Source organism: Notolepis coatsorum, assembly GCF_963971535.1.
Source record: "Notolepis coatsorum genome assembly, chromosome: 12".
In the NCBI taxonomy this organism is placed as follows: Eukaryota; Metazoa; Chordata; class Actinopteri; order Aulopiformes; family Paralepididae; genus Notolepis; species Notolepis coatsorum.
In genome coordinates, this window is record NC_140176.1 from 42451093 (window position 1) to 42913592 (window position 462500).

Consider the following 462500-nt stretch of genomic DNA (forward strand, 5'->3'; position numbering starts at 1 on the left):
TCCTCCACTCTCCTCTCCTCCACTCTCCTCTCCTCTCTTTTCTTCTGTCACTACCTCGCCTCTCCCTCTCCGCCTCCTTCCCTTGCCAGAGGTGGAAAGAGCTCTGAAGTATATTTCTCACATAGCACCGTTTACTGCAGTGGAATTAATTAAATGACGGAGTACTTGTCTGGAAAATTATTCAAGTAACAAACATCATTACGATGTTGTGCATTTTCCAAAATTGCCCTCCTCATGGTCACTGTGGCTTTTGTAAATATGTTGACGGTTCATTCTAGGTCCATGGTTTGGTGGATGATCCCCCTTTTCTAATCACGTCAGCAACGCTAGTATCATTTATGGGACGCAAAGTCCTCCAGAACGACGAATGTAAATAACAGATCGCATGATACTCACTGCTCTTAGGAATACAAATATAACTTGGCCTACTCCAGTAAAAGGAGGAGTAAATTCTTAAAAATCACCAGAGTACAAGTAACAGGCATTTAAAAGCACTGGGGAGAAAAAAGTTGCATTACTTGTAACAAACAAAAAAAAGAAAGAAAGCCAATAATAATAACAGTACTAAATTACAGTAACTAGAGTAAATGTAATTGGTTACTTTCCATCTCTGTTCTCTATATACTTATGAATGTTGTGCCAGCTATCTGACCTGGGTCCATATTCAACAAAGTGGCCTCTGAGTACGAGTGCTGATCTAGGTCCAGTTTGACCGCGTCGAACAGGGTTGGGAACTGCTGTGACGTCATCCCGTCCTTGGGACGTGAGGGGAAACTCAATGACATCACAATGGCTTTTATGAAACTCGGGAAGTAGATTTTCTTTCAAATAAAGAAAAACATAAAGGAAATATTCACTTTAATATTTAACTTTTGCCATTAAAAAGGTTGTACCATCCAACCTATTGACGGGGTAAATGAGAATGGGTGTCCTGTTGTCTTCTGCTTAAGATTTGAATTGATTGAACTGATAGGGAATTGATCCCGACCCTGGTATCGATGAGTAGGATTGTACGGCGCAAGCACGGGGCGATGGGAGCCCCAATCTGAGGGGACTAGCACCCAGCAGCACCCATACTTTGAGCCTCTTTGTCAGTATAAACACCCTGGTCCTCTTTAACTGTGATGTACTCTGTTTGAAGTAGTTTCTGAACATATGGTTCTAGTGCCACTAACAGCTATTTAGATGATGACAAATAACTATTATATATATACGTACTCTGCATCAAATGCATAGGAATTAGGCATAGACGTTAATATGTGTGTATCGTATTGTCGGGGGGGGGGGGGGGGGCCTGCCGTCCGAGTCCCGTATTGGAAGAGAGAGAGAGAGGCGATCTGATTGCCAAGACGCCTCTCTTGATTCTCGCAACATATCAAGTGTTTTGTTTATTTCTTCCTTGACCTCGCCGTCGTGGTTTCGTGTCGTTTGTTTCCTTATGTACACATTTCTGTTGACATCGGTGTAATATCAGAGGTATACCATAATAGCAAAGGTAGTTATCATTATTACCTCTATTTAGAATACATACTGTCATATCATTCTATATAGATACTAACACTATGATGGAATTAAGGAGAAGCTATATTGACATTGTTGATATATCTGGTTTTGTCGCCTTGAATAAAGGGCATATTGTGGTTTGTTTGTGCAACATGACAGGTCGACCTCTCCATGTATAGACAATGAATGACTTTATGAATGCCTATAGTAGTATATCAAATTGAGTCCCTCTATGAGAACTATATATTTTGTGTGAAAAGTAACTTGCAGATTGATAATAAAGAACATACTGTAGAACACGTTACACTGGTTTGTATTCTGTTGATGCAGAATTATTATTATCATATTATTATTTGAAACACACACACACACACAGGTACACTCACACTGGAGAGAGGGTGTGTTAAATGTCATTTGATTGAAAATGGACCCTAAGCCAAACCCTTAAGAAAAGCAATATTATGGCGGTGTGTCCCGTAAGGGTGTCTACTTGGGATGAATCTCAAGTTTGTACAGATGAAGCGTTTGTCTCGCCACCTTCCGAGAGACAAGTGAGGATATGAAAACCCACCCCCATCATTGTCTTCCAGCCAAGGAGGTCCACTTGTAATATTAAAGAGGAAGGATTTATGAAGCCTTATGAGAGAGAGTATGGAGCCGTGTCCAGTGGCTGTTTTCGTTGAGACAAACATTTACCAGAGGTAATCATTTGCAATATTGGGACTATCCTATGAGTATTTGCGGAATTGATACATTTGCAACAATTCCAGGCACAATATTGATAACATCAGCATAGTAATGAAAATGCCACTGAATACATGAATACATCTTGCCTTCGAGGCTGAGACCACAACATCCCTTCTCTGAAATGGCAATGGTCCTACACTTCAACCTATGGTCTATGTGCTAATATAGAATGTGTGGGTGTGCACATGTCTTTCAGGGCGTCTGTGTGTGTGCATGCATGCCGCCAGTTGACATGTCTCTCCCCTGACAGTTCTAATGGCTGGGGATGAAGCTTCATGTACTTCCTGAGGCCTCATTTGCATATGATTTGCATATGAGCTGCCACCTCGCACAAGCCGCGCCAAGCCAAAGCCCTATTAATATTCTCCCATTCAGGTTGTAAAGCACACAAACCTAATCAGCTTAGAAATTACTGTATGGAAACCATAATTACGCATGTTTAATTGCTTATCTAATGCGTACAAGTTTATTAGAAAATATATGCATGGTAATTGCTTCCTGAGGTATCCAGTGTGCTACAATGCTATTTGATATCCTGTCATCTCCCACTGGGAAGGATTAATGCATTTTTAAAAAAAATATTAAAAGTGAACGTCCCAAAATTAGATATACTCGCTTGTATGGGTTCTTTTGATGCTCGGTTTAACGCAAAGTGATTTTTAATTTAGGGGGTTTCTAAATTCCTTTTTAAGCTTTGGATAAGGCTTTTGGAGTGAGATCCATCGAATTCAGCAGATCTCTCTGTAGGTAAAAGTACCAAGAGACGACTGAAAAGCAAGTAATTGCCTTTGTAAACGTGGAGCAGGCAGAAAACGCTGACTAAACCTGTCTGGCATCACAAAGAACAACTTCTATCTACAAAAAGAATTCATACACATTTAACTGTGGACAGGGTTGGTTACTTCATGAATGTATTCCCTTACAATTACAGATAACCAGTTGAAAAATGTATTCAATAACTTACTCTTAACACTTTGGACGCCATACGTTCAGCGCCAGGACCCCCGAAAACCCGAGTATAGTCGGGTTTTCATCGTTATTTCTTTTATTCGATATTTCCATTCATTACAGACACACGGACATCTGGGTTAACATGGGGAGTCATTTTGAGAATGCCAATGTGCAATACCGGCCGCATCCACCCAGGTGGCAGTAGCGAGCACCCTTTGAAACATGATATCTTGGCATGTAGCTCGATCAGAGGTCTCCGGTCGGATTTCTATTGGTCGGGCAAGGGGACCGGTTGTCCCGATCGGATTGAGAAACGTGAATTGCTCTTGGTCCATGATGTGTGGCGGATTATGTTGGCGACACGATCGACACCAATACTGGGAATCGCGATCAGATAATTGGAATATTCTTTTTGGGGCACATCCTAGTGAAGGTAAGGCCTATATGGTATCAATCCTGCTGTGAATTGCACGTATTGCTGCATAGCGTCGTTTTCTGGGATTACACAGGATTATTCGAAAACTAGTCATATTCACCACGGTATAAAACGGGAATGTATGGATGAAAAAAAAAATCTCATATTGAACGATAGATACTCGATGTCAAATGGGCCATAGTAATGTATCCATAGCTATAATATAGAATATAGTTATAGCCCTGCAAACACCGCCACGTATTCCTATATTTTAGAACGCTGGCCTTTTAACCACACATCACGCATATCGCTCCGGCTGTCAGCGTTGCCTCCGGCTTGGCTGGCCGTCATACTGGCTCGATTGGCAGAGTCAGCGGGAGGGAAGCCGGTGGGTGGTAATCTGATCGTTGTAAACAGCGACTCCTACAGGTCAGTCAGGGCGCCTGCACAGCAAAGACAGGAGATGGCGAGGGTAGTGTGAGCCTCCCACACGTTACACCTCGCCAATGAGAGTCCGCGCTGGCAGGTGAAAAGAAGTGGCGGGCTGACTCTGCATGTATCGGAGGGGACATGCGATAGTATCTATCTACCCTCCCTACGACCGACCGCGTGTATCACTTCCGCAACGGATTTAGTCGGATTTCGGTTTCCGGGTTCGCCTGATTGGCCGCGACGGCCGCGTGACACGCATGGCACGCCCCCGCAGCAGCGGCAGCGTTGCCGCTGTGAATCAGTCAGAGCAATATTGTCGCGCCATCTTCTGAGTGCAGACGCGCTGCTGTTTAATCACTTTTCCCACTTCAATGACAGAGCTGCTGTTTAATGCTCACTTTTCCCACTTCAATGACAGAGCTGCTGTTTAATAATATTGTCGCGTTGTGGAAAGCAGGATGAGAGAGCGTAGATTTCAGTGTGTATCATTTAATCATTTATCATTTAACATTTGACAGGCATACATTGTTGTCATACAGAAGTACAGAATACTTTTATCCAAAATGCTTCTTACTGTTACTGTTAGAGACTGTGCTAGACAAGATAAGTATAGCATGTAAAATAGAAGTAAAAATAGAGGTCACGCTGTTCAGTATAGACATATGTACAATGTTCGATGCAGAATAGAAGTAACTGAGTTACCATACAATATACAATATACTATGCAATGTACTAATATACAATACGCTATAGTGCAAAGCAGCAATGGGATGAGGTACAATTTACAGTAAGGTGTACGAGTTGCAGTGCAAATGCTTCTTACTGGCGCGCTCCAGAGACTGTTACTGTACCATACAATATACAATATACTATGCAATGTACTAATATACAATACGCTATAGTGCAAAGCAGAAATGTAAGGTGTACGAGTTGCAGTGCAAATGCTTCTTACTGGCGCGCTCCAGAGACTGTTAAGCATTTTGGATAAAAGTATTCTGTACTTCTGTATGACAACAATGTATGCCTTTCAAATGTTAAATGATAAATGATTAAATGATACACACTGAAATCTACGCTCTCTCATCCTGCTTTCCACAACGCGACAATATTATTAAACAGCAGCTCTGTCTTTCAAATGTTAAATGATAAATGATTAAATGATACACACTGAAATCTACGCTCTCTCATCCTGCTTTCCACAACGCGACAATATTATTAAACAGCAGCTCTGTCATTGAAGTGGGAAAAGTGAGCATTAAACAGCAGCTCTGTCATTGAAGTGGGAAAAGTGAGCATTAAACAGCAGCTCTGACATTAAAGTGGGAAAAGTGATTAAACAGCAGCGCGTCTGCACTCAGAAGATGGCGCGACAATATTGCTCTGACTGATTCGCAGCGGCAAAGCTGCCGCTGCCGCGGGGGTGTGCCACGCGTGTCACGTGGCCGTCGCGGCCAATCAGGCGAACCCGGAAACCGAAATCCGACTAAATCCGTTGCGGAAGTGATACACGCCGACCGACCAGTGGGGGGCACAATGCACATGCGAGCAACGATCAAGACAGGGGAGGGAGAATTGGCACGAGAGGAAATTGTGATGGGAGAAAAATCACAGAAAAAGGAGGAGAAAAAAGTGGATAAAAAAAAGGTAATGTAATCTGGTTACTTTCAGTTACTTTTGGAATACCTCAATGCCAAATGTGAAAAAAGACAAAAGAAAATATATTAATAAGCAAGTCAGCTAGCTAGCTAACACTAACAGTAAAATGTGCACTTATGTTACATCAGCTAGCTAGCTAACAGTAGAATTAGCACTTATGTTAAGTCAGCTAGCTAGCTAACAGTAGAATTAGCACTTATGTTACGTCAGCTAGCTAGCTAACAGTAGAATTAGCACTTATGTTAAGTCAGCTAGCTAGTTAACAGTAGAATTAGCACTTATGTTAAGTCAGCTAGCTATAGCTAACTAACGTTGGCGTTAACTGGTTCCTGTGCAGCTACAGTAGTGGTTGGTCTCACCAGCAAAGGCGTGGAGTCCTAAATACTGACATAATTTTACACTGGACTATGATGGTCTTCTCCTTTTCTGATTTTAAGCACAAAGTTATGTCAAAATTTCCAACACAGTGAACGCATTTTTTACCTGAAGCCACTGGCCTTGTGTGGTTGAGACGTCTCTGTGCTGCTGCTACCATGCTGCACTGTGCACTGGTAGTAGTTATTTATTCAAAAGATGAATATAACAAAACATAATATACATTTTTTTTTTATTAATAATCCCTGTTATCGTAATTTAATCGGATTTGCGTCTTTTTTGTTATCAGAATACAGTTACATTTCTCTTGTATCCTGATTACACAACGCCTGTCACTGTATTCCGTTACTCCCCTGAGCCTGACTGCGGAGGTAGACTGCATCCCAGCTGATAGAAGCATTGAAATAAATCTATGTTGAAGTGGATGAGTCATTCAGTCCTGAAAGAAGCCTGTTTAAAAAAAATAAAAAAAAATTAAATAAAAAACCACAGAAAACTCATTATCCAGTGACAACACAGCGAGGTCCTCAGACGGCCCTCCACGCAGCCAAGAACGTGGAGTGGTCCCTTTCAGTCATGGACCTCTGTGAACCTTGTGGTTCCAGCCCACATTCATGGTCCTTTGCACCGGCTCTCCACAGTTCTTTGTAATCCATCTTGGCTCACAGTTGTCGTCGTCCGTATCGCTTGTAAATGCATGGTCTCGTTCGCGGCCTCATGGCCGGTCCTAGCAAATGCAATACACGCCCAATCAATAGTTCCTCTGAGACTCAGCCCGGGCAGACATCTGTACTTTGCTTCATTAGATGGCCTTTTGCTTGAGGTCTCGGCAAAGTGTCGGGAGCTGGAAACGCCGTTAATAATGTTTGTCCGCAGGATGGACCCATGGGTGAAATACCCCCTTAAAGTGAAATACCCCCTTAAGATATTAAAGGGGAGTCAACTAAAATAATAGATTTTTCATATCAAACCCTGTTCCGTTTGAATTATAAGCCAGGAACGTGAATTTCCCAATCGTGGGAGTTAATCAGACTTGTGACTCACGAGCGAGGCGAGCTGGTAGTTTGGGTAATAACCGCTGAGTGCCTTACCACCCACTTACACAGCGTTTCTACACGCTTTCTGTTGTTGCACCAAAGAAAGAAAAAAGAAAAACACCTGCAGATCATTGAACCTTTTTGAACGATAACACGACACGCCGACAAACATGTTGTCTTCCCACTGAGAGAGGATTGGGAAATCCCAGAGTGTTTGTTTGTGGGGAGAAAAACTGTCTGGGATGCTTTCCAGGATTTTCCCAAAGAGAAAAGCCTTGTTTTTATGTCGCTGGTGTTGTCGGGGGGAGTGAAAGGAGAGCAGATTGCCGAGGCACATGCCTCTCATGTCCGTCCAAGGCCTTGATACCTTTGATCTTCCTCAGAAACAAACACGCCTTTACACTGACGCTGTAGCGCTGGCGGCTAGTGTCTCTGACTTCTCTGTCTGCTCCGTCAAAATGCTGATCCTGGGTAAATTGATCTTGCTTGAATAATTACGCAGGTTTATGCTTTATGTAATGAGTCGCGGTGGTTGAGCGGAGTCCCACCTCGCCGTCGAAGAAGTTGGTGCACGTTTCGGAGATCTTAACATGAAAGGCCACGGATTACACACAAAGGCCATCTTGAAATGAACAAACCGTAAAGCAAAACAGACAAAAAAAGAATTGGAAATTCATTAATTTACCTGGAAAATATTTCATATTTGTAGTCACAAATAAATCACGAGAAATCAAGGAGAACTCGAGGAGTCAACAGTGAGCCTATAGTACCACCAATTACCTTCTAGATTCAAACAATGTTCAGTGAATCCAGAATCACACACATACACTTTTCAGAGGTTAACATGTCCTTCTCAATGTGAGAAGGACACTCACTCACTGTGAGAACTGTTAGGACTGTCTGACTCTTAATAATAAACACTGTTAGGACTGTCTGACTCTTAATAATAAACACTGTTAGGACTGTCTGACTCTTAATAATAAACACTGTTAGGACTGTCTGACTCTTAATAATAAACACTATTATAACTATCTGACTCTTAATAATAAACACTGTTAGGACTATCTGACTCTTAATAATAAACACTGTTAGGACTGTCTGACTCTTAATAATAAACACTGTTAGGACTATCTGACTCTTAATAATAAACACTGTTAGGACTATCTGACTCGTAATAATAAACACTGTTAGGACTATCTGACTCTTAATAATAAACACTGTTAGGACTATCTGACTCTTAATAATAAACACTGTTAGGACTATCTGACTCTTAATAATAAGCACTGTTAGGACTATCTGACTCTTAATAATAAACACTGTTAGGACTATCTGACTCTTAATAATAAACACTGTTAGAACTATCTGACTCTTAATAATAAACACTGTTAGGACTATCTGACTCTTAATAATAAACACTGTTAGGACTCTGACTCTTAATAATAAACAGTGTTAGGACTATCTGACTCTTAATAATAAACACTGTTAGGACTATCTGACTCTTAATAATAAACACTGTTAGGACTATCTGACTCTTAATAATAAACACTGTTAGGACTATCTGACTCTTAATAATAAACACTGTTAGGACTATCTGACTCTTAATAATAAACACTGTTAGGACCGTCTGACTCTTAATAATAAACACTGTTAGGACTATCTGACTCTTAATAATAAACACTGTTAGGACTATCTGACTCTTAATAATAAACACTGTTAGGACTATCTGACTCTTAATAATAAACACTATTAGGACTATCTGACTCTTAACACTTTAAGGACCAGCCACGTATATATACGTGTTTCGGTGCCATGCGTTGTGGACCAGAGGCACGTATATGCGGCACGGTGGTGTAGTGGTTAACACTGTCGCCTCACAGCAAGAAGGTCCAGGGTTCGATTCCCGCTTGGGGACCAGGTTTCCATGATGCCAGGTACCCAGGTGGGGTATCTCCCAGGACTTTCTGTGTGGAGTTTGCATGTTCTCCCCGTGCTCGCAAGGGTTTCCCCCCCGATAAGATAAACCCAATGGAAAAACATGCACAACAACAGATCGCTAACGCTGTGGCGTCCTTGACGAAGACGGACAGGAGCACTTGGATTGGTCCCCTGGCGCGGCTCACGTTGACGCCTGTCTGCTCCCGGCTGCCCTTGGGGGGAAGGACGATGGGATGGGTTAATCGCAGAGACGAATCGCATCAGCGATCCTACAGACAATGCATGCATGTGTGTTCCGGTGTGTGTGTGTGTGTTGTGGATAATAGCCAATGCCAATTAAAGACCTCTGAGCAGGTCCTGCATTATTATTATTATTATATAGCCGTGGCAAGTTGTTATTGTTTTATTCCATATTAATAACCGGATCAAGATCCCCAATCGACTCTGCAGATCTACCCGCCTCTGTGGAATCGGCAACATGCAATACCGGCCAGATCCTCTTAGGGGCGCCATCGCTCCACTGCAGTATCATTGTGGGCGAATGGAATTTTTTTATTCTTTTTACCCTCCAACAGAGTATCATATTACTCTGATCACAAACCAACAGCATGCACCGTGTATCACGTTTCGAAGCGGAGATTTCACAATGTAATAAGGGGATTTATCATCAACCAATGGACATATTGATCTACCAGATGCCAATCGATAACGGGGTATTGTACCCATTACATACAAGATATACAAATATACAGTACTGTTTAAGAGACAGGGATCATAAAAGAAAATATATACATTCGAGGGTGAAGAAACTGTACATTGGGTGGGTGGGGGGGGGTAGATAGATCCCTGATTCGCTCATTCCCACGTGGGGTACCCTTGGAAAGCCCTACTCATTGGTTACTTTACAACCCTGTCCAATAATTTTTGAGATCGCCAAATGATTGACGGAGGTAGAGGCTCGAGAGTCTGGAGTGGTATTTGAAAAAGTTTAAAGTCTGCTGTGTACTTCGGCGCACGTCTCACATATCGGCATGTAACTCGAGAACCGCTGAACGGATTTTGTCGCCTGAAATGGCCATCGACAGGCACCAAATAGGGCTTTAATTCGATATATATAATTGTGTTAAGAAATATGCACACCGAGCCGCTAGAGGTCGCCAAATTTCCGGTGGGCAAATCGTCCACAGTGTTTTAAGCACTTTACTGTTACCTTGCTCTCTGCTTAGATGCCAACTTCCTTTCATTGTACTGTACTTGTGCTGTATAATGACAATACATTTTAATATAATCTAATAAGGCTGCAAATAACAGTTTAAAGGTTATATCAAAGACAGTCCAAAACATATTAGTGAACATGGGCAACTCTCCCCCAAAAAATCCTAAATCTAGAGCACTAAAACTCAAATGTGTGATGTCATCAGGTATAAATTCTGATCCATAGACACTGAATGAGCAAATATGGTGTAGATGACACTCTAGCGCTTTCACACCGGCAGAGCTCTGGTTCTAGCTCCAGCTCCGTACCAGAGCCTCTGAACCTTGGTGCTCTCTGGCGAACCAGCCCACATTTACACCTAAGCAGAACCAACGTTCCACCATCTCCGTCATCAACGGGGGGGCGTTACTCAGGCGGAGGTAAACATAATGCGTGGAGAAAGGCTTAGCACGCGAGCGCACACACACGCACTGTATACGTTTGAAATGAATCGTTCCAGCAAAGTAGGCTTCTATTATTCACTTGTTTTAATGGGTATCATAGTAGTAAGTCCTACTGTAGAACATGACATATTAGCATGACATCTGATTTATTAATGCCAATACTGGACGACAAGCACAATTGGCTCTTGACAAGAGTAAACCAAAGATTAGTCAGTAACAGTTCATGTTGGACTGCTTAGCTCAATGGGTTAGTGAGGCTGCCTGTGAATCCTATCGTCCCAGGTTCAAATCTCTTGGTTACATTCTTCTTCTTTTTTTAACGTTAATTCATTTATCCGCTCTGGTTGGATTGTGTATTGTACTTGTGCTGTATGATGACAATACATTTTAATTGGATCTCGTCTTGAGATCGCTACCTGTTGAGTGGATCAGCATGGTGTAATGCCTACTTCCGAAGCTGTTTTATATAGGGCACATAGTCATTTCGCCACTGTCGTGTTCATATGGTCCACTCAACAGGTAGTGATTTTTAAATGAGGTTTGATTAAAATGTATTGTCATTATACAGCACAATACACCATCCAACCAGAGTGGATAAATGAATTAACGTTAAATAAAGTAAAAGAGTTGTGTAACCAAGAGATTTGAACCTGGGAATATTAGATCCACAGGGTGCCCCACTAACCTGTTGAGCTAACAGTCCAACATTAACTGTGACCGACTATTCCATCATTTACAATTGTCAAGAGCCAATTGCGCTTGTCGTCCAGTATTGGCATTAAATCAGATGTCATGCTAATATGTCATGTTCTACAGTAGGACTTACCACTATGATACCCATTACAACAAGTAATTCGAATAATAGAAGCCTACTTTGCTGGAACGATTAATTTCAAAAGTATACAGCGATTGTGTGCGTGTATTTTTTTGTGTGCACTCGCGCCTGACTCGCTAAGCCTTTCCCTACGCATATTCATTTCTGGAGCATTTCTTTATCAACTCTGGTTGGATGGTGTATTGTACTTCTGCTGTATCATAACAATACATTTGAATCTAATCTCGTTTTGAGATCAGCCGCAAATCGCTTCCTGTTGAATGGATCGACTCTCTACTTTCCCCTGTTTACGCTCGTCTTCACAGCCTAGAATATGACACGCCCACTGATGATGTCATGGTTCGCGAGGAAAAACCCACTATTTTCCGGTGCCAGCTGAGCACTGATTTGTCATACTCTGAACCAATTAATCCCGGTGTGAATGCGCCGGCCGGTGTGAAATTACATTTGGGAACCGGCTCCAGCATGGAGCCTGGCCGGTGTGAAAGGCCTATGAGAGCACCCAGGGGAATGTTCTGAGGATACAGGTACATTTTCAGTTTCAGAACTGAGAACACTAGTATAGAATAAAGTATTTTTAGCACAGCATTTGGGTATAAAAAAGAAATAAAACAATAATTATGTGGGTCCACAAAACCAGTCTCCCAGTTGAGTTTATAGGACTAGATAGTACAATCCCTTAGATAATCAGCACTTGGTAGTGAATGGGGTAGTGGTAAAAGCTTCACTGGGGTCTTCAGGTGGGCACCCTCCTTCATTGGTGTTTCGTTGACAGGCCCACGACACCTCCGAAGGGCTCAACGGCAACACCTGGCGTCCCAGGTGTGCCCCCCTCTGCTTTTACCCCTCAATGGTCATTTTGCAGCCCAGTTGGGGTCCTTTCTCTTAATCCATAGCCATCTGCTGCTTCGTTCGGCAGCCTCTGACAGTGTTTTGACAGTTTGTCGGAACGCCTGTCCTCGCACTCCCATCCCCTTGAGAAGCTTGGTTGTGGACATGGCAACAAATCCTCTACACCCGACCTCAACCGGAAGCATCTGGGCACGCCAGCCTCGTTGTTCTGCCTCGGCTGCTATGTCGGAGTACTTCAGTCGTTTACGTTCATATGCTTCACCAACTGCAGCCTCCCATGATACAGTTAGTTCCACAATGAATACCGACTTCTGGGAGGTTGACCACAAGACCAGGTCCGGCCTGAGGTTAGTTGTAATGATCTCAGGCGGAAATATGAGTTTCTGGTCTAAGTCAGTCCTGGGCAGTGTCTAGGAGGGTTGCTTCTACTCTTGCAGATGGCTTTGCTGGGAGCTGTCTTGCTCTTACAAAATAAGTGGTGTTTGAGTGTCTAGGCATTGGGGGAGGGAGGGCATTGTTGGTAGTTCTCCTTCCTTCCAGGGTGATCGCCAGTTGTCTTAGGACCTGGTTGTGTCTCCAGGTGTAGCGCCCTTGGGACAAACTGGTTTTGCAGCCGGTGAGGATGTGCCTCAGTGTTGCGGGGGTTTGGCAAAGCACACAAGAAGGATCTTCTCCAAACCACTGGTTTAGGTTATTGGGCGTGGAAAGAACATCATAGATGAAGCTGATTTGGCTTCCTTCCATCTCCCAAAGATCCTTCCATGTGAGCTTACGATGCTCCAGGTTTTCCCAGCTAGTCCACTGGCCCTGTTTGGACTGTGAGACTGACTTTGCGCATCTGTCTGCCTCCTCTTGTTGTCGAATCTGAGCCACCTCCAGCTTTCTCCTCTGGGTTGGTTGCCTTGTGCCATGTGGGTCGACTTGTCCCAAGTCTAAACCCACCTCTTCCATGCTGCACCTGTCCTACAATGTGTCCATGCCTGAGAGCAGATTTTGCTTGCTGTACGGCCTCAGATGGGATCCATTTCCTCCCAGTTGCCAGTCTGGGAACAGCCGCTCGGATCACTTCATCTTGAGACTCGGTCAGGGTCATGTTCAGCCTCACTTTGGTGCATTTAAACTCCTCTATGAGGCTAGAGACAGGAAATTCCAGGGCCCTGTGTCCATACAAGCCGATGTTGCTGAGGCAACGTGGGAGACTAAGCCACTTCTTGATGTATGAACTGACTGTCCTCTCCAGCTTCTAGACTTTGGTCATGGGGATCTCGTAGACCGTTAGAGGCCACATCAGGCGGGGTAGCAATCCAAACTGCAGGCACCACAGTTTCAACTTTCCAGGGAGCATGGTCTTGTCTATGCTGACAAGGCCTTTGATGGTTTCTTCCCTCAGCTGATCACTCTGGTCTGAGTCTTTGAGGCTCGCGTTGTACCATCGCCCTAGGCTCTTGACTGGCAGTTCTGACACCAAAGGAATGGGTGTGTCCTTGATGTGGACCTCTGGTCCATGAGTTTTCCTTTGACAATGGATATGCTCCTGGATTTGCTGGGTTTGAACTTCATCCGTGCCCATGTAATGTTGGCATGAAGCTTTCCCAGCAGATGTTTGGTGCAGGGGATGGTTGAGGTCAAGGTGGTCATGTCATCCATGTAGGCGCGAATAGGAGGTAGACGCTGTCCAGATTGCAGACGTTCTCCTACCACAACTCACTTGGAAGCTTGAATGACCACTTCCATTGCCATGGTGAAGGCTAGTGGGGAGATGGTACATCCAGCCATTATTCCCACTTCCAAAGATTGCCATGATGTTGTGTATTCTGTTGTTTTGATACAGAATTGCAGATCTTGGAAGTAATTTCTCACCAGGTTTGTGATGGTATTTGAAATGTGGAAGAAGTTGAAGGCTGTCCAGATGAGAGAATGGTGGATGGATCCAAAACTGTTGGCTAGGTCCAGGAATAAGATGTGCAGGTCTCTTCCTTCTCTTTTGGCAGATTTAATTTGGTGCCATATCATGCTTGTATGTTCCAAGCATCCTGAGAAACCAGGAATGCCAGCCTTCTGCACAGATGTGTCAATCAAGTTGTTTTGCTTCAGGTATGTTGTCATCCTTTTTAGCAACAATGCTAAAGAAGACCTTCTCTTCAACATTCAACAGGTTGATCTGCCGGAATTGATCGATGTTTGAGGCATCCTTCTCCTTGGAGATTACCACTCCCCCTGCTCTTCACCACGCTTTTGGGATGGTTTGCTTCATCCACATAACCTTCATTTGCCTCCACAGAAAGCATAAGATATGTGGGGAGTTTTTATACAGCCGGTATGGAACTCCATTTGGTCCTGGAGCTGAAGCTGCCCTTGCCTTCCTCACTGCTTCCTCAACCTCCCTCCACCTTGGAGGACAGTCGTCCAGCTGGTGTTCTGGTTGAGAAATTGGTGGCATGTCTGGTGGTAACTCCTTCTATTCATATATTTTGCTGTCTGTGTAAGTTGTTTTCAGGTGGTCCTCAAACTCCCTCTTTGGCACCTTAAGTGACCCACTATTTTCCTTTGTGAAGAGTCCTTTCACAAATCTGAAGGGATCCTTGTAGAAGGATGTTCTCGCTCTTTCCTTCCTCTTGCATCGAGTCCTGAGGTTTTCAGCTCTCTGCAGTCTTCCCTTCAGGTATGTGAGGGGGGTATCGAGGTCTTTGCAGGAGGTCGATGCCCACTCTTTCCTCCAATGAGGCTCTCTTCCATTGCTTCCTTAAGTCCCTTCTCTCTTTGACAAGGCGCTGGATTTCTTGCTGCCTTCTGGACTTGGGAGGGGTTGTTGGTGTCATGTCCTTCTTTCCTGTCTCTTTTGTTCCGAACCTTTCTGCTCCATAGAAGTAGATCAGATCGCCCATATTCTCCAGTTTCTTTTCTACTGTTCCTTTGATTCCGTCCAGGATTTGGATCAGGTCTGCATCGATTGTCGCCCACTCTTTATTGCTGCTGGACTTTGGCCACTTCACATGAGGTCTGTGGCCTTGCATGTTCTCCATATTCACTGTCAACGGAGCAACTCCATTTACATTTAGTCATTTATCTGACGCTTTTATCCAAAGCAACTTACAAGTACAACAAGTCAGCAGTAAGGGTACAACTCTGGCAGCTAAGGGTAAGTAATTGTTCATCAAACAGTGTTGAACTTGAGTGCTGCAGTCTTGAGTGCATATTAGCATAGTAATATAGACAATATAGATTCCTTAGTAGCAGAGTGCATAATAGGTTAGTATTTTTTCCCCTTTTTTTCTCATTTCAGATATTGAGTGAAGAAGTATAAAGGTATAAAGTCCAGACGTCACAAGGTCACAAGTTATATTGAATCTCATCACTCTACTTTCTGGCTTTCGGCAGAGAGAGAGTAGCTCATGTTCACTTTCCAGGACTGTGGAAATAACGGAATCGGAATCCTTAATTTGAGTGCTCTTCCCCTTTAAAATCGTTATAGGTGAAATGTTATGGGACACGATGAAGGTGACGAGTCTCAGAGAGGACAGACATCTGGTTGAGTGTAGAAAAGGCAAAGCCTTCAATCAAAAAGCCAATCTCTCGTTACCCCCCTCACACACATACACACAAAACACATGCACGCGCACATGCTGCCTCCTCGCTGCTTTTTAATGGGCAGACGGCGGATACGCTGACATTTTGCACCGTTTCCGTCCCATCATGCATCTGGGGACACTCCTGGCATTTCAGCGCAGTGTTTTCATCTGTGTCTGCCGCGGTGCTGACCAGCGCGACCCCCAATACGGCTCTCTGTCACTCATCATGAGCAAGTTTATCAACACACATCTAATCTCCCGACACTCCGCGGGGACCTTAACCATTTGCATACTAAGATTGCTTTCTTTATTCCTCGGCTGAGAAAGCTACCTCCTTTGCATAATTATTAATGATAAAGAGTCCGCTAACAAACGTGTCAAATGATATTAGCATCGGGGGGATACAGCGGGACTGTAAAAGGATCCATTAGGTGAGTGGGTGGCGGAGGTGGGGGTGGTGGAACAGGGGGCAGAAATAGTAGAAGATCTGAACTTGGATAGTGTGGGTATTGACAATGTACTTTCTGCTTTAAAGACCCAATCAGTGATTCCACCCTAAACAAGTGGGTGCCGCCAAAAATAAGAAGAATTGAGACATTCCTCAATGGGAGAGGAGGGGGGTTCATGAGTTTTATGATATACCTGGTGAATCATTCTTCCTTTACCTACAACTAAGGTCGGTGCTCAGGTGTACCGTGAGCTCAGGTGTTGCACCCACACCCTTTTGTCAGGCTTATCGGTGACAGAACAACCACAAGAGGGTTTGTCTCAGATTTGTATACATGTTTAATCAAATCAACATCCACAGTCTGGCGAGGGGACATCCCAGGGTTAGACCCTGAGTTTGACTGGAACGACATTTGGACAAATGTTATATTAGCCTCCCGCAACCCTAATCACCAACAAATACATCTTAATTATATTCATAGGACGTATCTCACACCTAGGAAGCTGTTTGCTATGGGACTGGTGGCCGATTGCCGGTGCACTTTATGCTCTCTAAGAGCCATGCATTATGTTCTTGGATTGCCCACCAGTAGCCCATTTTTGGAAATCTATAGCAACTAAACTCTCAAACATCTGTAATATATCAATTCCACTCATGGCAGCAACATTACTTCTAAACGATATATCTTTACTACCAACATCCATACAACAGAAACGAATTATTCTGGCAGGCGTTACAGCAGCCAAAAAGCTGATTGCAATGAGGAGATGGAAAGAACCAGAGAGACTCACAGTAATTAACTGGTCCTTGACATTGCTGGATGTTATTTATTTGGAGATCTCGACTGCTCGTGTGGTTGGAGTGGGACAGGCCAGCATTGAGCTGTGGGTCTCGGCGGCCGAGAAGGTTAAGACCACCATATAGCGGCTGAGCGGGATCGGGGTGTTGGTCCTGGGGGGTCTGGGGGTCCTGGGTTGGGGGGGCGGGAGTGGGGGAGGAAATGTGTTTTGTGGGGTCTGTGGTAATTGTTTAAATGGTTTGGTTCTGTATTTATTATTTTTGTGATTCTACTGTCATTATTGTTAATGTTAGTGTTATTATTGTCCTGTGGAGTCATGTCTATTATTATTACTATTGTATAGTGTGGTGTCTTGTGTTGTTTTATATTTCATGTAAAAGAAAAAGGAAAAATATAAATATTTTATCATAAAAGTGTACTTTGCATCTACAGATCAATCGATTCATAGATGTATGTGAATATACCCCAGATGGTCAAAAGACAAATACAAGGGGTTGAGTAACACAGTAAGTATATGGAGGTGGGAAGATTATAGAGGAGGATATGATCACACACACAATGAGACATTGCACTGGTAGAAGGAGAACATAAAATGTTTACTGCATATCAGTTGCTCATTTCAATGTTTCCATCATGTACCATTGTTCTGCTGGCAGCAGGTCCATGCTGTCATTCGTAGGAGGTAATTGCTACTTTTCACACCCAGTAAGGCAAACGTTCCCTACGAATAGTTGATCTGTTTACTGCTTTGTGTGTAACGGCTGCACTCTTTTTCTCAAGACAAGGGAAAAACAAAACAGAAAAAAAGCCTCCCCCTGCATGATCTAATAACATGATATTAAATATGCCCACAAGCATTTGTTTAGTCAGAATGGCACATTTGCACCAAGATAGATGCCCTATTTTGGGTTTCTAATTAGGCTCTTTCACTAGTTTCAAAGGCAAATACTGTACCAATGCAGAACAATAACCACTGGTGTGAGCAAACCTCCAAAGTGAAATGCTTTTGTTATCTATTGATGATGATGATGATGATAATGATGATGATGATGATGATGATGATGCCATTGAGCGCATTCACAATCACATGGCGGCCGTTTTGCACATAATAGCATGCTCAGGTTGGGATTCCTTTCACCGCCCTGTTCCCACCCTGGGTGGTCGACGCCGGTGACAGCTGCACGGCCGACAGCAGTTATACGTGAATATGCTGTTTAGTCAGCGAAGAGCGAGGATCATCAGAGGTGACAGTTGGTGTGTCGGAACATCAACAACTGACAACGTCCGGGGCTCTGAACCTCAGAGCCCTCCTTACCTTTCATAGAGAGAGAGAGAGGGAGAGAGAGGGAGAGAGAGAGAGAGAGAGAGAGAGAGAGAGAGAGAGAGAGAGAGAGAGAGAGAGAGAGAGAGAGAGAGAGAGAGAGAGAGAGAGAGAGAGAACACACTTCTTTACTCTTTCAGGACCTTCGCAGGTCACATGACTCAGAATAATCTCTCCCTGCGGTCAGGCAAGGTCACAGCCAGTCCCTCCTTGTGCCTCTCTTTGAACAAATAACTGATAATGACCTTTGACCCCCCCTTTGCATGATAATTGACATCAGTATTCCACGGCTCCCCCTACAGCAACCCCCAGGACCAAATGTGAAACGCCATCTTTCCAAATCCAAATTTGGATTATTTCTTCTTTTTTCCTTCTTTTTTTAATAAACCCATCCAGAGGTGGGGGCGGGGAGTGAGATGGGGAGGGGGTGGGGTGGAGGAGATGGGGGGGGTGGAGGAAAAGCGGGTGGGGGGGGGGATGGGGGGGGACTAGGGGGGCAGGCTATGGGCTCATCTGCATCACAGATTAGGGTGCTTAGAGTAAAATCAACCATCCATGATTCATTCCATGTTTCCTGCTGAGCCTCCGACATGGCAACCGTCCTAGCAACAGGATCCATAGCAACAGCAACAACTCTCCGCTGCAGCAGCCTATCCGGAACTTTGATGCCTGATCAAAATTGAGCCAATGAAAGAAGACGGATATGAGGGGGGGCAAGTGATGATGCATTTCCTCGTGAAGTCGGTTAGACTGGTGTCTAAAGCCCACTGGGATACTCTGTTTGTATGCATGTGTAACCCCAGGTTACTAGAGCTCCTATGACACAAGACAAGAGCAACTGCATCCTAGCATTTGTTTAATTGATTCTAGGGAATCGAAAGTATTGTATAAGAGAATACTTCTATGATACCCTGAGTTGATTCCGGAAAAAGAACCTTTGTGGATATTGTGAAAAGTGTGCGAGCGGATTTACCATACACTCGTCGACGGTTGCTAGTTAGCATCAGAGAAACCCTTGGTGAGTCTCAAACAAGAGAAATGTGAATATTAGAAAGTTGTGTTAACATGAGAATTGAGTGTAATGTGAATATTAGAACGTTGTGTTAATATGAGAATTTAGTGTAACGATTAACGTTACCCTGGCTAATTAGCCACTGTGAGCTTGTTGTAGCTTACTGCCATAATAAGCAATATAACGTTAGCTGGAATGTAGCAACATTGCTATTCACAAGCACGCAGGGCCGATATACAGATGGCGATGCATGAAAACAGAAAAAAGTGTGAACCCATTTACAGGTTGTAAATGCACTTTATTGTATACGGTTACAAATGCCAAATTGAAGATACTTTATTGAATGAGACATTGATATGCACTTATGGTTTTGTATTGCAAGGCTGGGTTTTTGAGTTGGAGTTGATTTGGATCCTGGATTCGTCTGTTTGTCTGCTGGTTCCTTGGACTGCATCGGCGACGACAGGCTGGCAAGCCTCCCACGAGAACGACCTGTGAAGTGAACGACAAGTACAGAGTTAAAGTTGCTTTCTACAGAGCGGTAGGATAAGCTCACTCCATTCCACACTTTTCCCAAGATGGATTCGTATCACTGAACTGAGTTAAAGTACCACGGACACCAAGCATCCGGGAACACATGGACAGAGTTTAATCACCATTCATGGAATGCGTGAAATCGTTGTTTGTGAATTGATAGATATAACTGAATTGTAATAGGGTTCAGATTCAGGTTCCTTGTTGTTAAGTATACTGCTCAGGGAAACCATTTTTGTTTGTTTCATTGCTTTTGGGTTAACAGAGCTTTTTGATTTAAGATATAAGGGTCTTCTAATTCAAAGATTAAGAGTCCAGGTTCCTAAAACATAGCTGATCCATTTAGTTAAGTTATAAATTAACATAACATGTAGATAATATCAACATAGCATATATATAATTAAAATAGCACATAGATAATAATTAAACCAGTGAGTAGATATAATTAAAATAGCAACTAAAGTAGTGGAACCAGGGAAGGTTTAAGCATCAGACCTAAGGTGTTTTATACATATTCATTTCATTCTCCTTGTTTTATTCATTGTACAGTGTATTCTCCTGATCTGTGGAAAGAAAATAAACCAAAGAAGGTAAGAAGAAGAAGTTGCCTTTGAGAACCAATGGTTCTCGAGCCGTAACGGCACATGGGGCAGGAGCCTATCTCCTGTTTTCGTAGCGTGAGGCAGCTTGATGTACAAGTACACCCCTTGGACATGACGCTAGTATGTCGCAAGGACTTCCCCCCAAACCAACCCTTGATGCTGAGTGTCAAGCAGGGAGGCTATGGGTACCATTTTTTAAATAGTCTTTGGTATGACTCGGCCGGGGCTTGAACTCCCAGCCTCCCGAACTCAGGGCGGACAGGAAGAATTAAAAGAGACACGCATTCCCTTACCTTCAAACATAGATCTTTTGTCAGTGTGCTTCATTCTTGTGCAGACCATCTCTCTTCCGAGGCGAACTTGGTTTCTTCTGATCTGGCCCAAACCCACCCGATACCTTGTCTAGTTACTAAGCTAGTGTTACACATGTCATTCAGTATTCAACCTCTTTTAAAAATATAAAAATATAAAAAATAAACAAAATATTTATATATAATTTTAATTAACATTTTTACAAGTTACAATTTCACATCATCTGTTACTCTGAATTCATATTTTGGTTGTAGCTGAGGGCTTTGAAGGAAAATATCTTACTAAAGCATTTCATATCCTGTTTTCCATAATAATAGGATTTCGGGGGTTATAACAGGGACATTGTTTTAGAACACTTGCACAGTGTGGAATAGGTGGTCCACATGGATTTATGCTTTTGAGTCCAGTTCCTGAGATATCATAGAAAATGGAAGGGAAGGAAAAATCAACCAATCCTGCCACTAAATGTGAAAATAAATGTCTCTCTCATTTTACTATGAGAACATTCTAAAAATCAACTTACTGCTTATCTAACTTACTGCTTATCTCTTACAGAATGACCTCCTAGACCCTAATCAGTCAGGCTTCAGGACTGGCCACTCCACAGAAACGGCCCTCATTGCGGTCACAGAGGCACTTCACGTAGCAAAAGCGAAAGGCCTCCCCTCTGTCCTGATTCTCCTAGACCTATCTGCAGCCTTCGACACAGTCAACCATCAGATTCTCCTAGCATCCCTCGCAGGAATGGGAGTAGCTGGCTCTGCGCTGACATGGCTGACATCATACCTCAATGACCGCTCCTACCAACCAAGTGTCATGGAGAGGGACCCTGTCGGCCCCCTGCGGACGGGTGTCCCCCAGGGCTCGGTACTAGGACCCCTTCTCTTCTCCTAAATCTCTGGGTAACATTATCACATCTCATGCCTTCTCGTATCATTGCTATGCCGATGATACTCAACTCTTCCTCTCCTTCCCTCCCTCAGATATCCACGTCTCTGAGCGGATCTCAACCTGTCTGTCAAACATCTCCGCCTGGATGATGACCAACCACCTCAAACTGAACCTAAGCAAAACAGAATTGCTACACCTGCTGGCCAAATCCTCCCCCCTGACCGACCTTTCCATCACAGTGGGGAATGCAGCTGTGACCACGTCCTCGACCGCCAAGAACCTTGGTGTTGTCCTCGACGACCAGTTGAACTTCTCTGCTCACATTGCAGCGACAACCAGAACCTGCAGATTCCTCCTGAGCAACGCCAGAAGGATCCGCCCCTTTCTGACAAAAGAAGACACCCAACTCCTCGTCCAATCAACAGTCATCACCCGCCTCGACTACTGCAACGCACTGCTTGCTGGCCTTCCGGCCACTGCCACCAAGCCTCTTCAACTTATTCAGAATGCAGCGGCCCGCCTGAACTCAAACGTACAGAAGTCAGCCCATGTCACCCCACTTCTTAGGGACCTGCACTGGCTCCCCATTGCCACGCGAATCCGCTTCAAGGCCCTCGACCTGGCATACCATGCGGCAAAGGGAACCGCTCCCACCTACCTCCGGTCAATGGTTTCTAACTAAACACCCTCAAGACCCAAGCTAATCGACCACAGGAAAAAAGGTACATAATGTCTGTTATGTTATAGCCATAAGTAATATATTCACACGTTGTACAGTATAAGTAATATAATGACGTTTTGTATCAGCAACAAGCATTGCGGATAAGTGCTCTCACCACTACACTAACCCACCCACCCTGACACAGAAATAGTATGATTATGTAATATATTGTGTACTTTATATATAATGTACTTATTTGTAGTATGTACACGTTGTACTTTTTGATACAATACGTAAATATATTACGTATGGCTATAACATAACGTACATTATGTTTCTTTTTCCCTGTGATCGATTTGTAGCCTACTTTATTTACATGTTTTAAGCTATATCTTTTCCCGGGAATGTAGCCACAGACACCCAGTTCATAATACTTGGTAATGCTGCATACGCAAGAGATTTCATCAGTGGGCCATAGGCTCATCCACCATCGTGTTACCTCATTAGGCGATAGATAGTGACTTAACAGACATTTATTTTAATGGGGCCTTCGAGATTGACACTTTAACTCGCAATGACTTTGAAACGTCTACAACCCAGAAAACTCATTCAACTCTTTGATGTGCGATCGTCAAGCTCCAGGCATTCCAGATTTCTTTATTTTTATGTTATTATTAAAAATATATATTTCAGTGAATCTCCATGAGGATTTAACTTCAACAGTTGGCTTTAAATCATTCCAGTATGGTGATTTAGGAAAATGGATCAGAGTTAGCAATCCAGCTTTGAGTCATCAGTTTTTTGTGACAGTGATTCCAGCTAGGCATGAATGACTAGTTATTTTCCCTACTAATTGTTATACTTAAACTCTATCCAAGGAGTGCTTTGACCATCATTCAAGGTCAGATAACCATCACTTCGCAGGGATAGCGCTTCGTGCTGCCGGTCTGGAGGGTCTGGAAATGTCTCCTAGCATCAGAACCATGTCATTATTTACAGATTTGAGCAATCTCACTCTGTCCACTCTGCTGTTTACCAAGGCAGAGGTCCTAGACCCTTCTGATAGCGTATCACCGCCCAACCAGAACATTAACACCAACAAAGACACACAATATACAACCACAGCTCATGTTTGTCTTCATGGTTTTCAGAGTCGGCATCTCACTAGACTTCAACAAGCTTAATTTGAGTAAAATGTTAAGGAATCTGATAGCTTGTGAGGGTAAACATGTGGTGAAGATTACGTGGAAAATACACTTTGTGGAACTTTCTTAATCCATTATTTTATTGCACTGCACTATTGCACCATGTTATTCTGTCTATATGCTAATTGTATGTCTATATCTATGATTATTGCACTGTATTTTATACTCACTTTATGTCTGCACTTAATGCATTGCTTTTATTTAGTAAATTCTCTGTTCATTTTATGCCTGTCTATATGTATGCCAATTTTATGCAGATTTTTTCTGCACATTACTGCTGTGAATCACTTTGGGCTGCAATTTCTGTATGAAAGGTGCTATACAAACACAGTTTATTATTAATATTATTATTGTTGTCACTATTATTGACACAATACAGAAAACATAGTTAATAAATATGATATATCGTATTATATATAATATTATAATATATTCACCTGGCGAGTGTGAATGCTCAATCATTTGCGATAATGGTGGATTACGGAATGGATCTATAAATGACTTGTTGGGATTACCGGGTGGTCAGGGTGTTTTAGAGTGACCCGTCCTGAGACTGAAATCTCCATGTCGGTCAGTGGCAAATGCCATCCTTTGCCTAAGTCCCCTTGAGCAAGACACTGAGAAGCTGTAGCTAAACCCACCCCCAGAGCGTGACTTGGCGTGAAGAAAGGATTGCTGCCAAGGTAACGATGAAGGACACCACCAAAATGGAAAATAAAGTTGTTTATTTTTCAGAAACGTTCCATATTTCACACAGAGATTGATTTTTACGACGCCAGCATTGTTTACATTTACATTTAGTCATTTAGCTGACGCTTTTATCCAAAGCAACTTACAAGTGTTACAATCACAGCCAGGGCCTCTCTCTCTCCTGCTGCTTCCACGCCCTTATATGGGCACCTTCCTGTCCCTGCTTCCACACGCTGTCACCCAGGTTCAATCTACATACCTGAGACTCGTCAGATCATCACCAACCCTGATATGAGACCTGCGTTTCCTGTCACTCCTCGTCCGAGTGTTGCTACACCTACCTTGGTACGAGGACGTAACCTACTTGCCTACTCTTGCCTTGTCCTAACCCTGTCTCCCTGTGCCCAGGATCACCTACCGCCCGGTCTACGCTGTTTTCCCGGGACACCACCAGCCAGGACGTTTCCTGAGAATCACGAGGAGTGACCCTGCTCGCACCTGTCGCACATTCTGATTATTTTACCCTGTCTGCTTGGTACCTAACAATTAAACAACCTAAAACGCGTCATTCTACTCTCCCCTGTGTTCTGCTCTTGGGCTCAAGTAGACACTACCCTAACAACAAGTTCTGTAACAAACAGGTCAGCAGGAAGGGTACAACTCTTTCAGCTGAGTAACAATGTTCATCAAACAGTATTGAACTTGAGTGCTACAGTCTTGAGTGCATAGTAGTGAAGACATAGTATAGTAGTAATATAGGCAAGGAAGGTTATTTAGTGGCAAAATGCATGATAGTAAAAGAAGGTTAGTGTGTTTTCTTTTTTATTTCTTCATTTCAGATATTGATTGAAGAAGTGTGTCTTTAGTCGACAGCAGGACAATTGGGGGTTCAGCTGTCCTGACTGTGGTGGGAAGTCTGTTCCACCATTGTGGAGCAAGGACAGAAAATAGGTGGCTTCTCTTTGATGACCCCCCCCCGGAGCGCGGATTGTGCACTGATCCCCTTAATGAAATATATACATCGCCCACAATCGCAGAATAAAGAGTGTAAATCTACCCAGAAGCATCTTTGACATGAATAGCCTTTTGCTGCATCACATACTGTATCATGTGCCTAACGTCTTGCTCCCCGAGAGTAGGAGTGTAATCTGGACTAAACCAACAGCGTCTTGTTACACAGTCTCTTAGCGCCACCTACACTACATCTATTCTACTGGTCACCAAAGCCTGTCTATCGCCGGATTAGCCTAGGTTTTAGATTCTCCTGACTGCTGTGTATAATCCTTGTGTCAAAACCCCACAAAACAGCTATTTACAGGTGAACGTCACCCGCTTTAAGAATTCACATGCTGCGCATTATTGTTACGAATCTAAAATAACTCTGAAACAAAGTGTTTTTGCAGACAATGTCACTAATTTTAAGAAATCATATATTGTGTTCTTCCTGTGCCCCGGAACAGTTCAGTCAGTGTTTGTGAAGGTGCACCACTCTCTCCTAAAGCTAGAAGTCAGGGGGAGAACCCTCGTGTTTATTTTCACGTCACCTGTGTAGCAGGGTGGATTATCCCTGCTTTATGGGAGTGGTTGTACACGGCCACCTGGTAGCGGGATGCAGTAGATTTCAATCTATCTGAACCCCCGTCTTTGGGCCCGGAACATCGTTCTGGAGGGCGGGCAGCAGGAGCGGATGGGGCCCAGGATTTACTAACCTGGGGGGTGGTACTCTGGTCTTCCTCGCCTTAAATCTGGCTGTTGATCTACGACGTACGTACCAAGGAGTGCGGGATGGATTGCAAGGTTTCTTCGTGGTCAAGAAAAACGTGATCTATGAACGAGCCAAATTTAATATGCGCAAACAGGGAGAATGTGAAACAGTCGACTCCTTTGTGACGGCATTGTATGCGCTGGCGGAGCATTGTACATAATGTTACATGATGAACTTATACGTGACAGGCTTGTCGTTGGTCTGATGGATAAGCGGCTGTCAGAACGCATGAAGCTGGACCCAGACTTGACCCTGGAGAGGGCATTGAACATGGCGAGGCAGAGTGAGGAGGTGAAACAACAGCAATCCTCTCTGCGAGGGGACGCCAGGACAGAGGCAAGTGACATTAAATCGGTGGACAGGGTGTTTAAGAGCAGTAGCAAGAATTATGCTAAGAACAGCCCCCAACAGGCTAACAGCTACCCAGCCAAATCACACAGTACCCAGTACTCGAGGGGGAGAAGTGTCCAGTGTCATAAATGTGGCAGTTCTCAGCTCCACCCACAGCACGATTGCCCTGCTAATGAGGTGAAATGCCATTCATGTGGGAAGATGTGGCATTATAAATGTGTGTGTAAATCTTCCAAAAATTTACATGAGGTTGAAGAAGACTATTCCTGCTCCTGTGATGGGGAGGAGGAGCACATGTTCTTGGGCAGCATCACAACTGATGGTGAGCCATGGATGGTCGACATAGACATCAATGGCAGACGTGTGCCATTCAAAATAGACACTGGCGCTGATGTTACTGTGATGCCTCACACTGTATTCAGAGAGATCTACAGACACAAGGATCCACCTACCCTACAGAAAGCAACAAAACCACTGGGAGGAGTCCACTAGATGTTGTGGGCGTCGCCAAGCTGTTGCTGAGGAGAGGAGAGAGAGAGGGGTTGGAGGACGTGTACGTCGCTCGACACCTGCACTCAGCGTTGCTGGGGAGACCTGCTATCAGCAAGATGGAGCTTGTGGCACGTCTAGACAGTATCATGGAGACGCTCAAGACGACCTACCCGAAGATATGCAGTGGTCTCGTGAGATGAAACAGCCGTATGCAATCAGGCTGAAACCGGGGGCTCAACCATTCTCACTGAAGACGCCCAGAAGGATTCCATTGCCACTGATGGACAAAGTCAAGCAAGAACTGTCCCGCATGGAAAGCCTCGGAGTGATCAGCCGGATCGAGGAGCCAACCGACTGGTGCGCTGGCATGGTAGTAGTCCCTAAGAAGAAGACAGAGGAGGTACGCATATGTGTCGATCTCACAAACCTCAATGAGTCAGTGTGCCGGGAGAAATACACCCTGCCAACAGTCGAGGAAACACTGGGAATGCTGGCTGGAGCCAGGATATTCAGCAAGTTAGACGCAAACATGGGATTTTGGCAAATACCCCTGACTGAGGAGTCGTCAAAGTACACAACCTTCATCGCGCCGTTTGGTCGTTACCACTTTAATCGCCTACCTTTCGGCATCGCCTCCGCCCCAGAACACTTCCAAAACAGAATGGTGACTGAGGTCACAGAGGGGCTGGAGGGTGTCGTCTGCCACATGGATGATGTGCTGGTGTGGGGCCGATCACAAGAGGAGCATGACGCTCGTCTGCATGTCGTGCTGGGGAGGATCGAGAAAGCAGGAATCACCCTGAACACCGACAAGTGCGACCTGTCAAAAGAAGAGGTGACCTTTCTAGGCCATGTGATCTCCAGCAGTGGCATTAACCCCGACCCGAGTAAGACGGATGCCGTGAGGAGGATGGAGGAGCCGACAAATGTCAGTGAGCTGAGAAGCTTTCTCGGCATGGTAAACCAGCTGGGGAAGTTTATCCCGCGGCTGGCGGAGAAAGACAAGCCCCTGCGAGACCTTCTGTCAAAGAAGAACTGCTGGCTGTGGGGCATCGAGCAGGCCAGAGCCTTTCAAGATTTAAAAGATGCACTAATATCTCCACCAGTGTTGGCCATGTACGATAACCACAGGGAGTGCAAGGTCTCAGCGGATGCGTCGTCGTACGGCTTGGGGAGTGTGCTTCTCCAAGAATGGGATGGAGTGTGGAGACCAGTAGATGTGTCGCGGTCTCTCACACAGACTGAGCAGAGATACGCACAGGTTGAGAAGGAGGCCCTGGGCTTGACCTGGGCTTGCGAGAGGTTTAGAAATGTTCTCATCGGCAGACACTTCCAGCTTGAGACGGACCACAAGCCTCTCCTGAGTCTCCTGGGGTCTCTTAATTGTTGGATGATCTCCCTCCATGGATTCTGCGCTTCCGGATGCGCCTGATGCGCTATTCCTATTCCATTGCACATGTGCCAGGGAAGAGCCTGTGGACTGCTGATACGCTCTCACGTGCTCCTGTGAAGAGGAGAGAGACACCAAAGGAGAAGGAGTTATTTGAGAATACAAATATCTATGTGGACATGGTAATGGAGAACCTGCCAGCGAGCACTGCCTACCTGGACGAGCTGAGAGAGCAGTTGGAGGGGGACAGTGTGTGCGCACAGGTGAAGCAGCGGTGTGCAGAGGGATGGCCAGCACACAACAGTGAACCGGCTCTCAGGCTGTACTGGGCAGAACAGGCGTCACTCACAGTAGACTGTTGCTGAGGGGAAGCAGGCTTGTAATCCCTTCAACAATGAGAAACGACGTGCTTGTCAGGCTGCATGAAGGCCACCAGGGGGTGGTAAAGTGCAGGGAGCGCGCAAGGCAGTCTGTATGGTGGCCCGGGCTCAGCCAGCAGCTGAATGAGCTGGACCTCAACTGCCGAACATGCAGCAAAGAGAGAGAGAACCAAAGGGAGCCCCTGATGCCATCTCAATACCCGGGGCGACCGTGGCAGAAGTTCGGAGCAGACCTGTTCATGCTGGAGAGCAAGACTTACCTGCTGGTCGTGGATTATGCATCAAGGTACGTGGAGATCGCTTTGCTGACTCCCACAAAATCAACAGACGTCATCCACCACCTGAAGTCAATTTTCGCACGGCACGATATCCCGGAGGAACTGGTGACGGATAATGGGCCGCAATTCTCCGGAATGGCCTTTGCAGCATTTGCGACATCATATGGGTTTCGCCATGTCACAAGCAGCCTGAGATATCCCCAGAGTAATGGGGAGGCAGAACGTGCTGTCAAGACGGTAAAAGGCCTCCTGAAAAAGGCAGCCGACCCATACCTTGCTCTGCTGGCATACAGAGCCACCCCATTGCATAACGGATACAGTCCAGCCCAGCTTCTTATGGGGAGGAGACTCCGCACTACGGTGCCAACGCTTCCTGCTCTACTGGTCCCTACTCTTCCCGACAGCAAGGCGGTCGTTCTGAAGGAAGAGGAGAAGAGAATGAGAGATGCACAAAGCTACAACCGGCGTCATCGTGCACGAAGTCTCGACAGGCTCACTCCAGGAAAGGAAGTGTGGGTCACAGATCAAAGTGCAACTGGAGTTGTGGTCAGCAGTCACCCCACTCCACGTTCGTACATCATAGATGGACCCCATGGAACATTAAGGCGAAACCGTCGCCATCTCGTCCCTATGGAGCCCTCACCGGAGCAGAGTGCAGCAGAACCTACGGAGCAGGAGGTCCTGGAACCACCAGCTACTCCCAGAACCAGGTCTGGGAGATGTGTGGTGAAACCAACTAGGTTGGACTTGTAAGAGACAGTAGAGAGAGAGTAAAGAAAAGTGACATTCCTGCAATAGAATGAAAGAGGTTTATGGTTAAGCTAAGACATGTGTTTCATGTTTATATATATATTCGTTTAGATATAATGTTCGAAAGAAAGCAATTGCTATGTTTAATATAGCCTATGGTTTATATGGCGTTAAAGAAAATGTTTAGATCAGTTCAGATCGGAACAGACCTTTTAGATATAGAGGCAGAATAATCCTCTAAGGTCTGGGGAATCAATGGCAGTCTACCCATTGATTCTAGAAAGGGAGATGTGGTGTTATGTTAATATGTGTGCGCTTACGAGAGTGTACAGGCCACCGTACCGGGGTCAGGCAGGGTACGAGAGGAACCTAGAATGGACACCTGTGTAATGTAGCTACGGATAAGCTAATAAAGATACTGACAACCAAAGCAAAGGACTCGCGTATTTGTTACTGTGTGAAGTAACACGACAGCGTGTTCCTTTACATTAAGAACAGCTGTGTCTTCTCAAGATTTGGAAAAAATTATCCATGCTTTTGTTTCCTTTCCGCTTTTATCCAAAGTGCTTTACAATCTGTTCCTCAAATTTTTACCCATTCACTCACATATTCACACACCGACGAGTGGAGGCAACCATGCAAGGTGCCAACTTGCTCATCGGGAGCAATTAGGGGTTAAGTGTCTTGCTCAAGGACACTTTGACACGCTGCCCGGGAGGAGTGGGAATCGAACCAGGAACCTCTGGATTACAGGAGGACTGCTCTACCTCCTGTGCCACTGTCACCCCACTGGGGGGCTTGAGGGTGCTATAGGATGGCAACGGTACCCCCATAGCACTCCAAGAAATACCTATAGTTGCATTCCATTATACACACATCTGTATTGTCATGCAATTTCAATGCATACCTACAGTACAAATCCTGGAGCCAGGTTCTCTGGAGCTCTCACTGCAACAGGACAAGTGTCAATAAAAGACATTTGTCAAAATGATCATCCTAGTTCTTGTGACAAACGAAGGCTTTACGCTGTTTTGTGGAAACATAATACAAATATTTGTAAGTATTTGCAGCTGAGGGTGTGATTGTCCCCGTTTCCTTTTAAGAACACCAGCTACGCGGATTCCTAATCTAACGAGTGCACTCTCGAAACAAGCTCTGCCTCTAAATCCTCTTGGCACGCTGCTTTCGCTGTGTGCTCAAATCCTGCGCATTACTGTCTTCTATTAATTGGGCATAACATCATCATTCGTTTAACTTTATTTTTTTTGTCATTTCATAAATCACGTCTTCTTACTGTAATGTAAAGTTCTGTGATGCTCAGTGAACTGAAGAGTATTATGTACCCGCGGTTCCAGCGACGGCGCTGCGACTAACTGATGACTGAAGAGACGTTTTGTAACAAATTGTCGTTTTGCAGTAATGACTATTCAGAGCATGTTTGATTTACAGTACAAGGGCATCTATGAGCGATGTGTGCATCAAAGCAATTAAGTGTTTATGGGTACAAGCCTGTGTTCTGAGGTCCTTTTTCATGTTGATTTCATCCCATAAAACGCAATTATAAATCCAGCTACATTTATTCATTTTCAACAGCGCTGTTGTTGTTTTTTCGACCGTGACCTCCTCTCCTCTCAAGTGACTCAAGCACTTTATGTAATAACAATAAAGAGCCTGTCCACGTGTCCATCTGTCCGGAAACAATAAACACCTCTCCCTTTTCCCTTCGCCCTGATTTGAATAAAAGATGTCGGCCTTACGGGGGTGATGTAATAATGACGCGTTTGAAGACAACACAATTTCAACACAATGCAATTAGTCAATGAACGTGAGAGGGGGGGTGGGGGGTCTATGGATTGTTCACCCACTCTCCCATGACAGGGAGCCAATGGCGGTTGTCCGTTCCTCTTCACTCGACAATACTCTGTGGAGTGGATGCCTATATCTGACCTCCTTCCATACAATGGGTGTCCATAGGTCACCGTTCGCATCTTTCATGAGGGTGCTTTTCCCTCTGCTCCTTTTTACCCTTTCAGGCGTATGTTTTTATATCGGAATAATAATCAGAATTCTATCGTGGAATTCTAGCCATTTGTTAAATCAAATGTGAAATGTGATGAATTATTAGAACGTTCTGTTCTCATGATTCCGTCTGGAGATCTTAAGTGTTATTGTTAAGGGGGTCCGTCTGGAGATCTTAAGTGTTTTGTTAAGGGGGGGGGGACGTCGCTCTTCACTTAAAGACACAATCCGTGATTTGCTGCATGGCGCTGTCTGTTGGAATCAACACTACTGCGACCACTGCCGGCTTTGTTTACATAGGGATTTATCTGATACAAGCTTTGAAAGAAAGCTAAACATGAGTTTACATAGCTGTCGAGGCTGGAAAAAGTTATGTTTACATTTGTAATGTTTGCAACTATTGCAATAAGCCAAACCTTTTGGTCTTTTGGTTTCTGACTACAAACGTTGTCCCATCTACAAGTCAAACTCTATATGGATGTAGTTTTATATAGGGACGCTATAGGGACATGTCCCCACCAAAGCCACGGAAACACAAATAGTCCCTAACAAAGAAACTGCAGAGTGAAAACCTAGTTTTAGTATTATAACCATCCTGTGACTACTGGCCCAGTTAGAAAATGCATGAACTTGAACGTACATCGGTTTGTGATAGATTATTAGTTACTGGGTATGTCAAAGTACCTCATATTTGGTACCATTTTGAAGCTAACAACTAGGGCTTTCCAATGATATAAAATATGTGTATGATTATCATCAATATTATTGTTATTATTCTTCATATGTAGTTGCACTTGAACTTGTTGAAATTGAACTTGAAGATACAAATTTATTTTCAAGCACTTTCCTTACTTGGGAACAGAAAAATGTGAGTGTATGGAATGTAGACAATCTTGTTGGCAATATAGAACGTATAGAACATAGCATCTATTGTTCAAAGGTTATGAATGAATTAATTAAACTAAATCTAATAAAAATAAAATTATTTAATGTGTGTTAAAAAATGTATTCAAACTTACCCCGTTCTCTTCCTCAAACCATGTCTTCTTCTATGCCCTCTGCCTCTCTACAAGCATCTTCCCTGGGTTAGCAGCAGTGCCCTCTGGGTCTGGGTCTGGGCTAGCTTGACGTTAGCGGCAGCTAACCGGGGAGCTAGCTGAGCTAATGAAAACATGCCGAGAGTAGGCATTCATCTCCGGCTAGGCGGGGCGGGTCGACCCGCCAAACTCATCGTCCGTTCTGGATTGATAAAATGAAATATATGATATATAGAATATGACCCAGTAATGAATAAACTAAATACAGCAATGTGGCAATTTGAAAACATTGCATTCGCTAAATAAATACGTCAATTGTCACTCGGGGCACGAGCGTGAAACAGCGTGAAACAGAAACAAAGGACTCTAGGCTGGGTATTTTTCCACTCAGTGTCGGTAGTATAGAAACAAGCTTTTGAAGTGGAAAATATTACCAAAATCTCTTGAAAAACATCTCACAAACACTATAGACTGTCGGAAACTTAACGAATGCTATAATATGCAGAACTGCCGCCTATAAGAGTACTTACACTGTTGTTTCGGTCGCGTCGCTGGGGCTACATTTCCAGAGGAGCTGTGTTTTTCTTTTTTTATCCACTTTTTCTCCTTGTTTTAAAATTTTTCTCCCATCCCAATTTTCGCTGTTTCCAATTCTCCCCTGTCTTGAACGTTGCTCGCATATGCCCCCCACAGGTCGGTCATAGGGAGGATAGAAGCCTTGCATCACGTGTCCCCTCCGGTACACGAGGAGGCAGCCTGTCACATCTTTCCACCTGCCAGCGCGGACTCTCATTGGTGAGGTGTAACGTGTGGGAGGCTCACACTACCCCCGCTATTTCCTGTCTCTGCTGTGCAGGCGTCCCCCAACCAACCTGTAGGAGTCGCTGTCCACAATGTCCAGATTACCACCCATCGACTTCCACCCGCTGACTCTGCCAATTGAGCCAGTATGGCGGCTGGCCCAAGCCGGAGGCAACGCTGACAGCCGGATTCAGGGGAGCTGTGTTTTTGAAGACTGCTGCCTCTGGCGATTTCTGCAAAAGGCAAGCGAGGTGATCCGAGAGGTCTTATATAGCCCCTGTGACGACTTGCGGAGTGATACTCATGTCGATTAAACGGGGACTGCTTACCATCAAAAAGAAAAGAAAACGAGGTTCCTCTGCGGAAAATTCACCAATAGGGCTCAAACCGCGTGACACGAGCGCTCTCAAGGCGTCAACGCCAGACTAGGACGAGGAGCGATAGTTCACAACATTGCAGTCTTGCAAGACAGAACCTTTTCATCTGAAAGTGTAGGTTGACAGCTGCATCAAGAACCTAGCAAGCTATCCTGTTATCAGGATCATCTGACATTCTTTGTAGCTTAAAAAAACTGCATTTACTCTCAAATCAGTGCAAAAAGAAATCCTGTGTTCATATTAAGTGTCCCCTACCGAAGCTCAGACCTGCGCCCCTGGTTGAATATATTCTGGATGTTAGCTTCACGAGGACACCTGAGCCAGTACTATATATTCTGGATGTTAGCTTCACCAGGATACCTGAACCAGAACTATGGATGTTAGCTTCACCAGGACACTTGAGCCAGAACTATATGGATGTTAGCTTCACCAGGACACTTGAGCCAGAACTATATGGATGTTAGCTTCACCAGGACACCTGAGCCAGTACTATATGGATGTTAGCTTCACGAGAACACCTGAGCCAGTACTATATGGATGTTAGCTTCACGAGAACACCTGAGCCAGTACTATATGGATGTTAGCTTCACGAGAACACCTGAGCCAGTACTATATGGATGTTAGCTTCACGAGAACACCTGAGCCAGTACTATATGGATGTTAGCTTCACCAGGACACTTGAGCCAGAACTATATGGATGTTAGCTTCACCAGGACACCTGAGCCAGAACTATATGGGTAGTGTCTTTTTCCGAAGGCCTGGAAGTCAATGAGAGGATTTTCACAATTCAGTGCGGCGGCATGGCAAGGAGACTGTAAATGAAACCCAGCGGAGGTAGACGGTGGACCAGCGCCTCAACACTGCTTAATTAAACCCTTGGAGACCGCGCAGGCTGCATGGGAACGAGGGGCCAGAAAACCACTCGCTAGGTCATGTGCAGCGCACAACGCTAGCATGAATAATACAAAACACTGCAGGCTCATTTAAAATAAACACAGAGCGCTGCTGTTTTTCGGAGCACCGTCCGTGATGACAGCCAAAATCCACCGTTTCTGTCACAGAGCTTTCCTCAATCAATGCGTGAAGGAGAGCGGCCGGTAGCAAGAGGCGCCCTTAACTCATCGTGGCATGGGAGTGACGAAAGGAAAGGACGGATTTCAACAGATTTCACTCACAGGTTGCAGTGATTGATACTGTTTAATATGCTGCACTAATTATGCTGCGTTAACACACACAAATTTAAATCCAAGTACTGTGGACAGAGATACCGTCATCTTCCTCTCAGCTCTCCTTTCGTTGGTATCCACATGACACTCTGAAACGGGTGCTTGATAAGATCATCACCATGTCAAATCAATCAAATCAAAATCGTTCACATTCACAGCAAATAAAGGGGTACAATGAAAGAAAAATTCAATTAGGGTTTATTTGTAGATGTTTGTACAAAATGAACACCGATCTGACTTTCACTGTTCCATCGAATCACGTTGCAGCGAATTGAAATGTTTCAGAAATAAATTTTAACTCGTTCAAAACAAAGGAACCTAGAAAAAAAAGAGAAAAGAGAAGAAAAAAAAGAAAGAAAGAAAGAAAACAGTGACGCTGTGATCGATGAACCGTAAAAAGATCATCTTTAAAACACATGTACATAGAAGGGAAAAACCCAAACAAAAGTTGAAAGTTTGAGTGTCAAACACTACATTTCCTGCATTCTGGTGGACTTTAACGCACCAATTTGAGCCTTTTATGCAATGTATGTCTTTATTTACGTAAAGGAAACCTGGTCAGGTACCGGCCGACACAAATATAATGGAATATAATGCAGTAAGGCTCTCAGGCGTTCTGTATCGCTTTCAAATATTTATTAAGGAACCTAAAAAAAAAGAGAAAGAAAAAAAACGCTGTGACGCTGTGAGCGATGAACCGTAACGCTTCATCCTGCGGGGGACAGCTGTAAAAGCACAGTCAAGCCTGTGTGCTGATCTCACACTTATGTTTAGAGTTTTGAGAAATGAACATTCTAACAATGATGTCACACCGGCTACCCGAGCCAATCGAAACGGAAGAACAGAGTTTTATGGCAAAAAGAACAACGCTGATTTATTTTGCACATAATCTCACACACATCCAAAAACACATTGATTTAGTTTGACAGTTACTGAGAGTAAATCAGTTTGAATACGACCACCAGTGATGTCACCGAGGACATCGAATTATTGTGTTAATTACAACTCAATAAAACAATAAGGTAGCAGTGCCTATAAAAAACTACTTTGAACTGTTAAACAGTAATCCAGAACTATTTTATTGCACTGTAATAAACTGTGATTTTATAGTATGTCTGCACTTTATGTGCTCATTCCATCATTCATGTCTTTTCTATTCTACTAAAACTGAATCAAACCATAAACAAAGTGGCCTGTTGGGATGTTAGATCCTAATGTGAAAAACTGATTTAAATTGTATATGTCTGCTCATTTTACCCTTGCTATTATTTTACTTATTTTTACTTTTATTTCTAAACCCCACTATCCGCTGGGTGCATACTATGACCGTTATCATGTTTTGTAACAGATTGCAGAAATTCAAGAAGCCTATTGGAAAGTGAGGTTCTGATATGATTTGATTAATATATCTGCATTATTTTATCCCACTTTATGCTTTGCTCTTGCTGCTTGTTTTACACAGATCTTATGTTTTATTTCTTACTGATGTAAAGCACTTTGAACAGCAATCCCCTGTATGAAAGGTGCTATACAAATAAAGTTATTATTATTATTATTATTATTATTATTATTATTATTATTATTATTATTATTATTATATAAGACAATGAATTGCCATTTTTTTCGTCTACATAATTTCATTCCGCTGCAATTAACACAACACAAGGATTAATTCCATTGACTCTCAATAATTGTCAAACCGAATGAACGTGCGCAAAACTGTGTTAGAGTTTTTGGAACGTGTGTGTGAGATTATTGTGTAAAATTGTGTACACATTGTGTAAAATAAATCAGCGTATTTCTTTTTGGCGAAGTGCCCCTTTAATGTTACCGACCGCTTTGTTACATACGACGAGGATGTTAACGGGAGGCCTTTTTCTACAACAACGTGATAAAAGGTCACTCTGTCCTCTCTACAGTCCTTCATATTCCTCCTCCAGTCCTTCTATATACATCCTTTCAACACGCCTCTCCCTTCCCGAGGCTCACTCAAACATATCCACTAGGATATATTGACTTTCACTCAGCGCAAACATGTACGACATCGTTCAGGTCATTTCCAACAGGTACAGTTCTTCTCAATCTCAATTCTCCCTTTCCTTTCAAAATACTACATTTTCAACCTTTTTCTTTTTTTGTTGCTCCAAAGACAATGGAAAACGCCCAATCACAAGAGACCAATTATTCAATCGACCAATCGAAATGTTGTGTGGGTGAAAAGTACATTGTGTATACCGTGTGACATCCTTCAGGGTGCAGCCTTCAAAACCGCAATAAATACAGCGTTCGCAAAGAGATCATCTTTAAAACAAATGTACATAGGGGGGGAAACCCAAACAAAACTATAAAACACAAAGGTGTGACCTCTACAGACTGAAACATCAACAAGTGAGTGATGAGTAGTGATGTACATGTATGGAGAGAGGGAGAAATTAAGGGGGGAGAGAGGACACTCCTGAAATACCTCTTGCATTCAGCAGAGCTGTTTGATAGGAGAAGACATGGACCATATTCACACGGCGGCCGATTTTGCTCTGGTTGGGATCCCCCATGGGGTGGAAAGGAATCCCAAACTGAGCATGACATGAGAGCAAAATGGCCGTCGTGTGAATGTGGTCAATGGGCTTTTAGAGTGAGTTGAGTACATGTTGTGGTTGACGTCTGGATGGCATTCATATATATATATATATATATATATATATATATATATATATATATATATATATATATATATATATCCATGAGTATATATATATATACTGTATATATCCATGAGTATATATATATATATAATAATTTTGAAAAGACAATATTGTTCAAAGCCCCTCAATACAGTCCATAGATGAAGTATGAGTGACTTGAAAGTCATTTGTCTCAATACTTAAAGTGACTTGAAATTGTGAACAGAGTTGTTCTAGTTCACCATATGTATATATATTTTTAATGTATTTTTTGTAAAAACAACGCAAACATTCTGAACTTTGACCTCCTGGTCATCGTTTGATTTGAAATACAAATTTGAGAGGCAAAACACACAATTATACATCACTGTCCCAATAACTGTGCAGCTCACTGTAGCTGAGAATGACTAATGTCTGATTGACAGTACTCCTGCCCACGACACTCACACATTATATGCCTGTGTGTGGGTGCATGTGTGCGTGTGCATGTGCGTGAGCGCGTGTGTGCCTAAAACCAGGTACCAAGTCCACTGTATCGAGGGAAGAATCGAGGGGTTCTTTTCTTTTTGAGATCTGCTTCCTTTAACCACATCTTCTTCCTCCTGGGGTCCAAGAAACCTGGCAAGAAGAGAAACAACATCAACCACAACATCAACCATAACATCAACCATAAGACCACAACATCAACCATAACATCAACCACAGCATCAACCATTACACCACATTATTACATGGCATTTTAACATTCGCCAAAATGCTTGATTGTGATTGGTCAATAGCGCTCTGTTGCCCCTAGCAGCGGTCAATTATTTCTCGATAATTCACCACTGCTATGGGCAACGCACAATAATGGCCGCTGTTAGGGGAAAGATAGCCTCGCAGCCGGACTGTCGCAGAGTTATACCATGCACAGCCTGCGGAGCACGGCTGTGCAGCGCCTGTCCGAGGCAGGTCTCGACAGTACACCATGCATTTGATCTCGTCTTGTCGATGGTGTAAAATGAATTATATTGTTGGTAAGTTAGCCCTGTAATAAGCGGGATAATGTATACGTTGACACTGCTAGATTCAAACCTAAATAGACTCAGCTTTACCATATGCACAGCTGCACTGCATCAGGTGTAATCAAGCCCATTGTGATATTTCCTCCAACGCCAGAGGAGCAACAGAACAACCGCGTCTGCATTTGATCTCGTCTTGTCGATGGTGTAAAATGAATTACGTATATTGTTAGTAAGTTAGCCCTGTAATAAGCGGGATAATGTATAGCTATACTCTGTCATTGTCGCAAAATAATTGACCTTCACTGCGTGTCGGTCAATTATTTTGCGACAATGACCTCGTAGCTACATTATCCCTTACTTATACAATGGCATGCAAATTTCTCAATTCTGATTGGCTGAAACAGTCAAGTTAGACGTGGTTATTTCTTATAACCCCCGCTCGTGATCCCAGAACCCGCCCACAACCGAATTACAATCACTCCGCCGTTCGTGGTTTTAGAAATGAAAGCAAGATGGTGGACAATAATCTTTATGAATGGATGTGTTGAAAGCGTCATAACGACTAAATCAAAAACGATTCTGTCACGGCGAATGTGTTAGTTTCTTACACAATGTTGGATTATGTAATTGGTGGGTCATGAGTAATTGTGGAACAAAATATAAATCGCGGGAAGTCTGTCGTTAGATGCCATTCGTCAAAAGGACATTCATTTCACTGTGAATAAAATGTTCAAGCAATCAATCAATCAAACCAATAACACACGCTCACGCGGAGGTGCGCTGTTGTAAGTGAGCGTGGGTTATTGGATTGATTGATTTATTGATTGAACATTTTATTAATGTCCGCCTTGTTTCGAACTGGTTAAGAACTGTTAAGAACTTCATTCTTAGATGCTTCTATAGAAAGTAGGTTCAAAAAAGAAAGAAAGAGAAGTTTCCTCCCTATAGGAGGCAAATTTCTTTTTTGAACCTACTTTCTATAGAAGCAGCTGGGAGGTGCGCTGTTTTAAGTGAGCGTGGGTTATTAAATTGATTGATTGATTGATTGAAAATTTTATTAATGTCCGCCTTGTTTCGAACTGGTTAAGAACTGTTAAGAACTTCATTCTTAGATGCTTCTATAGAAAGTAGGTTAAAAAAATAAAGAAAGAGACGTTTCCTCCCTATAGGAGGCAAAATGAAAATTTGAACCTACTTTCTATAGAAGCAGCTGGGAGGTGCGCTGTTTTAAGTGAGCGTGGGTTATTGAATTGATTGATTGATTGATTGATTGATTGAACATTTGATTAATGTCCGCCTTGTTTCAAACTGGTTAGGCTTAGGCCCTCTTTCGAAGTTGGTTATGCTTAGAGTTTATCTTTAGAGCAGGGCGATAGACCACCAGCCCTGATTCCAAACTCTAAGCATAACCGACTTCGAAAGAGGGCCTAAGCCTAACCAGTTTGAAACAAGGCGGACATTAATAAAATGTTCAATCAATCAATCAATTCAATAACACATGCTCACTTAAAACAGCGCACCTCCCAGCTGCTTCTATAGAAAGTAGGTTAAAAAAAAAAATTACTCCTATAGGGAGGCAACTTCTCTTTCTTTTCTTTTTTTACCTACTTTCTATAGAAGCATCTAAGAATGAAGTTCTTAACAGTTCTTAACACATTCGGGGCCAACCACGGACATGTCCATGTTTCGGATCCAACGGTTGAGGGCCAACCACGGATATGTCCGTGGCAAGGTTGTTTTGGCTTTTATTCCATTGTAATATCCTACTCAATGTCACCGAGCGGCACTGCAGATTTACCCTACTCTTGGAATCCGGAAAAGTGCATTACCGGCCGGCTCCTCATAGGGGTGCTGTCTCGATAATGCAGTGTTCCCTGTTAGAGACCGGTGTTTTATTATTTATTTTTTTATGAATGGATTTTTCTGTTAGCCTACAGCTATGCGTGTAGCCGATTGCCTGAAATATTTTTTGGGACGCTGAATTCAGTATGCAGTAAAGGATTATAGCATCAGCCAATGGACATATGGATCTACCAGATGGCGATCGATAACTGGGAAATCCTTTTTGCAGTCCAACCGGCCACAGGTAAGAGCTATTTGACGTCAATTACAGCCCAATCGGGCCTTGCTTTGATAGCCATCCACCCGGTCAGCGAATTAGGCTACTGAGGCTAATGCCGTTATTGGTAATCAATAATCAGAAACGACGTCCCCCGCCCCCCCCCCCTTTCATGCATTCATGGTGGACCATGATACCGATCAAATGCATTTTGATTTTTATCTCTAGCTTGTCTATGGCCGAAACACCATTTGATTTAACGTTATTAGCGTAGCGCCCTGTATTTCGCGTTCCAAGAAATACCCCAGAAAATTCTGCTATAACGTTCATATTCAAGACACTATAAAATGGGAACGTATTGATGAAAAAATTATTTGTTTAAGGCATATTGAAGGGACGGTTTATAGTGTCAATTGACAATGAGAATGGACAGATAGCAATAATATAAAGTATAGATTTAGCTCTCACGCACTAGATTTAGCCTCACGCACAATGAAACCTTATTATGATATGCTGGCCGTATAGAGTGGGGCCCGTATAATCCCTGTGGCCGTCAATGTGTTAACCAGTTCGAAACAAGGCAGACATTAATCAAATTTGCAATCAATCAATCAATCAAACAAATAACCCACGCTCACTGCATTCTTGCCTGGAAACAGTGCACCTCCGAGCTGCTTCCACACAGAGGCAATTTATATATATTTTTTTTGGAACTACTTTTTCTGCGGATGGTTTTGTCAATAAATCTTCAATTTAATGTGTGTTTATTGTATAGCAATAAGGTTGGATGAATTCGGCCATTGTATAAAAGCATTACATCACACGACGTAATAGAAATGTTATAGAAATTAGATCACGCCTATGGGGGTCTAACCACCCTCGGCTGCGCCTCGGGCCTAACAACCACCCATAGGCGTGATCTAATTTCTATAACCCACTCTGTCTCGTGATGTAATGCTTAACACATTGACGACCAAAGTCCCGCGGCGATTTATAGTCCAGAGGACCAAGTGTTGTCAACAAACCGATGTACTTTCTAACAGCTATATATATACGTTATAGTATTGCTATCTGTCCATTCTCATTGTCACTTGAGTGCAGAAACCGTGCCGTCATAATGGCTTAAAGAAAATAAAAATCCATCGGTTGGTTGTCATTTTATAGCGCCGTGAATATAAGGTTTATCGCAGTTTTCGCCTCATCTTTTTTCTGGGGAGCTAGATAATAGGCTAAAGGCTAGTCACGTTATATCAAACGCCATTTCTGCTGTATATATATACGAATGAAATAAAACAAACTGCGTAGCATCCGGACTATTACAGAGCATCTATGGATGAAATGGGGGTGGCGGGGGCCGATTACTATTATTGATTAGCAATACAGTGTGCGTTCAAGTAGCCATTTTCACTGATCGATCACGTTGCGTTTTAAAACAATGTCCAATCCAGCTGTAATTTGGGGGAATAGTATCCTACCGTCAGCCCATGTGATCGCCAGCAGCATTTCGTCATTAGTCATCGGAATCTGGTAGATCAATATGTCCATTGGCTGATCATAAATCCCATTATTCCAGGCTGAAATCTGCGTTCGGTAATGTGATCAAAGATGGAGTATGTTCGGCTGGGATCGAGGCTCATATGAAACGCCCACAGACAGTAAAAAAAAAATGTCAATCGCCCTTAATGATACTGCAGTGGAGCGATGGCGCCCCTAAGCGGATCTGGCCGGTATTGCATGTTTCGAAAATCAAATATGCGGGTAGGTCCTGCAAGTCGATCGGGGACGTTAATAGCGTTATTAATATGGAATAAAACAATAACAACTCGCCACGAGTTAACTCGTGGCTCTGGTCCACAACGCATGGCACCGTAACACGTATAAACTCGTGGCTGGTCCTTAAAGTGTTAAGCATCAACCATAACACCACAACATCAACCACAACATCAACCATAACACCACAACATCAAATATAACGCCACAACATCAACCACAACATCAACCATAACACCACAACATCAACCATAACACCACAACATCAACCATAACATCAACCATAACACCACAACATCAACCATAACATCAACCACAGCATCAACCACAACATCAACCATAACACCACAACATCAACCATAACATCAACCACAGCATCAACCATAACACCACAACATCAACCATAACACCACAGCATCAACCATAACATCAACCACAGCATCAACCATAACACCACAACATCAACCATAACACCACAGCATCAACCATAACATCAACCACAGCATCAACCATAACACCACAACACCAACCATAACACCACAACATCAACCACAACATCAACCATAACACCACAACATCAACCACAACATCAACCACAACATCAACCATAACACCACAACATCAACCACAACATCAACCATAACATCACAACATCAACCATAACATTAACACATTGGGTGCCATTCACGTAATATTACGTGTTTGCTCACCAGCAGTTGGGTGCCAGACACGTAATATTACGTTTTTTTACGTTTTTGACGCCGAGGGTGCAGTACCGGCCAGATTCTCCCAGGTGGCGGTATCGAGAGTGCAGTAAACCCTGTTCCAGACCCTGTGTTACACTGAAAGGTCTCTGGGCGCAGATTTTCATTAGAGGCAAGGCTAGAGGTTCAATCGGTCACATCCAAACGTCTACGGGACATCCGATGCATATGCTGTGGTGGGTTATGTCGTGGGCCAAATGTACGGATGGAGCAAATATTGATCAAACAATTGGAATATTATTTTTGGAATACTCCCAAAAAGGTAAGGATCATCTGATGTAAATTCTGGCTTGATTGTGCAAGGTTTTCATACCGATCCAGCTGATCAGCGTTTTTAGCGTTCAATACTAATGCTGTTACTGGTAATCAATCATCAGAAACGACCCCCCCCCCCCACCCTTTCATGCATTCATGATGAAACATAATACCTACTGTATAGATTTGATTCGGGAATACTAGCATGTATAGGCAAGAAATGCCAACGCAAATAGTAGAATTGACCTATATGGCTAATACGCAGCCTTTCAGGAATTACCCCATACCCTGTAAAACCATACATAAAAAATTATCTCTTTTTTGCATCTTGACCGGAAGAAGCACAGTGTCAAATGACTATAGTAATGTATCCATGGCTATAATATAGAATATAGATTTAGCTCTACAAACAAGGTCACGCAGTCGTATCTTTTAACGCTTGGCCCAGCTATAGCGCTCCACGTCTAATGGCTGGCATCCAACGTGTTACCATAACGCCACAACATCAATCATAACACCACAACATCAACCATAACATTAACTCATTCCCCACCAACGACGAGTATACTCATTATTGGCTGCCAATCGTTGGACGCCAACAACGAGTATACTCGTTATTTGATCGTTATTTCTTTTATTCGCTATTTCCAATCATTATCCTGTGTAACCATAGGGAATGAGTCTGAGATCGCAAAAGTCCAATACCACCGCCTGGTGGTATGCGGCCGATGTTGCACTCCCTTTGAGACTCTGTGTATGTGGCTGTGTGTTGATGAACAGGATTTATCACACGTGCGTACACAGGTCCTACGCACACCTGTCTTCATAAATATCACCTTGCTCCTAAGCTTGAGCTCGTGCATGGTTTTAAGTATTTGCATACCAGAACCGCCCCGATTATCCATATATGGTCATGAAACACCCCCATGGGATGTGAAATAATGGACTGACCCGAGGGAATTGCGTGTTATGGAGAAATACGAGACAGGCTGACAGACATGTACACGTACCGTGATGTCGGATATGATATCTCTGACCATATTAACTAATAAAGCCCATGCTGGAATATGACTGCCTTTTTCCGTTTTGTTCGATTAATACCCAGGGATTAAAGTTCTCCTCAATTGTATTCCAAATCGCGACGGATTTTCCGTAAATTTTCTACCTGCTGCATATGATTTCTAGAGGCATACAATCTATTTTGATGTCAGTATTGGGTAGCCTATATAAACAATAATACGAGAGCATATACAAGAACAATGAATCTCACTGCCATGTATGATGTAGCCTAAGTATACGCCATGTGTAGCCTGCCTATGTGATAAATACAAACATGAACTTGAATCCCATCATCATATTTACATAGTCTGTCCACTATGTTTATTACTTTGTTATTTCCCCCCCCCCCCCCCTATCTATGTAAAGCGACCTTGCATGGGTCTCTTGAAAGACGCTATATAAAATGAAGCTCTATTATTATTATTGTTATTATAATTATTATTAAAATACTGTCTTTTACTGTTAGTCTCAGTGAAGTTTCAACGGAGTGAGGTAATCTATTCTAACCAACAGATTGAAGTAGAAAGCATTTCGTTGTGGCCAATCTTATTTGGAAACATGACACAAAATAATAGTATGTCGCTTTTTATTTGAAACAATATTTAATCGCGTTTGGTGGAGGTGGCTGTTCTGTAACCCCTTTTGTGACTGTGATGCACCGAGTGAATCCACATTGAATCCACATTGAATCCTATTGCTCCTCAATAGGAAACCAACCTAGATTTACCCTGAAGGACTGGTTCTAACCGAACCGTTCGTTATACAAGAATCACAGAGAAATGTCAAAGGTGCTCACATTTGCACAAGGGTTTCGGACAGAGATACGGGATGGTTTGAAAGCTTGGCGTTGCTAATAAACATTTTAAATATTTTTTATAAACTGGTCAACACGGCATTATTTCCGGCGTTGTACTAACGAATGCCGTTATTGACAATCAATTAATCAGAAACGACCCCCCCCCCTTTCATGCATTCATGATGGAACATAATATACCGATCATATGCATTTGAATGTTTTATTGTAGCGTGTGTAGGGACAAAATGCCAATGGATTTAATATAATACACGTATCAGGCTATTACTAGCCTCCCAGGAATTACCCTAATCCGCTCTAAAACCATACTTATATTCACCACGGTATAAAACTGGAATGTATGGATGAAAAAAAATAAAAATGCACATCTTGAACGATAGATACCCGATGTCAAATGGGCCATAGTATTGCATCCATAGCTATAATATAGAATATAGTTATAGCCCTGCAAACAAGGTGACCAACCCCATTGGTTTAATGCGTGGCAGAACATAGCCATATCCTGTTCCCAGCGTGGCAGAGAAAGAGTTAAGCATAATGCCACAACATCAACCATAACGCCACAACATCAACCATAATGCCACAACATCAACCACAACATCAACCATAACGCCACAACATCAACCATAATGCCACAACATCAACCACAACATCAACCATAACACCACAACATCAAATATAACGCCACAACATCAACCACAACATCAACCATAACACCACAACATCAACCATAACGCCACAACATCAAATATAACGCCACAACATCAACCACAACATCAACCATAACACCACAACATAAAATATAACGCCACAACATCAACCACAACATCAACCATAACGCCACAACATCAACCATAACACCACAACATAAAATATAACGCCACAACATCAACCACAACATCAACCATAATGCCACAACATCAACCATAACACCACAACATAAAATATAACGCCACAACATCAACCACAACATCAACCATAACGCCACAACATCAACCATAACGCCACAACATCAAATATAACGCCACAATATCAACCGTAACACTTATCCTCATCCTCTTAACTCACCCACTCTGTCACTTGTCTGACCATAGTCACATGGTGGCCATTTTCCTATTATGTTACGCTCAGGTTGGGATTTCTTTCCACGGTGGGAACAGGGCGACATACAGTGGCCACCGTGTGAACATGGTCAATGGTTAGCCATGCTGCCCCTAGTGGCGACTCGTAGACAATGCGTTTTGTGTAAAGGCCAATTGGCTTTGTATTCATGACACTGTGTGTCCTTGAATTTTCTCACATTCTTAATTAGCGCTCTATTGTTCAACAGCGCAAATATCATTGGAGGGGTAAAAGTGACTAGTCATGTGCTGATTTAAAAGTTTGACCAAGGACGCAGATGAAAGTAGCGTGTGTCATTATTTCTATAAGGGAAGGCCTTTGTTTGGATACTGTTACCATTGGGGGGATATGCAGAGAGAAATTAAGGGTCCACCCCTTAACTAACGAAGGCCTCGTTATAAAACATTCAGTCCCTGTGTGTTCGAGATAATTGCTCGTCTTGTGTTCGACCTCCTGACCCCCCGGCGGAAAACAGAAGGTGACCTTTGACCCCCAGTCATTATAACGGAGTAGAACACGGCTCTCTAATGAACACCTTCAGTCTTCTGTGTTTACCTCTCTGCCAATCAAACATGGCACCCTCCGTCATCGCCCTTTGTGTGGCCGTCAGACACAAAGCCACATAATTAGTGGCCATTATTAAGGCTTTAGCCTTTAAACGGAGCGCTGTCTGCCGTTCATTAATCAGCTCTATCGTTGCCAGGGGAGGCCATGGTTATTATGGTTCATTCAGGACGTGAATTCACTTCAAAATTCAAATGTTGAAAAACGTCCGTCACGCGAAGGTTGTGCCTATCCGACCTACTGACTGATAAATGAGAATGAATGTTCTGTCATTAACCTATCTCAAGCCCTGCCCTCTTTTCCTGATCCTCCAATCACTACACTGGTGCTTCCATCGGACGTTTCAACTCATTCCCACAGTTTGCACACCTTCATTTTCTCCAGGTTCTCAGAGTAGGAAATAAATGTTGAATTTGGAAGGAATACTGGTGCAGACTCGTTCGTGTTCCTGCTACTTCACTTCATGTGGGAATACTTTAAACCAACGTTTCGGTCAACAGACCTTCTTCGGTTGTGATTGAAGGATCAGGGAAAGGGGGGCGAGGCTTGAGATAGGTAAATTTGACTTGAGTTAAATGTGAGTGGGGGGGCAGACCTCTTGTGAGTCCCAGACTCTGCGGGCCGTGCTCCACCTGGTGGGAGGGGGGGGTGGGGAGCGTGTTCTGCCTGCGGCATCGGAACTCTTCCTCCAAGGTGTCCTCGTCTTCGATGTCTGTGGAGCGGGGCAGAGCAGACGGGGAGAGGGTGGGATACAGGTGGGAAGTGCCTTCTGCCCCACTGGTGTGATGCTGCGTCTCTGGCTCTGAGGGCGGTGTGAGCTGGGGCTGCAGTGAACTGCATTTAGCATGTGGTGAATTGGTGACAAATAAGAGCCTTAGATTAGATTAGATTAGATTAGATTATGTATTGTCATTATTATACAGCACAAGTACAGTACAACTGCATCCAACCAGAGTGCAAATGTAGCAGTAAAGTGCAATAGTAATATACAATGTACAGGTGATTAAACTGGGTATAAAATATATAGATTAGTACTACGTACTGAGTACTAGTGCTAATCAGATGTATGTACAGAGTTGTAATGCGTGTGTGTGTGTGTGTGTGTGTGTGTGTGTGTGTGTGTGTGTGTGTGTGTGTGTGTGTGTGTGTGTGTGTGTGTGTGTGTGTGTGTGTGTGTGTGTGTGTGTGTGTGTGCGTGTGCGTGTGTGTGTGCGTGTGTGTGTGTGTGTGTGTGTGTGCGTGTGCGTGTGTGTGTGTGTGTGTGCACATACGCTTGTGCGTGGGCCCGCCTGCTGGTAAAGTAGGGACTGAAGGGCTGAAATTGAATTGAATTGTCCTTGACATTGCGAACTAAAAATATATTTGTTTAATAATCCATTATTACCAAGTTGAGCACAGACACCGATGTATCCAGTGTGAAGCGACGAAGAGATCATGAACAAACAACAACAGAACAACAGCAAAACAACAATAATAACAGGAAAGTTCAAACTCAGATCCTTCCTTTTCATACAGCCGGGCCATATATTTCCATTGATATTTCATGTGACTGATTTTTTATTGTGATTAGTCATGTAAATAAAATGGGATTTGGTTATTCTTTTCTCCAGGTAATTTACATTTATATTGAATTAGTGGCGGGCAGGGGTATGAGGGGGTGGGGGGCAGGGGGAATTTATTATGCCGCTGTGAGATTACAGGCAGATCTCGTCGCCATTGTGTTGTGTAATTAAGGCCGTGGAGAGGGGAAGAAAAGAGGCCAGATGCTCCCGTCCCATTTAGAGAGAGACCTGTGCCGGCTCTTTAGAATCCCCCGTGTGGCATGTGTAATAGACCAGGCCGTTAACAAATCGTGGGTTATTAGAGATTTATAATCAGGTTTGTCTGACAAACAGCTTGTATACCTGCTTGGGCCGAGAGAGCTACAGTATGCGGTGAGGTGGTTTGAGTGGAGAAACTGTGCGTTAGGTCATCGGAATCGCTCTCCTGCGTGGTAAAGCCCTGATCTGTGATTCGCGCATCGTAGTGGCGTATTTTCTCTTCTTTCTTTTTTGACAGACTTTGATCTGTAGATAGAAAATGTGCCAGTTGGAACTTTCTCAACCAGTTGTAAATCGGAATATACAGCTTACACTGTAGATCTGCTTTATTACAATGTAAACAAACACTATGATTGTAAATAGACCTTTCTACAGCCCCCCTAAGCGTATATTTACCTGTTATCTAGTGTTACGCCTTGTATCAAGAGCTAGGCCAACCAAATAATTAATGAAAACACATCTCCATTCTAACCTCTTTTCTTCGGCAGTGGGGCTACCTCAAAACGTGGTAAATCTATCGGATGAGTGTAACCATAGACATAAAGGCTAGATGACTCACCTGCGCTGCTGGCCAATGGAGACCGACGTTGCCACATGGCGGCCATCTTGCCACAGGCAGCACGCCCACTCATAACATGAATGTCTATGGTGCATGTACTATTGAAATAATCATAGCTTGCTACATTTTCAACCGATTCTCAAACGGTTTGGTTTGTTATAAATGTCAGGGATGTAGTTGTCATACTGCATACTTATAATGGACTCATATGAAAATTATTTCAACATGTCCAAGCATCCTGAATCATAGCCACGTTAATAACGTTTGTAATAAACGAAACTGTTTGCAAATCTGTCAAGATTTCAGTGAGTTAAGAGTATTTTTGTTTGTGCAGATCACTGACTGTCACTGACAGTTGACGTGACAAGATGGCCGCCGTGAACTATGCTGGAGACTCCGCCTTGCACCATCTAGTTATATATATCTATGAGTGTAACCTTATTTTGTGACTACTATATTTTTGTTATTATTTAGTTGCAGTGCCATTGTTTGGCCACTAAGTGGTGCTACTTGTTTGCTAAATCTCAACAGCGACGACGTCTGAGTAGCTCTTTGCTAGGCTAAGCTAACTGTTTCAAGTTCAAGTTTTGTTTTATTTGTACAAAATATACAATACACAAACTAAAGTACAAAGTGAAGTACAAAGTGAAGTACAAAATGCAAACAATAAAGTACAGATACAAGCTTTTTAAAATGCAAGAATGAGGTAGGGATGTCGTGCAAATCTTTTTGTAATAAATAGATACAAATATTGTGTATCTATTTCACATGTATCGACACGTGACAGGAGGCACAGAGCAGCGTGTTTGTATTCACTGTGTGTAACGTCTTTAGAGGCAGAAAGAAAACTTCAACTCTATCAGGAACTAATAGCGGTCTTATTACCGCAGGTCACTCCGCCTGACACCCGCCCCCCTCCCCAGTCCATTCCTTTGTCACAAGTGGTTTGCAGAGGTGTATTAGGGACCGAATCGCAAATCATTCACCACGTCGTCTTTTTGATTAACTTTTTCTCGCAAGGGGGAGGAAAAAAAACATTTGAAACTAAGATGAATGGAGAAAAAGCCATGACTACTATTGAAAATGTCCACTAGACAATTACTCTGTTGGGCTTCGTATCAGCCTTCGCAGGGTTTGTATTAATGACCACGTCAGAGGCTCCACGTGACGGCCAATCAGCAAGCAACAATTAACCACAACCCTAAAAATGGTGGACCCCGCAGAGAGAGAAGGGCATCTCCCAGTGGGCCAATCCCGTGACTCATCCTCAAGGCCCGCCCTCTGTCAAGCCTGCTTTGAAACACACCACTAATTCAAACACGTAGCCTAATATATATTGTATTCCCCCTTCTAGACATGTCTGCCTATCCTATCATTCCACAGTGGGGAAATGGTGGGCAAGTGTGTGTGTGCGTGCGAATCCAAGGCCAGTGTATGTGTGTGTGTGCATTGTTCATGCATCCCTGCTTCCACAGATCAATATTTGTGTCTATTATGGGATGGTTACCTGGGTGACAGGATTCCTGCCCCCGCTGGAGTTGTATAGTCCATTATCATTTAATTAATTTCAACGAAAACAATATCAAAGAGCACTGATGATAATGAGATATTTTAATGCTAATAATAATTCCCAGATCAAGAACTTCATTTGAAAACCAGAGCAGGCCGCAGATCATCCAGGTTCTCTGGTGCTTTCATTTTCTGCTATTGTCTCCAGAGTGCCTGTCATTTGTTTCTGTCCTCAGCTCACGGTGTGCATCTATAATAGCCGTCTGATACACAGCATCTAGACCCGGCCGGTGCACAGGAACACAGACGCACTGGACACATGTGAAAACACCCAAGCAAACACACACACATATATATAATATGTATATATATTGTGATGAGCCTTCTGGTGTTCAGGCTCGACACGGACCAAAACAAACGATTCCAATGCCCACACAAGCACAATTTCAATAAACAAATTATATTTATTGATCAACAGTGCACGTCCGATGGGAAATAGTCAAATAACAGTCCAGGGTCAAAACACGTTCCAGGCTCTCGTACAAAAAGGGAATGTTCAATATTCATGGTTTGTCGTCCGGTCCAGGGTCAGTTTCACAAGGGGGTATCTCAGCCAGTCCAGGGTCCAGTAACACGAACACCTTCTCGCTCTAACCTCTCCTTCAAACTACCTCTCACCTCACAAACTCAGTATCTCACACTCTCTCCACAATCTCTGCTCCTTCCTCACCTCCACTCAACTCTTCTCTGTCTCTCCTAGGGCTTTATGCTGTGTGTGTCTTGTGTGTGTGGGATGTGGGTGATCATGTGGTACACAGGTGTATTTATATATATTATGATGTGGCATAATTGCGAAACGTGTTTAGTCCCTTGTTTGAGCCGAATTTGGGTTTAACATGATTTGTGGAGCTCCCTCTGGTGTTGTGATCGTGGTATTCATCACTGACCTTTGGGAAGTATTTTGACATGTACATGGGTACCTTGGTCGTGTAGTGTATCTTGTAGACCAGGCCCATTGCAAGTTGCTGTACTCTGTCATCAAAGTGGGCAGGGGTGAGGTGGGTTCTAGGAGTAAGGTCAAGCAGTAGTCTGACCAGTTTGTTTTGAGATGTTTGTAATTTAGTTTTTAGCGCCTTTGAGGTGCTTTGGTACCATGAGGTGCAAGCATAGTCGTAGTACCCTTGAATGAGTGCTCCTGCCAGTCTTCAGGGTATTCTTGTTTACCAGAGAGGAGATCTGGTACAAGAATCGAGTTCGTTGGTTGACTTTTTTTATTACATTGGATGCCATTTTGTCACAGGTTAAGATTAGCCTCTAGGATGGAACCCAGGTAGGTAATTTCATCTTTCCTTTTGACAATATTGTCACCCACTGTAACTGAGAAGCCGTCGGTCTTGCTGAGTTTGTTATTTGAACCGAAGAGAATGGACTCTGTTTTGCCCATGTGATAGTTTGTTATCAGCGAGCCATATGCAGATTTTGCCTAGTTCCGAGCTGAGGGTTTTTTCAACCTGTAACTTGTTCTTGTCAGAGACCAGCAGGGCTGAGTCGTCCGCAAACAGGAACAAGTTGCAGTCACAAGCTGACAACATGTAATTTGCATAAATTAGGAACAGTAGTAACCATGTAGTAACCATGATATTAGTAGTAGTAGTAGTAGTAGTAGTAACCATGATATTACTATGGCGGGTGTTGTGGCTTGAATTGGATTCATTTTATATGGTAGTGTTTAAGTGCAAAAGTGGTACCATGGTGATACATGAGTTTCATGGCAGAACCATGGTACATTATTCATGCAATGGCCGGTACCATCATTACCAGAACAACCATAAAGCCCACAGGTAAACACTGTTCAACTAACCACATTTACTACTGTGCAGGTAGACAATTCAGAGGGTTTACCGTACTAGAGCACCAATAAAGCAGTCTGCCTCATCATCACCAGTCTACCTCATCATCACCAGTCTACCTCATCATCAGCAGTCTACGTCATCATCACCATCCTACCTCATCATCACCATCCTACCTCATCATCACCAGTCTACCTCATTATCAACAGTCTACCTCATCATCACCAGTCTGCCTCATCACCACCAGTCTACCTCATCATCAACAGTCTACCTCATCATCACCAACCTACCTCATCACCACCAGTCTACCTCATCATCAACAGTCTACCTCATCATCAACAGTCTACCTCATCATCACCAACCTACCTCATCATCACCAGTCTGCCTCATCATCACCAACCTACCTCATCATCAACAGTCTACCTCATCATCACCAACCTACCTCATCATCACCAACCTACCTCAACATCAACAGTCTACCTCATCATCACCAGTCTACCTCATCATCAACAGTCTACCTCATCATCACCAACCTACCTCATCATCACCAGTCTACCTCATCATCAACAGTCTACCTCATCATCACCAACCTACCTCATCATCACCAACCTACCTCATCATCAACAGTCTACCTCATCATCACCAACCTACCTCAACATCAACAGTCTACCTCATCATCACCAGTCTACCTCATCATCACCAACCTACCTCAACATCAACAGTCTACCTCATCATCACCAACCTACCTCATCATCACCAGTCTACCTCATCATCACCAGTCTACCTCATCATCACCAACCTACCTCATCATCACCAGTCTACCTCATCATCAACAGTCTACCTCATCATCACCAACCTACCTCAACATCAACAGTCTACCTCATCATCAACAGTCTACCTCATCATCACCAACCTACCTCATCATCACCAGTCTACCTAATCATCACCAACCTACCTCATCATCACCAACCTACCTCATCATCACCAGTCTACCTCATCATCACCAGTCTACCTCATCATCACCAACCTACCTCATCATCACCAGTCTACCTCATCATCACCAGTCTACCTCATCATCACCAGTCTACCTCATCATCACCAACCTACCTCATCATCACCAACCTACCTCATCATCACCAGTCTACCTCATCATCACCAGTCTACCTCATCATCACCAACCTACCTAATCATCACCAACCTACCTCATCATCACCAACCTACCTCATCATCACCAGTCTACCTCAACATCAACAGTCTACCTCAACATCACCAGTCTACCTCATCATCACCAACCTACCTCATCATCAACAGTCTACCTCATCATCACCAGTCTACCTCATCATCAACAGTCTACCTCATCATCACCAGTCTACCTCATCATCAGCAGTCAACGTCATCATCACCAGTCTGCCTCATCATCACCAACCTACCTCAACATCAACAGTCTACCTCATCATCACCAGTCTACCTCATCATCACGTCTGCCTCATCATCACCAACCTACCTCAACATCAACAGTCTACCTCATCATCAACAGTCTACCTCATCATCAGCAGTCAACGTCATCATCACCAACCTACCTCATCATCACCAGTCTACCTCATCATCACCAACCTGCCTCATCATCACCAGTCTGCCTCATCATCACCAACCTACCTCATCATCACCAGTCTACCTCATCATCACCAACCTACCTCATCATCACCAGTCTACCTCATCATCACCAGTCTACCTCATCATCACCAGTCTACCTCATCATCACCAACCTACCTCATCATCACCAGTCTACCTCATCATCACCAACCTACCTCATCATCAACAGTCTACCTCATCATCACCAGTCTGCCTCATCATCAACAGTCTGCCTCATCATCACCAGTCTGCCTCATCATCACCAACCTACCTCATCATCACCAACCTACCTCATCATCACCAACCTACCTCATCATCACCAGTCTGCCTCATCATCACCAGTCTACCTCATCATCAACAGTCTGCCTCATCATCACCAGTCTGCCTCATCATCACCAACCTACCTCATCATCACCAACCTACCTCATCATCAACAGTCTGCCTCATCATCACCAGTCTGCCTCATCATCACCAACCTACCTCATCATCACCAGTCTACCTCATCATCAACAGTCTACCTCATCATCACCAACCTACCTCATCATCAACAGTCTACCTCATCATCACCATCCTACCTCATCATCAACAGTCTACCTCATCATCACCAACCTACCTCATCATCAACAGTCTACATCATCATCACCAGTCTACCTCATCATCAACAGTCTACCTCATCATCACCAACCTACCTCAACATCAACAGTCTACCTCATCATCAACAGTCTACCTCATCATCACCAACCTACCTCATCATCAACAGTCTACCTCATCATCAACAGTCTACCTCATCATCACCAGTCTACCTCATCATCACCAGTCTACCTCATCATCACCAACCTACCTCATCATCAACAGTCTACCTCATCATCACCAACCTACCTCATCATCACCAACCTACCGCATCATCACCAGTCTGCCTCAACATCAACAGTCTACCTCATCATCACCAACCTACCTCATCATCACCAACCTACCTCATCATCACCAGTCTACCTCATCATCACCAACCTACCTCAACATCAACAGTCTACCTCATCATCACCAGTCTACCTCATCATCACCAGTCTACCTCATCATCACCAGTCTACCTCATCATCACCAGTCTACCTCATCATAAACAGTCTACCTCAACATCAACAGTCTACCTCATCATCACCAGTCTACCTCATCATCACCAGTCTACCTCATCATCACCAGTCTACCTCATCATCAACAGTCTACCTCATCATCACCAGTCTACCTCATCATCACCAGTCTACCTCATCATCAACAGTCTACCTCATCATCACCAGTCTACCTCATCATCACCAGTCTACCTCATCATCACCAACCTACCTCATCATCACCAGTCTACCTCATCATCACCAGTCTAGCTCATCATCACCAGTCTACCTCATCATCACCAACCTACCTCATCATCAACAGTCTACCTCATCATCACCAGTCTACCTCCACATCAACAGTCTACCTCATCATCACAGTCTACCTTGTCACCCCACTTCTTAGGGACCTGCACTGGCTCCCCATTGCTGCACGTATCCGCTTCAAGGCCCTCGACCTAGCATACCGTGCGGAAAAGGGAACCGCTCCCGCCTACCTCCAGTCAATGGTCTCTAACTACACACCCTCAAGACCCCTACGCTCTGCATCTTTTGGCCGCCTCAGACCTACACCTAGCCCCGGGAGGGTCATCAAAGAGATGCCGCCTATTCTCAGTCCTTGCCCCACAATGGTGGAATGAACTACCCACCCCAGTTAGGACAGCCGAAACCCGTCCAATCTTCCGCCGTCGACTTAAGACGCACTTCTTCAACCATTATCTGAAATAATATTAAAAAAATAATAATAATAATAACTCTAACCCTAACTAACCTTACTGTCATGCACTTGTCCTAATAAACTAACCTACACTGTAACATGCAACACTTTGATGAACATTGTTACTCAGCTGATAGAGTTGTACCCTTCCTGATGACTTGTCGTACAGAACTTGTAAGTCGCTTTGGATAAAAGCGTCAGCTAAATGACTAAATGTAAATGTACCTCATCATCAACAGTCTTGCTTCCCCAAAGTATTCCTTCTTATCAACAACAGTCTACCTTCCTAACATCAACTGCCTACCTTCCTATCATCAACTGTCTACCTTCCTAACATCAACAGTCTACCTTCCTATCACCAACAGTCTACCTTCCTATCATCAACAGTCTACCTTCCTATCACCAACAATCTACCTTCCTAACATCAACTGTCTACCTTCCTATCATCAACTGTCTACCTTCCTAACATCAACAGTCTACCTTCCTATCATCAACAGTCTACCTTCCTATCACCAACAATCTACCTTTCTATCATCAACAGTCTACCTTCCTATCACCAACAGTCTACCTTCCTAACATCAACTGTCTACCTTTCTATCATCAACAGTCTACCTTCCTATCACCAACAGTCTACCTTCCTAACATCAACAGTCTACCTTCCTAACATCAACAGTCTACCTTCCTAACATCAACTGTCTACCTTCCTATCATCAACAGTCTACCTTCCTAACATCAACAGTTTACTCTTCCTATCGTCCCCTCTGATTGGACAGCTGTGCGGTGGACAGGGGTCGTGCTGATGTGTCTCCTCTGCTCAGTACAGAGAGATAGCGTCTGTGTCCTTGTTCAGAGAACAGCCAGCAGCTTATCTTCCCCCATCACTCATAAAGCAGCCAGTGGCCCCGGGCCTCGCAGGGGGAGGCGTCACGCCAGGAGGAGACACCAGACACACGGACAAGGTGGAGGAGGATTAGAGCAGGGATGCCGCACGCTGCCAACAGGAAGCCATATCTTGCGACCGAAGGGACAGGAAATCATGGGTGTCTTTTTGGCAAGGAGGGCCGTGGAGATGTCCTACACTGATGAAAGGATGAAGGTTATAAGAGTTTCTGGTAGCCCTTCCTTTTACGATCTCTGCGATGACTACAATGGTTACTTGAATTAAAGGTGCTGTAAGTGGTGTTTTTTTGTGTTTGTTAAAACAAGTGGTCTATATGTTAAAATAAGACCTCTACATTCCGACAGCCATCACGGGTATAGAGTGTTTGGTGAGTAACATGAGTCTCCCAGTCCTTCCAGTCTGTAGTAAACAGAAAATACATTTCCTGGTTCCCACTTTATCCACTCAGGAGAGAGAACTCCACAATGCAAAAATGGTCTTGACAAAAGTATTAAATAAAAGCACATGTGTCCTTGAAACATAAAATAATCTAGCAGTGCAGTAAGCAAATGTAGCTTGGCAAGACCTCGAAATAAGTTAAAAAAAAAATCTATGGTTCTCACTCCTGATAGGAGAAAGTGGGAAGGGATACCATAAAATGTATGTTCTGTTTACTGCAGAGCAGAGGGACTGAGATACCCATGTTACTGACCAAACACTATATATCAATAATGGCTGTTGGAATATAGAGCTACTTGACACTTATTTGAACAAATAAATACCACTTACAGCACCTTTAATGGGTAATACGAGAGGCTTATTTCGAGAGGATTATTTCACCAGTAGTTTCAAGTTCTGCACTATGAAATATGTACAAGCAAAGTTAACGAGGAGCGTTGCAGTTCTGGGAAAAACTAGGCACATATTGGATCATAAAACGTTATACACTTATTATTATATAAACGTTATGTGTGCTGTTCACCCGTATTACCATATGTGAATTACTGTGTGGAGGTGTCTGGTGACATGTACAAAAGCATTCATTATACATTTACAAAAAAGAGCTATGAGGATAATAAACAATGTAGGATTTTGTGAGCAACACTAACATGCCGTTTTTAAAGACACACTTTGAAATTCATGGATCTGATAGACTGCACAAATAATTAAATAATTTCTTTCCTGGTAACATACACAAACAATTCTCAGACAGAGAGGAGGGTTATAATTTAAGAGGAAAGTTTAATCTACAAAAAAACATTGTTATGTTACATATCAGCTCTCAGACATTTTCTCTTTAACCATCCTGTATCTCCTTCTGTATTGTTATTGAATGATCTCTCTCAATTACCGACCTCTATACAGGTGAAAAGACTCATTTTGGCCGGCCTCACAGCTGCAAAAAGATTTATTGCCTCACGTTGGTTTCACCCAGACAAACTCTGCCCAAAGGTATGGTTTCTCACCTACCTTGATATGATCTATTTGGAGATATCCACGGCACGTGTTGTAGGGGTTAAGGAATCTAATATCGCAATTTGGTTGGCTGCAGTGGCAAAGTTAAAAGAACGCATATACATTTGGGATTTTTTTTTTTTTTTACTGAATAATGTATTGTGAGTGTGACTCATGTTGATGTCCTGGGGTGAGCGGGGGGGGGGGGGGGGGGAACGAGCGAGTGTCCATGTAGGATGATCACTGTACAGTCTGTATCAGTTATTGTCTTGTCATGTGGTGTTAAGTTATTGTCTTGGGAAGTCTTTTTATGTATTATTATTATTATTATTATTATTATTATTATTATTATTATTATTATTATTATTATTATTATTATTATTATTATTATTGTATTGTTTGTGATATATGTTTTGTTTCATGTTGGAGAAAAAAAATAAAAAATAAAATTTAAATATTTGATCGAAAGAAAAAGAAAAAAAAAACATTGTGTTCGTACTACTCTGAAGAGTATGTGTATTGCATATAATCCTTTTTACATATCAAGTTTCAAGTTCAAGTTTCTTTATTAGTTGTCATACAGAAGTACAGAATACTTTTATACAAAATGCTCTTTCTGTTTCGCTCCAGAGACTGTGCTAGGCAAAGATAGATAATAAAATAAGTATAGCAAGTATAAAATAGAAGTCAAGTACGTAGACAAAATGTTCAGTATATACATATATACATACAATGCTCTATGTAGAGTAGAAGTAACTGAGTTACCATACAATATACTATACAGTGCAAAGCAGAAGTGGGATGAGGTACAATTGAGGTACAATATAATTTACAGTAAGGTGTAATGAGGTTGGGTTGTAGTGCAAATTCTTTACCGATAAATATAAAGTGTGCTTAGGTGTACTAAAGTGGTTAAGGTGGGTGCTGCAGTGAGTTGTATGTTTTTGTATGTTCCAATTTTTCTGTTTTTCTCCCCGTCCCAATTTAGTCGCCGTGCCAATTCCCCCCCTCCACTACCTGGCTGCTGTATGCATGTTCTCCTACGAGTCGGTACAAGAGCCTCCCGAAGCCGACCGCACGCTTCCTCCGATACGTGCGGCGACTGCCAGTGACGTCTTTTCACTTGGCAGCGAGGACTCTCATTGGTGAAGTGTAACGCGTGGGAGGGCACGCTATCTCCACCAAGTCCTGCCCCCGCTTAGCAAGCGCCGAGACCTGACCTGTAGGCGTCGCTGTCCACAACGCCAGATTCCCACCCACCAGCTTCCCACCCCCTAATACTGCCAATTGTATTAGTATGAACGACCATACAAATCTAATCTAATTTCAGTTTGTGGGGTGAATTTATGGTATGGTCTAGATTAGTGGTTCTCAACCTTTTTTGGGCCCCCCTATCTGATGTCCAGGTCCTATAACCCCCCCCCCCCCTCAACCTCCTTCATCTCTCAATGTTGATGCTTATGATTATTTTCTGTTTATCGTGGGTATAATATATACATATATATATTTAGTTTATATATATATATATATATATATATATATATATATATATATATATATATATATATATATATATATATATATATATATATATATATATATATATATATATATATATATATATATAAACTAAATATATATATAAACTAAATAAGACTTGTGCACATCTTGTTGGACCCCGACTGGAGGTGCAGGTCAGCGCAAGAGAGATGTATAAAGCTAAAAGAAGAAACCCCTCAAAAGAAGGGACCACACGCTCCTCAGGACTGATTTTGCTTTTTATTTGTTTGGTGCACAACGCGTTTCGCTTCCTCTCCCTCGGGTGCTGTGAGGAGCATGTTCACTGCATGTAGGCTCCTCTCTGGCTCCAGTCAAGTTGTTGTCCTGATATTAAAACAATGATAAATAAATTAAATAAACTAGCGCCCCCTTTGAGCATCTCAACACTTTGGGGGTGGTACCGCCCCTGTTGAGAAACCCTAGTCTAGATGCTGAACTCAAGCAAAGTGTAAAAATAAACCAGTTGAAGAAGATGCAGCATGTTTATTTTTGAGAGGTACAGGAATGAGGAAGGTTGTTTGTCTCAGGACTAAGATGCTTGTTGTTGTTGTTGTTGTTGTTGTTGTTGTTGTTGTTGTTGTTGATGATAATGTTGTTTATCTATGTGATTGCTGACATGCACTGTATGGGCACCTGCACGGTGATTATGCACAGTATGTGCAAAGTTGATAAACAGCAAAGCGATTGTTTTAAGTTGTACGTTTTCTTTAAGAATAGAATTTCTTTTTAAAACCATGGTAAATATTTCAGTTGTATGATGAACTTGAAGGTAATTATTTATGTGTATATATGATAAACATGAAGTTGATTATTGAAGTTATAAGAAAGGGGGGTAGGACCTTATACGTGTATACTTCTTCCTACCCCTTTTTGGACATTACATTTACACATTATTTTATCACATTTATTTAGTTTATGGAGAATTTGCTTTATGTGTTTATTGTTAATTTTTTTTTTTTTTTTACATGTCTGTTTTCTTACTTATTATTTGTTACATATTCTAGATCAAATCTATTATATTCTAAGTACTAACCTAGTTGTTTACAAAGGTAATTACCCAGTAATTATCTGTCCTTACTTTATTTTACCTGGTAATTACCCAAATACACACATTTGCATACAAAACCTTAAAAGGAAAACGCCCTTTAATCTTCAAACATTTCTCTCATTCATTCAACAAGTAATATCCTGTGTAGTATCTGTAATATGATGACTGTTTTCTACAGTAACTGTTACAGATTATAGTTACTGATTTGTTTTGTAATCAGATTACTGTATTCAGTAATACAATACACACATGTGTAATCCATTAATCCGAACCCCGTGTGCAGGCAATTTGCTGAGGTCATGGATAGAGATGGGGCACAAAATCAAAAAGTAATGCCCTTAAAATACTGACATCTGGGGTTTATTTAATTGAGCACCCCAGGCCTCTATTTATCACATAATTTCTATAGTGTTAACCAGCTAGATTATCACATGGCTTCCTCCATCATCAGAGCACATCTGCTCTGCAAGGATGATGTTAATTAAACAATTATCAGTCACTGGCCAGTAGTTAATGTATGAGGATACAGCAGGTAGATTATGTCACTCAAATAGGAAGCTGTCATTTTAAATAATGGCTTTAGTGTCTTTTTGTAAAGGAACAGTGTCACCTAGTGGGGGAATGTTTCGCCTGTAAACTAAAATGGCTGGAGAGCAGCCAACACGAGAGTATTTTAAGTAGACACAAATTAAATAGAATATATACAGCATTTAATGGAAGTAGAATAATACAAGTACAATCTTCCTTTTAATCTCTCTTGCTGCACGAAGCACGATCTCCCCTTGTCGGCCTAAAATGCCCTTCGATTCCAGTCTCGAAAGTTCAACACCTGTTTTCAGCCAGTAGAGGGAGCTATTGTACTGTGGAAAATAATACTTCATTCAGCAATACACACTGAGGCGCTGGTTATCTCTATCGTTCTCCTATCATGTGATAGGTGGTGAGTATAGATAGCACAAAGCCCTAAATATATTTGTGAATGAGGGCAAATTCGAGTTTAAAATAAAGGTTTGATGATGAAGATGAAGATGATATGTGCTTGCGGATAGATTTTAGGCCTAATAATGTGGGAAATGCATGTAGGAAATATGCATAATATATAATACTAGACCTCCTGGACCTTCAATGGAAATACGATAACAATTCTTATAGTATTTATATAAAGTAAAGCATCCTTTAAACATTAGCAGGAGTTATTTCACTTTCATGGACGGTGATGTGATAATCCCTATGTGTCACACTCACAAGTCACAACCAACATCTTCTACTCATCAACACATCCCCACACAGACACTGACACGTGAGCACACGCACGCACGCACGCACACACACACACTCACACACACACACACACAGGTCACCCTAACCAATCTGCTGTGAGGACATGGCTGAAGTGTCACCTAGCAACAGGACTGCACAGGCAGAGCCACCACTTCAATCAGCACTCTGGTGGTGGTGGCGGTGGTGGTGGTGGTGGTGGTGGTGGGGGGGGGGGGGGGGGGGGACGAAGGACGACGACACATAAACAGACATGGTACCACAGAAAACCATGGCTGCCACAGCTGGAAATGCAGCTGCATAAAAAACACATCACAGTAAGACCACAAGAAGAAGCTCTTGTGATGTCGCAAAGGACACACGCGCGTGGGAAGACTGCAGGTTGTAAATATAAACATAACTGAATGTTCTATCAAGACCTCTCTAAGACGTGTGTGACATGTGGGCCTACGTTCCTCTGAGGGCTGGTTAACAGGGTCGATTGCAACAACCTGGTAGAAGCCAAGCGGTTCTGTTACAGCTTTGGAGGAAATGGAGTCTTCAGATAATAGATATAATAGAATATTTATAATAGATAGTTTGGAGGGAAAAATTACTTCCTGTTGGATTCCTCAAAAACAGGTTTGAAGGGGGGAAGTCGTGAATTATGAATGTGAGTACTGTGGACACACAAACCATTTCACACAATTTTAAACAATGATCGATAGCAATAAAACTTCAAATAACTCAGAATATATCATCTGTTTTAATATTCTGAAATTAAGATTGTATATAATGTAATATCAAAGTAATCCAAATGTATCTGAAAGTAATCCCATTACTTGACGGCATCCAATAGAGTTCATCACTGGTTACAACTTCAAGACGTTAGCCGGGGGACAGCGGTGGCAGAGTGGTTAGTGAGGCGGGCTTGTGACACCCACGGCTGCCGTGCCCTTGAGCAAGGCACTTAACCGCTCCAGTGGAGCCGTTCAGTGGCCCACAATGTCAGCGTTTGGTTGTACCAGCCGGCAGCCTCCCAGGTGTGAATATGTGTGATTGTGGAAAGAGCATCATGTTGTACGTCCTCAGAGAATCTACTCTCCTAGGTAAATACAGGTACAAGTAGCCTCATCCCAATCCTTCATCTCCGAGGCGTCTCCTCCTCCTCCTCACTCAGCACTGTGTTTTCCCTCTCCAGACTTGTCTCTCACAAAAATGCAGTCAGCCTTGTGTAAATAAACTAGCCCCGGGCGCATTCCTCACCCCCACTGTGCCTAGTGGCTTGACACACACACACACACACGCACACACACACTACTTCCTCTTACCTAACCATCATTGTACTGCTTGACAAAGCGTTCAGTCTGTACCTATCATTTGGATTGATAACAAAACACTGGTCCTGCGGAGGTCAGAGGTGGTAGAGCGCTTGGCTCTCTGCGTTTGACACTAACAACGACAGGGTTAGGGATTCGATCGTATGGGAAAAAGTATTCCATACTGTACTGAAAGGGTAATTGCATTGTAAATCGCTTTGAGTAGCACTAGTAGGAGAAGACTGTTGTAGAAATGCAGCCGTTCAATACAAAAGTCAACGTGACCTGTTGTTGTTAGACATTGCTTGGAAATGAGAAAGTTGTCATTTTAGTGCTGACTGGACTTGCGCACTTGTTCATATTAAGACGCCAGGCTGCCATATAGGCTGAGATGAGCAACTGAACAAGTGTTTCCGAGGTGTTTCAGTGTTGATCTCAGACGAAAGAGACGATTTCAGGGTGTGTGTTTGAGGGCTTTCAAAAGGAGAATCTTCCTCAGCACTTTAACAGGCCCAGGGAAACAGCCAGGTGAGAGTGGCTGAGGGAGAATACATGACATTCTCCAGGCGGGCACTCCTTCTCACCTGGTGGATACAGGTATGTGAGGAAGCCCTCTAATTAGCATAACTACCAATACAGTATGACTGAGAAATATAGAGAAGAAATACACCCTGTACATTGAATACAATTTATCACACACTACCCAAATTGTGCTGGCGTGGTTGCGGAGTAGAGGGTACTCTCATGCACTTGCTGTTGTACTGCCCGCTTGTTAAGCCACTGATGTTCCTAGTAAATTTTCCCCTCCGGGACAATAAAGTTTATTCTTATCTTCTTATCTTATATATAGGCCCATCTCCAACCTTCCCTTCATCTCTAAAACTCTTGAGAGGGTGGTTGCCACAGCTTCAGTCCCACCTTGACACAAACAACCTCCACGAACCCGGGTGGTCAGGTGGCGTAGCGGAGATTGTGCTCGTCACCAATGCAAGAGGCTGCGGTCTCGACTCCTGCCTTGGCTTGGGCTGATCGCTATACTAACTCGTTTGGCTGAGTTAGGGGGAAGGAAGCCGTGGGTGGGTCCTGGGCGTTGTGGACAGCGACCCCTACAGTTCGGTCGGGGCGCCTGCACAGCGAGGGTAGGATCTGGAGAAAGGTAGTGTGACCTTCCACACGTTACACTCTCCCGGTGAGAATCTGCGCTGCCAGGCTGGCTGCCGGCTGGCTGCACATGTGTCGGAGGAAAGCATGCGATAGTCTCCGGCCTCCCGGACCAACAGTAGGGGGGGGGGGGGGGGGGGGGTGCGCAACAACCAGGAAGGGGGTTGGGAATTGGCATAACGACTAACAGTGGGATGGGAGAAAAATCGGAAAAAAGGAGGGGGAAAAAGATAATAAAAAAATATATATAAAAAACTCCACGAACCCTTTCAATCCGGTTTCCGCCGACAACACAGTAACGAAACTGTTCTATACCCTGTTGTTTGTTTGTTTTTAACTTTGACTTGCAGAGACCACTATTCTTAACTTTAACTATCTTGCTTTGCTTTTATGACCTGTCAGGTGACCTTGGGTGTCTTGAAAGGCGCCCCCAAATAGAATTTATTATTATTATTATTATTTATAAAGGTTTGAAATGTCAGTAACATTCTGTGGCAAGTACTGTGTTATGTGTAGAGAAGAGCTGTATAAATCCCATTTATTATTATTATCTTTACATTAAGTACGTCATCGCTGAGAGCCGAGGAGACAGATCCCAAACATCTAAAAAAAAAAACATAGTGATTTATTTACACGCTATAACAATAAATATTGCAGGTAATTTCACATCTAACATCTCGAGTAATAACAAGCAACTCTCCTGTCATCCACGTATGAGTCTTGAGTCATTTCCTGTGTCCCAAGTAGGACACAACAATCGAGTCCAAGGGCGGCTAGGTGGTGTAGTGGGCAAGGCGCTCGCCATCAATGCTGGAGACGCTGGGTTCGAATCCAGCTCTCGGCGTTGCTATCAGCTTGGCTGGTCGTTCATACTAACACAATTGGCAGTGTTAGGGGTGGGAAAGCTGATGGGTGGGTCCTGGGCGTTGTGAACAGCGACCCCTACAGTTCGGTCGGGGCGCCTGCACAGCGAGGGTAGGATCTGGAGGGAGGTAGTGTGACCTTCCACACGTTACACTGCCAGGCTGGCTGCCGGCAGGCTGCACATGCGTCGGAGGAAAGCATGTGACAGTCTCCGGCCTCCCGGAACAACAGTAGGGGGGAGTGCACAACAACCAGGAAGGGGGTTGGAAATTGGCATAACGACTAACAGTGGGATGGGAGAAAAATCGGAAAAAAGGAGGGGGGGGGGGAAGATAATAAAATTTAAAAAATTAAAATCGAGTCCAAGTCATAACTACCTCGAGTCCACACCTCTGGATACAGCCGTACTGTAGATTTGTGAAAAAATATATAGTTTATTTTGCCTTATTGGATCGTCGTTTTAAAGTAACACCACTTACTAGGGTTAGCCGACATCTACCGAGTTGGTAGGTAACGATGTCCACAGTGAAACATTGCGATCGACGGCGATGAGACCGTCTTTGGGGGGGTTGTCTTCTGGGCTACTCCTTTAAAGGGTCTTAAAAGTACTTTCTTTAATGTATGTCTTTACATGTATGTATGTTGGATATTAATGATTAATTAATTTCTATTTCTTGCACATTTGAGTCCATTCACAACCCATCCTCACCTTTTGACCTCGCCTTACTTTTCCTATAGCCTAAAAGCTATACCTCATTAAAGGTGCTGTAAGCGGTCTTTTTATGTTAAAAATACGTGTTAAATAGTTCTACATTCTGACAGTAATCACTGATATAGAGTGTTTGGTCAATAACATGGGTCTCCGGGGCGGCTACGTGGTGCAGTGGGCAAGGCGCTCACCACAAATACTGGAGACGCTGGGTTCGCCTGTTCGAGCCCAGCGCTCCACATTGCTTTCAGTTTAGCTGGTCGTCCGTACTAATACACATTGGCAGTATTAGGAGGTGGGAAACTGATGGGTGGGGATCGGGCGTTGTGGACAGCGACTCCTACAGGTCAGTTGGTGCGCCTGCGCAGTAGAATCAGGAAGCGATGGGGGGCGGCGCCCCTCCAAAGCGCAGACCCGACGCTGAAAGATCGCGCCGCGCAGGTGAAAAAATGCGACTGCTGTTACCTCGAGTATCGGAGGGGACTCGTGCTATGTATGACTTAGTCCACATTGCAGCCGGCTTGTGGGAGGCAAGAAACAGCGTTCGAGACAGGGGAGGGTTGAATTGGATGATACGAAATTGGGATGGGAGAAAAATTGAAAATGGGAGAAAAAGTGGATAAAAAAAAAACATGGGTCTCCCAGTCCCTCCTCTCTGCAGTAAACAGAAAATACATTTCCTGGTATCCTGCTCCAACGTTATCCAATCAGGAGAGAGAGCGAGCTCTTTTACTTATTTTAAGAAAGCTTGCCAAACCAGATTTTCTTACTGCTCTGGCAGATTATTTTACTTGTTAGCACACATTTGCTTAGAACCTTTTTCTTATTACCATTGTGTGAAGTTCTCTCTCCTGATTGGATAAAGTGGGAACGGGATACCAGAAAATTTATCTTCTGTTTATTGCAAAGAGGAGGGACTGGGAGACCCATGTTACTGACCAAAGTGATCAGTGGTGGCTTTCAGAATGTAGAGCTATTTTAACATGTACTGTAGACCAGTGTTTCCCAACCGGTGGTACGCGTACCACTAGTGGTACGTGGGTGGTCCCCAGGTGGTACGTGAAAAGATTTTGAAAAGTAAAAAAAAAAAAAAAAAAAATTATTAGAAATTGTACAGGAAAACTGTACCCACATAATGAATAATGCATAATCTGTAATAATGTAACCAAAATTGGGGGCATTCAAATTAAGTAATCATTTGCTGGCTATAATTATATTATTATTGGCGCTGAGTTCAGCTTCCCGCCCGCCGGCGCCGGACTGTCTGTCAGCTTTCAGGTGTTCATTGAAGAAAAAAACAACTCTGAATTATCATCATTGTAGTGGCGCGCTGGCTAGCAAAACAACATCCTATCAAGTGAATGCGCTGGTGTTTATTGAGATAAAAATCATTATGGATCAATGGCTGAGTCGAGCTGGTTCATCCAGAAACAATGTAAAGCATATATGTTCGCTTTGCAGTTGGATGAATCGACGGATGTCAGTGGGGAAGCACAACTGATTGTGTTTGTGCGTTACAAAGACACTTTGGAGATGAACGAGCACATTCTGTTTTGCAAGAAACTCACGGGGAGAACTACTGGACTGGACGTTTTTAACGTTATTGACAATTTTTTCTCTCAACACAAGCTGGATTGGAAATACTGCTCTCATGTGTGCACAGACGGCGCTGCGGCAATGACCGGCAGAGTAAATGGATTAATGGCCATACGTAAAAAAGGTAAACCCTGACGTTACATCTCAGCACTAGCTGAGAATGAGTGCAGAGTTAAATGATGTTTTGAATGATGCCGTAAAAGTGATCAACTTCATACAGTCCAGGCCTTTGAATCATAGACTGTTTCAGTCACTTTGTGAAGACGGTGGGTCAGAACATAAACAGCTCCTGCTTCACACCGACGTTAGGTTGTTATCCCGAGGGAAGACGTTACAGCGGCTGTTCGAGCTGCGCAATGAAGTGAGGGCATTTCCTTCTCAGCACACACACCCCCTTGTGGCGATGTTCGACGACGCAGATACCTCTCTGATATTTTCAGCAAACTCAACCAGCTGAATCTCTCTCTTCAAGGTAAAGACACAACTGTTCTTAGCTTGTATGACAGGCTCAAGTGTCACATTAATTGGTGAGTTACTAACTTTTTTTTAGTCTTTAAACAATGGCTATTATCATTTATATGATTAATTATGATTGAATATATGATTTAAGTGTCACATTAATTGTCGCATTGGGTCACACAGACAAAAATCTCCTCTTCTCTATCTCTCATCACTTCTCTCCTTCTTCCACTCCCAGGTTTCACCTTAGCTACACACACACACACACACACACACACACACACACACACACACACACACACACACACACACACAGGATGGGCCGCCATGTCAATTTTAATGTAGGGCCGCTGTGCCACGTATCGGCCGCCGTGCCAATTTTAATGTACGTGCCGATTTGACTATACACTGCTCTGTGCTGTCATGGTGGCTGGTGGCTATCCATGGTGAATGGTGTCTCAGAACTAAAGCTTTACTTCAATAAACTGCCAACCTGTGTGACCATGTGACTTTATCCAGGTCTCTCACACACACACACACACACACACACACACACACACACACACACACACACACACACACACACACACACACAGTCTGCCACAATATATAGACTATTAATTTATTAATTATACATCCTGGGCATCACCACGATTGATCGCGTAGTAGGTGGTACTTTTGGTTGGCTTGAAATGCTTTGGTGGTACAGTACTCAAAAAAGGTTGGGAACCACTGCTGTAGACCACTTATTTTAACAAATAAATACCACTTACAGTTCCTTTAAGGGGAGACCACCCACCTAAAATACAATTTTCCTGATTTGGGGGCAATTTTGAGATTTTTGTATAATGTTGTCCCTTTACATGTCTTCTTTCTAACTAGTGACAAGAAAACTTAAAAAAAAACACACACACACATTTAGTTTCTTATTTTGCTTAATTTAGCATGATTGCATCCATAAATGTGCACATATCGAATGGGGAAGTGCCTCATTTGCATATATAAACATAAAATTCAGAATACTTGCAATATATTTTTTCTTAGTTTATACCGGTATGTACATAACAAACTGGGAAAGTTTCATAGTGATATCTATTCAAATATTTGTTTTGCCTATTAGGGGGTACAGTAATAGGTTGTGTTGTTTGTTACTACACTGTTACTACTACTACATCATTATTATTACGTTATTATGTTATTCAGTTATCAGGCATGTGTTTAGGTTGTCTATGGTTTGATTGGGTATTGTGTTTGTAAATAGCTGTTTCAAATAAAAATGTATGGAATTTTACAATACAGAACTTTGAAGGCGTTTTCCCAAAGGGTAGACATGTACAATTTCCCTAGCATCTACACACACCAAACTTTCCACCTTTATTCATATCTATATCATGCTTCTTTGTGCCAAATGGTTTGTTGATATGTCATACATAGCCTGATTTAGAGACAATACAAAACTTTAAAGGCATTTTTCTCAAAATGAGATTTTATGAGTTTGTATTACACATAAAACAAAAAATCTCTCGTAAAAAAATTTGATAAAAAAAAAAAAAAAAAATCAATTTCTCTAGAACCTCCACACACCAAACTGGCCATGTTTCCTCCTATCCATATACCACAACTTTCTGTTAGAGGATTTTTTGATACATCACTCATCCAGATTTTTAGAAAATTTTATACAAAAAATGAATGCGAAAAATGTATTTTTTTATGACTAGGGGGTCATAAAAGGTCATAAATCCCTTTTCGGGTGGCATATCAAAAAATCCTCTAACAAAAGTTCGTTTTTTAATGTAGTAACATGAAAAACCATGAGAAAATATCTATATATCATCCATTTTTGCACAATTTTGCTTGGGGTAACATGCAAAAAGGGGCCATTTTGAATAGACCACGCCCCTTTTGGGTAATAAAAGTATGCGGGAAAAATGTAATACTTTTTTTTTCTTTTTTTGAGTATTCTAAACAATTAAGATGTTTGCAAATGATTTCATCCTTTATTATTATTTTTCCCTATCTAGGGGGGTGGTCTCCCCTTAAGCAGATAATCTGCCTATTAAAAAAACATCTTAAATACTAGTCATAGTGATGTAACTGCAGAAAATACCAGTGAATTAAAACCACGACGTCAGGCTCAGTGGCGACGCGACGATCGGCCCGACCTCGCTACTTACCTTAACTGTCATCGACCTGACTAGACCAGAGATGTTAGTAGGTTAAGAAAATCCACACTGTGAGTGATGTGATGGTGCGTGAGGAAGCTAGAGCCGCTGTGGTTTCCTTCCTGTGGCTGTGTCAAGCAGGAGTGAACAGGCAGGTAAAACACACACACACTTCATAAACACAAGGAAACTATAAAAGAAGGAAGGGTCACATGTCAGAATACCAGCGTTCTATGCTCTGCTTGGTGCCAATTCTATTGAAGCCTGCATTCAAATTCTAAATAAAATCAGAGGAACCAATATATTAAACTTTAGCTAGTTAACAAGGCAACACATTGCAGATGATTCTGACATCCCGGGTAATAACCTGTTTAAATGACGGGTCATAAACGAGGAGACGGCTGATCCCCTTCAACTCGATGACGGCCGAACTGAATGTTTCCACACATGTGTACCGTGCGTTCAAGTGCTACACAGTGACGTGATGACCCTTCCTTCTTTCAAGTGCAAGTTTCCTTGCATGAACACAGGAAGTGTAGGATGAGAACATTATCACCCAAGCCAACAGAATCACTCAGAACACAGCAGTAGCAGCCCTTCTGTAGGGAACAACATAACTTTATTCACCAAATCTCAAACCTTCCTTTATAATCGTATTTTTATTTATTTACATTTTTCTTTTTCACAAAGTAGATAAAAGTCTGTCTGGTCTGTGTAAAGGTTATGGTGTTGTGTTGCTGGAACGGTACAGTGAAAACAGTCTCCAGGCCGTCAGCAGTCATGCAGAGATGAATAAAGCACACTCTGGTAATCATAACAAACAGAGATGCACCAGTACCCCAGTATGAACACTTTGTTCTGAGTACACAAGCACAGAAAGGAGTACTTTAATACGTGTTACTATATATCCTTATATCAGCTATACTTTAAATATAACCAAACCCCAGAACTCCATTGTATTCTCTAATGTAACTGAAATGTACATTAAAAATTTTAATCATCAAATACCATTGTGAAATACTAGTATTTCAGCCTGTGGCCGGTTATACCTCCACTGGTATTGGTGCAACTCTAATAAACAAACAAAGATACAAACAAACAACTTAAAAAAGAAAGAAATAAGTATAACAATCAAATTAAATGCACATTAATACCATCAAATGTATTAATAATCTTGTTTTAGAAACTGGCGTGCACATGAGCATGGCTAACAGGTTAGCAAGGTGTAGTTCAACTGAAAGACATTAGGGCAAAGAGGTTATGCTCGTATCATTCACTTGTTAAATCAAAAAAGAAATCGACATGCTTAGGTCCAATATACAGCTTACTGCATCCCTGTTATATCTAGAAAGGCAATGTCCGCCCCAACGGGGGGAAAGATTGCAAACGGCATGAAGCAGGTTCAAAAGTACAAGTCAATAGTAAACAAACGTAGGAAGAAAAAAAAAATGGTCACTATAAGATGGTCCCAAACAATGAAAAGGTAATCTGGAATAAATGCAAATGCAACTCTTCGTGAATGTCCTGCGTGAGCTACACTGGAATGAGAAAGAGCGTTGTTTCTTTCGGAATGAGACGTGAACGTCACCGTGGTTTGGAAGCCGGAGAGAGAGAGAGAGAGAGAGAGAGAGAGAGAGAGAGAGAGAGAGAGAGAGAGAGAGAGAGAGAGAGAAAGGCAGATGATGAGACACAGCTCCACGTGAGCGTTCGGTGTGGGTTTTCCAGGTACAGTATGAGAGCTGTGCATTGTGCTGAAGTGACTACTTTCTTTCCAGTCTTAGGAGTTGCTCCTTACCGTTAACGGTTAGAGACTTTAACTGACCGTCCTCCTCCACCTCGACGCGCTCCTGGCCGTTCTCCACGATCCTGCCGGACAGAAGGATGAGGACAGGAAATGTTTAGAGGTCATTCACGTTTACGTTTAGTCATTTAGCTGACGCTTTTATCCAAAGCGACTTACAAGTTCTGTCTGTCTGTCTGTCTGTCTGTCTGTCTGTCTGTCTGTCTGTCTGTCTGTCTGTCTGTCTGTCTGTCTGTCTGTCTCTATCTATCTAAGGGTAAGATTGTTTGTGTTGAACTTGAGTGCTATAGTCTTGAATGCATAGTAGTCTAGACATATTCACATAATAATAATAATAATAATAATAATAATAATAATAATAATAATAATAATAATAATAATAATAATAATAATAAAATAATAAAATAATAAAATAATAATAATAATAATAATAATAATAATAATAATAATAATAATAATAATAATAATAATAATAATAATAATAATAATAGTAGTAATACTAATACTAATAATAATGAACTTCAATTGTATAGCACCTTTCATACAAGAATTGCAGCCCAAAGTGCTTCACAGCAGTAATGTAGACATAAAATAGACACAGGCACAAAATGAGAATTTACATTAAAACCTCCCTGAAAATGTGTAATAGATTTCTGTCATTAGAATCTATGGAAAAATAACAACAAATAAGAAAGTTTTGTACTAGATTTTAGTCATTCAGATCTATAAAAAGGAATGTGATAGATTTCTGTGTTAAAATGTCCAGGTCCCACCCATTCCAGGGTCTGAGGCCCCACTTGTATTGGGAATCGTGTAAAATAAAAGTGCAGACATAAAATTAGTAATAGACAGAATAAGAGCAGTGCAATATAATAGACATAGTAGGTAGTAATATAGGCAAGGTAGATTCCTTAGTAGCAAAGTGCATAACAGTAGAAGTACGATCATTGCGGTCAGTTTGGTAAAAGAGTGTAAACCGAGGGCTGGTGAGTGGATTTCATTTACCGCTTCGTGGTGATTTTCCTGCCGTTGATAAACTTGGTGGAGGACGATACGGAGCGGAAGTTGCCCATTCCTCCTCCTCCTCCTCCTCCTCCTCCTTCTCCTCCACCGCCGCTGAAGGACGTGGAGGAGAAGGCGGTGAATCCTCCTCCGCCCATGTTTCCGAAGGGGGTGAAACCTACGGCGAGAACATGCAGATCCCTTTCAAAAACCAAACCCTGCTGTTTCGAGAGTGTCGAGCCTCAAAATGAGTGTGAATTCGGTGCATTATGTGTAGATTTAGGGGGGAGGGGGGTTGCAGGGGACATATTCCCCTCAATATCGACAAGAGGTACATTTTTGTTGTAAAAATATAGTTAATATGAAAGGCAACCCCCCTCCCCAAAAGAGGTAAAGAAATAACTGTTGTGTTAGGCGGCTGGGTGGCGCAGCGGACATTGCGCTTGTCACCAACGCAAGAGACACCAGGTTCGCCTCCGGCTTGGGCCAGTCGTCACACTAACTCAATTGGCAGAGTTAGCGGGTGGAAGTCGATGGGTGGTAATCTGGACATTGTGGACAGCGACTCCTACAGGTCGGTTGGGGGACGTCTGCACAGCAGAGACAGGAAATGACGGGGGTAGTGTGAGCCTCCCACACGTTACACCTCGCCAATGAGAGTCCGCGCTGGCAGGTGAAAAGATGTGACAGGCTGCCTCCTCGTGTACCGGAGGGGACATGTGATGCAAGGCTTCTATCCTACCTACAACCGGCCAGTGGGGGGCATATGCGGCCAACGTTCAAGACAGGGGAGGGGAGAATTGGCACAGCGGGTAATTGGGATGGGAGAAAAATAGAAAAAGAGGAGAAAAAGTGGATGAAAAAAAAAGAAATAACTTGTGCACAATATAAGACCTGTAAGAGTAGCCTAATCTTTGAAGATTTCTTGTGATTTTGACAATATTTGTTGTTGATATGTAATGTTACATGATTACAAAAATAAATATATATATATAATAACACATGTGATGTTTTGAATGTGCAGAAACAATACAGGATAATACATATATGAAAGCAATACAGAATGCCTGAGAGCCTTACTGCATTATATTCCATTATATTTGTGTCAGCGGGTACCTGAATGTTGTCTTTTCTTTTGCGTAAATAAAGACATTTTAACCATAAATTGGTGCATAAAAGTACACCAGCAGGAAACTATATATTTGATGCTCAGAATTTCCTGGGGGGAGGACACCCAAACCCCCTGCTTATCTGTCTGTAGTGTGGTAGTGAAAGGTTAACCTTCTGTTGTGTGGTAGTGAAAGGGTTAACCGCCTGTCGCATGGTAGTGAAAGGTCGCATGGTAGTGAAAGGGTTAACCCTTTGTCGTGTGGCAGTGAAAGGGTTCATCTTCTGTATTGTCGCAGTGAAAGGGTTAATCATTTGGTAGTGTGGTAGTGAAAGGGTAAAAGTGCCCCCTCACCACCTGAACCAAACCTACTTGATTCAATGTCTATAGTATCTGTGAGATGTGGAAGTACATGGAAGGCTACGCACCTGAATTAAAGCCTGGGAATCCCCCCCCGAACCCCGGGAAGCCCCCGAAGAACGGCCCCGCCATCTGGCTGTGGCTCACGACCCGCTGGCGAGTGTGACCGCCCCCAAAGAAGTCCGGCGCGTTCTCTCCTGTGAAGTGGAAAGGACGAGCAACACCGCACAGAGACCATTAGGCACAATAACAGTGATCCGTTAAAAGTCCACTCAGTTGGCGCAGCTGGGTAGCGTAGAGGTCTAAGCACTCGCCTACCACAGCAGAGACTCTGGGTTCGAATCCAGCTGTCAGCGGTACCTTCGGCTTGGTCAGTCGTCCCTACGAACACAAATAGCGTGAACCTCTGTACATTCTACCAGTGAAACTCCTCGCTGTCCGGTGAAAAGAAGCGGCTGGCGACTCCACATTTATCGGAGGAGGCGCGTGATAGTCTACACCCTCCCCAGACAATGGGGCAATGCGCGCAACGACCAGGAGGGAATTGGCATAATAAATTATTAAATAAAAACTTCCACTCAGTAAGATATTTGGTAGTTTGGGAGTGAGAACTGTACAACTATGAGGAATAAAGACGTCATTTGATGGATGGACTGTAATGTGAGGACTATTTAGACTCAGCTATTCAATTATGTGTTTCTTCTACGTCTACATGATTTTAAGTCCTCACGGTTCTCATCTCAAACAACGGAATATCCTGCTGAGTGGACCTTTAATTAGTAAAAGAAAAAATAATAATAATGAATATAAAATGTGCATGGTGGTGTAGTGGTTAACACTGTCGCCTCACAGCTAGAAGGTCCAGGGTTAGATTCCCGCTTGGGGACCAGGTTTGCGCGTTGCCAGGTACCCAGGTGGGGTATCTCCCGGGCCTTTCTGTGTGGAGTTCTTCCCGTGCTCGCAAGGGTTTCCCCTCCCGATAAGATAAACCCAATGGAAAAACATGCACAACAGTTCGCTAATGCTGTCGCGCTCCCTGGACGGACAGGAGCACTTGCATTAGTCCCCGGGGCGCGGCCCCACGCCGCAGACCCTATCTGCTCCCGGCTGCCCTTGGGGGGAAGGACGACGGGATGGGTCAAGTGCAGAGACTCAATTTCATCGGCGACCCCAAAAAAATTGCATGTGTGTGTTCCTGTGTGTGCCGCCCATCGCATGTGTGTCACTGCATGATGATTAACACTTTCCGCGCCGGACCCGATGATAGTCAGGTTAACTCGCCGAACGTTCGGCGCCAGACCCGAGTATAGTCGGGTTTTGGTCGTTATTTCTTTTATTCGCTATTTCCATTGATTATCCATCCAGGGAGCTTGATGTTATCATTGGGAATGGGTCTGAGATCGCAAAAGTCCAATACCGCCGCCTGGTGGGTTGCGGCCTGTATTGCACATCCTTTGAAACTCTCTGTATTCGGGTGTGCGTTGATGAAATAGGTCTGGTGGACTTTTCCTAGTCGGGCATGACGAGCGCTTATAACGCATGGATTTATAAGAATCAAACACTCCCGATTCATGTTCTTTGGTAGATTATGTTATGAACACGATCGACATCAATACTTGGAATGGCGATCAGATAATTGGAATATTCTTTTTGGAGTACATCCTAGTCAAGGTAAAGGCTATATGGTATCAATCTTGCGTTGATCCAATAATTCCTTCATTGCAATTGGACCGTATGTGTGTAATGTACTGTGTAACATATTCCGTTGGTGACGATCAAAGCATAAAAAACGACCCCCCCGCCCCACCCTTTCATGCATTCATGATGAAACATAATACCGATAATATAGCGTTGATTTCGAAATGGTAGCGTATACAGGCGAGAAACGGCACAGTTTTTAGTGAAATGCACGTATTGCTGCATAGCGTAATTTTCTGGGATTAGACAGGATTACTCTAAAACTATACTCATATTCACCACGGTATAAAACGGGAATGTATGGATGAAATTTTTATTTTATTTTTCACAAATTTAACGATAGATACTCAATTTCAAATGGGCAATAGTATTATATCCATAGCTATGATATATAATATAGTTTGAGCCCTGCAAACACTGCCACGTATTCGTAAGCGCTGGCATTTCAACAGTAACAGTAAACAGTGCCCTCTGGCGCTGAATGAGTTAAAGACTTATTCAAAAAGTCCAGTTATTATTATTATTATTATTATTGTTCTGCCATCAATGACAAATTGTATACCGATGGGACGGCCATAACATCTGTACAAACCACTTTACCAGGTCTTTCCTCCAAAAAAAAACTAAAAACTATCTGGACTCTACTGTGAAGAGATACCTGCGACTAATGCTCTGTCTCAGGCCCGGTGGACATGCTAATATTGCACTGCTTATCTGGGTCAGCCGGGCTAGATGAGGCCTCTTCACCGGACCATCTATAAGAAGACTCTTAAAAAAGTCGTTTGCACGCCCCGCTGCGTACCGGCAGCTGGAGCCGCACTGTGGGGAATCTTAAAATACAACCAGAGTGCGAGCTCTAGGGGAGACTGAAACCAGCCACCCGGGGAATGACACTGTAGCTCTGATCTTATCCACACCCGCTGATGACATGGCACAAAGCAGGGGGCTCAGGGACAGATTGGAGGATGGGGGGTAAATCCAGATATACTATGTAAGCATTCATATTCTATTTCAAGTGTTGCTCATGTGTGTGCGTGTGTTCTATTCTGTGTGTGTTGTTCTCTGTGTGTATTCTGTTCTCTGTGTGTGTGTGTGTGTGAGTGTTCTGTTCTGTGTTTGCGTGTGTGTTCTGTTCTGTGTGTGTGTTTGTGTGCATGTGTGTTAGGGATGCCCCGATCACGTTTTTTGCCACCGATACCGATCACCGATCGTCGTGAGCCATATCGGCCGATACCGATCCGATACCGATTGTTTTTGATTAAAAAGAAATTAAAAATTATTTTATATAAAAAAAATATATATATATTTTTTTTATAAAATATATATATTATATAATTAGACTTGTACTTGTATTATCTGCGAGACATCGCCACCACGCAACAAGTCAAAATGCTCACTATCTGCAAACAGCTCCACTGTCTGTGTGTACTCTAGTAGCCCAGCTCCAAAAAGGATTCTCCGGCGCTGCAGCGGGACCCCATTGGTAACGTTAAGTGCTTTGGTAATTTCACATTCAGCAAGCCCTCAGCTCGAATACGCATTAAATCAATGTTATAAAACATTGATATCAAGAGCTATCTGTAGCTACTGCTAGCCGGCTAGATGACAAAAAAAAAAAAAAAAAAAATCTAACCCTAACTAACCGTACTGTCATGCACTTGTCCTAATAAACTAACCTACACTGTAGCACTCAACACTTTGATGAACATTGTTGCTCAGCTGATAGAGTTGTGCCCTTCCTGATGGCTTGTCGTACAGAACTTGTAAGTCGCTTTGGATAAAAGCGTCAGCTAAATGACTAAATGTAAATGTTAAGACAGAACTTTAGTTCAATGGGACATTTCGTTTTGAACAGTAAACGAACGTCAGCTAACGCAAGCTAACTGAGGTATGAACATGAACTACTAGACTTTCTGGATCATTTGTTGATATCAGGAGCTATCGGTAGCTAGCCGGCTAAATACCGTTAGACAATGCCTACTAAACGTGAATAGTTGACTGGGTAATTTTGTTTAAACAGTAACGATAGCTAGGTAGCTAACGTTAGCGCAGGTCGAATGCAGTGCACTACAGACTCGAGCAGAGGAGTTCAAGTTCAAGTTCAAGTTCAAGTTCTTTAATAGTTGTCATACAGAAGTACAGAATACTTTCATACAAAATGCTTCTTACTGTTACGCTCCAGAGACTGTGCTAGACAAGATAGTATCAAATAACATAATAACATAATATAGCATGAATTTAGAAGAAGAAAATGAGGTCACAGTGTTCGGTATAGACATATGTACAATGTTCTGAGTTACCATATAATATACAATACACAATACACAATACTATGCAGTGTACTAATGTACAGTACTATCTAGTGCAAAGCAGAAATGGGATGAGGTACAATTTTAGGTACAATTTACAGTAAGGTGTACGAGTTGTAGTGCAATCCTTCATCCATAAATATAAAGTGTGGGGAGTGGGTGCTACAGTGTGTTTGTTTAAAGTGGGTGTGTGCTATAAGTGTGTGGAGTGGGTGCTACAGTGTGTTTGTTTAAAGTGAGTGTGTGCGTGTGGATGTGTGTGCTATGTGCGTTTGGTGGTTGTTGTTGTGTAGTGTTCATTCATTGTTCGTTTAGCAGCCTGATGGCCTGGGGATAGAAGCTTGAGAGCTACAGGGCGGTAGTCGTTGAGGCAAGCAGGCTTGGATTTTTTGGGTACAGGGATAATAGTGGACTTCTTCAGGCAGGTGGGGATGACAGCCTGTTCTAAGGACAGGTTAAATATGTCAGTGAATACTGGGGCCGCACCTCTTTGTTTACAAACTCTACACGGGGGCGGGCGGGGCTAGGGAGGAGGAGCAGCGGCAGTTTGCAGGTCGTGTGTGTCTGAGACAGACAGCGAGTGAGAGCTTCGCTTGATCGGTTTCCGCTATCGGCGAATATGACTAATTATCGGAATTCACAGATTGCATATTTATACTGAGTATCGGCCGATAACGATCGGTGGCCGATCGATCGGGGCATCCCTAATGTGTGTTGTTCTGTTCTGTGTGTGCGTGCGTATGTGTATGCTGTTCCCTTGAAGGATAACTGAGCCCCCCTCCTCATCCTCATCCTCCTCCTCCTCTCTGTTAGTCTCAGTGCACCAGCCCCCCTCCTCATCCTCATCCTCCTCCTCCTCTCTGTTAGTCTCAGTGCACCAGCCTCCCCCTCCTCCTCCTCCTCTCTGTTAGTCTCAGTGCACCAGCCTCTCCCCCCTCCTCCTCCTCCCCTCCTCCTCTCTGTTAGTCTCAGTGCACCAGCCTCCCCCTCCTCCTCCTCCCCTCCTCCTCTCTGTTAGTCTCAGTGCACCAGCCTCTCCCCCCTCCTCCTCCTCCCCTCCTCCTCTCTGTTAGTCTCAGTGCACCAGCCCCCCCCCCCTCCTCCTCCTCTCTGCCTCTCTGTTAGTCTCAGTGCACCAGCCTCCCCTCCTCCTCCTCCTCCCCCCCTCTCTGTTAGTCTCAGTGCACCAGCCCCCCCCCCCCCCCCCCCTCCTCCTCCTCTCTGCCTCTCTGTTAGTCTCAGTGCACCAGCCTCCCCCCCTCCTCCTCCTCCTCTCTGCCTCTCTGTTAGTCTCAGTGCACCAGCCTCCCCCCTCCTCCTCCTCCTCCTCCCCCCCTCTCTGTTAGTCTCAGTGCACCAGCCTCCCCCCTCCCCCTCCTCCTCCCCCCCTCTCTGTTAGTCTCAGTGCACCAGCCTCCCCTCCTCCTCCTCCTCTCTGTTAGTCTAGGTGCACCAGCCTCCCCCCTCCCCCTCCTCCTCCTCTCTGTTAGTCTCAGTGCACCAGCCTCCCCCCTCCTCCTCCTCCTCCCCCCCTCTCTGTTAGTCTCAGTGCACCAGCCTCCCCCTCCTCCTCCTCCTCCTCTCTGCCTCTCTGTTAGTCTCAGTGCACCAGCCTCCCCCTCCTCCTCCTCCTCCCCCCCTCTCTGTTAGTCTCAGTGCACCAGCCTCCCCCCCTCCTCCTCTCTGTTAGTCTCAGTGCACCAGCCTCCCCTCCTCCTCCTCTCTGCCTCTCTGTTAGTCTCAGTGCACCAGCCTCCCCCCCTCCTCCTCTCTGCCTCTCTGTTAGTCTCAGTGCACCAGCCTCCCCCCTCCTCCTCCTCTCTGCCTCTCTGTTAGTCTCAGTGCACCAGCCTCCCCCCCTCCTCCTCTCTGTTAGTCTCAGTGCACCAGCCTCCCCCCCTCCTCCTCTCTGTTAGTCTCAGTGCACCAGCCTCCCCTCCTCCTCCTCTCTGTTAGTCTCAGTGCACCAGCCTCCCCCCTCCTCCTCTCTGTTAGTCTCAGTGCACCAGCCTCCCCTCCTCCTCCTCTCTGCCTCTCTGTTAGTCTCAGTGCACCAGCCTCCCCTCCTCCTCCTCTCTGCCTCTCTGTTAGTCTAGGTGCACCAGCCTCCCCTCCTCCTCCTCCTCCTCCTCCTCCTCTCTGTTAGTCTCAGTGCACCAGCCTCCCCCCTCCTCCTCCTCCTCCCCCCCTCTCTGTTAGTCTAGGTGCACCAGCCTCCCCCCTCCTCCTCCTCCTCCCCCCCTCTCTGTTAGTCTCAGTGCACCAGCCTCCCCCTCCTCCTCCTCCTCCTCCTCTCTGTTAGTCTAGGTGCACCAGCCTCCCCCTCCCCCTCCTCCTCCTCCTCCTCTCTGTTAGTCTCAGTGCACCAGCCTCCCCCTCCTCCTCCTCCTCCCCCCCTCTCTGTTAGTCTCAGTGCACCAGCCTCCCCCTCCTCCTCCTCCTCCTCCTCTCTGTTAGTCTCAGTGCACCAGCCTCCCCCTCCTCCTCCTCCCCCCCTCTCTGTTAGTCTCAGTGCACCAGCCTCCCCTCCTCCTCCTCCTCTCTGCCTCTCTGTTAGTCTCAGTGCACCAGCCTCCCCCTCCTCCTCCTCCTCCTCCTCTCTGTTAGTCTCAGTGCACCAGCCTCCCCCTCCTCCTCCTCCTCTCTGCCTCTCTGTTAGTCTCAGTGCACCAGCCTCCCCCCTCCTCCTCCTCCTCCCCCCCTCTCTGTTAGTCTCAGTGCACCAGCCTCCCCTCCTCCTCCTCCTCCCCCCCTCTCTGTTAGTCTCAGTGCACCAGCCTCCCCCCTCCTCCTCCTCCTCCCCCCCTCTCTGTTAGTCTCAGTGCACCAGCCTCCCCCCTCCTCCTCCTCCTCCCCCCCTCTCTGTTAGTCTCAGTGCACCAGCCTCCCCTCCTCCTCCTCCTCCTCCTCCTCTCTGCCTCTCTGTTAGTCTCAGTGCACCAGCCTCCCCCCTCCTCCTCCTCCTCCCCCCCTCTCTGTTAGTCTCAGTGCACCAGCCTCCCCTCCTCCTCCTCCTCCTCCTCCCCCCCTCTCTGTTAGTCTAGGTGCACCAGCCTCCCCAGTCTGCTGGCTCTGGAGGAGGTGGCTGACAGATCCACGGCGGCAGGTGCCGCAGCGCCACACGCTCACATGGACGGTGTGCTGTCCAGCCACAGGACGGGGTCTGAGAAACAGGGCCGTGCAGAGACCTTTAGAGGGGCAGGTGCTAACATTTTAAGAAGGGCACATGTATCAAAAATCAGCTGACAGACGAGCAAACGTGAGGCGAGATGCTCGGTTTGCGCTAGATTTCTATTGGCTAATGGGCCCGTCATTCCAAGAGGGAGGGCGACACATCGCGCAACATAACGCTGCTGTCGGGACAAAACCTCATAACTCAATTTTTTTTATATTTTTTTTATTATATAAATCAACTCCATAGATCATCCTCCATATGTGTGTGTGGGTTTTACAAAGTTTAAACAATGGGAAAGCATTAAACCGATCATCTGTCTAAACCTCCTAACTCTATTCACCCTCAAATCTGTGTTCGTTTTTTTCATCTGCTGAAAAGTTGGGTTTTTGGAGTTATGAGGTTTTGTCCCGACAGCAGCGATAACAGAAAACCATGCACCTCAGACAGACAGGCATTCAAATATACATTTTTATTTATAATATTATTAATTGTTAAAATTATTCTTTAATTAATACCCCCCCCTCTGCACGTGACTGCTGAGAAACACCATCTCCTTCCAACCACTGGCAGCTATGGTGGATGCATCCACACACTACACCGATACTATACTACTACTATATATACCGCATGTTTACATTTATATTTACCGCATATATATATATATATATATGTACACATATTTGTCATGTTTGATAATGCTCTACAAACAATATATATATATATTTATTCTCACCACATATATATCTCCAATCCAATCCAACTTTATTTGTATAGCACGTTTAAAAACAAAGTGCTTCACAGTAAAACACATAATATAGTAAAAAACACATAACCTCAATACAAAGTACACAGAACTACAAACAAAATTACAGCAGCAGACTACATTATTTTAAAAGCTAGGGAGAACAAGTGTGTTTTAAGATGGGACTTAAACACTGGGAGCGTTGGGGCCAGCCTAATGCGGGGGGGGGCAACTCGTTCCACAGTTTGGGGGCTGCAACCGCAAATGCACGGTCCCCCCTGTTTTTTAGCCTGGATTTAGGGACAAGGAGGGACTGGTCAGCAGACCACAGAGACCGTAATGGGGTGTAGGGGTGCGGGATCTCGGTGAGGTCGGGTGGGGCCAGACCATTCATTGCTTTATAAGCAAACAGCAGGATCTTAAAATTGACCCTAAACTGCACAGGCAGCCAATGAAGGGAGGCGAGGACAGGAGTGATGTGCTCCCGTTTGCGTGTCCCTGTCAACAGTCGAGCAGCAGCGTTTTGGACCAACTAAAGAAGCGACAGCGAGGCCTGGCCACCGCCAACATAGAGCGCATTACAGTAATCCAGCCGTGTTGTCACAAAGGCATGCATAACTCTCTCAAAGTCCTTAAAAGAGAGAAGAGGCTTGACCTTGGAGAGTTGCTTCAGCTGGAAGAAGTTGGCCCTAACCACAGAGTTAATTTGTTTGTCCATTTTAAAATCATTGTCTATTTTCCCAGGTTGGAGACTATGGGGTTGACACATGAGTCAAGGGGGCCCATGTCTGGAGGTGCGGTACCAGGCCCGCTTGGTCCAAACATAATTACCTTGTTTTTTTTGTCATTAAAATAAAATAAAGTTCAGAGCCAGCCAAGCTTTAATGTCACTGAGACAGTCTAACAGGTGTTTTAGAGTGTTGGGGTCGTCACGTTTTAAAGGCAGGTATAATTGTAGGTCGTCTGCATAAAAATGGAACGAGATGCCATGGTTCTTGATAATAGACCCTAAGGGGAGCAGATACAGAGCGAAGAGGAGGGGCGCCAGGATGGAACCTTGAGGTACAAGGGAAGGGAGTAGATGATGACTGGAAATCGCCCTGACGCACAGAAAATCTCCTATCTGACAGATCTGACCTGAACCACTCTAGAGCAGTACCTCTGATGCCCACCATGGTGCTCTAGGCGCAAGATGAGGATGGAGTGGTCTACTCTACTGTATCAAAAGCAGCTGTGAGATCCAATAGAACAAGGAAGATGGAGTTCCCAGAGTCAGCTGCTAACAAAAGATAATTTAACACTCTCAGTAGAGCCGACTCTGTGCTGTGGAGGGCTTTAAAACCTGACTGGAAGAGTTTAGAGATAGGTCTAAAATGTTAAAAGATAGAGGTGTCCAGACTAGGCTAGTATCCACACTTGTCTGTACTTACCTGCACATAATCCTTTACTATATCTATATCCTGTACATATCCTACTCTTACATTATACAGAATTAAAATGATGGAACGGGGTTGTTGAGCTTATTTGTACATGTTCTGAATTATTCATAAGATACTACGATGGCAGGGTGGCCCTAGAACGCTCGCTAGAACACATTGGTCGCTCCAATAATGTTTAGGCCAGATATTGTCCTTCTGTAGATACTATATCTGTACATATCCCTTACCTACTCTTACTAGTTACGCTGCTGGTCAGTATGACTACTACCATAATGTCTTTATACCTGTATTTATGTACATATTAATACTACAACTCTGTAGATACATCTGATTAGCACTACACTCAGTAGTACTAATTTGTATATTTTGTACCCAGTTTAATCACCTGTACATTGTATATTACTCTTGCACTTTACTGCTACATTTGCACTCTGGTTGGATGCCAGACTTATTTTCGTACTGTACTTGTGCTGTATAATGACAATACATTTGAATCTAATGTAATCTAATACTAGTGTCCGATATCGGGACGATACCATGTTAAAACTGGCCATCGGTTTCAGAGCATTTCCCTGATACTAAAAGCTGACACCGGGAGTAGTGTGTTCTCGGAATTTACCCGTAATTAAAGGGGAATTTCGCCAAAAACAACAAACAACATGTTTTTCCTCTTCACGCAGTGCTGTCTATCCATCCAGATAGTTTTGGTCAGACTTGCTGAAGTTTGGAGTTTTAAGCCATAGATACATCTACCGTCGCTACCATCCAATGTACAGTTTCCCCCCTATTTTTGTATCACAAACAATACTGTATTTGTAAATCTGGTATGTCATAAATGTATAGATGTAGCAGTACTGTCTATCTGTATGTCATGTATGTCATATATGTTATGATGAATTGAAAATGGGGGACCCTGATGTAAACAAGACGAAAGTCTTTCTCTGGTCTGCATCCCCTTAACAATTGTGTGTATTGAGCCGTACTGTATTGTACCCATTCTGCAATCTGTTAACCGTTTCGGGGCCAACCACGGATAAATCCGTGTTTCGAATCCAACGGTTGAGGACCAACCACGGACATGTCCGTGGCAAGGTTGTTTTGGCTTTTATTCCATTGTAATATCCTACTCGATGTCACCGAGCTGCACTGCAGATCTACCCTCCTCTTCGAATTCTGAAAAGTGCATTACCGGCCAGATCCTCTTAGGGGCGCTGTCTCAATAATGCAGTGTGCCCTGTGGCAGAACGGTGCACTCTTTTTTTTACTTTCAATGGAGTTTCCAGTTAGCTGGATTCTGGATGTGCAGCCTGTAGCTTGGAATACTATTGCGACGCCGAATTTACTATGCAGTAAAGGAATATATCATCAGCCAATTGACATATGGATCTACCAGATGGCGATCGATAACTGGGAAATGCTCTGGGGGATCCAACCGGCCCACGGTAAGATCTTTTTCACGTAAATTACATGCTGATCAGGGATTGTTATGATAGCCAACCACCCGATCAGCGAATGAGGCTAATGAGGCTAACGCGGTTATTGGTCATCAATAATAAGAAACGACGCCCCCCGCCCCCCCCCCCTTCATGCATTCATGGTGGACCATCATACCGATCATATGCAGTTTGAGTTTTAACTGTAGCTTCTGTATATCCGAAATGCCATTGGATTTAACGTTAGTAGCTATTAGCCCTGTATCTCGCGTTCCAGGAAATATCCGAGCCGAAATCCCTTATAACGCTTATATTCAAGACGCTATAAAATGAGAACGTATTGATGAAAAAATTATTTCTTTAAGCCATTTTGAAGGGACGGTTTATGGTCTCAATTGACAATGAGAATGGACAGATAGCAATACTATAAAGTATAGATTTAGCTCTACAAACAGCCCCACGGACATACAAGTCTGTTTAGAAATGCTGGCCGTCTACAGTGATTTTAGACGGATCCAAATGGCCATGAATGTGTTAATACAATTTTCAATCAATCAATCAATCAATCAATCAATCAATCAATCAATCAATCAGTCACTCCGATACAATAGAGCTAAAGAGCAACTATTTTTTGTACTACACCGTTCTACTACACTGTTCTACTACTACACTGTTCTACTACACTGTTCTACTACTACACTGTTCTACTACTACACTGTTCTACTACACTGTTCTACTACTACACTGTTCTACTATTACACTGTTCTACTACACTGTTCTACTACACTGTTCTACACTGTTCTACTACACTGTTCTACTACTACACTGTTCTACTACACTGTTCTACTACTACACTGTTCTACTACACTGTTCTACTACTACACTGTTCTACTACACTGTTCTACTACACTGTTCTACTACACTGTTCTACTACACTGTAGATTCTTGTACCGGATCTCCTCTCTGGTAAACAAGAATACCCTGAAGACTCTGGCAGGAGCACTCATTCAGGGGTACTACGACTATGCTTGCACCTCATGGTACCAAAGCACCTCAAAGGCGCTAAAAACAAAATTACAAAAATCTCAAAACAAACTGGTCAGACTACTGCTTGACCTTACTCCTAGAACCCACCTCACCCCTGCCCACTTTGACAACCTAGGATGGCTTAGAGTAGACGACAGAGTACAGCAACTTGCAATGGGCCTAGTCTACAAGATACACTACACAACCAAGGTACCCATGTACATGTCAAAATACTTCCCAAAGGTCAGTGAATACCACGATCACAACACCAGAGGGAGCTCCACAAATCATGTTAAACCCAGATTCGGCTCAAATAAGGGACTAAACACGTTTCGCAATTATGCCACATCAATGTGGAACGCCCTACCCAAAGCTGTAAAGGAATGTGGATCACTACCCACTTTCAAAACCTCTCTCAAGGGACACCTACGGGAGACTGCAATTCAAAACTGGCCCCTGTAAATATCCTAACCCAACCCCCTCCAATGTACAGTCATTTACCTAGTATGGTTTTGTCAATAGTCCAATGTACAATTTTGCTTGTTTGTACAGTGTCTCCCCCCCCCCCCCCTCAATTGTACAGTTTTGCTTGTTTATACAGTGTTTCTCCCCCCCCCCCCCCCCCAACCACCTCCAATGTAAATTACCCAGTATGGTTGTCAATATCCCAATGTACCCAACCCCCCCCACCCAACCTCCTCCAATGTACAGTTTCTACGTCAAATGTATATACTCCCTTTTCTTGACTCCTTCTGTATCACAAACAGTACTGTATTTGCAAATCTGGTATGTCATAAATGTATAGATGTAGCAGTACTGACTATCTGTATGTCAAGTATGTCATATATGTCCTGATGAATTGAAAATGGGGGACCCTGATGTAAACAAGACGAAAGTCTTTCTCTGGTCTGCATCCCCTTAACAATTGTGTGTATTGAGCTGTACTGTATTGTACCCATTCTGCAATCTGTTAATACAGTTTTCAATCAATCAATCAATCTGTTCTACACTGTTCTACACTGTTCTACTACACTGTTCTACTACACTGTTCTACTACACTGTTCTACACTGTTCTACTACACTGTTCTACTACACTGTTCTACTACACTGTTCTACACTGTTCTACTACACTGTTCTACTACACTGTTCTACTACTACACTGTTCTACTACACTGTTCTACTACACTGTTCTACTACACTGTTCTACTACACTGTTCTACACTGTTCTACTACACTGTTCTACTACTACACTGTTCTACTACACTGTTCTACTACACTGTTCTACTACACTGTTCTACTACTACACTGTTCTACTACACTGTTCTACTACACTGTTCTACTACTACACTGTTCTACTACACTGTTCTACTACACTGTTCTACTACTACACTGTTCTACTACACTGTTCTACTACTACACTGTTCTACTACTACACTGTTCTACTACTACACTGTTCTACTACACTGTTCTACTACTACACTGTTCTACTACACTGTTCTACTACTACACTGTTCTACTACTACACTGTTCTACTACTACACTGTTCTACTACACTGTTCTACTACACTGTTCTACTACTACACTGTTCTACTACTACACTGTTCTACTACTACACTGTTCTACTACACTGTTCTACTACACTGTTCTACACTGTTCTACTACACTGTTCTACTACACTGTTCTACACTGTTCTACTACACTGTTCTACTACACTGTTCTACACTGTTCTACTACACTGTTCTACTACTACACTGTTCTACTACACTGTTCTACTACACTGTTCTACACTGTTCTACTACACTGTTCTACTACTACACTGTTCTACTACACTGTTCTACTACACTGTTCTACTACACTGTTCTACTACACTGTTCTACACTGTTCTACTACACTGTTCTACTACACTGTTCTACACTGTTCTACTACACTGTTCTACTACTACACTGTTCTACTACACTGTTCTACACTGTTCTACTACACTGTTCTACTACTACACTGTTCTACTACACTGTTCTACTACACTGTTCTACTACACTGTTCTACACTGTTCTACTACACTGTTCCACTACACTGTTCTACACTGTTCTACTACACTGTTCTACTACACTGTTCTACTACACTGTTCTACTACACTGTTCTACTACACTGTTCTACTACTACACTGTTCTACTACACTGTTCTACTACACTGTTCTACTACACTGTTCTACTACACTGTTCTACACTGTTCTACTACACTGTTCTACTACACTGTTCTACTACACTGTTCTACTACACTGTTCTACTACTACACTGTTCTACTACACTGTTCTACTACACTGTTCTACTACTACACTGTTCTACTACACTGTTCTACTACACTGTTCTACCCAGTAGTGTCACTGCGTTGTACACTGAATGGAATAAACAGCTGTGCTCTCTACTCTCATGCTGTATTAATATTCAGTTATTAATAAGTAATTCACCTCCTTCACCTATGTTATCAAATACACTTCTGTAGTAAAACACAGTAGAGCTGTAGGGACAGTTCACAAACACAAAGTCCTTGGATGACATAGTAAAGTAAGAATGTAGTGTTCTTGTTTTAGTTTTAGAACACAAAAACACAACTACTATCCAAAATCCAGTCAGGCTCATTACTAAATTCTTACTCTCGCCATAAAGTTTTATGAGGTATCGGGTTTTGTTTTGTTGATTTACTTATTTTACCATTATCTGTAACCAAAGACGTGTAGTTATTATTGTAGACTAATTCAACTCACAGATACATCTTGCAAAGCTTGCAAGATATTATCCTCTCTATCTCTCTCTTCCTCCCTCTCCCACAATACACACACACACACACACACACACAGATGCACACTTTATCTGAATCCACAAATAATATATCACATATGCAAAAGATTAAATATAAACATGTTCCATGTGCTTTTGAGGACATACTGTATTATTGGGTACAGAAAACACACAAGCACGCACACGCACGTTTTACATGTGCTCTGACACACACGCTTGGCGTTATTACAACTGCTCTTGTTTTAATACGGAAGCTATTTCTGAAGGCATTCCAGTTGAGTGATGTAGGCGCTCACATCCGTCCCCCCCGCCTGAGCCTGGACTCCATATTTAGAGCTACACAGGGTGAACCACCAATGCCGTCCAATCAGCCGTCCTGCTGGACCCACGCAGCCTTTTCCACACAGCCCGGCCAGGCAGCGTGAACCCTTCAACAATACTGCACTGCATACAGTACGACCGCTTATTACAACCACAGCCATGAGAGGAGCGCGCAGAGCACAAGGTGACAGTGTTTCTATGTACAGTGCATGGAACAAACAAGCGCCGGTCAGCGATAGCCTACGGCAGCTAGCGATATGATAGCTCTCCCTCTCTCCGTACGGTCTTTTGCCTGACCGGATTAGATTCCGCCGGACGAGAAGTTTTATCTTTCCCCTATAACCCTTTCGGTGCACCGTAGGATTTGTGATGCATCACGATGAAATGTGAAATGAAACACTGAAATTTACAGAGTGGTAGAATTCCGAGATCGAGTTCTGCTGCTCTGATGTAGGCTACATCCGGTCGAGGGGTCACGACGATGACCGGCACTGATTCAGCGGTTCCCCCTTTAGTCATGGATGGCCCCCGATCAAACTTGGCTGAACGATTGGCTGAACATTAAAAAAATACAAGTCACATAATATCTCCACTCGTAATTCCAATAAGGTTCCGGGGGTAAAAGGGTCGTGCTGGAAGTATATGGGGCTAGGGTGGATGAAGGGGTACAGAGAGGGCGGAGTACTGTGGGAGGGAGAAGGAGGAGGAGCGGGTGGAGGACTGTGTGTGTGGGAGGAAGGAGGAGGAGGAGAGGGTGGAGTACTGTGTGTGTGGGAGGGAGAAGGAGGAGGAGCGGGTGGAGGACTGTGTGTGTGGGAGGAAGGAGGAGGAGGAGAGGGTGGAGTACTGTGTGTGTGGGAGGGAGGAGGAGGAGCGGGTGGAGGACTGTGTGTGTGGGAGGGAGGAGGAGGAGAGGGTGGAGTACTGTGTGTGTGGGAGGGAGGAGGAGGAGAGGGTGGAGTACTGTGTGTGTGGGAGGAGGACTGTGTGTGGGAGGGAGGAGGAGGAGAGGGTGGAGTACTGTGTGTGTGGGAGGAGGACTGTGTGTGGGAGGGAGGAGGAGGAGGAGGAGCGGGTGGAGGACTGTGTGTGTGGGAGGGAGGAGGAGGAGAGGGTGGAGTACTGTGTGTGTGGGAGGGAGGAGGAGGAGAGGGTGGAGTACTGTGTGTGTGGGAGGGAGGAGGAGGAGAGGGTGGAGTACTGTGTGTGTGGGAGGGAGGAGGAGGAGAGGGTGGAGTACTGTGTGTGTGGGAGGAGGACTGTGTGTGGGAGGGAGGAGGAGGAGGAGGAGCGGGTGGAGGACTGTGTGTGGGAGGAAGGAGGAGGAGAGGGTGGAGTACTGTGTGTGTGGGAGGAGGAGGAGGACTGTGTGTGGGAGGAAGGAGGAGGAGAGGGTGGAGTACTGTGTGTGTGGGAGGAGGACTGTGTGTGGGAGGGAGGAGGAGGAGGAGGAGCGGGTGGAGGACTGTGTGTGTGGGAGGGAGGAGGAGGACTGTGTGTGGGAGGGAGGAGGAGGAGGAGGAGCGGGTGGAGGACTGTGTGTGTGGGAGGGAGGAGGAGGACTGTGTGTGGGAGGGAGGAGGAGGAGGAGGAGCGGGTGGAGGACTGTGTGTGTGGGAGGGAGGAGGAGGAGGAGGAGAGGGTGGAGGACTGTGTGTGTGGGAGGGAGGAGGAGGAGGAGAGGGTGGAGGACTGTGTGTGGGAGGAAGGAGGAGGATAGGGTGGAGTACTGTGTGTGTGGGAGGGAGGAGGAGGAGGGGAGAGGGTGGAGTACTGTGTGTGGGAGGGAGGAGGAGGAGGGGAGGGTGGAGTACTGTGTGTGGGAGGAGGAGGAGGAGGGGAGGGTGGAGTACTGTGTGTGGGAGGAGGAGGAGGGGAGGGTGGAGTACTGTGTGTGGGAGGAGGAGGAGGAGGGGAGGGTGGAGTACTGTGTGTGGGAGGAGGAGGAGGGGAGGGTGGAGTACTGTGTGTGGGAGGAGGAGGAGGGGAGGGTGGAGTACTGTGTGTGGGAGGGAGGAGGAGGAGGGGAGGGTGGAGTACTGTGTGTGTGAGGGAGGAGGAGGAGGGGAGGGTGGAGTACTGTGTGTGGGAGGGAGGAGGAGGAGGGGAGGGCGGAGTACTGTGTGTGGGAGGGAGGAGGAGGAGGAGAGGGTGGAGTACTGTGTGTGGGAGGGAGGAGGAGGAGGAGGAGGCTACTGGATATGAGCACCACTGGCGCCATGGATCCGCACAGGTATGGGCAGAGGTAATAGTAGAAATACACAAATATAGGCAATAAAATTTGATCTGAATATAAGAAATATGAGAATAAAAAGAAACAGTGTAAACAATATAATTACCTCTGAATATAAGAATATGATCAAAGTAAACCATGTAAACAAAGCTGCAGATGAGGGTCTGTTATATTACACGTTACAATAAATATAGGCAATAAAGAATTAGAATCTGAATATATACCATGAGTAAGAGTAAAAGTAAACAGTATACACTTATTGTTGCTGCAATAAAAAAGACATCTTGGACAATAAAGTCAAGGTCGGCCTCCAGTGGAGACAGTGTCGTCCTGCGCTCTGGGTGTTGGCGGTGAGCGAACACGGACTGCTTGATGCAGTGGAGCGAGGATTAGAGCTTTATAAAATATAAAAGGCTTTTCTGGGATTTAAATGGTAAATGGTAAATGGCTGCTTTTTTATATAGCGCTTTTATCCAAAGCGCTTCACAATTTGTTACTTACATATTACCCATTCACACACCGACGGTGGAGGCAACCATGCAAGGTGCCAACCTGCTCATCGGGAGCAATTAGGGGTTAAGTGTCTTGCTCAAGGACACATCGACACGCTGCCCAGGAGTGGGAATCGAACCGGGAACCTCCGGATTGCCAGACGACTGCTCTACCTCCTGAGCCACTGTCGCCCCACTGATTTAGAGCGAGGGATCGCTCAGGGCGCCGCCGCCCACACTATCTAATAGGAGAACTAATTAGGAAATTACATTGGCAACACGAAGACCTCATTGAGGAACGAGACGGGATTGTAGGGCTCTCTCTCTCTCTTCTCTCGCTCTCTCTCTCTCTTCTCTCGCTCTCTCTCTTCTCTCGCTCTCTCTCTCTTCTCTCACTCTCTCTCTCTCTCTGGCATATTAATATATAGGCGTTCCCAGGTTACACATGAATATCTTTGACCAGATAGAAAGGCCACAGGGTCAGTGCTTCTAGTTCAGCGTGGCATCAAATATACAGAGAGCTGAACCCTCAGATGAATTGTTAATGGTGGTAGTGGGGGAAAAGCTTTGTGCAGTCCTCTCTCTCTCCCTCTCTCTCATTGTACAGTCCTCTCTCTCTCCTCTCATTGTGCAGTCCTCTATCTCTCTCTCTCTCTCATTTTGCAGTTCTCTCTCTCTCTCTATCAAATAGTGGGGGGGAAGAAAAGGAGGCGAATTCCAGCCCATGGCTCCAGGGTCGAGCCGCAGCGCAGAGCTTTAAAAGGAAAGAGCTCCTGATAGCTAGTGGCTAAGAACCAGTGATATTTTAAATATGAGGTCACAAAACGAGAACTGGAACGATAGTCAGCCTCAAACTGTCACATGTTGCAGGGAGAGGAATCAGTCGTAATGCATTACCCGTATGCCGTCGGAATGCATCGAGGTAAACAACACGCAGTTAACTATGTTGCTTGTGAGGAACCGCGGGAAGGTCACAGAGAAGGAGCGCTGAACCAGGTCGTTTTCAGATCATTTTCAGAATTCATACAGATTTTTCAACTCCGTGATACGTTATTTCATTATGATTATGATGATGATTATTTCCTTAGATCATGGAATGAACTCCAACAGTCCTTAAAGGAACACGCCAACTTTTTGGGAAATTAGCTTATTTGCCATCTACCCTGGAGTTAGACAAGCAGATACATACCCTTTTCTTCTCAGTGCATGCATTAAGCTTAGGGAACAGCCGCAACGTTAGCCTAGCTTAGCGTCATTCACTGGAAGTAGGTGTGCCAGTGTAGCCTAGTTCCCAACAGTCACGAAATACACTCCAAATACAACTCCAAAACGTTCCTGTAAAACATGTTGTGATCTGTGTATTTACCACGCAAAAAAGTAGAGTTCAGTTCAGCAGTTCCGTTTTTTCTTTTTGGCATTTTATTTCTTTATTGGATAGACAGAGAGGAAGAATGGGAGAAGATATGGGGAGGAGACATTCGGCAAGTGTCGCCGGGTCCGGGAGTCGAACCCGGGACGGCCGCATTGCACTAAAGTGCGTTACGTGGTGCGCCACCCTTCCGTTTTCTAAGCAGATACAGTATATCCTCGGAATCTTTTCCGCATGTATGTGTATGTATGTCTCAGTTATAAGGTGGTCTGTCACAGAGTTAAAACATTTTCACTATCAATATATTAAATTAGCCATTGTTTTTGGTTCTGGCCCGCCATATAATGTCTTTGAAAAAATTTGGCCCGAGGCCAAACTTAATTGCCGACCCCTGGTGTAGACTATCACATGCCTCCTCTGATACATGTGGAGTCGCCAGCCGCTTATTTTCACCTGACAGCAAGGAGTTTCTCTGGGAGAGCGTAACACACATGGAGGTTCACGCTATTTCCCCCAGATCCCCTCCCTGCTGAACAGGCACCCTGACCCACCAGTAGGAGTCGCTGTTTGCAACAACCAGGACTCATACCCTCACCTGACAAACATTGACAATTGGGACAACTGACGAAGCCGGAGGTACCACTGACAGCTGGATTCAAACCCAGAGTCTCTGCGGTTCGAAGGCGAGTGCTTAGACCTCTACGCTACCCAGCCGCTCCGCCTTTTGAGTTTAAATAAATCAAATCAAATCAAATGTATTTGTAGAGCCCGCAATCACACAGTAATGTCCCCATGGGCTGGACAAGACTTTAAACAAGTCAAGAAGAAACATCACAATAAATCCAGAACAAAAAACCCATCATGAAATCCAAAACAACACTCCCAGACATACATACCCCAGTGAAGGTAAGGAAAAACTCACTAAAAACCTAGCAATAGGAAAAAAGCACCACAGGCAATGTGGAGGAGAGAAACCTTAAAAGGGCTGTGGTATAATGGTGGTTTGAATGAATGAATACGTGTTGCTGTATAGCAACAAGGCTATCCTGTCTGTGACCTAGCTCCTCCTTATCTGTGATACGTCTAGTTCTTGCCGCTAGCGGCGACGACCAGAAAATATACTTGCCGAAGAAGTCTGCGAAAGGATCTCTGCCCCCGAAGAATTCCCTGAAGACCTCCTCTGGGTTACAGAATTGTATACCACGACCTGCCAAGAACACAAACAATTAAATCAATTACAAACTGACTATTGTTGTCTAGGATTCCAAAATGACTAATGATTACAGATTAAAGAGTAGAAAATAAAGCGATTAACATTATACGTAATTAAAATGATGGAACGTGGTTGTTGAGATTTGTACATACTATGATGGTAGGGTGGCCCTAGAACGCTCTGTTGGTCGCTCCAATAATGTTTAGGCCAGATATTGTCCTTCTGTAGATACTATATCTGTACATATCCCTTACCTACTCTTACTAGTTACGCTGCTAGCCAGTATGACTTACTTACTACCAGTGTCTTTATACCTGTATCACTGTACATATTAATACTACAACTCTGTACATACATCTGATTAGCACATCACTAGTACTAATTTATATATCTTATACCGAGTTTAATCACCTGTACATTGTATATTACTGTTGCACTTTACTGCTACATTTGCACTCTGGTTGGATACCAAACTTATTTTCGTTGTACTGTACTTGTGCTGTATAATGACAATACATTTGAATAAATAATAATAATAATAATAATTCATTTTATTTATATAGCGCTTCTCAATGACCCGAAGTCGCTGACAGTAGTTATAGGAACATAGCAAAAACAAAGAAACAAAAAAGGAACATGAGGCCATGGGGGAAACAGGAATCTAATCTAATCTAATCTTCTTCAACTAAAATTAGATATTGTATTTTACCATGATCTTTACCACGTCTGTCGTACTCGACCCTCTTCTTCTCTGAGGAGAGAAGCAAAAGGAGGAATTATTAGGGGATTAAGAACAGAATAAAAGAGATTAGGACATAACAACAAGAAAGGAGTGGTTCCTGTTTGGTCAGGAGGTCAAGGTTACTTCAGTCCAGTTGTAACAGTCTGAAATGTCAGGGTGACACACATGTACAAACAGACACTCTGGAACAGTACTGATGTGTTTCAACCTATTAAAAACAGACATTTATATGAGTTAGGGGTGGGTTTATTGAAGTTGACATGAATGCCAGATCTCTTGGTGCATATTTTAGCTTAGCATTGGTGGTGCTTGAAGTCTGCATACAGTATATGTGCTTGCCCTAGTCCATAGAGCAACAAATGATGATGTAATGTGTATTGGTAAATTACTTGTTAACTTTTTTCAACTCTAACGTTCGAACTCTAGCTTCAAACTCTGATTGAGTCAAGTCAAGTCAACTTTATTTATAAACAAGCAGTGCTGTACAAGGCCTTGTAAATAATAACACATTTAAAATACAGTAAAGCAGGCATACAAAGATCAGTACATAGAAGAGACATATACACTATATACAAGCAGCACCAAACCCATTAAGAAGATTAAAACACTAGTGAATAGAAGTATGTTTTAAGCCAAGACTTGAAAGAATCGGGTCTGATGGAAGAGGGAAGGCTATTCCATAGTCTGGGGGCTGTAACTGCGAAAGCACGGTCGCCTCTGAGTGTGAGTGTTGAGCGTGGGACGGCCAGAAGGCCCAGGTCAGACGACCTGAGAGACCTGGAGGTGGTGTAAGGGCTTAAGAGATATGTTGGTTCAGGGCTTTGAAAGCGAACAGCAGGACCTTGAAATCAATTAAATAAGAACCAGTGAAGAGAGGACAAAACAGGGGAGATATGGTCCCTCTTTCTGGAACCAGTGCAGTGGCCACTGCATTTTGGACCAGACATGGACGACTGAGGGTTTGAACGTGACTCGGAACCACAGAAAAGCTACTGTTCCACCATGAGATCTGAGAACATTCCCGTTTCATCACAGGCCATAATCAATAACCCGTCAAGATATCATGACGCAGGAATGGCAAACAAACTCATTACTCAAGAGCTTTGTACAAGACGACGTGTAACAGGGAGCCAGTGTTCAGGTTTCCGCACCCCCCCGAACGCAAACAGTCTTGACATTGCACGCTTTGTGGCTTAACAATTAATGTCTTGTTTCTTGCCTCTGTTGCCGGGAGAGTGGTGCATAACTGCAACAGACAGAGGGGAGAATCCACCCTGAAACAGAATTTATTTACACTGTGCTATTCCAAGAATCCAAAGACATGACATTGTGATTGTCATTGGGTGGCAGTTCTTGGGAGTCGGCCTATTGGCAATGAATTAGCGGCTGACTTAGTGGGCTCATGAAACATGCGTTTGTGCGATCGAGTTTTACGGGTTTTGTGAGTAATGAGTTTTATTTAAATGTAGGGCTTACGGCTCCGAACCAGACAAGGGTACACGTGGTGTCATAGATGCAAAACGTTCTCAAATCGATTGAATTCTGGTCTTACAGAAAGTTCTATGTGTAAGATGGTCCATTTCCTATGCATTGGCCCCGTTACTGACACAGTGATGAATAGGCCACTATCGGATAAGTATCATAGAAATAATAATAATACATGAATTCTATTTTTAGGGTGGATTTTCTTCCCTTTAAGACATGACAGCCCTCTGAGGTTCTGTCCGCCCTACGCCTCTACGGCTGAAGAACATTCTTTTGACGTTTCCTACCTACATATTGATTGATTGATTGAATGAAAACTTTATTAACAGATTGCAGAATGGGTACAATACAGTACAGCTCAATACACACAATTGTTAAGGGGATGCAGACCAGAGAAAGACTTTCGTCTTGTTTCCACCAGGGTCCCCCATTTTCAATTCATCAGGACATATATGACATACATGACATACAGATAGTCAGTACTGCTACATCTATACATTTATGACATACCAGATTTGCAAATACAGTACTGTTTGTGATACAGAAGGAGTCAAGAAAAGGGAGTATATACATTTGACGTAGAAACTGTACATTGGAGGAGGTTGGGTGGGGGGGGGTTGGGTACACTGGGATATTGACAACCATACTGGGTAATTTACATTGGAGGTGGTTGGGGGGGGGGGGGGGGGGGGCACACTGTATAAGCAAGCAAAACTGTACATTGAGGGGGGGGAGACTCTGTACAAACAAACAAAATTGTACATTGGACTATTGACAAAACCATACTAGGTAAATGACTGTACATTGGAGGGGGTTGGGTTAGGATATTTACAGGGGCCAGTGTTGAATTGCAGTCTCCCGTAGGTGTCTCTTGAGAGAGGTTTTGAAAGTGGGTAGTGATCCACATTCCTTTACAGCTTTGGGTAGGGCGTTCCACATTGATGTGGCATAATTGCGAAACGTGTTTAGTCCCTTATTTGAGCCGAATCTGGGTTTAACATGATTTGTGGAGCTCCCTCTGGTGTTGTGATCGTGGTATTCACTGACCTTTGGGAAGTATTTTGCCATGTACATGGGTACCTTGGTCGTGTAGTGTATCTTGTAGACCAGGCCCATTGCAAGTTGCTGTACTCTGTCATCTACTCTAAGCCATCCTAGGTTGTCAAAGTGGGCAGGGGTGAGGTGGGTTCTAGGAGTAAGGTCAAGCAGTAGTCTGACCAGTTTGTTTTGAGATGTTTGTAATTTTGTTTTTAGCGCCTTTGAGGTGCTTTGGTACCATGAGGTGCAAGCATAGTCGTAGTACCCCTGAATGAGTGCTCCTGCCAGAGTCTTCAGGGTATTCTTGTTTACCAGAGAGGAGATCCGGTACAAGAATCGAGTTCGTTGGTTGACTTTTTTTATTACATTGGATGCCATTTTGTCACAGGAGAGATTAGCCTCTAGGATGGAACCCAGGTAGGTAATTTCATCTTTCCTTGTGACAATATTGTCACCCACTGTAACTGAGAAGCCGTCGGTCTTGCTGAGTTTGTTATTTGAACCGAAGAGAATGGACTCTGTTTTGCCCATGTGTAATGATAGTTTGTTATCAGCGAGCCATATGCAGATTCTGCCTAGTTCCGAGCTGAGGGTTTTTTCAACCTGTAACTTGTTCTTGTCAGAGACCAGCAGGGCTGAGTCGTCCGCAAACAGGAACAAGTTGCAGTCACAAGCTGACGACATGTCATTTGCATAAATTAGGAACAGTAGCGGTCCTAGTATGCTTCCTTGTGGAACACCACAGCTCACTGTGAGGGGGGGGGATAGGGTACCGTTTACCTCCACCATCTGTTCCCTCCCCTCAAGGTAGGATTGCATCCAGCTCACTGATAGACTATCAAAACCAATTGCTTTTAGCTTGTCAATCAGAATGGAGTGATTGACCGTGTCAAAGGCCTTTTGTAGGTCCAGCATGACCATGCCGCAGTATTTGCCTGCGTCCACCTCTTGTTTGATGTGGTCATTCAAATAGAGAAGGCATGTGTCAGTGGAGTGGGATGTTCTGAAGCCAGATTGGAATTCGTAGATTAGATTTTTTTCCGCTAGGTACTTTTCGACCTGTTCGTAGACTATTTTTTCCATGACTTTCGAGATGGAGGTGAGAATAGAAACAGGGCGGTAGTTGCCTGGGTCTAATTTGCTGCCCTTTTTGTGCAGAGGGGTCACCCTCGCAATTTTGAAGTCCTTGGGGACGTGTCCCTGTTTTATGGAGAGGTTTATTATGTGTGTGATGATTGGGGTGATGGCGGCTGCTGAGTCTCTGAGGAATTTGGAGGGGATGTTGTCATGGCCAGTGGCCTTGCTAGGTTGGAGGGCGCTCAGTTTATTGAGTACCTCATCTGTTGTTACCATTTCCAGTTTGAAGTCGTCCTTGCGGACCCCTAGGTTTTTGTAGTAAGCTACTATGTGTTCTACCCCATAAAGCCCTGAGTGGGAGGGTAGTTTGTTTACCAGTGTTGTGGCTATGTTTGTGAAGAAAATGTTTAAGTAATTGGCTACATCCAGCTTGTCTGTGATGAGCGTGTTGTCCGTTTTTATGTTTATGTTTGAGAATCTGGTTTTAAGTTTTTTACTGCATCCTAGTTGATTATTGAGTAATTTCCAAAGTTCACGTGGTTTGTTTTTGTTTTCCTCAGTTTTGTCATTGATGAAATTCTTTTTTGCAGTTTTGATCATGGAGTTTACGTCGTTTCTTAGTCTGTTTCTTTCTAGTTTGAGTTCAGTCACGTGGGCTTGGAGTTCACTGCTCGTGCTTTTAGTAAGCTTTGACTGACTTTTACGAAACTCAGAGCATTTTTTGTCTCTGGTTTTCATAGCGGCCAGTATTTCGGAGTGCATCCACGGCTCAGCGCGATTTTTTACCCTGGTGGTTCTTAGGGGGGCCATGTCGTTTAGTATTGTTGAGAATTTGGTTTTGAAACCAAGCCATGTTTCTTCAACCAGTGTACCATTGAGTTCATCTGACCAGTCCAGGCTCTCCAGTTCAAGGTTAAAGGCCTCGCTAGAGTAGGTTTTGAGGTCTCTAGATGTGACTGTTTTGTGGCAGCCAGCCTTTTGTTTTAGTTTTTTGCGGGTACAGAATATCATATAATGATCACTTAACCCGCATGCTATAACCCCTTTCTTGGAGATCTTGGACTTGTCGGAGGTCAGAATGAGGTCAATGGTAGTCTGAGTTGATTCACATACACGTGTGGGTTGGGTGATTAGCTGGCTGAGGCCGTGCAGATCACAAAACCTACTGAATGACTTGAAGACGGGTGCATCTTTTCGTTGCATATCCGTGTTCCAGTCTCCAATAAGAATTTTGTCTACATCCTCAACTCCAGCTAAACACCCATCCAGTGTATCATAAAAGTCACTATGATCTGGCGGCCTGTAGACTGTGCCAACCAGTAGGGATTTCGCCCTTTCGAATAGGATTTCCACCCATACAGTTTCAATTGATTTATGATTCAGGTCATTTCTGTTGATGAATTTGGTGTCCTTGTGTATGTACATACAGACACCACCTCCATGTTTGTTCCTATCATTCCTAATTATTGAGTAGTTCTCAATCTCTATCTCTGGATCTTTTACAGAATCGTCAAGCTTAGTTTCTGAGAAGCACAGTATGTTTGCCTTACCATTTATGAATAATTGTTTGATTTCATCCAATTTGTTTTTTAAGCTGTTAATGTTAATGTGAAAAATGTTCAGTCCATTGGCGTTGGTTATTTCATTGATGTTGGCAGGTTCGAAGTATTGTTCGTTTGTGATCTGTTCCTCTGTGTGGGGCTGGGGGGCTTTGTTGTTGAGGGTGGGAAGGGGGGAGGGGGTGGTCGGGTCCCGCTCCGTGCTGGAACAACAAAGAAGGGGGGAGGGGGGTCACCTTCTGTAGTGTGGTAGTGAAAGGGTTCACCTTCTGTAGTGTGGTAGTGAAAGGGTTAACCTTCTGTAGTGTGGTAGTGAAAGGGTTAACTCTTTCAGTGCCATGCCTGGTTTTCCGTTTTACCGCTTGAATGCCACCATCGGCGCCAATGTTAACGTTAATATCGCCTAATCTATGTTTTAAATTATGGCTATGTGTCTAATCTGCCCATCGCATTATCAAAGACTATTTTCCAGTCAGTGCTGTGAAGACAGATTGTTTTTTTATCGCGTCGTTTCCGTTTCAGAGCAGTTAGAAAAGCCCCCGTTTTGATATAAAAAACAGCTCATTCTGGAGCATTCTATGAAAATCGTCTTTTAGTGGAATATTCCACAACGTTGATATTCGTCGGCCTTTTTATGAATCGTTTTCAAATAAACGCTAGATGATCAATATTATACGTGCACGCAAGCACATTACGGCCGCGCACTGATAATCGCTCCGTTGATTTCCTCACAGACTTTTACAGTGAAACCGAAAGAAGACATTTCACAAAACAGCTTATAACTTCATCAAACTTACTCCGATTATCCTACCACTGATAACATAGAGTCCTTACCTGACATCAGATGGTATCCAACTGGTATATTCCAATTCCTGATCACCATTCGAAAAAAACGATACGTGTATGGATCCAACGCGACAGAATGGATCTCCATGATCCGCGGGGATCTGAGGCTCCAGAATTAACTGTGGTAACCCCGGCTGGATCAGTGAACTGGAAAATGTGGAGTACCGGATTTTTTCCCCCATTCATTTTCATTGAGTCCATTCCAAAATCACTTATGTCATCTGGGAGACGACAGGGGGCGCCTTTTTCCACAGTGATCACCGGCGCAGCTCGGCTATACTCGGGTAGGCTCGGGTGATGCAATAATTTTTCAGATCGCAAAAAAATATATATAATAATAATTCCGAGAAATCTCGTGAGTGGCATGCAACCACCTATAAAAAAAACAGAGAAATCTCGTGAGTGGCACTGAAAGAGTTAAGGTAGCATGCTTAAAAAGTACTCATATCCAGAGCATTGTTCTGGAAATTACACCTGTGGCTCACCGACAGCTGGAACTGACATGTTTTCATAAGAACGATCATGGATAGTGGTGATACGGTACTAATTCTTCTGCGTTGAGATACTGCCAACCATAATACATTTATATAGATATACCGGACACACAGCACATAATATGACATGTAATCACACACACACACGCAAACACACACACACACACACACACACACACACACACACACACACACACACACACACACACAGATGTGGAAAGGGTAATGAAATAGTGTTACTATTCAGTAGTTACTGTTACTGTTACTAATCAGTAGTGTTACTATAGTGATGTAGTAGTGGCCACTCGCCAGCAGGACAAGTACGGTCTTTAAGAAATGATCATTCACAGTGATCTAGCCAATGTTGTTGGACTACATTACCCATAAACCCCAGCGGGGTAATGACATGACTTAAGCGTGACTGTTTTGTGTTTGTTGTTTTTGTAAGGAGTGAGTGCAATAAATACAAGCTACTTGCTCTTAACACTTTGGGTGCCACGCCCCTTTGCCCAGATAAGGTCGCAAAACGTATCGCAGTCCTTTTGTTCCCTGCGTCTCCTACAACGGCGTATTTAAGGTGGAGTATTTGTCAAAGTAAGTATACAAGGTTAGCCCTTTGTAGTCTGTAGTGTGGTAGTGAAAGGGTTCACCTTCTGTAGTGTGGTAGTGAAATGGTTCACCTTCTGTAGTGTGCTAGTGAAAGGGGTCACCTTCTGTAGTGTGGTAGTGAAAGGGTTCACCTTCTGTAGTGTGGTAGTGAAAGGGTTAACCTTCTGTAGTGTGGTAGTGAAAGGGTTAACTCTTTCAGTGCCACGCCTGGTTTTCCGTTTTACCGCTTGAATGCCACCATCGGCGCCAATGTTAACGTTAATATCGCCTAATCTATGTTTTAAATTATGGCTATGTGTCTAATCTGCCCATCGCATTATCAAAGACTATTTTCCAGTCAGTGCTGTGAAGACAGATTGTTTTTTTATCGCGTCGTTTCCGTTTCAGAGCAGTTAGAAAAGCCCCCGTTTTGATATAAAAAACAGCTCATTCTGGAGCATTCTATGAAAATCGTCTTTTAGTGGAATATTCCACAACGTTGATATTCGTCGGCCTTTTTATGAATCGTTTTCAAATAAACGCTAGATGATCAATATTATACGTGCACGCAAGCACATTACGGCCGCGTACTGATAATCGCTCCGTTGATTTCCTCACAGACTTTTACAGTGAAACCGAAAGAAGACATTTCACAAAACAGCTTATAACTTCATCAAACTTACTCCGATTATCCTACCACTGATAACATAGAGTCCTTACCTGACATCAGATGGTATCCAACTGGTATATTCCAATTCCTGATCACCATTCGAAAAAAACGATACGTGTATGGATCCAACGCGACAGAATGGATCTCCATGATCCGCGGGGATCTGAGGCTCCAGAATTAACTGTGGTAACCCCGGCTGGATCAGTGAACTGGAAAATGTGGAGTACCGGATTTTTTCCCCCATTCATTTTCATTGAGTCCATTCCAAAATCACTTATGTCATCTGGGAGACGACAGGGGGCGCCTTTTTCCACAGTGATCACCGGCGCAGCTCGGCTATACTCGGGTAGGCTCGGGTGATGCAATAATTTTTCAGATCGCAAAAAAATATATATAATAATAATTCCGAGAAATCTCGTGAGTGGCATGCAACCACCTATAAAAAAAACAGAGAAATCTCGTGAGTGGCACTGAAAGAGTTAAGGTAGCATGCTTAAAAAGTACTCAAGCACAAGCACAAATTCACAATAGCTGTGACTGCGTATGTGCATGCAGCTATGCATGCATGCATGCATTCATCCACACACACACACACACACACACACACACACACACACACACACACACACACACACACACACACCTTGCCCCATGATCAAAGCTTTCCACATGAATCCGTTTAGAAGTTATGCTCCTTTTGTTTACTCCCCTTTTTTGACAGTTGGCGTGAACTGTTATTCAGCTGTGCTTTGGGTCCTGACCAACCTTTACACACAATCTTGTGAATCCATTTGGAAGTTATGTGCCTTTTTTACGATAGGTCACTCCCACCACCATGCCCCCTTTAAGCCAATTGACATGAACACACACACACACACACACACACACACACACACGCACACGCACACGCACACGCACACACACACCTACACACAAATACTTGACCTCCAGGCAAGATTTTGTGGACTGACCACCCAACCCTCTCCAAAATCAAACTCCTCTTGGTGAGCAGTAAATGGTGTCGACCTCTTAACAGGTGCCCCCAAAATTAGCCATTTTAGTTTTAGTTTTTGAGGACTGCATACTGTTTTTGCAAACCAAAACACTATACTTTATACTTATAGCACATGCATGAGCCTGATCTCTTTTGAAAGATGACATTCTGAAGTTTCTGATACAATAAAGATAATTCACTTTTAGTGCTAATGAAATAGTGTAACATTGGTGAGTGATTAGGAGCGATTTTGGTAAACTGTGGGCCCTCGCATGTTAAGAGGTTGGAGCATGGGTGCTCAAGTAGCACACCATGTACTGCACTGCGTCGCAACACGGCCGTCCCGGTTTCGACTCCCAGACCCGGCGACCTTTGCCGAATGTCTTCCCCCCGTCTATCTCCAGTTCTTCCTCTCTCTCTCTCTCTCTCTCTACCGGACTGCCCGGTAGTAAAAAAGCCAATAAAAACATACCAAAAACAGAATAAAAAAAAATAAAAAAGAGGTTGGATCATTATATATCTACGGGGCATTTTCTACGCCTAATAAATGTTTTCATTTGTTTGAAATGGTCCGTATGAAAAGTGACGTTTTAAACGTTCTAAACAACCTTTTATTTTTGTTTTGTTTTTTTTATCTACTTTTTCTCCCCATTTTCAATTTTTCTCCCTTCCCCAATTTCGTATTGTCCAATTCTACCCTCCCCTGTCTCGAACACTGTTGGCCATGCCTCCCACAAGCCGGCTGCAATGTGGACGAAGCCTTGCATCACGTGTCCCCTCCGGTACTCGAGGAGGCAGCCGTCGCATCTTTTCATCTGCACAGCGCGATCTCTCAGCGGCGAGGGTCTGCGTGGGAGGGACACGCCGCCCCTGTCGCTTCCTGATTCTACTGCGCAGGCGCACCAACCGACCTGTAGGAGTCGCTGTCCACAACGTCCGATCCCCACCCACCAGCTTCCCACCCCCTAATACTGCCAATTGTATTATTATGAACGACCAGCCAAGCTGGTAGCAACGCCGAGAGCTGGGATAGAACCCAGCATCTCCTGCATTGGTGGCGAGCGCCTTGGCCACTGCGCCACCTAGCCGCCCTAACAACCTTTTATTTGAACATAATTTTGAACAAACATAATGTAGACAGAAATAATCTTGTGATCTCCGCTTTGCAGTGGAGGTTATTGCATGACAACTAGTGAGGCAGTACTTCACTAGTAATATACAGACAAAAAAAAAAAATATATATATATTTCTTTTTTATTATTATTTTTTTTTTTTTTTATTAGAAATGTTTTCCTCTGTGAACAATGCCAGTGAATTTGAACAAAAACAATGCCAGTGAATTTTTTTTTCTTCAAAAATGTCCAAGTGACAGCTCTGAGCTGTTCTCACATGGATTCCGTGGAGAGGATATGTCATGCGTTTATAAGTAAGTGCAAAATAAGTCTCTCCTCTCGATCTAACGTTAGCTAGCCGCACAACCGGTAGCTAACGTGACTGTCTATGAAGTATACACTTGATAACTGGTGATGTGCTGCTCTCACTCTCACTCTCGCAACTGTGTGTATGTGTCCCGCATTTCACTGTATGCCCTGGTATGTATGTGACAAATAAACCTCTTGATTCTTGAGTTAGTTACTGTAGAGCAGACATCATCTATATCAGCTGGTTGTACTAGTAGAGTTTTGGTTGAGAGAGATACAGTGCTGTGTAACTAGGAAAGATATGAGGACTGTGTGTAACTAGGAGGGATATGAGGACTGTGTATGTGTAACTAGGAGGGATATGAGGACTGTGTGTAACTAGGAGGGATATGAGGACTGTGTGTAACTAGGAGGGATATGAGGACTGTATGTGTAACTAGGAGGGATATGAGGACTGTGTGTAACTAGGAGGGATATGAGGACTGTGTAACTAGGAGCGATATGAGGATTGTGTGTGTGTGTAACTAGGAGGGATATGAGGACTGTGTGTCACTAGGAGGGATATGAGCACTGTGTGTAAGTTAGTGCTCTCACCAGTATCTCACTATGATTATAGTTAGTGCTCTCATCACTATATAACTATGGAAAATGAAAATGCAGACATCTGGCGCAAACCGCTGTCCGGGGACACAGATGTGTTTGAAACTGTGAGGATGAGAAATGGTCTGATCTTGCTGTAAACAAATAGTTTTTGATTCGCCTTCTTGACTAAGCTATTGTTGTGATGTGTGTAAGTGAGGTGTGTGTCAAGAGTTACTCCAAGGTATTTATTACTAGTGCCTGTCTTTAACTGTAGTGTCTGTCTGCTGTCTTCATAACCACACTGTGTCTGTACTTCTTTATTATCTCCCGTCCTCCCCAATTTTTGAACTCACCAGCCACTACTGACACACACATTGGGGGATGTTTTATAAATATAATATAATATAATAATTTGTGCTTCACCAAAAAATGTGGTCAGCAGCCGCCACTGCCGCTTTGGCATGCAGAAATTTTATGAAATGGCCGACTATACATTCACCTGGATTTAAGCATGTGAGGTATTTGTTTTGTATCATTATTTGGCTGTTCTGAACTTCTCAGCAGCAAAATGAATAACCACACATATGGAAGAATGTCAACAGAGGCTGCCTACTGCCTAGTAATCAGTTTAATTGAATGCATTGATTATATTTCTGCTTTTGGTATGATTGTTTTCACAACTCAATCGAACCACTCCAGGGTTCACATGGAAGCGGACCAAGACCACCTCAGACAAGACCAGGGTGAGACCACCTCACACCGGCAGACCAGGGTGAGACCACCTCAGACAAGACCAGGGTGAGACCACCTCACACTGGCGGACCAGGGTGAGACCACCTCACACCGGCGGACCAGGGTGAGACCACCTCACATGGGCAGACCAGGGTGAGACCACCTCACATGGGCAGACCAGGGTGAGACCACCTCACACGGGCAGACCAGGGTGAGACCACCTCACACCGGCGGACCAGGGTGAGACCACCTCACACCGGCAGACCAGGGTGAGACCACCTCACATGGGCAGACCAGGGTGAGACCACCTCACACCGGCAGACCAGGGTGAGACCACCTCACACCGGCAGACCAGGGTGAGACCACCTCACACGGGCGGACCAGGGTGAGACCACCTCACACCGGCGGACCAGGGTGAGACCACCTCAAACAGGACCAGGGTGAGACCACCTCACACGGGCGGACCAGGGTGAGACCACCTCACACAGGCGGACCAGGGTGAGACCACCTCACATGGGCAAACCAGGGTGAGACCACCTCACATGGGCAGACCAGGGTGAGACCACCTCACATGGGCAAACCAGGGTGAGACCACCTCACACGGGCAGACCAGGGTGAGACCACCTAAAACAGGACCAGGGTGAGACCACCTCACACGGACAGACCAGGGTGAGACCACCTCAAACAGGACCAGGGTGAGACCACCTCACACGGGCAGACCAGGGTGAGACCACCTCACATGGGCAAACCAGGGTGAGACCACCTCACACGGGCAGACCAGGGTGAGACCACCTCACACGGGCAGACCAGGGTGAGACCACCTCACACGGGCAGACCAGGGTGAGACCACCTCAAACAGGACCAGGGTGAGACCACCTCACACCGGCAGACCAGGGTGAGACCACCTCACACCGGCGGACCAGGGTGAGACCACCTCAAACAGGACCAGGGTGAGACCACCTCACACGGGCGGACCAGGGTGAGACCACCTCACACGGGCAGACCAGGGTGAGACCACCTCAAACAGGACCAGGGTGAGACCACCTCACACGGGCGGACCAGGGTGAGACCACCTCACACGGGCGGACCAGGGTGAGACCACCTCACACGGGCAGACCAGGGTGAGACCACCTCACACGGGCGGACCAGGGTGAGACCACCTCAAACAGGACCAGGGTGAGACCACCTCACACGGGCGGACCAGGGTGAGACCACCTCACACGGGCGGACCAGGGTGAGACCACCTCACACGGGCGGACCAGGGTGAGACCACCTCAAACAGGACCAGGGTGAGACCACCTCACACGGGCGGACCAGGGTCAGACCACCTCACACGGGCGGACCAGGGTGAGACCACCTCACACGGGCGGACCAGGGTGAGACCACCTCACACGGGCGGACCAGGGTCAGACCACCTCACACGGGCGGACCAGGGTGAGACCACCTCACACGGGCGGACCAGGGTGAGACCACCTCACACCTGCGGACACACACACAATCACACACACACACAGCTCTTACCATCTGACAGGACCGTGTAAGCCTCTGCCAGCTCTTTGAACTTGGTGTCTGCCTCCTCCTTGTTGTCCAGGTTCTTGTCAGGGTGCCACTTCACCGCTAGCTTTTTGTATCTGAGGAACAAACAATACACATTACATACAGGAGGTTACAAAATACATACAATAGGTTACACAGTACATACACATTACATACAGGATGTTACACAGTACAGGAGGTTACACAGTACATACAGGAGGTTACACAGTACATACAGGAGGTTACACAATACATACAGGAGGTTATATAGCATACTTGGCTATCGCGTCTCGCTCTGCCAATGAGATAACCTCTTATCTCCTTGCACACATTGTGCACACGAAACAAACAAATGCACCCACTTGCACGTGACCAAGCCACTCCCATGCGTCTCCTTATATGACGCCGGAAATTGTCACGCTCCACCTTCCTCTTTTCGTTTTCCAACACGGAAGTAGCAGTGCACTCCGTGAACTAGTTGTTATGAAAACGTAGGGAGAAATTACACAATGTTGGGTATTTGCCAGAAGTTCACCAGCCCCCGGAACCTTCTCGGCACATCCTAACAGCGCAACGGGCCTGTCCTGGGTTTCCTCGTCTCGTGACAGCGGACTGTGGAACACTGCGCGGCGGTTAGCAGTCAAGCTAAGTCGTGCACAGGTAGGGCCTGCGCTATCAGGCATTGATACTAGGGTTGGGCACCGAAAACCGGTTCTAATAGGAACCGGTTCCTAACTTCCGGTTCTGGAACCGGAAGTAACATATTTGAATTTCGATTCTAAATTTCATTTTTTCTTTTTTTTTACTTTTTTTTTTCATTTTTCTTTTTTTTTTCTTTTTTTTACTTTAATACCCTAGTTACAGTACAGCAACCAAATTAAACTGTATCAAGTCAACTGAAAATGTGAATAGTATGATTTTCTTTTTGAAAAAAAAAAAAAAAAGAAAATCTCCTTCGAAATAAGCTGTGACCTGTTTTGACCTGCACCTCAAAGAATCGGAATCGAGAATCGTTTAGAACAGGAATCGATATGGAGAATCGGAATCGGAACCGGAATCGTTCAAATCCAAACGATGCCCAACCCTAATTGATACTAGCATGGGTAATACTGCTCGTTGTCTCGTGAGACGACCGAGTGATGTATTGGCGCGGGGGCGGGATATTTGGAAAAACATGACTCTCTTTTGGATGTTTTCCGAGTATCCTAGCTCGTGCAGCTAATGCTAATGCTACAATGTTGGGGCGCCGTTCCCCTTGTTGCCTGCCGAGGGCTGTCTTTACTGTCTTCCCTCCTCTTAACCATTCATGCTGACGGTCAATCGGTGTCTAATGTTGGGGGTTGGAGGCTCAGGGCAGGTGTGCTTTTTGTGAATCTATTCATTGAAAATGGGGGTCCCTGGTGTGTAACGTTTTCTCTGGTCTGCATCCCCTTAACAATTGTGTGTATTGGGCTAGCCCATTCTGCAATATGTTAATAGAGTTTTCGTTCATTCATTCATTTATCCCTTCATGGGTGCACACCGCAGTGGAGGTTGTTGCATGCCTACTAGTGAGGCAGTGCTTCACTAGTAGTAGACTTTGGTCTGCAGCCACCACTGGGGTTCCGTGCTTAGTGAAGCAGGTGGCATCAGTCCTTTGCCCTGACATGGTAGAACGGTGTCCCGCCCGGCCGATGCCATGAGGCGAGTCGGCCCGGCAGGTGGCTGGTGGGCTGATGAAGCCTATACCGCCGCAGTACAGAATTAGCAGCGACTGGCAACATTGCTCAATTTGCTGTTTTTTCGGTCAAAAATGGTGTCGGGTGGTGGGGCCTTAGGGCCAGCCGACGTCAAAACATTGCGTGAGGTTTTGAGGTTATTCAGCTTTTGACCTAGCCGCAAGCTATAACCGCAGGGAGGGCTAGGATGCTGTCAACGGTTGTTCACAGGCATTTTTGGTTGGAGCAATCTCCCCTTGAGGGGTCTCCTCCTCAGGGCTCCCCCCTCCGCGGGTGGACCTTGGTCTGTCCACGGAGGCGCGGGCGGTATTTGACCTGGGCTCCACGCTGCCCTGTCCTGGTGCCCGAGAAACGGGGGGGGGTGTCAGACCCATACTGGATCTGTCCCATGGAAGGTTCAGAATGTTGACCATCACCCACCTGTTAGGCGCTGTCAGGTGGGGGATTGGTTCACCTCCATAGACCTGTAGGATGCGTATTCACATCCCGATCTTCCATCCTAGGACATACCTACGCTTCCTTTGCAGGGCTTAGCGTACGAGTACCAGAGGCTGCCGTTCGGCTACTCTCTGGCTCCTCGCATCTTCACCAAGTGCGTGGAGACCGCGCTGGGGCCTCTGCGTCGTCAGGGAATACGAATTTTATTCTACCCTGGACGACGTTCTGGTCCTCGGCCGGTCGGAGAAGATCGCCAGGTCTCATACCAGGCAGGTGGTGGAATTCCTCACCAGCCTGGGTTTTGCTGTAGACTGGAAGTAGAGTACTCCTCTTCCCAGTCAACGGGTGGAGTACTTGGGCTTATTTCTAAGCTCAAGGTCTATTATGGACATCCCTCTCAGAGCGGCGGCGAGTGAATGTTCTCGGCGCGCTCGGGAGGTTCCGTCCTAGGACGGTTACGGCGCTGTCCACCCTGTGGTCTCTCTTGGCCTCCTCTTCATGAGGAGGATACAGAGGTGGTTTTGTCCAGTATGGAAATGGACCCGGTGAGAGACAAGTGGAAGCGGCTGAAGGTTCCCATGTCAGTACTGGGGGACCTTGTCCTCTGGGGAGGGCCTGGGGCCCTCACCAGCGGGGTCCCCGTGGGCAGCAGGCTGTCACACATCATGGTCTTCACCGATGCCTCCCTCACGGGATGGGGGGGGGACGTGTCGGGCCAACGCAGTAGGGGGCAGCTGGCAAGACCATGCACTACATTCAATGTGTTGGAATTGAAGGCAGTCCTTCTGGTCCTCAAACGGCTCGGCCACCTTGTGGTGGGCAAGCATGTTTTGATCAGGACGGACAACACGACGTCAGCGTCGTATATTGACAGACAGGGAGGAGTGCGCTCCCCCCGTCTGCACCGGGCGGCAGTCGAGCTCTGGCTATGGGCGTTTCTCCATCTGCGCAGCCTGAGGGCTCTCCACATCCCCGGCAGGGAGAATGTGGGTGCAGATGTGATGTCGCGGGCGGTCCTCACCCTGACGAGTGGGGACTACGTCCAGACATAGTCGGACAGGTCTGGGACCGATTCCGTGGCCGCCCGGGATTCTGTACGCATTCCCCCCCATACACCTGATAGCTCAGCTGTTGGGGCGGGTACGTCGGGAGCGCGGGACTTGATCCTGGTTGCGCCGGGCCGGGGCTCAGCTGTGTGGTTCCCGGCCCTGATTCAGCTCTTGGTGGCCCCGCCGTGGCCTGTTCCGTGGTCACCGCGGGCCCTCTCTCAGGCACGCGGAACTCTGTTCTGCCTCCTGTGCTGGGGCAGCCTCTAGGCTTGGCTAGTGAAAGTGTGAATCTGGTGGGGATGCGTCTTGACTCTTCTGTGGTTAACGCCATCCGGAACGCGCGCGCTCCGTCCACTACTGCGGCTTACGCTGGGAAGTGGCGTATGGTCGAGTGTGGGGGCAGAACATTGTTCAGCTACCCTCTCGTGAAATGTTTCCTGCTTGGCGCTCGGCGTCTCAAGCCTGTGGAACGTTCTCTGTCTCCAAGTGGGACCTCCAACTGGTCCTGGGCCGGTTGTTGGAGGCCCCATTTGAGCTTCTTGAGCAGGCGCCAGTGGATCGGCTGTCTTTAAGACCGTGTTCCTTTTGGCCATCACCTCCGCTAAGCGCGTGGGTGAGCTGTGTGCTCTCTCGGTGCGGCCTGAGTGACTGTCTATTCGGCCGATAGCGGTGCGACTCTGAGGCCTAATCCAGTCTTCGTGCCAAAGAATATCCGGAGCTCTTTTCGCTCCAGGGATATTCAGGCGTTCGTTCGCCTCCTCATGCTAGTGAGTTGGAGGCGAGCCTTCACCTGTCGTGTCCTGTCCGTGCACTGGGGGTTTACCTCAGTCGGACTCGGGATCTCAGGGCTTCCGATCAACTGTTTGTTTGTTACGGTGGCCCTCGCGTGGGTGAGGCGCTGTCCAAGCAGCACCTGTCACATTGGTTGTGCGAGGGTGTTGCCCTATACTACACGTTGGCTGGACAGGTCCCCCCCCCGGGCTGCTGCCCTGTTAGGGGGGGCCTCGGTGGAGGACATCGGTGCTGCAGCCTCCTGGTCCTCCCCGGGTCCTTTCGTTAAGTTTTACCTTGTGGACATGACTGGGGGTTCTGTCTCCCAGGCAGTTCTGAGGTCTGGAACCTCTCCTGCGTCCCGCCGTTGGTGGGCTAGCAGGGGTGTGTGGGTGTGGACCACGGAGTGCTGTGTCGCACGTGGTCCGGCCTGTGCTGTGCGTTCAGGGGCGCACTTTGGTGGAGTTGACTGCCTCCCCCCCTTCGTTAGGACGGGCGGGTGGACGGGACTCCCCTCCTCCCTGGCTGGGGCTTACGGGCCCTCAGGGGGTACACTTGTCGGGCCACGCGTCCGCTCTGCCCCATATCTCATTGTATGCTATATAACGAAAGGTTATTTCATAACCTAGTTATATGAATACTGGCTGAGCGTCTCGCTCTTAGCGCCCTGAGGTCCCTTGGATGGTTTTTCCACTTATGGAAATCGTTCTGAGGAAGGTGGAGCGTGACCATTTCCGGCGTCATATAGGGAGACGCATGGGAGTGGCTTGGTCACGTGCAAGTGGGTGCATTTGTTTGTTTCGTGTGCACAATATGTGCAAGGAGATAAGAGGTTATCTCATTGGCAGAGCGAGACGCTCAGCCAGTATTCATATAACTAGGTTATGAAATAACCTTTCGTTACACATGACATACAGGAGGTTACACAGTACATACAATAGGTTACATGGCACTACAGGCGGCGTTTACATGTGTAACCCACCTGGTTTCAAAACTGAAACCAAACATCTACCATCAGCCTAAGGGGGCTTCAGTCCAAGAGAGATATTAGGCTCACTAGGCTTTAGGGCTTCAGAAACCTGAATAATGATGTCTGGGATATGGCGAGAGTGGTCGGAATACTGAGGCATGTAAACACTGTTGGGTTTTGTGGTCTGCGTGGGTTCTGTTTCCACGGTAGTACTCGCAATATTATTCCATAAGCTCATGTATACATATTGGTAATAATCAGGATGCGACAACGCATATTAAATGCATTATCAAACATACAGGGAAATTAGATTGTATCTGGAATATTAATGTGCAGGTAAACTTTCTCCTTCATAGAGAAACAAACGCACAAAAACTGGGGGCCAACAAAGATAAGACAATATAATATAAGATAAGACAATATAATATATAATATAAGACAAGATAATATAAGATAAGATAAGACAAGATCATATAAGACAAGACACGATTAGATAAGTCAAGATAATATAATATAAAACAAGATAAGATAATATAAGACAAGACATGACAAGACAAGACAAGATAATATAAGATAAGACAAGATAATATAAGACAAGACAAGATAAGACAAGACAAGATACTATAAGACAAGATAAGATAAGATAAAATAAGATAAGATATGAGTAGATAAGGTAAGATAAGATATTCCTTTATTGATCCCCTTGGGGAAGTTCAGGTGTCATAGCAGCATGGGGGTACATGTATAGACAGGAATAGAAAGATAATAAATACAAGTAATAAAAAATATAATTTCCAGCAGTGGTTCTCAAAGTGGGGTCTGAAGAACCCCAGAGGTCCTTGAGGAGGTTCCAGGGGGCCACCAGCTCAATGGGCCTCATTCATGAAGCGATAGATACGAGTTCCGCAAGGAAGTTGCCTAGGACCTTTGCTCTTCTCTGTATTTACTAATGACATATCTTGGGCTACCAAATGTGCTACAACAGTTCTTTATGCAGATGATTCAACATTGTATTACGCTGCACCATCATGCAATGTACTTAATGACGTTTTGAACAGAGAACTTAAAGTTGTGCATGACTGGGTAGTATGTAATACTAGACTTGTCCTTAATATCTCCAAGACTAAATGTATTGTGCTGGGAACAAGGCACAGGTTATCTACAAATCCAAAGCTTCATTTAAACTTGTGTAATTCGGCAGTTCAACAAGTTGAAAGTACTAAACTCCTTGGAGTGATGCTGGATTGCACTCTGTCTTGGTCTCAGCATATTAATTATATTGTTTTAAAAATGGGAAGAGCAATTGGTATTTCCAGGAAATGTGCTTCTTTTGTTGCCCGTCCCCTTTTATGTCAGATAGTGCAAAGTTTAGTTTTATGTCATCTTGACTATTGCTCTGCGATGTGGTCATCTGCTGCCAGTGGTGACCTCAGGAAGCTCCAGGTGGTCCAGAACAGGGCAGCACGGTTGGTACTGGGCTGCTCAGTAAGGTCTAATGTGAGCCGTATGCATGCCCGCCTCTCTTGGCTTAACGTTGAAAATAGATTGTCTTTTAATATACTTGTGCTGTTCAAGTTGGTCATGAGCAGTAAAACTCCTGTTTTTATACATAATCAGATTGTTTTTAGTAATACTGTGCACGAGCATTACACTAGAGGTTACAGTAGTGGGCAGCTTGAATTGCCAGGTCCTAAAACCAACGCTTTAAGGAGATCTTTTATTTTTAGAGCATTAACTCTTTGAAATAACCTGCCTCAAAACCTCTGCTGCATTTACAGTAGATTCACTTTTAAAAAGAATCTTAAATAGTTTTTAAATGGTTTTTAACACTGTAAAGTAATTTTTTGTTTTTGTTTTACACTGTAATGTAATTTTAGCTATCTTAATTGTTACAGTAGTTTCATTATGCATTGTGTGTACTGACTTGCAGTAATTTTGTTTTTGCAATAATAATTGTTTTTGTATGTTTTTTTGTGTGTGGACCCCAGGAAGACTAGCTGGTTGCTATGGCACCAGCTAATGGGGATCCCTAATCAAATCAAATCAAATCAAAATATATAAGAACAGATTTCATTCTTAACTAGCATTCCCAAGCGTGCAGTCGTTCAGTATCGACAAAGCCTACTTTGCTGGAACGATTTATTTCGCACTATACAGTACGTATACGTATAAGTACAAGTACTGTATAAGTCTTTATTTGTCATCAGATTAACACACACACACACGCATGCGATGAGCGACCCACAGGAACACACACACACATGCACTGAGTCGCAAGTCGTGAGACGTGTGTGTGTGTCATTTTGAGATCAGTCGCAAATCGCTTCTTGTTGAATGGATCATCAGACAGGGCTCAGATGCCGAACCACGGCTGTTTTACACACGGCCCATTCGCCTTATAAGGAGATGGCGGGCGTGTCTGTATGCAAATGAATTGAGCGCGAACACGCATTTGCGTTTAAGAATGAGTGGGATTCATCATGCAACACACCTCGGTAAGAACAGATTTGGACGCTAAGAACGGCTTGATGAATGTGGCGGTGGCTGTTCTTATTGTTCTCTTAACAGACAGGTAAGCAAGAATATAAGAAAAATAATAAGAGAGTATTGTTGAATGAGGCCCAATGAGTAATGGTTTCATTTCACTAATATTGTATTCACTTAAGCAATAATACATGAGGAGCGGTGGTATGTCATGAATATTGCCACGGCTGTGATGCGCCCGGAGAGAGCGAAGCTCGAGTGGCGTAGGCATCACAGCCGTGGCAATATTCATGACATACCACTGGCTTATCTATAGGACGAATACAGACAATTCTAGGGTCTTTTATATCGATTTCAGTGAACTTGGCATAGAAATCTTTTTCCTAAAGATGTCTCGTTGCCATTTAGAATTTCAAATGGAGTAGGCTATCAACAAGCTTGGCAACGCAAACGTTGACGTATTAGTCTAATTTAACGTACCCGTTAACTATAAATGAGTGGATACTAGATATAGAGGACGGGCCTACATCTAACGGTATCATAAAAACAGCATTATTAGACATGCCAATCCAACGAAAGATGAGCTGGACGCGCTGGAGAAAAGCCGCAATTAATCCTTCAACACCACCAAGTCGACGGCCTGGGCATTGAACTGGCCCAACTCCCGGAACTGTCTGAGGTGCTGATGACTTTAGACTCCTCTATATCTATCCACTTGTTTATAGTTAACGGCACGTTAAATCAAAAGTAACGTTGTCCGCGAAGTAGGTCATGTTGACAGTTTCCATTTGATGAATGGCAGGCAGTTGAAACTTTCTACAACATTCTAAAGCCAGCGCAGTGGTATATTCATGTTGATTTAACCGTCAGTGTATCATGAATATACTCACGGTTTAGAACTCTCTCGACCAATCACAATGCGTGGTCAAACCTACCTGTTGTATAATAGAAGTTAACCCAATGAGAGAATGTATAATAATGACTATTCTGATCATATGTTTCACGTTTCTCTATTATCTCTCCACCTAATGTACATTATGACAGTTATGGAATTCTGGACTCAATCACATCTACCAACAAATGTCTTCTGAGATGGGTGTCCCTGAAACTAAATATCACCAAACGGGGGTCCTTGACCTATTGCATGTCAATCTGGGGGTCCTTGACCTATTGCATGTTAATCTGGGGGTCCTTGACCTATTGCATGTCAATCTGGGGGTCCTTGACCTATTGCATGTCAATCTGGGGGTCCTTGACCTATTGCATGTCAATCTGGGGGTCCTTGACCTATTGCATGTCAATCTGGGGGTCCTTGACATGAAAAGGTTTGAGACCCAATGATTTGTAGGACAATATGGAAATATGAATAAGGATAAAATGTTGTAATAAAAGTACGATGGTGTAGATCTGTATACTGTTATCGGTCATAATATGAGGACGGTAATGTTATAAGTTTGACTTCATAATGGGATAGAACTGGGGTTGCGGAGGCAAGCCATCGCTGAGTCACGCCCAACAGCTAAAGATAGAGCGTGTCATTGCCAATACAGTTTTAACATATGATGGTTTTCAAAGAGACTGGCTAATTGGATTTAACCTGTTAAAAGTAACCCCCCACGCTTGAAACACATGATTGAAATCAAAGCCATAGCAATTTGGTACCGATTGATCTAGCATAAATTGGTACTCAGTAGTACAAATGTAATTCGGTCGGAACCCTTAAAACCAACCCCAGTGAGGTGAAGAACGACTGAGCGGGGAGGCACTGCCATGATAACCTTTCCCCTGCTGACTCCCATTCAGACTTTTGTACTTTGAGAGTAACAAACGTTCAGTATTGGCTGATATTGATCACCAATCCAATCCATTTCTTTAACTGAACAGTATGTGACCAGACGCAGATCAATAGTTTGGGGTCATTGGACAAAGGGATATAGGCTAATCCATTTCTCCCCATTAGGGACATCTGACATGCCTTTTCTTTTCTAGAAATTGAGAAAATCAAGTTAGCTTAGCTTTCTATCTATTTCATTTTACTTTAATTGTCTCTAAATGTTGATGCACAAAACGACCAAGACAAATTCCTTGTATGTGCCAGCTTACTTGGCAATAAAGACTTTTCTGATTCTGATTCTTTTTTTTTTAAACTTTGGCCATTTCCCTGGCTCTTTTATACGTTTATCGCATTTATACTTGGTCAAGTTCGACCGACAGAAGCAGGCTGAAAGGGTTCAGATGGGGGGGAAGACACTCTGGGAAAGGCACGGCTGCAGTCCGGGATTCGAACTCGCTCAGCCCCAGATCCGTGACGCGCACGGTTGTCCACGGCGCTGAAATAGCACTCGCGGTACGTGGTGAGCTACTGGAGCTCCCCATCTGATTCTGATTCTATTCATTCATTCATGTTAATTCATGTTATTCAGAGTTAATTATATTGTTTACACTGCCTATTTTTACTTTCTACTGTACTATAATTTTATTGCCTGTATTTATGTCTTAATCTTAATATTACACATGGCTCACAATATTGGATTTAGATCATTTATCTGTTAACGATACCCTGTTTTAGCCTGGTATCAGCCTGCTTTAGCCTGGTATCAGCCTGTTTTAGCCTGGTATCAGCCTGTTTTAGCCTGGTATCAGCCTGCTTTAGCCTGGTATCAGCCTGTTTTAGCCTGGTATCAGCCTGCTTTAGCCTGGTATCAGCCTGTTTTAGCCTGGTATCAGCCTGTTTTAGCCTGGTATCAGCCTGTTTTAGCCTGGTATCAGCCTGTTTTAGCCTGGTATCAGCCTGCTTTAGCCTGGTATCAGCCTGTTTTAGCCTGGTATCAGCCTGTTTTAGCCTGGTATCAGCCTGCTTTAGCCTGGTATCAGCCTGTTTTAGCCTGGTATCAGCCTGCTTTAGCCTGGTATCAGCCTGTTTTAGCCCGGTATAAGCCTGGTATCAGCCTGTTTTAGCCTGGTATCAGCCTGCTTTAGCCTGGTATCCACCTGTTTTAGCCTGGTATCAGCCGGGTGACATCCGACACCAGTATCAGTGTGACCCAACTATCTAGTATGTTCAGAGAGGTTCCCCCTGGAGAGACGTTCAAGGCACATGTAGGTCTTTTTATAGGGTGGAAACCATAACTACCCAGAAAAACACACAGACACATACAGACACGTACATACATACATACATACATGCATACACAATCCTCCCAAGCAAATTACCCTCCCAAGCAGAAACAACAAAGACAGCCTGAACAGTGAACACCATTGACGTGGGAGTGGTGGACTGCATAGGGGCTTGTGCTGCATCAGCTGTTTGCACCAAAAGCCAACAACAGCAGCAGTAGTGGGCACACAGATACTATGAATGAAACCGGGACTGAGGGTCAGCCAACAATCCCACGCAGTCCAGGGATTGGCTCCCTTATGTATCTATGGGTGAATAGCCGTTGTAGCCAATCTCTTTGTTGGAAGCTGTGACAATATTATTCATCGGCCCGAATGCCTGGTTAGTGAAACGGACTTGAGTCGATATTGCATGCGGCATTGGTTGGTATCTCTTAACCCCAAATCCTCTGTAGCTGATAGTCCATACAAAGCAATACCGTCCATGCCTGTTGACAACCGTCTCTGAATACTCTTGTGCTCAACGGACAGAGGTAGACCAGCAGGGAAAAGACTTCGACCTATCTGTTTGAAAGATAGATAAGCTGTATCCAGTGAGACCGCGGCTCTAATTCGGTCTCTCCCCGTCCTTCACACTTCATCAACACGAAATCTCTATTACAGAGAGATCTGTTGGGGGTGAGGGGTGGGGGTGGTGGGTTCTGGAGGAGTGCTATGAGTCACAGGCAGAAGGGAAGATAGATCGGTGGACTCCGGTCAGGAAAATGATTCAGCTTTGGCAGCGCACCACACCGTCGATCTTCAAGGTGCAAGAAAGATGGCAGCCTCCAAGTGACTGCCAACAGTACTCGAGAACCTTTGAGTGGATGTTAACGTTAAGCGCCGATTTGTACTGCGCGAGCCAGGTAGCGTTGTGGAAGTTGACAGCGGCCGCCTTCAGGCGCACAATCTACTGGATCTGAGGACATTATACCTATCAGAACTACAGGTTATACTTGTTAGATTAGATTAGAATAGATTACAATTTATTGTCATTATACAGCACAAGTACAGTACAACGAAAATAAGTTTGGCATCCAACCAGAGTGCAATTGTAGCAGTAAAGTGCAACAGTAATATACAATGTACAGGTGATTAAACTGGGTACAAAATATACAAATTAGTACTACTGAGTGTAGTGCTAATCGGATGTATATAGAGTTGTAGTATAATATGTACATTTACATTTACATTTACATTTAGTCATTTAGCTGACGCTTTTATCCAAAGCGACTTACAAGTTCTGTACGACAGGTCATCAGGAAGGGTACAACTCTATCAGCTGAGTAACAATATTCATCAAAGTGTTGCGTGTTACAGTGTAGGTTAGTTTATTAGGACAAGTGCATGACAGTAAGGTTAGTTAGGGTTAGATTAATTTTTTATTTTTGTATTATTTCAGATAATGGTTGAAGAAGTCCACTATTATCCCTGTACCCAAAAAATCCAAGCCTGCTTGCCTCAACGACTACCGCCCTGTAGCTCTCACCTCCATAGCCATGAAGTGCTTTGAGAAGCTAGTAAAGGGCTACATCTGCTCCTCCCTCCCCATCAACATGGACCCCCTGCAATTTGCATACCGCCCCAACAGGTCCACGGAGGACGCCATAGCCCATGTGCTGCACACAGCAGCATCACACCTGGACAAGAGGCAGGGGAACTATGTGAGAATGCTATTCATCGACTACAGCTCGGCATTCAATACCATAGTCCCCTCCATACTCATAGCCAAGCTCAGGGACCTGGGCTTGGGCTATGACCTCTGCCAGTGGGTCTTGGACTTCCTGACTGGCAGACCCCAGGTGGTGAGAGCAGGCAACTGCACCTCCTCATCCATCACCCTCAACATAGGGGCCCCCCAGGGCTGTGTTCTGAGTCCCCTCCTCTACGACTGTGTGGCTCAGCGGAGTAGCAATACAATCATCAAATTTGCTGACGACACAGTGGTGGTGGGCCTGATCTCTGCCAACGACGAGAGGGCCTACCTGGAAGAGGTCAAGGTCCTGGCGGGATGGTGCCAGGAAAACAGCCTCTCCCTGAACGTCAGCAAAACAAAGGAGATGATTGTGGACTTCAGGAGGTCGGGGGTCAAGGACTACAGCCCCCTCAGCATCGACGGGGCACCGGTTGAGAGAGTCAACAGCTTTAAGTACCTCGGAGCCTACATATCCGAGGACTTGACATGGACCACACACATTGACAGTGTTGTGAAGAAGGCACGACAACGCCTCTACTTCCTCAGGCGCCTAAGGAAGTTCCAAGTCAGCCAGAAGATCCTTAAGAACTTCTACTCATGTACAATAGAGAGCATCTTGACCGGCAACATCACCTCCTGGTTTGGGAATAGCACTGCACAAGACCGAAGCAGACTACAAAGAGTGACACGTTCAGCCGAACGCACAATTGGAGGGGGGCTCCCCACCCTCCAGAACATTTACTACAAGCGTTGCAAGGGCAAGGCTAAGAGAATCATTAAAGACTCCAGTCACCCGAACAACTGCCTCTTTGAACTGCTGCGGTCAGGCAAGCAATACCGGAGTCTCAAGGCGAGCACAGAAAGACTCAGAAGAAGCTTCTATCCCCAGGCCATCAGGCTGCTAAACGAACAATGAATGAACACTACACAACAACAACCACCAAACGCACATAGCACACACATCAACACGCACACACTCACTTTAAACAAACACACTGTAGCACCCACTCCACACACTTTATAGCACACACACACTTTAAACAAACACACTGTAGCACCCACTCCCCACACTTTATATTTATGGATGAAGGATTGCACTACAACTCGTACACCTTACTGTAAATTGTACCTAAAATTGTACCTCATCCCATTTCTGCTTTGCACTAGATAGTACTGTACATTAGTACACTGCATAGTATTGTGTATTGTATATTATATGGTAACTCAGAACATTGTACATATGTCTATACCGAACACTGTGACCTCATTTTTCTTCTTCTAAATTCATGCTATATTATGTTATTATGTTATTTGATACTATCTTGTCTAGCACAGTCTCTGGAGCGTAACAGTAAGAAGCATTTTGTATGAAAGTATTCTGTACTTCTGTATGACAACTATTAAAGAACTTGAACTTGAACTTGAAGTGCGTCTTTAGTCGACGGCGAAAGATTGGACGGGATTCGGCTGTCCTAACTGGGGTGGGTAGTTCATTCCACCATTGTGGGGCAAGGACTGAGAATAGGTGGCTTCTCTTTGATGACCCTCCGGGAGCTTGGATAGGAGTAGGTCTGAAGCGGCCAGAAGATGCAGAGCGTAGGGGTCTTGAGGGTGTGTAGTTAGAGACCATTGACCGGAGGTAGGTACAGTGATACAGGTATAGACAGTATGGTAGAAGTAGTCATACTGGCCAGCAGCGTAACTAGTAAGAGTAGGACATGTACAGATATAGATATAGTAAAGGACTAGGGCGGCTGAGTGGCGCAGTGGGCAAGGCGCTCGCCACTAACACAGGAGACGCTGGTATCGAGCCCAGCTCTCGGCGTTGCTACCGGCTTGGCCGGTCGTCATACTAACACAATTGACAGTGTTAGAGGGTGGGAAAGCCGGTGGGTGGGGATTGGACGTTGTGGACAGACTCCTACAGGTCGGCTGGGTGACGCCGGTGCGGCGGAAACAGGAAGTAGCGGAGAGCCTCCCACGCGTTACTCCTCGCCACTGAGAGTTCGAGCTGCTGCAGTGAAAAGATGCGACAGGCTGCCTCCTCGTGTACCGGAGGGGACACGTGATGCAAGGCTTCTATCCTCACTACAGCCGACCAGTGGGAGGCATAGTCTAGCAACGTTCAAGACAGGGGAGGGAAGAATTGGGTAATACGAAATTGGGATGGGAGAAAAATAGAAAAATAAGGAGAAAAAGTGGATAAAAAAATATATATATAGTAAAGGACTATGTGCAGGTAAGTACAGACAGTTGTGGATAGATATATATGCTGTGAGAATATATACATGGTATACAGCATTATTGTACATGCTATCATACAGAGCTATGGGTTATATGCAGGTGTATAAGTAGTATATAGAGGGGTTATATGCAGGTATATTCAGACAAATATGGATATTTATATATATATGCGGTAAATATAAAAAAAAAATTAAAGGTAAATATGCCATATATACCTCACTATTGTACATGCTATCATACAGAGTATATGGGTAGACTATAGTATGAGGTGGGTAGTTAAGTTAAGACTATTATGATTACTATGATTACAGTGTAGGGCAGTTGTAGACAGTAGACAGATATATTACAACTATGACAACAAGCTTTAAGTGAAAAGTCAAGAGGCAGAGGTGGGAACCATCTCTTTTAACAGCGGCTGAGCCAAGTCCCAAGCCGGCATGCTTTGCATTCCACGATCGCTGGGGCGAGAGAACACCAGCACACAATAGAACTAATGTAATTTTAACACCAGGGAGGGAGGGGGGGGTTCTGTGGCTAAACATTTGAACAGACAGCCTCTCAAAACACAATACAATCCACATGATGACACGCATCACTCGTCAAAACCACAGCTTGTCAGGCGGAAAGCAGAAGGGAGGGGGGGGGTTAAAAAGTGTGTGTGCGTGTGCGTGCGTGTGCGCGCGCGCGCGCTCGTGTGTGTGTGTGTGTGTGTGTGTGTGTGTGTGTGTGTGTGTGTAGGGTAAGGGATCTGAAAGCAGTAAAGTTACAGGAAGAGCAATGGACACTTTCTACAGTACATTGCAGTATCTCTCTCTCTCTCTCATCTTGTTCTACTTAATCTAACCTGCTTTGGGGTTGATTTATCAACACCTGCAGCTAGTGTGAGGAGCGGCAAGCTGTTTAACTTTGAAGACAGCGGCGTGTCTTGTTTAAGTTGTTTGAGGTCATTACTAGGCTACGGTAAACAGGGAGGGGTTCTGCTTTGGGGAACCTGCCAGATCTCTCTCTGTCTCTCCCTCTCTGTCTCTCTCTGTCTCTCTCCCATGCTAGAGGGGTTATAATTAACCTATTACATCCTTCCGAGTGGCCCCAAAAAAGTTTCTAACAACAACAACAGCAGCAGCAGCAGAGGAGTAAAAAAAAAAGGGCAACTCACGCTTTTCTGATGTCATCGTGTGTGGCGTCACACCGGACCCCTAAAACGTCATAGTAGTCCATGGTTCCGTCCTGCGTGCGTGTGTGCGTGTCGGTGGGGGGCTTCTTCCTGTGCGGGAGTCCTCCTCCGCGTGGGCTCTGTGGAGTAGAGTGCGTGGAGTGAGTCTCGTCAGCGAGGCATGCTATCTGGAGAGCGACAGAAGCACAACAGTGTGCGGTGGAGTGAGCGGAGGGCCAGCCATGTGTACGACGGTTATGAAACCTCCCCTCTCCGGAGCTAGAGGGGGTAACTTGGAATAAGGGGAGGGGGCCGGCGGTATTATACAGGGCGGCAAATGCTAAACAATGCAATCGGGTGCCCTGAAATAGAGCCCTCTTAAGGGGAGGGGAGGGGATGAGGGGATGAGGAGAGTTGACATTAGCCAAGTGCCATTACATAATGATTGGTAAGTCGGCGTTCAGCCCGGGGCCCCGTGGGTGAAAGTGAGATTTATGTGTTGCTCTTGACGAGGGAGAGGCCACAGCATGGAAGTGTTTTTTCTCGTCTCCACGCGCAACTTAATGCTTGTGTCACAACACGCTTATAGCCTCTTGAGGAACAAGACGGAACAGGTCTGATGCAAAGAAGCATTTTATAAAGGCATGCAAATTATCCCCCTGGGGAAAAAATGATCCCCTATGATAATCCCTAATGATTCAGGGAGTGTCTGAGATACAGAGGGGAGAATTCCACTGACATTGAGAGGTTAAGAGCGTGTGATTCAGATTCAGATGATTTTATTGTCACGGTTTGATTTTTTTAAATGTACATACATTCAGAAACGTGAGATGATCGTTTTTCACGGCTCCTCAACCATAGTAGATTTGTAAATATAGTACACAACGTATATTCTATCTATACAAACTATAACTATAAGCTATAACTATAAATATAAACGAAGTCTATGTAACTAGATAAGTGATACGGAGGTCTAGGGCCTCCACAGATGTGCTTGACAGCACTATGCTGTGGACACTATGGGGCTGTGACTCCGTTTAAAGAATCACAGATGCGATGCTTCAGTTTAAGGCTTTATATTCAGGGAAGAACATGTGGTTTCTACAAGGAAATACAATACAATATACATTAATAAACAGCAGTGGTGGAAAGTAACTAAGTATTTTTACTCAAGTACTGTACATTTTCAAGCTACTTGTACTTTATGTGAGTATTTTCATTTTAGGGAATCTTATACTTTTACAAGGAAATATTGTACTTTTTACTCCACTATTTATCTGAACCCGTCGGTTAGGCTACTAGTACTAGTTACTTTGACGAAAAGGATTTTGCATAGAAAACATAATATATACAAAAAAATTATTATGAAGAGTATACTTTCACATTTGACGCCTGTCAACTTCAAGAGGACGTAATCAGAGCAGCATAACTGGAACACATACCACCTTAACATAACCTTTAATCAGAGCAGCAGAACTGGACCACATACCACTTTAATATATAACCTTTATTGGGCGGCACAGTGGCACAGTTGTCTGTCTATAGTACAACTTGGCTCAGTCAATAGTAGACACCAGCTGATCCAATTTAAAGTTGTGCATCGTCTCCACTACTCCAAGCATAGATTGCACAAGATCTACCCCTCTGTTTCACCTCTGTGCGACAGGTGCCAGGTATCAGAGGGTACACTTTCTCATGCCTTCTGGTTTTGCCCTTCACTAACAGGATTCTGGGCCAAAATATTTGACTGGTACTCTAAGGCCTACAAGATAACTCTACAGCCGGGGGCAGAGCTCGCCATCTTCGGCTGCTCTGAGTCCTCTCTGAGCTTTCCTACAGCTGTGCAACAATCTTTGACATTGGGGACAACGGTTGCTAAAAAACAAATACTGATGGAGTGGAAGTCCTCCTCAGCACCTTCTTTCCAACTGTGGATGGCGGACATGACCTCTGTCATATGGATGGAGAGACTAAGGTTCCTGAGAACCGATTCACTTAAAAGGTTTTCAAAAATCTGGGACCCGTTCTTAGCCTATCTCAATGAGGCTAGAGGCGGCAGCTGATTCGCCCGTCTGATCTCACAGTCCCCCTATGAGGGACCCCAAACACAATATTTCTCAGTCATGTATGGCTGGTAACCGTGTTGTAATAGCAAATGTAAAAAAATTGCTATTATTATTTTTTTTTTTAATGCATTTTTTTTTACTTTCACTGTCTGAGTGTGTTTGTATGTCATGTTGGTATACTGTTTGTCATGTTTGTACAATGTTCTGAAAAATGTAAAATTAAATATATAAAAAAAAAAAAAAAATTAATCAGAGCAGCAGAACTGGACCACATTCCACTTTAAAAGTAGCTAAGAGATATTCTGATAACCTGAGTTATTAATATAACCTACTGTTATCACATTTACATACTGTACGCGGGGAAATACGTTATGCAATACAGGCAAAATAATACAATTAGGCACAAGCAGTAAACCAAATGTAAAGGAAAATTCAAAGCTCTAACCATAACAGAATGACAAGTTATATGTATTTAACCTAGCAGCTTGGCTAACAGCATCTCAGTAGCAGAGAGAAACAACATCAACAGAAAATGTATTAATATTAGCATATTTCCAAAGTAAATTGCAGTAAATGAAATAGGCACAAATCAAACATAAATACTATACTCTGTCATTGACTCACAATTTCCCCAAATTAAGAGATATTTGAAGTATATAATACCAGTTGGAGCATATTATAATATTGAACAATAACAATAACATTAATCATTATCTCTTGTCAATGAACAATGATAAATTATAATATATATTGTGGCAGATATCACCCCCCGTCCCATGGCTATGTGAAGGATGGGCGATACTACTGCCACGGGAGAAGTGGAAGCAATTAGGCAGCTGATAGGACTGGTAGAACACACCTGTGCACCATTAGATCACCCACATCCCACACACACACACCAGACACACATGACATAAAACACTAAGACAGATAGAGTATTGTTGAGAGGAGTTGAGGTAGGAGCTAAGAACGGAGAGAGAGATTGTTGTTTGACGGAGTTTGTGAGGTGAGAGGTAGTTGAGAGGAGAGGTGAAGGCGAGATGTTCATTGTGTACTGGATCCTAGACTGGCTGAGAAACCCCCTTGTGTACTGACCCTGGACCGGAAGACAAACTCTGAGTATTGAACAATCCCTTCTTTTGTACAAGAGCCTGATACGTGTTTTGACCCTGGACTGTTTTTGGATTACCCTATTGCCCATTGGACTTGTGCTGTTAAACAATAAATATCATTTATTTATTCATTGAAATTGTGCTTGTGTGGACATTGAAATTGTTTGTTTTGGTCCGTGTCGAGCTTGAACAACACCAGGCTTGTCACAATATAAAGGGCAATTAACAATTACCAAATTAAATGTATCTTCTTAACAAGGGCTTTCCTACAATAAGCTATAAATAAACTATAAACTATAAACTAAACTATAAAACTAAACATTATACACAATGTATATTCTATCTATACAAACTATGTTATGCTAACTGTTTAATAAATAGCTATAAACTATAGACTATAACTAAGACTATACACTAAACTATAGACTAAACATAAGGTGGCTTTGGGGGAACAAAATTAAAAGAGGCTATATTAGGTTAAAAGGATCTCTACTGTGGGATGTCTTTAACATAATCACCTCTGTTCCACTAGCGTCCTGTCTCATTCAGGTTTGGTACAAGGTCTCCCTCCTCACCTACTAGTGCATCCATGGCAACGCTCCTCCCTCCTAACCTACTAGTGCATCCATGGCAAAGCTCCTCCCTCCTAACCTACTAGTGTGTCCATGGCAACGCTCCTCCCTACCTCGAGGAACTCCTCACTCCACAACTCCACAACTGCCAACTCTCTCAAACCTCCCAGGACCAAGATCCGTACCATGGGCGACCAGGCTTTCCGCTTGGTTTCTCCCAATCTGTGGAACGCTCTCCCCAACCATCTGAGGACACCACAGACTGTGGATGCTTTTAAACGTGGCTTAAAAATCCACCTTTTTAATAGAGATTTTTACTTTTTTTTACCTTGATATACCGTAATTCCTCTAATAGTAACCCCGGCTTGTATTTGTTTCAACTGTAGCGGGTACCAGGCTTGTATTAGGAGGAGGCCTGTATAAGAGGGAGGCCTATATTTCAAATTTTCAAACGGATCATAATGAATAAATCAACATTTTGTGTCAGTTTGAACCCAGTAAAATGTACTGGGTTCATTTATTGAAACCAAGTACTGTATGAAATAGTAAACAGTGCAATTACAGGTGGTCACTGGTCATTTCAACGTTTTCAAAGTGAAATCAAGTAACTTTACCTCAGCAGCTCAGTATGCAGCTCAGTATATCAGTAACCCGGCTTGTATTAGGAGGTCGGCTTATAATTGCTTAGCTCAAGAGCGCACCCGGCCATTAATAGAGACCCGGCTTGTATTTGAGACCCGGTTACTATTAGAGGAATTACGGTATGCTTCTTTTTTTCTGTGGCATTAAATGTTTTTCAAATGTAAAGGGCAATATAAATAATATTGATTATAATAATAATAATTATTATTAGGTACGGAATGATCTACTGTCCAGAACCATCCTGTAATAATAATGAACTTGGAACAGCGGTGAAGGCAGGGAGCATGGGAACAGCTGAGTGGAGCCTCTAGTCTAGGAGCATGGGAACAGCTGAGTGGAGCCTCTAGGAGCATGGGAACAGCTGAGTGGAGCCTCTAGTCTAGGAGCATGGGAACAGCTGAGTGGAGCCTCTAGTCTAGGAGCATGGGAACAGCTGAGTGGAGCCTCTAGGAGCATGGGAACAGCTGAGTGGAGCCTCTAGTCTAGGAGCATGGGAACAGCTGAGTGGAGCCTCTAGTCTAGGAGCATGGGAACAGCTGAGTGGAGCCTCTAGGAGCATAGGAACAGCTGAGTGGAGCCTCTAGTCTAGGAGCATGGGAACAGCTGAGTGGAGCCTTTAGGAGCATGGGAACAGCTGAGTGGAGCCTCTAGGAGCATGGGAACAGCTGAGTGGAGCCTCTAGTCTAGGAGCATGGGAACAGCTGAGTGGAACCTCTAGGAGCATGGGAACAGCTGAGTGGAGCCTCTAGTCTAGGAGCATGGGAACAGCTGAGTGGAGCCTCTAGTCTAGGAGCATGGGAACAGCTGAGTGGAGCCTCTAGTCTAGGAGCATGGGAACAGCTGAGTGGAGCCTCTAGGAGCATGGGAACAGCTGAGCCAGGGCTCCCAACATCAGCTGCCTGGGAATTGTATGATTTACGTTCTGTAAACCTTTCGACCCCGTATGAAAGAAGAATGGAGTGGAATTGGGAACACCGCGTGTCATCCGTGCAGGGATGAAAGAGGGATGAGGAGAAAGGAGGCTGAAAGGGAAAAACTACAGTAGTTCTGCACTTGTAATGGTTAGTTAAAAGAATTCATGGATTCAGGGGCAATAATTAAATGATTATGATCACTCTCCCATTCTCAGGAATGTAGGGTGCGTTACAAATTAAATGTATTATTATTATTATTATTACGGTAGGCTGTAGTCAGCTGATTTTGCAGCGATGGAGAGGGAGAGAAAGAGAGATAGAGAGAGCAAGATAGAGAGAGAGAGAGAAAGAGACAGAGTGAAGAAAGAGAGAGAGCAAGATAGAGAGAATGAGGAGAAAGAAAGAGGGAGAGACAGAGAAGAGAGAGAGAAAGAGTGAGCTAGAGGAGAGAGAACGAAAGAGAGAGAGAGAAGAAAGAGAGAGAGAGAAAGAAAGAGAGATAGAAAGAGAGACAGACAGAGAGAAGAAAGAGAGAGGGGGGCGAGTGAGGCTGAGAAAGTGAGAGAAAGAGATCAAAAGACAGAACATACCTCAGAATGAATCATTTGTTCTCTCACACCCGATTGAGCAAGTTCACAAGCAAGAGGTCGAAAAGAAACGCATGCTCCAATAATGTGATAATGAGACTGGTCAACACTGTCAAGACATGTCATTATTTGAGGTCCTTGTCACAGGATAATATGCAGACATGGTATGTTATTACTGCATAAGCTGTGGGGCTGCCAAGACACTAGATAATGCTTTTGTCTGAGGGACATATTTCAAAGGGGGACAGAGACTGAGAGGGGGGGAGAGAGAGAGAGAGAGAGAGAGAGAGAGAGAGAGAGAGAGAGAGAGAGAGAGAGAGAGAAGAGAGATAGAAAGCAGGACCCCCTCTCTGTTTACCGTAGCCTAGTAATGTCCTGTACAACTTAAACATGACACTCCGCTGTCTTCAGGGTTAAACAGCTGACTCACACTGGCAGGCGTTGATAAATCAACCCCAAAGCATGTTAGCTTAAGTAGAACAAGATGATTCCACTCTACACTATATATACATAAACAAAATATTAATATATTGTACCTAAGGCTGTCAAAGTTAACACGGTATTAACGCGTTATCGCCCGATTCTATTAACGCATATTTTTTTAACTCACGATTAACTTTTAAGAAAAAACAAATTAATTTTTTTTTTTTTTTTTATTAAATTTTTTTTTACTATACTTCACTCATGTGTATTATTGATGCTCTCATTGATACTATGTTTGTTTCTGAAGTGTGTGTGTGTGTGTGTGTGTGTGTGTGTGTGTGTGTGTGTGTGTGTGTGTGTGTGTGTGTGTGTGTGTGTGTGTGTGTGTGTGTGTGTGTGTGTGTGTGAGATATAGAGAGAGAGAGGGGGTGAGAGATGAGGAAGGGGCAAGAGAGAAAGAGAGCTGGGAGAGTGTGTGTGTGTATTATTGATGCTCTCATTGATACTATGTTTGTTTCTGAAGTGTGTGTGTGTGTGTGTGTGTGTGTGTGTGTGTGTGTGTGTGTGTGTGTGTGTGTGTGTGTGTGTGTGTGTGTGTGTGTGTGTGTGTGTGTGTGTGTGTGTGTGTGTAGGTGTGTGTGTGTGTGTGTGTGTGTGTGTGAGATATAGAGAGAGAGAGGGGGTGAGAGAGATGAGGAAGGGGCAAGAGAGAAAGAGAGCTGGGAGAGTGTGTGTGTGTGAGAGAGAGAGGGGGGGGGTGTGTGATTACTCAGCCCTTGTGTGGGTGAATGTAACAAGTTCCTAACGTTTTCTTTCCCCTATTATTTCATGCACACTTTATTCATTGTTTTAAATTATTATTTTCTTTTAAGTTATTTTGTGCATCACTCTGTTTTGAATTTGATGCAAATTGGCAATGCATGAGGGTCATCCTTTTGTGTTAAATGGCTGCATAAAGCAAGCATTTGTGACTCTCATGTTGATAAGAGTATTAAAACTTGGAACTTGAAAAAGATCAGTTTAAGGTATACAAATTTTTTTTTTTTATCGCGATTAAATATTTTAATCGATTGACAGCACTACGCATTATCAGAATCATCCATTTAACATCCGTCTTACCTCTAAAGAAATAAACAAACCAGCAGGTCCACTGGGAGTCCTGTTGTGTCTTGTTGGCTATTTATAACCTGTGCCCTTTGCGTGTGTGTGTGTGTGTGTGTGTGTGTGTGTGTGTGTGTGTGTGTGTGTGTGTGTGTGTACGTGAATGTGTGTGCACATGAAGAGCATGTGCAGGGTATTTGGCACACGCCCCCCGACAGTAAACCCCTGGCAGCCTTGCCCCCGACACGGCCTCTGTCAGGGGGCAAAGAGTCAGTCAGCTGGGCCCTCTGAAATCTCTGCCATCTCTTCGTCCTCCGCCCGCTGGCGCTAACTTTCTCCCTCTGTCCTTCTCTCTCTCTCTCTCTCTCTCTCTCTCTGTCTCTCTCTCTTCTCTCTCTGTCTCTCTCCGTCTCTCTCTCTCTCTCTCTCTCTCTCTGTCTCTCTCTGTTGTCTCTCTGTCTCTCTCCTTCTCTCACTGTCTCTCTCTCCTCTCTCTCTGTCTGTCACTCTCTCTCCCTCTCTCTCTGTCTCTCCCTCTCCCTTTCCCCCTCTCTCTCCCTCTCTCTATTTCCCCTTCTCTCTCTCCCTCTCTCTCCATTTCCCCATCTCCCTCTCTCTCTCCCTCTCTCTCTCCATTTCCCCTCTCTCTCTCTCCCTCTGGTGTGTTTACTTTTGTTCCTTCCTTCCTCCTCCTTACAGCTTCCGTTCTCCACTTTTCCTCAGCTCTCAGACGTCTGTCTCTCCCTCAGCTCTCAGACGTCTGTCTCTCCCTCAGCTCTCAGACGTCTGTCTCTCCCTCAGCTCTCAGACGTCTGTCTCTCCCTCAGCTCTCAGACGTCTGTCTCTCGCTCAGCTCTCAGACGTCTGTCTCTCCCTCAGCTCTCAGACGTCTGTCTCTCCCTCAGCTCTCAGACGTCTGTCTCTCCCTCAGCTCTCAGACGTCTGTCTCTCCCTCAGCTCTCAGACGTCTGTCTCTCGCTCAGCTCTCAGACGTCTGTCTCTCCATCAGCCGGGGGCCATCAAGCCGCAGCTCTACCGGAATGCTGCGATACGCTGGCGGATCAATACTGTTCCATTTGGACTATAAAAATGGGGCAAGTGGTGGCGGCTACGTGGCGTAGTGGGCAAGGCACTCGCCACAAAATGCTGGAGACGCTGGGCTCGTCAGTTCGAGCCCAGCGCTCCACATTTGCTTTCAGTTTAGCTGGTCGTCCACAGTAATACACATTGGCCGTATTACGGGGAGGGAAACTGAAGGGTGGGGATCAGGCGTTGTGGACAGCGACTCCTACAGGTTGGTTGGTGCGCCTGCGCAGTAGAATCAGGAAGTGTCGGGGGAAGCGTGAGCCTCCCACGCGTTACTCCTCGCCACTGAGAGATCGAGCTGCGCAGGTGAAAAGATGCGACTGCTGTTACCTCAAGTACCGGAGGGGACTTGTGCTATGTATGACTTAGTCCACATTGCAGCCGGCTTGTGGGAGGCAAGAAACAGCGTCCATGACAGGGGAGGGTTGAATTGGATGATACGAAATTGGGATGGGAGAAAAATATAGAAAATGGGAGAAAAAGTGGATCAAAAAAAAATGGGGCAAGTGGAATCGAAAAAGCTCAGTGATATTTTGAACTGTCTGATATTTGGCTAATTGGATTTTTTGTGATGTTCTTTTTTTTGTGCATGATAGCATAGAGAGTGGGGCGACGGCGAAAGATTGATCGGGTTACGGCTGTCCTAACTGTGGTGGGAAGTTCGTTCCACCATTGTGGAGCGAGGAACGAGAATAGGCGGCTTCTCTCTGATGACCCTCCCGGGGCTCGGATAGGAGTGGGTCTGAGGCGGCCAGAAGAAGCAGAGCGTAGGGGTCTTGAGGGTGTGTAGTTAGAGACCATTGACCGGAGGTAGGCGGGAGCCGTTCCTTTCACTGCACAATATGCCAGGTCGAGGACCGTGAAGCGAATTTGTGCTCTAAAGATAGGCCTGTCCCATTTGGACTGAAATTCTTAAAAGACTAACATTCTTACAAGGCTGGGTAGGAAAATGTGGATATGGATATCGGCCTCTAAAGACCATAGAGTCAGTCCTGTAGCTCTAAAGACCAGTCAGTCCTGTAGCTCTACAGACCATAGAGTCAGTCAGTCCTGTAACTCTACAGACCAGAGAGTCAGTCACTCCTGTAACTCTACAGACCATAGAGTCGGTCCTGCAACTCTACAGACCATAGAGTCAGTCCTGTAACTCTACAGACCACAGAGTCAGTCCTGTAACTCTACAGACCATAGAGTCGGTCCTGCAACTCTACAGACCATAGAGTCAGTCCTGTAACTCTACAGACCACAGAGTCAGTCCTGTAACTCTACAGACCATAGTGTCAACTCTACAGACCATAGTGTCAGTCCTGTAACTCTACAGACCATAGTCAGTCCTGTAACTCTACAGACCATAGAGTCAGTCCTGTAACTCTACAGACCATAGAGTCAGTCCTGTAACTCTACAGACCATAGAGTCAGTCCTGTAACTCTACAGACCATAGAGTCAGTCCTGTAGCTCTAAAGACCACAGAGTCAGTCCTGTAACTCTACAGACCACAGAGTCAGTCCTGTAACTCTACAGACCATAGAGTCAGTCCTGTAACTCTACAGACCATAGAGTCGGTCCTGCAACTCTACAGACCATAGAGTCAGTCCTGTAACTCTACAGACCATAGTCAGTCCTGTAACTCTACAGACCATAGTCAGTCCTGTAACTCTACAGACCATAGTCAGTCCTGTAACTCTACAGACCATAGAGTCAGTCCTGTAACTCTACAGACCATAGAGTCAGTCCTGTAACTCTACAGACCATAGAGTCAGTCCTGTAACTCTACAGACCATAGAGTCAGTCCTGTAACTCTACAGACCATAGAGTCAACTCTACAGACCATAGTGTCAGTCCTGTAACTCTACAGACCATAGAGTCAGTCCTGTAACTCTACAGACCATAGAGTCAGTCCTGTAACTCTACAGACCATAGAGTCAGTCAGTCCTGTAACTCTACAGACCATAGAGTCAGTGCTGTAACTCTACAGACCATAGAGTCACTCCTGTAACTCTACAGACCATAGAGTCACTCCTGTAACTCTACAGACCATAGAGTCAGTGCTGTAACTCTACAGACCATAGAGTCAGTCCTGTAACTCTACAGACCATAGAGTCAGTGCTGTAACTCTACAGACCATAGAGTCACTCCTGTAACTCTAAAGACCATAGAGTCAGTCCTGTAACTCTACAGACCATAGAGTAAGTCCTGTAACTCTAAAGACCATAGAGTCAGTCCTGTAACTCTACAGACCATAGAGTCAGTGCTGTAACTCTACAGACCATAGAGTCAGTCCTGTAACTCTACAGACCATAGAGTCAGTCCTGTAACTCTAAAGACCATAGAGTCAGTCCTGTAACTCTACAGACCATAGAGTCAGTCCTGTAACTCTACAGACCATAGAGTCAGTCCTGTAACTCTAAAGACCATAGAGTCAGTCCTGTAACTCTACAGACCATAGAGTCAGTCCTGTAGCTCTAAAGACCATAGAGTCAGTCCTGTAACTCTACAGACCACAGTCAGTCCTGTAACTCTACAGACCATAGAGTCAGTCCTGTAACTCTAAAGACCATAGAGTCAGTCCTGTAACTCTACAGACCACAGTCAGTCCTGTAACTCGACAGACCATAGAGTCAGTCCTGTAGCTCTAAAGACCACAGAGTCAGTCCTGTAACTCGACAGACCATAGAGTCAGTCCTGTAACTCTACAGACCATAGAGTCAGTCCTGTAACTCTAAAGACCATAGAGTCAGTCCTGTAACTCTACAGACCACAGTCAGTCCTGTAACTCGACAGACCATAGAGTCAGTCCTGTAACTCTACAGACCATAGTCAGTCAGCCCTGTAACTCTACAGACCATAGAGTCAGTCCTGTAACTCTAAAGACCACAGAGTCAGTCCTGTAACTCTACAGACCATAGTCAGTCAGCCCTGTAACTCTACAGACCATAGAGTCAGTCCTGTAACTCTACAGACCACAGAGTCAGTCCTGTAACTCTACAGTCCATAGAGTCAGTCCTGTAACTCTAAAGACCACAGAGTCAGTCCTGTAACTCTACAGACCATAGAGTCAGTCCTGTAACTCTACAGACCAATCAGTCCTGTAACTCTACAGACCACAGAGTCAGTCCTGTAACTCTACAGACCACAGAGTCAGTCCTGTAACTCTACAGACCATAGAGTCAGTCCTGTAACTCTACAGACCATAGAGTCAGTCCTGTAACTCTACAGACCATAGAGTCAGTCCTGTCACCAGGTAGAGCATGTCATTACCACTACTAGGGGTTAGGGGTTCAATTCATACTGGGGCCCCCCTAAGCTAACAGTATACACTCACTGTACTGTGCTGTACAAGGTGCTTTGGATAAAAGCCTCCCTGCCCAGTACATACAAATATGGACAGTTATGAGCCTGACCATGGAGTGCAGATTTTCCACTTTCTTTCCCCTGAGTTTCTCTCACACCTGTTTCAACGTCTCCTCTCTGTAACGGTGGATACTCACCGCCCCCCTCGCTCAGCCATGACCTCCTTCTCACCCGTCCCCCGCAGCAGTTAAGAGCTACTGGATGCTAACCTACCATCTGCTTCTTACTGGTGACTTTTACGGCCAGTACGGCCAGTACGGTGTGTGTGTGTGTGTGTGTGTGTGTGTGTGTGTGTGTGTGTGTGTGTGTTTACATGCATGCACACACGTTTATACCTTCAGAAAGCTGGTCACCCAGAACTGCTAAAAGTGGGTCAATCAATCCACGCCTCACTGCAAAAAAAGGCCATACAGCCATGTCTCCATGTCTCCATTAGCTATGTTCAGCCTGGCTGAGGCTAGCCATGGTCTAGCATGGTATGGTATGGTTTGTGTCTCCATTAGCTATGTTCAGCCTGGCTGGGGCTAGCCATGGTCTAGCATGGTATGGTATGGTTGGGTTTGTGTCTCCATTAGCTATGTTCAGCCTGGCTGTTGCTAGCCATGGTCTAGCTTGGTAAGGTAAGGTTGGGTCTGTGTCTCCATTAGCTACAGTATGTTCAGTCTGGCTGAGGCTAGCCATGGTCTAGCATGGTATGGTATGGTATGGTATGGTTGGGTTTGTGGTGCCGCTGCATGCCCTTGTAAACTCTCTGTTAATTCACAAAACCAACTGTGGTACACAAGCTAAACCATGCCTATGCCATCGGTGTGTGAATGTATGAGTGAATGGGTAAATGTGAGGAACAAATTGTAAAGCGCTTTAGATAAAAGTGCTATAATAAAATGCACCATTTACCATTTATCTACTGGTCAGCCAAAGGGCAACACCACCCACTCTGGCCAAGGGAGATATTAGGCTTACTAGGCTTCAGGTCAAGGGAGATATTAGGCTTACTACTGTACGCTTCAGGCCAAGGGAGATATTAGGCTTACTAGGTTTCAGGCCATGGGAGATACTAATCTTACTAGGATTCAGGTCAAGGGAGATATCAGGCTTACTAGGCTTCAGGTCAAGGGAGATATTAGGCTTACTGGGCTTCAAGGCCAAAGGATATATCAGACTTACTAGGTTTCAGGTCAAGGGAGATATTAGGCTTACTAGGCTTCAGGTCAAGGGAGATATCAGGCTTACTAGGCTTCAGGTCAATGGAGATATCAGGCTTACTAGGCTTCAGGTCAAGGGAGATATTAGGCTTACTAGGTTTCAGGCCATGGGAGATACTAATCTTACTAGGCTTCAGGTCAAGGGAGATATCAGGCTTACTAGGCTTCAGGTCAAGGGAGATATTAGGCTTACTGGGCTTCAAGGCCAAAGGATATATCAGACTTACTAGGTTTCAGGTCAAGGGAGATATTAGGCTTACTAGGCTTCAGGTCAAGGGAGATATCAGGCTTACTAGGCTTCAGGTCAATGGAGATATCAGGCTTACTAGGCTTCAGGTCAAGGGAGATATTAGGCTTACTAGGTTTCAGGCCATGGGAGATACTAATCTTACTAGGCTTCAGGTCAAGGGAGATATCAGGCTTACTAGGCTTCAGGTCAAGGGAGATATTAGGCTTACTGGGCTTCAAGGCCAAAGGATATATCAGACTTACTAGGTTTCAGGTCAAGGGAGATATTAGGCTTACTGAGCTACAGGCCAAGGGAAACATTGGGCTTACTAGGCGTCAGGCAGGGCTGCTCTGCTACACGCATGTCCCTCAATTTGTTGGCGTATTGTAAGAATATCTCCAGTGGGCATATCTGTGTCTAGAAGCATCAGGTCATTGAGTCTCTCTCTAGCTAGGGCAGCTCTGGCTGCAATTGTAGCTTACCACCACCGGTATGACTGTGTATGAACGAATAATGGACTCTGTGAAGCGCTCTGGGTGTCATGAAGAGCGCTATATAAATCCAAGTCATTATTATTATTATTAGCTCTACTTTGCACAATCATTCTCAGTAATTTACTGCCATGGGGTGATTAGGTGATTTAACTAATGAGCGGGTAAAGACTTTGTGAACAGCAGCTGAGGCAGGGAGTTCAGGGGTGTATTTCGGAGGGGCGGTAAGTGGTGAACAGATGTGTAGACAGCAAGTCTGACCCCAGCGTTTACCTTGCTCCAGCTGAGCACCGTCTCTCTCTCTCTCTCTCTCTCTCTCCCCCCGCAGGAACCACATGCACACGCAGGGCGTCGGAACAAAGCGTTTCAGACAAACAGCGTGAGACCACGGCGACATATGTTCAGTCTGTCTCAGCGTGTTGTACAGCACTGTGCCAAATCACATTTCCCCGGGTGGAGCCGTCAAATCAGTGGCGGCCGCTGCCGCTGGTGCCTTGTAGGTCGCAGTTCTCGTTAATAGGTCGAGTTGAAAATGTAATGCTCTGAGATGCTCTGGAGCAATCTCTCTCTGTCTCTCGGATCAATCAAATCAAATAATTAACACATGTATGTTGTCATTTTAAACAACTCACCATTCATTCATTATGCATCAGCAGCAACACAAACACGCACAGCTCTCTCTCTCTCTCTCTCTCGCTCTCTCTCTCTCTCGCTCTCTCTCTCTCTCTCAGATGATGTCAGATCCATTCAATAATAAACACATTTGTAAAGCTCGTTATTTTAAACAAGTTACCATTCATTGTCTGAGTGGTTATGTGGCGAAATTAGAGAGAGAGAGAGAGCGAGAGCGAGAGAGAGAGAGAGAGAGAGAGAGCGAGAGAGAGAGAGCATTTTAGTAAAGTTACATTTTCAACAAGATTGCTGCTATTTAAACACTTCATGGAAACGGGGTAACGTTAACCTTATGTCGACTGTAGTATTGTATGACCTCGACATAACGTTTAAACGTTAACGTTACTCCGTTTCCATGCAGTAATTATAAAAGTGGCCAGCTAAGCTAACGGAGCTAACAGCTAGCAGTAGCTGTAACGTTACAACGTTATGCGGCATCAGTAGACAACGTATCATGTATTAAACTAGAGTTAAGATCGCTAATCTACCTTGTTGTTGGCTTGTTGATAAAGTATATCCACTCCATGGCATTGTCCATCCAGCCTGTGTTGATGTCCATCCATTGTCCATACATGTCCCTCCACACTGCATCCATATATAGCTTGTTGTTAGCCAACAAGCTGTGTGAGTGAAGAGCTGTGTCTTTGTCCATTTCCGCCTCGAACAGCCTGCAAACTACCTGGCGTTCTATCGCCATGCTCTAAGACAAACTCTAACCTTAACCAACTTTGAAAGAGTGCCTAAGCTCAGTGTAGTTGCTGTTGTTGTTGACGAGTCGACTGAACTGCTGTTGCTGTGTTGCATTCTCTCTGTAAGCCAACCCGAGAAATGCGGCTATGGAAAAAAACTGGCATCGCGTCGGCCAATCAGAGAGCGTCTCCACGAAAATGCGGCTATGGAAATTCTTCACGGAAGTTCACGCGGCTGCCTAGACCGCTTCAAATCGTGCTCGGATTCCAACATAATAGTCATATTTCAACGCACAACGCCGTATGCACTGATTGGCTGTGACGGAGACAGCGATCAAACTGTGACGCGCACTCAGAGCGCTATCGCTTCTAGCCCGGGCGAGAAATACGAAAAAATAAAAAAAATAAAAAAAACGTGATGTCACTTCCTGCTTTGGAAAACGAGTGTTTTTTAATTGCGATAATAACGTTATATTGTGCATTGGAAACACAAACATACTTAAAATGAGTAAATATTATTAATTTTAAACATGTTTATATTATTTATAGGGCTATAAAACAAAAAAACTAAAAACTTATTTGTCTTGTTCTCTCATATAACCAGGGTAGGAGCTGAGGGGGGGCGGCGCCCGAGCGCCCCTAGTGGTAGAGCCGCCACTGCGTCAAATGACATCGTACGAGGCTGGATGAGGGAGCCTGAGAGGAGACTCCTGGAAGAGGCATTTTCACGAGTGGCCTACAGATGGGCAGGAGATATATGGTGGGCAAGTGGCTTGTCCTTCCGCGTTCCCGTTTTGCGCTCTGATTGGCCACGCACGTTTCTGGTCATGTGACATGTGCGCCAATCGTGGGACGGCAAGTTTTTGGACGGTTAAGCTTAGGCATTCTTTCGAAGTTGGTTAAGGTTAGAGTTTGTCTTAGAGCATGGCGATAGAACGGCAGGTAGTTTGCAGGCTGTTTGACGCGGAAATGGGCAAAGACACAGCTCTTCACGCTATTGGGCGCACATGTCACATGACCAGAAACGGGCGTGGCCAATCAGAGCGCAAAACGGGAATGCGGAAGGACAAGCCACTTGCCTAAAGCATAGACGCGGTGGGGCCGGGGGGCGAGGCTGCTCGATTACGGCGAAAATCATAATCGCGGTTATTTTGGTCAATATTGAGATCATGATTATTTAGCATGATTACTCATTGACTTTGGAAACATCATGGATTTATTGAACAAAAATGTACAGTGTATTTCCTTATAATAACTTTTAATATAATTCAACTGAGAAACTAAAACATGACCTGGTTCAGTGACCTGACTTAAAAACATGACCTGGTTTAAAAACATGACCTGACTTAAAAACATGACCTGGCTTAAAAACATGACCCGACTTAAAAACATGGCCTGGTTTAAAAACCTGACCTGGCTTAAAAACATGGCCTGGTTTAAAAACATGACCTGGTTTAAAAACATGACCTGGCTTAAAAACATGACCTGGCTGGAGTTAGACAAGAAGATACATACCTTTTTCGTCTCTCGCATTGGGCTTACGGGAACGCCTGGACCGTTAGCCTAGCTTAGCTTCATCACTGGAAGTGGGGCAGACATCTAGCCTAGTTCACTCCAGTCAGGAAATATACTCCAAATACAATCAAAATACAACTCCCAAACGTTCCTGTAAACATGTTGTGACCTGTGTATTTACCACGTCACGTTACACAAGTCATACGAGTCTCCCAGTCACACAAGTCACACGAGTCTCCCAGTCACAAAAGTCTCCCAGTCACACAAGTCACACGAGTCTCCCAGTCACACAAGTCTCCCAGACACACAAGTCTCCCAGTCACACAAGTCTCCCAGTCACACAAGTCTCCCAGTCACACAAGTCTCCAAGTCACACATGTATCCCAGTCACACAACTCTCCAAGTCACACAAGTCTCCCAGTCACACAAGTCTCCCAGTCACACAAGTCTCCAAGTCACACAAGTCTCCCAGTCACACAAGTCTCCAAGTCACACAAGTCACACGAGGCTCCCAGTCACACAAGTCTCCCAGTCACACAAGTCACCAAGTCACACAAGTCACACGAGTCTCCCAGTCACACAAGTTTCCTAGTCACACAAGTCTCCAAGTCACACAAGTCTCCAAGTCACACAAGTCACACGAGTCTCCCAGTCACACAAGTCTCCCAGTCACACAAGTCTCCAAGTCACACAAGTCACACAAGTCTCCCAGTCACACAAGTCTCCAAGTCACACAAGTCTCCCAGTCACACAAGTCTCCAAGTCACACAAGTCTCCCAGTCACACAAGTCTCCCAATCACACAAGTCTCCAAGTCACACAAGTCAAACGAGTCTCCCAGTCACACAAGTCTCCCAGTCACACAAGTCTCCCAGTCACACAAGTCTCCAAGTCACACAAGTCACACGAGTCACACAAGTCACACGAGTCTCCCAGTCACACGAGTCTCCAAGTCACACAAGTCACATGAGTCTCCCAGTCACACGAGTCTCCAAGTCACACAAGTCAAACGAGTCTCCCAGTCACACAAGTCTCCCAGTCACACAAGCCTCCAAGTCACACAAGTCACACGAGTCTCCCAGTCACACAAGTCTCCAAGTCACACAAGTCACACGAGTCTCCCAGTCACACAAGTCTCCAAGTCACACAAGTCACACGAGTCTCCCAGTCACATGAGTCTCCAAGTCACACAAGTCACATGAGTCTCCCAGTCACACGAGTCTCCCAGTCACACAAGTCTCCAAGTCACACAAGTCTCCCAGTCACACAAGTCTCCAAGTCACACAAGTCTCCAAGTCACACAAGTCTCCCAGTCACACAAGTCTCCAAGTCACACAAGTCACACGAGTCTCCCAGTCACACAAGTCTCCCAGTCACACAAGTCTCCAAGTCCCACAAGTCTCCCAGTCACACAAGTCTCCCAGACACACAATTCTCCTAGTCACATGAGTCTCCCAGTCACACAAGTCACACGAGTCTCTTGCAGACTTGTGCGACTGGGAGACTTATGTGACTGGGAGACTCGTGTGACTGGGAGACTTGTGTGCCTGGGAGACTTGTGTGACTGGGAGAATTGTGTGACTTGTGTGACTGGGAGACTCGTGTGACTTGTGTGACTGGGAGACGTGGTAAATACACAGGTCACAACATGTTTACTGGGAGACTTATGTGACTGGGAGACTCGTGTGACTGGGAGACTTGTGTGACTGGGAGACTTGTGTGGCTGGGAGACTTGTGTGACTGGGAGACTCATGTGACTGGGATACTTGTGTGTCTGGGAGACTTGTGTGACTGGGAGACTTGTGGACTGGGAGACTCGTGTGACTTGTGTGACTGGGAGACTCGTGTGACTTGTGTGACTGGGAGACGTGGTAAATACACAGGTCACAACATGTTTACAGGAACGTTTGGGAGTTGTATTTTGATTGTATTTGGAGTATATTTCCTGACTGTAGTAAACTAGGCTAGATGTCTGCCCCACTTCCAGTGATGAAGCTAAGGTAGGCTAACGGTCCAGGCGTTCCCTAAGAAGCCCAATGCATGCAGAGAGATGAAAAAGGTATGTATCTTCTTGTCTAACTTCAGGGAAGATGTTAAATAAGCTAATTTCCCAAAATGTTGGAGTTTTCCTTTAAGTAAAAAACATGACCTGACTTAAAAACATGACTTGGCTTAAAAACATGACCTGGCTTAGGTTAAAAACATGACCTGACTTAAAAACATGGCCTGGCTAAAAGATGATTATCTTGTTCTCATAATCGTGGGAAGCCAAAATTGTAATTGAAAATAAAGTTTGATTAATTGCCCAGCCCTACTGGGAAGTACTGTCATGCATCCATGCAATGGTATGGATTTGTACTATACTGTATCATAAACAATATATATACAAATCGTACAATGATCTTGACGTTTACCTATAAATGGTTCCTTGCTGCAGTATTATACAGATTTTTTTTGGGGGGGGGGGTGGATTCAAATATACCTTTTTGAATGAAAAAGCACCATGACAATTGTATTACAAAAAACAACAATATAAAAATATATCAAATCATACTGTAATTTGCATCGGAAAAATTAAATGCTGTCAAATGACGTTATACCATCAAATAATAAGAAAGATATTGTGATGCCCTATTTTTTTTGATTTTTTTGCCCTACGTCAAAGGTGTTAAGCTATACAGTACAACACACAACTTCAAAACTGATCTGATAGGTAAACGACATTTGATACATAACCAAACAACCAAACAGCACAAGTTTCCTGGATGAGTAATTCCAATTGGCCAATCACAAACCCTGGCCTCTTACCGTACAACTTTGTTGTGATTGGAGGATCAAGAAAAGAGGGCAGAGCTTGAGATTCCGTGCACACCGGTGTTGCCAGATGTACGATAATTATCACATTTGTGCAATAATTATTGCCCTCTGTACGATTGTTTTTTCCCTCTGCATGTCTATTATGTTCTATAGATCTCTCATGAGTAATATTTTCTGGCTTCTCCCGAGTCACACAAGTCTCCCAGTCACACAAGTCTCCAAGTCACACAAGTCACACAAGTCTCCCAGTCACACAAGTCTCCAAGTCACACAAGTCTCCCAGTCACACAAGTCTCCAAGTCACACAAGTCTCCCAGTCACACAAGTCTCCCAATCACACAAGTCTCCAAGTCACACAAGTCAAACGAGTCTCCCAGTCACACAAGTCTCCCAGTCACACAAGTCTCCCAGTCACACAAGTCTCCAAGTCACACAAGTCACACGAGTCACACAAGTCACACGAGTCTCCCAGTCACACGAGCAGGGACCGAAACTAAAGCCCGCCGCCCGCCAGGGGCGGGCTGTTTTTACCTTTGGCGCATGACACTTAGAGGGCTGCCCGCCGTGTGGCGTGTAGACGTGTAGTTCATAACTTCATAACGATACTCTTGTGCGAGTACAGATTATAGGTGCTCGTCTTTTTTTTCTCCGCCGCGAGATCGTTAAAAAACTACAAGTCCCACATCGCACTAGGTCCAATCACAGTAGAGTGACGTGACTGGTTTCATGAGAAAAAAAGCAAATGACCAATCGGAAGCTATCTGGCTTGTTTACTTCCATCTGCTCTAGTCTATATCGGACCTCCAAGAGTCTAACGTTACTGTTTAAACAATGACCCAGTCAACTATTCACTTTTAGTTTAATACATGACGAGGCATTGTCTAACGGTATCTAGCTGGCTAGCTACTGATAGCTGCTGATATCAACAAATGCTCCAGCAATAGTCTACTCGAGTGCATAATACCTCCGGTCCCTCGTTAGCTAGCTTAGCTAGCTCACGTTGATCCATATGTCCCAGTAAACTAAATTGTCTTAACGTTATCTACCGGGCTAGCAGTAGCTACAGATAGCTCCTGATATCAATGTCTTATAACATTGATTGAATGCGTATTCTAGCTGAGGGCATGTTGAATGTGATTTGACAAAAGAACGGTAACGTTATAAATAGGTCCAGCTGCATCGCCGGAGAATCCTTGCATGCTGAATGTAGGGTCTAGCTGAATATAGGGTCTAGCTGCAGGGCCGGAGAATCCTTGCTGGAGCTGGAGGCTACTCAAGTATACACACAGACAGTGGAGCTGTTTGCAGATAGCAAGCATTTTGACTTATTGCGTGGTGGCGATGTCTCGCAGATAATACAACTACAAGTATGATTATATAATATATATTTTATTTAAAAAAAAATTTATATAAAATATATATATATTTTTTTTTAATCAAAAAAATTTTGGCAGGTAAGAAATATGCTTGGCGGATAGACTCTTCCCATCTACCCGCCACTGGCCGGTGAGTCAAAAAGTTAATTTCGCTCCCTGCACACGAGTCTCCAAGTCACACAAGTCACATGAGTCTCCCAGTCACACGAGTTTCCAAGTCACACAAGTCAAACGAGTCTCCCAGTCACACAAGTCTCCCAGTCACACAAGTCTCCAAGTCACACAAGTCACACGAGTCTCCCAGTCACACAAGTCTCCAAGTCACACAAGTCACACGAGTCTCCCAGTCACACAAGTCTCCAAGTCACACAAGTCACACGAGTCTCCCAGTCACATGAGTCTCCAAGTCACACAAGTCACATGAGTCTCCCAGTCACATGAGTCTCCCAGTCACACAAGTCTCCAAGTCACACAAGTCTCCCAGTCACACAAGTCTCCAAGTCACACAAGTCTCCAAGTCACACAAGTCTCCCAGTCACACAAGTCTCCAAGTCACACAAGTCACACGAGTCTCCCAGTCACACAAGTCTCCCAGTCACACAAGTCTCCAAGTCCCACAAGTCTCCCAGTCACACAAGTCTCCCAGACACACAATTCTCCTAGTCACATGAGTCTCCCAGTCACACAAGTCACATGAGTCTCTTGGAGACTTGTGCGACTGGGAGACTTATGTGACTGGGAGACTCGTGTGACTGGGAGACTTGTGTGCCTGGGAGACTTGTGTGACTGGGAGACTTGTGTGACTTGTGTGACTTGGAGACTTGTGTGACTGGGAGACTTGTGTGGCTGGGAGACTTGTGTGACTGGGAGACTCATGTGACTGGGATACTTGTGTCTGGGAGACTTGTGTGACTGGGAGACTTGTGGACTGGGAGACTCGTGTGACTTGTGTGACTGGGAGACTCGTGTGACTTGTGTGACTGGGAGACGTGGTAAATACACAGGTCACAACATGTTTACAGGAACGTTTGGGAGTTGTATTTTGATTGTATTTGGAGTATATTTCCTGACTGTAGTGAACTAGGCTAGATGTCTGCCCCACTTCCAGTGATGAAGCTAAGGTAGGCTAACGGTCCAGGCGTTCCCTAAGAAGCCCAATGCATGCAGAGAGATGAAAAAGGTATGTATCTTCTTGTCTAACTTCAGGGAAGATGTTAAATAAGCTAATTTCCCAAAATGTTGGAGTTTTCCTTTAAGTAAAAAACATGACCTGACTTAAAAACATGACTTGGCTTAAAAACATGACCTGGCTTAGGTTAAAAACATGACCTGACTTAAAAACATGGCCTGGCTAAAAGATGATTATCTTGTTCTCATAATCGTGGGAAGCCAAAATTGTAATTGAAAATAAAGTTTGATTAATTACCCAGCCCTACTGGGAAGTACTGTCATGCATCCATGCAATGGTATGGATTTGTACTATACTATATCATAAACAATATATATACAAATCGTACAATGATCTTGACGTTTACCTATAAATGGTTCCTTGCTGCAGTATTATACAGATTTTTTTTGGGGGGGGGGGGGGGGGGGTTGGATTCAAATATACCTTTTTGAATGAAAAAGCACCATGACAATTGTATTACAAAAAACAACAATATAAAAATATATCAAATCATACTGTAATTTGCATCGGAAAAATTAAATGCTGTCAAATGACGTTATACCATCAAATAATAAGAAAGATATTGTGATGCCCTATTTTTTTAGATTGTTTTGCCCTACGTCAAAGGTGTTAAGCTATACAGTACAACACACAACTTCAAAACTGATCTGATAGGTAAACGACATTTGATACATAACCAAACAACCAAACAGCACAAGTTTCCTGGATGAGTAATTCCAATTGGCCAATCACAAACCCTGGCGGGCCCTCATTCATCAACGTGGACGTAGAATATGTTCTATTTCCACACGTAAGCACGGAATGTAGAACTAGTGTACGCACAGGGAAGTCGGGATTCATCACACGGTGCGTACGCAGGCTCTACGCTCCTCCGTAGAACTTTGTTCTACCGTCAATGCTCGTGCATGATTATCCATATATGGTCATGAAAGTGAGGAAACACCCCCCATGGGATGTGAAATAATGGACTGACCCGAGCGGTACTCTGAGAAACTCCACGGAGAATTCACTGCTGTCGAACCAAGAAGACACTATCGCGTATTATGGGATAAATAAAAGGCGGATTTGTAAACGGTGATGTCAGATATCAACGGCTCCCTAAGACCATTGCTGCAATTCTGCCTGGACAGCTCAAAATACTAATAAAGACCGTTCGTTGACCACTGTTTGGCGTTGGTTGTGTGTCATTATAACCGTGCTGTAATATGAATGCCTTTATTAGTTGTGTTCGATTGGCTATATGATTTTTAGAGGCATCTATTTTGTTGTCGGCTAATAAAGACCGAGCTGGAATATGACTGCCTTTTCCCGTGTTGTTTGATTAATACCCAGGGATTAAAGTTCTCCTCAATTTGATTCCAAATCGCGATGGATCTCCCGTCAATTTTCTACCTGCTGCATATGATTTCTAGAGGCATACTACAATCCATTTTGATGTCAGTATTGGGTAGCCTACATAAACAATAATACGAGAGCTATACAAGAACAATGAATCTTACTGCCATGTATGATGTAGCAGATACGCCATGTGTATAGCCTGCCTATATGTGATCAATACAAACATGAACTTGAATTCCATCATGTCTGTGTGCGGGTCACTGCGGGAACTCACAAGGCTGTTGTCACAATGTAAATAAGAACGTGCACTGAAAAGTTACAGTATGTAGTTGGTTGATCATTTGTATGACAGTCAGTAAACCCTTGCAAAAAGTATCAGTTTTATTTAATGAATTGAAAACATTCAGCATCGCCTTCCTCCCGGCATCCAGCAATAACATGTATCAGGCAAATGCGCATCGCAACATTGACTGAGTGGAATCCCTTTCTATTCACATAACTGCATTTGTGATGGAGCTTTGACAGCTACAGTAACAGTCTATTGGTCGATCCATCTCCAATATCACGATGGACCGTGCCGCGGTGGCAAAGACCCGAGGGTGGAGAGGATCTTGAATGAATTCCATCATCATATATATATGACTTGTGTGTCTGTCCACTATGTTTGTTACTTTGTTATTCCCCCCCCCCTATCTATGTAAAGCGACCTTGGGTCTCTTGAAAGGCGCTATATAAAATGAAGCTATTATTATTATTGTTATTATTATTATTATCATCACATCTGTGCGGGAGCTCACAAATAGACTGTTAGTCTCAGTGAAGTTTCAACGGAGGTCATCTATTCTAACCAACAAATTGAAGTAGAAAGCATTTCGTGACCAATCTTATTTGGAATCATGACACACAAAATAATTTGCTTTTTATTTGAAACAATATCTAATCGCGTTTGGAGGTTGGTGTTTTGCGTCTGCCCCCCCGTGCCAAACAAGCAGGCCAACCTCTTGTTCGCGTGTGAGCCCGTTATAATTACACTACTGTCGCTATTTTACAATGAACTATAATGAATTACGGGTCATACAGAAGTTGAACACTAATGCACGGAAGCTTATTTCCGCCTTGAAACTAATGCAGGACTGAGGAGTGCTTATGCGTAGTAACGATATTCTACCACTGGGCGCGAGGTACGCCTGGTCTGACCTGTGCGTAGATGTAAGCACAGTCAAGTTCAAATCGAAATTGATGAATCCCACTCTTTGCTTAGAAATGATCGTACGCACAGGGTAAGCACAGATCTGTGCGTAGAACACGTTGATGAATGAGGGCCCTGGCCTCTTACCGTACAACTTTGTTGTGATTGGAGGATCAAGAAAAGAGGGCAGAGCTTGAGATTCCGTGCACACCGGTGTTGCCAGATGTACGATAATTATCACATTTGTGCAATAATTCTTGCCCCCTGTACGATTGTTTTTTCCCTCTGCATGTCTATTATGTTCTATAGATCTCTCATGAGTAATATTTTCTGGCTTCTCCCGAGTCTGCAGTCTGAATGGACTATTAATAGATCGCTCCTAGCTTCGTCTGTGGTTCATGCAGCTGTGGTCTCCGTGAACAAAGCCTTCTGATATACATTTCTCTCTCTGATAAGGCAGGGGATTTTAGATTTTAAGCAGCAGTTTAAAAAAAGGAAATATCGCTAGCCCAAAACTAGCTTAGCATCAGGTCACGTCACCAGCGTCACCAGCATCAGTGAGTTCTCTGTAGCATCCAGTCATTTAAAGGAACACGCCAACTTTTTTTTACCCTGGAGTTAGACAAGCAGATCCCTTTTCTTCTCAGTGCATGCACATTAGGCTTAGGGAACAGCTGCACCGTTAGCCTAGCTTAGCATCATTCACTGGAAGTAGGTGTGCCAGTGTAGCCTAGTTCCCAACAGTCACGAAATACACTCCAAATACAACTCCAAAACGTTCCTGTAAACATGTTGTGACCTGTGTATTTACCACGTGGAGAAATACATTTAAAAAAAAATTACATTTTCGTTTTCTAAGCAGATAATACTCTGAACTATTTTTTCCCGAACCACTGCTGCCTGGGCGCAGTGATTTCATGCATCACCTCAAAAGCCCTGTTGTAACTATAGAAACTGTGGCTAAACAATGAAGACACTTTTATGCTATTTTCTTTGGTCATAGACCAGTTCATATAACCTGAACTCCTGAGTAAACAAAATAGGTTACCCAATTTACGAGTAGGGGTGGGAATCACCAGTTTCATCATGATACGATACGATATCGATTCTTTGGACAACGATACGATATTTGCCGATATCACAAAGTCTCTCACGATACAATACGATTAGATTAGATTCAGGTGCCTGCAATCGATATGAGATGATATCATATGCCCATTTAACACAATCAGTAACATTTAGATCAACTAAAAAAAGGTAACGAAAATATCATTTGACATTTGTATTTTTGAGCTCTTCCAGACATTTAAAGGAAAATCAATCTATTGTTTTTAATACAAATAGACCTCCTGTTCACTGTAAAGTGCCACGTTTTGATATGTTGAGCTTTAAACTTTAAGCTCCATTTTTTGGAACTCAAAACTCACAACCTAAAACCCCTCCCTACCTCCCTCTCCCAAACCGTTCCTACAACAATTTGTTGATGTTGCATGATCATGTATAGGCCTACATTTATTATGTATTATATTGTTTATGTTTAAATAACATTTAAACATCAAACTCCTCTGACCTCATCTGGTCTTTCCAAAGACGCGCGCACACACACACACAGAAAGGGAGAATGCTATGCTGTAACGTCTACACACACGGAGCTACTGATGTTGTTCTTGGGCGGATATGAGACTCGCCACAGGATTTTCAAAATAAGAGTATCGATATGAATCGATCTTATTACATTGCATCGATCCGATTCGATCGTTGATAATTACATCGATGTATCGATCTGGATCGATGTATCGTCCCACCCCTATTTACGAGTAGCCTAATGTTAGTCTCATTTTTGGTGTTACATTATGTAACGCCAGTCAGCAAGCGAACGTAGCAATCAAATGGGATGCAGGGACCGCTGATGATTATACTAGGATAGTCCAGCAATAAGTTACGTCCTATTCATCAATCTCACAATATTCGCTAACGTTAGACAGATGGAATACAGCCTTCCATCTAAAAACATAACGGAAAACGTACCAACCATATTCATGGTTGCCAGTGTTTCACTTTCTCCTCTCTGTGCAATGCCGATGGATGGGATGGCCATATCCTTCAGAAAATGTCTCATGGTTCGGTTACTAAGTAGCATTTTTTCACAATAGTCATCTTGTGCAAAATGCTCTGAGCAAACACGATAATAATAATAATAATAATTCATTACATTTATATAGCGCTTTTCTAGACACTCAAAGCGCCCCCCACAATGTAGGGTGGAAATTGCCTCCTTCACACCCAACCTTGGGCTATGCAGGCTCAATGGCTGCCATACAGTGGCACCAGGCGCACATCACACTACACAATGGCTGAACGGCTCAGGAGACAGGAATTGATATCAGCCAATTAAGGGGGAGGGTTGATTAGGTGGCCTTGATGTCAGAGACCTGATTGGGAATTTGGCTAGGAACCCCTTACTCTTTACGATAGGCGTCCTGGGTTCTTTAACGGCCGAGAATCAGTCAGGACCTCGGATTAGCGTCTCACCCGAAGGAAGCCACTCGCAGCTATACAGTGTCCCTATCACCGTAACAGGGGCATTGTTACTGACTAGTCCGACTCCAGAGGACAGAGTGCCCCCTGCTGGACAACAACACCACTTTCCGACAACGTCGACTCTGGGACGACAATTTAACATTTCCGGCACCCATCCCAACATCTGGCACCCGGCCCAACATCTGGCACCCATCCCAACATCTGGCACCCATCCCAACATCTGGCACTCGGCCCAATATCTGGCACCCATCCCAACATCTGGCCCCCATCGCAACACTGGTGGACCCATCCCAACATCTGGCCCCCATCCCAACATCTGGCCCCCATACCAACACTGGCCCCCATCCCAACACTGGCACCCATCCCAACACTGGCACCCATCCCAACACTGGCACCCATCCCAACATCTGGCACTCGGCCCAACATCTGGCACCCATCCCAACATCTGGCCCCCATCGCAACACTGGTGGACCCATCCCAACATCTGGCCCCCATCCCAACACTGGCCCCCATCCCAACACTGGCACCCATCCCAACACTGGCACCCATCCCAACACTGGTGCACATAATCGCTTCCTTGTAGATCCATGATAGGGTGAACATAATCACATACACAGCTGGCAAAGTGGATGCAGGGGAATCACACAGTGTCAGCACGACCTGAAGCCCAGCAAGACTCAAGGGTTGAAATGAAATGAGATGAAACAAGTTCCAACAAACAGTTCTCTCGGCTCCTTGAGGCAGGCTTGAGAAAACAATGTTGACTCTCATCATCATCAGAGGATAAAAAGATCTTATCTCCTCCAGGTATCTGCCGGTGTACCTTGGCATTGAATATGCGAAATGCTGAGGAATGAGTCGTTTGTGTTTCTTTGGTTTGCGCTGCTGCTAACTAAATACTGTACACACGGTGCACAATGAGTACACAGAAAGTACAGTACAGAGTACACAGAAGGAAAGTACAATACAGAGAGTGCACAGAAAGAAAGTATGATACAGAGTACACAGAAAGTACAATAAAGAGTACACAGAAAGTACAATACAGAGAGTGCACAGAAAGAAAGTATGATACAGAGTACACAGAAAATACAATAAAGACTACACTTTGGTTTGCGCTGCTGCTAACTAAATACTGTACACACAGTGCACAATGAGTACACAGAAAGTACAATACAGAGAGTACACAGAAAGAAAGTACAATACAGAGAGTGCACAGAAAGAAAGTATGATACAGAGTACACAGAAAGTACAATACAGAGTACACAGAAAGTACAATACAGAGTACACAGAAAGAAAGTATGATACAGAGTACACAGAAAGTACAATACAGAGAGTACACAGAAAGTACAATACAGAGAGTACACAGAAAGAAAGTATGATAGAGTACACAGAAAGTACAATACAGAGAGTACACAGAAAGTACAATACAGAGAGTACACAGAAAGAAAGTATAATAGAGTACACAGAAAGTACAATACAGAGAGTGCACAGAAAGTATAATACATAGAGTACAAAGAAAGTACAATACAGAGTACACAGAAAGAAAGTATGATAGAGAATGCACAATAAGTACAGTACAGGGAGTACACAGAAGGTACAGTAGAGCAGGGGTGTACAGTGCGACATATATATCGCACGTGCTACAGCAACAGCTGTCTGTGCGATGGATGGATTTACTTCAGTAGCACTGGTGCGATAGGGATTCGGTTCATATAGATACTCTTATTTTGAAAATCCTGTAGCGGGTCTCATTTCTGCCCACGCGCAGCTCCAGCTAGGCTCCGAAAGCTAGCAACGTTCAGGTGCATATGATACTCTTATTTTGAAAAAACTCTTGTGACAACTCGACGAGTCGTATCCGCCCTATCAGTGCTTCTGCATTATCTGCAAGCAGAGCAGCGCGTTGGTCGGTTGGTGCGCACTGCTGCGTTAACACAGCAGTGCGCCTACACGTCCCGAAATAAGTCCGTGGTGTTTTTTCTTTCTCGCAACGGGTCAAATGCATCTACATGCTTTGCACCGTCGCCATTCCTTTATGCGCACATCGCCCGAAATTAACGTTTATGTACCATTACAATCACTACAACGTTAGCAAGCTAACAAGCTAATCCTGATCAGAGGCGCAGAGCCAGCAGACACAGTGTGGAAAGGGAAATGGGGGGCACTCTCTCCCCTTCCCTGTGTGTGTGTGCGTGCGTGCGTTTGGAAAGACGATGAAGTCACTAGTCAGGACTCAGGACAGGAGTATATTATAGTAAACTGAGGATGATTGATTGATTGATTGAAAACTTTATTAACAGATTGCAGAATGGGTACAATACAGTACAGCTCAATACACACAATTGTTAAGGGGATGCAGACCAGAGAAAGACTTTCGTCTTGTTTACATCAGGGTCCCCCATTTTCAATTCATCAGGACATATATGACATACATGACATACAGATAGTCAGTACTGCTACATCTATACATTTATGACATACCAGATTTGCAAATACAGTACTGTTTGTGATACAGAAGGAGTCAGGAAAAGGGAGTATATACATTTGACGTAGAAACTGTACATTGGAGGAGGTTGGGTGGGGGGGGTTGGGTACACTGGGATATTGACAACCATACTGGGTAATCTACATTGGAGGTGGTTGGGGGGGGGGGGGGGGGGGCACACTGTATAAACAAGCAAAACTGTACATTGAGGGGGGGGGGGGGGAGAGACACTGTACAAACAAACAAAATTGTACATTGGACTATTGACAAAACCATACTAGGTAAATGACTGTACATTGGAGGGGGTTGGGTTAGGATATTTACAGGGGCCAGTGTTGAATTGCAGTCTCCCGTAGGTGTCCCTTGAGAGAGGTTGTGAAAGTGGGTAGTGATCAGGCCATGTGAGCGGATCGGAGCGTGAGCGGCACGGGGCGCGGAGCGGGCTGTTTTGACGTGAGCGAGGAGTGGGTTTTAAAATGAGTCGGCGCGACGTCCGGAGCGAGAGTTCTCCTCCGCTCCAATCCACTCCAGGCCGCTCACAGTGGTTTAACACTGTTGATGTAATATATACATGCAGTACAATGCCAAAGCAACAGATGGCGATGTACAAACATGAAGGCCATTTTCAACCAATGAGAAGGGTTCAGGCTTCGTCACTGTAGAGACGCCCACCATAGATATCTATGACGCCCACACTCACTCCTGTTAAAAAAAGTATCGACGCTATTGTTGTTGACGTTAGCTTACATGCTAACGTTAATGGCAGCGACCATAGCATTGTGGCTCGGCTAGCCTATCATCGCTTAATAGAACTAGTGAATGGATAAACAACGTTATTTAACATTGCAGAATGGCTACAATTACAATGCGGCTCAATACAAACAATTGTTAAGGGGCCCAGGGGGTGTAGACTGTTGTAGTTTGAGCTCATTTACACCATGCTCCAAAAAAGAAAAAGAAAAACTGCCGAGCGATCTGGCGCGGGGAGCGGGAAGCGCTCGATTCAAGGTGAGTGGGGAGCGAGCGGAGAGCGACTTGGGAGCGGGGTCAACATGAGCGATTAGCGGAGCGGACCAAGCTTTAAAGAGCGAAGAGCGGATTTCTCGGCCGCGCCGATCCGCTCACGTGGCCTGGTAGTGATCCACATTCCTTTACAGCTTTGGGTAGGGCGTTCCACATTGATGTGGCATAATTGCGAAACGTGTTTAGTCCCTTATTTGAGCCGAATCTGGGTTTAACATGATTTGTGGAGCTCCCTCTGAATGAATGAATGAATGAATGAATGAATGAATGAAAAACTTTATTAACAGATTGCAGAATGGGTACAGTGCAGTACAGCTCAATACATACAATTGTTAAGGGGATGCAGACCAGAGAAAGACTTTCGTCTTGTTTACACCAGGGTCCCCCATTTCCAATTCATCGTAACATATATGACATACATGACATACAGATAGACAGTACTGCTACATCTATACATTTATGACATACCAGATTTGCAATTACAGTACTGTATTTGTGATACAAAAAGAGTCCAGAAAGAAAAGAGTATATACATTAGGCGTAGAAACTGTACATTGGAGGTGGTTGGGGGGGGGGGGGGGGGTTGGGTAGGAGTGGGGGGGGGGGGGGGTTGGGTAGGAGGGGTGGGGACTGTACATTGGAGGTGGTTGGGTGGGTGGGGGGGGGGGGGTGGGTAGGAGGGGTGGGTGGGGGACACTGTACAACTGTACAAACAACACTCCATCACTGGTGTTGTGATCGTGGTATTCACTGACCTTTGGGAAGTATTTTGACATGTACATGGGTACCTTGGTCGTGTAGTGTATCTTGTAGACCAGGCCCATTGCAAGTTGCTGTACTCTGTCGTCTACTCTAAGCCATCCTAGGTTGTCAAAGTGGGCAGGGGTGAGGTGGGTTCTAGGAGTAAGGTCAAGCAGTAGTCTGACCAGTTTGTTTTGAGATGTTTGTAATTTTGTTTTTAGCGCCTTTGAGGTGCTTTGGTACCATGAGGTGCAAGCATAGTCGTAGTACCCCTGAATGAGTGCTCCTGCCAGAGTCTTCAGGGTATTCTTGTTTACCAGAGAGGAGATCCGGTACAAGAATCGAGTTCGTTGGTTGACTTTTTTTTATTACATTGGATGCCATTTTGTCACAGGAGAGATTAGCCTCTAGGATGGAACCCAGGTAGGTAATTTCATCTTTCCTTGTGACAATATTGTCACCCACTGTAACTGAGAAGCCGTCGGTCTTGCTGAGTTTGTTATTTGAACCGAAGAGAATGGACTCTGTTTTGCCCATGTGTAATGATAGTTTGTTATCAGCGAGCCATATGCAGATTCTGCCTAGTTCCGAGCTGAGGGTTTTTTCAACCTGTAACTTGTTCTTGTCAGAGACCAGCAGGGCTGAGTCGTCCGCAAACAGGAACAAGTTGCAGTCACAAGCTGACGACATGTCATTTGCATAAATTAGGAACAGTAGCGGTCCTAGTATGCTTCCTTGTGGAACACCACAGCTCACTGTGAGGGGGGGGATAGGGTACCGTTTACCTCCACCATCTGTTCCCTCCCCTCAAGGTAGGATTGCATCCAGCTCACTGATAGACTATCAAAACCAATTGCTTTTAGCTTGTCAATCAGAATGGAGTGATTGACCGTGTCAAAGGCCTTTTGTAGGTCCAGCATGACCATGCCGCAGTATTTGCCTGCGTCCACCTCTTGTTTGATGTGGTCATTCAAATAGAGAAGGCATGTGTCAGTGGAGTGGGATGTTCTGAAGCCAGATTGGAATTCGTAGATTAGATTTTTTTCCGCTAGGTACTTTTCGACCTGTTCGTAGACTATTTTTTCCATGACTTTCGAGATGGAGGTGAGAATAGAAACAGGGCGGTAGTTGCCTGGGTCTAATTTGCTGCCCTTTTTGTGCAGAGGGGTCACCCTCGCAATTTTGAAGTCCTTGGGGACGTGTCCCTGTTTTATGGAGAGGTTTATTATGTGTGTGATGATTGGGGTGATGGCGGCTGCTGAGTCTCTGAGGAATTTGGAAGGGATGTTGTCGTGGCCAGTGGCCTTGTTAGGTTGGAGGGCGCTCAGTTTATTGAGTACCTCATCTGTTGTTACCATTTCCAGCTTGAAGTCGTCCTTGCGGACCCCTAGGTTTTTGTAGTAAGCTACTATGTGTTCTACCCCATAAAGCCCTGAGTGGGAGGGTAGTTTGTTTACCAGTGTTGTGGCTATGTTTGTGAAGAAAATGTTTAAGTAATTGGCTACATCCAGCTTGTCTGTGATGAGCGTGTTGTCCGTTTTTATGTTTATGTTTGAGAATCTGGTTTTAAGTTTTTTACTGCATCCTAGTTGATTATTGAGTAATTTCCAAAGTTCACGTGGTTTGTTTTTGTTTTCCTCAGTTTTGTCATTGATGAAATTCTTTTTTGCAATTTTGATCATGGAGTTTACGTCGTTTCTTAGTCTGTTTCTTTCTAGTTTGAGTTCAGTCACGTGGGCTTGGAGTTCACTGCTCGTGCTTTTAGTAAGCTTTGACTGACTTTTACGAAACTCAGAGCATTTTTTGTCTCTGGTTTTCATAGCGGCCAGTATTTCGGAGTGCATCCACGGCTCAGCGCGATTTTTTACCCTGGTGGTTCTTAGGGGGGCCATGTCGTTTAGTATTGTTGAGAATTTGGTTTTGAAACCAAGCCATGTTTCTTCAACCAGTGTACCATTGAGTTCATCTGACCAGTCCAGACTCTCCAGTTCAAGGTTGAAGGCCTCGCTAGAGTAGGTTTTGAGGTCTCTAGATGTGACTGTTTTGTGGCAGCCAGGCTTTTGTTTTATTTTTTTGCGGGTACAGAATATCATATAATGATCACTTAACCCGCATGCTATAACCCCTTTATTGGAGATCTTGGACTTGTCGGAGGTCAGAATGAGGTCAATGGTAGTCTGAGTTGATTCACATACACGTGTGGGTTGGGTGATTAGCTGGCTGAGGCCGTGCAGATCACAAAACCTACTGAATGACTTGAAGACGGGTGCATCTTTTCGTTGCATATCCGTGTTCCAGTCTCCAATAAGAATTTTGTCTACATCCTCAACTCCAGCTAAACACCCATCCAGTGTATCATAAAAGCCACTATGATCTGGCGGCCTGTAGACTGAGGATGGACAGATAATGATGATATTCAAATATAAACAAGTTTCGAGAGGAGTGGAAGTTTGAAGACAGACTAGACTACAATATGATGCGGGGGTGGTGAGTTGAAACAGTGTGTGTGAATGAATGAATGAAAACTTTATTTAACAGATTGCAGAATGGGTACAGTACGGCTCAATACACACAATTGTTAAGGGGATGCAGACCAGAGAAAGACGTTTGTCTTGTTTACATCAGGGTCCCCCATTGTGTGTGTGTGTCCCAACCGACCCCACTTCTATGTTTCAATAAATTATTTGCATTTAAAACTATTAACGCTGACTCATTCCTTCAGTCCACTCAAAATTATGCTAATATTCCTTATGTTGTTTATGATATTAATTGAAAATAGCATGAGAGTATCATAGTAATAATAACACATGGCGATATACTAAATGACAGCCAAACATGGCACTGCAACTAAATAACACAAATACAATAGGCACATTTGTGACTGTTACAAATATAACACGTTTTATACTTGTGCTACAAGATTTTGGCCTGTGCTACAAAACTATCAACCTCTGTAGCACCAGTGCTATGTGCAAAAAAAGTTAACGTACAGCCCTGCAGTAGAGTATACAGAAAGAAAGTACAATACAGAGTACACAATAAGTACAGTACAGGGAGTACACAGAAGGTACAGTACAGAGTATACAGAAAGAAAGTACAATACAGAGAGTACACAATAAGTACAGTACAGGGAGTACACAGAAGGTACAGTAAACGCTAAATAGTATATTATGCTGTATTGTATTATGAATGAATTATGAGTAGGTATTGTTGTATTGTATTATGAATTGATTAGGAGTGTGTATTGTTGTATTGTATTATGAATTTGATAAGGAGTATTTATTGTTGTTTTAATTGTCTGTATGCCATGTGAATGTTGTGAGTGTATAAAGTCTGTAACTGTATTTTACATGTTATGGACCCCAGGAAGAATAGCATTGCTGTGGCTAATGGGGATCCAAATAAACTTAAACAGTACAGAGAGTATACAGAAAGAAAGTACAATACAGAGAGTACACAATAAGTACAGTACTGACCTCAGTGCTGCTGAGGTCAGGCAGACGCCTGCGAACACCAGCTACTAGGACAGAGAGACTTCGGCTCAGCTTCTTCCCCCAGGCCATCAGAGCCTTGAACACTGAACTCTCCACACACAAGCACACATTAGCACACACACGACACACACACTGTACACGCTCACACACTAGCAGCCACTTTAACATGAGCAAGCACACACTCATGCTGCACACGCCCACACTTATGGCCACTAAGGAAAGGTCACTTTAAGAATAGTAATAGTATAACTTGAGATTGTATAACATAGCATGTACAGAAAGACCCAGTGCCTCATCCGTAGCTAACAGTGTATTGCACTACCACAGGACCTAGCATGTCCTACCATGCTCTGTAAATAACTTATGTACATATACCGATATGCCCTACTCTGTTTACTTGTTTTATTGCACAATGTCGTTCTATTGGATTCTATTATATGTTATTACTACTGTATCATGCACATCGTTGCGGGCAAGACCACCTGCATTTCATTGTATACTCGTATGCCGTGACAAATAAAACGCTTGACTTGACTTGTACAGGGAGTACACATAAAGTACAGTACAGAGTACACAGAAAGTACAGTACAGAGTACACAGAGAGAAAATACAGTGCAGATGGTACACAGAAAGTACAGTACAGAGTACACAGAAAGTACAGTACAGAGAGAAAGTACAGTACAGACAGTACACAGAGAGAAAGTACAGTGCAGAGTACACAGAAAATACAGTACAGACAGTACACAGGAAGTACATTACAGAGAGTACACAGGAAGTACAGAACAGAGTACACAGGAAGTCAAAGTATGATAAATGTGAATTTGAAATGGTCTTCTCAAGCAACAGATGGCTTGTTTACAGTCGTACCGTTTGTAAATAATGGATTGCGAGATATGGTAGGATCTGAAAGCAGCAAAGAGGTTATGTTCTATCTGCGCTGTCCTATGCTTCAAGGGTCTACTTGTACTACGGACTGTGATGTAATGCTGATAATAGGATCTCTATTCTCTGGGCACAAGGCTTTGTTTCCGCTAATCCCCCAAACACCTTTCGTTTTGGAGACAGATACAAGGGGAAACACTGTTTTCCTTCAGCTGCAGTAAGTTAATCCTCTGGTAAGACTGTTCACTCTAGATTTGTGAACTCAAACAACAGTCCCCCACAGCTCAGAAGAGGAAGGCTGAAGAAGACTCTCTCCATGTCAAGAAACGAAGGCTGGAACTGCTCTACTGAGAGTGAATACGTGGGACGCAGTGGCGGCGTCCGTGGTTAGGCTATACGGGGGAACCCCATTCGGTTCACAACCGTTTGGAGCGCTGCAATGTAATAGAGCTCTTCTGGATGTTCACATAGGCTGTACATTGTATATTCCTCTTTTACTTACTTTTTTACTGTATGAAGCACACTCTCAGGGGCTCATACAGAACCAAGCATTTCACCATAAAGTGCAAATTTTATTGTGACGACTAATAAACAAACTTGAACTTGAACTTGAAACTTGAGGCTGTGTCATCGGTTCATTACCAATGGAGTGCCATATACTGTGGGTCTAGGAGTAGAAAGTGATTTCAATAGTGCTTCAAGGGAATAGGTAATAAAATCGGTAATATGTTGATGATATTGCTGATGATTAGAGTCTTGTTTGTCTAGTTTCTAGCTTTGGGGAGAGAGAGAGAGAGCCGTTTGTGTTCATCGATATTCACTCACCTGTCCCACGAGTTAGGCTGACTGATACTGGATCTTTGGGGCTGATTCCGATATTTGCGAGTAAATATTCAGACTACCGGTAGCATGGATAGGGCGTGGCTGTAAGGAGGAGACTTGTGTTCCATCCTAGAGGCTAATCTTTCCTGTGACAAAATGGCATCCAATGTAATAAAAAAAGTCAATCAACGAACTCGATTCTTGTACCGGATCTCCTCCCTGGTAAACAAGAATACCCTGAAGACTCTGGCAGGAGCACTCATTCAAGGGTACTACGACTATGCTTGCACCTCATGGTACCAAAGCACCTCAAAGGCACTAAAAACCAAATTACAAACATCTCAAAACAAACTAGTCAGACTACTGCTTGACCTGACTCCTAGAACCCACCTCACCCCTGCACACTTTGCCAACCTAGGATGGCTTAGAGTAGACAACAGAGTACAGCAACTTGCAATGGGCCTGGTCTACAAGATACACTACACGACCAAGGTACCCATGTACATGTCAAAATACTTCCCAAAGGTCAGTGAATACCACGATCACAACACCAGAGGGAGCTCCACAAATCATGTAAAACCCAGATTCGGCTCAAACAAGGGACTAAACACGTTTCGCAATTATGCCACAACAATGTGGAACGCCCTACCCAAAGCTGTAAAGGAATGTAAATCACTACCCACCTTCAAAAACACTCTCAAAGAACACCTACGGGAGACTGCAATTCAAAACTGGCCCCTACAAATGTCCTAACCCAGTTGTACAATAAAGACCAAGCATGGCTTTGTCAGTATTCCAATGTACAGCCCCACCCAACCCCACCCCACCTACCCAACCTCCTCCAATGTACAGTTTCCATGTCAAATGTATGTCAGTATTCCAATGTACAGTGTCCTCCCCCCCCTACCCAACCCCCCCCCCCCCCCCCCCACCTCCAATGTACAGCCCCACCCCACCTACCCAACCTCCCCCAATGCACAGTTTCTATGTCAAATGTATATACTCTTCTTCTGGATTTTTTTAGTATCACAAACAGTACTGTATTTGAAAATCTGGTATGTCATAAATGTATAGATGTAGCAGTACTGTCTATCTGTATGTCATGTGTGTCATATGATGAATTGAAAATGGGGGACCCTGATGGAAACAAGACGAAAGTCTTTCTCAGGTCTGCATCCTCTTAACAATTGTATGTATTGAGCTGTACTGTACTGTACCCATTCTGCAATCTGTTAATAAACTTTTCAATCAATCAATCAATCAATTCCAATGAGCCCGTTCTCATTCTGAGATCTTGAGGCGAGAGGTCAAGGTACCCCTTTGAAAAAGTCCATGTCCCCCTCATTAACTCATTGGGCGCCTATAACTAGTATACTCGCGTTTCGTCGCCAATGCTTGAGCGCCAAAAACGAGTTTTCTCGTTTTTAGATCCTTTGATATTTTTCCTTTGATCCCCATTCTAAACATTCGCTCGGGGCTGTCTGTGTCTCCCTGGCACAGCTGCCTACGTTAAAATTGCAATGACGATTGAATCCCGCCCAGTGGCAGTATCGCCTACCTTTTTTAAATTCAGCCGTTTTTACAGTGCAGGGGTGTAACATACTGTAACATACGTGCTGATACCTAGAGCCATATGAAATCCGTGTTCACGGAATCGCGGACGGAATCGCGGAATTGACCAATAAAAATGGAATCAACTGCAAAACGTGGAATATTGCAGAATTTGGCCTAATCTGGACTGAAATTCCGTTTTTGGGTGGAACGCTTGGTGCACACGCGACCGGGGAGGCGGACGCTAGAGCGGGTTACACACAACACAGGCAGTCTCCCAAGCGTCTCGCTGCTTCGGTGTTTACATCGTCAAGAAGCTAATAAATTCCCCAATAAGCCCTCAATTCAGAGCAGAGCAGTATCCTAATGACTTTTATGCCTCCGGCGATAAGGTGTTTTGCTAATTCTGTCAACGTTCCGTGGACTGGAGCCACAAAAACACTTGCGACACTATTGTGATTAAATAGCTACTATAACGTTAGGACATGATCGCTTCTTGCTAAATCTAGTGCACCCATCCATTTGTTTAATGCAAACGAGTCATTATACACTGCCCTTTATAATCTAAATAAACTTAAATAGCTATGAAACGTTACAGTACATAGGACTATAGATGGAAATGATAGCTTCTTGCTAAATCTAGTGCACTCATCCATTTGTTTAATGCAAACGAGTCATTATACACTGCCCTTTATAATCGAAATAAACTTAAATAGCTATGAAACGTTTTACAGTACATAGGACTATAGATGGAAATGATAGCTTCTTGCTAAATCTGTTGCAATCCATTTGTTTAATGCAAACGATTGTCATTATACACTGTCCTTTATAAACGAAATAAACTAAACTAAAAGGTGCCTAAATTATGCATTACTATATTTCATCAAATAAAATAGATATAGCTAGGCTACTGACATTGTGATAATGTCAGTAGTAGCTAGCTGTATCTATTGTTTACACTTGAAATGTGTATTTTTATTTTGTCACAATATTATTTGAAAAGTATTGTGTAAAATGTAACTGTATTTCTGAGTTGCAGCACTTAAAAACATTAAATGGACTGTTATATCATATTCAATTGTAGACATTTATTCATTCCCACTTATTAGACACTATTTCTGATGGTAAAATGAGCATAAAAAGCAAAATACAGAATTCTGAAATATTAAAACGGAAAAAACGGAATTTGGGAAAAAATAAAATGGAATTTGGAAAATAATAAAACGGATTTCATATGGCTCTACTGATACCAATATACCGGTGATAAGCAAAGATCAGCCGGTAGAATCGGCCACCCGATATACAGTATCAGTTGGGTTCTAGTCAAAGAAATAACAGGAGTTCTGTTTTAGGATTTAGACTTGATCTTCATTTCTAGTATTGGGACAATTGTGAACATCATATACAGGCCTATGTCGTAGGGGTGTAACGATCTCAATAGAATAGAGAAAAATAGAAGTAGAAAAAGAAAATAAATGTCCTACAGTGTACTGAAATGTAAAACTGTATCGACAAATCTCCTTCTCTCATTCTCTTCCCCAGGACCCTCAATTTCTCCTGTATTCATTTCTAAACTTGGTATCTGCATCGTATCAGTGAGTCAAACCAAGCTGTGTAATCTTTTTTTTTTTGATCAAATTTTTTTATTGACATTCTCACGAAACAAGACAACACATTAACCACAATCACAATACATAGAACTTCACAAGAAAATAACAAAAACAATAATAATAATACAGACTAACAATTATACAGACAAGAGAAAAGAAACCAGAGTTCAACCTACTAAATTAATTCCACGGGGTACTATCTAATAAATGGTCTTTCCCAGTGTTCAGTCCCGATTCCCGGCCGTGTGACCCCATATTAATAAAACGTACATCTCCAACCCACCACAAGGACCATTTTTTGGGGGAACACGACCTGAAAACAGAGCAATGAACCTTCATGAAAAAACAAAAACCTGTAGAGGTGTTCCATAGACTCACAGAGACCGTGTAAAAGTGGCCAAACAGTGAAGAAATAGTTAAATAGCTGCCCCCCCATAATATCCCCAGCTAAACTCAAGATGACAAGACAAGGGACAAGACAGACAAAAACATTTCCTCCTCCCCCTCCCAAGAGACCGCCGGACTCACCCGAACACGCACCCCAACCCCGCTCAGCCGCACACTGCGGTCTTTACCTTCTCAGCTGCTGCGAAACACAGGTCAATTCCAGCCTGCCCCACCCCAATCACCCGGGCTGTGGATACCTCAAGATAAATCACATCCAATAGAGTTAGGGACCAGTTAATCATTGTAAGCTTCTCAGGCTCCTTCCATCTCATTGCTATTAGCTTCTTCGCTGCTGTGACGCCCGCTAGGACAACCCTTTTCAGTTGTACGGACGCGGGTAGTGTCGTTATATCGTTCAGGAGTAGCGTAACAGCTGTGAATGGGATAGTTAAGCCACACAGATCTGAAAGTTTGTCCGTTATTGACCTCCAGAAGCGGGCCACTGGTGGGCAATCCCAATACATATGCATATAAGTGCCAGTGGCCTTTTGAGAGCACAAAGTGCACCGAGAGTCGGTTATCAGTCCCATAGCAAATAGCTTCCTAGGTGTAAGATAGGTCCTATGAATATAATTAAAATTAATTTGCTGGTGATTGGGGTTGCGGGAAGATAATGCCACATTTGCCCAAACATCATCCCAGTCAAACTCGGGGTCCATCTCCGGGATATCCACACGCCAGATTGTATCCAATGATAAATTTTTATACGTGGATTGAATTAAGAGCGTATAAAAGTCGGAGACAAACCCTCTGGATGTCGTCCTGTCCACTATGAGCCTGAGGAAGGGGTGTGGGTGCAAGGTACGCCATGCGCCCTCAGTGCTGACCTTAGTTGAAGGTAAAGAAAGAAGGACTCGCCGGGAAGATCATAAAATTCTCTTAAGTCCTGAAACGCACGGAGGCCGTTCTTATCATAAATATCCTCCAGAGTATGCACTCCCCTCCTTTGCCATTGAGGAATATTAACCGACTTGTGTCCAACAAGTAATTGCTGGTTATTAAAAATTGGAGAGTCCAGGTGCCAAGGGCATTTAACCCCACACGACCTCTGTACATTACGCCACGTTTGGATCACGTGAGTTATGATCGGTCCATACCTCAGCCGGCATTTCGCAATAGAGACAGTGGAGTACACTACATCCTGCAATCTTAGCGGAGACACCGCCGCCGCTTCTAAGGAGCGCCACGATACAGCCTCTACAGGGTCTAGCCAGCACATCAGAGGTCTCAGTGAAAAGGACCAGAAATAAAGTTTAAAATCAGGGATTGCGAGGCCCCCATCTTGTTTCCTACGTTGAGTAGTAGCCCTTTTGATTCTCGGGCGTTTGTTATTCCAGACAAACTTAGATACCATCGATTGTACCTTGCGCCAGTGGTCTATTGGAGGGGGCAGGGGGAGCATTGAGCTAATAAAATGTATCCTAGGCAGGATGTTCATTTTGATTATGGAAGCCCGGGCTTGTAAGGAGTTAGGAAGGGACGACCACCTGTCTAGATCCTGGCGTATTTTATCATAAGTACCTGTGAAGTTGTACTTAGTAGTTTGGTTCAGCGTGGGGAATATCTCTATGCCCAAGTATTTAAAATGTTCTACTATGGGGATATCAGCTGGTAGTCGTACCGCCTTGGCCAGTTCATTAAGAGGTAGGCAGGCTGATTTGTTCCAGTTAATCTTAAAACCTGACAATTTACCAAAGTCGTCGATTATCCTCAATAATTTTGTGGCCGACCGGGAGGGGTCGTCCATGAAAATCAGCAGGTCATCCGCATAGAGAGCAATTTTGTGTGGAGTATTGTTGACCATTATGGGGACGATGTCCTCCGATTGCCTAATAAATTGGGCCAAAGGTTCGAGGGAAAGCGCGAACAGTCCCGGGCTCAGAGGGCAACCCTGTCTAGAAGATCTGGAGACTGGAAAGAGTGTGGAACAGTTTTTGCCTGTCAGTATCATCGCAGACGGCGAGGCATACAGGACTTTAATCATATGAATAAAACTCTTTCCAAGACCCATGACCTCAAGTACCTTCCACAGGTATGACCACTCAAGTCTGTCAAACGCCTTCATGGCATCCAAAGACAGAACTGTGGATGGAGTTGTATTGTCTTTACTGTTATCGATTACATGCAACAGCCTCCTAAGATTATCTGCAGCCAGACGCCCCGGGATAAAACCAGTTTGATCGCAGTGTACCAATACAGACATAAATCTCTGCAGGCGACGGGCCAGCACCTTGGCAAACACCTTTAAATCGGCCCCGAGAAGACTCAAGGGTCTATAGCTACCACAATCATTGGGATCTTTGTCCTTTTTGAGAAGTAAAGAAATCAACGCCATATTGACATCTCTTGAGAACTCCCCTTGTTCGATAGCGTAATTGATCATATCGAGCATCAATGGACCCAGTTGGTCCCAGAAAGCTAAATACACTTCGGGTGGAATACCATCCCAGCCTGGCGCCTTACCCCTCTGCATTTCAACAATAGTCTCCCTCAATTCTACGAGAGTAATCGGTCTCCCCAGTTCCTTGGCCTCTTCCTCAGAAATGTGGGGTATCTCAAGCCCGCCAATGAACGATTCAAATCTAGAGTCATCCAGATTACCCTCTGAGCTATATAACTGTGAGTAAAACTCTTTAAAAGTGTCATTGATCTTTTTCGAATCAGTAGTGACTGCACCCTGGCTCGTCCTAATCGAGGGGATATCCGAGAAATGATCATTTGAGCGTATTTTCATTGCCAATAGATGGCTAGGTCTGGAGCCGTGAAAATTGTAATTTTGTCTTGTCCTATGTATCAAGAACTCAGACTGTTGTTTAAGTATGGAGTTTATTTCTTTTTTGACTATCTTACGTTGTGTGTTTAGTCGTTCATTATAGTCAGTTTGCAAGGATGCGTATAGGTCCGCATATAATGATTCCAGTCCTTCTAGCTTTTTTGACCGGGATTTTCGCAAATTGGAGGCAAATAGTGTGACATGACCCCTGATGAATCCTTTCAATGCGTTCCACAGGACCCTAGGGTCTTCTACTGTGCCAACGTTGATCTGCAAAAATTCAGCTAGTTTACTCCTGAACTCAGAACAGAAGTCATCGTTCTTTAGCAAGGTCGAATTAAAACGCCATCTGGGAGCTCTTGCGGAGAGCCTGCCAAAGGTTGCCGTAAGGAAAATCCCCTTGTGGTCTGAGAGAGCCAAGGGAACCAATGAGACATCGAAACTATCAAACATATTAGGGGACGCGAATGCATAGTCAATTCGAGAGAAGCTTTTGTGTCTGGCTGACAGGTGAGAGTAATCTCTGAGGGTGGGGTTGCATAAGCGCCAGAGGTCTGTGAGCCCCGTGTCTTTGGCCCACATCCTGAGGGCCTTAGAGGCCCGTTTCTGGTCGCTCGTTTCAGAGGGCCCGGACCTATCCATCTCCGCATCCCAGCACGCATTAAAATCGCCACCCACAATGAGAGCGTATCCATTAAGTTCCAACATATTCTTCGTGATTGTATTATAGAACGCTGAATCAAATGTGTTAGGAGCATACAATGCTATTATAGCCATCTTCCTATGCAAGAATTCAACTTTTGCTATAGTAATCCTTCCCCCCGTGTCCGACCATACATCCAAGATTTTGATATCAAGGTTACGTCTTGTAACTATGACTACTCCTTTCGTCTTATCATCGGCTGAGGATGAGGAGATAACGTGATATTGCCGATTTGCCAGTCTTGACACGTCACCTACCATTAAATGCGTCTCACTAAGGAGAGCAAGGTCAATATTTCTCCTCTTCAATAGCCAAAGGACACTGGCACGCTTGTGTGGGGCGTTAAGCCCTCCTGCGTTCCAAATTAAAATATTCAATTTAGCCATGGTCGAGCTTGTATAAGTGCGTAGAGAACATACCCGTGCAGCCAGGCTGAGTACAGAGGTGCCGATCCCGGCGGGCCCGGACGGTCAATCCCAGGAGTTCAGAGGAGGAACACTTACACATATATAAGACAACAGTACATAGAACACATAAAAATACCACCCCAGCTACAACCCCCCCTCCTTCTACTCTAAACCCTAACCCACCCGTCCTACTATAAGTTCCCCTATACCCACTCTCCAATCCCCACCCTATGCCCCATCCACTGAGGATGGTCATCTTCCTATCACTTCCCACTAGAGACATGGATCAATAAGACGCTCCCCACTCCCACCCCCCTCTAGATAAACCCCTGAGTAAACCCCCACTAGTCCAATAAACACAAATAATAATAAAATAAAATTCAATAAAGATATCGGTCGAAACACACCTGAGCCCTGGCCCCAACATGAGACAACCATAATGGTAAAAATAGCCATTATTAAATAATAACTCCGCATCAACCTGCAGCCCTCTATTTCCGAATCTGCGCTTCAACATCACATTGTTATAGCCCAAAAGGGTATAGGAAAATTCAAAACAAAATTAAATTAAAGCATCCCAGCCGATAGTCTAAGGCAGGTTCGGGTCACAGGTTAATTGTGCAAAATTGTGTGAACAGTGTCAATTAAACAATGACAAAAAAAGGAGGAAGGGAAAAAAAAAGGTTATGGTCAAAGTGCACCCCTTTAGCCGTCCCTCTGATCAGGCACAACGGCTGAAATGACATAACCTATGTAAGAATAGAATTAAACACAATCATTCATTAATCAATCCGGGGATGGTAATAGGCAACACCTGACACCACCTGTCATCATACATTGTTTCAATAAAGATATCGGTCGGAGCAGTTAGTCCAAGGTAGGATCGAATCACAGTTAAATTGCTCATTCAAATGCCATTAAAACAGCGACACTAATTATTATATAATTATTCAGCATCAACCCTGTAACCAACTACCTTGGAGTCTGCATATTAATGTCGCAACGTTATAGCATAAGTGGATCACGGAAAATTCAAAACACATTTAAGGCAGATTAGCAGTTAGTCCAAGGTAGAATCGGATCACATTTAAATCGCGTATACGGATGACATAAAAACAGCGACAGTAAGAAAGAAAAAAGGGAAGGAAAAGAGGGTAATGGCTATAGTGCAAGCCATATAATACATTGTTTCAATAAAGATATCGGTCGGAGCAGTTAGTCCAAGGTAGGATCGGATCACAGTTAAATTGCTCATTCAAATGCCATTAAAACAGCGACAATAATTATTATATAATTACTCAGCATCAACCTGTAACCATCTACCTTGGAGTCTGCATATTAATGTATCAACGTTATAGCATAAGTGGCTCACGGAAAATTCAAAACAAAATTAAGGCGAGTCAGCAGTTAGTCCAAGGTAGAACCGGATCACATTTAAATCGCGCATATAGATGACATAAAAACAGCGACAATAGGAAAGAAAAAATAAAGGAAAAGTGGGTAATGGCTAGAGTGCAAGCCATATAACCATATAGCCATGAAGTGCAAGCCATACCCGACCCAACCTGTTATCAAATATTGTATATGCATATTCAACCGACCTTGGCATCTACTTTGGATCACCAAAGCTCAAAACAACCTGGATATAAAAATAAAAAGCATACCAGAAGTTAGTTAGGGACTCGGTCACTCTTGAACTGTGCAAACCAATGTCCCTTTGAACAGCAACAGCAACCAAAATACGTAACCATTAACGGGTCTCGAATGTCTCAGCGCAGACCATAGTCGAAGCCCGCTGGCTAGCCCGAGGCTAGCGCGTAAGCTAGTGACGAATCCGGATAGCACGTTAGCCTACTATGTACATTGTTCAGCTAGCTCGTTAGCTTCCAAAGAGGCGATACACAAGTACGACCATGAGGTCAGCTTTAGCAAGTAACAGAAGTCATTGGGAAGCCCCGCTAGTTGGATGGGCAGAGGACAGTTAGCATGTCTGGGCATGACAGCAAGTGTTTGTGAATAGTCGACCTAATCAATGTATATAGGCCCAAACCACCAAGTCACTCACCCTCCATAGATATCAAGCAACAGACTCGGGTGTCTCCGCGAGATACTCCTTCGCTCTAGCCAACGACCAAAACAAACGCTGACCACCGACCTTCTCCAACACAGATAATTTCGCGGGAGCGAATAACGTGGACCTCAGGCCTAGTTTCCATAGCTTAGTCAGGACCACCTTGTACTCGGCTCTCTGAGCTTGAACCTCCGGTGTAAAGTCCTCGAAAATGGCCACTTTGTGATCGCCAAGCCTCAGAGTACCCCTTCTGGTACGAGCCGACCGCATGATGATTTCTCTCTGTTGGAGTCTGTTCAGCTTGACTATGATGGGCCTCGGTTCTTTGTTCACGCCGGGAGAAAACCTGCCCGCTCTGTAGGCCGACTCACAGATAGGAGGCATAGGGAGGACGTCTGTCCCTAGTATCTTCTGCAGCAGTTCGGGCACGGTCTCAGAGAGACGGCCTTCACCGCTGGTCTCCGGTACTCCAACAATCCTGACGTTGTGGCGTCTATCCCGGGACTGCATCTCCTCTATCGCCGACTGTAGTTTGTTGACTTCAGCCTGCCTAGCCAGCAGGGCGGATTCAAGACCCGCCATCTTCTCACACTGTGATGATACCTCCGTCGTTAGCATGGCTAGTTCGTTAGCATTAGCCGATGAGGCAGCGTGAATCGTCTCCATCTTGTCTGTCAGCGGGACTACCGCCAGCCGTATTTCTTCTGATATCTCACGACGGAGGCTGATACAGAAATCCGCCAACACTTTCTTCTGTGCTTCAGCGATGCGTGCCTCAGAGTCTGCGTGTACTTTCTTCTGTGCTTCAGCGATGCGTGTCTCAGAGTCTGCGTGTAGCTTGGTCATGACCAAGAGCACAGCTTCGCTTAACTCCCCGACAGCGGGAGACGGTGCGGCCATGCTCGGCGGTGCCGGTGTCGTGCCTAATTCTTTCATGGCTCTGGTTTCCACCCCCGCCATCGTAGAAAGTCGAAAAAAGTTGATGAATGTATACTAAACACGACGACCTAGCAAACAGATAAAAAACAAATAAAAATAAAATAAAGACTAATGGGGAGAAACGTATATTCAGCACGGTAGAAGGGAGCTCATGTGAAACACGTCTACTCCATGATCGCTCAGCTCCGCCCCCCTCCAAGCTGTGTAATCTATATAGGTATATATATATAGTACAATATATAAACAGAGCTCTGTAGTTTGAATACATTTTAACGAATAGAAAATCAAATCGACTCGTGACATAAAGAATCTAAATTTCTATCGAATCAGAAAATGTGTGCCGAACAAACTTCCCACCAGTTAGGACAGCCGAAACACGACCAATCTTTCGCCGTAGACTAAAAACACACTTCTTCAATCAATATCTGAAATGAAAGTTCTTAATGTCTTCTACTATCATGCACTCTTTTACTAATGAATCTTCCTTGTCTATATTACTACCTACTAGGGGTGGACGGTATGGTCTAAAATTTATATCACGGTATAATTTGAAGCATAGACGGTAACGGTATATATCACGGTATCATCGTTTTTGATAAAAAAAAAATTTTTATTTTATATATATATATATTTTTTTTATAAAATATATATATTATATAATTAGACTTGTACTGGTATTATCTGCGAGACATCGCCACCACGCAACAAGCTCCACTGTCTGTGTGTACTCTAGTAGCCTCCAGCTACGGCCAGAATTCTCCGGAGCTGCACCTGGACCTATACTCGAGTAGCCTCGAGCAGAGCTACGGCCAGGATTCTCCGGCGCTGCACCTGGACCCTATTGTATTGGTATTATAACGTTAGCAAGCCCTCAGCTCGAATACGCATCGAATCAGTGTTATAAGACATTGATATCATGAGCTATCTGTAGCTACTGCATATAACGTTAATACAACGCCTCAGTGAATTATTTAGTTCAATGGGACATTTCGTTTTGAACGGTGAACTAACTTGTGTTAACGTGAGCTAACAGGTAGCATACACGTCTCTAGTACTAGACTTTGTGGAGCGTTTGTTGATGTCAGGAGCTATCGGTAGCTGGCCGACTAGATACCGTTCGGTTAGACAATGCCCCATCATGTATTAAACTAAAAGTGAATAGTTGACTGGGTCATTTTGTAACGGTAGCTAAGCTAACGTTAGCTCAGGGAGACGCCGACAGCTCCCGTGTCCCGTCCCACTAGACTACTAGACCCGTGTTTACATGCGTGCGGTAGGGGCTGGCACGCCCACTGCGCGAAGCCTCCTAAATAACTTTTTCCAGTTCGCACATATCTATTATCTATGACTAATTCTATCTATTTTTAGGGGCAAATGCCAGTGAAATAGTCGCGCTGTGGTTACATGACGTCATTGCTATTTTAGAGCTGCACTACCCGTTACACGGTATACTCAAAATCCATACCGTAGAGCAAATTCATACCGTTTATACCGTATACCGTTTATACCGTCCACCCCTACTACCTACTATAATATGTCTCTACTACTATGCACTCAACATTGCAGCACCCAAGTTTCAACACTTTTATGATCATTGTTACTCAGCTGAAAGAGTTGTACCCTTCCTGCTGACTTGTCGTACAGAACTTGGACTTTGGATAAAAGCGACGGTCAGCTACATGACTAAATGAAAATGTTAATGTGTGTATATCGTTACACCTTTACTATGTCTCACTGTGTCTGCCCGCCGTCATGATCCGAGGCATCTAGAGTGGGTCTGCTGGCACCCCCAGGGCTCTCCCCTGCTGTGAACCTGGCATCAGCCAGAGGACAAGCCTGTTCTGCCTCTATGCAACCTACTTCCTGACGCACCGAAGCGAAGGTAGGGCTGACCTGGATGCTTCAAGGCTTCAATGGCTGCCATGGTAAGTAATGTCAAAATCACTAGTCAAGCGCTTCGGTTTCTTTGTTATTGGTCGTTTTTTACCCCTCCAAAAATGTGCCAACATCGGCATAATAAACAGCTAATAGAAATTAAAATTGAACGTTAATTTGGGGAATCAGTTCTTCTCTGACATCGTACAAACTTTCAGAAAACCCATCTACCCCACAGCTCTCATTTACCCACCACGTTGAAATTCTTGTGTAAAAATTAAGCTTTGATTATTCTATGATTATGTTAAGCTTCGAAGCCCCCCAAAAAATGGTAATTGGCACAGTGGCCTAAATAAAAGGCGACATAACCAAAAACCAAAGCGCAAAGTCGACAGGTGACAGCAAACCACACAACGCAACAAGGGGTCTATACTTCACCTGAAACTACTCACAAAACCTAATTATCAAAATGTACCTTTTTTTTATAGACCCAGGTCTAACTTTTGGTTGATGCATGCAATTCACATGACTGCTCATTCTACTACTGAGGTCTGTATAGATGGCTAGTAGACAGTGGAACAGAGTTCACAGAACAGTCACTCCCCATGGAGTGTGGTTTGTCTCCCAGTCCAGTGCAAAAACAGCCCATCAACACGTGTGCAACTTCTAAGAGTCCTGCCACCATGCTGTTGAGTCATAGTGAGCCTGTAGGAACAAGGGCTGGGATAAATTCAAATCAATTAAAAGATTATCACAGAAATGTCTATGTACTTGCTGAAGATTCTATTCTTGTTTACTTGTCAGTAGATAATACAACCTTTTCTTGACAAGCGTTTCCAATGTTTGAATGTGAAAGAAAAACCCACTTTCTGAATCCTCAACCCTGTTAGGAATCAGGCAAGGACCCTGACCCACTCCTGTCGTGAGGACACGCCTCCACCCTCTACCTTATTGTTACAGACGGTGTCCTTATGTATGTATGTATATAGAGGGAGTAATGTATGTTATCTGTTGTGTGTGTGTATATAGGCATGTTTTGGTTGTTCTGTTTTTGTCTCCCTCCTGTGTAACATATCCCATTCTCAGGTGTCTCCCAGTTGCAGCCAGCTGGTCAATCAGCAACTCACCCCAGTGCAACGGCAGGTGAAGCTGATTCTGCAATCAACATCCACTCTCCCTTCATATACCCCAATTGTGTGCAGTGTTGGTTAGCTCTTTTGGCTCAGTGTGGTGGTGGGTGTCTCTCTGTGTTTGGTGATAATTGGGTGTCTCTCTGTGTTTGGTGATAATTCTGTGTGTGCCTGCGTGGACCAAACCCTGTGTGGGGGTATATATACTGTTGGCCCTGTTTTGCCATTTGCCACTGTATGTGGGGTATGTATATTTGAGCTAGTTAATGCTCTATTTGCTCTCATGTTTGTTGTGTGAGCTAGTTAATGCTCTATTGCTCTCATGTTTGGTGTGTGAGCTAGTTAATGCTCTATTGCTCTCATGTTTGGTGTGTGAGCTAGTTAATGCTCTATTGCTCTCATTGTTTGGTGTGTGAGCTAGTTAATGCTCTATTGCTCTCATTGTTTGGTGTGTGAGCTAGTTAATGCTCTGTTGAGCTCATGTTTGTGTGATGTCCAGGTAGAGATGTCCAGGTAGAGGTACATTTGGTAGAGCTGGCGAAAGCTCTGGTTCACTCCATTGTGTTTTGGTGTTCTTTAGTTTGTTGTACATTTCTGTTTTACCCATAACCTGTTTGTGTATTTGTTTATTCCTTGTGTCACCCAGCCTATGGTGATTGCTTTGCTTTGTATTAATCTTTTGTTTCGCACACAGGGACATTGAGGGCAGGAAGATACCCTGGGTCTACATTTTGCATCACGTAGGTGACCTACTGTTAAAGACACCAGCTTTAGAGTGAGCACCACCACCTGTACTTTGGGGCGTTCGCGCCTGTAAGGGGGGGTGGGGTTTTTATTTTTTTGATATTTAATTTGGTGCTCACTGGTAAGTCCTCCGTGCTCTCTGTGTTGCTGATCTTGAGTTTTGTGAAATAAACATTATTATTTTGCAATTTGTCTCTTGCATTTTGTGTCACTGCACCCTAGGGGTGGACGGTATGGTCTAAAATTTATATCACGGTATAATTTGAAGCATAGACGTAACGGTATATATCACGGTATCAGTGTTAGAATAATTTTTTTTGCCTGATAGGCAGGCTATATAAAGAATGACATCCTCAAGGCATGTAGATTTATAATATTTTAACTTAAAACTAGGCTACTTTTGCGTATAAAGTCATTATATTCCAAATAAAATAAGTCCCGAGTCGAGACTCCGTGCTGCTCCCATTGCAAACAGCAGGGCTGGATGCTGGATTTTGCTAGAAGCATATGTAGCTGCAGAGCCGCAGAGCCAGGGGCTCTTTCAGGTCAATTCAGGGCAATTCAGCCGTTGGGTGGGGGGGCGCTGTTGAGCGGCCTGTGACCAGACCTGAAAGAGCCCCTGGCTCTGCGGCTCTGCAGCTGCATGCTATTTCGCAAATCCACTGCTGCAGCCTTCCTCCCGCTGCAGCCGTCGTTATCATAACACTACACACATATCATAATGTTTACAGCAAACTGTAGTTGATCACCAGGTATGTTTTATTAACGTAGAATAATTCATATAAGAAAAACGATAGGTAAGATCTCTTACCTTTCTCCACTGGTTAAAAATGCCAGGAACTGAAATTGAAACTTGCTGTGCGCCGCGGTGATATGTGTTTATTATGAAATGACAATTGCGTGTTGACACGCCCAGTGCGCCCACTGCGCGAAGCCTCCTTAATAACTTTTTCCAGTTTGCACATATCTATTATCTATGACTAATTCTATCTATTTTTAGGGGCAAATGCGATTGAAATAGTCGCGCTGTGGTTACATGACGACGACGTCATTGCTATTTTAGAGCTGCTCTACCGGTTACACGGTAGTCAAAATCCATACCGTAGAGCAAATTCATACCGTTTATACCGTATACCGTTTATACCGTCCACCCCTACGGCACCCTCACCTACCCTGTCTGTGGCCTTGTGTTGCGTCTCCCCACAGGGGTACGTAACACTTGTCAAAGGTTAGGTTTCGTTCTCTCTCCGTTTCGTTTTCGTTTCCGAGTTCTCACAGTTAATGACCTACTCCTACCAGTAGTTGCCACCCTCTTTTCTGGTACAGGGGAGGCAGGTAAAAGAGGCCGGCCAGTAACCAAAAGGTTGCTGGTTCGATCCCCGCCACTGACAGGAGGGTGTATTCCAGCTGTGAGCTGGTGACTGAACTACGGTGCCCACCAACCTAAGTGCAAGGCACTGAACCCCAAAACTGCTCCCAGGGCGCTGTGCTGCTGGGCGACTCTGACCTCTCTGATGAAATGCATGTGTGTGTGTGTGTGTGTGTGTGTGTGTGTGTGTGTGTAATAGGAGGGACAGGCGAAAAGACACATTTAAATTGCCTTGACAATAACGTAATCTTCTTCTTCTACAGATCTGCTGATGCATGGCTGTAAAGTAGAGAGACTTACAGATACTGTAAGGTTATAACCTTTGTGACTAAAAGAAAACAAGCAAGTCTGTTAGGATATAGGATACATCATTAATCTCATAGGTTTACTGCCACTTCACAGCCACTATCTAATACTTGTATTTTACAGTTGCTAATCGCCAGAAACCCTTCGTCTCATAAGGGATAGGATAATTCAAAGAGATTAAAATTAAGATTGCAGATAACAACATTAGTAACCGGATTAATTTACCTGCAGCACAGTAAATTTCGCAGAGTAAATTTTACTCAAACTGAGTCCATTTTAGCCCAAGTGAGTAAAATGTACTTACCGCGAAATTTACTGTGTGGTATCCATTTATTGACAACCACCAGACTGGTAGAAAGTTCTAGAGTTCCAGAAAGATGATTAGACATGTAATTGTTTTGTGACAGGCATGATTGTCTATTGCAAACGCCGAATGTAAGACTGTCATCAATCATCATAGAGCCTAGATCCCCATCAGGTGACATGACACGGATAGTGTCAAAGAAGCGACCACATGGCGACCGACCAGCCCTCGAAGAGGACAACCTGGGGATGGGGAACATCCAGGTTCCGACATTGAGACATTACGCGCATTGCCACTGTATGCTACGCGACGCTGACCATGACAGTTGGTGTTGGGGAGGTTTTTAAACACACTCTACTACAGTCAATAATACAATAATACACACACTTTAACCCAAACCCAAAGCGCTCACCTCTAGGCTCTGCACCGTGTGACTCCTGTGATCTTTCTTTTCGTTTTGGCCACGACGGTTAATCTCTCTCTCGCTCTCTCTCTCCTCTCTCTCTTCTCTCTCTCTCTCTATATCTCTCTCTCTTTCTCTCTCACAAACTATCTCCCTCCCTCTTTCGCACACACTATCTCTCTCTCTCTCTCCTCTCTCTCACTCTCCGTGATCCCTTGGTGGATTTGTTTTGTCAAATCAGTTGTGCAATAGTACATTTTGGTGAGTTGTTTATATGTAATTCACTTATGACATTTAGGTAACATTAATGGACAACTACAGTATTAAGGAGACAACTACAGTATGTAAGTAGTAACAGTTGTGCAATAGTACATTTTGGTGAGTTGTTTCTATATAATTCACTTATGACATTTAGGTAACATTAATGAACAACTACAGTATTAAGGAGACAACTACAGTATGTAAGTAGTAAACCTATTATGATTATTTTTTATTCCAGTCGATCATAATGATCATGATCACTGTGACATCATCACAAATGTTCTAGAATGTTTGATTATGACATCATACTGTGACATCACAAATGTTCGAGAATGTCTATTATGACATCATACTGTGACATCACAAATGTTCTAGAATGTACTATTATGACATCATACTGTGACATCACAAATGTTCTAGAATGTTCTATTATGACATACTGTGACATCACAACGGAACATGTTTGAGTTCCATTTGAATAATATAAATAATGTTTGGTAAGGCTGTCCCCGAAGCCTGTTTTTTAGGGATGCCCTGATCACGTTTTTTGCCACCGATACCGATCACCGATCGTCTATGAGCCATATCGGCCGATACCGATCGTTTTTGGTTTTATAAAAAAAATAATATATATATATACTTTTTATTTTATTTTTTTATAAAATATATATATTATATAATTATACTTGTAGTTGTATTATCAGCGAGACATCGCCACCACGCAACAAGTCAAAACGTTCGACGTTCGAACCTTCGTTTTTTATTAAAAAAGTAAAATTTAAAAATTTTAAATTCTAAATTATTTATATATATATCCTCAAACTAAATCCTCAATTTGAATAAAGTGATTCAAACTTCGTCAGGGTTTTTCAAACGGACGTTCGAACCTTCGTTTTTAACACTTTCAATGCCAACGACGAGATCTCGTTTGTTCATGCCGACCGTTCATTGCCAATGACGAGAGATCTCGCTTTTTTTTATTAGCGATTTGAATTCATATTTCATCAATCTAGCCTCACGTTAGTGCTACAAACTCTCTCTGAGCTCCATTGGGAAAATACCACCCCCTATCGTCTCTCCCTGTGGTACTGCACCCCTTTGGAATGGATTGAATGAAACACATGGGGGGGGGAAATCCTGCTTCCTCATTTTACTTCTCAGACAAGTCACCCGAGACGATCGGATTCATTGCCAAGAGCCCCAGAACAGCGTGGAATACATATTTCCAGTACCCAGCGTTGGATCAATAAACGCGATCGATATTTGGAATGGCGATCAGGAATTGGAATAATCTTTTTGGAGAACATCTGATCTGCGGTAAGGAATCTATTTTACCAGTCTTAGGATAATCAGAGCTTTTTTCACAGAGATATCAACGTGTGCCATATGTGTGTGTGTGCGTGTGTGTGTGTGCTGATCAGGAAATGAGAGAATCGATTTTTCAGCTCGCTTCTATAGCGTGCATAAGTATACTAGGGCTGTCCCCGACTAAGGATTTGGATGGTCGACTAGGATTGGCCAAAATTTGCCGTTAGTCGACTATTGGTCGACTTAAAAAAGAAATATATATATATAGAATATTTTTAAACTTTTTTATTTATTTATTTATTTTTTTAACTTTTTTATCATTCCATTTGGGCTGTGGGGGTGCTTAATGTCTGAAGGAGTCGACTGAAGGCTTCTTGTGCTCTGCAAAAGCATGCAATTGGTCCACTGATGGATACCAGGGGCGGATTTAGGATTGTAGGAGATCCAGGGCTTAGCCCAGATAGGTGCCCGCTTTTTTTTTTCTTTTTTTGAGGGGGTCAGGCAGGACCCCCTCCACGTCAGATTTTTTTTTAATTTAATGAACCTGTACGTGCAATTTCCTGCAATATAGAGCCTTCAATCTTGACCAATAAAGCTGCTCTTTTCACTATAAAACTCAGTTAACCATAACGTAGTTATGGTTAGATTTATATATTGATGGGGATATATCATATTTTTCATATGATCAAAAAGTGGTGGAGCAAGAGCATACCTTTGCTCCCCCAAGTTCAATAGTGGGAGAGCAGAGATGCTCCGAATGCTCTTATGGCCAGGCGTCTATGATTCACTGATACAAAGTAAAATAGTGCAGTGCAATAAAATAGTTAGTAAAATAGAATAAAATAATGCAATAGTGCATTGCAATAAAATAGTTATCATCGTATTTTTTAGGGAGGCCGGTAATGAGTGCATTACAGTAGTCGAGTTGGCTTGAGATAAAGGCATGGATCTGGTTTTCAGCGTCCTTTTGATTTATAAATGGCCGTACTTTAGCTATGTTTCTAAGGTGGAAGAATTAAGTTTTTGTCAACTTGTTGATTGTGATTTAAAGCTTAGGTCTGAGTCTACCATAACACCAAGACTTAACTCACTCAAATACAGTTAGCAGCTGGATAGACCACAGATGGAAATTAGCTTCTGCTAAATCTGGTGCAAACATATTTTCATGTAACAATGATGAATTATCAAAAAAAAATATATATATAATTTTTTTTTTTTTTTTTAAATAGATTCGGGGCTTTTCAGAAAACATTCAGGGCTTGAGCCCAAGTAGCCACCCCCTAGCCCCGCCCCTGATGGATACATCTTGATATTTGTCTAGTCTACTCTAGTGTGTTCATTAGATGGGTGAAATCCTCTTTCAGTGCCTCTGTGCCTGTTTTCGTAGGCAGTTAGCCTCTGGTATGCGTGCCATTAGCGTTAGCCACGCTTCTAGGCCTCTTTTATTTTGGAAAGAATGATAAATTTATTTTTTTATTATATTCGACTAAGAGGTTGGCCAGTCGACTACGGCTCCTTTCAACAGATTAGTCGACTAATCGAATAATAGGGGTCAGCCCTAAAGTATACTATCGATAATCTAGCGTTTCTTTGAAAACGATTCATAAATAGGCCGAAAAATGACAACGTTTTTTGTGTATTCCAGAATATTCCAGTAAAGGACGATTATCACAGAATCTTTATATTTTCCTGAAACTTAAAAAAACGAGTGTTTTTCAAAATGGTATAAAACGGAAATGAACCGATTAAAAAACAATCCGTTTCGACAATGTTGACTGCAAACAAGTCATTGATAAGCGACGGCCAGATTAGACACATAGCCATAATTTAAGACATAGTTTATGCGTTTGCAAATATGAGAGCTCTATCATTGAAGTGGGTGGTGGCATTCAAGGGGGGTAAAGCGTACCGTACCGCATGGCTGGCAATGAAAGTGTTTCTCAAACTAAATCCTCAATTTGAATAAAGTGATTCAAACTTCGTCAGGGTTTTTCGAACGGACGTTCAAACCTTCGTTTTTAAAGGGGAACTATCTTATAAATGGCCTTTTTTCAGTGTTTAGCATTGTTTCCTAGCTATGTGGACTTATATTAATATGATCTATGTCTCTAATTCTCATATTGGCGCATTCTTCCAATTCTCCTCTCACAATATTCACCCTCACTGAACTGAGTCATCTGAAAATGTGATGATTTGTGATGTCAGAAAGACACCGCTGCATGATAATGTTCAGGCGCCGGCGCCGCGGCGCAGTGGTTTAGGTGCCCAGGCTCAAAACAGCTCGAGATCTTGAGGTAGAAAAATGCTGTTTTTGAGGACTTGATTAGAAATACAAAACAATGAATTAAAAAATATATATAATTACAGAGGTGTTCCATAAACTCACAAGAATTGTGTAAAAGTGCCCAAATAGTGAAATAAATAGTAAAATAGTTCCCCTTTAATGAATAAATGTAAATAAAAAAAATAATTCTCATTTTCTTTTTATAAATTCTTTTATTTTTTTATATCCTCAAACTAAATCCTCAATTTGAATAAAGTGATTAATCTGATTAAATGAGTATTTTTCTTTTATTATTTTGTTAGTGATGTAATAAAAAAGAACACAAAAACGATAATATACGATTGGTAAACACTCTGATTAACCAAAACACTTCAAAGAAAACCGGATGAATTATTATAATAATATGTGGTTGGCACTTCTTTATCGTTGCTATTGTAGATAACTGTGGCAATTCTAGAGTTAATACATGTAAAAAAAAAAATGATTCATTGATAACCCATCTATCTACTTGAGAGAATGTGTATATCTGTGTTTTAACTTTGTGTACACACTTACCGCCCATAATGAGAGTAGGTATGCGTTACTCATAAATTGTTTCTGCTTGGGGAGAAGTCTTGGTTTTGGGGAGAGTAATACTTAGGGTTTCCAACCTGGGCCCTGTTTCTTGTACCTGGATAACTGAGTTAGCCGGATAACTTTAACTGGATAACTGAGTTAGCCGGACATTCCGGTTCCCTGTACGTGGATTTTCCAAATCACCATGACAACAGATCCAAAAGTTTGAGCCTGGTCGAAAGCAGAGTTCAAGTTCAAGTTAGCCTGAACCATCGCCACGCCCCCGCAAAGAAGTGACAGTCCGTTTCCTGAAACTATTCCCACAGTCTACAATCTGCATTTTACCATTCTGAATTACGTTTTTGTGCTCCATTCTTCCAGAGGGGGCTTTTGAAATGTAAAATAGACCCAAAATGCTGATACTAAATTCACTTTGTCCTAAATAATGCACGTTATATATACCGTGGCGACGGTGGCGCTCGCTCGTGCGATGTACACATTATGTGGTTATTTTAATTGTAACTGGGATTAAGATGTCTGATGAGATGCGCTGTTTGACGGATTTGAGAAATTGAATGAGCCGTTGACGTCACATTAATGAATGAGGATAAAGAGATAAACTTCATTCAAAACAAAGGATATTCTAAACACGGGTCTCTCGTTCATTAATGTATAAACAATGAATTTATCCCATCTGCCACAGTGGCCCAGCGGTAGTGCTCAAGCCTGCCAACCCAGCGACCGGGGTTCAAAACCCGGTCTTTCCAATATGATTTTTTTGAATATAATATTAATGATTATACGCCAAAGTAGCCTGGTTTTAAGTTAAAATATTATAAATCTACATGCATTGAGGATGTCATTCTTTATATAGCTCTCAACGTGCACCAAATTGAATTATTCCTATATTGCAAAAAGAAGGAGACGACTAGGGTCTCGAACCCCGGTCGTCTGTGTGAAAGTCAACAGAACAACCCGTTAGACCACATTGGAGATAAGTTAAAGATCGACTATACATCAATCAATGGGTAAGAGAGCCGTATCGTAATTCTGTATAACAATTTAACTAATTATTTTCGCTAGCAAGATCTCATTTGATTATTCAATCCAGCAGGCAAGTTTAAAGAAATATAATCTGATTGATTGAGGTAATGAGGGACTTAGAATTAGCCTATAGATAACGCATTTAACTTGTCGGCGAGGCGATTGAGCCGTATTGCAATCTGTCAATAAAGTCTTAAATCAATTAATCAATCAATGCCGTTGAGAATCAGGATCTCTGCCATCGATACGTGCTGGCTTTTCACCTAAAACGGCCGCGCGCATTTAGCCTGAGTCGCAAGTCTGGCTTGAGTTAACGAGACTGAATCCACCTTCATGAAACAGGAAAATCCCGGCTTCAAACATCGGGTTAACTGAAGCTGGATAATGACATCTTGATCGACTTAGTTGAACCACGTACAAGAAACAGGGCCCTGCTCTACTTCTAGAAACAAAACAGTAAACAAAATGTGTATTTTAGCAGCTTTAGGGGCTACAGGCGTGTAGTTCACCAGTTTGATAATTATTTGGGAAACTGATGACAAACAAAAATGATATCGCAATAACGATATCGATAACAATATCATATCACGCGATATCCATAATTATCGATATTGTTATAAGTATTAAGAAAAACAACAGATGTATGTTTATTTTGCAGCAATTCTTAGTCGTTGCCGCCATCTTTAGTGTTACAGCTCCTCACACTCCAGTTCTCAGGCTGCAGCTGGTTTGAAAGCGAAAGTAAACAGGCTTCTCTGCTGGCTGTGGCACCAGGGGAGTTGAACAGTTCTGGCTCTGCTAGTTTCTTTTCTATCTTTTGGCACTTTTTTGGTGTGCACCGTGACTCATGACTGGAGACTAGCTCTGCTAGCTGCGCTAGCACACATAGCCTACTGTGTACAGACGGTTTCAAACTGTATTTTACATTAGAAAGCAAACAAGAGAAAAATATATCTCAATTTGGTCAGTATTGTCATTTGGACAAGCAAAGCCATTACTTTAAGTTGCAGGCAAGAAAGACAAGTCTGTCTACTGTCTCTGGGTTTAACACACAAAAAGACTCGATTTTTTTTCGATCGTTATCATTATATCGCCCAGCCCTAACCACTTGAATGTGTAAACAGTACACCATGTCTCATGCCTCACCATAGTGTGAACAATATGTATATATATATACCATCTTATATATCTTTACATTGTAGTGATTGTACATTATTCACACAGAACTGTTGTTGGGAATATTGGTTCCCCCCGAACGATTTAGGGTGTGGCACTTCCTGCCACCGGCATTCATTCTAGCTTTCCAGTAACGTACTGTAGCTTGTGTTTGGTTTGTGCTGATGAATATTAAAGGAGTTACATTCAGCTTTGCAACACCGCCTCCGACTCCCGTCTCTCAGCACAACAACATATTGTTTTCAAAGGCATTTATTTTTTTTGGTCTCATCATGAGTGTTTTACAAAGGTGTGAGAGAGAGAGCGAGAGAGAGAGAGAGAGAGAGAGAGAGAGAGAGAGAGAGAGAGAGAGAGAGAGAGAGAGAGACAAACAGACACGATATAGACAGACAAATGATCAACCATATATCCTTTGCTATTTTAAGCTTATTCTGGAAGAAATTACTGTGAGTGTCAACCATCGGCGTATTTAGACCACTTTCACTGGGGCACAGCTGATCGATACTTGGGCACGTGCCCCAGTGAAAGTGGTCTAAATACGCCGATGGTTGACACTCACAGTAATTTCTTCCAGAATAAGCTTAAATTAATCAATGTCCCCAGAAAAATAATAATAATAATTTTTTTTTTCATTTTTTTTACTTCGCTTTGAAATATTATAGTAAAATATTTTGCATTGTCGCATTTATCTTGTTGAAATCCTCCAACAGGCTCTTTTTTGTAAGTTGACTGGTTTGCACACCCCTATGACAGCTAATACATGGTACATCCTATGGTGCTCAGCTGTCAGCAGTCAGCTGGCCTCCCGCGCCCTCGCGCAGTTCACAGGTAATCATCACACAGTGCTGCGGTTGCATTCTGTCATGATGGCAACCCCCGCTAAGAAAGTTAAAGCAAAGGAAATTCGGGCATTCCAGCCCTCGTGGACAGACTACTACAGGTTTGTGTGTCAGAAGGACCATGCTGTGTGTACTTATGTTTAGAAAATGTAGTTTGCCGAACGTCAGGTGTGAAACGCCATTTTGAGACGAAGCGTCAAAAAAGTCAAAGATCAGGCGGATCAGGCAGAATCTATTAAACATGCCGTGGCCAGGTATGGGAAGCAAGCCAGCACCCTCAAAGTGTTCACGACTGCTAAAAACCACGCAACTGAAGCAAGCTATCGCATTGCTCATTGCATTGCGAAATGTGGAAAGCCATTCACTGAGTATATCAAGGCTTTTCTCTGTAGCTCAGATGTTTTGTTTGAAGGCTTGCCAAACAAAGAGACAATCAAATCAAGGATAAAAGATATCCCCATGTCAGCTCGAAGTGTCGAGCGACGCATCAACAAAATGTCCTTAAATATCAGAGAACAGCAAACAGCTGGATTAAAAGATGCTCCGGTGTGCAGCTTAACCCTTTAATCGCCAAGGACGCCGTAACACGTCATTGCTCGCCATGCTTAATCTGCCAATGACGCCGTCACGTCGTAACACGTCATTGAGATCAATATTTCAAAAATCTGTGATGGCAATCATATTTCTCCCGCGGAGACTTGAGATCTACTGTTGATCTCCTCTCAACTCTCCAACGGTTCAAGAGCGCCATCTGGTGGCCGATCGGCGGATCGCCCAAACAGCAAACCGGAAAACGGAAACTGGTGCTCATCCAAATTCGGTCCGACCACTCGCTATAGCTCCCGGGACTCGAGCTCGACACAATGGATAGCGATCCGTTACCAATAACTCGATAAACAACATGATTTGGACGTATATACTATTATACAACCTGGAAATGGATCGCATATTTCAACATCCCATAATAGCAATCTTTTTGCTCCACGCTCATCGCCCAACGGCCCGAGGAGACTGGGGTAAGTTTCAGCGTTTATTATGACAGTGTTCGATACAAACTGCTCTGATGATCATATCACCCACACTACATGAATCATCTAACGTTGGCCACGGAATTATAAACGACCCCCCCCCCCCCATCCGGTCAACATCAGATGATGAGTAGTAACTTCTAGAAGCACGTCCATTTGAATTTTTTTATCTGGCGCTGATCGCTATCAAACTGTATTTGATCATCAATATAATGCATTTAGTAGGGCTGACCTTCGAATTTATTTTTGGCTTCGAATTAAAAAAAAAGTTATTAATTTTTAATTTTTTTTTATATCTTATGTTGTGGACGCGGGAAGGGGGAGTGCGGCAGGGGCTGCAGCACCCCCTGCTGGATGGGAGTGTAACTGCAACTGCAAGGTTGTTTTGGATTTTATTCCAAATTTGTAACCGAGGCTACTCATGTCACAGAGCGGAACGGCACTGCAGATTTACCCTACTCTTGGAATTCATTCAGATCGTCATAGGGGCGCTGTCTCGATAATGCAGTGTTATTAACAGCGTGTAGCCGACGCATGAACCGGTTGGGATTCGAATAGACGCGGCCTGGAAGTGTCAACGCGGAACTGGAAATCCGTTGGTAAAAAAAAATAGACACAACTATCCCAGCGCCCTGCCTGGGATAGTTAACTTTTGGGACGCTGAATTCGCAGTAAAGGAATATATGAACAAGCCAGCAGAACTATTCGAGCCCCCGGGAGGGTGATCGAAGACCTTTTGCATGTCGGCACTCGGCGATCATGTATGCGGGGAACGAATTGCAGAGGGAGGGCGCAACAGCCAGGTGGGGTAAGCTGGGCTGTGATGTGTGCATCAGAACGGTTACATTGTTTGTCTCGCACGCTCAGAGCGCGGAGTTGGGCAGCGGTTTTGATTGAAAAGTTTGATTGAAAAGTTTATTAACAGATTGCAGAATGGGTACAGTACAGTACAGCTCAATACATACAATTGTTAAGGGGATGCAGACCAGAGAAAGACTTTCGTCTTGTTTACATCAGGGTCCCCCATTTTCAATTCATCATAGTATCCTCTAGTGAACGAGTGTTGGTTATGACGTGACAGACAGTGGAGCTGTTTGCAGATAGCGAGCATTTTGACGTGTTGCGTGGTGGCGATGTCTCGCAGACAATACAACTACAAGTATAATTATATAATATATATATTAAAAAAAAAAAAAAAAAATTATCAAAAACGATCGATATCTCAGCACCCCCACTCCCTGCGGACTTCTCGCGTCCCCACTTGTACAGCACTTTGGTAAACTTAGTTGTTTTTAAATGTGCTCTATAAATAAAGTGGATTGGATTAATGAATTAAGTAGCCCCTTTCGTGACTGTGACGCAGCCAACACGGCTGTGTGATTTAATTCAAGGTGGATCGCTGTTGTCGTTTGAACAACTTCAGATTTCATGGGAACTACCAATCCCCCAAATCAAGAATGTTTAAGATGAATGAAGTAAGATTTTGATTATTTGAAATATGGCCTGTGTAGACTAAACTATGCACAGAATTATGTCAGTCTACAAGGTCCGGATTCTACATGGTCCGGCAATGTAGACCTTGTAGACTCCACTACAGATCAATTATCAGTGAATGTTCATGCATTTTTAAGAAGGGCTACTTCCACAAAAAAACAAAGAACTCACCAAAACATCTCAGTAGCACCTTATCTAAATGTTCTATTTCATATATGGAGATTCATATTTATTTATGTATTGCATGCATTTCTACATTTTATTTCCTATTTTGTTTATTCATCCTATAGTATCTTTCTTTCTTATGTGTGGAATTCTACAAGGCATTTACATTCACATTTACATTTAGTCATTTAGTCATCCAAAGCGACTTACAAGTTCTGTACGACAGGTCATCAGGAAGGATACAACTCTATCAGCTGAGTAACAATATTCATCAAAGTGTTGCGTGTTACAGTGTAGGTTAGTTTATTAGGACAAGTGCATGACAGTAAGGTTAGTTAGGGTTAGATTTTTTTTATTTAAATTTTTTTTAATTTTATTTCAGATAATGGTTGAAGAAGTGCATCTTTAGTCGACGGCGAAAGATTGGACGGGATTCGGCTGTCCTAACTGGGGTGGGGCAAGGACTGAGAATAGGCGTGTAGGTGGTATATGTGTTTGAGGATGATATCCTTCAAACAGGCAATAGTGATGATATAATTTGGGCAGTGCTGACTGAGCTGGGTTACTTTCCTCCAGTGTATTTGTCCCCCGGCCCCACCCAATGGCCCCATGCACGCACACACACACACACACACACACACACCGAAGTAAAAAAAATAATGAAAAAAAAGATTTAGATTTTTTTTTTTTTTTTTTTTAACTTCGGTTTTTTTTTTAATGTTCGAAGCTTGTGCCATAGAACGACGCTTCGAAGTATTTAAGACAGCCCTAGCATTTAGGGCTATAAATCACGTTCTGCAGAATGCTGCAGAAAACGATAAAAACATATTTATACTTTAGACCGTATTTTAGTATGAATATGTGAATGAAAAAGTAGAACGTTGCTACATCCTAAACGATAGATAATTGATGTTGAATGGGCCATAGTAATGTCAATTTAGCAATACAATTTAAAAAGTTATAGCCCTGCAAAGAAGGGGAACTTCTCCATAGACAAATAGAGCTGGCAGAGGATGGTATAAGGATGTACATAAGCATGGCAGAGAAAGGGTTAAAGGGACCAACTACTACCCCAGATAACGGAGCTCAGTAAAGCAAAACAGGGCCAGGGATCTCACTGACAGCGACATGCAGGTAGGCAGCTGTTTATTTTCATACAGATGGGGCTGCATGTTAACTTGAACGTCTTTCTCTCTCTCTCTCTCTCTCCCTCTCTCTCTCTCTCCCTCTCTCTCTCCTCTCTCTCTCTCTCTCCTCTCCTCTCCGGTCCTTTCCTCTCCCTCTCCTCTCCTCTCCTCTCTCTCTCTGGCCTTGCTCCGGTGGAGGGATTGGAGGAGGGTGTGCCATCATGTTAACGTTAGCCTCAGTTAAACCTTGCGACGACTGAGCTGTGTTCTGGTCATGTGACACTACACATATTTAATTGAGACCCTTTATTATTTCAATTTAGCTGGAAATACATTGATACATCATTCAGTAACATTTTCAGAGCCTTATAACAAAAACATTATTACGGTCACCATTGTGACAATAAACATAGTTTTATTAGGTTGAAATAATGTGGTTGTGTACTTATTTTTTCTGTTAACTTATTATGGATTGAAAACTGAAAACCAAACAAAATGTGCTATATATAGCCTACCGTCTGCATCGAATATGAAATAAAGGCATCTAAATGATACATTTTTTCTTTAAAAAAACAAGCTCAATCAAAAGATTCTACATGATTCCAAAATAGTGAAGAAAATGACTTTAGGAAGAACAACTAAAATACCGTCTAGAGTATAAATATGTTTTATCGTTTTCTGCAGTATTTCATAGAACGTGAGATATAGGCATAAATGCATATATTAGATTATCAAATGCAGTTTGATACCGATCCATGCTATATAAAAAATTTCAACTGTACATGGTCCTAAACGTCATGACTGATCATCTGCGGGTGAACGGAGGGGGGGGGTTGTTTATAATTCAATGACCGACGTTAAATGATTTATGTAGTATGGGTGATATATTGATCAGAGCAGTTTGTATCGAAAATGATCAAGAAAAACGCTGAAACTCACCCCAGTCTCCTTGTAGCGTTGGGCGATGAGAGTGGAGCAAACAGATCCCAATTATGGGATGTTGATCGATGCAATCCATTTCCGGTTTGTATATTACTAATACACACGTCCAAATCATGTTGATTATTGAGTTATGGCAAAGATCCATATCGACGGTGTCTGTATTGAGCCCCGGGACGATAAACGAGTGGCTGGACGAAAATAGGGGACGGACCGAGCTCCAATGGGCACTTCCGGTTTGGCATGAATGAATGAATGAATGACTTTATTTGACAATATAAAAATAAACATGTGACAGAAGAGCACAGTCAGGTTATACTGCCAAGGATAAAACACAAAAAAGCTCAGAGCTTATTTCCATTGTGGTCCTTGTAGGAGGGTGGGGGAGAGTGATGCAACTCGCCGATCGGCCACCAGGCCACCAACTCGCCGATCGGCCACCAGGTGGCGGTATTGAAGCGTTGCAGAGTTGTGATGGCTCAGACAGCATCAGCCAAGACTCCGTGGGTGAAATATGAATACCATGACGAAAATATGAAATATTGATCTCAAACACGGCTTACGCCGTGATTGGCAGACAACGCATGGCGGAGAAACCCGCCTTAACACGTGATTGGCGGAAAAAGGGTTAATATTTCCCGTTACAAACGTCTTTGAATACATTTTTTTTTTTATATAGTTGACCAATGAGGTCAACAGGCTACTACCGGCAATCCATGTCTGTAATAATAATAATAATAATAATAATAATAATAATAATAATAATAATAATAATAATAATAATAATAATAATAATAATAATAATAATAAAACAAGAATAAAACATTAAAAAATGTAATAAAAAAATAAAATAAAAAATGAATCTTAATTAATTTAATAATTAATTTAATTTAATTTAGGACCTGCTCCGAGGTCACCATTTGGCACACATGCGAACCATGCATACAATGCGTATCTGCGATTAACCCATCCCGTCGTCCTTCCCCCCCAAGGGCAGCCGGGAGCAGACAGGCGCCACGTGAGCCGCGCCAGGGGACCAATCCAAGTGCTCCTGTCCGTCTTCGTCAAGGACGCCACAGCGTTAGCGATCTTGTTGTTGTGCATGTTTTTCCATTGGGTTTATCTTATCGGGGGGGGAAACCCTTGCGAGCACGGGGAGAACATGCAAACTCCACACAGAAAGGCCTGGGAGATACCCCACCTGGGTAACTGGCATCATGGAAACCTGGTCCCCAAGCGGGATTCGAACCCTGGACCTTCTTGCTGTGAGGCGACAGTGTTAACCACTACACCACCGTGCCGCTAGGGGGGTTAATATTACATTTAGGGCTTCAGCCCCCCTAAAAAGGGTCTAGAACCGCCACTGTCTGCACGCACACACACATTGACTTTTGACACAGAAATACATGGTTGCATTTAGATTTGATTAGATTAAAATGTATTGTCATGTCATTATACAGCACAACGAAAATAAAGTTTGGCATCCAACCAGAGTCAATCAATCAATCAATAAATCAATCAATCAATCAATCAATCAATCAATCAATCAGAGTGCTAATGTGACAGTAAAGTTCAACAGCAGTATACAATGTACAGGTGATTAAACTGGGTAAAAAATATACAAATTAGTACTACCGAGTGTAGTGCTAATCAGATGTATAGAGTTCTATTATATAAATAGAGACAGTATGACTACTACTGGCCAGCAGTGTAACTAAGAGTAGGATATGTACAGATATAGTACAGTACAGGACAACACAGACAGGTGTTGAAGATAGGTATATGTGGTGTGAATAAATATATATATGGTACAGCATTATAGTACATGCTATCATACAGCACTAAGGGTTATGTGCAGGTGTATTTACCATCCGTATGATATGGCTATTTGCCCATAATGCGAGCCAGAACATAATCACAGGGTCTTCCTACACCGGTAGACGCGGAATTATTCTACACAATTTTGGAAATGACTAAAGAAACGACTGTCGTTATTGTTAGATTGTAGAGCCCTAGCCCTGCTATGTTGTTGTTCCCACCTTTGACAGGCAACTGCGAATGATCTGCCGCCATCTGCTATATTCGACAGTCCTGTATATAACATGTAATTTATGTAATTAGCTGAAAATGACAGTGAGATTTGCCTAGCCCTATAGTCTATTCCAAGTTACAGGACACAAAAAAGCCATGAAGTTTACCCATAGATAGATTTACCAACAGGCAAATTAAATCCGACAAGCAAATTATGTGTTGTGGGGCCCCAGCCTATCGTACATAGGCCCCCACCAATGCAAAAATAAGAAGAAAAAAAGAAAGGAAATAAATAAGTAAACGTGTACGCCATCTCAGCACATAGCTACTAGATCATCTAGAACTCTTAAATTGTCTTCATTTGTTATTTTTAGGCTAGTATTAAAACATATAAAATAGAACCATATATTTTTTTATTATTGTTTTGTATTACCATATATTACTTTATTTCTAAACGGACTGCATTTATATAGTGCTTTTATCCAAAGCGGTTTACAACGTTTGCCTCACATTCACCCATTCACTTGCACACGCCTACAGTAAGTTATGAAGTTGCATCAGGAGCAGTTATGGGTTAAGTGTCTTGCTCAAGGACACTTGGCGGGAGACGGCAGAATCGAACCAGGAAACCTTATTACCAGACGACCACCTCGCTACACCTACCTTTTCACTGTCGTCCCCACGCGCCATTTCTACATAGAAGTGGATGGGATGGTCGGGGCGTTGTGTGTGTGAGAAGGGGAGGTGGGCCCCCAATCCAATTGACCTTTCGAAAGGTCAATTCTCGCTTAAAAGCCTCCCAAAAGTCAAATGCCCCTTTTAGACAGATATCACGCAATGTTGCTGCATGAATGAAGAATAACTTTCATTCTTCCGGCGTTGCTGCCGAGCCTATATGTAAAATGAAAACCAGTGAACTAATAACCACCAATACATATATATAGAGGTCTATTATAATTTTTTAATTGGCTTGCATCTATGGCACCTTATGGCTATATGGCTTGCATCGATTCCGACTGGAAGGAAAGGACGTTCTTGCAGTTGGCCTACTAAATGCCGCCCAGAGTGTCTGCCAGAGGTACCATTGGAAATGATAGATATCTATTAATTATATAGGACATCATGGCGGTCAATATTCAATTAGACCCACTGAGCGGGGCTCAAAGAAAAGATTATGACAGGAATGCGATGTGAAACAGTCACCATAGATACAGACCACAGAGACAGTGTCTTCCTTTTAGAGTAGACCAATAAACAACGAAACCAACTATGTCAAATTTAATCTGTGGCAACCGATAGGTCCGCGTCTGCACTCTGCAGTCACCGCTATAGACGGTTATACACCGACATTCCGCTAAGTGTGATTGGGTTATTTTATGTAAGGAATGAGCTGTTGAAATCTATATGGAAAGTATAGGATATTATGGGCTGCTGACCTGCTGTGCTGATAACGTAGTCTGGGTAAATGAAGAAGTGAGATACTCTGGGAGACACTCCCTCAAGTCCAGACAGGCAGAGCTGTGCTCAGGACTCATGACGCAACACTGACCCGTGGGACACGATACGTATACGATGAAGGCATCATGAGAACATCGAATAAGTATTTAGTTTGTATATTGTATAGTGTTTGGCTTTTATTCGTTTTACTGTATGAATCACAATCTCAGGGGGCTCGTACAGAACCAAGCATTTCACTGTAATTTACATTATACTGTATGTGACAAATAAAACACAACTTGAACTTGAAGTACATCAGGCTACATTCACCGCAGTTTTAACAAACAAACACACACATCTTACTACTCTATTCTGACCGATTTCCTGTAGCAGGCTAAATCCCAGGCGCAGGTAGATGTAGGTTAAATGACCCCCTCAGTCTCACGCCTGTTGTTTACATGAACCAATTCGAACTGCAATTCGAAACTGGCCCCTGTAAATGTCCTAACTCAACCCCCCTCCAATGTAAATGTCCTAACCCAATAATACACGAGACCCTCTTCTTGGGACCAAGTAAGGTTTCGTCGATAATCCAATGTAGTTACCCCCCCCCCCCCCATCCAATGTAGTTTCTTCGTCAAATGTATATACTCTTTTTGCATCACAAACAGTACTGTATTTGTAAATCTGGTATGTCATAAATGTATAGATGTAGCAGTACTGTCTATCTGTGTCATATGTTATGATGAATTGAAAATGGGGGACCCTGATGTAAACAAGACGAAGTCTTTCTCTGGTCTGCATTCCCTTAACAATTGTGTGTATTGAGCTGTACTGTATTGTACCCATTCTGCAATCTGTTAATAACATTTTCAATCAATCAATCAAAACCACACTGACCTCCAAATCCTCATCGAATTTCCCCCAACAAAGTACCTCAAGTCGACCACTAGATGCCACTCGTGTAAAATAAAACAACCAGTTAAAGTGCAGCAGCAGTAGTAGTAGTGCAGCCATGAATGACAGAAGTCTTATTTGGCACGTCTCATGATTTATTACAGTGCACGCATCTCTTCACTAAGCAAAGGGCCAGGATTAACTTGACAACTATACGTCTTGTGTGATGCTGGCACAGGAGGTTATATTTACAGCTCAATTCCCAAACACAGGGAATAGCAGTCTTAGTGTTTTGGAAAGTAACATCCCTCTCAAGTGAATGTTTTGTTCTTCTCGTAGACAAAATAAGCCTGAAGGACTCAGTTAAGCCCTTGGAAAGGCCTATGAGCGAGCTTAAGTAGGCTATATCACACACAGAGAATGATTCATAACCGGCTGCATTAACTTTGTCACTTATAATCCATCACAAGGTAATAGGCTTGAATAAATCTCTTAGTAATTGAGATGAATCCCTCATTTCAACGACAAGTCTGGTTTTTAAGACCCAATTACCACTCTCTCTCTTTGTCAGAGTTCCCTCGGCCCATCGTCGGATGTGAGGGTTTTGGAGTTTGGAATGGGGGCGAGGGGGGGCAGTAGTTGGCTCTCCCACAGGGGAGGAATAGATGGGAGGGATGGAAATGGTCCAGGAGGAGGATTAAAAAAAATTATAATAATTTCCTGCACTGCATCAAAGGGTGGTCAGATTTATGACTAACGCATACAATGTTAATTTGTGCCCGCCCGATAATGCTGCTGTAGGCCAGAACAGTCCTGCTCAGTGTTTCTTAACTGGATGTTTCTTTAATTATATGTCAGAGGCCATAAAACTCAGGAGATTTTCCCCACAAAGCACTGTTTTATGTAGGTCATTACCGTAAATTACAGGCAACAAGAAAAATAGACTTACGGCTCTTAAAATGCAAAATAACATTTTTCTTTTCTTTTTATTCATTTCCAGATATTCTTTTTTATTTTTTTCTCTCCTTCTTCTTCACTTGTTTTGTTACACCGATCTTTCACAAGCCTTATCAACTCGACACAGCCGTTGCTCAACCAGAGCAAACTGTACTGCAGGGCACTGACTAGAGAATAGATTGTTCACTTTAGCAAGTTGTGTGAAAACAGGAGGCCTTCGTTTGTCACAGAAAAAAAAAAAAAACATAGAGAAAAAGCAACCTGTACAAATATTGAATAAATGAATCATACAAGAGTAGTTGTAAACATATACATATTCACAAATCCATAACCATATAATCAATAGCACTTTCCCCCTCCCCCCACCCCTTCCAGCACGACAGTATAGTCAAGTCTGGTTACCTAGGAATATCCACAGATGTAGCCAGCCAAGAGCTTTCGCATATTTATGGTATGAGTGTATTACTAGTAATAATGATGATAATCTTTATTAAATCACATGACCTCTGCCTGAAAAGTACACGGTGGCTGTACACAAGCAGCATCTCCGCCGTCCACAGCCCTTGAGACCGCCACCAGGTGGCGCCAGAGTCCCGCCATCTCCGCCTCCCTCTGGTATGTTCTCGACGTGACGCCACGAAAACCGCTTTAAAATCTTTGGTGAAAAAAAAGACTGTTGTCGCTATTTATCGTGGGATTACAGAAAGGTAGCGGATTGTGTTACTGTTGGAAACTTGCGTGGGTCACTTATTTTCTATTTGTTTTGTTTTTGTTGCACATGACAAGTAAAAAACAAAAAGAAAAGAAAAAAAAAGAATCAAAAACACAGCCGCGAGATTCAACCCGCCGCTGTTCGGGTTCAGTCTTTTATCAATTGAATACATGTTTAAATTGTTTTAAAAGCCATAAGAAATAAAAACTCTTGACGTCCCGACCCCTTAACATCCTCGCTTCCCGGTCTGTGGGTGAACCTGTCCGTCATTCTCGTTCTCGCGCACAGTGAATCAGGCTGTCAGTCAGTGCATCGTTGGTCGTCCTCTTCCTGTCTTTTGACCAGTCCCCTCTCCTCCAGGCCACTCTGTGGCATTGAGTCTATGGATGCAGGGACAGTGGGCCCCCTCCTCCCTCCCCTCCTCCTCCTCCTCCTCCTCCCCTCCTCCTCAGCTGAGCTCGAAGCCTGCGGAGGACTCGACGGCGTACAGCAGCTTGTTCCTCATCAGGTGCTGGTCGCAGAACTCGGGGAGCTTGAGCAGGTTCATGCAGGTGCTGGCGGTGGGTAAGCGCTCGAGGTCGTTGCCCCCGTTGTGGATGCAGAAAGCGGGGTACAGCTCCTAGACCACACAAACACACAGCAGTTGGCGTTAAAGTAGTGATGGGTGACGTGAAACATATCACAATAATTATTCGAACATTTTCCAGGTTGTTGATACAGTACACTGTATATCACAATATCTGGTCACGTATGGAAAATCACTAGGTAGTAGGTACATAATCCAATCACTGTTCATCACATTGAACTGCATGATGGTAATGTAACATGTGATATCAAACCAAAGCCCTGTTATTTTCAAATTTCAAAGTTTAGAATTTTTTATTAATATAATAACTTTACTTTATATAATGTAGTTATCATTCATGTAGATTACATAATTCTGCGCAACAATATCGTAATTTCAACCCGACATAATCCTGATATGATGAAAAATAAATATATTGAATATTGAATTACGGTATCACCCTATGTTAAAGGTAATCCACAACATTTATTTTATTTATTTTTATTTCTATTTATTTTTGGGCTTTTTTCTGTATTTTCCACCCATCCCAATTTAGTCATTATGCCAATTCCCTTCCTGGTCGTTGCTCGCATTGCCCCACTGTCGGCCTGGGGAGGGTGTAGAACTACCACATGCCTCCTCCGATACATGTGGAGTCGCCAGCCGCTTCTTTTCACCTGACAGCGAGGAGTTTCACTGGGAGAACGTAACACGTGCTGAGGTTCACGCTATTTCCCCCAGATCCCCTCCCTGCTGAACAGGCACCCCGACCGACCAGTAGGAGTCGCAGTTTACAACGACCAGGGCACATAACCCTTCGGCTTCCCACCCGCTAACACTGCCAATTGTGTTAGTAGGGACGACTGACCAAGCCGGAGCGGAGGTACCGTACCACTGACAGTTGGATTCGATCCCAGAGTATCTGCGGTGGTAGGCGAGTGCTTAGTCCACTGCGCTACCCAGCCACCCCCACAACATTTAATGAGCACTACTTATTTGTTGGAAGCAGGAAGTATTATCCCTTATATATCCATACATATCCCTACTCTTACTAGTTACGCTGCTGGCTAGTAAGACTACTACCATACTGTCTTTATACCGGTAAACAGGGAGCGAAATTAACTTTTTGACTCACCGGCCAGTGGCGGGTAGATGGGAAGAGTCTACCCGCCAAGCATATTTCTTACCTGCCAAAAAATTTTTGATTAAAAAATATATATATATATATATTTTATATAATTTTTTTTTAAATAAAATATATATTATATAATCATACTTGTAGTTGTATTATTTGCGAGACATCGCCACCACGCAATAAGTCAAAATGCTTGCTATCTGCAAACAGCTCCACTGTCTGTGTGTATACTTGAGTAGCCTCCAGCTCCAGCAAGGATTCTCCGGCCCTGCAGCTAGACCCTATATTCAGCTAGACCCTACATTCAGCATGCAAGGATTCTCCGGCGATGCAGCTGGACCCTATTTAGAACGTTACGGTTCTTTTGTCAAATCACATTCAGCATGCCCTCAGCTAGAATACGCATTCAATCAATGTTATAAGACATTGATATCAGGAGCTATCTGTAGCTACTGCTAGCCCGGTAGATAACGTTAAGACAATTTAGTTTACTGGGACAGATGGATCATCTAACGTGAGCTAGCTAAGCTAGCTAACGAGGGAACGGAGGTATTATGCACTCGAGTAGACTATTGCTGGAGCATTTGTTGATATCAGCAGCTATCAGTAGCTAGCCAGCTAGATACCGTTAGACAATGCCTCGTCATGTATTAAACTAAAAGTGAATAGTTGACTGGGTCGCGTGTTGCTTTTTAACAGCGGAGCAGTGCAAGAATGTGACAATTTGACCATGTGACCGCGGCAACGCGGGAGAGCGGCAGTGCGGAAATAGGCTGTCTCTAAGACAAACTCTAACCTTAACCAGCTCCTTAACAGCGCCTAAACTTAACCGTTCTAACCTTAACCAACTCCGAAACAATGCCTAACCTTAACCTTAACCATGCCTAACCTTAACCTTAACCATAGAAAGAATATTGCCATTCTCTAAGACAAACTCTAACCTTAACCAGCTCCTTAACAGCGCCTAAACTTAACCGTTCTAACCTTAACCAACTCCGAAACAATGCCTAACCTTAACCTTAACCATGCCTAACCTTAACCGGCAAAAGAATACACATTAAAAAAAAAAATCACGTTAAAAAAAAAATATCATGGGATTCGAACTCGTCAACAACGGACCGCAGGACCGCTGCGCTGCCAGGTGAGCTGAGCGCCGAATGAAAATCATGGCGGATTAGGGCGGTTACATAATTCCGCAAGCTCTGCCGCTCCGCTCTGCGGTTGCCGCGCCTGCCGCGGGGCGTGTCGCAGCCAATCAGGGAATACGCGGAAGCAACGGCAGCACTGCTCCGCTGTTATTAAGCAATAGGCGACTGGGTCATTGTTTAAACAGTAACGTTAGTTCATGGAGGTCCGATATAGACATTTGCTTTTTTTTCTCATGAAACCAGTCACGTCACTCTACTGTGATTGGACCGTTGACTTGAGTGCAATGTGGGACTTGTAGTTTTTTAACGATCTCGCGGCGGAGAAAAAAAAGACGAGCAGCTATAATCTGTACTCGCACACGAGTATCGTTATGAATATGAACTACACGTCTACACGCCACACGGCGGGCAGCCCTCTAAGTGTCATGCGCCAAAGGTAAAAACAGACCGCCCCTGGCGGGCGGCGGGCTTTAGTTTCGGTCCCTGCCGGTAAACCACTGTACATATTCATATTACAACTCTGTACATACATCTGATTAGCAGTAGCACTATTACTCAGTAGTACTAATTTATATATTTTATACCAAGTTGAATCACCTGTACATTGTATAAATATTACTATTGCACTTTACTGTTACATTTGCACTCTGCTTGGATGCCAAACTTATTTTCATTGTACTGTAGTTGTGCTGCATCCGTCGAGTGTACATACAGAAATAAGACAATCATATTAAACAATAAGACAACAAGACGAGGCAAAAAGCAAAGGATATCAAATAAATTAAAACACGTACAACTTTTGATTGACAAAGGTTGGAGATCAAGGTATTAAACTGTGCAACAGAGGGGAGAATCTCAAGCTTTAAGGACTGTTTGAGTTCATTCCATGAGCTAGAGGGGCATCATAGCAAAATGCAGATTTACCCTGTTCAGGTTAAAGCCAGACAGCTTTAACTGTTACACAACACTAAAATCTATAGAAGGGACTTCAATATTTAAGGTCTTTACACATAATTTTCCAGAGACACGAAGTGCGTTCGCATCGACTTCCACAAGGATCGCTAACAAAAACTAATATGTCCTGCTGCTTCTTCACTGAAAATCAGGCCACCTTCTTGAAATGGGGGGGCATCCCTTTAACCCCCCCCACACACACACACACACACAGGGGCCTCAATGAGCACATGAAGGGTGTCCACTATAGAGAGACAGACTGAAGATAGAGATATAAACTGGGGCGGTGTCACGTAAGGGCGCTCAAAGGCGTACAAAACAAACGAGACGTGAATCACACCATGTCACAGATAATAATCACGATATCCTAATTCCGATTAAGCGATAAATGTGGAGCTCCGTAAAGGGAATGAATGTAGAAAGAATGACATTAAGCGCTAAGCTAATACCACTCCTGGGGTATAAACATAGGGAAGCAGCTCAGCGTTTGAAAGATACAGAGTGCGACGCCGGCCCACAGGTTGACCCCCCGGATGAGCTGCTGAGGGAACTCTCATTTCATGTCGTCTATCTGGCGTTTCTCAAACGGAGCCTCTCTCGTGATGAGGCCAGCTCATCTCCAGCCCGTGACACAGAGCGTTTCAATCACAGCCGAGGCCAGCCAATCAGCCCCGCTACCCCCGATCTCAGCCTATTAAAAGTTAGTGTGTGTGTGTGTGTGTGTGTGGAGGTTCAACAGCCATACTCGCCCGCTTAAATTGCTCTTGAGGGGCTCCGCCGTAACGACCCCATTTTTCTGACAATCACCGTATTAAACTATCGTTGCTTATTGAGAAAGTGTCATTACGGGAGAGATCATTTTGAGGAGGGGAGGGGAAGAAAAAGTGGGGTTTCCATCACTTTTTTTTTTTTTTTAAATGGCTTCTACTGACAGAGCTATTTCTCCACTAATGAATCCTGGGCCGTTTCACGGCAGCTAATTAAGGCTGAGCTGGCGCGAGCAGAGGGCCAGGTCAGGCCCCCCCCCCCCCCAGGAAGGAGAAGGAGAGCTAGAGAGAGAGGGAGGGGGGTACGGCATCCACATGCTACACCGACGTCAAATTCATTAAACGATGGTGGGGGTGCCAAGCAACTCAACCCTCCAGAGGAACCGGCAGAGGAAGATTTCTGTTATTTTTTAAGGCAAGTTTGGTCCCCTCCCTGGACTGCAGGGAGAGCAATTACGTTTTCTCAACTAATGACAGTAATAAAGGCCCATAAAACCAATCATATGACGATTACAGCTCCTGGTTATACTAAGTAAGGCACATAAAACTCCTAATGGCTCCCGGCAACACTTTCTGCCTTTTCCCCTCCTTTTCAAGCGGCCTAAGTGTCCCACAAATCACTCCGGTGGGTGAGAGCGGAATGGCTTCCTATTAGGGAATCGTTTTAGAAATAACAGGTTAGCAATGATTCAGCGGCGTCCGAGGTGAGGTTCAGGAGGCGGAGGAGCGGCCTGACTTTCTTCTCTCTCTATCTCCATCGTCTATCGTTTCAACAGGAAGTGACCCCCCCCAGTCCCCGCCTCCGTCCCCCTGCTCGCCATGTCAAACGGAAGGCAAAAGTTCAAGAGTTCAGCTTGCAGAGGGCCCTCGAGAAAAACGGCAATATTTATCTAGTCTAGGGAGTTGGACCGAGCCCCCCCCCCCCCCACACACAGAGCATGTAGAATGTACAGGAGGCGGTTGTGAACTACAGTACAGCAGGGATAGGGAGATAAGCCTTCGTCACACTAACCCGGCATCACTGACCCGGCCTTATCGTCAGCTAATTTGAGAATGATCATCTGAGGGCTGTTATCAGCCCAGGTGTTTTCATTACATGCCCATTAAGGGCCGATTCCTTGGTAAACTTCTTGACGATAGCGTCGGCTACCGCCTATGTACACAGTCTGTGAGGGCCAGACGGCGGGGGAGAAAAAATTACGAGGGAACGGAGGTGGGGAGGGAGGGAGGGAGGGAGGGAGGGAGGGAGGGAGGGAGGGAGGGAGGGAGGGAGGGAGGGACGTCACAAGCTGAACCCTCGGTCAACCCTCACCTTGAAGCCCAGCAGGGGAGGTCTAGAGCAGCTGGTGACGAACTTCAGCAGCATGCGCTTCTCGTCGTCCGTGAAGCTGTCCACCACCTCCCAGAAGATCACGATGACGGGGTGAGTGGCCGAGTAGCCGCCTGAGAGGGGGAGGTGGGGACAGAGGGAACCGTTTCAAATACTTTATCATGTGGTCATTTTTCTGTGATTTTCACGCTCTAGTGGTTCAAATCTTCACCTTGCTGCACACTCCCCGCACTCAATGGGGTTGTTGTTAAGTTGTGACGTATCAACCGTCCAACAAAAAAAATACGTCAGACTTCGGGCGCCAGGGTGGCGCACCACGTAACGCACTGCAATGCTACGCGGCCGTCCCGGGTTCGACTCCCGGATCCCGCGACCTTTACCGCATGTCTCCCCCCCCATATCTTCCTCTCTGCCGGTCCTGTCCAATATGAAAAAGCTTAAAAAATGCGAACAAATCAATCTTAAAAACAAAAATACGTCAGACTTAACACCCGAATTGGTGATGTCACAGTACCTCTTGGGAGGTACTATCTAAGTCTGTCCAGGGACGGAAAAAGGAGGTACTCTGACATCACTAGTGCAGCTAAATTACTCTTTAATTAAGCTTTTACTCGTTCTAAAGACTATTTCTCTCACTTCTTCCACTTCAATGTTAAAGGTACACTACGCAGTTTGGGGAGAGACATTTGTAGAGCCGGTAGTTAGTTTACAAACCATATTTACTGCTATACATGTAATTCTTAAAAATATTTTACCATAATGTCAACCTAAAAACACAAAATCATTTTGAGGCACTCTGAACCAAACATACGCTAGAAGACACTCCTTTGAATAGGAAATTCATGTTTGTAAACAAAACCTTGGGCCCTGCCATCGTAAATCACAGCGACACACTGTTCAAGGAGCTTTCTAGCTTCAATGAGTGTTTCAGGGACCCAGTTTGTTTATTCAGTTATGGAAATTAAAATGTGGACCTTTAACACATTTTACTCTCAAACATGAATATAAATTGCTTGTTTACCATGAAAATAAAAATAATAAGAGGCTGTGCACGGAATGTTTGTGTGGTTCTCCTTCTTGCAACATGTCTGCCTGTACCATAGCAACCATTGTTTTGTACATATGATGGCAATGGAAGAGACAATGGTTGCTATGTGTAAAACAACGGTTGCTAAGTGCTGATATGAGTATATGAGTATATCAACAAAAACATGATAATTTGGTGTCTTATTACTGGATCTGGTAAATATGTCACAGCAGAACAGTAACATCATGCTTTTCCAGCATTTTACTTGCTCTATCACTGCACAAGAAAGTATTTTGAAACTGGTTACAAGCAGCCATGCTGGAAGAAAGAGAAGTAGACAAACATTCTGTGCAGGGCCTCGATCAAATGAATGCTCCGCTCACCCACTATGTAATGTTTAGTGGGTGAGTGACTTCAGTAAACTACTCTGATAGGGTTTTCCAAAAGTCACAGACATAATGTGTCACAGCAGCCGGGGGTGGGGGAGGGTTTCTAACGTCATCTCCTACCTGAATAGTTTGTGAACTTCTTCAGGTCGTCGAGGCAGATTGGCACGTGAGCGCCGGATATCAGCACCTACGGTGAAACAAAAAAGTGGTCAAATGGTCCGGCTCCGGTCATTGTGAGCTAGCAGGAATCATGTTGATGTATTATTAGATTAAAATGCATCGTCATTATTAGGGGTGTAACGGTACACAGAAGCCACGGTTCGGTACGTACCTCGGTATTGGGGTCACAGTTCGGTATGAGTTCGGTACAACAGAAAACAAATATTTATAATTATTAATATACATCTCTTTTTTAATTAAATTTTTAATTTTTAATTTATATATTATATTTATGATAATTATTATAATTATTATTATTAAATAGAATACTTTTCTATAGACTTGCCGTGGTAGTCAGTGATACTGGTGTCATTATTTTATTTTTATTTTTTATTGATCTTTTTCCCCCTCCATTTTCCTCCGATTTTCTCCCATCCCAATGTTAGTCGTTATGCCAATTCCCAATCCCCTTCCTGGTCGCTGCGCACTTACCCCCCACAGTCGGTCTGGGAGAGTGGAGGCTATCACGTGCTTCCTCCGACACACGTCCAGCCAATCAACCGCTTCTTTTCACCTGGCAGCGCGGATTCTCATTGAGAGGGCGTAGCGTGTGGAAGGATCACACTATCCCACTCAAGTCCTATTCGCGCTTAGCAGGCGCCCCGACCGAACTGTAGGAGTCGCTGTTTACAACGACCCGGACCCACCTCGCCAGCTTCTCCCACCCTCTAATACAGCCAATTGTATTAGTGTGAACGGCCAGCCAAGCTGGTGACAACCCCGGAGCTGTGAGCTGGATTCGAACAGGCGAATCTAGCCGCTCCGGGGTTTGGTGACGAATGCAATCTCCGTTACGCCACCTGACCGCCCGATACTGGTGTCATTCTGTGTTCAGGCATCCACTTGCCTACTGCCCCTTTAACAACTTATCCTTGCTAAGTTTCAGTTTCACTTCTAGAAAGAATTTAACTTCACGACGAGACTGAATACTAGAGAACAGATGACATATTACAACAATGGCAGAGGATTATTTGGATTTAAACACAGTGGAGCTCAGATGATCTGTCCGGAAAAGTATGTTTATTTTTTTTTATTTGATTGTGCCTGTGCGTCCGGCGGGGGAGAATGTTGATGTGTTTGTTGGCGCGTGTGTGTTTCTTTCCATTGGTTTCATTTGGTTAACGTTATTGGGCGAACAAGAAAACAAAAGAAAACTGTAAAATTGTAATGACCCTGCAGCTGTTCCAATGTAAATGTGCCTTTCTCTGTGCACTTTCGCCGCTCTGAACTGAAGTCGGGGACTCGGTCTGCCGCACGCTGTTCTCGCACGGCCCTTGCGAGTGCCTGCATGTGGGACTTGCGTGTTTGCGCTGTGGGGCGTATTCTCCGTATGGCTGCGCGTACCGCACCGTGACGGCTGTACCGTAAATTCGCAGGACGAATACACGTACCGTTACACCCCTAGTCATTATGCACCACAAGTACAGTACAAAGAGAAGTTTGGCATCCAACCAGAGTGCAAATGTAACGGTAAAGTGCAACAGCAATATACAACGTACTTAAACTGGGTATAAAATATATAAATTAGTACTACTGAGTGTAGTGCTAATCAGATGTATGTACAGAGCTGTAGTATTAATATGTACAGTGATACAGGTATAAAGACACTATGGTAGTATGTCATACTGGCCAGCAGCGTAACTATTAAGAGTAGGTAAGGGATATGTACAGATATAGATAGATATAAAAAGGATTACATTCAGGTATGTACAGACAGATTGTGGATAGATATATATATGGTAAGAATAAATATATAAATACGGTATATACAGCAATATTGTACATGCTATCATACAGAGTGATATGGGTTATATGCAAATGTATGAGTAGGTATATAGAAGGATTATATGGAGGTATATTCAGACAGATATGGATATATACTGTATATAAACGGTAAATATAAATCACCCAAGGTAGGATGAATTATGTTTCTGTGCTCGCATATTAGGAGGAACTATGTTTATACGGTTGTGTAATTTTTTTTTAGTGTGTGTGTACAGTAGGGCTGGTATCGTATTGCGAGATACTTTTTTTAAATTTGGAATTGTGATACACAAGCTAAACTTTGAAACAAAATATTTCTGAAGAATCCGCTGAGAATGTAAATTAAACAAAACGTTCATTTCCATACGGAGACCTGGTATTAAGTCCTATTACCCTGCAATCCAATATGACAAACATCAATTGCATCACCTGATATAAATGTTATCCAACTAACATTTCCACACATAAGTAGGTATTGTGATACTTTAAACGCTTTTTAACACTACACAATATTTTATCTGTTTTATCTATTTAAGTGCACTACATCTCTACCTCATAGTTTTGTATATTATATATTTTGTATAGTTTGGTCCTTATTATTTTTTTACTGTATAAAGCACAATCTCAGGAGGCTCATACAGAACCAAGAAGTTCACTGTAATGTACATGTACCTTATATGTGACAAATAAAACAAAACTTGAAACTTGAAAAACATCATTATGTGGAAAACACAGTCCTGAATATTATGACGTAGTTTCTTCCACCTGTACAGATGCAGCATTTGTTTATGTTTAACTGTCCTTTACATGATGAAATAAGAAGTGGACTCCTTCATAAAATGTCATCCATCTCTTCTAATTTCTTTTGTTAAAATGATTATGAAAGACTTGGGAACTGTGAGGTATTTTCTTTGTGAAAGATTTTCTTGTGTTGAGTATTTGTCATCATATCAGGATCACGGCGGGTGAAATCATGATAAAGGCAAAAGAGCCCCGTTTGGTATTAAACTCTGCTTACATTTCCTGTTCGGGTGTCTGATATGTGGGTTGGAGAGTTCAGTAACTCATCACACAGTGAATTTCACCAGACCTCTCTTGGCAGAGCCTGAGCAGAGGTGTGAACCGCATGACGAGCCCCTCCCCCCTCTATATCCCCACTCAACTCCAACACACGTCAGACCAAAACAAACAAGCCTAGTTGAGCCCAGACCCGGCCATCACACGTGTTTCAGGGTGTCTTCTCATTAGGAACGGGTGCTCCGCTCCGCCCTCGCTCCGTCCTTGAGTGCGAACCCCCTCCCTCTCCCCCCTCTGGTTTGCGTACACACTGCAGTCTTGGTTCGCTCCCAGGCACAATTGAGGAGAACGACTCTCTATAGTCTATATATTTCTGAATTAACCAAAACAGTTACACAGGACATTTTCGCTGTACCTCGGGGAAGTAATGTACCAGCTAAACCTACACGATGGGTTAGATACAGGCAGGATTTTGGATACTTTTCCTACACTAAAAACATTATGGCCATGCTGCGCGCTAACCACATAGATTACAGACAGATAGACGAAACATATAACGAATGTAAAAGATAATATGCATATATACTTGATCACTATAGTCCCGCTGAACACAACTAGTCACAACGTCGGGCTCCCTTGCTTTGGATGGGCTAACCGGCCACATTACTGTGGGTAGTGATTAAACAACGGAGGGATCACTGGTTGGTTTTGGCCGATTATGCTGTCCACTGCATCAAACCACGGAAAAGATATTGAAGCCTCATCTTCTTCACTTTTAGCTTGACATTGTTGACTGATCTACCATGCACGCACATTTTCTAATAACAGCATTATTAGACATGCCAATCCAACGAAAAAACGTGCTGGTCGCGCTGGAGAAAAGACGAATTGGATGTTGCGTTTGTCTTTTACGTGTTATTTGTTATTCTAAGATGCTAATTCATCTGTATCTGGATAACCAATGAACGGATTTTGTTGAGGCAGGTAGCGTTATTTCGGGGAAATTGATATCTATAGTCTGGTGTATTCGTCCACGAAAAATGGAGGCTCTAATTATTATTATTCATAAGAGACTCTCGAGCAATAATAATTATTACAGCCTCCATTTTTCGTGGACGAAAAATACACCAGACTATAGATATCAATTTTCCCGAAATAACGCTACCTGCCTCGACAAAATCCGTGCATTGGTTATCCAGATACATGAATTATCATCTCAGAATAAGTGGCTTTGTAGCGTTTTAGTTTATCTTTTACAGCTTACGTTTTGGGGAATAATTATTAGAGGCTCCATTTTCCGTGGAAGAAAAATACATCAGTCTATAGAAATAAATGCATTAGAACAAGAAACCAATGTATAGACATAGCAATGCAAAAAAAATTGCCAGGCCTAACTGTATGCGAGCCAGGGAAGTCTTGGGATTGTAACGTGGCTTTCTCTCGAAGTTTTCATCGATCCACTGAGCCGTGAGGCTCAACATGCTTGTTTGGTTTGAGGTCTGAACTCCCCAAATTGACCATAAATATAGTTTTTGTGGGTATTGTCTAGTTGTTGCTGTATGTTTTTTTTTTTTTTTTTTTTTACTTTATTTTTTAGCGTTTATCGCTTTTCTGGTCAAGCATGACTGACAGATACAGGGTGAAACGGGATATAGATCAGGGGAAGACATTCTGGCAAATGACGGCGGGTCCGGGAATCGAACTCGGAGTCCACCACATCCGTGACGCAGCACGGTTTTCCCCGATGCAGAAATAGTGCAGAGATATGCGGTGAGCTACTGGAGCTCCCCTGCTGTATGTTTTTATCTGCCCAAAATTCAAGCAAGCATGAAAACATTACAGGTTTGCTTGCACACCACGCCCCGTTCCGTCGTCGGGGATGCTGGTGCACACCCGAGACCACCTATTCCAGCGGTCCCGTCTTGGAGCGAATCAGCGTCCCGGGTGACGGGGGGGGAGCGTTCTCATCACACTTATTTTGGTGCGATCGTGCTTTTCAGAAAATTTGCCTAAAAGTACATACCCAAGTAAATGGAAGATTGCTCCACTTCCACAAGGTCCATTTGCAAGTTCTTGGTATCTAGGGATATCTATGGATCTCAGGGAATGTATTCCCAGTGTCAGAAATATTGTGTCTATTACTATGCTTGAGTAAATTGTAATAAACCAAAGGGGAATATAAATTATTGATTATTCTTTTTTTTCCCTCTCACCTTTGACGGTGAATAACACCATGCTAACATTGACCAGACGTGGAAAATTGAGCTCATTCAGCAGCTTCTTGAGATCAAGTGTACAAAAAGTCTAAACAAATGAATAAAGGACAGATGATTTACAGAGTTTTTTGTAGATACAGTACTGAATTTTGCCATCCGGACACATGCAATTTGATAAATTACCTTATTATGGCCAAGTCATACATCTACGCGTCGGGCCCAATCCGGATTTAGTACCACCAGGTGCCCCTGACAGGGCAGCAAAGACCGTAAATGAAATCTACTGTAAGTACAGTAAGTTTTTTATAATGCAAAATGCTCATCCATTTCATCCAATTGAGACCCGTTTTTTCCCCCTAGACGTTCACAGAAATGTAAAGAAACAAACTACGTTCTATTTATATCTATTTCCATGAGACATAATCATGAAAAATAACGTTGAAAAATTATTTCACACTTCCAGTTTGAGATGTTCGGGTAAGCGACCATAGAAAAGAGCTCCCGGTCAAAAAATATCGAAAAAAGGAAGTAAAACTATCGAAAACAAAATAAAAAGTGACAATTCAAGGATATAAGAGAAAAGGAAGGATGAACACGAGAAAAAGCGAGAGAAAATGGACCCCAGAAGAATGACGCAGGGCTACAGACCAGAGCGGAGCTACAAGCTAGCATACAGACTAGCTTACAAGCTAGCGCAATAGCTAACCAAGCTAACACGCAGAGCATTCGGAGCGACATCGACAGACTCGGGGAAGAATTAAAGAAGGGTCAGGACGAGCTCAGAGAAGAAATAAATAAGAGACTTGAGACAATTGATGGAAAACTACAGGAACAAGAGAAGGATATAAGGATGCTAGAAAAAAGGACAGCTGAAACGGAGGAATGGAATGCAAAAATACAAGAAATTCTAAAGGCGACACTCGAACAACAAAATATGTTGAGAGAAAAGCAAACAGACTTGGAGGGGAGGTCGAGGAGAAATAATATACGAATATGGGGACTGAGAGAGGAGATAGAAGGAGACTCGATGACCAAATATGTAGACAATCTAATTCAAGGAAAATTGGAAGTGCCAGACCTCGCCAAGATAGAGATTCAAAGGGCACACAGGACCCTAGCGCCGAAGCCACAGATAAACAGACCACCGAGAGCAGTTATAGTTAATTTCTTGAAATTCGAAGTCAAAGAAAACATTCTAAGAGCAGCCTGGCAGACGAAGATGGAGGTGCAGAGAATAACCTTCGACCATGACTATTCAACAGAGGTGGCTGTAAAGCGTCTGAGCTATGTTCAGATAAAAAATACTCTGAAAGAGAAAGGAATCAGATTTCAATCACCAATGACCACGCTGAAGGTTCATTGGAAAGAAGGCATAAAGGTGTACAACGACGTGAGGGAAGCGACGAGGGACATGGACCGGAGAGGATGGAAGGTGCTGGGAGGAGAAGAGGAGAGACCGACGCTGATGCAGAGGTTGGAGGAGGCGAGAAGATGGACCAGGGTCGGGGGACGAGGAAGAAAGGAGGAGGATGGGACGGTGAAGGAGATCTGAACCGATTCAAAACGGATCAACTGAAAAGAAAGACGAAAAGACACGGAGAAGGGGAACAGAGAGGAGACGAGAGGGGACACGTGATCCAGGGAAGGATAAGTACAATACACATTAAACTGGTATACATGGGACACACACAATACAAGTAAAGGTAAACATGAAAAGGACTTATACAATGAGAAGATGGTAAAGTACATACGAGATAATTATACCAAAAGTAATAAAAAAAGGACATGGAGATTCAAGAGATATATTGAGGCGGATATGAAAGAACCACAGGATTACACGTGACACATAATACAAATAGACAGGAACATGAAAGTGACTAATGCAGAGCTTATGACCGGGAGCTCGGAGGTCGCACACAGAACGAGCTGGACATGTATAGTGCGCATTTCTTAGCCACTAGGGGGAGCCCTCTCACTAGGAGAGCCACTACTCCCCACCCGCCAGCGGGGGAAAGAGGGAGACGACCGAGTCCCTCAACTACCATGGAAGTTCCAAGTGTTAATGTTGATTATGGTTATATGTATGTAAATCAGACAGGGATAGCAGTGGCTACAACCACAAATATTATTTTATGTGACATGGGTAGAACGGGAGAACATTTGGAAAATAAATATGACAAGTTAAGGGTATCAAAATGATGTCGCTGAATGTGAATGGTAATCCGATTAAAAGGAGTACGGTGATGACAACTTAAGAAAGAAGAGGCGCAGGTTATCTTCTTACAAGAAACACATCTAATATCACAAGAACATGAAAAGCTGAAGAGATTCAGGTATGAGAATCTGTTTTATAGTTATTTTAAACAGAACCTTAGAAGAGGAGTAGCTATTAGGGGTGTAACGGTACGCGGATACGTACTGTACCGCCTCAATGTGGTCCTCCGGTACAGTACGGGCTGTGCACCGAGCGATTGCAATGGTATGGAACCTTTTTTTGCGGAACTTAAATCCCCCCGGCCCTAATATAACGTGCACAACTAACCGGATGTTGTTTGTTCATTCCATGCAGCGCGCAGCTACACTGAACGAGAGCTGTAATTCAGCATAGCATATTAGCCTTAGTATGGCGAGTCAATACTAACTGACAAACCAGTTATTGTTCAACTTTATTGCAAACTTTATCACGCATTTGAAACGGCATCACCCGAATGTGAATATCACTGTCTGGTACACGGAAAAAACATATCCTAGTGCAAACCCAGCTCCCCGTTGCAATCCGTTGCATTCAAGCAGCATCTCGCTATTAATTCACACCGGGCCAAAGCAATAACAAACGCCATATGTGTTTTTATAGCAGCAGATCTGCGACCATACTCCGTTGTCGAGAACACTGGGTTTAAGCACATGTTAAAAGTAATATAGCCCGCTACCTAGTTCCCTCTCGTCATTAGGGGGACCCTGATGTAAACAAGACAAACGTCTTTCTCTGGTATGCATCCCCTTAACAATTGTGTGTATTGAGCCGTACTGTATTGTACACATTCTGCAATCAGTTAAATAAAGTTCATTCATTCATTCCGTATTTCAGCCAGCAAGTCATACCACCAGCTCTGTATAAACTAGGGCTCCCCTTTCATGACTGTGATGCAAGCCCTGCCCCTGTATTCAAGCATCAGTCATGAAAGGGGTTATGTATAAACAAGCACACGCTACAGTTGTCCATGACTTATCCTCCAAGGCATCTGCTATATAATAATCTTCAGATTTACTTAAGTGTTATTAGTAGGTTACAGCAGTAAGCATTAGTTTGCTCAGTCAATTATGGCCAATTCGTTTTATATTGTTTAATACAGTTAAATAAATAGATAAATGAAGCAATTTTTTTTTATCATTCTTTCCAAAAGAAAAGAGGCCTTGAAGCGTGGCTAACGCTAATGGCACGCATACCAGAGGCTAACTGCCTACGAAAACAGGCACAGAGGCACTGAAAGAGGATTTCACCCATCTAATGAACACACTAGACTAGACAAATATCAAGATGTATCCATCAGTGTAGGGGTGGATGGTATAAACGGTATAAACGGTATGAATTTGCTCTACGGTATGGATTTTGACTATACTGTGTAACCGGTATTGCAGCTCTAAAATAGCAATGACGGCTAGCGCGACTATTTCACTCGCATTTGCCCCTAAAAATAGATAGAATTAGTCATAGATAATAGATATGTGCGAACTGGAAAAAGTTATTTAGGAGGCTTCGCGCAGTGGGCGTGCCAGCCCCTACCGCACGCATGTAAACACGGGTCTAGTAGTCTAGTGGGACGGGACACGGGAGGACGGCGGAGTCTCCCTGAGCTAACGTTAGCTTAGCTACCGTTACAAAATGACCCAGTCAACTATTCACTTTTAGTTTAATACATGATGAGGCATTGTCTAACCGAACGGTATCTAGTCGGCCAGCTACCGATAGCTCCTGACATCAACAAACGCTCCACAAAGTCTAGTAGAGACGTGTGTGCTACCTGTTAGCTGTTAGCTCACCGTTCAAAACGAAATGTCCCATTGAACTAAATAATTCACTGAGGCGTTGTATTAACGTTATATATCCGGCTAGCAGTAGCTACAGATAGCTCCTGATATCAATGTCTTATAACACTGATTCGATGCGTATTCGAGCTGAGGGCTTGCTGAGCACAGTTAAGTAACGTTATACCAATACAATAGGGTCCAGGTGCAGCGCCGGAGAATCCTGGCCGTAGCTCTGCTCGAGGCTACTCGAGTATAGGTCCAGGTGTAGCTCCGGAGAATCCTGGCCGTAGCTGGAGGCTACTAGAGTACACACAGACAGTGGAGCTTGTTGCGTGGTGGCGATGTCTCGCAGATAATACAAGTACAAGTCTAATTATATAATATATATATTTTATAAAAAAATCTATATTATATAAAATTACATTACATTTTTTTTATCAAAAACGATGATACCGTGATATATACCGTTACCGTCTATGCTTCAAATTATACCGTGATATAAATTTTAGACCATACCGTCCACCCCTACATCAGTGGACCAATTGCATGCTTTTGCAGAGGACAAGAAGCCTTCAGTCGACTCCTTCAGACATTAAGCACCCCCCACAGCCCAAATGGAATGATAAAAAAAAAAAAAAAAAAAAAAAAAAAAATCGACCAATAGTCGACTAACGGCAAATTGTGGCCAATCCTAGTCGACCATCCAAATCCTTAGTCGGGGACAGCCCTAGAGATTACAGAACAAGAAGTGGGGAATGCGATCAGTAAAGCAAAGAGCAGTAAGTCACCGGGTAGCGACGGATTCCCCTCTGAATTCTACAAAACATTTAGACATGAACCGAGCCCCATATTAGAAGCAGCATTCAGACACACAATGAAAGAAGGCACCTTCATGGAAAGAAGCCATAATTACTACAATTCCAAAAGAAGGGAAAGATAGAGAACTATGTAGCAGTTACAGACCTGTGTCCATACTTAATGTAGATTACAAGATGTATACATCAATAATATCCAAAAGATTTGAGACATTTATGACAGATATTATAGACGAGGACCAGACCGGATTCATTAAAGGAAGGCAGACACAGGATAACATAAGGAAGACAGTGCAGGTGGTAGAGGAGATACAAAAGGAAGGAGGAAGTGCAGTATTAGCCTAGATGCAGAAAAAGCATTCGACAGTGTAAGCTGGATATTTCTATATAAAGTATTGGAGAAATTTGGATTAGACAAAAACGCTATGAAAACAATTAGGGCATTATGTCAAGAACCGACGGCAAGGATTAAGGTAAATGGTAGTGTGACGGACCGGATTAAACTAGAGAGCTACCAGACAGGGTTGTTGACTTTCACAGACGCTCTTCGATGTATTCATCGAACCACTGGCTCAACTAATTAGACAGACCAAAGACATCAAAGGGGTGGAGATAAGGGGAACAGAACATAAATTGGGACTGTTCGCAGACGACGTGATAGTATATGAGGCAACCAGACATAAGCTTTCCGACACTGATGGATTTACTGACAGAATATGGATATTACTCGGGGTATAGACTCAACGTGACGAAGACACAGACTTTAGCACTGAACTACACGCCAACGATAGAGATCAAAGAAAAATACAAAATTAAATGAGACATGGACAGGATCAAGTACTTAGGGGTGAACATTACAAGAGGGCGGAGGGGCTATACGAGGTAAACTATACAGATTAATCAGAAAATCAAGAGAGACCTAGAAAGATGGACAGTAATGCCCCTAGATTTCAGCTCAAGGATCGAAATCATTAAGATGAACATATTACTAAGGTTATTATACCTATTTGAGTCTTTACCTATATTAATACCACAAAAACAATTCAGGGAATGGGATAGACAGATATCAAGATTAATTTGGGGGGGGGGGGGGGAGACCAAGGATCAGATATGTGACTCTACAACTACCAAAGGAGAAAGGAGGAATGGCAGTACCCAGTTTAGAAGGCTATTACTATGCAGCACAGTTTAGAACAGTAGCATGCTGGTGCAATGTGAATTATGAAGCCAAATGGAAAGATATAGAAACCAAAAGAGAGGGATTCGAAGTGCAGGCACTAATAGGAGATAGGGAGCTGTTCAGAAGACAGGAACAACTACTGGACCAAATTACCAAATTCACTATAAACATATGGAACACAATAGTAAAGAAATACAAGCTAGAAAAATAATCCATGATACTGAGATGGATAACACACGACAACAAATTCAAACCAGGGATAGACGACCATGGGTTCAAAAGATGGGAACGGGGGGGTATAACAGCAATATGTACAATGATAGGAGGGGAGATGCAGACTCTACAAAAATTGAAAGAAAGATTCGGACTAGAGAATAGAGACCACTTTAGATATTTACAGATTAGAGATTACTATAACAAAGAAATAAAACAAGACAGAGACAAAGAACAGAATGGGGTAATTAGGATAATGGTAAAATCATATGAAGGAAGGAAGGGGAGGGTTATATCAGCACTATATCAGGCAATAATGGACAGTAAGGGAATTACAACCTTGTATGTAAAAGAAAAGTGGGAGAAAGAGTTAGAAATAGAGATAACAGAGGAGGAATGGTATAACACATGTAAGATACAACAATCAACCACAGGATCAAGGATATGGAGGGAGTTTGGGTGGAAAAACATAATTAGATTCTTTATAACGCCAGAAATACAGGGCAATTACACACCAGCACAGAAACCATGTTGGAGAAAATGTGGACAAGAAGTAGCGAACCACACACACATATTCTGGGGATGTCAGAAAATAAGAAACTATTGGGAAGAGATAGGAGAGATAATAAATGAAATAGTAGGATATGAAATACCCCAGACAGGTGTAGTACTATACCTAGGGAACCTAGACAAATATTTGATTAAGATACTATTAGTAGCAGCCAAGAAAGCACAGACTAAGCTGTGGTACAGGGTAGAAGCACCGACGAAGGAACAATGGACAGAGATAATAGAGGGGATACAGGAAATGGAGAGAATCACGCATATGCTGAGGCTGCAAGAGGAGAAATTATAGTCAACATGGGAAAAGTGGGAGGAATATAGGAAGAAAAGGAACGACATCACAGAAGGATGAAAAGGAAACAAGAAAATAAATTGAAATGTAAATAAAAAATGTAAAGATAGAAATGACCAATGAACCCATGTCACACCCTGTCTTTTATTTCAGTTTTCTTTTTGATATTATAATTTTCTCTTTATTGTTTCGGTCTGTTTAATAGTATTGTACATTTTGTCTGTGTATTTTGTACCTGTATGTTTGTAAATCAAAAATGAAAAAAAAATTATTATTATTATTTCATGCCAGACGGCTCCAAGTTTGACGGGCTGGCGTGAGCTGGGTAGTGTAGTTTTATGAAATTTGAAAGCCCATCGAAAGCCCTGGGTCTCTTCTTTCAAAAGACTACACTCACTTTTGGCTGCGCCATTTCCTCGCGTCAATATCCACCGGTTTCTGACACAATGCGCTGAGATTTCTATAAACTCATATGTATTCACACTTAAAATCATTGGTAAAAAAACGTAGTGCTGAAAAGATACACTTTGACTGCTGTTTTGATAGGGTTAGGGTCATTAGGGTACATTAATTAATACGGCCTGTATTGATCTATTTATGGCGTGAAATTATTGTCGGTCCGCACTATATAAATGCACCATTCACTATTGTAGGCCGGCGCTCCGGGTCTGGCAAAAAGATGAACAAAGTGAAGTACCAAGCAGGGCTTTTGTTTTGCCTAGAGGTTGCCGTTTGACTGCGTTGCAGATTCTACCTTTTTTAATATTTATTTTAGCATTTTAGCATTTTTACAGCTTTATTCTGGTCAGACATGACCGACAGAGAGCAGAGGAGAGGAAGGACGGGAGAAGATATGGGGGGAAGGACATGCAGCAAATGTATGTCCGGGATCGGGAGACGAACCCGGGTCGACCGCGTAGGTCTGCAGCGCAGTAACGTGGTGCGCCACTCGGGCGCCCCCAGATTCGACCTTTTAAATAGAAAACGAATCAATGGATTACCTGGATCTCTTGCTGGTCAAACATGCGCAGCCACTCCAGGTTGACCACGTTGGCCAGGCCCTGTCTGAAGGCCAGGCAGTGGGGCCTGATCTGTTTGTTGAGCCGGTAGTCTGCCACCAGGTGGATGTAGGCTATCCTGTTGGCTGTGGACACAGGAATGTCCTTCCCTCCTGGCTTCAGTTCCACCACCTGTTTAACAACAAAATTAATACAGAAATAAATATATATATATATATATATATATATATATATATATATATATATATATATATAAAATAAAAAATATATAAATATATTTAAATGGTAAATGGTGCATTTATATAACGCTTTTATCCAAAGCACTATATAATTGTGTTCCTCACATTCACACACTGACGGCGGAGGCGACCATGCAAGGTGCCAACCTGCTCATCGGGAGCAGTTAGGGGTTAAGTGTCTTGCTCAAGGATACTTCGACATGCTGCCCAGGAGGAGTGGAAATCGAACCAGGAATCTTCCGATTACCAGATCAGCGTTCTACCCACTGAGTCACTATTTTTTAAAGGGGAGGTTTAGTGGCCATGTATCAGGTGGCCAGGTGAGGCGTTGTAAATGATAGCTCGCTCTCCATGATCTTTGGAGATTGAATAAAAGATTGGATGAATTGGATGTGAGCCTCGGCTAACTCTCCAATTAGCATATTACTTTCTTAGTGCCTCAAACTCCTGAGTTAAGTGTCGTTATCATCAACAACAATGGCAGTGGCTCAGGAGGTAGAGCAGTCGTCTGGTAAGGTTCCCGGTTCGATTCCGGCTCCTCCCGACAGCGAGTCGAAGTGTCCTTGTGCAAGATACTCCTAACCGTAACTGCTCCCGATGAGCAGGTTGGCACCTTGCATGGTCACCTCCGCCCTCTGTGTTTGAATGTGTGAGTGAATGGGTAAATGTGAGGCACAACTTGTAAAGCGCTTTGGATAAAAGCTGTTATATAAATGCAGTCCTTTTACCATTTACGATGACAACGACGACAACGACGACGACGACGACGACGACAACAACAACTAATCTTGAGGCAAAACGCAAAAGCAGAATTGTAGATCGCGTGATACAAGTCGCGGGAACAGCGGTGACCGATATCACATTGAGAACGGTGGGGCATAAATACACTGTGGCGAAAACACTTTACTGCCGTTCCAGGTCAAATTGTACTCGATATATCTTATTACATTTGGTGTTTGCCTGAGCTTGCCTGGAATGCCAGATGGTTCCAAATCAAATTGGTTCCATTGTGCCAGGAAGATCTAATCAATCACAGAAAGAGCCACAAAGATGCTGTGGTGTTTAAGACCCCCCCCCCCCCCCCCTCCCCAGCCTCTGGGGCCACAGGTAACCGTGTACTCTATCTCCCTCTCAACCTTCCAACTGTCTCAATAAAAAATAAAACAGAGGGGTCTGGACTGTCCACTCTCCTTAAAAAAAAAGAAGAAAAAATAATGAATCAAACGCAAGAGAAAGACATTTAAAATATTTCCCAACAGTATTCTGATGCATGGCGCTGTCAGGTACTTCAAAGCTCTGTGTGTGTGTGCGTGTGTGTGTGCGTGTGTTGAAAGGTAAGCTTCAGAGTCTCTGAATATGAAACGTTCCGCGAACATCTGGTCCATTACAATTTGGCCCAGAGTTTCTCTCCCCGGTTTCATTAGCATATAGCACAGGTCCAGGGTCAGATGTGCTGCCAAAACCTGCTTTCCTCTCACATTCACACAGATCCCAGTTTGGAAACGGTAACCAACGGATGACTGATAGCACCTATCAATTACAATAACAATCAAGACCGTTAAGGTCATACGATGTGATATTATAGGAACTCTTTGGACTTCAGACAGAGCTCTGCGTGACCCGAGGCAGGGCATCCTTTATTGCGCGGAGTTCCGCAGACGAGGCAATACTCTGCTGCTTTTCTCCGTGATCCGGTGTTAATGTAAGAGAATTAGCGTGGCTATCTTGCTTGCTTTGGCTATCTCCCCCGAGGGCAAACGCAGGGCAGACTGCTCCTGGTTGTGTGCCTAATCTCTAACAAATTGTTTTCCCTATCATGTTTGCGATGCCCTATTTGCGACCGGGAAGGCCACATTGTGACTCGACCATTTCAGGTCCTGTGTTTGTAGAGGAGCCAATAAGAGGAACAAGGCCCTTGAGCAAACAGGGGGCTTGCTGGGTAGAGTGCCGCTCCGGGGGCCCCCGTTCATTCAGCGCGGGGGGGGGGGGGGGGGGGGGGGGGGGGGCGTGTCACCGTCCCTCCGGACGCGGACGTGCTTCGGAGCGGCCGGGCGCGTCTCTCAGGCGTGTCCTGAGGTGATTGTCGAAGGCCACGCGGGTGGAATGGTCAACAGTACGGCTGTGTTCCCTGCGGCCGAGCGGAGCCGCGGGCGAGAGCAGCGACGTGCTTTATCTCTGGCAGTGCCCCAAACGGGTACATCGTGAAGGAAATTAATTATTAACGCCACACAGAGGGAGAAAAGGACAGGGGAGGGAAAAGAGACAGACTGACCAGTGCAGGAATAGATAACGAGACAGAAAAAAATAAACACAGGTTGACCGTTTAAGGTAGTCGTCTTAGATCCCGTTGCCCGGGGGGACGTTTTGAACGGGGAGCTCGTCACTTTCTGACCACGCTGCTAAATAGTTTTTCGTCGTGTAATGTTCACCTAAAAAGTTGTTTATAAACATATCAGCTTATTAATTATTAATCAAATAAAACACCCTTCTGGGTGATTGGATCTAGACCCTCAAAGTCTTCGGTTATGTCTGACATCATGGGGCGACAGTGGCTCAGGAGGTAGAACGGTCGGCTGGTAATCAGAAGGTTCCCAGTTCTATTCCGGCTCCTCCTGGGCAGCATGTCGAAGTGTCCTTGAGCAAGACACTTAACCCCTAACTGCTCCCCATGAGCAGGTTGGCACCTTGCATGGTTGCCTCCATGGTGTAAGTTGTAAAGCACTTTGGATAAAAGCGATATATCCGGGGCCAAACACTCCACTTCAGACAGCAGGAGATACTAGGAGCATGTACCCAACACAGTTTCCTTTATAACTTCTATCTATTAAAACAACAAGGGACTCAGCACTGAGGAGTGTGGAAAAGACCAGAGCCTCAGCCAATGCAGGACACGCCTGGCCCTGGAAACTGTTTACGCCACGACTTAACTCAATGGACGCCATACCAGAGTAAAGTCGGGTTTTCATCGTTATTTCTTTTATTCGATATTTCCATTCATTATCCATCCAAGGAGCCTGGTGTTATCATAGGGAATGAGTCTGAGATCGCAAAAGTGCAATACCGGCCGCATCCTACCAGGCGGTGGTATCGAGCACCCTTTGAAACCTTGTTTCTTGGGCTGTGCGTCGATTATATGGGTCCGGGTCGGCTATTTCTCTCTGGGCAAGACGAGCGGTTATAACGCTCGGATTGAGAAGAATCAAATACTCCCGATCCATGTTGTGTGGTGGATTATGTTGGCGACACAATGGACATCAATACTTGGAATGGCGATCAGATAATTGGAATATTCTTTTTGGGGTACATCCTAGTCAAGGTAAGGGCTATATGATATCAATCTTGCGTTGATCCAAGAATGTCTTCATTGCGATCCGAGCGTATGTGTGTAACGTTAGTCGACAACGTATTCCTTTGGTGACAATCAAAGCATCAAAAAACGTAGATTTTTTAATTGTAGCGTGTGTAGGGACGAAACGCCAATGCATTTAGTATAATATACGTTGCGGGCTATTACCAGCCTCCCAGGAATTACCCTAGACCGTTCTAAAACCATACTTATATTCACCACGATATAAAACGGGAATGTATGGATGACATTTTTCTTTTTCACATATTGAACGATAGATACTCGATGTCAAATGGGCCATAGTATTGTATCCATAGCTATCATATAGAATATAGTTATAGCCCTGCAAACACCGCCATGTATTCCTATACTTTAGAGCGCTGGCCTTTTAACCACACATCACGCTCCGGCGCTGATTGAGTTAAGATCCGAATTACCCACCCCCTTGCCCCCCTTGCCCCAGTCACCTGTGCCTCCCCCAGGTCATTGTTGACGACGGTGAAGTTGAGGCCCAGGTCCTCCACGTCGTCCTCATAGCTCTTGAGGAACAGCAGGTTGCGGTACATCTCGGGGTCCAGCGAGGCCAGGTGGTGTATGTCCACGTCTGCGCTAGTGCCCAGGAGCTTGGAGAGGAAGAAGCTGGCGAAGGGCAGCTCCACCAGCATGTTCTCGTACAGCGCCTGGAGAGATGGTGGTGGATATAGACATGCTGGGTGAAGGAACCGTACGACAACAAGAGAACTACACGTCATTTAGAACTACACGTCATTTAGAACTACACTTAATGAGAACTACACGTCATTTAGAACTACACTTCATTGAGAACTACACTTCATTTAGAACTACACTTCATTTAGAACTACACTTCACTTAGAACTACACTTCATTTAGTATGGACTGGGAACTTGAGGCCTTCTTCATCTACGAGAGTTTGTCATTTCAATGGATTCTGGTGTAAATTTAGAGCAGTGTAAACTAAAAGAAGATATTGGATCAAAGTGTGAGGGTTGTTTATTATGAGTCTACAGAGGGGTTGCATTTCAACAATAGGATCTTCAGTAGGAGTCATTGAACCAAAAGTCATCCAACGAGTGTATATATAAAAAAATATATTAAAAAAAGGCAGCACAAAGGCTCTGAACACGCAAGCGTTTATGTTTGTGATGCATACCTGGATAAATATGTGAAATGTTTATTTAGTTTTTTTACAAAAATGTTGGGATATTTTTAGTTTTTAGTTTATTATTTTACAAAAAAGAAAATAGTCATGATTAGGCCTCCTGGACTGAAGGCTGCGTCGAGTACTAAGGATGATATCTACTTGATTAAGATATTACTAGTAGCAGCCAAGAAAGCATTGACGAAAATGTGGTATAGAGTAGAAGCACCGACGAGGGAACAATGGACAGAGATAGTGGGGGGGATACAGGAAATGGAGAGAATCACACATAGGCTGAGGCTACAAGACGAGAAGTTTGAGTCAAAATGGGAGAAGTGGGAAGAGTATAGGAAGAAAAGAAACGACATCACAGGAGAGTGAAAAGGAGACAAGAGAAATAGAAATCTAAATGAAAATAAACTATGAAGGTACCAAAGAACCCATGTCACTTTATTCTTTTATCTCTTTTCTTTGTTTTTGTTTTTTTATTTTCCCTTTTCCCTTTAGTTAATTTATTTTAGGTCAACTCTTCATTTGATTTTGATATTATTTTCTACTATCACCTATATCTTTTAGTTCTTATCTGTCGAATTATATTGTAGTTTTTTATAATTTTGACCGCCAATTGTATTGTTATATGTGGATGTTTGTTTGTAAATCAAGAAACTGAAAATAAAAATGTAAGTATAAAAAAAAGGATGATATCAACGAGTGCCTAGTCAAAGCCTCGATTACAACACCCCACGCGTGATTAATAACGTCAGACTTCGCCGCCCTTATATCGAAGAAATCAAGCGATAAAGATAGTAAATCTATTCCCATCGAGTGAGAGCACAACACAGAGACGCGCCGCGGGCCAATCTGTCTAAAAACACACAGGCTTCACTTCCCCCCCGCCTCCAAACTTTATAAATGCCAATTCTCACCTTGACCTTAAATGCCATTAAGATCCGTAGCCGGGCAGGTGACTCATAAAACTCCAGGCTAATGTACTGGAATAGGCCGAAAAAGAGCCCATTGGAGGCATTAAAATATACAGGTCTTTATAAATGATAGTGCTAAAAACCCTGAGCACATCAGCTAAATGGATTATAAATCTAGAGAATTTCCATAATGCATGCATCTTAAACACACACAGGCGGGGCATTAATCACAGGCTATTTTCTAAACACAGGTTAATTGCGCAACTTCAAACCCTGTCCATTTTCTATGCAAAAATAATCCACTTAGCATTTCTCCCGCGGGCCGGTCCACGATTGGGACCATATGCCCGACACGGCCCCCTGGAAACCTATCAATAACTCCGGGTGCCGGGAAGAGGCAGCAATAAGTATATGGAAAAAAACCTGTAGCCTTGTTTTTTTCCCCCCCAATGCCACTGGTTTTTATTTATGGGTGTTTATTGCCAGAAATTGTGCCAAAATGACTGGAGCTGGGAAGAATTAATTCTTACGGCCCGGGCCTTTTAATATAAGTGAGTGCAGTGGCAACGCAATTAAAGCAGATCCCAGCGCCATCAGAGGAATAAGCGCCAACAACATGCAGGTGCCTTCTGTTAGCTGCCAAATAAATTTCTTAATTTACAACATTAAGAATCAATAAAATTATAATGCCTTTCAAACGCATCACTATCAATCAGGGGCAGCAACCTCCGCACACCTCCGAGGGGAACTCTCGAAGTCTCCGGGTGATCGATGAGCGGAGACGCACACTCTGCGGCGGTCACAGGAGAGAGGAGGGGGCAGGCGCACGCAAACTTTAGTCAGTCTCCCCCCCCCCCCCCCCCCCCCCGCGCGCGGAGTTGGAGGAAGTGGAGAGGATGGTCGCGACAGGAGGGGGCCAGGGAGTTTAATAATGATGAGGCCGCTACACCTCGTGTTCACCTGGAGGGGAGCGAGATATCCATGACATAAAACACGTCACGAGGGACGAATGCTACCTTTCACTCCTCAGGCCTGAAGGATAGAACGCAAACACACAGGGGGAGGGAGGGTAACATGTTTTCGTGTGCCCCACCCCACCCCTCCACCTCCCCTCCCTCCCTCCCTCCCAAGGCTTAAATCTTTCCAGCGTGTCAAGCAGGGCGGACAAGTGAGGAAGAGGGATGACGACCGGCCAGTATTCTGATGTCCAATCCCATTTGTGTGAGTAGCCTAGACGAGCCACTCCTGCCTGTAATACATCACCCCCCACAACAAAGGCACGCCTCGGACATTAATTAACCATATTAATCTCCCGCGTCCCTTAAAGTCGCAGGCGCACGCGGCGCACACGTCACGTCGCACGGGCGCTCCGCATGACGCAATCCCCCCCCAATCTATATAAAACGGTCGCCTTTTATCCCGGGCAAAAAGCGGCACTAAACAAATATCAATACACCACTCAAATAGCCACTCAAACGCCCATATTTATGGTGAAAGAGGAGCTTAAGGGTTAATTGAAAGTCAAATTCAAATTAATTTTCCCCCTCGCCTAATTGCCTGAACCATTAGCTGCAGAGAGCATAGTTGAGGGAGTAAGGGGGGGGGGGGGCTTGTAGCCGCTGACTGGCCATTTCTCACGGCGGAGGAGCGTAGAGAGCAAGGAGAGCAGGAGGAGGAGTTATGGGGAGTCTGATAAGTGGAACCGGACCATCCCAGGCCGAGGGAGAGAGAGGGAGAGAGAGAGAGGCTCAGATGCTCCTGACTGTAAAACAGATCAAAATGCTATTACCACATGCTTTGACCGCTTATTTATGTCCCTCCTGCGCGGGCCTGCTGATTTAGCGCTGGCCAAATGCAATCGCTACACAAACAGGAGGCAGGGAATCATGGCCTAATGGAAGCTCTAATTGAGAGGCGACCAACTTGTCATGAGGTAATTCTTCCCCCCCCGCACCCCTCCTGGCTGAGATGACCCCCCCTCTGCCCCCCGCCGGGGGAAAGCATCTCAATAAACAATCACCACTGCATGCATTAGGGAAGATTTAAAAACATTAGGCTCTAATAAATAGTGCTATCAAGAGGAAACAGAAAAACAATGCCATCAACAGATTACATATAGGGCTAATTAACAAAAACGTGGGTGGCCTTGTACGAGTGGCGGGGTTTATGGCCTGGGGGCACGTCTCTCTCCCAATCCTCGCCCTGTTTTGGAACGTCACTACGTGCTGTCAGTTTCTTGAACGAACACCAAACACTTCTCGCCTTTTGGAAAAAGGACAGCCGACCGGTTTTATTACCGCGCACAGTGTCTGGAAGCGGCCTTGACATTGACTGTGACGCACTGGCGATTATACAGAAGCGGTCCTGAGGCGTATTGATCTATTGCGCCGGTATTGACTTAGACTCAAAGGCGGGCTGTGACCGAAGCCTTCAAACGCTGAGATTCCTTTACTCTTCTGCTTTACTCTTTACCTCAAAGCTAAAAGAAAGCCTAAATTAGGAGCTCTCGGGAGGGTTAAGACCTTGGGTTTTAGAGCTTCTCAAGTGGGTATAAGAAATACTTGACATTCTCCAATTTTCTTACACTCTAAAGACAGAAGAGAGACGCAACCTTGAAACAGCAGCCACTGTCGACGGGAGGATGAGGCATGACACTCGGGTAAAAAAAAACATTACAATCTTAAAAAACACACTGGTGGCGTCATAAAGATTTTCATCTACTCCCTATAACACCAGAGCTGCTCACCATATCTTGCTAGATGTTCCCTGTGTTAACACTTCCTTTGGTCAACTCTCCTTCCAATTGGCTGCTCCCACCAGTTGGAACAAGATGCAAATGAAAATGTACAAATTGACTACTTTTAAGGACTCCATCGCAGAGAGTTGTTTACAAAGACCTGCGACTGTCATCCAGCCTTTTCACTGTAATGTGCCTGTTGCGCTTCATGTCTTACATACCATGTAATTTTATTTGGTTGTTTAGTAGTGGAAGGGTTAATCTTCTGTAGTGTGGTAGGGAAAGGGTTAAATAAAAGGTTTCTGTCCGTAAAACCATAATCAGTTATTCTGAATTCCGAGCCTCACCTTTCCCAATATCCTGCCCAGGAAGTAGTAGTGTCGGGCAAAGGCGTCTCCGACCAGCATCTGGGCGGTGGGGCTGGGGTAGAGCAGGCTGTCGTTGGTGGCCTTGAAGAAGCCCTGGTTGGGGTTGAAGCCGCACTTGAGCAGCTCGTTGAGGAACTCCCGAAAGATCCCGCCACCGTCGATCCCCGCCTCGTCCAGACCGTGAGCGTTCAGCAAATGCACTCGGATCCTCTTCTTCAGGTCCGTTTCTGAGGGGAAGACGTGTGCGTGATGACGGAGAATTATAGAAGGAGTAAACACGAGAACACGGGCATAAAACACAACTGGTGTTTTTTTTTATTGTCCAATAAAGTTGATAGATTCACACGTCTTGCTATAGCCATCTTCACTCATAACAATCTTCTCATAAATGTGGCAAACAGGCTTCCGAAACAGGATGATCTCATCAATTCATTTTTATTTCCTATTAATTTCCCATTCATTTTACTGTAAATGGTGGTACAGACACACGGTTAACCGGCCAGAGAGTCCTCATCTACTGTTAGAGGTTCTAATCATCATATCCTCGCCTGTAGATCTGATATTGCCATTTGGTGGGGTCTCACCCTCCATTACGAGTCAGGTCTCTCTTCCCCGTGAGAGAAAGATGAGTCCATCTTCTTGAAAATCCCAGCGCGCCCATCCCTGAAGAATATCATTTCAGGTTGTATATACAGACCCCTGAACTCTTACAGCAATTTATTTATTGATGATTTGCCAAAAGCTCTTGGCAATGTTCCTGCTGAGAGGAACGCATCCTACCCGCTGGTTGGTTCAGACATTAGCCTTCTTAATGTTGTGCACCCACAGCCTCCTCCATCATGTAAATGTGTCTGCTTTATCTGCGCTTATTACCAAGTGCTCCAGAGGACCAGCCTTCCACAGATCTCGCTGGCAATATATTTGATAACCCATTAAATGGCACTCGAATAACTGGGATTATTGGATGCCGACTTATTTGGACGTTTTCAACTTCCCGCCCTCAAAGAAGAGTTGACAAACATTTAACTCGTAACTTAATTACTAGATTATCTCTACACTTTCAGACACGTAAAGGTGCCTTGTTGAATAGGAGAATAATTTCCCCATCTACAGTAAGGGAAGCTCTTAAAAATCGGCTTTACAAGGGGCTCATAAAAGCAATAAATGGTTCAAACAAATGCTGTAGAGATAACAGTATATATATATAAACTCTAAAGCCTATCATTAGAAATTTGAATAATATAATAATATTCCATTTTCACATGAGTCCAATAATGAGATAAATGTACATGTACATAGTAACTTCTACAAGAATGCAATACACTGAATTGAAAATTGTCAAATATTATGGTGACTTATTAAGCTCTGGCTTTAAGAACACTGTCTCGTTCTATTGCCCTTATATTAGTTAGTTACGACCTCCTTCCTTTGCCGGGGAGTTGTACATTGCGCATTCACATTTAAAATGTTTCTACTTTATATGTTTTTTTTTTGTACTGAATAAACTAAAACAAAATACAAAACTACTACACAAGCACTTACCAGTTAATAATATACTATTTCTACAAATAAGAAATTGTGAGTAAAACAAAATGAATAAATAAATAAAACATGTAAATCCTTTTTGCAAAGGACACATTTTGCGTGAGCGTTTCCTTGACGTGCAGAATATTCAAATCAAAACAACACAAGAGGTCTTGTTTCAGCATAATTAATGTATGGCAGTAAATCATGGCAGCTATAACTTAGACACATAAATGATATAGATCACGTCTTCAGCCCAGCAAGCCAGGCCTCCCCTACTACTCCTTTTAATCATATTGCCCCCCACAAAAGAGCCCTTTCAAATTCAAACACAAAAAGAGGGGGACTTAAAAGAATTGATTCCCGGGCCTTTTATGTGATCCATTATAATAATCGGGATCACAATTATGCTCTACCCGAAATTCAATAGTCTGGTCTGCTGACGAGAGCTAACCTTCAGCTTTAATGTAATTTGGAACCTTGAACCTGGGTATCCTTATGTTATAGAACACAGCCAAGACTTTCAAAAACAGTGTTAACATGCACTCCTCTAAATGGTGTTAACATGCACTCCCCTAAATGGTGTTAACATGCACTCCCCTAAATGGTGTTAACATGCACTCCCCTAAATGGTGTTAACATGCACTCCCCTAAATGGTGTTAACATGCACTCCCCTAAATGGTGTTAACATGTAATCCCATAAATGGTGTTAACATACACTCCCCTAAATGGTGCTAACATGCACTCCCATAAATGGTGTTAACATGCACTCCCCTAAATGGTGTTAACATGTAATCCCCTAAATGGTGTTAACATACACTCCCCTAAATGGTGTTAACATGTAATCCCCTAAATGGTGTTAACATGCACTCCCCTAAACGGTGTTAACATGCACTCCCCTAAACGGTGTTAACATGCACTCCCCTAAACGGTGTTAACATGCACTAACCTAAACAGTGTTAACATGCACTAACCTAAACAGTCTTAACATGCACTAACCTAAACCGTGTTAACATGCACTAACCCAAACAGTGTTAACATGCACTAACCTAAACAGTCTTAACATGCACTAACCTAAACAGTGTTAACATGCACTAACCTAAACAGTCTTAACATGCACTAACCTAAACAGTGTTAACATGCACTAACCCAAACAGTGTTAACATGCACTAACCTTATACAGTGTTAACATGCACTAACCCAAACAGTGTTAACATGCACTAACCTAAACAGTCTTAACATGCACTAACCTAAACAGTGTTAACATGCACTAACCTAAACAGTCTTAACATGCACTAACCTAAACAGTGTTAACATGCACTAACCTAACAGTGTTAACACATCCTGCGCCAATCACGTTGTACGACGTGTTTCAAGTTCATGCTAATTCTGCCAGATCACGGCGTACGACGCTATTGAGATCATATTTCATATTTTCGCCATGGTATTCATATTTCCCTCACGCAGCCTGGTCTGATGCTGTGTGAGCCGGCACAACTCTGCAACGCTTCAATACTGCCCCCTGGTGGATGATCGGCGAGTTGCCAAACCGGAAATGGCCGGTTGGATATCGGTGAGTCTCCTAAATCCGTCCGGCCACTCGCATATCGTCGCGGGACTCTAGCCACACACCGTGGATATGGATCGCTGCCATAACTCAATAATCAACATGATTTGGGCGTGTATTAGTATTATACAAACCGAAAATGGATCTACTCGATCCCCATCAAATAACTGGGATCTTTTTGCTCCAGTCTCATCGCCCAACGGTAAGAGGAGGCTGATGTCATTTTCAGCGTGAGTGTTTATTATTATCCATACAAACTGCTCTGATCTATATATCACCCATACTACACAAAGCATTTAACGACGATCACGGAATTATAAACGACCCCCCCCCCACCCGCGCATGATCAGTCATAACGTTTAGGACCATGTACAGTTGAAATTTTTAATATAGGGTGGATCGGTAACAAACGGCATTTGATAATCTATATATGCATTTATGCCTATATATCACGTTCTAGGAATTACTGCAGAAAACGATAAAAACATATTTATATTCTAGGCGGTATTTTCATATGAATGTGTGAATGAAAAGGTAAAACGTTCCTACATCCTGAACAATAGATAATCGATGTTGAATGGGCCATAGTAATGTCAATTTAGCAATACAATTAAAAAAGTTATAGCCATGCAAAGAAGGTGAACATCTCCATAGACTTACAGTGCTGGCAGAGAATGGTATAAGATGATCAAACTCCGTGGCAGTTAATGTGTTAACATGCACTAACCCAAACAGTGTCCTCACAATGTTCTGGCTTTTAAATGGAATGCCGTCAAACAGCAACCTCTAGGCAAAAGAGCCCCGCTTGGTATTGGTTGCTTTGTTTACTTTTTGTTTGGATCTGATGTGTGGGTTGGAGCTTAGTAACTTATTATACTGTGAATTTCTTCCCACCTCTCTTGATAGAACCTGCGGTGTAGTCAGTAGTAACCCCTCCCCTACATTCCAATCCACACATTAGACAAAACTGTCATGTTGTCATCTTTTGCCTAGAGGTCACTGTTTGACAACATCACAGATTCGACCTTTAAAGGTTTTTAAAACTCAGTCTGGACCTGGACTTTTACCTACTGTATAGATTTTATTTATTTATTTTCTTTACTTTTTTTTAAAGTTTTTCCCAACCCTATGAACACCTGTGGTGTTTAATTGAAACTATTTGACAATCTCCTTGTGCAAGTGCTCAACCCTATGAACACGTGGGGTTTAACTGAAACTCTGATACTCTCCTTGTGCCAGTGTTCTTTGAAGAAGTCACCTACACACACGATCTAGATTACCCCCTTTGCCCCCCACAACTTAAACCTCGACAGAAGGGTGCAGCGTTTCTTTCAAAGTACCATTCTCTGGAGAGAGCTTGTCGTAGGCGTCCTCATATATGTAGTTGCGTCTGATGGTGACATTGATGCCGTCGAGGAAAGGCCCGTCCCCTTGCACGTCCCGCTTATCCGCGTAGATCAACCTCTGGAAGATCTACAAGAGAGACATACAGCAACACCGGCAGGGTCAGTGAAAACCCCACCCAGCCTCAGGGTGACATTCAATTACCGGTACTTTTTTAACTCCAACAACAATAGCTATTCCTCGTGTTCTTTCACCTCATCATAATTATTCTACGACTTGGATTTGTCTTGGATCCTAATCTTCTTGGGCGGGTAGAGGGAGAGAGGCGCGTCTCTAAGACCATGTGTGCATGAAATCGTGATTATGATATACAATCCTGTATTCAATGATTATACAATTTGTGTTATTTATTTTTTTAATGCCGAATGAGTTATTAGTTATTGCTGGGCAATGATCTCATCTTTAGAGCACATCCCTGGCATCAACTCAAGAAAATAACACTGCGTTAAGTCTTTAATAAGCGCAGAGTTTAAAAGATGTCCTTCGGGCACAATCGCATTCATAAAAAGAAAGGACAATAATGTGGGAAACGGATTTGTCAATGGCTATTAATCCACCAATGAATTTCTCTACTCAGGACGGCCCTGGCATACAGATGCAAGGCATCCTCTGGAAGAAGAAACACAACTTCAGCCACTCTTAAAATATGGGTGGTAGGTTCTGTTTAAGATAAGATAAGATATTACTTTATTGATCCCCTTGGGGAAATTTGGGCGTCATAGTAGCATGGGGGAGGGGAGAGGGGAGGTACAGGTATGGGCAGAGTAATAGTAGAAATAAATAAATATAGGCAATACAATTAGATCTGAATATAAAAAAGAAACAGTGTAAACAATAACCAACTCTGAATAATGTAAAATGTGAAAAATAAACGGTGTAAACAAAGGTGCAAATGCCTTTATTTGACATGATTTTAAATAAAGGCTTTTTAACCAGAACTTCTGGTTTCTTTCGTTTCTGCTTCACACAAGAGTGCCTGAAGTCTTCGTTTGTCCTCGCATATCATGACCTTTCAACTATATAGAATATTTCTCGGGGCAGACCCCTACTTCCTGTTGAAGTATACATATGCCAGTGGTGTAAATGGTGTGTATGCGGGAGGGACTCGAACGCGGTACCTTGACCCGCTCCTCGAAGGGAACGACGAAGGGCAGCTCGGTGAGAATGGCCAGGTGTCTCTCCTCAGACACAGAGAGCTGCGGGGGTTCCATCCCAACTGTAGACACAGACACACAAAGCACAGAATACCAGCTGATACCCGCACATAGGCGCTTCAGATCACATGTATTACACACAGAATACCAGCTGATACCCTCACATAGGCGCTTCAGATCACATGTATTACACACAGAATACCAGCTGATACCCTTACATAGGCGCTTCAGATCACATGTATTACACACAGAATACCAGCTGATACCCTCACATAGGAGCTTCAGATCACATGTATTACACACAGAATACCAGCTGATACCCTCACATAGGAGCTTCAGATCACATGTATTACACACAGAATACTAGGGGTGGGAATCACCAGTCTCATCACGATACGATATCGATTTTTTGGACAACGATACGATATTTGCTGATATCACAAAGTCTGCCACGATACGATTCAGGGGCCTGCGATCGATATGAGACGATATCATATGCTCATTTAACACAATCAGTAACATTTAGATCAACTCAAAAAAGGCAATGAAAATATCATTAGACATTCATATTTGTTGCTCTTCCAGACATTTCAATGAACAATTTTTTTTTTTTATATAAATAGACCTCCTGTGTTGCTATGCGGGTGGGGTATTTTGGGCCCCTTTGGCTGTGGGTCTGATGGTCGCGGGCTCGGACTGGGGGGGGGGGGCCCTGGTTCGGGGTCTCGGCGAGTCGTGGTGTTAAAGAGGCATGATGCTTTAATTTGCTGGGGTGCCGGACTCAGGGTCCTCGGGGGATGGGGATCGTGGCTGCCGTGTCTGGAGATGGCGGGGGCTCAAGATGTTCACTATATAGTATATATATTTGTTTTTCCTTTTTCCTGTTCCTTCCTTTGTATATTTAGTTTGTATTATAACTATTTCATTTGTATTCATTGAATTATTAGGTGTCTTGTTATTATGGTTATTTTTATTATTTTTATTATTATTATTATTATTATTATTATTATTATTATTATTATTATTATTATTATTATTATTATTATTATTATTATTGTTGCTGTGTCTCTCCGGTGATGTCTTGTTTGTTATTGTGGTAACTGTATTGTGCTGTGTTTTGTAAAAAAAATAAAAAGGAAAATAAAAAAGATTTGATAAAAAAAAATAGACCTCCTGTTCACTGTAAAGTGCCACGTTTTGATATATTGAGCTTTAAAATTGAAATAACTTTAAGTAAAAAAAAATTGGAACTCACAACACGCAACCTAAAACCCCTCCCTACCTCCCTCTCCCAAACCGTTCCTAAGAGTTTTATGTATTGTTAGGGGTGCACGATATTGATTTTTTGACCCCGATATCGATAACTTGCTGCTCCTCAAGGTCGATACCGATAACCGATATATATATATATATTTATTGTATTATAATATTTTTTTTTTGTAGTTTTGACCTAACCAGATTTATCATGACATGAGCGTTACTACTATGAACAAAACAAAGCCAAGATAACAGTTTTGACTCTTCAAATAAAGTGACTACGGTATATTTATTTTTCCAAATAAATATAATTTGAGTCAATCACAAAATTCACAATACGTCAATGTCATTAACAATGTGTTTCCAATGAGTGAACTAAAAACCAACAGGTATTGTGCTTTGTCAGTAGGGATGGGTACCGTTCACATTTGAACCGATACGGTACCGGTACCTGTGAATCGATACCGGTACCCAACGGTACCTTTTTCTGTACTTTAGTCTCTAAAAATGTAATCTACCTACCTCAATTGTGAAAAAAAAATCCTAACTTCAAATACCGTAATTCCTCTAATAGTAACCGGTATTCAATTAAAAACCGGGTCTCTATTAATGACCGGGTGCGCTGTTGAGCTAAGCAATTATAAGCCGGCCTCCTAATACAAGCCGGGTATATTTTGTTATTGTTGTTATATGCTGGCCTGGCTGTGCAGTAAATACCATATAATGGTATGGTGTTAATGTTTACCAAGAGAGTAAGCCTACCTCAGAATTGTATAAAACGACGTTATTATTATTATTATACCAGTATTGTGATTGCACTATTTTACTTTATTTAACTTTTTTTGACCACCTGTAATTGCACTGTTTACTACCGTATTTCATACAGTACTTGGTTTCAATAAATGAACCCAGTACATTTTACTGGGTTCAAACTGACACAAAATGTTGATTTATTCATTATGATCGGTTTGAAAATTAGAAATATAGGCCTCTCTCTTATACATGCCTCCTCCTAATACAAGCCTGGTATACGCTACAGTTGAAACAAATACAAGCCGGGGTTACTATTAGAGGAATTACGGGGTAACCACATTTTCGACCGTTTTCGGCTTGCCATTGCCCCGACTGCTTTGTTGTTGAATCAAGTCAAATCCTAAGTAAGCATATATTGTGCGTGTGAACGTTGACATGAAAGAATTTAAGTTAAAAAAAATAAAAAATAATTGTATTTTTTTTTTTAAATCGACTATTATCGGAGCTATCAATACTTTTATCAGGTTTATCGGGATGACGTCATAATTGCTGATATCGGTTATGTTTAAATATCAACATTATCTGGCCATCCTCAATAAATACTAGGGCTGTCCCCGACTAAGGATATGGATAGTAGACTATGATTGGCCGAAATTTGCCGATAGTCGACCGACTATTAGTCGACTATGGAAAAAAGAAATTGAAAAAAAGAGTCGACGGAAGGCTTCTTGTCCTCTGCAAAAGCATGCAATTGGTCCACTGATGGATACATCTTGATATTTGTCTAGTCTAATGTGTTCATTCGATGGGTGAAATCCTCTTTCAGTGCCTGTGCCTGTTTTCTTATGCAGTTAGCATCTGGTATGTGTGCCATTAGCGTTAGCCACGCTTCTAGGCCTATTTTCTTTTGGAAAGAATGATAAAAAAAAAGAAAAGATTTTTTATTCGACTAAGAGGTTGGCAGTCGACTACGGCTCCTTTCGATCGATTAGTTGACTATTTGACTAATAGGGGTCAGCCCTAGTAAATACTATCAAACTCCTCTGGCCTCATCTGGTCTTTCCAAACACACACAAAGGGAGAATGGCAGAGTTCAATCTGGATTTAGTACCACCACCACCAGGCACCCCTGACAGGGCAGCAAAAACCGTGAATGAAATCTACTGTAAGTACAGTTACTTTTTTATAATGTAAATTGCTCCGCCATTTTTCATCAGATTGCAACGCGTTTTTTTTGCTAGACGCTCACAGAAAGGTAGAGAAATGCACTGGGTTCTATTTTATGGCAATAACGTTCAGGTTTGTTCCACCCATGAGATATGATCCCGAAAATGAAGAGAGAAATAAAAGCTTCACGCTAGAAGTCCGATGACTGACAGGGGCTGGCGTGAGCTGGGAAGTGTAGTCTTTTGAAACTCGAAAGCCCATCGAAAGCCCTGGGGGTCTCTGCTCTCAGAAGACTACACTCATGTTAGGTTGCGCCAAGTCCTTGCGTCAAAAAGTGCCTTTTTCCGACTCGATGTGCTGAGATTTCTATAAACTCATATTTCACTAATAACACTAAAAATCATTGGTAAACAAATGTAGTGTTGAAAATATACAATTTGACTGCTGTTTTGACAGGGTTAGGCTCTTTACTCTTGGCTACATTTGAAAAAGAAACGCAACATTAATTAATACGTTCTGTATTGATGGATTTATGGCATGATATCAATCTCGTACCGGACCGCTCGGGCTTAAGAGGTTAAAGCCTGGTATCCAGTATCACTGCATTCCTGAGGCTACATACAGTATGGGACACATCATACAGTATACTGTACATCATGTATTGAGCTGTCCCCCTGTGAGATCTCATCATTGATTGCACCATATGTCTGTCATATTGTGGTTCATTTTAAGTAGCTTATGTCTTTGCACCATCATCACGTGACATTCTGTAAATTTGTTTGGCGAATAAAGTGTTTCCGATCCTAAACGAGACGATTGATCCCCTCTCTCCATCCTTAAAAGTCAGTCAATCGATCAAGAGCTAGCACTAACTTACGATTTGTTCATCAAGTTATCTAGCTCTCTTCGGCTCTATCAACCTATCTGTCAAGGTTGTTTCACCTTCGAAAGTCCTGACGATCTTCTGTCCGTCGATAACAAACGTACGTTTTACGTTTCAACGGCTGACACAAGTCATTCAACGTTCAACCGGGCTAACGCCCTGCGCTAATTTCTCACTACCTGGTAGCACACATGCTTTGATAATGGCTGATATCAACGGCTGTGATATGTCATTGCAGAATTGAAAAAAAAAATTACCCAGGGAATGCACATTAAATCAACATTTTCCGTTTCCACATCAATGTAAATGTGCCGGACTTACAGCTAATGAGCTAATTGTCCTCTGTAGTCCCTGCCTAAAGTGCGTGTCTTTCGGTGTGGGAGGAAACCAGAGCACCCGAAGGAAACACACTCAAACACAGGGGGCAAACACCCCCCCCCCTCTCTGCATTTGTACAGCCTTTTCTAACTGCCATCTATATTATTAGGATCCCCAGGACCCACCTCACTGCCTGGATGTTTACAGACAAGCCATTAAAGACAACTCAATCCTCCCTTCACTCTCCTACACTAATACACACTTTTAATTAACTCCACTGTAAGCCGCCCCCATCCACCTGTCCGGCTGTATCCATTAAGCCGACGTTTGTGTTGTATTAAACTCAGGCTCTAGACCGTTTAGGAAGGGGGCGGGTTGGGAGGGGGGAGAGAGAAAAAAGTGCCACAGCAGCTAAACCTCTCCTCACCCCAGGCTCACTTCCCCTCCAGCGCACCGGCTCAATTATTCTGCTCAATTAGTCAATCTGATATGCATTTCCCCATCAGGTTTCCATCTTTGAGAAGAAATATGGCCTGCGGACCGGTCAATACGATGCTCGTTCATCAGGCCGCGGGGGCCTGTCCATTTAAGGAAATGAGAAAAGGGCAGGCAGGCAGACGCGCGCACACACACACACGCACACACACACGAGAGGCCAGATGTGGCCCGAGTTCATCGGGTACTTTCACGCTAATTGAATTTATCCAGTAAAGCCTGTTGAGTGGCATTAGGCAGATCATACACACATTGTTATCTGCTTGTTTTCACACCGTGTCTCCGGCGGGAGCGCCCACGAGGCTCAGCAGATCAGACCCGGGGTCTGTCCAGAACGTCTGTGAAGAGACACCTAAGCTAGGAACCGCTGAAGGTTTTTCCCCCCCATGTAGAGGTTACTATTGTACCGTGGCTTGTTAGAAATAAATAGAAAACAAAAAATATATATTTTTTAAATGACCTAAGGTTTTAATGAATTTTTTTGAAAAAATGTCACTGCTTATGTCTTGGATTATTTGGGGTAATTCTTTGCTGGCGTGATAAAAATGTCAGCTATATATTTTACGAACTTTTAAGACTCCTGGTAAAAGCATCCTATAGAGACCAATGCAGTTCTCATTGAGATCAATGCAGGTCTCATTACACCGTGTGTGAATTAGTTAGGAGTTAGTGTAACAGTTGAGTTGGCTTTGGTTACAAATTAACAGAAGTAGAATTACTTCTCATTACCCTGTAAAAAGAAACCTTCAGGAGTCGTGTAGCAAAAGCAATCCGGTCGCTAGATCCTCAGGTAATTGCATTGTAATTACAGCATGATAACAAAGGTTACTCTACCATCGAGTGTTGACTGAAGAGGCCCGATGCGGCCCATTCTCCGTGTCCTCCACACGTGTCTCGCTGAGGGGACGTATAGCTGGGTAACCTGGAGAGGCGAGAGGCCTTGGGGTCAGCTTAAATCAACACAACAACCCACAGCACCTAGTATGCACTAGACTAGACACACATACTGCCAGGAGGAAGACATGGAATAATACGGTGCACATCGATTCACTACAGATAGGTGACTTTCAGATCACAAAGAGCGATAAATACTGATACTGCTATTTCTCCTTGAGGGTCAAATTTGACGTGAAAAATTTGTGTCACAGTGGAAAAAAAGAAAAAAAGAGGGGGGGGGGGGGAATCAGTCTGGAGGATCTATCCTGAGGAAAAGGGTACCTTATCTGCTCGGATGTTGACCTCTCGCGAGAGCCAGTGACCTGAGGGACAGAAAGGTCGTCTGATGTCGCGTGCCTTCACCATCTTCACAAGGTTAGTGATGACCTGGGACATAGATCACACACACACACACGCACACACACAACATGTTGCATTAGGATCACGCTACTAAAAGTCCGCCAAACAGGGGGGGGGGGGGGGGGGAATAGCACACCGGCGCGTACGCGTTCTTGTTTCAGTTACACCTCAGGAGAATACCCAATGAGACAGATAAATAGAGGCTTTTCACGTGTCGGGCCATTCAGCGAGACGCTGCGCGCCTTCTCTTAAAAAAGCAATTTGAGAGTTCAGCCATTAGTGTGCCATTTATGGGTAGTATAAAAGAAAAACGACCAGCGCCGTCCCTCAGTGTCCAACCCTGTTAATTACCGGGGAGGTCTGCTGACATCAGCCATAGGACAAGAGAGAGAAATATATACACACGGCGGCTGTAGGGCGAACCGCTGTGGTCCGCGGGTGACTTCCTCTTAAGAACGGCGTGGGCGTCTTGGGTGACGTGGCAAAAACGTCATCACTATATATATATATTCAGAGCTTTGTTCATGAATACCACTTTCAAATGGGTAAACAACATTATTCAAGTGCAAATTCTGAAGCGCAATCTGCCTGTGGAGGGCCAAAAAGAAGCATGATGACAGGGTCAGCCTGAATCAACAAAACAACCCACATGCACCCAGTTTGCACTGGACTAGACACGCCAGGAGGAAGACATGGCATACGGTGCACATCGATTCACTACAGATAGGTGACTTTCAGATCACAACGAGCGATACATACAGACTCAATAACATTGGTACAAGGACGCCCGCTATTTCTCCCTTAAGGGTAAAATTTTACGTGAAATTTCGCTTCACGGTTGTTGTTCTTTTTAAACGGAGGGAAAATAAGGGTAGGAAATCGATTGGGAGGAAAGGACACATTGAATACCACTTTCAAATGGTAAACATGATTTGAGCACAACTTCTGAAGAAAATAACAATGTCCGATCTCCCTGCGGAGGCAGAAATCATGATGCAATTTGAACCGGTGACTATCAAGTGATATACAAAGATTATCCAGCCATCCCTACCTAAAGTGAAATTTGACTTTGGTTTAACTGTCACTCTTTTAGCACGGCACGCCCCATGTCAGTTAATGAACAGTGAAACGGCAACCAGCAATCTGCTGTTGCTATTTCTAACACACAGGCACCATAATAAAAAAGGAATTGTTCTAGGTCTAGGGTCCTTCATAGAGAACCTCGTCTGGTTGGTACTCTTGAAAGCAAACCTATTGGTCAATGGATGTCGCCGGTTAACTGCTCATGAACACACGGTAGTAGCAGCACGCATGCTAAAAGTGAGACCATTCTACCCAAGATATGAAAGCATGGTAGAATCTAGTCGGGTCTATTTCTAGGTCTATTAACTCTTTCAGGGCCAACAGCGCCCTCTGCTGATGCCCTTCTGGGCCAATGCTGTATCCAATGGAGGAAAGGACTTATTTGCGAGTGCATAAAACATATAAAATATAATAGCAATAGATCTAAATAACACAGTGGTCGTCAATGAGTTGCTTCCAGTCAACATGCACGAAACAGATAATTTTTTCATAGATACATTTCCATTTTATACCGTGATGAATATCAATATATTTCTAGAGCGTTCTGGTCTCATCTCAATAAACCCCAGCAAATCGAGCTTAAATGTATTTCCTTAGAAATCGTGCCATTTGTCGCTTGATTTATGAATAAAGTTTTTTCTTTTCTTGTAATCTTTTAATATAAGTAAAAGTATATTCTATATTGTAATACACTAAAGTATGTTATATCTAGTAAAATTAATGGAAGAACAAATATAAATGTAAGGGGGTAGGGATCAATAAGCTTAGCGTCCCTCTACTCCTTTTTTGGACTGTCTGCTAACCAAACACATTGCTCTTGACCTTTTGTTTATAATTCCTTATTTTGTTTTTATTTTTTTAATGTTTTTCTTTTAATGTTTTTTTAATTTGTTGCTATGATTGTTTGGTTCGACGGAACAAGATATCGTGAGTTGTTTGGAGAAATATGGAGAATAACATGTCCAAAAATAAACTTTTTCATTCATTCATTATCGCTATTATATGTGTATCTATGCACAAAGAGCAGAAGGGTCTGAAAAATCGGTTCTCCGTACTTTGGTCGGCGCAACCTCACACTAGGGGTGGGGGGGGGGAATCGATACAGAATCGCGATACTTTGCGTGGCGATACTGTATCGATACAGGGACGCCAAGTATCAATATTTAATTATTCATAAAAAATAAAAAATAAATTGTATAAGGAAGTTGCATTGTTCATTTCAATACCTGTAATAGTACAGTAGTCCACACACACATGGAATATGACTGTAATACAAACAGTTCCGTTTGTCAGGTACATGCAACACAGATTAGTGTTTATATCCGTCTGCTTGGGAAAATACCATGTTCTGCAATAAAAATGATTGAAGTGAGATGAACAGACTGAACTTTATTTTATTAGATAAAACATGTTGACAAAGTTTTACTTTGCAGTTGAAAAAAGGTAATAAAAAAAATTTGAGCAAATGATTATTATAATTCTTTTTTATATCACAATATTTTCAGCGTATCGCAATATATTTAGTATCGCAATACTATCGTGACACAAGTATCACGATAGTATCGTATCGTGAGGTCTCTGGCGATTCCCACCCCTACCTCACACACACACACTCCGATGGCGGTGATAGGAACATCCGATTACCCCAAGACTCGTAACCAGGGATGCAGTCGTAATATCAGAACTGCCTGGAGTGCACGCGCACATGCGCATACATGTTCCCTCGCGGTCGCACAGAACAGATGATTATTATGCATAAATAGTAGGAAACATGTTTGTATAGGAAATTACTAGTTTTAGTTTAGTTTTTGTAAATATTGCCTTGAAATAGAGAAGCTGAAAAAGGTAGCAGGATGTAGCCTTCAATATATAAAGAAATTATATTGTCAACAGATATGGTTGAAAAACAAACAATGTTTTAAATGTAATTGTAGATACAATATTGTAGTTACAATTTCTTTAATTGAATTAACTTAAACTAGAAAAGTAAATACAAACTAAATTAACAATGTAACTTACAGTTTACAGAAGGACAGTTTCCTTCTGAAGCACAACTTAATGCCTCATCCTTCCAGTAGGACAACTACAACAAAGTGCATTCAGAACAAAGCCAAGGTGCTTTAAAACTGCATAAAGATCTGCACACATGAGAGGGAGAATAGCTTATAGCAGACTTAATGATGTTACTGTAGTGGCTACAGTAAGCATTTTATAAAAGTACTCTGTATTTTTGTATGACAACTAATAAAGAAACTTGAACTACTGTCATAATTCACTGCGTTCTAGCCTACATGGAAGGACTGTTGTACTCATATTCACCATATTAATATTACAACTCTGTACATACATCCGATTAGCACTACACTCAGTAGTACTAATTTATATAGCGCTGCACCGAATATTCGGCCACCGATAATTATCGGCCGAAAATGGTTAAAAAAGGCACATCTCCCATGACTCTTAGCGGGGGATGACGTAGCTTAAGAGAGACTGGTGAGACTGGTTAGCTTAACGCTAACGTTAGTTAAAAAGGTTTTTAACCGCAACGGGCTATATAAAGCATGTTAAAGACGCAATTATTGTACGCGTTGCTCGCAGAGTTTACATAGAAACAGCGCGACTCCCGAGCAGCGTTTCCGTTAGCCGGTAATTAAAATTACCGGTATTTGACCGGCAAAATCTGTTGAAGTCCGACATATTTAATCTCTCCGGTCTTAATGTCCGGTGAAAATAATTCCCTGAGTCTAAGCACAATTTGATTATTTGAATTGTATTAAAATAGGCTAAAATTAAATAGCCTATGCGATGAACGAAACAATCATTACATTTGTTTCATCGTTGCTTCACCAAGCAGGTATAATAATGTTGTCAGCGAGAGCTTAGTGCTGGGTTTTGCGAGTGCATGTGTAGCTGCAGAGCCGGAGCAGCAGCGGCCATTACAGCGGCCATTGCAGTACTCCAATTCAGCCATTGGCAATTCAATGTTGGGTGGGGGGCGCTGCTGTGCGGTCCCCAGATAGAGCCAGAAAAGAGCCAATAACAGCTGAATCTGCTGCTCTGCATCGACATACTCTCGCAAATAAGTCGTTGGGAGGTGGAGAGAGAGAGTCGTCACGCAAAATGTTGCCGTCTCTCTCTGCCAAATTTCTCAGTTCTTCGCTTGATATAATTAATACAAATGTCCAATATAACGGAATTCGTTAGCTCATAAAAATGTGATTATAACAGACTGCTGTTTATTATTGTCGGGCGACTGCCCACAGACACCTATTTGATTTAAAGTCGGCAGCAGCATGGAGTCTCGGGACTTATTTTATTTGGAATATAATGGCTTTATACGCAAAAGTAGCCTAGTTTTAAGTAAAAATATTATAAATCTACATGCCTTGATGATGTCATTCTTTTGTTTTGTTGTCATTCTTTTGCCTATCAATTGTTTTTAAGCTCAATAAACTCTGACCGGAATTTCTCTCATTTGACCGGTAGATTGAAATCTACCGGACACTGAGGCCGGCAAAATTTTTTCTAACGGAAACCCTGCTCCCGAGTCCCAAGAGGAGTTATCACAGGCTGCAGAACGCAGGACTGAGGAGCTCACGTTGCGCATGTAATGACTGAAGCCGCGTTTTGATTATGTCATCACAACAACACTTTGGGTAGGTTACGAACGTAACCCTGTTCTTTGACATTCTGTGATATTTTTTCGGTGCTAAAACCCTTTCAGCCGAAAGTGCCTTTTTTAACCATTTTCGCCGATAATGATCGGTGGCAGAATATTCGGTGCATCCCTATATAAATTAGTACTACTGAGTGTAGTGCTAATCAGATGTATGTACAGAGTTGTAATATTAATATGGTGAATATGAATATGGTGAATAAAGTGAGACTATTCTACCGAAGATATGATTCCTTTGAGGAGAAAGCATGGTAGGATCTAGTCGGGTCTATTAGATTTGATTTGATTAAAATGTATTGTCATAATACAGCACAACGTTTGGTATCCAACCAGAGTGCAAATATAACAGTAAAGTGCAATAGTGATATACAATGTACAGGTGATTAAACTGGGTAAAGAAAAAGAAGAAATTAGAACTACTGAGTGTAGTGCTAATTAGATGTATGTACAGAGTTGTAGTATTAACATGGTGAATATTAATATGGTGAATGTGAAAGTGAGACTATTCTACCAAAGAGGAGAAAGCATGGTAGGATCTAGCCGGGTCTATTTCTAGGTCTATTACTGATATGAGATCATGTGCATTAACAGGAAAGCTTCGCTGCGAAAGACTTCCCTTCCAGTCATCCTCTCCGTAACCTCTCGAGTCATTCCATTCATGAGGCGAGAATTAGCCGGGGGAGTGAGTCCGACCGCCATAACAGTTACAAGCCCGGTCCGTTTCCCTATAATAACCCGTCTAGATTGTTCCAATGGAAATGTTCCTTCCCTAAAGCACATGATTTTCATAAGACGACCATCAATCACGGGGGAGGGGGCGGCGAATCGGAGTCCGGCAATAATGGCGAGTGCAAAACGCTGTAAGCGGCGCGTGGCGATGGGTTCGGAGCGCGCCTACCCCCTGACTCGGGGAATGAATAAGCATTCCTTAATTAGCCCATCGGGTTAAGTGCACGCCTTAATGGGCCTTTCCCAAACTCCGGCGTGACATCCCTCTCCAAACATGGCCAAGAAGAAAGTTCCATTAGCAATATTAATACAAGCTTAGTTGATCATTTTCATTCAATTAACTTCTTTCAATTAAATAGATAGCTCGACAATGGGGGTGATAAAGGACAGGGAGGGACGGCTGATGACACCAACCAAACATTAGCGTGTTAGGGGGTCACCGGCGCTAAACTGACTGTAAATCCCGTCGGCCAATTTGGAAAATGCATTTCCCCTGCTCCCCACTTCTTTAATGGGTCGTTTGAGCTGACAGGAGGCCTCCGCGCCGAGATCTTTTATGAAAATCTCCTGACGCGCACTTCATGTTATTTGTCCCCCTCTCTCCCTCTCTTTCCACGGATCTCCCGCCACGCGCTCGCTTTTGAAATCCTTTAGACTAAAAGAGAGGCCGGGAGCGAAGTCGTTTGATGAGCGAGTTTCCATGATGGCGGAGGGAAGGAGGAGAGGGAAGGAGTGTAGAGCATAAAAGGGAGGGAGGGTGGGGGGGGAGAAAAAGAGCTAACGAGAATGAAGCCTACACGCTGTTATCTGCCTCATTTCCTCTGGGTAAATAACGACTGGATGTCCTCTGTGACTCCTCTCCCACCTCGTCTCTGCCTGATCATGCATACGCCCCCTCCCGCTCCCCGCAAATACAAACACCGGCTCCGCCACGCTCCGACGCACAGAGAGGCTTCGCCACAATTAGCCCCACTCCGTCACTGTGTCACATACTGTAGCTGAAAAAAAACACCACTGGGGATATTCTATGCCACAAAACTTTGGAACACTCTCCCGCAGGTCAATAGCACAGCAGACTCGGTTGGCACTTAAAAAAGAAATTAAAGAAAGAAAAAAGCTAAAATATTACCTTTTTAAACTAGCTTTTAAATGAATTATTATCTTTATTTTATTGTCTTATTTTTCTTTATTTCTATAATTTTTACTTAAATATTTTATTATCGTTTTATAATTGTATGTTATTTTTTTTTATGTCTTATTAATTTTTTTTCTTATTGTTTACTGTCTAATTTGGCTATTACTGTTATTATTATATATTTCTTTATTATCCTTTTGTTTTTTTTAGTGGTGGGACTCGATTAAAAATGTTAATCGAATTAATTCGAGACTTTATAGTTAATTAATCTAAATTAATCACATTTTAATCGCATATCAATATTTGATGCTGGCTGGCTCTGCGCTGATATGGCTGACATCATACCTCAATGACCGCTCCTACCAAGTGTCATGGAGAGGGACCCTGTCGGCCACCCGCCCCCTGCGGAAGGGTGTCCCCCAGGGCTCGGTCGTAGGACCCCTTCTCTTCTCCCTCTACACTAAATCACTGGGTAACATTATCACGTCTCATGCCTTCTCGTATCATTGTTATGACGATGATACTCAACTCTTCCTCTCCTTCCCTCCCTCAGATATCCATGTCTCTGAGCGGATCTCGGCCTGTCTGTCCGACATCTCCGCCTGGATGACGACCAACCACCTCAAACTGAACCTAAGCAAAACAGAATTGCTCCACCTGCCGGCCAAATCCTCCCCCCTGACCGACCTTTCCATCACAGTCGAGAATGCAGCTGTGACCGCGTACCCGACCGCCAAGAACCTTGGTGTTGTCCTCGACGACCAGTTGAACTTCTCTGCTCACATCGCAGCGACAACCAGAACCTGCAGATTCCTCCTGAGCAACGTCAGAAGGATCCGCCCCTTCCTGACAAAAGAAGCCACCCAACTCCTCGTCCAATCAACATCTCCCGCCTCGACTACTGCAACGCACTGCTTGCTGGCCTCCCGGCCACTGCCACCAAGCCTCTTCAACTCATTCAGAACCGCCTGATCTCAAACCTACCGAAGTCGGCCCATGTCACCCCACTTCTTAGGGACCTGCACTGGCTCCCCATTGCTGCACGAATCCGCTTCAAGCACTCGACCTATGGATGGGAATTGATAAGATTTTATCGATACGATTCCATTATCGATTCTGCTTATCGATCCGATTCTTTATCGATTCCCTAATTGATTCCTGATACATTTATAATTTAAATAAATTAATTGGAAATGCAACAGAACTAAGCTGGTTAGAATAACATGCAACTTGACATTTCTGATTGTCATTTATCATTTATTGGTGAGCCCCCATGTCAGAAAAAATAAATTAACTATATACTTAAATAAAATAATGTATTTGAGAACTAATTTAATCTATTGAACTGTAGTTGCATTCAACAGGTCATTATTGCTAAAGAGAATTTGTTAGCAATAACCTACCTGTATAAATAAAGGTTAAAAGTAAAAACATAACTTGACACATAAGTAACATCTAGGAAAGCAATTCACCTACCGAAATTCCGAGGCTTCTACCTCCTCTGATGTCGCGCGCGTGCGCACACAGCAGTGTTTCCCCTAGGAACGTGGTGTCACTTTCGTCTTGTTTACATCAGGGTCCCCCATTTTCAATTCATAATGAATTGTAAGTAAGGGTGCAATTAGCACCGTGCAATCCATTCTTTGTGGATCTAGCCCCGAGACTTGTTACGCGCGATGCTAGTCAGTCTCGGAGTTGTCTCGGAATGGATTTGGTAGCCTTTTTCTGCGTCTCTGTAGACCGTGCCGCACCACCGTTTTAATGTCTTAGTGAAGATTGATTTATATGAAAAACTATTTATGTATAATTTAGCTAGCTCGCCAACATTACTGTGATTAAAGCAAACGTTAATAAAAAAGCGATTCCAGGAATCGGACAATTAGGAACCGGTTCCCAATCGATTCTGATTCTCCATTCCGATCCCTACGTGCGGCAAAGGGAACCGCTCCCGCCTACCTCTGGTCAATGGTCTCTAACTACACACCCTCAAGACCCCTACGCTCTGCATCTTCTGGCCGTCTCAGACCCACTCCTATCCGAGCTCCGGGAGGGTCATCAAGGAGAACCTGCTTTTTCTCAGTCCTTGCCCCACAATGGTGGAATGAACTACCCACCCCAGTTAGGACAGCCGAATCCCATCCAATCTTTCGCCGTCGACTAAAGACGCACTTCTTCAACCATTATCTCAAATACATTTTTTTTTTAACAACATTTTAATTTAAAAACAAATCTAACCCTAACTAACCTTACTGTCATGCACTTGTCCTAATAAACTAACCTACACTGTAGCACTCAACACTTTTATGAACATTGTTACTCAGCTGATAGAGTTGTGCCCTTCCGGATGACTTGTCGTACAGAACTTGTAAGTCGCTTTGTTGTAAAGCGTCAGCTAAATGACTAAATGTAATGTAAATGTAAATGATGCGAAAAGCAACAATTTTCAATTCAAATTCATTTTGGTATACGAGTGAATCAATGAATATACATTATACATACGTTTAAGCAGCAAAATCCTGTATTAGCTACTACACAGACCAACAGATCAATGCTAATTTTAACAAAGTGCAGCAATTTTAGGAATAATATATATTATATAGCGCAAAGGACCTTTTGTAAACTCAAACACTTTCGAGGTAAAAGTAAAACGCAGTACTTTCAAGTACATTCCGGAACAGTTGACTATTGAAAAAAAAATGCTTTGATGGCCAGTAACGGCTTTCTTCTTGAACACTACAGACGCTGATCAGCTGGATCGATATGAAAACATTGTTGGATCAAGCTGAAATTTATGTCAGATAGTCCTTACCTTTGGTCGGTGGTATTCCAAAAAGAATATTCCAATTGTCGCGATTTCCAGTATTGGTGTCCATCTGGTCCCGGACATAATTTGGCACAATTTATGGATAGAGTGTTAGAAGCTATCACTGCTAGCCTATTACACTGAAGATGGAACACCTGTTCCGAAACATGTCTGTACTATAGGCTGCCATTAAAAACAATTTTTTTAAATCTGAGAGTGCTGGTCCGGCCTTCGGCTTTATTCTGCTTAAATGTTTGGGATTTCAGCACCCAGTGTCATATACTGAGAGCGCGGTCTAACTTGACTTTTGATACATAGCTACTTTGGTAGTTTAGAGACCTGCAGCTCCAGAGTTTACAGTCCACCCTGTCCCTAGTGGATTTACATCAGCTTTCGTAGCTACAACGATGGAGTCAAGAGACATCCTACTCCATGGCGTGACCCTTATTAACGATTGGCAGGATGCCATCATCCTGAGGGGCCTGCTTTTTGCCAAGGCATGACATCGAGCGGCATAAGAGATGCGGGAGACGAGGAGACGAACGGGACTATCTACACACTTGGTGCCTCCTGCACTTCTGCAGGCCTACCAGGCAGCCCAGAGACCGACCTAAGAAGGAGATGTATCCGCTGTGCTCCCTCCGTAGATGATGTTTCCGGACGGCCACCATGGAGGAGTAAGCAAGACAGGATCATCGGTCCCGGAGATATACACATCTACTGACATTTCAAGTGTTTATTTGAGTGATTAGCACCACTATGTCCTTGCTTAAGAGTGTACTGTATCTCTCTATTTTCTCCTAATGCAATCTTATTGTTTAAAGGACTTGTTAGTCTACAATGCCCTCAGAGGGGAGACAGGTTACTATATTCATTTGATTAATGGCTCTGTACCAAAGGGAATGAATGAAAAAAAATGTTGTTATCCTGCTTCCTACAAGTGACTTTTTATTACTTTTATTTTCATGAGTATATTATTATTATTTTATGAATTGAGAAAAGTTTTCCTTCTGTTGTAGTGGTTCTTTGCTTATAGAATTTTGTGTTTGCTTTTGGCTTATTTAAGTTTCTGGTAAAAATTTGTTTGCAACATGCTACATTAACGAGTCCTTACTCTGGAGGTCAAAGTTCACTAGCATTCCCAAGCTCACCTCTATGATGTCACTTCCTGCCCACATGGTATATAGCTCCCATTTTTACAAGCTATCACTGCTAGCCTATTACACTGAAGATGGAACACCTGTTCCGAAACATGTCTGTACTATAGGCTGCCATTAAAAACAATTTTTTAAAATCTGAGAGTGCTGGTCCGGCCTTCGGCTTTATTCTGCTTATGGATAGAGTGTGCCAGATGCGTTTCGAAGTGGTCGGATGAAGCGATTTACTCGGCTCAGTCTAAATTTAGCGCCCAGAGGTATTTAAACGTAACACACGTTTACAGGGAACAGGGTTTACTGCACTCTCGATACTGCCACCTAGCCGGATCTGGCCGGTACTGCACCCTCGGGGTCTCAGTATGCGTTTTAACGGCAACAGACAGGCCCGTGACATTGAATAGAATATTAAAATAAAAAAAAGGAAAACGAACCAAATAACGTACCGGTATATATAAACGTGGTTGGGGTTCAACGGTTGTCAAGTAAACACATATATAAACGTTGTTGGCGCAGATTGTGTTAACCTTTTCACTGCCACACGACAGAAGGTTAACCCTTTACTATCACACAACCGACGGTCGCCGTTAACCGGCTGCCGTGGCAGTGAAAGGGTTAACCTGTGTATTGTCGCAGTGAAAGGGTTAACCGTTTTGGTAGTGCGGCAGTGAAAGGGTTAAGGGGGGGTATGCACTGGTATTGGGTTTTCGTGGTAAAGCGTAAAATCATGTGCATAGTATTGAATGTTATCTTGAGTGATGGGCTACGTTCACACGGCAAGCCTCAATTCTGATTTATTGCTCAGATCTGACTTATAATTATTATTTTCTTTTTGGGATGTTCACATTAGTTTATTTTTATTATAATAATTTTTTTATGTGGCCAATATCATATTACAGTGTGAACTGGTTACACTCCTAAACTGACCCGCATGCACAAATTAACACTTCTGGAGCCAAGAGCAGAGGGCGCTGTGACCCTTTAGTGCCAGTGCTTTATCCAATGTAGGATATGACTTATTTGCGAGTGCTTAGAATATATCTTAAATTATGGCTATGGGTCTAATACACCCGTCGCTTATCAATGAGTTGCTTGCAGTCAACATGTACAAAACAGATTGTTTTTTCATCAGTACATTTCTGTTTTATACCGTTTTGAATACGAGTATAGTTTGTGATTTCTAGTAATTCCAGAGAAAGACGCGATAATAGCCCTTTAGTGGAATACACAAAACACGTTGTAATTTTTCAGCTGATTTATGAAACGTTTTCAAATAAACGCTAGATTATCGATAGTATATGTGTCCTCATGCACGATACAGAAGCGGGCTGAAAAATCGCTTATCCGTGCCTTGGTCGGAGCCACGCACACAGACACGTTGTGATCGCTGTGAAAGAAACATCTGATTAACCCAAGATTGGTAACATAGAGTCCTTACCTCACATCTGATGTCCTGCAAAAAGATGAATCCAATTCCTGATCGCCTTTCCAAATATTGATCGCGTTTATTGATCCAACGTTATATATCCAAAACACATAATCCAGGCTGCTCAGAGTGTCCCCAGTCCAGACCATCTGTTATAACGATACTGCATGCCCGAGAAGGAAAACCTGGACCGGACTTTTTTTTTTTATGCACAACCCCAGCCAGAGGGATTCCAATGATGTGCAATACCATCCGGGAGACGATAGGTGGCAGTATTTGCCCTTTGCGAGCTCAGACCCATTCCCAATGATAACGTCAGGCTAGATGGATGAAAAATGAATAGATATAGCCAATCAAAGAAATATCGATTAAAACCCGAGATTTCTCGGGTTTGGCGCCCAGAGCATGGCGAGTTAACCAGACTTATCTCGGGTTTGGCCTCGAATGGGTTAACAATAAAAGAAGAGTGACGTACAAGTCGCATGAAGGTAGATTTTCTATTTTTATTTATTATTTGAATTTCTTTTATCTGACCTGTATCTGATTTAGGAATACGTATGAAAGTGGCCCAAATCAGAAAATTAATATATCAGATTCCATGTGATTTGTGCCGTTCACACTGCAGACCTGAGTCACATTATGAGCAAAGAAATCAGATTTGGGCCACTTTTGAGAATGGAGCCATAGAGGTTCTGAATCAGAATCAGAAAGTTCCACTGTTGTTGTAAGACGTGTGTTATGCCGGGATCAGACTACATGATATTTCTGGTTTTCCACAATGGTCACATGTCAGATTATGTTGTTTTAGGCGAGAGACGGGGCGCAATATGAGTTTTTCCCAAACGAAAGCGCTTCATGCCGTTTTAGGCATGAAGTTCGCCAGGGATCAGGGAGGAGGAGTTTGGTTTGGACTTCCCAGGTAGAGGGTGACAGGTAGAGCAGTCGGCACCTTGCATGGTTGCCTCTGCCGTCGGTGTGTGAATGTGTGAGTGAATGGGTAAAAAAATACGAGGAACAAAAATTGTAAAGCGCTTTGGATAAAAGCACTATATACTGTAAATGCACCATTTAGGGCGGCCGGGTAGCGCAGTGGACTAAGCGTCTGTCTACCACTGCAGAGACACTGGTATGCGCCGCCCCCCATCTCCCTGTCTCCGGCTGTCTCAGAGCGATGACCGGAGTGTTGAACGTCCCGTGATTAAGACGGGGAGGACGCGACCCTCTTTGCGTCGCCCCTGTGCCTCAAATAGATTCGCTATCAGCTCTATCTTTAATCTTTCAAAATGTTCAGTTGCTATCGCTATCAGCTCTATCTTTAATTGACCTCATCCTGACCTCTGACAAATCCAAGATCTCCAATAAAGGGGTTATAGCATGCGGGTTAAGTGATCATTATATGATATTCTGTACCCGCAAAAAGCTAAAACAAAAGGCCGGCTGTCACAAAACAGTCACATCTAGAGATCTCAAAACCTACTCTAGCGAGGCCTTTAACCTTGAACTGGAGAGTCTGGACTGGTCAGATGATCTCAATGGTACACTGGTTAAAGAAACATGGCTTGGTTTCAAAACCAAATGTTCAACAATACTAAACGACATGGCCCCCCTAAGAACCACCAGGGTAAAAAATCGCGCTGAGCCGTGGATGCACTCCGAAATATTGGCCGCTATGAAAACCAGAGACAAAAAATGCTCTGAGTTACGTAAAAGTCAGTCAAAGCTTACCAAAAGCACGAGCAGTGAACTCCAAGCCCACGTGACTGAACTCAAACTGGAAAGAAACAGACTAAGAAATGACGTAAACTCCATGACCAAAACTGCAAAAAAGAATTTCATCAATGACAAAACTGAGGAAAACAAAAACAAACCACGTGAACTTTGGAAATGACTCAATAATCAACTAGGCTGCAGTAAAAAACTTAAAACCAGATTCTCAAACATAAACATAAAGACGGACAACACGCTCATTACAGACAAGCTGGATGTAGCCAATTACTTAAAAATTTTCTTCACAAACATAGCCACAACACTGGTAAACAAACTACCCTCCCACTCAGGGCATTATGGGGTAGAACACATAGTAGCATACTACAAAAACCTAGGGGTCCGCAAAGACGACTTCAAACTGGAAATGGTAACAACAGATGAGGTACTCAAAAAACTGAGCGCCCTCCAACCTAACAAGGCCACTGGTCATGACAACATCCCCTCCAAATTCCTCAGAGACTCAGCAGCCGCCATCACCCCAGTCATCACACACATAATAAACCTCTCCATAAAACAGGGACACGTCCCCAAGGACTTCAAAATTGCGAGTGACCCCTCTGCACAAAAAGGGCAGCAAATTAGACCCAAGCAACTACCGCCCTGTTTCTATTCTTACCTCCATCTCGAAAGTCATGGAAAAAATTGTCTACGAACAGGTCGAAAAGTACCTAGCAGAAAAAGATCTAATCTACGAATTCCAATCTGGCTTCAGAACATCCCACTCCACTGACACATGCCTTCTCTATTTGAACGACCACATCAAACAAGAGGTGGACGCAGGCAAATACTGCGGCATGGTCATCATGCTGGACCTACAAAAGGCCTTCGACACTGTCAATCACTCCATTCTGATTGACAAGCTAAAAGCAATTGGTTTTGATAGTCCATCAGTGAGCTGGATGCAATCCTACCTTGAGGGGAGAGAACAGATGGTAGAGGTAAACGGTACCCTATCCCCCCCCCCCTCACAGTGAGCTGTGGTGTTCCACAAGGAAGCATACTAGGACCGCTACTGTTCCTAATTTATGCAAATGACATGTCGTCAGCTTGTGACTGCAACTTGTTCTTGTTCGCGGATGACTCAGCCCTGCTGGACTCTGACAAGAACAAGTTACAGGTTGAAAAAACCCTCAGCTCAGAACTCGGCAGAATCTGCACCTGGCTCGCTGATAACAAACTATCATTACACCTGGGTAAAACAGAGTCCATTCTCTTCTGATCAAATAAACTCAGCAAGACCGACGGCTTCTCAGTTACAGTGGGTGACAATATTGTCACAAGAAAAGACGAAATTACATACCTAGGTTCCATCCTAGAGGCAAATCTTTCCTGTGACAAAATGGCATCCAATGTAATCAAAAAAGTCAACCAACAAACTAGATTCTTGTACCGGATCTCCTCTCTGGTAAACAAGAATACCCTGAAGACTCTGGCAGGAGCACTCATTCAAGGGTACTACGACTAGGGGTGCACCGATGTATCGGTCGGGTATCGGTATCGGCCGATAAGTGCCTTGTTGACTGCAATCGGCCGATAAGCTCGAATGTGCCGATGGCAGTAGCCGATAAATAACCATCAATTTGTGTCGCGTCAAATGGCAAAAAAAGTTCAGTCGGCGGACAAAAGCGGAAGTAAAAAATGTCTACGCGCTTGCCGATTGGTGGTAACAGCAGAGGCGGGTGCAAGCGGTGTGTGACGTAATTGGCAGAATCGACTGTCAATCAAAATTTCATTGGTTGAGAGCTCTGGTTGAGACAATAGTATCCAGCTGCAGCCCGGTAGACCATACTGGGAGAACTAGTATCTAGCTGCAGCCCGGCAGACCATACTGGGAGAGAGATAGTGCTATTTCTTGATGTTTCCTTTTTTTAAGTAAGTAAAGAGGCCTATGTTCATATCGGTGAGCACAATTTGTAACACAAATATACAGTAGTTTCATAAAAAAAAAAAAAAATATTACAAAAAATATATATATTACAAAAAAAACAAATAAAAAATAAATAAAAATGTGCCACAAATATCGGTATCGGTATCGGCCGATTGTGTTAGTTGAACAATCGGTATCGGTGGCAAATTTTCATATCGGTGCATCCCTAACTACGACTATGCTTGCACCTCATGGTACCAAAGTACCTCAAAGGCGCTAAAAACAAGATTACAAACATCACAAAACAAACTGGTCAGACTACTACTTGACCTTACTCCTAGAACCCACCTCACCCCTGCCCACTTTGACTACCTAGGATGGCTTAGAGTAGAAGACAGCAACTTGCAATGGGCCTGGTCTACAAGATACACTACACGACTAAGATACCCATGTACATGTCAAAATACTTCCCAAAGGTCAGTGAATACCACGACCACAACACCAGAGGGAGCTCCACAAATCATGTTAAACCCAGATTCGGCTCAAACAAGGGACTAAACACGTTTCGCAATTATGCCACATCAATGTGGAACGCCCTACCCACAGCTGTAAAGGAATGTGAATCACTACCCACTTTCAAAGAACACCTACAGGAGACTGCAATTCGAAACTGGCCCCTGTAAATGTCCTAACCCAACCCCCTCTAATGTACAGTAAATTACCTAACCCAAGAATACACAAGACCCTCTTCTTGGAACAAAGTATGGTTTCGTCAATATTCCAATGTACAGTTTTGCTTGTACAGTTGTACAGTTTCCCCCACCCCGCCTAGGCTCTAGCTCCATTGCTGTATAAGCTAGGCCTCTCTGTGTGTTCCGACATGTCATTCTGGGTTCTGACTATCCTCAATCAAAGACTGTTGCTGTCCGCCTCTGAATAATCCGGTAAAATTATTCCGCGTAAAAAAAGACAAAAAGGAACGCAGCCGTTAATTTATTTGAAACCAGGGTAAACAGCTCTCACCTTGAAGAGCTGGACCCAGCGTTTCTGCTCAGCCTGGATGCGCTGCTGGACCTCACTGTTGGTCTTGACGCCCACACTGCGGAAGGCCGCCATGTACTCCTCGCGGTGCTCCGTCTTGGTCTCGGGGTAGGCCAGCTTGATGATGCCCAAGCAGGCATCACGCAGGCAGCGGGACAGGGTCACCAGCTCGGACAGGGTGAAGGGCATCATGGATGACTGGCCCTGGCCCACTGGGGGAAGAGACGGTGGGGATGTTACGGTCACTTGTCGTGAGTGAAATGAACTGATATCAGATAATGTCCTGAATCCTGAATGGCTTCCTCGGATGAAATGTAGGACAGATATTGTGAAACTGTGACTAAAATGTCACAAATGGTTAAAGGTGCTATAGATACAAATTGTATGTAGAGTAATATTTTTTTATTATTATTTTTTATTATCTTTTCCCCCCTTCTTTTTCCATTTTCTCCCCTCCCAATGTTAGTCGTTATGCCAATTCCCAATCCCCTTCCTGGTTGTTGCGCACTCTACCCGTTACCGTCGGTCTGGGAGGGCGGAGACTATCACACGCTTCCTCCGACACACGTGTAACCAGCCCACCGCTTCTTTTCACCTGGCAGCGTGGACTCTCACTGGGAGAGTGTAACGTTTGGAAGGTCACACTACCTCTCCCAGATCCTTCCCTTGCTGTGCAGGCGCCTGACCGAAGTGTAGGAGTCGCTGTTTACAACGACCAGGACCCACCCACGCCGGCTTCCCCAAAAAAAATATGATTGATTAATTAATTTATAATTTTAAATATTTTTACAGGTCCAAAATGAATGTTGCTGTTTACATGTTGTGTGCATGTATCGTCTCCCTACTTCCCATTTCCCCCATGTGGAATGCACCTGATTGGATGAATGACATGCTGGTGCTCTAGTGTGACATCTAGTGGCTGAATGTCATCTATGGCACCTTTAAGAAAGAGACTAAGTGCGATATCCACTCAGAAAAAAAGAAGAAAACTTAAAAAGATGGAAGATAATGACACTGCCTTTGTATTTATTTCTTTACCAGAGGTTATGTTGAAATTAATAAGAGCGCTGCCATCCATTTCGTGGCCAAAGAACTCGCTGTCGTGCACGGAGATGAGAGAGTGGCTGAACAAGGAGCTGAAGAGGTAAAAGAGGGGGATGATGCGGTTGGAGTCGTCCAGGGACATGGGGGAACCTCGCGAGATCACCTGCAGCAGGAGCACCGAGGAGCTGACCACAGGGAGAGGAAGAGACACACGTTGACACAAGTACTGGTGCTGGCAGTAATAGTAGTAGCAGTAGGAATAATAATAATAATAATAATAATAATAGTGATAGTAGTAGTAGTAGTAGCAGCAGTAGGAATAATAGTAATAGTGATAGTAATAATAGTTGTAGTAGTAGTAGTAGTAGTAGTAGTAGTAGTAGTAGTAGTAGTAGTAGTAGTAGTAGCAGTAGTAATAATAATAGTAATAGTAGTAGTAGTGGTAGCAGCAGCAGCAGCAGTAGCAGTAGTAGTAGTAGTAGTAGTAGTAATAGTTGTAACAGTAGTAGTGGCAGTAGTAATAGTAATATAAATGGTAAATGGCTGCATTTATATAGCGCTTTTATTCAATACAATTGTTCCTCACATTTTACCCGTTCACTCACACATTCACACACCGACGGCAGAGGCAATCATGCAAGGTGCCAACCTGCTCATCGGGAGCAGTTAGGGGTTAAGTGTCTTGCTCAAGGACACTTCGACACGCTGCCCGGGAGGAGTGGGAATTGAACCGGGAACCAACGGATTACCAGACGACTGTTCTACCTCCCGAGACACTGTCGCCCCCAGTAATAGCAGTAGTAATAGTAGTAATAATAGTAATAGTAGTAGTAAACTAACCAGTGCTACCTATACTCATTATTTTACCTTAATATATTGAATAAATAATTTTTGTAGACTAAAAACCCATATATTTTAGTCTCTTATGAATAATTTGTTGGAAAAAGTTAAATAATAAACAGTTGTTTATTCACTGTGTCCATGAAAACAATGAACGCAGGCATAAAGGTGTAGTTTCCGTACGCAGTAAAGATAGCCTGTTTACTTTTCTGATAACTACACCACTGCATAACTCAAATGTTCAGACAAGCTTAATTTTTGGTTATTTGTGATACTCCGTATTAGGGGTGTAACGGTACGTGTATTCGTCCCGCGACTTCGCGTTACAGATGTCGCGGTTCGGTGCGTGGGGCATACATCTCGGGGGGGCTACTGAGCATACGTCTCAGGGGGGGGGGCTACTGTATACAACACTAGGTAATACTAGGGTTGCACATTTTACAAAATGATGATCAATATCTGTAGAGGCTTACTTTGATCTTTAACGTTGAATATTAAGCTTGTATTGCCAAATTCAAATTCAGATGATAAATAAGAATGCTGTAACGGCATGATGACAAGCGGACAGAGCAACTTAACCCTTTCTCTGCCACGCTTATGTACATCCTTATACCATCCTATGCCAGCTCTATTTGTCTATGGAGAAGTTCCCCTTCTTTGCAGGGCTATAACTTTTTAAATTGTATTGTTAAATTGACATTACTATGGCCCATTCAACGTCAATTATCTATCGTTCAGGATGTAGGAACGTTATACTTTTTCATTCACATATTCATACTAAAATACGGTCTAAAGTATAAATATGTTTTTATCGTTTTCTGCAGCATTCTGCAGAACGTGATTTATAGCCCTAGTAAATGCATTATATTGATGATCAAATACAGTTTGATAGCGATCGGCGCCAGATAAAAAATTTCAAATGGACGTGCTTCTAGAAGTTACTACTTATCATCTGATGTTGACCGGATGGGGGGGGGGGGGGGGTCGTTTATAATTCCGTGGCCAACGTTAGATGATTCATGTAGTGTGGGTGATATGATCATTAGAGCAGTTTGTATCGAACACGGTAAAAATAAACGCTGAAACTTACCCCAGTCTCCTCTGGCCGTTGGGCGATGAGCGTGGAGCAAAAAGATTCCCATTATGGGATGTTGAAATATGCGATCCATCGCCAGGTTGTATAATAGTATATACGTCCAAATCATGTTGTTTATCGAGTTATTGGTAACGGATCGCTATCCATTGTGTCGAGCTCGAGTCCCGGGAGCTATAGCGAGTGGTCGGACCGAATTTGGATGAGCACCAGTTTCCGTTTCCGGTTTTGGGCGATCCGCCGATCGGCCACCAGATGGCGCTCTTGAACCGTTGGAGAGTTGAGAGGGGATCAACAGTAGATCTCAAGTCTCCGCGGGAGAAATATGATTGCCATCACAGATTTTTTTAAATATTGATCTCAATGACGTGTTACGGCGTCATTGGCAGATTAAGCATGGCGAGGAATGACGAGTTACGGCGTCCATGGCGATTAAAGGGTTAACAACCGCGCACTCTGCACTGGGCTGTCTTTGTTCTCTGCTTCATGTGAAGTTAAATCTACTCTAGAAGCGAAAGTGAAACTTAAAAAGGTGGGCAAGTGAATTTACTTGGTGGAGCCTGAACACAGAGTAACACTGGTATCACAGACTTCTGTGGCAAGCCTAGGTGAACTAAGTATAACTTTTACTACCGTTTGTTAAAAATAAATGACAAGAAACCTATTTTTGTAGTTTTTCCCCCTGTTGTACCAAACTCGTACCAAACTGTGACACCAAAACCGAGGTACGTACCGAACCATGACCCGAGAACCGAGGTACGTACCGAACCATGGCTTCTGTGCACTGTTACACCCCTATTCAATGTTATAGCCACGTTGTCTTTCAAACTCATTTGGTCGTGGACGTCCGTATTTGGTACAGAGTTTGGCTCTCTGAGGCAGAGTCGTTTAGCAGGCTGTGACGTACAGGCGTAGAGACAGCTCTGCGCAGGAGTGTGTGCCACAAATCACACACAACTCCAAGAGACAGGATAGACACAGAAAGAATTTCACTAAAACGCAGAAAAGTACACACATGGATGCATGCAGATACACAAACACGCACATGCACATTGCACACACACACACCTCTGTCAATATATAAACTCACCCAGTGATCATCTTGGTTGTCATGGAGGTTATCAGGTGCCAGAGATGCCTCAGAAACCGAGCATTGAAAGCTAAACTGTACAGAAGTCTGGAGGGAACAAGAGACAGATTTAAAAATAATTATAATAAATCAAAGGATTTATCGTAATAACCCACATGGGCCTCATAAAACAAACAAGAAGAATTATAGAGCTATTCAATCAGACTCTACAGTCAGCGTGTGGATGCAGTTCACCACCCGCATTCATTATCATGGGGGTGTAGTTCTGTTCCTACGTGAAACAGCTCACAACAAGGTCTGTGGATTATCTTGAGTAACCGGGTCATGGCTTCTGGAAAGAGACATTGGGTTTAGAGTAAGGCTGTCAAAGTTAACGCGGTATTAAGGCACGATTCTATTAACGCCACTATTTTTTTTAACTCACGATTAACTTTTTAGAAGATTTTTTATTTTTAAACTTTTTACTAGACTTCACTCAGGTGTATTATTGATACTCTCATTGATACTATGTTTGTTTCTGACTCAAAGTGTGTGTGTGTGTGTGTGTGTGTGTGTGTGTAGCGTGTGTGTAGCGTGTGTGTAGCGTGTGCGTGTAGCGTGTGTGTGTGTGTGTGTGTGTGTGTGTGTGTGTGTGTGTGTGTGTGTGTGTGTGAAAGAGAGGGGGGGATGCGAGTACTCAGCCCTTGTGTGGGTGAATGTAACTAACGTTTTTTTCCCCCTATTATTTCATGCACACTTTATTCATTGTTTTAAATTATTATTTTCTTATTATTATTTTGTGCATCACTCGGTTTTGAATTTGATGCAAATTTGCAATGCATGAGGGTCATCCTTTTGTGTTAAATGGCTGCATAAAGCAAGCATTTGTTAACTCTCATGTTGATAAGAGTATTAAAACTTGGAACTTGAAAAAGATCTGTCCACCCAGAGCCTATTTTCTGAAAATCCGCCTAAAATACATACCTAAGTAAATGGAATATTGCTCCACTTCTACAAGGTCCATTTGCATGTTCTTGGTATCTAGGGACATCTATGGACCTCAGTGAATGTATTCCCAGTGTCAGAAATATTGTGTCTATTACTAGGCTTGCTTAAATTGTGATGAAACAAAGGAGAATATGAATTATGATTTGTCTTTGCATCTTTGACAGTGAATAACACCATGCTAATAATGACCAAACATTAAAAACTGCCACTGATCTCGTTCAGTACCTTAGAGATCATGTGTACAAAAATCTAAGGAAATTAATAAAGGGAAGATGATTAAACAGAAGGTTCTGTAGATACAGTACTGAATTCTCCCATCCAGACCAATGCAATTTGAAATATTATTATAGAATATAGATTAGCAGGCTTATAAAGTACCTTATTATAGCCAATTCGCACATTTATATATACATATATTATCTTTCAAATGCCCGAGTTCAATTTGGATTTAGTATCACCAGGCGTGCATAAGAACAGATAATGAAATCTACTGTACTTTTTTATTTTCACCACAGTGAAAAAAAATCAGATCCAACTGTTGCTGCATGCTAACAATAGGGAAGAGAAACTAACTGCGTTTCAATATTTGTCAATAACGTTACATGTTGTGGTATATTATCCCGAATAATAAGAGTTATTAATATAATGCATACATAACTATGAACCTTGAACCCCATAGAACCTTTCAGGAAGTGTAGTTTTGAAAAATTCCAACGCAGATCCAGAGCTCTGGATGTCCGCTACAAAATGGCTGCAAAAAACTACAATTCCCATGATTCAAGGTGTTCCAAAATGGTCGCTTCTCGTGAAATAACATTGACATTTCGAGAAGGAAAATCTATCTAATAACACTTTAACCTATTCCTTTTTTTGATCCACTTTTTCTCCCATTTTCTATATTTTTCTCCCATCCCAATTTCGTATCATCCAATTCAACCCTCCCCTATCACGAACGCTGTTTCTTGCCTCCCACAAGCCGGCTGCAATGTGGACTAAGTCATACATAGCACAAGTCCCCTCCGGTACTTGAGGTAACAGCAGTCGCATCTTTTCACCTGCGCAGCTCGATCTCTCAGTGGCGAGGAGTAACGCGTGGGAGGCTCACGCTGCCCCTGACACTTCCTGATTCTACTGCGCAGGCGCACCAACCGACCTGTAGGAGTCGCTGTCCACAACGCCCGATCCCCACCCATCAGTTTCCCACCCCCTAATACGGCCAATGTGTATTAGTATGAACGACCAGCTAAACTGAAAGCAATGTGGAGCGCTGGGCTCGAACAGGCGAGCCCAGCGTCTCCGCATTCGTGGCGAGCGCCTTGCCCACTACGCGACGTAGCCGCCCTCAGTTTAACCTATTCCTAAACTAACGTATTGATGATCATATACATTATTTTATTTTACCTTTATTTTACCAGGTAGTCACTTGAGATCAAAGATCTCTTTTTCGAGCAAGACCTGGCCAAAATGGCAGCAAAAACAAAAACAAACATACAAAATACACAAAACACAGACAGAGACATAAAAGGCAAAGTGGGGCAAGGGGATACATTTGAGCTGCAGCAAACAAATGCTGTTGTGACATGGTTATGATGTTTATACTTGAATACGTTTGGAAAAAATAAATGCTACTTTTATAGAACAATCTGGAGATTATTGATTTATGACCAGATGTCATTTGCGGTCCGCCGACAGACCGCACAGGCGGAAAAGGTTAAGGTAGATACAAACATTTATTTTTAAGATGCGATTAATCGCGAGTTAACTATGGACAATCATGCGATTAATCAGATTAAATATTTGAATCGATTGACAGCACTAGTTTAGAGTTGATCCTTTGAGCGCCAGAAGCAGAGTGCCATTCAGCTCATTTATATTGGGAGTGACAGCAGATATCTCTACGGCAGATATCTCCAAAACGAGGCAAATCACACAGAAACTATGTGGATGGATAGATTGTACTCTGTGTAAGGGGGTTGTGTGCACCTTTAAGGTGACTTTCTTCTTCGCTGCCCTCTAAGCTAGGATTGTTAACTTTGCCCAATTAACCAGAGGACACACATAAATGGTTAAAAAAAAAGAATAAACGCCGCTGTTAACCAGCATTTCCCAAGAGGAATTTTCTTGGCCTCTCTCCCTCCCCATCTCCCTCTATATCTCCCTCTCTCCTTTATACCTTGTGCGCGCAGAAAAGAGATTAAACGAGCCATTAAGCTTTATTTAGGCGAGGCACCTTCCATTAGTAAACTAGTTGCTGGCGAGGGTATCGGGCGCGGGTCATAAACAGCCCCTCTGGCTTCCTGCTAGAGTCCCATTTAACTTAATGGCCGGGCAGGGAGACAATGGAGGACACAGGAGGAGGAGGAGGCCTGGCCCTCGCCCTGACCCCGCAGCGCTCCTACACTCCCACTGAATTACATGATAACACTGAGGAGGAGGAGAAGGAGGGGGGAGGAGGAGGAGAGGGGAGAGGGGGGTAGCCGGCCATGGCACCAAGGTGTGAAGCTGCTTTGTTCAAGAGTGTGTGTGTGTTGTGTGTTTGTGTGCCTTTTCACACAGAGGGTTAACAACAGGTGACAATAATGTGGTAAGTAAGGTAAAAAAAAGCTAAATAAACCCTCCCTGCATATAATGGAGCCCCTGTCTAAGAGAGTGACAGTATTGGCACCTATAAGGATGCCTGCCCTTAACGGGACATCTCCCTTCTCTTCACACACGAGAGAGAGAGAGAGAGAGAGAGAGAGAGAGAGAGAGAGAGAGAGAGAGAGAGAGAGAGAGAGAGAGAGAGAGAGAAAGAGAGAGAGAGAGAGAGAGAGAGAGGGGGGAGGAAAGGTCAATGGAGAGAAAGAGGTGAATGAGCGACAGAGAAGGAGAGATAGAGACAGGGTGAAAGAGAGATAGAAGGGAGAGGAAGAGAGAGAAAGAAAGAAGAGGTGAACAAGAGATAGAAGAAGAGCTAGAGAGAGAAAGAAGAGGTAAACGAGAGATAGAAGAGAGAGGAAGAGAGAAAGAAGAGGTGAACGAGAGATAAGAGCTAGAGAGAGAGGGAGAGAGAAAGAAGAGGTGAACGAGAAGGAGAGAAAGAAGAGGTAAACAAGCGATAGAGAAGGAGAGAGAGAAAGAAAGAAGGTGAACGAGCGATAGAGAAGGAAAAGAGAGAGAGAGAGAGAGAGAGAGAGAGAGAGAGAGAGAGAGAGAGAGAGAGAGAGAGAAAGAGAGAGAGAGAGAGAGTAAGGTGGGGGTGTAGTGAATGGAATATCATATAATCTAAATACATACTAATATCAATGTCGCCACGTCCAATCTCTTACCGCAGAGCAGCCAAATTTGAAAGGCCCCAAAATGAAAATGAGCCATCAGGGCGGAGTGACAGATGCCCTTTAATAAGGCATGAGAAATGACCGGCGCCGAGCCCCCCGCCATCTGTCAGTACAAGGCCCAGGAGGGGAGCGCAGGGGGGTCCGGCGCGGTGCTCTGCTCCTTAACAGTGATGCGGGGTGTTTGATTGAAATGGGAAACAAAGCACTAAATGCCGGCTGACAGCGTGATTTACGGTTTGCTGGGGAACCAAACCTCCATTTCAATCACGGAATGAACCCACTAATAAAGTCAAGACATCAAAAAAGAAAAAAGGGAAAGGGGGGGCCTGTGCGCGCACACATGTACATGCGCGTGGGTTTTTCCCCAGCTTGATGAATCACACGCCGATCATTTTCATTTCAGGAGTAATGAAAGAATCTGCGTTTCAGCAGAAAACACGCAGTTGTATAATGCAGTGTTCCCACAGACATTGCTAAATCAAGGACTTTCAAGTACTTTTCCAAGCACTATTTTTCATTTTAAAAGGGCATTTAAAAGGATACAATTCACTTTTAACCTCTTGAGCCCTAGCCCTATTTTCAGAAAATCCGCCTTGAGATCACGTGTACAAAAAATCTAAGCAAATTAATAAAGGGAAGATGATAGAAGGTTTTGTAGATACAGTACTGAATTCTGCCATCCGGACACATGCACCGCCGCCCCAAAACTGCTCAAAACCCACCTCTTCAACTTGGCCTTTAACCCTAATTTCTCACTTTATATTTATATGTTGTGTCTGTCCACTATGTTTGTTACTTTGTTATTCCCCCCCCCCCCTATGTAAAGCGACCTTGGGTCTCTTGAAAGGCGCTATATAAAATGAAACTATTATTATTATTATTATTATTATAGAATATAGAATATCAGGCCTATAAATGACCTTATTATAGCCAAGTCACACATCTATGGCCAAATCTCCTCTTTCCAATGGCAGAGTACAATCTGGATTTAGTACCCCTGCCCACTTTGACAACCTAGGATGGTTTAGAGTAGACGACAGAGTACAGCAACTTGCAATGGGCCTGGTCTACAAGATACACTATACGACTAAGGTACCCATGTACATGTCAAAATACTTCCCAAAGGTCAGTGAATACCACAACCACTACACCAGAGGAAGCTCAACAAATCATGTTAAACCCAGATTCGGCTCAAACAAGGGACTAAATACGTTTCGCAATTATGCCACATCAATGTGGAACGCCCTACCCAAAGCTGTAAAGGAATGTGAATCCCTACCCACATTCAAAACCGCTCTTAAAGAGCACCTACGGGAGGCTGCAATTCGAAACTGGCCACCGTAAATGCCCAAAACCCCCACCACCTCCTAATAGACAGTCTCCTCCCCACCGCATGTATATATTCCCTCCCCGCCGTATGTATATCTCTCTCCCACCCACCCCCTCCTAATGTACAGTCCCATCATATGTATATATTCTGTCAGGATATAGGGGTAACACGTAACAGTACTATATATTTGAATACCGTTTATGTCACAAATGTATCAGTACTAAATACCTATATGTCCCTATGCCATAAATGTCATGTATGTTGTGTATGTCATAAATGTCTATATGAATTGAAAATGGGGGACCCTGATGGAAACAAGACGAACGTCTTTCTCAGGTCTGCATCCCCTTAACAATTGTGTGTATTGAGCCGTACTGTATTGTACCCATTCTGCAATCTGTTAAATAAAGTTCTCATTCATTCATTCATTCATCATTCACCAGGCATGCAGCAAGAACCATGAATGAAATCTACTGTAAGTACAGTTAACTTTTTTATTATGTAGATTGCTCTGCCATTTCTCATCAGATTGCAACACCGTTTTTTGCTAGAAAAGTATAGAAACGAACTGTTCTTTTTTATTTATTTTTTTAGATAATCCCAAAAAATAAGATAAATAAAAAAGTTAATCCACAAGTCATTTGATTGACAGAAGCTGGCTTGAGCTGGGTAGTGTTTCTGAATACATTTCCAAAACTCATATTTCACTAATAACACTAACACATTCCCGGCCATTCACGTATATACGTGATTGGGAGCCGACGCTTGACAGGCCAGTTCCTGGTATTGGCGCTGTCTCGAGAATGAAGTTTCCCCTGTTGCACACTTGGCGTCACCTTTTTTATGCTCCGGGCGGACTTTTTTGTTAGTCTGAAGCAAGGGCTTCACATGATCGCCTGGAATACTTTTTGTGACGCAGAATTCATTATGCAGTAAAGGAATATGGCATCAGCCAATGGACATATGATCTAGCAGATGGCGATCAAATTACTGGAAAATTCTTTTTGGAATCCAACCGGCCACAGGTAAGCGCAATTTGACGTCAATTTCAGCTTGATCGGGCAAGGATTTAATAGCCATCCCCCTGCTCATCCTATGTTGTGGTAATAACGAATGCCGTTATTGGTAATCAATAATCAAAAACGACTTCCCCCACCCCCACCCTTTCATGCATTCATGAGGGAACATAATACCAATCATATGCATTTGGATTTTTAACTCTAGCTTGTGTAGGGACGAAACGCCAATCGATTTAACGTTATTAGCTTAGCGCCTTATAAATAGCTTTGCAGGAATTATCCCAGATCATTCCGATATAACACTCATATTCATCACGGTATAAAACGGGAACGTATTGATGAAAAAAAAAATCTTTATGGCATATTGAACGGAAGGTTCATACTGTCAATTGACAATGACATTGGATACATAGCTATAATATAAAATATAGGGCTGTCAGTTTATCGCGTTAATTAGATTAATTAATTACACAGCAAATTATCGCGTTATGAAAATTAACTCAAAATGAATTAAAAAAGAATTATTATTTTTTTATCTCATTCATTCCATAAGAACGTAGAATAAACATTTACAGACTTTTTTTTAAATGGTCCATTTGCATGTTCTTGGTATCTGATTCTAGGGACATCTATGGATCTCAGGGAATGTATTCCCAGTGTCAGAAATACTGTGTATGTTACTAGGCTTGAGTAAATTATAATGAACCAAATGAGAATATCAATTAAATTTTATTTTTATTTTTTTTATCTTTGACTGTGAATAACACCATGCTAAAATTGAGCATTGAGAAAAATCTAAGAAAATGAATAAATGGAAGATGATTAAACAGAAGGTTTCTGCCATCCGGACACATGCAATTTGAAATATGATTATAGAATATCAGGCCTAAAATGGTTATGCGATTAAAATGCGATTAATTAGATTACATTTTTTTACTCTATAAAATATAGATTTAGCTCTACAAACAACGTGATGCACAGTGAACGTTTGTTATGGGAACGCTGGCATTCCTAGAATGGGGCCCATCTAATGACTGGCCATTAACCCATTCTGCGCCAATAATGGGTTAAGGCGGGTTTCTCCGCCATGCGTTGTCTGCCAATAACTCCGTACGTTTTTTTTTTTAGATCAATATTTCATATTTTCGTCATGGTATTCATATTTCACCCACGGAGTCTTGGGTGATGCTGTCTCTTCCATCACAACTCTGCAACGCTTCAATACCGCCACCTGGTGGCCGATCGGCGAGTTGCCAAAACCGGAAGTGCCCAAACCGGAAGTGCCCGTCCCATATTTTCGTCCGGCCACTCGGTGATCGTCCCGGGGCTCAATACAGACACTGTCAATATGAATCTTTGCCATAACTCAATAATCAACATGATTTGGACATGTATTAGTAATATACAAACCGGAAATGGATCGCATCGATCAACATCCCATAATAGCGATCTTTTTGCTCCAGTGTGATCGCCTTTCTCCAACTAAAAAACATCTGGAGCTCAAGAGACATTTCCATCACAACCAAGATCAGGATATTTAACACCAACGTGAAGTCAGTCCTACTCTATGGCGCTGAGACCTGGAGGACCACTGTCACAACAACCAATAAACTACAAGTTTTCCTAAACACCTGTCTGCGCCGAATCCTCCAGATTCGCTGGCCTAACACCATCAGCAATAAAGACCTGTGGCAACGAACACAACAACAGCCAGCAGAGAAAGAGATTCTCCAACGGCGTTGGAGATGGATTGGCCATACACTCCGTAAACCATCCCTGAGCATCACAAGACAATCTCTCAGGTGGAACCCCCAAGGGAAAAGAAAGAGAGGCCGACCACGAAACACCTGGCGCCGAGACTTGGAAGATGATGCCAAGAAGATGGGACACACCTGGGGCCAGCTTGAGAGGTTGGCTCAGGATCGGGATGCTTGGAGAACCCTTGTTGACGGCCTATGCCCCAAACGGGGTAAAAGGCGTAAATAAAAGTAAGTAAGTGATCGCCCAACGCTACGAGGAGACTGGGGTGAGTTTCAGCATTTTTTTCTTTACCATTTTCGATAAAAACTGCTCTGATCAATATATCACCCATACTACATGAATCATTTAACGTCGGTCATTGAATTATAAACGACCCCCCCCCCCTCCGTTCACCCGCAAATGACCAGTCATGACGTTTAGGACCATGTACAGTTGACATTTTTAATATAACGTTGATCGGTATCAAACTGCATTTGATCATCTAATATATGCATTTATGGCTATATCTCACGTTCTATGAAATACAGCAGAAAACGATAAAAACATATTTATACTCTAGACGGTATTTTAGTATAAATGAAAAAGTTAAACGTTCCTACATCCTGAACGATAGATAATTGATGTTGAATGGGCCATAGTAATGTCAATTTAGCAATACAATTTAAAAAGTTATAGCCCTGCAAAGAAGGTGAACATCTCCATAGACAAATAGCGCTGGCAGAGGATGGTTTAGGATGGATATAAGCCCGGCAGAGAATGGGTTAATGTGTTAACCTATTGGTAAACAAACGTATTGCTGAAAATATACACCATGACTGCTGTTTTGACAGGGTTAGGGTCTTTACTCTTGGCTACATTTGAGAAAAAATTGTACATTAATTCATAGTCTGTAGAGATGGATTTATGGCGTGATGTCATTTGAAGGTCACCACCGGACCGCTCGGGCTTAACTCATTCAGCGCCAGCGTGTATCTCCATCCCTGTGGTCAATGGGCCACGCTTTAAAAGATAGGCATGTTTGCATAGCTATATCTATATTCTATATTATAGCTATGGAGACAATACTATGGCTCATTTGACAGTCACTATCTCTCGTCCAACATGTATATCATGTATACGTTCGCGTGTTATCCCATGGTGAATATTGTATAGTCTCAGAGTGATCCGGGCTAATTCCTGGAAGCTGAGTTATGGAGCGCTATGTGCATTTAGCAAAAGTCGTTTGCGTTGCTCGCCTAGACACGATACTATTTCCAAATCAAAGGTATATAAGTAAGGGATAATGTATAGCTACGAGGTCATTGTCGCAAAATAATTTACAGACACTGCGTTCTGGAAACGCAGTGAAGGTAAATTATTTTGCGACAATGACAGAGTATAGCTATACATTATCCCGCTTATTACAGGGCTAACTTACTAAGAATATACGTAATTCATTTTACACCAACGACAAGACGAGATCAAATGCAGATGCGGTTGTTCTGTTGCTCCTCTGGCGTTGGAGGAAATATCACAATGGGCTTGATTACACCTGATGCAGTGCAGCTGTGCATATGGTAAAGCTGAGTCTATTTAGGTTTGAATCTCGCAGTGTCAACGTATACATTATCCCGCTTATTACAGGGCTAACTTACCAACAATATAATTCATTTTACACCATCGACAAGACGAGATCAAATGCATGGTGTACTGTCGAGACCTGCCTCGGACAGGCGCTGCACAGCCGTGCTGCGCAGGCTGTGCATGGTATAACGCTGCAAGAGTCTGGCTGCGAGGCTATCTTTCCCCTAACAGCGGTCATTATTGCGCGTTGCCCGTAGCAGCAGTGAATTATCGAGAAATAATTGACCGCTGCTAGCTAGGGGCAACGGAGCGCTATTGACCAATCACAATCAAGCATTTTGGCGAATGTTAAAACGCCATGTAATAATAGGTATTATGTTATGGGGGGGGGGGTTTGTGATGCTCTGATCGTCAGCAACGGCATACGTTTTGGAGTATGTAACATATGATCGTTGCGATCGATGTGAAATCGTTGTAGGATCAAAGTAGGATTGATGTCATATAGTCCTTACCTTTGTTAGGAGGTATTGCAAAAAGAATATTCCAATTGTCTGATCGCGATTTCCAGTATTGATGTCCATCGGGTCCCTGACATGAAATGGGACAAACTATGCATGAAGTGTGCTGGACGCGTTGCAAGGGGCTCGAATGAAGCCTTTCACTTGCCCGGGTACCATTTCTCCACCTGTACCATATATAATGTAACACACAGTGTGAAATAAGGTTTCAAAGGGTAGGCGATACTGCCACCTAGCAGGATTCGGCGGGCATTGCAACCTCGGGGTCTCAGAATGAGTGAAAATGGGCTGTTTTCATGGAATTCCAGGCCTTGACTTTTTTTTGTCAAAAATCTAGCACTTTAAGCACTTCAAGGACCTTGTGCGAACCCTGATAATGTGTACGTAGGAATCAAGGAGAGGTTAAGCGTTTTGTTTTTTTGTTTTGTTAGATCCGCGTCCGGTCGACTCGTCTTGTGTTTATTCCGAGATATCAGCGTCGTTATCTCGGGTCGACTCGAAAATCGCAGCGACCGCTCAAAAGCAAATGAAGGACGGAGGCTCGTCTGCGCTCTCTTTCATCAGAGGCCCGTTAGCGACAGAGTGCTACGTTGGCCAAAGCTAAACAATCAAAGGGAAATTACACCAAATACCTAACACTAAACAATCACACTGAAATTACACCCATAGCCCTCTAAGACAAATACAGGCCAAGTCCAATTAGCAAAACCAATCAAAATCAAATCAATTTACGCACACAGGGACAGGGACTATTGTGGTTCTTTAAAGTTGTCTTCTGAATAGCAGTGGGGGGGGGGGGGGGCAGTTTTCATGAGATACTGTACACATTTATTAAAGGCATTGCGCCGGGCCGACTGGCAAACCTATTTTTTAAGAGCAGTAAATCAGGGACGGGATGCAATTTGCTCCCCTTAGCCTCTTGTAAAGCTATCCCGTCCACTCCTACAGTGATTAATCTTTCTCAGTGAGCTAATTATTTTGTACAGATATCCAATAATGATGGAAGACGAAGGGTAAGAGTTATGGTAAAAGCGGCAGGACAGAGAGGAAGCTGTAAAGATTGGGGGGGGGGGACTGAGGAAGGATTTTAAATTCAGTCAAATGATTTCCTAAGCAAATTACAATCACTATAGGGTTGGCTATCCTTTTCCACCTGTTTGTGGGTCTTTAGTTGACTATATAGTAGGGAGGCCAATCCTTGGTGAGCCCTTATTATCCACAGATCACTGGCGTGGCTGGAGGTTAATAGGGGAATTCAAGGACAGCAGTGATGGTAATATCCACAGATCACTGGTGTGGTTGGAGGTTAGTAGGTGAATTCAAGGACAGCCACAGATCACTGGTGTGGGTTGGAGGTTAGTAGGTGAATTCAAGGACAGCAGTGACAGTATTATCCACAGATCACTAGTGTAGTTGGAGGTTAGTAGATCAATTCAAGGACAGTAGGGGAATTTAAGGACAGCAGTGACTGCATTATCCACAGATCACTGGCATGGCTGGAGGTCAGTAGGGGAATTCAAGGACAGCAGTGACTGTATTATCCACAGATCACTGGCATGGCTGGAGGTCAGTAGGGGAATTCAAGGACAGCAGTGACTGTATTATCCACAGATCACTGGCATGGCTGGAGGTTAGTAGGGGAATTCAAGGACAGCAGTGACTGTATTATCCACAGATCACTGGCATGGCTGGAGGTTAGTAGGGGAATTCAAGGACAGCAGTGACTGTATTATCCACAGATCACTGGCATGGCTGGAGGTTAGTAGGGGAATCCAAAGACAGCAGTGACAGTATAGGACTCAGGAAGTGGGTGGGAAGTTAAGCTTAATTTATACTCCAATGGAAACAGAGGCCATAGAGAAAGCTTGCCTCCAAGCACTACAGAGGCTGCGGAGGTAATGACTGGACTTGAGGCGGGACTTCCTGTGTAATCACCCAACCTAGAATCAGTTTTATCAACAAAACAAAGAGCAATCTGTTTCAATGGAGTGCTGGCAAGGCAAATTAACTTCACCACCACCTGTATCATCCAGTCTTGATTATAAGAGGAGGAACATCACTTAATTATTCAAATAAAGATCGTCGTGCAACTATATGCACAACACTGTTTAGCTAGGTCATTATCCTTGTAACAAAGCTATTTGGTTTTGTTTATTTTCAAAGCCATTATTTTTATGGTAAACGTCCCCCTTACATCACAACACGGTTGGAATGGAATCTTTGAACCTACTCTACACGTTCAAATGACTGTTCTTAGGGTTCCTCCAGTTTGCTCTGAACTAGGAAAAACTGGTTTTCCCTTTGATGCTTCCAACACCTGGAATGCCCTCCAACTGTCTGAAGGTTCTTCCTTCTCTTGCTGCATTAAAAGTATGATCTCTGACCACTGTGTGTCGATTTGGTTTTAGCAGATTTTTTATTGCGCCTATGATTCTACCGATGACTGCATCTTGTTTTGTGAGCTTGTCGTTGCTGTAAATGAGGGTAACGTCTAGGGGTGGGACGATACATCGATCCAGATCGATATATCGATCTATTATCAATTATCAAATAGGATCGATGCAACGTAAAAAGATCTATTCATATTGCGATACTCTTATTTTGAAAATCCCCTCGTGAGCATTTCCGCCCGGCTGCAACAACAGTAGCTTAGCGCAGCTCAGCGTGTGTAGACGTTAGACACCATTGCTTCAGAGTCCGCCTATTTTGCCCGAAATAAGTGCCTGTTGTTTTTTTCCCCACAAGGGGTCAAATGCATCCAACATGCTTTCCATCCTCGCCATTCCTTTATGTCCAGACTATGCTTGCACCTCATGGTACCAAAGCACCTCAAAGGCGCTAAAAACAAAATTACAAACATCTCAAAACAAACTGGTCAGACTACTGCTTGACCTTACTCCTAGAACCCACCTCACCCCTGCCCACTTTGACAACCTAGGATGGCTTAGAGTAGACGACAGAGTACAGCAACTTGCAATGGGCCTGGTCTACAAGATACACTACACGACCAAGGTACCCATGTACATGACAAAATACTTCCCAAAGGTCAGTGAATACCACGATCACAACACCAGAGGGAGCTCCACAAATCATGTTAAACCCAGATTCGGCTCAAACAAAGGACTAAACACGTTTAGCAATTATGCCACATCAATGTGGAACGCCCTACCCAAAGCTGTAAAGGAATGTGAATCACTACCCACTTTCAAAAACACTCTCAAAAAACACCTAAGGGAGACTGCAACTCGAAACTGGCCCCTGTAAATGTCCGAACACAACCCCCTCCAATGTACAGTAAATTACCAAGTATGGTCTTGTCAATAATCCAATGTACAGTGTTGTTTGTACAGTTGGACAGTGTCCCCCACCCACCCCTCCTACCCAACCCTTGTCGTGTATGTCATATTATGTTATGATGAATTGAAAATGGGGGACCCTGATGTAAACAAGACGAAAGTCTTTCTCTGGTCTGCATCCCCTTAACAATTGTATGTATTGAGCTGTACTGTACTGTAGTCTGTACCCATTCTGCAATCTGTTAATAAAGTTTTCAATCAATCAATTCAATCAATCCACGTCGCGTTAAATACTGAAATTAACGTTGCGTTAGCGTGAGCTAACTAAGCTAAGCTGATAGAGCGATAGAGAAAACAGCAGAGGTCCACTAGGGACTGGGAAGGGGGGGGGGGTTACTGCATTCTCGAGATAGCCCCACTAAACAGGATCTGGCCGGTACTGCACCTTCTGACTCCCAATATGCCTTTTCCAGCCAAAATACAGCGCTGTGATAGGATATTAATATCGGGGGGGGAAAGAAAAACGAACCAAAAACAGTGAACAGGAAGTCTATTTGTATTAAAAACAAAAGATTGTTTTTCATTTAAATGTCTGGAAGCGATCAAAAAAAAAAAGTCAAATGATATTTCCATTGCCTTTTTTTTTGTTGATTTAAATGTTACCGATTGTGTTAAATGGGCATATAATATCGTCTCATATCGATCGCAGGCACCTGAATCGAATCGTATCGTATCGTGGCAGACTGATATCGGAAAATATCGTATCGTTGTCCAAAGAATCGATATCGTATCGTATCGTGATGAAACTGGTGATTCCCACCCCTAGTAACGTCAGTGTCTTACAAGTTGAAATAAAGGTTAAATGAAATGTTCAAAGAAATTACACAAGAGGCTGGTGTTTTTCATTCAAAATGGACAAAGTTTGAAGGTTAATTTTGAAATCGGCAAGCTAGCAGCTTCCTTGCCGCCTAGAAACAAGGTGAGCCTGGCACACTACTATGACTGAGTGATTTGGTTGTATGCGCATGGTGGTGCACAGAGCACACACGCCAGACCATGAAACCATAATGCAAGTGATCCTCTACAAACGACGGCTTGCACAGGAAATGTGACGTCAGCTTCCTGAGCCCTATAGAGTGTTTGCACCGACATGACGATTTGGTCAGTAACCCGATGTGCAGCCATTATGGCGATAAACATTGACGTAAACAACGGGTGATTGCATGCTGAATTTAAGATTTAAGACCATTTGAACATGTCTAAACCCAAAAAAAGTACAGGAAAACGCATGGAAGCTGCGAGAACATACAGAGAAGGACTTACAGTAGTCGGCAGGAAAGGGCGCGATATTCTCATAAACTCAGACTAATAGGTGGTGAGGATCCGTACGAGCTGGCTCCTTCATCTTGGAGTTACGACCCGACAATTCTGCCTTCTATTGCCTATCCCGACAGCGTGTACCGGTTCCGCAACAGTAAGTGACTTCCGGGTAGGCCTGATTGGCCCCGACAGGCACGTGACGCGGCAAACTCAGGACGCGCAACGAGGCTGCTGAGAGCTGTCGCGCGGAAATAGGCTGTCTATTGCCATTCTCTAACACAAACTCTAACCTTAACCAGCTCCTTAACAGCGCCTAAACTTAACCGTTCTAACCTTAACCAACTCCGAAACAATGCCTAACCTTAACCTTAACCATGCCTAACCTTAACCATAGAAAGAATATTGCCATTCTCTAACACAAACTCTAACCTTAACCAGCTCCTTAACAGCGCCTAAACTTAACCGTTCTAACCTTAACCAACTCCGAAACAATGCCTAACCTTAACCTTAACCTTAACCATGCCTAACCTTAACCGGCGAAAGAATACACGTTAAAAAGAAAATCACGTTAAAAAAAAAAGATTTGATGGGATTCGAACTCACCAACAACGGACCGCGGGATCGCAGGACCACTGCTCTGCGAGGTGAGCTATAGCGCCGAATGAGAGTCATGGCGTATTTGGACGGTTACGTAATTCCGTAAGGGCTCCGCGGAGCGTGCCGCGCGGCAGAGAAAGTTGCGCGTCACGTGCCTGTCGGGGCCAATCAGGCCTACCCCGGAAGTCACTTACTGTTGCGAAACAGCTACACGCATCCCGACATAGTGAACTACCTCGTTTTTTCACCAAGCCCATACACAGATGAAGACCTTAGAATCTTACAAATGTTTGGATGCCTATTCCTACTATTGCCTATTGCCTGGTGTGTGGATGGGTGAGTGAGGCACAGTATCAGCTCATCGATGACATGTCATGTGTATAGTGAAAGCCAAGGTAGGCGATTCAATAACGTTACTAGATCGACTGAACTTTACATTTGAATTTTTTTCTAATAGTCTACTAGTACAATGTTTGGATCTAAATGCTGATCGTTACTTTGGTAGTTCGTTCAGACGGGAGAGGAGAGGAGAGGGGTGTCCGCCTCCTTTTTTGCACTCTTCTCCCTGATTTGTAATAGCTTTTGGCAATCTGAAGTACTCCAAATGCTTTTCCCGGTCCGACCGATTAGTACAGCCAAAAAGACGGCAACAATTGACCATTTTGAGCAACAATGACCAGGAACAGTTAATAGTTTGCTTGCGTTGGATACGTTCAGTATCGCCCAAAAGGGGCGACCTCCGGTTTGATGACGCGCCGTGAAGACACTCTATAGTATGACCTCAGAACAGGTTTTCCTCTTATGGACACACACACACATGAATCATCAAATGGGAGCGTGCACACACACACACACTATTATAGTACCCCCTGAAATTGCCTTTTTTCAACAATATTGAAATGTTGTGTTATATTTTGCTTAATTAACATGTCTTATTTCAAACTAGTGGCAATAAAATATCAAAAACACACAATTAGTTGTTTATTTTACTTCATTTTGTCTGATTGTGTCCATAGATCACAATTACAATACAGAACTTTGAGGGCGTTTTCCCCAAAATTAGTTTTCTTACACGCAAGAGATGAAATTACCCATTTCCCTAGCACCTACACACACACCATACTTTTGATTTATAGTACATTTATACCAAAAAGCCTGGCGAAAATAATGTTTTATGACTGTAGACAGCATTTAGGGGGTACTGTCCCGCCTTAAGCAATACATTTCTTGTACTATTCCTTTACTCCATTTATGATAAATCAGCTTACTAGCAGTAAACGCTCTAGTGTACAGTGAACATGTTTTGTTCTGAAACCAACAGTTTACTACGGACCCCAGGTCCTGTTAGCAGGTGCAGCTTATCAGTGTTCACCCCACGCCGTCTTCTTACGAGAACTGCCCGACTTTTCTTCCGAATGCAAAACCTTGATTTATCTTACTATAAGGCTGAAAGTATCCTTGGGGCTCACTTCTCAGAATGCCCGTACATTGAAATCAATGTACTAGGTGTAGCTGTACAGAGATTTAACACAGATGGACATAGATAACATTTCCCTCACATAGTGTATCGCTCTCTGTGTTGAATTGCAACACACACATACACCCCATCAACTGGTAGCTTCCTGGTCCTGCTGAGTAATAATTAACCAGTGGTGGAGGTGACTGTCTGTAAAGCTGAGTGAGGACAACCTTCCGTCAGTCAGAGTGACTCCATCCCCCCCCCCCCCCCTCTTGACATCCTGGTCCTAATGTAATCAGCCTGAGAAGTCCTAATTGCCCCCATCCAGGACTGACAGCTCCCCTGACATCCCTCCTTCCTCTGCCGGTTGTAAATGCCAGTGGGCGCGGACCAGATAACTGCCTGCCTCGCTGTGCGGTTATTTACATTGCTGCTTACAGCACGAAAAGGCATAAAGCAACCGTTCCCCCCTCTATCAGAGAGGCCTGTACACACGCTCGTTCCGACACTAGGTCAATCTCGAAAAAGCAAATGTATAGCGTCATAAAATACATAATCCTAATGGCCGCTCGCTCCATGACATTGGTTGATTGAAAATCCCTTCGCCCCTTTCAATGCGAGCCGCGCCTGGTTTGCGTTGAGTGGATAAGAAAATAACGATCACCCGACGATTGCATAGTGTTCGGCACATCTTCTATTTCATAACACCGTCTTGTCACTTGCACCTTTCAAGCACAAGCAAGGCTGCTACAATACATGTAAATTGCTTTAATCGAGAGAAAATCCAAGCCGACCTAATCTTTGTATCAGTGAACGGCATCTTACCTGCGTATTAACCTCTTAACTCATCCCCCGTCAACAACGAGTTTACTCGTTATTGGGCGCCATGCGTTGAACGAAAAAAAAAAAAAACGCAAACAAATAAATAAATAAAATAATAATTATTGATATTTTTTTTATTATTGATCGATAGATATAAAAAAATGGGTGATTTAGAGAAAGGGTTGTTGGTAGCGGAGGGACAGTTGAAACAAAATCTCACCAAATAACTTGAGGCTTGTAACTCAATTAACACTTTAATCGCCATGGGTTAAATTCATAATTTACCATCCCTCGCCAGCTCTATTTGTCTATGGAGAAGTTCCCCTTCTTTGCAGGGCTATAACTTTTTAAATTCTATTGCTAAATTGCCATTATTATGGCCCATTCAATGTCCTATATGTATTGTTCAGGGTGTAGCAACGTTAAACTTTTTCATTCACATATTCATACTAAAATATGGTCTAAAGTATAAGTATGTTTTTATCGTTTTCTGCAGCTTTCTCCAGAACTTGATTTATAGCTCCAAATGCATTATATTGATGATGAAATACAGTTTGATAGCAAACGGCGCGAGATAAAAAATTTCAACTGGACGTGGTTCTAGAAGTTACTGCGTATCATCTGATGATGACCGGATGGGCGGGGGATCGTTTATAATTCCGTGGGCAGCGTTAGATGATTCATCCAGAGTGGGTCATATGTTCATCATAGCAGTTTATATGGAACACGTTAGAATATAACGCTGAATCTTACCGTGGCTTCCTCGCGCCGCTGGCAGATGAGCGTGGAACAGAATTTTTTCTATTATGGGATGGAGAAATGCCCGATCCATTTCCAGGTTGTATAATAGTATATACGTCCAAATCATGTTGTTTTTTCGAGTTATTTGCACCGATCGATGTTCACTGTATCAAGACGGAGTCTCTCTAACGATAGCGAGTGCCCGGACCACATATGGATGAGCACTTCCGGTTCAAAGGCTCATTTCCGGTTTGGTGATCTGCCGATCGGCCACCAGATGGCGCTCTTGAACCGCTAGAGAGTTGAGTGGAGCTTTGCAGTGTGTCTCAGGGCTCCGGAAAGGAAATATGATTTCGATGACAGATTTTTGAAATATTGACATCAAAGACGAGTTACGGCGTCTTCGGCAGAATGAGCATGGCTAGGAATGACGTCTTAACTCGTCCCCGGCGATCATAGTGTTAAAGTATGAGTATAATTGTATTCTTTCGCAGAAGGTTGAGTTTGGATTGTTTAGGGCCAGGCAGAATTACTTTTGAATCTGGGGACAAAGCCGGTAAGTTGCTGGCCAGGTATATTAAACACAAGGAGTCATCATCCACTATTTCGGCTATCCAGGTACGGGGGGAGCCCTCGTGACTAAGGCCAATGATATTAACAATGCTTTTAAAGAATTCTACATGGGTCTTTACACTTCCTCTTCCACGGCAACACAGCAGGAAATTCCTTTATTTTTTAACTGGTTGGATCTCCCTACTTAGATGCGGGTCAATGTGAGTTCCTGGATGCCCCAATAACAGATGATGAAATAGCAGAGGTCATTAGGAAAATGCCGTCCGGTAAAGCGCCTGGGCCTGATGGTTTTACAGCGGCGTTCCATAAATGCTTCTCAACAGAGTTGACACCTCTACTGCAGAGTATGTATACTGAAGCTTTGGATAGAGGCCATTTACCCACCCTATCACAGGCCTTAATATCTCTAATATTGAAAAAAGATAAGGAACCCTCCGAGTGCAAGAGCTATCGTCCAATTTCCCTGATTTCCCAGGATGTAAAAGTGCTTTCCAAAATACTTGCAAACCGTTTGGAAGGAGTAATATCCTCCCTGGTGCATCCTGACCAAGTTGGGTTTATTCGCAAAAGAAATTCGGCTGATAACGTCAGACGCCTTATCAATGTAATGTGGGCAGTCAGTAACGATAATGAACCAACTGCCGCCATTTCACTGGACGCTGAAAAGGCGTTTGATAGCGTAGAATGGGATTACTTATTTTCAACCCTGGAGGCGTTTGGATTCGGTCGGACCTTTATAAAATTGGTGAAGCTGTTGTATAACCAACCGGAGGCAGCGGTGCAAACAAATGGGATAATCTATTTCAGTTAGTTAGATAGTAAATTATATTGACCTATTTGTTTACACTGCTTGTGTTGTTTTCACTACCTGTACCCCCCCCCCTCCTTCCCCCATGCTGCTATGATGCCTGAATTTCCCCAAGGGGATCAATAAAGGAATATCTTATCTTATCTTAAAAGGAAAGATGAAATTACCTACCTGGGTTCCATCCTATAGAGGCAAATATTTCCTGTGACAAAATGGGATCCAATGTAATAAAACTAAGTCAACCAACGAACTAGATTCCTGTACCGGATTTCCTCTCTGGTAAACAAGAATACCTTGAAGACTCTAACAGGAGCACTCATTCAAGGGTACTACGACTATGCTTGCACCTCATGGTACCAAAGCACCTCAAAGGCACTAAAAACAAGATTACAAACATCACAAAACAAACTGGTCAGACTACTGCTTGACCTTACTCCTAAAACCCACCTCACCCCTGGCCACTTTGACAACCTAGGATGGCTTAGAGTAGACGACAGAGTACAGCAACTTGCAATGGGCCTGGTCTACAAGATACACTACACCACTAAGACACCCATGTGCATGTCGAAATACTTCCCAAAGGTCAGTGAATACCACGACCACAACACCAGAGGGAGTTCCACAAATCATGTTCAACCCAGATAAAATAATTTTAAAAGTTTGAAAAAGAAAGAAAAAATTATAACTTTTTTTTTAATAAAAGAAAAATCGTCATAACTTAGAAATGAGATTACATAGGTCTATGAATCGATATCGCGATTCTGTTTCGATTAATTGCCCAGCCCTACAGTGTGTACAGTAAGTTAGCTTGGTGATCATCATTGTGATGTAGGCTAAGCTGGCTAGCTACTGTTAGCATACAAGCTTTTACAAACACTGTAGCCTACTTACTTTTTCATCCACAACTTTTTTTCTGATCCAGATGCATAAGTCCACTTCTTCATGTTGCTCAGTTGCTGGTTTATACTTCGGTCCTAATGTTGGCGCAAAGTTTAATTTAGCCTGCCCTACTGTGTTACAGCTGTACAGCTTACTAAACTATCCTTGCTCTTTCAATGCTGCACACAGTCAAAACAGTCCAGCTGCAGCTCCGTAGGTTAGGTTTAGCTCGGGCCAATCTCAAGTTTCTCAAGTTTCTTTATTAGTTGTCATACAGAAGTACAGAATACTTTTATACAAAATGCTTCTTTCTGTTACATTTTGTATAAAAGTATTCTGTACTTCTGTATGACAACTAATAAAGAAACTTGAGATTGGCCCCAGCTAAACCTAACCTACGGACCTGCAGCTGGACCCGTTTTGACTCTGCAATGCAGCAACCTCTGATTGGATTTTCAAGGCTGCCAATCATATTCAACCTCCGTGTATTGGATGTCAAGGGCTGTCAATCATTCAATCCCCCATTCAATGGCAAGAGTTTAACTGCACAGACCGTGCTTAGATGACGTTAATAGCCTATTTTGATTGGCTATTATTTATTATTTATTTAATCCTGGGTCAACCTGTGCAGCCATCTGCACGAATATACTGCAGTCATTACTGCAGTGCAGACCTGCTCAGAGCTGTCAATTTTGGCCATTTTTGAAGAAAGAAAAAATGCACTGAAATTTTTTTTATATAATAAATAATAAATAATAATAATAATAATAATAATAATAATAATAATAATAATAATAATAATAATAATAATAATAATAATAATAAATATATATATATATATATATGTAAATTAATAATAATTATGAATTATGAGTGAATTTGTGTTTCACGTGTTGTCATGGAGAAACCTCCACTGCTGCACTGTGCGGGCACAACTGTGAGCTCTGCGGCTCTGCAGCTGCACGCCTCTCGCTAATCCAGCACCAAGCTCCCGCACCAGTAAACTGTCGGGGGCATTTTGTGCCCCCCTTAAATGATTTTCGAGGGCATTTTGTCCATTTTCACAGGCATTTTGCCCCGAGCCCCCGTTAATTTCGCACCCTGCCCAAATCATTATTTAAAGATGGCTCTTTTCAGTAGCCTGAAAAGGGTATTCGGTATCTAGGGATCCTTTTCCCCAGGCAAATAAATGACATTGTTAGGGTCAACTTTGACCCACTACTAGGTAAAATGTCAGCGGATGTGGAGAGATGGGCTCCCCTTTTCTTGTCACTATTGGGCAAGGTCAATGTTCTTAAAGGAAAACTCCAATATTTTGGGAAATTAGCTTATTTAACATCTTCCCTGGAGTTAGACAAGAAGATACATACCTTTTTTGTCTCTGTGCATGCATTAGGCTTAGGGAACAGCCGCTCCGTTAGCGTAGCTTAGCTTCATTCCTGGAAGTTGGTCAGAGTTGTAGCCTGACGTTCCCTACAGTGCCCTACAGTCACGAAATACACTCCAAATACAACTCCAAAACGTTCCTGTAAACATGTTGTGACCTATGTATTTACCACGTGGAGAAATAAAAAAATAATTGAATTCGACAATTACGTTTTCTAAGCAAATATACTCGGAATTTCTTTTTGCCAAACCACTCGTCTCTGGGCGCAGTCAGTGATTTCAACGTGTCGCTGTGTTTGTTGACACTCATTCATTCAAAGGATCCGAACCGATTGAAGTTTATGGATACCATGACTTAAAATCCTCTTACCTTGACGATTAAAAGCCTCCCCAATTTAGAAAACAGTATTCCAATGGCTGGTCTTGATAGGCTGCTAGCTAACGGAGCTAACCAACAAACACAGAACCGGGCGGACACAAAATCAAATATAATGACTTCCTTTCTGGGGGGTTTCAAAATAAAAGAGCGACGTCTATAGCAGCGGAATACGTTTATTTTGTACATTATCTAACGTTAACACGAACCTAAACTAACTTTAGGTTAGTTGTAACGTTAGTTTAGGTTCGTGTTAACGTTAGATAATGTACAAAATAAACATATTCCGCTGCTATAGACGTCGCTCTTTTATTTTGAAACCCCCCAGAAAGGAAGTAATTGCTCTCGTTATTTACTTTAGTGTCCGTCCGGTTCTGTGTTTGTTGGTTAGCTCCGTTAGCTAGCAGCCTATCAAGACCAGCCATTGGAATACTGTTTTCTAAATTGGGGAGGCTTTTAATCGTCAAGGTAAGAGGATTTTAAGTCATGGTATCCATAAACTTCAATCGGTTCGGATCCTTTGAATGAAGAATGTCAACAAACACGGCGACACGTTGAAATCACTGACTGCGCCCAGAGACGAGTGGTTAGGCAAAAAATTGTTCCGAGTATATTTGCTTAGAAAACGTAATACTGGTAGTCTAATTCAATTATTTTTTTATTTCTCCATGTGGTAAATACACAGGTCACAACATGTTTACAGGAACGTTTTGGAGTTGTATTTGGAATGTATTTCGTGACTGTAGGGCACTGTAGGGAATGTCAGGCTACAACCCTGACCCACTTCCAGGGATGAAGCTAAGCTACGCTAACGGAGCGGCTGTTCCCTAAGCCTAATGCATGCACAGAGACAAAAAAGTATGCATCTTCTTGTCTAACTCCAGGGAAGATGTTAAATAAGCTAATTTCCAAAAGTGTTGCAGTTTTCCTTTAAGATGAACTGCATTCCCAGAGTAAACTACCTCCTCCAGTCACTGCCGATAGCAATACCTAGCAAGTATTTCAAACAATTTTGACAGAATATGCAACACATTCCTGTGGAACGGTAAAGACCCAGGATGCGTATTGGTAAACTACAACAGCCTGTGGACAGAGGTGGTCTGGGTCTCCCCAAATTATTACTCATCATTACGCTTACAGTTTCAGGCATATGACACAGTGGGCCCTGCCCCCTGAGAGAGCGCCTCCATGGTACATAATGGAACAGTCGGTATATACACTGCTGCCCCCACTGTCGTATATCACAGCTAAATTACCACCAACTGCTCGAACTCACCCTATTATCTCTCACTTACAGGCCGTATGGAAGAAAGTATCCCGCATCTTCCATATTAATCCAAATTTAAGCCTATCAGCAGGTATATGGGCTAACCCCAAACTGTGTATAGGCAGATCCCCCTTTATGTGGAAGGAATGGATAGACAAAGGCATCCTCACCCTGGGGGACCTCTATGAAGACGATGCATTAAAATCCTTTGAAAAACTGGTCCAACAATCAATTTGAGATATTTACAATTGAGGCATCTTCTCATAAGCATATTTGGCTCTCCAGAGACTGTAGCAGAGTAGCCTATTGGCACTGCCCCTTTAAGGCAGGCAGTCTAATTGCCATATAGGACTCAGCTGAGTTGATTGCAGCATGGGCAGCAGAGCAGAGTGAAGCAGAGCAAGTGGAGCAGCACAAGGACGCAGAGCAGGAGAGAGGATTGAAGTCAGAGCAAGGGAAATACTGAGAAGAAAATGTGAGTTAAGAAGGCAAAGAACAAGTCGATTTGGAGGAAACGGTGACAGACTCCTCATGTATCCTGTGGCCTACAACATGGCCGATCAAAGAGAGTATCACCTGTAAAGAGAGGACACCAGTGCTGGCAAGTTAACCCCTTCCATGAACCGTCTCTTCAAACCACCAACTATCCCGGACTTGACCACCTTCACTCAAGATCTTCAGTGTACCTGGTCTACCAGCTTCCCCCTACCAATCTCCAAGCTGTCCTCAGCCACCACTTCAGCCTACCCCAGCCTGCTACCCCCACAAACACACAATCACTGAGCACACACACAATCTGGACTGTTTTTGTTTTACTTATTACCATTTTTCACTTGTATTCTATGTATCTGTTTTGCACTTGATTATTTTGAATACAGTATATATTATTTCCCTGCCTCTTATTTCAAACCTTGTCACATGCTGTTTTTTGTAGTGGAGGTTTAATTTCTTTTAATCAAAAACTATTGGTATCGGATCGGTATCGGCCGATATGGCTCATGACGATCGGTGATCGGTATCGGTGGCAAAAAACGTGATCGGGGCATCCCTACCGGTAACAACAGTAAGCTTTAATTTTGCTTATTTAATTTATTGACAGGTTTTAGCCTGTCTGGCGCCCAATGCACCACTAACATTTACACTTTGATTATATTGGGCTGACCACCGCTACAAGACCCTCCCCCAGGGTACAGCTCTGCTTAAGAAGATTTTTGCTATTTCTGGGTTGGGACATGAGGCCTCTGTCTATTACTCCATGTTTATCGACAGGGAGGACAGTGGGATCTCCTCTGCTCTCAAAATAGTCTGGGAAAAGGACTTGGGGGTCACATTTTGAGGAGGAGGACTGGGATATAATCTTGGGGATCCCCAAACAGGTGTCCAGGGATATTAGAACAAGGTTAATACAATTCAAGATCTTCCACCGCTTCTATTGGACCCCCTCTAGAATGTATAGACTGGGCCTGAAAGCGAATCCAGACTGCTGGAAATGCCAGGCAGGGGAGGGGGACCTAGTCCATGCACTTTGGTCATGTCCGAAAATCAGAGATTTCTGGAGTAACATCCATGACTACATCACAGAGGTCACAGGGAATCAGTATGAGTTCTGCTCGCGTGAACGCTTAAGGTAACTAACTTGCGTTCAGCGTTTCTCTGATTGGCCATTTGGCCACGTGACCGCGCGCTAGCACGCCCCCTTATCCACGCCTGCCGCTCTGTGTTGCAGCGCGCGGCAGAGGTCCCTGTGTGTTCTCGCCTTCCTCAATTTATACGCATGGAAGTATTGACTACGCCGTAACGAATCATTAAAAAATATACCGTTAACTGGAATATGTTGTGCCTTTACACATATGTTGGATTATGTAATTGGTTTGTCATGACAAACAAATAAAAAAAATCGCGATTTTTACACGGTGGCTACAACAACACACAGTGACTGCATGTAGTCACTGTGTGTTGTTGTAGCCACCTCCTCAGAGGCAGGAATACTAAGCTCCCCCTTAAGCTCCAGGAGAGAGGAGAGGCTGAAAACCCGCAGTTCTTGCCCGACTGATGGGAGCCGAATCCCGGATCCGATTTGTCTGATGAATACCCCCAAAACATGGAGGTCCCGAATGCATGGAAGTATTGATTGCGCCGTAACGAATCATTAAAAAAAGATACCGTTAACTGGAATATGTTGTGCCTTTACACATATGTTGGATTATGTAATTGGTTTGTCATGACAAACAAATAAAAAAATCGCGATTTTTACACAGTGGCTACAACAACACACAGTGACTGCATGTAGTCACTGTGTGTTGTTGTAGCCACCTCCTCAAAGGCAGGAATACTAAGCTCCCCCTTAAGCTCCAGGAGAGAGGAGAGAGGCTGAAAACCTGCAGTTCTTGCCCGACTGATGGGAGCCGAATCCCGGATCCGATTTGTCTGATGAATACCCCCAAAACATGGAGGTCCCGAATGCATGGAAGTATTGATTGCGCCGTAACGAATCATTAAAAAAAGATACAGTTAACTGGAATATGTTGTGCCTTTACACATATGTTGGATTATGTAATTGGTTTGTCATGACAAACAAATAAAAAAAATCGCGATTTACCCGGTGGCTACAACAACACAGTGACTACATAAATCGCGATATTTTCGTTACGGCGTAGTCAATACTTCCATGCGTATAAATTGAGGAAGGCGAAAACACACAGGGACCTCTGCCGCGCGCTGCAATACACAGAGCAGCAGGCGTGGATAAGGGGGCGTGCTAGCGTGCTGTCACGTGGGCGTCGTGGCCAATCAGAGAAACGCTGAACGAAACGCTGAACGCAAGTTAGTTACCTTAAGTGTTCACGCGTTCTGATCTGGTTTATATATCCTGGGGGATCCCTGCAGTCTTAGCCATATCGCAAAGCCCCTAGCTGATTGGATACAAACTAGCATTATAATAGGCAGACGGATAATAATGAGAGGCTGGAGGGCACCAGAAGGTCCATCATTTCGAGAGTGGAGTGGCGAACTGGGTAGGCAAAGCCCCTAGCTGATTGGATACAAACTAGCATTATAATAGGCAGACAGATAATAATGAGAGGCTGGAGGGCACCAGAAGGTCCATCATTTCGAGAGTGGAGTGGCGAACTGGGTAGGGTAGCTGCCTATGAGAAGATATATTTTAGTTTAGTAGAGAAAGGAGAAAAATACATTAGCAAATGGGGGAAATATCTGGAATTTCACTCATTATAACTGGGTTGGTGGACCTACTTGCCTAAGACAGCGGTGGTGCAGCATATGATTATCTCTGGTACAACTGTTAGCAAATAGGCTTTGGAGGCGTAAAAGTGGCGAAGGTACAGTTATTGTGGATCACACTGGACCTGTGAGAGTGGAGGGTACGGTTCAGGTTCAGGAATAAGGAAACTTAGGTGAAAAAATACCTGACAAATGTATGTATATGTCGACATGATGGGTTCTTTGTATTAACGTAGTTTTATTTTCTGTTTAATGTAGTCGATTTCTTAGGCTACGTTTAGACGAGCGTTTTGTGAACAGAAACCGCAAAAGTCATCTTGCGGTTTCACTTTTAATTTTACGTTTAGACGAGCGTTTTGGGGTGGAATTCTCCGTGCAGACGACGCTGTAACGACGGACCCCCGCTGTCACACGATTGGCGCATGTCACATGACGTGCTGTGAAGACCCGCCCTACTCTGCCTCTGATTCGCAGACTGTGGATGGGGAATGTGATTGGACAGATTCTTGTGTATTTAAAAGTACTGCCAATGTAGCCTTCAGGTGATCTCCGTTGATAGTCAGACATACTTGCTTTGTTTACGTCTCGGCTACTGGCGCATACCTGCTACCTGTGACGTAAGCAGTACGCGCGACCAGAGCCGTCATCGTTTTAACAGATTTATACGGTTTAACAGTTTAGACGAGAGCGCAAAGCTTTTGCGTTTCTAGGAATTCCACCCTGGAAGGTAGTCTCACTTTTTTGCGGTTTCACCCCGTAAAAACGCTGTTTCCGTATAAACGAAAGGCACATCCGTAAAAATATTTGTGCGGATTCACCTGCTAGCGTTTCCGTCTAAACGGGGCCTTAGTTTTGTGTTTTTTGTGGGGTGGTGTCATTGTAGTCTTGATGTTAGTGGTCTAGATGTGTGTGTTGTCTTTCAGGACCGACCCAACCTATGTTGATTCACATGTTATGTCATTACTTTGTGTTGTTCTGATGTCCTGTGTGTGCAAAAAGAAAAAACTTCAATAAAGTATAAGTCATAAAAAAATATATATCACGATAATTATTGTTATCGTTTTATCGCCCAGCCCTATTTTGACACATGATGTCGTCCACCCAGGGTCCGTTGCATGCCCCCCGCCACCTGCTCCGTGTCTTCATGCTTCCAACTCTATCTCCTCCTGCATACTGTTATGACCCTTGGGTCATTTATTGTGGAAAATGTATTGTGTCAGTTTAACCTGCTCCCTTTCCTCCCCAGTGTGAGCAATTGGTGTGTGTGTGTATATGTGGTCCGATTGGCCGGAGGCTTGATTCACAGAGGAGCCGATTGGTCCAGCGAGCAGATTTAAACTCCAGCTGTCAAGTCCTCCACTCCCAACAATATGATTTGTGTTTTGATCTTGTAGTGCTGATTTTGTAATATTGTGTGATGCTGGTGACTAAGCCATGCCTTTCATTTTCAAGTATTAAGTGATCTGTGCTGAAAGGTTATAGCGGTAGTATAGAGTATGTATTTGTCTCTTTAAAACATACTGTATGTAAATAACCTTTCTAGTAATTGTATATAATCTGTCTATTAATTTCAAATAGTCAAGTAGCAGCCAGTTAGAGGGAGAAGCCATGTTTTCTTTTGTATATATATTTTTTTTATTTTTATTATTATTATTATGTTTTCTATTTAGAAGTTTGTAGGGGCTAGATTTTGTATTTCTGTATACTTATAGCACATACATAAATAAGCCTGGTCTCTTTTGAAAGATAACATTCTGAAGTTTTTGATACAATAAAGAAAGATCACTTTTAGTGCTAATAAAATAGAGTAACATAGGTCTGAACTTGAATTGTAGAAAAACGTGTTACTCACGTATTTCTGTAGTAGTTGCAACATAATATAGTATTTCCAGTATTTGGAAACATCCGTTCAGAAATGAGTGATTAGGAGCGATTTTGGTAAACTGTAAAAAAAGATTTTTTAAAAGCTCTCCAGTAAACCATTTCCTCATTGCCTTCAATTCATTCGGCGGCACGTGGGGCATCATTGGAAACCCACACTCATTGGCTACAACCCTGTCCAATAATTTTCAAGATCGCCAAATGATTGACGGAGCTAGAGCCCCGGGAGTCGGGGGTAGTAATAGGAAAAAATAAAAGCTCTGCCGTGTACTTTGGCTCACGCCTCACATACCAGCATGTAACTTGAGAACCGCTGAACGGATTTTGTCGCCTAAAAGGGCAATCGACAGGCAACAAATAGGGCTTTAATTCTATATATATATTGTATAAAAGAAATAGAGACCCGAGCCGCTAGAGGTCGACAAAGTGGCGTGTCACGCCGGTGGGCAAATCGTCCTCAAGAGGTGCCGGGCCGGGTTGCTGCCAGTTAAGAGGTTAAGTTATGGTTGTTTTGTTTGGGCACCGCTCTGCTCTGAAGTTTAAAAAGATAAATCAATAAACTGCTGTGGTTGGCTATAGTGGAGGAAATATACGACATGGAACATTTTACACATGTTGAGGGAAATTTGGGGGGAAATGGGGGGGGGGATAAAAATTAAGTTAAGGACACTACAAATTGGGAGGGATGGAATTCAAACATGATGTTACATTATAAATAATCAATAAACTGCTACTTTGACCTTTTGGTTTCATGGCTGTCCTTGGGAGTTGGAAGAGTGGGGGCCCGGGGGCCCAGGTTCCCCTCGGCCAGGGCCGTAACAATACACGCAGACGATACCACGTCCAGGCCACTCCTCATTTCCATTCGTCATTATCGGGGGGGCCATCCCAACGAGACCCATGCAGGACGGCTGGATTAAACAAAGGGCCCTCGGATCTCTCTAAAATTAGGATCCCGCTGACATGTTTTTACGTTCCGCCATCAATCTGTAAACTGAGAGTTTAACTACGACGTCTCAAAGGATTACCTCGGGAGCCGCGGCGCGGAGTCTCCACGCGCTTTATATTCATGCCGCCGCCGCCGCTGTCGTAAAAACTGAAAATGAGGCTGGCCCAGGAAAACCAGGCTGGGCTCTTGAGGCCTGCATCGACTCCCGTGTTATGACTGTAGAAAGCGTTCCCTCAAGGAGAGCAAATGATGAAAGGAGATCGTTTTCTTGGCACCGTTATATTCTTCGATCACTATGAACACGTCAGTGAGGTGACGGCTTATTCACCGTCTCCTCACCACTTATTCACTGGGTAAAACAGAGTCCATTCTCTTTGGATCAAATGACAAACTCAGCAAGGCCAACGGCTTCTCTGTTACAGTGGGTGACAATATTGTTACAAGGAAAGATGAAATTACATACCTGGGTTCCATCCTAGAGGCAAATCTTTCCTGTGACAAAAAGTCAACCAACGAACTAGATTCTTGTACCGGATCTCCTCTCTGGTAAACAAGAATACCCTGAAGAAGACTAACAGGAGCACTCGTTCAAGGGTACTACGATTATACTTGCACCTCATGGTACCAAAGCACCTCAAAGGCACTAAAAACAAGATTACAAACATCACAAAACAAACTGGTCAGACTACTGCTTGACCTTACTCCTAAAACCCACCTCACCCCTGCCCATTTTGACAACCTAGGATGGCTTAGAGTAGACGACAGAGTACAGCAACTTGCAATGGGCCTGGTCTACAAGATACACTACACCACTAAGATACCCATGTACATGTCAAAATACTTCCCAAAGGTCAGTGAATACCACAACCACAACACCAGAGGGAGCTCCACAAATCATGTTCAACGCAGCATCGGCTCAAACAAGGGACTAAACACGTTTAGCAATTATGCCACAACAATGTGGAACGCCCTACCCACAGCCGTAAAAGAATGTGAATCCCTACCCACCTTCAAAACCACTCTCAAAGAGCACCTACGGGAGGCTGCAATTCGAAACTGGCCCCGGTAAATGTCCAAACCCCCCCCCCCCCAACCAACCCCCTCCAATGTACAGTTTCTTCCCCCTCAAATGTATATATTCTCTTTTAAAAACTCTGTCTCTTTTTTTTTTAATTGATCTTTTCCCCCCTCCTTTTTCCTCAGATTTTTCTTCCATCTCAATGTTAGTCGTTATGCCAATTCCCAATCCCCTTCCTGGTCGCTGCACACTTATCCCCCACAGTCAGTCTGGGAGAGTGGAGGCTATCACGTGCTTCCTCCGACACACGTCTAGCCAATCAACCGCTTCTTTTCACCTGGCAGCGCGGACTCTCACTGAGAGGGTGTAACGTGTGGAAGGATCACACTACCCCCCTTAGATCCTATCCGCGCTGAGCAGGCTCCCCGACCGAACTGTAGGAGTCGCTGTTTACAACGACCCGGACCCACCCCGCCAGCTTTCCCACCCTCTAATACTGCCAATTGTATTAGTGTGAACGGCCAGCCAAGCTGGTGACAACGTCGAACAGGCGAATCCAGCGTCTCCGGTGTTGGTGACGAACGCAATCTCTGCTACGCCACCTGACCGCCTAGAAACTCTGTCTCTTAAACAGTACTGTATATTTGTATATCTTGTATGTCATAAATGTCTAGATGTAACAGTACTGTATATCTGTATGTCGTGTATGTCATAAATGTTATGATGAATTGAAAATGGGGGACCCTGATGTAAACAAGACGAAAGTCTTTCTCTGGTCTGCATCCCCTTAACAATTGTGTGTATTGAGCCGTACTGTATTGTACCCATTCTGCAATCTGTTAATAAAGTTTTAAATCAATCAATCAATCACGTCATAGATTTCAAAACAAGAACTACCGCAGGTAGAAACAGACAAGAGTAGCTACTTACAGTTCAAGTGTAATTTTATCCATATGTTTAAGTTATTTGAAGTCTCCTTAATTAACAATGCTTCATATTACTGTGTTGGTCGTGGCAGCGTAATGGTGATGATAATTAAACCGGCTATTCGTTTGTGTAGTTATCACCATCCAACTTAGATAATAGCAAGATGATACAATCACTGCGGGAAGACAGATGCAATTAAGTAATAACAGTCAAGGTCTGGCTATGGCTTGGTTTAGATTTATAAGTGCTTTCAAATACAGTATGCCATACAAGCATGGAAGACTTCATAGCTATTTTAGGAATCTGCCTCATGTTGCTCCACAAAGCCACAAGCAAATAACATTAACTATGTAGGCTATCACATGTGTAAATGGCCTGCATTATGCATTTATCCAAAGCACTTTACAACTTATGCCTCACATTCACACACCGATGGCGGAGGCAACCATGCAAGGTGCCAACCTGCTCATCGGGAACAGTTAGGGGTTAAGTAGTCTGGATCAGCACCATGGGACTGGGGGTACAAGCACGGCATTGGCCGACTATTTCAGTCGGAATTCTCCTCCCTTTCCGCTATCTGTGACACTATTTTGCAAGGGCACCGTTGCTGCTCAGCGCCGCCCATGATGATTGTGATTGGTTTAAAGAAATACAAACAAGCCAGAGTGTTTTTCCCCCTATAGCTGAATGATAATAGGTTCAGCCAGACCTCTCTCTGGCACTGGTACAGCGCTAACGTAGTGTGGAGAGAGGTCTGGCTACGCAAGACTAGGGGTTAAGTGTCTTGCTCAAGGACACTTCGACACGCTGCCAGGAGAACCGGGGGGAGGCTAATGAAAGGAGTGAGAGAGGGTGCACACGCACAACAATTCCAATTCAAATAGCCTCCCTAGGTTAGCTTAGCTACTATTTCATGGGTTTAGAAGTCAAGCAGATGAGTGTTTGTGGTCACTTCCCTGGCTGTTGGCCACAAGTGGTTGGAAAATAGATAACAGGAGCGGCTGGGTAGTGTCGAATACTAAGCACTAGCCTACCACTGCAGAGACCAGGGTTCAATTCCCGGCAGCGGTACCTCCGGCGCGGTCAGTCGTCCCTATGAACACAATTGGCAGTGTTCGCGATTGGGGTATGAGACCTGGTCGTTGCAATAGTGACTCCTACTGGTCACCGCCTGTTCAGCAAGGAGGGGATCTTGGGGAGATGGCATGCACCTCCGTGCGTGTTATGTCCTCCCAGTGAAACTCCCCACTGTCAGGTGAAAAGAAACGGCTCCACATGTATCGGAGAAGGTGTGTGGTAGTCTACTCTACACCCTCCCTAGACCGACAGTAGGGTAACGTGTTGTAGTCTACACCCTCCCTAGACCGATAGTAGGGTAATGACCAGGAGTAAATAGGCAACGACTAAATTGAGGGATGTGAGAAAAGGCAAAAAAATGAAATAGATAACAGATGAAACAGAGTTCAGTGGCTACATTAGATGCCAGCTAAACGTGAGACGCTTACCTTTCTGCTCGCCAATGTTAATCTATCTGGGGTCGTCTGCTCTATCTCAAACCAAGCTCCATCAAGACGATTTAGCTACCAACCTTGACCCAGATTCCCTCTTCCGCCTGGGAAAGAGTGCTGCAGTGCCTGCCGTGCCTGGAGGTGTTTTCTGTCCCTTCTGAGATAATGATGTCCTAACTGTTGTGCTAAAATGTTGGCTACCGGTATGTTGATTTCATTCACTTTCTCTCACCACCTCTGTCACTCATCAGTCATGACAACTATGTGATCTACTCAGAAGAGAAGGCGTAGTTCTCTGCTCCCCCCCAACCCCCACCCTGCCGCTTGATTTGAAAAACCAGCTCTCGGCGTTGCTACCGGCTTGGCTGGTCGTTCATACTAACACAATTGGCAGTGTTAGGGGTGGGAAAGCCGGTGGGTGGGGATCGGACGTTGTGGACAGAGACTCCTACAGGTCGGTTGGTGCGCCTGTACAGCAGAATCAGGAAGCAACGGGGGCAGCGTGAGCCTCCCACGTCCCACGCGTTACTCCTCGCCACTGAGAGATCGCGCTGTACAGGTGAAAAAGATGCGACAGCGGCCTCCTCATGTACTGGAGGGGACACGTGATGCAAGGCTTCGTCCATATTGCAGCCGACCAGTGGGAGGCATGGTCTAGCAACGTTCGAGACAGGGGAGGGGAGAATTGAAGGGAGAATTGGCGAGGCGAAATTGGGATGGGAGAAAAAATTTAAAAATGAGGAGAAAAAGTGGATAAAAAAAAAGTGTGCTAGTGTGGTGTGTAAAGTCACTTAACACATTGGGTGCTAACGAGGAATGACGAATTATCGCTTGGTTGCCACCACTCTAATCAATGAGAGGACGAGCACATTTGCGAATGCTTAAACTATATCTTAAATTATGGCTATGGGTGGTGCGGCTGGGTGGCGCAGCGGACATTGTGCTCGTCACCAACACAAAAGACACCGGGTTCAAATCCGGCTGTCGGCGTTGCCTCCGGCTTGGGCCGGCCGCCATACTGGCTCAATTGGCAGAGTCAGCGGGTGGAAGTTGATGGGTGGTAATCTGGACGTTGTGGACAGCGACTCCTACAGGTCGGTTAGGGGACGCCAGCACAGCAGAGACAGGAAATAGTGGAGATAGTGTGAGCCTCCCACACGTTACACCTCGCCAATGAGAGTCAGCGCTGGCAGGTGAAAAGATGTGACAGGCTGCCTCCTCGTGTACCGGAGGGGACACGTGATGCAAGGCTTCTATCCTCCCTACGACCGACCTGTGGGGGGCATATGCGAGCAACGTTCAAGACAAGGGAGTGGAGAATTGGAAACAGTGAAATTGGGATGGGAGAAAAAAAATTAAAACAAGGAGAAAAAGTGGATCAAAAATATTTTTTTGGCTATGGGTCTAATACACCCATCGCTTATCAATGACTTGCTTGCAGTCAACATGTACGAAATGGATAGTTTCTTTATCAGTACATTTCCGTTTTATACCGTTTTGAATACGAGTATAGTTTTGGACATTTCTAGAAAGAAAAAAAGATTCTGCAGTAATAGCCATTTACTGGAATACACACAACACGTTGTCATTTTCCGGCTGATTTATGAATCGTTTTCAAATAAACGCTAGATTATCGATAGTATATGTGTACCGTACTTTTCGGACTATAAGCCGCGGCTTTTTTCCTCATTTTTCGACCCTGCGGCTTATATAACGGTGCGGCTTATATGTGGACAAAACCCGAAAATCGAAATATTGCTTTTTTTACTGCATTGAAATGTTATTTATCTGTTCCCTTATTTGCTAAACTTAATACAACTTGTAAATGAGTTAATGTTATTTGTCCGACAGTATCGTGTCCCAATGGGAGTCATTCTCTGTAGAGGTGGGAACTTAAAGCTCAATATAAGAACGGCCATGCACCACCACTCACAGAATAGAGAAAGAGCAATCAATCTGTCAATCCTTTCCGTGGCCGGGTGAGGTTTCCCGTGTTGAGTCAAATTAAGCCGCAGGCTCCACTCCTTACATATGGTAATTAAACATTAAAACACATGCGGCTTATAGTCCAGTGCGGCTTATATATGTACACATCATTCAATTTAGCTGCTGCGGCTTATAGTCGGGTGCGGCTTATAGTGCGAAAAGTACGGTACTTATGCACGCTAGAGAAGCGGGCTGAAAAATCGATTATCTATGCCGTGCCTGGCACTAACGTTACGCACACACTGTACACACACAGGAGACACATTGTGAACGCTGTGAAAAAAACTCTGATTAACGCAATACTGGTAAAAGAAAGTCCTTACCTCAGATCAGATGTTCTGCAAAAATATTAATCCAATTCCTGATCGCCATTCCAAATATCGATCGCGTTTATTGATCCAACGTTGTACCTCGAAACACATAAATCGACGTTTCTTCCAGTGCCCTCAGTGGATGCATTAGTCTCAGGTTACATGCCTCAGAAGTAAAATGTGGAGCCCGGAGTTTTTTTTTCTGATGCATTCCCATCGACTCCATTCCAATGGGTGCAATACCATCCGGGAGACGATAGGGGGCGGTATTTCCCCTTTTCGAGCTCAGAGCCATTCCCAATGATAACGTGAGGCTGGATGGATGAAAAATGAATAGATATCGCTAATAAAAGAAATAACGATTAAATAACAAGATTTCTCGTCATTGGCACACAACGCATGGCGGCCAACAACGAGATTTCTCGTCATTGGCACCCAATGTGTTAAGGTGCTTTTGTGTATATGCTCATTTACAATATTGAAATCGACATTCCTGATATTTCTATGGCATATGTCGGTTTCGTCAATGAGGTGGGTTTTCAGTGAGTCACAGCGCCTCCTATCAATCTTCACTGCAGAATAACGTATCTAAAGTTAGCGTGTCGTAACCTGTGTGTATGTGTGTGTACTAGGGTTGGGTACCGTTCACATTTGAACCGATACCGCTACCTGTGAATCGATACCGGTACCCAATGGTAAATGTTTGGGTATTTTAGTCTCTAAAAATGGAATCTACCTACCTGAGTTGTAAAACATTTTTCCAAACTTCTAATTATTTATTATCATTATTATTTATTTAGAACAATGTTAATATATATATAATATTGCAGCGAGTGTTGTCTGCATCTAGCTTTGTAAAGTGTAACCACACTTGCGACCGTTTTCGGCTTGCCATTGCCCCGACTGCTTTGTTGTTGAATCAAGTCAAATCCTAGGTAAGCTTGTATTGTGTGCGTGAACGTTGACGTGAACTAGTGCACTGCAACCTTGCCCAGGCCCGACGGGGCCCGGCCCAGCCCGGCGGGTTCGGGCTGGGTAGGGCTTTTTTTTTTAATAAATAATTCGGGCTCGGCCGGGCCCGGGCACCGCCGTTTTTTTTTTTTTTAGTTTAATTTTTTTTTGCGTTTTTTTGCGTTTTTTTTTTTATATACCGGTAACTAGGGTTATAGGATAACCTTCGTTTTTAAGATTCGTTTTAGCTTTTGCACCAAGCTGTCATCAGAGAAACATTTGGATGTAATTACCGCAGCGCGCAGGGAGAACTCAGGCCGGGGACAACTCGATTGGTTGTGTTGGAATATAGCCAGTTGGCGAACGTTTTATTTGTACTTGGATCATGTAGCCGGTTGAAGTTTTGTTAAAGTTGTTCAACGCGTTGCTGACGTCGTGGTGAGTGATGTTTATTATTTGCTGGGTCGCTCGCTACCTGTTTTGTTGTGCTTTTCATTATTGCTCTGCTCGAAATCTGATTTCTGTTTGTTTGTATATAGTGACTGAGTAGGCTATTGTGTGTCGTGTGTGTGTGTACTATGTGTCAAAGAAGATTCTATAGCCTTCAATACGTTTTACGAGGCTGCTCTATAAGAGAGCACTGGGAGGGAGGCATAAATGCTTCTTAGTTTTCAGCGTGATATGCGTTATTTAGGCAGACCTATTGGACATTTTCGTTTTTGTTTATTTATTAAGTTAATATATAAAGTGTTTAGAATATTTAAAACAAATACACAAAAAATTATATTTGAATAATAATAATAATAATTTTGTTTCTGGTTTTCACGCGGGCTAGGGCATAAAATATTATTTACAGTCGGGCTTATTTTCGGGCAGGGCCTGAAGTTCACGGGCTCGGGCAGGGCTCGGGCTTTATTTCAAGGCCCTTGCAGACCACTAACGTGAACGTGCGGCACACTTCATAGGTTTCGTTCCGCGGTAAACGAAACGGTGACGTCATTGGACTTAAAAAATATATTTAATTTAAAAAATAATTGCATTACCGAAATGTGGCACCGGTGGATCTCACGTGAATCGGTACTACCGACGTGATTCGGTCGATACCTTTAAAAGTACCGGATTCGGTACCCATCCCTAGTGTGTACACAACCAGCGCTCTACTGACCTGACTTTGGGCACCATGAGCCGATGCTGCACCATGAGCGTGTGGCAGATGGAGGCCATCATGGTGAAGACCTCCTCGCTGGCCGAGTCCCTCCACACCAGGTTGAGCAGCGCGTTCGTCTGCTGCTTGGTGTCCAGCCGGTGGACGCACTCCTCTGTGATCAGCTGCACCGAGATCCGGCTGTTGTCCTGACAACACAAATGGGAGTGGCCGTGGACAGTGTTAAGACGGGGTATCTGTAGGTTTCAATTTAAGTTAAATTGAAGGCTTTTTAAGATCTTTTTAATGCCACTTAACACATCCAGTGCCGTTCAGCAGAGGGCGCTGTGGGCCGTGAGTGCCAGCGCTTTGTTCAATGGGGATAAATGCCGGTGTTTGCAGCGCTAAACCTATATTAAATATTATAGCTATGGATCTAATAACACAGTCGATTGTCAGTGAGTTTCTTCCGGTCAACCTGCAAAAAACAGATAATTTTTTCATCCATACATTTCCGTTTTATACCGTGGTGAATATGAGTATAGTTTTAGAGCGATTCTGTGTAATCCCGGGAAACGACGCCAAACAGCGTTTTACTGCATTTCATTATAAATCGTGCCATTTCTCACCTGGATCAATCTGAAATCAACGCTAGATTATCGGTATTATGTTTCATCATGCATGCAAGAAAGGGTGGGGGGGGGGGGCTCCCGTAGCTCACCGCATATATCGCCGCTATTTCTGCGTCGGGGAAAACCGGGCTCGTCACGGATCAGGGGGACACGAGTTCGATTCCCGGACTCGCCGTCATTTCTCAGAATGTCTTCCCCTGCTCTACATCCCATTTTCAACCTGTTTCTGTCGGTCATGCTTGACCAGAAAAGCGATAAACGCTAAAAAATAAAGTTTAAAAAAAAAAAAAAAAGTGGGGGGGAGGTTGCACAGGCTGCCTGATGAATTATCAATAGAGTTAGCGAATAAAAGAAATAACGATCCAGAAACGTGTTAACACGTTAACGGAACGGTCGGGCCTCAGAAACGTGTTAACACGTTAACGGCACTCAAAGGGTTAACAGTTTCAGTGGCAAAAACAAGATATTACGTTTTTGCTCGACAAGCGCTGAGTGCCAAAAACGAGAGATTACGTTTTTTGGATAGTTTGATCTTTTTACTTTGATCCCCGCTCTACAGACTTGCCCGGAGCGATCTGCATCATTTTGGCACATCCCCACACACTAGAATGCGATCACTTGGAATTATAAGGTAAGGTAAGGTAAGGTACATTCTATGTCTATTTTACCTAATCTGAAACGTGTTTTTCTAACGATCACAGTTCTGTGTTTCACCGGACGGAAAACTGCTCGGCAAACACGACCACAGTTTTGAGTTAAAACGACCCCCCCCCCCTTGATGATTTTGTGAAGGTACATACAATGGGGGAAATAAGTATTGAACACATCAACATTTTGTCCCGTAAATGTATTTCCAATCTGGCCATTCAAGTGAATTTTTCACCAGACTTTGGTATTAACTCAGGAAATACAGACAAAAAAAATAATAAAGTGGGATGACATAGGAAAAAAGTATTGAACACACTAACTGAAATTAATTCAATACTTAGTGGAGAAGCCTTTGTTTGTAATGACAGCTTCAAAACGCTTTCTGTATGATGCAACTAATCGACCGCAGTATTCAGGTGTGATTTTGGCCCATTCCTCTACAACACAGATTGTCTTTAAATCTTGAAGATTGTGGGGGGCCCTCTTGTGAATCTGGATCTTCAGATGCTTCCACAAATGGTCAATTGGGTTTAAGTCAGGTGATTGACTGGGCCATTCCAACAAGTTGATTTTCTTTCTCTTAAATCAACTGCGAGTTTCCTTTGCTGTATGCTTTGGATCGTTGTCCTGGAAGGTCCACTCACGTGGCATCCTGGTGAATGGCAGCAGGAATCTCTCTGTACATGGCTCCATTCATTGTTCCTTCAATGATATGAAGTCTGCCAGTACCAGGCGGCTAAGTGGCGCAGTGGGCAAGGCGCTCGCCACTAATGCAGGAGATGCTGGGTTCGAGCCCAGCTCTCGGCATTGCTACCAGCTTGGCTGGTCGTTCATACTAATACAATTGGCAGTATTAGGGAATGGGAAGCTGGTGGGTGGGGATCGGACGTTGTGGACAGCGACTCCTACAGGTCGGTTGGTGCGCCTGCGCAGCAGAATCAGGAAGCAACGAGGGCGGCGTGTCACTCCCACGCAGACCCTCGCCGCTGAGAGATCGCGCTGTTCAGGTGAAAAGATGCGACAGCTGCCTCCTCGTGTACCGGAGGGGACACGTGATGCAAGGCTTGGTCCACATTGCAGCCGACCTGTGGGAGGCATGGTCTAACAGCGTTCGAGACAGGGGAGGGTAGAATTGGACAATACGAAATTGGGATGGGAGAAAAATAGAATGGAGAAAAAGTAGATAAAAAAAATAAGTCTGCCAGTACCACGAGAGGAGAAGCAGCCCCACACCATGATACTTCCACCTCCAAACTTCACTGTTGGTATAGTGCTTTTCGGGTAATGTGCACTGCCATTTCTCCTCCAAACATGGTGTGTTGTGTGACAGCCAAAAAGTTTAATTTTTGTCTCATCTACCAGTAGTTCACTGGCTTGTCCAAATGTTGTTTGGCAAATTTTAAACAAGCTTCAACATGTATTTTTTTTCAGTGGTGGAGTCTTGTGGGCTGAGCGTGCACAGAGGCCATGGCGGTGGAGTGCATTGCCTATTGTCCTTTCTGTCCCAGTTGTACCGGCTGCCTCTAAGTCTTTCTGGAGCTCTTTCCTAGAGGACCACCTGTGCGTGGCTGGTTGATGGAGTGATGTTGCTTCCACTTATGGATAATGCCCCCAATGGTGCTTACTGGAAGATTCAGAAGTTGTGAAATATGTCTTCAGCCAATTCCATTTTCATGATTTGCAACAATCTGTTTGTGAAGGTATTGAGAGCTCTTTGCTTTTACCCATTATTAGATGTTTCTTGTGTGGCACCTTGGTCACAAAAAAACTTTTATATATATATTGTATATATTCTAACCCAGTTTACAGTATTAGCACAGATAGGAGGTAGAGTTGCCTCCTAATTAGTTTTGGTTTTCAGCTAGTTCCTTGCCTTTCCTTGCTGGTCATTTTTCTTAGTGTGTCCAATACTTTTTTCCTGTTTCATTCCACTTTATTACATATAACTTTATTTACTTATGGACTTTACTTTCTTGTCTGGATTCTTTGAGTTAATACCAAAGTCTGGTGCAAATTTCACTTGAATACGCTCATTGGAAATACATTTACTGGACAAAATGTTGATGTGTTCAATACTTATTTCCCCCACTGTATATACATGTCATATACCTTTGATTTGGGATTATTTGGGGTTTCAGGAGATCAGCCAGAACGGTTTGGGCTTATTGCACATCACGTTTTATCTCCCGATCTATGAAAAAAGACTGGATTATCTTGGAAATGTGTGATGTTCAGCGTGTAATAAACTACAACCTACAGCGTAGGGGCTGGGCGATATGGCCAAAAACGTTATTGCGATAAAATAAAATAATTTTCATATCACTCGATATCGATAATTATCGTCGATATACATGAAATAATTATTTCTGTCAAGTTTAATTAACTTCTTATGCCGGGCACCGGCGGGCTATTAATAGATTTTTTGCTGCGGTAGAACGAAGACGTCACTACGAGACGAGTTGGAGAGCCGTCGCGTGTCGAGCCAACCTTTTGAGAAGCTTTGTGGTCCCGGCTTGAATTCTCCATGAATGTGTCCATATAAATCCATTTAGTTAGATCCAACTGTACTGTCTGAATTAATGTTTCTTGTGATTATGGGTGATTTCCGACCGCCAAAACAACTGAATGTCTCGTCTCGAGTTAATGTCGTCATCAGTCCACGCACCTTCTTCTAACAAAGCAGACACTAGCGTTTGTTGCTGCGAGGTACTTGCAGGTAGGTAGGTAGTTGCATCAGTTCCAGGCGCAACACGAACTTCAATGGTTCTTGTTCGTGGCTGTCGGCTAACGCCACCACTCCTTTCCGACTGAATGCGTTTGCATTCAGTGTACTCTAATGAGTGATAAACTTTTAGTTGTGTTCCCCGTTTTTGTTAGCACCGGTCGTCGACACAGTTTGCAGCGAACGCTGCTCTGATTTTTGTCCGACTTTAAAAAGCCAAAATGTGTCCATACTGCCGATGTCAAAACACCTTTCTTATTAACAATTTCCTCTACATTTGAGGCCGTAGGCGTAGGGTTGTCATCTCCTTCGCTGTCGCCATCTCCTTCACTGGAATTTTCATGCATTTTCCTAACTAAAGTTGCTAAACTAATCTCCTCGGAAATCGAAAGCAAAACAGTAGCACATCTGGAGCTGTGGTGCGTAAGCGCGTCATCACGTAACGTAGCTCTATTCCTGATTGGTTGTTAGTGCGTGTGCTGATATCCAAGCTTGGAAAATCGATATATCGAAACTTTGCGACCACGTTTCATGTTTATTTCGAGGAAATAATCTATTGCGATAATTATCGTTATCGTTTTATCGCCCAGACCTACTACAGCGTGTGGAAACAAACTATTGCTCCCATGTTGCACTACAAGTAATGTTTGTCAAAATGAGCCACACCATGTCTCCACAGCTATAATACAAAACACACACACAGCGTCGCAAACATAGTGAAACGACCGCGGAAAGGAAAGGACTATAAAGCTGGCATTCTAGGGGTAAAGATAAGCGATACGCGTGGCACCCAAAGTGTTAAGAGCTCAATTTAATACCAATTTCACGACCATACTAGCAAAAAAAACTAAAACACATAGCGACACTGGCGGCTACACTTGCGCGCCAATTTTTTGTTTGTATTGCGCATTTTATACAAGCTCTCGCTAGATGCACCAAGCTCCCGGTAGCCCGGCAATAAACAACGACTTGAATACTAGGGCTATCTTAAATACTTCAAAGCTTCGTTCGATGGGCATGGGATTCGAATATGAAAATAAAATTCGATACTTTTTTTTTTTTAATATGATATATACACAGTATATATATATTCTTTTGTTGTGCAAAATCAACTCTGCTGTTTGTTATTTAAGATGAGGTCGGACTCGGCACTGACAGATTTGTGTTCATTGTGCTGCTTTTATAAAGCCTCAAATGACTGCTTACAATATTTCATGAAAGCAAAGTGTTTTGTTTGTCTAAGATTTAAAAAGGTTTAAACTTTACAGCACTGACAAAGTTGAACAAAGTGCTGTACAAGTCCCACAACATTAAAAAAAAAACGAAAAAAAATATAGCCTATATATATATTAATATATATATTTTTCCGGCCCCGAAGCTTCGAATTCCAATTTTTTTTTTTTTGAAGGTCAGCCCTATTGAATACAAAAACATTTCATATATTTAATATTGTTTAATCTCACGAGAGCCAGGCTGCACCCCCCCCCCCCCCAAATGTTTTAATACCTTTTAAGGCCTTAAATTGAGAATTATGAATTTAAGACTTTTTAATACCCCGCAGACACCTTGTAAGAGTAGCTTTCACCTATCACTCACAGACTACGATGAATCCTTCAGATGGAGAACCACATACAGTTAAGTCTGTTGTAAGTTTTCTGATGAACATAGTCTTTTAACCTAATTATTTGGAGTGTTCAGAATCATCATCAGTTTTACTGTCACATCCTTCATGTTACAGGAAGGAGTGGAATTATCTTGTTCTTGGATCTCAGTCTAGCAGCAGCATCAACATAAGGAAGTACAACAAAAAGAAAGCAATAAAAATTGTGTAAAGAATTAAACATTTCCAACATAAGCAATGATAGAAAGATAACACTTATTTACAACACAATAATCACAATGTAATAGTCACAGTGTGGGTGTGGTGAGTAGTCAGTGATAAAGCAGCTCTAGGCTTTCTACATAACAAACACTGTGTGGGTGTAGTGTGTGCAAATCAGCAGCAGAGCACTGGATTCCCAGTCACAGGCAGGTAGTGTGTTTTTAAGTGTTATTTGTCCATGAGTCTGACTGCCTGGGGAGGCGGGTCTGTCCTGGAGTCTGCAGGTCTGGGCCTTGAGGCTACGGTTTGAGCTGAAACAGTCTCTCGAGGCGACGTATCCTCCAGCCAAGTTGTTCATTTCCGGTAATGACGCCTTAATGACTTTCCCGGAAAAACCACAGAAGGCGGCGTCGTTACCGGAAATGAACAGCTCGGCTGGAGGATTTGAAAGGAGACTTGGGAGAGAGAAGGGTCATTTTATACTATATTTCAGCAGTGGCTTGTGTTTTCACCCCACGGCGTTTGTCGAGACTCTTTGAGCTTTCCGTTGATCCCTTCGAAAACACAATGCGAACTTGCAATAATTAGTTAGGAGGAGTTATTGACTTAACCCTCAGAATCTGCGGCAGTTCGTTATGGAGCTTTGTATATACATACATAGCTCAATAGAGAGGGGGGGGGGGTGTGTGTGTGTTAGTTACAGTAAATGGTAAATAGTACCTGCATAGAATGAAGTTGCCCACCATCATCCTCGTCCTCTGAGTCACTGCAGACCTCAGGTCTGCCGCTGCCCTCGGACACAGGCAGCAGAGGTAACAGGCTCTGCAGGGCCCGCAGGTACAGCAGGAGCCCCTCCTCCGACAGGGTGCCTAGTGTCAAGACACCACCAGTCATCATCCACCGGCACACTCACAACAATAATTCATTCAATCTTTATTTAAAATGATGTCGAACATACAAACATAATAAATAATACAATAAAAAAAATACAAGATACAATAAGTGCAATCATAATAGAAATGTGTACAATCAATTAACACTTTCTTCGCCAGGCTTATGTACATCATTATACCATCCTCTGCCAGCTCTATTTATCTATGGAGAAGTTCCCCTTCTTTGCAGGGCTATAACTTTTTTAATTGTATTGCTAAATTGCCATTACTATGGCCCATTCAACATCAAGTATCTATTGTTCAGGGTGTAGCAACGTTATACTTTTTCATTCACATATTCATACTCAAATACGGTCTAAACTAAAGTATAAATATGTTTTTATTGTTTTCTGCAGCTTTCTGCAGAACGTGATTTATAGCCCTAAATGCATTATATTGATGATTGTATACAGTTTGATAGCGATCGGCGCGAGATAAAAAAATTCAAATGGACGTGCTTCTAGAAGTTACTACTTATCATCTGATGTTGACCGGATGGGGGGGGGGGTCGTTTATAATTCCGTGGCCAACGTTAGATGATTCATCTAGTGTGGGTGATATGATCATTAGAGCAGTTTGTATCGAACACGGTAAAAAAAAACGCTGAAACTCACCCCAGTCTCCTCGGGCCGTTGGGCGATGAGCGTGGAGCAAACAGATTCCTATTATGGGATGTTGAAATATGCGATCCATCTCCAGGTTGTATAATAGTATATACGTCCAAATCATGTTGTTTATCGAGATATTGGTAACTGATTGCTATCCATTGTGTCTAGCTTGAGTCCCGGGACCTATAGCGAGTGATCGGACCGAATTGGGATGAGCACCAGTTTCCGTTTCGGGCAATCCGCCGATCGGCCACCAGATGGCGCTCTTGAACCGTTGGAGAGTTGAGAGGGGATCAACAGTAGATCTCAAGTCTCCGCGGGAGAAATATGATTGCGATCACAGATTTTTTAAATATTGATCTCAATGACGTGTTACGGCGTCATTGGCAGAATTAGCATGGCGGGGAATGACGAGTTTAGGCGTCCTTGGCAGAGAAAGTGTTAAAACAGTTACAGATTATGGTGGAATGGTTGGTGATCAAGGATTTAAACTGACCAAAGGATACTAAAAGTATTGAGCCTTAGAGTTTGTTGTACAATGTTCCATGTGTCAGGAGCACAGAAGCTAAAAGCAGACTTTGCAAGTTCAGTACAAACTCTAGGTGCTTTAAGTGTGAGCCAGTTATTGGAATGTGTACTATAATGCGAATGGTTGATTTGAATTTCAAGGACTTTTTAAATCAAGCACTTCAAGGACCTTGTGTGAACCCTGCCCACCCCTACCGCCTACCTAGACAGTTCTCCCCTGCACAGAGGACGAAGTAGAAGAGCCACGGAGCCTGGCTCTTGGCCGCGGGGGAGGAGCCCATGGTGGCCTGGAGTGAACCCAGGAAGGCCTCGAAGGGGAACGACAGACGGACGTCTGACAGCGCCGGGATGAAGAAGTGAAAGATCTGCTCGGTGAACGGTGCTGAGATGAACTCCTCTGTGAGGGCGGCAAATACAAACTGCCTGAGGGGGTGAGAGACAGGGGGAGAGAGAAAGACACAGGTGGAGGGAGGGGGGGGAGAGAGAGAGAGAGAGAGAGAGAGAGAGAGAGAGAGAGAGAGAGAGAGAGAGAGAGAGAGAGAGAGAGAGAGAGAGAGAGACTAGTTAGTCGACTATTAGTCTACTAAAAAAATAAAAAGAAGTATAATATTTTTTTTTTTTTCATTCCATTTGGGCTGTGGGGGTGCTTAATGTCTGAAGGAGTCGACTGAAGGCTTCTTGTCCTCTGCAAAAGCATGCAATTGGTCCACTGATTGATACATCTTGATATTTGTCTAGTCTAGTGTGTTCATTAGATGGGTGAAATCCTCTTTCAGTGCCTCTGTGCCTGTTTTCTTAGGCAGTTAGCCTCCTGTATGCGTGCCATTAGCGTTAGCCACGCTTCTAGGCCTCTTTTCTTTTGGAAAGAATGATTAAAAAAAATATATATATATATTTGTTTTTTTATAATTTATATATTTTTTTGTATTCGACTAAGAGGTTGGCAGTCGACTACGGCTCCTTTCGACCGATTAGTCGACTAATAGGGGTCAGCCCTAATATATATATACAGCATTATTGTACATGCTATCATACAGAGTTAAGGAGTTCTATACAATAAGGGGAATTTCTTTTACGCCTTGTTTTTTTTTATTATCCATTTTTTCTCCCCATTTAAAAAAAATGTCCCATCCCAATTTCGTATTATCCAATTCTTCCCTCCCCTGTCTTGAACGTTGCTAGACCATGCCTCCCACTGGTCGGTTGTAGTGAGGACAGAAGCCTTGCATCACGTGTCCCCTCCGGTACACGAGGAGGCAGCCTGTCGCATCTTTTCACCGCAGCAGCTCGAACTCTGTGGCGAGGAGTAACGCGTGGGAGGCTCACGCTGCCCCCGCTACTTCACGCTTCCGCCGCACCGGCGTCACCAAACCGACCTGTAGGAGTCGCTGTCCACAACGTCCAATCCCCACCCACCGGCTTTCCCACCCTCTAACACTTGCCAATTGTGTTAGTATGAACGACCGGCCAGCCGGTAGCAACGGCGAGAGCTGGGCTCAAACCCAGCGTCTCCTGCGTTAGTGGCGAGCGCCTTGCCCACTGCGCCAATCAGCCGCCCTCTTTTACGTCTTGTTAAAGGACAATTCAACACAGGATGGGCTCTATTACCGCCATGCGATGTCTGGCCAATACATTTAATTAATAGATCAGTACCACAAACAAATGAGGGAAACCAAAGCTGATACGCTGCATTATGACCGCTATTAACTGTGAAAATTGCAGGATATTACTTTAATAATGAATAATCCCTTAAAATAACACTCAACCAGGGCTGGGCAATATGGAGAAAGAAAATATATATATTCAGAATGACTTCTTCAGATATCTATGTATATATTGTGATACCTTCTTAAGCAGGTAAAACTACATGTGAGATAGTCCAACTGAAGTTCATCATATTGTACTACATGGCAATGGAAAACAATACAATAAACTGAAACTCTAATATATAACTAATATAATTTTGTGAGAAATCCAACTTACTATTCGCCCTTAAAGGTTCTGTAAGTGATTTCTTTTTTTGTTGTTGGAATAAGTGTTAAATAGCTCTACATTCTGACAGCCATCATTGTTATAGAGTGTTTGGTCAGTAACATGGGTCTCCCAGTCCCTCCGCTCTGCAGTAAACTGAAAATGAATGTTCTGGTATCCGGTTCTCACTTGATCTAATCAAGAGAGAGAACCCTAGATATTTTTACTTATTTCACGAAATCTTGCCAAGCCAAATTTGCTTACTTGCACTGGCAGATTATTTAAATAGTTTCAAGCACAATTATTTGCTTAAAACTATTTTTTATTTATTATTTGTCAGTGTGGAGTTCTCTCTCCTGATTGGATAAAGTGGGAACGGGATACCAGAAATTTTATTTTGTGTTGACTGCAGAGCGGAGACTGGGAGACCCATATTACTGACCAAACACTATAACAATGGCTGTCCAAATGTAAAGCTATCATTTTAACATGTAGAGCACTTACCTTAACAAAAAGAAAACACCACCTTTAAGCACTGATTTGGACAACAGAATTGTGTATATATTGATACATCGCCCGGGCCTGAACTCAACAGTTAGTTTGAGACAGCGGTTGTTGTTAACACGGGCCTGTCCTTTTCAGCTTTGCGAGCACAACCAATGTTGTCACGCCAAACAGAGCTGCTTTGTCTGGGTCAGTCACACATCTGGTGGGTCCACACAGATAATTAGCTGTCAGAGTCCATGTGTACACAGGTTTCTCTCACTCCTGGCCCGGCTATTCTTCAAAAGAAGAAAGGGGCTCGACTCTTCGTCGTTTGTCATTAAGAATGTCTCTAAGTTGAGGGCAAATAGTTGATATTTCTCACTCCTGGACGAGCGAGTGAGTCTGGGGGTGGGGGGGGTCTTTTATTGCTTGTTGTAAATTGGTCTGTGGAGCAATTACTGCCTCACTGCTGGCTCAGAAAGACAAACAATGCCGTAGTTTGCCGGATCAGTTTACACTACAGGATAATTTATTTTAACAGTATACACAACCGCCGTGGACAAAGGAATTCCTCCCCGGCCGTCTTTCTCCTCACACTCCAGACGCAGACGTGGTCTGCAGGTTTACGTGTTCACTCAATTAGTGCAACTTTTAAGGGGGGAAGAGTGAAACTAAACAATTAGACCCGACTCCTCCTCGAGAGAAAGTGATGGTATATAGGAGCTGCATGTGTCTCGTTTTTGGTGGGGGGGGGGGGAACGATACAATAAACTGAAACTCTAAAATAATTCTGTGAGAAATCTGACTTACTATTTGCCGTTAGAGGTGCTGTAAGTGATTATTTTGGTTGAAATAAGTGTTAAATAGCTGTGCATTCGGACAGCCATCACTGATATAGAGTGTTCTACACAATTAGAACCGACTCCTCCTGAGAGAGAGAAAGTGATTGTATAGGAGCTGCATGTGTCTTTTTATTATTTTTTTTAGATTACGGTAGATTAAAATGTATTGTCGTTACGGTTCAACATGTAGACCACTTAGAAATACCACTTACAGCAGCTTTAACTACAGATCATCTTCAATGACATTTAGAAGGAAAGTTCAGAGACAACGTGTCCATAACAGGTTATTACAGGATTCGGTTGCTGGGAATACAATACGTAATGTAATGGCAGATGTAGAAACTAAATATTTAATTGAGTGATTCTGCAGCGGATCTGTCAAAAATTAAGCCCAATAGTTTTCCTCACAGCCACATGGATTCTCAACGTCTTCATTAAAACCCTTAAGTGCTTTGGGTGATTATCATGTTAACCTAACATTAGCATATTTAAATATCACAGCATTTAGATTAGAATGTATTGTAATTTTTTTTTTTTTTATCATTTATTTATCCAGGAATGTCCCATTGATCTCTTCTTCCAGGGAGTCCTGACCGACACGGCACACAACAAGTTTCAACATAAAACAGGGCATTAAACAAAAAACATCATTCAAATTATACAGCACAGGTACAGTACAGTGGTGATTCAACAGAGTATAGAATATATAAATTAGTACTACTGAGTATAGTGCTTTAATCAAATGTATGTACAAAGTTTTTGTATTAATATGTACAGTGATACAGGTATAAAGACACTATGGTAGCAGTTACAGTATACTGGCCAGCAGCGTAACTAGTATGAGTAGGTATGGGATATATACAGATATAGATATAGTATCTACAGATATGCAAAAAGCCCTTTTCTGGGGCCTCTAGGATCAGCGGTCAGGTGACATGACCACATAATCGTCAACATGATTTGAACGGTAAAACAGGTATTTATGTTTCTATTCAGATATTTGAGAATATCAGGCCCCGTTCTTGGGCCACCGATTTACACGTTCTACATTTGACATATATGGATCCAGCGGTAAGTGGAACCTATATAACTCTGTATGATAGCATTCACATTAATGCTGTATATACTGTATACATACATTTATTCTTACTGTATATATATCTATCCATACCTGCATATAATCCTTTAAGTTTTTACATCTGTATATACTATATCTATATCTGTACATATCCCTTACCTACTCTTAATAGTTACACTGCTGGCCAGTATGACTTACTACCATAGTGTCTTCATACCTGTATCACTGTACATATTAATACTACAACTCTGTACATACGTACATCTGATTAGCACCATTACTAAGTAGTACTAATTTATATATCTTATACCCAGCTCAATCACCTGTACATTGTATATTACTATTGCACTTTACTGTTACATTACCACTCTGGTTGGATGACAAACTTATTTTCATTGTACTGTACTTGTGCTGTATGATGACAATACATTTTAATCTAATCTAAGTGAACTCCTACTGGCAGCTGTGTTAAACTGTTTAAATGTAAAGTTTATTTTTCCTTCTATTCACCTCGAGTTTCAAGGCAACAAGGATGTTGTCAGCTTGCCCACGTTTGCACTTCCACTTCCCATGTGACAGTATCTAGAACAGTATGCTGTATAACAATATATCATATATATATTAGGGGTGTAAAGGTACACGTATCCGTACTGAACCATTTCAGCGTGTACCGAACGAATACAATGGTATGTTAACCACTAACGACCGCCCACCGGGGGCTGTTTTTTTTCTAATCTAATCTAATTATTATTATGTAAAAAAAATTACAAGTTGATTATTCTATTCAATATAGAATATTTGTTGACAGCCCTACAAGTACAATTAGTTACTGCACACTACATCACCCGTGAGTGGAACATGGATAGCCAAACAACTTTCACCCACTGTACCGAAAACCTGTACCGAACAGTGACTTCAAAACCGAGGTACTGTGGTTTTTGTGTACCGTTACACCCCTAATATATATATATATATATATGGAGAACTGGAGAAAAAGAACAAATATACCCCTAATATATATATATATATATATGGAGAACTGGAGAAAAAGAACAAATGGCTTGCCAACTTTCATTCAAAACGGACAGACCTCGAAGGCTAATATATATATATATATATATATATATATTAGCCTTCGAGGTCTGTCCGTTTTGAATGAAAGTTGGCAAGCCATTTGTTCTTTTTCTCCAGTTCTCCATGTTATAAGGAGAATAAGCTAGATAAGCGGTTTTGTCAATGTAGACGTCTTTGCTACAAAGTTCAGCAACTAGAAACAGAACAATATTGGCGTAAGTGGGCGGGACAAAATAAGGCAAATACCTTGCGCCTGTTGTGCAGGAGGAGTAAGCAAAGTGCAAGGGCTTAAGAATGTGCTCCAACAGTGTGCTTGCCAGGGGGACAGAGGGAGCGTCGCTGTACTCCAAGCTGGAAGGAAGCCTGTGATTCACCAGAATATACAGCGACCTGTAGTATCCTGAGAGGGAGAGAGAGAAAGAGAGAGGGGGGGGAGAGAGGGGGGGGGGGAGAGAGAGAGAGAGAGAGAGAGAGAGAGAGAGAGAGAGAGAGAGAGAGAGGAGAGACGGGAAGAAAGTGTGAGATAGGAGAGAGAGAGACGGACAGAGAGAGGAGCCAGAAAGAGAGGGAGAGACAGAGGAAGAGAGATAGAGACAGAGGAGAGAGAGATGAGACAGAGGAAGAGAGATACAGAGGGAGAGACAGCAAGAGACAGAGAGACAGAGAGAAATAGAGAAGATATGAGACATGTCACATCACGCAGTGTTTCCCATACATAGATTTATTAATGACAGACAGCCCACCACAATATCAAACAGGCCCATCATGAATACCGTACATTTCCCCAAACTGATACAATAACACACAAATAATGCCTCGTCTTGCATGTACGCACACAGTCCTTTCCACTGCTCCACTGTGTGTACCGCCTATCCCAGCCTGCCACCAGTGCCACCACCACAAATATCCCAACAACCAGAGAGAAACATTGTTAGGTCACGTAACACACAAGCAGCATAGCAACGCAAGGGTTCCCAACCTGTGAGCCCAGCGTTTTAAGTAACACACGTAGGATCTGTGTTCACACTGTATCGATTGACCCATCTCAAACTCCGCCCTCTTGATCCTCCAATCACGCTTTCCTCGGACAATGCTTGTGTTTGGAGGATAAAGAAAAGATGGCAGGGTTTGAGATAGGTCTGTTGCACATTTTACAGAGTGTGTCTTGTGTGTAAAATATGTTTCATTCCTCAGGTGGAAACAAGTGCTCTTGTCTGCTTCTCAAGAATAACATGGCTTGACTATAATAATAATAATAATAATAACACTAGGATAGTATTAGTCATTTTAGGTTTTGATATAGATTTTTCTATGGACCTTATCCCTGAGGCTCCCGGGGGCCTGAGGAAAGCCTATATCACATAATATATCATAATAATCATCTTATTTGGTTTTGGCACATTAAGTAAAATTAGCTTTCCAGATTACTGTTACTAATTAACTGCTCTTTCATATCATAAGATAAATCAATACATTATGAGTAATACATCAGTACTACCAACGTTACAATGTTTAAGTGCTATTGCACAGATGATAAGCAACAGTAGATCTTATTTGCCATTGCCAAGCATGATACAATTGCCTGTAAAATGGTTTACGCAAGCACTGTGGCATTTATTGAAGTTTTCAATACAGGATTTATGGGTGCACATTTTTACAATGTTTCCATACCATTTATAACCATCAGATAATTTTCTAGTTGGAAAAGCATAAAAGTTTAGACATTAAAAATAAATCTTATTGGACCGTAAAGGTTATTTGCATAGTAGCCATGATCCATGATTAGAGACAATAACTTTTTTTGCCTCAACAAGGTTATAATATTACGTGTCTCAACAAGGAGAAGAAATACACTATGACTTATCTCCGAGAACATTCACACACCACAGAATTTCTTAAAGATGTGGTGAGAACCTATTCATAGTATTTGATCGCAATCGTCTTGGTTGCAAACAGGTGATCAAACAGGTGATGGAATAGCAGGAGATTTTCATTAATGACAACCGTGGCCAATGAGCTGCGACACTGTGCAATAAATCATGACAATACTATCAATAGAGACTTCACATTTTCAATTTGAAAACTATGTTATACCTCTGTGTAGTTTGCCCATTTAATTATGGTTGCAATTAACTGATTAGTTACAGTACTTAGTAATGTAACTAGTCATAAAATTGGAACTCTACGTTTTATGCTGTAGGACTGAATGGCATGTTTCTTTATTGACACATTTGTAAAAAAAAATAAAAATAAAAAATAAAAGATTTTTAGCTCATTCTGTTTGCATTTGTCAGTGTCTGACTAAATGACTAAAACATAATCAAACTGGGGCGCCCTCGTGGCGCACCACATTAGTGCATCGCACACCTACGCGGCCGTCCCGGGTTCGCTTCCCGCTCCCGGTGACATTTGTCGCATGTCTTCCGCGCCTCTTCTCCCGTTCATCCTCTCATCTGTCGGTCATTACGGACCATGAAAAGCAATAAATGCTAAAAAAAACAAAAAATATCCTAAAAAAAAACAAAAAATACATAATCAAACTGAAAATGTAACCAGCAACTGTGAGAATCATTAAATATTCACCCATAAACTGTCGGAGGTCAAATTATTTAAATAATATCTGGAATCATTGGGGTGGAGGTCACAGCTCAGTTAGGGGTGGAGGTCACAGCTCAGTTAGGGACAGCCATTTTTGGACTTTGTGATTCTGTTGAAAGCCTCACATGGAGGCAGCTATTGACATAGTTGCTTTTAGTTCTCTTCTGGCTCGCTGACGGATACTACTTCTTAGGAGGTCCCCTCCTCCCCCTTCAGCATGATCTCTGATAGAGGACTTCATCTATATGAAATCTAATTTGCCATTCGCAAATCAACCCACACGTTTTACTTCACCTCCTCTCATCTTATTTTGACCAACTACCAGTTCTTCCCTCTTGTATCGTGTATTATTTGTATCATGTATTATTTTACTTGGATGTTATGTATCTGCGTAGACTACTAAACTCATAGTATATGAGACATATTTCTCCTCAATCGCTAAAATGTATGACATCATAAAGCATGACTTGTAAATAGTGTACTGTAAAGCCATCTAAACTATTTTATTTGTACATTGATTCATTTTATGATTTATATTGCCGTCATTAATGTTTTTATTTTTTATTATTATTATTATTATTATAACAATAATAATAATTCCTATTTTTTTTTGCATCAGCAAACCCAGGTATAGGGATGGGAGGGGGTTGGGGCAAAATAAATATATATATATATATAAAAAATGTTGTTTTGTTTATTAAGCTGTACCTGTATATTTCTGTCCACCTATTGCTCCTCCCAATAACATATTGCATAAAAAAGAGAAATGAGGATAGTGGCTATCATCACTCGCAATTTCAAAGACATTTGAAAACACAAGTTGTTTGTCACCCTCCTGTGCAGAGGGTTGGACAACGCTTCACTGACAACACAAGTGCTTCAGGAGCACGAGACTATGGTTCATTCATTTGAAAATGTAAATATCCAGTAGTCATAGAATACTAACGCCATTATCAGGGATTTGCCAACAAAGATCAACAGACCCTGTTCCACCAGGTTACCAAAAGGCAAGACTCCCTTCAAAAACAATAACTGTTCGCCGCTCACAGCCATGTCTAGACTTCAGATTTTGAGATAAATGATGTTGATTAATCAAGGCAACGGCACACATACAAATTCCTCCCTGTATATATAAATATGAGTGCAATGTAGAAACAAATGGATGAATGAGATCCACTGGGAGTCTGAACTATCTTACCTTTCTGTACCATATAGTGCAAAATCTGCTCAATTAACGATGCTACACAGTTAGCGTCTAGAAGGACAGGGAGATAGGTTCTCTCCGAAGAAAAGATCTCTAGCATCCTCATGGGAACGGAGACATTCATACCGTCATCCCTGCACTTCTGCAGGAGTCTAGGAGACAAAGAGAGAGGGAGAGGGATGTTACAAGTACAACTGTAGTTTCTTCAAAAGACCCTGTCATCCGTCCCGTTTGTCATTCCATCTGTATATTCCCATGGATATAGTCCATGGGAATATATCGATACGGCATAATAGCATGATACTTTCCCCCAATGACATATCGATATGGGATTTCCCGTATCATATGTTTCACTGTACTTTTTCTCAGGCCTTAAAAGTAAGACCATACATAATATTATAATACAATGTCAACCATGTAGCAGATAAAGATACATTTACTGAATGTTTACTTTTGTTTATTTTCTACATTTGTTTACTTAAAGAATCCTGCAAGCACTTGTATTTCCTATTGATGAATACAAAAGCTAACCTGGTCATTCAGATTGCACAAAACCAAAAGTCAACTTTCTATGCAGACTGTGTGCACTGAGGCGTGTTCTATTTACTGAAGTTTTTTCTCAAATATTTCCCATATGAAATGTCAATATATTGCAGTGTTCATAGTATTGCAAACATCCCCTGTATCGTGATATTAGAGATGTAACAGTATGCCAATGTCATATCACAATTATAGTAACAGTATTGCTCAAATATGCAGAACAAATGTAATAAAAAAAAATAAGTACTGCAATCAATTCACAAAGTTGTATATCGAAAACCACAAATCACATTAGCAGCACTATGCACTTTTTGTTTACATCAATAAATATTATTATGATTAGTTTGATACATTATTTATTATTATTCTTTCACTCACACAATTCTGTCTGTTCCGCCACGTTTTCATTGCAAAACAACCCCACGTTGTGTCTGGGAGACTCTAGAGTCTAGACAGTGAGTTTTTCAAGGGGTGGTTTTAAATGATAATTACAATTTGAATGATAATACTAATCGTCAGGTAATTAAGACCATGGTTATCATTAAAACTGGTAACCATTTCATACCCACATACCGGTATGTATCGTATGGCCAGATTCTTGCCAATACACAACCCTACCGTATATCTCAGGGATTAAAGCAAAAAAACATCTCCTGACTGAACTTTTTTTCAGGCCATGTCATATTCTTATTTTAACCTCCACCTTTTTTTTTTAATAGCGTTACCGTTTTAAGGGAGCCTACTTGTAGAGCTACTGTCCTGACTGACTATAGACCCTACTGTTGTGGTTGTTGTGCCAGGCAGGGAGGCTGTGTGCTGGGGAGCGTGAATGAAAGTCTTGTGGCTAGCTTCTGATTGATGGCGAGCTAGCACCCTTTTCCCATTACTTTGAACCATGAACTAAAAGGCTTGTTATCATACAAACAAGGGACTAAACACGTTTCGCAATTATGCCACAACAATGTGGAACGCCCTACCCACAGGCGTAAAATAATTTGAATCCTCAGTGTTTCCCACAGGATTTAGTGAGACTGTGGTGGTGGGTGAACCTCAGCCCCTCTAGGTAACTTCTTTTTTTTTAAGTTTTAAAGTTAAATGCATCAATCTGGTGCACTTTGAGAGCAAAATTAAGAGGCTAGATCTATGATGAACTTTGTGCTCAAAAGACAAAATCGACTAGACACTAGAGCATACATTTGAGCCATCAAAGAAATTAAACAAAAGTGGTTACCTGTGTTGAATTTTTTAGAAAATAAAAAAATAGACTGGATTACTATTACGACTACTACCACTGCCAATACTACTGATACATCCCTATTGGCAAACTTTATATTTATATAAAAAAAAAAAAAAAAAAATATAAATATACATCAAAGGGTGGTCAGGTGGCGTAGCAGAGATTATTGCGTTCGTCAAACGCTGGAGACGCTGGGTTCGAATCCAGCTCCCGGCGTTGTCACCAGCTTGGCTGGCCGTTCACACTAATACAATTGGCAGTATTAGGGGGTGGGGAAAGCTGGCGGGTGGGTCCTGGGCGTTGTGGACAGCGACCCCTACAGTTCGGTCGGGGCGCCTGCTCAGCGAGGGTAGGATCTGGAGAGAGGTAGTGCGGCCTCCCACACGTTACACTCTCCCAGTGAGAATCTGCGCGGCCAGGCTGGCTGCCGGCTGGCTGCACATGCGTCGGAGGAAAGCATGGGACAGTCTCCGGCCTCTCGGACCAACAGTAGGGGAAAGTGCGCAACAACCAGGAAGGGGGTTGGGAATTGGCATAACGACTAACAGTGGGATGGGAGAAAATAAAAAAAAAATCGGAAAAAGGAGGGGGAAAAAGATTAACAATTTTAATTTATAAATATACATCAAAATATTATATAAATATAATCAAATTGACGGAAATCCGTCTCAAGACAAACCGCTTTAATGCCTGATATCTATACCAGGGTATCTGCAGGTTTCAACAAGTTCAATTTAAGACTTTTTAAGACCTTTTTAACTTGTTAAGCAGTAGCCCTATTTTCAGAAATTTCGCCTAAAGGTACATGCCGAAGTAAATGGAAGATTGCTCCACTTCTACAAGGTGAATTTGCATGTTCTTGGTATCTAGGAACATCTAGGGACCTGGGGGTATGTATTCCCAGTGTCAGAAATATTGTGTCTGTTACTAGGCTTGAGTAAATTGTAATGGAAAAAAAAGGAGAATATATATTATGATTTATTTTTGCATCTGTGCCGGTGAATAACACCATGTTACAATTGTGCTGGAACCGAGCTCGCTCACTGAGCTCATTCAGCGCCGTCTTGAGATAGTGTCCAAAAGATCTAAGCAAATGAATAAAGGGAAGATGATTAAACAGAAGGATTTGTAGATACAGTAATAAATTATAATCAATTTTAATTATAAATTCATATTTGACCTTGAACTTGACCTTATTATGGCCAAATCATACATCTATGGATAGGGAGGTGTAGTCTGACGTCACTGGTTGTTCCACCCGTATAGGGATTAATCATTGGGAAAATGGATTATCTGCTATTGCTAAAGCATTTTTGGTTGAAATAAAAGTAGTTATAAGGTTTTTAATTTGTCGTAAAAAAAGAACTACACTTACTAGTAGGCAGTAGAACGCCTGTTGTTCAGTGCTGTCGCCTAATCCACGTCACGGCCAGCTGATACCAAGCTAGCTAGCTAACGTTACCTAGCTAAACGTACTAGACGTTAGCAATGTCTACTGTCGTGAACCATTTTAGGTCCTCTTCTCAGACCCGTGGTTACACTCTGGGGCAAAGCACTGCGCGCATCATGCCAGCTAGCAAGCTAGCTAGCTACACGTCACGGCCAGCTGATACCACGCTAGCTAACTAACGCTATCATTTATTGATGAAACAAAACCAACATCAACACAATTTACCACCGAGCGGAGAGTTTACTCTCACAAAAAGATCGCTGATTTGTTAGCTTATGTGATTGCGTTTTACCATTAGCATTTGGCTAGTGTACATAGCGTGATCAATATAACTCGCTATTGGTTGTTTGTACTAGTAACGTTAATGCTAGTAGAATATTATAGAAATGTAGAAAAAAAAATTAAAAACCGATACCGATATTTTCCGATTTTAATGCCAATATCTGCCGATAATATCGGTAGGCCGGTAATATCGGACATCCCTAGTGTAAATATTTGACCCCACAACGATTCTATTACGATTCTTCAGGCAACGTATCAATATTCATTTGACCACAATTCGATTCGATGTGATGCGATTCGACCTTAGGATCGATGCATTGCGAGGCAGTCAATGAGTTAAAGTATATTTAATCATTTTAATAAGACTTTTTAATACCCCGCAGATACCCTGATCAATACATCCTTCCACACGCCATCCATCCATCCATACTAGGGAATGTCCTGATACCGTACCTGCAGCAAAAACCCAGCATCCTCTTGATCTGAAACACACACATGTGCCTCTCTGGACCCGCCAACAGCTTCACAAACTGACCGTTGTGTTTCACCAGGTTCTGACACATCCATATCTACAGACACACGAATGGAAACAATCCGTGACATATAGCACCATCTACAGCAAAAACACTGGGAAATAACGCATGTTGTAAATCAATACATTAAAAAATAATAATAATAAAAACATTTAATCACAACGCGCTTTCTCACCAATCTATGAGCATCCACACTCTGTCTGTAGAAAAATATGAGTCGTCTCGACAGGAGGCTTAGACTGGCTCCGTCAGAGACATGCTGTGCTCCGCCCGACTGTGCTTGGCCAACACACTCGTCAAACGTGGCCCTCTGGATGGCGTACTAGGAAGCAATACGCCAGACGGCAAATATTTTGGTTGAGCCGTTTGACTGTTGACAATGCAATCATAACCGCCGTATGATATAAATGTGCAATTAAACGAAGTAAACAGAATAGGCAAATAATATTTGACCAAAGAGGGGAATGAGTGGAAAAAGAGAACACAAAGACAGATAAGATGACCTGTGATCATCCAAATGAGGCCTTTACTTTACTTTAACTTTAAAAAGGAACACGCTGACATTCCGCATTCTCCAGAGTCAGACAAGAAGATAGATACCAATCACGGATACGGAACCACTAGCCTAGCTGTTGGCCAAAGACACATTTCCCTGAGTTTTAAGCTAGGCTAGTGGTCCGTATCCACTTCCATTAATTTGCGCTATGCTATGCTAGCTTTCTGAACGCAGAGAGGGGAGATTGGTATCCATCTTCTTGCCTGACTCTGTAGAAGACGGTAGATGCATTTCCCATGGCGTGTTCGTTTAAGTTTAAAAAAGGCTTGCAGACTTACCTGCTGTTTTCGGTCCCGATAGCCACGTATGTAGGACTGAATGATGATGGCGTTTTTCAGCCTTCTCCGCTCATCCTGAGGAATGTCACAGGATACACTAAATGACGAAGTCTCAAGTTTATATCGTCACGTCCCTCTCGTTTTACAGAATAGTGAAATAATTTATTTCTTGGCTCCCTGCGTAGCAGCAGCAGCCACGACACAAAGTAGTACAAAAATGAATCAATAACACTTAAAACATTAGCAGCATATTAGAGATTAGCAGTGTACAATAACAAAGAAAACTACAAAAATAACGACAATTTACAGTGCAAGTGTAGTATGTGCAAATCTGTGGCATGTGTGCAAGTGAGTATTGTGTGCAAATCAGTAGCAGGGATAAACTAGCCTCAGTCACAGGCCGGCGGCTGGCTGCTGTGTTATTTGTTCATGTGTCTGACTGCCTGGGGGGACAAACAACCCCAGTGAAAAAGTCCCTATGATTGTGTGACCAATGCAATGAATCTTATCAAGGCAATTAAGATATGACTGCTATTCTTGCTATTTCGTTCACATTGCATAAGCCTACTACATAAGTATCTATTCAGATGGAGGGAATAAGGCAGCTTTAGCAGGGGGGCCGTCACACAAAGGGAACTTTATTGAACCATGGTTGACAAACAGGTGGGATATTGTCATCAAATGCGTGGACAGTGCATGAACCCCATGGTGGTCCCACGATTTGCAACCCATTGGAATGTGATTCGGGGCACCGGCTGCCAATCCTCTTGTGCACATGATCAATCCTCTTGTGCACATGATCAAACCTTTGTGCACCTGAACTCATGTGACAGCCGTTTACATTTAGTAATTTAGCTGACGCTTTTATCCAAAGCGACTTACAAGTTCTGTACAACAAGTCAGCAGGAAGGGTGCATCTCTGGCAGCTAACGGTAAGTAAGATTGTTCGTCAAACAGTGTCGAACTTGAGTGCTACAGTACTTAGTGCGTAGTACAGACTATTAGCATAGTAGGTAGTAATATAGGCAAGGTAGATTCCTTAGTAGCAAAGTGCATCATAGTAGAAGACAGTATGAACGTTAGTATGTTGGCACTAGTGTTGTTAAGAGTACCCGACTTGTGTATGTACGAGTGTGTATGTGTGTGTACATCCTGCGCTACCATCATCAACAACATCAATAACTAACTCGTTCTAGGAATGAACATGAAGGCCAAGGATCTTTCCCTTCCTCATACATTCTGAACAGAAAGCACGGCGTTGACCTCATACCTCTCTTTTTCTTCTTTCCTCTTGAGTGCGGTGCAGCAAAGATGCTTTTTCCTCCTGAACGGCGACACAAGACGAGTTTGCATGCAAATTAGATTAGATTAAAATGTATTGTCATTATACAGCACAAGTACAGTAACACGAAAAGAAGTTTGGCATCCAACCAGAGTGCAAATGTAACAGTATTAGTGCAACAGCAATATACAATGTTCAGTTGATTAAACTGGGTACAAAATATATAAATTACTACTACTGAGTGTAGTGCTAATCAGATGTACAGAATTGTAGTATTAATATGTAGAGTGATACAGGTATAAAGACAGTATGGTAGTAGCTCTAGCAGCATAACTAGTATGAGTAAGATATGTACAGATATAGTATCTACAGATATGTAAAAGAATATGTGCAGGTAAGTACAGACAGGTGTGGATAGATATATACGGTGAGAAGAATAAATATTTATATTCGGTACATACAGCATTATTGTACATGCCATCATACAAATGGGTATGAAGTGAGCCATGCAAATGAACCATTTCAATTCATTATACAATGTTACAATCGGGATAATATGACAAGATCTGGGAAATTTTTCTATTAGGAAAGTAATGAAGTTATTTATCTCAGACTGTATACCACCATGTGCCTATCGTGTGTCAGCAGCTGACCAAAACAAACTGTAAATTACCTTTTTGCTTGCTCCTCCAAGTGACACATTGGGTCTTGTTTTGAAAACTCCCTCAAAGCTGAACATGTTTAGACTTTTCCCATTGATGATTGGGCCACCACTTTATTCAAAAGTTGCCAGTGTTATCTGAAACAGAAAGTAGCGTTATCTGACTTGTATATAATGACTATATGATAATACCTACTAGTATGCTTATAAGCACAACAACTATGGTTGTTCTTCCATTGTCATCACCCCAGGATGTTTACAAATGATGTTAGAATTACGTTAACGTCAAATACTAAGCCCAGCATGGTCGTTTAGATCGTGACCATCACTCAACCCTGGAATCATTAGGAATGGTCTGATGAAGAGTTGGAGAGAAGATGCTGCTCGATTTGGCAAAGCAGTCTAGTCTAGGCTGTATGTCAACCGGCTAGCTAAAACGCTATCATATCCAACGAGCCATTAACGTTAACCGTTTTCACTTCGCCGTACAGCGTTAACGTTATGGAACGAAAGAAAACAGCCAACGTTAGCTGACAGCTGCAGTGCGTTTAGTTAGCAACATAGCTCGCTAGCAACAATAGTTCGCTAGCTAAGACTAGGTAGTTAGCTAGCTAATGACTCAGCAGCTGTCATACTCTCAAAGCCGCTGTCACACAAGACCAGTCTTGACCACAAACAGAGATTCCAAACCACAAACGATTTGTCAACAGTGTGTTGTCAACAACTTATTCGTTTAAGAAACGTGAATCTGTCGGCGTTAGCATTGTAGCCGGCTAGCGAGAGAGGCAGCTAGCGTTGATATGCTAACTTTACAGGGGGTGCTTCTTTCTAACCCGCTTGTCCTCTTTGACATTTCTCTAATCGGAAAATACACATTTGAGACTCGGTGACAAATTAACCGTAACGCGTTTTACCTTTGGATAGTGAATTATGTAGCACAGGCAAGTGCAAATAACTATTTGAGAGGCAATTATACAGAAATGTCTGGTCTTCTTTTCTTCCTCTTTCTAGAAAATCAACACAACAGAGAGCCGCTAGCTGCCTACTTCCGCTTCCTGCTGCTGCGTCAGGAGGACGTTGATTGGACAGAATGCCAACAGAATGCGTGCGACGTCGGTCATAAGAAGCAGGTGCATCGAAGCTTCGCCGTCAGCTCCTCGAGGAAGGAAGGGTCTGACTCTGTCAATATTACAGTGAGATTACTTCTGTGAGTGTACCCCAAAAGACATCTCCAGTACAGGAGAATACACTGCTGAATATACACTGCTAACCTTATACCTTGACAAAGAAAGCCCATCACCCCAAGTGTTAAATCCCTGCGTTGGCTGCCTTCCTATCAGCTTTAGAAACGAGTTTAAGATTATTTTGCCATGTTTTTAAGACCTTACACAACCTTGACCTTGAATTAGGCATATATCAGAATGAATGAATGAATGAATGAATGAAAACTTTATTTAACAGATTGCAGAATGGGTACAATACAGTACGGCTCAATACATAACACAGTTAAGGGGATGCAGACCTGAAAAAGACGTTTGTCTTGTTTCCATCAGGGTCCCCCATTTTCAATTCATATAGACATTTATGACATACACAACATACATGACATTTATGGCATAGGGACATATAGGTATTTAGTACTGATACATTTGTGACATAAACGGTATTCAAATATACAGTACTGTTACCCATAGATCCTGACAGAGTATATACATATGATTGGGAGGGGACTGTATTAGGAGCCCTCCACTCCTTTAGCTCAATACTTTTAGTCGTTCCAACAAGTACAGAAATACATAGCCTTGTGAGGCAGCCTGAAGCCTATAGCCTATATGGCCCAAAGCTCTGGAACAGTCTACCCGAACAGCCAGCACACATTGTTTAATTGTAGACCTAAGACATGCAGTAGACTCAGACTTGGGAAGTGATTTTATTTTGCCTCCCCCATCTTTTTATTTCCCTCTTTTAATTTTGTATATTATAAACGTTATTTATTATTATATATCTTGTTACTTCTTTTGAATACCTACTTGTAGTGTTTGTAAAGTAAAGCACATTTCATTGCAACTCTGTGCTATATAAATATAATACGCTTGATGGATTGATGAGGCCCAGATTTTGTGTGTGTGTGTGTGTGTGTGTGTGTGTGTGTGTGTGTGTGTGTGTGTGTGTGTGTGTGTGTGTGTGTGTGTGTGTGTGTGTGTGTGTGTGTGTGTGTGTGAGTGTGAGTGTGTGTGTGTGTGTGTGTGTGCATGTGGATTTGGCTTTGGCTTTGGAAGCACTTTGAGATCCATTCAGGGACAATGTATGTTTTGACTGATTACTCTGTATAGTGATCATATTGCAAATCATGGGAGGGGAGCTATAGCCCCACAAATTACCCTTGGAATTTTAAATTTAATAATCTAGTGACTTCTGTACTGAGTCACTAATGATTGTCTCGAACAAAAATCCCCCCCCTCCCCAAATTACTCGGCATAATTTGCACATTGTGATTTCTAGAGAGGTCCTTTCCTTCAATGTGCCATATCTTCACTGTAATTATAGGCCTATCGACCTATAAAGGTACAAACTTTGATGAGACTAATCAAAATAGGATATAAACAGCCAATGACTTCATATTGGCCTTACTATTATTTATATGTCCTAACGTTATATGAGATATTCCCATAAGATTTACAGTCAGGCCTGAGGGGGAATTATTTTCATAAACTCCTATATTATGCACATTTCACGTCAGTTCCAGTCTTGAAGGCTATAACAGTTGTGGCACAAAAACAATCTGGAGTTTATATCAGTGTTAAAGGGGAACTATCTTATAAATGGCCTTTTTGAGTGTTTAGCATTGTTTCCTAGCTATGTGAACTTATATTAATATGATCTATGTCTCAAAATTCTCATATTGGCGCATTCTTCCAATTCTCCTCTCACAATATTCACCCTCACTGAACTGAGTCATTTGAAAATGTGCCTATATGTGATGTCATAAAGACACCGCTGCATGTTAATGTTCAGGCGAAGACGACGCTGCGCAGTGGTTTAGGAGCCCAGGCTCAAAACAGCTTGAGATCTTGAGGTAGAAAAATGCTGTTTTTGAGGACTTGATTAGAAATACAAAACAATGAATAAAAAAAAATATATATATTACAGAGGTGTTCCATAGACTCACATGAATTGTGTAAAAGTGCCCAAATAGTGAAAGAAATAGTAAAATAGTTCCCCTTTAAAACCACTGGTATTTCATATCACCAAATCCATCAAGTATTTTTTTCATTTTTCATTTCATTTTTTTAAGAGTAGATCAATATAATGTAGTGTCTAAATCTGCTATATACATATCCCCTTACTGAATACAAAATTGGGTTGGACTGTCAGAAATAACAAGGAACAGGTCTCATTGATGGATGAAGAAATTTGTCATCAGTTTGCTAATGAACCAAGAGATTGGAGTGCATTAAGGGCATTTTCTCTCTCTTAAAAAGAGGCTGAGATGAGATCAAATGAGCCATCAGAACCAGGAGTGTAACTGCTTTAGGAAAAGAAAAAGATGCCATCAATATAGTTTCCTTCCATTTTCCATCATTTGTGTGTGTGTGTGTGTGTGTGTGTGTGTGTGTGTGTGTGTGTGTGTGTGTGTGTGTGTGCGTGTGCGTGTGTGTGTGTGTAATGTGTGTGTGTTTGACACACTTTTGACATTACCTTTATTTTCCCAGACAGGTATTTAACTGACTGTTCGATCTAATCCACATGCTGTGTATTGCATACACATTCAAATTATTAATATAATATATAATCAAATATTAATTTGAAACAGAAAATACGTGTAACATCGAATGTGTATAATGATAATGATGAAAAAGATGATGATGATCATAATAATAATAATAATAATAATAATAATGATAATAATACAACTAATAATAATAACAATCATGATAATAATAATTATCATTATTATGTATTTTTATTAAAACAACAACAACAATAACTATACTGAATTTTACATTTTCAGAACAATATTTGTGTGGTTGTCTATATGTCAGTGTGTACATTATACATTACAGAGTGGCTGTGAAATAATAACTCTCTACACAATATCAGAAAAATCTGCCTGTAACTGGAATGGGCGAAGAAAGGGAAACATATTCTATTAACAGCCTAATAGATTAGTCATATCAGAATTATGTGCATGGTTGGATATGTTATGCAGGCTTCAGCCTAGATTTTGAGTCGCTTACGTTGTAAGTGTAACCATGGCCTTAGATAACACGTTGGCCCCAGAATGCTTAAAACGATCACCAAATGTCATATTTCAACTAGCCATGCTTGAACTTTTAAAGTTGGAACAACGTAATTATTTATTTATTTACGAACATATATGACCTATTTTCTGGCTCCTAAGCTACCCAGAAGAAGAAGAAGAAACAAGGTATAAACTGACCAAACACCAATAACCAATACTATCCTGCATGACATCAGTGGCCTGCTCACCAGCATGCGGCCCAATAATTGGCAAATGACACACATTCCATTCCGACAAATTAAGCGGATATATTGAATCTACGCAGGGACATAGATGTGATGTGTCTCTCAGATAAATTATTCTCAACAGTCACAGCAAGTCGTGGCCGCACGGCTGGAATTTGATCTCTGATATGATATCAAGGTATTTTTTTTCTTCCCCTGACAGGCAGCCCACGAGATGGCTTGCCCAACTAATTAAACTCAAGAAATGATTATGAGCCACAAATGTTTTTAGAAGCAGTCCTATACATTTCATGGCATCGGTCATGTGTGCCAATTTAATTGAATCTATTTATTGCAATAAAAGAGACACCGCAGGTCCCTTTAAATTGCCTTTTCATAATGAACACATTTGCCGGGGGTAATTAATATATAAACTATTCCGATTTGTCACTTTGATTTGTATTTTAGTTAATTGTGAAAGTAATTACGGAGCAAATTAACAGCTTTCAGGAAAGACCGGGGTTTTAGGGTCCGTTTCCATCTAAGGGGTCTTATTAATTTTCTCTCGTCTATGTGATGAAAGGCGGCCATAAATCTAGGTGATTGGTGCAGGCCAATACTAAATGGCTCCATATTTCACTGGTGCTTTAATAGAAATATTCATGCAGCCCCTTAATGAAATGAAACCAGTAGAGGGGACAAAGCACAGCTCAAAGCGTGTGGCGTGCACTATCAAAGACGCGAAAGCCCCCGGGGGCCAATATCTAAGTGTTTTCATAATGCAGAAAAACAGATGAATGGGCCTACAGGGGGGGAAAAAACATTTTCTTTTCTCTATAGATGTTTTCTCTTTTTCAGGCTAAAACAACGTCTATGAATAAGGTGCGCTCGTTTAGCCCCGCCTGTCGTCGCATTGTAATAACATAGCAAAATAGCCGCCGTGTTCGTTTTGGCCACAAGTATAGGCGACGCGTGCCCACATCCCACAACGCGCGCACATCAATCTCTGAGCTATAGCATTCCCTAATTGGCTATGATCATCAAGGATCCCAATTAAACGGCGATCCTTTACTTCAAACCACCCAGACTTGTTGATTTCCCCCGAGCAAATAAACGTCCCTGCAGGTCCCACGAGCTCGGTTAGCTGATGAATTGACGAAAACTAATCAGCTTTATTGGGAGACAGGTTAAGGGCAACAGGGTGTCAATAATTCTCATTTTGACCTCTTCCTCCATTAACTTTAAGTGGCTTATTAGACCGAGGCCCACCCCGAGTCAGGCCTATTACATCTTTTTCTTCATCACACTCTCTGCTTTCAATTACAGAATTCGCGTTATACGGTTGTTGAATGTGACAGTTGTCTTATTTTGAAAACGGACAGAGACATTTTGTATTTTATTTATTATTATATTATTATAATTGTTTACATTATATAAAAAGAACAAACAACAGGCATTGGGGGCAATTTACTTATTTTCAATATCAAACTTGAAACATTCATTGTGTGTTTTATAAGCGATGTTTTAATTTAGACCCAAGCGGTTCTAAAATAGTTTTAGGCTAATGAGGTTCAGTCATTGGATGAATAAAGATGAGACCGTTTTGAAATATAGCTACACACCGGAGTCCTATCAGTCTCAAACTAAATAGGCTTCCTTTGGACTTGTCCCACTGCAGGTTAGAAATGACAGGCGGGCTTTCAGTTACATTTCCCTGTTGGCCTGACAAGATGCAGCAGGGCGGGGCATAGAGACCTTTCCTCGTTTTCTTAAACTGGCTATAGTTTCAATTGGGCCCATCATCTGTATTATTATTATTATATGGACATTTAAATGAATAACTAAAGCTAATAGCATTGTAGGATTATATGACCTTCTTAAAATGCATGCAGGCCTATCTCCATGCAGGTAGCCTATAATATATAATAATAATAATTATTATTATGTATAAAAAAAATTATAACTAACGCTAATAGTCTTGTACGTGGCCCTATAAGCATGCATGGTTTGCATCGTGGGGCTCATAACATGACAATTATCTCTTTGTAAGTGCATACCGTTAAACATGTTGTCAATTTAAACCTGCAAATCATCGTGCACTTTTAAGTTCACTATAATATTTACATTTGATGTTATATCTTTTTATTATTATCCTTGAAATGTAACCAAACGCAACGGGTTGTACCGAGCCTCGCCACGATACGCAGCAGCAGCTCTATATCAGGTCGTTATAACGAGCAGTGCGCCAACAACGTGCTCCTGCTAACCTCCGAAACACGTCCCGTCCTGCTGGGACAGCCCCCTGCCAGACGGGTGCACCAATAGGCTTCATCGAATAGGGATTAAGTGTCACATCCAGCTCCCCAGCTCACACTTCTGCTGAGATCATAACTTCTGAGAGGTGGAAAGGCAACAACACTCCCACACGGTCTATAGAAGCGGCAGTGAGACGAGGACACACGGCACAAATGGAGAAATCCAAAAACTTTCGCATAGACGCGCTTCTTGCAGTTGATCCCCCGAAGGTGCAGACCTCTCCGCTCGCCCTCGTCACTTCTCTGTCCTCCTCGTCGCTCTCATCGTCCGGAAGTCTAACGGCCTCGGAGCTGAACGCCAGTGCCGACTCTTTGCGCACCGAGACGCCGTCCCCGCCACGGATTCCCTCGTGTGGCTTGATCCCTAAACCCGGTTTCTTGAATAGTCCGCACAGCGTGATGGGATTACACCCGCAGAGCGCCGGGATCCCCCCGCAGGCTCTCTATGGCCACCCCATGTACACCTACTCCGCGGCCGCCCTCGGCCAACACCCGGCCCTGTCCTACTATCCACACGGGTCCCATCACCACCACCACCACCACCCCAGCGACTCCATCAAGCTGACGGCGAGCACCTTTCAGCTCGACCACTGGCTGCGAGTCTCCACCGCTGGAATGATGATGCCCAAAATGTCAGATTTTAATTGTGAGTTGTTTTGCTTGTGTTTACAGAGTTGGATTACATTGTTGTATTATTATGATGCTTATAATAACGATTATTAGTGGCATTATTACTACCAGCCTACCACTATACCGTAGCCTATTGTTATTATTAGCCTATATGCTATTATTTGACTTCGAGCTAAACTCAAAGCCAATATGACCAAAAGACCCGCAGTGGTGATTTCATTGACGTTTGCCGATTATTCCGTCTCTTATTTAGCTGTATATGAAAAAGCTCTCATTGAGAGCAATGTTTTTTCTGAGAGGAGCTCAAATGGACAGATAATGGACAGTGGGGAAAGTGACGGCAGAGTGTGAAACCCACAGTCGACACTCTGTTTGCTCACCAGATACTGCCGTGTTGTCTCCGTTCGTCTTTACAGATTTGTTCAAATTGAAGTGACAAATATAGCTTCTCTCTGAATATATGTTCGTATGGGCTACATTTTTGTGCAGGCGCCATGCTTTGGCATTACGCCATGCGAAATATTGGTACAAGCCCTATACTGTATTGTATTAAATGTTTATTCAATTGGAGCTTAATCGAGGATGCGTGTAATTCAGACCTTCGGTTGGCCAAAAGGCGTCAATCTCCCCACATAAAGCAAACTGGAAAAAAGTTATAATTTCTAATTAACGACATGTCCTGTTTCCCAAATGCACTTCTCAGGGTGCATATCGGATACACAATCCGGCCTCGATCCAAACATATTATAGCCAACACTCCTCCTCAGCGGGAACCATTTACATCTACTTGCAAGGCCTAAGTTGTTGATATTGTGTTTTGTTTTTCAGCCCAGGCGCAGTCCAACTTACTTGGGAAGTGTAGAAGACCGAGAACTGCATTTACAAGTCAACAACTTCTGGAGTTGGAGCATCAGTTCAAACTGAACAAGTATCTGTCACGACCGAAGCGCTTTGAAGTGGCGACATCCCTGATGTTGACGGAAACTCAGGTAATTAAGTTTCAGTTTGCATAGTCAAGTCAAGTCAAATGTATTTGTATAGTCCAAAATCACAACGAGTTGCCTCGATGGGCTTCACATATCAACAAGTAACATCACAATATATCCACAATAAAAAAAAACATAAAAGGGTGGGTGATATCAGGGTGTTGCTATAGATGGATGGATAATAGAACAAGCGAATAATTGGTATATCCATACATACTGTTGCAAGCACCCACAACAGGTGAATGACGCACACACGCATGTAGCGTATACACTTATACATATATAGTATAGTATAACGTATTTTAAGAAGAAAATTAATTAAAATAATAGAAATAAAAACAAAGCACATGAATTACAAGCACTGTATACAATTAAGCATTCATATTGACTTGAGATATATAACGGATGTATGCTATGCCCGCTTGATACAACTGTGACCGTGACTGTTTGAGTAATTGCTTTGCGGTTGAAACCTATAGCGACACTTTTACGCACGGCCTTTGCGCATTGCGCGTCACCCGCTATAGCCCCCTCGTTTATAATACAAACATGATGATGGTGATATTAACCAAAACCGTCCGCTTCTCGTTTTCAGGTTAAAATCTGGTTCCAGAACAGACGTATGAAGTGGAAGAGGAGCAAGAAGGCCAAGGAGCAGGCCGCACAGGAGGCGGAGAAGCAGAAAAACAATAAGAACGGCCAAGATAAATCTGATGGACAGGAACACAAGGATTATCACAGCAAGACGGACTCAAAAAGTGGCAGGATACGAGACTGCAGGGACAGTGACGATGACGAGGGTGAAAACTTCCTGTACAACTCGTCAGACTGCTCCTCGGACGACGAGAGAAATCACACCAGTGATATAAGTCCACAACCTTGAGACGAAGAGGGGCAAGGAGGGGGGCAAGGGTGCGTTTCTCCTTTAAAAGGTGACTGTGGGAATTTTCACTAAATGTTGCAGCTGCATGTAATCACCTACCTGGAATCAATGAGCATTTTTTTGGTAATACAAATATAAAAGTTATATATAGGTCATGCATAGATCTGGGCCCGCGGCTGTGAGATCCTGGTGGCATAAACAAGCAATAAGGCCGGATGTTATAGACGTTTATAATGCACACGTATCGAGCATTACTCGACGGTATATCTGTGACATTGCATGGTTTATGTGCAAATGCTCCTGGCTCAGTCAGGAGTCAGGACACTGCAGTCGTTCTCCACTGTGATGAGTAGTGTGTCATCAGTAATCTTTAAGACCAATACAGCCCGTTATAAAAGGCTATCTCTACCGCATTTGTCTATTTTGTTCGTTTAACTCTTTTTGTGGTGTTACACTTCTGTAATTGTGTCATATCATGCAGAAACAAATGTTGTGTTTATTTTTCTATACTGTATTTATAAAATGATTATACCATTGCATGCTAAATTATTATTTAGCGTCTCTACTGAGGCAGACGATGTGAAATAAATTTGTTTTATAAAAAATATATATATATCACTCTTATTTTCAGTGTCGTCGGGCATTAGGCTATCTCTGGTTTAAATGTCTGTTTGAATTAGCATGTTTTGAGATTCGTAACACGAATAGGAAATAGCTAAACGCGGTGTTTGTATCTGCTGTGCCAATCGGCGTTGCTACTGTTACACTTGGATGCTCTGAGTGAGTTCTGTTTTCTCTCCTCGCGCTGACAGCGCTGTCAGATCTGTGCAAAGTGCAGTCAGTGAGAACAAACAGGGCAGCAGGCGATGGGAACGGTTCACAGCAGTCTAGCAATGGGCTCATATTAATAAACATTTGAAACAAGTCGTTAAGCAGTTGTCCTCACAAGCACTGTTTCAGGACTGAAATCATGCGACGCTGAGCGAATAACCAGTTTTAATCCAAATATTAGCCCTATATTCTTAATGTTGAAATACATTTCGCTGAGTAAATTTTATTCAAACTGAGTCTATTTGAGCCCAAGTGAGAACAATTTTACTCAGTTTGAGTAAAATGTACTCAGCGAAATTTACAGGTAGATTTTTTTTAAATCGATTTTTTACTGGAAAATAATTTCGTTCATAAAGAGTGCAAGATAAACAAGTTTCAAGCTTAATCTGACAGTCATCATGACGGGCAATAGTTATGTATTGTCATTTATTTAAGTAAAGATATGACCAGATAGCTTAATTTCTTAATTAATAGCATATTATCTGATTTCATATTTCAAAATTAAAATAATAATAATAGTAATACATAAAGAAAATCCTTATAGGTCACTTCGGATAGGCTACATTTTCCTAAATAGCCAGAAGACATTTCTGGAAAATACCGCTGATGTATTTTGTCAATACTATACAGAATGTATCTGTCTTCCTCTGAATAATCCTGTGATAGATATAATATAATGTGCCTGCCATTTTGAAGACTGGCCTAATTCAACTCCTCCTTGAACTTTTACACACAGATACAACGGGTCAGGGCGGCTACGTGGCGTAGTGGGCAAGGCGCTCGCCACGAAATCTGGAGACGCTGGGCTTGCCTGTTCGAGCCCAGCGCTCCACATTTGCTTTCAGTTTAGCTGGTCGTCCGTACTAATACACATTGGCCGTATTAGGGGGTGGGAAACTGATGGGTGGGGATCGGGCGTTGTGGACAGCGACTCCTACAGGTTGGTTGGTGCGCCTGCGCAGTAGAAGGAAGTGTCGGGGGCAGCGTGAGCCTCCCACGCGTTACTCCTCGCCACTGAGAGATCGAGCTGCGCAGGTGAAAAGATGCGACTGCTGTTACCTCAAGTACCGGAGGGGACTTGTGCTATGTATGACTTAGTCCACATTGCAGCCGGCTTGTGGGAGGCAAGAAACAGCGTTCGTGACAGGGGAGGGTTGAATTGGATGATACGAAATTGGGATGGGAGAAAATATAGAAAATGGGAGAAAAAGTGGATAAAAAAAAAATATATACAACGGGTCAATAATTATACCAACCATCAACAGGGTTCATTTTGACAACGTTTTTAGTTCACAAAAAAAAATCCTTATATTATAAACTGCCACTTATTATTGATCACTGCTCTTATTCCCACAATCATCAACACGCTGAATTATTATTATTATTCTTTTCTAGAACCGACTGATGATTACATTAGCAGATTAGCTAATGTGAGTCTGTCATTAGTAACAGAATGAAGTGCCTCTGTGTTGTTATCTGGGGTTGTTTGTTTTGGAACTTAGCAGACTGAAGCAAAGTTCACCTGGGGGTCAAGCCCTGTAGCCAGACCACACCAGGTAGTGCTGCCCGACACCTGGACGGTTCACATCTGCAGACAATGGCCAGTGTATGGGCTCTGTGATGACCCTATTGATCTCAGCCACTATCTCTATTACCTCCCGACTCACACAGGCTCCCGGCCTCCTCTCATGGTGGCTTTGTATTGATTCATTGATTTAGTTTTATTCTAGTGTCACATGCTCAAGGTGCCCACAGCCCACACACAGACCCCTGAGTGGATGGTATAAAGGCATAGTTGCAATGGTTGTATAATAACATAAAAACGAATATCACATAAACTCATCTTTTCTCCCAAGCTTTACAAGTTTTGCCGTCTAGAAACACACCTTTCCTGAAACACATTTAGAGACTTTCATAAAACCGGCCGACCGAAAGAAATCTGCAGAGATGGAAGGCATCTTGCTAAAGAGTCCATTTCTTATTTCATCATATGAAAATCTCATCACACAACAGTGACAACACACAAAATCATTCCTCCTCTGGGGTACCATCGAGTCTAACCCGTTACTCTGGCTAATGGTAACTATGTACCTGAATGTAATGGACCTGTTTCTATGGCTAATGGTACCATATAGTATACCAGAATGGACCTGTTTCTATGGCTAATGGTACATGTATACCTGAATGTAATGGACCTGTTTCTATGGCTAATGGTAACATATATAGTACCTGAATGTAATGGACCTGTTTCTATGGCTAATGGTAACATATAGTGTACCTGAATGTAATGGACCCGTTTCTCTGGCTAATGGTAACATATAGTGTACCTGAATGTAATGGACTTGTTTCTCTGGATAATGGTAACGTATAGTATACCTGACTGTAATGGACATGTTTCTATGGCTAATGGTAGTATACCTGAATGTAATGGACCCGTTTCTATGGCTAATGGTAACATATAGTGTACCCGAATTTAATGGACCTGTTTCTATGGCTAATGGTAACATATAGTGTACCTGAATGTAATGGACCTGTTTCTATGGCTAATGGTAACATATACTGTACCTGAATGTAATGGACCTGTTTCTATGGCTAATGGTAACGTATAGTATACCTGAATGTAATGGACCTGTTTCTATGGCTAATGGTAACATATATTGTACCTATTGATTGATTGCAAATTTTATTAACAGATTGCAGAATGGGTACAATACAGTACGGCTCAATACACACAATTGTTAAGGGGATGCAGACCAGAGAAAGACTTTCGTCTTGTTTACATCAGGGTCCCCCATTTTCAATTCATCATAACATTTATGACATACACGACATACAGTACTGTTATATCCAGACATTTATGACATACAAGATATACAAATATACAGTAGTTTATTTACAGAGAGTTTCTAAAAGAGAATATATACATTTGAGGGGGAGGGAACTGTACATTGTGGGGGGTTGGACATTTACCGGGGCCAGTTTCGAATTGCGGCCTCCCGTAGGTGCTCTTTTAGAGCAGTTTTGAAGGTGGGTAGGGATTCACATTATTTTACGGCTGTGGGTAGGGCGTTCCACATTGTTTGCATAATTGCGAAACGTGTTTAGTCCCTTGTATGAGCCGAATCTGGGTTGCACATGATTTGTGGAACTCCCTCTGGTGTTGTGGTCATGGGATTCACTGACCTTTGGGAAGTATTTCGACATGTACATGGGTACCTTAGTGGTGTAGTGTATCTTCTAGACCAGGCCCATTGCAAGTTGCTGTACTCTTGTCGTCTTGATTGACATTTTTATTAACAGATTGCAGAATGGGTACAATACAGTACAGCTCAATACACACAATTGTTAAGGGGATGCAGACCAGAGAAAGACTTTCGTCTTGTTTACATCAGGGTCTCCCATTTTCAATTCATCATAACATATATGACATACATGACATACAGGTAGACAGTACTGTTGCATCTAGACATTTATGACTAGTCAGTCATAAATCTAAGACAGTCTACTCTAAGCCATCCTAGGTTGTCAAAATGGGCAGGGGTGAGGTGGGTTTTATGCAGGGGCGGTTCTAGCATCAGACCTTTAAGGGGGCTCAGCCCCTAGAGCAGTAGCATAATTTCACTAAATGCCATGGTCAGGCAAGGGAGGGTGCGGGGGCGGGGGGGCAAAGGGGGGGGTCCGCCCCCCTTGGTGGATTTTATTTGTCAAATCAGTTGTGCAATAGTCAATTTTGGTGAGTTGTTTCTATATGACACTTATGACATTTAGGTAACATTAACACATTCGGGGCCAACCACGTATATACGTGTTTCGGCGCCATGCTTAAAACACATTGACAGCCAAAAACGGCTTACGACATGTTTGCTGGCCATGCTAATTCTGCCAGACCACGCTGTACGACGTTATTGAGATCATATTTAATTTTTTCGCCATGGCATTCATAATTCCGCCACCCAGCCTCTGCTGATACAGTGGGACTCTGCACAACAGTGCAACGCCTCAATACCGCCGCCTGGTGGATGATCGGGCGAGTTACAACCGGAAGTGGATCTGGTGATCTCAGTGCATCTGGGAAATCCGTCCGGCAGTCACATACGTTGCGGGACTATAGACACACACTGGCGTGCAATGGATCGCTGCCATAACTCAATAATCGATATGATTTGGGCGTTTATTGCGCCATACAAACCGGAAATGGATCTAGTCGATCGACGTCAAATAAGTGGGATCTTTTTCCTCCAGTCTCATCAGCGAATGGTAAGAGGACAGTAACGTTACTTTCAGCTTGATTGTTTATTCTTTTCAATGCAAACCGCTCTGATAAATATATCACCCATACTAGACATAAAGCATTTACTTACGATCACGGAATTATAAACAACCCCCCCCCCCCCCCCCTTCATCCGCGCATGATGAATCATAACGTATACGATCATGTACCGTTGAATTTTTTAAAATAGCGTGTATTGGCAATAAACGGCAGTTGATAATCTATATATGCGTTTATGCCTATAACTCACATGCCTATTACTGCAGAAAACGATAAAAACATACTTATATTCTAGAAGCTATTTTTGGAAGAATCTATGAATGAAAAAGTATAATGTTCCTACATCCTGAACGATAGATAATCGATGTTGAATGGGCCATAGTAATGTCAATTTAGCAATACAATTTAAAAAGTTATAGCCCTGCAAAGAAGGTGAACATCTCCATAGGCTTAGACTGGTGGCAGTGAGCATACATTGATGGATAGAAGCGTGGCAGTCAATGTGTTAAAGGGCCAACCACGTATATATACGTGGCAAGGTTGTTTTGGCTTTTATTTCATTGTAATATCCTACTCAATGTCACCGAGCGGCACTGCAGATTTACCCTACTCTTGGAATTCGGAAAAGTGCATTACCGGCCAGATCCTCGTAGGGGCGCTGTCTCGATAATGCAGTGTTCCCTGTTACAGACCGGTGTTTTTTTAATTTTTTATTATGAATGGACTTGGGACGCTGAATTCAGTATGTAGTAAAGGAATATAGCATCAGCCAATGGACATATGGATCTACCAGATGGCGATCGATAACTGGGAAATCCTTTTTGCAGTCCAACCGGCCACAGGTAAGAGCGATTTGACGTAAATTTCAGCTTGGTCGGGCCTTGCTTTGATAGCCATCCACCCGGTCAACGAATTAGGCTACTGAGGCTAATGCCGTTATTGGTAATCAATAGGGCTGACCCCTATTAGTCGATTAGTCGATTAGTCGACTAATCGGTTGAAAGGAGCCGTAGTAGACTGCCAACCTCTTAGTCGAATACAAAAAAAACAAAAACAAAAAAATATATATTTATAAAAAATAAAAATAAAATAAATTTTATTTTTTATCATTCTTTCCAAAAGAAAAGACGCCTAGAAGCGTGGCTAACGCTAATGGCATGCATACCAGAGGCTAACTGCCTAAGAAAACAGGCACAGAGGCACTGAAAGAGGATTTCACCCATCTAATGAACACACTAGACTAGACAAATATAAAGATGTATCCATCAGTGGACCAATTGCATGCTTTTGCAAAGGACAAGAAGCCTTCAGTCGACTCCTTCAGACATTAAGCACCCCCCACAGCCCAAATGGAATGATACAAGAAAAAATATTATACTAATAGTCGACTAACGGCAAATTGTGGCCAATCATAGTCGACTATCCAAATCCTTAGTCGGGGACAGCCCTAGTAATCAATAATCAGAAACGACGTCCCCCGCCCCCCCCCCCCCCCTTTCATGCATTCATGGTGGACCATGATACCGACAATATGCATTTTGAGTTTTAACTCTAGCTTGTCTATAGCCGAAACGCCATTCGATTTAACGTTATTAGCTTAGCACCCTATATCTTGCGTTCCAGGAAATACCCCAGAACATTCTGCTATAACGTTCATATTCAAGACGCTATAAAATGGGAACGTATTGATGAAAAAAATATTTATTTAAGGCATATTGAAGGGACGGTTTATAGTGTCAATTGACAATGAGAATGGACAGATAGCAATAATATAAAGAATAGATTTAGCTCTACAAACAGCCTCACGCACAATGAAAGGTTGTTATGATTTGCTGGCCGTATAGAGTGGGCCCCGTCTAATCCCAATGGCCCCGAATGTGTTAATGAACAACTACAGTATTAAGGAGACAACTACAGTATGTAAGTAGTAAACCTATTATTATAATTTTTTATTCCAGTCGATCATAATGATCATGATCATATTACGGAGCGCTCACTGCGTTCGAGAGAGAGGGAGAGAGAGAGAGGGAGAGAGAGACTCATATTTTCGTGACATACACACTTCTGCAGTCCCTCCCGCCGTCCCTCTCTCTCTCTCTCTCTCTCTCTTTCTCTCCTCGCTAGTTCTCTGCCTGTCAAACCCCTTTTGAGGAAGTGTCGGGTTACACTATGCCTACGTCCCAGACACACACGCAGTCAAGTTTGTGTATGTGTGTGCAGTGTGCGAACCATACCATGGTCTTCGGGGGAGCTCATTATATTTTGGGGGGGGGGGTCAGCAGCGCTGCACGTGCCTCACAGGGAGGACTTTACTGTGACGCTTGCTGACATAGGCTATAGGTATGAGTAACGTTACAGAACCACACATAGTCCACGCCACACAGGTGTCTGCATGCATGATGAAGACGCACATATTGAAATACACATGCTCAGATTAACCCCTCTGGTCCAACACTAAAATTCACACACAACAGTCCTATTTACACATAAACACACGGATGAACCAATACCAAACAACAAGTCCACGACCAAACACATCGAGTCTAACATTATTATAGTAAGCAAATGCAACATTATCACACCAGTCAGCAGTGGCACCCTGGTCAGTACTCAAAGAGTGACGCACCCACACACGAGACAAGCGCAGCTGCGCATGTAACCAACGCACAACAATCATACGATAGACATTTTATAAATGAGCAATAATGATAATAATACAGTTACTGTAATTAGGAAAAGCAGGTCTTACCTTAACACAGAAGCGACCACAAAGGCCTGGGATCAGCTGCCTGCGAGATGCGTCCTCACTTGCTGTTTTAAAGTGGCGCGCTAAAGCAGGGTAGTTATTCCAGACTGCTTTTACAGTATTAAAATTACTCGCCACCCACCCGATGGCGAAGATCTGCCCAATTCTCAAAATATGCATGTCACAGAAGTAGTCCCCGCAGCAGGTGTAGCGTTGTTAGCTTCACCAGCAGTCAATTTAAAATTGTCTGCGATTGAAGAAGTAGATGCTCCTACCGGCTCCTGCTCAGTCGAGTCGATTGGCTGCTTCGCCTTCTTTGATATTTCGTTTAACTTTTGACATTATCCTGAATACCTGTATTTTTTTTCTTTTAATTAAAACGGCGGGTGAAGTTTGATTTGTGCCTGCAGGCTGCAGCGCCGCCACGCTCCGAATGGTAAACGCAAGAATAGCATGCATGTTGCCATCTATTACGAGTAGGGTATATCTGCAGTGCCGCAACCCTATAGATTTATGCTATTGTCTATTACGGTGAATTAGTGCGCAAATCATGAATTATACATAAAAATAGCCAAATTTTACGCATTATATGATGACGAATTACATAAAAATTTGAAATGCATGGCAAAAATAGCATTTATTGTCAGTATTTTAGAGACCCCCCAAACATTCACAAATCATGTTTTCAGGGGAGCTGATGGCTGATGGCCATGGCTCTCCTAGCTCCCCCATGGTTCGCACCCTGTTTGTGTGTGTCCCCGACGAGGGAGAGAGATGGCGCACACACATTACACACACTTCTGCAGTCCCTCCTGCCGTCCCTCTCTCTATCTCTCTCTCGTTCTCTGCCTGTGAAAACCCGTTTGAGCAAGTGTCGGGTTACACTGCACTACAACCATAGAGGGGCTGCAGATCAATGCTATGTCGACGTCACAGAAACCGTCAAATCAGAACAGTTTAGTTGAGTGAGGGAAGATCTCGTGAACTCGAGACTAGACTGATGAGTCAATATGGTAATTAGAGACACAGACCCATTGATACTAACCTGTATTACTATAAAACCATGCTAAACACAGAAAAAAGGCATTTATAATGCATGTCCCCTTTAAATCAACTTTCCAGCCCCCTGTCAACTCTCAAATGATGTCAACCGTCAACCTGAATTAACATTCAGTATTCAATATTGTCTGATTCAATATTAACACATTGACGACCACGGCTTGCAGTGTAATATGTGGCTGGAGGACAACGCTTTGTCAACAAACCGATGTACTTTCTAACAGCTATATATATACTTTATAGTATTGCTATCTGTCCATTCTCATTGTCACTTGAGTGCATAAACCGTGCCTTCATAATGGCTTAAAGAAAATAAAAATCCATTGGTTGGTTGTCATTTTATAGCGTCGTGAATATAAGCTTTATCGCAGTTTTCGTCTCGTCTTTTTTCTGGGAAGCTAGATATGAGGCTAAAGGCTAGTCACGTTATATCAAACGCCATTTCTGTTGTATATATACGAATGAAATAAAACAAACTGCGTAGCATCCGGACTATTACAGAGCATCTATGGATGAAATGGGGGCGGCGGGGGACGCCGATTAGTAGTATTGATTAGCAATACAGTGTGCGTTCAAGTAGCCATTTTCACTGATCGATCGCTTGCGTGTTACAACAATGTCCAATCCGGCTGTAATTTGGGTGAATAGTATCCTACCGTCAGGCCATGTGATCGCCGGCAGCATTTTGTCATTATTCATCGGAATCTGGTAGATCGATATGTCCATTGGCTGATCATAAATCCCATTATTCCAGGCTGAAATCTGCGTTCGGTAACGTGATCAAAGATGGAGTATGTTCTGCTGGGATCGAGGCTCATATGAAACGCCCCAGACAGTAAAAAAAATTATTTTCCCATTCGGCCTCAATGATACTGCAGTGGAGCGATGGCGCCCCTAAGAGGATCTGGCCGGTATTGCATGTCGCCGATTTAAATCTGGCGGGTAAATCTGCAGAGCCGATCGGGGACCTTATCCGTTTATTAATATGGAATAAAACAATAACAACTTGCCACGAGTTAACTCGTGGCTCTGGTCCTCAACGGGTGGAATCGAAACACGAGTTAACTCGTGGGTGGGCGGCAAAGTGTTAACATTCAGTATTCAAGTAGAACAGCTAGCTAGCCGTTGTGGACACTCACCTTTCGACAGCAAAACGGTAGGCAAGGCACCTTGGTTGAGAAATGCAGGTTTCAGTCTATGTGTTGTAGGATAGACATTCTATCTATCCTGTCTCAAGATGCACAATGAGATCTTCTTCTTCTTCTTATTTGAATTTCCGGCAGTGTAGACGCATCGTGGCGTATTACTGCCCTCCACAATTCTTGCTTCGCCCACACTTGAGAAAGTTTACGAATTGTTGAATATATATAGAACACAAAATGTCTAGAACATTCTAGAACATTTGAGATGTCACAGTATGATGTCATAATAGAACATTCTAGAACATTTGTGATGTCACAGTATCATCTCATAATAGCACATTCTAGAACATTAAATGTATATATTCAACAATTTCTAGAATGTTCTATTATGACATCATACTGTGACATCACAAATGGTCTAGAATGTTCTATTATGACATCATACTGTGACATCACAAATGTTCTAGAATGTTCTATTATGACATCATACTGTGACATCACAACAGAACATGTTTGAGTTTCATTTGAATAATATAAATAATATGTTTGGTAAGGCTGTCCCCGAAGCCTGTTTTTGGGATTCAAACTTCATCAGGGTTCTTCGAACGAACGTTCGAACCTTCGTTTTTAATTAAAAAAAATTAAATAACTTTTTTTATTTTTTATTGTTATTATTATTCTTTTATATATATCCTCAAACTAAATCCTCAATTTGAATAAAGTGATTAATCTGTTTAAAGGAGTCTTTTCTTTTATTATTTTGTTAGTGATGTAATCAAAAATAACACTTGGAACAAAAAAATCGATAATATACGATTGGTAAACACTCTGATTAACCAAAACACTTAAAAGAAAACTGGATGAATTATTATAATAATATGTGGTTGGCACTTCTTTATCGTTGCTATTGTAGATAACTGTGGCAATTCTAGAGTTAATACATGTACATTTTTTTATTCATTGATAACCCAAAAAAAAACATTATCTACTTGAGGAGAGAATGTGTATATCTGTGTTTTAACTTTGTGTACACACTTACCGCCCATAATGGGAGTAGGTATGCGTTACTCATAAATTGTTTCTGCTTGGGGAGAAGTCTTGGTTTTGGGGAGAGTAATACTTAGGGTTTCCAACCTGCTCTACTTCTAGAAACAAAACAGTGAACAAAATGTGTATTTTAGCAGCTTTAGGGGCTACAGGCGTGTAGTTCACCAGTTTGATAAGAATCTATTATTTGGGAAACAGAAAATACTCTGTTACACTATAACCACTTGTAGGGCTGGGCGATATGGCCAAAATGATATTGCGATAACGATATCGATAACAATATCATATCACGAGATATCACCAGATCCTTCCCTCGCTGTGCAGGCGCCCCGACCGAACTGTAGGAGTCGCTGTTTACAACGACCAGGACCCACCCACCAGCTTTCCCACCCCTAACACTGCTAATTGTGTTAGTATGAGCGACCAGCCAAGCTGGTAGCAACGCCGAGAGCTGGGCTCGAACCCAGCGTCTCCTGCGTTGGTGGCGAGTGCCTTGCCCACTACACCACCTAGCCGCATATATATTTTTTTAAACAACAGATGTATGTTTATTTTGCAGCAATTCTTTGTCGTTGCCGCCATCTTTAGTGTTATAGCCCCTCACACTCCAGTTCTCAGGCTGCAGCTGGTTTGAAAGCGAAAGTAAACAGGCTTCTCTGCTGGCTGTGGCACCAGGGGAGTTGAACAGTTCTGGCTCTGCTAGTTTCTTTTCTATCTTTTGGTGCTTTTTTGGTGGACAAACATGTGCACCGTGACTGAGTCGTGACTGGAGACTAGCTCTGCTAGCACACATAGCCTACTGTGTACAGATGGTTTCAAACTGTATTTTACATTAGAAAGCAAACAAAATAAATGGACAAGAGAAAAATAAATCTCAATTTGGTCAGTATTGTCATTTGGACAAGCAAAGCCATTACTTTAAGTTGCAGGCAAGAAAGACAAGTCTGTCCACTGTCTCTGGGTTTAATTTTTTTTTTAATAAAATCAGATTTTTTCTTTTAATATTTTTTTTCCCGATATCGATTATTCAAATATATCGCGATAATTATCGTTATCGTTATATCACCCAGCCCTAACCACTTGAATGTGTAAACACCATGTCTCATGCCTAACAATATGTATATATATACCATCTTATATATCTTTACATATTGTTTTCAAAGGCATTTATTTTTTTGGTCTCATGAGTGTTTTACAAAGGTGTGAGAGAGAGAGAGAGAGAGAGAGAGAGAGAGCGAGAGAGAGAGAGAGAGAGAGAGAGAGAGAGAGAGAGAGAGAGAGAGAGACACACACACACAGACAGCGAGAGAGACACACAGACAGAGAGAGAGAGCGAACAGGCTCTTGGAATGGGTGTCTGGGAGGAAGTGGGGGGTCTTTCGATGTTGATTAAACGGCAAGCAACTAATGTCATGAGTGCAAAATTAAAGGACAATAAATCTAATCTAACTGAAATTGTGTAGCACAGACCTTTCTATGGATCAAAACCTCAAGATTATTATGGTGTAGTTAATACTTCATGTATCCTTAATCCCTAGGCTAATGGGGCACTAAGATGTTAGTAAAAAAAAAGAAAGAACGTATGCCAATGACAGGAAGTAACGGTATATATGTGTGTGTGTGTGTGTGTGTGTGTGTGTGCGTGCACTGTGCACGAGTGCACAACTAAATACATTTTGAGGTAACAAAATACTATTTTGAGGCCACAACATATTTTTTTCATTTTGCGTGGCAGCAATAAGCATTTGTAGCAAGCAGATTAGCTGGGCTAGCTAGCTAACATTAGCTAAACTGACATTAGCTTGATAGCTAACTAGCGAATAACATCAGCTAGCTAACATTAGCTAATGTTCTTTGACACTATTATTACACCCAGGCATGCGTTGCTGATTGGCTGACTGGCTGCACAGTGTTTTAATGATGCCACGTGCACGCGCGCTCCCGCGCATGCGCATACATTTTCCCTCGCGTTTGCACAGACTAAAGACAATGCCTAATTGCCTCTACGAATGGAATGTAACACATTTCATTCACAAGTTTTGTGTGAATGTATCTGAGAACGTATTTGAACACACTTGACGACCTGAGCTATTGTTATGCAAGGTAGCCAGGTGGGTACTTAGCGAGCTGGCGCATCAGTCGAGTTGGCGCATTCCTCAGGTTTGGTGTGAACGATGGTCTGACTCAGGCAGAGCACCGTTCACACCAAACCTGTGAATGTGATTGCCATGAATTGTTAGGCTTATGCGGTGCTTCTCAAACTTTTTCTGTCAGGCCCCCCTTTGGCGGACCAAAATATTTTGGGCCCCCCCCCCCTCGCCCCAACAAAATAGTCATGAAATGGGCCATGTTTAAATTTATTGAAATAACACCAATATCGTGACCTTTCAAATTGGCCCTATATTTTGTTTTCAGAGCTGTCATGGATGAAAAGCCAGGTTATATAACGTATTTGCTTTCGCGTCCCGCTCTGAGCCTTACGAGATACCTCCCATCTCCTGGGATACCTAATGTATCTCCCACAAACAAAAATACATGCACCCCACCTGTATGGGGCCCCGCCCCTTATGGTGGCACAGCCCATATAACCATGACTCTGGTCATGAAACACCCTTCCTCTATTTTCGTCCCAGCGTATTGGATGCGTGCACCATACGAGACTAGCGGAATGAAAAGATTAAGGAAGATTCGTAATGTTGAGGGCTTACCGGAGAGTTGTTTTTCCCTGGATTCTCCGGAGCTTGTTTCGGCGACACATGAGACCTGTGCTGGTGGTTCCTCGGCTGACGGCGACGGACCGAGGGGCAGCGTACAAGGTTTGGCTAACGGGTCGGCTTGTACAAAGGTGAGGTCTGTGTCAGTAGGCATCAATGTCGGTGTTGGTCGTGCTGTGGAGTATGTTTCGGCACCAGGGCCGGGGCGGCTTGGCGATCGTTCCACTGTAGTGGGCGATGTCCTGGCGATCCTGGAACATGCTGTTAACGCTAATGCTACTGCTGTTTTTTTCTGCTGACGCTGATGTTGACGCTGGAATGTCTAATAATCCCCGCCGCGGGATTCCGCTTTTCCCTCCTCTTGCCAGCTTCATTGATGAAGGTCAGTCGGTGGTGGATGTGGGGGGGTTCGCTGAGCTCTATTTACCTTTTTTGCGGGTGAAGGGGCTGACGACGGGGTGCAGGCCGGGGGTACCTTCGCTAAGTAGCCAGGTAGCTTCTTTTTTGTGCCCAGGCGGGGATGAACGACGTTCCGCCCGGCCGTTGCTTGATAGCATGTCGGCTCGGAGGGTGGCAGTATGGACGAATGAGTGGTATACTGCTGCAGGATGGCATTTAGCGGCGGCCAGTGTTTTGGCTCAGCTGGCTACTTTCCTATCCAAAATGGCGTCGGGTTGTAGGTCTTTGGGTCCAACCGACACTATGAACGTGGTTCATGTTTGTGGTGTTATAGAGATCTTGACTCAGTCGCAAGCTATAACTGCGGGGAGGATTCGGATGCTATCGACTTTGGTTGTTAGGCATGTTTGGTTGGAGCAGTCTCCTCTTGGGGAAGAGGATAGGTTTTCTCTCCTTTTTCCACAGATAGTCTTTTTGGGCGTTCTGTGGAGGCGCAGGCGGTTATTGATCCGGGTCCTACACCGCCTCACGCTGTGCAGCCAGGGGTGGGAGCACGGTCTCGTCAACGACTATGGCAAGATCCTCGACAGGCGGCCATGTTTCCCCCGCCAGTGGTGCCCTGGTTGGAGAATCGACAGGGTATCGCAAGGCCGACAGTCTTGGCGGCCGAGGGATCGGCCATTTTGGGTGATTTCGGGTTTGGTAAACCAACCCGTCGTCATTTTGCCGTGAGCAGCCCGCTCCCCGTTCAATCCTCTCTCTGGTACCCCCGGAAGCGGGGCTCTGAGCGTTCTCTTTTGGCTGCGGGCCGCGAACCTTCTTTGAAGCGTATGCGGCCCCATTCTTCGCTTCTCATGGAGACAGGGGCTGACACCCAGTTGATGGCTGAGCCTGGGTCTGTCCGTGAGAATGTTCCGTCGTCGCGTGGTTCCTACACCGCAGGTTGTGGGTGGGTGGAACCTGGTGTTACAGCTGCCACTAGCTCCAGTGGTCAGCAGGGGGACTCGGTGCCTCTTCTGTTGAATGCTCAGCAGGGGTTACCCCGGCTTCGCCCTCGCCAGGCGGGGTATCGCGCTGTTGCCTCCCACTCCCGTCAAACCGGCAGTGGTCTGCAAAGGAGAGGCGAGCGTGATTTGAGTGATAGCAATATCACTGCAGGGCTTCGGCGTGTAGGAGCCCATGGGGTCCTCAGGCCTTGCGTGTCTGGCTGCGGAACAACTCCTCAGCGTGTGCTGGAGGGGTGTTCAGGGGGTGAGTGTGTGTCCACAAGTTTGATGACCGCTCCTCCCATATCGAACCGGCCCTTTCTGTCGGGGTCCCCCCTTGGGTGCTTTGCACGATGGGGGGGACCGGGCCAATTATCTGCTGTTCCTTGCGGCCCAGCGTCAGTTGACGGCGGGGGCGCTGTGGGATTATATTCACATATGGCGACGGGAATGCCCTTTGAATCGGTGGATGAGGAGAACGTTAGAGGCGGGGCTGGTTTTGCAGTTTGCGCGGCCCCATCCTCCGTTCTCAGGTTTGGTGCCGACCCTATTGTTAGGGTCGGGCGCAGTGACAGCCCTGGCCGACGAGATCCAATCTCTGTTGGCGAAGCAGGCCGTCGTTGTGGTCCCGAGAGAGGACGCAATGTCAGGCGTCTACTCCCGTTATTTTCTGGTGCCCAAGAAAACTGGGGGGGTCAGACCTATACTGAATCTGTCCATGTTCAATCGGTTGATTGTAGTGAGACCGTTCAGGATGTTGACCGTCCGACTCCTTCTGCTTGCTGTCAGGAGGGGGGACTGGTTCACCTCCATAGACCTGAAGGATGCGTATTTTCACATACCCATTTTCCCTCCTCACAGGAAGTTCCTACGGTTCCTGTTTCAGGGCGTAGCGTACGAGTACCACAGAATGCCGTTCGGTTATTCTCTGGCTCCCCGCACATTCACCAAGTGCGTGGCGGCTGCTCTGGGGCCTTTACGTCGTCGGGGGATACGAGTCCTGTTCTATCTCGACGACATTCTGCTCCTCAGCCGTTCAGAGGAGGTTGCCAGGTCTCATACTCGACTGGTGGTGGAATTCCTCACCAGCCTGGGTTTTGCTGTGAATTGGAAGAAGAGTACCCCTCTTCCCAGTCAACAGGTGGAGTACTTGGGCTTGACATTGAGGTCGAAGCCCATGCTTGCGACCCTCTCGGAGCAGCGTCGGGGGGATCTCCGTCACGCGCTCGGGGGTTTCCGTCTGGGAGGGACGGTTACGGCGCTGCAGGTGATGCGTCTGCTGGGCCTTATGTCGGCGGCCCACACGGTGGTTCCTCTTGGCCTCCTCTTTATGAGGCGGATACAGAGGTGGTTTCTCTCTTTGAGAATAGATCCGGTGTGGGGCAAAGGGAGACGGTTGATGGTTCCTTTGTCGATATGGGGGGATCTCGCCCACTGGGGGAGGCTGGGTATCCTCTCCGCTGGGGTCCCCATGGGCAGCAGTGGCTCCCACGTCACGGTTTTCACCGACGCCTCTCTCACGGGTTGGGGAGGGGCGTTTCGGACCCATACAGTGGGGGGCAGCTGGACGGGTCATGCCGACCCAGCTGTCCTGCATATCAATGTGTTGGAGTTGAAGGCGGTCCTCCTGGTCCTCAAACGGCTCGGCCACCTGGTGGTAGGCAAACACGTTTTGGTCAGGACGGACAATGTGACGGCGGCGGCGTATATCAACAGGCAGGGTGGGACTCGTTCCGCCCGCCTGCTCCGGGTGGCGCGCAAACTGTTGCTATGGGCATCCCGCAGGCTGTGCAGTCTGCGGGCGCTCCACGTTCCTGGTACGGAAAATGTGGCGGCGGATATAATGTCTCGGGGCGGTCCTCATCGCGACGAGTGGGAACTCCGCCCCGACATAGTCAGACAGATCTGGGATCGGTTCGGGGAGGCCTCGGTAGATCTGTTTGCGTGCCGACGTTCTCACAAGTGCCCCTTGTGGTTCTCGCTCAGTCGAGCGGATCATCCCCCCTTGGGGGTGGATGCCTTCTCGACCTTTCCGTGGCCGCCCGGTCTTCTGTACGCCTTCCCTCCTGTACAGCTGTTGAGTCAGCTGTTGGAGCGGATACGGAGGGAGCGCAGGACGGTGATCCTGGTCGCGCCGGACCGGGGCACGTCAGTGTGGTTCCCGGTCTTAATCCAGCTTCTGGTTGCTCCTCCTTGGGTCATTCCGTGGTCAGCGACGGCCCTCTCGCAGCACAACGGAGTGCTTTTCCAGCCTCCGGTGTTGGGTCAACGCCTGGTGGTGTGGCTGGTGGGAGGGTGAGTCTGGAGAGGATGGATCCCGCGGTGGTTGATACCATCCGGTGTGCGCATGCTCCCTCCACTGTCGCGGTTTACGCGGGCAGGTGGCGTGCGTTCCAAGAGTGGTGTACGGGGGGGGGGGCTGGGACCCAGTCTCCTGCCCCCTGGATGCTGTTCTGGGTTATCTCCAGTCTCTTCTTGGTAGGCTGTCGGCTTCGACAGTGAGGGTATATGCGGCAGCTATATCCTCCTATCATGAGGGTTTTGAGGGGACTGTTTTGTTCAGCCACCCTCTTGTGAAGCGCTTCCTGCTTGGCGCTCGACGCGTTAAGCCGGTGCAACGCTCCTTGGCTCCGACTTGGGATCTTCAATTGGTCCTCGGTCGGTTGTCCTTGGCCCCGTTTGAGCCGCTCGAGCAGGCGCCGTTGGGACAGCTGTCTTTCAAGACCGCGTTCCTACTGGCTGTCACTTCCGCTAAACGCGTGGGTGAGCTCTGTGCTCTCTCGGTACGTCCAGAGTGCCTGTCTTTTCGGACCGATTGCGGTGCCTCTCTGTGACCTAATCCTGCTTTCGTGCCTACGAATATCCGGAGTTCCTTCCGCTCCCGGGATATTGTGGTTCAGGCTTTTCGTCTTCCTCCTCACACTAGTGAGTTAGATGCGGGCCTTCACCTGTCATGTCCAGTCCGTGCTTTGGGGTTTTACCTCAGCCGTACTCAGGACTTCAGGGTTACCGACCAGCTTTTTGTCTGTTACGGTGGGGCTCGTGCTGGTAAGGCACTGTCGAAGCAGCGCCTGTCCCGTTGGTTGTGCGAGGGTATTACCCTCTGCTACACGTTGGCTGGGCAGGATCCCCCTGGGGGCGTCAGGGCGCACTCCACTCGTGGGGTGGCTGCCTCTGCCGCTCTCCTGGGTGGGGCTTCGGTGGAGGACATCTGTGCTGCAGCTTCATGGTCCTCACCGGGCCCCTTTGTAAGGTTTTACCTCATGGACATGACCGGGGGTTCTGTCTCCCAGGCGGTTCTGGGGTCTGTGGCCTTTCCTGCTTCCCGTCCTTTGGTCGGGTAGCAGGAGTGTATGGGTATGGGCCACAGTGTGTTGAGTCACACGTGGTTCCGCCTGTACGGTGTGTTCAAGGGGTTCTAGTTCCCTCTTGTTCGCATTCAGGTGGAGTTGACTGCGCCCCCCCTTCGTTAGGAAGGATGGGGTGACAGGGCTCCCTGCACCCCTTGATGTGGGCTTACGGGTCCTCAGGGGGTACATCTGTCGGGTCTCGCGCCCGCTCTTCCCCATTATCTCGTAAGGCTCAGAGCGGGACGCGAAAGCAAATACGTTATATAACGATAGGTTATGTAGATAACCTAGTTATATTAGTATTGGCTGAGCGTCCCGCTCTGCGCGGCCCTGAGTTCCCTCTTGAGGGATCTTTTCCTGGGACGGGTTTTGGCGAGGAAGGGTGTTTCATGACCAGAGTCATGGTTATATGGGCTGTGCCACCATAAGGGGCGGGGCCCCATACAGGTGGGGTGCATGTATTTTTGTTCGTGGGAGATACATTAGGTATCCCAGGAGATGGGAGGTATCTCGTAAGGCTCAGAGCGGGACGCTCAGCCAATACTAATATAACTAGGTTATCTACATAACCTATCGTTCACACAGATACTGTATGTGGTGCTGAATGGTATCAACACCTTAACTGCTGCATCATGAGATACTTGGTGGGCCATGAGATGAGATACTTGGTACTCAGCACCACACTCTGAAACTAGCTCTCTAGGTGGTATCAGATGAGATTTCAAAGAGTTCTTCCAAGAGTTTGGATGGAGATGTGTCAGGAAGCTTTGTCTCAATGTTGTCTGTAAAGGTTTTTTTTATCCAGAGTAACTTGGTGATCCTTTTCTGTGTTTTATTAAATAATGATTTTCAGATTTTGAGAAATGGTATTTTCATGGAGAACAGTGCAGCTGCAACAGATAGCACTTTAGTGATAATTTTCTGGAATAAAAAAAAAACAAAAAAAAACGTTTTTTTTTATTTTTTTATATAAATCTCAAGGCCCCCCCTGTCATGCCTCTGCGCCCCCCCTGAGAAACACTGGGCTTATGCAAGGTAGCCAGGTACACGCGACGAGTCGAGTGCAGTGCGTTCTTGCGTGGACGCGCATGCGCACATCCGTGCATGTGCGTGCACGCGCTTCTGCTCACAAAAGCTTGGTTGCCCGGCGTGCAACCCTGTCCCATGAGCAACGCACCTCTGATTACACCAACACCATGGAACTAATGACCAATTTGACAACGTTCTCTGTCAGAATAGTCAGTAATTAAATTTTTTTTGATCCACTTTTTCTCCCATTTTCTATATTTTCTCCCATCCCAATTTCGTATCATCCAATTCAACCCTCCCCTGTCACGAACGCTGTTTCTTGCCTCCCACAAGCCGGCTGCAATGTGGACTAAGTCATACATAGCACAAGTCCCCTCCGGTACTTGAGGTAACAGCAGTCGCATCTTTTCACCTGCGCAGCTCGATCTCTCAGTGGCGAGGAGTAACGCGTGGGAGGCTCACACTGCCCCCGACACTTCCTGATTCTACTGCGCAGGCGCACCAACCGACCTGTAGGAGTCGCTGTCCACAACGCCCGATCCCCACCCATCAGTTTCCCACCCCCTAATACGGCCAATGTGTATTAGTACGGACGACCAGCTAAACTGAAAGCAAATGTGGAGCGCTGGGCTCGAACAGGCAAGCCCAGCGTCTCCAGATTTCGTGGCGAGCGCCTTGCCCACTACGCCACATAGCCGCCAGAATAGTCAGTCATTTTATATAGTGCTAGCTAACGTTTCAACATACTTGTCTTGTTGCCCATCAGCACTGGTAAATGCACTATTACTAAACTAGTTACAGTAGGTAGCTAAGCTATACATCTGCTTCCACATCTTGTGTTGAATGTCGGACTGGGACTTGACATGACCAACGTCTTTGATTTTTTTTTTTTTATTTGACAGGTCAACAGGCTACTAGCGGCAATGCATGTCTGTAATAATAATAATAATAATAATAATAAAACAAGAATAAAACATTAAAAAATGTAATTAGAACATTTTTATTTTTTTTTAATCTTAGGGGGGCTAATATTACATTACACTTCAGCCCCCCTAAAAAGGGTCTAGAACCGCCACTGGTTTTATGAGTAAGGTCAAGCAGTAGTCTGACCAGTTTGTTTTGTGATGTTTGTAATCTTGATTTTAGTGTCTTTGAGGTGCTTTGGTACCATGAGGTGCAAGCATAGTCGTAGTACCCTTGAATGAGTGCTCCTGTTAAGAGTCTTCTAGGGCTGTCCCCGACTAAGGATTTGGATGGTCGACTATGATTGGCCAAAATTTGCCGTTGGTCGACTAAAAAAAGAAATAAAAAAAAAGTATAATATTTTTTTTAAATAATTATTTTTTATTTTGTATCATTCCATTTGGGCTGTGGGGGGTGCTTAATGTATGAAGGAGTCGACTGAAGGCTTCTTTTCCTCTTCAAAAGCATGCAATTGGTCCACTGATGGATACATCTTGATATTTGTCTAGTCTAGTGTGTTCATTAGATGGGTGAAATCCTCTTTCAGTGCCTCTGTGCCTGTTTTCGTAGGCAGTTCGCCTCTTTTCTTTTGGAAAGAATGATAAAAAAAAATTAAAAAAAATGATAATTTATTTTTTATTATATATTCGACTAAGAGGTTGGCCAGTCGACTACGGCTCCTTTCGACCGATTAGTTGACTAATAGGGGTCAGCCCTAGAGTCTTCAGGGTATTCTTGTTTACCTGAGAGGAGATCCGGTACAAGAATCTTGTTAGTTGGTTGACTTTTTTGATTACATTGGTTGCCATTTTGTCACAGGAAAGATTTGCCTCTAGGATGGAACCCAGGTATGTAATTTCATCTTTCCTTGCAACAATATTGTCACCCACTGTAACAGAGAAGCCATTGGCCTTGCAGAGTTTTTTTTATTTGATCCAAAGAGAATGGACTGTTTTACCCAGGTGTAATGATAGTTTGTTATCAGCGAGCCAGGTGCAGATTCTGCCGAGTTCCGAGCTGAGGGCTTTTTCAACCTGCAACTTGTCCCTGTCGCGTCTATACTTTCCGCAATGGAGTTCGGTTTCCGGGTTCCTCTGATTGGCCGCGACCCCCACGTGACCCGCCCCCTTATCCACCGCTGCCGCTGAGGTCCCTGCCTTCCTCAATTTATACGCATGGAAATATTGACTACGCCGTAACGAGTAATTAAAAAAAGATACCGTTAATTGGAATATGTTGTGCCTTTACACATATGTTGGATTATGTAATTGGTTTGTCATGACAAACAAATAAAAAAATTGCGATTTACCCGCTGGCTACAACAACACACAGTGACTGCATGTAGTCACTGTGTGTTGATAATTGTAGCCACCTCCTCAGAGGCAGGAATACTAAGCTCCCCCTTAAGCTCCGCGAGAGAGGAGAGAGGCTGAAAACCCGCAGTTCTTGCCCGACTGATGGGAGCCGAATCCCGGATCCGATTTGTCTGATGAATACCCCCAAAACATGGAGGTCCCGAATGCATGGAAGTATTGATTGCGCCGTAACAAATAATTAAAAAAAGATACCGTTAACTGGAATATTAACGTTTGAGAGACTGGTCCTGCAACACCTCAAGCCCCTGGTGCGTGACTCCCTCGACCCCCTGCAGTTTGCATACCAGGCAAACATCGGGGTGGAGGATGCCATCATCTACATGCTCCACAGAGCGTACACGCACCTGGAGAAGCCGCGCAGCTCAGTGAGGATTATGTTCTTTGATTTCTCCAGCGCCTTCAACACCATCCAGCCGTCACTGCTAGCGGAGAAGCTCTCCGCGATGCAGCTGGAGCACGGCTTGGTGGCCTGGATCAAGGATTACCTCACTGAGAGGCCACAGTACGTCAGACTAAAGGACAGTCAGTCTGACGTACTGGTGAGCAACACCGGCGCCCCCCAAGGAACTGTGCTGTCACCCTTCCTCTTCACCCTCTACACCTCAGACTTCTGCCGCAACTCAAGCGGGTGTCACCTGCAGAAGTTCTCAGACGACTCCTCCATCGTAAGCTACATCACCGACGATGATGAGGAGGAGTACAGAGCCCTGGTGGAGAGCTTCGTGGGGTGGAGCGACAGCAACCACCTCCAACTCAACACCAGTAAGACCAAGGAGCTGGTGGTGGACTTCCGGAGGGGCAAGAAGAGGCCCCCCCCGATTCCCATCTCCATCCGAGGGGTGGATGTGGAGATGGTGGACTCATACAAGTTCCTTGGGGTACACCTGAACAATAAACTGGACTGGTCGGATAACACAGAGGCCCTCTACAGGAAGGGACAGAGCAGGCTGTTCTTCCTGAGGAGACTCAGGTCCTTCAATGTGTGCAACAGACTGCTGCAGTCTTTTTACCAGTCTGTTGTGGCCAGCATCCTCTTCTATGCTGTGGCATGCTGGGGAGGCCACATCAACTCAAGGGACACCAACAAGCTCAACAAGCTGGTGAGGAAGGCTAGCTCCGTGGTGGGAGTCGAGCTACCTAGACTTGAGGTGATGGCAGAGAGGGGGATGATAAGGAAGCTGGCTGCCATCATGGAGAACCCCTACCACCCCCTCTACGACGAGCTAGTCAAGATGAGAAGCTCGTTCAGCCACAGACTCATTCCCCCACGACACTCAACTAACCGCCTCGGACAGTCCTTTATACCAGCGGCCATCAGGCTCCACAACAGTGGGCAGCGACTAGCAGCCTCCACAACAGGGGGCAGCGACAGCGACTGCTACCAGACATTGACCTGGGACTTATAGGAACCCAAGGAGGACAACCTACACTACCTTAGGCTTACTGCACCTTATGTGGATACTGTGATACTGTGAATAATGTATATTTCAGTGGATACCGTGATACTGTGAATAATGTATACTCAGTAGATAGTAAATTATAACACTACCTTATGCATACTGCACCTTATGTGACACTGTGAATAATGTGAATATTTCTTCAGCTAGTCAGATAGTAAATTATATTGACCATATTGACCAAATTGTTTACACTGCCTGTGTTGTTTTTACTACCTGTACACTGTGTTGTTGTTTTACTACCTGTACCCCCCCCCTCCCCCATGCTGCTATGATGCCTGAATTTCCCCAAGGGGATCAATAAAGGAATATCTTATCTTATCTTGTGCCTTTACACATATGTTGGATTATGTAATTGGTTTGTCATGACAAACCAATAAAATATTGCATCGCCAGCTGTCTCTGGCTTGCTCCAGCGGACACCAGAGCTCAGCCAGCGGCGAGAATATGCTCAGCGACAGCCGGCGATGCGATATTTTATTGGTTTGTCATGAAAAACCAATTACATAATCCAACATATGTGTAAAGACACAACATATTCCAGTTAACGGTATCTTTTTTTAATTATTCGTTACGGCGTAGTCATTCTATATGAATTGAAAATGGGCGACCCTGATGTAAACAAGACAAACGTCTTTCTCAGGTCTGCATCCCCTTAACAATTGTGTCTATTGAGCCGTACTGTATTGTACCCATTCTGCAATCTGTTAAATAAAGTTTTCATTCATTCAGTCAATACTTCCATGCGTATAAATTGAGGAAGGCAGACGCGGGACGGACCTCTGCCGCTACACACAGCAGAGCGGGGGCACGTGGGGGTCGCGGCCAATCAGAGGAACCCGGAAACCGAACTCCGTTGCGGAAAGTATAGACACGTCCCTGTCAGAGACCAGTAGGGCTGAGTCGTCCGTGAACAGGAACAAGTTGCAGTCACAGGCTGATGACATGTCATTTGCATAAATTAGGAACAGTAACGGTCCTAGTGCTTCCTTGTGGAACACCACAGCTCACTGGGAGGGGTGGCGATAGTGTACCGTTTACCTCCACCATCTGTTCTCTCCCCTCCAGGTAGGATTGCATCCAGCTCACTGATAAACTATCAAAACCATGTGTACAGTAATGAACCCGTTTCTATGGCTAATGGTAACATATAGTGTACCTGAATGTAATTAACCTGTTTCTATGGCTAATGGTAACATAATGTAGTATAGTGTACCTGAATGTAATTAACCCGTTTCTATGGCTAATGGTAACATAATGTATAGTGTACCTGAATGTAATTAACCTGTTTCTATGGCTAATGGTAACATAATGTATAGTGTACCTGAATGTAATGAACCTGTTTCTATGGCTAATGGTAACATAATGTATAGTGTACCTGACTGTAATTAACCCGTTTCTATGGCTAATGGTAACATAATGTATAGTGTACCTGAATGTAATTAACATGTTTCTATGGCTAATGGTTAACACATTCAGCGCCAGACCCGATGATAGTCTGGTTATCTCGCCAGCGGTTGAGCACCATACCAGAGTATAGTCGGGTTTTCATCGTTTTTTCTTTTATTCGATTTTTTTATTCTATGCAATTTCACAGACCTCGGTGTTACCATAGGAAATCATTCTGTGATTCCTAGAGTGCAATACCGGCCGCATCCTGCTAGGTGGCAGTATCGCCCACCCTTTCAAACCTTATTTCACACTGTGTGTGTAATTTCCTCCGGGCAGAGAATTTTGGTCCAGGCAAGTCTAGCGGTTCACCCGATCACATTGGAACGCGCCCATGGCCCCTCGATGCATGTGTTGTGCCGGATTATGTCGGGGACCCGATGGACACCAATACTGGAAATCGCGATCAGACAATTTGAATATTCTTTTTGGGATACCTCCTAGTAAAGGTAAGGACTATATGACATCAATCCTACTTTGATCCAACAATGATTTCACATAGATCGCAACAATCATGTGTAACATACTCCAAAACGTATGCCGTTGCTGACGATCAAAGCATCAAAAAACGACCCCCCCCCCCCCCCCCTTTCATGCATTCATGATGAAACATAATACCTATTATATACCTTTGAATTTTCAGGAATTTGCCAGGATCACTCTGAAACTATACAATATTCACCACGGTATAACACACATACATGACATTTTTTTAAATAATTTTTCACATGTTGAACGATGGATAGATAATGTCAAATGAGCCATAGTATTGTCTCCATAGCTATAATATAGAATTTAGATATAGCCCTCCAAACACCGCGCCGCACAGTGAAAATCCCTATCTCTTACAGCGGTGGCGGAGTAGGTACAAGGATAGCTAAAGCGGCTGGCGCCCAAAGTGTTAAGGTACCTGAATGTAATTGTTCACAAAAAGCTCTTTTGGACTTTTAGATAGATTTTGCACATTTATAGTTCTGAAAGTTATTATTTTTTTTGTATCTCTCTTTCTCCTATTTTTCTGTTTTCTCCCCGTCCCAATTTAGTCGTTGTGCCAATTCCCCCCCCTCCCCTACCTGGTTGTTGTGCGCATGTTCTCCTACTGGTCGGTACAAGGGAACCCTGAAGTATCCGCACGCTTCCTCCGACACGTGCGGCGACAGCCAGTGGCTCTCTTCTCACCTGGCAGCGAGGGCTCTCATTGGTGAAGTGTAACGCGTGGGAGGTAACGCTGCCTTCAAGTCCTGCCTCCGCTGAGCAAGCGCCCAGACCTGACCTGTCCACGCCAGTTTCCCACCCACGGCTTCCCTCCCCCTAACCCAGCCAAACGAGTTAGTATAGTGATCAGCCTAAGCCAAGGCAATGCTGACTCCGGGAGTCGAGACTGCAGCCTCTTGCATTGGTGACGAGCGCAATGTCCGCTACGCCACCTGACCGCCCATAAACAGTTATTCTTAACACATCCAGCGCCAAAAACGCTGTCCAGCATTATTGGCCGCCATGCGTTGACCGCCAGGATCGCTGTACAGCGTTTTATAGATCACTATTTAATTTTTTCGCCATGGCATTCATAATTCATATACCCACCCCCGGTCCTGCAGCTGGACCTTAGATGTGACTGCAACGACGGCTCAATACCGCCGCCTGGTGGATGGCCGGGCGAGTTACACTCGCTGACAGGATGTGCCATCAGTGCATCGATGAAAACCATCCAGCAGTCACATCTCGTTACGGGACTCCCGACAGACACTATGTACCCACCCCAGTTAGGACAGCCGAATCCCGTCCAATCTTTCGCTGTCGGATAAAAGCGTCAGCTAAATGACTAAATGTAAATAATGGATCGCTTTCTAAACGTAATAATCTATATGATTTCGGCGTTTATTGCGCCATACAAACCGGAAATGGACCTAGGCGATCGGCGTCGTATAATTGGGATCTTTCACCGCCAGTCTCATTGGTAAGAGGAATATAACGTTATTTTCAACCCGATTGTGCGTTTCCTTGTTTGCAAACGATCTGATCAATATATCCACCCAACCTACATAAAGCAGTTACTGATGATCGGGGAATTATAAACGACCTCCCCCCCCTTTCCTCCGTGCATGATGAGGCATAATGTATACCGATCATATACATTTGAGTTTTTTGGTGTAGCGTGTATGGGGGGGAAACGGCAATCGATAATCTATATAATGCGTTTGGGCCTATAACTAGCGTTTTTGGAATTACAGCAGAAAAGATTAAAAACATACTTATATTCTAGATTAGAAGGTATTAACACAACAATGTATGAATGAAAAAGTATAACGTTCCCACATCCTGAACGATAGATAATCGATGTTGAATGGGCCATAGTAATGTCAATATAGCAATACAATTTAAAAAGTTATAGCCCTGCAAAGAAGGTAAACATCTCCATAGGCTTACAGCCCTGGCAGAGAGGGGCATGAGATGGGCAATACCCCCGGCGGGCAATGTGTTAGAGACAATAATGTTCTTAGTTCACTGAATGTTATTTTACGGAACATCCCTGAAGCTCATCCGGCATCTCCAGAATCTTCGCAGCGATATGCTAAGCGTCATTTGTGAAACATTTTATGATGCTACCCCCTATAATGGTTTTATAACTCCGTTCGAGAGGCTACACAGGGTTAGTATGCGAGCGAGTGAGGGATGTTTCCTATGACCTCGGTGGCCGATTCTCACCCTCTGATCACTCTCTTCCCTCAGATTGATGAGGGCCATTTTAATGTGTAGCTAATTAATAGTATAGCAAGCATCAAATGTAACAGAGCCACTCTGCTATGCTAACCATGCGGGCGGACGCTGGTGTCAGCGAGCAAACAAAGACTAGCCTGCTATCAAAGCCCCCGGTCATCTCATTTGGACGTGAGAGAGCGGTGTGAATGAACAACAGTTCCCATTCTATCTCGCTCTTGTTTACATTGTGCTCGGGTAGCACCTCCTTATTCACAAAAGGCAAACACCAATACTACGCTCAAAAACACTAGGAACTGGAAACGAGGCAACTTACAAATAATAATCACTGGTGAATCTGGGGGGGGGGGGGGGGGGGGGTTGAGAAAGTGAACACATGCTTTATTCCTTATCGGAGTGTAAATATATTTGCTCAAGACGAACAGACGAGGCCCAGATGCCTGGACAGAACTGGATTACTTACTGTTGCACACTGCCTCCAAGAGGGCAGATGTGGAAAACCACAACCTAGTGTTTTAACTGCTGGGAAACATACATTTAAAACACCTTCCCTCCCGAAATAACTCAAAAGATCTATGCAAAAAGGTTTTTATTGCCGCCAGAAGAGCTCCCAACGTTTATTTTTTTTAGTAAAACATAACTTTCACCTCTTAAGACTCTGTATACTATTGCCATGGTAATATAAAACATTATTATTTTTTTTTCAATTTGACCCACAGTTTATGTACAAATATACAGTATAAGCATCCAACACTGAGGTCATGTCTGGTTACTGTAACGCGTGAGACATCTCTGTGATATTGCGGCATCACTTATCACTTTGTCATAACACACAAATACACTAACAATGTTGTTAATTGTTGTTACACGGCAACGATGAAATGGCAGAAATATGCAATGCACTGAATCACGGCCAGAGCATCCGATTATATAAATAGTGCCGAGTGGGATGTCTTTGAAGGCATCTCTGTGATCTTTCACGTGTGAAAATGTCCATGAGAAACGTTCACTGGGAGGTGCAACAAAATATATCTATATAAAAAGAAAAAAATATCCAGTAAAGTGTTCCAAATGTATAGGTAAACTCCTGGTCTGTTTTATTTCATATTCATGAGTCATTTGATCCCCCCCAACAGACCCTTTTTTGTCCAAAGATCTTCTCTCGCGGCGTTGGCTGGCGTGTTTGTGTCCGTGCACGTGTGTGCGCATTTCTTTTACAGTTTCAGCTTGGCCTCCTTGGCCTCCATGGCGTTGGTGGCGACCTGGGCGCGCTCCGACAGCAGCGCTGCTTGCTCAGCTGGACCCTGCGACTGGGCGTTCTTCAGCAGGAAGTGGCTTATGAAAAGCTTCAAGCCCTCCCGCAGCATTCCTAGCTTGGGAATTCCTGAGATCCTGGTGGACGGGAAGACAATGAGGGACATTGATTCGGGACTTTCACGTACGTGCTAAAGCACTTTAGAGTGATGGCTTTTACAAGAGGTGACCAGGTAAAAAAGAAAAAGAAAAAGAAAGAAAGAAGAGATTTTTTTTTAAAAAGGTCCAATCTGTGATAGCGGTATGACCCACTTAGGACTGACCGGAATGCTTCAAAGCTTGGTAATAAATCCCAAAATCAATATTTAAATGCTTTGTTCTACTTGTTTTTAGTTTTTAACCTTAAATTTGCCTATGTCCGCATAAGTAATAAATAATAATCCAACATTAATTTGGAAAATCAGTTCTTCTCAGACAAGGACATTGAGTCATGAGAATCTACCACAGAGCTCTCATTTACCCACTGCATTGAAACTTTGTGCGCTGGAAGAGCGACATTTCCAATTATTCGCTGATTATTACTGTTGGCGCTTTGAAGTCCTAGACCCACTCCTAATCTTAACTTTGTTTACATTGAGTGATTCATTGGATTGAATGTACTTTATTTCACTCTGAGGTTTATCATACAAGGACTGACAACATGTGACAAGTAAACATGATCTCTACATGACCTTGGAAGGCTATAAAATGTACCATGAAACAACATTTTTCAATGTTTGTAAAACAGGCCTATATTTTGAGTTGTGATGAGCTGAGAAGGTTCGGAAAAACCTTATTTCCCATCTACAAGTCAAAGTCTTCATGAACCCATGTGGGTATTAATGAATGAAATTCAGATAGTCGACTAAATCCCGGATTGTACCTTTAATGGACAAGAGCCGGGGGAAACATTTCTTGAAACGTTTGAGTGACGGAAAGGAGAAAGTATCCTGCTATTCTACCTTGAACTCTATCTTCTAAAGTCGTTTTTGGTACCCCCACCCCATTAATTAAACGTGCTGTCAGTGGTATCTTCTTTGTTAAAATAAGTCGTCTAAATGTTCAAATAATAGTTCTACATTCCGACAGCCATCACTGTGTTTGGTCAATAACATGGGTCTCCCAGTCCCTCCGCTCTGCATTAAACGGAAAATACATTTCCTGGTATCCCGTTCCAATTTTATCCAATCAGGAGAGAGAACTCCACACTGCAAAAATGGTCTGGCAGAAACAAGAAATAAAAACAAACGTGTGCTTGAAACAAGTAAATTTGCCAGAAAATTTGGCTTGGCAAGATTTCTTGAAATAAGTAAATAATATCTAGGGTTTTCTCTCCTGATTGGATAAAGTTGGAAGGGATACCAGAAATGTATTCTCTGTTTACTGTAGCGCAGAGGGACTGAGATACCCATGTTACTGACTACACACTCTATATCAGTGATGGATATCGGAATGTAGAGCTATTTAACATGTATAAAAAAAAAAATAAAAAAAAAATACCACTTACAGCACCTTTAATATAAATATTAAATGATATGTTACAAAATCGGGTAGTACGTAATAAGGCACGATAACACGCTCACCTTCCAAATATAGTGGCTAGATCCTCAGGCTCAGTCTCCTTCAGCAGCTTTGTCAGCACCTGGCGCAGGAGCCGGACCTTGGGTTTATCCAGCTCACCGAACTCTATCACCTGGGTGGGAAGAAGAGACACAGAGATGGTTTCAGTCAATCAACCAAATCAACATGAGCGACATTGAACAGGCATAACTATCAGCGGAAGTAATAACGCGATACAGTATGTTGTATAAAGGTGGCATTTTTTTTTTTTATTAAAGCGTTGTGATGCATCGAAATTATGTGGAAATACGGCTTTGAAGTTGTGTTCATTCTATATTTAGTCATTTAGCTGAAGCTTTTATCCAAAGCAACTTACAAGTTCTGTTAATTTTATATTTAGTCATTTAGCTGACACTTTCATCCAAAGCAACTTACAAGTTCTGTTAATTTTATATTTAGTCATTTAGCTGACTGATGCTTTTATCCAAAGCAACTTACAAGTTCTGTTAATTTTATATTTAGTCATTTAGCTGACGCTTTTATCCAAAGCAACTTACAAGTTCTGTTCATTTTATATTTAGTCATTTAGCGGACGCTTTTATCCAAAGCAATTTACAAGTTCTGTTCATTTTACATTTAGTCATTTAGCTGAACGCTTTTATCCAAAGCAAATACAAGTTTTGTTCATTTTACATTTAGTCATTTAGCTGAACGCTTTTATCCAAAGCAACTTACAAGTTGTTCATTTTACATTAAGTCATTTAGCTGAACGCTTTTATCCAAAGCAACTTACAAGTTCTGTTCATTTTATATTTAGTCATTTAGCTGACTGATCTGTAAAATTGTTAATCAATATGAATCAAATATCATTGTGTTCCTCTATTCAATGACGTCATAAACATAACGCTGTGAAGTCATACCTTGGTGTAAGGCTTCAACGGCATATATTCAACTGTTGCCAACTGAATCGGCCCAGTCACATTTGCATACCTATTATACCAGCGGTTCGCAAACTACGGGTCACGACCCAAAGTGGGGTTGTGGGTAGGTGACAGTGGGGTCGCGCATTGGCAAGTCAAATATTTTGGCTAAATATGCCTCGTTTTATAAATGTGTATTGATCGATAGATCGATAGGATACTTTATTAATCCCCTTGGGGAAATTCAGGTGATGTACACATACAGCCTCATTATAGGAATATTCCACAATTATTACAATTTTGACAGTAATAATGGCACACATAAATTCACACAGCATGCACATTTGTTGATAACATGCAGGACTACAATAATACAATAACATAGTGCTGTAATAAAATGTTCTAATAAATATGCATGATCAAGTTCAACAACGTGTGCTTTTATTTTGATATTCCTTAATTCCACGTTGAAATTACGCGATACATTAACACTATGAATGCCCATAACACGTGTTATCAGCACGCCCCCTGAATGCCCACCACGACAATTTGCGTTTTTTTTTAATTACGCTCTGAATTCATATTTCATCAACGGAGTCTCCCGTTGGTAAACCAGCCCCATTAGGAGCTCAGATGTGAAAAAACCGCTCCCTATCGTCTCCCAGATGGTAATGCACCCTTTTGGAATGGACTCAATGAAAATGGATGAGAAAAGAAAAATCCGGAATCCACATTTTACTTCTCAGGCATGTACCCCGAGCCGATCGGATTCATTGTGGACCATCAGAACAGCATGGAATATGTGTTTACAGTATGTAGCGTTGGATCAATAAAAGCGATCGATTTTTGGAATGGCGATCACGAATTGGAATGATCTTTTTGGATAACATCTGATCTCAGGTAAGGAATCTATTTTACCAGTCTTAGGATAATCAGACCTGTTTTCACGGAGATATAAGCTTGCAGCGTGCATACGTACACATATACTATCGATAATCTAGCGTTTATTTGAAAACGATTCATAAATAGGCAGAAAAATGACAACGTTCTAGAATATTCCAGTACAGGGCGTTTATCACAGAATCTTTTTATTTTCCTTGAAAACGAGGGCTTTTCAAAATGCTATAAAACGGAAATGAACCGATAAAAAAACAATCCGCTTCGACAATGTTGACTGGAAAATGAGTCATTGATAAGCGACGGGCATATTAGACACATAGCCATAATTTAAAACATAGATTAGGCGTTATTAACGCTAACATTGAAGTGGATGCTGGGCATTCAAGCACTAAATCGTGCGCCCCCTGCTGGTGCTGAAAGTGTTAAGTGTGGGGGTCGCATTTTTTTTTTTTATAAAATGGGGTCATGGTATAAAAAAGTTTGAGTACCCCTGTACATATTACAGTTTCCAAAGGTTGCTATAAAAAAATCTCAAGATTTCATGAATTCACACGATCAAATTGGCACAGGGCTGAATCGCTGCACGTACTTTGAGTATGGAGAGCGAGAGGCACTTCTTCTGGAGGAAGTGAGTGACCAGCTGGACCAGGTTACTGAAGGTGCTGCTGGGGAGGTTGTCCAGGTCCTTGAACTTATCCCAGAGGCTGAACTGGAAAGTCATCTAAGGAAATACAACAGAGAAATGTGACCGTTTGGATCCACAAACACAGAAAAGATCAGGACGGAATTCCTCTGATCAATTCAGCAAACAGAAACGTCCTATGATAGGCATAAGACTCCCCTAACAGAAGGTCAGAGGTTCGATGTCTCTCGATGTGCCCATTCCTATCACAGTGTTCAGAGGCACTGAACCCCTCCCTGCTCCAGAGGCAAATATTTAGCCGTGACAGCGTCCCCAGCTTGCTGGCACATAGCTAGGCTGCAGATGATGTCCAACAATTGCATCTACCCCCCGATTTCACTTACATTCACTCAAACTCATAAACACAAAATCACATGTGTGTTGTGATGTGGTGATCGATTAAATAGAGTAAATTCCAATCATCTGCCCCGAATCATATAGCGTTCATATCTCCCAAAAACAACAAAGGACACATGAAAAGATGGGAATAAACCTCTCTAGACTGGTAACTCTCTCCTCCTGATGCAGTTTACATGTGAAAAGCAAACGTTCCCGGGCAGTTCTGGCTGGTGCTCTTTGATGAGGGGGAGGGGGGGGGGGGGGCACAATGGTTATCAGTTTGTGATATGGGCCGGCGGGCCTTCAGGACAAGCTTGGGGAGGAAGAGAGCTGTTCCTCCTATTGTTTGTAGTCACAGTTTGAGACAAACAACATGAGGTGTGAGAGGCTCCCACACAGGCGGGGTGAACTCTGGGCCGCGGCCCGGTGACGGACGAGGCGCAGTCTGGGTGGCCGTGCTCATCCCTCGCCACACACTCATCCTCGCCAGTAATCAACTTCAATAAGTGTGTTTACATGTTCCGAGGAGCTCTCCAATAACACGACACATATCGCTGTACAACGTTAATTACAGTTGCGAGCAGTCGGGAGTACGACCTCGCTCAGAATAGCAAGAATCAAAACGAGGGGTATCCCGTAACTAATTGTATTGGGTCTCATAGGCGCATTAAAGGAACACTCCGCAAAAACAACAACGCAGATTTATTAAGCCTGGTAATCTCACACATATGCCCATGACTATAAATGATCTTGAACAAATCCATTTGGTTTGAGAGTTATTGAGTTAAAGGGCTGAAATGTGTGATGTCATTGCGATGTCACATATTTCAGGCTTTATTTCCTTTTTCCCTTCCCATCTTTTCACAGAGCTGTACTTAACCGTATGGATGTCAACAAACATAGCTCTAACGCGGTTGAGGGTTAGTGTCGTGCTTCTAAACCTTTTTCAGGTCAAGGACCCCCACATTGACACACATCAGGCTGTGAGCCCCCATTGGATAAGATTTGTCACAGGGAACCTCATCTGAACATATTAGTTTAATGTTAGATACGATTCCACAGCAGTCTATACTACACTGAGATAACAGCGGAGAAAGTGAAACCTATGAACAGAATAATAATAATAATAAACTTTATTTGTATAGCACTTTTCATACAAGAATTGCAGCCCAAAGTGCTTCACAGCAGTGATGTTGACACTAAATAGACATAGGCATAAAATTTGCATAAAATTGGCATATAGACAGGCATAACATTTGCTGAGAATTTATATTAAAAACTCCCGGACAATTTGTAATAGATTTCGGTCATTAAAATCGATGAAAAATATAAATAATTTAAATTTAAAAAAGATTGTAATAGATTTCCTATTGATTATGACATCCTGAATAGTCACTCTAACGTCTAGTGAATGAAAGAGTGAAATTGAACTAGTCCCAATTACTCTGGGGGACCCCCCCGGAAGGCCCATGCTGAGAACCACTGGGTTAGTGTACCTGGAAGCGTCTGTTGTGGGTGCAGAACTTCCCCCCCAGGACGGCGTAGAAGGCATTGAAGGTCTTCTCCTGCAGACAGCAGTCCATCAGCACGTGGACCACCTCCCTCTCCTGTTGGTCCTTCAAACCCATCCTTTAAAAACAAACAATGGTACGATCTCAGTTTGCTTTCATACCAAATCTTGTATGAAATCTCACATGTATTACACACAGAATACAAGCTGCTACCCTCAGCTTCAGATCCCCCAAGTGGAAACTGAAAAGATATATATATGTTTTTATTTGTACCACATTCAATAAGCCTACTTAACAAGTAGGATAGAAATGTGGTCGCAACCTACGTGAAATGTGGTCGCAACCTACGTGAAATGTGGTCGCAACCTAGGCGGGATAGGGCAATATAAAAGGGCTGTGCAATACAAAATAACCTTGGACTTATGGGACTGTGCCACATCAAATGAATAACGTTGGTTGGGAGGGAATGAAGGGGTTAATTACATTATTTCTCTGATGTCTTGTATGTCTATTCTGTAACATGGTTGTCATGTGTTTTTCATTTTTGTAAAGCAGTATTGTGTGTTGACACAAAACACATTTCTGTATCAACAGACCGTAAATAACCATCTCACCTTAAACCAATACCACAGTTGGACTGATTGAAATTGGAACATCAGTCAGGGGTTCTTAAAGTGCCCGTGAACTGAAAAGAACTGTCCTTTCATTTCACACCCATTTTACTGGACCAACATACCAAAGCATGCCAACAAGCGCCAATCCGCAATAGCTGCAACCGTGTGCGCACATGCATCCACATACACACACACACACCTTCACACATGTGCACTTGACCTCCATGCCATGTCCGATAGGGGGGGGGGGGGGGGGGGCTAACCTACACCAATGACAGAGGAACTCTCTGCCGAGTGCAATGGCGCCTCCCACAAGACTGTACGACAAATGATGGATGAGTCATGAAATGGGGCGTGGCTAAAGGATAGGGGGCGGGGACAAACCATCAGCGATTGAAAAAGAAACTCTCTGCCATGCTGCACTTTGGGGGCACACATAAATACTCCATCAAATGAAAAAAATTAAAGAATCCCACTTGCCACCTTCTCATCGTATAAAACTTTATTTCTCTTGGTCCTCGGCGATGGCGTGGAGGCTAATCACTGGCACTCTCATTTATAGTTTGGTTTATATATTCATTTAAAGTCGAGCTGACCTTCAGTGCAGCCTTGTCCCTCGGAGCTCGTTTCATTCGGAAATATGTCAAATCATGGAAGCGAAACAGGTTCTATCACGTCATATTACACAGCTCATCTCAGAACATTGTTTCCATCTTTTGGTTAAGGCTGCACAGAGTAGTTTTGGGCAGAAAAAATAAACCTATGAAAAGTCTAAATAAAGTATGGTATATCTTTAGTAATGTATACATAGAGAGTTACAAGAGGGAAAAACTGGATCCCTGGATCTCTGTTTGAAACTAGAAGTGATCCGTTTGGCTGTGGTGCTCCTACCCTCCCACCACCTTTACTGCACAAAGAAGCTTCATCTAAGAGCAATATTGGTTCACTTTGTTTCAAATGGTGTTTTGGGGGATTTGTGACGAGATTATAAACAATATTCTAACATTTGTAACTATTTATTGTAGATGTAATTCTTTCCTACCCGGTGCAGCTTTAACAAATGACTGGATAATCACTGTATATTATACAGGAGGTTCAAAATGTAATATAACAAACCTCAACAATTTCTCGAAGGCGTCCAGGTAATCCTCGCTGGTCATGATCACACAGAAGATGTTCCTCCTAATCTCAGTGTTCATCCTTTGCTTCCTGGCCAGGTCTAACACCTTGGCACTGAACTGAGGGGACGGGCAGAGGAGGCAAAGGAAAGCAATGACAACAGGTGTGACAAGCGTGTAGGTCAGGATCACAATCACTTTTCTTTGGCAATGTATACAGATATACAAAGGATGTGTATTTTGATGTGGTTACCAGCGCAGGGACATAACAACAACTCACATTCTGACAGAGGCCACACAGGTAAACATACATACAGACTATACTCCAACCTCATAGTCATTGTTCACACACACACACACACACACACACACACACACACACACACACACACACACACACACACACACACACACACACACACACACACACACACACACACACACACACACACACACACACACACACACACACACACACACACACACACACACACACACACACACGGTCTCGTCAGAAAACGTAAATAAAGTACTAATCGATCACAGGAAAACATTTACATAATGTATGTTATGTTATAACCATAAGTAATATATTTACCTTTTGTATCTGTGAAAGTCCCCCCCTCCCCCCCAAAAAAACAGTGCGCTGGCTCACCACTAGACTATGACACCCAAATGTTAAAAGTAAAAATAAATGCAATATGTATTATATGTACTTATTTGTAAATTTACATTTACATATTTTAAGCGAGATCGAGCTGCAAGAAAACACACACACACACACACACACACACACACACACACAACTGTACCTGTCCCCCAGCGGTGGTCTCTCTTGAGGCCTTGGTCCCTTGGTCAGCGATCATGGGCACTCCGCTCCAACAGGAGCCGACGATCCACCAGCGGCCCACCTGCTCCGCTGCCAAGAGATTCTCCAGAGAGACCCTCAGCTTCACATCACTGCCCCCCGCACTCTGGTGGATCTGAGTTACACATTGACCACGGATTAGTCACGTGCACTGGTTAATAACCAGGTCGCTTGTTGTTCAAGTCAGAGCTTAGAATAAAGTCGATGTCACCACCGTTCCTAAACTTCCTTATATTTGTCCAAAATGTAAGTCTAAATAAAGTATGATATATCATTAGTATTGACTACATAAAGTATGATATATCTTTAGTATTGAATACATAAAGTATGATATATCTTTAGTATCGACTACATAGTGTGATATATCTTTAGTATTGAATACATAAAGTATGATATATCTTTAGTATTGAATACATAAAGTATGATATATCTTTAGTATTGAATACATAAAGTGTGATATATCTTTAGTATTGAATACATAAAGTGTGATATATCTTTAGTATTGACTACATAAAGTATGATATATCTTTACTAAAGATATATCATACTTATGTATTCAATACTAAAGATTCTTTAGTATTGAATACATAAGTATGATATATCTTTAGTATTGAATACATAAAGTATGATATATCTTTAGTATTGAATACATAAAATATGACATATCTTTAGCATTGAATACATAACATGTTACAGGAGAAAAACTGGATGCTTTCAGCTGTGCTGCTCCTAGCCTCCCACTAACTTTACCACACAAAGACATTCTTTTGTTTGAAGAACTGAATTGATGAAGAACCATCCCAGATCGAAACCAAAACTATTTTTGGTTATGTATTAATTCAGCCTTTTCCCCCATCTACTGTCCCGGGATCATCCCTAAATCTGTTTTGTACCGTCCCACCGATTTGTGCTGTTCACACTGTTGTGAAAAAATCTGATCTGAATAACATATGAGAAAATAAATCAGATTTGGGCCACTTTTGTCTGCAGTCTGAATGTAGCCTAAACGCACCATCAAACACCTGCAACTATACTGCACTCCAGAGGCTGTAGAGTGGGACGCTGAGGCCCCCTGCTGGCATAAGTGAATGTAACATTCATTCATCTAGCAGAGAAGGAAACGATTGGGTCTGAAGGCGCATCATAATGCTTGCCATTTAGAGGGCACAATGCCCTTACCGCCACCTACTGGCTGTGGGATAAACTACTAGGGTGAGAGTATGAGTCACGCCAGGCCGCCTGATTACTTTTACCAACAGATTTCCAGTTCCGCGTTCGTGTTCTGCGATCTGATTGGCCACTGACGTTTTTGGTCGTGTGACATCTGCGCCAATCGTGTGACGCCTGTTTCTATCACCGGTTAAGCTTAGGCACTCTTTCGAAGTTGGTTAAGGTTAGAGTTTGTCTTAGAGCAGGGCGATAGAACACCAGCCCCGATTCCATACTCTAACCTTAACCAACTTCGAAAGAGTCGCCTAAGCTTAACCAGTGATAAACTAGGCCAGGGATCGGCAATAGGCGGCCCGCGGGCTGACATTGGTCCGCCAGCAATAATTTCTGGCCCGTCAGATTATTTTGAGAATATGATATTTATTTTACGCACAGGAAATATTCACTCGGCACGGCAGGGTGTCTTTTATTGTGAAGCTGTATCTATCTACCGGTAGTCATCAAAAGCATGTCTGTCACTATAGCCAATTGAAATGCTAGAAATGGTCACGTGGACTGGGAGAACCAATGGAATAGTCCCACCGGGCCGTGTGTATATTTCCATAACGCACTTTCACTTCCGCGTTCGAGATGGAGTGAGTAACAAAATGTGTTAAAAAAACAAAACATCTTTGGAACGCTTCTTTTAATAAACAGGAGCCAACATTTTGGGAAATTAGCTTATTTAACATCTTCCCTGGAGTTAGACAAGAAGATACATACCTTTTTTGTCTCTGTGCGTGCATTTTAGCTTTGGGAATAGACGCTCCGTTAGCATAGCTTAGCTTCATCACTGGAAGTGAGGCAGGACAGTAGCCTTACAGTGCCTTACAGTGTATTGCAAGGTCTGACATTGACTAAACTTGATATGCATGACCTTGGTGGGCTCTAGGTCAACTCCTGAAAAGGGGGTCAATGTCAGACTTTGCAATCAAAAGTTAGGGGGCTAATAACCCTTGGCATAATTTCAGTGCGCCCCCTAACTTTTGATTGCAAGGTCTGACATTGACCCGCTTTTCAGGAGTTGACCTAGAGCCCACCAAGGTCATGCATATCAAATTTGGTCAATGTCAGACCTTGCAATACACTGTAAGGCACTGTAAGGCTACTGTCCTGCCTCACTTCCAGTGATGAAGCTAAGCTATGCTAACGGAGCGTCTATTCCCAAAGCTAAAATGCACGCACAGAGACAAAAAAGGTATGTATCTTCTTGTCTAACTCCAGGGAAGATGTTAAATAAGCTAATTTCCCAAAATGTTGGAGTTCCCCTTTAAAATACAGGTTTATCGCAACAGATCGGTGATTCTTGCGTGCCGAGCCGATGTCCTCTCTGCATAATATGTGGCGACAACAACAACAACGAGGAAATGATGACAACTGTGTTCAAGTTGGCAGATAAAGTAGCTGCATTCAACGCCAATCTGGAATTGGAGGGTGGCGAGTGGATATGTGACATGTTTCAAACATTAGCAGGGATTTTGGAGGACTTAACAACAAACAAGGTATGGTGAGTCGTGTTTTCATGCATTCTGTCTTCTGATCTGTTCATCACGCGCCGCGGTGATCTGCAACAGCTGATCTGCTGTTCATGAATGCATGAATGAATGAAAACATTATTTAATAGATTGCAGAATGGGTACAATACAGTACGGCGCAATACACACAATTGTTAAGGGGATGCAGACCAGAGAAAAACGTTTGTCTTTTGTCACTATATTAAATTAGCCATTGTTTTTGATCCTGGCCCGCCAAGCAATGGCTTGGGGAAAATCTGGCCCGTGGCCAAACCTAATTGCCGACCCCTGAACTAGGCATTAGGTAGTTTGCAGGCTGTTCGAGGCGGAAATGGGCGCGTCACGCGATTGGGCGCACATGTCACATGACCAGAAACATCAGTGGCCAATCAGATCGCACCAGAAACGTCAGTGGCCAATCAGATCGCAGAACTGGAAATCCGTTGGTAAAAAACTAGACGCGGCCAGGCCAGGTAAATCTTTTGAGAGGGGAAGTTTAAAGAGTACACATTTTAAACGATCATTGAATGTTTTCCCCCTTCCAAGTTAACACATTGCCCGCCGGGGGTTATGCCCATCTAATGCCCCTCTCTGCCAGCGCTGTAAGCCTATGGAGATGTTTACCTTCTTTGCAGGGCTATAACTTTTTAAATTTTATTGCTATATTGACATTATGGCCCATTCAACATCGATTATCTATCGTTCAGGATGTGGGAACGTTATACTTTTTCATTCATACATTCATACAAAAATACCTTCTAGAATATAAGTATGTTTTTATCGTTTTCTGCAGTAATTCCTAGAACGTGAGTTATAGGCCTAAACGCATATATAGATTATCGATTGGCATTTCTTCCCTATACACGCTATATTAAAAAATTCAAATGTATATGATCGGTATACGTTATGCTTCATCATGCGTGAAGGAAAGGGGGGGGGGGGTCGTTTATAATTCCCCGATCATCAGTAAATGCTTTATGTAGGTTGGGTGATATATTGATCAGATCGGTTTGCTCACAAGGAAACTCACAATCGGGTTGAAAATAACGTTATATTCCTCTTACCGTGGATCAATGAGACTGGCGGTGAAATATCCCAAGTACACAACGCCGATCGCCTAGGTCCATTTCCGGTTTGTATGTCGCAATAAACGTCGAAATCATATAGATTATTAAGTTTAGAAAGCGATCCATTATGTACATAATGTCTGTCGGGAGTCCCGCAACGATATGTGACGGCCGGATGATTTTCATCGACGCACATCGGCCACATCCTGTAGGCAAGTGTAACTCGCCCAACCATCCACCAGGCAGCGGTATTGAGCCGTCGTTGCCGTCACCTATAGGGTCCTCCAGCTGCAGCGTTGCGGGTGTATATATGAATTATGAATGGCATGGCGAAAAAATGAAATATTGATCTCAATAACGCTGGACAGCGTGGTCTGGCGGTCAACGCATGGCGGCCAATAATGCTGGAAAGCGTTTCCGGCGCTGGATGTGTTAATGATAGAAATGTCAAAACAATATCAAACACTTTCCATGTAATAATATGACTGAGTCAAAAAAAATTAAAAGACGGCCCAGAGGTAAAGAGGCCAGCAGCTAGTAACCGAAAAGTCGCTGATTCGATCTCCAGCACTAACAGGAGGGTGTATTCCAGCTGTGAGCTGGTGACTGGAGTGGAGGGTGGTTAGTATTACATCTACGGTGCCCCACCATCTCTGCCTAAGTGCCCTTGAGCAAGGCACTGAACCCCCAAACTTCTCCAGGAGTGCTGCACTGCGGGCGACCCTGCGCTCTGACCTCTCTGATGAAAGGACTGTGTGTATGTGGAACTAGGAGGGATATGCGAAAAAAGACACATTTCAATTGCCTTGTGTGCAACGACAATAACGAAATCTTCTTCTTCTGAATGAACCTACCAGTGTCCTCTGCAGCTTCCTCAGTTTCTCCACAAGCTCCGGGTTGTAGCCGGGAATCTTCCTCATGTCGTTGTTCTTCAGCGCCAGCATAGTTTCCAGCATGAAACGCACCTGGGGGCACATTTGGGGGATGCCACGTTAGTTCCACAAGCCCCCAGAAATAATACATTGCTCATAAAATCACACAGAGATGCCAAAATTCTTCGCTGAATACTAGTTACGCTGCTAGCCGGTATGACTTACTACCATAGTGTCTTTATTCCTGTATTACTGTACATATTTTGATACTACAACTCTGTACATACATCTGATTAGCACTATTACTTAGTAGTAATGATTCTTTATATATTTTATACCCCATTTTAATCACCTGTACATTGTATATTGCTGTTGCACTTTACTGTTACATTTGCACTCTGGTTAGATGCCAAACCTCTTTTCGTTGTACTGTACTTGTGCTGTATAATGACAATATATTTTAATCTAATCTAATCTAACAGGAAAGCAGTGCTGTATGCAGTACAGTGTAATTTGAGTGTGTGGAATGTGCTGTATAATGACAATAGATTTTAATCTAATCTAATCTAACAGGAAAGCAGTGGTATGCAGTACTGTGTAATTTGAGTGTGTGGAATGTACTGTATGTCGCACTGGATGAGAATGTCAGCTGATTGAGCTTGTCGTCTCCCCGAACAATACAGACACTCCTTCTAGTCATCACAGCTGTTTGACTCCCGTCTCTCACAGTTCATATGAATCATTCACACTCTGACCACTGGGCAGTGACGGCAGCAGCTGTCACAATTCCGCCCCTTCGTCCTTGTCTGCTGACACTCAGTGGATTAGAAACTGTAGTAACAGTGCAAATCCCATCACTCAACACACCTCACACCACACAGGTGTGAATGAGTGAATGAATGAATGATCATTGCAATTATATAGCGCTTTTCCAGGCGATTTACAATGTACTTGTAGGGGTGTAAAGGTACACGTATCCGTACCAAACCGTTTGAGTACTGGACCTAAGGTTCAGTACGGCTGTGTACTGAACGAATACAACGGTATGTTAACTACTAACGAACACACGTGCAGAACTTTTTTTTGCGTGCAGAATTGAATTCAAAACTCTATTATTAATTTCAATATAGAATATTCGTTGACAGCCCTACAAGTACAGTTAGTTACTGCACATTACATCACCCCTGAGTGGAACATGGAAAGCCACTGTACCGAAAACCTGTACCGAACCGTGACTTCAAAACCGAGGTACGTACCGAACGTGTTTTTTTTTTGTACAGTTACACCCTAGGGTGGAAATCGCCTCTTTCATCACCACTGTGTAGCACCCAACCTTGGGCTACGTGGACTCTATGGCTGCCATTCACGGAGACCAGGCACACATCACACTACACAATGGCTGAACGGCTCAGGACACAGGGATTGATATCAGTCAATTAAGGTGGGGAGAGATTATTAGGTGGCCTTGATGTCAGAGACCTGATTGGGAATTTGTCCAGGAACATCGGGGAACCCCCTGCTCTTTGCGATAGGCGCCCTGGGTTCTGTAACCCTTTCACTGCCACATGACAGAAGGTTACCCCTTTACTATCACACAACCGATGTGAAAGGGTTAACCCTCTGTGTATTGTCGCAGTGAAAGGGTTAACTGTTTTGGTAGTGCGGCAGTGAAAGGGTTAACGACCAAATTCAGTCGGGACCTCGGTTTAAGGTCTCATACGAAGGATGGCACTTGCAACGTACGGTGTCCCTATCACCGTAACAGGAGCATTGTTACTACCAGGTCCAGAGGACAGAGTGCCCCCTGCTGGACAACAACACCTCCAGGTCCAGAGGACAGAGTGCCCCCTGCTGGACAACAACACCACCAGGTCCAGAGGACAGAGTGCTCCCTGCTGGACAACAACACCACCAGGTCCAGAGGACAGAGTGCTCCCTGCTGGACAACAACACCACCAGGTCCAGAGGACAGAGTGCTCCCTGCTGGACAACAACACCACCAGGTCCAGAGGACAGAGTGCTCCCTGCTGGACAACAACACCACCAGGTCCAGAGGACAGAGTGCTCCCTGCTGGACAACAACACCACCAGGTCCAGAGGACAGAGTGCTCCCTGCTGGACAACAACACCACCAGGTCCAGAGGACAGAGTGCTCCCTGCTGTACGACAACACCACTTTCCGACAACGGCCTTGACCGGGGCTCCAAAATGCGATCTTCCGATCACGAGTCCGGAGCTCTACCCGTGTAGCCAGTAGCCACGCCACCGGACAAACAACATAAAACATGCTAACGCTACGATCATCAGTGTCCGCAGTACCCTGGTCTGGTCCTTGAATGCGGGGCCCAGGTCGTTGGCCTTGCGCTGGGCGTCAGAGATGAGCTCCTTGAGGGCCAGGGGGTCGTCCTTCCGCAAGCCGAAGCCCACGTTCTTCAGCACAAACAGGACGAGCTCGATGTCCTTCTCGCCGTAGGCCCCCACCAGCAGCTTCAGGATGTCGAAGATGAGGAGGCCGTGCACCACCTGGAAGTTGTACAGGTGAGCCACGATGGCCACCAGGTTGTCACACTCCTTGCCTTCACCGGAGCTCCTGTACTCCTTATCGAACAGCCGCACCACCGTCTCCAAGAAATTGGCTCCCACCTGTGAAATGATAAAAGGGGGGACATTTTAGTGGCCCCAGAGGGACAAAAGCATTTCTCTTCATCATTTGAATAAAATAAGTATTCAGCTGGGGAGTAGCGGGACCATGGCGGGTCCATGGGATTTTTTTTTTTTTTTTATTATTATTTTGTTGTTTATTTGTATGTTTTTGTTGTCTGGGCGGTTGTATGTGTTTTCTTTGGATGTCTGTTTTCTTGATTTTGGTGTTTTGTGGATGTATGCGTGTTCTGTTTGGGAAAAATAAGATATTGTAAAGAAAAAAGATTCAGGAAAGAATTTTTACATTGTGTGCGGCCCCTTTTTTCCCTTTTACTAAACTTAAATAAACTGTAATATGGTGTAATAATTTAACAGTGCACCAAACAGTCTGAGCGCAGTGGACATTGTACAAAATGTCAGTGGTTTGCATGAGGGAATACATATGTCATGTGTTGCTTTTGGTAACTTGCTGTCATGGTATTATATCATGGATGAAAATGACGGAACATTCCCAACATATTGGGGAGTCAGATGAGAAGATTTTTTATTTTTTGTATCTACTTTTTCTCCCATCCCAATTTCGCATTTTTGTCCAATTCTACCCTCCCCTGTCTCAAACGCTGTTAGGCCATGCCTCCCACAGGCCGGCTGCAATGTGGACGAAGCCTTGCATCACGTGTCCCCTCCGGTACACGAGGAGGCAGCTGTCGCATTTTTTCACCTGCACAGCGCGATCTCTCAGCGGCGAGGGTCTGCGTGGGAGGGACACGCCGCCCCCGTCGCTTCCTGATTCTGCTGCGCAGGCGCACCAACCGACCTGTAGGAGTCGCTGTCCACAGCGTCCCCACCCACCAGCTTCCCACCACTGCCAATTGCGTTTGTATGAACGACCAGCCAAGCTGGTAGCAATGCAGAGAGCGGGGCTCGAACCCAGCATCTCCTGCATTAGTGGCGAGCGCCTTGCCCACTGCGCCACTTAGCCGCACGCAGATGAGAAGATTGATATCAGTTTCATCACTGAGTGTGTCCAGTAGCCCCAGAGAAAGGTCCAGGTGCTTGCTAGTAGGCTTGGGCGGTATCCTTATTTTCAAACCGGCAAACCTTTATGTTATAATACCCCGGTGCACGGTATTTGACGGTATGACTTTCATTTTCATCAGCGGGGGGGGGGGGGGGGGGGGGTGTTACGTGTTACCAAGTAAACAAATCATCGCCAGCTCTCAGAATGATAGTCCCGTCCCGCACCGGTAGAAGCCCGCACCGTTTTAGCGTTAGCATCTAGCCTATAGCCATGGCAGACTATTTGATTCCTTAAGGGCTAGAAATTGCCTGGGTTTTGGTCATATGCTCCCGAAATGCTCCCGTTGTTTGGCTACTTCTATGTGCAGTAAAAACTACTCGAATGCTTTATAACCTAGCCATTGATTTAGTTCAGGGTAATCCAAGATTAGCCGCAGAGCTAACGCTACTAACGTGAGCTAACGCTATTTATTCAAGCTCAGTAGCTCACAGAGAGAGATAAACAGCTGACAGCGGATAGTACAGGACGGTACAAATACAATAAAAAGGCGGGTGGGGGATGTTGTGTAAACCTTGTACTCTTTAGTTCACATATAATAAGAGACTGATTGCTCCACAAGGACCACAACAACACTGCTCTCGTCACAACGCTTTACGGTATTTTCACAGCACTGTCGCAACATTACACCGTTGTGACCCACTCGCTCCACTAGAGCGGTCTCGCCCTCTGCTGGCGAGTGTGTGCACTACACTCAGTGTGTGCACTACACTCAAAACTCCGTTTCACTGTTATAGAAACTGAAGCGCATCTGTGATTTTGACGGTGACGGACGGTATTGAAAATCAATACCGTAGGTATTTCTAAATACCCTGGTATACCTTAATACCGTCATACCGCCCAAGCCTACTTGCTAGCCTAGCTTAGCACAAGGAATGGAAGCAGTAGGGAGCAGCTAGCCTAGCTTAGCACAAGGACTGGAATCAGTAGGGAGCAGCTAGCCTAGAGCCATTAAAAGTGAAGAAATACACAAACTGACGCACAGAGATTAAATTGGTATCAATCTTCTCATCTAGGGAAGTTGGCAAATAAGTGTATTGTTCCTTTAACTGTTTCAGCACCAATGACGAAAAAAGTCGGGTTATCTCGCCGGTGGTTGAGCGCCAATCACGAGAAAAGTCTGGTTTTAATCGTTATTTCTTTTATTCCCTATATATATCCATTCTTATTACATGGCGTTTTCACATTCGCCGAAATGCTTGCTTGTGATTGGTCAATAGCCCCCGACTGCGGTCATTATTTTTCAATAATGACCGCAGATTTTTCAATAATGACCGCAGAGCGCAGCTGTTCGCAATCAAGCCCACTGACACACTGTTTCAGTGCAATTAGACACTGCCGTGCCGGCGATGACAGGGGGCGGAGCGACGAGCGGAGCCTGAACACAGCGGAGCCAGAACACAGAGGCTGCCCGCGATAATAATAATCACTTTATTTGGGCTGACAGAGCCACAGAACAACTGCGATTTGTCAAATGAATTAGGTATATTGTTAGTAAGTTAGCCATGTAATAAGCGGGATAATGTATAGCGCTGCACTGACAGCGGAGCCAGAGGCTGCCCGCGATAATAATAATCACTTTATTTGGGCTGACAGAGCCACAGAACAACTGCGATTTGTCAAATGAATTAGGTATATTGTTAGTAAGTTAGCCATGTAATAAGCGGGATAATGTATAGCCTACTCGGTCATTGTCGCAAAATAATTGACCTTCACTACGTTTAAAACACCTCGGCGCGGCGCCTCGGTATTTTAAACTCTGTGTCGGTCAATTATTTTGCGACAATGACCTCGTAGCCATACATTATCCCTTACATAATTCATCCATCCAGCCTGATGTTATAATTGGGAATGGCTCGGCTCTGAGATCGCAAACGGCCAATATCGCGGCCTAACGCGGCCTATTGCACCCCATTTGAAACGATGTGGTTTGTTTTCTTGGCCAAGCTGAGCAAGATGCATGGACTAGGCTCCCCCCACCCCCGTTTATATGCAATGCTGGATAACGCTGGATACAAGAACGCGACCAGTATTTGGAATGGCGATCAGATAATTGGATTGTTCTTTTTGCAGTACATCATTTACAAGCGGTAAGGACTCTATGTTATCGATCTTGCGTTGATACGATAATTATTTTCCCGCGATCAAAGCGTGTCGGGGTGGTGTGTGTGTTGGTAGCGATCAAAAGCATGGAGGGGCCCGCGTCCCCTTCTCCCTTTCATGCGTGCATGATGAAAGATAATACCGATAATCTAGCGTTGATTTCAGATTGATTGTTGATCCAAGCGAGGAATGGCAACGTGTTTATTGAATTTCACTAAAACGCTGTTTTCGCATCTTTTCCTGGGATTACTCAGAATCACTCAAACTATACTCATATTCACGACCACAGTATAAAACGGAAATGTACAGATGAAAAAAGAATCTGTTTTTTGCATGTTGACCGGAAGAAACTCACTGACAATCAACGGTGTTATTAGATCCATAGCTATAATATTTAATATAGTTTTAGCTAGGGCTGGGCGATATAACGATAAATATCACGATATATTTTAATAATCGATATCGAATCGAAAAATCTTTTTTTTTTTTTTTGTGACCTGCAACAGGGCAGTTTTAAAACCAGAGACAGTGGACAGACTTGTCTTTCTTGCCTGCAACTTAAAGTAATGGCTTTGCTTGTCCAAATGACAATACTGACCAAATTGAGATTTATTTTTCTCGTCCATTTATTTTGTTTGCTTTCTAATTTAAAATACAGTTTGAAACCGTCTGTACACAGTAGGCTATGTGTGCTAGCAGAGCTAGACTCCAGTCACGAGTCACGGTGCACATGTGCGGTGGTTTGTCCACCAAAAAAGCGCCAAAAGATCAAAAATAAACTAGCAGAGCCAGAACTGTTCAACTCCCCTGGAGCCACAGCCAGCAGAGAAGCCGGTTTACTTTCGCTTTTAAACCAGCTGCAGCCTGAGAACTGGAGTGTGAGGGGATGTAACACTAAAGATGGCGGCAACAACAAAGAATTGCTGCAAAATAAACATACATCTGTTGTTTATATATTAAAAAAAAAAATACTTATAACAATTTCGATAATTATAGATATCGAGAAATATGATAACATTATCATATCGTTATCGCGATATGATTTTTTGCCATATCGCCCAGCCCTAGTTTTACTTAGCACTCGCAAACACCGGCATTATCTCCATTGAACAGAGCGCTGGTCTTACCACAAGGTAAACAGCGACCTCTAGGCGCTGATTGAGTTAAGTGACAAATATGATGAGGACACTATAATATTTAGGTTACTTTATTTGGATGAATGGTGCTGTAATGTTGTATGCCCACAGTGGCACAATAATCTATCTCACAGATGATACAAATTTTAAAGGAGATTTAATTACCCTGGCAAATCAATGGCCAACTGTTGACTGGAGCTTAGTTTTTGCTAATGAGCACGAGTGAGTGAGTGAGTGAGTGAGTGAGTGAGTGAGTGAGTGAGTGAGTTAGTGTGTGTCTGTGCCTCTGTGGTCACTAAGTGGATGGAGAGTCAACAAGACAAACGGCTAACAATGCTAATACACCTTAAGTAAAGGAAACTCAGATGTTAGATGTCACTTTCCAATTAATCTAAAGGGTTTCAGTTTACAAAAGGAGGTAGTGAGTGAGCGGACCACCCCCTTGAGCCCACGTGGAATGAATAATCCAGGAGGCTAATGCCTGTTCTCAGGTTAATGATTAGGCGACTATTTATCCCGCGCACATAGGAGCACCTCGTCTCTCCTCTCAGTGGTCTTATCAGCGGAGAAGACAGTGAACTCAGGGGTCATCCAGGGGACGCAACCTCTAGAACACCTGATAATAACATGCAAGAACTGCACCTTAATGTTGCTATTTTGGACCTTAGACCCTATTCACGGTCTATCTACCATGTACCTGACACACAGAGACCAGTATGGTCTCAGTGTGCTCTCCTGTGAAACGTATCACAATCCGAAATTGTACATGCTTTACGGCCAGCCCCTCTCTACAACTAGCTAGAGTGTGTAGTGCTGTTGGAAATAGTTCAGTTTCAAATGGAACTGTTGTTTCAACATTCGGATTGCGATACATTTCACAAGAGAGCATGTTGAGACTGGTAAGAAAGAATACACCCTGAGCTTCCCGTCTCAGAAAAAGCACATTTATCGTTGTTTTTGCAAAGGATTTATGATTGCCCATCGTCTGCTATTGTAGCCCAGTGAGAGCCTGCAGGGAAATCACAGCTAGCTCAATACTGGACAGATCAGTGAAATGATGGTCTCTGTGTGACAGGTACATGGTAGACAGACTATGTGTCAGGTACATGGTAGACAGACTCTATGTTGTCAGGTACATGGTAGACAGACTCTATGTGTCAGGTACATGGTAGACAGACTATGTGTCAGGTACAGGGTAGACAGGCCATGAATAAAGTCCAAAATGTCTGGCAGTGTGGCAACATGAGTAGAGCTCCGGACTCATGATCGGAAGATCACCGGTTCGAGCCCCAGTCAAGGCTGTTGTCGGAAAGTAGTGTTGTTGTCCAGAAGGGGGCACTCTGTCCTTTGGACTAGTCAGTAACAATGCCCCTGTTAAGGTGATAGGGACACCATACAGCTGCAGGTGCCGTCCTTCGGATGAGACGCTAAACCAAGGTCCTGAGTGAATTTGGTTGTTAAAGAACCCAGGACGCCTATCACAAAGAGTAGGGGGTTCCCCGGCGTTCCTGGCCAAATTCCCAATCAGATCTCTGACATCAAGGCTATCTAATCATCCCTCCCCCTTAATTAGCTGATATCAATCCCCGTCTCCTGAGCCGTTCAGCCATTGTGTAGTGTGACGTGTGCCTGGCATCAGTGTATGGCAGCCATTGAGCTTGCGTAGCCCAAGATTGGGTGCTACCAGTGCTGGTGAAGGAGGCAATTTCCACCCTACATTGTGGAGAGCACTTTGAGTGTCTCGAAAAGTCCTATATAAATGTAATGATAATTCATTCATTCAAAATAGCAAAGTTATCCTTTAATGCTTTTCCTAATTGGAACGTACCCTCACTGTTACAGCCTGAGCCTACTATCAAAAGAAGTATACAGTTGTTCAGTACACTACATGGAGGCTTTTATGACCGTTTCATGCATGATTTTTGTCAGTCCTAAAACCTTTATGCGAGTAGATGTTCATCTCACGAACAGGGAATTTACCTATCTCACACTCCGCCCTCTTTTCTTGATCCTCCAATCACAACCGTTGTAGAGTTGTGATTGGAGGATCAAGAAAAGAGGGCAGGTTTTGAGATGAGTCAATTGGAAAGGTTGGGACTGTGACGATGAACCTACCTCCAGCCCCACGGTGTGATGGAGGACGCTGACCAGCAGCACGTGCTCCATGAGCAGCCGGTCGGGCATCAGGGCCGGGGTGACGCAGGCCGCCAGGAGCACCTCGGTCAGGGTGTCGTTCATGTCCTTCCTGCTGGAGCTCATGTACAGCTCCTCCAGCTGACCGCTGATGGACGCCATGTTGGCCTCACTCAGCCTGGGCGGGTTAGACCATGTCTGAATTATCACAACTAACAAGAGCACACAGTATTTGGGTATTCTAGCACTGGGCAATATGGCCAAAATATCATATCACAATTAAATATATTTTTTTTTACAGTTTAATGGTAAGTAAGTAAGTATTTATTTATAAAGCACCTTTCATACATGTCATGCAGCTTAAAGTGCTGTACACAAACATACGTAAAGCATCACATTAATAAGACAACAGTAATAAAAGTACGGCAATAGGCAAAGCACAGTAAAATAACATTTCAGTAAAAGATCAATACATAAAATTAAAAACACATAATAAAAACATTTCAATAAGATACTCGCTTTCCCTAAGGCATGGTACACTATTTGTAAGCTAGACTGTATAGCTATGTTTTTTTTATTTTCCTTTAAAAATGTGTATGGAGCTGGCATTCCTGATGTGTGTTGGTAGTGTGTTCCATAGTATTTGATGATATTCCATTTTCCAGTAGAAATTACAATGTGATATGTCATTTGTTATGTCTTTATCTTATAATACAATTGTCATGGTGCTATTTACCTGAACATTTACGTTTATTTTTTACAATTATTATACTTTTTTTTAATACTTTTTTTCAATACAGCTGCAAGCAACAGTGTTTGGATTAACTAAAATCCATATTTTTGCATGGATGCATGAGAGTATACCTTCAAATTCAATGTACCTCCCTCCCAGCCCCAGAGTGTTCACAATGGAACATGATTACTGGAAGTAGGGCTGGGCGATATGACGATATTATATAAATATCGGGTACAGTTAATTAACGATACACTTTTTAAACGTATCGTGGATATCGTGATGTTTTGCCCAAGAGGCTTGTGTTGCGTCAATCTGGTCCACACGTTGACACTTTTGAACAGCGCCGCCCCACACACACTACTGCATCAAAAGTTACTACTTATGATAACAAAGGCATTCGTTTTGTGGCATTGACGTTATATAGTTACACTTTCAATAACATCAGCGTATTTACATAGCAACGACCGAGGTCGACCTAGATATAGCAAGCATTAGCCGTTCATATCTCAGCCCGTGCTGACTCCGTTGTGCCCATTCTGCGGTCTGTTAATAACGTTTTCAATCAGACAGATGTATGGAAATGCTTTTATTATAACATCCGTTACAGTAAAATCATTATGCCTCCAGTCGTTTAGTCATTCTGCAGAGCTAAAAGGTAAAAGTCGGCCGCGGCGAGCTACCGCTGCCATTGTTGTTTTCATTGAGCTCTCCAATAGCGGAAGTAAAAAATTAATACGCGCTTGCCGATTGGTGCTAAGAACAGCAGGGCGGGTGCAAGCGATGTGACGTAATTGGCAGACGCGACTGTCAATCAAACTGATTCTGTTTGCCGACTGAATGAATATAAACGTTATTAACAGATTGAATGAATGAATGAATGAATGAATGAAAACTTTATTTAACAGATTGCAGAATGGGTACAATACAGTACGGCTCAATACATACAATTGTTAAGGGGATGCAGACCTGAGAAAGACGTTTGTCTTGTTTCCATCAGGGTCCCCCATTTTCAATTCATATAGACATATATGACATACATGACATACAGATAGTCAGTACTGCTACATCTATACATTTATGACATACCAGATTTGCAAATACAGTACTGTTTGTGATACAGAAGGAGTCAAGAAAAGGGAGTATATACATTTGACGTAGAAACTGTACATTGGAGGTTGGGTGGGGGGGGTTGGGTACATTGGGATATTGACAACCATACTGGGTAATTTACATTGGAGGTGGTTGGGGGGGGGGGGGGCGGGGGGCACACTGTATAAACAAGTAACACTGTACATTGAGGGGGGGGGGAGGAGACACTGTACAAACAAACACAATTGTACATTGAACTATTGACAAAACCATACTAGGTAAATGACTGTACATTGGAGGGGGTTGGAATGATTGGGTTAGGATATTTACAGGGGCCAGTGTTGAATTGCAGTCTCCCGTAGGTGTCCCTTGAGAGAGGTTTTGAAAGTGGGTAGTGATCCACATTCCTTTACAGCTTTGGGTAGGGCGTTCCACATTGATGTGGCATAATTGCGAAACGTGTTTAGTCCCTTATTTGAGCCGAATCTGGGTTTGACATGATTTGTGGAGCTCCCTCTGGTGTTGTGATCGTGGTATTCACTGACCTTTGGGAAGTATTTTGACATGTACATGGGTACCTTGGTCGTGTAGTGTATCTTGTAGACCAGGCCCATTGCAAGTTGTTGTACTCTGTCGTCTACTCTAAGCCATCCTAGGTTGTCGAAGTGGGCAGGGGTGAGGTGGGTTCTAGGAGTAAGGTCAAGCAGTAGTCTGACCAGTTTGTTTTGAGATGTTTGTAATTTTGTTTTTAGCGCCTTTGAGGTGCTTTGGTACCATGAGGTGCAAGCATAGTCGTAGTACCCCTGAATGAGTGCTCCTGCCAGAGTCTTCAGGGTGTTCTTGTTTACCAGAGAGGAGATCCGGTACAAGAATCGAGTTCGTTGGTTGACTTTTTTTATTACATTGGATGCCATTTTGTCACAGGAGAGATTAGCCTCTAGGATGGACCCCAGGTAGGTAATTTCATCTTTCCTTGTGACAATATTGTCACCCACTGTAACTGAGAAGCCGTCGGTCTTGCTGAGTTTGTTATTTGAACCGAAGAGAATGGACTCTGTTTTGCCCATGTGTAATGATAGTTTGTTATCAGCGAGCCATATGCAGATTCTGCCTAGTTCCGAGCTGAGGGTTTTTTCAACCTGTAACTTGTTCTTGTCAGAGACCAGCAGGGCTGAGTCGTCCGCAAACAGGAACAAGTTGCAGTCACAAGCTGACGACATGTCATTTGCATAAATTAGGAACAGTAGCGGTCCTAGTATGCTTCCTTGTGGAACACCACAGCTCACTGTGAGGGGGGGGGATAGGGTACCGTTTACCTCCACCATCTGTTCCCTCCCCTCAAGGTAGGATTGCATCCAGCTCACTGATAGACTATCAAAACCAATTGCTTTTAGCTTGTCAATCAGAATGGAGTGATTGACCGTGTCAAAGGCCTTTTGTAGGTCCAGCATGACCATGCCGCAGTATTTGCCTGCGTCCACCTCTTGTTTGATGTGGTCATTCAAATAGAGAAGGCATGTGTCAGTGGAGTGGGATGTTCTGAAGCCAGATTGGAATTCGTAGATTAGATTTTTTTCCGCTAGGTACTTTTCGACCTGTTCGTAGACTATTTTTTCCATGACTTTCGAGATGGAGGTGAGAATAGAAACAGGGCGGTAGTTGCCTGGGTCTAATTTGCTGCCCTTTTTGTGCAGAGGGGTCACCCTCGCAATTTTGAAGTCCTTGGGTATATTGTACCTATACCTTGTATAGGTACAATACAGTACAGCTCAATACAACAACAGTCAACAGTGGACTGGAGGATGCAGACCAGAGAAAGACTTTCGTCTTGTTTACATCAGGGTCCCCCATTTTCAATTCATCATATTTCGTATCTAAATCATATAATATCTCATTGCTAAATATATGCAATATATAATCTAATAATCCAATAATCTAAATCTAATATATAATATAAAAATGCTAAATGCATGGGTATTTTATTTTGTCTTTAATGTTAGCTTGCAAACTCAAATACTGTCTTGGTAAGCCTCATAATGAATTGTTTGGGGGAAAAAAAGAAAAACATCGTGATGCGTATCGTGTATCGCCGAAAGGTCAGAAAATATCGTGATATCATATTTAGGCCATATCGCCCAGCCCTAACTGGAAGCAATTACCAGGCACAGCAATTCTAAAGGCCCTCCCATAGTCGAGCAGACTGTACACAGAGCAGACTCCGCGGAGGTCCGCGCGGACTCTTTGAGCTTTGATCTCAGTGGACAGCAGACCCACAGCAGAGTCCAAGTGCGAAGCTCCTATTTTCTGACGCGCGGACATCCGCGCCGCTGACTTGGTGTCACACAAAACGCTGCTCGGCGTTTTGGTTGACATCGAACTGCATTTAATGTGACGCCGATCTGCATTTTGCTCTGACCACTCGCTCCGTGCCAAGAGAGATGTTTGAATGGCTTTTCTAAATGAAGTGTGTAAAATTGCCAGTTTTATTTCGAAATATTGGAAACGGAGATAACATAGAATGTTATCTCCGTTTCCAATATTTTGAAATAAAACTGGTGCTTTTATTTCATGCAATGCGTGTTTGTCATTTCAGCACCACGCGCTGTCCACCTCAAGCCTATATACCTGTTATTCAAGTGCGTAAAACTGCCCGTTTTATTATCGAAATATTGGAGATAATAAACGAAGATAACATACTCTTTATTTTGACATCGGATGACGACGACATGACAGAAGTTGAACAGCGTGGGGACAATTGTGTAAACTGGCGACATGTAGGAAATTGGTCCGTGGAGGTCTGCTCGACTATGAAAGCTCAAAGAGTCCAGTGGACCTCCGCTGAGTCCAGTCCGCGTACAGTCTGCTCGACTATGGGAGGGCCTTAAGACCCACCTGGAGACTCCTTAATTCCAATTTCATCATTCAAAATGTACGATGATAAGTCCAAGTATGCCGTATCTTTCCAGAAATCCATTTGCTGTTTCACCAGGAGCAAAGACCCATCAATGGTTTCCTTACTCCGTTTCCAAACCTTGACTATTTAGAACAGATCATTCTGAACTGACTGGGTGTCTATGGGCTAAGCTAAGGTCACCCTACACCCTTTAGAACAGGCAAATGGACACAAAAATAATTTTGTAAAGATAACCATCGTCTAGCTTTTATGCTACTAGAGTAAGAACTAGACTTCTATCTCTATATCTGTACATGTGTATCCCTTACCTACGCTTACTAGTTACGCTGCTGGCCATTATGACTACTACCATAGTGTCTTCTTTATACCTGTATCACTGTACATATTGATACTACAACTCTGGCCATACATCTGATGAGCACTATGACTAATTAATATATTTTATACCCAGTTTAATCACCTGTACATTGTATATTACTATTGCACTTTACTATTACATTTGCACTCTGGTTGGATGCCAAACTTATTTTCGTTGTACTGTACTTGTGCTGTATAATGACATTGACAATACATTTGAATCTAATATAATTTGTCACATAAGTGTGGGTCTCAACTCTTGAGTTTACCGCAATACTGTCTGTGCAATGCACAGTTTTGTACTTAAGTTTAGGGTGCAGCATATGAAGCCAAGACTGCTACCTGTTCAGCAGGCCTTTGACAGTCCTCCTCAGTTTTTCAAGCTCAGCTCTGCGCTTATCATCTCCAGCGCCACGCAGGTGAGGTGGTATGTACTTGCCTGCTGTAGAGGGCGAGGCAGCCTAAATTATGGAAGGAGGGGGGAAAAGGGTAGATTTTCAACCAGCTTAAATGTTTAGGTCCACATCCATGTGGTGTGGTTACAAAACAAATAGAAAACAGAGGAACATTAAAGGGTAAATTCTGAATTTTGGAACGGTAGAGTCAGCACTGAGCACATTCCATGCTGTGCTCCATACTGGATTCCCAGCTCCTCCATAGTTAGCCACAAAATGATAAATGGACTGCATTTATATAACTTTTATCTAAAGAGCTTTACAACTTATGTCTCACATTCACATACCGACGGCAGAGGCAACTTTGCAAGGTGCCAACCTGCTCATCGGGAGCAGTCAGGGGTTACGTGTCTTGCTCAAAGACACTTTGACATGCTGCCCAGTGCCCAGGAGGAACCGGAAGCTTCTGATTACCAGACAACCGCTCCACCTCCTGAGCCACTGTTAAAAAAATAATAAAAAGCATTTAAACATACTCTGAACCAGTCTGAAGCAAACTGCTTTGGTTGGGAATGATGCACTGCAGAGTAAGTTTCAGCGCTTATTTCAGGGCTTGTACAGATTGAAGAGTGGCCCCATTACTTTACATTAGTCTTGTGGCTAACTAGCCGGAGATGTGGGTATACAGTATGAGGAACAGCAAGAGAACAAGGACTCCACCGATCAACAACATTGGTAAGTAGGAAATAGGGCTAGCCGTCCAAAATTTGGAACGTACCCTTTAATCTCAATGCAATGTAACAGTAATTATTCAAATTTCAGAACTTACAGTTCCAGTCGTTGGCCCAGGGCTGTCAGTTTCTTCTTCTGCTTCCCCGTGCCTGTCAGAGTCTGCAATATCGCTTTCAACCTTCCCATCACCCTCTGCTTCCTCCTCATCAATCATTCCATCACCATCCTCCTCATCATCGTCATCATCATCATCCATGTCCACCTCATTTTCTTCAACCTCTGCATTCAGATCTTCATCACCACTCTCATCTGCAGACTCGTCTCCCGGTTCTTTCTCCTCGCCTGACATTTCAGAGTCACTCTCGTCAAGCTTCTTAAACTTCTCCTTGGCCATGTCCACATCCTCATCGCTGTCATACATCCCTACAGCTGACGACCCAGAGTCGAGGACACCAAGGATGTAATCCAGACCGTCGGTCGCGAATGACTGCGGGAGCTTCTTCTTGTTTTTCCTCTTGTTCAACCCCAGGAATCGCTCCAGCTTCTTTATTTCCTTGTCCTCGTCCTCATTCGCCGCCAACAGTGCCCTTTTCCTCGTTTCTTGCAGTTTGTTTGTTTGTTTCTTTCCTTTGCTGCTAGTAGACTTCTCTGTGGCTTTGGCTGTGGGCTTGCTTTGGGGTGTTTTTGAGTCTTCTTTCTCTGATTTCTCCTTTACCACCTTCTTCTGTGTTTTTTCAACATTACCAGTGGGTGATCCAGAATCTTCCCCGTCGCCAGGTCGCAAATTCTGTTTCTTTTGGCGTTCATAATGACTTTTGATGTTGATTTTTTTCATTTTTCTCGTTGCCTTACGCTGCTCCTTTCGACTTTTCTTCTTCACAAACCTCAAACCATGGTCATCATCCTCTTCTTCAGCACCCCTCCCCTTAGTCTTAACAAACGCATCCACTGCCACCATATACTTTTCCAATTGTCCAGTGTTCTTCTTCCTCGATTTCCCTTGAATTTTCATCTTTATAAAGTGAACCCACGGTGTTGATCAGAGGGTTATTCAGCAGAGGCACACTACTAGCTATCTAACGTCAGCTAACCTCTTTGCAGTAGCTAGATAGATTGTGTTAGTTATTACTTATTAGTTATTACAAAACGTGCCTGATTAAATGTGGAAATGGCGACTGCGTGAAGTAAAAGCGCACTTTTTTAAGTTATGATTAGTTGTTATAAACACATAATTAATCAGTGTTGATAAGAAGACCCACCACGAACATGTGACAATCCGAGTATCCTATTCCAGAGTGGAAGGGGAGACTGTCGCGCAGTGAACACGTCATTTATTTTCAGTTGAGTGGAAGGGGAGACTGTCGCGCAGTGAACACGTCATTTATTTTGGGGCGTTTCTTTTGAGCGGGTTTCAAGCCACAGTGCTGCCAGGGCAGAGCAACTGTAACGGTGCGAAGTCCCAACGGCACACAAGTTTCGTTCTTGTTATTCGTACTAGCTAGTATGTAGTGAGTCTAGTTTTTGCATTTGCAATATGAAGAATGGAAGAAGACGATGTTACTATCAGAGAGCAGAATTTCCACAGCCAGGTCCGGGAATACATAGTAAGTAGCCGAGCCGATGAAAGACAGCTAACATACGCTAGCTAGCTGCTCCGGGTAACGTCTCTCTCTGCTGGGAGCTTCAGGTCGGACTGCTGCCTGACGCGGCACAAGTTGTGTCGCTCAACGGTTACTACTGTGGACTTATCTCACATGTAAAACGTGTCAACATAAGTTGTCAGCTAACATGTCGTTTAAAGTACAAGTTACGGCGATGCCATATGTTTACGTACTGTTTGTATTTCCAAGAGAGACAGAGATAACTCGCTCCGCTCAAAGCTAGCACACTAGCTAATATAACGTGAGGTGATTTGATTGATTGAAAACTGTATTAACAGATTGCAGAATGGGTACAGTACAGTACGGCTCAATACATACAATTGTTAACACTTTGATTGCCAGCATGGTGTGCACTATTTATCGTTGAATGCCACCACCCACTTCAATGATAGCGCTCTAAACGCATAATCTAGGTATTAATGACTTAAATTATGGCTATGTGTCTAATCTGCCCGTCGCTTATCAATGACTTGTTTGCAGTCAACATTGTCGAAACGGATTGTTTTTTAATCTGTTCAATTCCGTTTTATAGCATTTTGAAAAGCCCTCGTTTTCTTGAAAGGTTCAGGAAAATATATAGATTCCGTGATAAACGGCATTTACTGGAATATTCTGGAATACACAAAAAACGTTTTCAAGGAAAATAAAAATATTCCATAATAAACGGAATGTTCTAGAATACACAAAAAACATTCTAATTTTTCGGCCTATTTATGAAGCGTTTTCAAATAAACGCTAGATTATCGATAGTATATGGCAGTGTATTTATGCACTCTAGAGAAGCGATCTGAAAAATATTATATTCTCTCATTTCCTGATCAGCACACACACACATGGGGCAAACGCTGATATATAGGTGAAAACAGATCCGATTACCCCAAGACTGGTCAAATAAATTGCTTACCTCAGATCAGATGTTCTCCAAAAAGATTATTCCAATTCCTGATCGCCATTCCAAATATCGATCGCGTTTATTGATTCAGCGCTGGGTACTGTAAATATGTATTCCACGTTGTTTTGCGGCTCAGCGATCACTTTGGTCTCTTCAGATGGCTTGACGGAAAAGTAAAATGAGGAAACTGGACCCCCCCCCCATCAGTCTAATCCAATGGGGTGCAGTACCACAGGGAGAGACGATAAGGGGTGGTATTTTCCCAATGGAGCTCAGAGAGAGTCTAATAAAAAAAACGACAAACAAACGCTATATAGCGTTGGTGGCATTCACCTGGCGGCATGAACTAACGACAACATACGTCCGTGGCACTCAAAGTGTTAAGGGGATGCAGACCAGAGAAAGACTTTCGTCTTGTTTACATCAGGGTCCCCCATTTTCAATTCATCATAACATATGACACACACAACATACAGATAGACAGTATGACAGCTGCCTGCCTGCTCTTTGTTTTGGTTTGATAGGTGAGGATGGTCGCCTGTGTTCTGTTCAGTATCATGTCCCCTATGGTCTGGGGATTGTTTCATAGCAGCGTATAACATGTCTGTACTTGCGAAGGACATATTGAACGTGACCTCCTTCCTTGATGAAGTAGTTATGATGACAACCACGAAATTCCCTACAAACTTATTATACACCATCCAGCTAGCTTACGTTACTTTTCATTTGGTTTGCGTAGTTATTATTTCAATAACCAGTGTTGGGGGAAGCTACTTTGAAAGCGTAGTTTTTAATGGTACCAACTACTTCACACTTGAAGAACTACAGCAAAGCTATACCCTCAGGAGAAATATAGTTTAGAATATAGTAGAAAAAGTAGTTAAAACGACTTTGGATCATATTATTATCCACACAATACAAACGTATTACAAAATATAATACAAACGAAGTAACGTGACTGCGTAATATACCACTCAATTGAGTTTATTGCAAAAGCTACAGTATAGTACACTGCACAGTGCACACATGTCATTTTAATATCTGCCTGCCAGTTGGACGTGAACCAACACTAAGTAACCATATAATCAAGCAAGGAGAGTTCTTTTTTGTTGTATTTGCCTTGCATCACAACAGTTATTAAAACAGTCAACAAAAATAGCATATTATGAACATTCACTTTTTTATGCAATTTAACAACGTGATCAGAACAATGGTCTAACTAAGTAATGGGCCTGTTAGCCTCATTGTAGTTACACAAGTTGATAGCAAATAAATAGTTAGAAATTTAAGTAGTTGACTATAACTCAAAATAGGAAAAAAGTAATAAACAACTACAAGAGTAGTTAAACTACTAGTGTAATTACATGTAGTGAAGCTACTCCTCATCAACACTGTCTATAACATTACCTGTCATTGTCACATGCCAACATTCTGTTCCTGAATATGACACCTCTGCTTGTACAGGCATGATCCTATTTATCCTGTAGCCTCTAACCTTCACATCTGAACTGAAGCATATAAAACGTCTATGGTGACTTGTCCACATACCGCAAGCAGAGATTAAATAGGTGTCTTGATGACATACCACTGCATGCTTATTTGCAGCCGAGGTTACTTAAGACCTAACATACGACAGCGAGTGCACTGGTCGTGGGGCACTGGTGTGTGCTGCCACATTTAGGAACAAGGTCACAGGCAGAGATCGACGTTCTAGAATAAGGTGTAAGTTCTGTAAACATGACAAGACGACACCATGCATCTCACAAAGTGTATTATCTGGCCTCTTTTGACATGAGATGCGTGAAGTAGCCTAGGCAACATTAATGTTTTGTTTTCTACACAGTGCATTCACTGCATCTCTTGAACACGTCAGTTAAACTATAACCTGGTATATGAACCTTGGAATGAGTAGGCTTAATTAGAGACCCTTGGGAGTCCAATGGCTGCCTTCCCCCAATGTGCGAGTTCAAGGTGTCGGCAAAGTTTGAAATGCTGTCGACGGCCATGTTTGGATGCCTGCACAGTGAAAAAATTTCTGTCTTGTAGCATTGCATGGTGATGGTATACTGATACTAGAATGGTATCGCAATACCCTGCCGCTAAACAACGGTACTATACCCCGTTTTATTAGTGCCGGCACTTTTAGAATGACAGTGTTTTAATAAGAGTATGTAGGAGTTGCGTCGATGTGCAACAACAGGGTAGTAGTGTGTGCGTGTGCTCCGCTTCTACTCCCTGCAGGCATAGTGGGTGTGCCAACCGCTGTTTCAGCTTTCACAGTAACAAAACGAGAGCCGAGGCATGTCTGTGAGCACACCAAGTGCTCTTGCCGACCGTTCACGGCTTGTTGACAAAGCAGACGCACAGATAGAAATACACCCTAGGCTATGTGTCCACTAATAGCCTTTTTTTCGAGGCGGACCGCTTAGAAAAAAAAGTTCCAAGCGTTTTTCTGGGTCTCCCCAGAGCTCGCGCCAGCCGCGGCTCCGCCCCTTCCTCGATGAGTTACATTGATGAGCACGCTTATTTCCAAAAAAGTTGAACTACTTTCAACTTTATGAGCTGGGAGCGCTTCGCCAAAAACGCTGCCGTCGAGAGCTCATAAAACGCGAGGCGCGGCTCTGGGAAGAGGAGCACGCCTGTAGCATAGAAATTAATGACAGAAAGGAGCTGACAACTCAACGTCTCCTATGGACACAAGCCCTAACCCTACCAGCTGTATTTGAACAACAAACTATGATGCAAACTCATGTGGGGCTCAGAAACTCAACAGGGCCCCCCAGCCCATGGTATCGAATTTCAATGTTTTACAAGGTATCGTATCGAAGTTAGAAATCCCAGTATCGCCACAACAAGACTACTGTGTTGTTGCTCTTTCCATTGTTACATACGCACTAAGCAGTAGGACTCGCCATAGGGCTGGGCGATCTAACGATAACGATAAATATCGCAATATATTTTAATAATCTATATAGAATATCGGGGGGGGATGTGAAAAAAAATCGTTTTATTTTTTATTTTTTTGTGACCTGCAACAGGGCAGTTTTAAAACCAGAGACAGTGGACAGACTTGTCTTTCTTGCCTGCAACTTAAAGTAATGGCTTTGCTTGTCCAAATGACAATACTGACCAAATTGAGATTTATTTTTCTCTTGTCCATTTATTTTGTTTGCTTTCTAATTTAAAATACAGTTTGAAACCGTCTGTCACGAGTCACGGTGCACATGTGCGGTGGTTTGTCCACCAAAAAAGCGCCAAAAGATCGAAAATAAACTAGCAGAGCCAGAACTGTTCAACTCCCCTGGAGCCACAGCTAGCAGAGAAGCCGGTTTATTTTCGCTTTTAAACCAGCTGCAGCCTGAGAACTGAAGTGTGAGGGGATGTAACACTAAAGATAGCGGCAACGACAAAGAATTGCTGCAAAATAAACATACATCTGAAAAAAAAATCGTTTTTTTATACTTATAACAATTTCGATAATTATCGATATCGAGTGATATGATAACATTATCATATCGTTATCGCCATATGATTTTTTGCCATATCGCCCAGCCCTAACTCGCCATATTCATCATATGGAGTATAGATTTGACCCGCTATCTGTCAGAACAGCAATGAGAGGGAGAACAGATGACTGGACCGACAGCAGTGGCAGCAGTGCTGCATGATATGGACACATTGTGATCTTCCCGATGGATAATATTATGATTGTGATTTGTGATTATCCTGGATGGATATTGTGATTGTCCCGATGGATATTGTGATTGTGGTTATCCCGATGGATATTGTTATTGTGATTATCCTGATGGGTATTATTGTGATTGTGATTATCCTGATGGATATTGTGATTGTGATTATGCCGATGGATATTGTGATTGTGATTATCCCGATGGATATTGTGATTATCCTGATGGATATTGTGATTATCCCGATGGATATTGTGATTATCCCGATGGATATTGTGATTGTGATTATCCCGATGGATATTTTGATTGTGATTATCCTGATGGATATTGTGATTGTGATTATCCGATGGATATTGTGATTGTGATTATCCCGATGGATATTGTGATTATCCCGATGGATATTGTGATTATCCTGATGGATATTGTGATTATCCCAATGAGAGGGAGAACAGATGACTGGACCGACAGCAGTGGCAGCAGTGCTGCATGATATGGACACATTCTGATCTTCCCGATGGATAATATTATGATTGTGATTATCCTGATGGATATTGTGATTGTGATTATCCCGATGGATATTGTGATTGTGATTATCCTGATGGGTATTATTGTGATTGTGATTATCCTGATGGATATTGTGATTGTGATTATGCCGATGGATATTGTGATTGTGATTATCCCGATGGATATTGTGATTATCCCGATGGATATTTTGATTGTGATTAACTGATTAATTATCCTGATGGATATTGTGATTGTGTTTATCCTGATGGATATTGTGATTATCCCGATGGATATTGTGATTTGTGATTGTGATTATCCCGATGGATATTGTGATTGTGATTATCCCGATGGATATTGTGATTATCCTGATGGATATTGTGATTGTGATTATCCTGATGGATATTGTGATTGCAATATAACGTTGAAAGTCTAGTGTTAAGTCTACTACACTTCCTGTTGGTTTAGACGAGATGTTCCGATACCATTTTTTCCTTTCCGATCCGATTCCGATATATCGGCCGATACCGATCCGATACCAGTGCATTATACAGTAAAAAAATAAAAAACAAATTATATAAATTATTATTATTATTATTATTATTATTATTATTATTATTATTATTATTATTATTATTATTATTATTATTATTATTATTATTATTATTATTATTATTATTTTATACAGCTACTGTTTTATATATACTGTTTTTTAGTAATAACTAAAGTAATGGTATTTATTCAACAACAGGTGATTGTATAGATTAGTATTAGTATCAGTATCTCAATAAGTTCACCCACGGAAAGGTTGTTGGCACATTAGTTCCACACGGACATTATTCGTTGCTGCACTTGCTTCCACAGGCTCTGTTGAAGTAGCAGAGGATCTGTTGTGATTTTTGCACAATAAATATTCAACATTCTCTTTTGAGACTCCGCCTCAGACTCTTATCATTTGGCACTAAAAGCTAAACATTGTCACCGATATGGCTGTCCGCAACATGTCATTAATTGTGTATGCGAGGTGGTTCAGTGACGACGCTAACGTGAGCTAGGTTAGCTAGCATGAGCTACCGGGAGATGGAAAGACTAACGTTACTGGTGAAAATGTGATTTACATTGGAATACTCCTTTGCCAACTTGCTGTACTTTGCTTGCAGGTCTGCAGCCATTATTGCTGGATTATGAATAGCCCCAACTTTAGCCAAGGCAACGTTATGGCTAAACCTTTAACGTTAGTTAACGCTAGCTTTCGGTTAGCTGTTCAATGCTAATAACACAACCAAGCGAACCCATCGGAGCTCCCCGTCAACACCGCTCTGTCGGGAGGATGGCATTTAAGAAAGTATCTGCTGTTAAAACAGCATTGACACTTGTTTTATAATGCTCACAGCAGACCGCAGTGTTGTTGATAAATTACGTCACATGGTATCGGAGCGCAAAATTAGAGGGTACTCGCCGATACCGATACCAGCATTTTAGGCAGTATCGGCGGCATTTCCGATACTGGTATCGGTATCGGAACAACTCTAGTTTAGACCACTTCTAGCCCAGTTCATTGAGGCATGCTGTCCCCTATAGGATATTCCACAGATGATTGCTGATGTCCTTATGCTATTAGATTCGATTCGATTAAAATGTATTGTCGTTACAGCACAAGTACAGTACAACAAAAGTTAGTTTGGCATCCAACCAGAGTGCAAATGTAACAGTAAAGTGCAACAGCAATATACAATGTACAGGTGATTAAACTAGGTACAAAATATATAAATTAGTACTACCGAGTGTCAAACTGGCCAGCAGTGTAAGAGAAGGATATGTACAGTCAGATATACATATAGTATCTACAGATATGTAAAGGGTTTATGTGCAGGTAAGTACATACAGGGGCAGATGGTGAGAATATATATGGAGCGAAATTAAAGCCCGCCAAGCGCCATTGGCGGGCAGATTTTACATTTGGCGGGTGGGACTGAGAGGTCTGTCCGCCATGTGGCGGGCAACGAAACAGTCATGTGAAAACCGATCGAATAACATGATCCAATTCTTAGCGGAGTTCTCACTCGCTGTCAAGCACACAGACATGCAACGCGCTGCTCCTCCCTCCTCCAGCCCCTCCCAACCCCATGTAAACAGAGAGGCTAGAGTCTAACGTTAGCTACCGTTACAAAATGACCCAGTCAACTATTCACTTTTAGTTTAATACTGAGGCATTGTCCGTTATCTAGCCGGCTAGCTACTGATAGCTCCCGATATCAACAAATGCTCCAGCAAGTCTAGTAGTGCATAATACCTCCGTTGGATAGGTAGCTACCTAGTACACGTTAGCTCCAGTAGGGTCCAGCTGCAGCGCTGGAGAATCCTTGCTGGAGCTGGAGGCTACAGTATAGGGTCCAGCTGCAGCGCCGGAGAATCCTTGCTGGAGCTGGAGGCTACTCGAGTATACACACAGACAGTGGAGCTGTTTGCAGATAGCGAGCATTTTGACCTGTTGCGTGGTGGCGATGTCTCGCAGACAGGGACCGAAACTAAAGCCCGCCGCCCGCCAGGGGCGGTCTGTTTTTACCTTTGGCGCATGACACTTAGAGGGCTGCCCGCCGTGTGGCGTGTAGACGTGTAGTTCATAAGCAGGCCCCTAAAAATATTTGTATGCGAACGGTAAAAATCAATTACGCGCACGCTGTGCGAATACAGATTATAGCCTCTCTCGTCTTTTTTTTCCTCCGCTGCGAGATCGTTAAAAAACTACAAGTCCCACATTGCACTCAAGCCAACGGTCCAATCACAGTAGAGTGAAGTGACTGGTTTCATGGGAAATAAAGCAAATGACCAATCGGAAGCCCTCATTTTTCTTGTTTACTTCCTGAAACTCCGCGATCAGGGCTCTCGTTTTCCGAGACACCAACTTATTATAGTCTCTCTTACCAATAGCAATAGATTTTAGAACACCTAGATTTATCGATAGCAATAGTAATATAACGTTAATGCAAACGAATGCCTTGCTTTGTTAATCATAACGTTGATGCAGTAGCGTATGTCGGTGTGTTGGCTGTAACGGACACGACAATAATAACATAACGTGTACACATTAAAATTGCGATAATCTATTCTAACATTTTCAAATCGATGCAGTTGAATTTCCCCCTTAGGATCGATGCATTGTTACACCCCTACACCAAAGTCACTGGCCCACTGTGTATCTGTGTGTATAATAACTTGGCTAGCGTTATCAACAGCAGAGGTGGGCAATGGGTCCAGCTGCAGCACCGGAGTGCAAGCGATGTGATGTAATTGGCAGACTCGACTGTCAATCAATGGTCTACCTGACACGCAAACTCAAACAATGTTTCTGTACTGGAGGTGTGATTGATTGATTGAAAACTTTATTAACAGATTGCAGAATGGGTACAATACAGTACAGCTCAATACACACAATTGTTAAGGGGATGCAGACCAGAGAAAGACTTTCGTCTTGTTTACATCAGGGTCCCCCATTTCAATTAATCAGGAAAGTGTACAGTAGGAAAGTGTACAGTATTTCAATAGGCAACCCTGAAAGGATTATTTTTCTAGAAGAGCAACACAGCCAAAACAGACAGTGGAGCTGTTTGCAGATAGCAAGCATTTTGACTTATTGCGTGGTGGCGATGTCTCGCAGATAATACAACTACAAGTATGATTATATAATATATATTTTATTTAAAAAAAAATTGTATATATAAAATATATATTGGCAGGTAAGAAATATGCTTGGCGGGTAGACTCTTCCCATCTACCCGCCACTGGCCGGTGAGTCAAAAAGTTAATTTCGCTCCCTGCTCGCAGATAATACAACTACAAGTATGATTATATAATATATATATTTTATAAAAAAAAATTGTTTTAAATTGGCTGGTAAGAAATATGCTTGGCGGATAGATTTTTCTCATCTACCAGCCACTGGCCGGTTAGTCAAAAAGTTAATTTCGCTCCCTATACTATTGTACTATTCTTATAACTCCTTCAGTCATTGAATTTATTTCAAAATACGTTTTAAAAAGTCATTGTGATGTAGATATTCTGTATTCTGCGATTGTGCTTGTATTGTTGTGCCATCAGTATGTCATTGAGCTATTGTTCTGCCTTAGCTGACAGTTGTGAAGTCGATAAGGCAAAGTTAGCCTACCTTTTTAATACCCATACCGTGGTCTTATCTCTCACCACCAGACCTTTGTGTCTGTCTACAGTTTATCACCACACTTCTGGGCCCTGCCCCTCTGTGGACATTATAGGCTAATGGTAGTCCCAAATGTGGGCTTCGGAGACCCCCAGGGGTCCTTTACACTTTTACAGGGTCCCAGGGGATCCCCAGAAAAATAAAGCATTGTTATTTAATTCAAAAGCAATTGGTACAATGAGATTTATGAAAGGATTGCTCCTTTTGATCTTGGCTTTCACTCTGATCTTGGCTTCTTTCACTCTGATCTTGGCTTTCACTCTCCCCACTGTTACTTTCCCCACCTATAATATTTATGTCCTAAAATAAATATTTATTGACTACAACAACTGGGCTGAGCAAGGAGCCCGAAGAGGGAACACACATTATATATAAACTGAGGTACCACCTCTTGTCAGATTTTGAGCCAGGGAAAATCCTGTACATTATTTATTTGTACTAAAATGAATCATATCTATTCTAACAATAGAAACTCTGCACAGTTGGGGGTCCTTTGGATAGAATCTTAACAAAGTCCATCCTCGCTTGCAGAGCATCGGGTCACAAAGCCATGGGCTTTCTTTCAAATGGAAGGGGAGCAGTGCATTTGTCACCAGCAATTTGTCAGATGAGACTTTTGCCTTTGAGACTGTCCAAAGAGGTTTACTGTGTCATTGTGGGTGCAGACTAGGGTTGGGTACCAAACTCTACTTTCAAGGGAACCGACCAAATTACATTGGTACTACTGAGTACCGATTCACGCTAGACAAGAGGGAGCCTTTTCCACAAATATATATATATATATATATATTACTGTCCTATCTCTTGGGTCTTTGAAAAGACCAGACAAGGTCAGAGGAGTTTGATCATATTTACTGAGGACGGCCAGATAATGTTGATATTTAAACATTTAAAAACACAATACATGATCATGCGATTTATTTTGTGTGGTGTGTTACAACAATAAATAACAATGTTCTAAATAAATAACTTGAAATTGAGAAGTTTGGCATTTTTTACAACTGAAATGGAAAAATGTGTTATTACAGTCAGAGAGAGTTAAAGGGGAACTATCTTACTATTTCTTTCACTATTTGGGCAATTTTACACAATTCCTGTCTATGGAAGGTAAGGTTCTGTACGTTTTTTTTTTTTATTATTCATTGTTTTGTATTTCTAATCTAAGTACTTTCGAGCAGCATTTTCTGCATTCAAGATTCCAAGCTGTTTTTGGCTGGGCTCCGCCCATACTAGCAATGTGCTTTGAGTGACAGTCACCCACACAGCGTAATACATGTGAGAGAGAGAGAGAGGAGAGATCGCTTCGTGAGCGCGGCTCGACTCGCAACTTGCGATTGTGTGTAAATGCAGGGGAGAGAGGGAGAGACAGATAGAGAGAGAGAGAGAGGAGAGATCGCTCCGTGAGCGCGCGCGCTAGGGCTGACCTTCGGAGCTTTTTTGGCCGTTGAAGCTTCGGGGCCGAGATTCGAAGCTTCGAGATAAAAAAAATAATAATTATTATTATTATTATAATTATTATTATAATAATTGTTTTTAATCTTATGTTGTGGGACTTGTACAGCACTTTGGTCAACTTTGTTGTTTTTAAATGTGCTCTATAAATAAAGTGGATTGGATTAATTAATGAATTAAATTAATAATTAGTCAGGAGCTGCGCTGCCTGGGCGGCTGCTCCGTTACACAGCCAACGACATTACATTACATAATTATGTTGCAACCTTCGACTATAAAGCAAACAATTATATAAATATTTATATGTAGTTAATAGAGACCAAGGTAGAATTCGACTTAATTAAGCACGTTTTATTAAGACATGTTTGTATATGGGTCGGGACACTGCTGCTGACTGGGTGTCTTATCAAACAGGTAGAACTAGAAATACTAGTTTCAAGTTTCAAGTTTCAAGTTTCTTTAATAGTTGTCATACAGAAGTACAGAATACTTTCATACAAAATGCTTCTTACTGTTACGCTCCAGAGACTGTGCTAGACAAGATAGTATCAAATAACATAGTATAGCATGTAATTTAGAAGAAGAAAATGAGGTCACAGTGTTCGGTATAGACATATGTACAATATTCTGAGTTACCATATAATATACAATACTATGCAGTGTACTAATGTACAGTACTATATAGTGCAAAGCAGAATGGGATGAGGTACAATTTAGGTACAATTTACAGTAAGGTGTACGAGTTGTAGTGCAATCCTTCATCAATAAATATAAAGTGTGGGGAGTGGGTGCTACAGTGTGTTTGTTTAAAGTGGGTGTGTGCTATAAAGTGTGTGGAGTGTAGGGCTGGGCGATATGACGATATTATATAAATATCGGGTACAGTTCATTAACGATACACTTTTTAAACGTATCGTGGATATCGTGATGTTTTGCCCAAGAGGCTTGTGTCGCGTCAATCTGGTCCACACGTTGAAACTTTGGAACAGCGCCGCCGCCGCCCCACACACACACTACTGCATCAAAAGTTACTACTTATGATAACAAAGGCATTCGTTTTGTGGCATTGACGTTATATAGTTACACTTTCAATAACATCAGCGTATTTACATAGCAACGACCGAGGTCGACCTAGATATAGCAAGCATTAGCCGTTCATATCTCAGCCCGTGCTGACTCCGTTGTGCCCATTCTGCGGTCTGTTAATAACGTTTTCAATCAGACAGATGTATGGAAAGGCTTTTATTATAACATCCGTTGCAGTAAAATCATTATGCCTCCAGTCGTTTAGTCATTCTGCAGAGCTAAAAGCTAAACTTCGGCCGCGGCGAGCTACCGCTGCCATTGTTGTTTTCATTGAGCTCTCCAATAGCGGAAGTAAAAAATTAATATGCGCTTGCCGATTGGTGCTAAGAACAGCAGGGCGGGTGCAAGCGATGTGACGTAATTGGCAGACGCGACTGTCAATCAAAATGATTCTGTTTGCCGACTGAATGAATATAAACGTTATTAACAGATTGCAGCATAGGTACAATACAGTACAGCTCAATACAACAACAATCAACAGTGGACTGGAGGATGCAGACCAGAGAAAGACTTTCGTCTTGTTTACATCAGGGTCCCCCATTTTCAATTCATCATATTTCATATCTAAATCATATAATATCTCATTGCTAAATATATGCAATATATAATCTAATAATCCAATAATCTAAATCTAATATATAATATAAAAATGCTAAATGCATGGGTATTTTATTTTGTCTTTAATGTTAGCTTGCAAACTCAAATACTGTCTGGGTAAGCCTCATAATGAATTGTTTGGGGGAAAAAATAAAAACATCGTGATGCGTATCGTGTATCGCCGAAAGGTCAGAAAATATCGTGATATCATATTTAGGCCATATCGCCCAGCACTAGTGGAGTGGGTGCTACAGTGTGTCTGTTTAAAGTGAGTGTGTGCGTGTGGATGTGTGTGCTATGTGCGTTTGGTGGTTGTTGTTGTGTAGTGTTCATTGTTCGTTTAGCAGTCTGATGGCCTGGGGATAGAAGCTTCTTCTGAGTCTTTCTGTGCTCGCCTTGAGACTCCGGTATCGCTTGCCTGACCGCAGCAGTTCAAAGAGGCAGTTGTTCGGGTGACTGGAGTCTTTAATGATTCTCTTAGCCTTGCCCTTGCAACGCTTGTTGTAAATGTTCTGGAGGGTGGGGAGCCCCCCTCCAATTGTGCGTTCGGCTGAACGTGTCACTCTTTGTAGTCTGCTTCGGTCTTGTGCAGTGCTATTCCCAAACCAGGAGGTGATGTTGCCAGTCAAGATGCTCTCTATTGTACATGAGTAGAAGTTCTTAAGGATCTTCTGACTGACTTGGAACTTCCTTAGGCGCCTGAGGAAGTAGAGGCGTTGTCGTGCCTTCTTCACAACACTGTCAATGTGTGTGGTCCATGTCAAGTCCACGGATATGTAGGCTCCGAGGTACTTAAAGCTGTTGACTCTCTCAACCGGTGCCCCGTCGATGCTGAGGGGGCTGTAGTCCTTGACCCCTGACCTCCTGAAGTCCACAATCATCTCCTTTGTTTTGCTGACGTTCAGGGAGAGGCTGTTATCCTGGCACCATCCCGCCAGGACCTTGACCTCTTCCAGGTAGGCCCTCTCGTCGTTGGCAGAGATCAGGCCCACCACCACTGTGTCGTCAGCAAATTTGATGATTGTATTGCTACTCCGCTGAGCCACACAGTAGTGTGTGTACAGGGAGTAGAGGAGGGGACTCAGAACACAGCCCTGGGGGGCCCCTATGTTGAGGGTGATGGATGAGGAGGTGCAGTTGCCTGCTCTCACCACCTGGGGTCTGCCAGTCAGGAAGTCCAAGACCCACTGGCAGAGGTCATAGTTCAAGCCCAGGTCCCAGAGCTTGGCTATGAGTATGGAGGGGAGTCTATGGTATTGAATGCCGAGCTGTAGTCGATGAATAGCATTCATCAAATAGAGAATTGTCAGTGCTGTAAAGTTGAAACCTTTTTAAATCTTAGACAAACGAAACACTTTGCTTTTATGAAATATTGTAAGCCGTCATTTGAGGCTTTATAAAAGCAGCAAGTTGTATTCAACACAGGAATTAATGAGGAATCTCCATGTGCTTGTGCTCCATGTGTCTTTTTTCTCTATCTGTCTGTCTCTCCCTCTCTCTCTCTTTAGAGGAAGTGACAGGGAAACTGCTTCCGCATTATTCCCACTGCTCTGTTGTTGAGTGAATTGTTGATTGTGGGTGGTGGCTACAACCACAGAAGGAGCTTAGATATGCAAATCAGCGTCTCTATGTAGAAATGCGAGGCAATTCTGAATGGCTTAGTTCACTGGGGGAGGATCTTGTATCAAGTGGAGGATGATAATTTCATATCTAGTCAGTGTTGTACAACCCCACATTGCTAGAAAACAAATGCTAACCACTGGAAAAGGCCACCATTGTATAAAGATACCGAATTCCAGGAACTCATACTGGTACCGATATCATGTCAAATATGAATGATGGTACCCAACCCTAGTGCAGACACAGGCTTATAGTACTTCTGTCCTGATATATGTGGTCGTCCTGGCCTGTCTGGAACCTAGGTCTGGTCTGGTCTGTCTGGCTGGCTGTGTCATCATCACGGTTAGTACATGGGAGTTGTGTAACGTTGAGACCGGGCGAAGTGCTGAGGTGGAAGCTTCTCCTAGTATAGGAGGAGGAATGTGGAACGTGATCTCTCTCTGTTATTCCACCCAAGCTCTGTTGGAGGCCACAGCGCTGGCACCTAATCAGAGGTGCGTTGCTCATGGGATGGGTGTGCAACCGGCTCTGTGAGCAGAGGCATGCGCACATGCACGGATGTGCACACAGGAATGCGCTGCACTCGACTGATGCGCCAACTCGCTAAGTATCCACCTGGCTACTTTGCATATCAATAGATCAGGTCGTCAGGTGTGTTCAAATACGTTCTCAGATACATTCACACAACTTGTGAATGAAATGTGTTACATTCCATTCGTAGAGGCAATTAGGCATTGTCTTTAGTCTGTGCATACACAAGGGGACATTTATGCGCATGCACGCGCGCTGAGCGCACACGCGGTGTCATTCGAACTCCGTGCAACCAGCTTTGAAATCACCAACGCAAGCCTGCACCTAATAAAACCCATGGGCTGTTCTGGTTAGTGTAGGAGCCTGGGGGTGGAACTACTATCTCATTGCAGAATGGGAAATTGGATTTCGTTCAATAATCAATACACGGTTTGTTGTCTAATCTAGGCTTCTGCCCTGCATCCGGTCAGTTGGGAGGCGGAGGTAAGGGTACACCATGTACACACACATACACACATACAATATTTGTATTATATACCAAACAAAGCTGTGTACTAGTTCAGTATATATTATAAGGATAAGCGCTCAATGAAAAAACCCACTCCCATTGCCAAAAGAAAGTCTAACATGCCTATAAATACTTACTATGGAACTACACACTACAACTGTATTATGTGGCCTATGATGGCCTCCAAACAGCATTGCCAACTTCAGCAGACCCCTGTCAAACTTCAACAGAGCATCGCATTTTTTTGCTCCCGATCCGATCCCAATCGTGTGATTTTGAGTATCTGCCGATACCGATCTTTCCGGATCCGATCTTTCACATTAGTAAGTAACCGATTTGACAAATTTGTCAGAAACTGGTGTGAGGGCCGACGATCCACTCTACGGGTTAAACTACTTACTCATGAGTAGTGCGTTCGTTGATAAAGAAAAGTAATGTCCACAGCCGCTCCAGTGTAAAGCAAAGATATCCAAATGGTATTTGCGAAGTTTTTCTTTACAGAAGTGGTCCTAAATCTACTTTCCTAAATATTCCTGTCACTACTACAAATACTACTACAATGTAAGAAAACTATTTTCTCCAATCACCGCCGACTCGACACATGAAAATTCCTTCGTAATGTGAAAGCCGTAAATCCACTCATACGGTGACATCACAAAGGTTCCATAACTTTCTATCATGACGTCATACTGTGGTTCTAGAAGGTTCTATGTTCCAGCAAGGGCTATTATGACATCACCACAAACGTTCTAGAAGGTTCTATGTTCTAGACTGCTCTATTATGACAAATACGACGGTTCAATGACTATCTAAATCCAATCAATATTAAACATTCATATAATACAATAACCTAAATATATATAGCTTTGGCTCTTACAACTGGCGAAGCGAGACAAGCCCCTCTGTTGCCTCAATAGCCCCTCGCGCGGTGGCTCACATTACATTCACTGAGCCCCTGAGAATGTGCTTCATACGAGAAATATTCAAAGTTTCAATCTGTTTGCACATTATACATTCACAGTGTTCGACTTACGTAATGATTTGCTCTATTTTGGTCTGAAACGCAGACGATAATCCTCACAAAGCGAATGTTGACGTTATCCAGGCGAACGTTAACTTCATTCAAGCGAGGCATTGCAATCAATACAGCTATCTTGGCTGTTATTTAATATTTTCTTGGACCTTTCACCGTTCTCGGGCAGTTTCTCTTTCCTTTTAAGAGTCTCTGAAAGTGTCGGTTCTTGTTTGTGGCTGTTTCTCAGGTGGCGTATTAGATTGGTTGTGTTAAACCCAGCTCTGTTCTTTCCTCCATGTGGAACGTCCGCCTTGCAAACATTGCAACTGGCTATTGGACTGGCTTTGGTTTCAATTTTAAAATGCTTCCAAACTTCTGACATTTTGTCTAGCTGCTCCGAGTCATCTGGTGGACATAACCTGCCGGTGTTGCGGGAGCGACGCGTTGTGAGCTTGTAGGTCTGCTATTTTCGGCATACGTCACTGTCGTGCGACAGTGTAAATCAAAGGAACTGCGTTTGTTTTGGCAAATTCCTCTGCTCTGTGCGACAATAAATAAATAAATAAATAAAACTAACGTTTTAGTCAGTATGAGTTTAAGACGTGAACATGGTCATGTTTGTTGAATAAAATAACACTTTTTTTTGTCTTTCCCCCCCCCCCGATCTTCTGAAAATTATGTGATCGGATAATAGCCAGCTAATATAATAAAACTCTTTGTCCGAGGGAAGCGATGTTGCGATTGGAGGATCAAGAAGAGAGGGCAGGGTTTGAGATAGGTCATTATTACCAGTGCTACTTTCCATACTTTCTCTTCAGAGGAAAAACTTCAGACTGAAGAGGTGTAGCCTCTTCATCAGTCAAAGTCTAACACCGGTTCCTGACAGGCAGCGAGCGAGCGAACTGGAGACGAAATCGCGCGCGACACTGTCCTGATATGACGCGGCGCTTGTCCGAGTGTGTCTGTGTGTATTTACCTGGAAGCACAGGGGAAAAGCAGCCTGCGATTCTCGACCAATAAAAAGTGTTTAGGGGCGGGACTCTGCCGCGTAATCTCTCAACTAGAGACACAGCGAGCGAATATTTGAGGGGGGAGCGACATCGCCGCTCAGTTCGCTGTCACTCGCGGTAGGTCAGGATAGTCTGATTGAAACGAATACATTTTAATCATTTTCGCAATCACGCTCGCTCGCGTCGCTCCCTGTCAGGAAGGGGTGTAAAGCCTGTTTTTATCTGTGAAATTCTGAGCTCTCGCTCAATCAGTCTATTGTTATTAAAAGTTGATATACAGTTGATATAAGTACCTATATATTTCACAGTCTTTAGGTTGGCACTGCGCCGACTTCATAAATAGTTTCCAGGGAGGTTCGGCAGCAACAGTTCTGTTGAGAATAACTCCCCCCAACGGTTAGCATGGACATGGTGGAGCGGCCTGTGCACATAGGTGCCAAATCGGACTAGGATACTTCCTCCTCTCTGAGCCTCCCTGCTGTAGTCACAGCAGTAGGGTTGGTGCCAGGTGTTACTATCGGTCTGTGTCGGCTGGAGGAAGTCTTAGTAGGGAATGTACCCACAACCACAGCAGAGACTCTTTCAGAAAACTTTAAATGTAAGTACTAGGGATGCACGATATTGATTTTTTGACACCGATATCGATACCGATAACTTTATGCTCCTCAAGCCGATAACCGATACCGATAACCGATATTTATTGTATTATAATATTTTTTTTTAAATGTATATATATATATATATATATATATTTTTTTTTATCAATTTTTTAAATTTTTTTTAGTATTTATAAGCTCCGACATCATCGGTACTGCTATCGGTACTCGAGAAATTATTGAGTTTTTTTTTTAGGAATTTAAACGTCGCAAACTAATCTTGTTGGCCGTTGTCTATATCTCTCCTGCCTCGGTGTCTCTGCCTGAGCGGGCTGTGCTCTTCCCCTCCCACACACACACACACTCACTCTCACACACACACACACACGGGTGCCGCTGCTGCCGAGTACAGACAGCTCTGCTCTCATAATGGCGGACAGAACGAAACTTTCAAAAGTCTGGGTCTATTTTACTAAAGTCGATGCTGACAACGCTCGTTGCCACAAGTGCAACAAGACATTTGCCAGTAATGTATAAGCGCTGGTACTTGTCAATGTGGCTGGCGGGGAGATAACGTTAGCTCCGAGTAGAGTAATGGCTGACAATCCGGAGGTAAATAAACGAACGAGAGCTTCTGATTGGTGGTAAGAAGAAGAGGCGGGTGCAAGCGGTGGGACGTAATTGGCAGATCGACTGTCTGCCTCCGAATGTAACGTGACTACGTCACAGCCAAGAAAGGGAGCGCTGGATTTGTGAAAAACTCCCTGTTCCTAAACCACACGCTATCAGTTTTACCACAGTACTGGCAAAACGGGAGGAGGCTATAATAAAAACAAGCGCCCTTCATCCAAATCCACCCACACCGGATTTCTTTTAACCAAAAAATGTATTACATATTATCGGAGCTATCAATAACGTTATCGGGTTTATCGGGATGACGTCATAATTGCTGATATCGGCCCGATAATTATCGGCCCGATAATTATCGTGCATCCCTAGTAAGTACCGTCCAATACCATGTACAGATCCAATCCATTCGTTTTCAGAATAGAGTCATATCTCATAGTTTGAGGTAATTGGGAAAAAAGCGATTACGGCCATTTTCTCCATTAGGGATAATTCGCATCTAATCTGACAATGTGGGGGGGAAATAATGGAGGTAGTTGCTTCTTTTGAATGGGGGTAGTTGCTTCTTTTAAATGGGGGTGGTGGTTTCTTTTGAATGGGGGTAGTTGCTTCTTTTGAATGGGGGTAGTTGCTTCTTTTGAATGTGGTTAGTTGCTTCTTTTGAATGGGGTTAGTTGCTTTTGAATAGGGGTAGTTGCTTCTTTTGAATGGGGGTTGTTGCTTTTGAATGGGGGTTGGTGCTTCTTTTTAATGGGGGTAGTTGCTTCTTTTGAATGGGGGTAGTTGCTTTTGAATGGGGGTAGGTGCTTCTTTTTAATGGGGGTAGTTGCTTCTTTTGAATGGGGGTAGTTGCTTATTATACTAATTATTACTGATAACTCTTTCAGCATGAAAACATTGAAAATAGCATTGCGCTCAGGGGCAAATAGAAGAGCATGAGGGGAAAGTGAGTTACTAGAGAATACAAAAACCGAAATGTTTATAAAACATGGACGCCTGAACAAGCCTTCCAGGCAAAACACATTGTTGTTTGACTGTATCCATTCTTTCCCTCAGCTGTCATCTCCCTGAACTCTGTACCACGATGACAGCCCCCCGTACCACGATGACAGCCCCCCCACACAATACAACTCTGAACTATACCCTAGACTTTGTTACCCTTTACTTTACGAACTTTGAACTCTGTTGCCTATACTCAATTTATACACAACTCAGTGTTTCCCCTGAAAAAAAATTCAGCAGCGGTGCTGTGCCTATGGGGGTCCGGGGGCATGCCCCCCCCCCCCCTCTCTGCAGCCTTTTCCTCAGGTCAGTCTTTTACATTAAAGGCCAACTTGCAGATTAAACCCTACTCTTCAGTTATGGGTAGTTTACATCATTGGTATCTAATTTCATAATTTTTTCATTTGACGCCGTAAATGCCACTCAGAAAGGGTTAAAAAGGTCCACGCACGAATAACATGTACGGAGCAAATCTAAAAGCTTATCAGACGCTAGCAGGGCCGTGACGTCACTTCAGGCAACTTATGCCTTATGCCCGTCCGGGTCATAGTACTATTGGCTAACGTTACCGCGCTAACGTTAGCATTATGGCTACTGTCGTGAACCATTTTAGATCGGGGCATGTAGAGGAGTTTGGGGAACGAGTAAAATGTGCAGGTCCTCTTCTCAGACCTGTGGGGCAAAGCACTGCACGCATCATGCCGGCTAGCAAGCTACACGTCGCGGCATGTTGATAGCACAATAGTAGCCCACTCGGTGCATCACAGTCACGAAACGGGCTACCACGATAGCTATGAGCTAACTAACGTTACAAGCTCAAACACCTTATAACTAATACTATTGTCGTGTCCATAAGTTCCCTGGCAGAATACTTGTGAGGACAAAGGTATACAAAGAGGAGAGAACCATTTTAAATTGGGCATTGTTAGGAGAATGCTGGCTACCAAGCTAAGCTAAGCTACGTTAGCTAACTTAGCTACTAACGTTATATAAACAATATGTACAACGACACAATGATTTACATTATTACAAATATGGTAACGTGGTTGTTAGGGGTGGGACGATACATCGATCCAGATCGATATGTCGATCTATTATCAATAATCAAATAGGATCGATGCAACGTAAAAAGATCGATTCATATTACGATACTCTTATTTTGAAAATCCCCTCGTGAGCATTTCCGCCCGGCCGGTACAACAACAACAGTAGCTCAGCGTGTGTAGACGTTCGAAAGCATTGCTTCAGAGTCCGCCTATTTTGCCCGAAATAAATGCCTTTTGTTTTTTTCCCCAACAAGAGGTCAAATGCATCTAACATGCTTTCCATCCTCGCCATTCCTTTATGCCCACGTCGCGTTAAATACCGAAATTAACGCTGCGTTAGCGTGAGCTAACTAAGCTAAGCAGCTAACCGTGAGAGGAGAGGAGAGGAGAGAGGAGAGGGGACTTGGGAAGGAGAAGGGGTGGGGGCACTGGGCAGTCTACCTTTCTGTGGGGGACTGGGTTGAGGGGCATTCTGTGTGTGTGTTACTGAGGATGGACAGATAATGTTGATATTTAAACATGAATACAAGCAAGCTATAACACTGAAGAAGGAATACATATTTCCGAAACATGTTTGTTTCAGGCTGCCATTAAATTTTGAACCTGAGAGTGCTGGTCTGGCTTCACTGCTTCTTTTATATAATACTTAATGGGATTTCAGCACCCAGTGTCGTATCTTGAGAGCGCGGTCTAACTTGACACAACATGAATACATAATAAATGTATTCATGATCATCATGCAACATAAAACAATTGTAGGAAGTTTGGGAGAGGAAGGGGTTTTAGCTTGCGTGTTGTGAGTTCCAAAACATTTTACTTAAAGTTTAAAGCTCAATATATAAAAAGTGAACAGGAGGTCTATTTGTATTAAAAACAATAGATTGTTTTTCATTTAAATGTCTGGAAGAGCTCAAAAATAAAAACATCAATTGATATTTCCGTAGCCTTTTCTTAGTTGATCTAAATGTGACTGATTGTGTTAAATGGGCACATAATATCGCCTCATATCGATTGCAGGCACCTGAATCGAAACGTATCGTATCGTGGCAGACTTTGTGATATCGGCAAATATCGTATCGTTGTCCAAAGAATCTATATCGTATCGTATCGTGATGAAACTGGTGATTCCCACCCCTAGTGGTTGTGGCTTTTACAAATAGTGGTTAGCTTTAGAGATGAATGGCTATGATCACGGAGCAATAGTGTTGTTAGGTGAAACAGAGACTAGCTCCTCGGCTAGTAGTAGCAAGAAGGCTGCTTCCTGCCACTACCTGCCTGTGACTCTCAGAGCCCCTCGCTGCTCTGCACCTGATGCGACGTCATCATTAAGATGACACACGCACGCTATGAACCATGAATTAAAATATGCATGTGCGGTTGTGTGGTTTGGTCGACAAAATGTTTGATAAAAACACTAAAACTGTGTCAATTTCGATGAATTTTTTTCCCCTCTTCATGAAAGTCAGCGTTGGCCTAGTCACATTGTTTATTGAACAAAAATACAACTTGCAAGTTGGCCTTTAAGCACCCCCACAGCCCAAATGAAATGATAAAAAAATTAATTATTATAATAATTTTTTTTTCTTTTTTTTTCTTTTTAATAGTCTAGTAGTTCATAGCAGCGGCAGTCCTAATTCAGCAGCGGCGGGGGAAACACTGCACTACCTCATGCTATAGTCTACCCATATAAATATGTGTGAAGTGTGTACAATAGTGCTGTACATACTAGGGGTGGGACGATACATCGATCCAGATCGATACATCGATGTAATTATCAACAATCGAATCGGATCGATGTGATGTAATAAGATCGATTCATATCGATACTCTTATTTTGAAAATCCGGTGGCGAGTCTCATATCCGCCCAAGAACAACAGCAGTAGCTCCCTGTGTGTAGATGTTACAGCATAGCATTCTCCCTTTCTGTGTGTGTGCGCGCGTCTTTGGAAAGACCAGATGAGGTCAGAGGAGTTTGATGTTTAAATGTTATTTAAACATAAACAATATAATACATAATAAATGTAGGCCTATACATGATCATGCAACATCAACAAATTGTTGTAGGAACGGTTTGGGAGAGGGAGGTTGTGAGTTTTGAGTTCCAAAAAATGTAGCTTAAAGTTTAAAGCTCAATATATAAAAACGTGGCACTTTACAGTGAACAGGAGGTCTATTTGTATTAAAAACAATAGATTGATTTTCCTTTAAATGTCTGGAAGAGCTCAAAAATACAAATGTCAAATGATATTTTCATTACCTTTTTTTTGTTGATCTAAATGTTACTGATTGTGTTAAATGGGCATATGATAGCATCTCATATCGATCGCAGGCACCTGAATCTAATCGTATCGTATTGTATCGTGAGAGACTTTGTGATATCGGCAAATATCGTATCGTTGTCCAAAGAATCGATATCGTATCGTATCATGATGAAACTGGTGATTCCCACCCCTAGTACATACTGTATACATTTATATATTTATATTTAATCCTTAACTTTTTTCATACTATTCACATTGTCTATTCACATACTATTCACAATCGAAAAGAAATAGAGGGGGATATCGAGTTAAAAATAAGATGATGTAAAAATAGAAAGAGTTTCTGAGATAAAATTTCTAGGGGTAGTTATTGACCAGAAATTAACATGGAAACAACATGTTAACTATATTCAAGGGGAAATATCTAAGTCCGTAGCAATATTGTATAAATGTAAGGATATATTAACCCTTTGGGTGCCGTTCACGAGAATCTTTTGTTTCTGTGGCCCAGCAGTTGAGTGCCGGAAACGAAGTTTTTTCAACTGCAAATGATGACCATCTGTTAAGTTCAGTATGTTCACCTCACTCCAAAAATTTTATTTTTAAAGTTTTTTAATATTAATATTGACTTAGACATACATACCGATGGGTAAAGCAAATTCAGATATTTGTTTCTGAACGCATTATACACGTTGGAAAATAATTACTTGTGAAAAGACCGTGTACTATACTGAATTGTGGAGTTAGACAACTGTTTTTCACCATTTTTGTGTCCAGGATTTTGGGGGCGAGCCTGAAATCATGGTCAAGTCAAGCTTTCTTTTTTTAACAGTTTTTCTTTATTTTCCCTTTTCAACATGAAACAAGACAATACAATACAATAACAATACTAATAAACAAGACATCACAGGACAATAACAGTAATAATAATAATAATAATAATAATAATAATAACGACAATGACAAGACCATCAGTTAAATCAGAATAATGAAGTCAAGCCTTCTAACCATGAAGGTCAAGTGTGTGTGTGTGTGTGTGTGTGTGTGTGTTCATACCAATTGGCTAAATGGGGACGTGGCAACGGGAGTGGCTTACCGCAAAAAGCATGTTGTTACGAATTTGCGCTTGTTGTTCATCACCTCGGTGCTCGGCTAACAAACCAGCTCCATTTACAAGTGAAGAAACCTTGACCTGAGATGTAGCTTCTAGATCTGACCCATTCTGAAACCTGATGAAGGCAACAACATGCATGACTGGCGTTCACCTTATCCATCCCGCACCACTCTATATATAGCACACATGACCTGACATGAGCAGAGCCATGTCAAACGCCTACCGTCTGATGCATCCTGACCTGCTGTCTGCCGTTAACTCATTCAGCGCCGGAGGCCTAGAGCATTTTAGTTCCTACTGTGCCACCACTCTAAGAGAAAGGGCTGCATGGCGGTTTGCAGGGCTATATCTATTCTATATTATAGCTATGGAAACAATACTATGGCTCATTTGACATCAACTATCCATCGTTCAATATGTGAAAAAGAATAAATGTTTTCATGTATACGTTTGCGTGTTATACCGTGGTGAATATAAGTATAGTTTCAGAGTGATTCTGGTTAATTCCATAAAAGGCGCTATGGAGGAATACGTGAATTTGACTAAAAAGCGTTGACGTTGATCGCCTAGACAGGCTACTATTTCCAAATCAAATGTATATAATAGGTATTATGTTTCATCTTGAATGCATGAAAGGGGGGGGGGGGGGGGGGGGGTCGTTTTTTGATGCTTTGATCGTCACCAACGGCATACATTCTGGAGTACGTTACACATGGTCGCAACGATCAATGTGAAATGGGGGTGGGACGGTTCACAAAATGGACTGTTCGGTTCGTATCACGGTTTTGGGGTCATGGTTTTCGGTTCGGTTCGATATACGTTAATTTTTATTAAAAAAAATTTAACACTCAAAAATCTAAACATGCATTTATATAAAATAAATAAAAAAGGTTTACAGTGTTTACAGCCTTAAATAATGTTTGGCACACAAAGACCGAACTGAAAGTATTAACTTAGTGCAAACAAACAATATGCTCAGCCAGCACTAGACTTTCCTTTCTTTAATATAAACACAAAAAAACAATGTCAACCATGTTTAAATTCCCTGATTGTCAGTTCTGAATGGAAAGATTAGTTTTCTGCTTGAAATTAAAGTGCAGTAATTGAAATACAATGAAAGGAATATGGCTGGATTTCTTATCATACATCAAACTAACACACACGCACTGTACTGTTTAAAAACAACACTGCTCTGTTCATTCTATTTTTAAAATACGTACATTATCTGTCTACATTTATTTAGACTAACATTATTTAAATATTGAGTGCAACTGTGGTGGATTACGTAATTCGGTGTGTTAAGAGCTACAGGTGTCTCTATCTATCTCAACGCCGATTCGAGATAAAACCCTGTGGCCGCTCGATATCCCCCAGCGAGGTGCTAAACTTGCCAAGTTCTCGAGTCAATTACTAATCCTAATCACGCTTATTTCATAGTTACTGGTTAGTTTTATCCATCTCATGAAACATAAGCGTATAAGAGTTGTTAACCTCTTCATTGTGTGTAATAAACAGAATGTCTGTTTGGGAAAACTCCTTTCATTGAATAGTCATATTCACAGCAATACTATGTAATAGGTAGTACTATTAATAATAGTGTAATATTAGCGTATAATATTAATAATAATTTCCATTAGACCAGGTCGAAAACACGCTCAATACAAAGGTATCTGCGTCAAAGTCATATTTTTTTTTACTCCAACCCGGGTACAGACGTAAGAAGTACTGAATAGTCATTGATATAACTTTAGCTAGAAGCAGTAGCCAGCAATGCATTGAATCTGTACTCGGGCTACCAGAACATAATTACCTCCCGTTTATCTCGGATGAAAGCAAGGCGTTGCCAGCGCCTTGAAAGATTGTGATGGAGTGATAAAGGAACGCGGTCCGTCCACGAGTTGGATAAAAGTATTTAACAAAGTTTGGTTTAATTAGAAAAAGTAGTTACAATAATACTGTCTTGGAAAGATCCAATCCAAGCAAAAAAACAACAACATCGTAGTCAACTTCTTTCTCAAGAAGAACAATAAGAACTCTCTGGTTTAAAAATCATCTCTGAAGATTTAGCTAAGAGCCTAGCACAGCTCTTCAAATCTAAAACAGAAAAGATAGTGATGCCATCATAGGGAAAAGCTCACAGTCAAAACATCAAATTTTCAAGTCCCAATTACACTGCACGACTTTGAAAAGGAGCTAAAAAAGTTCCTAAAGCAAGCCGGGCCTCCCCTTTTATACACAGCAAAGATACACACTCCTCCTTTCAACTGTGTCTGGTCATTGGCTCAAAGATAAACACTCCTCCTTTCAACTTGTCTCTGTCATTGGCTCATTTCTACTCCAATGGGTAGTAACTTAAAAAAGTAATAGTAACAGTTTTACTGAAACGGATTACGGTACTGTGGAAACTCCCTAAGGCTCCATCTGCATCTATGTCATGACTGTGCAATTTGCACTGGTCTGAGCTTATAGATATATACAGATATATACAGATATATATATACACATGTACAATAAACATATACTTATAAACATATACTTAATCATTGGTTATATGTTTACACATCACGCATGTAGTTAAATCATTACCCGTGGTATGATGGCTTTTCCATCGGTAGTGTGATAGTAAAGGGTTAAACGTTGCAGCCAGCGGAGTGCATTTTCCTTACTGAAGCCAAGGTCAGCACACGGTGGACTCCTACATTCCTAAAGCGCCCAGCAGTAGCAGGGAACGAAACAATTGCACTGCTGTGATATACAAGATACAAGATATACAATACATGGTCCTTCAGCATATACAATAAACATATATTTAATTCTCTATTTATATATGTTAATGCTTAATATATTACATCATACAAGTGCCACAAGACGGAGAGAACAGGATGTCAAATACAAAAAGGGTCACTGTAGTTTGTGGCACTTCAACACCCCCTCTGTCATCCTGGTTCTCCTGACTCCTGGAGTCCTGAAGCACGGTTACTGTCCTAATAATGTCTGTGAGGGGGAATGGGATGGCAATTGCTGGGTCACTGTAGTTTGTGGCACTTCAACACCCCCTCTGTCATCCTGGTTCTCCTGACTCCTGGAGTCCTGAAGCACGGTCACTGTCCTAATAACATCTGTGAGGGGGAATGGGATGGCAATTGCTGGGTCACTGTAGTTTGTGGCACTTCAACATCCTTCAACATCCTGGTTCCCTGGCTGGACGGCCCGACAGGATAGGAGCCACGTCGTCGCATGGTAGCTGGCGGGAAGACTTGCATCTGTTGTTCCCGTCCAATGCACCAGTTGTTGCCGTCTGAAGAACACAATGTCATAGTTCCATGGTCACCCCCTCTAACCTTTTGGATCTCTGCCGCAGTTTGAGGTAGGTTGAGGTAGGTCAAGGTAGGTTGAATTGTCACTTCTCGGGTGACCCCACGGGTCCCCGTCCAGGCTGGAGTAGCAGCAGCCTTCTATTGAAGCGTGGTTGGCCTGGTCGTGTGACCCTGTCCGTAGGTCACGCAGGACATCACAGAGACAGTTCACAGAGGACACATTTCTTTTCTATCTTTCAGGCCCAATCTGGGCTCTCGTCGCCTTGTAACTTGGTTCCAGGCCCATGTCTCCATGTCACAGGATATGCGGGCATAATATCCCCTGTTTCATCGCCTGCCAATTCTCCTCCACTTTCGTCTGAGACGTCCTCCAATCCTGAGCTCCAGGTTAAGCCCGAGAGTGACTGAAAGGCGGTACCTTTCAGAGGAGGCCCCTTGCTTATAGGTCTCAGTTTGGCCGGTTTAGCTCTCTTGTTCCGAGGTCTAGGAGGTTCGCCCCTTGGGTACCGAACTCTCTCCCTAGATCTTGACCGAGATGAGGACCTTGAGGATGCTCTGGAGCTTGACCTATCCCGGTCTTCCTCCATTTCTGAGTCCTGATCTGGATCAGTATACTCCTGTTCGCTACTTGTTGAGTCGTCCTCCGACTCCGGGGGACAGCCCACCCGTCTAAGAATGCTCCTGGCCTGCGATAGGGCAGGTTCTGACCCTTCAGGTTCGAACTGTACTGTCGGTCTCCCTGTGTACTGATCTCTCCTTGCGTACTGATGTGCTACAACAGTGAGGTCTCTCCTGGTGTACTGACGTGCTACAGCAGTGAGGTCTCTTCTGGTGTACTGACGTGCTACAGCAGTGAGGTCTCTCCTGGTGTACTGACGTGCTACAGCAGTGAGGTGTCTCCTTTTTTTTTTTTTTAATTTTTTTTATTATTGCAAAACAAAACTTATTAAAAGTCAGTACTCAACACACAATGTATAATGAAACTTTCAGTAAAGGTGGTTAAAATATATGCAAGTACAGAAACAGGATAAAACAAAAATAGTCAATAATAACATTTTAACCGTATACAGTGTATATCCAGCGAAGTTACAATTATATAAATGTTAGTATATAATATACCCCTAATACCTATTTTCTAAAACCCTACACACATATGCTCCAGCTCAAACCCCCCCCTCCCGGACCCCCTCTTGGATAGTACCTCCATTATCCCTCACTCCTAACCAGACATCACCATTATAGGCTAGCTTTTATTCTCTCCACCACTTCTAACCACATTGACATTTTGGATTCATTGAGCCCCAGAATTCTTGCTGTAGATATTTCTTGATATATCACATCGAGATATGTAAGAAACCACACTTTCCGGCACATTTTTTCCGGTTGAAACCAACGTGATGCGATCAGTTTTTTAGCTACTGTGATACCCGATAAAACCAATCTTTTTAGTTGTGGATTCACTGCAAACTCAAAAACATCATTCAATAGCAATACCGCGGGGTGTACAGGTATATTCCAAAATACGAGTATTGATAATTGTTGGGACACATCTTTCCAGAATGCCTTAACTGGTGGGCAGTCCCAATACATGTGCATAAATGTTCCTTCGTCCCCATTTGTACATTGGGAGCATTTGGAGTCTTGTATAAGCCCCATTTTGCACAGCCTTATAGGAGTCAAGTATGTCCTGTGAATATAGTTCAGATTGATTTGTTGATGATCCGGGTTCCTTGATGTAAGTCGGACATTTGCCCAGGCTCCTTGCCAATCAAAGTCATTTTCCAGGTCTGGTATATCCCTCCTCCAGACATTGTCTAGTTGAAGGGTTTCATACGAGGACGTTAGTAATTGGTAATAAAAACCTGATACAAAACCTCCCAATGTATCTCTTTCATAGAAAAATTTGTGGTATCTGTGGTGTTCAATTGGTATGTGTAATGGAACACCGTGAGATCTCATACAAAGTCGTAACTGTATGTAAAAAAGCCATGTGGACTCGGTGAGGTTAAACTTTATGCATATTTCGACATAACTACAGAGGCCCTTGTTATTAAAAATATCCCCTAATGAGTGTATGCCTCTTTCTTCCCATATAGGGAATCTTATAGGTCGTTTTCCCATTAACACTTTAACTGCCAGAAGACGTGTTACAGCGTCCTTCCCGGCCATGCTCAAGTTGCCGAAGGACGCTTTACAGCGTCTTTAATATCAATATTTCAAAAATCTGTGATCGGATTCATATTTCCCCTCCGCTGGCCTGAGATCCACCAGGAGGACCCACTGAGCTCTCTGGCGGTTCAGGAGCGCCATCTGGTGGCCGATCGGCGCAATCGCCAAACAGGAAGTGCTGTGGAGGTTGTGCTGTTCGGCCATATTACTTCCGGGCACTCGGTTTGGCTCCCGGCACTCTGGCTCGTCACAATACATAGCGATCCATTGCCAATAACTCGATAAACAACATGATTTGGACGTATATACCATTATACAACCTGGAAATGGACCGGGTAAATCGACATCCCATAATGGTAAAATTTCTACTCTACGCTGATCGCCCAACGGCGCGAGGAGACTGGGGTGAGTTTTAGCATGTAGTATTACCGTCTTCGATTCTAACTGCTATGATCAACATTTGACCCACATTAGATGATTGGTATAACGCTGCCCACGGAATTATAAACGGCCCCTCGCCCATCCGGTCAACATCAGATGACGTGTAGTAACTTCTAGAAGTACGTCTAGTTGGAATTTTTTATATCGCGCCGATTGCCATCAAGCTGTATTGCATCATCAATATAATGCATTTGTGGCTATAGATCACGTTCTGGAGAAAGCTGCAGAAAGGGATGAAAACATACTTATACATTAGACCATACTTTAGTATGAATATGTGAATGAAAAAGTTTAACGTTGCTTCACCCTGAACAATACATATAGGACTTTGAATGGGCCCTAATAATGGCAATCTAGCAATATGATTTAAAAAGTGATAGCCCTGCAAAGAAGGGGAACTTATCCATGTTAAATATAGCTGGCAATCCACAGTCATTTTCCGGATTTCTGGCCGGCACCCAAAGTGTTAAGAGAGCATTGTTATTGAATATGGGAGTGTGATTATGCCATACTTGAGGGTTAGGAAATTTCCTTTGTGTTTCCCGCCATGTCCTGATTGCATGGGTTATTATTGGGCCAAATTCTCGCTCACAATGCTTGATTGAAAGTTTAGTGTATGCTATGTCTTTCAATCTCTGTGGGGCTACTATGTTTTCTTCTAATTTTCTCCAAGATACCAAAGCCTCGGGGTCAAACCATATCTTCTTCAATGGTCTTAATGTGAAGGCATTAAAATATTGTAAAAAATCTGGGACTGCCATGCCACCGTCTGCTTTATTTCTCTGTGCGGTGGATCTTTTTATGCGAGGTGGTTTGTTATTCCAAATAAATTTGTATGTGGAGGTTTGTAATCTTTTCCAGTAGCCCTCTGGAGGAGGTAACGGAAGCATTGAGCTGAAGAAATTGATTCTTGGTAATACATCCATCTTAACTATTGATACCCTTGCCTGTACTGAGTTTTTAAGTTTTGCCCACCTGTCCAGGTCGTCCTTGATTTTGTTCTGTATTTTTGTGTAATTGTGCTTCACCGTTTGTCTTATGGTGGGAAATATTTCCACACCCAAGCATCTGAAATGTTTGACCATGGGTATCGCACCTGGGAGGGTTGTCTCTTTTTTTGCACTGGTGTTAAGAGGAAGAAAAGCCGACTTAGGCCAATTTATTTTAAATCCCGATAAATCGCCAAAGTTCTCTATCAACTTGAGTATAAGCGGCAATGTGTTGTTGGGGTTTTGCATGAACAATATTACGTCGTCCGCATATAAACTAATTTTATGATGTGTGCCCTTGATTACTATTGGTTCTATGTGTTGGGATTGTCTTATAAATTGTGCTAAAGGTTCTAATGATAGATCGAATAGTCCGGGACTAAGAGGGCAACCTTGTCTGGCTGAGCGTGATACCGGAAAGATATCGGAGATGAATGTGCCTGTTGTAATCCTGGCCGATGGGTCCTTGTATAGTACTTTAATCATATCAATGAAACCTTTTCCTAACCCCATCCTTTCCAATACTGCCCATAGAAACGACCATTCCAACCTGTCAAATGCTTTCATAGCATCCAGGGATAGTATCGCCTTAGGTGTGATGTCCTCTTTGTCTGTATCTAGTACGTGCAGTATTCGCCTTATGTTATCATTGATCAGGCGACCTTTTATGAAGCCTGTTTGGTCCGGATGAACTAAAGACGTCATATGCTTTTGCAATCTGATGGCTAATACCTTAGAGTACAGTTTGACATCGGTTCCGAGGAGGCTTAAAGGACGGTAACTACCGCATTCAGTGGGGTCTTTGTCTTTTTTGTGAAGAACTGAAATGAGTGCGGTATTTTGGTGTTCAATGAAGCTTCCCTCTTTGACTGAGTATAAGATCATATTTAGTAATAAGGGTCCAAATATGTCCCAGCAAGAAATGTACATTTCTGATGGGATACCGTCAATTCCCGGAGCTTTGCCGTTTTTCATTCCGGATATGGCCTTCTTGAGTTCTTCTAATGTGATCGGTACTTCTAACTGTTTAGCGTCTTCATCCGTAAGTTTAGGGAGAGTAATTTGATTAAGATATGTGTCTAATTTGTCTTGATCAAAGGTCGTTTCTGAGTTATATAAATCGGAGTAGAATTCTTTGAATGTATCGTTTATTATTTTGGGTTCTGTTACTAGAGCTTGTTGTTTCCTAATGGCAGTTATATCTGCAAATTTTGCATTAATTCTTAGTCGCATGGCTAATAGGTGACTAGGTTTAGAACCTTGGAAGTACTGCTGTTGTCTAGTGCTGCGTATTTGCAATTCCGATTTTTGTCTGTACATTGCTTTGATCTCTGTCTTTAGAATGTTAACTTGGTTATCTAGTCTAGTAGAGTTGTTGTATTTTAAAGAATTAAAAAGCGTTGAGTAAAGCGTTTCCATTTCAGACAGTTTTGTGTTTTGATTTTTGCGCAATATGGAGGTAAATCTATCCGAGAAATCCTTGATCATATTCTTTACCGACATCCATAATATTCTGGGATCTTGCACCGAGTTAGCATTATCTTGTAGGAATACTGTGAGAGCTTCTTTAATTTGTGTAATGAATTCCTTGTTGTTAAGCAGCATCGAATTAAAACGCCATCTTGGGGCCCGGGTAGATAGTGTACCAAATGTTGCTTTCAGGATTAAGTAGCAGTGATCTGATAGCGCATTGGGTGTCATTTCCACTTCATATTTATCAAATATTCTCGGGGATGCAAAGACGTAATCAATTCTGGATAGTGTGTTGTGTCTCGCCGAACGACAGGAGTACTTGCGGGTCATGGGGTTAAGTGAACGCCATAAATCAGTTACTCCTGTTGATTTCGACCAATCTTTTAATGCTTTAGATGAATTCTTTTGTTCGCTGGAGAAGGAAAGGTAAGTTTTGTCCATCCTTGGGTTCCAAATGGCATTAAAATCCGCACCTATTATATATGAGTACTCGGGATGGTTTAACATTTCTCCTGTTAGTGAAGTGAAGAAACCCACTTCGTACAAATTCGGGGCATATACCGCTGCCAATGCAATTTTCCTGTTATTGTGTATAATCCTAGCTATAGTTATGCGCCCCTCAGCATCCGACCATACCCCTTTCAATTCGATATTTAATTTGCGTCTGACGACTATGGCTACCCCTCTAGTTCTCGTAGCAAAAGAAGAGTGACTAATATTATGGTATATGTTATCCGCTAACGTATTTATGTCTCCCTCTAAAATGTGCGTTTCGCTTAATAGAGCCACGTCCACATGTTCTTTTTTCATCAGTGTAAGCACGCTTTTGCGCTTGTGTTGTTTGTTTATCCCACCGGTGTTCCATACCATTATATTCAAACTAGCCATAGTCTATGCATGTTTTCGTGTAGTTTTTGGTAATGTTTCTGGAGTATGAAGCTACAATAGATGCACATCCAATTAATGAGGTCCCGTTGAGAGCTGAGCTTAAAAACATATATATATACAAATAAAAATCCCCTATTTTCCCCTCACCCAGAAAGTCGAACATGCCTGTGTTCCAAGAACACATCCTCCGCAATTGACTTTCTCCCATGGTCCACCGGATTACCCAAACTGAGCATTGTAATCCTAATTTTCCTATGCTCATTGCCATAGGATCTAACATTTCCATTCTATTGCAATAGAATGTCGCTTTTGGTCTTGCACCTTCCCTTACTGTAATGAAGTATTGTGATAAATAACCTAAAGATAAAAATAAAAAATAAAATAAAAAAAAGAGAATAAACCTTTATCGACATATTCCTTTGAACCCTCCACCAACGTGTGGGGGGAAAAAAAAGGAAAAGATTGTAGAGCAATATTGACACCTTAATGTGAACTTCCGGTTTAGCTGCAATATGTAGCGCACGCAATTGGTTACAGCTCCGCTCCCGTTATCGTTAATTTCGTTTAAAAACCTTATTTGGACAATACCAAAAGAGATTAGACCACATCGTATGTATTGATAAGACCCTCTACTAACTATATCAAAAAGACAACATGGATAAGGATAAGAGAAAGGGTGGAAGGAAACAAGACACAGCAATTCTAACGGCGCCGATTGAAACACGCTCAAAGAAAATAACAGGCGACGCTGTGGCAGATCCGTTGGGGACAAGCCCCGACACGGGGAATATAGAGGAGAATACACAGGGACCAAGGACAACTGGCCCCGAGATGGAGACAATAGATGACAACATAACAGGAACATCAGAAAAAAGTACTGTGAAGGAAAAAGCAGGCGATTTTGAGAAGATAATAGCAAAAACATCCATCGGATCCCTCACTGCTCCAATAACATCAACTGACACAAGCAGTTCAGTTGCACAGCCCGACTTCAACTCTCTGACTATCCTGATAAAAGAACAGATGATCGCTTTCAAAGCACACGTAGAAGAACAGTTGGTCGCACACGCTGAACACATCGATACTAAATTCGAAGAGGTTATGAGAGCGATCGCTTTGCAGTCCGCGCGAATCACGACAGTGGAGATATCGGTGACAGAAAACACAAAAGCAATCAAAGCGAACGAAGGTGGTTTGACAGAGATGGGAGAAGAGATGGAAAGAGCTAAAGAGGAATATCGGAGGGAAATAAAATTGCTTAAAAACAAAGTGATGGAGAGGCAACTAGAAACCCATCGTTACCACAGGCGGAATAACATCCGCATTGTGGGGCTTGATGAAGCAGTGAACTGCGAAGACATCAACTTTCCAAAAGAGTTATCAACGATTTTGGAAAACTCCGATCCAAACAAAGTGCCAGAAGTGGAACAAGTTTACAGAATTGGTTCCCAGGGGCAAAGTATCAACGGGCCGAGAGTCATCATTGTCACTCTGCGGAAAACTACAACAAGGGATGACATCATCAAATATGCTCGCAACCAACGTGGGAAGCTGAAGTATGGTGATAAACCAATATTTATCTACGAAGATTTGAGCAGAGAGGCCATCATCCGACGTCAACCATACAAAGATGTGATGCAAAAGCTGTACAAAGCCGGCTACAAGCCAAGGCTAGCATATCCGGCGCTGTTATCATTCTTGGGCAATAACGGCCGCAGGTCAGGTCCATTTACACCCTTTGAAGCTGAGGATTTCCTGAATCAAAATGCAGCAAATAACCCAAAGCATGACGAAAATGCCGGAATCAGTTAAGCCTCTATCTAAATATATACCAGTGTTGGAATGACTTTATTGTGTTCATCAATGAGGTCATTCCACCAGTGTTGGAATGACATTGTTGTGTTCATCAAAGTAGCAAACGATATGCAAGTCGTCTATAACAAAGTGTACTGTGTATAATACGATTCATAATACATTATAATTTCAGTCTCTGGTCTCTGAGGGGACAAATAAATATCAATGCAAAAAGATCTATCTGGAATATTCTGGGTTTATCGCTCAAATGCCCTGGGTCTCTTAGATCATTCTGGAATGTAAAATAGTCTAGGCACTAGTATATTCTACAACCTTCTAGAATATAAGGCACCATGACAACGAAGCATACAACTCTAACAATAACATTCGGTGTGCATACACATAGCAGATAATAAATTAAATGAAGTGCAATCAGTCCTTAATAATACTTTAAAATTAACCACACATAAACGTATGAGCACAGCAAGGTTATTCTAACAATTTAAGTAATCACTCCATTAAAGGCACATTGAAGCGCTAAAAGGCGCTGCTTTTCTATCTTATCTAATCAGTTAAATCGGTTCTAGTGGCTTCTCCACGTTGATAATTATTTATCTCTTATTCCTTATCTATATCTTTCCATTGATTTTTATTTTATTTAATTTTTTCTTCTCATTACTCTATATTTTTTAAATATATTTTAACTTACATTGTTCTTTTCCAATGTTCTTCACATTAAGGTGTCAATATTACTCTATATTTTTTAAATATATTTTAACTTACATTATTCTTTTCCAATGTTCTTCACATTAAAGTGAGGTGTCTCCTTGTGTACTGACATGCTACAGCAGTGAGGTCTCTCCTGGTGTACTGACGTGCTACAGCAGTGAGGTCTCTTCTGGTGTACTGACGTGAGCTCCCAATCCGTCTTTCGAGGCCGATTTCTTGCTCTCGTGACAGGGGGAAAGACTGCTCCTTCCTAAGGCTGCTAGTCGCGAGTAGAGCTTTCTAAGTTTTGACTTTAAGCCTTTCTTAGGCTGCTAGTCGCGAGTAGAGCTTTCTAAGTTTTGACTTTAAGCCATTTTTAGGCTGCTAGTCGCGAGTAAACGCTACTTCAAGTTGTTTCTTATCAACCCTCTCTTGTTCCTGATAGATTTTTTACCAATTAACTCTTAGGCTGTCTGCTGCGCTTTGCAGACCATCTACGTCACTCATTGTTCCAGATCTCCTGCATTACGAGGAGTCTTGGTTGGAGAGGTTTGCTTGCTGATAAGCCCAATCTTGAGTAAAGTTTTAACTAAAATCTGTAACTAATTTCACTCCAGAGGCTCCTGACAGCAGTCATTCCAGTTCATATTCTCTTGGCTGTTAATACCTATTAAATTAGTATAAAGCCCAACTCAGGGATGTTCTAAGCCCCAGAACCTCCGGTGATCTGACCGTCCAGCGCACAGTGTCCTGCACGCTGAGACTTCCAGGCCCCCTCAAATCTGATAAGTCCGTCGAAACACAGAGGGTCTGATGCTCGCCTTGCCCCCCGCGTCAAGTTCGCTAGACTCGATGAGAGTTGCAAGGTCTATATTTTATTTAGCAAGCAAATAATGATAATTTTTGTCCTCTTTACTCTGGTTTAGAGAAAAGACGGACATCTTTACACAGTATACCTAAAACATGTACATACTGAATGCAGTATTCTATGTCATGTTTCTTCCCGAAGGACTATAATACTATATATTATTCCTCACGAAAGATAAGCTGAACGCCAAGTGCAGCTTTGTAAATCTAACACCCAAAAAGTGACAGAATACCATCCTAGGGAGAAGTATTCTTCCAAAACTGCCTTATTCAAGTCTCGTACAACGCATGACATTGAATGAGGAGCTAAAAAAGTGACAGAATACCATCTTAGGGAAAAGTATTCTTCCAAAACTGTCTTATCCATTTCTTTCCGTATGTCCACCGGCCTCATATACTTGACATAGACTCCATGCAGAGGACCCATCAGGTCTCAAGCTGGACATGAGCATTTTCCTCCCCTCTGCGCTAGATTTCTCCTCTTTGCACAGTAGGTCTGGGCCTCTCGGGGATAACAGGGGTCCAGAGTTAGGTGGTCCTACCCCTCCTGATATCCCATGTTTCTCTTGTGTCCCCATGAGGGTGATGGTCCCATTACCCAATTCCATTTCTATAGATCCGGTAATGGGTGTATTTATAGGCAGGGAGATTTCCGCTCCAGTGTCTACTAGGTATTGGTAGTTTCCTACTTGACACGTTAATTTCCCACCAGTCTCCTGCGTTTTGATTACAATAGCGTTCAGCAGGGGCCTCTCCTGGGGATCTATATTGAGGGTTAACCGACTCCCTGTCACCCGGTCTTCTTCTCCCCAGGCTCGAGTGTCATGTGTCAGGGCTAGGGATGGGTACCTTTCACATTTGAACCGATACCGGTACCGGTACCTGTGAATCGTTACCGGTACCCAACGGTACCTTTTTTATGTACTTTAGTCTCAAGAAATTTTATTTACCTACCTCAGTCGTAAAAAAAAAAATCCAAACTTCAAATAACTACAATTTCGACAGTTTTCGGCTTGTCATTGCTCAGACTGCTTTGTTGTTGAATCAAGTCAAATCCTAGGTAAGCATATATTGTGCGTGTGAACGTTGACATGAAAAGAAAAAAGTAGTAAAAAAAAAAGTTCTTTTTTTTTCTTTTTTTTCTGGTTTCTCACTTGATTCGACGTGTTTCGGTTCGGTGCCTCAAAAGTACCGAATTCGGTACCCATCCCTAGTCAGGGCCCCAGGAGGTAAGGATACTATTGATGTTTTTCCTTCCGGGCTTTGGACTCCTCCCTTTTTGCCCTCATCTCTGCTTGCTGCTCTGGGGTTAGTGCCGCCCAATTGTCTGCAGATAGGTATTTGGTGTCGGAAGACTCCGTCTTCCCTGCTCTTTCCTGGGTTGTTTCCCTTTTGTTGTTTTTTGAGTAGGTCGGTTTAGCCTTAGCCGGTGGCTGTTGCTGGGCTTTGGGAGGCCGAGGTTGAGCCTTCTCATCTCTCGGGTTCTCCCCTTTCCTTTCCCCCTTATTGTGTTTGTTTTGAGAAAGCATTTTGACTTGGTCATACAGCATACATTCAATACGTAACTGGTCTCGTGACCATGCTGCGCATTTGGCTGCCAGTAGGTTACCCTCTGGGACACCTATGAATAGCTTTTCAAGCAGTAAGCATGATTCTTGCATAGGTGCTCCACGTAGAGCTGCCGCGATAACCGCATTACCGCGGTATCGCTGTTGCATCACGCTCACCGCAGAGTTAGGCTGAATACCGCGTCACCGCTGTTTTTTTATCATAATAATAAAGTTGGCTTGCGGCTTGCGGCTCTGCAGATATACCCTACTCGGTTCCAAGTGACCCTATTGGGTAGAAGTGGTACCAGAAAAGACATGTGAAACATTGCAGACCACTGACTGGTCAGAAGAGAGACGCGTCACACTTTGTAGCCTCTGAACGAAAACAGAACGCCGCCATCTTTACTGCCTCGCTAAGGATGCATTTCATTCAGGATTTGTTTGCGACAGAACCAAGCAATAAACAAAAAAGAATGGATTCACTGTGTATTCTGCCTTATTTATTGATGAAACAAAACCGACATCAACCCAATTTACCACCGAGCGGAGAGTTTAGTGTCACAACAAGATCGCTGATGTGTTAAGTTTGTTGTTGTTATTATTAGCCTAATACTACCGTCAGCCGATATACACGAGAGGTAACGTTAAACCCGGGTTTGCTTGGTAGAATACACAATGAGAGGTAACGTTAGCTTTGGCAGAATAGACGCAACGAGAGTCTGGTTAATGTTGTTATTGATTGATTGATTGAAACTGTTAAACTCTGGCTTGCTGCAAGCCCTCGGACATCTATGCCCACGGAGCTTTCAGTGTACACAAGCGAGCGGCCCCGCCTGCATCCCCACGTCGGAGACAAACGGAGTAGTACCTGGCTGCAGTGGAAAAGGAACGAAGTACCAGGTGCCTAAAGCGGGTCGAGTCGAGTAGGTACTATGCAGTGGAAAAGCGCCATTAGACTAGAGGCAGGCTATAAGAGTAGACTACTAAAAAAAAAAAAAATGCATTCAAACTTTTTTTTTTTTTGTGCGCACTGTGCGGTTATTACCGCGGCGGTAGGAAATATTTCGCAAATTCGTGCGGTAAGGAAAATATCAATACCGCGGCAGCTCTAGCTCCACGTATGACTGATTCTGCTGCAACAGTGAGACAGGCTCCCGTCTCGCACCTGTGGGATTAGTTTCTCCACCATGTTTTCCCCTGGATCTTGACCGGGGGTCCTTACTTCTATTTCCATCATTTGAGGCCCTTCCGGAGATCTCCAGTCCTTTGAGGCGTCTCAAAATGCGAGCTAGCGTCTCCTGAGCTAGCGTCTCCTGTGCTAGCATCTGCTGTTGTTGTTGTTGTTGTTGTTGTTGTTGTTGTTGTTGTTGTTGTTGTTGTTGTTGTTGTCGTTGTAGAGACACGAGGTAGGCCCTCTCCTGTTGAAGTTGTCTCTGCACCCACTCCGCCTGCCGACAATGCCAGCCTGTATGATTGCGCTGGTGACTTTTTAAACTGCCAGACACACAATAGCTGGTTCCACATCCGTCACAGTTGCAGGGCTTTTTGCCTGTATGATTGCGCTGGTGACTCTTTAAGCTGCCAGACACACAGTAGCTGGTTCCACTTCTGTCACAGTAGCAGGGCTTTTTGCCTGTATGATTGCGCTGGTGACTCTTTAAGCTGTCTGCAGTGACTTGTGCCAGCTTCTCCTGAGCTAGCATCTGCTGTGCCAGCTTCTCATGAGCTAGCATCTCCTGAGCTAGCATCTGCTGCGCCAGCTTCTCATGAGCTAGCGTCTGCTGCGCCAGCTTCTTCTGAGCTAGCGTCTCCTGTGCCCGCTTCTGCTGAGCTAGCATCTGCTGTGCCAGCATCTCATGAGCTAGCATCTCCTGTGCCAGCTTCTCTTGAGCTAGCATCGCCTGTGCCAGCTTCTGCTGCGCCAGCTTCTCATGAGCTAGCGTCTCCTGGTAGCTCTGGCTAGTTAGCTTGCTGTTAGCTCTGGCTAGTTAGCCTCCTGTTAGCTCTGGCTAGTTAGCTTGCTGTTAGCTCCCGTTAGCTCTGGCTAGTTAGCCTGCTGTTTGCTCTGGCTAGTTAGCCTGCTGTTAGCTCCGGCTAGTTAGCCTGCTGTTAGCTCCTGTTAGCTCCGGCTAGTTAGCCTGCTGTTAGCTCCTGTTAGCTCTGGCTAGTTAGCTCTTGTTAGCTTCTGGCTAGTTAGTTTCCTGTTAGCTCGTGCTAGTTAGCCTCCTGTTAGCTCGGGCTAGTTAGCCTCCTGTTGGCTCGGGCTAGTTAGCCTCCAATTAGCTCTTGTTAGCTTCTGGCTAGTTAGCCTCCTGTTGGCTCAGGCTAGTTAGCCTCCAATTAGCTCTTGTTAGCTTCTGGCTAGTTAGCCTCCTGTTGGCTCAGGCTAGTTAGCCTCCAATTAGCTCTCGTTAGCTTCTGGCTAGTTAGCTCGGGCTAGTTAGCCTCCTGTTAGCTCGGGCTAGTTAGCCTCCCTTTAAAGTTATCTCTGCAACCACTCCGCCTGCCGACAACGCCAGCCTGTATGATTGCGCTGGTGACTCTTTAAGCTGTCTCCAGTCACATTAGAGAGGGTTCTCTTGTCTGTCTCCAGTGTCATTTGGAGAGAGGGTTCTCTTGTCTGTCTCCAGTCAACCCTGTCTGTCTCCAGTCATATTTGACTATCTTTTGTCATATTGACTGTCTTTATTCCAACTTTGCGGCTTTAACCGCTCCATCAGCAACACCCACAAAAGCGCAGACGCCTTTTAATTTGCTGTTTTCTTCTGAGGCGGACAATTCTGGTGCCATACAGATCAATATCCTTTGTCTGGCGCATTCTAAAGCGGAAGGTTGGGACTTCCTAGGTGCTGATAAGAGCACATTCAAGTAAGGTTTAAACTCACTTCTGTAATCTGTTCATTCCAGAGTTCTCCGTTGGCAGTATTCTAGTTTATGTCATTTGGCTGTTATCTTATACCGATTTCAGCCCTAAACCAGGGACGCCATGTTAAGAGCTACAGGTGTCTATTTATCTCAACGCCGATTCGTGATAAAACCCTGTGGCTGCTCGATATCCCCCAGCGAGGTGCTAAACTCGCCAAGTTCTCGAGTCAATTACTAATCCTAATCACGCTTATTTCATAGTTACTGGTTAGTTTTATCCATCTCATATGAAACATAAGTGTATAAGAGTTTTTAACCTCTTCATTGTGTAATAAACAGAATGTCTGTTTGGGAAAACTCCATTCATTGAATAGTCATATTCACAGCAATACTATGTAATAGGTAGTACTATTAATAATAGTGTAATATTAGCGTATAATATTAATAATCATTTCCATTAGACCAGGTCGAAAACACGCTCAATACAAAGGTATCCGCGTCGAAGCCATATTCTTTTTACTCCAACCCGGGTACAGACGTAAGAAGTACTGAATAGTCATTGATATAACTTTAGCTAGAAGCAGTAGCCAGCAATGCATTGAATCTGTACTCAGGCTACCAGAACATAATTACCTCCCGTTTATCTCAGATGAAAGCAAGGCGTTGCCAGCGCCTTGAAAGATTGTGATGGAGTGATAAAGGAACGCGGTCCGTCCACGAGTTGGATAAAAGTATTTAACAAAGTTTGGTTTAATTAGAAAAAGTAGTTACAATAATACTGTCTTGGAAAGATCCAATCCAAGCAAAAAAACAACAACATTGTAGTCAACATTTTTCTCAAGAAGAACAATAAGAACTCTGGTTTAAAAATCATCTCTGAAGATTTAGCTAAGAGCCTAGCACAGCTCTTCAAATCTAAAACAGAAAAGATAGTGATGCCATCATAGGGAAAAGCTCACAGTCAAAACATCCTATTTTCAAGTCCCAATTACACCGCACAACTTTGAAAAGGAGCTAAAAAAGTTCCTAAAGCAAGCCGGGCCTCCCCTTTTATACACAGCAAAGATACACACTCCTCCTTTCAACTGTGTCTGGTCATTGGCTCAAAGATAAACACTCCTCCTTTCAACTTGTCTCTGCTATTGGCTCATTTCTACTCCAATGGGTAGTAACAGGGTTCGAAATTAACGGGGGCTTGGGGCATAATGCCCTTGAAAATGGACAAAATGCCCTCGAAAATCAGTTAAGGGGGGCACAAAATGCCCCCGACAGTTTACTAATTATATATATATATTTATCCGGTAATGGCTAGTCAGTTTGTGTACAAATGGCAAGCACAATCTAAATCAATCTTCATTACGACTTTAAAAACATAGCCATTAACATTACATAGGCATACACACATCTTGCCATAGCGTTAGCAGTTTGTACAAAACAACGCACGTTTTAACTATAGAATCAGCCCGCGAGGTAATAGTCAACGAAATGTTACCGTAGCTACTAGCTAGCAGAGAAGGAAATGGGAGTCTGAGAGGCGGGGTGTTTAAAGACAATGATAGGCGTTTATTCAACATCCAAGAAGGCTAACATACAACTGTGTTTTACTAACTCCAACCGGGACTATTGCCGCTTTCCCACTGCATGCCATCACCTCCTAACGTTACCGGAGCTACCGGAGCTGATAATAACATTGCCTGAGCTGAAGGTGCGTGACAATAAAATGTCCGTGGGGACCCGGCGCCAACCCATAGATAGTTCCAACTCACCGAATTACGTAATCCACCACAGTTGCACTCAATATTTAAATAATGTTAGTCTAAATAAATGTAGACAGATACATAATAATTTCAAGCAGAACACGAATCTTTCCATTAAGAACTGACAATCAGGGAATTTAAACATGGTTGACATTGTTTTTTTGTGTTTATATTAAAGAAAGGAAAGTCTAGTGCTGGCTGAGCATATTGTTTGTTTGCACTAAGTTAATACTACAAATGTAGCCTATATTTTTCAGTCAGTTCGGTCTTTGTGTGCCAAACATTATTTAAGGCTGTAAACACTAACACTGTAAACTTTTTTATTTTTTTTTAATAAATGAGAAGCATGTTTAGATTTGAGTGTTACATTTTTTTTTATAAAAATTTACGTATATCGAACCGAACTGAAAACCGTGACCCCAAAACCGTGATACGAACCGAACCGTCCATTTTGTGAACCGTCCCACCCCTACCGTTTATCATAAAAATTCAGTGCCCCCGAAATACAAAAAAAAGCCCCCGAAAATCAATTAAGGGGGGCAAAAAAAGCCCTTGAAAAAAAATGTTAATTTCTAACCCTGGGTAGTAACTTAAGGCGAGACACTGCAGGTGAATAGTCAAATATACTTTTTTTGTTGATTTTGAGATTTTGTTATATTTTGCTTCCTAAACATGTCTTCTATGAAACTAGTGACAATAAAACGTCAATAACACACATTTAGTTGTTTATTTTACATCATTTTGCCTTATTGCATCCATAAATGTGCACATATCTAATGGGGAAGTGCCTAATTTGCATATATAAACATACATTTCAGAAAACTTGCAATATATTTTTTCTTAGTTTATATGTACATAACAAATTTGGAAAGTTTCATAGTGATATCTATTCAAATCTTTTTTGCCTATTAGGGGGTACTACACTGTACTACACTGTTTGTAGCCTGTGTGTAGTTCTGTTCAGTTCAATAACATCATTATTATTATTATTCAGTTATCAGGCATGTGTTTAGGTTGTCTATTACTAATGGTTTGATTAGGTATTGTGTTTGTAAATATCTGTTTAAAAAAAAAGTATGGCATTTTACAATACAGAACTTTGAAGGCGTTTTCCCAAAAATTAGTTTTAAGAGTTTTTCATCATACTCTGAGCCAGAAATCTCCACTTCAGTAGCACTCACATACACCAAACCGTCCAGTTCTATTCATATCTATGTTCTGAAGGTATTTACAGAAGGGTTTGTTGATATCGCATTCATACCCTGATTTATATCACATTTTATTCCTAAAAACATGGCGAAATATGGAATTTTACCATAAAAATGGACTGAATGGAGTATTTTCTGATTTATGGAGTGATAAAAAGAGATATCCAAAATCCCCTCTGTAATAACCTTTGGCTCTAATATGTCAACAAAATGAAACTATAATTTTGAAAATGGCTTTATCCAATGTTCAGATTTCTGTCCTGGAATTATATGCAAATTAGTGCATATTTAAGTAGATCATGCCTCATTTGCATATTTAAACATACAATTTCAGAAAACTTGTAATACAAAAAAGTCTTGTCTTAATATGGGGAAGTTTCATTGTGATATCTATTAGTTAATTTTTTTACCCTATTCACCTGCAGTGTCTCCCCTTAAAAAAGTAATGGTAACACTAACAGTTTTACTGAAACGGATTACGGTACTGTGGAAACTCCCTAAGGCTCCATCTGCATCTATGTCATGACTGCAATTTGCACTGGTCTGAGCTTATAGATATATACATATATATACAGATATATATATACACATGTACAATAAACATATACTTATAAACATATACTTAATCATTGGTTATATGTTTAAACATCACGCATGTAGTTAAATCATCACCCGTGGTATGATGGCTTTTCCATCGGTAGTGTGATAGTAAAGGGTTAAACGTTGCAGCCAGCGGAGTGCATTTTCCTTACTGAAGCCAAGGTCAGCACACGGTGGACTCCTACATTCCTAAAGCGCCCAGCAGTAGCAGGGAACGAAACAATTGCACTGCTGTGATATACAAGATACAAGATATACAATACATGGTCCTTCAACATATACAATAATTAAACATATATTTAATCCTCTATTTATATATGTTAATGCTTAATATATTACATCATACAAGTGCCACAAGACAGAGAGAACAGGATGTCAAATACAAAAAGGATCACTGTAGTTTGTGGCACTTCAACAGGTGAGTTGGAACTATATGTGTTGGCGGGTCCCCATGGACATTTTAGTGGCACGGACCTTCAGCTCAGGCAATGTTATCAGCTCCGGTAACGTTAGGAGGAGTTCATAAGTTCAACAGGCAGTGGGAAAGCGGCAATAGTCCCGGTTGGAGTTAGTAAACACAGTTGTATGTTAGCCTTCTTGGATGTTGAATAAACGCCTATCATTGTCTTTAAACACCCCGCCTCTCAGACTCCCATTTCCTCCTTTGCTAGCTAGTAGCTATGCTACCATAGTTAAAACGTGCGTTGTGTTGTACAAACTACTAACGCTATGGCAAGATGTGTGTAGGCCTATGTAATGTTAATGGCTATGTTTTTAAAGTCGTAATGATTTATATTGTGCTTGCCATTTGTACACAAACTGACTAGCACCTGGCTGCAGTGCTGCTGCTGCTGCTGCTGCCTGCAGCCAGTGCTCAACTCTCCCGGCTCCGCCAAATGATTTTTTTTAATTTGAGAGTCATCTGAACCGTACGATACACAGACGCCCCGAACCGTGGGGGTCGTACCGTACACGGTCCGAATGCGTATCGTCCCACCCCTAATGTGAAATCATGGTTGGATCAAAGCAGGATTGATGTCATATAGTCCTTACCTTCACTAGTAGGAGGTACCCCAAAAAGAATATTCCAATTGTCTGATCGCGATTTCCAGTATTGGTGTCCATCGTGTCGCCAACATAATCCACCACAACACATGCATCGGGGGCATTGGACGTGTTCCAATGCCATCAAGTGAACCGCTAGACTCGCCTGACCAAGAAAACTGCGCCCAGAGACATTTGAATGTAACACTGCGTGTGGAAAAAAGGTTTCGAAGGGTGGGCGATACTGCCACCTACCTGGATGCGGCCGGTATTGCACTATTCCCTATGGTAACCCACTAACCCAGAGGTCCGTGTGAGAGAAATTTAAAAAAAAATCGAATAAAAGAAATAACGATGAAAACCCGACTATACTCTGGTCTGTCGCTGACCGGTTGGCGAGTTAACCCGACTTTCCTCGGGTCTGGCGCTGATTGAGTTAATGAAGAAAGCATAGCCACTTGACTCTTTCCATGTCTGTAATGGAGAAAGTGGATTCGCCATTATCATGACGGTGGTGTACATTCCACCACAAGCATATACCGCCAGGGCCCTGGCGGATCTACAGGGACATTTAAACAAGCAACAGATCAAGCACCCAGACGCAGCATGATCATAGCTGGCGATTTCAATCAGGCAAATCTGATTAAGGTTGCCAAACTTCTTCCAGCACATCGCTTGCACCACCAGGGGAGGGAAGACGCTTGATCATTGTTACACCCCGTTTAGAACCGGTTACAAGGCAATACCAGCCCCTCCGTTAGCTGGATCAACAAGCACATCGGATCACGACGCCATCTTGCTTATCCCCGCCTACCGGCAGAGATCACGTGACGCTGTCGTGTCACGTGAGGTAAAGAAGTGGTCCGACCAACCAGAGGCCACGCTACAGGACGCACTCGATGACGTCGACTGGGGGATGCTTCAGGCGAGCTCCAGTGACGTCGGTGAGTTTGCTGATGTTGTCAGTTTCATAACAACACTAGCCGATAGCATTGTACCCACGAAGATGGTTCGGGTCTTCCCGAACCAGAAACCGTGGGTTGACAATACTATCCGATTGGCCCTGAATGCTCGCACCACTGCTTATAACCTGGGCAGAGCATCAGGAAACATGGATGAGTATAAGGCTACAGTCTATACTCTGCACAAGGCCGTAAAGCTTGCTAAGAGGACATACGCTGGCAAGATGGAGACAGTGGTGGTGGGGCTGATCTCTGACAACGACGAGAAGGCCTACCGGGAGGAGGTTGATGTACTGGCACGGTGGACGGTGCTGTCAGGACAACAGCCTGCTCCTGAACATGGGTAAAACCAAGGAGCTGATTGTGGATTTTAGGAGAACACAGCAGGGGACACACACACCACTGAGGATAAACGGGGCTACCGTGGACAGGGTGAGCAGCTTTAAGTATCTGGGGGTCCACATCTCAGAGGACCTGACATGGACAACACACATAGACTCAGTCGTAAAAAAGGCGAAGCAGCGCCTCTACCACCTGAGACAGTTAAGGAAGTTCAGAGTATCGGGGAAGATACTCCAGTCCTTCTACTCCGGAGCTGTAGAGAGCATCTTGACTGGAAACATCACTGCCTGGTATGGAAACAGCAAGGCACAGGACAAGAAGGCCCTACATAGAGTGGTGCGCTCAGCTGAGCGTACTACGGGTATTGCACTACCACCCCTGCAGGTCTTATGTTAATAACAAGAGGTGCAAATCCAGAGCCTGCAGAATAATGAAAGACCCTCCACCCCAACAACAGCCTGTTCAAACTGCTGCTGCTGAGCACACACACAACACACATACTGTATGTACGCTCACACACTAATTTAACAGTCACTTTAGCACGAACACACACACACACACACACACACACATGCTGCACACGCTTAGCACACTCAACGGTCACTTTACACAATGAAAAGGTCACTTAAAAAAAAATAAGCACAGGAGTGGTATAGTAAATAGATGGATATAGCAAGATAGCATAAGGATATATAGTATACTATAACTGTAGATTGTATAGTATAGTCTTGTATAATAGTGTACACATAAGACCCAGTGCCTCATCCGTAGCTAACATTGTATTGCACTATCACAGGACCTTAGCATGTCTTTTACCATGCTTTTTGTAAACTTTATGTACATTATACCTGTTATGTCTTATTCTTATTACTTGTATTATTGCACAATCGCTGCGGGCATGACCACCCGCATTTCACTGTATGCTTGTATGCCGTGACAAATAAAACTCTTGACATGACTTGATCTCAATCGAGGTGATGTATTGTTTAGCAAACAACAACCGGTTGTAATCGAATAGTAGAGAATCTCATATTTTATTCATATTCAGAGTTTGTTATATTTGTTATATTGTTCTTATTCTTCTCATATCTCAATCTTTCTCATATTTCTATATTCAGATCTCATATTACCTATATTTATGTCTTTCTACTATTACCCTGCCCATACGGTCTGTACCTCCCCTCCCCCCTCCCCCATGCTGCTATGGCACCCGAATTTCCCCCAGGTGATCGATAAAAGGCAACCTTGGCCAATTTGCTGTGGCACTGCTTTTTTGTCTGTGAAACATGTCATGAGAGCAAAAGTACTGTGATTCCAGGCTACACTAGTCTGTAGCTTAGGATAGTTATTAGGTAGTTGACAAGAATGCATGAAAAGGCTTTATATCAGGGCTAGTCAGACACACCATTGGAGCGATAATGGCCATGTTATTAAAACGCTTGATATGGGTTACACACTCTGATGGAATGTTTTTAATTTTTTTTACCCCTTCATTCAAAGTAGACCGCAGATCTCAATGCACGCTTATTTTGCATTGCAATTTTATTCTCTTTGCACATTTGATCCGTTTGTTATTTAATTGTTCTATTATAAATTAATTGTAATGTATACATTGCTACTTTTAGGCTAAATGAAGAATTAATAAATATAACGTAAAAATTTGAAAATCGTCTTGTCTTCAGCTTCAGTGCATAAACGACTGGTATTAAAAGCCCATACCAGTCAAACCCGCTTTGAATCATCCAAGGATAGACCAGACTTCTACTGTCTAGTCCTATCAGCGGAGTCATCTGCAGTCGTACTAAAGCTGTGATTAAGATGCTTCTTCCGTTGTCTTTTCAGATCTGCTTCTTGATGTTCGCAGTGCTCTACATTGTGTCATACGTCATCATAACCAGATACAAGAGGAAAAGCGGTAAGTGTTTTTTTTCTAATAATGGATTTAATTGTTTGCCTGCAATGACACAAATAAACACAGTGAGATTGACACGTGTTTCTCTCTCTCTCTCTCTCTCTCTCTCTCTCTCTCTCTCTCTCTCTCTCTCTCACCACTGAATACTTAAAGGGGCATTTCACCAAAAACAAAACAATGTTGATTTATTTTTGTACATAATCTCACACATCCAAAACCTCAGCCAAAACTGCTAACTAAAACACATTAAGTAATCGCCTATACTACTACCTACTATGCTAATATATCTATACTACTATGCATTCAAGACTGTAGCACTCAAGTTCGACACTGTTTGATGAACAATCTCACTTACTCTTAGCTGCCAGAGTTGTACCCTTCCTTCCTGCTGACTTGTACAGAACTTGTAAGTCGCTTTGGATAAAAGCGTCAGCCAAATTACTAGATGTAAATGTAAAACTCTAAACGTTTTTGCACCCATTCATCTAGTTTGACGGTTACTGAGAGTAAATTAGTTTGAATATGGCCACCAGTGATGTCATCTGGGACATTGATTCCTTGTGTTACAGCTCCATGAAGAAATGCCAATAAATACCATTTATTATAGGGACTGCTACCTTATCATTTCATTGAGCTGTAATTAACACAAGGATTCAGTGTCCCCGATGACTGGTGGCCATAGTCAAACTCATTTACTCTCAATAGTTGTGAAACTAAATGATTGTGTGCAAAACTGTTGAGTTTTTGGATGTGTGTGTGAGATTATGTGCAAAATAACAATCATTGTTTTTTTGGTGAAGTGCCCCTTTAAGATGTGTCCACGGTCTACAGCAGGGGTCGGCAACCTTTTTGACATGAAGTGCCAGTTTGAAATGCTCTTGTTAACTAGTGTGCCATATCAACAATATTCCATCCATATACAGTAGGCTACATGCATCGTAACAGCATTTTAAAGACACGTTTTTATCTCATAATCAGGTATTTTTTATGCTATACATTAGGCTACATACATACATGAGATGACCATTTCACTTGCATTTGCCTATTCATTTAAATTTTTAGCGAAAAATAGACGGAAAAAAAGAGGAATCTGACGAGGGGGATTCGCAAGCCTCATCTAACGAGGTGTCGTAAGGTTTAACTGAGGCGGCTAACGTTAACATGACAGCACTCACGTTACCAGGCTAATGTCGAGCAGCCGTACTGTATTGTACCCATTCTGCAATCTCTTAATAAAGTTTTCAATCAATCAGACATGACGTAGCTCACGTTACCAAGCAATCGTGCGCAAAGTTCAGCACCACACCACATACATACAAGGTGGACGGCTCCCCTAGCCCGACACATGCATACGCACACCCTCAAACACACACACACACGCACACACACACACACACACACACACACACACACACACACACACACACAGCACAGGCACCTTAGAGTCTTTATGGACAGATCTCCAATAAAATAAGGTTGTCATGCATGAACATGCCACATATATATATATATGCGCATAATATGCTCTATATATGCACATTCAAGTTCATGTTCACATGCAAACCCATGTGTAGGAAAATAAACAGCTTCCTACCAGTCAGTGTGATGTGATCCCTGTTTTGCTTTGTCCCCAAATCGTCTTATGAACTCCGAAACATGTCCAAAACAGTCTGCCCTGCACTTTGCAGTCGGAGATTGAGCTCGTTGACGTGTCGCGTAATATCCGTGAGAAACATCAGTTTCACAACCCAATTCACTTCTCGAGTTCTGGCCGGGTAGTCTTGGCCTTTTTTATCAAAGCAGCCGACAAACTGTTCCACAGCGTAGCCACCTAACCGCAGAGTAGAGCGGGACATGCAAGCTTTGTATTTCCTCGAGCAGTTAACTATGAAGTTAACAATCGTTGCCACCATAGCCATAACCTCATTAAGAACATTTTCCAAACATAAAGCACACATAAAGCTCATTTACCTTAGCTTTCTTAGCTAGCGGGGTTGCCATCATGACATCTACAACTAGGGCTGGGCGATATAACGATAACGATAAATATCGCGATATGTTTTAATAATCGATATCGAATATCGAAATAAAAAATTTAACAAACGTTTTTTTTTTTTTTTTTTTTTTGTGACCTGCAACAGGGCAGTTTTAAAACCAGAGACAGTGGACAGACTTGTCTTTCTTGCCTGCAACTTAAAGTAATGGCTTTGCTTGTCCAAATGACAATACTGACCAAATTGAGATTTATTTTTCTCTTGTCCATTTAATTGGTTTGCTTTCTAATTTAAAATACAGTTTGAAACCGTCTGTACACAGTAGGCTATGTGTGCTAGCAGAACTAGACTCCAGTCACGAGTCACGGTGCACATGTGCGGTGGTTTGTCCACCAAAAAAGCGCCAAAAGATCGAAAATAAACTAGCAGAGCCAGAACTGTTCAACTCCCCTGGAGCCACAGCCAGCAGAGAAGCCGGTTTACTTTCGCTTTTAAACCAGCTGCAGCCTGATAACTGGAGTGTGAGGGGATGTAACACTAAAGATGGCGGCAATGACAAAGAATTGCTGCAAAATAAACATACATCTGTTGTTAAAAAAATAAAATAAATAAAAATTGTTTTTTTTAATACTTATAACAATTCGATAATTATCGATATAGAGAAATATGATAACATTATCATATCGTTATCGCGATATGATTTTTTTCCATATCGCCCAGCCCTATCTACAACTATGCAGAACGCAACCGCGGCACTGTGTATGATTACAATGGGGAAATGCGAGCGGGAGGCCCCACACACCTCAATCAAACTAAATAAAAAAAAGTGTAGCCAATGGCTGTTCAAGAGGTGATTTTACATGTCATAGGGGTGTGCAAAAGAGTTGACTTACAAAAAATAACCTGTGGGAGGATTTCAACAAGATAAATGCGGCAACAGTCCAGTGCTAAATATTAAAAGTGAAGTAAAAAAAGAAGAAATTATATATATATATTTTTTTGTCAATGGGTGCTGATGGCACGCGTGCCTAGGGTTGCCGACCCCTGGTCTACAGTGACAGCGTAGTCTCACAGCAAACACTGTGGAGGTGTTAAAGCTCAAGGTGTCAAAGTGTCCAAACAGAAGAGGCCAATGTAGGCTTTAGTTTAGGCACAAGCCACGCCCGTCCCTACAGTATATTAAGAAGGATCTGCACACAACCTCAAGTCAACCCACCATATCCACCCTATGTCCGTCACGGCGCTGTGGAAAATATAGACACAACTCGTCATTAACCCTTTAATCGCCGTTGACGCTTTTCAGCATCATTCCCCGCCATGCTTATTCTGCCGATGACGCTGTACAGCGTCATTGATATCAATATTTCAAAAATCTGTGATCGAAATCATATTTCTCCCCCGGAGACATTATATCTACTGGTGAGACCCTATCAACTCTCTAACGGTTCAAGAGCGCCATCTGGTGGCCGATCGGCCGCTCGCCCAAACAGGAAGTGATGCGGATGAAGTGGTGCTCACCCATATTTCGTCCGGGCACTCGCTATCATTAGCAGGACTCCATCTTGACACAATGGATGGCGATCGGTTACCAATAACTCGGTAAACAACATGATTTGGACGTATATACTATTATACAACCTGGAAATGGATCGGATATTTCGACATCCCATAATAGAAAATGTTTTGTTCCACGCTCATCTCCCAACGGCGCGAGGAAGCTACGGTGAGTTTCAGCGTTATTTTTTAATTTCTTCGATACTAACTGCTCTGATGATCATATCACCCACACTAGATGAATGATATAACGTTGCCCACGGAATTATAAACGATCCCCCGCCCATCCAGTCAACATCAGATCATACGTAGTAACTCCTAGAACCACGTCCAGTTGACATTTTTTATCTCGCACAGATTCCTACCAAACTGTATTTGATCATCAATATAATGCATTTGGGGCTATAAATCAAGTTCTGGAGAAAGCTGCAGAAAACGATAAAAACATACTTTAGACCGTATTTTAGTATGAATATGTGAATGAAAAAGTATAACGTTGATACACCCTGAACAATAGATATAGGACTTTGAATGGGCCATGGTAATGTCAATTGAGCAATACAATTTAAAAAGTTATAGCCCTGCAAAGAAGGGGAACTTCTCCATGTTAAATAGGGCTGGCGAGGGATGGTAAATTATGAATTTAACCCCGGCGATCAAAGGGTTAAGGTTAGACCAGGCGAACATGCTGATATTGCCCTGTCGGCCCTATAGGGCAGGGCCCATTTCATGTATGCACGAGGAGACATAATAATGATAATCTAGCGTTGATTTCAGGAAGATTCGATAATCAGGCGAAAAATTACAATGTGTTTAGTGGATTCCACTAAAACGCTATTTTCGCATCTTTTTCCTGGAATTACTCAGAAGCAACCAAACTATATTCATATTCAAAACGGTATAAACCGGAAATGTACGGATGAAGAAATAATCTGTTTTTTGCACGTTGACCAGAAGCAACTCACTGACAATCGACGGCGTTATTAGATCCATAGCTATAATATAAAATATAGGTTTAGCTCTACAAACAAGGTGAGCGTTTACTAGGCCTCACGATACTTGAGTCACGATACGATAGTATTGCGATACTAGGTAAATATATATTGCGATATGCTGAGTATTTTTTTTTTTGTGACCTGCAACAGGGCAGTTTTAAAACCAGAGACAGTGGACAGACTTGTCTTTCTTGCCTGCAACTTAAAGTAATGGCTTTGCTTGTCCAAATGACAATACTGACCAAATTGAGATTTATTTTTCTCTTGTCCATTTAATTGGTTTGCTTTCTAATTTAAAATACAGTTTGAAACCGTCTGTACACAGTAGGCTATGTGTGCTAGCAGAACTAGACTCCAGTCACGAGTCACGGTGCACATGTGCGGTGGTTTGTCCACCAAAAAAGCGCCAAAAGATCGAAAATAAACTAGCAGAGCCAGAACTGTTCAACTCCCCTGGAGCCACAGCCAGCAGAGAAGCCGGTTTACTTTCGCTTTTAAACCAGCTGCAGCCTGATAACTGGAGTGTGAGGGGATGTAACACTAAAGATGGCGGCAATGACAAAGAATTGCTGCAAAATAAACATACATCTGTTGTTAAAAAAATAAAATAAATAAAAATTGTTTTTTTTAATACTTATAACAATTCGATAATTATCGATATAGAGAAATATGATAACATTATCATATCGTTATCGCGATATGATTTTTTTCCATATCGCCCAGCCCTATCTACAACTATGCAGAACGCAACCGCGGCACTGTGTATGATTACAATGGGGAAATGCGAGCGGGAGGCCCCACACACCTCAATCAAACTAAATAAAAAAAAGTGTAGCCAATGGCTGTTCAAGAGGTGATTTTACATGTCATAGGGGTGTGCAAAAGAGTTGACTTACAAAAAATAACCTGTGGGAGGATTTCAACAAGATAAATGCGGCAACAGTCCAGTGCTAAATATTAAAAGTGAAGTAAAAAAAGAAGAAATTATATATATATATTTTTTTGTCAATGGGTGCTGATGGCACGCGTGCCTAGGGTTGCCGACCCCTGGTCTACAGTGACAGCGTAGTCTCACAGCAAACACTGTGGAGGTGTTAAAGCTCAAGGTGTCAAAGTGTCCAAACAGAAGAGGCCAATGTAGGCTTTAGTTTAGGCACAAGCCACGCCCGTCCCTACAGTATATTAAGAAGGATCTGCACACAACCTCAAGTCAACCCACCATATCCACCCTATGTCCGTCACGGCGCTGTGGAAAATATAGACACAACTCGTCATTAACCCTTTAATCGCCGTTGACGCTTTTCAGCATCATTCCCCGCCATGCTTATTCTGCCGATGACGCTGTACAGCGTCATTGATATCAATATTTCAAAAATCTGTGATCGAAATCATATTTCTCCCCCGGAGACATTATATCTACTGGTGAGACCCTATCAACTCTCTAACGGTTCAAGAGCGCCATCTGGTGGCCGATCGGCCGCTCGCCCAAACAGGAAGTGATGCGGATGAAGTGGTGCTCACCCATATTTCGTCCGGGCACTCGCTATCATTAGCAGGACTCCATCTTGACACAATGGATGGCGATCGGTTACCAATAACTCGGTAAACAACATGATTTGGACGTATATACTATTATACAACCTGGAAATGGATCGGATATTTCGACATCCCATAATAGAAAATGTTTTGTTCCACGCTCATCTCCCAACGGCGCGAGGAAGCTACGGTGAGTTTCAGCGTTATTTTTTAATTTCTTCGATACTAACTGCTCTGATGATCATATCACCCACACTAGATGAATGATATAACGTTGCCCACGGAATTATAAACGATCCCCCGCCCATCCAGTCAACATCAGATCATACGTAGTAACTCCTAGAACCACGTCCAGTTGACATTTTTTATCTCGCACAGATTCCTACCAAACTGTATTTGATCATCAATATAATGCATTTGGGGCTATAAATCAAGTTCTGGAGAAAGCTGCAGAAAACGATAAAAACATACTTTAGACCGTATTTTAGTATGAATATGTGAATGAAAAAGTATAACGTTGATACACCCTGAACAATAGATATAGGACTTTGAATGGGCCATGGTAATGTCAATTGAGCAATACAATTTAAAAAGTTATAGCCCTGCAAAGAAGGGGAACTTCTCCATGTTAAATAGGGCTGGCGAGGGATGGTAAATTATGAATTTAACCCCGGCGATCAAAGGGTTAAGGTTAGACCAGGCGAACATGCTGATATTGCCCTGTCGGCCCTATAGGGCAGGGCCCATTTCATGTATGCACGAGGAGACATAATAATGATAATCTAGCGTTGATTTCAGGAAGATTCGATAATCAGGCGAAAAATTACAATGTGTTTAGTGGATTCCACTAAAACGCTATTTTCGCATCTTTTTCCTGGAATTACTCAGAAGCAACCAAACTATATTCATATTCAAAACGGTATAAACCGGAAATGTACGGATGAAGAAATAATCTGTTTTTTGCACGTTGACCAGAAGCAACTCACTGACAATCGACGGCGTTATTAGATCCATAGCTATAATATAAAATATAGGTTTAGCTCTACAAACAAGGTGAGCGTTTACTAGGCCTCACGATACTTGAGTCACGATACGATAGTATTGCGATACTAGGTAAATATATATTGCGATATGCTGAGTATTGCCATATTAATATTGTGATTTATTACCATTTTTCAACTGCAAAGTAAAACTTTGTCAACATGTATTTATTTATCTAATAAAATAAAGTTCAGTCTGTTCATCTAACTTCAATAATTTTTATTGCAGAACATGGTATTTTCTCAAGCAGACTGATGTAAACACTGTAATCTGTGTTGCATGTACCTGACAAACTGAACTGTTTGTATTACAGTCATATTCCAACTTAACTGAATGCACATGTGTGCATGTGTGTGGACTACTGTACTATTGCAGGTATTGAAATGAACAATGCAACTTCCTTATACAATTATTATTATTATTATTATTATTATTATTATTATTATTATTATTATTATTATTATTATTATTATTATTATTATTATTATTATTTTTTTTTTTTTTTTTTTTTTTAATAAATAATTAAATATCGATACTTGGCGTCCCTGTATCGATACAGTATACGTTAGACACTACGTATAGATTTCCCCCCCACCCCTAGCGTTTACATGGGGTTAATGGACGGCAAAGGCCAGATGCACTTTCCGGAAGGGGCGTGGCACCCAATGTGTTAAACAGCCCTCATTGTATTCATTGAGGCACCAGAGAAGGAACAGAAGTCATATTGAGCTGGTGCACAAACTGAATAGATAAACAAAATGACCAATTAAGCTAGTGACCTCAGGAAAATTTATCTTTTTCTTCAGGTATTATTATGTGTCCGGCCCGCAAAATTCTAAATTGATTTTGGCCCCCTTGGTAAGTGAGTTTGACACCCCTGTCCCAGGCTTAACAAATATGATGTGAAGTATGAAACCATGAAGTATGAAACCATCCTCATTATGTCTTTTACGACTGTGTTATTATAATAATAATAACTTTATTTGTATAGCACCTTTCATACAGGGGATTGCAGTTCAAAGTGCTTTACATCAGTAAGAAATAAAACATAAAATCAGTGTAAAACAAGCAGCAAGAGCAAAGCATAAAGTGGGATATATATTAATCAAATCATCTCAGAACCTCAAGTTCCAATAGGCTTCTGTAATCTGTTACAAAACATGATAAAGGTCATAGTATGCACCCAGCGGATAGTGGGGCCTAGAGATAAAAGTAAAAATAAGTCAAATAATAGCAAGGGTAAAATGAGCAGACATATAAAATCACAGTTTTTCACATTAGGATCTAACATCCCAACAGGCCACCTTGTAAGACATAGAACAAATCACAGTTCTTCACATTAGGATCCAACATCCCAACAGGCCTCCCTGTTTATGGCTCGATCATCACACATAATATAGACTATTTTAAAACGATAAAATAGTAGCAAAATAGTGCAATAGTGTAGTGCTGTAGCTTTAGTGGTTTTAGATCACAGGGACTCTAACCCATACGCTGTAGCTTTAGTGGTTTTAGATCACAGGGACTCGAATCCATACGCTGTAGCTTTAGTGATTTTAGATCACAGGGACTGTGTGTGTTGTGCGTTTCATGCATCTAATCCACTCCACTCCATCTGCCGTGACTAAAACAATTTGCTTCCCTTGCAGATGAACCGGAGGATGAAGATGCCATCGTCAACAGGGTCTCGTAAGTGAAGCCGACGTCAATTAAGTCTCTGTTTGAAAGGCTTGTGTGACTCAAGCCCCCCCCCCCCCCCCCCAGGCACACCGCGATCAGTTTCATGTCGGTGGTTCCCATTGTATGACTCGTGTCTATTTGGCAAGCGCCAAAGTCCATACATTCAGGGAACCTTGCGTTGGTTTCATTGAAGTGAGTATGCTGTCTCCTTGTTTCACACCATGCAACGCCACAGGCTGGGTGACTATGTTACCTCAAACAGAGAAGAGGCTAACCACGCATTTTAGACTAATCAGCATCCACCCTCTTTAGCTCTAGACATACCAACCACTAAACACTACAAAAGGAAGCTTGCGCTTGAAGACATTTTTCAAAAGTGACAAGTTGGCAGAAGATCGACAGAGAAACAAAATGAGCTTTCAGCCTACATTGTTTTTGTTCCTACTGAACTCAACGTTAGGCTTTTGCTCTTGAGGACAGGTTTAAAAAGTGACACGTTGGCAGAAAATTGCCATTGTGTTTTCAGCTTATAGGTCTATTCGTAGCAATTAGTCTATTTCTGTTATTGCCCAATGCCCAGTATGCTTAGCCCTACCACAGGACTACACATCAATAAAGCAAAAACAAAGGAGATGAAGATGAACCACAATTTAGAAGAGGCCGTACAACTGGACGGAGAAGCACTGGACGAGGTGGACACCTTCACATACCTGGGAAGCATCGTGGGGAAGGACGGAGGTAGCGACAAAGACATCAAAGCAAGAATAGGGAAGGCAAGAACAGCATTTTTAATACTGAAGCAAACATGGAATTCAAACCACATCTCCACAAAGACCAAACTCCGCATCTTCAACACCAATGTCAAATCAGTTCTATTATACGGAGCAGAAACATGGAGAACAACAAAAGCAACCTCAAACAAACTGCAAACCTTCATAAACAGATGTTTACGACAGATCCTGGGAATCTACTGGCCAAACACCATCACAAACGAACAGCTCTGGCAAACCACTCAACAAGAACCACTTGAAACCCTAATCAAACGCAGGAAATGGGGCTGGATTGGACACACTCTGAGAAAACCATCCTCCAACACAACCAGGCAGGCCTTAACCTGGAACCCACAGGGGAAGAGAAAGCCAGGAAGACCCAGAAACAGCTGGAGAAGGTCTGTCGAGGCGGATCTCAAGGAAGAAAGAACATCATGGAAGGAAGCAGAGAAAATCGCCCAACACCGAACCAGCTGGAGAGATTTCATGAATGACCTATGCTCCCCAAAGAGCAAAAGGGTTTAAGTCAAGTCAAGTCCAGGAGGTGTGGAATTAGGGGATGAACTACCGCTGTCCGTGGTGCTCTAATGTTGTTGAAATATTATTTTATATTTATGCAGGGTAGGGCTATATTGGCCAAATTACTGGACTATTGTTTGCGGCCTGGAATTGATTGGTATAAATAAATCTTTATTAATTAAAAACATTTTCATCTTTAAATTTACAAGTAGTTTAGTGGTGTATTTAACCACACAAAGAGACAAAGGCCTGTTCTCAGCACTAGGCCTGACCAGTTCTCACATTTTTGCCTAGATTTCAAATTTTTGTGAAGGGTATTTTATTCATAGTATCAATGATCTACTCTCACTCACGCTGTCGCTGTTGAATTTTGACAGCCTATTAATTTTAGTCCTAACCACAAAGGAGGGAGTGCAGCACAGATAGCAACAGCTAATCTCAGTGTGGTGGTGATACTGTACTGGAGGTCAAACACCCCCACACTTGATTTCTTGGTCTGGCCCTGGGAACGAGTTTAGCCTACTTGTTGGTCTGCTGGCACAGTGCTAAGAGGTGTGAATAGGTCTGACACTCCTTTGACACTTTATTGGTTTCAAAAATTTCAAAATAGGCTATGCCCATTGATAAAAAGCTCCAAACTATAATTATCTTCCCAGGTGGCAAGACCTTGTAGGCTAGCCTTATGTTATGGAAATGTTATATGAATAAATGTCCTCACATGACCAAAGACGGATCCTATCGACAGTCAATAGTTAGCCTACAATAGCTTAATCACCCTATGATCATAATCCAATTTCAACAGACATAGGCTCATCTGTCAAAATCGAAAGGTCAAAAAAAAAAAAACATGAACATAGAATAATTAAATCAGCTATAATGTAGGCCTATCCTACATTCTATCAGACAACATTATATAAATAAGCAATTTAAAGCCACGTTGACGATACAATAGCTAGTCTACAGGTGACGGTAGCAGAGGGAGAACGCTCAGCGCTTGCCTGTCGGGTGCTTCCGGCGGGCGACCTGAAACGCCATCGCTGCTGTTACGGTCTGTGGGGGCCTTTTAGAGGTTGCAGTGTCACAGGGTGTTTATATGTAACACACCACACTCTAAACCGTCGTCTTCTGCAGCTGCACGCTTCCTTCCTGTGCACTTTGCCTTATTCACTTCGTTGCCGCACTGCAATGCATGATGTGGAAGCGCCCGTTCACTTCGATGTTAGAACTTCGCTCTGAAAACCAGCAAGGCAACATGCAGGATACACTAATCGGAGTTTACAAACTCACGACTCAAGATTGTTTTGAAATATTATGGACGTGTAGTCGATGTGCTTGTTGAAATGTGTTCATAGCTTAGGTCCAGCTGAGGATGATGGTGGTGGTGGTGGTGATGATGATGATGATGATGGTGATGATAATGATACCTAGAGGACCTGGCTAAGTAATGGGAAGTGTTTTAGAGGAATGAGCTTCTTTAGTGATGTGGCAAAGCGGTGACTTTGTCGCAACCCCGCCGAGGACCCACTGAGCAGATGGCACGCGCTCCTCCGGGCCCAATCTGGCAACCCGCTGCATCTGAATCACTGAGAGTAGATAACCTCCAGATGCACACAGCCAGTATCTGTTAGTGCTGAGGGGGAAGGAGGGGGGGGGGGGGGGGGGGGGGGGGCAGACAGATTGAAGAGTGTTAAATGTGACAGAGCAGGATAGACTGACATTCAGCCCATAGACGGAGAAGTGGCCATCTGGTTGTGGAACGCCAGCGATGTTTTAAGTGAAGTGGTCTGTGACACCAAATGGCTTAATGCCCTCCTTGATGTTTTGCTTATTCATTTCTGTCACCCTGCAGTTGCACACACACACACACACATATACACACACACACACACACACACACACACACACACACACACACACACACACACACACACACACACACACACACACACACACACACACACACACACACACACATACACACACACACATACATACACACACAGAACGCTCCGCCATTACCGTGACATGTAATCCAAAACGAATCCTTAAATGATTTAGCAAATCCCTTGTAGTTTATAATCCCACTTAATAAATATGTAAAAAAAAATATATATATATATATTCAAGTGACACTGTTTACGTTGAAGAGAGAGAAAAAATAACACTTGCTGTGATTGATTCCTTGAATCTGATTTAATTCCACAGAAATCTGCAGCCTGTATTATTACTAATAACTAATACTTCGTGTGCTTGTTTGATTTGCATGGGTGTGTCCAAATACTTATCTGGGTGTGTCTGTCTGTCTGTATTAGGGGTGTAACGGTACACAAAAACCATGCTTCGGCACGCACCTCGGGTTTAAAGTCAAGGTTCGGTACAGGTTTTCAGTACAGTGGGGGAAAGTTTAAGTTTATTTATTTGGGTGTGCCAGGGTGGCGCACCATGTAACGCACTGCAGTGCAACACGGCCGTCCCGGACCCGACTCCCGGACCCGACGACCTTTGCCGCATGTCCTCCCCCGTATCTTCTCCCATCCTTCCTCTCTGCCGGGCCTGTCCAATAAACCAATAAAAAGACCAAACAAACTATCCAAAAAAATTTATAAAAAAAAAAAGTTAATTTATTTGGCTTTCCATTTTCCACTCAGGGTTGATGCAGTAACTGTTAAGTAGAGCTGTCAATGAATATTCTATATTCAAATTAATAATCGACTTGATAAAAAAAAAATATATATATATATATATATATATATATTAGATTGTGGGCGTGGGCCTGAATGCACTGCATGGCGGATAGGAGACACGCGACTTCTGGCTGTCTATCTGTCTGTCACGTTCATTCTGGCTGTCTGTCTGTCTGTCTGTCTGTCTGTCTGTCTGTCTGTCTGTCTGTCTGTCTGTCTGTCTGTCTGTCTGTCTGTCTGTCTGTCACGTTCATACTGGCTGTCTGTCTGTCTCGTTCATACTAGCTGTGTGTTTCATCTACAGGTTGTACCTGTGTACGTTCACACTGGCTGTGTTTGTTTCATCTACAGGTTGTACCTGTGTACGTTCACACTGGCTGTGTTTGTTTCATCTACAGGTTGTACCTGTGTACGTTCACACTGGCTGTGTTTGTTTCATCTACAGGTTGTACCTGTGTACGTTCACACTGGCTGTGTTTGTTTCATCTATAGGTTGTACCTGTGTACGTTCACACTGGCTGTGTTTGTTTCATCTACAGGTTGTACCTGTGTACGTTCACACTGGCTGTGTTTGTTTCATCTACAGGTTGTACCTGTGTACGTTCACACTGTCTGTGTTTGTTTCATCTACAGGTTGTACCTGTGTACGTTCACACTGTCTGTGTTTGTGTCATCTACAGGTTGTACCTGTGTACGTTCACACTAGCTGTGTCGGGCGGCGCCGTCTTCCTCCTGCCGTTCTCCATCATTAGTAACGAGATCCTCCTCTCCTTCCCCAAAAACTATTACATTCAGTGGCTCAATGGCTCCCTCATTCATGGTCAGTATTCACACATCAACTTTATCTTATTTCATTGTTCTTCTGTTCTTTTGTCTGTTGGCATTTCTAGAGTTCAAAAGAAGTTAACAGTCCACATTTTGTAACACACCCGCTCCAGCGTTTTGTTTTTTGTGATTTCAGAGGCAGATGATGTTAGCATTTATTAGCATCATGCTAAGCTTGCTAGTGAAAGTCAATGAGCGACATGAGCCATTATAATGTTGTTGCTAAGTGATATTAATCAAAGGGTGGGGATGACCACATTATGAATCGGATAAGAATCAGATACCCAGTAGAGAGACACTAGGACCAGCAGCCTTGTCCTGGAGGACATCTGGGCGATGGTTGTATTATGATCTAGCCTTACATCACATCACATAGCATTTAAGATCTTATTGGCTTAATCGGATAAGATGAGATATTGAAGAAATTTGGGCATCGTAGCAGCATGGGGGAGGGCATGTACAGGTATGGGCGGGGTAATAGTAGAAAGACATAAATATAGGCAATCAAATTTGATCTGAATATAAAAATACGAGAAAAAAAACAATATAATTAACTCTGAATATAAAAATACGAGAAAATTAAACGGTGTAAACAAAGGTGCAGATCAAGGTCTGTATACCCCATCAGTTATATTATACATTACAATAAATATAGGCAATAAAGAGTAAGAGTAAACAGTATACACTTACACAAGATGTGTTCTCTATACACTCCATGCACATAGCCAATGACCACAGACATTATTTAGGTTCAGGTCGTCTCAGACACCACTCCTTGGACACCACCAGGGGGCATCAGAGTCCATGACTTGCAACTTGGAATCTCAAGCAAGGCCTGAACAAGGCTCATGTTGTCTCTGTCATTATGACGACGGGCATACAAGTGAAACCGCGTCACTTCAGTAGAACCTTGTTTATCCAGACCTCAAGTCAAAATAGACTTGAAATAGAATTCTGTTTTTAGAATTCTAATACCGTACAGCTCAGTTTGATTTTGTGAGCATGAAGTCTCTCCTCAAGCTGAACACCGGAGAGACGAGACTAGTTGATGATGATGTCATCGAGAGACAAGTCCTAGAACTTCTCCATAAGACAGTGAATAGTGGAACAACTCTTAGGACACTATGACAGTACCCATGGTGATTTGACTCCTAGGACACTATGACAGTACCCATGGTGATTTGACTCCTAGGACACTGACAGTACCCATGGTGATTTGACTCCTATGACGGTACCCATGGTGATTTGACTCCTATGACGGTACCCATGGTGATTTGACTCCTAGGACACTATGACAGTACCCATGGTGATTTGACTCCTAGGACACTATGACAGTACCCATGGTGATTTGACTCCTAGGACATTATGACAGTACCCATGGTGATTTGACTCCTAGGACATTATGACAGTACCCATGGTGATTTGACTCATAGGACACTATGACAGTACCCTTAGTGATTTGACTCCTAGGACACTATGACAGTACCCATGGTGATTTGACTCCTAGGACACTATGACAGTACCCATGGTGATTTGACTCCTAGGACACTATGACAGTACCCATGGTGATTTGACTCCTAGGACATTATGACAGTACCCATGGTGATTTGACTCCTAGGACACTATGACAGTACCCATGGTGATTTGACTCCTAGGACACTATGACAGTACCCATGGTGATTTGACTCCTAGGACACTATGACAGTACCCATGGTGATTTGACTCCTAGGACAATATGACAGTACCCATGGTGATTTGACTCCTAGGACACTATGACAGTACCCATGGTGATTTGACTCCTAGGACACTATGACAGTACCCATGGTGATTTGACTCTTAGGACACTATGACAGTACCCATGGTGATTTGACTCCTACGACACTATGACAGTACCCATGGTGGTTTTACTGAGATATGGGTAAATTTTCTGATTCAGAGCTTAAGCTCTCCATTCAAAATAAAACTCAAACATTTGAATGTACCAACTCAAACGAACATTCTACGAGCCACAAAGTCGGGTCACAAAGTGTCACTTGATGACATCACAAATTCAAGTCTTGATTCTTTATTTCCGGTTCAGGGAGACCGTTCTCTATCTCTGTTAATTAGATTAGATTCAAATGTATTGTCATTATACAGCACAAGTACAATGAAAAGAAGTTTGGCATCCAACCAGAGTGCAAACGTAACAGTAAAGTGCAACTGTAATATACAATGTACAGGTGATTAAACTGGGTATAAAATATATAAATTAGTACTACTGAGTATAGTGCTAATCAGATGTATGTACAGAGTTGTAGTATTAATATGTACAGCGATACAGGTATAAAGACACTATGGTAGTAAGTCAGACTGGCTATATGTTAATACATATTGACTAAACTGTTTGAGATCATTGAAATAGTAACAATGTAGATTCAGTTTTTAGGATGGATTTTCCCTTTTCGTAAAAACTGAGCCACCTACTAAACGTTGAAAATTGGGGTTAAAAAAAAAGCAATATATGAGTGATATTTTGCACACTGTGAATTAATTGACATAGAGCACTGTTAACTTCTGATTGTGTAACGCTCGGTGTGTGTGTCTCTGTGTCCTCTGCAGGGCTGTGGAACCTGGTGTCTCTGTTCTCCAACCTCTGTCTCTTCGTCCTGATGCCCTTCGCCTATTTCTTCCTGGAGTCTGAGGGATTCGCCGGATCAAAAAAGGTACCAATCCCCAAGCCTTCAGACGCTGCTTTGTCCTTCCCTGCCGCCCGGCGGCTCTCTGAGACGACCCGCTTGCCTTCGTTTATCACCCTGTATGTGTATTTTCTATGGATGCGCTGATAGGATTTCTCGAGACCGTGGTCATTTTTGTTCTTATGTCATGCTCCGGTTTGGATTCCTTTCACCATTATTCACACAGTGGTCATTTTGCTCTCCAAACCTGAGCATGACATAAGCGCAAAATTACCACCGTATGAATATGGTGAAAGGAATCCCAACCTGAGCATGACATACGATTTTGCTTTTATGTCATGCTCAGGCTGGCATTCCTTGGAAAGGAATCCCAACCTGAGCATGACATGAGAGCAAAATGACCATCTAGGCATCTAGGACTTTCCATCTAGGCATCTTGGCATCTAGGACTTTCCAAGGAATCCCAACCTGAGCATGACATAAGAGCAAAATTACCGCTGTGTGAATATGGTTAATATCCGATTCCCCAAACCCTGCCTATATACCAGACGACACTGATACAGATTGTTGTAGGAATCTACCATGTCTATACTACCACCTACTATGCTAATATGTCGATACTACTATGCACTCAAATTCGACACTGTTTGATGAACAATTTTACTGACCCTTAGCTGCCAGAGTTGTACCCTTCCTGCTGACTTGTTGTACAGAACTTGTAAGTCGCTTTGGATACAAGTGTCAGCTAAATAACTAAATCTAAATGTAATTTTTGTCTAAATGTGGGTACAAAACATGTTCAGTCTTTCAGATAATCAAGTACACACGTGTATCATCAAGTGTAGTGAGCTCATACTCCCCATGTCAATTTAAAGGAGAAATTAATTGAAATGTATTTCTTCTTTACGCAAAAGTCCTTCTTAGATGTTATTCTATTTTTCACTTGTGTGAAGAAACACTCTCCCAGTAAAAATTCCACAATATTTGACATAGTGGCTAGTGGCTGACAGATTCCGATTGTGGTTTCAAAAATGTAATTGGCTAGTATTGATTCTCTTGTGTTTATTAGACTGACTGCCTCTTGTCTATTGATGTATCTGTCCCATCTGTTTATCTGCCTCTGTGGATCTGTCTCTGTGAGAGCTTATCTCTTTACAGCCAAAACAACAACAGCAGCAGTAGTATTGGCAGTAGTAGTATTATACTTAGCAAAAATAGTAGCAGTAGTAGTAATATCAGTAGTAGTAGTAGTAGCAGCAGCAGTAGTAGTAGTTTAGTAGTAGCAGTTGTAGTAATAGTAGCAGTAGTAGTAGTAGTAATAGCAGTAGTAGTAGTTTAGTAGCAGTAGTAATAGCAGTATTAGTAATAGTAGTAATAGTAGCAGTAGTAGTAGTAATAGCAGTAGTAGCAGCAGTAGTAGTAGTAGTAGTAGTAGTAGTAGTAGTAGTAGTAGTAGTAGTAGTAGTAGTAGTAGTAGTAGTAGCAGCAGTAGTAATAATAGCAGTAGTAGTAATAGTATCAGTAACAGTAGTAGTAGCAATTGTAATAGTAGTAGTAGTAATAGTAGTGGTAGTAATAATAGTAGCAGCAGCAGTAGTAATAGTAGTAGTAGTAATAGTAGTAGCAGCAGTAGTAGTAGTAGTAACAGTAATAGCAGTAGTAGTAGCAGCAGTAGTAGTTTAGTTGTAGCAGTAGTAGTAATAATAGTAATAGTAGCAGTAGTAGTAGTAGTAGTAGTAGGTAGCAGCAGTACTAGTAGTAGTAATAGTAGTAACAATAGTAGTAGTAGTAGTAGTAGTGGTAAGTGTAGTAGTAATAGTAGCAGCATAGTATACGAACAGGTTGAAAAGTACCTTGTGGAGAAAAAAATCTAATCTACGAATTCCAATCTGGCTTCAGAACATCCCACTCCACTGACACATGCCTTCTCTATTTGAACGACCACATCAAACAAGTCGAAGTGGACGCAGGCAAATACTGTGGCATGGTCATGCTGGACCTACAAAAGGCCTTCGACACTGTCAATCACTCCATTCTGATTGACAAGCTAAAAGCAATTGGTTTTGATAGTCTATCAGTGAGCTGGATGCAATCCTACCTGGAGGGGAGAGAACAGATGGTGGAGGTAAACGGTACCCTATCCCCCCCCCCCCCCTCCCAGTGAGCTGTGGTGTTCCACAAGGAAGCATACTAGGACCGCTACTGTTCCTAATTTATGCAAATGACATGTTGTCAGCTTGTGACTGCAACTTGTTCCTGTTCGCGGACGACTCAGCCCTGCTGGTCTCTGACAAGAACAAGTTACAGGTTGAAAAAACCCTCAGCTCTGAACTAGGCAAAATCTGCACCTGGCTCACTGATCACAAACTATCATTACACCTGCGTAAAACAGAGTCCATTCTCTTTGGTTCAAATAACAAACTCAGCAAGACCGACGGCTTCTCAGTGACAGTGGGTGACAATATTGTATTGTCACAAGGAAAGATGAAATTACATACCTAGGTTCCATCCTAGAAGCAAATCTTTCCTGTGACAAAATGGCATCCAATGTAATAAAAAAAGTCAACCAACGAACTAGATTCTTGTACCGGATCTCCTCTCTGGTAAACAAGAATACCCTGAAGACTCTGGCAGGAGCACTCATTCAAGGGTATTACGACTATGCTTGCACCTCATGGTACCAAAGCACCTCAAAGGCGCTAAAAATAAAATTACAAACATCACAAAACAAACTGGTCAGACTACTGCTTGACCTTACTCCTAGAACCCACCTCACCCCTGCCAACCTTGACAACCTAGGATGGCTTAGAGTAGACGACAGAGTACAGCAACTTGCAATGGGCCTGGTCTACAAGATACACTACACGACTAAGGTACCCATGTACATGTCAAAATACTTCCCAAAGGTCAGTGAATACCACAACCACAACACCAGAGGGAGCTCCACAAATCATGTTAAACCCAGATTCGGCTCAAACAAGGGACTAAACACGTTTCGCAATTATGCCACATCAATGTGGAATGCCCTACCCACAGCTGTAAAGGAATGTGAATCACTACCCACTTTCAAAACCACTCTCAAAGAGCACCTACGAGAGACTGCAATTCGAAACTGGCCCCTGTAAATGTCCTAATACAACCCCCTCCAATGTACAATAAATGTCCTATTAAACCTAATAATACACGAGACCCTCTTCTTGGGGCCAAGTAAGGTTTCGTTGATAATCCAATGTACAGTTACCCCACGCCGCCTACCCAACCACCCCCCCCCCCCCCCACCCCACCACCTTCAATGTACAGTTACCCCCCCACCCACCCCCACCAACCCAACCCCTTTTTCTCATAATCAGGTCTTTTTTTTTTTATCCACTTTTTCTCCCATTTTCTATATTTTCTCCCATCCCAATTACGTATCATCCAATTCAACCCTCCCCTGTCACGAACGCTGTTTCTTGCCTCCCACAAGCCGGCTGCAATGTGGACTAAGTCATACATAGCACAAGTCCCCTCCGGTACTTGAGGTAACAGCAGTCGCATCTTTTCACCTGCGCAGCTCGATCTCTCAGTGGCGAGGAGTAACGCGTGGGAGGCTCACGCTGCCCCTGACACTTTCTGATTCTACTGCGCAGGCGCACCAACCGACCTGTAGGAGTCGCTGTCCACAACGCCCGATCCCCACCCATCAGTTTCCTACCCCCTAATACGGCCAATGTGTATTAGTATGAACGACCAGCTAAACTGAAAGCAATGTGGAGCGCTGGGCTCGAACAGGCAAGCCCAGCGTCTCCGTCATTCGTGGCGAGCACCTTGCCCACTATGCCACGTAGCCGCCCATAATCGGGTCTTTTTAATGATAATTTTTACATTATTACATCATTATTGTTATTGTTATTATTAACAATATTATTATGATGGTTGTATCAACCCTAAATCTGAGTTGGGGGGGCGGGGGGGGGGATGCAATGCAGACAAACAGCTGCATACAGTGCGACCATTTCACTCACATTTGCCCATTCATTTTTGGACACATCACACACCATCGAGCTATGTGCTGTCATAGCTCCACCTACAGGCCTAATGGAGAACACCAGGAGAACACCAGGATGTGAATGGAGGGTGAATGTGAGGTATATCGTGTAAATAAGTTTTGATTGATCGCAAGACTACACTGTAAAAAAAATTATAATAATAAGTTACCAGAACTTAAAAATATTGAGTTCAGTTACTGTGCATTAAGGTTTTCAATTTTCAATCCATAATAAGTTAACAGAAAAATAAGTACACAACCACATTATTTCAACCTAATAAAACTATGTTTATTGTCATTGTTTTAAGAACACAAGTTGACTTGGTAATACTCACATTTTGAGTAAAAAAAATGGCTTTTAACATGTGCAATGTTCAATGAAATAGAAAAATAAATAATAAAATGTGTTGAATAATCCCACTGGTCACAATGGTGACCGTAATAATGTTTTTGTTATAAGGCTCTGCAAATGTTACTGAATGATGTAGCAATGTATTTCCAGCTAAATTGAAATAATAAACAAATAAAGGGTCTCAATTAAATATGTGGTAGTAAAAAGAACCTGTGGGAGGATTTCAACAAGATAAATGCGACAACAGTGCAAAATATTTCACTATAATATTAAAAAAAAAAAAAAAAATTATATATAATCATTTAAATTTTTTTATTTTTTTTACTGCTTCCCCCTGTGCCTAATGAAAATGCCCCTGCGTGCCTATGCAGGCACGCATGCCTAGGGTTGCCTACCCCTGCTTTATAGTATTGCTATCTGTCCATTCTCATTGTGAATTGAGACCATAAACCGTCCTTTCAAAATGGCTTAAAGAATATTTTTTTCATCAATACGTTCTCATTTTATAGCGCCGTGAATATAAGCATTATACCGGATTTGGTCTAGTATATTTCCTGGAAGCCGAGATAATGGGCTAATAGCTAATAACGTTAAATCCAATGGCATTTCGGTTATAGATACGCTCTAGTTAAAACTCAAACTGCATATGATCAGCACGATCCTCACGCATGTATGCATGAAAGGGGGGGGGGGCAGGGGACGTCATTTCTGATTATTGATTAGCAATAACCGCGTTAGCCTCATTAGCCTCATAGGCCGAACGCCTGGATGGCTATCAAAACAAGGCCCGATCGGGATGTACTTTACGTGAAAAAGATCTTACCGTGGTCCGGTGGGATCCCCCCGAGCATTTCCCCATTATCGATCGCCATCTGGTAGATCGATATGTCCATTGGCTGATGATAAATCCCCTTATTGCATGGTGAAATCTGCGATGCAAAACGTAATCCAAGCTACATGCTGCACATCTAGAATCCTGCTAACTGAAATCTCCATTGAAAGTAAAAAAAAAAAAAGACGGATCCGTTCAGCCACAGGGCACACTGCATTATCGCGATAGCGCCCCTAAGAGGATCTGGCCGGTATTGCACCTTCTCGAATTCATAGAGTAGGGTAAATATGCAGTGCCGCTCGGCGACCTTGAATAGGTTATTAATATGGAATAAAAGCAATAACTAACGGATTTATCCGTGCTTCTGTCCACAACGGGTGGAATCGAAACACGGATATATACGTTGTTCGTCCCCATTGTGTTAACAATTGTGTGTATTGAGCTGTACTGTATTGTACCCATTCTGCAATCTGTTAATACAATTTTCAATCAATCAATCAGCAGTAGTAGTAGTAGTAGTAGTAATAATAGTAGCAGTAATAATACTAGTAGTAGTAGCAGCAGTAGTAATCGTAGTAGTAACAGTAGTAGTAGCAGTAATAGTAGTAGTAGTAGAAGCAGCAGTAGTAGTAGTAGTAGTAATAGTAGCAGTAGTAGCAGTAATAGTAGTAGTAGTAGAAGTAGTAGTAGTAGTAGTAGTAGTAGTAGTAGTAGTAGTAGTAATAGTAGTGGTAGCAGTAGTAGTAGCAGTAATAGTAGCAGTAGCAGTAATAGTAGCAGTAATAGTAGTAGTAGTAGCAGTAATAGTAGTAGCAGTAATAGTAGCAGTAATAGTAGTAGTAGTAGCAGTAATAGCAGTAGTAGTAGCAGTAATAGTAGTAGCAGTAGTAGCAGTAATAGTAGTAGTAGTAGTAGTAGCAGTAATAGTAGTAGTAGTAGTAGTAATAGTAGCAGTAGAAGTAGCAGTAGTAGCAGTAATAGTAGTAATAGTAGCAGTAGAAGTAGTAATAGTAGCAGTAGAAGTAGCAGTAGTAGCAGTAATAGTAGTAGTAGTAGCAGTAGTAGCAGTAGTAGCAGTAGTAGTAATAGTAGCAGTAGAAGTAGCAGTAGTAGTAATAGTAGCAGCAGCAGGTGCCTTGTCGTTGCCCTCTCCCTGACTCACTGACCATAACTGCCACCGCAGAAAAGCTCATTAACCATGAAAGGCTGAATCTGGTCTTCGCCCAGCGCCACATCCTGACAAACCCTTCCAATAAGTCCAGACGCTGCAAACGCTTCAACACCGCTGCATCGGGCCCACTGATTTAAGGCCTGATTCCCTGCCACCACCCCCACTCCCCCCTCCACTGGCCCCCTAAAATAAAACTTCAAAAGGACAGGCTAATAATCGAGTTGTAAGGCTCGGCAAACTTCCTTGTTTAATTGATTACCCCCCCACCCCCCCAGAAAAAGGAGGCTGGGGCCCGTGTTCCACGAGTCCATAAAGTGGCAACAACATGACAGCACAATAGAGCCTCGCAAAATGTCGGGAGGGGGGGAAAGATTTACTTTTAATACACCTCTATCCTGTGTCACAGTTTGAAACCTTTCTGCTTTATGTCCCTCCTGGCAAACGCACATAAAAATTAGTCTGTACTGTAGTTTACAGCCAGTGCTTTATTTCCTCTGGCCTGCTAATTTGTTTCGGTTGGATTTGTTCGATAAAGGGCAGGCTAGGAAGTAGTGGGGCGAGGGCCTCTGTCACTTTATGCTTTTTGTTCTCGGTTTTCAACAAGGCTGTTTCTCGCTACTGATCATCTATAAACGTTCTCTAAGGAAGCACTGTTCAGTGTTGACCTGCACTTCCCACTTATATTTGCGTGTGTGTGCGTGAGTGTGCGTGTGCAGAGGAAAGGGCGGACACGGCACCACTTGTTACTCGACCCACCCCCCCCCCCCACCCCACCCCACCAACTCAAAAAAAATAAAAAAGGGCCCTGCGTAGTCGATCACGGGGCCGAAGGCAAAGAGGAATGTAAAACATTGATTTAAGTTTTTATAATGTGATATTATCCCCTTTCTCCCCAATAAGAGCATTAGACCACAATGTCATGTGGTTTTACGTGGCGTTTTATCATCCCGGGCTAATGTTATAGCGCCAAGAGTTGGTTTGACTGCGGAAATGAAGTGAATGATGAATTTAACTGGTAACGGTGTAAGTCAGCCTTTTCATGTGGCTTTGTTTACGTTTGATGAGGTACTAAAAGTCTCCACCAGAATAAAGATTGAAATTTGAATGTTTTTTCTTTTCTTGCGAATGTTAACAGTTTAGCTCTTCAGAGGCTCCGTTGCCCTGAGTGATTAATAGTTTAAGAAATTGTCCAAATTGTGGATGAATCGGAGTGAGTTACGTCCTAGATGTCAGATGTTATGATCTTGCTTTATTTGCTGGCGTAAAATGTCTCCCACTCGCTAAGGTGCTCTCAAATCTTTGCCCGAAAGAGCCGAATCACTACTGCTAGCTGAGAAAATGTTTTCGCGAGGGGACGCGGTGGGTTTTAAATGTCATCTTTATAGTTCAGTGTTTTTGGCTCCTGGTCTTGTTCTAGAAACCCATTTGTTCTCGTGGCGTGTTTGCCTGCCACTCTTCCTGTCTTCATGTGCGTTCGTCGTGTGTAGGGTACAGTCGGTTGTATCTGGCTACATATTGCTTGCATCTGTCACGTTCTATGTGTGCAGATCTACATCATGTGTGTTGAAGCCGTTTTAGACACTTGATTAGATGACCCATTGCCGGTCTTCTATTGGTGATCAATCAACCAATCGGGTGGCCTGTCACTTGTAATTTCTCAGAGGCAGCGATTGTATATTTGATCAATGTCTGTAGTTGCTCAGCGGTGCTGCAGACTTTGTTTTATTCTTTGTCACACCTTTTCGTATTCCACCTCCGTTTTCGATATTCTTCCATTAAAGGAACAGCGTTATGGAATGACTTTTGGGGGCTCACGACCCAACATGAGGTTGCTATAAGCACTTCCTGTCAACGGTGTTATTATGTAACACAGTACTGTTGAAGGCTTACTTTACAACAATCGGAGTAACTAAAACACGGTTCCCTTCTCTGGGCCTTATGATATAGCTTAAAGGACCATACCGGTATGGTGATAAACCCGCGCTAAGCCCCGTCGCGCTAACATAAATGTCACCTCTTGTCAAAGAAATTGATGCGTGCATCGGGACGGCAAAGGCACTACGGACGTAAACAAGGAAGTTAGTTAGTTAGTTTCACTTTATTGTTTTTAAATTGGTAAACAAAGCAAACATTTTAAAATCATTCAAAAATAAAAATAAATAATAAAACTATACTCCTTAGTAGACCAGTATGGTCCTTTTTAAATCTATTATTTTAGGTATTTCTTCAGAGAGGAAAGGTGGGTAGTTGGAAGGAGCTTCCAGATCGCCAGTAGATGGCATTGTAATGGTGGGATTCGTCTGCCATCTGTCTGGGTTTGATCACCACGCTCTCTGAGACGGACTCTTCCATCTCCCACTCCTACCAGGGCAAAACAAACAGGTTATCAGTTGCTCTCAGAGAGTTCAATACATATAAACTACATGCAGCCTATAACATAGACTAGTGTAGCTCCATCCTGGTTCAGCTGTGAAAGATCTGTGCATGGAAAACGACGCCCTTCCTGCCCTGTGGTTCGTTCACAAGTTCATTCACCGCGTGCAGCGTCTCTCAAACGCTGGAGACAAATCAATTAACAGTGCTGGCAGGTTTTAATGTCAG

General features: G+C 43.2%; 5 protein-coding genes across 7 annotated transcripts in view; 2 read left to right on the forward strand and 3 right to left on the reverse strand.

The window, feature by feature from the left end:
* Positions 1-71651: 71651 nt before the first annotated feature.
* Positions 71652-178307, reverse strand: dnajb6b (DnaJ heat shock protein family (Hsp40) member B6b). Of its 3 annotated transcripts, none has more exons than XM_084326594.1 (10): positions 178209-178307; positions 159846-159946; positions 125019-125203; positions 109322-109431; positions 96282-96323; positions 95486-95566; positions 75397-75525; positions 73864-74038; positions 72853-72923; positions 71652-72595 (listed from the first exon to the last, which is right to left on the reverse strand). In XM_084326594.1, the coding sequence occupies exons 2-10, from the start codon at positions 159930-159932 to the stop codon at positions 72591-72593; spliced, it is 885 nt and encodes a 294-aa protein (XP_084182720.1). In that variant the 5' UTR covers positions 159933-159946; positions 178209-178307; the 3' UTR covers positions 71652-72590. The 3 variants fall into 3 exon arrangements, with proteins under 3 accessions (XP_084182720.1, XP_084182719.1, XP_084182718.1); XM_084326593.1 differs by having other exon boundaries at positions 71652-72619; XM_084326592.1 differs by having other exon boundaries at positions 71652-72923; positions 178209-178299.
* Positions 178308-196901: 18594 nt separating this feature from the next.
* ube3c (ubiquitin protein ligase E3C) lies at positions 196902-321369 on the reverse strand (the record flags this gene model as incomplete). Its single annotated transcript, XM_084325633.1, has 24 exons — positions 321248-321369; positions 320346-320471; positions 319661-319714; positions 318391-318465; positions 317732-317878; positions 317477-317592; positions 313509-313666; positions 309959-310112; positions 304464-304684; positions 302914-303062; positions 296391-296578; positions 258436-258522; positions 255407-255597; positions 254351-254580; positions 237610-237714; positions 237226-237313; positions 231483-231580; positions 230301-230433; positions 225848-226095; positions 221149-221361; positions 217079-217267; positions 203889-203955; positions 202335-202465; positions 196902-197072 (listed from the first exon to the last, which is right to left on the reverse strand). The coding sequence occupies exons 2-24, from the start codon at positions 320409-320411 to the stop codon at positions 196902-196904; spliced, it is 3279 nt and encodes a 1092-aa protein (XP_084181759.1). The 5' UTR covers positions 320412-320471; positions 321248-321369.
* Positions 321370-327268: 5899 nt separating this feature from the next.
* On the forward strand, positions 327269-329614 carry mnx1 (motor neuron and pancreas homeobox 1; the record flags this gene model as incomplete). Its single annotated transcript, XM_084326630.1, has 3 exons — positions 327269-327761; positions 328574-328734; positions 329327-329614. The coding sequence occupies 3 exons, from the start codon at positions 327269-327271 to the stop codon at positions 329612-329614; spliced, it is 942 nt and encodes a 313-aa protein (XP_084182756.1).
* Positions 329615-357800: 28186 nt separating this feature from the next.
* On the reverse strand, positions 357801-388189 carry nom1 (nucleolar protein with MIF4G domain 1). Its single transcript, XM_084325751.1, has 11 exons — positions 387031-388189; positions 386149-386267; positions 380693-380888; positions 373937-374260; positions 371600-371710; positions 366900-367070; positions 366086-366207; positions 364341-364473; positions 362413-362544; positions 360027-360136; positions 357801-358542 (listed from the first exon to the last, which is right to left on the reverse strand). The coding sequence occupies exons 1-11, from the start codon at positions 387943-387945 to the stop codon at positions 358365-358367; spliced, it is 2511 nt and encodes an 836-aa protein (XP_084181877.1). The 5' UTR covers positions 387946-388189; the 3' UTR covers positions 357801-358364.
* Positions 388190-388369: 180 nt separating this feature from the next.
* lmbr1 (limb development membrane protein 1) overlaps positions 388370-462500 on the forward strand; it is a 132447-nt gene continuing 58316 nt past the window's right edge. Inside the window, exons 1-5 of the mRNA XM_084325819.1 lie at positions 388370-388537; positions 437172-437244; positions 446011-446050; positions 450695-450834; positions 453441-453636. Coding sequence (XP_084181945.1) covers positions 388475-388537; positions 437172-437244; positions 446011-446050; positions 450695-450834; positions 453441-453636 — 512 coding nt within the window. The 5' untranslated portion in view covers positions 388370-388474. The remainder of the gene's footprint in view (positions 388538-437171; positions 437245-446010; positions 446051-450694; positions 450835-453440; positions 453637-462500) is intronic.

Excerpts from the sequence above, each read along its gene's own strand:
- nom1 (XM_084325751.1), bottom strand. The coding sequence starts at position 387,945 with ATGAAAATTCAAGGGAAATCGAGGAAGAAGAACACTGGACAATTGGAA. Across the intron at positions 386,268-387,030 it reads CTGGGCCAACGACTGGAACT|GCTGCCTCGCCCTCTACAGC; the intron begins GTAAGTTCTGAA and ends TCCATAATTTAG. Across the intron at positions 374,261-380,692 it reads ATCACACCGTGGGGCTGGAG|GTGGGAGCCAATTTCTTGGA; the intron begins GTAGGTTCATCG and ends ATCATTTCACAG.
- dnajb6b (XM_084326592.1), bottom strand. The coding sequence starts at position 159,932 with ATGGCCTGGGGGAAGAAGCTGAGCCGAAGTCTCTCTGTCCTAGTAGCT. Across the intron at positions 96,324-109,321 it reads TTACACGGTCCTGTCAGATG|AGAAGAAGAGGGTCGAGTAC; the intron begins GTAAGAGCTGTG and ends TTCTCTCCTCAG. Across the intron at positions 75,526-95,485 it reads TCCTTTCGCAGACTTCTTCG|GAGAGAACGCGCCGGACTTC; the intron begins GCAAGTATATTT and ends TCCACTTCACAG.